General features: G+C 48.5%; 12 protein-coding genes, 2 long non-coding RNA genes and 1 other non-coding gene across 53 annotated transcripts; 7 read left to right on the forward strand and 8 right to left on the reverse strand.

Annotated features, from left to right (window-relative positions):
* Nucleotides 1-13,285: 13,285 nt before the first annotated feature.
* On the forward strand, nt 13,286-45,407 carry COL6A2 (collagen type VI alpha 2 chain). 2 transcript variants are annotated; one of them, XM_060396082.1, is made up of 28 exons: nt 13,286-13,363; nt 28,340-28,479; nt 28,652-29,250; nt 29,456-29,476; nt 30,142-30,207; nt 31,468-31,521; nt 31,607-31,651; nt 31,920-31,946; nt 32,171-32,197; nt 32,295-32,339; nt 32,899-32,952; nt 33,321-33,383; nt 33,779-33,841; nt 34,126-34,215; nt 34,668-34,730; nt 35,311-35,377; nt 35,581-35,639; nt 36,007-36,069; nt 36,345-36,395; nt 36,645-36,680; nt 36,904-36,966; nt 37,052-37,114; nt 37,243-37,278; nt 37,441-37,486; nt 37,756-37,908; nt 38,073-38,525; nt 38,726-38,764; nt 44,295-45,407. In XM_060396082.1, exons 2-28 carry the CDS (start codon nt 28,341-28,343, stop codon nt 44,891-44,893), a joined length of 3,084 nt encoding a protein of 1,027 aa, XP_060252065.1. In that variant the 5' UTR covers nt 13,286-13,363; nt 28,340; the 3' UTR covers nt 44,894-45,407. The 2 variants fall into 2 exon arrangements, with proteins under 2 accessions (XP_060252065.1, XP_060252068.1); XM_060396085.1 differs by lacking the exon at nt 44,295-45,407 and adding an exon at nt 42,157-43,252.
* A 7,181-nt stretch (nt 45,408-52,588) lies between these two features.
* FTCD (formimidoyltransferase cyclodeaminase) lies at nt 52,589-70,417 on the reverse strand. 4 transcript variants are annotated; one of them, XM_027961283.3, is made up of 14 exons: nt 70,328-70,417; nt 69,562-69,745; nt 68,688-68,816; nt 67,825-67,913; nt 67,568-67,747; nt 66,458-66,595; nt 66,228-66,359; nt 60,651-60,712; nt 60,190-60,319; nt 59,940-60,101; nt 58,477-58,520; nt 58,166-58,304; nt 56,899-56,994; nt 52,589-55,875 (listed from the first exon to the last, which is right to left on the reverse strand). In XM_027961283.3, the coding sequence occupies exons 1-14, from the start codon at nt 70,379-70,381 to the stop codon at nt 55,702-55,704; spliced, it is 1,713 nt and encodes a 570-aa protein (XP_027817084.1). In that variant the 5' UTR covers nt 70,382-70,417; the 3' UTR covers nt 52,589-55,701. The 4 variants fall into 4 exon arrangements, with proteins under 4 accessions (XP_027817084.1, XP_027817080.1, XP_042093913.1 ...); XM_027961279.3 differs by having other exon boundaries at nt 55,649-55,895; XM_042237979.2 differs by having other exon boundaries at nt 55,649-55,895; nt 68,688-68,832; nt 69,562-70,417.
* Nucleotides 70,418-72,678: 2,261 nt separating this feature from the next.
* Nucleotides 72,679-91,062, reverse strand: SPATC1L (spermatogenesis and centriole associated 1 like). Of its 2 annotated transcripts, none has more exons than XM_027966671.3 (4): nt 90,752-91,062; nt 83,187-83,537; nt 73,628-73,779; nt 72,679-73,112 (listed from the first exon to the last, which is right to left on the reverse strand). In XM_027966671.3, exons 1-4 carry the CDS (start codon nt 90,951-90,953, stop codon nt 72,786-72,788), a joined length of 1,032 nt encoding a protein of 343 aa, XP_027822472.1. In that variant the 5' UTR covers nt 90,954-91,062; the 3' UTR covers nt 72,679-72,785. The 2 variants fall into 2 exon arrangements, with proteins under 2 accessions (XP_027822472.1, XP_042093941.2); XM_042238007.2 differs by having other exon boundaries at nt 85,901-90,872.
* A 6,105-nt stretch (nt 91,063-97,167) lies between these two features.
* LSS (lanosterol synthase) lies at nt 97,168-129,185 on the reverse strand. Of its 2 annotated transcripts, XM_027961291.2 has the most exons (22): nt 129,098-129,185; nt 128,487-128,655; nt 127,674-127,812; nt 125,581-125,689; nt 124,775-124,896; nt 123,913-124,009; nt 122,527-122,662; nt 122,175-122,283; nt 121,391-121,509; nt 120,185-120,282; nt 119,901-119,928; nt 118,320-118,376; nt 117,627-117,698; nt 117,309-117,359; nt 116,637-116,786; nt 116,238-116,334; nt 115,469-115,574; nt 101,750-101,815; nt 101,280-101,360; nt 100,597-100,767; nt 99,764-99,842; nt 97,168-99,288 (listed from the first exon to the last, which is right to left on the reverse strand). In XM_027961291.2, exons 1-22 carry the CDS (start codon nt 129,109-129,111, stop codon nt 99,157-99,159), a joined length of 2,202 nt encoding a protein of 733 aa, XP_027817092.1. In that variant the 5' UTR covers nt 129,112-129,185; the 3' UTR covers nt 97,168-99,156. The 2 variants fall into 2 exon arrangements, with proteins under 2 accessions (XP_027817092.1, XP_060252160.1); XM_060396177.1 differs by lacking the exon at nt 127,674-127,812.
* A 9,749-nt stretch (nt 129,186-138,934) lies between these two features.
* On the reverse strand, nt 138,935-184,182 carry MCM3AP (minichromosome maintenance complex component 3 associated protein). Of its 8 annotated transcripts, none has more exons than XM_042238061.2 (29): nt 184,059-184,182; nt 180,965-182,192; nt 178,165-178,388; nt 175,931-176,009; nt 175,557-175,701; nt 174,080-174,270; nt 171,710-171,849; nt 169,628-169,825; nt 169,034-169,302; nt 167,736-167,898; nt 165,596-165,756; nt 164,703-164,944; nt 164,288-164,493; nt 163,601-163,701; nt 160,468-160,599; nt 160,051-160,164; nt 158,820-158,972; nt 157,179-157,376; nt 155,314-155,382; nt 155,097-155,231; nt 152,124-152,277; nt 147,787-148,045; nt 147,477-147,574; nt 146,334-146,724; nt 145,004-145,261; nt 144,409-144,538; nt 142,109-142,315; nt 140,111-140,261; nt 138,935-139,222 (listed from the first exon to the last, which is right to left on the reverse strand). In XM_042238061.2, the coding sequence occupies exons 2-29, from the start codon at nt 182,175-182,177 to the stop codon at nt 139,064-139,066; spliced, it is 5,940 nt and encodes a 1,979-aa protein (XP_042093995.1). In that variant the 5' UTR covers nt 182,178-182,192; nt 184,059-184,182; the 3' UTR covers nt 138,935-139,063. The 8 variants fall into 8 exon arrangements, with proteins under 8 accessions (XP_042093995.1, XP_042093988.1, XP_027817132.1 ...); XM_042238054.2 differs by having other exon boundaries at nt 180,965-182,283; XM_027961331.2 differs by lacking the exon at nt 184,059-184,182 and adding an exon at nt 183,629-183,729.
* Nucleotides 183,586-193,028, forward strand: YBEY (ybeY metalloendoribonuclease). Of its 5 annotated transcripts, none has more exons than XR_009595746.1 (5): nt 183,586-184,024; nt 185,461-185,589; nt 186,808-186,876; nt 187,896-192,480; nt 192,570-193,028. XR_009595746.1 is itself a non-coding variant. In XM_004003390.6 (4 exons), the coding sequence occupies exons 1-4, from the start codon at nt 183,815-183,817 to the stop codon at nt 187,980-187,982; spliced, it is 495 nt and encodes a 164-aa protein (XP_004003439.2). In that variant the 5' UTR covers nt 183,586-183,814; the 3' UTR covers nt 187,983-193,028. The 5 variants fall into 5 exon arrangements, 2 of the variants coding, with proteins under 2 accessions (XP_004003439.2, XP_060252180.1); XR_009595747.1 differs by having other exon boundaries at nt 187,896-192,259; XR_009595750.1 differs by having other exon boundaries at nt 187,896-188,248; nt 192,058-193,028.
* Nucleotides 193,029-211,161, reverse strand: C1H21orf58 (chromosome 1 C21orf58 homolog). 4 transcript variants are annotated; one of them, XM_042238073.2, is made up of 12 exons: nt 210,884-211,161; nt 205,054-205,168; nt 204,048-204,367; nt 203,224-203,284; nt 201,801-201,874; nt 200,568-200,732; nt 198,901-199,032; nt 198,221-198,332; nt 194,879-195,000; nt 194,339-194,532; nt 193,882-193,944; nt 193,029-193,271 (listed from the first exon to the last, which is right to left on the reverse strand). In XM_042238073.2, exons 3-11 carry the CDS (start codon nt 204,105-204,107, stop codon nt 193,899-193,901), a joined length of 966 nt encoding a protein of 321 aa, XP_042094007.1. In that variant the 5' UTR covers nt 204,108-204,367; nt 205,054-205,168; nt 210,884-211,161; the 3' UTR covers nt 193,029-193,271; nt 193,882-193,898. The 4 variants fall into 4 exon arrangements, with proteins under 4 accessions (XP_042094007.1, XP_042094001.1, XP_042094014.1 ...); XM_042238067.2 differs by having other exon boundaries at nt 193,029-193,944; XM_042238080.2 differs by lacking the exon at nt 198,901-199,032 and having other exon boundaries at nt 193,029-193,944.
* Nucleotides 210,788-317,367, forward strand: PCNT (pericentrin). Of its 11 annotated transcripts, none has more exons than XM_060396101.1 (49): nt 210,788-210,973; nt 213,474-213,680; nt 218,398-218,475; nt 221,344-221,545; nt 223,757-223,812; nt 224,811-224,985; nt 225,443-225,579; nt 227,599-227,710; nt 229,122-229,365; nt 229,600-229,675; nt 235,160-235,295; nt 236,135-236,352; nt 239,266-239,735; nt 240,947-241,505; nt 245,269-245,379; nt 251,083-251,244; nt 257,361-257,512; nt 258,655-258,815; nt 258,903-259,141; nt 260,825-260,987; nt 261,180-261,392; nt 262,575-262,607; nt 263,956-264,185; nt 264,574-264,690; nt 264,799-264,819; nt 265,739-265,945; nt 267,864-268,034; nt 268,294-268,446; nt 269,769-269,861; nt 273,580-274,425; nt 274,832-275,023; nt 285,254-285,967; nt 286,829-286,925; nt 288,742-288,896; nt 293,567-293,776; nt 294,883-295,056; nt 295,665-295,860; nt 296,604-296,826; nt 297,115-297,265; nt 297,707-298,300; nt 302,658-302,863; nt 303,612-303,714; nt 304,305-304,484; nt 310,660-310,758; nt 311,627-311,859; nt 313,548-313,624; nt 314,543-314,672; nt 316,326-316,453; nt 316,904-317,367. In XM_060396101.1, the coding sequence occupies exons 1-49, from the start codon at nt 210,917-210,919 to the stop codon at nt 316,945-316,947; spliced, it is 9,705 nt and encodes a 3,234-aa protein (XP_060252084.1). In that variant the 5' UTR covers nt 210,788-210,916; the 3' UTR covers nt 316,948-317,367. The 11 variants fall into 11 exon arrangements, with proteins under 11 accessions (XP_060252084.1, XP_060252102.1, XP_060252103.1 ...); XM_060396119.1 differs by having other exon boundaries at nt 297,707-298,120; XM_060396120.1 differs by having other exon boundaries at nt 297,707-298,120; nt 304,308-304,484.
* Nucleotides 317,368-322,739: 5,372 nt separating this feature from the next.
* LOC114113911 (ATP synthase membrane subunit K, mitochondrial) lies at nt 322,740-323,092 on the forward strand. Its single transcript, XM_027966679.3, has one exon. The coding sequence runs from the start codon at nt 322,802-322,804 to the stop codon at nt 322,976-322,978; it is 177 nt and encodes a 58-aa protein (XP_027822480.1). The 5' UTR covers nt 322,740-322,801; the 3' UTR covers nt 322,979-323,092.
* A 7,381-nt stretch (nt 323,093-330,473) lies between these two features.
* Nucleotides 330,474-439,833, forward strand: DIP2A (disco interacting protein 2 homolog A). 6 transcript variants are annotated; one of them, XM_042238097.2, is made up of 38 exons: nt 330,474-330,850; nt 349,614-349,685; nt 355,450-355,569; nt 359,669-359,788; nt 362,559-362,786; nt 366,076-366,213; nt 373,908-374,027; nt 375,058-375,252; nt 381,155-381,246; nt 387,061-387,171; nt 388,961-389,084; nt 389,428-389,537; nt 389,804-389,906; nt 390,354-390,418; nt 390,600-390,693; nt 391,548-391,667; nt 392,583-392,697; nt 393,948-394,087; nt 408,428-408,564; nt 408,905-408,985; nt 409,390-409,517; nt 411,854-411,968; nt 415,899-416,100; nt 416,876-416,985; nt 417,364-417,444; nt 420,131-420,254; nt 424,715-424,836; nt 424,930-425,041; nt 426,187-426,296; nt 426,656-426,786; nt 427,885-428,053; nt 428,405-428,575; nt 430,301-430,362; nt 431,157-431,214; nt 433,263-433,337; nt 433,620-433,794; nt 434,273-434,396; nt 437,091-439,833. In XM_042238097.2, the coding sequence occupies exons 1-38, from the start codon at nt 330,760-330,762 to the stop codon at nt 437,341-437,343; spliced, it is 4,698 nt and encodes a 1,565-aa protein (XP_042094031.1). In that variant the 5' UTR covers nt 330,474-330,759; the 3' UTR covers nt 437,344-439,833. The 6 variants fall into 6 exon arrangements, 5 of the variants coding, with proteins under 5 accessions (XP_042094031.1, XP_027817201.1, XP_042094048.1 ...); XM_027961400.3 differs by having other exon boundaries at nt 366,079-366,213; XM_042238114.2 differs by lacking the exon at nt 362,559-362,786.
* Nucleotides 433,058-454,752, reverse strand: LOC132657480 (uncharacterized). Its single transcript, XR_009595759.1, has 2 exons — nt 453,963-454,752; nt 433,058-435,121 (listed from the first exon to the last, which is right to left on the reverse strand). It is a non-coding gene; the product is annotated as an uncharacterized LOC132657480 (long non-coding RNA).
* An 18,151-nt stretch (nt 454,753-472,903) lies between these two features.
* On the reverse strand, nt 472,904-480,171 carry S100B (S100 calcium binding protein B). The gene is made up of 3 exons (XM_004003392.5): nt 480,119-480,171; nt 476,954-477,091; nt 472,904-474,134 (listed from the first exon to the last, which is right to left on the reverse strand). The coding sequence occupies exons 2-3, from the start codon at nt 477,089-477,091 to the stop codon at nt 473,994-473,996; spliced, it is 279 nt and encodes a 92-aa protein (XP_004003441.1). The 5' UTR covers nt 480,119-480,171; the 3' UTR covers nt 472,904-473,993.
* On the reverse strand, nt 477,514-477,586 carry TRNAG-CCC (transfer RNA glycine (anticodon CCC)). The gene has a single exon. It is a non-coding gene; the product is annotated as a tRNA-Gly (tRNA).
* A 38,729-nt stretch (nt 480,172-518,900) lies between the features above and the next one.
* On the forward strand, nt 518,901-543,564 carry PRMT2 (protein arginine methyltransferase 2). Of its 4 annotated transcripts, XM_012104722.5 has the most exons (11): nt 518,901-519,103; nt 520,303-520,399; nt 525,132-525,239; nt 525,889-526,071; nt 529,671-529,832; nt 530,731-530,895; nt 538,079-538,254; nt 539,722-539,851; nt 540,645-540,781; nt 542,117-542,288; nt 542,991-543,564. In XM_012104722.5, exons 1-11 carry the CDS (start codon nt 518,931-518,933, stop codon nt 543,021-543,023), a joined length of 1,536 nt encoding a protein of 511 aa, XP_011960112.2. In that variant the 5' UTR covers nt 518,901-518,930; the 3' UTR covers nt 543,024-543,564. The 4 variants fall into 4 exon arrangements, with proteins under 4 accessions (XP_011960112.2, XP_011960124.2, XP_060262316.1 ...); XM_012104734.5 differs by lacking the exon at nt 525,889-526,071; XM_060406333.1 differs by lacking the exons at nt 542,117-542,288; nt 542,991-543,564 and adding an exon at nt 540,330-540,435 and having other exon boundaries at nt 540,645-540,758.
* A 1,225-nt stretch (nt 543,565-544,789) lies between these two features.
* Nucleotides 544,790-546,577, forward strand: LOC121818581 (uncharacterized). The gene is made up of 3 exons (XR_006058554.2): nt 544,790-544,885; nt 546,111-546,243; nt 546,347-546,577. It is a non-coding gene; the product is annotated as an uncharacterized LOC121818581 (long non-coding RNA).
* The last annotated feature ends 21,723 nt before the right edge of the window (nt 546,578-568,300 follow it).

The raw sequence follows: 568,300 nt of genomic DNA on the forward strand, positions 1-568,300 counted from the left end.
GGCCTCCAGCCCGACCAGACCCTTCAGACCCTCAGCCGCTTCCCCAAGTTTGGAAAGGTGCCCAAGGCTGGTCAGCTGCTTCCCCACCAAGTCCCCGGGTGGGTGAGGATTAGCCCTCTGCAAGAGGGTTGTCCACTCCTGCCAGAGAAACAGTGTCTCCAGCACCCCTCCCACCTTTTCGGCTGTGTCCATGCACGCGTGGAGGACTAAGTGTATGGAATAACCGAGCGGGGGGGGGGGGGGGCTGTAGGGACACAGCGCTGGTCTTTCTCAACCGCATCCACATAACGAGGAAAGGCCTGATAGATGGGGCTGACCATCCCCTGGGGCCCTGCAAGGGGAGGTCGGTGGCAGCTGCAGCCTGAGCCTTTCCCAGCCCGTGAGGCCCTGGTCTGAGGGAAACTTGATAGGGCTCGTGTGGCATTTCAGAAAAGCCCACACCCGCAATCACCCTGAGCCCTGGAACCAGGACTCTCTTGAAGTCCCTTCCAACTTGCAAATCCATCCCAGTCGCCGCCCACAGAGCCGCCCACCCGCAATGTAGGTCTGCAGGAATTCACGACTCGGCTTCTTCGTTCTGTGTCTTAAGGCTGTTAATCCTCAGACAAGCTGGTTCTGTTTAGGGCTTGATTTGTCAGACAATTGAGAATTTTCTTCCTGCCAAAAAAGGGTTCCATCAAAGGGCAGGGACCCTTCTCTGTGGCTGATGTCTCCTCCTGAGAGTCAGCCATGGACAAGGGAGGGGCCAGAAAGCCTCCAGAGTGGACTCACATCGGGGGAGGGGTCTGCAAGCACCAGGAGAACGCTCATCCCTAGGAAACCCTGCAGGGCTCCCGGTTGGTGCTGTTACACCACCAGCCTTCCTAATTTCTCAGAGTGGCAGCACACGTGGGGGTGGGCATGAGTCCCTGAGTCCCGACTCCATGGAGGACTCGGGGGGCTGTGAAGTGGGTGTCCTTCCAGGTGGACCCTGAGGTTCTCTCCAGGCAGGGGACTCTCCATTTATGATTCTCAGGCTGCGCTCTGTGCCCAGGAGGCCCTTCTGCTCCTGAGCCTCCATGTTGGTAGTAGACGTCTGAGCAGCAGCAGCCTGACTGACTCAGTGTCCAGGCTCAGGGTCTAAGTCTCCCCAGGTCAGTTGTGGCCCCAGACCTCACACTCCAGCCCTGGGCAGGACCCAGGGCCCCTCCCAAGCCCTGTGGTGTCCTCTCCCCTCGAACCACAGCATCTGCTTCTGCACACTCCCGCAAGCCCAGGGGCACCAGGACACAGCTGGGCGGGGAGCAGGGCGGGGAGCAGGGAGTGAGCGGGCACCATGGAGGGGGACTGCCATCCGGGTAAGTGCTGACCCCACAGCAGATGCAGCAGAGGAACAGCAGGAGGAGCAGAGTGAGCCTAGGCAGGAAGCCGTCACCACGCCAGCGGGAGAATGGGGAACACGTGGGAGGAACCCTCCCAGGCTCGCTGCCAGTGTGAGTGCCATTTCTAATAATGTGACAACAGGGCTCGTCAGGACAGATGCTGGGTGTTGCTAGAAGCACTCTTAGTTTCTCTCCTCCTTTTCATATGGGACACTCAGATGTGTTTCCTGGGTTCCGCTGGACCGTTTTCCCATGACTGTGCCAACCAGCACACATGTGCACCCAGTGGTGACCTGGGGAAGACACCTGAGGGGCCAAGCCACAGACCAGCATTGTCCTGACCCTGGTATGCTGCAGAATCCCTTACACGTGTGAGATGGCTCCCTGCCAAGAGTGCTAGGAAGAGCCCCAAGACAGAGGAGAAGCCACAGCTCAGGCTACCCCGAGGCCTGGTCAGCATCACAAGGCACAGCTGGGACTCTGCAGTCATGCCCATTGTGACTGGTCACTTGTGTGCCTTGGCCCCAGCATCCTGACCACCGTCATCACGGACCAGCCAGAGGCAGTGATCTCCCAGACAGATGGGCCAGCACTGGACTGCTCATCATCTCAGGAAGAGAGACGGGCCCAGCTACACAGGGCAGTCAGGCTCAGACACACCAGCCCCGAAGTGGAAAACAGACAATTGAAAGACAAATCACCAACACAAAAAGCTGATTGCTTGAAAAGATCAGTACATTTGATAAAACTCTACCTATACTGATTTTTAAAAAGAGGGACATCACAAATTATCAACATCAGAATGAAAGAGAAACACCACTATAGATCTAAAAGACACTAGACGGACAATAAGGAACAATAAGGAAACGTGATGATGAGAGACTAGAGAAGCATCGACAGAGTTCCACCAAGCTGTCAACACAGTAAGAATCACATTTAGAAGACCCTGGGCTCGCAGGTTTCGGATTTGTTTTATCTCTGGTTCTTAAGCAATAATGTAGAGAGTTCTTCTCTCTCTACTTCATTTCAAAAAAAAAAAAAAGAAAAGAAAGAAAGAAGAAAAGAAAATAACAATGACCATCATTATACCATTTAATTTAGACAACTTATATGAAACTAATTCATTGACAGACACAAATTTTTCTAAACTAACTCAAGAAGAAATAGTCTTATATTTATTAAGGAAATTGACTTCTCTATCTGAGAGGGATTCACTGAAGAATTCTATCAACCATTTAAGAAAGAAGTGGCATCAATCCCATATAAACTCTTCTAAAATACAGAGGAAAGGGAACACTTCACAACTCACTTTATGAGGCCAGCATTACCCTGATACCAAAACCAGACACAGGTATTAAAAAGAAAGCACAGAGCAACATCTCTGGTGAATATAGAGCCTTAGAAACTGAACCTACCAACTTCCAAAACCATGACCAAGCGGAATTTAACCCAAAATGCAATTTTGAGTTAAGATTTTGTAAAAATCAGACAATATAACAGAATAACAGTGATGCACATATTTGATCTCTTCAATAAACACAGAAAATATATTTGGCAAAATAGGGTATGTGTTTATGAAAACACTCTAAGAAAACTGGGAACTGAAGGCTCAAGTTGTAAAGAATCCACCTGCAATGCCAGAGATCTGGTTCAACCCCTAGGTCAGGAAGATCCCCTGGAGAAGGAATGGCTACCCACTGCAGTATGGTTGCCTGGAGAATTCCATGGACAGAGGAGCTTGGCAGGTTACAGTCCAGGGTGGCCCTAAGAGTCAGACATGAGTGAGTGACTAACACTTTCACTTTTCTCAACCTAATAAAGAACATCGTCAACAGTAACCAAAATTCAGTTCAGCTCAGTCATATCCAACTATTTGTGATTCCATGAACTGCATCACGCCAGGCCTCCCTGTCCATCCTCAACTCCCAGAGTCCACCCAAACCCATGTCCATTGAGTCGGTGATGCCATCCAACCATCTCATCCTTTGTCATCCCCTTCTCCTCCTGCCCTCAATCTTTCCCAGCATCAGGGTATTTTCAAATGAGTCAGCTCTTTGCATCAGGTGGCCAAAGTATTTGCGTTTCAGCTTCAGCATCAGTCCTTCCAATGATTATTCAGGACTGATTTCCTTTAGAATGGACTGGTTGGATCTCCTTGCAGTCCAAGGGACTCTCAAGAGTCTTCTTCAACACCACAGTTCAAAAGCATCAATTCTTCTGTACTCAGCTTTCTTTATAGTCCAACTCTCACATCTGTACACGACTATGGAAAAACCATAGCCTTGACTAGATGGGCCTTTGTTGACAAAAGTAATGTCTCTGCTTTTTAATATGCTGTCTAGGTGGGTCATAACTTTCCTTCCAAGGAGTAAGCGTCTTTTAATTTTCATGGCTGCAATCACCATCTGCAGTGATTTCAGAGCCCAGAAAAATAGTCAGCTACCGTTTCCACTGTTTCCCCATCTATTTGCCATGAAGCGATGGGACCGGATGCCATGATCTTAGTTTTCTGAATGTTGAGCTTTAAGCCAACTTTTTCATTCTCCTCTTTCACTTTCATCAAGAGGCTTTTTAGTTCTTCTTCACTTTCTGCCATAACCAAAATTACTCCTCAGCTAATATCATATTTAATATGAAAACAGAAGGCTGTCTCTAAACTCGGGAACACAGTAAGAGTGTGCCCTCTCACTGCTGCTACGGGACATTGGACGGGAGGTATCACTAGTGCACAAAGGTGAGAAAGGGAAATAAAAGAAATCTAGATGGGAAAGAATTAAGACTGTCTATTCACAGATGACCTGACTATGTACTTAGAAAATTCTATGAAATCTACCAAAAAAAAAAAAAAAAGCTGCAAGAACAAATGAGTGAATTTAGCAAGGCACACGGTCTATATATAAAAGTAAATTATAAGGCAGGACTTCAGAAATGATGGAGTGAGCACCTCTGAATTCACACCTTCTTACAAGCAATGAGGTAACTGACAAAAGTACCTAAATTAACTTTTTCTGAGCTCTGGAGATTAACCAAAGGATTACAACAATCTGAAGAGCTTATTCAAGAAAAACTACTGTACTTTGGAAAGAATAAACTACCAAAACATGCTGTGACATGAACGAACCTCAAAAAGCATTGTGCCAAATGAAAGAAGCCAGACACAAGTGTCCACGTATTATATGACTCCATTGTTTGTTTGCGCTGCGAAGCATATCGGATCTAGTTCTCTGACCAGGGATCGAACCTGTTCCCACTGAATTGGGAGCACAGAGTCTTAATCATTGGACCACCAGGGAAGTCCCTATAGGATTCCTTTTATATGAAACACTCAGAAAAGGCAAATCCATACAGATGAGTAGACTAGCGGTTTCCTGGAGCTGAGGTGGGAAAGGGTTGACTGTAAATGAGCCTGAGGGCTCTTGCTGGAGTGATGAAAAAGTTCTAAAACTGATTTGTGTTGATTATTACACCACTTGGCAAATTTATTGAAAAATCATTGAATTGCACACCTGAATAGGATGAATTTTGTTATGTAAAATGCATCTCAATAAATCTGTTTTTTGTTTAAGCTACGCATAGTCTTTGCTATTATCTCAGTTCAACACCTAGAATTCTGGACCTTCAAAAGAACAGAAGCCTTGGTAAATATGCCACACTCTCAACTGGGTCACTTAAACAGTTATGTTCTAAAAGTAAGAAAGAAGTGGTAATAATATACCATTCTTCACAAAGGCATAAATCTAGATTTGAATTACATCAATTCCCAATTAGAAAAAGGTAATCTGTCCCTAAACTAACTTCCCACTAAAATAAAATTAAATCCTAGAAAAAGAAATATCATATTAAGAAAAAACTCTACAATCTTTCACAAATAATGTCCAGCATTTAATAAAAAATCACCAGGTTAGTCAAGAGACAGGACCATATGGGGAAAGAAAAAACAGGTCCACAAGTGGCTCTGGTTTCAGAGATACTGTATCTTAACTTTAAATGTGACTAATAGCTCATATTATTAATGTTGAGATATTACTTTTTCCCATAAAGTGGAAGGCGAGATAGCCAACTGAATAAGAGAACTGTAATCTAGAAATTGAAGATAAAATGGAAATTCCAAAAATTAAAAAAAATAATAACTAATAGTAAGAACTCAATGGATGGAATTAACTGATTAGACACAGTGGAAGAGAAGATAAAATCATTGGAAAGTTGAAAATGATCAATAGGAAGTGGTCAAGACTGAAGGACAAATGAGAAATGGAAAATACAGAAAAGAGCATAAGAGATAAATGCAAATGATGAAAATACCTAACATACTTGAAACTTAAGGCTCAGATGGAGGAAAAGAAGACAGAATAGGGCAGAGGCAGTATGTGAAGAGATAACAGCCAAGAATTTTCTAAAACTGATAAAAGGTATATGCTACAAGTTCAAACAAAGAATCTACATATGCCAACCAGGATAAATGCAAAGAATAGCACTCCTAGGTATGTCACAGGAAAACAGCTAAGAACCCAAGACAGAACATCATAGAAGCAATCAGAGAAGAAAGGCACAGTATCTTCAAAGGAACCACAGAAAGACAGACTTCCCGCAAGTCTGGAAGCCTGAAGTCGATGCCTGTCTTCTCTGTCATCTAGATGAGATGGAATTCTGCCTAGGAAACAGCCTTCAAAACTGAAGGCTAAATAAAACGTTGCAGAGACAAGTGAGAACTGAAAAGATGTATTACCACCAGACGTATGCTAAACTAAATATCAAGAGAATGGCGATGGGCAGTGTCTGAAGTGTCCCCTGTGGAACTTGGCAGTGATTCTCCAAAGTCAGGCCTTGCAGGGTGGGCTGTGAGGAAGGTCTGTTTGCTATTCTATTTCCTGTTGCACCTTTTGAATTTTGCACAATGAACAGGTATTATCTGCTCCAAAATAAATAAATAATGTTATAAACATTCAGTGTCAAACATTAGTCAAAATTTTTTAATTGAAAAGGCCATGGAAATTAAACACAACTGATAAGGACACTCCTGCACATGGGCACACTCCCATCACACATTTCACGTGCATCATGGAGGGATGGAGGCCTCACAGTAGAAAAGCCCCAGCCTCTCAGGCCCCCTGCCCTCTCTCTCCATCCAGTCTGAGTGTGAGTGAGGAACACGTGGTTAGCACTCCAACATGAGTATACCCATCATGAGTGTCTTTCATCTTCACTCACATGGCAAGGCCTTTGAGAACAGAGGCTGTAACTTTCTAAGATACAAGCTCCTGAAATGGTCAGCACTTGCCTGGGGAGAGAGCATGACGGGGTCAAATGGGATGGAGGCAGCATGGGAGAGGACCTCAGTTGTGGTGGGAGCATAGACTAACCATGGTCACAGAACCTTTGCACCTCTTCCCACACCTCCATTCTTGAGTCATAGTAGTCCTGCGTCTTGCTTTGACCAAAAAAATGTGGCAAAGTGATGCAGTGCTTTTGAACTGTGGTGTTGGAGAAGACTCTTCAGAGTCCCTTGGACTGCAAGGAGACCCAGCCAGTTCATCCTAGGTGTTCATTGGAAGGACTGATATTGAAGCTGAAACACAAATACTTTGGCCACCTGATGTGAAGAGCTGACTCGTTTGAAAATACCCTGATGCTGAGAAAGATTGAAGGGCAGGAGGAGAAGGGGACGACAGAGGATGAGATGGTTGGATGGCATCACCGACTCGATGGACATAGGTTTGGGTGGACTCCAGGAGTTGGTGATGGACAGGGAGGCCTGGTGTGCTGCGGTTCATGGGGTCGCAGAGAGTCGGACATGACTGAGCGACTGAACTGAACTGAACTGATGCAGTGTGATTTCTGAGCCCAGGTCTCAAGAATCTCTGCAGCTTCTGCTCTCATTCTGTTGCAACCCTACCATTACATCAACAGGTCTGAGTTTCTAGAGAGGCCACAGCATGGAAAGTCAAGACCCTGGCCACCAGACAACTCCGCAGGACTTCTAAGTGACCCCATCCTGGATCCAAAGGTGGTGGTACTGGTGGTGGGGATGATGGTGGTAGTGAAGGTCACAGTGGTGACGGGGCTGGTGGTGATGGTGGTAGTGAAGGTGTTGGCTGGTAGTCATGGCAGGAATGATGGTGGGGGGTGATGGTGGTCACGGTGGTGGTATCACCCCTCTGGACCTCCTAAGTCATCGTAAAAAGACTAAACTTTGTTTCACATGGTTTTTGTATAATTTTTTGTGTCCCAGTTCTTTGAAAATCTGTGATGCCTTTGGAATTGTTCATTCCTTTGAGAATACCATGAAACTTCTGGGTCCTCTTTCCTGGAAGATGTGCATGGGACAGTTTTGCTCATACTTTGGGGGTCTGGTGACCTGGCCCCTGAGGCAGACTCGCAGTGAGAAGCCCTGTGGTGTGGCTGCCTGGCCATCCCACACCCCAACCATCCAGGCCAGCCCTGGCATCCAAGAGTGGCCTTCCCGAACCAGCAGAAGTTGAGTTGCATGACATTCTGGGCCCTTTCAGTTCAGGACAGTACGGCTGGTCAGGAGGAGGCATAAATATTTTGAGGCATTTTGTAAACTAATTCCATGCAGTTTGCAAGTACCCAGAGGTGGCGGAAGGGAAAAACCACTGCTGCTGGGGAGATTAGATGTTCAAGACCTAGAACTTTCTTCCCCCACCTACCCTCCCTGTGAGCACTAGTCTCTTGACTTTGAGGCTCTCACAACACAGGATCCATTAGTCAGATGTGTGAAGGGAGTGCTCAAGATGCTATCGTCAGTCTGGCTTCACTTCCTAAGACATGACCAGACATGCAGGAGAAGTAAAGACCCCTCAGGAGCATCACGTGGCTGGGTCAAGTCCACTGGGCACTCACAGCACCTTTCCACTCACCCACCAGCAAGTCCCCTGACCTTCCTGCCACCCCATGCCCTGGCCCCACTCGGGCCCCTCACCAGGGCTCACCGTTGTTCTGGCTCCCCCCAGAAAGGTGGACAGTGGTCCATGCTGAGCTGTCACAGGGCCCACGGGTTGTCATGAATACAAGTGCCCCACTGCCCAGCCCCACTAAGATGGTCCAGACCAGTGAGTGGCTTTGGCTTAAAACCATGAAAGCTGAGGCTCTCCCGCTGACTTGGGATCCAAACTGACACACTGACTCTCCGCATCGCTGCTAATGGCAGGTCTTGTTTCTGCATGTCTCCCAGGAGAGCAGGAGTTAACTCTGTCAGCCCTGAGAGCAAGCAAAGGAAAATGTGAGTCCTCACTCATCTTTCGAACACATTTCTGAGGCTGTGAGAGCCCCGCCCGCCACCCAGAATGGTCCCACAAGAGGCCCTGAACATGAGAAAGCCACAGAGGGCTTATCCATACGGAACCACTTAAGGCCTCGCTGGGCCTGAGAACGTGTGGGCAGAGGAGGAAATGGGCAGCAGGGCCCACAGCCAAGCACCGCTCCTTCCCCCACTGCGAGCACAGATGCATCTCCTGGAGTCACTGGTCCCAGTCCTCGGAGTGTCTGCGCTGCCGAGGCCTGCGACTAGGCTGTCCACACCCTTCCTGCTGCTTGTCTCCACACCCCTCCCCACAGGTTAGAGCGGCCCCGGCACCTGGCTTCCTCCTGGAAACTCTCGGGGCCGAGAGCCCCCAGCCTCTGACCGAGCCAGGCGGCCATCCCAGTGCAGACAGCTGCCCAGGGCCAAAGGCCGACCTGAGTGCCCCCATACCCTTCTGCATCTCAGAATTCTGAGGGAACAGTGGTGCAGGAGCAAGGGGGCAGCATGACCAGAGCTCCCCGGGGGGAGCAACCCCCACCCCCACCCACTGTCAGCCCGCAAATGGAACTGACGAGTGGGGAGCAGGCATTGCCCAGCTGCAATTCTAGGACAACAGGACAGCCGCCTCCCACGTCCTGGCTCTGACAAGGGGAGGCTCCTTGGGCTCAAGGATCACAGAGGCTGAATAAAGCCACAGCAGGAGGTCCTTCCAGGGGGTGTCTGGTTTCACTGCTGTGGTCTGAGATCTGTCCCACATCTCGCAGATCCCCCCACCCCCACAGCCAAGGTGGGCTGGACGCAGCGGGCAACCCCGAGGGTCTCAGTCCTGTGAATCTCCACGGAATCGCCAGGCCCTGCAATGCCTGCACTTCCGAGGTTCAGGGATTCAATGATTCAGCAGCCATTCTCCGTGCTGAAGCCGGGCACGGCCCTGAAGGTGGAGGGGCTCAGACCACCCTCACCTCCAAGGCTGAGGTTCTATTTCCAGGAAGGTTATGTCCACTCTCAGACCTGTTTCCTTGGCAGGAGGGCATGGACAGCGGGTATCAGAAGCTGCACAGAGGTAGTGCCCAGCGGGGAGCTCCCTCTCGAGAAGTAGGAAGCTGCTGAGTGACTGACAATGTCATGACTGCCTGGACAGGCAAACAGAGCAGCAAGCACAGCTGGCCTTGAGCTGATGGCTCCCTCCATGGAGGAAGCGGGGGACCCAGTGTCCCAGGAGGCTGCAAGTGCCCAGCACCCCTGACGACGGGCCCCCCAGGGCAGAGAGCTGCAAGGCCGGGCTGCTCCCCATGCTCAGGAGTCAGGAAGAATTTCTCTAAAGGTGAGTATCGTCCACAGACACACAACCTCACTCCAGAGCCCAGGGCCTGCCCACAGCCCAAGGGGCGCCTGCCCACTGACACCTCCAACACCGCAGGTCCAAGTGCAAGGCCAATAACCCAGGCCTGCTGCACAGACATTCCTGCTCCCTGACACCCTCAATTTCTGCCTTATTGACTATGCCAAAGCCTCTGAGTGTATGGATCACAATAAACTGTGGAAAATTTTTAAAGAGATGGGAATACCAGACCACCTGACCTGCCTCTTGAGAAACCTGTATGCAGGTCAGGAAGCAACAGTTAGAACTGGATATGGAACAACAGACTGGTTCCAAATAGGAAAAGAAGTAAGTCAAGGCTGTATATTGTCAACCTGCTTATTTAACTTATATGCAGAGTACATCATGCGAAATGCCAGGCTGGATGAAGCATAAGCTGGAATCAAGATTACCAGGAGAAATATCAATAAGCTCAGATATGCAGATGACATCACCCTTATGGCAGAAAGTGAAGACCTGAAGAGCCTCTTGATGAAAGTAAAAGAGGAGAGTGAAAAAGTTGGCTTAAATCTCAACATCCAGAAAACTAGATCATGACATCCAGTCCCATCACTTCATGGCAAATAGATGGGGAAACAGTGGAAACAGTGGGGGGCTTTATTTTGGGGGGCTTCAAAATCACTACAGATGGTGACTGCAGCCATGAAATTAAAAGACACTTATTCCTTGGAAGGAAAGTTATAACCAAACTAGACAGCATATTAAAAAGCCGAGACATTTCTTTGCCAGCAAAGGTCCATCTAGTCAAGGCTATGGTTTTTCCAGTAGTCATGCATGGATGTGAGAGTTGGACTATAAAGAAACCTGAGCACCGAAGAATTGATGCTTTTGAAGTGTGGTGTTGGAAGACTCTTGAGAGTCCCTTGGACTGCAAGGAGATCCAACCAGTCCATCCTAAAAGAGATTAGTCCTGGGTGTTCATTGGAAGGATTGATGCTGAAGCTGAAACTCCAGTACTTTGGCCACCTGATGCGAAGAGCTGACTCACTGGAAAAGACCCTGATGCTGGGAGGGATTAGGGGCAGGAGGAGAAGGGGAGGACAGAGGATGAGATGGCTGGATGGCATCACTGACTTGATGGACGTGAGTTTGAGTGGACTCCGGGAGTTGGTGATGGACAGGGAGGCCTGGCATGCTGCGGTTCATGGGGTCGCAAAGAGTCAGACACGACTGAGAGATTGAACTGAACTGATGCCCTCAAAGCTGCCCTCCGTCTGAGTCACCCAACACATGGGGTTGAATGATATGCCTAAGAATGGAAGGTGCTGCCTCCAGAACCCAAGAGGCCTGCCAGGCCCGTGCTTCTTCCTTGGGAGGGGACACAAGGCACAGCAACTGGTCTTTCACTTTGGGAACATCTGGGCATGCCCTGGCCACCCGCCCCTACAACTGGCATGAAGGGCAGCTCCCTGTACTTCACAGGGCTCCTCTCCCACCTCCAGGGCACACATGTCTTAAGGCCCCCTGCCCACTAGCCTCCTGGCCCATCCTGACCAGTGTGAGATGACCTCAGTGTGAGGGGCCTGTCCTGTCCGGGGGGGATGTCCAGCATTAGGACAGAGGGGAGAGTTGGCACCACCCTGAGGCCAAACCATAAATGAGCAGTGTTGTGCCCCCACATGACTGCAAACTGTTTCTGAGCCTCTTTTGGTAACTGGCATGGAAAAGAACATGATCATTGACCAACAGCTTCACTAACCCAAGACAAGGGTGTTACACCTGGCACAAGCTGGGGCCTGTCTGTTCCTCCCTCCACCTTCTACCAGGCAGGCTTCAGTGCTTCCCTCCTGCTCACCATGGGCCAGCACTTTCTCCAGGCCTCTGTGAGTCATCCCAGAATTGAGTCTGTCCTGTGACCTGAAGACTGCTGGGAGATTAAATCCTGCTTCCAAGACGGTACCTCCGAGTCCAGCTTTCCTGCTTCTCTAATCTTCTGTCCTGGCTTCTGGGTAGTGTACGCACACTAAGTTGCTTCAGTCGTGTCCAACTGTTTGTGACTCTGTGGACTGTGGCCCACCAGGCTCCACTGTCTGAGGAATTCTCCAGGCAAGAATACTGGAATGGGTTGCCACTTCCTTCTCCCGACCCAGGGATCGGCCTGTGTCTCTTGCATCTCCTGCATTAGCAGACGAGTTCTTTCACCACTAGCGTCACCTGGGAAACCCTTCTGGGTCAAGGACCCACAGATCCAGCCCAGGACTACAGTCAGCACCTGCAGGCTCCCTCGCCACTCCTCTGACACTTGGCCTCTTTCCTTCTGACCAGGCCTGCACGTTCCCACCCAGGTTCAGCGTCTCAGCGTCACTCGGCCAGTGACGGTGTCAGACTCGGTCTGACAGTCACAGACCAGAATGGCCAGGCAGACACCTTCCGCTGCCTGGCCCGCTTCAAGGGTGCTGGTGAGGTGCCCTGTCCCTGAGCCAGGGACCTCACCCTCAATCCCGTCTGCATCCCTCCTCCAGAAGGAGCATTGGTCCTAGGGAGTGGCAATCCCCACCACAGCCCTACCTGGGACCTCTTCTCACTCTGCTCAGGCAAGGACATCACAGAGACCCCAGGGCCCAGTCCCAAGAGTAGCTCTGGGGTTCTCACAGGGTAACGGTCTGCCAGTCCCCTAGACCCTCCTCTCCACCCAGAGAGCCTGAGGCTCCCGCTATCCTGGCCACCCTTGCCCTTCCAGGCCGGCCCTTCACCTTTGGGTGGCGGGGACCCCAGTGCAAGACACACATTGTGATCCTTGGGTCACAGAGCTGCGTGTCCCTGAGCAAAGAACGAGACCGCAGCCCGCCGGTTCTGAGCAAGGGGGACTCGGGAAGGGGACGCCTGGAGGGAGGACTCTGCAGCCTCCCAGGGCCACTCCGCCGAGGGCCGAGTGAGTGGTGAGTAAGGTGTCCCAGGCCCGGTAGCAGACACTCCAGGTCGCCAGGAAATGGGGGAGTGTGCAGCAAGCAGCGAGGTGGGCAGGTGTCCAGCTGGAGCAGCATCCAAGAACAGGGAAGGGTCCTGACTTAGCAGGGACCGCAGAGGGGCCTCTCTTCCGCACCCCTGCCCCCGGGGGTCCCTTCCCGCCCCCCATCCGCACCCCTGTCCCCTTGGGTCGCCTCCCGGCCCCGCCCTGCCGCCATCCACGTGGCCGCAGCGCCCCCCGGTGGCCGCCGTCGCGCCGCGGAGGGGCAGGGGCGCGGAGCAGTGGCGCGGGCCGCCAGGCGGGGGACGGGACGGGGCGGGGCGGGGGCGGGGTCTGGCGGCGGCCCTTCCCGCCGCCCCTCCCTCTGCCCACTCGGCGCCGTCTTGCGCGGTCAGGACCCGGAGCCTCTTCGCTCCGGACGAGTCCAACGAGGGCGTCCGAAGCGCGGTCAGGTAAGGCCACTGGCAGCGCAGTGCCGCGCGGCGCGGGGACGCGGGGAGTTGGGTCTTGCCCGGTGGGGTCCGCCCCCGCCGCGGTGCTCCCACTTGCACCGCCGGCCTCGCCTGGAGCCCCCGGGTCCGCTCCTGGGGCGCCTCGCGCGGGGACCCTTCCGGCTGCCCCCTTCTCTCCTGGGTAGAGCTGGGTCCCCGTTCGGGGCGCCGTGCGGGGGCTCCTGCGCCTGCCATCCATGCCCGGTCCCCCATCTGCAGCCAGACCCCTGGCCGTTCCTGGGAAGTTCTGTCCTGTGTCTCGTGCCTGGGGACATCTCCAGAGTTTGAGGAGGCGAACTCACTCCCATGGGATGACCCCCCCCCCCAACACGAAACTGGGCACGAAGTGTCCAAGGGTGCTGGCCCCCCTCCTCGGCTCAGCTGAGAGGGAGCGGTTGTCCCTCCTCCCCAGAAAGACTCATCCCTAGAATGAGCTCCCAGGGGCCAGCTTCCCTGCAGTGGGCCTCAGGGGAGGAGGGGTCCCTGACATTCCGATGGAGAGCAGGGGAAGGGGGTCACAGTCACACCCCACCTTCGCAGGAGCCAGCAGGAGCCCAGCCTGCCAGAGTCCTCTGAGGCTGGAGGTGTCCACTGAGCATCTGCCCCCCAACCCGAGAGTCTGCTGAGGGAGACTGAGGGGAGCGCGGGGGTGGGGGGTGGCGGGGCGAGCGGGTGCTGACGATGCTGGGCGGCTCCCCGTATGGGCCGGCCCCGCACCCGCCCCAGATCCTCGGGATCCTCCCCAGCAGAGCTGGGGACAGGGCCTAGCACCCACTGGAGTGGTGGGGGGAGGTCTGCTGCTGGGAATACCTGTTGATACCAGTAAGGACGACCGAAAACAGCAGGATGCCACCCCTGTGTTCCTGCCATCCTGCCCAGGGCCCCCAAACATCCTCCCGGGCACCTAGAGAGGAAGCTGACAGCTCCCACACCCCTAGGCCACCCAGCTGTCCCCAAGGAAAGGCTCTTCACTTGCAGATTGACACCCAAAAAGGAGGCTTGAGGCCCACACATTTCCCTGGGTTTAGTTTCTAGTAAAGGAGCTCTGGCTTGGAGGCCCTCTTACAGCAGGGTTTATTCCCTGCCTGCCTCTGTCTGCCTCACCAGGGCCAGGAGGCCTGATGGGAATTTGGGGCTCCTTGGAAGGAGGGAAGTGGTCTGCCTCCTCTTGTCGCTTGGTGGCAGGAGGTGGGTTGGGGAGAGGGCCTGGGCCCCTGGGGCATAGGTGACTGGAGGGGCTAGACGCAAGGGGCAGAGATGTGTCCATTCAGCCAGACGTGGGTCTCAATGGACCTCTGAAATACTCTGGCCACTGCAAAGCTGCTACCCTGGGCTGATGAAACTGACCTGGGGGCAGGGCTGTGAAGACCACAGCAGGTTGAGGGCAGTTGTTGGGCCCGCCCAAGGTGGAAGCCACAGGCAAGGCAACATATAGGAGACCAGGCTCTGGCCACTAGGTCACCTGGTCGGGCAGGATACATCCACAGCCAGTGGACTCTGCGTCGCCAGCCAGCACAAGTGGCTCTGTGGTGCAGTGGACCTGCCTGAAGTACCTTGGGTCAGTCGAGCTCCCTGGAATGGGCCAGTGCCTGGGAGAAGAAGCAGGACTCAGGGGTCTTCCCAGGCCTCAGCAGAGGGTGTGGGCCAAGCCTGCCTTCCTCTCATCTGTAGGACAGGGTCTCCAGGTACAGAGTGGAGGGAGACTGAGTTTGCTGCCAGGAATGCTTTATGATACCTGGAAAACTTGATTCTCATGATTATTTTAAGAAAAACCCAAATAAATAGTTTGATTCTTTTATTTTAAACCCCACCCCACATTCCACTGGATTGGTCCCTCCTGTGACTCCTTTCAAACATTTGTGCAGAGCCGGGTGGGGCACATCTGCAGAGAAGCGGGGCTCATGGGATTCTGCTCACTGAACAGGACCTGGAGGCCAGCCCCTACCATGAGTACTTGCTGGGGTTGGGCCAGATCACAAAGTAACAGGGCAGTTAATGCAAATGGAATTGTTTTCTTAATTTACCTTTTGTGTTGTTCATTGTTGGTGTATAGAAATGCAAATGATTTTTGTGTATTAACTTTGTATCCTGCTATTTAGATTAATTCATCTATGTAACAGTTTCTTTCTGTGGACTCTTCAGGATTTTGTACATGGAAGACCATATCATCTATGAACAGAGATAATTTTACGTCTATCTTTTATTTCTCTTTCTTGCCTAATTGTTCTGGCTAGGACTTCCTATACTATGTTGAATAGAAGTGGTAAAAATGGACATCTTGTTTTGTTCCTGACCTTAAAAAAACTTCTAGTTTCTCACGATTGAGTTTGATATTTGCTGTGGGATTTTCATAAATGGCTTTTATTATGCTGAGATAGTTTCCATCTAGTCCTACTTTGTTGAGTTTTTGAATCATGAAAGGATATTGAATTTGATCAAAAGATTTTTCTGCATCAATTGAGATGCTCATGTGGGTTTTTCCTTCATTCTGTTAATGTGGTGTGTTACATTAATTGATTTTCATATGTTGAACCATCTTTGCATTCTGGGAATAAATCCCACTTGATCATGATGTCTAACCCTTTTCTATCCTGTTGAACCACTGGGGAAGTCCCTGTTGAATTCTGTTTCCTAATATTTTGTTGAGATTTTAGGCTGTAGTTTTCTTTTCTTGTAGTGTTTATCTGGTTTTGCTATCAGGGGTAATATTGTTCAGTTGCTAAGTTGTGTCCAACTCTTTGTGACCCCTTGGACTGCAGCACACCAGGCTTCCTTGTCCTTCACTGTCTCCCAGAGTTTGCACAAATTCATATTCTATGAGTCAATGATGCCATCTGTAATGCTGACTTCACAAAATGAGTTTGGAGGTATTCCCTCTTCCTCAATTTTTTTTTTGATAAGTTTGAGATTGATATTAATTCCACTTTAAATGCTTCATCAGTTCAGTTCAGTTCAGTCTCTCAGTCATGTCCAACTCTTTGCGACCCCATGAATTGCAGCATGCCAGGCCTCCCTGTCCAACATCAACTCCCGGAGTTTACCCAAACTCATGTTCAAGTCGGTGATGGCATCCAGCCATCTCATCCTCTGTCGTCCCCTTCTCCTCCTGCCCTCAGTCCCTCCCAGCATCAGAGCCTTTTCCAGTGAGTCAACTCTTTGCATGAGATGGCCAAAGTATTGGAGTTTCAGCTTTAGCATCAGTCCTTCCAATGAATACCCAAGACTGATCTCCTTCAAAATGGAGTGTTTGGATCTCCTTGCAGTCCAAAGGACTCTCAAGAGCCTTCTCCAACACCACAGTTCAAAAGCATCAATTCTTCGGTGCTCAGCTTTCTTCACAGTCCAACTCTAACATCCATACATGACCACTGAAAAAGCCATAGCCTTGACTAGACAGACCTTTGTTGGCAAAGTAATGTCTCTGCTTTTGAATATGCTGTCTAGGTTGGTCATAATGTTCCTTCCAAGGAGTAAGCACCTTGTAATTTCATGGCTGCAGTCAAGCCATCAGGTCCAGGGCTTTTCTTTGTCAGATCTTCAATTACTGATTCAAACTCCTTACTAATAACACTCAGATTTTTCTTCATGATTTTCTCTTTATAGGTTTTGTGTTTCTAGGAATTTGTCCATTTCATCTCGGTTATCTAATTTGTTGATGTGCAACTGATTATAGTACTCTCTTATAATTCTTCTTATTTCTGTAGAATAAGTAGTAATTTCCCACTTTCATTTATGATTTTAGTGATTTGAGTATTCTCTCTTTTTTTCTTAGTCCATCTAGCTAAAGGTTTGTCAGTGTTATTGAACTTTTTGAAGAATCGACTTTTGGTTTCATTGATTTTTTTCTTTTGTCTATTATCCATTTCATTTATCTCTGCTCTAATGTTTATTATTTCACTCCTTCTGCTAGATGTATGTTTAGTTTGTTTTTTTTTTCTAGTTCCTTAAATTGTAAAGTTAGGTTATTGATTTGAGATCTTTCTTGTTTTATGTAAACACTTATAGCTGTAAATTCTCTCCTTCATACTGCTTTTACTGTGTTTCATGTATTTAGTATGTCTTGTTTTCATTTTTATCAGTCTGTATTTTCTGATTTCCCTAGCGATTATTTGTTAATCTTTTGGTTGTTTAAGAGTGAGTTGTTTAATCCCACAATTCTGTGAATTTTCTAGTTTTCCTTCTGTTGTTGACTTCTAAAGTCATCCCATTGTAATCAGAGAAGATACTTTTCATGATATTTTCTTTTTAAATTTTTTGAGGCTTCCTTTGTTGTTACACTTTTCCCTATCATTGCAAGCCTTACCCTCTCTGGTTGAGTTGACTTCCAGGGGAGTTAAAAGACTGCCACCTCCCCCACCCTTTTATTTTTCTCTTTTTCTCATTTTGGAAGTCAGACATTGAAGACTATAACATTGGAAAGCAATTGCATATACAGGGGAAATTAGACTGGCACTACACATATCTAGGGGAAAGTACAGGCTCAGGAAGGATATAAGAAGATCTTACCTTTACTCTTCGGGACTTCCCAAGTCCCAAGTGGTCAAGAACCTGCCTGCAAATGCAGGAGACATAAGAGATGCAGGTTTGATCCCTGAGTCAAGAAGATCCTCTGGAGAAGGAGATGTCAACCCACTCCAGTATTCTTGCCTGGAGAATTCCATGGGCAGAGTAGCCTGGTGAGCTACAGTCCATGGGGTCACAAAGAGTCGGACACAACTGAAGTGACTTAGCATGTACACACGCACCTTTACTGTTCAGGCTGATCCTTGGCACAGAGACAGCCTACAACATAAATAAAACAAAAACAATCAAAAATAGCAAACCTTAGGGAAGGAGAAGAATCTGATTTCCAGAGTTACCATATTAGACTCAAATGTCTAGTTTTTAATAAGAATCAAAAGGCAAGTAAATGAACAGGAAAATATGGCCCATTCAATGGAAAAAATGTAAACCATCCCTGAGAAAGACATCATGGTGGATCTACTAGACAAAGACTTTAACACAACTATCTTAAAGATGCTCAAGGAGCTAAAGAAGATCTGAAGAAAGTAAAAAATAATGTGTTAATAAAATAGAAATATCAATAAATAGAAAACCTGGTAGAATCAAAAAAGATCTAACAGAGCAGAAGAGCACAATGATTTTATTTATTAGAGGGCTTCAAATGCCAATTTGAGCAAAGAAAAGATCAGTGACATTGAAGATAAGACAATGGAAATTATGAGTCTGAGGAGCATAAAGAAAAAAAAGATTAAAGAAAAGTGAATAGAACCTAAAGGACCTGCATACAGTTTTGGGAGTCACAGAAGGAGAAGAGAGAGAAAAGGGCAGATGAAACATTTGAAGAAACTTCCCAGATTTGATGAATGACATGAATATAAACATCAAGACAAATAAGATGAACTTAAAGAGACTCACACATTACACATTATAATCAAACTGTCAAAAGACAAAAACAAAGAGAAAAATGTTATATCAGCAAGAAAGAAGTGGCTCATCAGATCCAAAGGAACTTCAATAACATTACCAGATGTCTCATCAGAAACTCTGGAAACTAGAGTCAGTGGGTTAATATATTCAAAATGCTAAAAGAAAAGAATCTGTCACCCAAAAATTCTATATCCAGCAAAACTGTCCCCCAAAATTGAGGGCAAAATTTAAAAATTGCCAGATAAACAAAAGCTGAAGGAGTTCATTACTAGATCTGCCCTATAAGAAATGCTCAAGAGAGTCCTGCAGGTGAAATGAAAGGACAGTAGACAGTAACTTGAAGTCATATGAAGATATAAAGATCTCAGTAAAGGTAAATACATGAGCAATTTTATAAAGCTGTTATTATAACAATAATATTATAACAATGGCATATAACTCACTTATTTTCTACATGATTTGAGAGACTAATACATGTTTTAAAAAAACAGTAATTAACCTAATGTATACCCAGGAGTGGAATTGCTGGGTCATGTGGTAGATCTATCTTTAGTTCTTTTGAGAAGCCTCCATACTGTTTTCCACAGTGGGTGCACCAACTGATTACACAGTGGAATCCACCAATTCCTTTCAAAAGTGCATGAGGGTTTCCTTTTCTTCACATCCTCATCAACAGTTGTTTTTTGTATTCTCTCTGATGATAACCATTCTGACATGTGTGAGGTGATATCTTATTGTGATTTTGATTAGCAACTCCCTGATGATTAGCAGTATTGAGAATTTTTTCCTGTACCTGTTGGCCATCTGCCTTTCCTCTTTGAAAAAATATCTATTCAGTTCTCCTGCCTATTTTTTAATTGGGTTGTTTGTGTTTTTGACGTTGAGTTGTACGAGCTGTTTATATATGTTGGATCAGTTCAGTTCAGTTCAGTTCAGCCGCTCAGTCGTGTCCGACTCTGCGACCCCATGAACTGCAGCACGCCAGGCCTCCCTGTCCATCAGCAACTCCCGGAGTTCACTCAGACTCACGTCCATCGAGTCAGTGATGCCATCCAGCTATCTCATCCTCTGTCGTCCCCTTCTCCTCCTGCCCCCAATCCCTCCCAGCATCAGAGCCTTTTCCAATGAGTCAACTCTTCGCATGAGGTGGCCAAAGTACTGGAGTTTCAGCTTTAGCATCATTCCTTCCAAAGAAATCCCAGGGCTGATCTCCTTCAGAATGGACTGGTTGGATCTCCGTTGGATAGTAACCCCTTATTTGGAGAAGGAAATAGCAACCCACTCCAGTATTCTTGCCTGGGAAATCCCATGGACAGAGGATCCTGGCAGGCTACAGTTCATGGGGTCACAAAGAGTTGGACACAACTGAGTGACTAACGCACACACACACAACTCATTACTGGTCGTATCATTTGCAAATATCTTTTCTCATTCAGCAGATTGTCTTTTCATTTTGTCAGTGGTTTCCTCTGCTGTGCAAAAGCTTTTACGTGTAATTAGATTTCATTTATTTAATTCTTGTTTTATTTCGTTTTTGGAGACAGAGGGAAAAAAAATAGTGCTGTGATTTATGTCAGAGTGTTTTGCCCTGGTTTCCTTTGGGAATTTTATGATATCCAGTCTATACTTAGATCTTCAATCCATTTTGAGTTTCTTTTTATATATAGTGTTACAGAATGTTCTAATTTCCTCTTTCACATTTAGCTGACCAGTTTTCCCAGCACCAGTTATTGAAGAGACTGTCTTTTCTTCATTGTCTATTCTTGCCTCCTTGGTCATAGATTAATGACCGTAAGTGCATGGGTTTATGCACTGGGCTCTCTGTTCTTTCCTGTTGATCTATATGTCTGTTTTTGTGCCAGTACTATATTTTTTTGATTACTGTATCTTTGTGGTATAGTCTCCAGCTCTGTTCTTCTTGAAACTGGTATTATTGTAACTTTATTTTGTAACTCCACATTTTGTTTTCTACATAATTTAAGGGACCAATGCATTAAAAATAATATTTGCTTGGTTTTTGGAGCAGTTTTTTGTGTGTATGTTGTTTAACTTAAACTGGCTTCCCAGGCGGCACAGTGGTAAAGAATCTGCCTGATAATGCAGGAGACACAAGAGACACAAGTTCTGTCCCTAGGTGGGAAAGATCCCCTGGAGTAGGAAATGGCAACCCACTCCAATATTCCTGCCTGGAAAATTCCACGGATGGAGCATCCTGGGGGGCTACCAGACTATGGGGTCACAAAGAGTCGGACATGACTGGGCAGGCAGCACAAAGTTAAACTGGCATAAATTCCAATTATATTGTTATAATTTTATAATGTTAAGTTAATCCCATAGTAATCATAAAGAAAGTACCTAAAAACACAAGAAGAAATGAGGAAGGGATGTAAATGTTTTACTACAACAATCAGCTACACAGAAAGGAAGACAGTAATGCAGAAAATGAGGAACAAAAAACTATAAGGTATATAGAAAACAAATCGCAAAACTACAGAAGTAATTCTCTCCTTATCAATAGTTATTTGAATTGTAAATGGATTATACTGTCCAAGCAAAAGACAGATACTGGATGAATGGACTTTAAAAAACACCATCCAGCTAAATACTGTCTACAAAAGATTCACTTTAGATCCAAAGACACAACTGGGTTGAAAGTGAAAGGATGGAAAATGCTATTCCATGCGAATAGGAACCAAAAGAGAGCAGGGGCAGCTATACCAACACCAGGTAAAGTGAACTTTAAATCAAAAAGAGTTATAAGAGGCAAAGAAGGATATTATATATTAATAAAAAGTTTAAGACAACAGAAAACAACATATTATAGTTGTAAATATATACACAATAGCAGGCTATCAAAATGCTTAAGCCTTAAAAATGTTAAATCTTGATCAAGCATTGAGAAGATGGTTGCCTGGCTCTTGGTCTGTTTCCACTCTGCCCATGTTGCTTTGTTGTAATAAAGGTGATATGTGAGAGCCCAGTTATCACGACTGTGGACTCAAGACCATGCTGCCTGGATCTGGAGCTCAGCTACTAGCTGAGCACCTTGGTCAAGTTACCTATCTTGGTCTCAGTTTCCTCATCTGTGAAATGGAGGTTATATTGGCACTAATATCCAAGGGCTGTTGTGAAGGTTAAAAATCTGCAGTGTACCATCTGGTGCAGAGTAATCATGGGCATTTCATGCCACTTCATCTTTTCTGTTTTCTTCAAAGACTTTTCAGTCCATGCTCTACACACAGTTATTTTCTCCTCCTGGATTTTATTTGGGTGCCCTGCATGAGGTAGGATTACTTTTAGTCATATTGTGAGCCCTTTTCCCAGCCTTCTTTCACTGCTCTGAAAGCAGCCATCTCATCTTTTCAGCTCTTATATGGTTTTATGCCACTTGCTGTGTGGTCTTCTGGCCATTTCCAGCTCCAAAACAATAAATACTTCATTACTGTGATTGTATTCCATTATTGCACTTGATAGCATAAATTTTATCAACCTTCATTTTTTATTTTTCTCACCTACTCTTATTTATTCCTTCAGATGAACCTAGGATTTATTTTGTCAACAAATAATGGCAAAAAAGAAAATTTATTGGAAATTTTAGTCAAAATTACATTCAATTATAGATTTGGTTAGAAATAACTGATATTCTGAAATAACTGATATTCTTAAGTATTGTGTCTCTCATCTAAAAACAAGGTTTTTCTCTCCAACTGTGTTCTTTGGAAATTTTTTGAGTTTTTTCCATAAGTCATGCACATCCTTAAGTTCTTGTTAAGTTTATTCCTTGGATTTATTTTGGTTTTCTTGCTAGTGTAAATAGTATTTTTTCCATTACCTTTTCTAGTTGGTCGTTCCTGATAGAAGAAAACCTGTAGATTTTTGTGTATTTTCCTTATAACTGCCTCATTGAAACCACTTTCTCTCTCCCCTAAACTTTGTTCTGTTTATCTTATTGAGTTTTCTAGGTAGATAGTACCATCTTTAATAAGGAGTTCCCATCTCATCCTTTACAAGATTTATACTTGTTTCTTTTTACTGTCTTATTGCACTGGCTTCCGATACAACGGTGAGTAATAGAGTGAGATCAACAAACTTTGTCTTTTTTAATTTTTGTACTCTAATGGTCATTCTTCAAGTGCAGGAGTTTTAAATCCAGAGTCAGTTCCATAGATGGGTCCACTGAAGTAATAAGGAATATGATTTTTGTACACGAGTAATCTGTGTATTTGTGTCGGGTAAAATTGTCCACATTCTTAAAGGAGTCTGTGACCCATGGAGACAAAAACATCTATGTCAGTTTTGTGTAAAATTTGATTGTTGTTCAGTTGCTAACTTGGGTCTGACTCTTCATGACCCACTGGAATGTAGCACACCAGGTTTCCCTGCCCTTCACTGTCTCTTGAAGTTTGCTCAAACTCATGTCCATTGAGTGGGTGATGCCATCCAACCATCTCATCCTCTGTTGTCCCCTTCTCCTCCTGCCTTCAGTCTTTCCCAGCACCAGGGTCTTTTCCAGTGAGTCATCTCTCTGCATCAGGTGGCCAAAGTATTGGACCTTCAGCATCAGTCCTTCCAATGAATATTCAGGGTTGATTTCCTTTAAGATTGACTGGTTTGGTCTCCTTGCAGTCCCAGGGACTGTCAAGAATCTTTTCTAGCACCACAATTCAAAAGCATCAATTCTTTGGCATTCAGCCTTCTTTATGGTCCAATTCTCACATCTGTACATGACTACTAGAGAAACCATATCTTTGACTAGATGGACCTTTGTCAGCAAAGTGATGTCTCTACTTTTTAATACATTGTTTAGGTTTGTCATAACTTTTCTTGATTTGAAATTTATATCCTTTATGGTGTTGATCCAACTCCTAAATCTCTTATGGGGTTTTGCCTTGTCTGATTTTTTTTTAATCATAAATGGATGTTTGGTGGCTTTAATAGAGCTGTTACATACATACCTTATTTTAATGTACTTCACATTATTGCACCTTGCAGATATTTTGGTTTTTACAGATCAGCAGCTTGTGGTACCCCTGCATTGAGCAAGTTTATCAGAGCCATTTATTCAGCTCTATTTGCTCACTTTGTGTCTCTGTCACATTTGGGGAATTCTTGAAATATTTCAGACTTTTTCATTATTACCTTGTTATGGTGATCTGTGATCAGCAGTCTTTAATATTACTAATACAACTCTCTGAAGGCTCAGATGATGATTAGCATTTTTTATTGATAAAATATTTTTAATTAAGCTATGTATATTGTTTTTAAGGCATACACCATTTCACACAATAGACTACATTATAGTGTGAACATAACTTTTCTATGCACTAGAAAACCAAAAAACTCCCTAAACTCCCTTTATTATATTTGCTCTATTATGGTGGTCTGGAACCAAATCCACAATACCTCTCTATTGTTTGCAGAAACTCCTTGCAGAATATTTTTTAGGAATGGTGTGGAGGTGGCATAGATCTGAGCCCATTTACATCTGAGGTGCTTATCCATTTTTTACTCTTTATTTGTTTTTAATTGAAGTATAATTGATTCACAGTATTGTGTTAATTTCTGCTGTACAGCAAAATGATTCAGATATACATGTATATGCATTCTTTTTATGTTCTTTTCCATTGTGACTTATCTGAGGATATCTAATTTACTTCCTTATGCTATATAGCAGGTCCTTGGGTTTTTATCCTTTCTAAATGTTAGTTTGCACATACTTACCCCAAACTCCCTGCCCATCCTCTCTCCCTCTTGGCAACCACATGTCTGTTCTCTATGTCTGTGAGACTGTTTCTGTTTGGTAGATAAGTTCATTTATGCCATATTTTAGATTTCATATCATGTCACTTATGTCATATGGTATTTATCTTTGTCTGACTTAACTTCACTTAGTTTGATTATCTCTAGTTACATTCATGTTGCTGCAAATGACGTTATTTTGTTCTTTTTTTGGCTGAGTAGCATTGTGGAGAAGGCAGTGGCACCCAACTCCAGTACTCTTGCCTGGAAAATCCCATGGATGGAGGAGCCTGGTGGGCTGCAGTCCACGGGGTCACTGAGGGTCAGATATGACTGAGCGACTTCACTTTCACTTTTCACTTTCATTCATTGGAGAAGGAAATGGCAACCCACTCCAGTGTTCTTGCCTGGGGAATCCCAGGGACGGAGGAGCCTGGTGGGCTGCCGTCTATGGCGTCGCACAGAGTCTGATATGACTGAAGCGACTTAGCAGCAGCATTCCATTGTGTGTATTAAATATGCACTGCCTCTTCTTTATCCACTCCTCCGTCAGTGGACATGTAGCTTGTTTCCATGTCCTGGCTATTGTAAGGAGTGCTGCTATGGACATATGGGTGCATGCATCTTTTTTAATTAGAGTTTTGTCTGGATATATGCCCAGAATTGGGATTTCTGGATCATATGGGAATTCTATTTTTAGTTTTCTGAGATGTTTATTCTTGTATATGAAAGATAAGGTAGCTGAGTAGACATCCTTGGGTCATTCTATTTTCCTGTCAAAATTCTGAATTATTGTCTCATCTTCAGTCTACAATGTTGTAGAAGAAGAGTTTGATGCCTCTATTAGTGATTTATTGCTGTATAATAAAGTATTCAAAAACAGTGATTTAAAACAATGTGCTAAGTCACTTCAGTCATGTCTGACTCTTTGTAACCCTATGGACTGTAGTCCACCAGGCTCCTCTGTCCATGGGCTTCTCCAGGCAAGAATACTGGAGTGGGTTGCCATGCTCTCCTCCAGGGGAATCTTTCCGACCCAGGAATCTAGCATACATCTCTTATGTCTCCTGCTTTGGCAGGTAGGTTCTTTACCACTAGTGCCACCTGAGCATTTACTATCTCGTTATTCAGGTTAGGAATTCAAGGGAGGCTTTGCTGGGTGCTTCCAGCTCAGGGTCCCTTGCAAGGTGCAGGCAGGATATTGGCTCTGCCACGGTCATCTGAAGTCTTGGCTGGGATGGAGGCTCTGCCTCCAAGATGGCTCACTCACCGCTGTCAGCTGGAGGCCTCATCACCTCCCCTCATGAGCTGCTGCAAAGGCTGTTGGCACGTCTTCATGTCATGACAGACGGCCTCCTCCTTAGCAAGCAGTGTAAGAGAGGACCAGGCAGAAGCCACCATGCCTTTTATGTCCCACGTGTGGAAGGCACACAACACACTCCAAGTTATTCTGTCGGCCACAGTGGTCAGTGATAATTTGGGACTGAGAGGACTCCAAGGGGGATACCTTGGAGATTGCCTCCCATAGGGCAAAGTGATTTTTCCCTTTGGGTATTTCTGTATTTTGTTGTTGCTTTTGTGTTTTTCCACTGGGTAGATACTTTTAGAAGTTTTCATTACATTTGAGAATAATATTTTCTACCAGTACACTTTATTATGTGGGCCTCTTATTATTATGTGTGTTAATGCATGGTGTGTGTGGTGTATGATGTGTGAGTGTGTGGTGTGTGTGGTATAGGTGGTGTGGAGTGTGTTGTGATACGTATAATGTGTGTGTGGTGTGTGTATGATATGTGTGGTATGATGTATGTGTGTGATGTGTGGGGGGGTATGGAGTGTGTGTGTGGTATGTATACTGTGTGTGTGGTGTGTGGATGATGTGTGGGGTATGATGTGTGTGTTTGTGGAATGTGTGTGGTGTGTGTGGTGTGGAGTGTATGTGTGATATGTATAATGTGTGTGTGGTATGTGTATGATATGTGTGTGTGAGATGTCCATGTATGTGATGTGTGTGGTGTAGAGTGTGTGTGTGAGGTGTATAATGTGTGTGTGGTATGTGTATAATGTGTGTGTGTGAGATGTCTATGTATGTGGTGTGTGTGGTGTGGAGTGTTTGTGTGATGTGTATAATGTATGTGAGATATGTGTATGATGTATGTGATGTGTATGTGAGATGTCTGTGTGTGGTGTGGAGTGTGTGTGTGATATGTATAATGTGTGCATGGTGTGTGTATGTATGATGTATGTGAGATGTGTATGTGAGATGTGTATGTGAGATGTCTGTGTGTGTGGTGTGGAGTGTGTGTGTGACGTGTATAATGTGTGTGTGATATGTGTATGATGTATGTGATTTGTGTGTGAGATGTCTGTGGTGTGTGTGTGTGGTGTGTATAATGTGTGTGTGGTATATGTATGATGTGTGTGATGTCTGTGTGTGTGTGATATGTATAATGTATGTGTAGTGTGTGATGTGTATAATGTGTGTGGTGTGTGGTATGATGTGTGTATGTAATGTCTGTGTGTGTGATATGTGTGGTGTGGAGTGTGTGTGTGTGATGTGTATAATGTGTGTGTGATATGTATGTGATGTGTGTGTGAGATGTCTGTGTGTGTGGTGTGTGTATGTGTGGTATGTATAATCTGTGTGTGGTATGTGTGTGATGTGTGTGTGATGTCTGTATGTGTGATGTCTGTGTGATATGTATATGTGTGCCATGTGGTGTGTATAATGTGTGTGGTGCGTGGTATGATGTGTGTATGATGTGTGAGTGTATGATGTTTATGTGATGTCTGTGTGTGTGGTGTGAAGTGTGTGTGTGTGTGATATGTATGGTGTGTGTTTAATGTGTGTGTGGTATGTGTATGAGGTGTGTGTGGTGTTTGTGTGATGTGTATAATGTATGTGTGGTGTGTGTATGTGTGAGTGTGTGATGTGTATAATATGTGTGGTGTGTGGTATGATGTGTGTATGATGTGTGGTGTGTGTATGATGTGTGAGTATATGATGTATGTGGGTGTGATATCTGTGTATGTGGTGTGTGTGGTGTGTGTGTGTGTGTGGTGTGTATAATGTGTGTGGTGTGTGTATGATGTGTGGTGTGTGATGCCTGTGCACATGGAGAAAACTGTTGATCTGGGTGAGTCTCCCGTCGGTCCCCTCCTTCACACAGGACATGGTGGGCCTCCTGGCACCCTCCCTGGGGTCCCTCCTCCATGGGCCTCAGGGTGAGGGGTAGTAGAAGACAAAGCTTTGCCTACATCCCACGCTCAGCCCTCACCGGCCCCCTAAGGTCCAGTGACGGCCATCACCAGTGGTTGGAGGCTTCGGGGTTCTTCAGAACCCCTGGCCTCCGCCTCACTCCACCTTCTCAGTCAACACAATCGAGTGTCCTCTGTAAACTAGATTCCTCTGGGCGGGGAGTTCCCTTCCTCTGGGCACTTCCCTCTGTCTGGGCACAGCCATCACCTCCTGCAGGAAACCCTCCTGGACTTCCTGATGCTCCCATGGAGCTTGCTTTAATCTCTGCACCCAGGCTGCACAGGGCAGGGGGGAACCGTGAAGGTCCCACTCAGAGTGGACCCAAGGCCTGCAGTCTCTGCTCCCACTCAGTTATTGTGGTCCCCACCCAGGCAAGGGAACAAGGTGCACCCTGAGCTGAGGTGCTTCCTGACCTCCGTGTGTCCCCCCGGCATCATCTGGGGAGGGGGCTGGGGGCCGGTCATGTGAGGGTGGGGCACGGTCTGCAGCGCCACTCTCCCCTTTTGCAGGATGTCGAGGCGCAAGGGTGCTGCCAAGATGCTCCGCAGCCCCTGCTCCGCCCTCCTGCTCTGGGGGCTCCTGGGGGCCGTCCATGCTCAGCAGCAGGAGGTCATCAGCCCCGGCACCTCGGACAGGAATAGCTGCCCAGGTACGACTGGTGTGGGTGTGGTGGGGCGGGGCCGAGTGGGGCAGGGGTGGGGCGGGGCCTAGGGTGATGGGGCGGGGCCTAGGTGGAGGGCCGGGGCGGCTGCGGGGAGACCTAGTAGGCAGACCCCAGGACCACCGGCTCAGGCCCCGAGGTGACGCCTGTGCATCCCCAGAGAAGGCCGACTGCCCGATCCACGTGTACTTCGTGCTGGACACATCGGAGAGCATCACCATGCAGTCCCCCACTGACAGCCTGCTCTACCACATGCAGCAGTTCGTGCTGCAGTTCATCAGCCAGCTGCAGGATGAGCTCTACCTGGACCAGGTGGCCCTGAGCTGGCGCTACGGTGGCCTGCACTTCTCCGATCTGGTAGAGGTGTTCAGCCCGCCAGGCAGCGACCGGGCCTCCTTCACCAAGAGCCTGCAGAGCATCAGCTCCTTCCGTCGGGGCACCTTCACCGATTGCATGCTGGCCAACATGACCCAGGAGGTCCGGCGGCACGTGGGCAAGGGTGTGGTCAACTTCGCGGTGGTCATCACCGACGGTCACGTGACCGGCAGCCCGTGTGGGGGCATCAAGCTGCAGGCAGAGCGGGCCCGCGAGGAGGGCATCCGGCTGTTCGCGGTGCCGCCCAACCTGAAGCTGAACGAGCAGGGCCTGCGGGACATTGCCAACACACCGCACGAGCTCTACCGGAACAACTACGCGACCATGCGGCCGGACTCCACTGAGATTGACCAGGACACCATCAACCGCATCATCAAGGTCATGGTGAGTGGCGGGCTGGGGCAGGGCAGCTGGAGGCAGTACACGCTCCAGGTCTGTCTACCCGCTGTGAAGTGACTGAAGGGTGTGGGCCGGGGGTGGGGAGGGGTCTGATGTCTGCCCTGATGTCCTGGGTCCCCGCCCAGATGAGGAGCTGGTGCCACCTCCAGTTCCCCACTCACCAGGGTTTCTCTCTGTGTCTTTTCCGCAGAAACATGAAGCCTATGGAGAGGTGAGAGTGTCTCCATCCCAGGCCCGCAGCTGCCAGGGCCTCTGACTCAGAAGAGATGACTACTTCTCCTTCCCACACTCCACTCCCAGGAGCTAGGACAATGACAGGGCTGAGGGAGCATGACCCCTCTGCTCCCTGTGCAGCATCAGGGTCACCTGCAATCCCTGTGGATGAGGCTGGAGGTTGAAGGTTGCCCCTGGGCTGACAGGCACTATCCACCTAAATCAGGCCAGGAGGAGAAGGCAGGTGGCCAGCTGTGTGCCCAGTGTGGGACCCTCGTCCCTGTGCTTCCCCAGCACCATCTCACAGCCCTGGCTCCTACAAGCCTGCCCTTTCCCAGGATAGCTGCTCAAAACACAGAGATTTAACAGGCAAGAACAGTGGAGACTGGCCAGCAGCAACTTAATCCTTCCTATTGCCAGTCATTGCTTAACCCAGCCTTGGTTTCCCAAACTTGACTAGAGCACTCATGTGGACCCCCAAACCTGTCCCTGGTGAGCACAGAGGCCTCCTGGACACCTCTCAAGTCTGTTCCATCACACAGCCCCGTTCTCAGGATGGCCCAGCGTCCAGGGGGCCCAGGCTACGCCCCACCTTCCCTCCCTCCCTCCCTCCTGATACTTGTGACCCTGGCCTCACGCACTGCCCCTTGCTTCTGATTTCAGTGCTACAAAGTCAGCTGTCTGGAGATCCCTGGGCCCCCTGGCCCCAAGGGCTACCGCGGACAGAAGGTAAGATGCCCAGACCACCGGTGGGATCGTCACAGGAAAGCCCCTGACCTCTCCCCAGCTCCATATCTTAGGGTCACTGCACCTTGGATGGACTCACCACTTCACACCCTGGAAGATCTAAAATTCAGTTTTTATCAACTTCCTTTCCTATGGCATTTTCAGAAAAGTAGGAATACTTATAAATTAAGATTTGCCCATAAAATACTCCTCTAAAGTAAGCAAGCATGCCCATGTATGTAAAGAAGCATGAGCTACATTACTGTTAGTAACATGATGAAAATTCATACAGGGCACCCATGCTTGTCATTTATTAAATAAGTGGTTTTTAAGAGGTCAAGTTGGCCCTGCATTTTCTTAACAGCAGAGGTGTATAAAATGAAATTCTTCCAAAATTACTACCTGAGTATTAGAAATGCCAGTGGTTCATGTCAGAAAGCTGCTTCTTTCCAGATTCCGGGGTGAGGTATCTAGGTGCTTGTCTGCCAGGCCGCTGGTCACATGTTCCCGCTGCCTCCCTGGTGACTCCAGTCCCAGATCCAGGGGTGAATTTACCTCCAGAGGCAGCTTTGGCCACCCATGGCAGGGCTGTGACTCTGGTCCTTGGTGGGGAGGGGGTGTCTCTGGAAGCTGCTGCAGGGATCACTGTGGTTAGTGTGGGGGCAGAAGGAACCCCAAAACCGGGCACAGCTGTTCAGAAGCCTCTGCCCACCCACTAGTTCCTGTCTGTTGGTCTCGCTCTTCCTGGATCCCAAAGACCTTCTGCTCCTTACTCCTCCCTCCTCTGACCACCTCTCACTTCTGCCCATCTCTGCCCTGAAACTGGAAGCATCTTAATAAGTAGATGCATTTGCTTAATACAGCCCCACATTGTACAGTTAAACCTTGAATTCTGAGGAGCCGGCCTGTCTTGAGGTGTTATTTAGCTGCCCCCACAGCATCCAGAGGAGCTGGCGTCGCGGCATGAGATACGGGCAGGAGCAGCCAGGTGCAGAATTGGAGTCCTGTAGATCTGTGTGGGCACCTCCACCCCAGGGCCGCTCCAGCCCCACCACAGGGCGGCTTCTCAGAGAGCTGGCAGTCAGAGCTCAAGAGAACAGCTCAGATAGGCCTGCTCTGACAGGATCCAGGACTCTAGGGGTCCCGAGGTGGCGCTGTAATCGTCACCTGGCCACCCAACCCCAGGACCACAGTCTTACCACCTCCTGGGAGCTCCGCTGGCCCAATGCCTCCCTTATTCCTTCCTCTGTCATCTGCTTTCAGGGCGCCAAGGGCAACATGGGCGAGCCTGGAGAGCCTGGACAGAAGGGGCGACAGGTAAGTGCCTTCCCCACCCCGGCCCGTCCAGAGGCCCCTGTCCCCAAGGCTGGGGTTGCATCCACCACCCTCTGTTCCTCCACAGGGAGATCCAGGCATCGAAGGCCCCATTGGATTCCCTGGACCCAAGGTAAGTTGCTGCTGACTCTGTCTTGGGGGCGGAGACATGGGGACAAGCCAAGGGCTTCCTGCCTCCAGGAGGGGCCAGCCACGGGGTCAGGCTGTGCCCGGCGCAGCCCATCATCCCCGCCCCTGCCCCACAGAAGCGTCACGTCGTCCCTGGTGGCACCTGTCCACCAGAGCCTGCCGACACACCCCCTTCTCCTCCCTGGACCTGGTGGGTGGGTCACAGCACTCCGACCTGTGGTAATGCTTCTTTTCTTTCCTTCTGACCTCAGGGTGTTCCTGGTTTCAAAGGCGAGAAGGTGAGATTCCACTCTGGGCATCTGACCTCACCCAGCCCGACTCCCTCAGCTGCATCCTTCAGTGAGCCCAGGGTCCTTCCTGGGACACGAGACCCCACGTCATGCCAGCTGTGACCTCCAGGGCCTCTCTGGCCTCGTGTTTGGTCTGAGGCAGACTCGGCCCGGAGGCAGTGGTATCTGTGATGCGGGAGATCAGCACTAACTGGCCTCTTCCTTCTGCACAGGGCGAGTTTGGAGCTGATGGGCGGAAGGTAAGCAGAGCAGCAGGCGAGGGCAGGGTGCCCACCTTCCCACTGCTCAGAAGGAAGTACCAGGGAGCTAATGGGGTCCCTCCCGTCTCTCCTCCAGGGTGCCCCCGGCCTGGCGGGCAAGAACGGGACAGATGGGCAGAAGGTGAGTACACCATCCCTGGGCAGGGCAGCAGTGCCCATGGAATGAGCATGATCCCTTTCAGACTCTCAGGTCCTTCAGGGGGTGGGCTTCTGGGCCCATCCGCCCACTGCCCACACCTGTGGCTTGGGCAGCCCCTGGTCATGCCTCCTCAATGGACACAGGACAAACAGGGACCTGCATGAGGGGAGTGGACATTTGCTGCGGAAAAGCAGGTACTGGCCAGGCAGGAGCCTCCCAGCCTGGCCTGCAGACCTCATGTCTGGCCTGGTTGGGGGTTCACAGACCTGCACAGGTACACACACACACGTGTCACAGGAGACTATGCATGCACGCACACATGCACACACATGGAGGAGACACCACAGACCCCCACGCTCCCGGCCACACCCCAGGGATGCCCTCCCACCTCCGTGGAAGTGCCACCCTGACAGCCATTCACACAGATGTCCCACAAGGGGTGCCCAGTGTGCCCAGACCTGGCGCCTCTGACCCCTGACATCAGGGCTCATGTCCCCAAATCCGGCCCTGACGTGTCTTCTGCTCCCCTCTTCTCCTTCAGGGCAAGCTGGGGCGCATTGGACCTCCTGGCTGCAAGGGAGACCCCGGGGATCGGGTGAGTGCAGCCTCGTCAGTCCACCAGCTGTAGCGGGAAGCCAGGTGGCAGGGGCCACAGCGGGGCTCCTCCCCAAGCACCTGTCCTGGACCCCTGCCAGGGTTCAGCCAGGGTTGGGGTCACAACGTGACAAGTGACCTCAGGGCTCCTGAGTCAGATGGAGGGGAGCCTCTCTACAGTCCCAAGGCGCATCCCCCCCACGTTGGCAGCTTGTCTGATTGGCCCACCCAGGCCCAAGGGGTCCCGGCATCCAGTCCAGAGATGGGGTGCTGGTCACCCTCCCCCTGGTCGGCTGGCCCTGAGCTCACAGGGAAAATTCAAGCATGGCCTTGGGCAGGAGCCCAACACAACCCTCTCCCTTCTCTCAGGGCCCTGATGGCTACGTGGGGGAAGCCGGCAGCCCTGGGGAGCGAGGAGACCAAGGCTCAAAGGTAGACGGCCTGGCCACGGCTTGGGCGGGCCAGAGCAGATGGGGCCACCACCCTCCCAGGGCCTTCTCCATGCCCACAGCACCCGGTCTAGACACCCAACAAGAGGCACTATCCCTGCAAACCAGGCTGGGGGCCATGGGGTACCCACACATGGGGGTCATGTGGTGCCTACAATGGGGGCCATGAGGTGCCCACACATGGGGGTCATGGGGTGCCCACACATGGGGGTCGTGGGGTGCCCACACATGGGGGTCATGGGGTGCCCACATGAGGGCAGGGCTTGCTCCATGGACACAGGAGAAGAATCGCAAGCCCCCAGCCCCACCGGGGTCCTGTCCTGCTCCTGGGTCTAAGGAACAAGAGGCTAATTTCTTGATTTCTCCAAACACTTCCAGGGGGACCCTGGCCGCCCAGGACGCAGAGGCCCCCCAGGGGAGAATGGGGCAAAAGGAAGCAAGGCAAGTGTTCCCGGGGGCCCTGCGCTGAGACCCGTGCTACCCACATCGGGGGAAGGAGTGGTGAGGGAGGGAGGGAAGTGGCCGTGCAGGCCAGCCTGGACCCTGAGCACCCCCCCACCCCACCTCTCTGGCCCTGCTGCTGGGTGACCAGGGTATACTGCACCCGAGGCAAATGTGGTCCCTCTGGAGGCAGCGGGCATGAGTCCACTTCGGGCTGGGCCCTGCCCCTGGCCACTGACACATGTGGCCAGGCCATCACTAATTGAGCCATCTCCTCCCCACAGGGCTATCAAGGCAACAATGGAGCCCCAGGAAGTCCTGGCCTGAAAGGAGCCAAGGGCGGGCCTGGGCCCCGAGGACCCAAAGGCGAGCCTGTGAGTTCACACCTGCCCAGCCCCGGGGTGCCCATCCCCCTGGCCCCTCCCTCCTGCTGAACCACCCCAGCACACTCCCTGCTCCGGGCATCTCTGAGCCCAACATCCTCTGGTGTCTCTAAATGTGCCCCTTGTCCCCGTGCCACAGACACCAAGCAGGGCCACCAAAGAGTGGCCTGCAGGGCCCAACCATGCCCCTGCCAGACACTTGGTGCCTGTGAAGTGGCCCTGTGTCCCCATCTCACCCCCCAGCAGAACACCCCTGAGGGCTAAACCTAGACCCAGAGACACACGGGGCCGATCTCCAGGCTAACCCTCAGAGAGGTCGCAGCTTGAGGCCTGGCCTAATCCAGCAGGGACCTGAGTGACCACGCAGAGAGCTGGTCCAAGCTGGTGTCAGTCATGTCACCTGAACCCCCAGCCCGCATCATTCACAAGACTGTTTTCTGCAGGGGCGCAGGGGAGACCCTGGAACCAAGGGCAGCCCAGGCAGTGACGGCCCCAAGGGTGAGAAGGTGAGTGCCTGTGTTAGGGGAGCCTGGGGCATTGTCAGCCATGTCTGTGTCTGCACTGGGGTCTCACTGGGTTGAGGGGCCAACGGGGCCCCCGTAACAAGGGATGACCAACACCCCCTCCACAGTCCACCTCAGAGAACGAAGGTGACCCCCAGGGCTTGACCATCAAGGGGTGCTTCCTGCAGGGTCTGGGAGAGCAGGAGGCACTCCCTGCTGAGGGGCCTGGGCAGGGCCAGTTCCACGCACGCCATGCACAGTTGCGCAGGCTGCACACTGCTCCACCCCCAGCCTCCCCTCCCCTCCCCCACACACGTATTCCTATAGCTGGCGCAGGAGGTCTTGGGATGAAAGCTGAGGGCAGCCAGCTCCCTGTGAAATGTGAGTGAAGGGCTCCAAGGAGGGCTTTCTCCTCTAGACATGAGCGGTGGCTCCTGCCCAGGCTGCACGAGGCTGAGTGGACAGGCCTGCTGTTTCAGCGTCACCCTCCACAGTGTGCGGCCTCCTCCTCCGGGGAGTTAATGATCCCCTCTCCTACCTCTCTCGCATGCAAACCAAACTAACCTGGCCTTTCTTCTCACAGGGGGACCCTGGTCCTGAGGGGCCCCGGGGCCTGGCTGGAGAGGTTGGCAACAAAGGAGCCAAGGCAAGTGGTCATGGCTGGGTGGTCACAGAGGCCACGTGTCCTCCTGCTGGAGGGGCTGTACCAGGAACCCCTGCCCTCCACCCTTCAGACTCAGCCTGAGGGCCCCTGTGGTCAGGGCTGAGGGCCTCTTGGAGGGCAGCACAGCCCCATCTTGCTCACGTCCACAGTGAGTCTCTGAAGCGCCTCGTCCCTCTTCCTTCCAGGGAGATCGTGGTATGCCTGGACCCAGAGGTCCCCAAGGGACTGTCGGAGAGCCTGGGAAACAGGTCAGTAGCAGAACGCTGAGGAGGGCCCCTGGCTCCAGGACCCAGGCCCCTCGCTGCCCTTTGACCTCATCGTCCCCCTTCCCCACCCTGCAGTCCACTTGGGTCCTTCTGTCCTTGGGCAGAAAGGACACTGTCCCCACAAACCGGGGCAGTGGGACAGGGGGCATCTCACACCCTCATCCTACCCTGGGGGGTCCAGCTTTACCAGATGGGAGGCGGTGTGGGGCCTGGGAGCTGGACATGGCTCGTGGAGAGTAGAGACGTTCAGGATGCCCTGCCCCATGGGGCAGCAGTGTCACCTGGGGGTCAGAGCAGGATGAGGTCAGTCCCCCTCTGTGCCGACTCCCTGCCTCCTTTCTGTTCTCAGGGATCTCGGGGAGACCCTGGTGATGCTGGTCCCCGCGGAGACTCCGGACAGCCTGGCCCCAAGGTATGCCCCCTCCCCACCCTCCAGGATGGGGCGGGAGCCTGACCAAGTCTTCCAGGAATCTACCTGGAAGACTGGTGTGGGAGGACATCAGGGGCCGAGCAGCAACCCCCCCGCCCCGCCACCTCCCCCATTTTCTCACCCTTGGGGGTAGTACGTCCTCCCAAAGCAGGCCCTGCCCATGAGGCCCCTCCCCACCAGCCCCAGGCCAGTCTAGCTGGCTCAGTCTCCACATTTTCCCACTGGATCTGCCCTGACTGGCCTCCTGTGTCCCCCAGGGAGACCCTGGCAGGCCTGGATTCAGCTATCCCGGACCCCGAGGAGCACCTGTAAGTCCTGGCACCTGATGTGGGACAGGTACCGGGGGAGGGCCATGACCAGGGAAGGTTCTTGCTAGTTCCTGCTGGGCCCAGGATGAGGGGATAAGGGCCCGGAGCACCAGCAAGAGAAGAGGCAGGCCTCCTGGAGCCTCAGACCTTCTTCCACAGCCTGCGTGGCTCACCATGAGGGTTGGGATGGGGCTGCAGGGCCTGCCAGCCCTCGGCCCTTGCTGAGTGACCCCTGTGCTTGCCTCCCAGGGAGAGAAGGGCGAGCCGGGCCCCCCTGGCCCCGAGGTACGTACTGTGGTGCATGGGGCCGTCTGTACGTCTGGCCTCCTCTGAGCTCTGGGGGTGGGAGCTGGCCATGCCCTGAATCTGTGCGGGGTTGCATCTCTGCCAGCACTGCTGAGTCCGGGTTCCTCCTGAAAAAGCTGGCAGTCTGCTGAGGCTGGGGCAGGGGAGCAGTGCTGGGCCACAGAGCTCTCTGCACTATTAACAAGGGTGTTCTGTGTCACAGGGGGGCAGAGGTGACTTTGGCTTCAAAGGAGAACCTGGGAGGAAAGGCCAGAAGGGAGAGCCTGTGAGTACCTCTGCGCCCAGGGCAGAGCCGTGTGCGGGGATCACCCAGGGCATTGCCAGAGCCCACTTGCCCTTTTCCTTCTCAGGCAGATCCTGGTCCCCCTGGTGAGCCTGGCCCACGAGGGCAGAGAGGAGCCCCAGGACCCGAGGTAGGTCAGTCGCCATGCCTTTGGCCCTGAGGCCCAGCCCCCAAACTATGTGACCACATGCGGAACGCAGCCCTCGCAGCCTCGGCCATGAGGAGTGTCACCTCTCACTGTCACCCTTCCTCCTCCAGGGAGAGCCTGGCCCCCCGGGAGACCCCGGCCTCACGGTAGGTATCAGCTAGGGTTGGACTCGGGGTCCTCCTTCATCTTAAAATCCTAAGAAAGGGAGCTCAGGGCAGGAGGTGGACAGGGTCGGCAGGCTCCCAGGAAGCACTTCCGGTCCCTCCCCATGGTTCACGCTCTGCCGGGCCCACCCGGCTGTGTTCCAGGAATGCGACGTCATGACCTACGTGCGGGAGACCTGCGGGTGCTGTGGTGAGTCTCGGCCCCCAGGAGGCTACACCAGAGCACTTGTGTCCCTTGGGGCTCCTGTCCAGGGGTCAAGGTCACCTGCCCTAGTCCTGCCCTCCGGGTTGTGTTCACTGTTTCCCATGGTGCACTTGGGTGCACGCCCCTGGCGTCTAAGCGTGTCTCCATGGGCTGGGGGTCAGCGCAGCGACCCTCCCGCCCCTCGGTTCGCCCAGCCCCGCCCTCCTGCGCGGTTCCCGCTGACCCCGCCCCACCGCTCTCCTGGCTCCCGGCAGACTGTGAGAAGCGCTGTGGCGCCTTGGACGTGGTGTTCGTCATCGACAGCTCCGAGAGCATCGGCTACACCAACTTCACCCTGGAGAAGAACTTCGTCATCAACGTGGTCAACAGGCTGGGGGCCATCGCCAAGGACCCCAAGTCAGAGACGGGTCAGCTGCGCCGCAGTGGGCTGGGGCCCGGGAGCGCCCGGCCGCAGCCTTGAGCAGGGGGGCCGGCGCACAGGGTGCCTGGGATCAAGATGGAAGCCCACGGGAGGGGTCTTGGAGGGGACCTAGCTCCAACAAGGCTGACCTCACGCCCGCGCCCGCTGCAGGGACCCGCGTGGGCGTCGTGCAGTACAGCCACGAGGGCACCTTCGAAGCTATCCAGCTGGACGACGAGCGCATCGACTCGCTGTCCAGCTTCAAGGAGGCCGTCAAGAACCTTGAGTGGATCGCTGGCGGCACCTGGACACCCTCGGCCCTCAAGTTCGCCTATAATAAGCTTATCAAGGAGAGCCGGCGCCAGAAGACCCGTGTGTTCGCGGTGGTCATTACAGACGGCCGCCACGACCCCCGGGACGACGACCTCAACCTGCGGGCGCTGTGTAACCACGAAGTGACGGTGACGGCCATCGGCATCGGGGACATGTTCCACGAGAAGCACGAGAGCGAGAACCTGTACTCCATTGCCTGCGACAAGCCGCAGCAGGTGCGCAACATGACGCTCTTCTCCGACCTGGTGGCCGAGAAGTTCATCGATGACATGGAGGACGTGCTGTGCCCGGGTGAGTCCGGGGTGGCGGGGGCGGGGGGTGCGGGAAGAGGGGAGGGAGAGGTGGGGCTGCACGGGGAAGGAGGGGGGAGGCGGGCAGAGAGGAGGAGGTGGGGAGGGGGGAAGAGAGGAGGCGGGGAGAGAGGAGGGGCTCCTGGCCCTGTAGGACCTGAAGGAGTCACCAGGACCCCTGCTTCTTTTCCTCTCTCCTAGATCCCCAGATCGTGTGCCCAGATCTTCCCTGCCAAACAGGTAACGTGGGCGCCGCTGACCCCCAGACAAGTCAGCAGCCAGGGCCTTAGGGAGGGCTGTTCAGGGACCTCAAGAAATGCTGATGCGGCCACCCCAAGGAGAAGCCTCAGGTTCCAGACCTGTGGTAGCCCAGCCTCCAGGATCCCAGCACTTCCAAGGAGGGGGCTGGGGGTGCTCAGCCACCCTCCACCTCATGCATGTGGGGAAGGGGAGCTACCCACTGGGCACTGTGCTGGGCTCTCCAGCTACTGGTCTCAAACCCACAGGTGCCCAGAGGGACAGAAACCCCAGAGCTGCCTGGGGCTGAAGCCCCATACATGAAATGGCTGGTCTTAAACCCTCCAGGAGGTGAACACATCCACAGCCCAGGGGCAGCTGGGCGAGGCGGAGGGGCCTCTCCCCTGACAGCCCCATGCTGCTGCTGCCCAGCATCGGCGGTCTGATCTTCCATCCGGAAGCAGACGTTTAGGGGGCCATGCCCCCCGCCCGATGTGTTTGCACTAGTGTGAGAGGCTGGGGACCCACAGAGGCTGCTCCAGGGGGTCCCTCAGGCGGGGGATGGGGCCAGGATGGCATCGTCCAGCCCTGCTGGGCATCGAGCTGCTGCCTGCAGGTCTATACTGCAGTGACTGGGCCATGGAGGTGCCCAGGGACACCAGGAGCTGAGCCCCCACGGCTTGCCCTGCCCTCACCAGCCAGGTCGTAGAGCCAGCTGGATCCTTGTGCTGAGTTGTGGGTGCTGGGCCTGTCCTAGAATTGGGGACTCCAGGGCTGACTCTGGGAGGTAGGGGCCAGACTGGGCTGGGCTGCTGGCGGGTCCAGTGTTGACGGGAACATGGGGCCTGCGTCCACATCCATGTCTGCCATGAAGTTGGCGCTGGGGCAGGCTCCTTCCAGGTGTCAGATGGACCCCTGGGTAGGTTCAAAGGCTCCAAGGCAGCCTGAGGGGAGGGAGTGCATTGACTTGGGGACAAGGGTCCCTGCTTTTATTCTGACAGAGAACTTCCAAGGAAGTGCTCTTGAGGTTGTACCAGTGACCACGCCATGGCTGATGGCGAGCAGTGGGGGCATCTCAAAGACAGCCTGGGCCTGGGGGCCCCAGAGTCAGCTGGAGACAGTGGTGTGTGGTGCCCAGAGCCACCCAACCCCCAGAGGCTGACCCAGTAGCGCCAATCCCCATCTCTTCTGGGGCTAAAGGGGCTGGTGTCCCCACAGAGACCCACACAACCCATGGTCTGTGCCCCTGCCGCCCTCAGGATGCCCAAGTCCTCCCAGGGTAGGAGCCCTGTGGTCCGGTGGCCTCTTGAGGGCAGAAACCTGAGCCCAGCCCTGGTGCCAGGGCCCAGCGGTCATCTTGCTGGGGAAGTTTTGAGTCTCACCATGGGCAGGGTCTCTGTAGCTGCTTCTCACAAGTGGAGGCTGGTCCCCCTGTTCCTAGTTACTAAGAGTCTGTCATGAACATGTGTGGGATTTTGTCAGATGCTTTTTCTGCACCTATGATATGATTGGGTGGTATTTTTTCTTTAGCTTGTCAACATCATGGGCTACAGTCTTTGCATTTTGAATATTGACCCAGCCTTACAGACCTGACATAAATCCCACTTTGTCATGATGTGTAATATATATATGTGTGTATATACACACACTGTTGGGCTTCCCTGGTGGCTCAGCGAGTAAAGAATCCACTTCGAATACAGGAGACACAGGTTTAACCCCTGGGTTGGGAAGATCCCCTGGAGGAGGGCATGGCAACCCACTCCAGTATTCTCGCCTGAAAAAAATCCCATAGACAGAGGAGCCTGGCAGGCTACAATCCAAAGAGTTGGACATGACTGAACAACTGGACACACATAGATATACACTGTTGGATTCAGTTGCTAGTGCTTTGTTGAAGATCTTTGCATCTGTGCTCCTGAGAGATGAACAGAGCTGTGTGACCTTTCTTGTGTTGTCTTTGGTTTTGATATTAGAGGGATACTGGTCTCCGTCTTGGTGATCTCACTTCTCCTGAGCCTCCAGGACCTGACAGTGAAAGGGAACAGACCCCTGAGAGACCCCTTCTCCCTTCTCCTAACTCTTCCTTTTACTAAACTCACAACCTCATTCTCCTTTTTTTTTTTTTTTTAATTTCCACCTTGTCCTCTTTTTTTTTTTTTTAATATTTATTTGGCTGCATTGGGTCTTGGTTGTGGCATGCTAGGTCTTTGTTACAGCATTTGAACTCTTCATTGTGCATGTGTGATCTAGTTCCCTGACCAGGGAGTGAATCTGGGCCCCTTGCATTGGGACTGTGGTATCTTAGCCACCACCAGGGAAGTCCCTCATTTCCTTTCAAATGATTTGAAATTTCCAAGTAAATTAGATACTGTGCCCAGAGAGGAAGAGAGCAGATGTAACTACAGAATGTGCTTCTTGACACGAGTGGACTCCATCCAGCATGCTGAGGGCTGAGCAGACAAGGTGCAGGGGGATGCTGCCCTGACCAGGTACAGCCCTGACCTTCTGGGCCAAGTGGCCCTGTCCACCCAGAGACTCAGCCACTTCTGGGCTTGGACTGACCTGGGTGGCAACTCAGCTGGGGTGGAACCACGAAGCCGCCATCAAAGAGAAACAACGCTGGACACCAGTCAAAGGCAGCAAAGGCAGGTTTTCCTCCACGAGAGCTGCTGTAGGAGGGAGGAGAGCCAGGAGGCCTGAGCCTTGCTCCCCACACCAAGGCCAGGGCTCTGGAAGGCTGAGGCCCGAAGGAACGGCACAGAGCAGGGGTGAGGCCATGGGCCGGGCCACCTGGACGAGCTAACTGGACATACCGAGGCCCCCCAAGGACAGGAGGCTTTGGGCCCATTGGGCCCAGAGAGTAGGCCCTGACCTCCCCAGGGACAGGGTAGGTGGAGAGCGAGAGGCTCACCAAGCGATTATTCCTCAGTCCTTGGAGGAATAAGAGACCGAGCTCTGGCTCTGGGCCTAGAGATTTACATCTAAAGGGCAGGGAAGATTTGTCTAAAGAAATTGCTCCAGAGGGGCTCCAGGGGTCACCTGCCTAGCACCCGGTGGGGCTGAAACAGGCAGGAAGTTCTCCTGGTGGTGCTGAGGCCATCCCAGGGCAGGCCCTGAGTTGTCAGCAGCCACCAGGCCGGGTCCTTTTCAGAAGCTGTCTGTGCTCAGAGTCTTGCGGTTCTCGAGCTCTTGCTCCATCTCCTCGGGGCTCCCTGAAGCCCCACTTACTTGGCCTTGGCCCTCAGGGCCAACAGATGGGGAGCTGAAGCCTCCCCGGCTCCTCACCTAACCCCTGGCTGAGCCTTTGGCCCCTCCTCGTCTCCGAGGAGAGAAGCGGCCAGAGGCGTGCTCATACCCACCACATCCCTGAAAGGCCTCTCTGGAATCCCCCGCAGATGGACCGTGGCCTGGCGGCGAGCCCCCGGTCACCTTCCTCCGCACGGAAGAGGGCCCGGATGTCTCCTTCCCCAGGACCATCCCCCTGATCCAACAGTTGCTAAACGCCACGGAGCTCACGCAGGACCCAGCTGCCTACTCCAAGCTGGTGGCTGTGCTGGTCTACACCGCGGAGCGGGCCAAGTTCGCCACAGGAAACGAGCGGCAGGACTGGATGGACCTGTTCATTGACACCTTTAAACTGGTGCACAGGGACATCGTGGGGGACCCCGAGACCGCGCTGGCGCTGTGCTAAAGCCACAGGGTGCAGCCCCACCTGGCTGCATGAGCTCCCGGGGACTGCCTGCCTTACACTGCCAGGCTTGAGACAGCAAGAAGCTGTTCTCTCAGTCTGGAGGCCAGAAGTCCAAAGTCAAGGTGTCCTGGGCCACACACCCCCTGGGCCTCTAAGAGAGGGTCCTTCCTGCCTCTCCAGTTCCCCTCTCTGCCTCTGTGGTCATGAGACTTCTCCCTTTCCCCTCTGCCTCCTCCTACAAGGACTCTTGTGGTTGCACTTAGGGCTAGATAACCCAGGATAGTCCCCCACGCCCCCATTTCAAGGGAATTGTTCATTGAATTCCATCTGCAAAGTCCTTTTTTGCCATATAAGGTCACGGTCACAGAATCCAGGATTAGGACCTCTTGGGGGCCATTATCTGGCCAGAAAGAAAGAGAGACCAGCAGAGCCTCACAGACGACCCAGCTCCCGGCTCCACCGCTGGCCTCTGCCCAGGGCCCCTAGGCTCTTGTCCCCTGGCTGAGACATGGAGGAAACCCCCTGCCCATACCACCAGTCCCTACATCTCAGACTCTGCCTGCCAGGGACACAGAGGGAGCTTGCTGGGCACTTTCAGTCCAGCTCGAAGCTGCTCTTCATCTGCACCACCACCAAGATAAGCTGCATCATTAATAAGCTCCTTAAAAAAAAAGAAAAAAAAAATCTACTGAAACCCTCGCTCCTCCGCGGGGAGCAGCACTCCAAGGACACACCCAAGCGTGTCCTTCAGGTGCTGTGAGCTCATCTCAGATATTCTATAAAAGCTGAAAAGCAAGGTACCTGAGTGTGTGCTGTGGTCAGCGACTTGCTGGGGTGAATTGGTTGCTCGCCGGACTTTGAGGGTGACCCATGTGGCACAGGAGGGTGGGGGGTCACCTGGTGCCTACAGGACCCAAAGAGGACCTTGCCCCCCTCATGGTTGCTGCCAAGGGTCAGACGCCTGGGTCAGCATACCTGGGCTATGACCAGAGTCCTTTCCTGCCCAGGTCAGGAGGGGTGATCAAGGGCTGAGGAGCTAGACCCAATTGGGGAGGACCAGCCTGGTCCATGCCGAGCCCCCACGGCGGTTAGAGTTGCGATCTCTGCAGTGGCTTAGGGGAGGGGCTTGGCTGCACATTCCCGGCCTATGGACAGGGACTGAGCCTTTGGTCCCTCCTGTGTGTGGAGTGGGTTTTCAGCCTGAGTAGTGGCATGCCCCCTAGGTCAAGCCTCAACCTGGCAGCAATCTTGCCTGCACACTGTCCAGCATGTCCAGGCTGGTGACTGCCCAGATGAGGGCAAGGGTGTCCTGGCCACACCTGTGCCCACTGGCCTATCAAAGCCTCATCTAGTTGAGGGGCCCCTCTCTCTAACGTTCCCAAGGCTGGAGAGATCTGGCCAGAGGCGGGTCATTGAGTCTGAGGATCTTCTTGAGCTCTTTTTACACAGTCACACCCTCATTCCCCATGGACTGTGATCCTTCGGGGGTGTATCCAATTCTTGGGTCAAAAAAAGGGGCTTTATGGACCCCTCCCATGAGGGCTAGGAGGCTGCTGGGCAGAGATGGTGCTGGTAGAGTGAAAAGGGACCCCTCAGTCTCAGGGTTGGGGACATTTCCTGGTGGCAGCACAACCAAAAGAGACGGTGTCGGTCTGAGGGAGACGGGGTGGGAGTCTGCACCAACGTCCTGGGCGCTGTCAGGTTGGGGAGTTCCCAACGGTGCTCCTGTGGGCGGGGTGAGCCTAAAGAGGCGAGCGTGGGGCGTGGCCCGGCAGGCGCTCCAGGGCCCGGGCCGCCGGGCCTCACGTGGGTCGCCCGCGCACCACCCCTTCTCGCTCCTAGAGCTGTACGTGGCCCAGTGCACACAGCGGCCGGTGGACATCGTCTTCTTGCTGGACGGCTCTGAGCGGCTGGGCGAGCAGAACTTCCACAAGGTGCGGCGCTTCGTGGAGGAGGTGTCCCGACGGCTGACCCTGGCACGCAGGGACGACGACCCGCTCAACGCGCGTGTGGCATTGCTGCAGTTCGGGGGCCCGCGTGAGCAGCAAGTGGCCTTTCCGCTGACCTCCAACCTGACCGTCATTCAGGAGGCGCTGGCGAGCGCGCGCTACCTCAACTCCTTCTCTCACGTGGGCGCGGGCATCGTGCAGGCCATCAACCAGGTGGTGCAAGGCGCTCGGGCTGGGGCACGCCGCCACGCGGAGCTGTCCTTCGTGTTCCTCACCGACGGAGTCACAGGCAACGACAGCCTGGACGAGGCGGTACACTCCATGCGCAAGCAGAACGTGGTGCCCACCGTGGTGGCCGTGGGTAGCGACGTGGACACGGATGTGCTCTCCAAGATCAGCCTGGGCGACCCGGCCGCCGTCTTCCGCGAGAAAGACTATGACAGCCTGGCCCAGCCCGGCTTCTTCGACAGGTTCATCCGCTGGATCTGCTAGCGCCCCCCTCCCCCAGCCCGCACCCCCACCAGGCCCCGGGCCCCAGCCCCATGACTCCTGCCCCACGGGCTCTGTCCTCTTGTCCATGGTGCTACTCTGACCCCACTGAGAGGTCCAGCCGCTGAGGACTGAGTCACCACGTATGGGTATAAAGTCAGGAGCGAAGGACCCTGGCCCACCCAGCTCCTACTGGGAATCCCATAGCTTTGGGCACCCCAGCCCTCCTCCCCTCTTCATCATCTGCCCTGGCCCCGCCCTCTATGCCCTCCCAGGACCCTAGAGGCTTCCTGGAGTGCACTTCTCCAGTGGACCTCCCTCAGCCCAGCCTCATTCACAGACTCATCCTTCCCCCCAACCCCTCCCCTGCAAAGGCTCTCTGCCAGCCCCAGCAGACCCCCTGCCGCTTTTGGGTCTCTAGGGGTCACCTTCCCCATCAGACTGAGCTATGATAGCAGGCCCCATACCTCCCTGTGTGCACACACCCCAGTCCAATAAAGGCTTTGACCCCTCTTGCTCCCCAGCTTCCAAGTGACTGTACCAATAGGGATTCACGTAACCCCCAGGACTGATCATATCGCTGGGGCCCCTGGATTGTTCTGTGCACCGAGATGTTGCTGGGCCTGGCCCCGTGTCCTTCCGTGTTCTGGGCTGAAGTGTGTCTCTCTTCCTCGAACTCCCAACGTTCAAGTTCTTCCAGACACTGCACTCCCAAGGGACAGGATGGCCTCAGCCATGGAATTCACCTCTCTAGTTGACTCTGGGCTGCAAACAACGTACTTGGTTGATGAAATCTCACTCTGTCCCCGGACCAGGGCCAGAGTGCTTTAGGGACACTTGTTGGTGTTTGCACGACAATATTTGTGGATAGAGATAGATGGTGGAGAGATGATGAAGAGGTGATAGAGATAGAGGGTAGATAGATAAGTGATAGAAAAAGATGATGGGTAGGTAGGTTGATTGATTGATGGGTATATTGATGATTTTAACAGAGTGATAGACGATAGATACAGATAGGAGAAATGAGACAGAGGCGGGTTTTTTCTGGCAGCCTCAGTGACTTTGTGTTCAGATACCCAGGTATTTTAAGTTCACCCTCTGGGAAGTGACCTCTTAAACCCGGGCTGTTTATCATCTGCAGGGCCTGGCCTAGCAAAGGTCTCCAACATGGGGTCTTAAACACAGTCTGGAGGCCAGCGGTTGACCAGGTGTCCAGGTGTCTGCAGGGCCACCATCCCCCCCAAGGCTCTTGGGAGGGATCCTTCCAGGTCCTCCAGCTCCTGTCGCCCCTCGACCTGCAGCATCCCTTAGACCTTCATGCATGTTCTCCCGGCCCGTCTGTGTCCACGATTCCCTTTCGCACACGGACGTAGTCATGTTGGATTAGAGCCCATTCCACCCAGGATGACCTCATCTCAGCTAATCACAGATGCCATGACTCTACTTCCAAATAAGGTCAAATTCTGAGGTGGGGGCTAGGACTTGGACATGGGAGTTTGGGGAAGGGAGACACAGTTCGACTCAGGACATGGGGAGGGGGCATGAGACTGACTCACTCCGCCTCTCCTCATCTGCCTGTGCAGCCTGCAGCTAGAGGGCAGGATATCCCACCAAGTACCTTCCCTTCCTTCGCCCCTCTCTCCCCCTAGAGAACTCGACAAAATGCTAGCAGGGGACAGAGAAGAGTGCCCCAGGTCTCAGAGCGCAGTGATGGTGCCTGTGAACTTCCAGGGGTCATGGCAGGGTGGAGGGGAGGGGATGGCAGGGGTCCCTCCCTCCAGGTCTCCAGAGTTCTGCCCACTGGGCCTGCACAGGTCCCCTCTGCAGAGGGAAGGACTCTCTCTCTCTCTCTCTCTCTCTCTCTCTCTCTCTCTCTCTGTGATGCTGGTGAGTGGGGGGCCAGGTTCCTTCCAGGGCACAGGCCACCCTAGACAGCTGCAGTGTGCTCGCCACACTGGCATCCCCCAGGTTCTTCCCTGAGGGCCCCAACCTCCCCAGAGGCCAAGGGCACAGCTCCCTCTCAGGGCTGTTCTCTGAGCCCCCACGTGCCCAGCTCTCAGCCCTTGGGGGACCCCCAGACTCACTCTCTGCCACATACACGTGCTGAAATAATGGTTTCCTACAAGGCCCTTTACTCCACACACACAGGACGCCCTCAGACCTCTAGCAAGGCCGGGTTTGCAGGGCCTTCCCGCTCTGCCTGCTCAACCCCACCCAACCCTACTCAGTGTGGATCCTCTCCCCTGAAAGCAGTGGACATGAGTGAAGGAGACCCAGCAAAGATGAACCCAAATGGGCTCACTTGGGGCAAAGGTCACAAAAGGAAGCCTGCAGAGTTGCCACAGGACCCACAGGACAGAGGGGCGCCAGCCACCCCTCCAACCTCCAGGCAGGCATCACCAGCATGAACTGTCCACGAGCTGGGACTCCAGTTCCTCATGGGAGCCCAGTGACTCCCAGGCGACAAAAGTGTGCACAAAGGCATGGGTCCACCTACCTAGAAATGGCGTCCTTATTCCAGGACCAAAACACAGTGTTTGAGGAGAACCCTCAGCCTGAGTGGATGTCACACCTGTCAACGCCACTTCCCACAGGAAGGACAGTCGACCCAGAGAGTCTAGACCCTCGAAGTGTCCATGAGGGTCCTGACCAGCCACTCTCCTGTCTCTAGAAGGCACATCCCCTCACTGGTGTCCCCACACAGACATCCCTCGTGAATAACCCCACACTAAGGCCCCCCACCAGTATCCCTCAGCAACAGCCCGGCACAAACATCTCCTCACCAAGGACCTTCACCAATGTCACCATTCAAACGTCCCCACACCAATGTCCCACATGAATGTCCACTCACTAACATCCCCTCAGTAATGTCCCCTCAGTAACAACCCCTCACTAACGTCCCCTCGGTAATAACCCCTCACTAACATCCTCTCAGTAATGCCCCCTCAGTAATGTCCCCTCACTAATATCCCCTCAGTAACAACCCCTCACTAATGTCTCCTCAGTAATGTCCCCTCACTAATGTCCCCTCACTAATGTCCCCTCAGTAACACCCTTCACTAGTCTCCTCACTAGTTTCCCATACTAACAGTTCCTAGTGTTCCCTCAAAAACGTCCCCTCAGTAACATTCCCTCACCACCATTTCTCACTAATGTCATCTCACTAATACACTTCAAGAGACACCTGGAGTAACAGGCAAATTTGGCCTGGGAGTACAAAATGAAGCAGGGCAAAAGCTAAAAGAGTTTTGCCAAGAGAACACACTGGTCATAGCAAACACCCTCTTCCAACAACACAAGAGACAACTTTACACATGGACATCACCAGATGGTCAATACTGAAATCAGATTGACTGTATTCTTTGCAGCTAAAGATGGGGAAGCTCTATACAGTCAGCAAAAACAAGACTGGGAGCTGACGGTGGCTCAGATCATGAACTCCTTATTGCAAAATTCAGGCTTAAGTTGAAAAAGTAGAGAAAACCACTAGACCATTCAGGTATGCCCTAAATCAAATCCCTTATGATTATACAGTGGAAGTGCGAAATAGATGCAAGGGATTAAATCTGACAGACAAGTGCCTGAAGAACTATGGATGGTTTGGAACACTGTACAGGAGGCCATGATCAAAACCATCGCCAAGAAAAAAAAGCAAAAAGGTTGTCTGAGAAGGCCTTACAAATAGCTGAGAAAACAAGAGAAAAGAAAGGCAAAGGAGAAAAGGAAAAATAAATCCATCTGAGTGCAGAGTTCCAAAGAATAGCAAGGAGAGATAAGAAAGCCTTCCTCAGTGATCAATGCAAAGAAATAGAGGAAAACAACAGAACAGGAAAGACTAGAGATCGCTTCAAGAAAATTAGAGATACCAAGGGAACATTTCATGCAAAGATGGGCACAATAAAGAACAGAAACAGTGTGGACCTATCAAAAGCAGAAGATACTAAGAAGAGGTGCCAAGAATACATAGAAGAACTATACAAAAAGGATCTTAATGACCCCGATAACCACTATGGTGTGATCACTCACTTAGAGCCAGATATCCTGGAATGTGAAGTCAAATGGGCCTTAGGAAGAAGCATCACTACAAACAAAGCTAGTGGAGGAGATGGAATTCCAGTTGCGCTATTTCAAATCCTAAAAGATGATGCTGTGAAAGTGCTGCACTCAATATGCCAACAAACTTGGAAAACTCAGCAGTGGCCACAGGACTGGAAAAGGTCAGTTTTCATCCCAATCCCAAAGAAAGGTAAGGCCAAAGAATGTTCAAACTACTGCACAATTGCACTCATCTCAAACGCTAGCAAAGTAATGCTCAAAATTCTCCAAGCTAGGCTTCAACGTTACATGAACTGAGAATTTCCAGATGTTCAAGCTGGATTTAGAAAGGCAGAGGACATAGACTGGGGATTCAATTCACATGATAGTATACATGTTAGAATGTCATTCTCCCAAATCATCCCACCCTCTCCCTCTCCCTCTGAGTCCAAAAGTCCGTTATACACATCTGTGTCTCTTTCCCTGTCTTGCATACAGGGTCGTCATTGCCATCTTCCTATGTCTGACGCAGGATGCAGCATGCTTGGGGCTGGTGCATGGGGATGACCCAGAAAGATGTTATGGGGAGGGAGGTGGGAGGGGGGTTCATGTTTGGGAATGCATGTAAGAATTAAAGATTTTAAAATTTAAAAAATAAAAAACTAAAAAAAATTATTTAGAAATAAGATACATAGGGTTTTGAGATAAAAATATCTTATGTCAATACTTAAATGTTGTGATCCATAAATTAACAAAATAAAAGATATTCGTTAAAAAAAAAAAATAGAAAGGCAGAGGAACCAGAGATCAAATTGCCAACATCTGTTAGATCATAGAAAAAGCAAGAGAATTTCTCAGAAAGAAAAACATCTACTTCTGCTTTATTGACTACGCCAAAGCCTTTGTGTGAATCACAACAAACTGGAAAATTCTTCAAGAGATGGGAATACTAGACCATCTTGTGTGCCTCCTGATAAATCTGTATTCAGGTCAAGAAGCAACAGTTAGAACTGGACATGGAACAACAGACTAGTTCCAAATTGGGAAAGGAGTACATCAAAGCTGTATATTGTCACCCTGCTTATTTAGCTTCTATGCAGTGTACATCATGCAAAATGCCAGACTGGATGAAACACAAGCTGGAATGAAGATTGCCAGGGAAAATATCAGCAACCTCAGATAAGCAGATGGCACCACCCTTATGGTAGAAAGCTAGGAGGAACTGAAGAGCCTCTTGAGGAAAGTGAAAGAGGAGAGTGAAAAACCTGGCTTGAAACTCAACATTCAAAAAACAAAGATCATGGCATCCGGTCCCATCACTTCATGGCAAATAGATGGGGAAACAATGGAAACATGACAGACTTTCTTTTGAGGGGCTCCAAAATCACTGCAGATGGTGACTGCAGCCATGAAATTAAAAGACACTTGCTTCTTGGAAGAAAAGCTATAACCAACCTAGACAGCATATTAAAAAGCAGAGGTATCACTTTGCCAACAAAAGTTAATCTAGTCAAAGCTACAGTTTTTCCAGTAGTTATATATGAATGTGAGAGTTGAACCATAAAGAATTCTGAGTGCCAAAGAATTGATATTTTTGAACTGTGGTGTTGGAAGATTCTTGAGAGTCCCTTGGACTGCAAGGAGATCCAACCAGTCCATCCTAAAGGAAATCAGTCCTGAATATTCATTGGAAGGACTGATGCTGAAGCTGAAGCTCCAATACTTTGGCTACCTGATGCAAAGAATTGACTCATTAGAATAGACCCTGATGCTGGCAAAGACTGAAGGCAGGAGGAGAAAGGGAGGACAGAGGATGAGATGGTTGGATGGCATCACCAACTCAATGGGCATGAGTTTGAGCAAGCTCCGGGAGTTGGTGATGGACAGGGAAGCTTGGTGTGCTGCAGTCCATGGGGATCACAAAGAATCAGACACAACTGAGCAACTGAACTGAACTGAACTGAACTGAATATGCTTCCAGTTCCATCCCTCACAGACGTTCCTTCAAGAGTTTCCTCACCAGTGACCCCACACTAACATCTGGCTCTGTCTCATATCGCGTCACCCACATCCACACACCGATGTCCCCTCAGCCAAGCCTCCCCACCAACACCTCCTCACAGTGTCTCTCAGGAGCATCCTTCACCAAAGTCTACAAACCAACATCCTTTCACCAACATCCCCACAAGAACACCTCTCACTAATGTCCCCTCAGTAACACCCTCTCACATTCATCCCTCACAAACCACCCATCACCAGTGTCCCTCACTAAGGTGTCCTCAGCAGATCCCTACACTAACAGCCCTCACACACTTCACCATGTGCCCTCAGGGACACCCCACATGAACATTCTCAGTAACCTCTCTTCCCAAAGTCACGTCTCCAACATCCCCGCAGTAAAGGCCCCCACATCTCATCACTAAGTTCCCCTTACTAATGTCCCTCAGCCACTTTCTTCCCCAGAGTCCCCTCAGGAACACCCCCTCACTACCATAACTTCACCAGCGTCTACACCTCTGTCCTCTCCCTGATGCTTCCTCACAACAGGCCTCTGTGACGGCCACATGTCCACCACTGCTCACAAGCTCCCTCAGCCTCTGCACTGCTGTCCCCTCAGTCCCACAGCTCAATGGCAGCCACTTGGGCTTGAGGGTTAGGTGCCACCTGAGCCCCTGCTGGGTGCCCACCATGCAGTGGGGTCAGCTGAGCCAAGGCTGTGGGAAAGGAGGGGGAGGCCCTGTGTTTCTAAGCTGACCTCACCCTCACAGCCCCCACCACCTGGAGAGACCCCACATGCCTCACCTCCCAGCCCCTCAACATGGGAGGAAATGGCAAAGGCAGCCAAGGGGTGGCCCCCAGAGACACAGAGAATCAGGACCAGTGGGCTGGGGGTAGTTAGGGGCAGAGGCCGGTGCACCAGCAGATGAAAGCACCCACATCTCCAGGAGGGCTGACAAAAGGAACGGTTGTGAGCATCTATTAATACCCCTGCCTCAGAGAAGCAAACAGGAGCAGATGAAGGGGTTCTGAGGGAGCCACGGCGACTCGGGGAGCACAGGACCCTCGGATGTGCCATTGCAGAGTGGCTTTAAAAATCCACTTGCAGTTCTTCTGAATGCCCCTTGAAAGGAACCCACTCCCACCCCATTCGGCCTGCAGGACCCCTCCCCACCCGCTGCGCTGCCCCGTGCAGGCAGGCCCCAGGTGAGCCTCTGAGGCCGCTGGGCACTGGCCCCTTTCCTGTCCCCACACTCCACACTGCATCCCAGCTCACCCTCTTTCCTGAGTTCACCCCTTGGGGACCTTCCCGGAATGTTCTTTGCATTTGCACACAAACACGCATATGTGCGTCCACACACAGACAAGCACACCCACCACAGCCTGCTCGCACACTGCCCTTGCTGGTTTGACTTGTAGGAGCTTTTCTGTTGGTCGATAGTAACTTCAAATAGGTTCCTGACATTTGCTCTGGTTATCATGTCTTTTACCAAAACAGGTTTTTAATTTCCCTATAAAGTATACTGGGCTCTCTGCCTTGCTCCAGGAGGACAGACCCTCTACATCATTTTCTCTCAATATTCTGCATGGTTACCTAACAAGTGCACACATGCTTTTTGGTTTTCCCATGTGCATAGCCCGTCTGGAAGGAATTTCAGGGTGTGGTGATGTTTTGAAATTACTTTTAATGGGAATGTCCTGGAAGCCAGAGGCTGCTATAGTAGGAGCAGCTGAGGTGGGGAGACCCCGCCCCTGGGAAGGAGCTGGAGGTTGATGGATATTTAGGACTGGACAGACTAGATAAACAGGCTACACATGTGAACAGACCACAGAAAAGAAAATCCATCGTTAATATGACAAGACAGTCACCCTCAGATGTAACAGAAGTTAGAGGTGCGTTGGAAAGTGTATCTGTCAGCTCCTGCTACATAACAACCAGCCACAATGTCTCATGGTGGGGCAGTTGGCATTTACTTCATTCCTGAATCACCCACAGTCACCTGCGGTATCTCTCCCTAAGACTCCAGGGGCTACCTCAGCTAATGCCCTGGGGCTGTGGGTCAGTGGGGATGCTTAGGCCATGACTGTGGCTGCTCGGGGAACCCTGTTCTCAGGTGGAGGTAAATGGTTCCCAGACAGGCAACAGGTGAGAGTCTCTTCTGACCTGCTTGTTACCATGCTCACCTCCTCTGCCCCTATCCCAGCATCAGAGAGCTGAGGACACACTCTGCTGTCAGCAGTGAGAACCGGGGCTCCTCCAAACTGCCACAGGGCTGTGAGGGAACTGGGGTGCTGCGGCTCAGCAGGGCACCACCCTAGGACGGCCTTGTGCAGGACACACACGGGGCTGAGAGGAGCAGCAGATGCTGAGGGCACACATGACCCCGTTGACCCGAACATCAGCTCACAGGGAAAACTGAACCTCTGTGTGGGAATCACGGGCAGGGTTGTGGTCACCATGGAGCCAGGCCCGGGGGGTGGGGGTCAGGAGGATTCTGTGATGGGGAGATGGCCGCTCAGGACACGCACCTTCCTGAATGTGTCTCATATTTCACAATGAAATGGTAAAGGAAATACAGGGAAAGGACAAGTGAATAAAATATACATTACGTAGAGTCTCTCTAACCCACTCCAGTCTTCTTGCCTGGAGAATCCCATGGACGGAGGGGCCTGGTGGGCTACATTCCATGGGGTTGCAAAGAGTTGAACATGACTGAGCAATTGAGCTCAGGAGTCTCTCTAAACGCTGATGTGAAAGACCTCGGGGCTAACACGTTAACTAGAAACAAAAATCAGCATTGATCTGCTCTGTATAAGTAGTGTCAAGGAATGAAGAACATAAATTCACATGTGTTTGTGTTTGCATAAATAAACACTAAATGGGCACAAAGAGGGAATTCAGCGATTTCCTGACGAGGATGGGAAGGCGCTGGTGGGGACGAGGGGGCGGGGCCTCTCTGCAGAATCTCTAAGCAGCCCTGGGTTTAGAACCAGGTGACCTGACACACTGCCTATTTTGAAAGACCTCAGCCTGCAGACCCCTGGCAGTGCTCAGTCCTACAGCAGCTCTGACCCTCACCATCTGCAGCTCCAAGCCTCATGGATGCTGCCCTCCTGAGGTACCACCGCAGGGCCCATAGGTCACACCTCTTGCCCTCCTCCACCTCCAACTCCCAACACCCCGAGGACCCTGTGGCCCAACCTCCAGTGGGCCATCATCGTCAGCGTCAGCTCAGCTCCTAGACCAGAGCTGGCCCAGGTGGGTCTGAGAGGGTGACAGGCAGGAAGGCCAGAGGTCCCCAAGAGGCAGGAGGAAATAAGTGGCAAACATCCTGCCTGGAACTAACCAGTGTGTTTTTTTCTTATGGGAAATGTTTATCTTAAGCTATGTTAAGGAAGCTATGTATTTGCTTTAGAATTTGCCTTTCTTCAAAATGGTTCCACCTGAGACTAACGTTTTTTCTTTTTTCAAATCTTGGGCTGATAATGGTTCAACAAACCAGTATTCCCTGTCAATTGTTTTATGGTTGGGGGTTGACACACCTCATGTCATCCTATCTATTGTGGGAGTTGAGCCTGGTGAAACTCCCTCAGCCTTGAGTTGTCTCTCTTATCTGATTAATCGTTTTCTAACAGATATAAAACACCTTGCTAGAAACTAGCAAGGGGGCTCTCTTTTCCTGTCCCCTTCTGATGTCTAGGGGCTTCCCTAGTAGCTCAGTCAGTAAAGAATCTGTTTGCAATGCAGGAGACCCAGGTTCAACCCCTGGATCAGGAAGATGCCCTGGAGAAGGAAACGGCAACCCACTCCAGTACTATTGCCTGGAGAATTCCATGAACAGAGGAGCCTGGCAGGCTACAGTCCATGGGATCGCAAAAAGTCAGACACAACTGTGCAACTAACTTTCACTTTCACTTTTCACTTTCTGATGTCTATATCAGAAGTTGTCCCTGTCTCTATTATGCTTTAAAAGAAACTCTGCTACACAAAAAGCCCCAAGTCGTCAAGCCTCATCTCTGACCCTGGATGGAAATCCTCTCCTCTGGAGGTCACAAATCCCGGCATAACACACAGCTCACAGAAACAACCTTTCAGGTCTTGTCCTGTTGCCTCCAGCCCCGGGAATGGGGGGGCAGGGGGGCTTGGGCTTTCTACCACTTCCCATCCCTCCCTCATCACCCAGGCCCTGCAGAGACCCTCCTGGGACCCCCACCACTGGGCCTGGGCCACTGAGCTTCCACCAAGAGAAGTCAGTGCCCAGTGCCTTGGACTCTCCCTTCTGGGACCCCAGGTCTGACACTGCACCCTCTTCTCCCAGAACCGGGGACCTGGCCCACACATCACTTTCATGTCCCCGGCCACTTGCTGCTCTCATCTTCTCCTGTTCTGGGAGGAGCTGGTCCGGCCACCCTCACCTTGGTGGATCCCCCGCCATTCCCCTGTCCATGAGGCAGCATAGCCCTCATCCCTCCATGAGATCTGAGGGTCCTACTAAGGGGGCTCTGGCCCCCAGGACCCCGGGTACTCTGTGACCCTGTGTCACCTTGTGCTCCACCCCCATTCCCTCCCACTTGTCCCTCCCCTCGTCCCCACCAGCACCTTCCCATCCGTGTTTGGCACCTCTGTGTTTGGTGCCTCATGAGGTCCCATTTCTGCCACTCAGCTCAGGCCTCCCCCAAGCCCCTCACTGGGATCCCACGTGCACTCCACATGGACCCCACAGGCACCAGTGTGTCATCACTTTACTGGCACTGCCAACCCCAGCCATGCCCACTCCTCACAGCCCCCTATCCTTGCCCCTCATATCCCCCCCATCTGGGGCCCCAGGACGTGTCTGGAGCAGCTGCAAGGGGGAGTGGAGTCTGTCGATTCCCTGCTCAGCCGTCACTCCTGCCGGGCCTCCAGCCGGTCCAGCACCAGTGCTGCCTGTGTCTGGGCATCTTGCAGGAGGCTGGAGATGCGCTGGCGGACCTAAGAGACACAGGAGCACTTTATCACCACTCACCTGCCACCCACCCCAGGGGCCCAGCCTCCCTGCTGGTTTCCTGGGCTGTCCACTCTGGGTGGCCCCGAGCCTCTGACCTAGGGAACTCCAGATCCTCACAGGTCTCTCAGTGGGGGTGGGAGGGTCCCTCTGTCTTTCCTGACGTTTGGGGCCAGCAAGGCCCAGTCCCCACCCTCCCGGTCTCCCTACTTTATACACCACTGCTGAAGGCGGGGCTGTGTCCTCCAGGCCCAAAGGGGCAGCGCTCAAGTGGCTAGTATGTTATCTCATGCCCTAGGGGGGACAGGGCCTTCCCTGATGACAAGCTCAGCTTGGCTAGAGAGGCAAGTCAGGACTGGCTAGCCCTAGTGCTCCCATTCCCAGTCAGGAAATCACTTTTTAACAATCATCACAAAATCACAAATACAGGGTGGTGGCCAGGGCTGGGAATGGGGGTTACTGTGGGGCCTCCTCTGGAGTGGCAAGAATGTTCCAGCACTCGATAGAAGTAGTAGTCTCACAACCGTAGATGTGCCAGCTACCTCTGACTTGTATAATTTAACATAGCGAGTTGCACGTTCTGTGAATTCTCCTCCAAAAAGAGCGACAATGAAATTGTCACAAAAGCTGAAGTGGGACAATTGCACGGGCCAGCAACTGCTCTCTGAGACCACGTGTTGCCGGTGCCGCAGCCCAGCCCATCCAGGGGACCCGGCCCTGGCCAGAGCCCCCAGGAGGGAGTAAGGGGGCGCCAGCAGGCACCCAGGCCACTTGCCCTGACAGAGACCCTGAAAGAAGGCCCCAGCTGTCCCCTGAGGCCTGCGTTCTGCAAGACAGGCCTTGTCCACCCATAGCAGCTGGAGGACTCTCTCGTCAGACAGACACATCCCTCCCTCAAGGACATACTAGCCAGGTGCCCCCGGGCCCCACATGCGGGAACCAAGGCAACCTCCAGGCCTCTCAGTAGGCCCGGCCTGTGCCCCCACTCACCTGGTCCTTAAACGCGTCATCAGTGACATCCTTCAGGTTGATGAGCACATTGAAATATGCACCAGACACACCTGTCTCCAGGGCCTTGGCTGCCACCTGCAATGGCCACGAGGTAGAACCAGCCAGCCGTGATCGGGCAGGCTGCGGGGCCTCCCCCTGCCCACTTCAGCCCAGGACATAAACTGGGGGTCTCACGCCTCAACCCTGAAGACGGCAATCTGACCGGTCACTAGAGCCCTCGGGAGCCCAGAGTCACTGGACAGAAGCTTGGCCCTCTCCAAGGTGGGTCCCAGGGCCTTTGTGCCACCCAGTACTCAGAGGCCCACCCTCAGCTGACCACCCGGCAGTCCACACCCTGCTGACCTCGGCACTCCAACTCTGCGACCCAGTGATGCCTCAGGCACAGCCCAGGCTGGAGACGTGCTTAGCCCAGGCTGAGTGCATGCTCAATCACTCAGTGTCCAACTCTTTGTGACCCCATGGACTGTAGCCTGCCAGGCTCTTCTGTCCGTGGGATGATCCCAGGCAAGAATACTGGAGTGGGTTGCCGTTTCCTTCTCCAGGGGCTCTTCCCGACCCAGGGATGGAACCTGCAGCTCCTGCATTGGCAGGCGGATTCTTTACCACTGAGCCACCTGGGAAGCCCAGAGCTGGCCACACGGGGCCTTTAACAATGAGCACAGCATGTTGGCAGTTTACAGGCCCTGAGGGGCCACAGAGATGGGCAGCACATGCTGGGCCAGGAAGACCCAGAATGCAGGAACCATGGCCTCTGTGCTCAGACAGCTTCTAGAACCTTCCCAACAACTCACAGGCAGCCACCTCCCAGGAAAGGAGTATACAGTCCTTAGGGCCTGAAGACCAGACACTGAAAACAGGTGTCTCTCTGTAAAGACCATGTGGCTGGGGGCCTTGGATCGGGCTGTAGACAAACAGCACTGGGTGTGATGGCCCTTGTCCCCAGGCCTCCATGCAGAGGCTACAGACAGGGTGCGAATGCATGTCTGAGAGCGCCTGGGGTTTCTGGGAGAGGGGCCAATCGGGAGGAGGGCGGCTGGGGCCAGAGGGCACAGTCAGAGGTGGACTCTGGAGCACACTCGAGTGTCTGCCTCTGCGCTGTGACCTTGAACAAGATCTTAGTAGAGCCGGCTCTGAAGGCTGAGACGGACCAAGACCCCCTGCCAGCACTCAAGTCTGCTGGCTCAGTGATCAGCTGTGACACCCACTGACCCTTCACTCTGCACCAGCAGCAGGGCCTGCCACGTACCTGCAGGTCTGACCTGCAGGCCAGGTTCACGCACAGGGCCAGCTCTCGCAACACCGGCCACAGCGAGGCCACCGTCTCTGCCAGCGCCAAGGGCACAGCCACCGCCTGCCTCAGCCCCTCCTGCAGAGCGGCCTCACGTCTGGAAGCAAGGCCATTGGCAGTCAGAGCCTGGGGTGCCCAGACACCCCCAGCTACCCGATGACTCCTTGAGGAGCCCACGGAACCAGGCTGGGGACCACAGGGAAATCGTTGTTCAGCCACAGCACACCCGGCGGGGACTGACCAGTACCAGGGATGTGCGCTGCACTCACCTGTCCTTGTCCTCAGGTGTGTTCTTGGGCAGCTTTGTTGCTTTCTGCCAGAGCAAGCATAGAAACACAGCGGGGTGAGGGACTGTGACAAGGGGACTGGGAGCCTGGGGAGGGCGGGGGCCTAACACAGCGCCCACCACCTCCAAGTTTGCTTCCGTGAATCACAGATCAAGAGCCACCTCTGAGGGACTGGGGAGGGGGCCAGAGGGGAATGAGGGCTCCAGCACCAGTCTTCCCCACCCAATCCAGGGGAGGCAACTGTGCAACCCCAGAGACCAGCATAAAGGTTCAGGCCGTGTCCCCCCACCCCCGAGGGCGACACACAGCCCAGGCCTCCTTCCAGGAAGTATGAAACTGCTCCTCCCACTGCCCTGCCCATGTGGGACGCACCAAGAGGTGCACGTGACCTCCAGGTCGGATGGCCGTGTTGTCAGGGGACCTCGGGAGGACCACTCCAGGCACCACCCACGCAAGCTCTGCAGGGGCCACCAGGCGGCATCCTTCATACAGGAAACGCACTCACCCCAGGGCGAAAGTCTCCCCCGAGTCACTCACACAGCCATCCACTGAGGCCCAGCAACGGAGGCCAGCTGTCCACCCAGGGCCCAGGTGCAGACTAGACTTGGCCCAAACCCCCCAGCAGGGCTGGCCCAAGGCCTCTGCCCCAGGCGTGCCCAGAACACTGTCCACCCTCACATTAGGTCTTGCCCCAAGGTGGCTTTGGGCACTGTTGTCCCCCGGGAGCTCACACCTTCCCCAGCAGGCCTTCCTCCCCCGTGGGGTCCAACCACCCCCCTTCCCTCCTCTCCTGTGTCCCCTGCTGGCTCTGTTCTCCCACACCCCTGGGACTTCTTGACCTTGAACTCACACCTTGACTTTCCTGCGAGTCCCCTGACCTCCACCCAGGTCTGACAGACACCCCTCCCTCCGGGCCCTCCTGAACAAGGGAGGTCTGGATCTAGCCTCCCAGCTCCCATGGCCCTTTACTTCTGTTGCTGAGCTGTCTTCTCTGATCGCTAACACTGTGACTGACTGTGTTACATGTAAAGATTTCTGTTCCCACTCTTTCGGGACCAGAGCTCTTCTCTTCCTCCAGGATCTGCAGGTCTGGGTGTCGGCCCATCAGCAGGGTGCAGGGAGCTGGGCAGAGGGACACTGAGCCTGGCTGACCCTCAGGGCAGGTGTTCTCCTCTCCCCCGACCCCCAGCCCTGCAGAGACTCTGACCTGGGGTCACACCTGCACCAAACCTGCTGGGCTCAACCCAAGAGCAGCCAGACCACTGTCCCCTCCCTCCAGGCCCCCTGGTCTCCAGACGTCTGTGCTAGTGGCAGTCTCCCCCTCACCTCCATGACCCTGGCCCACCTTTCTCTCCTCTGGAGACCCCCATCACTGTCTACTGACCCCACTCTCCCTCAGGTCCTGCTCCGTAGGGCCAGTGGTGATGGCCCGCCTGCACACGCACCAGGTAGGCCTCGAAGGCCTGGGCATCGGCGTCCACCATCGCAGTCAGCTCAGCCACGGCGGCATGGAAGGGCGGGATCAGGCGGCGCATGGTCACGTCCAGATGCTCAAACTGGCGCCGCCCATAGGTCATCAGGCCGGCCATGGAGGCCAGGGCGGCGCCCTGGGGAGAGCGTGCTGATCATGGGACCAGCCTCGGGCCGGGCGCCCCCATCCCCACCGCCCACCTCCTTGCCCCAGGCCCCACTCACCATGGCTGCACTGGCTGCTGCCACGGAGCCACCCCCCGGGGCTGCTGAGCGGGCGCCCACGGCCCGGATGAAAGCACGCAGGGGCTGGTCCACCAGGCTTTGCTCAGGCCCGTCCTGGGGGACCAGGTACCTGCAGGGCAGGGGCGGTCAGGGAAGCCAGGGTTGGGGTGGGCTGGGGTCTATGTCGGAGGGTCCTGGGTCATTACTTCTAGGCTAGGAAGGTGGGACTTGGGGGGTCCCTGGCTCAGACCAGCACAGGGGAGGGGATATGGACCCTGTTTGCAGAGCAGCCACCCCGAAAGCAGCTGTGACCAGCCAGGAGCTGTGTGAGGAGCGAGTGGGACCTGTTGGGGCCTCACTGGGCCCCCCAACAAGCCCCCAGCCCTACACTTAGTGACAGAGCAGAGCTCTGGACGACCGAGGGGGTCTCTGCACAGGAGTGGGGGTCGGGGGCTGCTCACTCGATGATCCGCTCCTTGGGGTTGAAGGGGGACAGGGAGTCCAGGCCCAGCCGGTTCACCACCTGGAAGAGGGCCTGGTGAGTGGGGTTCCCTTGAGCCCAGGTCCCACCCCTGCCACCTGTGGGGGTGCTCCCTGGCCCTGGTGTGGAGCTTGCAGGGACACAGCTGCCACACACACACACCCACACCCACCAGCAGCCCTGCAGACAGAAGCTTTTCAAGGCAGGTGACCTGCCGGGCCCTGGACTCCACCCACTGCACTGCCCAGGGGAGACCCAGGCCCAGTGTGACCCGTCCTCCCCACGCGCGAGCATGTGGGCCAAGACAACTGCCTCTTGGACAGGGTTCCAGCTCCTGGGAGTCAGTGGCTCTGGCTCTCAAAGGCCCAGAGCTGCGTGAGCACCCCAGCTATGACCCTCGATATGTGATGAAAAGTGAAGTTTATCCAACTTCAAAAAAAAGTTGGAAATAAGCTTTTGGTGAAATAAATTCCCCATATCAGAGAGGAATTCTTTTCACCTAAAGATGCTTTTAGGACACATCATGGCGCTGATGCTGGCAACACAGTCCCAGCCCCTCTGAGCCACATGGGGACAGAAAGCGACAAGTACGGGACAAGTTGAGAGCCAGGGATGGCCTGAGGTCTCCCGGAGGATGCAGGAATGAGGCGGGAACATACCAGAGGGCGCCTGAGAGCAGCCCACCCGCTGCAGAAAACCTCAGAGAGAGGAACAGGACTGTCAGAATGGATTTTAGCGCCCAAAAGCCTGGCAGGAAGTAAAGGAAACCATCCACTGCCAGAAAGCTCTCCCTACCCTGGAGCTGGGTCCACCCAGAGACGCCTGAGCCATCTCTCAGAAGCAGGGCTCAGACGGGAGGCCCCTGGAAGACAGCACCTCCAAGGATGTATTTGGGGAGAGCCACCCTTCACAGGAAATAATCAAGATCCTTTCCAGTCTGAGGCTTAGTTTGGTGAAGCCGCCAGATGGTGAAGCCCCAGAAAATATCTTTCCTGGGAATTGTAACCTAAGAGGGAGAGAGGCCACGGTTCACACAGAATTCTCTTCTGTGTGGCCCCAAAGCCCGAACAAGAGGCTCATCTACAGGGCCCAAGCAGCAACACAAGTTTAAACCAGTGACCAAGAATTCAGGAAGATCCCCTGGAGCAGGAAATGGCAACCCACTCCAATCTTCTTGCCTGGAGAATCCCATGAACAGAGAAGACTGGCGGGCTACAGTCCAGGGGGTCGCACAGAGTCGGACATGACTGAGCAGCTAGGGATGACCAAGAATCACCACAGAAGAAAGCCAGGCACGCAGTCAGAACTCCCAAAGCACCTGCAGAAGCATCAGTACGTGTGTCAGCAGGCACGATGCTTTGGAAAGCCAGACCTTCAAAGGCTGCAGATCTCAGAACTTTCAGATAAAGAATATAAAATACTATGGTTTCAAGAAGCAATAGAAAGCATCAAATATGTTAATAAATGATAAATAGATGTGGGAGAGGTGAAAGTGGAAAAAGGATGGAGGAGGGAGATTCTTGAGGCTGGATTTCAAGAGGCACAAAGTATTTACATGTCTTGAACTGTTGCCCCCGGGAGTGCTTATTAACAGCAACAGGAAAAACAGGAACACCACAGTGATAACCCTGGGTTGGGGAGACCAGTCCAACAAGGGGACCCAGGTAACGAACGCCCTGAGGGCGACACCCCATCACTTCTGTGCTGCTCTTGCCGGAAACACACAAGCACACCCAGCCCTGAGAAAGGTCAGACCAGCACCCAGCAAGCAGTGCTCACAGCCCATCATGGTCAAGGAAGGACAGGGAGAACTGGGGCCCTGGTCCAGATTAAGGGCCGTAAAAGACAGGGCACGTGGACCCGCTCCTGGTCTGGGCCGGAGCCAGGAGAGGGAGACACTGACATGATTTGATTACAGTCTGCAGATTAGAGCAGATTGTACTGTGCTGAATTTCCTGATTTTGATCATTGCACTGTGGTTGTATAATAGAATGTCCTTGATCTAGACAAATACACTCTGAATAAATGAGGCATAAAGGACAGTGTCTTCAACCTACTCTGAAATGGTCCAGAAACAAATGTAATTGTGCGTGAATGCAGAGAAACAGAGATACAGAAAATGGTGCAAAATACAACAATAGGTGAATCGGGAGGGAATAAAGCAGCTCCTGATACTATGTGCGCACCTCTTCTGTGAGCAAGAATTACATCAAAATAAAAAGTGACATAGAACTTTGTAGTGGCCAGAAAGAGAACAAACCAAGCTATAAAGTACATAAGTGATTAAGAAGTGAGGCCTGAGAAAACCACAGCAAATACAGAGAGGGGAAAACGGAGAGAAAGTGTAGAAAAAAACAGGATATATGGAAGAAGAAAATGCTACCATGGAGTGACTATGTCTGCAAAGTGAAAGAACCAAACACTGAATCAAAAGTATTAAAGAAAATATTCCTGAAACTGAACAAGAATGAATCAGTAAATAACACAGAACCCTGTTCTAAAGAAAAACTGATGCAGAATAATCAACACCAAGACATATATGGCAGAGTTACTGCATTTCAAGGATAAAGACAGTTCTTCAAGCTTTGGGGAGAAAGAACAGGTCAGCAGGGGTGTGGAAGTTACCAGACGGCCTTAGACTCCCCCACCATACACACAGCAACATTTATTCCAAAGGTGGCAAGGATGTGCCTGCGACATTCTCAGGAGAAAAACAAGTGACTGGAGGTTTTGGTTCTCCTTTATTGTTGTTGTTTAGTTACTAAGTTGTGTCTCTGCAACCCCATGAACCTCCAGGACCCACCAGGCTCCTCTGTCTACGGGATTTTCCAGGCAAGAATATTGGAGTGGGTTGCCATTCCCTTTTGCAGGGGATCTTTCTGACCCAGAGATCAAACCCGCGTCTGTGAGTCTCCTGCATTGTCACACGGGTTATTTACCACTGAGCCACCAGGGAAGCTCTTTGGTTGTCCTACTGTTTCGAAAGAATGGAGTCACACAAAGACATTCCCAAACACACTAGAACCTACAGAATAAAGCCCCCTTGAGCCTTTCTTCGAAAACCTGCTTGATTGTGAAATCTAGGCAACAGAGAAAGGACAGAGATGCACAGTGACCTCACTTAAGTACAGAACCAAGCTTAAATATCTATGTATATTTAATTCATGTGGATATGGTTACAGAAGGTAAATGGTATACTTCAGACAATGTAAAAATATCAACAAAGCAATTTAAATCTGGACCAGCAATGACAGCTCAAACAGCGCACTGATTTTCTTGTCTTTCTTCACCATGAGTCAAGAGACAGTCTAACACCGATTAAGAGCTAAAGGAGTAAGTATACTATGCAAACTTATAAAGGTAACCACCGAGAACAAATGAATTCAGCGAGGTAGCAGGATGCAAAGTCAACCCACAAAGATCAGTGCATTTCTGAACACTGAAGAACAAATTACAAAAACAATTCCATTTTCAGTAGCATAAAAAAAATTAAATACTTAAGGATTAATTAACTTCACCAAGAAGATGAAAGACTGCAATGAGAACTACAAAACATGCTGAAAGGAGCGAAAGACACTGAAGAGGACACAGCCCAAGTCCAGGGCGAGAAGATGGTGCCGTGACATGGAGCACCACCCGGTGACCGGCAGGGGCAGTATGAGTGGTACCTTTCTGACAGTACCTTTCAGAGAAACGGGAAACCCCATCCTGGACGGTGGTGATGGGCACACAACTTTATAAACATCCTTAACACCACTGACCAGCACGCTTAAATATGGCTAAGATAGGAAATTTTATGTCATGTATGTTTTACCATAATTTTAAAAGCTGAAAAAATATTTAAAAGAACCAACTCCCTTAAAAAAAAAATGACACAGCTCTAAAAAACCGGGAACTAGAGAAGGGAGATGGAGAAGGCAATGGCAACCCTCTCCAGTACTCTCGCCTGGAAAATCCCATGGACGGAGGAGCCTGGTAGGCTGCAGTCCATGGGGTCACTAAGAGTCGGACACGACTAAGTGACTTCACTTTCACTTTTCCTTTCATGCATTGGAGAAGGAAATGGCAACCCACTCCAGTGTTCTTGCCTGGAGAATCATAGGGACGGGGGAGCCTGTTGGACTGCCTCTATGGGGTTGCACAGAGTCGGACATGACTAAGGAGACTTAGCAGCAGCGGCAGCAGAGAAGGGAGAAAAGATGAGGATAAACATCGAGAGTTACTTTCTCATGTGCACAGCAAGCAGCCTGCAGATCGCAGACCTCAAGCTTCACAGAAAGTGAGTTTTGGACAAATTTTGTAGCAATGCTGCTTCAAACAATTCTATGGGCCCCCTTTTTCCAACAGCATTTGCTCACTGTGTGCCTCTGTGTCAGATTTTGGTAATTCTCACAATATTTCAAACCCTCCACCAGCATTAAAATCACAACTCTCTGAAAGCTCGGATGAAAGTTAGCTTTTTTTTTTTTTTAGTAATAAAGTACTTTTAAGTATGTGCACAGTTTTTTTAGACACAATGATATTGCACACTTAACAGACTATAGTCTAGTATGAACATAACTTTTATGTACACCAGGAAACCAGAAAATCATGTGAGTGGCTTTATTGGGATATTCGACTTATTTGCAATGGCCTGGAACTGAATATCTTTGTGGTGCTTACACTGATAAAAATTGACAAATCACATTGATACATTTAGATAGATTTTAACTTAATAAATCAAAAATGGAGATGAATATATTAAGTTATGGGCTTTCCCGATGACTCAGCAGTAAAGACTCTACTGCAGTGCAAAAGACCCAGGAGATGCGGTTCAATCCCTGGGTTGGGAAGATCCCCTGGAGAAGGGCATGGCAACCCACTCCAGCATTCTTGCCTGGAGAATGCCCAAGGACAGAGGAGCCTGGCTGGCTACCGTCCATGGGGTCGCAGAGTTGCACACACAGAGTTGCATACACACATTATATTGCCTCCATATAACCGGAAGAAAACCACATCCTCTCTGCCTAAAAACAGGACAAAAGCAAGCCCAAGCATATCTGCTGTATTTAGTAAATACAAAAGGATAAACCCAACAACCAAAAGACAAAAACTCTCAGAGAAATCCAGTCATGTGCTCATTTTAAGAAATATCTTCAAAACAGAACCACCCTGAGGCCAGAGCAAGAGGATGGCAAAAGCTGGCTACAGCCAGAGCTGGCTAGAGGGACCCAGGACTGCAGGAACCATGTGGTGAATAGCCCACGGAGGCTAGACTCACACCCCCAAATCTGGACGGGTCAGGACCAGAGGAGGGGCAAGTCCCTCCATCCGACCGAGCCCAGGCACCCCCTCTCACAGAAGTTTCACAAAACTGAATATATTTTAGGTCATAGAGAAACCCCCAACAGTGCCCACCAAGTGAAAAATGTGATCTCAACTTGCAGGCACAGACAATAAAACAAAGGAGAAGTAGGAGGCCACATGGACAGGAACCCAGGCCTGGGAGCAGGTGCCTGCTCTCTCTCAGGATCCCCAGCCCCCCAGCCCCAGCCCCACCCTCACAGGCCCTGCCCACCAGCCTGAGCCGATGCTCCTCCTCCAGGAGGAACAGGTTCTCCTGCTCGCAGTAGAAGGCAGCCGCGTCCAGCAGGGCCTTCAGAGGCACCAGGCCCACCAGCTGCGAGCCCACCACCGGGAGGCTCAGCTCCTGCGGAGGGCGGAGGGCAGAGGGCGGAGGTCGGAGATCGAGGCATCAGTGCCCAGGCAGCTGGGCTTGGGAATATGGGGAGGACCTGCCCCGCTCACCTGGGCTTCTCTGCAGGTCTCCTCGAAGACGGTGTGCAGCCCTGTGACCTCAAAGTCCAGGAGGTTCATGGACACCTGAGCCAAGTTCTTCTCATCCAGGTACCAGCCGATGCCCTGCACCTTGCTCAGGCGTCCTGGCTGTGGAGGACAAGGCTTACCCAGCCCGGCCCTGCCTCTCCTGGCACCCCACACTGACAGTCCCCCCCCCACCCGCATCCCCTCAACTGGCCCAGGGTCTCCCTTCTGCCCCAGACACGGGGACAAGGGGGGCCGTGGCCTGAAGACTGTGCTGTGCAGCTGGTCTCCTCCTTGCCTTGCTCCCCCGGCCTCTCATCTGAGCATGGGAGGGGCCTGCCCACCACCGGAAGTAGAGCCCCCAACGGCGGCTCACCCCACACAGGGTCCAGGCTCAGACCAGGCCCTGCTGCCTGGCCAGCATTCCACCCACGTCCTTGTCTTGGGCCTGGCTCCTTCCTCCCATCCCACCCCTGCCCCAGAGGCCAGCTCGCAGCCCTTGCTCTTTGGGGCACTCACTCCCTCTCAGGGGGGACCTCTGACTTCTGACCTCAGCAGAGCACAGAGCAGGACTGGGGAGCTGCCATGCTTTTATGCTGTGCTTGCCGACAGCTGAGCATTCGAGAGAGAAGCCGGGCCCAGGCCTCTGGGGGTGGAGGCTGACAGAGGAGGAGCAGGGCCTCCTTCACCAGGTCTTTGTCTACCTGTGTCCAGTGCAAAGTTTCTGCAGAAGTGGTGCTCAAACTAGGTGGGAGTTCCTATGGCAGACTTGGTGGATTGGGGTACCTGGGGATACCTGGGACTCAGCAACGCCTGTTTTCCTATCAGCGTGGAAAAGCTGCAGTATGTTGGCCACAGCTGTAGACCTGCTGCTTCCATGGAAAATGTCCTTAAAGACTTGCTCCTGAACCTCAAACCCTGGAACACTGACCCTGCCAGTCCCGCATGGCATGGACACCAAGGTGGGTGGGTCCACCCACCCACCCGCCATGTGTTGGGGGTCCACACATGGTGCCCAGCCTTAACCCTCTCTGGGAGCCCCTCGAGATGCAACAGGGACGAGCCAGGCCTCATGGGACTGCAGGCGCCGCCCACCTGGTCCTTCCCACGACCCTGCTCACGGAGATTGAGGGCAATGCGGTGCGCCTGCTCCTTGGTGCTGAGCAGGTTGATGTTGAACGCCAGGAGGAACTTCCGCGCCCCTGTGGCGGTGGCCCCCCAGCTAGGAACGAAGGAGCTGGGCCCGAAGTCGGGTGCCCACTCGGCCTGCTTGAGCTGTGGGGAGACCGGCGGGTGAGGGAAGCTGGGAGGAGGGCCCAGCCCAGACCGCCCCCTGCTGAGGGGCACGGCACCTTCTCAGGGAGGGCCTCGTACTCCCCGGCCCGGATGGCCGGCAGGGACTGGCGGCTGGTCGTCCGTGCGGCCTCGCCGTAGAGGTACACTGCAAAGGGACCTGACGAGTCAGGCCCCTGGCAGCAGGCATTGTGGGACCCCGTTCCTGCAGCTCCGTCTTGCTGGCAGCCCCCATCTCTGTGCCCCGTCAGGTGAGTGTGGGTGGTCGCTGATGGGCACTCTGTATAGGCAGGACCCCTCCTCTGCCCACCCAGGGGCAGGGCAGGCCCCACTCCCACTGCCCAGGCTCTGATGCCCCAGAAAAACCCACAAGAGTTGGGAGCAGGCATGCGGGGCTGAAAGGATATTCATGTTTCTCTCCAAAGGGCATTTTTGCTGAACAAAACATGGAATGTGGAGGAGAGAAAACAAACCTCACTACCAGCTTCTGATGCCTGCACGAGGCAGGACCCATCCCCAAGTCGGCCCATTGGCTCACAGGCAGGGGCCGGACGTGCAGCTGGCCTCTCAGGTGTTCACCTGTTGCGTGTGCTGGGCTTCCCTTGATTTAATTCCCCAAAGAGACTGTTAAGGGCTTTCTGTCTGTCCACCTTGCTCAAGCCCTTCATGGAGCCGCTACTCAAGCCCACTGCCAAGCAAGGGTGACAGTCTGCCAGCTCCCTGACGGCTGGGACCCTGTCCTCACAGGTTCTCATCATAGGAGAAGGGGGACCTACTCCTGCCTGTCAAAAACCTGCATGGTAGAGTTTTCTCCCTTAAAATCTGCATTTTTTAGGATGTAAGAGCAGAGACCCTCACAGGGTGCCTGCTGTTGCCGCTGTTGAGCTGAGGTGAGGAGGGGCCACCCGCCCTGGGCTCTCACCTGGCACACCCAGCTCCTCTGCCAGCCGCTGGCCAAAGGCCTGGGCACACAGCACACACTCGTCCATGGTGACACCCCTCACCGGGATGAAGGGGCACACGTCCAGGGCGCCCATCCGGGGGTGCTCCCCTACACAGAGATGGGGCTGAGGAAGGGGACCTAGGTGTGGAACCCCGCCCTCCAGCCCCTTCTGCGCACATTCAGACTGACCACAGGGCTCCAGAGAGGCAGGCTGAGCACTGCGGCCTGTCGATGGCAAACCCCTCCCCCTCCCTAGCGACCAACTGCGCTCGCAGGGAGGGGATTCCTGCACCCCGCTGCCCTACAGGGTTACCTCAGAAGCTGAGTCCCACTGCAGGCCAGCAGCCCACGGCCAGATGGCAGCCCCACGTCCCCTCCCCCCAGGTGGCCCCCCAGATGGCAGCCCCACGTCCCCTCCCCTCAGGGAGCCCCCCAGATGGCAACCCCATGTCCCTCCCCCCAGGCAGTCCCCTAGATGGCAGTCCCACATCATCCCCCCCCAACCAGGCAGCTTCTCTGAGATAAGCCTCGGTTGCCCTTCACCAGTTGGAATCACTCATGAATTCCCTCCCCCTCTGTGAGAGGCCAGAGACCTTGCCCTTTTGACCAGTTCCCCGTGTGTCCATTGGCCTTTGACACTGCTGCCCAAAGAATGTGTTTGGTTTGTGGGCTGTTGACAGATAGGGCTCTGTCCGCCATACCCAGGGCCCATGCAGAGTGCAAGCACCTTGCTACCGGCCACTCTTGGGCCCCTGAAATGTAAATGGGGTCCAAGGAGCATCCGGCTAGCCTGTTGGCCCCTTGCCCTCTGCAAGTCCTGAGCGCGAGGCAGGCCGCCCTCCCCCGCCCTCACCTCTGTGTCGGCTCATGTCGATGAGCCGGTGGGCAGTGCGGGCGGCATTCAAGGCCCCCTCCACCACGTCCTCAGGGCGCCCCACGAAGGTGTAAACGGTGCGGTTGGTGGAGGGGCCAGCGTCCACGTCCAGCAGCGTGCAGCCTGGGGTCTGCGCCACCGCTCGAGCGATGGCGTCAATCACCTGGGTGTGAAGCCGGGCCTACGCCTCTGTCTCCCCACGAGGAGTGGGGCACTGGAGCTGCCGGGGCCCAGTCTGTCCTGCCCCCACCCGGACACAGGGCCAGGAGCTGGTGCTGGGCATCTGGGAGCAGCGACAGGCAACCCCATGGGGAGAAACTGAGGCAGGGAGCAGAACTGGGTGGGGGGCTGCCGGGGCCCCTAGACGGTGACTACAGGCCAAGGTCACAGAGGGTCGGGGCCCCGGCCCCCAGGCAGCCCAGAAACTGCTGAGGCAGCCGGAAGGCTACCCAGCGCTCCGTGACTCAGTTTCCTGCAGATGACCTGGGGGTAAGGGTGGGTGGTGGAGGGGAGGCTATGCCCTGCACAAGGACCCTCAAACAGCTGTGTGGATCAGCCTTCTGGGGCTCCATCAGCACCTGAGAGGCCAAACCTGCCCAGACCTGGACCAGGACCCCTCACTGGTTGCCCACCCACTGCTCCTTCCTCACCCTTTCCAGAAAAAACAGTCTCCAGGCCCCACCCCAAGCCAAGCCCTCCTGGTCCCAAGCCCCCTGCACTGTCCTGGCTGCCCCCAGGCCCTCACCTCCTGATTGTTCCCCTCTGAGAAGTTGGGGACACATTCCACCAGCCGGGACATGATCCAAACCCTGACCCAGACGCTCCTTTCACCAGCAGAGGTGGGAAGGAGGCTGGCGGGGCCTTTATTCCCCAATCAGGGCCCTCCCTGAGCCAGGCTTCTTATTAACTGGGAAGATGGGGGAGGGGCAGAGCCAGGACCCTGCGAGGCAGCCAGCAGAGGAGGAGGTGGAGGGGAGGACCGAGACCTCTGCCCAGCTGAGTGTGGACTCCCCTGAAAGAAGTACTGGACTCCTGGGGAAAAGTCCTCAGCAGGCTACAGCCTCAGGTCACCCCAGGCTCCAGGCCCAGATGGGCCCAGAACCCCCTGGTGACCCTCTGGGCGACCCTCCTGGTCGCTGTTTCTTTGTGGAACAACTGAGCCTCAGGGCCACAGAGGGACAAGAGGGACCGTGTGTGAGGCCCTGGGCCTGGCTCTCAGCAGAGGTCAGCACAGCTGGCTGGCAGGAGGGGGGGTATTGGTGGGGGGGTAGGGCGGAGTGCAGGCCCATGGCACTGGGAAGGGGCAGACAGGTGAGGCCCAGCTCCCACCCCACTGAGGCCAGAAAATCCCCACAAGGGGCCATGTACCCCCAGGTCAGCAGCACAGGGCCCTGAGCAGAGAGGGCCAGCTCAGGTCAATGCCATCTTGAAGTCCTTCATGATTTGTGAACTGGGGGTGGTGCTGTTTCCCTTCTGCAAAGGCCCACCCATCACATGGTCACCCTGGCAGCACACGGACCCCCGCAGGCCCCTCCCAAGAGCAGCCCACACCATCCGTGTTTCTCCTGGCATTGGGTGCCCCACATGGCCTTTTGAGTGATCAGGTCCAAGGCCGCTTCACTCTTCTCACAGTCACCACGGGGCCAGGAGGGGAGATACCCAGGTCTTTCAGGCCCCCAGCTGTCTGGGCAGTTGGAAGCCCACCCCTCTAGCAGCTGCTCACGGGAACTGGAAGAGGGAGAAGGGGCGGGGGAGCCCAGAGACCCTGCAGGCTGGGGGCAGGCCCGTCCTGTGCAGCTGCAGCTCCCGGCTGACTGTGGGTGAGTGTGGGTGACCAGCCGTCGCACATGGAGCCCCAGCACCACCTGGCCCTCACCCCAGCACGGCCTGGAGCCAGGGTCTTTACAGAGGTGACGAGGTTAAAATGCAGCCACTAAGGTGGGTCCTAGTCCTGTAGGACTGGTGTCGTTGTGAGAAGGAGATGAGACCAGAGACACACGGGGAGGATGACACGTGAGGACACCGGGCGGGAGACACCAGGAGACAGCTGTCTGCATGCCGAGGAGGCAGGCTGCGGAGGAACCAGCCCTGTGGCACCCCCATCTCAGGCTTCACCTCCAGAATTGTGAGATGATAAATGTCTACCGTTCAAGCCGCCCCGTTGGTGGTGTTCGTTACAGCACCCGAGCTGTCTGAGGCAGGGTCTGAGGAGCCGGGGCATCTGGGACATGCCAGGCTGTGGGGAACAAGGGACAGGCATCCTGGCACCTTCATCCTCCTACCTACGGCAGAGGAGGAGCCAAGGAGGGGCTGGTCGCAGGGCCCCAGAGGGCCACCTGCCCTCTCTAGGCCTCAGGAGAGATGGGGGGTGGTGTGAAAGTTGCAGGGCAGAGGGCTGTGTCTCCTATGGAAATGGATCTGGCCCAGGGCTTGGCCACAGCTGGGAATGCAAGAGGCACAGAGGGGACCCAGTGTGATGCCAAGACCAGTTCTGGGGGCAGTTTTGAAACATTGAAAATGCTGGTAGTTGCTAAAAATATCTCCTGAGGAGGGGACCCTGGAAAGCTCCACTATTTACAGGGAAAGCGATCTCATCAGGCAGTGCCCCAATGCTGATTTCTGTGACCACCCACCCCGCAGCCAAAGGGACCAGGGCTCGCGAGTCCAGAACCCGGCAGGAAGAGCCCAGCCCACACCGGCTCCCCTCCAGGGGCTCCGGCTGCCGGGAATCATCTCGCAGGTAAACTGCCAACCCTGGACCGGCCTCACTGACAGGGACGCCCACCCGGCTGCACGCGGGCACCTGCTTTAAAGCTCCGCTGCTGTCTTGCTGTCCCTGGCTTTGAACAAGGGCCTGTGTCTTCACGTTGCCACGGACTCTGCAGCTGCCCTGTCCGCGGCTGAACCCTGGCCCCAGGCCCTGCCCTCCAGGGAGACCCCCAAGGGAACCCGCCGCAGGCCCTCAAAGAGCAGCGGTAAAGGAGGAACAGCAAACAGACGACTTTAATAGACTAGGGCTCACCGCGCAGGTGTGGGCGGTGGGGCGGGCGCCAGGGTGCGCGCCGGCCGGGGGGCGGGACAGCGCGGGCAGTGGCCCACCCGGCCCTGGCGCCCTCGGCGCGCCGGCCGGGGAGCGGACGAGGAGGAGCGTGGCGCCCGAGGTTGCAACACGCTTTTATTGCAGGGAGGCGCGGGGCGCGGGTTCACCAGGCGAAGAGCGGGCGGCTGTCCTCCTTGGAGAGCTCGCACAAGCAGTTGAGTAGCAGCAGCGAGTCGCCCAGAAACTTGGGGGGCACGACGTCGATGACCAGCTTCCGCAGGGCGGCCGGGCTGCTGTGCAGCGGGTTGGCACGCAGGTCCGGCCGCTGCTTCAGAATGCCGTAGGTGTTGATAAGGAACTCGCTGAACACAGGGTGCACGTCGCGGTTGTAGCCCAGCCTCTCCAGGCGCGCCGTCAGCGTCAGGTAGCGATGTGTCAGCTCCCGCAGCTTCTTCTCGTCCACCGAGCCGTCCAGGGACTTGATGGACGTCTGCGGGCACAGGCGCGAGTAGGCGGCAGGGCCAGGGACCCGCGGGGACGGGGAGGCCAGGCGCAGGCCCGGGGCGAGATCCCGGTGCCCTCCCAGCACGGCTGTGTCGATGGGGACACTGAGGCCCAGAGGCAGGCCCCCACCAGGGGGCCAGTTTCCCTCCAGCGCAGAGCGACTGACAGAAGAGCAGGCAGCTCCACCCCCGGAGCCCGGAAAAGGTGCCTTGCCAGTCGGGCAGAGCGGCACGGGGCTTCCCACCTCAGGCCACTCCTGAGGCTGTCCCAGACTACGAAAGACAGGTAAAGGGGCTCGTGGGGCAGCTTATCTATTCCCCACTCAGACACCACTCAGCCTTGCCCAGGCCTGCGGCTGTGGGCACTGCAGCGGACTAGGGGCCAGGGGACCTTGGGGCAGGGGTGGGGGTGGGGAGGGGCAAGGATAGGACCTTGGGCTGGAAGGGTCCTAGGGCAGGTCCCGGACCGGCCAGGGGAAGGCCTCCAGCCAGGGAGGCGTACCTGTTTGATCTTCTCAGGGATGTTGGACACAGTGAAGCCGTAGAGCCGGGTCACCCCTGGGAAGACATAGGCCAGGATGCGCCGGTCCAGCTGGAAGGCAATCTCCCCGACAATGCGACCATCCTTCTCAGTGCCAGTGAAGCTCTGGATCTCTGGGGGGCAGGGTTGGGCGGGGCTGGTGAGAAGGGCAGCCAGTATCTGGGAGGGTAGGAGGATCAAGGGGTTCAGAGGGTCCAGGGCTGCCCACATTCCTCCTGCCTGTGCTCCAGGGTCCATTTCAGGGAGAGGGCTGACCCAGATGTTGCCACTGTGGGTCTGAGGTGAAGCCTGGGGACCCCAGCAAGGCCTTCCTGCAGGGCCCAGTGGTGACCGGAGGGGGCACCCTTCTCCCTGTTCTCCACTGCTCCCTGGCAGCCCCGATCCCAGGCCCTGCCTCAGTTCCCTGAGGTGGACGTTTCACAGTCCAGGGTTGGCTTCTGGTCCCCTTGTCACCAGCACCAGCTCAGCACCTGGTCTGGGGTGACGCCCCTCGGACCTCTCAGCCCCATAACCAGGTGAACTCAGAATGGGCTAGGCATGTCCCCACCTGAAGGTAGGGTCCTGGTTAACTCAAGAACACATATGTAGCCCGTGTGGGTCCAGCCTGCATAGCTACGTGAAACAGTGAGACGCTCTGCCTCAGCAGCCTGTGTGTATTGCAGGCTGGTCTAATGCTTATTTCATAATAAGACTTGAGGGTTGCTGGGTTCACGGGAGATTCTAATTATTTCCCCCAATATCACCCCAGCACATCAACCACCCTAACCTCCAAAATTGCTTCCAAATCGCCCCTCCCCACAGCAGCCTCTGATGGCAGCACATCTTCCACCCGATGCCATGATCCCACCACTGCCCTTTGAAACTACCATGCTCTCTGAAGATCACACTGACGGCCGTTACCACCAGGTGCACCTGACTTTGAGGGAGCATGGAGTGAGGAAGGGCCCGCTTCACGGCGCCTGGCGTGCCCCACTGACCAGGATGCACTCTGTGGGGAGAGCGGGCACTTGCACAGGCCCCCACGTGTCCCAAACTCTGCTCCTCCCCACAGGAGACACTTAATAACAGGCCCATTTCTAAAGCTTTTTCTAAAGCCCTGCAACTTTCTAACCCAACAGTGATCCAAACCCCTCCCAAGAGTGTTGGATGGTGAAGCCCCGCAGGGTCCGTCCAGCAGGCAGATGGTGCACAGACGGGCTGGGTGCTCTGCCATGGCGAGCTGGCCCCAGGTCCTGTTACCCACAGACACCTGTGCCTACCAAGGGCTCAGGACCGCCACCACATAGAGGTTGGTCTGACTCCCCACCCTGCTGGAGGGCTCGGTGGCCCAGGGAGTCACTGGGCCGCTCTGAGACCTCCACAAGGGCTTCTGTGCAGCTGTGCGCACTGGACTGCAGGACCAACCCGACCTGTGACTGTGGGCAGCTGCTCTCCCTCCCTCAGCCCCATCCTGGGACTGCCCACATAGCACCCATCCCAGAATCCTGGCTAGTCACTCTGGGAAGGAACAGAATGGCAGTCAACACATGCTTATCAAGGCCAGGCGTGGGTAGCTCCTCCTCCTCTGTGGGCACTTGGATAGGTGAGGGAGCCCGTGTCCTCCTGCTCCCTTGGCCGCGCCAGTGGACGTGCTGAGCAGGGAAAATGGGGTTGAACTTAGCACGGTCCAGGTCTGTCACAGCTGAGACTCTGTGGCCAAATCCAAGGTCATAAGGTTATGTCAATGTTTTCTTCTAACAGTTTTATGGTTTTAGCTCTTTTAGGTCTTTTAAAAAATCTCTGATGCATTTTGAGTTAATTTTCATATGTGATATGAAGTCCAGCTTCAGCTGTTTGCATGTGGAGATCCACTTTCCTGGCACTATTTGTTGAAAAGACTCTTCTCTCTCCATTGAATTGTCTTGGGATCCTTGCCAGACATCAGACTTGTAAATACATGGGTTTATCTCTGACTCTTGATTCTATTTCATGGACTTGTATGCCTGTCCTTACACCAGTACCAGGCTGCTGATTACTGTACCTTTAGAGTAAATTTTGAAATTGGGAAGCATGAGTCCTCCAATTTTATTCTCCTTTTTCAAGACTGTTTTGCTTATTCTGAGTCCCATGCATCGCCATACAAATTTTAGGATCAGTATGTCAATTTCTGCTAAGAAGTCAGGTGAAACTTTGATAGGGATTCCATTGAAATTTATAGATTGATTTGGGGAGGTTTGCCATCTTGATAATATTAGGTCCTTCAAGCCATGACCAGAAGACTTTTTACATTTACTGAGGTCTTCTTTCATTTCTTTCAATGTTTTGCAGTTTTCAGTGTTGTTTAGTCATGTCCAACTTTTTGTGACTCCATAGACCATAGCCCGCCAGGCTCCTCTGTCCATGGGATTTCCCAGGCGAGAATACTGGAATCGGTTGCCATTTCCTTCTCCAGGGCATCTTCCCGACCCAGGGATCAAACCCATGTCTTTTACACTGGCAGGCGGGTTCTTTACCACCAAACCGCCTGGGAAGCCCTGGTTTTCTGTGCACTCCTGCCAAAATCACTTGGCGACACTGCAGAAGCGACCCAGGAATTCCAGCTGAGGACCAGATACACCACACAGAAGCATGGTAGGGCAAACAGGCCCGTGGAGGAGCAGGAAACAGTCTCCCCTTCCGTATTAATAGTTATCTCATCAGGAGCTGGCCCCTCTCCTGCCTCCCCTCCTCTAAAGGATAAATTAGGTGGAAGGAACGAGCAACCTCTAGATCTGAGAGGATCTAGAAAGCATTTCTAGTCCAACCTGGGCCCTTCAAGATCTGACCAAAAAGCTATTCCTCATAGAAAAAAGTCAGTAAGATTGATAAACCCCTAGCCAGATTAATTACAGAAAAAGAGGAAGAAAAAATTACCACTATCAGAAATAAGAGATGGTATCACCATAGATTTTACAGATAGAAGTAGAACCTATCTGTGTGTATGTCTGTGTCTGTGTGTGTCTCTGTGTGTTTATTAAAAGGAATTGGCTCACACGATTATGAATATTGACATAATTCTGCGATGGTGAGTCAGCAAGCTGGAGGCTCAGAAGAGCTGATGATGTAGTCCCAGGCTGAGTTCAAGGTCTGAGAAACAAGGGAACCCATGGTGTGGCTCCAGTTTAAAGGCGTGAGACCCAAGAAGAGCTGAGATTCCAGTTGTGATCCAACGGCAGTCAGCCAGGAGGAATTTTCTCTTACTTGGGAGAGAGTCAGCCTTTCTATCCTGCTCAGGCCTGCAACTGATTGTATGAGGCCTACCCGCATTCAGGAGGCCAGTCTGCTTTATTCAGTCTATTGAGTTAAATAGTAAACTCATCTAAAAACATTCTCATAGACATACCCTGAATAATGTTTGACCAAATATCTGGGCACCTAATGGCCCAGTCAAGTTGATCATCATGGGATAAATATACAAAATCAATTGTGTTAGTATATATTAGACACAAATAATCAGAAATTCATATTGATAAAAAGTACTATTCATTATAGCATCAAAAACATGAAATACTAAAGGGTAAATTCAACAAAAATGTGCAAGACCTGCACATAGAAGCTATAAAATATTACTGAAATGTATTTTTAAAGAACTAAACAGATGGAGAGATGTACAGGCATACCTTGGACATATTGCTGGTTTCAGTTCCAGACCACCACAATAAAGCAAATACCACATGAAAGCAAGTCGAGTAATTAAAAAAAAGAGGATAACCAAAAAAAAAAAGAAAAAGACAGCGAGTCACGTGAATTGTTGTTTCTTAGTGCACGTAAAAGTTAGGTTTACACTGCAGTGTGGTCTATAATGTACAAAGCATTATGTCCAAAAAAAAGGTACATACCTTAATTTTTAAATACTTTATTGCTAAAAATTGTTAGCCATCCTCTAAGCCTTCAGTGAGACATAACCTTTTTGCTGGTGGAGGGTCCTGCCTCAGTATTGACAGATTCTGACTGATCAGGCAGTGGTTGCTGAAAGTTGGGGTTGGTGTGGCAATTTCTTTAAAAAGGTAACAATGATGTTTGCAATATTGACTGACTCTTCCTTTCAGGAATAATTTCTCTGTAGCATGAAATGCTATTTCAGAGCATTTTACCCACGATAGAACTTCTTTCAAAATTAAAGTTAGCCCCTGTCAAACCCTGCCACTGCTTTCTCAGCTAAGTTTGCGTACTGTTCTAAATCTCTGTCGTCGTTTCAGCATCTTCCCCAGGAGTAGATTCCACCTCAGGAAACCACTTTCTTAGCTCACCCATAGGAAGCAGCTCCTCCTGTGTGAAGCCTTTATCTGCAGCGGCAGCAGCTCGCTCACATCTCAGGCTTCTCTTGTAACTACAGTTCTCTCGCTGTTCCCACCACATCTGCAGCCACACCCCCCGTGCAGTCTTGAATCCCTCCAAGTCATCCATGAGGGCTGGAATCAACTTCTTCCAGACTCCTGTTAATGTCCATATTCTGACCTCTTCCTGTGAATCATGAATGTCCGTAGTGGCATCTAGAATGGTGAATCCTTTCCAGAAAGTTCCAGCTCAGAGGAACCACTACCTATGGCAGCTATGGCCTTATGAAGTATGTGCTGTGCTGTGCTGTGGTCAGTGGCTCAGTCGTGTCCAACTCTTTGTGACCCCATGGACTGTAGCCTGCCAGGCTCCTCTGTCCATGGAATTCTCCAGGCAAGAATACTGGAGTGGGTCGCCATGCCCCCTTCCAGGGCATCTTCCCAACCCAGGGATTGAACCCAGGTATCCCACATTGCAGGCAGATTCTTTACCATTTGAGCCACCAGGGAAGCCCCTATGAAGTATATTTCTTCAGTAATAAAACTTGAAAGTCAAATGTACTCCTTGATACATGGGCAGAATGGATGTGCCTTAGCAGCATGTAAACAACTTTAATCTCCGTGTCCATCTGCATCAGAGACCTTGGGTGACGAGGTGTATCATCGATGAGCAGGAATATTTTGAAAGGTATCTTTTTCCTGAGCAGTATGTCTCAATAGTGGGCTTAAAGTATTCAGTGAACCATTCTGCAAATAGATATGCTGTCATCCAGGCTTTGTTGTCCATTTACAGAACACACGCAGAGTAGATGTAGCATAATTCTTTTAGATTTATGCTATGACTTACTGACTATGTGGATCACAATAAACTGTGGAAAATTCTGAAAGAGATGGGAATATCAGACCACCTGACCTGCCTCTTGAGAAACCTGTATGCAGGTTAGAAAGCAACAGTTAGAACTGGACATGGAACAACAGACTGGTTCCAAACAGGAAAAGGAGTACATCAAGGCTGTATATTGTCACCCTGCTTATTTAACTTATATGCGGAGTCCATCATGAGAAATGCTGGGCTGGAAGAAGCACAAGCTGGAATCAAGATTGGCAGGAGAAATATCAATAACCTCAGATATGCAGATGACACCACCGTTATGGCAGAAAGTGAAGAGGAACTAAAAAGCTTCCTGATGAAAGAGAAAGAGGAGAGTGAAAAAGTTGGCTTAAAGCTCAACATTCAGAAAACAAAGATCATGGCATCTGGTCCCATCACTTCATGGGAAATAGATGGGAAACAGTGGAAACAGTGTCAGGCTTTATTTTTCTTGGCTCCAAAATCACTGCAGATGGTGATTGCAGCCATGAAATTAAAAGATGCTTACTCCTTGGAAGGAAAGTTATGACCAACCTAGATAGCATATTCAAAAGCAGAGACATTACTTTGCCAACAAAGGTCCATCTAGTCAAGACTATGGTTTTTCCAGTAGTCATGTATGGATGTGAGAGCTGGACTGTGAAGTAAGCTGAGTGCTGAAGAATTGATGTTCTTGAACTGTGGTGTTGGAGAAGACTCTTGAGAGTCCCTTGAACTGCAAGGACATCCAACCAGTCCATTCTGAAGGAGATCAGTCCTGGGTGTTCATTGGAAGGACTGATGCTGAAGCTGAAACTCCAATACTTTGGCCACCTCATGCGAAGAGTTGACTCATTGGAAAAGACTCTGATGCTGGAAGGGGTTAGGGGCAGGAGGAGAAGGGGAAAACAGAGGATGATATGGCTGGATGTCATCACCGACTCGATGGACATGAGTTTGAGTGAACTCCAGGAGTTGGTGATGGACAGGGAGGCCAGGCGTGCTGCGATTCATGGGGTTGCAAAGAGTCAGACATGACTGAGCGACTGAACTGAACTGAATTCTTTTAGATGATAAATGAGTACTGTGTTCAACTTCAAGTCACCAGCTGCATTAGCCCCTAAAAAGAGAATCAGTCTGTCCTTTGACGCTTTGAAGCCAGGCACTTACTTCTACTCTCTGGCTACAAAGTTCTAGATAGAATCTTCTTCCAACAAAAGGCTGTTTCATCTACATTGAAAATCTGTCCTTTAGTGTAGCCACCTTAATGAATTATCTGAGCTGGATCTTCTGGACAACTTGCTGCAGCTTCTACACCAGCCCTTGATGCTTCACTTTGCATTTTGATGTTATAAAATGGCTTCTCTCCTTAAACCTCATGAACCAACCTCTGCTGGCTTCAAACTTCTCTTCTGCAGTTTCTGCAACTCTCTCAGCCTTCACAGAGCTGAAGAGGGTTGAGATCTTGCTCTGGAGGGGGCTTTGCCTTAAGGGAATGGCATGGCTGGTTTGATCTTCTACCCAGACCACTGAAACTTTCTATATATCTACAATAAAGCTGTTGTGCTTCCTTATCATTTATGTGCTCACTGTAGCACTTTTCATTTCCTTCAAGAACTTTCCTTCGCATTCGCAGCTTGACTGTTTGGCACAAGAGGCCCAGCTTTCAACCCACTTTGGCTTTCAGCATGCCTTCCTCACTGAGCTTAATCATTTCTATGTTTTGATTTAAAGTGAGAGATGTGTAACTCTTCCTTTCACTTGAACACTTAGAGGCCACTGAAGGGTTATTAACTTACCTAATTTCAATACTGTTGTGTTTCAGAGACAAGGGAGGCCCCAGCAGAGGGAGAGGGGTAGAGGGGGGCTGGTCAGTGGAACAGTCAGAACACCCACAACACTTACGCATTAAGTTTTCTGTCTTGCATGGGCATAGTCCTTGGTGTCCCAACGCAATTACGATAGTAACATTAAGGACCACTGAACAAAGATCACAACAAAGATGATCATTTTGTAGTCAATGAAGCAGATGTTTTTCTGGAATTCCCTTGCTTTTTCTATGATCCAACAGATGTTGGCAAATTGATCTCTGGTTTCTCTGCCTTATATAAATCCAGCTTGTACCTCTAGAAGTTCATGGTTCACATACTGCTGAAGCCTAGCTTGAGGGATTTTGAACATAGCAAATAGAAGGGGAAAAATTGAAAGCAGTGACAGATTTTTTTTTTCTTGGGCTCCAAAATCACTGCAGATTGTGACTGCAGCCATAAAATGAAAAGAAGCTTGCTCCTTGGAAGAAAAGCTATGACAAACCTAGACAGCATATTAAAAAGCAGAGACATCAATTTGTCAACAAAGGTCCATATGATCAAAGTTATGGTTTTTCCAGTATTCATGTATGGATGTGACAGTTGGACCATAAAGAAGGCTGAAAGCCAAAGAATTGATGCTTTTGAACTGTGGTGTTGGAGAAGACTCTTGAGAGCCCTTTGGATGGCAAGGAGATCAAACCAGTCAATCCTAAAGGAAATCAACCCTGAGTATTCACTGGAAGGACTGATGTTGACACTGAAGCTCCAAATCTCTGGTAATCTGATGCACAGAGCTGACTCACTAGACAAGACCCTGATGCTAGGAAAGACTGAAGGCAAAAGGAAAAGAGGGCAGCATGAGGTGGTTAGATAGAATCACCAACACAATGGACAAGAATTTGAACAAACTCCTGGAGATATTTCCCCCAGCAATCTTGATTCCAGTTTGTGATTTACCCTGCCCAGCATTCCACATGATGTACTCTGCATGTAGAACCAGACATGGAACAATAGACTGGTTCCAAATTGGTTAAGGAGTATGTCAAGGCTGTACATTGTCACCCTGCTTATTTAACTTCTATGCAGAGTACATCATGAGAAATGCCGGGCTGGATGAAGCACAAGCTATAATCAAGATTGCAATAACCTCAGATATGCAGATGACACTACCCTTATGGCAGAAAGCAAAGAGGAACTGAAGAGCCTCTTGATGAAAGTGAAAGAGGAGAGTGAAAAACCTGGCTTAAAACTCAATATTCTAAAAACAAACATCATGGCATTTGGTCCCATCACTTCATGGCAAGTAGATGGGAAACAATGGAAACAGTGAGAGACTTTGTTTTCCTGGGCTCCAGAATCACTGCAGATGGTGACTGCAGCCATGGAATTAAAAGACGCTTGCTCCTTGGAAGAAAAGCTATGACTAACCTAGACAGCATATTAAAAAGCAGAGATATTACTTTGCTGACAAAGATCTGGCTAGTCAAAGCTTTGGTTTTTCCAGTAGTCATGTATGGATGTGAGACCTGGACCATAAAGAAAGGTGAGCATTGAAAAATTAATGCTTTTGAACTGTGGTGTTGGAGAAGACTCTTGAGCGTCCGTTGGACTGCAAAGAGATCCAACCATTCAATCCTAAAGGAAATCAGTCCTGAATATTCACTGGAAGGACTGGTGCTGAAGCTCCACTTGAAAAGAAAGAACTTGGCCACTTGATGAGAAGAACTGACTGGTTGGAAAAGACCCTGATGCTGGGAAAGAGTGAAGGCAGGAGGAGAAGGGGACAACAGAGGATGAGATGGTTGGATTACAGACTCAACTGACATGAGTTTGAGCAAGCTCCAGGAGTTGGTAATGGACAGGGAAGCCTGGCATGCTGCAGTCCATGGGATCCCGAAGAGTCAGACATGACTGAGCAACTGAGCTGAACTGAACTGAGCTCTGCATGTAAGTTAAATAAGCAGGGTGACAACATACAGCCTGGACATAGTCCTTTCCCAATTTTGAACCAGTCAGTTGTTCCACGTCCAGTTCTAACTGTTGCTTCCTGTCCTACATTCAGGTTTCTCAGGAGACAGGTAAGGTAAGGTATTCCCATGTCCACAGTTTACTTTCCAGAATTTTCCACAGTTTATTGTGATCCACATAGTCAAAGGCTTTAGTGTAGTCAATGAAGCAGAATCACAGCCTTGTCATGGCAAAGAGGCCTGTATAACTCAATGAAGCTATGAGCCATGCCTTGTAGGGCCACCCAAGATGGGTGGGTCATACTGAAAAGTTCTGACAGAATGTAGTCCACTGGAGGAGGGAAGGATACCCCCTCCCCCTTCATGGATCATATTTGCAAAACATGTACCAAAAAAGTCTGGTATCCAGAATACACAACTCAATCATAAGAAGATAAGCTACTCACTTATTTAAATGGTCAAAAGATGTGTACAGACAGGGCTCCAGATCCCAGGAGCATGGGCACACTCTCCTTCTCCGGCTGCTGGCTGGATGCAGAAGCTGGGCCCTCCCCAGCGGCCAACCCCCCACTCCTGCCTGCTGCTCACCCTCCTCACCATTCAGGTAGTAGCTCCTCCTGGTTCGGTCCCCCGAGGGCAGGCTGCTCTCTGAGAAGCACACCTTTTTGGGCCGGCCCACTTCCCGGGTCTCCAGCAGGGTCTTCTCCACCAGCGGGTCCTGCAAGGGGCTCAGAAGCGGGGACAGCTTTCGGTCGGAGCCTCGGGAGGCACGCAGTTCTGGGGAGCTGAGAAAAGCCTTGAAGGGCACCTGGGAGGATGTCACGCAGCCCGGAGAGGCGTCATCCTCGCTGGAGAGGGGGGCATGTGAGCACAGCAGGTCTTCCAGGGAGGACCCCTGCAGCTGGGAGGGTGCATCAGGGCCACTGGTGAACCTTCCAAAGTCTGGAACTGGGGCAGGGAAGGAGGAACAAGCTGTGAGGCGGAGGCTCCTGGAGCACCTGCATCTTGCAGAGACCCTGCCCCCAGCTCTGACATCTGCCCCCACTTCCCCTCTGGAGGAGGCGATGGATCCTAGGACACCAGCAGCCCCGGGTTCAGAGGCACAGCACACGTATGGCCTCCAACACTCCCACTGTGTGTCCACACACTGTGACAGTGACCTACATGTGTCTTAAATTTTATATAAATGGTATCGTCCAGCTCCTTTTATTATGAAACTTCTTTTTTTGAGATTTATCCATGATGAGTGTGTCATTGGGTAGCTCTATGGTTCACTGAACCATTTCCTGGCACACGTGCATACATGGGCACACATCTGCACATACATGCACACACACACATGGATTTTTTTCATCCACCCCCCCACCCTGCTGCACATGGGACTGTTTCCAGCATTCCTTGTAAAAGCAGAGTGGTGGTCAGCGTCCCTCATGTGTGTCCCCTGCCAGACACACGGCCCAGGAACCATCAGGAAGTCACAGCAGTGAGGCAGCAAGGGCCCCCGGTGCTTGTTCTTCCTCTGGCTCAGTCCCAGAAGCCTGGGCCCCTTTGTTCAGGACTCCCATATTCCCAGGGGAGGTAGGCCATCCCAGCCCTGGGCAGGGGCCGGGAAAACTCTACTCGTGGGCTTGGGGAAGTGCCATATCTGTGACCTAATTTTAAAGGGATTGTTGTGCGGTCAGGTGTGTTTGCACTTCACTTTTAGTTTCTATTTAGTGAACTGAAATTCCCTTCTGTTATTCCCAAGGCTTAACAAAGTTGTGTGAAACATAAAACAATTTTTTAAATCCTCAGTCAAAACTTCCCTGGTGGCTCAGAGGTTAAAGCGTCTGCCTGCAATGTGGGAGACCTGGGTTCGATTCCTGGGTCGGGAAGATCCCCTGGAGAAGGAAGTGGCAACCCACTCCAGTATTCTTGCCTGGAGAATCCCATGGACAGAGAAGCCTAGTAGGTTACAGTCCACGGGGTCGCAAAGAGTCGGACAGGACTGAGCGACTTCACATACACATACATATACACATAATCAAAACTTTCAAACCATATTAAACTATAAATGAGTCAGAGTCAATAGAAAACCCTATCTCCTCAAAATTAAAAGCATTCTCAGGACTTCCCCAATGGTCCAGTGGTTAAGAACTCACCTTGCAATGCAAGGGTTGTGGGTTCAGTCCCTAGTCAGTGAACTAAGATCCCACATACTGCAGAACAACTCAGTCCACTCCACAACTAGAAAGCCCAAGTGCCACAACTAAGACCAAAAAATATATACATATTAGAAAAAAAATTATCTTCAGTAATAATCAGATCAAGGAGAAAATAGAAATAGAAAGAATGATTATTGAGAAATAATGAAAATCAGAACACTAGGTATATTGCCATCAATACATTTAAAACTGTATCTAAAGTGAAATTAGCAACTTAAATCCTTTAATTACTTCTAAAACATAATCAAAAAATTAAACATTCATATAGGGATGAACTCTTGAAGAAAGCAAAAGTCAGAGAATAATAAAAATAGCAGCAGAAATAAACTTGAAACAGCTCTACAAAAAGTCCAATAAGATAGTGAAACCCTGGAAAGCTACTTTAGAGAAACAGAAAACAAAAGAATAAAATTGAAAATGAGAAAAGCCAGATAAGAATGACCAGGAAGACAATGTTTAAATCATAAAAGATTATATCCAACTGAATATTACTTGAAAACTTTAATAAAGGAGAGATCACTTGGGAAGCTATTTTCCATGACTCAATAAGAAGTAGAAAACCTGCACAGATGAATAAGCAAAAAAGAAAAACCTAGAAGTTATAGAATTATGGGCAAAGAGTTGAAGACCTGTGTGGTTGGTGGATGAGTTCTTTCAAGTCCCCAAACAATTCACAACCCCTGCATCACATGAATGAGGCTGGAACACTGAAAAAATTAAACGATGCTTGATTATCAAGCTTATAAATTGTCATAACTCTGATATCAAATCCCTGAAAAGACAACTCACAGAAAGAAAACTGCAGCCCAGATTCACATAGGAATTAGAGAAAACAGAGTCCAGAGATCCTGAGCGAAGCCCCAGCCAAACAGATCCCACAGCAAACAGCTCAGGCCCAGAACCAGGAGTCTCTCAATGACACAGTGGAACAAGACCCCACAGGCCAGTGGGGGTGCAGCTGAGGGCACTTTGGCCAGAAAAGAAGTGAGGTCATAAAATCTTAACAAAATGAGCCCTTCTTCAATTTTGTTGTCATTGTTGTTCTTAAAAAATAAGGACTAGAAGGCTTTTCCCCAGCACCCAGCCTACACCCCCCACCCCCAATACCTGGACAGACAGGGCTGTCCACTGCCGACCACCCTCCAGAAGGATGAGCGGGGAGGCTGTCAAGGCCAAAAGTCCTGGGATTCCTGAGGAAGAAAGACAGAAACGAGCGTATGAGCTGCCGTTGTTGTTCAGTTGCTAAGACGTGTCCAACTCTTTGTGACCCCATGGGCTGTAGCCCGCCAGGCTCCTCTGTCTGTGAGAATTCTCCAGGCAAGAATATTGGAGTGGGTTGCCATTCCCTTCTCCAGGGGATCATTCTGAACCAGGGATTGAGCCCTGTCTCTTGCTTGGCAGGTGGATTCTTTACCACTGAGCCAGCAGGGAAGCCCATCTGAGAGGCCAACCCCATTTAAAAGTCTGTAAACAGCAGCTACAGAACTGAGAAAACGGGAGAAAGAACTGGAAAACTCAGCAGAACAAAATAGCTCAGGGAGGGACTGGATAGTGAATTCCCTGGTGGTCTAGTGGTTCAGGCTCCACGCTCTCACTGCCCAGGGCCTGGGTTTAACCCCTGGTCGGAGAACTAAGAACCAGCATGCCTGGTGGCCAAAAGTAAAAATAAAAATATAAAGTAAGCAAAATATGATAAGGGGCCTGGATATAGGCTAAATATTTACAAATCAACAGATTTCCAAAACACAGTAACACAGATAACTGAAAACACAGTGGAAAAAGAAATCCCATCCATGATTGCAATTAGTAACATAAAGTGCCCCAGGAATAAACCAATTAATGTGAAAGATTTATGCGAGAAATGGCTAAAGAGACTTGAAGAAACAGTCAGAGCAGCTTAATAGAGGTGCAGGGGACTATCTCACCCTCTGGGCAAATGTAAGAAAAAGAGATGTGAAAATAATTACCCTGCCTTCTGAGCCAGTGATTCTACCTTTAGGGAAACATACCCTAAGGCAATAACTCTGAATAGAAAATGCTTTTGCTGTGGTATTTACTTCAGGGTGGGCTTCCCTGGTGGCTCAGACGTTAAAGCATCTGCCTGCAATGTGGGAGACCTGGGTTCGATCCCTGGGTTGGGAAGATCCCCTGGAGAAGGAAATGGCAACCCACTCCAGTATTCTTGCCTGGTGAATCCCATGGACAGAGGAGCCTGGTGGGCTAGAGTCCACGGGGTCGCAGAGGCGGACACAACTGAGCGACTTCACTTCACTTCACTTACTTCAGAGCTGGAGAAGGAAATGACAACCCACTCCATTATTCTTGCCTGGAGAATTCCATGGACAGAGGAGCCTTATGGGTTATGGTCCATGGGGTTACAAGAGTCAGAAGCAACTGAGCAACTAACACTTACTTCAGGGTAAGAGAAAAGAACTGTCATTTCAAACATAAGGAGAGTTCATTAAATTCCGGTTCATCTGATTCTGGACTATTACACAGCTATTTAGAATGTATTTATGACAATACAGAAGCAGCTGTCTCGTGATGGTAAAGGGAAGAGGCAGAGAGAACACTCAGAAACTACTTAACATCACTGGACACTCCATGCAGGACAAGGCGTCCAGGCAACTGTGGAGGCTCTGAGACGCCAGGGGCTCAGGCACGAGGGTGATCTGGAGGAAACTGGCCTGGGAGGGGAAGGCCTGGGATGGCCAAGGCCCCCACCCCACCCTGTCCCTCAGAACATGTGCACCATATGCAAAGCGGCCCCCTCCCATGGGTGACACCAGCTGTGGGAAAGGTGCAGCAGGAGAGGCCACAGCCCTTTGGAGAGGGTCCCAGTGTCCATGTCAACACTTGAGCTGCACGTGGCCTTTGACCCAAGGATTCCTGGACAGCCCCCGTGAGCAGGGGTACCTGTGAAGCCCCCATGGCTGCTGGGAGATGGAGGAGCACTCCTGTCATGGGGACCAGACTTAAGGGCTGGTGGTGAACCAACAGGGAACAGTGAGCAAGCCCTCCAGGAGATGGCCAATGGTCAAGGACGGAAGATGGACGGCTGGGGAGTCAGTGTAGAATGGCTCCACCCTGTCCACGTAAACTGAGGATCCTGGGATACACATGCAAACAGCCACCAAAACTTCAGAGAGAAGCCAGAGTCGACGTGGACAGCGGATGTTGCTGGGAGGGGGGCCAGGAGCCTGCAGTAGTCACGCTCACCCCAAGTGATCTTGCTTAGTGAGAACAACAGATTTTTAAAGCACATCCTGTGCAACTTCCTTGGTGGCTTGGTGGTAAAGAATCCAAGTGCCAATGCAGGGACACGAGTTCCATCCCTGGTCCAGAGAGATCCCACACGCCGCGGAGCAACTAAGCCCGTGCCACAACTACTTGAAGCCTGCGCTCCAGAGCCCAAGAGTCGCTGAGCCCGTGCACCCTGGCCTGTGCCGCACAACAACAGAAGCGACTGCAGTGAGAGGCCTGCAGCCAAAATTAATAAATAAATAAACCACACCCAGTTTCTAAAGCAAACACTGAGCCGCTGCTGTGCACAGTTCCCCGTCCATCTGAAACCTCGAGCTCTGCTGGGGAACTCCTGCTGGTTCTCCAACTCCAGCCCCAAGGCCAACGTTACACCCTGGGGACAGAGGTGGCTCTGAAGACAGCGGGGGCCCATCAGCCCACACCCTGCAAAAGGGGCTCCAAAGCCTTTCTTTGGAAGGCTTGAGGCCTTGGGCAGGCCAGGGGCTGGGGCTCCTCCTAAGACTCTCATCCAGGAGGATCTGGGCTTACCCATTGGGTGGGGTGCTGGCCATGCCCCAGAGACGGCCTGATTTGTACCCTGATGGGGAACAGTGCAGCCTGAGCAAGGGCCTGCACCTCACCCAAAGCCCACATTCCAGCCTGGCCAGTCCGCCGATCACACAGACAGCTCTGTGCCCTGAGGGTTCAGTTCAGTCGCTCAGTCATGTTCAACTCCTTGTGACCCCATGGACTGTAGCACACCAGGCCTCCCTGTCCATCATCAGCTCCCAGAGTTTACTCAAACTCTTGTCCATCGAGTCAGTGATGCCATCCAACTATCTCATCCTCTGTTATCCCCTTCTCCTCCTGCCTTCAATCTTTCCTAGCATCAGGGTCTTTTCAATGAGTCAGCTCTTCGTGTCAGGTGGCCAAAGTGTTGGAGTTTCAGCTTCAACATCAGTCCTTCCAGTGAATATTCAGGACTGATCTCCTTTAGGATGGACTGATTGGATCTCCTTGCAGTCCAAGGGACTCTGAAGAGTCTCCTCCAACACCACAGTTCAAAAGCATCAGTTCTTCAGCACTCAGCTTTCTTTATAGTCCAACTCTCACATCCATACATGACTACTGGAAAAACCGTAGCTTTGACTAGATGGACCTTTGTTGGCAAAGTAATGTCTCTGCTTTTTAATATGCTGTCTAGGTTGGTCATAATTTTTCTTCCAAGGAGCAAGCATCTTTTAATTTCGTGGCTACAGTCACCATCTGCAGTGATTTTGGAGCCCTCAAAAATAAAGTCTGTCACTGTTTCCACTGTTTCCCCAACTATTTGCCATGAAGTGATGGGACCAATGCCACGGTCTTAGTTTTCTGAATGTTGAGTTTTAAGCCAACTTTTTGACTCTCCTCTTTCACTTTCATCAAGAGGCTCTCTAGTTCTTCACTTTCTGCCATAAGGGTGGTGTCATCTGCAAATCTGAGGTTATTGATATTTCTCCTAGCAATCTTGATTCCAGCTTGTGCTTCAGCAAAGCTCAATTCTTAGGACAAAGGACAACAGAGCAGGCCAAGGTACATGACTGTTGGCAATGGTCACAGCACAGACAAAGCCTTGGGGACAAGTGCCTCAGGCAGCCACTGCCAGGCAGGCATTCCTCGTAGGCTGAGGAGGTGGCATGGACCCTCTGCAGGGTGTCATGTCAAGGACACAGCACCGAGAGACAGGCCCCCCTCTACCCATGGTCACCTGGGGACACTTTGTGTCTTGGCCACAAGCTGAGGACAGGGCCCCAGGCTCCTCCAGCTGCTCCCCCCTCTACCCGCCATCCCCCACCATGCGGACCCTGCTTGTCTGAGCTCCCTCCTCAAGGCCCACCTTGAGGCTGAAGGTGTAGAGATGCCATGAGGGACCCTCGCACCCCAGGACATGCTCGCTCACAGGGTCTGCTTGCTCAGGGTAGGAGGTGACCATGCCCAACATTCAGGAGGTGACCACATCCACAGCGGGTCCCAGAGCAGCCGAGCATCCCCCTGGGAACCAGCAGCAGCTCTGAAAGAAGCTTCAACAGAGGAAAACAACTCACTCCAGGTGAACAACTTATCCTGAGAAGACAGCTGGTCTGCGTGTATGGGCATTGCCAGGGTGGGCACAGGCATTGCCAGGGCGAGGGCTGGGGTACGGACTCCACCTGCCCTGCTGCACAGTGAGTGATCATCACCTCCAGGAACACGGAGCTCATCTGGTCACAGGGCCCATGGTCCACATCCCAGCCACTCAGACTAAGGTCATGGCGCCAACCGTGCCCTAAGTCACACTTCCCACATACAAAAACTTTCAAGCAGAGCCAGCTACCTTCATAGCAAGTGTCTCGGCCTCTGAAGGGGCTCCCACGGGGTGAGCTGGGTGACCGCACCATGCTTACTTCCTGTCTGTGACCCACGGGTCTCTCTCCTAGGCAGGGTCCTTCCCTCTCCGGGCACAGCCATCAGCCAGTACCGTGGGCACAGCTGCCCTGGCCGAGGGCTGAGCACGCCTGGCTGGCCAGCCTCCAGGAGAGCAGAGTCGCACATGGCCTGGCTCCGCCATCCCCTGGGTTGGCCTCAGTGGACCTGCTTTAAGCCTCTGTGGCAGCACCTCGGCGGCCACCATGGACGGAGCCCCACTAGCCCAAGCGGGTCACCCGCCTGCCCACCCACCTCCCAGAGCCGGCTCACCTGTGCTCCCCGGGGAGCAGGCCTCGGGGTAGGCGGGCGCCTTGGGGAAGAGGAAGTCACGGCCCCCGCGCCCACAGCTCTCTTGGCAACTCTCGCTCAGCAGTCGCTTCAGCATCTGGTTCTCCTTCATGAGACGCACCTGCTTCTTGAGGTCAGCGTTCTCGCTCATGAGCCTGTTCATCAGCTCGCTGCCCTCAGCCATGGCCAGTCCTCTATCACGTGTGGGCCCGCGGCCCCATGGAGATGGAAAATCAGAGCCCGTGGGCGCTCCAGAAACACCAAGAGCCCCGAGTTCCACCGGCCTTCCGCAGCCTTGTGATGTCGCCCTTAAAGCGGCAGCGTCTCGGCCACGGTGAACAGAGGGGCGGGGACAGGAGGTGGGGCTGGGGCACCTCACGGGGTGGACTCCCCAGCAAGGGAATAGCACAGGCCGAGGCCAAGGCCGGAATGTTCCAGGAACAGCCAGAAATCTGGGCTGCAAGAGTATCTGCAGGCCTGGGGGAGGGGAGCTCTGCCTACATTGAGTGACTCAAAGACCCCCATCCCTACCCCACCCCAACTGCAGGCTACCTGCAGGGTCCTGGAGGCATGCAGGCCGGCCCGGAGCTGGGGCTGTCTGACCTGCAGATGTGGATGACATACCCCCAGGATGCACGCCTGAGGAAGAGGAGGCCGCGGGCACAAGGGAGACAGGCCGGGGAGTGCCCCTCTACGGCCCCCACAGCCCATGGAGCTCTGGCGGGCTCTCGAGGGCTGCCAGTCGGAGGCCACCTGCTGACTGCACTCCCCTGGTCCTCAGGGTCCCGGCAGCACGTCTGCATCCCCACACTAAATGCCAGCACTGAGCATCTGGGACACTGACCGGTATGGCACCTGAGGGCCCCCAGCCAGGGCACAGGGCCGTCTGAACAACCCCACGCAGAGTCCTGCCCAGGTTCCAGTCCTCAAAGCAGTGTGACCTCCGTGAGCCCCGCCCCCAGCTATATACCTGGGAGGCACACCAAGTCAGCAGTTTCCTGGCCCCATGGGCAGCAGAGAGGCCTGCTCCTCCTGAGGATGAGCCCCAACAGGAGCATTGAGTCCTCTCTCCCCTCCTGCCGATGTCTAGGACCCCCCTAGCAGCAAGGGCTGGGGTGGGGTGGGAGGAGCCCCCAGCAGAACACAGCTTTGACTCCTCCCAGACTAATAACTTAGTGCAAGGTCACTGTAGGAAGACAGAGCCCTGGGTGGGGCTTGCGGAAAAGTGATACTAAATCCCAACTGTCCCTCTCACATCCTGAGACACAGCAGATGGCACAGTGGAAACACGGACGGCGCCCATTGAGGAAGGCTGGAGGCAGTGCCCTACCAGGCTCGAGAATCAGGCAGGGGGGCATGAGTAGCTCCACTCTGTTGGCCCCTCCCCTCACATTTAAAATGCCATTTTCTTTCCCACCCCAGGAAAACCTTCTCAGCCATGGACCTGGGAACATCCTGCCAGTTTCCTGGTCATAATGTAGTTCCCTTCTATCACATTCAGCTTGCTAATATTTTAAGTATTTTCTATATTCATGGAGGAAATTGATCTGTATCTCCTTTTTTTGTCCTGTTTACTATCAAGGTTGTATTGATCTTATACAATGAGTTGCAAAGGGTTCCCTCCTCTCTTTGCTGTGTGCTGTGTTAGATTGCTATTTCTCTCCTAAATGTTTGATAAATTCACCAGCAAGGTCATGAGAGCCTAGAGTTTTCTTCCGGGAAAGTTTCTGATGTAATTTTTTTAAGTACCAATAAAGTCACTTAACGTTTCCACTTCATCTCATTCCCATCTAGACAACAGTTGTGGCTTCTGAGGAATTTGTCCACATCATCTACACTGTGGAATACAGGCATCACACAGTTCATATTTCCTTGCTACCCTCTCTGAAGCCTCACACCTCTGAGCACAAATAGGCACAGCCAAGGCAGAAAAGCCAAATGTAAAAGTGCAGCAACAGTGCCAGTGGGTTTTGCAGGAGCACCTACAGGAAGCAGAGTGGTGGGACCAACATGCGCCAGGGAGAAGGGTGCAGGCTTACTTCCGCAGGATCTGTACTGATGTACCATTTGTAGTCTCAATACAAGTTCTTAACTTGGTCAGACTAGAGGCCTGTTAACTTTTCTCAAAGCATCACCTTTTGGTTTCATTAATCTTCTTGTATGTTTTCTGCAGCATCTGACATCTACTCTTCTGTCAAGTATTCCCTTCCTTCTACTTATTTGGTTTTAAGATTCTTAAGATGGAAACCTAATTTTCAGCACTAAACATGTATGCCTGTAAATATGTCTCTAAATGCTGCATTAGTGACAACCCACAAATTTTGATGTTATGTTTTTTTGTTCAGTTTGAAATATTTTCTAATTACCCTCGTGCTTTTAATTATAGATGATTTATTTTTTATGTCTTTATTTTTGGCTGTGCTGGGTCTTTGATGCTACACAAGAGCTCTCTAGTTGGGGGCTGCTCTGTTCATTGCAGTGTGTGAGCTTCTCACTGAGGTGGCTTCTCTTGATGTGGAGCACCAGCTCTAGGTGCACAGGCTTCAGAAGCTGTGGCACTCAAGCTTAGTTGCCCAGTGGCATGCGGGATCTTCCCAGACCAGGGATCGAACACATGTCCCCTGCATTGCAAGGTAGATTCTTAACCACTGAACCACTAGGAAAGCTTGACTATAGATGATTTAGAAGTATATTGTTTCATTTCCATTTATTTGGGATTTTCTAAGACTTTTTATTACTGATTTCTAACTTAACTCCATAGCAGTCACAGTACACTCTGCAGTTTCAATCCTCTTGAATTTCTTGACACTTGTCTCCTGACACAGCACATGGCCTATCTTAGTGAATAAGCACTGGAAAGAATGCTATGTTATATAAATGCAGTTACTCAAGCTGGTTGGAGGTTTCATCTACAGTTGCTGAGACAAGTACTGCAATCTCCCACTTTTATCGTGTATTTGTCTAATTGTCTCTGTAGTCCCACCAGCTTTTGCTTCATGTACTTTGAAGCTCTATTATTAGGTGCATATAAGATTGCTAAGCCTTCTTGTTGAATCGACATTTTTATCATTTGTAAATGTCTCTATTTCTGATACTATTCCTTTTCCTGAAATCTACTGATACCAATATAGCACTTTTTCTTATTTGTATTTTCATTACACATTTTTTCTAAGCTTTCACCTTTATCCTGCATCTTTATATTAAAAATTTCTTATGGAGTCTCCCCTGGTGGTTCAGTGGTTAAGAATCCACCTTGCAACGTAGTGGACACGGGATCAATCCCGGTTAGGGAACCAAGATCTTACCTGCCACAGAGCAACTAAGCCCACACACTACAAACTAGAGAGCCCATGTGCTGCAACTATTGAGCCTGCCAGCAGCAACAAAGGTCCCGCATGCCACAGCTAAGACCCGATGAAGCCAAATGAATACATTTCACACACAAAAAAGAAATTTCTAATGGACAACATAGATGTGTCATGCTTTTCATCCAACATGACAATCCTTGCCTTTTAACCAGAATGTTTAGCCCTTTACAGTTAGTACAATTATTTGTATTGGTGGTGTATGTCTTACTAGTGTTTTGGGGCTGCCATAACAAAACACCACAGTCTGGGTGACTTAACAGAAATTAATTTTCTCAGGGTTCTGGAAGCTAGAGGTCCAGTTCAGTTCAGTTCAGTTGCTCAGTCATGTCCGACTCTTTGCGACCCCATGAATCACAGCACACCAGGCCTCCCTGTCCATCAAGACAAGGGTATTAGCAGGGCTGGACCCTCCTACGGCAATTGCATGCAGACAACTGCCCACTGGGTCCTCATGTGGGCTTTCCTCAGCGTGTGCTCTGGTGTGTCTCTCTCTTAAGGACACCAGTCCTTCTGAATCAGGGGCTTACCCTTACAACCATATTTAACCTTATCCTCTTAAAGGCCCCATCTCCAGGTGCAGCATCAGATGAATGGTACTGTGCCCAGTCTCTCAGTTGTGTCGACTCCTGCAACCCCATGGACTGTAACCCACCAGACTCCTGTGCCCATGGAATCTTACAGGTAAGGATACTGGAGGGGTGTGCCATTTTCCACTCCAGGGGCTCTTCCTTACCCAAGGATCAAACCAGAGTCTTGTATCTTCTGCGTGGGCAGGCAGATTCTTTACCACTAGTGCTGAGAACCCTATCATATGCACAGAGGGCCGCAATTCAGTGCATAAGAGTGGGGTTCAAGTCTATCATCTTATTTGTTTTCTATGTGTCCCATCTGTTCTTTTTCTCATCTTCTTTTGAGCTGTTTTACCTACCTTCTTCGTTTACTGGCTGTACCTCTTTCATTTTTAGTGGCTTACTATAGGGTTGACAGCAGGTTTCTTTTACTCATCCCAGTCTACCTTTAAGCAATAAACCACTTCACATACAGGTGGGAATCTCTATCCACCTTTAACATCCTATTATTGTTGTCACGTGTTTTACTTCTCCTTATGTCAGAAACACCATTTGGGGAGGTCTTCTATCCTTACCACACAGCACCTGGTGCTTTTCATTCTCTGGAGATCAGTTTCCATCCAGCATCTCTTTCCTGCACCAAACAACCTGCTGCTGCTGCTGCTAAGTCGCTTCAGTCGTGTCTGACTCTGTGCGACCCCATAGACTCCCCTGTCCCTGACACTTCTCAAAGGCAAGGCTGCTGGACAACTCCTTCAGGGTTCGTTCATCTGGAAAAGGTCTACTCTGCTTTCATTTCTATTTTCTTTGAATACAGAGTTTAAGGGTTTTTTTCTTTTCCTTTTGACATTTTGAAGAAGTCATTTCACTGTGCTCTCCTCCTGAGAAGTCATTTTTCATTCTTGTCTTTGCTGATACATAAAATGCCTGGTTTTTGTTTCTTGGTGCTGCTGGGTCTTTGTTGCTTTTCAGGCTTTTCTCTAGTTGTGGTGAGCCAGGACTACTCTCTGGTTGCAGTGGTGCACAAGCTTCTCATTGCGGTGGTCTCTCTTACTATGGAGCATGGGCTCTAGGGTATGTGGGCTCAGTGGGTGTGACTTGCAGGCTCTAGAGTGTGGGCTTCAGCAGTTGCAGCTTCTGGGCTCTAGAGCACAGGCTCAATAGTTGTGGTGCACGGGCTTAGCTGCTCTGCAGCATGTGGGATCTTCCTGTATCAGTGATCAAACCTGTGTCTCCTGCATTGGAAGGTAGATTCTTTACCACTGAGATACCAGGGAAGCCTAACTTGCCTGTTTTGCTTGCTTTTAAGCTGTATTCATCCTTAGTTTTCATCATCAATTACCATGAGCCTTGAAGTGGGTTTTGCTTGGGCTTTTTGGTCTGTGAGTATCCTGCTACATGTGAGTTGAGCTTCATGAATGTGAGCTTATATGTATCATATTTGGGGAAATTTCAGCCACAGTTACTTAAGTATTTTGCTGCCTGCCTCCTGCCCTTCCTCCCCATTTCCTAGGACTCAGATTACACAGGGTGGACCACTCACTATTATCCAATAGGCCACTGAAGCTCTGCTCATTTTTTAATGTCTTCTGGCCACCTTCAAGGCGTTTCAGTGCCTGTCTACTCCTGGAAGACCCGAGGGCAGGCCCTGATCCTCAATCTTCCCGAGAAATGGGGGGTGTCAGAGAACACAGGGCCGAAGGCTCGCTCTGTCCTGCACCCATGAATATCCTAGCTGTGGGGCAGACACCCAAGTCTGCCTGAAGCCGCCAAAGCAGCTGCTCTGCAGTGATGGCAATGTAGGTCTCAGTCAGCCCCCGTGTGGTACTTTCCCATGGGGAAGCCTGAAGTCATGTACCAATAAGAGGCTCATAGAAACTAATGGGTGAATCATTTTCACTAAAGAAAACAAGTAACTCTGAAGTTACCAGTATCACCCTAACCTTGAGTGAAGAAAGGAGAGTCTGTAGAACAGCAGCAGAAATTCCAAGTGAAAAACGCAACCTTGAGGTGCATTTTTCCAAGTGAAAAACGCAACCAGTGTCAGGACTGCCTGCCCCAGGGCACCTAGGAAGTTTCCTGAGCTCTCCAGAGCTGCGTCTCTAGCTGCCAACATGGACATTTCCAAGGGCAGTTCCTGTGATCCTGCTGCGACCCAGACGCCTTATGGAGAAGAGAAGAACTCAGCTGCCCCTCCCCACAAGCAGGGAGAAAGCCGAGCCAGGAGCTTGGAGGCTGACACCACCAAGCAAGTCAAGCAACGTCCCTCCCAGTCCCCTTTGACTTTCTGGCCTGCATGTCCCCTTGTCTTATGCTTCTAACATTTTTTTTTTTAAAACAACGAGAGTCATAAATAAAACTTTTTACTGCAGATGGAGAGATGAAACTAAATCAAGCCAGCCAATTAACCTGTAAGTAGTTGCTGCGAACTGAGAGAATGAGGAAGCCACCATTGATGGCATCAGTTTTTAGACATTTTTATTACTAGAAAAAAATTCAGATCTATGTATCAACATTGGTTATGCTCAGTAAGGAAAGTACTTTCTTGGAGGCACATTTTTATTATGTATTAAGCACTTTTGGTTAGAGAATCCCTCAGAGGGTCAGATCTGGTTTATGTCCTGGTGAACATTCAGATTTTGCTCCCAATAACCAAAAGAAAAGCAATGTGAATCAAGACCCATTAATCCTTCACCCAGGATAGAGAACTTGATTTTTAATCAGGCTAAGGCAAGTCTTTCTCCCTCAGATAACTAGAGTGCCTCCTGCGTATCTTGTGCAGTTCTTTTTTCCCTGAGACTGAGGGGTGGTGGTCCAATGTCCACCATGGGGCGTGAAGGACCAGAGTCCATGATTGCTCCCAGGACAAGACAAGAGCACTACGTGCCTCTGCCTAGGGGCTGGATCTGGGCACTAAGGTAATTGGTGAGATAGGTGGCTTCCAATAATGTTTCAGTACAAAGGTGGAGTTCATTTCTTTTCGGGATGCTTAGTGTTTTGTCCAGTGACCCAGTCATGCCTGGCAGTATCCACTGCCAGGAGCAAACTGGTAAACCATCATCTGCTGCTGGAACAAGAGCAAAGTGGACGGATCCCAAAGGGTCCAGCACAGCACCTTCAGCAACATAAACACTCATTTAAAAGTGCCTGCAGAGAGTGTTGACCTTCAACCAGCACAGCTAGACAACACTAGGTGCCAGTGGGGCAGTTGGTAGAGCAGCAGGACCTGCCTGCCTACCTGTGCCCAGGCCCTACAAGGCTTGAAGCAGGAGGACCACCACCTGGGGTAGTTGTGGGGAGGGGGAATGGGGCAGCTCAGTAAAAGGCTCCTCGCAGGCGAGCCCCAGACAAACATCAGGGACAGCACTGGGGGTCCCAGGCCCGGCAGGAGCAAGGCCACAGGGTGCAAGCCTCTGAGAGACCTTCAGGGTTCCCGGCAGGAATGGTGGGAGCAGGGGGGCATCCAGGCGTCTCTAGCTGTCTGAGGGAGAGCACTTGGCTGGGGCAGCGTGGCTGAGGCTGCCATCAGAAGGGGAGGTGGTACCTCTATGGGTCACTCCAGCCCTGGGGTGGGCGAGAAGCAGGTGGGGCCCGGGGGGTGACACAAGGCCTGGTTCTGGCCCTCATCAAAGCTCTATGTCTTCACAGCCACATTCCTAGGAACCCTGCGCATGTGAGCTGCCCATCCTCGTAGGTCAGAAGCAATTCCAGGACTCAGACTTTCCAACCTGAGCCCGAAGTCCATGCATGCCAAACCAGAGGCATTTAGAAGCCAGAGGAGAACTGAGAGGCAGCACCCTGGAGGAGGCATGAGGGTCGTCCCCATGTGGGGCCACTCACGACCCCTCACCCCGAGTTAGCTCAGGTTTCTGCTTTCCTCATTAGGAGACAACTCTAATCTCTGGAGGCAGCCATGCTGGCGCCCCACAAGCTGGCTGAATCTCGACCTGGGGCAGGGCCAGCGTACAGCATCTGGCTCTCCTCTGAGCAGCCCTGGACACTCATCAAATCTGGTCCCAATCCCGGAGAGCCCAACCGGCCTCGGTGAACAGCAAGGCCCAGCCTCTCCTGCTGGGGTGCTGAGACTAGCAGGTCCCTCAGCCAGAGAGAGTTAGGGAGAGCCAGTCCTCCACGGCAAGATGCATACGAGGCGTAGTCGCTGGTCTCCCGAACTCAGCGGTTGGTCAGGAAAGCTCCCAGCCCTACCCACAGCGAGGCCAGGTACCGCTCCAGGCGGTTCCACGAAAGCAACGCACTGTATCCAGCGTCAACCCGTCAACCCGTCGCTCCCCTCACCAGTGCTCCTCTAGCCAGAAACTGCTCCAGCAGCTGGAAATCGAGTCTGAAGGCCCCACCCCCGCAGCAGGCCCCGCCCCACCCCGCCCAAACCTCCCCTGGAACTCGGGAGACCAGCACCCCCCTACCCGCCCAGGCACCCGCAGGCGTGCTCTCAAGGGTGGCCAGCGAGGGCGCTCTCAGGGTGCAGACGGGAGAAGCGCCCGAGGGCCCAGACGGGGAAGACGTTTCTGTAGCTAGTGTAGCTGATGGCGCAGGACTTGTTGAAGACGCCACTGATGTTCTCCTGAAAGGACACAAGGGTTAACACAGTGGCTCCACTAGGTGAACAGCTCCCTGAACCCAACCCTGACCTCAGCAGGGGGCCTACCACCACCCCCGCCCCCCCCACCTCTAGGACCCCAGGCCCTGCAGCAAACCTCAGCCTGGGCCACCAGCCCCTCGCAGGCTCATCTGGACTCAGCTGAGGGAGGTCAGCCTCCCCTAACCCCATGCCCTCCTACCCTTCCTTTTCAGCGAGGAGCCACTGGTTCAGCCCAAGGTGTCTTAGCCGTGAGCTTCTCTCCTCCAGCCCTTCCCTGACACCACCAGCCCTAACACCAGCAAGTGCTTCGTGTGCACCAGCCCAGGCCATTAGGACCTGCCACCATCACAGAGCTGCTTCCAACCCTAGTGATGCTTGCGAGGCCCAAACCCCCCAGGGGAAACCCCGCCCACAGGCCGTGAGGGGCATGGGGCCCTGTTGGGGGAGCCACACGTACCTGGGGCCAGTCGCCATTCGGCAGCTGCTTTTCAAGCAGGTAGCTGACTCCTCTCTCCAGGGCCGCCACGTCAGGGTGCCTGGGGGAGAGGGGCATTGAACACTCCCGCTGCCCCCCTGCATGAGACCCCCCTCCGGCAGGGTCCTCAGGCTCACACAGCCAAGCAAAAGGACAAGGATGAGAAACGCTGCCAGATGATGGACACCCTGAACCTCCAGGCCCGCTGGGAACAGTTAGTCCTCCAGACATCCCAAGGAGCGGGAATGCCACTGGGATGGATACGAAGGGGCAGGAGGGCAGCCCACCTGTGGCCAAGAGAGCTGTCCCTGCCATGAGCAGTGCTTTCCTGTCCACCTGGCCACTGGTCCTCAGGGCCTAACCTCGCTCGCTGCCACATGAGGCACCAGGAGGCGCGATGGCTCAGGTCAGGGTGCAGCCTGTCTGCCCCTGCCCACACCCTTGGCCTTCCTCTGACGGGTTTAGGGAGGTTTCCCAATGGCCCCAAATCCAACAGGGGGCACAGACTGGGGCACCACATACATGTCCATGTGCATGACTCTGCATGTGCGTGTCGTGTGCACATGCCTGAGTACGTTTGTGACGCAGAGCTGCTGCAGGTGCTGCCACACAGTCATGCCCTGACAGCCCTGTGCCCTGGCTGACCTTGTTCAGAGGCCTTTTGCAGGACCCACCCCTGGCCCTGTGAACCTGTCACCTAGGAAGGTGGCCCATAGGTCTCCCCCTCCCTCCGCTGCCGTGCCCATCCTGGCTGCCGGCTCACTGTCCTTCCTCCACCTGACCCCGCAGCTCCGGGACAGGCCTCAAGCCCCCACCTGACGGCCATCAGCCCCATCAGGGCCCAGCACGTGTTGTGGATCTGGGACTGGGCACTCTGCACATAGCGACGCTGCTCGCAGGACTCGAAGTCTTCCCCCCAGCCTCCATCTGCCATCTGTCGGGACAGCAGGAAATCACAGGCCCGGGAGATCTCTGCACAGGCAGCCCTGCAGAGACAGAAGACGCACAGCCATCACTCTGGGCAGGATCCCTGTCCCTCCTCACCCTAGCCAGGCTTCCTTGGGTAATGGAGACAGGGGTGTGGGCCCCCTGCACTCAGCACACCAGAGGGGAGGTGAAAGGGACAGAGGTACCAGCATCACAGGATTTTGGGAGATGACCAGACAGCTGCAGATGGGCTCCCGCACGTGACACAACCCAGCCTGGCCAGCCTCCTGGCCTGTGGCTGCTCCTGCTCCAGCCCAGGTGTGGGACTTGGGTGGGGCAGGTGAGCTGGGGGAGGGCAGAGGGCCGAAGGCTTCCTGCCCCACACCCGCAAGGAGGCTCTGCAGAGCAGCGAGGCACAGGACCTCATACATTTTTCTGGAAAACTGATCTCTCACTGTTTAAAAGCATGTAAAAAACAACCCCAAAGTCAAATATCAGAGGAAGAAACCCCCCAGCAGAGTATTATGCTGAGAAGACCCCCTCCCACCTCAGGGCAAATGCCTACACTCACCCATTATGGTAGGTGTGCCCCATGCAGGCGAAGGCTTCCAGCCCAAACCAGGCACCGTACGTGAAGCACACACCCCAGGAGCTGGAGGAAGACAAGGGGGAACAGCCCGGTCCCTGAGTTCTCAGCAGGGCACCAGACAACAGGCTGCAGGCACCTCCAGCACCTTCTGGAGTGCAGGGAGGGGCTGCATCTGTTTCCAAGGAAAACATCCATAAGCCTTCAACACGGAGACAGACCCGCCCAACCTGGCCTCCACAGACGGCTCCAGAAGCCAGATCCAAGCCCAGAGGAAGTGGGTGAGGAGCCATCAGGCCACCAAGTACTTCCAACGCCCTTGGCTACACTGCCCAGCAAAACGCTGAGCAGTGACTGTGGGGGAAGGCCCAGGAGCATGTCCAGAGACTTCTGGGCAGCACAGTGACCCCTTCCCACCCCTGCGCCTGGCATCTGCACCCACAGGCAGCACTCACCCTTCCCAGGAGCCATCAGGCCTCTGTTTCTGCCGACAGAACTGCAAGCCCCGCTCGAGGGTCTCCCTGCAACACAGTGGGACGTCGAGCTGTCCATTCCAGCAAAGCAGCAGTGCACCTGCTGCCCTACCCTACATGCTGCCGCCTCAGAGGCATGAACATCACTCAGTCAGTTCAGTCGCTCGGTCGTGTCCAACTCTTTGCGACCCCATGGACTGCAGCACTCCAGGCTGCTTTCAACCACCAGCTCCCAGAGTTTGCTCAAACTCATGTCCATCAAGTTGGTGATGCCATCCAACCATCTCATCCTCTGTCATCCCCTTCTCCTCCTGCCTTCAATCTTTCCCAGCATCAGGGTCTTTTCCAACGAGTCAGTTCTCATCAAGTGGCCAAAGTACTGGAGTTTCAGCTTCAGCATCACTCCTTCCAGTGAATATTCAGGACTGATTTCCTTTAGGATTCAATGGTTGGATCTCTTTGCAGTCCAAGAGACTCTTAAGAATCTTCTCCAACACCACAGTTCAAAAGCATTAATTTTTCAGTGCTCAGCTTTCTTTATGGTCCAGCTCTCACATCCATACATGACGACTGGAAAAATCATAGCTTTGACTAGATGGACATTTGCTAGCAAAGTAATGTCTCTGTTTTTTAATATGCTGTCTAGGTTGGTCATGCCTTTTCTTCCAAGAAGCAAGCATCTTTTAATCCCATGGCTGCAGTCACCATCTGCAGTGGTTTTGAAGCCCAGTGTTTCACATGACATACTCTGCATATAAATTAAATGAGTAAGCTGACAATATACAGCCTTGACACACTCCTTTCCCAATTTGGAACCAGTCCATTGTTCCATGTCTGGTTCTAACTGTTGCTTCTTGACCTGCATACAGATTTCTCAGGAGGCAGGTCAGGTGGTCTGTATTCTCATCTCTTGAAGAATTTTCCAGTTTGTTGTGATCCACACAGTCAAAGGCTTTGGCATAATCAATAAAACAGAAGTAAATGTATTTCTGGAACTCTCTTGCTTTTTCAATGATCCAACAATGTTGGCAATTTGATCTCTGCTTCCTCTGCCTTTTCTAAATCCACCTTGAACATCTGGAAGTTCATGATTCATGTACTATTGAAGCCTGGCTTGGAGACTTTTGAGCATTACTTTGCTAGCATGTGAGATGCGTGCAATTGTGCAGTAGTTTGAGCATTCTTTGGCATTGCCTTCCTTTGAGATTGGAATGAAAACTGACCTTTTCCAGTCCTGCGTCCACTGCTCAGTTTTTCAAATTTGCTGGCATACTGAGTGCAGCACTTTCACAGCATCATCTTTTAGGATTTGAAATAGCTTAGCTGGAATTCCATCACCTACACTAGCTTTGTTCGTAGTGATGCTTCCTAAGGCCCACTTGACTTTGCATTCTAGGCTGTCTGGCTCTAGCTGAGTGATCACACCATTGTGGTTTTCTGGGTCATTAAGATCTTTTTATATAGTTCTTCTGTGTACTCCAGACACCTCTTCTTAATATCTTCAGCTTCTGTTAGGTCCATACCATTTCTGTTCTTTATTGTGCCCAATATGAGCATGATCTCCCTTAAAATACATAAGATAAGTATAAGCATGATCTTCCTTAAAATATGTAATGGCAAATGGTTCATAGAGGAGATATGAAAGAACAGCGATCACAGGTCACAGGAGGAGAGTGAAGAGGCAGATAAAGGAACAAATGAAGGAGAGAAAATCTCAGGGACAAGCCCATAAGAGAAGCAGGTACAAAGGGGATCAGTGTCACCAAAAACAGGGTCGGTGATATAGATAGGTTTAAGTCACACAAATGGAATTTTGTAAATAAACATAAAGTGAGAGAGAAAATGATATATTCAGAGGGCAGAGAAGGTCCATCACAGGCCTAACTGATACTTCTGAAGCAGACCGGGTTCTCTGAAAAGGCTAGAGGTGAAGGTATACATACAACCTCAGGATGACTCACCCTCCACAATGCTCACTTGCCCCCAGGCACTCAGCCCATGTCATCCTTGAGTGGTGGCCCATAACCTGCATGTAGCCCGCTGACCCTGCAAGTTGACAGTCACTGCCTCCAGCTCCCCTTGACTGATGGATGGACTGCCTGGTGCTACTGGACCCACCCTTGCTGGTTCTCATGCAGCCACTGTACAGAAGCCCCTGTGTCAGGAACTCAAGGGTGGCTCCAGCCAGTGGTCAGCAAGGACATGGGGCCTGGGGCCAACAACCCACAGGGGATGGAAACAGGCCAACAACCGCACGCATTTGGGGCAGACCCCAGTTGAGGCTCAGGTGAGGCCCCCACACTGCCAGCATCCTGACGGCCACCTAGGGAAATCCAGAGCAGGGGCCCCGGCTCAGCCGTGCCCAGACTCCTGACCCACAGAAACTATGAGGTGATAAACGAGTGTTGCTTTGGGTGACCAAGTCTGTCATAATACTGTCACCCAGCAAGAGGCACTAGTACAAAGGATGAAGGAACAAATAAATAACTTCAGCAATGAAAAGAGTGATATGACTCTAGTTTTAGCAGAAATTAAAAAGTGAAAAAAAGAAAAACATACACATTTGGAAACTTAGACAAAACGTACAAATTACTCAGAATATTAACTTATCAAAACGGCCTCAAGAATAAAGGGCCTGAATAGTCCTACAACTACTAAAGATACACATAAAAAAACAAACTTTGCCCAGAAAAAGAACTCCAGGTCTAGACATTTTATAAGTGAATTCTACTGAATCACCAAGAACAATCATTCTAATCTTATACAAACTCTTCTAGGGAATAGAAAGAGGAAGGAAGGTTTTCCCTGGTTCATTCTGGGAGCTCAATGTAAGCTTCTCAATCAGCCAGATAAGAGTGATGTGGTAAAGTAAAAACTTCAGACTGTTCATTAATGGACACAGATGGCAAGCTTCCAAATGTCATTCTTAATGGAGAAATATTAGAAGCATTGTCCTTCAAAATCAGGAAAGATGCCACTATTACCAGTTCTGCTAAGCAAAATACTAAAGGTCTCAGCCAGGGCAATGAAACAAGAAAATGGATTACACGCCTATAGATTGAAAGGAAAAATATGTCATTTATAAGCTTTCTCTAAGAGAAAACCCAAAAGAATCTATAAGCAATTATTCAGAACAGAAAGAGTTGTCTAGATGGATTCACTGGTGAATTCTACCACACATTTGAGGAAGAAATTATACCACCTCTACAATCTCTTCCAAAGACCAGAACAGGGAATTCTGCCTTATTCACTTGATGAGCACAGCATACTAAAAACAGATAAGGACATTATAAGAAAGGAAAACTATAGATCAGTATCTCTCAGTAGCACAGGCATTAAAAAATCCTCAATAAAATATTAGCAAATCCAATCTAATCATGTATGAAAAGAATTACATATCACAAGTGAGATTTATCCCAGGCATGAAACAACTGGTTCAACACTGAAAAATCTAATAATGCAATCTATCAAATCAACAGGCTAAAGAAGAAGAGAAATCACATGACCAAACAAACAGCTATAGAAGAAATATTTACCAAAATCTAACAGTTACTCATGATTAAAAAAAAAAAAAACTTTCAGCAAGCTAGGGACAGAAAGGAAGTTCCTCAACTTGAAAAAGGGCAGCCAAAAAAACCTACAGCTAATATCATAATAGTGGTGAGAAACTAGATGCTTTCCTGCCAAATCAGGAACAAGAATGTCTACTCTCAGCACTGATATTCAACTCCATATGGGAAGTCCTAGCTAAAGCAACAGGACAAGAAAAGGAAATAAAAGGGATACATATTGGGGATGAAGAAATAAAACTGTCTTTGGTCACAGATTACCTGATTATTTACCTAGAAAATCCCAAAGACTCAACCAAAAAACTCCTGGAACTACTAAATAATTATACCGAGGTTGCAGGATACAAGATTAATATACAATAGACAATTGTTTTCCTACCACAATGAACAATTCAATTCTGAAATTAAAATCACAATACCCATTATGTTAGCACCAAAAAATTTTTAATGCAAAGAGTGAATCTGAATGTAAACTGTGGACTTGGGATGACAATAATGTGTTGATACTGGTTCATCAATTGTAAATTAAAAAAAGATGTACCAAATTAATGTAGGATATTAATAACAGGGAAACAAGGTGGGAGGGAAGTGGCTAAACAGGAACCCTCTATGCAATCTCTGTAAACCTAAGACTGCTACATAAGACAAAGTGTATTAAAAACTTCATAAAGTTTAGGAAACTGTCTAGCTAGAAGATCAATATCAAAATCAATTGCAGATGATCCTGGAAAGATGGCAGGGCAGGCAGCACAGGGGTCCCTCTCCCACCAGGACGACAGCTGCACCGGCAGAATGTGTCCAACATGACTATTCTGGAAGCCGACAACTGTTGAAGGACTGGAGGGTAACTGTTCTCAGCTCTTATCACAGAAGCACTACCCATCCCCTACCCCAGGGCCCAGCGGGCAGCCGTGCATGTGCCTTGGAGCATCTGCAGGACCCAGGGTGGGCTTCCCTGGTGGGTCAGACAGTAAAAGAGTCTGCCTGCGATGCGGGAGACCTGGGTTCAATCCCTGGGTTGGGAAGATCTCCTAGAGGAGGGCATAACAACCCACTCCAGTATTCCTGCCTGGAGAATCCCCATGGATAGAGGAGCCTGGCAGACTACAGTCCATGGGGTTGCACAGAGTTGGACATGACTGAGCAACTAAGCACAGCACAGCACAAGAGAGTTTTCTCCTATGTGGGAGGACTTACTGCAACTTCTTATTTCTCAAACTTTGGTCATAGACTATCGGAGAATTATGATTAACATTATAATTGGTTAAATTTTTAAAAAGAAAGACTATCGTGTATTGATAGTTTGGGTTAGCAGTTCACAAACTTTATCTATGAATCATCTGGGATGTTATATAAATGCAGGCTCTAGCTTAGCAGGTCTAGGACAGGCCCAAGTGGATGGGCCCATTTCAAAGAGTGCCCAGAGACTGGGATGTGTGTCCTACACCATGACTAGGGACATAACACTTGAAAGGGCCTGGGCGCAATGTGCTACCTGTGCCAGTGCCTCTCCTCCTAGCAGGCCTGGATTTCCTGGCTGTTTGACAAGCCCACCTTAAAAAGTGCTGGCGGAGCCCCACTGAGGTGCAGCCCAACTTGTCTGACTTTTAACCTATTCCTGTTTTCTCGCCACTTCAATATCCTTTTTCTTTATGGTGAAGGACCTCATTCTTTGACCTAGCAAAGATACAGGTACCTGTGTTTTTAGGGGTTTTTTTTCTTAAGAAGTTTTATTGATGTATAATTGACATATGATATATTACTTGAAGTATATAATTTAGTAAGTTCTACTACATGTATACACTTGAGAAAGCATCGTCATACTCAGGACAATGGACAAACCATCCCCCTAATGTGTCCTTATGCTCCTGATGCTCCCTCCACCCTCTGGAAACCAATGATCTGCTTCCATTACAAAGATCAATCTGTCTTTTCCAGAGTTCTAAAGAAAAAAAATCATAAGCATGTAAAAGAAAAGAACATTTATATATTATCTATACCTATATAAAGAAATAGTGTATACCTTCAATTTTATCCATAATTTATAGATTTTTTATAGATTCATTTATCTATATGCAAAAGAATGCTCAAACTACTGCACAATTGCACCCATCTCACATGCTAGTAAAGTAATGCTCAAAATTTTCCAAGCCAGGCTTCAGCAATACGTGAACCGTGAATTCCCTGATGTTCAAGCTGGTTTTATAAAAGGCAGAGGAACCAGAGATCAAATTGCCAACATCTGCTGGATCATGGAAAAGCAAGAGAGTTCCAGAAAAACATCTATTTCTGCTTTATTGACTATGCCAAAGCCTTTGACTGTGTGGATCACAATAAACTGTGGAAAATTCTGAAACAGATGGGAATACCAGACCACCTAACCTGCCTCTTGAGAAATCTGTATGCAGGTCAGGAAGCAACAGTTAGAACTAGACATGGAACAATATACTGGTTCCAAATAGGAAAAGGAGTACGTCAAGGCTGTATATTGTCACCCTGCTTATTTAACTTATATGCAGAGTACATCATGAGAAGCGCTGGACTGGAAGAAACACAAGCTGGAATCAAGATTGCCCAGAGAAATATCAATAACCTCAGATATGCAGATAACACCACCCTTATGGCAGAAAGTGAAGAGGAACTAGAAAGCTTCTTGATGAAAGTGAAAGAGGAGAGCGAAAAAGTTGGCTTAAAGCTCAACATTCAGAAAACGAAGATCATGGCATCTGGTCCCATCACTTCATGGGAAACAGATGGGGAAACAGTAGAAACAGTATCAGACTTTATTTTTTTAGGCTCCAAAATCACTGCAGATGGTGACTGCAGCTTACTCCTTGGAAGAAAAGTTATGGCCAACCTAGATAGCATATTCAAAAGCAGAGACATTACTTTGCCGACTAAGGTCAGTCTAGTCAAGGCAATGGTTTTTCCTGTGGTCATGTATGGATGTGAGAGTTGGACTGTGAAGAAGGCTGAGCGCCGAAGAATCAATGCTTTTGAACTGTGGTGTTGGAGAAGACTCTTGAGAGTCCCTTGGACTGCAAGGAGATCCAACCAGTCCATTCTGAAGGAGATCAGCCCTGGGATTTCTTTGGAAGAAATGATGCTAAAGCTGAAGCTCCAATACTTTGGCCACCTCATGCGAAGAGTTGACTCATTGGAAAAGACTCTGATGCTGGGAGGGATTGGGGGCAGGAGGAGAAGGGGATGACTGAGGATGAGATGGCTGGATGGCATCATGGACTCGATGGACGTGAGTCTGAGTGAACTCCAGGAGATGGTGATGGACAGCGAGGCCTGGCATGCTGTGATTCATGGGGTCACAAAGAGTTGGACACGACTGAGCAACTGAACTGACTAACTGAACTGATATAGGTAATAGTTATTACTTACACTTAGTAAGTAAGTTATTACTTACTTATATATATAAGTAATAGTTTCATAAAGTACAAAATAGAATGCATGCATGGCATATACTGAAAACAAGAAACATATGTCCATTTATAAAACTTTTCTTTCAGTTAGTTCCACGGTTTTACATGCAAAGCTACAGGCAGTAATGTACACTGTATTTCTTCTAAGGAACGACTGAACATGTTTGAAAATCACCTTTCTCATAGGACGGCAAATTGAGTGACAAAGGGCTGTGCACCAGTCAAACAGGCCAGCACAGCCACACCACCCTGCACACACAGCTGTAACTCCTCAAAGCCAGGTGCAGCCACTCTCTGATAGGCCCCTGCTTTGCCGCCTTGTCTTTTCAGATTTCAGCCAGGGAGCAATCTTATACCTACTTGCAAGGCTGGGAATTCTGGTGGAGTTTTCAAAGACAGTCACAGCTGATAGTTGAAGCTGCCACCAGTTCAGAAGTTTTTCTCCCATCTTTCAAATCTTTATTCTGCCTACTCAACTCAGAGAGCAACCCCCTTCAGCAGCTACGTGGGCATCCTGCATCCCTGCCTGTTCGGTCCTTCCCACTCTAGCAGAGAACGCCAGGATGAACCCGTAGACACAAAGGAATCTCATAATGTAATTTTCAAAAAGCATATGGTTTAACTGTATTATGTAGAAAGAGTTCACAATCATTTGCTGTAGTTCACAGGCAACTATGCTATCCTCTAAGAGTGACAACTGGCTTCCCAGGTGGTGAAGTGGTAAAGAATACGCCTGCCAATGCAGGAGATGCAAGAGACATGGGCTTGTCCCGTGCGTCGGGATAATCCCTTGGAAGAGGAAATGGTGTTGCTGCTCCAGTATTCTCATCTGGAAAAACCCATGGACAGAGGAGCCTGGCAGGCTATCCTGCCAGGATAAAAAAAAAAGAGTCGAACATGACTAAGCAACTGAGCACACACACACACTTGAGAGTGACAACTGCCTTGCATCCTTTCTAGATAAGCTTTGTAAGTTTTTGAAATTGAGAAAATAACATATGAACTAATAAAGCTGAAACTACAGCATTTAAAAAAGAGGCTTTTCAAAGAAAATACAAACTGCCTATAGCAAGTTCCCTTGCCAAAACTGATTTGCAAAAGAGCTAAGCTTGTTCCTTTGTTTACAAAACTACGAGAAATAATACGGATGAAAAAAGTGGACTATATAGAAGAAGTCGGATATATGTTTTCAGTAGAAGGCATGAGGGATAAATATGCATTTTCATTCAAGGAAACAAGAAAGTAATTTTGTTCTAAGGTAAAATTACTGTTCCAGAATAAAAAAGGAAAAAGGACAAAACCTGAATGGATGTAAAAATCTATAGGTTTATAGCTTCTATAGGTTTATAGAAGAGGAATTATAAGAAAGGAATTTTATGTTTAGTCAAGTCAACTAAGATTACAATGGATTTTATGCTAGTTTTTTAAAAAGGAAGAATTTTAATATCAAAATCACTGATACAAGATTAGGATTTGTTTTTGTTAAAAGGATATTTTTCTTAGATTGTTGGTCTGATCTTAATAAGAAAGATTTTGTTTACCTTTAATAATAATATGCCTAGGAAACTAAAATTCAATGATTTCTCTTTATCAGGTCTTTGATTACTTAAGAAAACTGAGTCTTCTCTACTAAAAGAAAGAAAAAAAAATTTTTTCACTACTATCTAACTTTCATTATGTGTTAAATTTCATGGGAAATACTGTCAAATAAGAAGTGAGGCTGAACTTTTTTTTAGGAAATATTTATATGGAAATTGTTAATATAAATATTCCAAAAACACAGGCTTTCTTGGTGGCTCAGCAGTAAACAATCAGCCTGCAATGCAGGAGACACAGGTTCGATCCCTGAGTTGGGAAAATCCCCTGGAGAAGGAAAAGGCAACCCACTCCAGTATTCTTGGCTGAGAAATCCCATGGACAGAGGAGCCTGGCAGGCTATGGTCCATGGGGTCACAGAAGAGTCACACGTGACTTAGCAACTAAACAACAATCAGAAATCATGAAATTCCCCAAAATCTGGTATGTCTTGATATAATGTCATCAGTCATAATACCAATTATTGTCATTTAACAAACAGTTATTATTATTTTAAAATAGTTATTATTTGTTTTACTTTGCAGCTTTTGCAAAAATATTCCTGCAAAAGTGCTTCATCTTCAAAGAGATTCGTGGAAAAAACTCTAACAAGTCCTCTAGAATGAAGGTTTCTGATAAGTTTAGGGTCAAACCACAGAATTGGGTAAAAATTTCTAGAACTCTGACGGAAAACTGGTGAATTCATAAAACTGATAACAAAAGATCAATATCAACAAGCATTAATCACTGGAGACCAAATGAACTGATGAAGGTAATTATAATTTTTATAACTTAATTTAAAACTTAATTGCTAATTCTTTATTTCATTTTCTAAATTTAAAGAACCCCTTTTCTTCTCTTTTTGGAGAAGGAAATGGCAACCCATTCCAAGTATTCTTGCCTGGAGAATCCCATGGACGAAGGAGCTTGGTGGGCTACAGTCCACGGGTCGCAAAGAGTCAGACACAACAGAGCGACTTCACTCACTTCACTTTCTTCTCTTTTAAGCTATCTTTAAACAACAATTTGGTAAACAGTTATCTTTTTCTCCCAATCTGGTCCCCCCAGATCAAATTCTGAAACTCCTATTAAACATTCTAATTTTTCATTAACAATACATATTTGTGAAAGTTCAATACAAATCTGTTCCAGTAACAGGCCATAACTGGACAATTCCTTGGCTTGGCCTCTTAGCCTAAAGAGAAGCTGAAGGTCTAATCCTCGTGAAAAGCTTCAGCGAAACAGATTTTTTAAAAATTACATGGTCAGTCACTATTCCAGTTACACTTACATAAATAATCAGGACAAATTTATTGAAAGTGGACTTGGGTATCTTTGATAGAAACGGAGGTTACTATGGATAGAAAAACTATTCTTCAATAATACACAATTATGTACATTAGATGGGAATACCACACCACCTGACCTGCCCCTTGAGAAATCTGTATGCAGGTCAGGAAGCAACAGTTAGAACTGGACATGGAACAACAAACAGACTGGTTCCAAATTGGGAAAGGAGTACATCAAGGCTGTATATTGTCACCCTGCTTATTTAACTTATATGCAGAGTACATCATGAGAAACGCTGGGCTGGATGAACCACAAGCTGGAATCAACATTGCCAGGAAAAATATCAATAACCTCAGATATGTAGATGACACCACCCTTATGGCAGAAAGTGAAGAAGAACTAAAGAGCCTCTTGATGAGAATGAAAGAGGAGAGTGAAAAAGCTGGCTTAAAGCTCAACATTCAGAAAACTAAGATCATGGCATCCGGTCCCATCACTTCATGGGAAATAGATGGGGACACAGTGGAAACAGTGGCTGACTTTATTTTCTTGGGCTCCAAAATCACTGTCGATGGTAACTGCAGCCATAATATTAAAAGATGCTTGCCCCTTGGAAGAAAAGTTATGACCAACCTAGACAGCTTATTAAAAAGCAGAGACATTACTTTGTCAACAAAGGTCCGTCTAGTCAAGGCTATGGTTTTTCCAGTAGTCGTGTATGGATGTGAGAGTTGGACTATAAAGAAAGCTGAGTGCCAAAGAATTGATGCTTTTGAACTGTGGTGTTGGAAAAGACTCTTGAGAGTCCCTTGGACTGCAAGGAGATCCAATCAGTCCATCCTAAAGGAGATCAGTCCTGGGTATTCATTGGAGGGACTGATGTTGAAGCTGAAACTCCAATAACTTGGCCACCTCATGCGAAGAACTGACTCATTGGAAAAGACCCTGATGCTGGGAATGATTGAGGGCAGGAGGAAAAGGGGACGACAGAGGATGAAATGGTTGGATGGCATCACCAACTCAATGGACATGAGTTTGGGTAAACTCCAGGAGTTGGTGATGGACAGGGAGGCCTGGCGTGCTGCAGTCCATGGGGTCGCAAGGAGTTGGACAGGACTGAGCGACTGAACTGAACCGAACTGATGTACATTAGATACTAGTATCATTAATTGTCTTTGAAGTTTGTTTTCTAAGTGTACGCTGGACTGAATCCTGAATTCTTCTGATTTCTTCCTGTATGTGGATAGAACTCTTCAAACTAACACTTCCAATTTTCTTCCATCTTCTGAGTTCACTACAAAATGAATGCTGCCCTTTTCTCAAACTTTGCAAGCAAAAGCTGGACAACGTGATACAAACTTCAACAGCTCATGCAAGGACAGTCTTCATGCCTATTGCTATGTGGCCACTCAGAAAGATCACCAGAGACTCACACTGAGAACCAGGACTATCTTATCTGATTGCCACACCTGTCCTCACTTCATCTGACAATGCTTTGAACCCAACACCTAGAAATTGTCTTAACTGGCTGCTCCCCAAACTCAGAAACTGAAATTATAATCTGCTTTAACTATTACTCATTGCTTTCTTTTGTTTCCCCAGGAATGCCTCTCACTGAATTACCAGATGGTTCAGATCATATAAACGACTGATTTAGGTGGAAGCAAATGTGCAATACTGCCTCCTGAAGTAAAGCCCCCTATGTGCCTTTCCTACTGAGGAATGCTGAGGACATGCAGTTGCTGACACACTATATGTTACATAAACAATGTTTAAAGTTTTTGAAGGTTGAGTCAGAAAGCTAATACCTGAATCTGAGGATAACCCATCTGATTTACTTAACTGATTAAATTTTGGCTCTGGGAAATTTTTCAGTCTTGACTGTTGTTCTTTTTATAATTATCACATTAAACTCTCAATGGTTTTAAATGTCTATCCGCAGCCACTCACATGCCAAATGCCGGCCATCAGAATGAGACAATGGGGTGAAATCTGCAGTAACCACATGAATGATGAACATCATGACTACATGGCCCTCCCATTGGTCAATTCAACTAATGAGAAAAGAGACACCAACGGTAGAGACAAAGAGTAATGCGGCACTGGCTGGTGATCCTCCCAGCCAGCCAAGAGAGTGACCGAAAAACCTGAGTGCAGCCTTGAAAATTCCCCAAGCAGACAAAACCAGCTTAATCATACACACAAAGGCTAATTTAGCTTAGTTTGTAGGTCCAACTTGATCTGGGTCATTTCTTGTTTACACCTCTGGAAATCATAAAGAAAACTTCTCAAACTTGATACAAAGTAAACACTGAAAATTTTAGTACTGTAAACCAATCATTATGAAGAATAAACGTTCTGTTTTCTCACAATATAAGCTGCTTTATAACAATATATACCCAACTCTCATTCAAAGTTTTGGTTTGAGCACTCTTGGTTTGCAGACTGTTTTTTTGGTGTGTGCATGATAAATTGTTACTAATTACTGCTTCCATGATTCATTGGTTTCCCTTTAGCTATTTAACAAAATGAAAACCTGTGACAAAATCCTGAACAAAATACTTACCAAGTCCAACAATCTAGAAAAAGGAAAGCACATAATGACCAAGAATCATGAAACAATAGAATCATTCAAGGATGAAGGAAAATCTACAAACATTGCATAGAAGCCCCATAACACAGCAAGTCCACATCCACATCCTCAAGAAATGGGAACCTCTATGCCCCAAAAGACAAGTCTAAGGGGGTTCACAGCAGGATGGTTCATCATAACCCACTGAGAGGACCCGAAAGATCCAGGACAGCACATGCATAAACAAAGCATGGGATCTGTATTCGACGGCGGAGACAGACGTGGGGTTCCACCTGGGATCACAGTGGGAAGGAGAACAGGAGGGGAGCTCCTGGTACCGTGTTTGCTTGATACGGTCACACGGGTGTGTGGGTGAATACTTCATTATTCACCCAAGGGCTACATGTAGGGTTTGTGCACTTCTCTGAACACGTGCCGAACTTTACCAGGAAAGGTGTACGTAAAAATTCTATTATTTGAATACAGGTGGAGCATTCCTCACTTTATTGGGCTTTGTTTTATGAACTTTGCAGATACTATGTTTTTTTTTTTACAAACTGAAGGTTCAAGGCAACCTTGCGTCGAACAAGCCTATCAGGGCCATTCTCCAACAGTATTTGCTCACTTCATGTCTCTCCCATTTTGGTAATTCTCACAATATTTCAAACTTTCTCATTACCATTATATATCAGTTGTGGTGATCTATAATCAGTAATCTTTGATGTTACTATTACAAAAACAATTCGACTCGCTGAAGGCTAAGATGATGGTTAATATTTTTTAGCGGTGAAATGTTTTTAAATAAGATTGTACATTGTTTTCTTAGATATAATTATATTGAACACTTAAAAGATTATAATATACCATAAACATAAGTTTCAAATGCCCTGGGAAACCAAAAAATTCATGTGACCCACATTATACTGACATTTGCAGTGGCTGGAATTGAACCTGTGGTATCTCCCAGATACACCTTTATGTGTCCTCTTTTAACATTATTAAGAAGATGCAAAGAATAGCTTTTCTGATATAACTGTGCTGCTCTGACCCCCAGTACACACATTTGATATACTTTAGGGCGTACAGCTGGATCCAGAAGCATCTGAACCTCTTCCATTTTTATGAGTCTCATTCCAGAGCCCCCTTTCCAAGATGGGCCCCCCGCCCCAGCACCCAAGCGAGCTCCCAATGACATCAAGGTTGTCTGAGTTCTTGGCACCAAGTTAATGGCACCTGTGCTGCATGGCCAAGCACCCCTTACCTGATCTCCCTGGCCCTGTGGTCTGGGAACTGCTTGTGGAAAGTCTTCAGTGCCTGCATCACTGCTGAGGTGCACTCCACATACGTGTAGTCAATCATGATGTCCCCTGGAAAACGGAAGGAAAGACTGAGGCAATCCAGGCCACACCATGACACAGGAGAGTGCCATAACACAGTGCCTGACCGTCCTCCAGAGGAAAGGAGGAGACGCCACCGGCGACCAGCCTGGGGACATGGCCACTAGTGGGAGGGTGGCCCCAATGCAGGTGGCCAGGCTGGTAGGAGGGTGGAAGAGCAGCGCGCACCCTAAAAAGGCCTGCATGGGAGCCCGCCTGCCAGCTACAGGAGCCCAGCAAACAGAGACCCAGAGGAGGGCACAGGGCGCACACGGACCACACCTGAGAGGACACGGGTGAGCAGTCCCACCATCACCTCCCTTCACGGGCTCCCTGAGGAGTGCTCAGGAGACAGGCTGGCCCTCATGGAACACAGAGCAGAGCAGGAGTGGCCCAGGCTCAGACCCGAGAGCCCCAGTGAGTCCCACCCACCTCCGAGAGGCAGGCTGCAGCTTTTCTATCTACCACCAGGGTCAACACACCCTTGGAAGGTGAGGAGCCCAGACAGTTCTGGTGTTTGGGGGCTCCTCAGAGCATCTGCCCACATGCACCTCACCCCCAAGCAGGAAAAGAGCCCCAGGCGCTGGCAGGAGGGCCCACCTTGGACACGTGGGGGCCCTGAGTCCATGGCCACGTGACAGGTCAACTACTCACCGAAGACCTCGGAGGGGTTCAGAAGCTCCAGAAGGTGTCCCCCACGCTTGGTCTCGTAGGTGGCAAACCCTCCGTCGGGGTTTCTCATGCTCAGCAACTAAAACCAGCGAGAGAAGGTCCTGAGAATCCACGCAGGGCAAGGAGCCGAGGAGCAGCCCAGACCTTGGGTGCCCAGAACAGTGGGCACTTTGTGAACCAGGCACCCTGGGACCACCTGGGATCCCTTCCCAGCACACACATGCTTATCACTTATAAATCACATACGTGCCACCAAACGAGCCATCTCCATGTAAAACCTGGACAAGACCCGGATATGTTAAGAGGATCTGTGGTTGGGTGGCCAAGACTCGGCATGCCCAGCACCCTCAGGGATGGGAGCCCCACACCCAGCAGCCTCACCACAGCCACAGCGTCGAAAAGCCGCTCTTGTGGGACATGATTGGTAACAAAGGGACACTTTTCCTGCAGGAGGAGGATGGACTTCAAGGCCTCAGCCGTGCAGTCGGCCACGATCCAGCCACAGTCCAGTGTGCTGAAGCTGAAACCACCCTGTAAAGTGCAGGGCTGTAAGGGTGGAGGCCACGGCACCTTGCCCGCCCTCGCAGGGCTGATGCCTGACCATCATGGGGAAGTGCAGCCCCAGCCCCAGGCCACACACATGCAGACAGGCCTCCAGCTTCCAGCACAGGGACTACAGCCTCTACCAGGCAGGCCCCACCTCAGGAAGGGCAAAAGCAGCCGCTGTGAGGTGGCGGCAGTGGCCGTGTTGACGCCCCACACGCTGCAGGAACGACCCAGCCAGCCCTGCCCTCCTCCCTCCCGTTCACATCTGACAGCTTGTTTAACATCTGCACATACTGCTTAGTGCACGTATGTGTGACGTGATGCAGTGAAACCCCCTCAGCTCAGCTACTGGGTTTGTGCATGACTCCATGGTCAGGAATATCATGGGTGTCCCAGTGGAACCCCACCCTGTGCGTCTATCAGAGCAGGAAGCCCCAGAGGCTGGGAGCAACTCCTCCTCACAGGCAAGGTCCAGCTAAACAGGGCCGGTGGTGCGGGGCATGGTACCTTGCTCATCTGGCGGTAGTACTTCTGGTAATCAGGGAGATTGTCTGGCACCTGGGAAGCACACAGGGAAAGCAGGGGGGGAACGCATCACTGCCCTACTGGACACACGCAGACAGGGGCAGGAGGGGCCAGCACAGTGGGAGGTGCAGAGACCCAGGGCTGCCGCCCTCTCGGTCACCAGCACCGGAGGAACCCCCCCCCAGGCAGCACCCCCTGGCCCACTCCCCCCATCTGCAATCGGGCACACTCTGAGCAGGAGATGGCAGAGGGAAGGAGGGAGCCCTACCTGTGGGAGGCACGGGCCGGGCTCGGCCTTACCTGTGAGATCCGGAGATACTCATGTGCCTTCTGCAGGCATGACCAAAACTCCGGCCTATGTTGTGCACCTGCCTGGAAAAGAGAAAAGGGGCTGAGATGCTCGGCAGCATATGTCTGCACCGTGGCTGGTCCCTGGACGCTACTGGTGACACCCAGCCACTCCCGGGAGCCAGGGCAAACCCCCCAAGTCTCAATGGGCTTGGGTTCTACCACCAAGTCAGCAGGACATGGCGAAGCAATGAAGCAGGCTTCTCCACCGCACCCAGCCCCAGCCCACCACACACACCTGTCTGTCTAAGGCAGGCTGCTACATGGCCCACACCTCTTCTTAGGGCTCCCCATCCTGCCAACCTCATTCTTCATTCCCACCAGCATGAAAACATGCTCCTATTTCTCTCCAGCATGTACTCAGAAGTATCCACAATGAGCTGTTTGAGCACTGAAAGGGCCTGGAGCCCACGGTCCCTTCCTAAAGACCCCACCACCTCATCACCTCAGGAACCGCCCCCCAAGGCTCCCTGTCCCTGGAGCCTTCAAACACCACCACCCCCCACCCCGCAACCCAGAGTTGCCAGGCAAGAGGCTCAGAGCCCAGCTGAAGGGAAGGTCAGGGCCAGCAGGCACCATGTCTGCTGGATGCAGGGGTGGACACACAGGAAGGGCAGCTGGAGAATGAGGGACAATGCCATATACCTCCAGCAAAGCCTGGATGGCGAACGCGGTGTCCCAGATCTGTGAGCCATTGGTGCCCTGTGGAGAAAGGATAACGTTACAGCTGCCTCTCCCGCACTCCACCCCAACTTCCTGGATCCCACAGGTGCCCAGAGGCTCAAAGAGGGTGCAGGGGCCTCTACAAGATTCTGAAGAGGTGGGAGCCCAGTTGATCCCTGACCCCAGGCTCTGGGCTCTGCACTCTGACACCCACAGGAGCCTGAGCAGGTGGTCCAGCAGACAGACATGGGTCAGGTAGCCCAACCTGCCTTTGTCAGAATATCAGCCAGGGCAGGGCTTCTCAGGGCACTTCCAGGATTTGGATGCTATGGCCTCCACTGCCCGCCCATCCAGCAGCATGGAGCCCAGACAGATTGGTGGCCCTCAGCGGCCCCAGACATCATGGCCTTGCCAGACAATGTGTGGAAAGAAAGGACACGACCAAGACAGCCCCAGGCCACAAAAACCTGATCTGATCAAGCCCTGATCAGACCAGGGCACAGAGCAGGCAGAAGGCGGACACCCTCGGGACAAATGGCCCAGGAGAGGAGGACACCCGGAGACTGTAGGACGAAGGTGACATTAAGGGTCAGCCTCCTGGGTCAAATCCTGATACCAGCGAACCCACAGCACAGCCCCACCGCAGGCTGCCATGAGATCCAGGGGACGGCATGGCAGTTCTGTCAGAACCAGAAGCTCCAGGGCTGGAGGCTCATCACCTTCCTCAGCTTCGAGGGTTTTGGGGTACTTCACATAAGACTGGCAGTGTGGGGCCCAGGCAACTAGAATAGGGGCTTGAATGCTGGAAGAAGGGCCAGGAAGCTGGAAGAGAGGCTTGAGCACCCTTAGCAAGGGCGCCTGGGCAGGTGGTCTGTGCTGGGCAGGGTCAGGCTCACGTGCACCCATCCCAAAGGATCCAGCACTTAGTGTAACCCAAGGACATTGCTGGGGGCGCCCTGTTCCACACTGAGTGACAGCAGAGCAAAGCCCGAGAGCTCCTGGCTGGCTGCCTCTGGGGCCCCTGCTGCCAGGACAGGACCGGGTCAGCCCAGGCCACCCTGTGACCCGCAGCCCCACCCCCAGGGTGGGGGGAACATCATCTACAGCATCCAAACACTGGAAACCAGCAAAGAGCAAACAGCCCACCCACCGGGAGCACGTCTCAGGACCCCAAAGAGGGGCTCAGCTCCAGGAGGCTGGGGAGGGCAGGGGCTCTCCTCTGACTGTCCTGACCCCGCCAGCCAGACCCCGTGTGCAAGCTGCAAGATCAGCGTCCAGCAGCAGTCGGCTAGTGCCAAGAACCCCCTGCGGCCTTCGTCCCCTCTGAGCTGCGGCTGAGTGACCTCAGTGTACAGACCACTCCCACAGGGTGGCTGCCAGCCCTTGGTTCTCCCACCACCCCAGGGACCCGTCAACATTCCTGCCAGACGGCACCACCCAGCACCACCCCTCAGACACAGGCTCTCAAGCCAACAGGCTATGTGGGGAGGAGAGACCAGGGATGTGAACAAACCCAAGACAGGGATGGTGGCAAGGACGCAGCTTCAGCCTCACTGCCCTCACCTGCATCTTCATGCCGTCGAGGCCCAGCCTACAGGGAGGGGGAGAATGACCTGGGTCAGGGAGCACAGGCAGTGCCAGACATCAGGGGCCCAGAGTCCACATCCGAAGAGTATCCCGCCCAAGCAGCATGGGACACACAAGGATGGCTTCCCCCATACCCAGCATGGAGGGTCCATGGGGGAAGCGGCCCCCCTGGAACGCAGACTGAGGGACACACAGGCTGTGCCCACCCGCCCCCAGACAGGCCAGCACTCGGCTCTTGGCTTCACCTCCCACACACTCACCAGAGGTAATCAGGAATCCTGGACACGTGCTCCTGGAAGACAGCAGAAGCCGGCCCGTCTACATGCCAGCGCACGAGCATGTTGATGGTTTTCGAGATCTGCAGGAGACAGCCTGGTCAGGGCCCTGCCCCACACCTACCGGGTTCCTGGGCTTGAGGGCTGCAGCACCAGCACAGCCTTGTTCCAGGCCAGGCCACTGCTCTGACCACTTTCCCAAGCACTCTCTGCTTCCAGGCCCCGAGATAAAAAATCCAGGCTGCAGCAAGGGGCCAAGGCAGGTGTACCTGGAGCGAGGGGGCACTGCAGCAGGGAAAAGACAGGGTGACCCACAGAGGGGATGCAAGCTAGCCAGCGAGTGAGCAGGACTGCCACGAGGTGACAGACAAGGTGGAGACCCTGCATGGGTGCCTGGGGTGTGGGGTGTCCTGAGCTGTTCGAGATAACTTGGGACCGAGGGCAGAGCTGTCTGGGGCATGGGAGAGACTTGGAAGTGAGACGAGCAAGCCAGGGCCTGTTGCTCAAAGCAGAAGTTCTAGAGACACAACCCTTCTACCCGAAGAGATGACAAATCAAGGTCTAACTTGTTTATGTAGCACTAAGAGCCCACACAGAAACCCCTAGTGTTGAAAGGGAAACACTCGGCCTTTCAGCGGAGCAGTGGTGGTTTATGGCCCCAGGTAACATGTGGCCCAGTAAACACCTGCCAGCAGGGTCAAGGATGTGGGTCACACGGTGGACCCGTGGGCTTACCTAGCATGGAGGTCACAGCCTGCCCCCTGGTTCACATAACTCTGCCTCTTGTACCTGTCGCCCTAAGGCTGCTGGCCATCAACTGACTCTGTGATGGCTGCCTGGGTGCACACGAGAAGCAAAACCAGGTCAGGAGCCCAGAGGCTCAGTGAAGCGAGAGTCTGGAGCCAGCAGGCTCATCAGGAGTCAGGAATGGAAACAAGCACAGGGGCCCTCCAAAGGAGAAGAAGGAGGCCAGCGGTGGGTCATTGGGGTGGGGTGGGGGGAAGGGAGGAGGGGGTGGGGAAGAGGGGAATGGGAGCAGCGTTCCAGACACACCAGGTAGGGAACAGTGCGGGCCAGGCCAAGGGTCCTGGGGGATCAGAGGCCACATCCCAAGGAGACATCTCACCTGGGGGAGACCCCACTCCCAGCCCCACAGACACAGGCCCAGACACCCGGGGCGAGCGCACTGACCGGGCCAATGCTGATGCACTTGGTGAAGCGGTCATCGGCAGCGATGTGCTCATACAGCTTCTGGGTGGCCCGTTGCCGCAGGCTGGTGCTGTGGTGGCACTCGTACAAGTTGAGGATGGCTGCGGGGCGTGGCAGGGTGTCGTCAATGGCAGCAGACATGGGAGGAGCGCTGGCTCCATCATAGCAGGCAGTCTCTGCCCCCACCTGCTTACCTGGGCGGCTGTGCCGCGCCCCCTTCACTTCCCACCCCAGCATCCTGCAGTGAGGGAACGAGTGAATGGACAAGCTGGAGATGAGCAGGGACGAGCAGATGGGCGGGGGGTGGGGAGCAGACAGGTGTGCGGGCGGGGGGTGGGGGGACGAGCGGAAGGGGCGGGGAGCAGGGGGCGGGGGAGATGAGCGGAAGAGCTAAGGGGAACATGCCTCTTGCTCACACAGCACCACTAGGAGGCGCTCGGCTCTGAGTGGGCAGAAGGATCCACGGGAGCCAGGCCGGGACGGGGCTCTGGGGACCGCCCCTTCTGTTCCACAGAGGAGACACCCCCAGCCCCTCAAGGCCCTAGGCTCCAAATCCTCTGTCCAAGAGCCCGAGTGTCAGGCGGGTCTGCTCGACATGAGCTGTGCCAAGGCCGGCTCCCGTCGTCCCCACAGGACCCCAAAACAGGATGGTGAGAAGGGCAGAAGGAGACCCTTTGAGGGGCAGTGTCCCTTCCTATCACTTCAGGTGTCCCCCGACTCCGGGGTCTCAGCCAGCCTGGGAAGGGAGTACCAGGGGGATACCCACCGTACACTACGTGGAGCAGCCAGCTGTGCGGCGTGTACAGATCGTCCGGGGCCACGCTGTTCCTGTGCGCCGCCCAGTCGATGCAGCTGTAGTCCTCCAGGTAGAGCTCCTGCAGGCAGGCGGCACCTCAGCCTGGACCTGCTGGGCCCCGGGCCCCCTGCCCCCGTCCCTGCTCCGCCCCCGGGCAGACCCTGATGAGCACAGCCTCCCCAAGTCCATCCCAGGGCGCTTCCCAAGGCTCACTGGACCGAGAGAACAGCATAGGCCCCCCACCTCCGCCCCCTCCCCGGCAGTCATTCAGGGACGTGGGGCGGGGCTACACTCTGGGGCAGGCATGTGCGGTCAGGCTCACCTGGCGGAGACTCTGGACCAGCGGGCCCTCCTCGGCACTCAGCCGGGTGCTGTAGCAGTAGGCCATGGGCAGGTACACCTGCCGACAGTGGCACCAGATCGTGGAGGGATGTGCGGGCATCCAGTCAGGAAACAGCCTGGGGGCAGAGTATGTCAGTGGGCCCCCAGCAACTGTTTCAGCCTTTGGACACCGGAGGCAGGGCTGTCTCCAGCCAAGTGGGCACAGCCCTCAGCGCTTCACCAAGCTCCTGAGGGGTGCAGTCCACAGTAGCCAACAACCCCTCCAATGCCTCCTAATGCCAGGAGACGCGGCCCCTAATGGGTCAGGGAGCCTGTGAGTTCCCGGCTGTGACCAACATGTCACAGAAACAGAAACCCTTAACCATGGAGATGCCGAGTGAGGGGTCTACAGAGATGCTCTAGACTATCTTTGCAGCTTTTCTGGGGACTGAAAACTATTTCAAAATTTAAAGTTCTTACCTAAAAACCTTTAGGACTGCCATGTCTCCTCAAATCTAACCAACTCTGACCATTGCCCCTGCTGTGCTTTGCCCAGACACCCAGCCTGATGTGGGCACAGCTCTGCAGCCCGCCAGGCAGCTGAGCACCTGGGCAGTCTCCTCCACCCTCCCCTTTCAGCCTCAGACCACATGTGCGAGGGGTCTCTGACAGCTGCCGCCCCAGGGACCTCACCTCCTGGGGGTGATACCGAGGTGCTTATATGTATATAGATGTGTTCTGGACACATCCACAGCTTTCATGAGATAGTCACAAAATGCTTACAATAGACAGCTAATAGGCTTCACACAATATGGAATGAATGTTGATTTTACTGAGTTTTTAAACAGCATTACAGTTCTGCTGAAAGGAAAATTCTCATCTTTCAAATATACACACTGAAGTGTTCACAAGGAAAATAGGATGTCTGGGATCAACTTTAACATTCACCACCGGCAAACAACTAGAAAGCGGGCAGTAAGACAGCATGCACACCCCAACCCTGGCTGGGGAGGGCTGCATGGCTGTCACCTTCGTTCAGTTTCGACAGGTGCTCAGAGTGTCTATAACAACACAATTACAGCCACTTGTGCAGCAAAGCCAGTGCTTCATTCCCTACCCCAGTGGCTCTGGAAGCAGTCAGGCAGGACCAACCCACCTGCTGAGGACCCAATCCCACTGTACCTCCCTCCCTCCTGCCCAACTGGGAACCCCCTTCCCTCCTCTGTCAGCCAAGCACGGGTTCTGCCAGGAGCCTAACACCACCCCACACCACTGAATGGACAGTCCCATATCTGACTAACAGGCAGCGAGTGGCCCAGGCAGTGTCACTCCACTTGCTAAGACACTGGTGACTCGCTCACCAAACTGACTGTAGTGGGGCACATACCACATTTCTGGAAACAGTGTATTGAGGCCTTCCCAGCTGTATACGTTCAGGACAGCCAACCAAAACTTCCCCCAGGAGGGGATGAACACGGCACCACCTGGAGGCAGAGCACAGACCCCATTACCGGCCTCTGGCTAAAGAGGAGACCCTGAGGAACAGAGCCCCTTCAGCCGACAGGCTGCTGAGGGTCTTCTCCCCCTTGTGCCGAGCAGGTTCCAGAGCCCTCAGACCACCCACACCATGACCATCAGCTGGAACAGACAGCTTCCCCAGAACAAGCGTGTCTCCTCTGCCCCCAGGAACACAAAGCAGTGCAGGCGAAGCCCTGAGCCAGGAAAGGGCTTCAAGGTGCCGACAGGAAGGCCCTCTGGTGTGTGAGCGCAAAGCTGGAAGCATGAACAGCGTGAGGCATGTCTGTGAGGGGCAGGCAGGTGGGCAGGCGGGCCAGGGCAGCAGTGGGTGATCTCTGAGCAGCAGGAGCGGAAGGGCCTCCCAGGGCGAGGGGAGAGTAGCCACCACTAGGAATGCTGCCAGGCACACAGTAGAGCAGGCGGCGGGGCGAGCAGAACTCCACCAGCTCCACTCCACACGTGCGGCCCTGTTGCCCTCTGGGAAGGCACACTCCCGCAAGCAATGCGCCAGCGTGTCCTTCGTGAGTCCATGCCGATTTGTGGAACAGAACTGTGAAACACGGCAACCTTAATTTGTGCTCTGAAATTTTACTGGCAAGGGCAGACAGCTTCCTCCTACTCCCGCTTTGATGCCTTCCTTGCACCTGTCTATTAATAGTTCCCATTTGTGAGCCCTCCTTACACTGGTAACACGACCTCTTTACTGCCACTGTGTTCTGTGCAGGGGGTACCTTTCTTGTGAAGAAGGTTCCGGGCTCGCACCAGGTCAGGATCGTCAGGCCCCACACCCAGAATTCTCAAAGACACATAGTTAAGCGCAGTTCCAAATACTGTGGACTTGCCCTCAATGTGCCTACGGCAGAAGGAGGCAGATGAGAAAATGATATCTTTCATTACTTAAGAAATTAAGCAATGCTTTCATTAAGTTTCCTCAGCAAATCAAGAATGACATAACTACACAAGAAACATCCACAACAGGCAGACTCCGGTAAGAGCTCCTGCACCTCTGTTCCAAACTGCTCCCCAAGCCTGCCCGCCTCCTCTGTCCACTTCTCACACTGAATCGACAGGACCAGTGTCGTGTGGCAGTGACTCAGCTAAGACTCTACATCACTGAGGCCCACAGGGCACACTCCAGAGTCAGCCAGCAAGTGGGAAAGGGTACTGGCGAGATCCTGTCTGCCCCAGGGCCCACAGGCCAGAGGGCTGGGATCCCAAGCTCGAGACGCCCACGACTCCATCCAGGAGGTGAGCAGAGCTGAGCTGTCCTCCTAGGATTCTATAATGGAGGCTGCCAGTATGGAGTCAGCAAGCCCAGGAGGGGCCCATGCCCCAGCTGCTGGATAAGAAGCACCAGGGAAACCTGGACCCGCCTGCATGGAGCCCCCAGCCCAATTCCCTCCTGCCAGGCTCTTTCCCCGCGCACTCCCAGTCCACAGCTATGGTAACTCCCCACCAACAGGCACATCTCTCACATAAGAACTCATGTGCACAGGCACACACACACATGCCATGACCCAGGGTCAGGCAGACTCACAGGCCCCAGCCGCCGTCGGGGAGCTGCACAGACCGCAGGTACCGTATAATTTCTTCTTGGTATCCGGCCGGCAGAGGGATGTGCGCCACATGGCACGTGATCAGGAGGCCTGTAGGGCAGAACAGATATTCCTTGGCGGGGACTCAGCACTTCTAAGCCCAAGCCTGAGACCCTGGGAACCCCACACAACAGGGAGCTCTCTGCTCGGCCCCTTCTTGTGCAAACAAGCCTGGGAAGGCTATTCCTCCCCACCCCGTCAGGGACTTGGGAACCGGGGCCCCAGGAGCAGTGGCAACAGCACACGTGACACACACTGCGTGGGGTGCAGAACCCACCAGCCACTCCAGGGTCCCACGCTACTGACATGCCAGCTGGGAAAGAAACCCCAAATGGACCATCCCTGGATGGGGCAATGTTTACTTGCTTATATTTACATATTCCCATTTTATTAAATGTTTTAATTGCACATGTCACTTTGAGAGATGGACAACAATAAATAATATCCACAAAGAACCTTCTGTTCTCAGCCTGCCCCTCCTGAGCATGGTGTTCAAAGGCTCCCCACCTCCTCCCCCTCCACTCTACCCTTGGCCTTGACTTCATCAGCCACATGCTCATGGCACTGAGCCCGTGGGGTCTCAGGCAGGCCCCAGCAGCAACGTGTTGTGGAATGGATCCCTGACTCTGGCCAGAGGCATGAGAAGCCCCAGCAGACACAGCCACACAGACACCAGAGGTTCATAGGAAAAAGTCCATCTCCTTTTGTAACAAGTATGATGCTCTCAAGACAGTGAAACACACAAGCAGGAAGCAGTGCCTGTGGCTTCCTCATCTTACAGTCAAGGAAACTGAGGCACAGCCCCTAACTGGTGGGGCCGGGGCTGAAGCCCAGGAGGTCTAACCCCAGAGTCAACGATCACCACGGTGATGCTCAGTGCAGCACCAGCCACACAGAGTCATGGCCTCCGGGAGTGTTCTCCAAACTAAAGCAGAAAAAGACCAAATTTCAGCCAGCCATGGAAGAACCCTGAGACAGTACCCCAAAACAGGCCAGTGTTAACCTGAGAAGGATGGTCTGTCCGGAGTCCAGAGGGAGAGAGGAAAGCCCCACCCTACAGCCTGCAGGGGGTCGAGGGGGTGGGGGTGAGAAGAGGGGGGCAGCAGGCCGAGCCCAGAGCTGCAGCAGCAAGCACAAACCAATGCAGCATCCCCATGACCTGTCACCTACTGAGTGCCTGGTGCTATGCACATATGACCAAACCCAGTTCCCATCGTCCCCACGTCACAGACGAGTCAGCCAAGGCATGGTGCAGTCCTGCCACCTTGCCCAGGGTCACACCGAGCCAGTACAGTCACTGCCTCCCTACAAAGACCCCTGGGAAAAGCCTCAACAGGCTCCAGATGGGACCAAGGGAAGAAAGCCCAATGACTTGCCCTCAAGGACAGGCCCATGGGTCCCTGGACAGGAATACAAAGCTGAACAGTCCAGGAGACAACAGGGCTTGGAGTCAAAGCAGACATGGGAGCTTGATGGACTCCTAGAAATTCATAAAAGGAATGTCCCATACTGCTTTAGAGAAATGTTCCCAGGATGCAGCACAGTCTGATCTAGCCAAACCAGTTGAGGACCCGGGAGATGCAACTGCAGTTCTACAGCTCACCAACCTCCACCTACAGCTCCCAGCTGAGCTCTCTTGGCCAAGCCTTCCAGTGAGTTCAGACGTGCAAGCTGCCTACAGAGGACTTAAAGATCCCCACCTACCACCCTGCCCACCTCTGCACCTTTCCACAGGCCAGGCCCTCCATGGATGCCCCTGCTCTGCACAGGGACTCCAGAGCCTCCCTGCACCTCCCAAAGTACCCCTGCTTCCTTTTTCAGAACACTAGCTATCTGAGCCTTCGCTCCCATCCCCCAGCAACAACACCAGGACAACTCAGGCACAAGGCAACCCTCCCCAGACCTTTCCTATGTAAGCTCCTGGTTTTTCACCTGTTCATTCACTCACACCACAGATGTTCAATAAAGGCCTGAACCGGATCAAGCCAGGATCTCAAGGATGTCTTACCCACAAGCCACAACAGCACCTTCCTACCTGGCAGGAGGAAGAGTGGGCCACCGTAATCACCCGCCCAATGCCCATCCTCAGCCTGCAGTGCAGCGTAAAATGTCACCCCATTCAGAGCCCCCTTGCGGGCTGTGTGCGCTTTTGGCAAGTCCTTAAAGAAACTCTTCTGCAAAGAAGAAAAAAAGAGATGAGAGCTGAAGGATCTGCAGCTAGGCCAGAGGAGCCCTCAGCATTTAGACAGCAAGTCAAAGTAACAAACCTGAATTACTTTGAAAGTTTCAGCTGTTTCAAAGCCTAAAATTCTGATGATGGTATTGCCAATCTCCCTCACAGTTCTGTGTTCCAGTCACATATTTTCAAATTTATTCACAACTTCTCCAAGACATCTTAAATAAAGCAGGTGCCCAAGAGTGTGGGACTCAGACCTAGAACTCACACCTCTCTCAGTCAGGGGCCACGGGATGGCACAGTGACAGGGAGACCTCATTTATATGTCATACTCTGTAATTGAATTTCTTGTGAAATTTGCTGGATCAAAAACTTCTTTTTCTGAATAAAAACAAAGTTAGAGCTGTTTTTTACACCCAGCTTAGTGATACAGGGATTGAAGCAAAGGGGCTTCATGTTTACCCAGTTAACTCCTGTAGGAACCAGCTTTGGTGACATGCAACACAAGTACACATTACACATCCATTCTTTTTAAGAAAGAAAAAAATACCCTTTACATCTAGCTGTTTAAAGCTCCCTGCTGGTTCCTGGTGCTCCTTACTAAGAAGGGAGGGATGCAAGTTTCTGATGGTGTCCCAGACACTGCATGGGACTAGCAGAATCAACACTTACTGTATCCAGTCCCAAGAGGTGAGCTTCCAGGCCAGACTGCTCTCGGCCAGGATCTTCTTCTTCTTGAAAGTAGGTCCATGTCTGCCTCCCATCCTTATTGCTGAGCCGCCAGCGACTGAGGTCTGTGGCAGGCTCTGTCTTATAGGGTCCCCCTCTCCGACGCAGACACCTAGAAAAGATCATGCTCAAGTGACCTGCTCTGACCTGGTCAGAGGCCAGAGACGCAACGAACTTACTCTTTCACCCCAACAACCTACCAGCAGACTTGCAAAATAAAAACCCTCTAGAGGCGCTTCTGCACCTACACATCGCGCCATTATTTCTCCGGGAGAGGAGACACCTGCCACCGGACGGCCGCCCACGGCCTCGCCCCCACCCCGACCCCCGGCCCCACCCGGCTCACCCCAGCCCAGCCCCAGAAGGCCCTCGGGCGACGCCTCCGAAGGAGAGCTTGTCCCTCACCGCCCCCCAAGGCTGGTGCCGCAGGTCTCCACAGACGCCGGGCTGGACCGGAGGGTGCAGCAGCCTGGCTGGAAGCCCTCGACCCGATGAGACCCCTTCCTCGGCGCCCCCGACCACGCTCTCCCTTCTTGGGGGGCGCGGGGACTCACGTGCCCTCCGTCATGACCGCTGCCGCGCTCCTGATTCCCGGCAACCTGGGCCCAGCACCTGGACTAGCCGGCGAAGTCTTTCGTCTCTGCCGACTGGCGTGCGCGGTGGCCAGATGCCCACGCAGCCAATCAGAGCACAGGGAGGGTGGGCCTGAGGCGTGCCCGGCTACCTCAGTGGTGGAGCGCGACCCTCGGAGCAGTGGGGGCGGAGCCGAAGTACAGGGACAGAGGTGGATCTGGGGGCGGGGCGAGGAAGTGAGTGGGCGGGGCTGCGTCGGTGGGTGGGGGCGCGTCGGTGAGCGCGGCTTGGTGAGCGGGGCTTGGTGAGCGGGCGAGTCCCGGAGGGACGCGCCTGCCTGTCACGCCTGCAGCCACATTCTGTCAGCCTCGGAGCTATCTGTGGAGCAAAGCGCCTGGACGAAGCCACCAAGGGGCGCCTAAGACTGACCCTTGAGAAGGGTCCCACCCAAGACCAGAAGACAAAGGGCTTGGAGAGCGGCGAGTGCCTTTGAGGAAGTGCCCGAGGTCGGAGGCTGTAGGTGAGTGAGTGAGGGGAGACGAGGCCGCGGGATTCCGCGGAGGGCTCGACGCGGGCGGGGGTTGGGGGCGGGGGAGGCGTCCGAAGGAGAAAGGTTGCTGGAGAGCTCCTGAGAGGAATTCACAGGAGAGAGATGATGGTAGGGCGGCTGACAGGAGGGGAGATGACACTTGAAGGGAGATGACACCAGAGAGACTGACAGGAGGAGAGACGGCAGGAGAGGGGAAAGGACAGGAGAGGAGAGACGAGAGGAGAGGGAAAATGACAGGAGAAGGGAGACGACAGAAGAGGGGAAAGGACAGGAGACGACAGAAGGGGACAGATGACAGGCTGGTGCTGGCTGCAAGGGGCAGTGCATCTTTCAGGATGCTTTGCTGTGGGGCTTTCAAGGTACAGATGCCAAGCACTTATTTGCCCAGGGAGGAAGCCACACTGAGAGAGCTTGGGTCACTCAGAAGGGAGCCTAACAGTTTTGCAGTTCCAGTGTAAGTAAATGTGGAAGGCCTGGACTGTAAAAGGAAGGGAGAGAAAAGTGGAGTACATGCTGAAAGGACTGGGAATGGGATGGTTGGCGGTAAAATGGTCTCAGGGTGTGCAGCAGGAGCCAGGGGCTCCATGGAGTTGGAGGAAATTGTGCAGACACTGAGGTCCCAAAGGCAACTCTTCAGGAACTCACAGACAGCCCCACCGTTTCTTCATCTTCCTGACAGAAGCTCTGACCATCATGTCAGTTTCTCCAGTCAAGTGAGTTTTTCTGTACCCATCCCTTGAGTCCTATCCCGATGCCATGAATCATGAATCTCAGCAAGCCAGAGAAGGGCGGGGGGGACTTGCAAAAGAAAACACATGTACATTTCCCCTAATGGAATATCAGGCTAGTAGACAGTCAGTAAAGACACTTGCCTCCTCCTATCCCAGTTCAGAAACCAATGAAGAAGACATAGCAGTAAGAGGAATGGATATCAAATTACCAGCCTTGCTACAGAGAAAAAACTATAGTTTGGAAGGCATGGCTTAGATTGACAAGATGGCCAGCTACTTCCACCTCTAAATCATACACATCTACCTCTCAGCCTCTGGCCGAGGGGGACTACTGTATCCTCCACAGAGCTGCCCCACGAAGCACCATGGAGCCAAGTGCCTATGAAAAGATGCCTGTCAGCCTATTGATCCCAGAAAGTGTACCAGAAGAGCCTGAAATTCTGTTCTGTACCCCCGAATTCTCTAATTCACACTTCCTGGGAGTGGGGAAAAAGCTGGAAGTTTTTCTCCAGGGATGTACTTCCATGTGGAAACACAAAGCATGGGAATAAGGACTCCAGCCTATGTGGACATCTCAAACTCATTTCAATTGGTGTGGACTTTGAGTGTTGGTATTTTACTAGACTGGATTTTTATGAGCAATACATAATCCTTTTTTTAAAATTTCTAAGATAGAAAGGAAAAACCTATAAAATCTATCTGAGAATCACAGATAAGAGTTTCCAGGGACAGTCACGAGAAAACATAATGCTTCTCTTTACTTGCACCCTACCAATTCCATCTTGTTTAATAAATAGGACACAGAAGACTGAGAGTTTTGGCTTGGACAACTGGGCATATAGTACTGTCACTTCTAAAGTAGAGAAGGCTTAGGGAAAGCTTTCAACTTAGATTAGGGACATGTTAGGACAGAGATGCCCATTAGACATTCAAAGTGGACAGGTTGAATAGGCTGGCATTCAAGACAGAGGACAAGACTAGAAACACAAATTGGGGAGTAGTCTGTTTTCAGTTGATATTTGGAAACATAAGAATGGATGAAATCAACTAGGGCATACATATTTCAGAGAAGAATTTCCAGGATCAGTCTGAGGGCAGCAACAATTTCCAATCTAGAGGAGGAGGAATGGTCAAAGAGAGGAGAAAAACTAGGGAAATGTGGACTCAGGGAGCCGGAAGAGATGGTGATCTATGCAAAGATTATAAAATTAGGTCTGAGAATTGGTGACTAGATGTACCAAACAATTTACTGGTGACTGACTGACAAGAGCAATCTCAGATGTGAGAAGAAAAGCCCAGTGGCAGTTAAAAAGGGGTGGGGGTGGGTGGGGGGGAGTGGGAATTTCCAGTTAAACATATCAGACTGAGCACAGGCATTAAGTACCATTTCCTACTTAAACCCTACTTACATAAAGTAATAGGAGATAAAAATGCACAGTAAAAGTATTGGAGAGGAAGCACCAATAAACAAGTTCAGTTCAGTCACTCAGTCGTGTCCAACTCTTTGCAACCACATGAACCACAGCACGCCAGACCTCCCTGTCCATCACCAACTCCTGGAGTTCACCCAAACCCATGTCCATTGATTTGGTGATGCCATCCAACCATCTCATCCTCTGTCGTACCCTTCTCCTCCTGCCCTCAATCTTTCCCAGCATCAGGGTATTTTCAAATGATTCAGCTCTTCATATCAGGTGGCCAAAGTATTGGAGTTTCACCTTCAACATCAGTCCTTCCAATGAACACCGAGGAATGATTTCCTTTAGGATGGACTGGTTGGATCTCCTTGCAGTCCAAGGGACTCTCAAGAGTCTTCTCCAACACCACAGTTCAAAAGCATCAATTCTTCGGCGCTCAACTTTCTTTATAGTCCAACTCTCACATCCATACATGACCACTGGAAAAACCATAGCCTTGACTAGACGGACCTTTGTTGACAAAGTAATGTCTCTGCTTTTGAATATGCTATCTAGGTTGGTCATAACTTTCCTTCCAAGGAGTAAGCGTCTTTTAATTTCATGGCTGCAATCATCATCTGCAGTGATTTTGGAGCCTAGAAAAAAAATAAAGTCAACCACTGTTTCCACTGTTTCCCCATCTATTTGCCATGAAGTGATGGGACCAGATGCCATGATCTTCATTTTCTGAATGTTGAGCTTTAAGCCACCTTTTTCACTCTCCTCTTTTACTTTCATCAAGAGGCTCTTTGGTTCTTCTTCACTTTCTGCCATAAGGGTGGTATCATCTGCATATCTGAGGTGATTGATATTTCTCCTGGCAATCTTGATTCCAGCTGTGCTTCCTCCAGCCCAGCATTTCTCATGATGTACTCTGCATAGAAGTTCAATAAGCAGGGTGACAATATACAGCCTTGACGTATTCCTTTTCCTATTTGGAACCAGTCTGTTGTTCCATGTCCAGTTCTAACTGTTGCTTCCTCACCTGCATACAGGTTTCTCAAGAGGCAGCTCAGGTGGTCTGGTATTCCCATCTCTTTCAGAATTTTCCAGTTTATTGTGATCCACACAGTCAAAGGCTTTGGTCAATAAAGCAGAAATAGATGTTTTCTGGAACTCTCTTGCTTTTCCATGATCCAGGGGATGTTGGCAACTGGATCTCTGGTTCCTCTGCCTTTTCTCAGTCCATCTTGAACATCTGGAAGTTCATAGTTCACATCTTGCTGAAGCCTGACTTGGATAATTTTAAGCACTACTTTACTAGCATGTGAGATGAGTGCAATTGTGCAGTAGTTTGAGCATTCTTTGGCATTGCCTTTCTCTGGGATTGGAATAAAAAATGACCTTTTCAAGTCCTGTGGCCACTGCTGAGTTTTCCAAATTTGCTGGCATATTGAGTGCAGCACTTTCAAAGCATCATCTTTCAGGATTTGAAATAGCTCAACTGGAATTCCGTTACCACTAGCTTTGTTCGTAGTGATGCTTCCTAAGGCCCACTTGATTTCACATTCCAGGATGTCTGGCTGTAGGTGAGTGATCACACCATCATGATTATCTGGGTTGTGAAGATCTTTTTGTACAGTTCTTCTGTGTATTCTTGTCACCTCCTCTTAATATCGTCTGCTTCTGTTAGGTCCCTACCATTACTATACTTTATTGAGCCCATCTTTGCATAAAGTGTTCCCTTGGTTTCTCTAATTTTCTTGAAGAGATCTCTAGTCTTTCCCATTCTGTTCTTTTCCTCTATTTCTTTGCATGGATCGCTGAAGAAGGCTTTCTTATCTCTCCTTGCTATTCTTTGGAACTCTGCACTCAAATGGGTGTATCTTTCCTTTTCTCCTTTGCTTTTCACTTCCCTTCTTTCCACAGCTATTTGTAAGGCCTCTTCAGACAGCCATTTTGCTTTTTTGCATTTCTTTTTCTTGGGGATGGTCTTGATTCCTGTCTCCTGTACAATGTCATGAACCTCTGTCCATAGTTCATCAGGGACTCTGTCTATCAGATCTAGTCCCTTAAATCTATTTCTCACTTCCACTGTATAGTCATAAGGGATTTGATTTAGGTCATACCTGAATTGTCTAGTGGTTTTCTCCACTTTCTTCAATTTAAGACTGAATTTTGCAATAAGGAGTTCATGATCTGAGCCACAGTCGGCTCCCGGTCTTGTTTTTGCTGACTGTATAGAGCTTCTCCATCTTTGGCTGCAAAGAATATAATCAATCTGAATTTGGTGTCAACCATCTGGTGATGTCCATGTGTAGAGTCTTCTCTTGTGTTGTTGGAAGAGGGTGTTTGCTATGACCAGTGTGTTCTCTTGGCAGAACTCTATTAGCCTTTGCCCTGCTGCATTCTGTACTCCAAGGCCAAATTTGCCTGTTACTCCAGGTGTTTCTTGACTTCCTACTTTTGCATTCCAGTCCCCTATAATGAAAAGGACTTCTTTTTTGGGTGTTAGTTCTAGGTCTTGTAGGTCTTCACAGAACTATTCAACTTCAGCTTCTTCAGCATTACTGGTCGGGGCATAGACTTGGATTACTCTGATATTGAATGGTTTGCCTTGGAAACGAAGAGAGATCATTCTGTTGTTTTTGAGAATGCATCCAAGCACTGCATTTCGGACTCTTTTGCTGACCATGATGGCTACTCCATTTCTTCTAAGGGATTCCTGCCCACTGTAGTAGATATATAATGGTCATCTGAGTTAAATTCACCCATTCCAATCCATCTTAGTTTGTTGATTCCTAGAATGTCGATGTTCATTCTTGCCATCTCGTTTGACCACTTCCAATTTGCCTTGATTCATGGACCTAACATTCCAGGTTCCTATGCAGTATTGCTCTTTACAGCATCAAACTTTGCTTCTATCATCAGTCCCATCCACAACTGGTTGTTGTTTTTCCTTTAGCTCCATCCCTTCTATTTTTTCTGGAGTTTTTTCTCCACTGATCTCCAGTAGCATATTGGGCACCTACCGACCTGGGGAGTTCATCTTTCAGTGTCCTATCTTTTTGCCTGTTCATACTGTTCATGGCATTCTCAAGGCAAGAATACTGAAGTGGTTTGCCATTCCCTTCTCCAGTGGACCACATAAAGAGAGGTCAACAAAATCAGAGAGGCTGGGAAAATAAGGAATAAAAACTGACTTGGGCTTCCCTGGTGGCTGAGACAGTAAAGAATCCAGCTGCAATGCAAGAGACCTGGATTCGATCCCTGGGTTAGGAAGATTCCCTAGAAAAGGGAATGGCTACCCACTCCAGTATTCTTGCCTGGAGAATCCCATGGACTGAAGAGCCTAGCAGGTTACATGGGGGTCACAAAGAGTTGAACATAACTGAGAGACTACCACTTTCACTTTCAATAACTGACCTAGCAAGGCAGAGAAAACTGAAACCCATGTGTGGAGGTAAAGTCTTTCAGAAAAAAAGACCATTTTTGCCAATGAACTGGTGGTGCAAAAATTAAAACTGGTGGAAAGTTTAAATAAGAAGCAATGTGACAGTAGATCCTTTCTCCTACCTGGGTGGAAGCCTGCTGCAGTTGAGTCAGAGCAGGTGTGAACTCAGGCACAAGGCATAGCTGAGGGTCACTGAAAGCAGGGTGTTGAACAGAAGTCTCCACTCATATGGGAGTTTCACTTCTCCCACTAGCCATATAGCTTCAGGCAGTAGGAGGATTTCTCTGAAGCAAATGGTGCTCCCACAAAAGACCTGCAAACATTAACAACTGGGATCCAGTGGAAAAGCAGAGAAGCCTATTAGTTGACATAGAGCTTCCAGCAAGCTCCTCAGAGTTCCATCAACAAGCCAGACATTCAAGGAAGACCTCTAACATGAAAGGCAACAAAAGACACAGAAAAAGGAAATTTTGAGAAATGGAGATAATTGAAAGTTGTGGAAGACTTTGACAGAAACATGTCCTCAGAGATAGGATGTCGCATCCACGAAACAAGAATCATCTGTTGGACTTCCCTGGTGGTACAGTGAATAAGAATCCGCCTGCCAATGCAGGGGACGCGGGGTCAATCCCTGGTCTGGGAAGATTCCGCCAGTCACAGAGCAACTAATCCTGTGCACCACAATTACTGAGTTGGTGTGCCCTAGAACCTATGCTCTGCAAGAAGGGAACCCACTGCAATATGAAGCTCATGCACTGCAATGAAGAGTAGCCCCCTGCTTACCTCAACTAGTGCAGTCAAAAATGAATGAATTACAAAAAATAATCATCTGACATATTCTAACCCTCCCTGCCTTATTTTTCTGTGCTTATCATCAATTACCATGCAAAATGTTTTACATATTTGTCTTGTTTATTGCCTGTCTCCCTACGAAAATATAAGCCCTCTGTGAGGGATGAAATTTGTTTCACTTGTTGCTATATCCCCAGCACCTGGAGTAATGCCTGGCATATAGTAAATACTCCAAAATTATACACTAAATAAATGAGTGAGTGAGCACAAGTCTCTAATAAGAAACATTAAGAAAAAAAATTCTCAGAAATTAAAAATATGGCAGCAATTTAAAATTTTTTAACTTCTTAAAATTGAAGTATAGTTAATATACAATATTATATAAAGGTGTACAATATAGTGATTCATAATATGGCAGCAGTTTTAAAGTCACTAGAACAGAGAAATAGAGAAATTTTAGGATAGTAAGATAAAAAGATGAAGATATTAAAAAATTAAAAAGAAAATTGGAGCATCAATACAGGTGGTCAAACATCTGAATAGGAGGAGTTCCTAAGGGAAGTAGTGGAGGGGAAGAATGCATTAAATAATTTCCCCAAATTCCCAGAATTGTGGAGAATTTTCTGGATTGAAAAAGCATGGGAGAATGTTTTCTAAAGAAGCCTCCAAAATCTCCCATCTCACATACCCTTCTACTATGTGGTCTTACCACTCATCCTCATTGAGAAATAGGACCTATGACCCATCCCTTGAATCTATAACCAGTTGCCTTTAACCAGTAGAGATCCTGTACAGATTCCAAAGCTGGGCTTCCATTTTGCTTACTAGGACACTTGCACTTAAGCCCTGAGATGCCATGTGAGAAGTCCTATCTGAGGCCACCTTGCTGTGAGGAAGCCAAGCCTCATGGTGAGGTCACATATAGCTACTCAGGTTGAAAACCCCAGCTGAGCCCCTAGTCAATAGTGCAACATCACCTGCCAGCTATATGAGTGAGTTGTCTGGGACATCCAGCTTAGTCAAGACTTTGGATAACCACAGTCCCAGCCAATGCATGGAGTATCTGACTTCAACTGCATGAGAGATCCCAAGAGAAAGCTGCCCAGCTTTAAGCTGCCTAAATTTAACCTATGGTTGGGGTAGTTTGTTACACAGCAAAGAGTATTGGAAAGAACTACTCTGTGCCCAGCACAATAAATTTGGCAGGGAATAGAGGAGGGAGACCAACACATCGACCATGTTGTTGAGAAATTTGAGACCACCAGGGATAGAGATAATCTTTAAAACTTTGAGCAACAACAAAACATAGGGGAACGATTTCCAATGTAAAATTATATTTCCATTCAAATGATGAATCTAATGTAAGGGTAGAATTAAAGACATTTTAGATATGCAAACTCAGAAGGCTCTAAAAGATGAGCTCCATCAAAATGAGAAGGCAAACCAAGTCAGATATTATGACTCAGAATCCAGGAAATGTCCAACGTGTGGCACAAAGATGGGGGTTTTCCAAAGGGTCATTTCCAAAAGAAGATGGAAGTAGCATACTACCTGATGCACAGGAGTGTTGATAGAAGCTTTACATTTAGTGACGAGAGGTTTGGGTGAAGTAGAACCAGGAACACAGACAATCAAGCAAATGAAAAAACAAGACAACTGACTCCGGGGACAACAGTTGTACCTAGTGGAAATGGAAAAATAAACCAATAGAGGGCTCAATAGCAAACAGTATTAATACACCCATAGTGAATTCTGAATGCAGATTTCAGCTAACATTATCTTAAACTGTTTTGGGAGACTAGTGGCAGAGGAAATGTAGTATGCATGTGTGGGTGATACTAATTGCAGAGAGGATAGTACAAGAGCTAACTCATTTCCTACTGTAGAAAATCAATAGATAATTTCTAAAATCAAGATTTAGGAAATAGCATTACTTAAGTCTTCATTGAAAACATGAAGTTAATCCCTAAAGAAATCCCTAAGAGTTGATTAGTGTTTGTTCTAGGGGATGCAAAGTTTGGCTGGTAGATTCAAATTTGGTAGGATGAGGAAGTTCTATTCCTACTGCTTCTCATTTCTCAGTGAAATAAGAAGCAAGTCATCATCTAGAAATGTATATTTGAAGAGAATGAGAAGATATGAAATAGGGGGTGTGAGATATAGTAGGGAGATACTGAGTGCCAATTAAAGACTGATGATCATACTCAACATCACCAAGTCTCTTAATACACCTTTCTGTATGTCTCAACTTTATCCCTTCTCTTTACACCAACTGCTAGCAGACTCATCTTTCACCTAGACATTTGCAGCAACCCCCTTTTGAAATTCACGGCTTGTTTTCCTAATGTTCCCCACAGGCAATTTTTAAAACAAAATGTGACCAAGTCACTTCTCTGCCTAATATCCTCCAACAGCTGATTCCCACAGTACTTACAGTAAAGCAGCAAGGGTTGCTGTGACCTGGCCTATCTTCTCACTTGGCAATACTACCGAACTGGCACCTCCAGGTTTTCCTCATATCCTTTCAGGTATACTCCTATACTCCTTTCACGAATTCTGCTCTCTCCTCCACCCAGTCCCGTGTCCCTCTGCTCCCAATCCAGACACATGCTCTATGCCTCATAGATATGTACATATACTGTTGGCTCAGTACATCTGTTGTCTCTCTTGAGGTGTGAGCTGGTGGGGTCCCTGCACCTTATTCATCCCTGCATGACTGATTTTGGCACATGAGGGACTACAACTTTTGCTGAGACAATGAATGACCACTGTTACACACCGAAATATAACAGCAAGGTTTGGTGGATGACAGAAGAGATTATGAAAACAGATAAAGAGTATCAAAAACATTACACAGGAAGGAAACAGACTTTCATTGTGAAAACCGAGGAAGATTTCATTTGATATTCCAAAGGTTTATTTGCATGATTAATAATCACATTTCCAACATGCATCAAGCATCTGAGAATAACATTATTTTGAATAGAATAAAACCTTCTGGACCCTCTCTCAGTTCCAGCGGCTCAAATGTCCACCATGTCCAACAGTGCAGAGAGATGGAGCTCAGAGACAATGTCCTCCTCCCTTGAACTCTGGATCAGCCTTTCTAGGTGCTTCAGCCGTTCAGTCAGAGATGTGCCTGTTGCCTCTGACAACTGCAGTTGCCTTCCTGTCCTTTCATTCTATTTGAACAAATAAAGAAACTAACAGTAGTTTTGGTATATCCATAAGCCAAGATATATTTTCTTTAAAGGCACTAGATCTAGCTCACGTTAGAAACGTCTTCTGGGGGCTGCTGGGCTAAACAAACTCTCTTGGCATCTATCATACATCCTTCCAGCCCCTTCCAACACACACACACACATATAGCTGGTATCATCTGCACATGGAATGTTTTCTCTTCTGATTCTACCATGAACAACGTCTAGTAATTTTTATTAAATATCATTGTCAAGAACTAGGAACTATTCCATTATATATATTGTAACTGCTAAAGCAGACTCTCATCTTTGGATATTTAGTTTCCACTTTTATATAATTAACACTACAGTGAACAAAAATACATTAACTTTTGTCATATACAGTAATTTCTTTAGGGCAGAATTGCTAAGTTAATCAGTACAAATATTTTTAAGGTATCTGCCAAACTAGTGACTGGAAACAGTATGTCATCTTACACTGTTGGGTGAAGCCCTGGACTTCTGTGAACATGCCTTCCTCATTCATTAATTCTCTTCATGGAAAGTCAATCCCAGAAAGGGGGCCTAGGTGATGCTGAAGCTTGGACGGTATGTGCTCCATGAACCAAGCCACGGTTGTCAACTTGACTATTCTCAACATTTTACTACATGTCAGTATGTGTTTATGGGTTTTGTTCTGTTCTTAAGCACATTTCAATTCCATTCTTCCCTCATTTCATATGCAGAAATTCAGAATTAGCTGGGCCACTATAACACTGACAGATGAAGTGTAAGAAAAGTTCTGATTTAAGCTAATAAAGAGACCTTGCTTTTTTCCCATTCTGTCAGTCGTTAAGTCTAACACAAAAGCCAAATGTATTCTCTTCTCACCTGAGGGCTTGCAGTCATAGATGTTTTCATCACAGGTTCAATAGTCTGAGGCAGAGACACCAGATTCTGAGGAAGGTAGAGGGGAAGGGACATTGAATCTCTAAGTGCTCCTGAGTCCTCCGACAACCACTGCTGAAGCTGATCTTCAAACCTGAAACATTTGCACATTAGGAAGAAAAAAATTATTAGGAAGAAAAAAATTATTAGGAAGAAACAAACTACCACTCACTTTTCTCCTATGTATGCTTTAAAGTTTTTAAAGCTTTGCTTCTTCCTAAAGGTGGAATTAAGTTATAACATCAACTGAGAAGCAGAAAAATGTACAAGTTAGTATCTTCTCTTTAATTTATAAACTTGATTTCTATTTAATGAAAAAAGGTGGCATTTATCCAAAACAACTTTTTTTTTTTTAACATTACTTGTAATTCTCTCATTTATCTTATTTGGCTTATTTTGCTATTATGTGTCTATAATTAATTAGTATCTTTTTGGATTATCCAAATGTATGAATTGCTGCTTAGGGTTTAAGACTAACCCAAAGTAACATCCTACTGCAAGGAGATCCAACCAGTCCATCCTGAAGGAGATCAGTCCTGGGTGTTCATTGGAAGGACTGATGTTGAAGCTGAAACTCCAATACTTTGGCCACTTGATGTAAAGAGCTGACTCATTTGAAAAGACCCTGATGCTAGGAAAGACTGAGGGCAGGAGGAGAAGGGGATGACAGAAGATGAGATGGTTGGATGGCATCACCGACTTGATGGACATGGGTTTGGGTGGACTCCGGGAGTCGATGATGGACAGGGTGACCTGGCATGCTGCGGTTCATGAGGTTGCAAGGAGTCAGACACGACTCAGCAACTGAACTGAACTGAACATCCCACCACCACCTAACACACTCCAGAGCTGTCCACTCTATATACTTAGTCTTTTTAAGAGAAACAATCTGATCCAAACTGTTTAAATGATACATTATCTAGAAAAATCTACTTTAAGAATCGTAACACATTCATTCACTCTCCTAACACATTTTATCAAGCTTCTACCAAACACTAGGCACCATTCTGGGTACTAAGTATACAAGACTGAAACAGAGCAGACAAGGCCAGCTGTAGGCAGCTTACACTTAAGTGGGGGGAGACAGACAAGGGAAACGTCTGAAGGCTAGAAAGACAAAGCAGAGACATGGGCACAGGGCGGACTGGTAAGATGGGTAAGGAGGTCCTTGCTGAGTAGACATGAGCAGAGACTGGAAGTGAGTACAAGGTAAGCCAAGGGGATGTTGGCTGGCAGAAGACTGGCAAAGAGGACTGGAAAAGTGAGAATCAGTTTTTGAGGAATTCATGTCCTAGGGGAGCAGAAACAGAGGTGGTGACTAGAGAGGGAAATGGGACCAAGACAGGGAGAAATGGCAGCATGTTTTCCCGTTTGTGCACTGACAGGAGAGCGAAGGACTCTCACTGGACGAGTGTCCTTGAATGGGTGGGAAATGAGAGTCCAACCAAAGGGAGGGACTGACCTTGCCTCCAGGACAGAAGCTGCTGGAGGGAACAGTGCAAGAGGAGGCAAGGGGATGACAGTGCAAACTCCTGTCTTGCAGGTTTTCTTTCTTGGTAAAATCATAAACAAGGGTGGTGGGGGAGGCAGAGGAGGGTCGGCTCCAGCTCCTGCCCACCTGCAGTGTGGGGATGCACCCACATCCTCAGTCAGGCTGGCCAGATAGACAGAGCAGGTGCCGGCCACACTCCACAGAGGCTTATTAGCCAGCCACACTCAGTTCCCAGTAGGAAACTCAAGACCTTCAGTGAGACACAATCAACGAAACTGATTTCAAGTAATAAAGCAGTGTAAGGCACACTATCAAGGGCAGTGCCTCTGTCCTCACACTTCACACATCTGACTTGCCTTCTTTTTCAAACAGTCTCATCATTGAGATCCTTGCTAACCCAGCAAGAAGAGGCCTAAAGGACACAAGGAACCTCAGGGAGCAGGCCTCACCTCTTGCTCTCCTCTTTCTCCAGCAGCAGGTTGCTAGACAGACACTGGGCCAGGAGCTCCTGGGCCGAGGCTCCATGCATCAGATCCTCCGAGCTGGGAATCCGCCCCTCTTGGTTGCGCTCCACACCTCTCTTCCCTTTGCGGCACACGTGAAGTAATGGAGTAGGAAGCTTGTTTCCAGAAGGATGAAAAGATCTTATCCCCAAACTGTAAGTACATGTTTTGAAATGCTTACAGTCAACAAAGAGAGGGAGGAAAGAGTTCCTCTGGCATCAGGTAGAGTGGGGGTGCTTTGGGGTCGGGCACGGGTGCTGAGGGCAGGCAGCCTCTGTCTTGCAGGAACTTCCCCTCTCCTGGGCAGCTGGGCTCCCAAAGCTTCTCTACTGGAAGTTTTGCTTCCCATTCCAGGGTTAGCAGCAGATTCTGTTTTCCCCTAATATTGGCAAGGTTCTTACTTTTGCATTTAGCTCCTAAGTCCATCTGGGATTTTTTTTTTTTTTTTTTGCTGTGACTCGAGGCCTGTGGGATCCTAGTTTCCCAATTAGGCATTGAACCCACGACTGTAGGCAGTGAAAGTGCTGAGTCCTGACTGCTGGAATGCCAGGGAATTTCCCTGGAAGTAATGATTATAGCAGCGGGAGGTGAGGGTCTAATGCTTTTTCTAAACAGATGCCAGTGTCTGTCCTCTCCTCATTAATTTCCCTCATTTGGCATGGTACTTTTATCACATATGGTTCTTTCATTTTTTCCATTGTGATCCATTTGTCTACTATAACTTTATGTTTTGGTATCAGGTAGAACAGACCTTCCTTGTTATTCAAAATTTTCTCAGCAATTGCTATAAATTTTCTCATTCTGAAGAATTTTAGAATTAACTTGTTAAGACCAGGGGTAAACATCCTTTTGGGCTTTTGATTAGAAATGCCCTGGACATGGGTAAGCCTATGGCTGATTCATGTTGCTGTTTGGTAGAAACCAACACAATACTGTAAAGCAATTATCCTTCAATTAAAAAAAATTTTTTTTTAAAAGAAACGCCTCGACTTTACAGTTTCAGAACTGACATCTTTCTAGTATTGCATCCTCCAGTTAACAAGGCATTTACTTAAGGTTTTCTTTGTATCTTCAGGGCCCTGAGAATCCCCTTCATAAGGGTTTAGCACCTCTCCTGGTCAGTTTGTGTCCATACGTTCTAGATTTGTTGCCATTGTGAATGAGAGTTTTTGTAGGTTGTAGGTTGATCTGTCTGATCACCGTGGTAAATGCTGAATGGTTCTAACGGCGTGACTGTTGATGATCTTGAACTGACAATTTTACCCTCTGGAAACGACAGTTCCTCCTCTCTTTCTTTCAATATTTATGCCACCGTGTCTGTGTGTTAAACTGGGCAGGGTCTTCAGGAGAACAGTGAACAACAGTGATGTCAGGGACAGTTCAAGGCTGGTTCTAACTTCAGTGTTTCTCATGTTTTACCAAGAAGCATGGAGGCTTTGGGCTAGTTTTATGGTAGGTAGCCATATCAGGCTAAGGAATTTTATCCAAGTTTAGTAAGGAATTTTATTGGGAATGGGTATCCTTTTTTCTTGGGGAGGGGAAGAAGGAATGGCTATAAATGTTAAGGAAAGCATTTCAACACCTAGTGAAATGATCACTTATTTTTCTGAAATGGCAGCAAACTACATGAATAGATTTCTATTGTTCATATTGTTTAGCACGGTATAAAGTGAGCTTGTGAGTTTTTTATATACTACAAAACTACAAATGCTAACATTTTACTTAGTATTTTTTGGATTAGGTTTGTAACTGAGATCAGAAGTCAGCCTTCTGTCTGTACTCTCCTGGCTATGTTACGACTTCAGGGTCAGGTTCGTCCAGTAAATAAAACAAGATGTTGCTTTTCTCTGCTCTACAACAGTTTCTACTACATGGGAATGATCTGCCCCCCATTATCTGTTAGAATCTTCCCACAATGGGCTGGATTTCGTGTATGTGTCCGAAGTTGCTTCAGTTGTGTCTGACTCTTTGCACCCCTATGGACTGTAGCCTGCCAGGCTCCTCTGTCCATGGGATCCTCCAGGCAAGAATACTGGAGTGGGTTGCCATGCCCTCTTCCAGGGGATCTTCCCCACCCAGAGAACTCGCATCTCTTAAGTCTTCTGCATTGGCAGATGCGTTCTTTACCACGAGTCACCTAGATTTCGTGTACAGGATGTGAATTTCTGTAGTATACTCTGGAAGAGAATACAGTTTACTCTCTTGGCTGAGGGATGACAGAAACATACACTGAACACAGATCTCACCGGCCCTGACTCAACTGTAGCTCCTTCTGCGTCTGCATTCTGGCTTGTTCCCACAACAAAGGAACGTCGTATTTTTTCAAATGGTTTTTAAAAAAATATACGCATATCTGACCATCTTCACTCAGTGCCTCTGAGAAAACAATACAAAAGAAAAGATTATCAAGAGAGCAACAGGTGACCACCTGATGATGTTTGCTTAAATTTACTGACTAAAGGACAAGCCCTTCTGATTAACAAGTCACACAATCATGTGACTTCCATGCTTGAGCTAAATATGCTCCATGTGTCCATAGGTCATTCAAGGTCCAGAGAGGCTCATGTCTAGACCTCTATGCCCAGTGTGTCTATGCCCAGGTCTCTCTAAAGCCAAACTCAGGGGCCCATTTCAGGGAGATGGGTGCAGGCTCTACCGAACCTTCTCAGTTTTTCCCAAAGTCATCCGGAAGTCATTGGCTTGAAGAGATATAGTCCTAGGGCAAGGATGGGTGGGGACCCACAGGAAAGACACAAATGTCAAGTAGACATCTTTCTTTGCTGAAACTGGACCAGGAAAGTCTCCTGAGGAGCTAGCCCCTCAGCACCGAGCACTAAGTACCTGATGTGACGGGAAGTCTTGGGGGTATCCAGTCCCTTAGCTTGTGGTTGATGCACAAGGCGATGACATCATCCCATGGGATCTCAGCAACTGAGGGCCCAGCCCCCCGTCCCGGGGAGGGGCGCCTGTTCTTCCACCTGCTGTATGTGGTGCAGAGCAGGCTATCCACCTGCGACTGCAGGACAGGCTGCGTCTGGCGAGAGCTGGGAATCTGGGAGGCATACTGGATGACCATGGAACACACAGGGAGCCAGGGAGCTGGAGAGAAAGCACCAAGGAGTTAACAGGGTTCGGTAGAAATCTACATGCAATGTTCTTCACTCTGTATTTTTTTCCTAGAAGGCAACTGCGTAGCTGAGAAGTCAGTCTTCAACTCTGAATACAACAGAACCATAGTTGTTAGAGAAAGTCCATTTCCCTCCCTGTGTCCAGGTAAGGGATGCAGTTACCCAGGCCACAGTTCACAACAAAGGGTCCACACTAGGGGGAGCTGACCACACAGGTCTGTGGACGCACCCCGGAATTTGTATTTGACCAAGCACTCAAGGAGATCTGGTCCCAGAGGTGTGGCCTTCTCTCAGGGAGGACCGACCTAGCTCACCACAGAGGATTTACGCAGTGAAGTTTGTTTCCCTTTGGGTTCCTTCAGCAGCAAACATCTGTTAGACCTACTGGAGATCACACCTCAAATTTTAGAAGGATGCCTGAGGCCTCTGCTTCACATGGTCCAGAGGAAAATGGCCCTACCAAGACCCCGTGAGCACAAACAGCCTCCCTCCCTCCTATCAGCATCAGCAAGGGAAGGGACAGCTTCTTGCAGCACAGCAGCCCATAGCATCTGTGTCAGGACAGCCCAGAAGCCGCACTTGGGCTCGGGCACAGCCAGAGCCACAGAATAAGCTTCTCTAACAGAGAAGAAACTGGTGTTACAACAGCACCGAGCACCATGGCCCAAGCAGAGCCAATAGCATGGAGACAGGACTGCACTGTCTCCATGCTCCCAGAGGCCATGGTGCAGGTAAGATGGGACCTGCTATTAACTGAGAAGCCCTCGGCCTGGATTCAGCACTCCTCCTGACACCCGCTCCTGGGGCTGAGCGGACACCCACAGACCACTCAGCTGGCGGTGGAAGGCCAACAGCTCCCGCTCCAGAAGACCCCAAATTGTCCTGACATCTGAACCCAAAGGCAAGTGCGGGTGGAAGCCATGGGGGGCCAGGGAGCACAGTGGTGCCCAACGCCTGCTAGTGTCCCTACAGCAAAAAGGATCTGGGGAATGCACCCCCCCACCACACTCCTTCCAGCCAGTCCCCTCAGCACGAGCACATACCCCCTGGAGGCGGAAGATCCATCTGTGGAAGCTGGAAGCCAAGGATGGCTTGCCTCAGCCAGGCCAGGTGCTCCGGGGCGTTCCAGTGAAGGTGAGGAAGCAGCTGGCTGCCCCCTGCCTCAGCAAACTCGGCGACGGGCCAGGACAGGTCACAGAGCTGCTCGGAGGACACTACAGAGGCCAGGAAGCTCAGCACACTGTTGAACAGCTCAATGATGGCACTTGGCTCCTGTGAGGCCAGGCCGCCCAGCCTCCGCTCTCTTCTGTCATGGAAAAACCGGCTGCTAAACTCCCGGCTAACCCCATCTTCCACGTACTGAATGAGGGTCTGGCAGCAAAGGTCAAGGGCACAGGGGCAGTGGGAGACCAGCCACTGCACAGCCTGTGAAACCTGAGAAGCAAAGACAGTGGGGAGAGTTCTGGTTCAACAATCTACGCTGTTCTTCAGGAGGAGGTTCCTGAAGGCACCCTTCCCACAGCTGCCACAGCAGATGCCACCGGAACAGCAGCTTCTCACCATGCCAGAGGGGAGCAGAAGCTTCCACTGCAGCTGAATCTGGTCTCCCTGGAGACCAACACAGCAGGGACCCCGAGAAGGGCTCCCATTCCCATCACCCCTGCCACCCAGAAGGGCTGGAAGCCCAAGGGAAGCACCATGCACACCCTCTCCACCTCACACTGAAAATAAAACTACATCTTCAGTTCTTAGAAGGACTAACAGCTTCACTCCATGCCTGGATGCTTTATCTTTCTTCCTGTAGTTATTTTTAAGTCCCAACACTTCTTTCCCTAAATGTAATTATCAGCACAGACTTTTTAAGGAAACTCTTATAACGTTATTTCTTCATATTCCAAGGACAACCACCCTACAAAAATAATCATACATCTGACACTCAGATACAAGACATGAAGTGTCACAGTTTAAATCTGTAACAACAAAACCTCTGAAAAAAATTTACAAAATTTAACTTGTTGCCAATAGCAGGCAAAATTTATCTTTTATATTGATATCTGCTTATAATTTTAGAAAGTTTCCTGTCAAAACGTAAAATTAAAATATAAGGCGTAATATACACTAAATTCAAGATAGAGTGAAAGGGAAAAAAATATCTTGTTAGACCTTTAAAAATGATGAAACCTTACCTTACTCGTGCCTTTTAAGTCATTAATGGAATCAGGGATCTCAATAACAGTATAATCTGAAATGAGCTTAGCTGAAACCAAATCCTGGAGCATCAGACCTTTAAGACAGACAGACACCAGTCAGCCATCTCCTGGTGGAGACATGCACACGAGCTGAGACGCCGCGCCACCCTGACCCCGAGCCCTGTGCCAGGCACTGCAGGGGCTGCTGTCACACATGGCAGCACCACGCCGCCAGCACTTTCTCAGACTCCAGGCTCTACCCACTGATTAAACATGCCAGCTCAGAAGTGGAACTGCCTTCACAAACCCTCTTCCACGTCCTTTTCCACGGCGTCCCCTCCTGGGCTGGGCGCAAGAACCACCAGTGGAAGCGCAGGTTGGAAGGGCTTGGCCTGCAGGAGCTGCTTGGTCTGCAGCAGGGCCGACAGCCAGTACACGTCCTCCTCTGCTGCATCCTCACTCTTCACTCTGGGAGGGAGCAGCAGCATGAGCCCACTGGCTCCCAGGAGCTCCTTCTGTGTCTCCACGGCATCGAGGGCACCATCACTAAGAGCGCCGTGGGCCACCTGGAACGGCACCCAGACCATCAAGATGGACGCACTGATGGACAGATCAACAGTGAGCATCAGCCCCAGAGAAAGCACAGCCAATCGCTCACTGCACTCCAGGTTGGCCTCCCTCTGGGAGGCCGAGAACTAGTACAAGAAACTGTGGGGAAACAATGAATCCAGCCTCTGGTGAGAACTATGTTTGAGCAGTTTAATCGTAACAATTATTTCAAACAGGTGTAAAAACAAATAAGCCTTTAATGACAGAAAAAAGGAAAGGCAAGCCAGCAGCAGAAAAGGGATTCCTACCCATTTCTAAAAAGCAGTGCAGAGACAGGTAAAGGAACCAGAGGATGCCACACTGAAGGGCTGCAGACACGGTGAGTAGGGACCAGGCTGTCTGGGCCTGCAAAAGCCCTGGGAGCCCAGGCCTGCGGCACCAGAGCCAGGCCAAGGCGCCAGGCCAGGAGGACAAGTCACACATGAGACAGCGGCCCACAGGTCATCCACCCCACTGCCTCTAAGCACAAGCTGTCCTCCTGGGCCCTGGGCCAGCATCCTGTCCTGAGGATCCCAACACGGGGGCATCGCAGGCACAGAGGAGGGGACCAGGCAGTGGGCGCCCCCCACCTTACCCTCCAGAGCACCAGAAGCTGCACAAGGAGGAGACACGATGAGTCCTTTCCCAGGAAGCCAAACAACCTAAGGAATCGATCCCCAGATCCCCCAAAAGAAGGCTGGCTTGCCATTTCAGTTACCCTCCACCCCACCCCAAACACAGGCCTATGACCAGCCTTTTAGGGCCTCACTCAGGTATAGGCAGGCTCAGATAAGGTGTCTGAGGAGAGCCTTCAACATATGAGAAAAACTACAGTAACAGAATAGAAACTCTAAGAAAATGGATACCACATGGAACAGAGGAAAACTTACACAAAAACCCTAATTTCCTTTGAAGATGCATCCAGAAATAGTCATAAGATGATATGAGAAAGTAAAATAAGGGTAAGAAAAAGGAAATATTATAAAACAAGATGGAAAATGGGATAGAAAGGATGAAGAGGCTCAGAAGATCAACTGATAAAGTCAAACATTGGTCTAATCAGAGTTTAAGAGAGAAGAATAAAAGAGTAGGAAAGCAGATTGTCATCAAGATGCAAAAACATCAGTCTCCAGTCCACAAGGACACACCAAGGGTCCCATCAAGGACCTTCCCAGATGATGAGGGAAGGAAGTGGGCACCCAAGTGAAACAAGGCCAGGCCAGAGAAAGGAACGGGAACAGTTTCAGACATATCAACAGCAATGCTGGATGGTCAGTGACCGTGGAATAAAACTAGAAAGAAAGTAACTTTCATCCCATAATTCTACATACCAAGCTAAACTATGAAGCAAATGTGAGGGTAAACACATTTTCAGACAGGCTAGAGCTCCGAAAATTCTCCTCCCATTGCATTCTTCCTTTGGAAGAAAATGGAAAACATGCTCCATCAAACAAGAGACTAAACCAAGAAAAAATTTTGCTGCTGCTCCTGCCAATGGCAGTACCAAGTGCTGGATAGGTCAGGCACTGTTCTAAGAATTCTGTCTGTATAGCACACGTCACCTCATGGGCCCCCATGCGTGGCGCCAGCGCTGTCTCAAGCAAGAGTATACCAACCCACAGTCAGTACCTGGGCCGAGGAACCAAGGTCAGGGTTAGAAGTGGAGGAGTAGGACTGAATTCCTGGTATGGAGGCCCCAGAGGCAGCCACACCCTGGGACACGTTTCCAGCCCAAATGGGAGCAGGAGAATGGCACCCTCTTAAGTAAGATAATGTAGCAAAGACTACGTACAGAAAAAATAAATGTAGTCACAGAACATTTGCTGGTTCTGGAGCACACACATGTGACCTCAGTTTCTGAGATATTATAAAGTGACCACATAACCACCAGGAAGATGGGGAAAGCTGAGAGCAAGTGGGGTGTTAAGAGTTCATGCCTCACCTAGTGGGGTGAGTGCACAGCCCCAAGATAGCCCACATAATCCCACCTCCTAGCACTAAAGTCCTGGCATTATCACATGCCCTGAAGATGGGCTGAGCCTAGTGACATGCTTCTAACAGACAAAGTCAGACAAACATGATGGAAAGCCACCATGAAGGTTAGGTTAAAAAGATAATGCCAGCTTACTCAGCTCACGGGAGCTGGCTGATGCCCTATTGTGAGTTGCCTCATGTAGGCCCACGTGGCATGGACTACGAGGAAGTAAATCCTGCCAACAACCATGAAAAGTAGGCTTTCAGAGAGACCAGAGCCCAGACCTCTACCTGCTGAGAAATCATGCCCCAGAGGACCTAAGCCACACCTGGACTTCTACCACACAGAAACTGTGAGTAACAAACATTCGTTACTTACATATGCCACATGTGGTTTGTGTTTTTAGTTTGCTTGTTTTGGTTCAGCCACGTGGCATGCAGGGTCCTAGTTCCCCAACCAGGGATCAAACCCAGGCCCCCTGTGGTAGAAACACGGAGTCCTATACACTGGACCACCAGGGAATTCCCAAAGCTGCCACATTTGGAGGTAACATATTATATAATAATAGATCAAATACACCTGTTTTAATAGTAAGTCAGCAGAGAAGATCTAAAAGTGGATAGAGAAACAGCAGTATAAATATGGAAACATGACAGAAATCAAACCTTGGAAAGAAGGGCTAGGAGATGGTGCAGGGGCTGCAATTCATCATCATAAGTTATGCCATGCTATCCGACTCTTTAACTGCATGCAAGTTATTACTTTGACTTAAATCGAAAGACTAAAGGCAAGAAGAACAAACTAATTGTCCAGTAGGTGAAGTATGACTTTATTATCCTAGGAGGAGGGGAAGAACATGTCCCAGATTCTGGGTTTCTGTTACCTGTGAATGGTGAAAGCATAGAGGGCTCTTACCATCTTTGTATTTCCTCTATATTTCCTATACTTTTAAAGTTTTATATATGTATTACTTTCATGATTAAGAAAAATATTAAACAGTATTAAAATGGAAAGAAACAAACAAAAATCCTATAGTCACACTACAATTTGAAGCAGTTCCAAGGACAGAAGGAATGTGGACTAGAGTGTCGCACGCAGATGCCCAGGGTGTGCCATGAAGGAGACAGTCCGGAAGAGGAGAAGCCTGGAGTGAGACCTTCGGGTCAGGACACGGTCGGGAGGGCAACTTTCGCCTGCTCTGAGCATGCAGCCAGTCATGGATCCCACACTGTGGACCGCACCAGACCCAGGCCAGAGAGCTGGCCAGAGCAGCAGCTGCCAACGCCAGGGCTGCTCAGCACTGAGGCCCACACTTCCTGCCCTGCACGGCTATTTTCTAAGTAAATAAAATATGCATCTGGTTTTACTTCTGAACACACACAGTAAAACCTAAAATTCATTAATGCAGGTTTGAAGCTAATGAGAAAACAGGTTCTCATTAAATAAGACTCTCTGTGGGAACCAATTAAGCTCAGTATTGTACAAACACCTATAATGAACAAAAAGTAGAACTTACAATCAAAAGCTGAGGATAACCTGCATGTAAAATAAAAACAACTAACCTGAAATGCCTAACACTGAACCTATATGAAAACTGCATAAGACTAAAAACCATTATTCTGGTAAGACTTGATATATCAAGAAGCTATTTAATAAAGATGTCAGCAGTTGGCAGACCATATGAAATGCAATAAACACTGCATTTCTGTGTAATGCTGTCATAACTCTCTTGGGTTAATTACCAGAGGTCCATGGAGTTCACGGCTTCTGAATTGTATGCAGAACACATAAGGAGATACAGGTACCTTTTACGATGGTTCTAGTTTTCACCAATTTCTTAAAGAGAGGTCCATGAACCAAGAGGAGACTTACTGCATCCTGAGAATCTAGCTTGGTCTCTCACACCAAGGGGGTGTACATGGGTCCTCAAGACACAAGGAAGAACGATACAACACTTGCTCCTGAGCCTCCCATGCTGTTTCAGAGCCACTGCAGGGGAGTTATATGATTCCCGTGATGTCTGGGAGTGAGCGTAAATAAGAAAGTTACAGAAGTAAATACACTAAGTGACTATCACTCACCTTGATGCACACGCTGACAGAAATTGTCTGATCCCCTTTGCTGCTGAGAGTGTTAAAGAGAGTGAGTGTCTGAATCCCACCAACATCAACGTATATGTCATCCACTGAGCCATCACCGCCCATGAACTTGACTTTTAACCAATGTGATAGAATTCTGTGAATGAAAGAAAATAACACTTGAAGGAAAGTCTAGTTCTAAATGTGAACCACAAAGAGAAATATCACACAGATAGAGATCCATACACATCAAATCTTACTATGAAACTGATCTGAACAAAGCAGGCTATGATTTTTAAGTGGAGTTAGGAACTCTACTGGGTTATATATTTGGGTAGGAGGAGAGAGCACTCATTCTGATGTGATGTATGATTTGGAAGCCCTAAGAAAAGATGTTGAACGATCGAAAAGGTCCTTAGAGTTTACCGTACAACCCAGCAATTCCACTCCTAGGTTTAAACCCAAGAGAACTCCAAACATATGTCCACACAGACACCTATACATCAATGTTCACAGAAGCATTATTCATAACCAAAAAGTGGGAACAACAATTAATGAACAGAGAAATAAAATGTGGTATATTCATGCAACCAAATATTCTTCAGCCACAAAATGAAGGACTAATACGTGCTACAACATAAATGAACCTAGAAAACATTTATGCTAAGTGCTAGATGGCAGTCACAGAAGACAGCATATCTTCAGGTTCTATTTGTATGAAATGACCAGAACAGGCAAATTTACAGGGACAGAAAACAGATGAGTGGTTGCTAGGGGCTGCAGGAAAGGAGTGATGGACTGCTAATGGGCATGCATTTCTTTCCAGGAGAAAAAATGCTCTCCAGCCCTGGGCCATATCATAAGGTTAATGGCAAACTCCAAGAGCGTTTATGCCAAGGGGGACCTTCCCAGCCTGCTGCTGCCAGTGCCCCCATCCCTGTGGTGAGCCCCTGCCAGCCCACACCTCCACAAGAAGCCTATAACACTAGCAGGAAGGGATAAGCCCACATCTTTCTACTGCACCATCTTGAACCAGAAGTCCAAAGAAATATTTTTTAATCCTAAAACTTTCATGGAATCACAGAAGACCACCAAATAGGAGAAAGAAGGTTGGAAGTGTCACACTTCCTGATTTCAAATTGCATTACAAAACTATAGTAACTAAAACTGTATGGAACTGGCATAAAAAAGAGCCACACAGACTAACAGAAGTGAGAGCCTGGAAATAAAACCTGCATAAATGGTCTTCTAATATTTAACAACAGAGCCCAGAATATTCAATTGAGAAAGAATAGTCTCTTTAAAAAATGGTACTGGCAAAACTGGATAATAAAAAGAACAAAATTGGACCTCTATCCTGCACAAATAAAAGTTATCTTGAAATGGAATAAAGACTTAAACATAAGAACTAAAATCATAAAACTCCTAGAATAGGGAAAACCTCCCAGACACTGGTACTGTCAATGATTTCTTTGGATGTGAGCCCCAAAACACAAGGAACAAAAGTAAAAAACTGGGGCAATATCAAACTACAAAGCTTCTTTGCAGTAAAAGAAACAAAAGCAGTAGGCAACTAATGAAATAAAGTATTTTCAGACCCTATATCTAATAATGAGTTAATATTCTAAATATATATGGAACTCCTACAACTCAACAGCAAAACACAAATGATCCAATTAGAAAATAAGTAGATTTGAATAGACATTTTGTTTAAAAAAGACGTGTGCTGTGCTGTGCTGAGTCACTCAGTCACATCCAACTCTTTGCAATCCCATGGACTGTAGCCCACCAGGCTCCTCTATCCATGGGGATTCTCCAGGCAAGAATACTGGAACGGGTTGCCATTTTCTCCTCCAGGGGATCTTCCTGACCTAGGGATCGAACCCAGGTCTCCCACATTGCAGGTGGACTCTTTACCATCTGAGCCAGCAGGGAAGCCCATACAAATAGCCAAAAAGTGCATGAAAAGATGCTCAACCTGGCTACCATTAGGGAAGTCAAAATTAAATCACAAAGAGAGATCACCTTACATCATTTAGAGTGGCTATTACGAAAAAGGAAGGCTATTACTAGAGAAAGAAATGGCAACCCACTCCAGTATTCTTGCCTGGAAAATTCCATGGACAGAGGAGCCTGATGGGCTACAGTCCATAGAGTCGCAAAGAGTCAGGCACAACTGAACAACTAACACTACTATGAAAAAGATGAAATAAATAATGTTGCTGAGGATGTGCAGAAGAGTAAACCTCTGTGAACCACTGATGAGAATGTATATAAATTGGTACGGCCACTATGTGAAATAGTATGAAGTTCCTGATAAAAGTAAAAGTAGAACCATCACCTGAAAAAAAAAATGTTCTGCAATTAGATAGTTGTGGTTATACAACTCTGTGAATACCCTAAAACCAGTGAAATGTACACTTTCAATGGGAGAAATTTATGATATGCAAATTACATCTTTAAAAGCTGTTAAAAAAGAAAAGTAATATGTTCTGTAGCTGCTTTAAAAGTATGGTCTCTGGAAGCAACTTGGTTACAGGAAATAATGCCATGTCAACTTTCTGGATTTCTTTTGAAAACTGCCAAGTTTTTTTTCCTAAGGAGAAAAATGGAACTACAGCAAACAAACTATACTGTCTTCCCCAAGAGTCTAAAATGAAACGGGCTCTACTAATATACCTTAGCACAGCTTTAAGTCACCATCAAGTCTTAAATACTTCTGGACAAAGACCATTGCCAACTGTACAAGATTAAAATGTGAATGACCTCAAGTGTCAACTTCAAATCACAAACAAAACAGCCTGCAAAGCTAAGCATCAAAATGAAAGCAGGCATCAGTGTCCCGGGCAGGAAAGGAATGCACAGGGCTGACAACCAACCACCCTCACACACACACCCAGCTGCCCGAGGCTCAGGGAGGAGTCACTCCTGGCCCCTCACTCAGCCCCCAGCCTCACAGAAGGAACCTTCCTTTACCTGCTGGGACTCCCTGGGGACTGTTCTTCTCCATCAGGCAACACCAGCACCAGCTTCCAAAACACACGCTCCTGCCGTCTTGGGAGGTGCTCAGCCACGAGGGACGGCAGGTCCAGGGGTGCCCATGCCGCATCACTGGAAGGGATAGAACGCCACAGCCAAGTCACCTGCAAGCCCCCAGCAGGAGCAGCAGGCAGGGCGGGCAGGGGTGACCAACCTTAGCAGCTGCTGGTGGAAGTGCTGGACCTTCATCTGGTGCGCCACCATGTCCCTGAGCCACCTTAACCTGTGAAGGAGGAACCACATGAAGGGGTCCTACGTGAGGCGTGCTCAGCGCCCACAGAGGAGGCGGACAAGCATCCAGCGACGTTCTGAGTGCAAGGTGACTGGGTAGGAAGTGTCTCCCAGTGGGGAATACTCAGCAGACAGAGAACTTTTTCTGATGAAGAAATAGCTTAGTCAAAGGACTTGTTCATTTCACAACTATCAAGCAGTTATCTACTGTGTGCCAGTCATGGCAGATCAGCAGTGAATAGACAAAACTCCTGCCCTTAGAGAACACATGCTCTCACAGGAGAGAGGGGCTCCTGTAGGTAGACGGTGTGTATGGACATACACACGGTGCTCAGAGATGACCTGGGAGCATAGGCCAGCAGGAAACAGGGGGAGCCAGCATGAGGATTTCCAGGGCACAGGCCAGGCCACATCAGGAGGGCCACGGCATGCACACAGAAGTGGCACAGGGAGGGCAGTGGGCTAGCCAGGGGGCAGATGTGGGCCACCGTGGACAGACTCAGAGAGGAGCCCAGGGACCTCAGGAGGATGTGAGGTGACCTGACTGCTGTGGGGATGAGAACACCAGGCTGTAGGCGCCAAAGGCCAAAACCGGCAGACAGGTGGGATGTGAGAAAGGGCTGGTGGTGGAGGCAGTGAGGGGTGAGCTGTAGGGCGGTGGGTCTCAGTCCGGAGGTGACCCAGGGCAGGGAGGTCAGACTAGTCCCTGTGAGACAGAGGAGGCACTCAGTGCAGCGGGCCAGGACAGCAGCTTCCAAACTTCAGCTGGGGACACCAGAAGGAAGCCTTCACTGGTGACGCATGGAGGGAATTGTCAGCGTGCAGGATGGACAGAGATTAAAGGGAAAGAGGCAGAGGAGAAAAAGGGGCAGGGGGCTGGGATGGAGACGGAAGGGTACGGACACAGAGAGGGCCGTCCTGATGCAGGTAAAGCAGCCTCGACTCCAGGAGGCAGCGGGGCCAAGGCTGCCATGGGTCACAGAGAACCCCGAATGCCCAGACCACACACAGCGTATCAGAGACAGGCTTGCGCAGCCACCACCCTGCTTCCAGATGCAGGCCCGGGACTGGGGACCTGAGCAGCTGCACAGTTTGTCAGCAGCGTGGACCTGGTTCTCAGAGAGAGCACCTCGTGGCAGCCTGGGAAGGACAAGGCATGCCCTAAGGCCCTAGCACAGGGGGCTGCTGCTGCCCCTCCACGTGGCCCTCCTAGGCCCCTCCCTGGGAGGTCCTCTCCAGAGGCAACAATGGCGTGGTCTGAAGAGAGAGGTCACGCCCTGCGGGGCCAGGATTGCACAGCTGAAGCCAGAACCGGGGCAGGGATCCAGGCACCCGTGGAGTAGCCAGGAGGAGAGGCAGGGAGGGCCATGCGGGGGGACACAGAGAGGCAGCCTGTGAGAGGCAAGACAAGAAAGCAGAGGAAGAGCTGCTAAAACACTGCTTGCTGCAGCAGACCCAGGATGGCAGAAGGTGCGCGGTGGGGGTGAGGGTGAGGCCAGCATGGACCTCTGGCTCCACTAACGAGAATGGCCGTGATGCATCCTTGAGTTAGGGAGGTGAGGAGAAAGCACAGAATTCCAGGTAATTCGACTAGCAGGACCAGGAGTGTCTTAAGGGGAAAAGGTAAGTGAAAACACAGCAGGCAGAGCAAGCTGCACTTCAAAAACGCAACTCTCCATCTGTCTTCACCGCCTCTGGCCTCACCTGTCTGCCCTGTACACACACACGATAATGCACGCTCCTAAGGCCAGCTGGGCCAGGAGGCACTTGGGAGGCCCTGGTGCTGACCTGGTACAGGAGATGCCCACTCTCCCTGCATGGCCCAGGTCCAGGAGGCCCTTCGCCAGGTTCTTCTCCGCAATGGGGCACTCCGCGCTGGGCACCAGCGCCCTCAGTCGGTCGTTCACATCCACACAGCAGGGCGCCGCAGGGAAGGCCCGCATCTGGCGTCTTAGCTTCTTGCGAGCTGTGACAGCTTCTCTCCACCTGGAGGACAAACATCACTAGGTGTTGTAAAGGTCGGCCACAGGGCAAATGCAGAACACCTCCAGCGTTAACAGGAGAAACATCTTCTGCCAACATGTTTAGGTCTATTTCAGCAACAGATCTCAAACTGAGAAATTAAACACAACTAAAGCTCAGGTGCAGGGATGCATGACAGAGAATGAGCGGTGGTGGGCAATGAAACTACTGAACCTAGGACTGAATGCTGGGGACGTCCCTGGTGGTTAGGAATCTGCCTTCCAATGCAGGGGACACAGGTTTGATCCCTGGTCAGGATCTAAAATTCCACATGTCGGGAGGCAACGAAGCCCCTGTGCCACCACTAGAGAGAAGTCCACATACCACAAAGAAGATCTGATGCAGCCAAATACAAAAATAAATATTAAAAAAAAGAGTGAATGCTAAACAATGTTTGGAGGTCCATTTGCTGATATGGATACAAACACAGATACATGTACCCTTTGACCCAGCAAACACCACTGACAGGAATCTCCCTTCAGACACTGCAGGCATGTGTGTGAAATGTCTGTACAAGGGTGGCCACTGCAGCGCTCTCTGTCATACTAGAGAGGAGAGGCCATGCTGAAGCCCAGCAGGGGCCAGGTGCTGTCCAGCGTGCTGACAACGCAGAGGGGCCACTGCGCTACTGCGGTCAGGCCTCCACCTCCTGTCAGAGGGCGTCAAGGCACATCCAGCACAGAGCGGTGAGCGTGCTCCCACCTGTGCCAACCACCACACAAAGCTCAGAGGTCCTCCTGGAATGGAGACTCATTTCTCACTAAATCTCCTTTTATACAGTTGTAGCTGTCAAGCACCCTATTACTTTTTTAAACGTTATTATGAAATGAATCACCCTTCATACAAAACCCACGTACCCCCATTTTAAAGACTAATGATAAGTCAAACACCCACATCATTCCATGCAGTTAAGAAGCAGTGGCCGTGAGCACCCACGGGCACTGCTCAGTCACTCACCCTCTTGTTCCCAAAGGTAACCACTGTGTCAGCTTTATGTTTGCTATTTTCTTGCCTTTCTTTAGGGTTGTACTACTATACATAAATCTAAAACAACCTATTGAGTTGGAATAGACAGTTTAGATGTTGTACACATTTCCCTAAGAACTGTTTTTCTTTTCACTAAAAATTATGTTTTACAAATTCACCTATACAGGGTGTACACGGCTATCACTTGGCTTGTTCATGGCCATCTCCCCATGTCCAGCACATTGGGTAAACAGCAGAAGGCTACCTATGTGTATCTGTTGAAATACAGAACAGTTCCCCCATCCCAATCTAAGTCTTTACTTAGTTTATACCCTTTAGGAAGGAACATGTTACATGTGTGTATTATCAACTGTGAAAGTATAATCTTGGTAAAAGATACTCTGTGTGCACTGACTCTATCTGTAAGGACAGGGGACTCACCGTTGGAGATACTTGCAGAAGCACTGGAGCTCCTGCAGGGTCTCTTTTGCGGTCTGGAAAATTTCCTCCCCAAGAAACAAGTCCACCAGATGGGCAAAGACATCCTCAGAGCAGCGGGCCACACGAACCCTCTGGTCTGTCTCCATTGCACTCCTAGGGAACAGGGCGACCGATCAGCATAAGAGACACTGCACCCAAGGGCCCACACAGGGCCTGCCTGGAAGTATACAAGTCCACGTCCTTAACTCTAAAATGAAATCATGTCGTCACCATAAGAAAAGCTTGAAGATTTTATTTCATATAAGGCACAGACATCTGAAAAGATAGATGGAAAAAGAACTAAAGTGGTACAGGGTATAAGGTTGTAGATCCAACATGGCCCTTATAAACAGTCAAGAAATAAGCCTTTATTTTATAGTTAGAAATTTAATTTTTAAATGGTCATTGAAACAAGTAAACTATCTTCTCATCAACGATACCTGATGAGAAGTTTATTATCAAAGTCAAAGAAGCTCAAACAGGCAAGACCCACTTCCAATAGCTATCCTCTATCATGGGTAGAGACATCCTGGGGTTGAACTCTAGTTCAAGTCTCGTGGAACTACAGAGAACAGCAGTTGCCCTGCATGTCAATGAGTCCTAGGTGTTGCTATCTCCTAATAACCCTTCCTGGGAATAACAACAGACAAATACCCATCATTTGTGAGGTCTCTTGTTATAGGAAGCAGTGACATAGACTCCCAATTAATAAAAATGGAAAGAAACATGCAATAACACACTCTGCCTCCTAGCTGCGTCTCCATCTGCACCAGAGGCTGCAGGCCTGTCCCAGTGGAAATGAAACACAAAGACAGATTTCCCAGCACAATGGAACCTCTCTTTCCTGAAGCGTGGCATTGAAGTTCTTAAGTGAGATAACGCAAAAGAATCTTTCGACATATGAAACAAGGGAAAGGATCTTCTACTTAAGAAAAATGAACAGTGTAGAGAAGACTATCAGCAAATTCTTTTGCTAACAGACACATCCCCAAGCCCAGGGCAAGGTCTACAGGAAGATGAGAGTAGTGAGGGCCTCTCTGGCAGTAACAGACACAAGCACAGGGAGGGCCTGTTAGTGTCTAGTCAACCAGCAGATACACTCCACGTGCAGATGAAAGCCAGCCAGCCTGAGCTAACCCCCCTCCTGCCCACCCATGCGCCTTACACTGCAGGACACCAGAGTTTCACTTACTTCAACTCCTGGGAACAGGTTTCTCTCACACATTCTGTCACCACAACTTCTGTCAGCTCTGCGGCCAGGTCCTGGCTCAGCTGAGTCAACACTGATTCTCTCTCTTGTTTCAACCTAAAGGAAAAAGAGAAAGAGCACAAGAAATACGAGTCACCACACTCTGTGACCTTGGCAAGAGGGGATTTGAGTTATGCTGAGTCGGCAGACCTGACCCCTCTGGTCCCAGTAGAAGGTCACACAGCCACCCCATTCCCATTCCCCTGACCATCACCCACGCCCTGGGCCACAGTGTACAGAGGTGCGGGGTGAGCTGTGAGTCCAACTAGTGCAGCGGGCAAAAGCAAGAGAATCCGAGGCTGCAGAAGGCTCTCTCCTGCAGCCATGCTGCCCCATGCACAGCAGGGATGAAACACTCACCTCTCCTCTTCAGCCCGCCGCCTCTCTTCCTCCTTCCGCTCCCTTTCCTGGGTGACTTCTTCAGTTGCAATATGCCTCAGGATGCCTGTGGTTGTAGCTGCTAACAGCTCCTCCATAGCAGCATTGGAAACACTAGACAGAGCAAAGTGGATACTGTTCTAAATAAATAATACAAGCCACATAAACCATATTACTAGACTTCTAACACTGGCAAGGAAAAAAGTATCTACTTGGTTTCTATTAAGTTGATGCAAAAGTAACTGCAGTTTTGCATTGTTGAAATTTACAGTTCGATATTGGAATATTCTTAAATGGGGTTGTTATAGATCATTTTAATGTGCATTTCTTGTTTTATGGTTTTTGCTAATGACTTACTACTTGCTGTCTATTTTATATTCACTTTAGACTATAAAAATGATATTAAAACAAAAAGAAATTTGAGCGGTATTTTTTTTTTTTTTAATTTATTTTTTGGCCATGCCGTATGGAGCTTAGTTCCCTGACCAGGGATCAAACCCGCACCCCCTGCAGTGGAAGGACAGAGTCTTAACCACTGGACCGCCACGGAAGTCCCCTGAGCAACTTTTTATCCTCATTCTAAGGAAGACAGAAACAAATGGAAAGACATCCATGTTCACAGACTGGACGACTTAATACCGTTAACATGTTAATACCACCCAAAGCAATCTATAGATTCACTGCAATCACCAACAAAATCCCAATATAATTTTTTGCAGAAATAGAAAAACCCATCCTAAAATTCTTATGAAATTTAAAGGGTCTGCAAATAGGGAAACAGTCTTGAAAAAGAGAAACAAAGCTGAAGGACTCACACTTTGTGACTTCAAAACTTGTAACAACTTACAACAAAGTTATAGTAATCAAATAAAAGCAGTATGGTATCATAAAAACAGACATTCAGACCAGTGAAATATAGAGCCCAGAAAAAAATCCTCACATATATGGTCAACTAATTTTGAACAGGGATAGCAAGATCATTCAAAGAGGAAAGTACATTCTTTTCAACAGTAGGGCTAGGAAAACTGGATACCCACATACAAAAGAACAATCTTGGATCCTTATCTTACACAATATATAAAAATAAAGTGGATCAAAAACAAACTTAAGAGCTAAAATTATAAAACTCTTAGAAGAAAACATAGGGCAAAATCGTCACAACACTGGATTTGACAGTGATTTCTTGAATATGATAACAAAAGCACAGGCAACAAAAGGAAAAAATAAACTGAACTATATAGAAATTAAAAATTTTTGTGCATCAGAGGATGCACACTCAAAAGAGTGAAACGACAATCCATAGATTGGGGGAAAATATTTGCAAATCAAATACTAAATAATTATTAATATCCAGAATATGAAAGAATTCCTACAACTCAACAACAAAGAAGTTCAAAAACGAGCAAAGGACTTAAGTACACATTTCTACAAAGAAGACACACAAATGGCCAATAATTACATGAAAAGATGCTCAATATGATTAGTCATTGCTGCTGCTGCTGCTAAGTCACTTCAGTCGTGTCTGACTCTGTGCGACCCCATAGACGGCAGCCCATCAGGCTCCCCCGTCCCTGGGATTCTCCAGGCACTGGAGTGGGTTGCCATTTCCTTCTCCAATGCATGAAAGTGAAAATTGAAAGTGAAGTTGCTCAGCTGTGTCCGACTCTTAGCGACCCCATGGACTGCAGCCTACCAGGCTCCTCCGTCCATGGGATTTTCCAGGCAAGAGTACTGGAGTGGGGTCCCATTGCCTTCTCCGGATTAGTCATTAGAGAAATGTAAATCAAAACCACGAGTTACTACTTCACACATTATAATGGTTATTACTTTAAAAAGAAACAAAAGGATAGCAGGGCTTAAAAGGATGTAGAGAAACTGGAACCCCTGTGCACTACCAGTGGGAATGCAAAAATGGTGCTGCTCCCACGAAAAATAGTTTGATGATTTCTCAAAAAAATTTAAAATAGCTCACATGATCCAATAATTCTACTCCTAAGCACGTGCCCACAGGAACTGAAAGCAGGGGCTCAAACAGTTACTTGTGCCCCAATGTTCAGAGCAGCATCAGTCACAATAGCCAGAAGGTGGAAATAACAACTTATTAAATAGCACCAGTGAATAAATGTGAATAAATAAAATGTGGCATGAATATATATGTGTGTGTGTGTATATTTAATGGAATATTATTCAGAAATAGAACTGGAAGTATACAGTGGTGATGAATATACTACATTGTTAATAAAGGTAATGCCATTGAATTGTGCACTTAAAATGGTTAAAATGGTAAATTGTTATGTATATTTATCATAATAAAAAATTAAGTGCATGGAAATCATATTTATTTTTAACTCCATCAAATAGAAAGTATGTATCTAATTCTGGTATATTAAAAAAATGAACAAATCTATGAAAAAAACTGATCCTTTTATGTAACCTACATTTATACAGGTGAAATAATATCCTTTCTTATCAGTGTGTTGCTTTATATGTACTAGAATTTTGAAAAGAAGTTTGAAATCCTTAAGACAGCCTAACTTACTAATGAATCAGATTTTAATTAACTATTAACTACAAAAGCTACTTAGGAGTTTAGAAAGATTTTGATTATTAAATTTATCGAGACTAGATTCTTAAAGTATTACACAAAATCATATTTATAAAATTTGTAAATGTAGTCTGAAATGTCTAAGGAAATTTTATCGTGGTATATAATGCAAATGGTAACAAATGTTTAAGGGAATTTAATCTCCCAAATTTATAAACTGAGACTTAATCTAAGACCAAGTGTTTTTATTTTTTAACAGAGAATGAACTACTTACTACTAGATTTTTTACTACTCGATTTTTAATCATGCTTGAAATTTAAAAAACAGGTTTCTAATTTACAACTTTAATAAACCTAATGCTGCTCAAAACTCACACACACAGAGAAACCACCTGCAAACAACACACACAGGTCAGGAACGTGAGGGACACACCCGCCTAGTGAGCAGGACCAACATTTGAGCCTGCACAAAGGGGTAGCTGTGCTCACTTGTTGAGAGGAAGTGTCTGGAGGGACAGTAAGCGGCCCGGAGAGTAGACAGCCTCAGAATAGGAGACGCACCACACTTACCCCAGGGCTGTGGTTGCGAAGGCTGCCCCGGCGGCACCGACTTCCTCAAAGTCACTCTGAAGAACCTCCTGGATAAGCTCATCCACCACTTGGGCCAGGTCCTAAGGGGAGGGCAGAAGGGTCAGGAGTGCTGGCCAAAGCAACACCACCTCATCCACACCCAGCTTATCCCCAAGCGATCCACCTCTATAGCCGAAGGTACTGGAGATGTTCCATGAGCCACACAGACGTCACAGGACGTCCCACCCGGGTCAGAAATTCCTGCAAGACCTCATCACTGGAAGCTCTTTGAAGGTGTCTAAATGACCCTCACACAAGGCCTGGTCGTGTGCACCTGGTGCGGTTTCCTGCTAATAAACAGGAGCCTTCTGGACATGAGAGGACAAGCCCGCTTCCTGCTGGACAACAGCAGTTCAGACAGCCCCAGTGCCGCCCCCGTGCCGACACAGCTTCAGCTGCTGTGGTCCCTCCTCACTACCCTTCAGGCCTCCTTGTTCCCCAGGGAGGGTGGTGCCCAGTGCCTGCCCAAGCAACGTGGTGGCAAGATAAAATCTCATAACCTGTGTGGAGTGCTCGGACCTGAGGCCATCCATCAGGGGCACACTGACCCCAGGGACACAGACAACGGTCAGACTGGACCTCAGACACAGCTGGATGTTTGCCCACAATAATGGGAGGATGCCTTACCGCATCTGAGTAAACAGGCACGGGCTTCGGCGGGAGGAGCTCTGACTGCATGGGGGGCTGCACAGGGGGCTGCAAGAGGCTGGGCGCGACGCTCGGGGGCAGCACCGGGCGATGTGGTGGAGAAGCCGACACAGGCAGGGGCTGCAGGAGGAGAGCCGGCAGGGGCTCGGCCGCCTCTGCACCACACTCCTCTCCTCTCCCCGCACCTAGAGGAACAGGCGAAGGTGGGCATCAGGGATAGGCCCAGGCCACCTTCCTGAGCAGACCACCTTCCTGAGCCATGATCGGGTGCCAGGAGTGCTTTACCAGTAGGAACCCAGGGTCTGTGGGGCCAGGAAGCTGTTCAGGCAGCACCACACTAGTGTCTGCCCGGCCCCAGGGTGAGGTGCCCTCCCGAGACCACGGCCTCACTCACCTGCCATGTCCAAGCCAGGTCTCTGCACGCCCGAAGGCGGCTCTGCAGCCAGGCTATCCCCGATGTATTTGTTCTGGGCATTGAAGCTGCACACGGGGGTGTGACGGGGTATGGGGGGCAACGGCCCTCCATTCACAATCTCCCCAACCGACACCGTCAGCTTCCTGGTGATGAACACCGACTTCCTGGCCTTGGACAAGCCCTCGGGTTCCAGGAACGAGGATCGGTTCAGCTCGACACAGCTATCAGACCACAAAAAACCCATGGAGAGGCATCACACAGGCAAGAGGCCACCCTCACCTCTGCAGACCCCTCAGTCGCCATGCTGCCAGTCCCATGGAAACGGGGGAGGCGGCCACAGTCCAGCTCACAGCACCCACCACTGCCAGCATCTCCATGTGATGCAGGAGTCACCGGGCCTAGTTGTCTGCATCCCCAGGTAGAGTGACACCTGACTACAAGCGCCCAGCTCATCCCCTAAGAGCAGATCTGCAAGGCAGCAGATGTGGCCTGTGATGAGAAGTCAGAGGAGATGGGGTCAAGGAAATCCCAGATCCAGACACAACAGGCTGTGAGCCATGTTCTAAAGGAGGGTCCTCAAGTTCCACCGCGTTCTCAAATCTCTGACTGCAGCAGAGGAGAGGCCATCTTTAGGGACAGAACAAGGAGGCCCCAACCTCAACCTCGACCATCAGGTTAAGTCACTTGTGAAAAGTCAGGAAGAGGTGGCTCTGCCAGCTGTTCCAGGCCTTGTCCTAGTGCCTGCACCCCAGGGAGGCAGCCCATGGAATGTGCCTTCTCTAGGGCCTGGCGAGGCACAGGCACTTCCTGGCCTTCCCAGTACTAAAAGGGAAAAGAGGAGAGGGGCCCCACGCCTCTGCCTCGGTGCTTACCCGTCGGAGACAGTGAGGCCATGGCAGTTGAGGAAGTCCGTGGCCTCCTCGCCGTCTCTGAACAGCAGCATGCGCACCACACCATCCAGGGGGAAGACGGTGGAGCGCTGCGTGCTTGCCGTGTACGCCACATTGAGCGCTCGGAGAGCATCCTTGCGGATCTGAAACGAGAAGCCAAGTCACCGAGTCACAGCAGGTCAGGGGCCCATGACCCCAGAGTGCTCAGTTCAGTTCAGTTCAGTCGCTCAGTCATGTCCGACTCTTTGCGACCCCATGAACCGCAGCACCCTGTCCATCACCAACTCCTGGAGTTCACCCAAGCTCATGTCCATTGAGTCGGTGATGCCATCCAACCATCTCATCCTCTGTCGTCCCCTTCTCTTCCTGCCCTCAATCTTTCCCAGCATCAGGGTCTTTTTAAATGAGTCAGCTCTTCGCATCAGGTGGCCAAAGTATTGGCATTTCAGCTTCAGCATCAGTCCTTCCAATGAATATTCAGGACTGATTTCCTTTAGGATGGACTGGCTGGATCTCCTTGCAGTCCAAGGGACTCTCAGTCCCTTTGGAAAGTACCCTGGACTCAGCTTAGTGCTCACTAGCTGTCTGCTCATCAGAAGATGCCCAGAGATGATGCAGAGCAAACAGCTTCACACATGGAACTGGTTGGGCCATGAAGACTTTATTAGAAAAACTAAAAAACAAACCACCCACCAGCAGTTGCCTCCTCCACTCAACAGAAAGCTGTGTAGCTACTAAAACTCACCACGGAGATGATGGAATGCCATGGAGTGTGTGACATGAAACTGAGTAAAAGCTGTTTTACAGCATCACACTGAGTGCTTTACAAACGCAGAGGGAAACACGAAGAGGCTGCCATGTCAGCTGGTCCCAGGGCTCCAGTAACCCTCCCCCTCCTCTTCCGTGTCCTTTAACTGACTCAACCCGGGTTGACAGTGTTACTTCAAGGTTGGCGTTGTCCATGCCAGGGTCCAGCAATGAACAGACAAGAGCCCTGTCCTCACAGAGCTGACATGGCAGGACAGACCGACACTGAACAGTACGTGTGTACAAAATGCAGAGTGCATTCAACAGTAATAGTGGGACAGGAAGGGTAGCCGAGGAGGAGGACAGGGAGCACAGGCGGGTGGGGTGGTGAGGGTGGGCCCTGCCGAGAAGGACCTGGAGGAGGGGAGCTCTGTATGGTTCAGTGAGGACAGCAGCTGCAAAGGCCCTGAGGCAGGAGCATGCTGTGGCTGCAGGGCAGGAAGGTGCTGCTGTAAGTGGGGAAAACAGGACCCTGTGGCTACTGCTGGTGAAACACTTTGTTTTTCTAAAGACAAAATGCTTAGAATTCTTAGTTTAAAATTATTAAAGTGGATACAAATGGTCAACATTCTCGTAACATCAAATACTCATTGTAAAAATACTATCAGTTGTATTTATCAACTGCATGGAGTTTCCCAAGTGCACGTTGTTAGAAATCCTTTCATTTGTTTCAGAATTTCTGTTCTCTTGGAAACTGTCAGATCTGACAATGAGCAAACCTGCAGATTCTTTGCCTGCAATGTGATGGTGGGGTTAGCCACTGTTTACAGGAGGACTTGTGACCAAAGAAGAAAAATGAGCTGGAGTCACAAAACCAGCCAGGCAGGTTCCCAAGAAGCCTGGTGCAGCCTCCTCCCTACCCCACCAGCCCAGGGGCTCCTGGTGAGGACCCTGGGGTGCAGGGGCTGCTGTGAGGTGGTAGGGCCACTGCTTTATCTTCCCCGGGTGCTTCAGGGGCGTTAGACCTGACTGTGGGAGTCTGAGATCAGGATGACACTCTGCACAAAGCCCAAGGTAAGAGACTGGTCTTGCCCAGTCTTTGTAACCCCAGTGCAACAAAGACCAGGCACTTCAGGTATTTACTGAAATGAATTTAGCATCAGCAGGCTCACTTCAAAACTGAAGCCAGACAACACTTGTTAAGTTCTAGCTTAGAGGTCTGTGCATGTGGTTTGCTTTCTGGCTTCTTTGTTCCCGTGGAAAATGATAGTGCTGCAGTCAAGCGAGATTGTTCTGAAGAGACCTCTCTCATCTGAACCAGAAGAGTGTTTCCCAGTGCATGGCCTTTTCCTTCCAGGACAGTGACAGTACTCACCTGATTAAAGTAACAGTGCAGAAGACAAGCGTTCAGGTAAGAAGCTGATTGGACCAGTTTAAAAAATCGCACAAAGTTATTACTGTTCAATGCAGCAAAGGCCTGAACAGCAAATTTCACCTCAGGAGAGTTTCTAACGGCAGGGTGGAACTGCTGCACTTCTCTATTAATCAGAGGAGATAGAAGTGATTAGAACGCGATCTTCCATGAGACAAAATGTCCACAAAAACAGAGCTGACAATAAAATAAGATCTCAACTATACTGAAGTAGAAGGTCTTGGTGGTCACAGTGCCAGTGTGCTCATGGCTCATCTGCATCAAGGCCACCCTGACTTGGGCTGGATTGGCAACACAGGTATTCTTTAAAAAGATGATGAATAAACAGACTCGAGCAATAATTTAAGAATTGATTATTAAATCAAAGCGTTATCTTAATGCCAACTGACTGCCAGCTACCAGTGTTTGATGATGACGCTTAAGAAACAAAGTTTAACTTTGTTTTGTTTGGAAATAAACTGATTTGGGAATTCCCTGGCAGTCCAATGGTTAGGACTCTACAATTTCACTGACGAAGGCCTGGATTCAATCTCTGATCTGGAAATACGATTCTATAAGCTGTGCAGCAAGGGCAGGGGGAAAAAACTACTGATTTGACTGAATTGTTCAAGATAGGATACAAACGCTTATCATATATGAAAAGACTACACGGCCATTTTCCCTGACTAGTTTATCCCTAAGGCTTAATTTTAAAACTTAAAATCAATCACACACTTAAGATATTCTGTAACCAGGTTCTCAGGGAAAACACTAAGCTGAAAACAAGTTTCAACTTAAGGAAATCCAGTTTACCAACGACAGGAATGGAGGGCCTGGGGACTCTGGTATTCCTCACAGAAATGTCTACAGGTGTGCAAGGTTTAAAATTCATTCTTGATATCCCACCCTTAGCACTTCTGTTTCACACCATTTTCAGCTAAGATCTTTGAAGAGGTTTGAGTGCACGTGTGCACTACTCTGATAAGGGACTCCCTCGCTGAGTGCATCCTCTCCAGCTGACGAGGAGAACTCGTCCTCAGGAAGTGTCTGGGGCCCACTCAGGATGCTCAGGTGCTCGTGGGCAGCCCCAGCCTCTCCCTCAGTAGCTCGGCTCCAGGGGCTGCACACTGAGCCCAGCTTTCTCACTAACACCGACACTAGAGTGTCCTCGGTGCCGCCACCACCAATCCTGAAAGCTCTCTTCCTGGTTACAGCTTGCCTTTCCCGACAGCTTAGGCTGACTTCCGAGTTGGAAAGCTCACCTTAGGATGTCCCCCTTGTTGAGATTGAGCAGGACATTGTAGCCTTGGAACTCCGCCTCACTGGCGCAGAACACGCCCTTGTTCCTCAGGTCCTGGTACATCTCCTTCAGACTCTGGAGGCACTTGGTCATGTTCTCGTTGTTGATCTTGGCGTCAAATGAGGACATGGGCTCCTCACACATGAAGTGAGCACAGTGGATGTGAAACCGGGTGCACTTCTCAATCAGAGACACCGTCACTGGGTCGCACAAGTGCTGCTGCGTGATGTCCTGGACACAAGGGAGGCGGAACAATCACACACACGCCACACACGAGAGCACACATACATCTTACGCACACACAGGTCTCAACACATCTCCAAACGTGAGGATCAACTATTAGAAAAATCACCATTACCTGAATTTCTCAGACTGCAATTTGAAACAAGCATCAAGCACATTTTAACAGGACTTTGTAATGATTTTAAGCAACAGTGCATTTCTTTTGTTACAGATGAAATGTAACTGAGTAAAATGACAAGAGCTCTCATTTTCCCTCTAGACTTCGAGCGTGCTTTCCAGTCTCTCTAGCTTCCCCGCCGGAAGTGGCCGATACCTTCCGTACGCCCCGCGTGCGGTTCCACAGGAAGTCGTACCAGTCCCGCAGGCCGCCCCCCGTCTGGTCCATAATCCGGGTCACCAGATAGTCCATGGTCCTGCTGAGCACCGCCGAGGGGCGCAGCTCGTGCGGCAGGGGCTCCTCCTGGTCGGCTGAGGAGCGGCTGTACTCCTTCACAGCGGCTGCGTGGTCCACCTGGGAGTGGGGAGCAGGGACGAGCAGCTGGGTGGCAGGGGCCTGGCCAGCCTCCCCGCTGCTGTGCCCAAAGGTGGGGAAGACCCCCCCACACACACAGACACACACACACAGACACACACACACACAGGGAGCAGGGACGAGCAGCTGGGTGGTAGGGGCCCGGCCAGCCTCCCTGCTGCTGTGCCCAAAGGTGGGGAAGACCCCACACACACACAGACAGACACACACACACAGACAGACAGACAGACAGACACACACACACACACAGACACACAGGAAGCAGGGACGAGCAGCTGGGTGGCAGGGGCCCGGCCAGCCTCCCTGCTGCTGTGACAAAGGTAGGGAAGACCCCCACACACACACAGACACAGACACAGACACACACACAGGGAGCAGGGACGAGCAGCTGGGTGGCAGGGGCCAGGCCAGCCTCCCTGCTGCTGTGCCCAAAGGTGGGGAAGATCACACACACACACACGGAGTAGGGATGAGCAGCTAGGTGGGGAAGACCGCCCCTCCCCCTGACACACACACACACACACACACACACACACACGGAATAGGGACAAGCAGCTGGGTGGCAGGTGCCTGGCCAGCCTCCCCGCTGCTGTGCCCAAAGGTGGGGAAGACCCCCCCCACCCCCCCATCACACCCACATAAAAGCAAGGTCAATACTACAGAAGACAATATTTTAGAACACAAAGTAAGGTAACAATTAAAAGGCAAAATAAAGAAATTTGTTTTTGGCAAACGTGACAAGGAGTAAACAGGCTACCACATCAAAATGCAGAAAAACTTAAGTGAAGACACACCTGCTGGGGTGTGACAGGTGAAGGACTTGATAAAGATTTTAAAAGGTCTCAGCCATGCTCATGTACCAGATTGTCTATACGGACCAGAAACGGAGCTGGCAGTGAGGAGGCAAGAGAGGAGCAGCAGGGTCTGGGGAAGGCCCTCCGGAGGCCAGAGCTGCCAAGAGGCTGGAGGCCTGCAGCTGACGGTGGCAGCAGGAAAGCCACGAGTCCCTGCCCTGGGCACCTGCCTTGACAAGTGCCACCTTGCTGAGGACCCTGAGACAGGTGAAGGCAGCCGTAAAACCCCCAGCCAGGAAAGGAGAAACCCGAAGGAAAATTAACAGAGAGAAAACGAATCTACGATGGTGCAGACTTCTGGGGAAACAACTTGGAACATGCATCTACTCATGTTCAGGAACCTTAGGAAACATCACACCTCTGGCACAGCCCTTCATTCCTGGAATCTATCAGAGGGAGGGAAGCTGAATACCTCAGAACCATTGCACACAGCATGCCCAACAGAGTTAGGAACAGTGGAAAATCAGAAACAGCCTGATGATTGCAGAAAGGGGAGTTCTGAAAGAGTTACATGATCAAGTAGTGTGCCTACATGTAAAGTTTTAAATGCTTTTAAAGAGTTTACCATGCAAAAGAACATGCTCATGACAGAATTTTAAGTGGAAAAGATTCATACAAAATACCTAGAGCATAACCTCAAACACAGAAAAACATAAACATAAAAAGGAATAAGCAAAAGCAAATAAGTTTTTTTGTGAAAAGCAGAAAGAAATGGAAAGTTTTTTTTTAATTTCTGAAACACAGATTTGTATGTATTTCTATAACTTAGGGAACCATGTGGCAGTCACCTTACATAAGACTGCTTCATACATACCTCATGATACAAATAATGGAATAAATACGATTGTTAATAGCATATCCCCCCCACATTCTAGCAAAGCAACCCCCAAATCAAATACGTATGGAAAGCATGAAACCAGCCTTCCCTCCCCAGCACACCCCGCTCCACCCCGATGACTAGACATGGACAGCGGCCTGGAGAGCAGCCCATGGTGATGTGAGGCTCTACCTGGTCAGTGCCTGGGACCACTTCAAACACACTCAGCTGGCTCCGGGTCTCCCGCATGTACCGTTCCTTCTCAGGACACATATCCAGGCACGTCCCAACAAAAGTTCTTGCTTTGTCCAGGTCAGTCCTTTTCACCCGAGCTAAGCAGAATCAGGTAAAAAGTAAAAATGTACCAGACAGTTACTGGGAAGCCAGAGAAGTGCATTTTCACAACAGTAAGAGGAGAAATAAAAATAAAAATTCTCTTACAAAGGAAAAAAAATCTAAAAAACACTACTGGGCCTCAGAGAAAGGAAAGCACTGCCTATCACACCAGGTGACAAGCCATCAAGACCGTGAGACCCTCCAGGCCTTCTCTCTCCGGGTGGGTCTCCAACAGTCACAGATCGTCAGGGCACAGCAAGCGGTGGCGGGGAGGGGGTCTTTATGGCTCCTGCAATGACCTTAATGATGAACAATCAAGCGGCAATGTTTTGTTCTAAGAATCAATCTCTTAAAAGAAAATATTCAAAATACGCCAGTATTCCAAAACCCTCAGTATTTCATCATGTTTTTTAACAGGAATCACATTAATGGAAGTTAGCTGGATCCTGACCTGAATAAACGACTATTACCCACAGAACTACACAGTTACCAAAGTATCTATTAAATGAAATGAAATGCAACCACCTCATAATTCAAAACATTCACATCTTATTTTATTTTTAAAAATTCCAATATCTATTAATGATTCTTTTAGGAATACAAAAATCGCATGTCAATGGCATAACCTATGGTAGCAGCTTTTATTACTGTGTTAAGGAAAACACGTGTTTATTCCTGTACTGCTGCCGCTGCTAAGTCGCTTCAGTCGTGTCCGACTCTGTGCGACCCCACAGACGGCAGCCCACCAGGCTCCCCCGTCCTTCAGATTCTCCAGGCAAGAACACTGGAGTGGGTTGCCATTCCCTTCTCCAATGCATAAAAAGTTGAAAGTGAAGTTGCTCAGTTGTGTCCGACCCTTAGCGACCCCATGCACTGCAGCCTTCCAGGCTCCTCCGTCCATGGGATTTTCCAGGCAAGAGTACTGGAGTGGGGTGCCATTGCCTTCTCCAGCTTCTACAAAATCCTGCAGGTAAAATTTAATTCTGAAAAAACTCTGCAAAGAGCACGTGTGCTGTTTTATTTTTGGTCACTGTACGTAGCTTTTAGTGTTAACAGGATATCTGATTTTTGAATAGGCTTTAAATACATTCACATGATTTAACATTCCAAAGGTACAACATCCCAAATGGGACCCCACAACGCTGCTCCCTGCTTCCTGACCAGCTATGTGAGTGATCCTTCCTCACCTCCATGACTTTACACACACAAGCCAAGTACACTCACATGTATTGGACACACACACTCCCCTTTCTGTACACTTCCCACACCTTGCTTCTTCCACTTCACAATAAACATTCATTTTTCCATCAAGAAACACCAGTCTTCTTTCAGGCTGTTTAGAATCCCACCGTGTGGACAGTCACTTTCCAATCTTTATCATCACAAAAAACCTTGTAAACATATCACACACGCGTGGGGCACTTTGTAAGTCACACTCCTGGGTGTGGAATGCTGGGTCAAAAGCACTGTTCCCCTGAGCCTGGAGACACTGCCGACTCGCTCCTCCGAGCGGCCTGCCCAGGGATGGGGCGGTATGAGACCTCTCATCTCTCTCTGCAACATGACGGGCAGAGAGCAGCTGGATCTTTCCCCTTTCCATCCACACGTTTAAGACGGAACTCTTTTTTTTTTTTTTCCTTTTTGGCCATGCTGCACAGCTTGCAGGATCTGAGTTCCTTGACCAGGGATATAATCCAAAGCCAAAGCTGAATCCTAATCACTGGACTACCAGGGAATTTCCAAGTGTCAACTCTTGACACTTCCTTTTCCGAACCTCTAAGACCCCACTCATTTTCTACTGGAGTTGGTCTTTTTCTTATTGACTCTACAGGACTTTCTGTACCTGGAAATCAGCCCTTTGTCTGTCATGAGTTACAGACTTTTCCCCTGGCTTGACATCTTTTGTAGTTTTATTTGTGGTGATTTCTGTTAAATGTAAAGTTTTCATCTTTAATGTCTTCTCAATGTCTAAAACATTGCCCTTTAAATTATTTAATCCTGCATATATCAATGGTGTTGGCGTTCTTCCAAAAATGATTACATTACAAACACACCTGCGCAGCGTCCACGTCTACACTCACAGCCTCAGCAGACCAGAAAGCAACAGGGATCACAGGTACACATCACAGGCCCCAAGGCCCAACAGCAGCAAAGCCCCCCAGACCAGGGTCACCCCTTCCCTCACAGCTCCCGAGAAGACCGCCTCTGCCGAGACCAGCCCCTTACCCTGCCGCATGACCCTGTCCCTCTGGTCAAGCAGGCGGTACTTCTCCTCAGACGTCTCAGCCACGGTACCTATCAGGGGACTGAGGGATGACACACACGGCCCAAGGCCCTCAGAGCCCTCGGAGCTCTCATCAAAAGGGTCTTCCTCAAACTGATGGGCCTTCAGGAGACTTGGCTTCTTCACAGGAGAACTAGAAGGAAGACAACATGCTAAGACTTTGTATCCATCAGGTGTCTGGATCTATTCCACATCCAAACACTTCTTTTATCGTCCTGGACCCCTAGCTCCTCCAAAGTTGGACAGCAGCCAGCACAGAGGGGAGGCGGCCACACCACCACCAGTGATGAGCATGAAGGCTCACATCACCCACAGGTTCTCCTCTTTAAACCGCTATACAGTCCATGGAATTCTCCAGGCCAGCATATAGGAGTGGGTAGCCTTTTCCTTCTCCAGGGGATCTTCGCAGTCGAAGGATCGAACCCAGGTCTTCCTCAACACACGTGGATTCTTTACCAGCTGAGCCACAAGGGAAGCCCAAGAATACTGGAGTGGGTAGCCTATCCCTTCTCCAGCAGATCTTCCTGATCAGGAATCAAACCAAGGTCTCCTGCATTGCAGGTGGGATTCTTTACCGACTGAACTATCAGGGAAGCCCTGAAATGAATTACTTGTAGATTTCTACCTCAAAGACATGAAACTAAGAGGGAAATAAAAGCACTTCAACACCATGAGGAAATACCACGCCTACATGTTTTCAAACACAGCTTCCCTTCAGTAGAAGGACGTACTGAAAAGAACAGGGCATTCTGTGAGCTTCCTCATTTTCTACCTGGTTTTCAACATTCTGTGAATTTGAATGTCAAAGAGGATGTAAAGACAGGAAAAAACAAAAGCAAATCAGCAACTACACTGTTAACTGCAAAATGTGAGGAAAACTATCCACTGGCCAAAATACGGGAAGCAGGATTAAACAGAAGCCGGCCTGCTGTGAAACGGAAGGCGGGGGCCACACGGGGGGGAGGAGGAAGGAGCCTTGGGGAACAGACATTCCACACAGGGACACGGAGGTCTCCGAAGCGCACACTGTGCGCTAGACCTGGCCTGCGACTCTGCACAGGGCTGCGCAGTTACAGCCACGGCTACAAGTGGCGATTAGGAACATGGCGTGCAGCCAATTACACATTTTAAGGAGAAGAGCGATTGTCTGTACGCATATACATCACACAGATGGCATGACAGCAACTGCACAGGCCGCAAGGCTGAGGGAGAGGAGGGGCCCAGGGCAGTCCCCACCCCCACCGCCGCCCCCCAGGTCCTCTCCACATCCCTCAACCCCCATCCAGGTGTCAGCAATCACCCGCTTCCCTTCCATGCTATCTCACAACGGCTACGAAGTCCCTTGAGGTCAGTGACAGGAGAAGCCCAAGAACCCACTTGCCCTGTTAGAACAGTGGCATTTGGAAGGACCAGCCACACCTTTTACTCAGGAGGCCGCCAGTCGCAGTCCTCACCCCAGGCTTGCCGAGCGGGGAGTGCTGAAAGGGCGTGTCTTCGGTGCTCTGGCCAGCTTCCCCATCACCTGGCTGCTTCTCCTTGAGGGAGAAGGGCTTCTTGTTGGGACCTGAGGATGCAAAAATCAGGACAGAGTTAATGACACCATAAGTCACTCAACTTGGGGGCGTCTTCTTGAGAAAGTTATAGTTGTGGCAGGATGTTGTTAGAACGGAGCCCAAGGAAGTTAGACAGCCCCAGTTCCACTTCACCCCACATTGGGGATCAGGCTCACACTCAGCACTCAAAGGCCTTGCACAAAGCAGGAGAGACTGTGCAGAGAACAACTGAAAACTCACTTAATTTTTTCTTGTGCCAGAAGATGGTCATATCTTTATGCAAATCCTTCCCTTTCTTCCTGGCCAGGGCTGCAGATGCCTGGAAAACAGTCCACAACATAAAGGACGATGGCATCAGGAGACCAAGGAAACGAGATCAAGCTTTCACATGCATTAGTGGAATTCTGTTCAACAGAGCTACACCTCCACAGCTATGCGTTCTGACCACATCGCCTGCCTCCAGCCACGGCAGCCACGGTCCCCATCTCCCTTACCTGTCTTATAGCATGTATCTGGACTTCTCCTTATTGAAATTAATGACTCTACTGTGATAGAATCCGTAAACTTGGCCCTATTGGCATTTGCTGAGATAATTCTCACCATATGATTTTCTGAAGAACAATGGAAAGATGGCCAAGTAACACTTAAACCCAAAGGAAACCTATAGAATGACACACACGGGGTACACTTTGTCATAAAACATACATACACAAAACCAACTGTATGTTAGCATACCTGTAAATATACCTATGAAAATGTCTAGGAAAACATACACCACACTAGATAATTGTGCTGGCTCTAATAGGAGAGAAAGGGGTAAGGAGTGGACCTCAACCTTCTGTAGATCAATGAACTGCTGACAATGATAATTTATATATTTTCTATATAAGTATTTTTTAAGGTTCAACTAGAAGAAAAAGGACATTGCAATAGACAGAAATAACCTTAAAAACATGAGGGCTGCGGTATGACCTGGCAGCTACACTCCCAAGTATACACCAACAGGAGTGAAAGCAGGGTCCTGAATAGAGACCTGCCCTGGCTTCACGGCAGCGTTATTCACAAGACCCAAGAGGTCCGCGGACAGGGGGACAGATAAACGAACTGTGGGACAACCATACCTGGGATAAAGGAAAGAAATACAACCACGTGAATGAACCCTGAAGACGTTATGCTAACTGAAAGCCAGACACAAGAAGATAAATATCGTACGATTCCACTTATATGAATTATCTAGAACAGATGAATTCATAGAGCTAGATAGTAGACGTGAGGTCACCAGGGGCCGGAGGAAGGAAGGAATGAGGAGTTATTGCTTAGTGGTTACAGAATTTCTGTTTGGGAGGATTATAAAGTTCTGGAACTAGATAATGTGATGGTTGTACAACACTTGTGAATGTAAGTAATGCTGCTGAATTGAAAAAAAAGAATCAGTAGAAAGGAATGAACAGCAAAAGCCCTAAACTGTGCCTATCTGGGCACAGAACCCCTACTCTCAGGAACTGAAACAAAGGGTACAATCAAAAATAAATGGACAGAAATGTCCACAAACGGAAAGTTGGCCAAGTAGGTAAATAGGATGGAACGTCATGTAGCTCTTAACAGCCTCATTCTAATCGAGACTGTTCGTTGATTTCAGAAGCTACTAAAAATGACCACATAAGAGGTTACCAAACAGGATATGCAGTGCAACGTCATTTGTGTAAAAACAAAGACGTTATCCAAAATATTCATAGGTGGTATCTTAGAGGATAGAACTATGGGTGATTTTGTGTCCCCTGCCATAGGACTTTCTGGGTTTTTCCTCGATGTTGACAGGTAACACCTCCATCATTTAAAAAAGAATGAAAACATGCTTTCTAAATACCTATAGAATATAATTTTCCCAAGAATATTCAGAAAAAAATAACAAGATATAAAACTACACAATGTGAGCAGCTCATGTAAGCATATACCCTACAAACCAATGTGGTATGCGTGTAGGTATACATACACATATTAAAGTCAAGGCATAGGAACAATTAACAGCAGTTCTCTCTGAAAGATGGGATTACAAGATTTTACCTTTCCTGTATTGTTCTGAATGTTTATGGTGATCATGTACTACCAGCAAATAAAATAAAAGTCAAAAACAAAACAAGAAAACTCAACTCTGGAAAAATGCTGTGTGGTTACAACACATTCCCATGTGCTTCAGAGACATTGGACTTCACAGGAATCACTCACCTAAAACTTCTAGAACACTGCATTCAGTTGGAACCACAAATTTTTCACAAATAAACCTAATTTATGAAAAAAATAGTGCTATTCCAGTTTCTCCAAATTAAGACATTAGAGTACTTTTCTAAATTCTAACAAGTAACTGATAGATTTTTAAAAATAAGTTTTAAAGTGACAAAGTTCACTCTACCTTTGCCACTTTTAAGCCTATTTTTTTTCCTCACACACGTAAACTACATTGTTGGAGTACTCACATGATCAAAAAAATACACCACTGCCAGCTTCTTGCTGCGCCTGGTATATATGCGCTGCACTTTAGCAATTTTGCCAAAGTGGTTCTCCAGGGTGGTTCTGTTGTTGAGATAGTCAGGGATGTTCTTGCACTGGATCGCTGTGACTTCAGCAGGAGACAAGCCCCCAAGACTGTCTGTGCTCTCACTCCTCTTGCTCTGACGGCCAGGAGTTCCTCTTAGAGAATCTAGGGGATCAATGAACAGCCACAAAAATGCATCAGAAGCAATGTTTTCCAATTACTAGGGCATCAACTAGGAAAGAGCAAAAATTTTTATGGCTGTTGAGACCTGCTCCACAATCCTATATGTTAGGATCCCTAATGTTTGTAGGGGGTTAACTAGACTATTAGAGTTTTGCCAAGAGAACGCACTGGTCATAGCAAACACCCTCTTCCAACAACACAAGAGAAGACTCTACACATGGACATCACCAGATGGTCAACACCGAAATCAGATTGATCATATTCTTTGCAGCCAAAGATGGAGAAGTTCTATACAGTCAACAAAAACAAGACCACAGGAGCTGACTGTGGCTCAGATCATGAACTCCTTATTACCAAATACAGACTCAAACTGAAGAAAGTAGGGAAAACTGCTAGACCATTCAGGTATGACCTAAATCAAATCCCTTATGATTATACAGTGGAAGTGACAAACAGATTTAAGGGCCTAGATCTGATAGACAGAGTGCCTGATGAACTATGGAATGAGGTTCGTGACACTGTACAGGAGACAGGGATCAAGACCATCCCTATGGAAAAGAAATGCAAAAAAGCAAAATGGCAGTCTGGGGAGGCCTTACAAATAGCTGTGAAAAGAAGAGAGGCGAAAAGCAAAGGAGAAAAGGAAAGATACAAGCATCTGAATGCAGAGTTCCAGAGAATAGCAAGAAGAGATAAGAAAGACTTCTTCAGCGATCAATGCAAAGAAATAGAGGAAAAGAACAGAATGGGAAAGACTAGAGATCTCTTCAAGAAAATCAGAGATACCAAGGGAACATTTCATGCAAAGATGGGCTCGATAAAGGACAGAAATGGTCTGGACCTAACAGAAGCAGAAGATAGTAAGAAGAGGTGGCAAGAATACACAGAACTGTACAAAAAAGATCTTAACGATCCAGATAATCATGATGGTGTGATCACTAATCTAGAGCCAGACATCCTGGAATGTGAAGTCAAGTGGGCCTTGGAAAGCATCGCTACAAACAAACTAGTGGAGGTGATGGAATTCCAGTTGAGCTGTTTCAAATCCTCAATGATGCTGTGAAAGTGCTGCATTCAATATGCCAGCAAATTTGGAAAACTCAGCAGTGGCCACAGGACTGGAAAAGGTCAGTTTTCGTTCCAATTCCAAAGAAAGGCAATGCCAAAGAATGCTCAAACTACCGCACAATTGCACTCATCTCACATGCTAGTAAAGTAATGCTCAAAATTCTCCAAGCCAGGCTTCAGCAATATGTGAATCGTGAACTTCCTGATGTTCAAGCTGGTTTTAGAAAAGGCAGAGGAACCAGAGATCAAACTGCCAACATCCCCTGGATCATGGAAAAAGCAAGAGAGTTCCAGAAAAACATCTATTTCTGCTTTATTGACTATGCCAAAGCCTTTGACTGTGTGGATCACAACAACTGTGGAAAATTCTGAAAGAGATGGGAATACCAGACCACCTAACCTGCCTCTTGAGAAATCTGTATGCGGGTCAGGAAGCAGCAGTTAGAACTGGACATGGAACCACAGACTGGTTCCAAATAGGAAAAGGAGTACGTCAAGGCTGTATATTGTCACTCTGCTTATTTAACTTCTATGCAGAGTACATCATGAGAAGCGCTGGACTGGAAGAAACACAAGCTGGAATCAAGATTGCCCAGAGAAATATCAATAACCTCAGATATGCAGATGACACCACACTTATGGCACAAAGTGAAGAGGAACTAAAGAGCCTCTTGATGAAAGTGAAAGTGGAGAGTGAAAAAGTTGGCCTAAAGCTCAACATTCAGAAAACGAAGATCATGGCATCTGGTCCCATCACTTCATGGGAAATAGATGGGGAAACAGTGGAAACAGTGTCAGACTTTATTTTGGGGGGCTCCAAAATCACTGCAGATGGTGACTGCAGCCATGAAATCAAAAGACACTTACTCCTTGGAAGAAAAGTTATGACCAACCTAGTTAGCATATTCAAAAGCAGAGACATTACTTTGCCGACTAAGGTCCATCTAGTCAAGGCTATGGTTTTTCCTGTGGTCATGTATGGATGTGAGAGTTGGACTGTGAAGGAGGCTGAGGGCTGAAGAATTGATGCTTTTGAACTGTGGTGTTGGAGAAGACTCTTGAGAGTCCCTTGGACTGCAAGGACATCCAACCAGTCCATTCTGAAGGAGATCAGCCCTGGGATTTCTTTGGAAGGAATGATGCTAAAGCTGAAACTCTAGTACTTTGGCCACCTCATGCGAAGAGTTGACTCATTGGAAAAGACTCTGATGCTGGGAGGGATTGGGGGCAGGGAGGAGAAGGGGACGACAGAGGATGAGATGGCTGGATGGCAACACTGACTCGATGGATGTGAGTCTGAGTGAACTCCGGGAGTTGGTGACGGACAGGGAGGCCTGGCGTGCTGCGATTCATGGGGTCGCAAAGAGTCGGACACGACTGAGCGACTGAATTGAACTGAACTGAACTAGGAGATTCAACCTAACACTCGGGGAAATTTACAAAGAACCTGCCAGCAGGATATACTGTATTTTGTACTTTCTAGAACGTACCTTCTTTTTTATCTCTGCTCTCAGTTTCTTCCTCTTTATTCACACCTGGAAGCCGGGAAGGTGCCGGGACAGACTGACTCCCTCCTGGGATGACCAAGTGGTCATTTTCCCCAGACTCGACACAGCCAGTTTCCTTTTTAGATTCCTTGTTACCCAGACGACCTACTTCTTTATTGCTTTTGAAGACATCCTGTATTGTCCGCCCAAACAAAGTGCCTCCTCGGGGTCGATTCAAGCGAACAGGTCGTTTATCTGGAGGATGATCACCCCTTGACAGAGGGTCCAAGTCTTCAGCTGCATCATGACCGTGCCTCCTTGGGGACCGATCCTGGTCCTCCTTTCTCTTCAGTCCTTTCATGAGGCTGGGAAGTGGCTCCATCTGGGAAACAGCTTCTTCACTTCCTTGTCTGACACCTGTTTTGCCAACTGGGAAGGGTTCACCCAAGGATCCTGAAGACATGGGGAAGGCAGTGAAGGTGCCACTAGAACTTCCAAACAGTGATTTGGGGCCTCGCTTCTCTTCCTCCACATTCTGACTTGGCAAAGCAGGGGTAAAGGCAGATGATGAATTATTATTACCTGGTTTTGAAAAGGTAAAATTTGAATTGGTGGCTGAACTACTTGTCCCCTGAGAAAAAGGAAATGGGGCCAGTCCCCCAGGTCCACTACTGATTGGATTGGAAAACGTAAAAAATCCAGAAGTAACTTGGCTCTTAGTTTTCTCTGGCTCAGATTCAGCCCCTAGTATTGGTCTGAACATTGAGTTTTCCAGAGGTTTAAAGCCAAATTCTGTTTTCCCAAAGCCAGAGCTTGCTTTTTCTCCAGTTTCTGGGGCAAAAGTAGAAGTAGTTGGGAATGCTCCAAGGTTGGGGGACTTAAAACTGAATCCAGGGTTTCCAGGCACACGTGAACTCGAAGGCCCAGAGGCAGCTACAAAGGCTGGACTGTGTTCAAGTCCAGAAAAGAGTCCAACATTTGAGGTTTGAGAGAATCCTAATGTTTGCACTGAAGAATGACTTTGTCCAGAAGATGCTGGAAAACTGGACACCTGTGAAAATCCTGAGCTTTTTCCGGATAACGTATTGCTTTGTCCAAAAAGAGAGGGCTGACCAAACCGAAATTGTGGCTTAGCTTGAAATGTTCCTATGGAGCTACTGGAAGATGTTGGAAAAACACCAGGCTGCTGCCCACCGAAAGGATTAGTTGGATTCATCTTCTGAGCGAGTTACTAGAAGGCAATAAATAATACATGTAGAAAAGTAGTCCTCTTCCTTAAATGGTCTGTTCAACTAGGGAGCTCCCCCCATCTCCACAATAAGCTGAAAAACAAAAATTCAGACAATCACAACTACATGGTGCTGGAAGGCACCAAATTAGAATTTTTAATCACATGCCAGGCAAAGCAAAGGACTAATTCTTATTTTCTGAGAGCCAAATGGTGGTACCCCACCTTACTGGAGGGAGTGCAGAGTAGAAGATGGTACAAATAAATTACTTTGTTATGGGGGGTTGGCTCAGATAGTTAAGCGTCTGCCTACAACGTAGGAGAGCCAGGTTCGATCCCTGGGTGGGGGAGATCCTCTGGAGAAGGAAATGACAGCCCACTCCAGTACTCCTGCTTGGAAAATCCCATGGGAGGAGCCTGGTAGACTACAGTCCATGGGGTCGCAAAGAGTCGGACACGACTGAGCGACTTTACTTCACTTATGGGGGTTTAAAGCATGATCCTTTAAGACTTAAAAAAAAAAATCAAAACATCTTACTGAATCAGTAAATTTATGGAAAACCTAAAATAGCAATAAGAAAGTGTATGCCAGTTGCACTTTCCAAGACAGGAGTTTCTGACGTCTTTCAATCTCCACGGCGAGAATTACAATGTAACACTGTTAAAAAGCTAGTGTTTCAATGTTTCCTCCCATCTAATTTTTTCTCCCAGTAACCAGAGCACCAAATACTTTTTCCAAACATGGAAATAATTTGCGTTTTAACACAGTGGCGGCTACCCCCAAGGATCTAGCTCGAAGTACACAGTGCTCTTGAAAGACAGGCAGCCCCGCCAGATCGCGGGTGCAGCGCAACCCAAATCTCGGGCGGGCCAGTGGGTGGGCTCGGCGCCCGCCGCGCACCGCTCCCCGCATCCTGCCTGCTGTGTGCCCCCGCCGACGCCCCTGCGCCCTGGGACCCGCCATGTCCCATCCCCGCGCCCCTGGCCGCGCGCCCACCGTGTTCACCCAGCCCCGCTCGGTTAGCAATACGGCCGGGGCGGCGGGGAAGAGAACGGCCTCCGCCCTCCAGGGCCCCGCGCAGTGCTCACCGTCTAGCTCGGGGACACAGCCGCCCACCATCCCTTCGTACTAGAGACGCACGCAAGGCCCGTCGCCGCCTAGGCCAGTGCTGCCCGCGGCCCGCGAACAGAAAACACCGCGGACCCACTTCCGGTCGGTCCCGCGCCGCCCAGCACCGCCCGGGCCCGGCCGCGAGCGGGTTCCGCTCTCCGGCCGGGCGGCAGCGGTGGGGCTTCCGGGCGCGGCGTCCACACCCCCGTCCGCCCGCTTCTGCTCAGTAAGCGCCTCTTCCCCAGAGTGGGGCGGCGCGCGCTGGGCCCGCCATGCACCCTTACACCGCTGGGCCCTCCCCTCTCGCCCGTTCTCTAGTGTGTGTCACCGGCCGTCCGGCGCGCCGCACTCCACCGTCTGTCCAGGCCCCCCGTGCTGCGTCTTCCTCTCGGTAAAGCGCACGTTCCATGACAGTTTTCAACGAATTCCACCGAACGGGGTGACGTGAGCGTGCGTGCGCGTGCGTTGCTACAGAACTTCCGCGGGCTTTACGATTCATCGGCCCGAAGTCGAGATGAGCCTGGCGCTGCGCAATCTGCAGCGGGCGGTGCCCCTGCGGCGCGCGCTGCTGCGCCAGAGGCTGCAGGCAGTGCGCGGGGCCCTGGGCGTGCGGGCCTTCGACGTGGGCGTTGTCTGCGTCGACAACCGGAAGATCCAGCAGATGAACAGGATCTACCGAGAGCAAGACACCCCGACTGACGTGCTCTCCTTCCCCTTTCACGAGGTAAAGGCTGCCCTCCTGTTCTCGTCCGGCCTACCTTCCGCTGTGAATTCCGTTAATTACACCACAGACAGGATTGTCAGTGTTGCTCGGAAAATTTCAAATACACACGAAAGTAAGGAGTAAGATGTGACCGTGGCTACTGATCTGAGCCTATCGCTGAAAGAGGGAGGGTGATCCCCGCCCTCCTAGTAACAGTGAATTAAAGAGAAAGCGCTTCTGCAGTTTTAAGTGTGATTCAATAATGGATATGTACCGGTTGAAAATTTTAAATAACTGAAAATAAAAGGTTAGACTTGGGCAAATATTTTAAACAAATATGTACTGTCTATCAGGTTATGAGGATTTCCCTGTGGCTCAAACGGTAAAAAAAAATCTGCCTGCTATGCAAGAGACCGGGGTTCCATCCCTGGGTCGGGAAGATCCCCTGGAGGAGGGTATGGCAACCCTCCAGTATTCTTGCCTGAAGAATCCCATGGACAGAGGAGCCTGGCAGGCTACAGTCCATGGGGTCAAAAAGAGTTGGACACGACTGAGCAACTAACACAGGCATCAGGTTATTACCTATGTTATGTGAATGACTCATTCGAGACTTCCTGCATTGCTGCTGCTGCTAAGTCGCTTCAGTCGTGTCCGACTCTGTGCGACCCCATAGACGGCAGCCCACCAGGCTCCCCCGTCCCTGGGATTCTCCAGGCAAGAACACTGGAGTGGGTTGCCATTTCCTTCTCCAGTGCATGAAAGTGAAAAGTGGAAGGGAAGTCGCTCAGTCGTATCCAAGTCTTAGCGACCCCATGGACTGCAGCCTACCAGGCTCCTCCATCCGTGGAATTTTCCAGGCAAGAGTACTGGAGTGGGGTGCCATTGCCTTCTCTGTCCTGCATTGTTAGTGGCCACATAAATTGGGGCAGCCCTTTTGGAAAGCAGTCTGGCAGTTTACCTAAAGTAAGTCTTGATAACTGTTTAATCCACTAGGATCACACCTAAGGAAATAAATTGAAAAAGGAAAGAGAATTAAATGTTCAACGTGTTCAATATAAAAATATATTAAAGTGTCCATTTATTCTCCATAAAAAGAAATAAAAATATTTGACTGACTTAGTGTGAACAGTCCTCAGCTGAATGGACTGGTCTTTATGTGGGAACATGTGATCAGTATCAAAACTGGGAAGAACAGAAATGTAAACTTGTATCAATGAGGTGATTTAGCTCCACAGATGTTTTGGAGCTGAGTGGTTGTGTATTAGGAAGGATGAAAGAATTATTTTGATAGTGTGGGAACATCTTAAGTCAGTCGTGTGTAGTGTCCCTGCCACAGCCCCTGATTTGTCTGCCTTGGAAGTAGCAACACAGGGTCTTTCAGGGTGGAAACCTGTGGGCCTGTGGCCAGTTAGTGTTCTGAGGTCATGTTCTGCAAGTGTGTATTTCCTCATTTTCAGAATCTGAAAGCAGGTGAAATCCCCCAGCCCGACTTTCCAGATGACTATAATTTAGGAGACATTTTCCTGGGCGTGGAGTTTATCTTCCAGCAGTGCAAGGAAGATGAAGATTACTATGACATCCTGACTGTAAGTGGGATGCTGAAATGGCAAATCCTTATGGGCAAAGCAGAGGCCCATGTCCTTCATCCAGGCCATGAGAAGAGGTTGTGGAGGTGACGCGGACATCCACACCATAATCCTTGTGTAGGACAAGGGTTCCTGGGGAAACCCGCAGGCAGGGGCCACGCCCTCTCACCACACCTCAGAGAGGAGAGCCTGGGGCATGGGTCTGTGCCCTCCAGGCAGCATTGGGTGAGGGGAGGGGCCAGGAAGCATCCTGGGAGGAGGGAGCCCCGGGAGTGGCCTGATTCTTAGCTTGGCCTCTGGAGATGAGCTGGCTGCCATTTAGCTAGCTCTGACAGGCTGAAGGAGCTTCTTACTGAACTACTAGAAGCGGGCGGGATTCCGGCCTCCAGGACCTTCAGATCTGTCTCCTCCCCTGATGCCATGAAGGATGGCAGGATAGCAGGAGTGTTCTGGAAAGTGGGGTGTGACTGAGTCATGTTTCAGTGTCCCCATGGATTCAATGGAGGTGTCTCCCTTTGTCCGCACCCTAAAGTATCATCTTTGGGGAATCCTAGTGCTTCCAAGACTTGAACTTCCCAGCAAGACGCCCTGTGCTCAGGCGTCAGGGTTGCTGAGGAGGGTGTGCTTTCTCCCTGCAAGTGGTGAGAACCGCAGCGTAGACAGCACTGCTTAGCACTGGTCTCAACTCCAGGATCTCCGTGACTAGCGTCTGTGTGCCCTGGGGGGCTCTGGGCTAGGGTCACCTGTGGACACTGTCCACTCCCCAACACCTTCTGAGAAGTCTCTTAGTGGGTCTTAGAAGACCCACAGTGGAGGACCAGCCCGCACTCCTAGGATCCTGTTCCCTGGCACTGGGCCAGGCCAACCCACTCTCCTCCCAGCTGGCAGCCACCTGCATGGCAACGCTGGGTACCTCCCCTTCCCTTGCCCTGGTTCTCCATGTCTCCATAGCTCCCCCCACCCCAGAGGAGATCCTGATCTTCACACCCCACTACAGGGGCCTGACCTACTCCTGCTAACCAGACCCCACCCCTGTGCCCTCACCACCTGCCCGCAGCCCTGCCTGGGTCCAGAGGAGGCTTCCTCACCTCCCACTGGGCAGCCACTAGCCCTCCCTGATTTTTTCCTTCTCCTCCATTACCACCACCAGCACCACCACCCCAGCTCATGGCTGGATCCTGACCACCCTCTGAGGCAGCTTCTTAATTGTTCTGACAGGTGACTGCCACCCACGGGCTCTGTCACCTCCTGGGCTTCACACACAGCACGGAGGCCGAATGGCAGAAGGTAGGAGCCCTGCCCTGTCTGCAGCACACACGGGCACACATTGCGTTGCAGCCCAGGCTCCAGAAACCAGGCTGTGCAACCTGCCCCCTGCTGTCCAGTGTGAAAACCAAATGGAGAAATGCAGCAAAATGAGGAGTTGGTAGGGCCCACTTTATAAAAGAGATGGTGTTTGTTTTAAATACTGGGCTCCCTACATGCTCGTAACTGCATTATTCATTCAGTACTGAAAAGTCCGAGGAGAGACGCTGCTGCGCATTTCATGAAATCCCCAAATGACTTAACATTAAAATCTTTATGAGAGTTATTGTGATGATATTTGTCAGTTGGAAACAGGATTTAGGACATTAGAAGTGTCTGATCCAGACCTATTATGTGGTGGTTTGTTTCCTCGAAGACTACCAATATTTACTCAGTTTATAAAGGTCTGTATTATAGAACCATAATTGCATTTTATTAACTCAAATTATGTTCATAATCATACAGGCTCTCTGAACTGCATAGAAAAACGTTTTTTGAAAATTAACAAAATGGTTCTGGTACAGTTGGCCTCCTGGCCTCCTGAGGCTCCTGGGTCCACGCTGGCCACACCCTGGCTCTGTCCCCAACCCCTAACCCTGCTCTAGCCCCCTTATCCCCCTCCTCAGCTCCGCTGCCCTCCGCACCAGCAGCATCACAGGGAAGCTCCAGGGCGGTTTCCCACCAGCCCACCCTTCCCCCCAGGAGGGGCTGTCCTCACACACCCACTCCTAGGCTTTGGAGCAAGTCACCCAGTCTGACCCCTTCTTCTAACCCCAAGATAGGCCCTCCCCTCCTCTTCATACCCAAGACCACCAGCTCAGCCCTGGCCCCCCACCCCCTGCCCCTGCTGGCTCCAAGGCTCACACCAGGAGCTCCTCTGTCCTGAGGCTGCCCGCCTCAGGCTGTGTGGGAGGCCATGGGCCTCAGGGAGAGAGCCCCAGGGCCAGGGGAAGCCAGGCCTCTGGGCCAGTCCAGAGCTGGTTTCCACCCCTTTCTTTCAGATGTACCAGAAGGAGAAGCAGGTTCTCCAAGAGCTGAACAAGCACATGGGGACCAGGATGCAGCCCCTGAGCAGAGGCCTCTTCTGACGGAGGTGATACACCGTGGCTGGAAGGTGGCCCCAGAGATCAGGGCGCCCCCACACTGAGGGTCTCGGTGGCCACTGCTGCCCTGTGGGGCAACTTCCAGTCCTTCGTTTAGGACACAGTTGGTGTGCTGTTTCCAGTGTTGTAAATAAAATAGTTCTCAGCTCTCAGATCATACAGAGGTGGGGCGTGGGAGCCACCCCTGCCCCGAGGCTCTGCCTTTGGCATAGGAGCATCTCTCCCATCTCAGGACAGATCAAGGAACCCAGGTGAGTGTGCCCTCCCTTGAACTCCTGCTGGATTCAGGCCTACCCAGCCCCCACCGGAGCAGGATAGCTGCGAGGCCAGCTGACCCACCCCAACCCCGGGGGACCCTCAGCTCTTCTTTCGCCATCAGCCGCCCCTGCTTGCTCGTAGGTCATTCCTAAGCCCTCTGCCATGGCACCCGCATAGCAGAGCTCCGACTGCCACATCCCGTCCTCCTGTTGGACAGCGCCCTCCTATCAGTCCTGTTCAGTCCTGCCTTCTGAACAGCAAAGTAAACCCGGGGGTCACCCAGAGCCTTCCCCAGAGCTGTGCCTATGCTCTGACCTCACAAGTGGGGCAGATGTGGAGGGGGCGGGCACTGAGCCAACTCAGGGCCTGGTCGCCTCGACCTCAGGCCCCAGCAACTGACTATAGTGCTACAGACTCTCCACAGAACTCCAGACGAGTCAGGGCAACAAAACACTGCCTCTTGGAGATTCTAAAACTCAGAAAACTATGATTCTAAGAATTTGGTTTCTCCCGTAAGTTGATTTTAGAAACATGAAAACTCAGTTCCCATTGGATTTGCATCCTGAGCCTAGACTCCACTGGCTTCTGGGGACACAGGTCTGTCATTTTCCTGAGCTGCTGGCTGCATGACCTGCTTGTAATCATTAAGCTTGTTCTCAGTTTAGAGTTTAGCATGGCAAAGATCAAAGTTAAGCCCCCAGAGCTCTCTGCTTTCTGGGCCTTTTTAAGGGACTGAAGGGTCCTGAGACCCACTGGTCCTGCCAGCAAGTGTTTGGAGGCTCTTCACCTGCCACTAGAGCCAGCCCCTCAAGACCTCTGGTCGTGTCTGGACACAGGCAGCTTGCTTCTGTGTTCAAGTCTGAGCAGACTTGCTGGGGCTGGAGGAGGGTCCAGATTTACAGGGTGATGCAGTGAGAAGCTTTCCAGAGTTGGATGGTGTGTCCCTCCTGCCCGCCCACCCTGGCAGCCCATAGCAGTGGCCCCTGGGTCCTGCTACCTGGTACCGGGTTCCGAGGGACCTGGGTGTGCCTTGACCCTCCACATGGACAGCGTCCATGCGTACAGCACAGCCATCCTGTGTTTCTCTCACCAGCCAGATGGGCAACTGCTCATGTCTTATTGCCCATCTTCTACTGGTTTTCCCCTTTTTCTTATTAATTGGTTGTTTTAGTATGTGGTTGTTAACAGCCCTTGAATTTTAGTACAGAATGTGAGCAAGTGTCCTGACCTGAATCTGAGAGAAGGCCACCGCATGGTCCGTCAGCATCCAGGCCATCTGCTGGCCACAGGGCATCTTGGTTCTGTCTCATTCCACTGGTTGCCCCCACCCCCTGCCCTCCTCACCCAGACACATGCTGCCTGGACCCAGTTCAGTTCAGTTCAGTTGCTCAGTCATGTCTGACTCTTTGGGACCCCATGGACTGCAGCACGCCAGACCTCCCTGTCCATCACCAACTCCCAGAGCTTGCTCACACTCATGTCCACCGAGTTGGTGATGCCATCCAACCATCTCATCCTCTGTGGTCCGCTTCTCCTCCTGCCTTCAGTCTTTCCCAGCATCAAGGTCTTTTCCAGTGAGTCATTTCTTCCCATCAGATGGCCAAAGTATTGGAGCTTCAGCATCAGTCCTTCCAATGAATACTCAGGACTGATTTCTTTCAGGATTAACTGGTTTGATCTCCTTACTGTCCAAGGGACTCTCAAGAGTCTTCTCCAACACCACAGTTCAAAAACGTCAATTCTTCGGTGCTCAGCCTTCTTTATGGTCCAGCTCTCACATCCATACATGCCTGGTTCCAGAGCTCCCTTGCAAATCCACCGTCCCCTAAGCAGAGCCCCTGCTCCAGGTGTTGCCTGGGTTCTTAGCCCTTTACTGTCCTGGGTGTGTCCTTAGAGTTACGCCAGGTCCACAGGGCACAGGCAGTGCCTCCTGCTTCATGGTCCTTGACATCTTGGTGAGGGGAGCCCCACCAGCACCCCCACCAGGGCACTTGGCACAACCATTAAAATTTCCTCTCCTCACAACACCTCTACCACTAACTGGCAAGGAGCCAGTGCAGCCCCCACAAGTGAAGGGCTCAGGCCCACAAGTTCAGTTCAGTCGCTCAGTCGTGTCCGACTCTTTGTGACCCCATGGGCTGCAACACTCCAGGCTTCCCTGTCCATCACCCATCCCTGGAGCTTGTTCAAACTCGTGTCCATCGAGTCAGTGATGCCATTCAACCATCTCATCCTCTGTCGAACCCTTCTCCTGCCTTCAATCTTTCCCAGCATCAGAGTCTTTTCCAATGAGACAGTTCTTTGAATCAGGTGGCCAAGGTTTTGGAGCTTCAGCTTCAGCATCAGTCCTTCCTAATTTCCTTTAGGACTGGCTGGTTTGATCTCCTTGCCGTCCAGGGGACTCTCGAGAGTCATCTTCAACACCACAGTTCAAAAGCATCAGTTCTTTGGTGCTCAGCTTTCTTTGTAGTCCAACTCTCATATCCATACGTGACTACAGGAAAAACCATAGCTTTGACTGTCTAGACCGACCTTTGTCAGCAAAGTGACATCTCTGTTTTTAACATGCTGTCTAGGTTTGTCATAGCTTTTCTTCCAAGGAGCAAGTGTCTTTTAATTTCACAGCTGCAGTTATTTTGGAGCCCAAGAAAATAAAGTCAGCCACTATTTTCCATTGTTTCCCCATCTATTTGCCATGAAGTGATGGGACCAGACGCCATGGTCTTAGTTTTTTGAATGTTTAGTTTTAAGCCAACTTTTTCACTCCTCTTTCACTTTCATCAAGAGGCTCTTCTTCTTTGCTTTCTGCCATAAGGCTGGTGTCATCTGCGTGTCTGAGGTTATTGACATTTCTCCCATCTCCCATGGACATCTCCCAGGTCCATCGAGTTGATGATGCCATCCAGCCATCTTATCCTGGTCTCCCTACTGAGGCTATTAACCCTCTCAAGACTTCCCTGGTGGTCCAGCAGCTAGGACTCTGAGCTGCCAATGCAGGGAGCCCAGGTTTGATCCCTGGTCAGGGAACTGGATCCTGCATGTTGCAACTAGAACTTGGTGCAGCCAAATAAAAATAAATATTTTTTTTTAAATGCCTCCCACTCTAGACCAAGATACTCATTGTCCAACTTCACCAGAAATCAGAGTTTCCCATAACCCTCCCCATCCCCTGGGCTCAGTAATTTGCTAGAATGGTCACAGAACTCAGGGAACACTGCTTTATTGTAAAGGACACAGATGACAGCCTGCTGAAGACGTGCACAGGGTGAGGTCTGGGAGGGTCTGGAACATAGGAGCGTCTGTCCCCTTGGAGCAGGGTGTGCACCACATCCCAGATGTTCACCAGTCCAATCTTCTAGTGGTTTTATGGAGGTTCTGTTAGGCATTGATGGATTCAGTCATTGGCCACTGGTGATTGATTGACTCAACTTCCAGCCTCCACTCCCTCAGGTTGTGGGTGGGGCTTAAGTTCCAACCTCCAATCAGAGGGGGCTCCTCGGACAACCAGCCCCCATCCTCCTGAAGCCCTCCAGGGGCCCAGAGTCACCTCATTAGCGTACTGTCAGGATTACAAAGGTTTTAGGAGCTGTGTGCCAGGAAGCAGGACAAAACCAAATACACATTTCTTACTATGCCGCAGTATCACACCACGCAAAGCCCCCACCTCTGGACCCCAGCACCACCTCCCTGGCAGCCCCACTCCACTTCCAGGGCCTCCTGAGACTTCTTCAGCTGCCCCGGACTGGCCAACTCATGAGGGTGCTCTCACCCCATGTCCTCACGTTGACCTCCCTTCCCACAGGCCCTCCCAGTGGTGGCCTTGCCACGCTCTCACAGCACTGGACTCTCCCAGACACAGGAACATATTTCCTTCATCCTGGTTGACCCGCTAAGGCCAGGTGTGCGGTGACAGAAAACGTCCATGTTAATCTTCACGCCGCCCCCCGCCCCAGCTCCTGACATGGGGATCCTGAAACCTTCGTAAATTCCCACATGATGATGAGGTAACTGGGTGGCTCCTGGATGGGTCCGGTTGCTGGGAAGACCAAGCCAGGACTAGCGCCTTGGAACTTCCCTGGAGTAGGGAGGGGGTGGAGATGGCGTGACCGGTGGTCAGGCCCACGTGAGGAAACCTCCACACCATCCCAGCCTAAGGTGCAGGGGGTCCAGGTCGGCAGACACATCCAGGCTGGGAGGCAATGCACCCCAGTCCTCAGGGACACAGGTGAGGCCTGGATTTGTGACTGGCGGCTAAAGTGGGGACAGTCCTAGGAAACTGAGCCCTTGACCTGAGGGATCTGACCCCGTCTCCAGGCAGGTGGCATCAGAATTGAGCTGAATTGCGGGACACCCGACCAGGACCACAGGGACCTGCTTGCGGGCAAACCCCACACACATTTGGTGACAGACGTGAAACGTCCTATGTGACAATAGGGGAGACTCACAGGAGAGGAAGACACCTGAGGGAAGGGCTGGGTCTTCCCTGACTCCAAAGGCAAACAAAACAGATTGTCCAATTTCCCAGGCCAACCAAAGATGACAAGCTGCTGTCAAACCTCTTCCCTCTATAGAGTTAACAATTCTGTTGAGAAGTAAAACCAAACTGAAAAGCCGTGTTAGAAAATGTCAACACGAATGGGAACCCCCTCATGGTCCAGTAATGAGGACTCAGCACTTTGACTGCTGAGGGCTCGGGTTAGATTCCTGGTTGGGGAGCTGAGATCCCACAAACTGTGCTGAAATTTTTATTAAAAGGAAACGTCAACATGAAAATGTGGAAATTGGGTCAGACCTTTAATTGCCCATTGAACAAGATATACAGACGTCGGGACATGCTGCACCCAGGCCTGTGGCACTCTCGACACTGGGGAGCTGCCTGGGGTGCAGTCAGCCCAGCAGGGGAGCCTGTGTGTAGCTGGAGGGCAATTCCAAGGTCATCTCTTCCTCTGAGGAGCCTTCTGGCGGCTGTGCGGTTCCAAGGACACAGACCCGAGCAGAGGTCCTGCTCATGTGGAACTTGAGGAAAGAGGTAACATCCCCAAAGGGGCCAATGCAAACATGCATAATGCTTACGAAGGGCATTTACGTGGAAATTATATTAAAGCATCCGGGAAGCGCAATTCCACCAGAAAAATATAAAAGAGCGAAAAATGGAGTAGAGGTGTCGTGTCCCATTGGGAGAACCCAGACTGGCTCAGATGGAGGAGAGTCCCCCTCAACCAGCTTTAGTACTTAACTTCAGGAGGAGAAACTGCTCAAGCCAGCCCGTGGCCCTGCCCTTACCCAGACGCCCTGTCCTCACCCAGATGCTGTGCCCAGACACCCTGCCCTCACCCAGATGCCCTGCCCAGACACCCTGCCCTCACCTGGACACGCTGCCCTCACCCAGACACCCTGCCCTCACCCAGGCATGCCAGGCACACATCCTGCCTCAGCGCCTTCCCCGGGCACCACATGTGTGACTGTGTTCATGGCATTTATGTGGCTGAACCTATCGACCTTTTCTCTCCTGGCTCCTGAGCCCCGTTTCCTGGTCAAATCCCTGTGTCCCCTCGTGATCCTCACAGCCCCATGTCCAGGGGCCTCAGCTGCCCCACCCCTGGGCAGAACAAGGCCTGCTGCTCACCTGAGCCTGCCGTGAGGTCACGGGCCTGGCGCCTGTGCAGGCAGGACCCCGCTGGACGCCAGCCTGAGGGGAAGGAGGGTGTCGCTGCTGCCCTGGCCTGGCTCAAAGACACCACGCTCAGGTGTGTCTCACCACCAGGCCTCGGCGGGGCCCTCAGAGCTGGGCTTATCCTGGGGCTCTCCCAGGGCCACCCCTGCTGGCTGGACAAATGACCCCTGCCTCAGGCTGCTCCCCTGGGAGAATGGCACATGGTCCACACTCAGCCATGGCAACCAGGACCAAGACTGCCGTGGTTACCTCCCCAGCCTGCCCCTGTCCCTCAGGAGCTGGTAAGGCCTTTGCAGACTCCCACTGCAGCCACCAGCCCGACAGAGGGCAAGGAGGGGTGACCCAGGCCCTGGGGTTCCTCCTGCTTTGCAGGCCCAGGAGACCAGGCTGGAGCCCAGCCCAGACTTACGTGCTAAGGGCGGCTGCAGACGGGCCAGTCATGTGCTGCGCGGTGCTGGGCAGGAAGCTGGCAGCAGGCGGGAGAGCAGGGGCTGAGACCACCAGGGGCCACACGGAGTAACCCAGAGGGGAGCCAGGCGCAGGCATGGCCGGCAGCAGGGCTGGAGGTGCATAGCGGTGGTGGTGGCGGACGGAGGGCGGCCTCTGGATGGCCGGGTGGGCACGCCGTGCGTCCTCAGCAGGACACACAGCAGAGTGTTTCAGCGAGGATGCCGGCTGCTCCCCAGCCCCCTCCCTCCACACGGGCCCTGACTCAGGACGCAGTCAGGGTCAGGAGTGGTGGGCAGGGGCGGACCAGGCTCCCACAGAGCTCATGCAGCTCAGGGGGCAGCTGTCTGGGCCTGGACGGCACAACCTGTCCTTCCCTGGAGTTGCCCTGGGGAGCACCGGCGGCTTCAGGCAGGAAACAGAAACCCGGAGCCAGAAACACATGAGTTTCTGGAGGCAAAGCCACCAGGTCCTCTGGTCTTGGCCTGGACGTGGAGCCTACCTGTGGGGTGAGGTGCAGGGGGGTGGGCGCGAGTGCTGGCGGGGGCAGGGCTCTGAGCATCAAGGCCTGCATGAGGAGCTGGTGCGTCTGCGCGTTCTGCATCAGCATCATCTCCACCACCTCTGTGTGGGGGGGGCATGGAGGGCTGGTCACTCACGGTGGGGGCCGCGACCCTGCCACTCCTGGAATGGAGCGCTGCCTGTGGGTCTGCAGGTCCCATGCAGCGCCTCCTGCTACTGGACTCCTCACGTACACGTGGCCTAAGTTTCCATATGGAAACTTAGTTCCTCGACCAGAGATCAAACCCACACCCTCTGCAGCGGAAGGGTGGAGTTTTAACCACTGAACTGCCAGGGAATTCCCATTCCCCACAGTTTTAAAAATTAATTAATCATTCATTAAATTAATTTTTTTAAGAAAAGCATCTGGAGATGGGGCAATTATCTTGGATTATCTTGGATTATCTAGGTGGTCCTGATGTTGTGAGAAAATAACTATCACCCTACACTTGAATATCCAGCAACAACACTCATGTTTAAGAACAGGGGGACATCAGAAGAAAGTGAATGCTGAGAGAGCTTAGGAGACTGTCCTGCAAGGACTAACTAACCCTGCCACTAACCACCACCCTTACTAACTGAGCACCACCCCCACTAACTGACCACACCATGTGCAGGAGAAGATGAGAGAAACCGGACCTGTCACATGCAGCAGTTTTAAGCACACACGTGCCACCTTTCAGCTGCTGCAGTCCTAGGTATGCACCCAGGAGAAATAAACACTCAGACTCAAATGTGAATGTCCAGGGAATTTTGTGGTGATAACCCAAAACAAAACAACCCCAGCTCCATCAGGTGAAAGGATCACGAATGTGTCCATCCACGGGAAGGACTGTCACTTGGCAACTTCAAGGAGCCATGGTTTGCTGCGCCCAACAAGAGTGATGAGTCTGAGAGCAGTGCTGCTAAGTGAAGGAAGTCACACAAAATAAGAGTGCACACTGGCTGATTCTACTCAGACCAGAATATAGGAGACACAGATCAATGCCAGTGTCAACGCAGGCAGGCAGGTGGGAGGCAGGGCCTGAGGTGGTGCCCATGCTCACCACCTCGATTAGTGATGGGTTCACAGGTGTGCACAGGTGTCAACACTGTCAGATTGTACACTTTAACCACATGCAATTTAGTCTATGTCACCTCAGTAGAGCGGTTCTGAAATAAAAGTATTTCAAAAGTTATTTAAAGAGAAAAAGCAATTTAACCAACGATTTGAGAAGCTAATCACTGAACGAGTTGGGACTGTGAGCCCAGTTCTTTCCATTCTGAGTCCAGGCCCTTCCCTCAGGGATATCCATCAGTAAGGATTTTTCAAAGTAAAATTATTTTCATGTTGGTAAATGCATAGCTTCCACTGAGTAGCCAAAATAAAAAGGCCCTAAATCACAGGTCTCCAACTGGTTTCATGGAAGACAATTTTTCCACAGGCTGGAGTGAAGGGGGATGGTTTCGGGATGATTCTAGTACTACGTTTATTTTACGTTTTATTCCATTATTATTACATTGTGATATATAACGAAAGAATTATTCAACTGACCATAATGCAGAATCAGATCATCGGGCATTAGATTCTCACAAGGAGCACACAGGCTAGATCCTTCGAGTACGCGGTTCACAGTAGGGTCACCACTAATCTGAGACTCTAATGCCCTTGCTGATACGACGGGAGGCACAGTGCAGGCGGTAATGCGAGTAACGGGCAGCAGCGTAAATACAGACAATGCTCTGCTCACCAGCCTGCCGCTCACCTCCTGCCCTGCAGCCTGCTTCCTAACAGACTACGGACCAGTGCTCGTCCCCGGCCCAAGGGTTAAGGGCCCCTGCCCTATATGACTACCCTGCTTACAAAAGTACTTCTTTTGGCAGAGAATTTCATAAACCCATGACAACATCCCAAAGATGGGAAATGGAGTGGCCACAGGACTGGCAAAGGTCAGTTTTCATTCCAATTCCAAAGAAAGGCCATGCCAAAGAATGTTCAAACTACTGCACAATTGCACTCATCTGACATGCTAGCAAAGTAATGCTCAAAATTCTCTAAGCAAGGCTTCAACAGTACATGAACTGTGAACTTCCTGGTGTTCAGGCTGCATTTTTAAAAGGCAGAGGAACCAGAGATCAAATTGCTAACATTGCTGGATCATCAAAAAAGCAAGAGAGTTCCAGAAAAACATCTACTTCTGCTTTATTGACTATGCCCAGGCCTTTGACTCTGTGAATCACCACAAAATGTGGAAAATTCTGAAAGAGATGGGAATACCAGACCACCTGACCTGCCTTCTGAGAAATCTGTATGCAAATCAAGAAGCAACTTTAGAACCAGACATGGAACAACAGACTGGTTCCAAACCGGGAAAGAAGTATGTCAAGCTACATATTGTCACCCTTCTTATTTAACTTCTATGCAGAGTACATCAGTGAAATGACAGGCTGGATGAAGCAAAAGCTGAAATCAAGATTGCCAGGAGAAATATCAATAACCTCAGATACGCAGATGACACACCACCCTCGTGGCAGAAAGCAAAGCGGAACTGAAGAGCCCCTTGATGAAGGTGAAAAAGGAGTGAAAAACCTGGCTTACAACTCAACACTCAAAAAACAAAGATCATGGCATCCAGTCCCATCGCTTCATGCAAATAGAGGGAGAAGCAATGGAAACAGTGATAGACTTTATTTCCTTGGACTCCGAAATCACTCGGACGGGGACTGCAGCCATGAAATTAAAAGATGCTTGCTCCTTGAAAGAAAAACTATGACCAGCCAGACAGCATATTAAAAAGCAGAGATATTACTTTGCCAACAAAGGTCTGTATGATCAAAGCTATCGTTTTTCCAGTAGTCATGTATGGATGTGAGAGTTGGACCATAAAGAAGGCTGAGCACTGACGAATTGGTGCTTTTGAACTGTGGTGTTGGAGAAGACTTTTGAGAGTCTCTTGGACTTCAAGGAGATCAAACCAGTCAATGCTAAAGGAAATCAGTCCTGAATATTCATTAGAAGGACTGATGCTAAAGTTGAAGCTCCAATACTTTGGCCACCTGATGCGAAGAACTGATTCATTGGAAAAGACCCTGATGCTGGGAAAGATTAAGGCAAGAGAAGAAAGGGATGACAGTGGATGAGATGGCTGGATGGCATCACCGACTCAATGGACATGAGTTTATGCAAACTCTGGGAGACGGTGAAGGACAGGGAAACCTGGTGTGCTGCAATCCATGGGGTCGCAAAGAGTTGGACACGACTAAGTGACCAAACAACATGACAACATTCACTGTGGACACTTACCTTCCTTGATGCTTCCCGACCGCTGGGTGGGGAAGGCCGGGGGAGGGGGGATCTGTGCAATGAGTGGCTGCTGAGGCAGCTGCTGGATGATGGTGGCAGGAGGTGGGGGGGCCTGGAAGAGCCAGACAATCCATTATCTGAATGGACCAGCCCTGGGAATAGTGATCTACAGCACCACCCACCACCCGCCATCCAGACTTCCGCCATCCATCCATCCATCCATCCATCCATGGGAGATTTTAGGCAAGAAACCCTAGAGATTAAACAAGTGTCCAAATAGATAAATACTTGCATCTGGATATCACTTAAGACAGAGCATATTATGGACTGAATGTTTATTCCCCGCTCAAATTCATATGTTGAAACCCTAAGCTCCAAAGTGACTGCATTTGGAGATGGGGCCTGTGAGGAGGTGATAAAGGTGAAGAGAGCATAAGGATGGGGCTCTAGGTTGATAGGCCTGGTGCCCTTGATAAGACGAAGAGACACCAGACTCTCTCTGCCCCATGAGACACCATGAGAAGGCTGCCAATCCCTAGCCAGGAGGCCATGCTCAGGGAATCAGGTTGGCTGGCACCTCCATCTAAGACATCCAGCTTCCAGGCAGTGATAAGGTAAATGTCTGACATTTAAGTGCAAAGACTGTGGTATTAATATTTTATAATGGAGCTCAAGCTGACCGAAACATGGTGTTTTCTACTGTTTCCCACATTTTCTTGTGTCAATGGGCTAAGCTCATCTCTGCATCCATACTTCTGCTTTAATAGAGGCATCCAAGCAGCTTGGTGTGGAAACACCCTCTGGCTTCTCTCCTGAGTTAACACAAATACACCACAGCTCAGAGTATGCACTAGGGTTGATTACCACTTTAATCCTCTTCTGGATGCACCGGGGCCTGCCCTGTCCCCTCTCCCTCGGTTCACAGAAAGGATGGCAGAGACAGGGCTGGCAAACATCCTGCAAAGGGCCGGATGGGGTACTGTTCCCGCTCTGTGGCCACACAGCTTCAGTTGTCACTGTTCACCTTGGCTGCTGCAGCTGGAAGGCAGCCCCGGACTGGTAAGCCGACAGAGCTGATCCGGTGAAGCTTGACTTATGAACCCAGAGGTGCACATGTCGTACCCTCTTTGCGTGTTACCAGCCCCCTCGGCTAGCAGGTTGCTCACACACAGGCGGCAGCAGCTTTGGTGTCGTCACAGCCCACCACCCGGTGCAGACTGGAGAGGTAGCCAGAGTGGCCAATGGCAGCTCCACCCCAGAGTCTCTGGAAAACCCATCCCAACCGCCCTGGGTCCTGCTTGCCCTGTGGTGTCACTGGAGTCCAGGCTGAGACACCCAAGCAAGACTGGGGTAAGGAGTTGCGGGAAGTGTGAGCATGCTGAGGACTGGGTGAGCCTCCTGCACCTACACCCCTCTCCCACCATTCCTGGCAGAGATTCCAGGGGCAGAAAGTAGGGGAAGACACAGACAGTGCTGGGGCCAGGGCTCTGGGAGCTCTGCTGGATGGATCCTTCTCCCTTCCCTCCGCACAGGCAGCCAGGTCCCCCCAGGAGATAAACGTCCTCCAGGTCACGACCTGGCCCGCTAGCACCATCGGTCTCCCTGGCCGACCCATCCAGAACCTTCTCAGCTTGGCCTTAGCTACCTCCAGCCTTGTCATCTCCTCCTCGCAAGGCCACAGCCCGCTGGGGCCACCTCCTGCCTGTCATCTACTCACGCTCCCAACCCGAGGTCACAGCCAGCCGGGACCAGCTGCTGCCCTTCCTTCCTCTGGGCACCACCCGCCCCGATACAATCCCTTCTACTTAAGGAAGAGTGGCTTTCTGTTGCCATATGCAGGGGTGAGCCTCTCAGGAGTGGGTGCACATTCACCTTTCAGTGCACCTTAAAATTCTGTCTGGAGACTAGGGGCCCAAGCTTCCTCTGGTAATTAGGAAGTTTTGGAAAAGAGCTGACACACTTCTTCCCCAAATTCAGGCCCAGCCAATGCGGAATCCCCCCATACTTCCATTCTTGCTGCAGAGGTTAGCACCTGGGGCTGAGCTGGGACCCCAGCCTCTACCTATAATGAGGAGATAACCACCCCCGCCCCCCACCGCCACACACACAGCCAGTGCTTAGGGCACCTGTGAGGCCTGATGATACGGGACATGTTTGTCCCAACAGGGCTGGACACGGACTGCAGCCACTGTGGCCGCTGAGCCGATGGCCCCTTGAGCGCACTTCCCTAAGCTGCTGTGGGCGCAGGTGTGGAGTGACTGACATCTCTGCTCAGGCGGGAGGTCTCTGGGGGCACGGCACCCTCCCCATTGGTTCTGCCCCCCAGGTTCACTCAAGGCAGACGTACCGGGTGTTGGATGATCCGTGGTGGGTCTAGGGCAGGTGGGGCTGGGGAGACAGTGGGGTGGACGCCCACGGGGGGCGCCTCTGGGGGCAGCACTGACCCATGGGCTCCTCCGTGCAGTCCCCTGTGGTGATGAACCCGGGAAGCCTCTTCCAGGAGGCGCTGTTCCTGCAATGCCAAAGCAGAGCCATGGCCGCTCAATGGGGGCATGTCCCGGCCCCTCACTCTGCCAGGCAGGGCAGTGCCAGCGCACAGGTGTGTGACCCTGGTCAGAAGCAGCCAGCCCCCATACCGCCAACCACTGCCCTGTGCCTGGCCCCCTCTTGCCCCCACCAGGGTCCAGCATGCATCTGAGCTGGGACTGCAGCCAGACTCTGGAGGCAAAGCCCTTCACGTGGTGCACACAGGAGAAATTAACCAAAGATGACTTTTCTCCAGCCATTAGTGAAAGTGAAAGTCACTCAGTCGTGTCTGACTCTTTGCGACCCCATGGACTATACCATCCAGGGAATTCTCCAGACCAGAATACTGGAGTGGGTAGCCTTTCCCTTCTCCGGGGGATCTTCTCAACCCAGGGATCAAATCCACGTCTCCCTCATTGCAGGCGTATTCTTTACCAAGTGAGACACAAGGGAAGCCCAAGAATACTGGAGTGGGTAACCTATCTCTTTTCCAGCGGATCTTCCTGACCCGGAATTGAACCGGGGTCTCCTGCATTGCAGGCGGATTCTTTACTGACTTAGCTATGAGGGAAACTGGTAGAGGATACTCTGTCTCTCCAGCACGCTTCCAGTGCAGAGCAGTAAGTTTATCACAGCTGCCATGTGGACCCAAACACCCTCCTCCCCCAACGTTGTCATTCCCTGCTACAAGTGTGTCTGTTTGGACAAAGCCCTGGGCATCTTGGAATCCCACTTCCCAGAACCGGACCCTTCACAGGGCATTTCGCTTCTGATCATACGCAGCCAGAGCAGGACTTCTCAGTGAGTAGGCCCTGTGAGAGCCCAGCCTACAGGAAGCGGGTGAGTCCTCTCTCCTGTGGAGTCCATGGTCCACCAGTTGCCCACCGCCACGTCACAAACATCAGAAGCAGAGTGGGTGCAGGACCCCCACCACAACCCCACCTTCACCCCCATCCCCTACCCGCCACCCCACCCCAGTGCTTGTTCTGAGCGCCAGCCACAGCTTCAGCTGCACAGAGCTCTGGTGAAGACGCCCCATGTCCACAAGGCCTACCCAGAGTCTCTGCAGAAGGTCCTTCCTCATCCTCAGAGCGCTCCGCAGGGCAGCCTCTGGCCCGTCCTCATCTCCTGGAGGGAAGCGCAGGCTTCAGGGCTCAGCACCACATCCCAGCCTTTCCTGCCTCCAGGACCTGCCTGTCCCAGAGGAAGAGGGAGGTGCCTGCGGTGGAGCTCAGGGGCCACCCCATAGGGTTTATGTGGGCAACAGTAGGGGGCGTTCAGGAAGCTGAATCTTCGAGTTGGGGTCAGGAGTCCCCACTCCACACCCAGGAGTCTCTACTCCTCCCGCCGGGAGTCCCCACTCTTCCCTCAAGGAGTCCCCACTCCACCCCCAGGATTCCTGACTCCCCCTCAGGAGTCACCACTCCCCCTCCCCCAGGAGCCCCCACTTCCCCCCAGGAGTCTCTACTCCCCCAGGAGTCCCCATTCCCCCCCAAGGAGTCCCCACTCTCCCCCAGGAGTCTCCACTCCCCCAGAGTCCCAACTCCCTCCCTAGGTGTCTCCACTCCCCCAGGAGTCCCCACTGTCCTCCAGGATTCTCCTCTCCCCCAGGAGTCCCCACTCCTCCCCCAGGAGTCCCCACTGCCCCCCAGGAGTCCCCTTCCCCCCACTCCCAGGTGTCCCCACTCCCGGCCCATTTGTAGTGCTCCATATCTGTGTTATGGAAGAGAAAATGGCAACCCACTCCGGTATTCATGCCTGGAAAACCCCATGGACAGAGGAGCCTGGTGGGCTATAGTCCATGGGGTCGCAAAGAGTTGGATACGACTGAGTGACTGAGCACAGCACATGCCTGTGCTTGCCCTTGGTCATGTGAACTGATTTGGGGTTTTCTATCTGGATTTCGGCCCTGGGCTCTGTTTGTTGCCCTCGGGCACTGCCTGGAACTTCGCAGCACAAGGAGCTTCACCATGTGGTGAAGGACAAGCAGTGTCTCCCCAGCACCTTGCCCAGATGTCCCTGAGCCCAGAACCCTATGCCAGGGAAGGTGGCCCTTCCCCTGATTCCTGTGGCCTGAGCATCTGACCGCCAGCCAGGTTGGGGGTGTGATGTCTGGTCTGGGCATCTGAGAATGGGCAGGTGGATGTGGATGGCTGGGGCCCCCTAAACCCCCTTACCCCAGAGCAAGCTTGGGGCAACATGGTCTGAGGCAGGTGAGGGCGATTCCTATCTGATCAAGGCAGTGGGGCTGGTTCTCTACCCTCTCTGCCTCCCTCTTCTCATCTGCAGATGGAGTGATGAACGTGCCTTCCTGGGTGTGCAGACAGAGGTGATACGATATGACGGTGCATGTGTGTGTTTGTGTTAAAGACATAATCAAGGCCTTTCTGCTCTGCAAGTGAAGTTTAGAGGACACTCTGGCCATACCTGGAGGTGGGTCTGGGGCCCACACAGCACCAAGCAGCCCCGGCTCTTACCTGGCACATCATGGGGGTCCTCAGAGGCCCCCTCCACATCCTCACGCTCTTGCTCCAGTTTCTGTGAGGAGAGAGAGGGACGAGCATGCGGGCTCCAGGCACAGGCTCCTCCGTATGAGGGGCCGGGCTAGGAACAAGTGCCTAGATGACTGACTGGTGCCAGGTGGGGCCCTGTGGTCACACTTTCCATATGACGCACACATGCTCCACCTTGAAACCTATGAGCCCCTTCAGGCAGCTTTCTGAAGAGTTTGACCATGACAGCTCTGTATCCTGACTGCCCTGATGCCCCAGCTGAGCCCAGGGCTGAGCAGTTATAATCCAGACCAGTCCTGGGGTGACCCCTGCTGCCCTCTCTGGGCAGCCCAGGGAGGTGGAAGGCAAGCGTGGTGGGCAGAAGAACAGAACAGGCAAGTGAGGGTTTGGAGTGGCCACCGAAAGGACCATGCAGACCCTCAGAGGAGGAGACCAGCCTGAGAGTGTGCACAGACTGCATGCCCTGTACCCAGCTGAGAGGCCACACCAGGCTGGCTCTGTCTTTCCTAAAATTTGGAAGCTGGGAGGCTGCGAGAGAGCTCTGGGGGCCCTGGAAATGCTCCATCCTGTGGGTGCAGGCCTGCCTCCCAGCTGCAGAAACTTCCAGAAGACCCTACTTGTTTCTGTTCAAACACAAAGAAGAACCAAGAAACCACAGCTCTTTACTACAAGGCTAGAACCATGCAGAACTGCTTTGCTTGGGAAGTGGGCGTGACAGGTATAATCTTACCTGTCAAAGCTGTGTTCTGTAACAAGCTGTTAAAAGCACAAGTGCCCAGCTGTCTTACCTTCTCGAGGAGTTTCAGGGTCAGTCGGGTCAGCTGATCTGCCACTGAGGAGTCCAGCATCCTGGGGCCACAGGAGGGGACACTGCAGGCCCGTCCCCTCCCTGCTCGGTTCCCTCTGGAAGGATTGCTCAGCTAGAGAGAAGCAGCCCCATCCTGGGGTCACTGAAGGACTCCCTTGCTGGGCATGACGTATATCCCAGAGACTGCTCTCCACGGTCAGATGGCTGGCCTCAGGAGGGCGTGTAGGAGGTGGCCCTGCACCATGGATGCAGAGTGTCCAGAGTCAACAGGCCGGCGTCACCGCAACAGTTGCCTAGGCACTGCAGACGCAAGGAGGCCCCCGGTTGCCAGGTTTCTGTTGAGAGTCCTTCCCAGGCCTGCCCCTGTCCCCATGAGGGTTACCTATAAACACTGCTGATCCCCAGGTGTGGCTGGGCTGGGCTCCTCAGGAAGGGGAGATGGGCAGAAGCTAGGGCCAGAGGGGCAGAGCACGGGGGAGGGGCATGGGTCCCTGGGGAGGACAGTCCTGACCTCCCAGGACAGAGCCCAGAGGGGTGAGGTGGGGCAGTGCACCACAGGGGTCTGTCACCCCAACTCCCAGTTGATCATGGCCTTCAGAAGGCCAGCAAGCCCCGAGCCCCTCTTAGGGATCCTCCCCACCAGATAGACCCCTAGAGGTCACGGTGTGACCACCCCACCCCTCCACCGCAGACTTCAGGAAACTCTAGGTGGCAAAGAGGTGACACCAGGGAGCCTGCCAATGAGGCGCCTAGGGGCTTCTTGGTGGGGGCTTGAGGTGGGCCCACCCCATAGGCACCCAGCTGGCATCTCACAGGACATGGAGCCTCCCAAGGCATCACCTGTCAGCGCTGATGTGACTCTAGCAGGGGGACTGCCCATGTGGGACCTCAGCCCAGAGAGGGGTGGGGGGTCCTGGTGGCTGGGGGTCAGGGGTACCTGGGAGCAGGACCGCCCCTGCCAGGTCAGCCCTTGATAGGTGACCCACCTGCTGGGTGGGGAGGGAGTGCATGTCCACAGGGCTGGCGTGGGTCGGGGGTGAGTCCAGCAAGGGAGGGCAAGGCACCCCGTCGTCTCCAGTTCAGGTTCACAAATGAGTCAGCCTGAAGAATGAAGCCGACATAGCAGACTTGAAGGTGGACCCAGTGCCAGCAGTCCTGGCTGGGTAAGTGCCGGGTCAGCATGCTTACAGCCCCGCTCAGAGCAGCCGACCCAAAAACTTGGCCTGGCAGCCAAACTGCCCATACGCTTCAGTATTTATGGCTTCATATGCGTCATGACCCTAAGATTCAAACAGGAGGTCTGAGGTACACAAAGATGAATTAACTTAGCCAAGCAACTTGAGGTGCCTGGGAGGTCGCCATAACACATCCCAGTGGGTTTCAGTTTGTTAGTCTAAAAAGCTTCCTTTTTAGGTTTATAGAAAAACTGAGAAGAGAATTTCCATATACATGAGTTCCCTATTATTAACATCTTAAGTTAGTATGACACATTTGTTACAGTAAATGAATCTATACCAATACAGTAGCATTAACTAAAGCCCATAATTCATTTGATTTCCTTATTATGCTGTCTGCTGTTCCTTTTCTGTTCCAGGATCCTATCTAGGACACCTTATGACATTTAGTCATGATGTCCTCTTGGGTTCCCCTTGCTTTTGATGATGTTGATAGTTTTGAGGAATATTGTTTTGATCCAGTGCCACCTGCCAATGCAGGAGACTCAGGAGATGTGGCTTTGATCCTTGGGTCAGGAAGATCCCCTGGAGTAGGAAATGGCAACCCACTCCACCACTCTTGCCTGGGAAATCCCATGGACAGAGGATCCTGGCAGGTTACAGTCCGTGGAGCCACAAAGAGTCGGAAGCGACTGAGCGCATGACTACAGTATTTTCTATTACAGTATACTGTACCAGTGTCTACTATATCTGGAATCTTTGTAAGGGGTCCGTCCACTATTGGGATTTGCTCGATAATGTCTTATGACTGCACTGGGGTTACGGTTGTTGGGAGGAAGACCACAGAGGAGACAGCCCTTCTAATCACATCCCATCCAGAGTGCATGCCATCAACACGACCCACACAGATGATGTTGACCTCAGTTACGTGCTACAGGTGTGTCCGTCAGGTATCCCACGACACAGGTACTATTTTTCTCTTTCCACACTGTCCTCTGCAGGAGGAAGTAGCTATGTACAGCCCATTCATAAGGAGTGGGGGTTATGTTTCCCTCCATGAGGGTGTATATCTACATATTCAGACAGTGTTTTAATTGTTAAAAATAAACTAAGATTCAGATCCAGCATTTACAGAACATCTAGAATAGCCACGGAAATGATTTTGGAGTTCTTAGGAACACAGTTTGAAAATCACTGGCCAAGGCAGCATGGGCAAATGGTGCACATGCTATGGTTTGTTGTTTAGTTGCTAAATCGTGTCCAACTCTTTGAGACCCCATGGACTGCAGCACACCAGGCTTCCTGGTCTTCATCATCTCCCGGAGCTTGCTCAAATTCATGTCCATTGAGCTGATGATGCTATCTAACCATCTCATCCTCTGCCACTCTCTTTTCCGTTTGCCTTCAATCTTTCCCAGCATCAGGGTCTTTTCCAATGAGTTGGCTCTTCGTATCATGTGACCAAAGTACTGGAGCTTTAACTTCAGCATCAGTCATTCCAATGGACATTCAGTGTTGATTTCCTTTAGGATTGACTGGTTGGATCTCCTTGTAGTCCAAGAGACCGTCAAATCTGTCACCGTTTCCACCTTTTGCCCTTCTATTTGCCATGAAGTGATGGAACTGGATGCCATGATCTTAGTTCTTTCGTGTTGAGTTTCAAGCCAGCTTTTAAACTCTCTTTTACCTTCATTAAGAGGCTCTTTAGTTCCTCTTCGCTTTCTATCAGAGTGGAATCATCTGCCAATTTGAGGTTGTTGATATTTCTCCTGACAATCTCGATTCTAGCTTGTGCTTTATCCAGCCCAGAATTTTGCATGATGTACTCTGCATGTAAGTTAAGTAAGTAGGATGACAATATACAACCTTAACATACTTCTTTCCCAATTTGGAACCAGTCCGTTGTTCCATGTCTGGTTCTAACTGTTGCTTCTTGACCTGCATACAGGTTTCTGTGATCTGGTATTCCCATCTGTTTAAGAATTTTCCACAATTTGTTGTGATTCACTGGTCAAAGGCTTTAGCATAGTCAATGAAGCAGTAGATGTTTTGATGAATCACCTTGCTTTTTCTGTGATCCAACGAATGTTGTAAATTTGGTCTCTGGTTCCTCTGCCTTTCCTTTTTTTCCTTTGCCTTTTCTACATCCATTTCCTTCTGCAGGGATCTTCTCAACCCAGGGATTGAACCCGTGTTTCCTGTGTTTCTTGCATTGGAGGGGGATTCTTTACTCCTTGAGCCGTTGGGGAAGCTGTATATGCATGGTCCTCTGCCTTTTCTAAATCCAGCTTGAATACCTCTAAGCTCTCAGTTCACATACTTGGTTCAAAACTTAGCTTGAAGGATTTTGAGCGTTACCTTGTGAGCTTGTGAAATGAGCACAATTGTCCAGAAGCTTGAACATTCTTTGGTATTACCTTTCTTTGGGATTTGAATGAAAACTGACCTTTTCCAGTCCTGTGGTCACTGCTGTTTTCCAAATTTGTTTACATACTGAGTGTAGCACTTTGACAGCATCATCTTTTAGGATATGAAATAGTTCAGCTGGAATTTCATCACCTCCACTAGCTTTGTTTGTAATGATGCTTCCTAAGGCCCATTTGACTTCATGTTCCAGGATGTCTGGCTCTAGGTCAATGACCACATCATGGTGGTTATCCAGGTCATTAAGAGCTTTTTTGAATAGTTCTGTGTATTCTTGACACCTCTTCTTAGCCTCTCTGCTTCTGTTAGATGCTTACTTTTTCTTTTATTGTGCCAATCCTTGCATGAAATGTTCCCTGGTATCTCCAATTTTCTTGAAGAGATCTGTAGTCTTTCCCATTCTATTATCTTTCTCTACTTCTTTGCATTGTTCATTGAAGACCTTTTCATCTCTCCTATTCTCTGAAACTCTGCATTCAGTTGGGTATATTTTTCCCTTTCTTCCTTGCCTTTCACTTCTCTTCTTTGCTTGGCTATTTGTAAAACCTACTCAGACAACCACTTTGCCTTCTTGCATTTTTCTTTGGGATGGATTTTGTGATCACCTCTGCTACAATGTTACAAACCTTCCTCCATAGTTCTTCAGGCACTCTACCAGATATAACCCCTTGAATTCTATTTGTCACCTCCACTGTATGATCATAAGGGATTTGATTATGTCATGCCTCAATGGCCTAGTGATTTTCCCTACTTTCTTCAATTTAAGCCCGAATTCTACAATAATGAACTGATGATCTGAGCCAGTTAGGTCCAGGTCTTGGTTTTGCTGACTGTACTGAGCTTCTCCATCTTTGACTGCAAAGAAGATAATCAATCTGATGTACTGCAACATGTAGAGGTTGATTCAGGTGTGGATCTGAGTCCCTGAATGCTCTTGGGAAAGCTGATCCTGTGGTTTGCTAGTGTAACCTGCTGACCCCTGGTCTTAGGAGTCCAGAGCCTCACGTCTGTGAGCCAAGACTGGAAATTCCGCTCACCACACAAAAAGGGCTGTGGTCTGACTCAGGAGGTGGTTGAGTATCCAAGGCTCCCTGAAGATTTGTGAGTTGTGGTTAAAAGGTGAGCTCATGTCTGCAGAGTTACAGCAGCATACCAGTGGAGGAGCATAGCCATTGTCAGTCTCAGGGAGCAGCTGGGGAGCACACGGCCTGCACACACACCCTGCTCCAGTGAAGGAAACCCAGAGACCACAGTGTGTTTGTTGGACATGCCTGCAGTCACCCATCCCAATCTTCTTTGACATGCCACCTTCTCTCTAGTTGCTGCACTGTCTTCCTACTCATATAAGGCAGACAGGCATAGCTGCTTAGGGGTTTCCTGTGTCTCTTCCTGAGTTCCTGAGTTTGTGGGAACATTCACCCAGGCACAGTTAAGCTACAGTTACAAGAGGTGCAGACCACATGCTTTGGATCAGTGTTAATTAGTCAGAGCTTATCAGCTCCCAATAACCTTAGTTACTGTAACAGCATTTGATTGTTAATCAAAACCGTGGGCTAGGAATAAAAACCTAGCATTGTTTCCTCATCTGGACAAACAGGTTCAAGTGGAGTCTGAAGCTAAGAAACAAACAATGGTTTCATGAGACTCCAGTTGACACAGATCATGAATTCACAAGCTACATCACATTCCTTTTCTTTAAAAATTGTTTTAATAAGACTATCTTTTAGAGCAGTTTTAGGTTCACAGAAACTTGAACAAGAAGTACAGCATATTCCTTTTTAATAACCATTTACAAAGTATTTGGAATGATTTACCCTTTTACCCAAATATTTTCAGGCCTTAAAACTTTTCTGTGTAAGAAGAGACTTTCTGCCTTTCACTGAAACAGCTCTCTCCCTCTGGTGATCTAGAACTAGGTACAATTGCTGTAACATTTGAAATTGCATCTTTGCAGGCCCCTTGGGGAAGGAAATGGCAATTCACTCCAGTGTTCTTGCCTGGAAAATCCCATGAATAGAGAAGCCTGGTGGGCTACAGTCTATGGGGTCGCAGAGCTGGACACAACTTAGCGACTCAACAAGGCCTCTTAGCATGGATGCCCTATGAAACCCTTTTCACGCTGGGTTCCAGGGACTGCCCTAACAGGAATACACTTGTATTCCAGGCATGGGTTTGCCTTTCCTGCCCTTAGAGCCTCAGCCTGACCCTCTCAGTTTCCCAGTGCACAGAATCCCTCCTAAGACTCTGACGCAGGGCAATGCTTTATGTCAGAGGTGCCAGAATGGACCCATGATTTTGGGGTCCCCTGGTCAAACCGTGAACCGCATTAACCAGAAGATGCAAGTTGGGCACAGACGCACTGAAAGAGTCCTCCATATAGCACTGTGTGCCCACTGGGAAGAATCTAGGAGTGGCAGCACCGCCAGTGGCTTCTTGTCCCTGCAGCTCTGGGATCCTTGGGCTGGGGGTCCTGGCGTCAATTCCTACTGAACTAATTGTGGCCGCCCCTGGCACTCCGGTTCCGTGGGTACAGGCGCCAGCGGGACCCAAGGGAGGGATGGCTAGGAATGAAATCAAGTGATTTTGCCGGCTGTCTGTTATCGTGACACACACAGGGCCAGTACCCTTAGAGATGAACGTTTGGGTCCTGCAACCCCAGGGTCCGGCCACGGACACCTGGAACACGACTTCAGGGACACTCCAGAGCTGGCGCATCCACGCAATGGGGCCCGGCCTCTTGGACTTGTCCCTGGGCTCTTGCAAAGCTCGACCCAAATGGGCACCGGCGCAGACTCCTCCCGTACGGCCCAAACCTCCGGGGAACGCGAACCAGCAGCCGCACCGGTGCGAGCCGGAGCCCCCCCAAATTCACAGGGCGCTTCAAACCTACCAACCGCTGAGGGCGCCGAAGCCGCCGCGCCCTGCTCATTGGTCCCGCCCGAAGAGGCGGGAGCGGACATTCCCCAATCGGAGAGGAAAGAGTTGGGGCTGAGCTCCGCTGAGCCACACCTCCTTGGACGCACAGCCCTGAGCGCGCCGGCGCGAGTGCAGGACCGCGGTCCCTGATTGGCCACCAGCAGGGGTGCACGCCTCGGGGCGGGGCCGGACGTGGGGCGGGCCCACGTCTGCGTGACAGTTGTCGTGGGGGGAGGGTGAGCCCAGGAGAGGGGGAGGGAGTGTAAATAGAGCGAAGGCGGCGCCGCATCGGCTCAGCCACCTCCTGGCGACTGGCTAAGGGCGCCAGAGGAAGATGGAAGATGATGAGCAAGAGCAGCGGCGCAGAAAAGTGGAAGCTGGGAGAGCGAAGGTAAATGGCAGCGCCTCCTCCCCGTGCTGTCCCGGCGTGGGGTCCATAGGGCGGGCTCCAGTGCTCGCCACCGCCCCCTGCCAGGAGCGGACGCAGCCAGGCGGGGGCCGACCCCGCCGCTGCCGCACTCTTGCCCTTTCTGCCGACTCGGCTAGAGGCCACCCCCTGGCCGCCGCCATCTTGAATCCGCCGCCCTCAGCCAGTTCCCGCCCCCATCGCAGCCGCAGCCAATCAGCGGCTGGGGACGCGCAGCGCCTCGCGGGGAGGGCGGGCGCGGGGTACGCCGGGACTGGCGGGGCTGAGCTTGCGCAGGGGCAGGGGCAGGGGCGGAGTTAAGGAAGGCAAGTTCCCCCGACCTGTCCCCCAGGGAGCCCAGCCCCTGCAGGTACCCGGGCCCAGGGGAGCTGCCTTTTTAGCTGGCGAGGCGGCTTTACTGACAGGCTGTGGTGTCGTCGGGACGCGGTGTCTCTGACTCCTGCCCGTTCCCGAAGCCCGAGGTGCGGGGCTGGCGCTGTCGCCACAACTCTGCACCTGCGCACCTCCCAGTCCCTGCCCGGATTCCTGGAGGGCTTGGAGGCCAGGCCTCCCATCAGTTGGGCATCACAGGCTTCCCCTAGGGCTCAGCTCAGCTTCCATCCGATTAAAACTACGTGCAGATGTTCGTTTACACGGAGTCCTGGTTTTTTCTGTAAAAATTTTCTTTCGGAGTAGTGTTCCTGAGCACAAACTTGTTTACACTAAGGAATGCCTCACCTCCTTCCTGGTGTCCGGCTTCCGACGCACCTGCGCCTCTTGGGGCCCAGGTAGACGGTTCCGGCAGGTGAGGGTGGAGGGCTCTGCCCAGATGCCTCCTCCTCCCCCCATCCCCGCGCCGGGCCTGGAGCTCCAGACGCTCGGACGAACCCACCGGGAGGTGTCCCGTCCCCAGGGTGCAGTGCCCCGGGAGCTCTGTAGTTTCTTGAGTCGGTTTTGACCATCCACGCAGGCGCCATCCTGTACTCACGGTTTTGGGTAATTTGCGGAGGTTGAGCCGTGTGCAGTTCAGACGCGCCCCTGAGAAGGTGGAGAAAACCTGGATCAGGGTTGGGGTTAGCCGCCCCGCCCCACCGCATTCTGGCCGTCTGCGGGCAAAACCTGCGGAGTACTGTGAATTTGCTGTTTGAGGTTAGACGTGGTCAAACATTGGGAATTCACATGGATCAGTGATAGTTCCTTCCCATGAGGAAATCGCAGGGTCACTCTATTTGAGACCATTCAGGACACACGGTGAGAGTGTGAGATTCTGATGGGAAGGGCAGGGTGGCAGGCAGAGGACAGAGCGGCCTCTGCAAGCTTACCATGCAGGTCAGACTTCTGACTGGGGTTTGAAGAGTGAGGCGGGAGTGTGTTTTCTTCCCTTTGCGTGTGCTTGGCACATGGGAAGGAGATGCAACTGAGTCAGAGTTTAATATCGTTTTCCCTGAGCTCCATGTTTTCTAAATATGTCTAAATGAGGAGGAAATTTTAACCTTGGGGGAAAAAATGTCTCTCCTTGGGCGACCACAGGCGAGGGACCAGGTCTGTGATGCAGGAAGGGAACTCAGTGACATGAGATTTGATGGAGATGGGGCCAGTTGTGAAGGCAGTGTCTGGTCTTGACAGACGGTTTTTCTCACTTAAATTCCTTTTGTCATTTTCCCACGCCCATGAGACTGTGAGCCTTTGTTATCATTCACACAAATGTGTTACATGCATTTGCTTTCATGACCACAGTTGTTGTGTGAAGGACCTTGCCCTCCTGTGAAAAGCTGATGTTAGTATCATACCTTTTGAATAAGGTGTTATGAGAAACAGTATGTGAGCAATCTAAAACCCTTAGATTTGACGGACTGAACACTGCCAGGTGTGCCTTCTGATAGGGAGATTCTGTGGCGGTCCCTGGTGCTTTGGTGAGCTGTGTCATGAAAACTAGAACATCTGATTCCATAAAGGAGGATGTTAGATTGACCTGGCTTAATTAATTTTTTGCTATTTCTGTTCCTTGTCTCAGAATCTATGGCAAGGAAGTTTTGGCTACACTATGTATTTCTCTGACTGGGGGAAAATGGAGCAAAAGGGGAGAGATTTAGCTTTTATATAATTTTAAGCTGTGAACGTGCCTTGATTAAGCTATCAGTTTTTAAAATAGATGCATCTCTAAATTTTTGAATTTTTTTGTAAACTTACAGGCTAGAGAAGCTATTCTGCCAGCCAGCCTTATTGCTTTCCTTTGTCTGTGGGCATCATTAACCATCCTCACTGTTAAGTTCTTCAGTGTGACTCTGAATCCCAGTGCCTCGATGTTGATGGCGGCAGTGTTTGTGGGGCAGGGACCTGGGTGACGTGTGTCTGGCCAGGTGTGGCCACGTGGGCTGCGCGGGCCCCAGAGCCTCATGCTCCCCGCAAGCTCTCTCACCTTGTGGTTCTGTTGCTTCTTCCTTGCTTACCTTTGTCTCTGCTACTTTTCTACATTTCTGCGCAGCTTGCTCACTTCAGACAGAGAAAAACAAAAGGTGACTGTACGCATTCGAAGAAAACGCCGGCGAAGAGGAAGGGCACGACTGTCAATGCGCCTGTCGCGGAGGAGAGTCCGGTAGCTGCGCCCGGAGACGGTGGGCCCCTGGGCGGCCTGGACATTGGCAAGAACCCGACCTGCAGCGACACCCCTGATGGCGCTGAAGCCGCTCAGGTGCATTTAGTCAGCTTTGTGTTTTCACGTTTTGCTTATCTTCGAGTTCTTGTTAGCCTAATGTACTGAAAGTAGTGTTGGGTCTGTTTTTGTCTATCCAAAGTTAGGGAAAGAGGGTTTTACTCTATCTTACAGATGGGGAGTATATTTTTGTAGTTTAACTTACAGTTAAAAGTTTTCTCTTCATCACATGATTTTGAGAAATGTTGAATGGACTGTTTGAAGGCGAGTGTCCGTGTTGGTGACGCTGTGGTAACGGAAACTTGCCAAGTGTGGCCTCCTCAGGTGTGGCTATGCAGCAGCCCCTTTGACACTTAAACCGTAACGTCCTTTCATGTGCTCTCAAATCCGCCTCGTTCTTGGTTGTATCCTTCCCCGTCTTTCTGAACGTGGAATGAGGAGGCAAGGGGTGAAGGTGTCCCAGAAATGTTGTCTTGTCTGCTTCTTGAGGCCCTGTGGCTGCAGGGGCAGGTGTGGACCTGCGTGTGCAGGGTGCGTGGCCTCGCTGCGCATGTCGAGGGCTGGGGGCTCTCCTTGGGGCCTCCTCTGGCCTGTATTATAAGCAAGGGGCCTTGAACCAGGAGAATCTGTTGCTTATGTGTGGCAGGGGCAGGGCAGGGGTTTGCTAGAATGAGCAGAACATTGGTGGCCCAGGGCAGACTGACTGAAAACCATGTTGTGTTTGCACTGCCTTATTGAAAAAAAATGGGATGATTACCAGCATAGTTTATGATATTCTGCCTACAAACCTAGAATGCTGCTTTTGGCAAATGGGAAGGCTTGGTCATGGTGCTCCGATTTTGCCTGGGAGCTGCTGCCGAACTCTGGTGCCTGCGCCTCTGGGCCAGCCTGTGCCCGGCTGACTCGCCCTCCAGTGCCTGTGCTCTCAGAGACCTGAGACTGGGCCTCAGTTACTGTTCATGCTGTCTTCTTGTTGCTTCTCTGGGGTGGAGCTGTGGTTCTCAGTAGCCTTGTCTCGTAGCTAAGTACCTGAACGCCATGCTGAGGGGGCCAAGCACTTACTTTCAGTGTCTTTTCTCTGTATGTTTCCTGCCTAGGCTCTTTGAGGAGAAAGGCTCATAGTGTAAGTTAGCATTTATTATTTCGTATCTTTACTTTCAGATTAGACAAGTCTTTTTTTTTTTAACTTAAAAGTTTTGTATTTTTCAGCTGTTTGTTTTAAAATAATGTTAGAGCTGCAAAAAGTTTGTAAAAAATGGCAGAGTTCCTGGATATCCCTCACCTAGATTCCTGAAACATTTGATATCTATGTAATCACAGTGTAAATGATTATGCAGTTTCAGTAAACATTGAAACAGTACTGTGAGCTGATTGCTAGAGCTTTTTCTAATTTTTCCCATTTTTTTCTGGTCCGGGATTCTATATTGCAGTTTAGTGCCTTGTCACCTTAGTCTCCTCCAATCTGGACAGTTTCTCAGTCTTCCTTTGTGTTTTATAAGTTGGACATTTGTGGGCAAGAGTCGGACACAACTGAAGCAACTTAGCAGCAGCAGCAGCAGCTAGTTATGTGGTAGGATCCCCGTCAGTTTGGCTCTGTTTGATGTTTTCTCCTGATTGAAGTCAGGTAGTACATTTTAGCAGGAACACTGTGGAGGTGATGATGTTGCCTGCCAAGGGTATCTGAGAAGAGGCACGGGTGGTATGTCTCACTACTGGGGGGGCCTGCCAGATTTCTTCTGGTAGAAAAGTTTCTCTTTTTCCCTTTGTAGTTGATAAGTGTATAGTGTGGAGGTACTTAGAGACCCTGTAAACAATCTGTCAGTTTTAGCTTTCATTGAGGACTCTCACCTGCAGTAACTACTGCGGTGTTGGCTGGATGATGACTTTGTTTCCATCATTCCACCTACATATGTTAATTGGTATTTTACTCTAAGGAGGAACTGTTGTTCCTCCCCAACTTATTTATTTATTCAATCATTTATATCAGTATGGACTGCTAGATACTTACTCTGTTATGGGTTTTAATCCATCAGTGTTTGTTTTGTTGCTGAAACACGTACATTTGGCCATTGGGAGTGCCTTTGGATTGGCATCTGTGACCTTTCAACATGCGCTCATTGTTTGCTGGCACCTACTTCCATACTTTCTCCACCAAGGCTTTCCAGGCTTATTTGGTTCTTTCCCTTCTACAGCCCCAAACCAGTCATTTCTTCTAGGAGCCTTGGTTCCTTTTGGTGGAGAATGGCTTTAGAAGCCAAGATCTGCATGCTCAGTGTGCTTATTACTAGCAGGGTGTAGTTGCTTCTGGGCTGTTTCAAAAGAGAGCAGGAAAATGTAAGTAAATGTATATTCAAGCACATCTGTACATATTTCATTTGTATGTATAATAAAAATCATAAATTAATAGTAATATCTTCAATTTTAATCCAACAGTACTAATTTTATTCTAGCTTTCCCCCTTTTTTTACTTTTAGCTCCTTTTACCCATGGTGAGAAACCTGACATCCTTATTTACAATATCTTTATTTACTCAGTCTTAAAATACACATAAATAAGCTTCAGAATTGCTCATTCTCATGCTTGCGAAAAACAAATTTGTTAACTAAAGTGGAATATTTGTTTATATAGCTATCCCCACTGTTTTAATGTTTGCTTTACACGATTTCACTTTTATAAAAGGCCAAATTAATACCTGTTTTTTGCTAACTGAAAGAAATCCAGAGAGGGTTTTCACTTTTATGAAGAAATGCAATTGATTCTTTACTTTTAGGCCATTTTGGCTTACGAGAACTTTCTTAGGAAGGCTCAACTTTTGGTCTTGGGGGAACCAGTGGTTCTTTTTTGTCTTTATTGTTCCAGGTTATTTGTTAGAAGTAAAGAAAGTGAAAGTTACTCAGTCGTGTCCGTCTCTTTGTGACCCCATGGACTAGAGTCCATGGAATTCTCCAGGCCAGAATACTGGAGTGGGTGGATTTTCCCTTCTCCCCTTCTTGGGATATATGTACTGGAAATATTTTTCCTGGTCTTGCTTACCTAGCTTTGTTCTTAATGGTGTCTTGTGATAAGCAAATATTCTTCACTTTGGTGTTGATCTCATCATTTCTTCCTGTGTTTAGTGATTTCTGTGTCCTGTCCGAAAGATCTCTCCTGTCCTTTGGTTGTGAAGACAATCTCCTGTGTCTGCTTGAGGCTTTCTGGCCTGGTTTCTGTATTTAATTCTGTGATCTATCTCGATACTTTCTGTGTGTGGAGCACCTTGACTTGTAGAAGAATAGTTTATAGTCTTGCTGGTTTTGAGTGTTTTATAAATAGAATAACCCAGTATGCTAGCTTCACATTTGCTGGGCTGTTTAAAGTTTTTGGCCGTGTCAAATGGCATAGTGGGATCTCAGGTCCCCTACCAGGATTTGATGGAGCAGGAAATGGCAACCCACTTCAGTACTCCTGCCTGGAAAATTCCATGGAGTCCATGGGGTCGCAAAGAGTTGGACATGACTGAGTGACTTCACTTTCTTTCTTTCTATAGTTCCTTTTGGAGAAGGAAATGGCAACCCACTCCAGTGTTCTTGCCTAGAGAATCCCATGGACAGAGGGGCCTGGTGGGCTACAGTCTATGGGCTTGCAAAGAGTTGGACACGACTAAGCAACACACACACACACACAAACACCAGGATTTGAACCAGTGCACCCTGCTGGGGAAGCTCAGAGTCCTAACCACTGTACTGCCAGGGAAGCCCCTCCCTGAATTGTCACCTTGAAAACAGGACACAAAGATGGTCTCTCTAGTCACGTAGAAAACTGGAGGAGAGAGGAGTTCATTGCCCCTTGCCCTTCTAGTGGTTCCTCTGCATCCTCGTTATTTAAGGCATTGTTGGCATGCTTGGGAATAATTGAATTGACAGATTCATCCTTATGATGATGAAATAGCATTGTGTTATAGGAGAAGCAGGTTGCTCAGATCCATCTTGCATCCTAGGTAAGTGCAGGGGTCTGGCAGTAATTGCAAGATAAGATGTTTTACTCTAGTAAAAAAAAAAAAAAGATTTTTTTTCACTGTTCTTTGGAAGGTCCGTATGAAAGATAAAATTATGCCAGCCTTCTCAAGTAGTTATAACTGCCCAGAAATGAAACTGCTAACTGCAGTTGGGTCCAGCAGACTCTGACACTCTGACAGCAGTGAGTGACGTGTCATCGGGTCTGGCAGCCCATATGGACGTGGTGGGAAGCCACCAGTGAGTTGATAAGGAGAATGCACTGAGCCTTCTTGCAGATAAAAGCCCCAGATTATTATAAATTTATGTGTCAAAACTATTGGGGGGAAATTTGTTGGAAAACTTTCAATTCAATTTTGAGGTGAGTTAGAAAAATGAAATTCTACTTTACAGGTTTTTAAGGAAAAGATTTATCAAAAAAGGAAAATCTTGAAGATGAAATATTTGAATTTGTATCAGATTAAGAGCTTAGAAAATGTTCATGAATGTGAAAGGCCAGGATTTGTGGAGAAACTAAAATTTAGTGATTTAAACGTTAAGCACACAGTGAAATAACTTAAAGAAACAGGATTCATTAAAAATCATACAGCACCATCATGAGGGAAACAAGTTACAAAAAATGTTTAGAGTTGAGACTGGTTAGGAGGAGACTGTTGATGGACCTGGCAGGCCTGGAGTGGGGCAGAGGTGGAGGGATTGGGGGCAGAGGGGCCGGGGCCGCCCAGGTGCCGCTGTGGACACCCCTCCTGGCCCTTCCCCACCAGCTGCAGGAGCCCAGCAGAGAGAGGACACCGCCGAAGCTGGATGGCCACTGTGCAGAGCAGCCCGGGGTCATGACGAAGGTGAGCTTTCCCTGGGTTCCCTGTTAAGGTGGGTCCTTGTCTCCTCCCATGCGTGGGAACCGGAGGCGGAGCTCCCTGCATGGAAGTTCTCACCTGCATGGAAGTTCTCACTTCACGCCCTCCTCACTTGTCAGGTGAGTGTGGAGGCGGGAAGCTGCCTTTCTGCCCTGCGGGTTTCTGTCATTGACCAGTGTGCTTCCCAGGCCTGGCCCACACTGAGACGCTGCAGGGGTCAGGCGAGCAGGCTGGGCGTCAGTGTTACTGTCCCAGCTCCTCCCAGAGTGCTTGGTGTGACTTCCATGGATATTGAATTGATTCCTTTTTCAAATCAATTCAGTTTTGTTAGCGTTTGCAAGAAAAATTATTAGATATTGACCAATATCAAAGTGTTGCCTTGAAAGTCTTATATTTTATGTGTTTTTTTTTTAATTGAAGTATAGTTGTTTTACATCATTATGTTAGTTTCAGGTGTAAAGCATGGTGATTCAGTAGTTTTATAGATTATACTCCATTAGAAGTTAATACAAAATAATGGTATTTTAGACACTCAATTCTGGCTGGACTCAGTTCACACTACTTATAGCAGTGAGCAAGTTTGGTTTTTAATGTGCATGATTGCAGGAGAAATCTAGATCATAGGGCTTGGAAAAATGGTCTCTGATGGAGTCTGTGAGACCCAGTCTTAAATACACATTTCATACTTGTTTAAGCTGTGACTTGTAGCATCTTTGTGGAAAAATACACAGAGCTTACATATAGCCCACCAGATGAGTACACCGTGCGCAGCAGGTGACCCCCTGCTGGTCAGAGGTGGGACAGTGCTGGCCCTGATCCCTACTGTCCACCCCAAGTGAGCACTCATTTGCTGATTCTGCCGTGGAGCTCTGTGTAAATGGACCTGGTCTCTTTTCTCCTTCGCCTTTAGCATCTCTGCAGACGTCAGTTTAAGATGTATGTCTGGTGAAGAGCATAGGGTTGATTTTTAACTGAGCCTGACAATCTGTCTTCTTATTTGGCAGTGAATTCCGTTGTATCTAATGTCATCACTGCTGTGCCTATACTTACACCAGACATTTAATTTGGGTTTTCTGTTTGTCTTGCCTGTTTTGTTCCTTTCTTTTCACCTGTTTTGCCTTCTTTGAATTATTATTTATCATGGGATTTACAAAGAAATTATCCTCTTATGCATTTTGAAGTAATAGTACACAGTTTCTGTTCTTTTAATGGTGAGGTTATGAAATACAGTATGTATACTTAGTTTGTCTAAGTATAAATTTAATCACATTCACTTTCCTCTTGCATAATTATTTAAACTCTGTTTGTACGTCCCTCAACCTCTATTTTTGTCATGGTCTTTTAAAAAATTGTATTAGGTTGGTACAAAAGCAATTGTGGTTTCAGGCTATGAATTTTAAATCATTACAACTAGGCTCAAACACTTCTTGATTAATCAAAGTAGGAACTGCTGTAATCAGCACGTTTTTGCCAATGAGAAATAAGATTGCTCATTCCTATGGTGTAAAAATCCATGCTTCAGGATTCAGTGAACCTTTGGAAAGCATTTTCTGCCTCCTGCTGGTTATGGAAGCATTTTCCCTGCAAAAATTGTTGAGATGCTTGAAGAACTGATAGTCTTCTGGCGAGAGGTCAGGTGAATATGGTGGCTGAATCAACATCATAGCCCGATTCATTCCACTTTTAAAGTTGATCACACGTTGTTGTGGGAAAGAATTGGGGCCATTTTGTTGACCAGTGCTGGCTACAAGCCTTGTAGTTTTTGGTGCATCTCATCGACTTGCTGAGCATAATTCTCAGGTGTAATGGTTTTGCTGGGATTCAGAAAGCCATAGTGGGTCAGACCTTCAGCAGACTACCAAAGAGTGACCATGACTTTTTTTTTTTTTTTTTTGCAAGTTTGGGTTTGGGAAGTGCTTTGGAGCTTCTTCTTGGTTCAACCAGTGAGCTGGTTGTCCTTGATTGTCATATAAAATTCACTTTTTGTCATACATCACAATCCGATTGAGAAATGGTTTGTTGTTGTTGCATAGAATAAGAGAAGATGATAATTCAAACCAGTGATATTTTTTATTTTTGGTCAGCTCATGAAGTACTCATTTATTGAGCTTTTTTACCTTTCCAGTTTACTTCAAATGCCAAGACTGTAAATGGTCGACAAGTTCTTCAGCAGCTTCTAGTGTAGTTGTAAGAGGATCAGCTTTGATGATTGCTCTGAATTGGTTGTTGTCAGCTTCCAGTGGCCTGCCACTGTGCTGTTCATCTTCAAGGCTCTCATCTCCTGTGCTAAACTTCTTGAACCTTCTTGGCACTGTACGTTCATTAGCAATTCTTGGGCCAAATGCGTTGTTGATGTTGTGAGTTGTCATCACTGCTTTATGACCCATTTTGAACTCAAATAAGAAAATTGCTTGAATTTGTTTTTTGTCTAACGTCATTTCCCTAGTTTAAAGTAATAAGTCATTAGCAGAAAAAAATTAAGAAATGTTCATCAAAATTATGTATAAAATAACGACATTTGTACCAATATCAGACAGCAGATTTCAGCAATGCAAAAACCTCAGTTACGTTTGTACCAAGCTAGTAAAGCACTCATAAGATTTCTCATCTTAATGCTCCTGGTGCACAGTTCAGCGGTGCTCATCCATTCACAGTGTTGTGCGTCCTTCAGCTCCATCTGTCTCCACAGCTCTTATCTCATCACCCTGAAACCATGTTTGCTGATGGCATCTCCGCAGCCCCTGGCAGCTACCATCCTACCTCTGTCCTTATGGTTTGCAACACTGCATGCCTCACGAGGGCGGCATGACGTTGTCTTCCGTGGCGGCACACAACTAACTCACTGTCCTCCAGGAGCTGGAGCTGGAGGTGCTGCGCCTGAGCCTGAGTGACATGCACGCAGCACGGCTGGAGCGGACGCAGGCGCACCTGCAGCGCGAGAAGGAGGCGGCACTGGCCGAGCTGCACGCTGAGCTCACCGGGCGGCACGCACAGGAGCGGGCCCTGCTGCAGAGCCGTGCACGCCGGGAGCTGGAGCTGGTCCGCGAGGAGGCAGGTATGCACGGTGGCTGTGCACGGGGCTGGGCGACAACCTGGGGATGTCAGCAGAGGGTCCTGGTGTGAGAGCTGTGAGTTTCTTCGTCGCTTCTTCACTTTCTGTCTCTGGCCACAGTTTGTGGCCACCCCAGACCCCCATTCCCATCCTAGACCCCCATCCCAGTCCCCCATCCTCATCCCAGACCTCCATCCCAGTCCCCCATCCTCATCCTAGACCCCCATCCCAGACCCCCATTCCCATCCTAGACCCCCACCCCAGACCCCCATTCCCATCCTAGACCCCCATCCCAGACCCCTATTCCCATCCTAGACCCCCATCCCAGTCCCCCGTCCTCATCCCAGACCTCCATCCCAGTCCCCCATCCTCATCCTAGACCCCCACCCCAGACCCCCATTCCCATCCTAGACCCCCACCCCAGACCCCCATTCCCATCCTAGACCCCCATCCCAGACCCCCATTCCCATCCTAGACCCCCACCCCAGACCCCCATTCCCATCCTAGACCCCCACCCCAGACCCCCATTCCCATCCTAGACCCCCATCCCAGTCCCCCATTCCCATCCTAGACCCCCATCCCAGTCCCCCGTCCTCATCCCAGACCTCCATCCCAGTCCCCCACTCCAGACCCCTATCTCTGCCCCAGACACCCATCTCAGACCCCCACACCAGACCCCCATCCCTATCCCAGACCCCCATCCCAGACCTCCATCCCCACTCCAGATCCCCATCCCCACCTCAGCCCACCCTAGATCCCCATCCCTGCCCCAGACCCCCACCCCAGACACCAGTCCCCATCCTAGATCCCCATCCCAGACCCCCATTCCCTCCCCAGACCCACACCTCAGACCCCCATCCCCATCCCAGTTCCTCATCCCCACCCCAGACCCGAATCCCTGCCTTGGACCCCCAACCTGGACCTCTATCCCCTACTGGACCCCTACCACTGCCTCAGACCCCCCAGCCCACCCATACCCCACCCCTGGCTCCTCACGGTGCTCAGAGGCTGTCTCGCTGCTGGTGGCACCTCAGGCGCCTTTCAATCTTGCAGTTCTCTGGCCTTAAAGTGAACTTTTATGTTGTCATTTTTTGTTTCTTGGTACATTTTCTGTTGGTATTTTTGTAAAAATCAATTTTTATGAAATAGTTTTATTGAGCTGTAATTCATATACCAGATAACTCACTCGTTTAAAACTGTTTCAAGGCAGCACTTTGGTGGCTTTTCTTGTTTTTCCTGCTCAGAACGTTTTTCCCCAAGAAGAGTCCCTGGGCTGTTTTCTCTGACCCACCCTGGGTTGCAGAGTCTTCCTCTCCTTCCCCCCTTACCCCCCAGAAGCATCCCCCTCAGTCCTCTGATGCATCTTCACAGAGATTCAGGCAAACACAAAGAGATTATTCCATGTCCTCCCCTGCTTTTGTTAAATTTTAAAAATATGAAACATGCTTGTCCTAGGCCTGTTTCGATGCTGTTTCCTCCACCAGCACCCCTGGGAACAGTCCCCAGAGAGGCCCATCTGCTCTCCACTCCCTGCACTCTGCCGTGGGCGGGGTCCCTGTGGACCTGGTGGAACCTGCCCTTGCAGGGCAGTGGCTGGATCTCTGCATGGATCCCGGGCTTGCTGGGCCACCCTCCTGGCACCTGGTGGTGCTGGCTGTCGCCTGCTGCTGCTCCCCCAGTTCCACGCTTGGCTGCACCCCCTGGCCCAGTTGATCTCCTCTGCCCCTGGTGCCTGGCACCTCTTTTCTAGTGCTTTTTCCCTCCTGGTGGGGAGCTGTTGGAACCTGAAACGTCTTTACCTATTGTCCAGCACCCAGCCTGGAAGCTGGCCCTGCAGGATCTTGGACTCCAGGCTGTGGGTGTGCGTGGGGCCCGGTTCGGGGCGGATGGGCCGAGGTTCTACTAGCAGGATGAGGCGGGCTCAGTGATCTGCGAGGCTCAGAGCCAGCCTCACATGGCCCTCCTAGACTGTTGCTCTGGCTAGACGCCGCCTGTGCTCTGTTGGGCACAAGCGTGATTTGCTAATCAAAGCAGCCATCTTCACCTTCTCGATTCTCTCAGGTGCCTCCTGTCCTGTCCTGTCCTGTTGGTGTTGGCGAGTGTTCTGTGGAGTGGCCTGTGGCGCGAGAGCCTTATCCTCTCTGGGGAACCAGACTGTGGGGAAGTCTGAGCCTCGGTGATCCGAGCCACTTGTCATGTTTGTTTGTCTTGCAGCTGAGCTGAAGGAGAAGCTACAATCAGAAATGGAAAAAAATGCCCAGATGATAGAGGTACATAGGATGGGAAAGTGTCATTCCGTGCAGGTGGTATTTCCCTCACCCGCCGGGGTCTCCCACTTGATTCTCACAACGCAGTCGTAGCTGGAGTCGCCAGGGCAGTGTGGTGCACTGCTCTGTCTGCCCGGCGTGGATTCCTCGGCAACTGTTCGAGTCTTTTGTGTGGCCTGGTGCGATGGGAGTCTCTTCCCTGCCGTCTGGCTTCTGAGCAGCCCTGTGGCCTGGCCCTGGCTGTGCTCGGGACGCAGACCTCGGTCCTCAGGGACGGGAGAGGCGGACACTACTTAGGAAGCCGTGGTGGGGTGGAGATGCGGGACGAGCGTCCCCGGGGGTGAAGGCAGAGGTCGGTGTGCTGACAGCGCTGAGCGCACCGGCCAGTGCTCTGCTTGTCCTGCTGCTCCCACTCCACGCCCCCTTTAGTGGGGAGAGTTCTGATTTAGGGTGTAAGAGGATTAGCTCTTTTCTGAGGAAGTCGCTCACCACACTTTTGACTCTTGTGGCCCGTCCCTTTTTCAAGTCCATCTTTGTAGAAGAGCTCTTGGCACTGGTGACGGCAGTGGTAGCGGGTGCTGTTGGGGACTGTGTCCTGGCCACTCCGGACAGCTGGCAAGTGGAGGACAGCCTCAGGCCCCAGCTCAGGGCACCCTCAGTCCCCGCTGTCCAGCTTGGGGCGCTTGGACAGAGTCTGGCCCTGCAGAGCTGGGTGACATTGCTGCAGCACCTGGGTCTGTGTGGGTGACGGATGTCTGGCTTGTCAGCTAAGTTCCTGTGCTTCTGCTCCGAGGCCACTTCTGTTTCTGGCGGCGGTCCAGGCCCCTGTGTCCTGGGATGTTTGCCTGCTGCTGTTCCTGTCTGACTGGACGTCTCAAGCCGCATGCTGTCTTCATAGTCTCGTCTGAGCAGGGATGACTGGGTTTTGAATGCGAGGTTGAAATATTTTTACCTCAATAATCAACCATTGGCTATCATTTCCTCTTTCTCATTTAAATTAGATTCTGAAGCAAGACTGGGAATCTGAGAGAGACTCATGTTTAGAAAACCTACGCCAAGAATTATTGGAAAAGCATCGGTCAGAACTGGAGAATTTACAAAACCAGTTTAAGAAAGAATTGGCACAACAGAAAGCTGAGTTGGAGAAGGTTTTTCAAGCCAAAAATCAAGCTGAATGTGAGTCTTTGAGTAACATGAGCAAGTTTGGAGGGGCTGGTTTTCCTGTGTCATCCTAGGGAGACTGTTGTGTGACGGGCCAGCAGGACAAAGCCAGTGTGGTCCTGCCTCTTGGGTCTCAGGCCTCTCAGGTCCCCTGAAATTTCCAGAACCCTTCGTTTCAGAGACAGTTTTATGTGTTCTTCTACTGGGACATGTTTGTTTCGCTACCAAAAAAGTAATATGCAGTCGTTCACTTTCTACTACACGGTGACACCCACTGGCAATAGGCACTGTCTGCTGGCCTGTGCCTTCCCCTTCCTCCTCCCTCCCTCTGTCCCAGAGGAGAGGAGAGTCCTAAGAAGAGAGTCTCGAGAAAACAGGGTCTGCAGGGAGCCTGGGGACACGCGGTGCGTGCAGCTGTCGCTGCAGGTGGAGGACACTGCCGTCACAAACTGAGGCCCTGGCCCGTTGGCAGGTTCCCTTCAGACGCAGGAGGCGCAGCACGAGGCCTCCCTGAGCAAGCTCCGCGCAGACCTGCAGTTGGAGCACTGCCAGTACTTGGAGGAGCTGGAGCGGAAGTTCCAAGAGAAGGAGAAGGAGAACCAGCTGGAGGTGGGCACCGGCTTCTTTCTTTGAATTGTCAGTGCAGGACGGAGTTGAGGAGACCCTGGATTGGATTCACGCTCTGTCATCAGCCAAAATTTAAGCCCTAATTTGTGTTACATGTTTTTTTACTTTTAAATCGAGGTGTAGGTGAATTACAGTACTGTGTGAGTTTAGATGCACCGCATAGTGATTCCCAGTTTGTAAAGATTATATTTTATTTATAGCTATTATAAAGTATTGTCTGTATTCTCTGTGTTATACAGTATAGTTGATTTTATACTTAGTTATACTTAATAGTTTGTACCTCTTAATCCCGTCCCCTAACTTGCCTCTCTCCCCTCCCCTCTCCTCACTGATGACCATAGCTTGTTCTTTATAACTGTGAGTCTTTTTGTATATGTATTTGTTTTATTTTTTAGATTGCACATGTTCGTGATAATATACAGTATTTGTCTTTCTCCTTCTGACTTACTTCACTTGGTGTAATATTCTCCAGTCCATCCATGTTTCTGTGGATGGCAGTATTTTTTTTTCATGGCTGTGTAGTGTTCCATTATGGGATTCCCACATGGCTCAGTGGTAAAGAACCCGCTGGCCAATGCAGGAGACCTAGGAGATGCAGGTTCGATCTCTGGGTCAGGAAGATCCCCTGGAGGAAGAGATGGCAATCCACTCCAGTATTCTCGCCTGGAGAATGAGCCTGGTGGGCTGCGGTCCATGGAGTCACAAGAGTCAGACATGGCTGAGCGACTGCACGTGCAGCCAGTACTCCGTTCTATATGTGTCCACGTCTTCTTTATCCGTTTGTCTGTCAGTTGATACTTTCGTTGCTTCAGGGTGCATATATCTTTTTAAATTAGTTTTTCCATTATTTTGGGTGTATACCCAGGAGTTGCTGGGTCATATGGCAGTTTTGTTTTTAGTTTTTTGAGGGACCTCCATACTCTAAGCCCTAATTTAAAGGGACTCTCAGTATTTGCTAGAGGCAGTAGGTAGCCACATCAGGAGGTAAAGTCTGTGGCTGTGACTTAATGATGGTGTCCAGTCCTACCCTTGGAGAATTCGTGCCATTGACAAGCACCCCTGGAATGTCTACAGGCTCCAGCCATCAAGGGTGCAAGGTTCTGCTGCTCACATCTTCAGAACTTTATTCCAGTGGGACTCTACGTACCAAAATGTGGGTGATGTGGATGTATCTCACTCAAGAACCTGAAGGGCCTTTATCACCAAGACCAGCAGCCAAGCAGTGCCCCATGCATTGATTCAAGAAATCAGAAAGTGACTGGCAGATGGAGTTAGCTGAGGCTGGTGCATGGGTTTGCAGGGAGAGAGTCATGGAGCCCAGGAGGAGCCGGATCTGGCCCTGCTGTGCTGGCTCCTGTCTCTCCTCCAGACAGAGGGCAGCCTGTCCGGGTGGGGCCTGTGGCAGTCCCCCATCCTGGAAACAGGCAGCCAGAGGGGCATCTTCTGTCCTGTGCCCTGAAAAAGGAAGGGCCCATTTCATAGGCAGCGGGCAGCCACAGGCCAGCACCACCCTCTCCCTTGGAGGCTTGGCCCCACGCTGGTGACTTGGGGAGCCTGGCAGCCACTCCAACCCAGGCCCCCAGGAAGGGGGGTGGTGCACCTCAGCTCCAGTGGTGCAGGGTTGGCTGGCACGTGGCACACACCCAGTGTGCAAGCTCTGTTTACCCTGAAAGAGGAGATGCTTCCCAGGGAGGTTGACCAGGCAGCTTGGAGAAAACCAAACAGGCTGCATGAGGGTAAGGGACCAAGGTCACAGATAGGGAAGGGGGCTGGTGGGAGGGGGCTTCTCCACTCTCCTTAACAAAGTAGGGGCAGGTCTCTGCAGGGAACGAGCCCACAGCCTGAGAGGCATCCACATGTGAGACCATGGCCGCCATGGATTCCTCTGGATGGTCTCCGGGCTGCCGACTGGGGGATGGGGTGGGCTTGGGCTGAGGCAGCTGCGTTCTCACCTGGTGCCAGGGCCACAGCCCGGCACCCATACTGTGCCTGCTCTTCCAGCTGGAGAGGCTGCGTGCATCCTATGAGGAGCTACAGGCTCGGTCCCGGGAGGAGATCCAGTGCCTGGGGGCCCAGCTTGAGTCCGCGAGGTCCAGCAGGCAGGAGCTGAGTGGTGAGCACCTTGTCTTCCCAGTCCAGGTCCCTGGAATGCAAGGCTGCAGTTTGAACTGCTGAAACCCCAAACTAGAAGTTAACAGTTTTGCAAGCCCGAAAAAGTGGTCTTGTAAGCCTGTGTGCGTTTTGAGGTCTGTGGTGTCACTGTGTAGAGCTGTGGCGGCCCCTGGGCTTCACCATAGGCGAGCTAGCAATGATTCTGGAAGCCTGTGTCCTCCTTTGTGTTGACACACACCGTTCACACTTGAGCCTCGGCTCCTGACGGGGCTTGGTTAAGCACCGTGGAAACGCTGTTCTCATGCGGGAACTCGGGGCACAGGTGTGCCTTGCTGCATATCACCTCTTGGGCCTGCAGGCTTACCTCTGGCAAGTGTTGTCAGGCTCCTGTGGCTCTGAGCTCTGATTTTGGAGGGTGATGCCACGTTTCCTGAGGGCACAAGACCCAGTCAGGAGCACAGGGCCAGGAGGCGGGGGCTTGTCTGCTGCTCTGCACACAGGCCTCGCACAGTAGGATCTGCCCTGTTGTGTTGTTGGGAACGAAGGACAGAGTTAGGAGAAAGGACCTGAGATCACCCTTGATGGCTGTAGGGGTGCGTAGGCTCCATGTGCCCCATACCCACCGTGGTGGTCCCTGGGAGAGGGCGGCTCCAGGCAGAGCTGGTGGACTGACTTGAGCCTGGGCTTCAGTTGTGCTTTCACACAGGGGTTACAGCCTGTGTGCTGCCTCTGCGCCCTCCCCTGTGTGGTTACGGCCCTCATGGGGGACGCAGATTTGGGACAGTGACCTGTTTCCTTCCCCATTATTTGAAAGCTGGTCACTGGCTGCGGTGGGCCAGCTGGCAGCACCTCTTAATCAGAATAGTGGTGGTGGTGACAGTTGTTATGGTCGGTATTACTGTTCCATTGCTGTAAACAAAACACCTCCATCTCAGCAGCTTAAAAACACCCGCATTTATTAGCTTGGAAGTCTGAGCTGGCATGGCTGTTTCTGCCCAGGGTTACCCACAGCTGAGGTCAAGGTGCTGGGCTCTGCCATGACCTGACTTCCCGTTGATAGAATCTAGTGCTGTGGGACCGAGGTCCCATCTCCTGCTGGCTGGTGGCCCAGAGGCGGCCCCTCCTCTGTCTGCAGAGCCCCTGTGGCTTGGGGAGCCAACCTGAGAAAGCCCTCTGCTCCCATGGGTCACTGGGGTTTGCCGAGGCCGCCCGGGTGGTCCCCCTGGTGGTCTTCCTGCTCCAGGCCCTGTGCTCGTAGCACAAGCCCTGGGGGCCTTTGTGCATTCACAGGTTTTGGGGTGGGATGGGGCCCCTGCTTTACACTTCTCTGCTGGCCCTGCGCTGTGGAGTCTTCAGTGTCTCATTTCCTCGAGTGCCGTGTCTGAGATGTTCGCTTGTGTCCATCCATAAAGAGTTGCGTGAGCAGCTGCTGGCCCGGGCGTCTCACGTGGAGGAGCTGGAGCTCCTGAAGAGAGACTTGGAGCAGCAGCAGCAGCAGGAGAGGAGCCGGCACGAGTCCGAACTGGAGCAGCTGAGGCTCTATTTCGAAGAGAAGCTGAGGGAGGCCGAGCGGAGCTACCAGGAGGACCTGACCCTGTTGCAGCGGCGGCTGCAGGAGGGGAGGGATGACTCCCTGCTGGAGGCCATGGGGACCAGGTGAGTGGCTTCCAGCCCAGCCCAGGAGAACACACTCATGTTTGGGTCTTGGCCTGGTGATGTTGAAGCTGGCACTGGTCTGACCTGCATGTGGGTGTGGTTGGTGACATCTGGCCAAAGTGGGTGGGCATGGCCCTGCAGATTGTCACAGAAGTGGGGTCCCAGGGACAGTGGGATTTGGTGGCAAGGTGCCACGTCAGGCTCTTGCTACAGCTTCTCTCTGAATTCACCCAGTGCCTGTTTGGAAGAGACACCAGAAGAAGAAAGAGACCATCCTGACAGACTCGGCCTTCAGCGGGAGCAGCTTGAGGTGATGGGCCGGCTTTGTTGTGTCTTGAGGTGTGACTGACGGGACCTGAGTGTCCAGTGTTGGTGTGATGACTGGATGCCTGGGTGTAATGTGACGGGCCTCCTTGGTCAGTCTGGTGAACCTGCACCTCCACAGTCGGAGCGTTTTTCTTTCAATGAGAACTTGTAAGATCCCTCTCTCAGTGCCTGTAGATAGACATACGGTGTCGTTGACTGTACCCCTATGAGAACTTGTAAGATCTCCTCTCTCAGCGCCTGTAGACAGACAGTAGTGTCGTTGACTGTACTCCAATGAGAACTTGTAAGATCTCCTCTTTCAGCGCCTGTAGACAGATAGTACAGTGTTGTTGACTGTACCCTGATGAGAACTTGTAAGACCACTTCTCTCAGTGCCTATAGAAAGACATAGTGTTGTCGACTGTACCCAGTGAGAACTTGTAAGATCTCCTCTCTCAGTGCCTGTAGACAGATATAGTGTTGTTGACTGTACCCTGATGAGAACTTGTAAGATCTCTCTCAGCGCCTGTAGACAGACAATACAGTGTTGTTGGCTGTACCCCGATGAGAACTTGTATGATCTCTCTCAGTGCCTGTAGATGGACAAGTGTTGTTGACTGTACCCTGATGAGAACTTGTAAGATCTCTCTCAGTGCCTGTAGACAGACATAGTGTTGTCGGCTGTACCCTGATGAGAACTTGTAAGATCTCTCTCAGCGCCTATAGACAGACACAGTGTTGTTGACTGTACCCTGATGAGAACTTGTAAGATCTCTCTCAGTGCCTGTAGAAAGACAGTCATACAGTGTTGTCGGCTGTACCCTGATGAGAACTTGTAAGATCTCTCTCAGCGTCTATAGACAGACATAGTGTTGTTGACTCTACCCTGATGAGAACTTGTAAGATCTCTCTCAGCGCCTGTAGATAGACATACAGTATTGTTGACTGCACCTTGATGAGAACTTGTAAGATCTCTTTTCTTAGCACCTGTAGACAGATGGAGTGGCACTGTTGGCTGTACCCCGATGAGAGCTTGTCAGATCTGTCTCTCGGCGCCTGTAGATAGACAGCACAGCCTTGTTGACTGTACCCTGTACTGTGCAGGCTCCCTGGGACTCTTGTCCTCTGACTAGAAGTTTGACCCCTTCACCCACTTCGCCCGCAGCCCCTCCACCGCCTCTGGCAGCCCCCAGTTTCTTCTCCCGGAGGTGGGTTTTTAGATTCCAGATGGAAGTGAGTCCATGCAGCACTTCTCTCTCAGTCTGACTGACCCACCTGGTGTGGCACTCTCAAGGAGCGGCCACGTTGTTGCGGGTTCTCATCTTCTGTGGAGGAGAACCGGGCTCTCCTGCTCCCCAGGCTGCAGGAGGAGGCAGGCTCTCCTCTTCTGTGGCCGAGTAGTAGTTCGTGTGTGTGTAGGTCTGTACGTGCGTAGCTGCCACAGCTTCCTCTGTCTGTCCGTATGCACATGGACACTCAGGCTGCTTCCACGTCCTGACTGTTGTAAATAGTGCTGCCATGAATGGTGGCGGTGGTGGTTTAGTCGCTAAGTCGTGTCCAGCTCTCGCGACTGCGTGGATTGTAACCCACCAGGCTTTTCTGTCCATGGGATTCTCCAGGCGTGGGTTGCCATTTCCATCTCCACGGGATCTTTCCCACCCAGGAATCGAAACCAAGGTCTCCCGCGTTGCAGGTAGATTCTCTACTGACTTAAGGTATGAGGGAATCCCTGATGAATATTGGGGTGTTGTGGCTTTTTGAATTAGTGTTTTCGTTTTCTTTGGGTAAATACTGAGGAGTGGCATTGCTGTATCTATTTTTGATTTTTTGAGGAGCCTCCTTCCTGTTTTCCACAGTGGCTGCACCAGTTTACTTTCCCACCAACAGTGCACAAGCATTCCCTTTTCTCCACACCCTTGATGACATTTGTTATTTGTTTTTTTAGCAGTAGCTGCTCTAACCGGTGTGAGCTGATACCTCACTGGTTTTGATTTGTGTTTCTCTGACGATTTGAGATGTGGAGTGTCTTTTCACGTAACTTTTGGCCGTCTGGGTGTCTTCTTTGGAAAAATGTCTGTTGCAGGTCTCTGCCTGCTTTTTAATCAGTTTTTGTGTGTGTGTGTGTGCTATTGAGGTATATGAGCATCTCAGTATATCATGAGAAGGCTGTATTTCATTAATCTTTAGTTGGGAAATGAGCTGTCTTTATGTTCTCAAGTCTGGATTTCCATCCTTTTCACAGAAGCCTTCTTCCATGACACTGGCGAGTGGAGGGAGGCTTGCTCTTGTGTCTCTGGCATCTCCACAGGCTGACTGTGTCTGCTTGTTTAAAACGACCCCCTGGCTGGTTCAGAGCACGACTCGCAGGCGGGTGGATGGCAGCTTGGGTCCTTCCCAGGTCCCACACTCTCCATGAGCTCCCTGACCGCCTGCCTCACGCGTGCTGGTGACCTGCGCTGAGAGGGAAGCACTGGGTGCGTGCGTGCTGGGCGTGTTCCCAGTGGCCTTTGTGCTCTCTGCCAGTGGCCTCCGTGCCATCCGTCTCTGGCCTTTCTGTCCTTTGGCAGTGGGGCTCACCGGGCTCTCTGTGATGCTGGAAGCCTTGTGCACCTGTCTGGACGAAGAGCTCCAGGGGGCGAGTGGCTTCTTTGTCCTCCCGGCCCCAGCTCTGGGCAAGGCTGTGCTGTCAGCCTGACTTGAAGGAGGTTCCTCAAAAAATTAAAAATAGATACAGCAGTTCCACTCCTAAGTATTTACCCAAAGAAAACAAAATCACTAATTTGAAAAGCCACACATTATCCCAACATTCATCAGGGATTCCCTCATACCTCAGTCAGTAAAGAATTTGCCTGCAATGCAAGAGACCTGGTTTCAGTTCCTGGGTGGGAAAGATCCCGTGGAGATGGAAATGGCAACCCATGCCATTTCAACCCAGGGAGCCTCCAGCAGCTCTTAGCCCCCCATGCTCCTCAGAGTCCTGTGACGGCACTTAGTCTGGGTTTGGGTCCATTTTTCATCCTAGGCAGAGGTAGGGCCTTGACTCTCTTCAGTCTGGGACACTGTAGGGAAAGAGCAGATTAGCCAGAATGGCGCGGCCAGGCTCTCTCGGCCCGTGGCTTCTTGCTCTCACCCCGTGTTGTGTAAATACATGTTTATATGACAGCTGAGATCACTTATAGCACTGCGCGTCACGATGACCCCGCTTGGCCATGGGCTACTTTTGCTCTGTAAGCATAAATAAGCTCCACCTGAAAAGCCCTTGAGGCTGTGTCACGGCTGTGTCTGCTGGGTCAGCCATGGGAGAATACAGTGTATCTGCTGTGACGGCTGCTGTGCCAGTCAGGAGACAGTAGATGTGTCTGCAGTTCCTACGACTCCCCGGGTTTTCTTGCAGCTTCCAGGGGCACACCTTACTGTCCCTGGGTTCAGTGCGCAGTGAGAGAAGCAGATCGATGTCTGGAGCTGCTGCTCAGCTGTTTGGACGCCAGTTCTTCAGTGCACTCTGTTTTCTGAGTCTCCTGTGAGCAAGTGTCGCACTGGGCCTCCAGAGGGAAACCGCTGGTGTCCTTCAGTCCTCATTTCTCTTCTTACATTTGTCTAGGCGTCTTTGAGGGTAGGAGATCTTCGCTCCTCTAATTCCGAAGTTGAGTTTCTTATCTCCATTATCATTTAAAAGTTTTCTTATGTTGGCATTTTTTGGCCATGCCACAGGACATGTGGGATCGTAGTTCCCTGACCAGGGATTGGACCCATGCCCCCTGCATCTGAAGCTTCTGGACCCCCAGGGAAGTGTCAGTCATTTTTAATTTCTAAGGACTTTGCTTTCTGGCTCTGTGTTCTAGTCTTCGTTCTCTGCTCAGTGTCAGGGATGGAGTGCTCCTGGTCTCTTCTCTGACGGTGACTGTTAGTGTTGAGAGGTTTCTGCTCTGTCTCTATCCATCTGGGTCTCTGTGTTATGTGGGACGATGGTGGTCTGTGCATTGGTTGGTGCCCGAAGGCTGTGCCATCCCAGGAGGCGTGAAGCACTGTGGGGTCTTGGAGGCTGTCTGACTGAGGGGGGAGGGCTCTACCCGGGGGGAGGGTGCAGCCTTCTCTCCCAGGGCCATTGGTCTCTACCAGTCTCCTGCTGGGCTCCGTGAGGTGAGGGACACAGTGGGGTCCCCACCCCTTGCCAGCCTCTGTAATCTGTAGCCCCTGGGGGTCTTGCAGTTACCTCTGTGCCCCCTGCACCCCCTGCCTGCCTCCCGGGTGTGTGGGCAGCTCACGTGTGCTCCTCCGAGCCTTCTGTGTGCCTGCGCTCTCCAGCGGTTGCTCACCGCTGGCCCACTGGTCACCTCTGTCCCTGTTTCTTCTCGTAGGTTTATAAATTGTGTCTCATCGTCTGAGGGAATGTAAAAACATAGAGCGTATGTGTGTTTGAGCAGAAGTCCTGTGTGTGGGCTTGTGTGCATGGTGGATGCCTGTGCCTGGTGTGTATTTGACGTGTTGACATGTCATGTGGACTGAGGGTGCCTGGTGGAACTCCCCCTAGCTGGCTGTGGGACCCCTCACGCCCCTCTGGCCAACGCTGACCCTGGCCAGTAAATCTCTGGCTGCGACTCCTGGGTTGTCACTGAGCCAGGATGTCTTTTCACATGTCTGGGTGTTGCTGCCGTGTTTCTGCCTATTTCTCCAAAGCTGGCAGCCCTTGCTCTCATCTCCCTGCCCCCACTCTCCTGTGTTTTATTTTTGTTTTGTCGTCTGGAACTGGCCATTGCTCGGCGGGGCTGATGTCTGGCCCCTTTTCTTTCCCTGAACGGTAAGTCGCTCTCACCCGACTTGCTGGGTCTGCTCTTCCACTCAGAAGCCTGACCCACTGTGCGCTGAGTGAGGGGGGGCACTTGATTCCGCCCATCAGTCAAGTTGTTTTCTCCAGTGACCATACGAGAGGACTTCAGTCTTGATTAAAGGATGATTTGAGCTTATTGAGAGCTGGATGTTTAGGCTGACGAGATCTCTGTTGAATCTGAGGGAGATTGGTGACAGGTTGCCTCTTGGAGGGAGCAGGAAGGGCTGACCCAGCCTCAGGTCCCTCTGCCCTCCCTCTCATCCTCACACGAGGATGCTAGGGAGTCTGTGTCCAGGAGCGTCATTGAGGGGAGTGGCCCAGCATGGGCTCTGGATGGGAAGTGTGGAGCAGGGAGTGAGGGGATCCCTTCAGCCGAGGGCCTTGGCCATATGGCTGGCCCAGCAGGTCTGACCCCGGGACGTGGAAGGTGGGCCCCGGGTTCCAGTGGGTGTGGGGTACAGGGAGGCCCCGAACCCACAGCTGACTCCAGTGGATATGCCTGCCTCCCTTCTTGGAGTGAGACGTGGGGGCACTAGGTGGTGTGGTGTGTTCAGGAAGGGTTCAGGAAGGGGGGGTTCCATGGGGAACTCTGTGGGAGGCAGGGTCAGGGAACCAAGCTGAGAGGCTCTTTACAAGGTTTTCTCTGTGATTTCCCCAAAGGAGAGCCTGGGTTTGTGCACATGGTTAGAAGAAAAGCACCAGTGCCAACTAGCAGCGGGGACGTCCTCCCAGGATGCCCAGCAGGAAGCGTTAGAAGGAGAGCTGCCTGCAGGGGGTTCGGAGGAGCTTGGCCAAGGTATGTTTTTAAGTGCTCCTGTGGCAGCCAGCCTACAGGGGTGTTCTGGGCTATGACCGCATCCCACGAGAGCCGCTGGCACTGCGCGTGCTGGCTGTTGACTCTGTAGCTGGGGTGCCGAAGGCCCTTCCCCAGGGTCGAGGAGCAGGCCCCGTGTGTCAGGAGAGGGTCTGCTTGGGCAGCAGCATGGGGTCCCTGGGGGCCATGGGGATGGAGAAGCTGTGGTCATCCCGGGCATGGACTGGGGCCCAGGAGAGCGGATGCACGGCTGGCCCTGGACACGGAGCCCGGGAAAGGGTGGGTCCCGCATCAGGCTGAGGAGGCACGTCCACATGTCCTGCCTTGAGGGCCTGTGACTCAGGGTCCGGGCCAGGGGCCCTTGGAGCTGTGTGGGCCTGTGGAAGGCTAGCACGTGGCCCAGAGAGCGGGGTCACACCTGCTGGTGCCCTGTCCTGCCCGTTCTCCTTCCCACGTGAGCGGTGTCCCATGGCTGCTGCTCAGCATCTTCCAGTCCCCTGGGTTGTGCCCCGTGCCACTTCCTCCAGCCTGGGACAGTGATGAGCCCTTGCCAGAGCAGCTCTGGGGGGCCGATTCCTCGGTACCCAGACCAGAGGGGCAGCAGCGGGTGTGGACAGCTCGGGACAGGTCTGCTCGTCTGCTTCTTGTGTGCAGTGCCCATGGCAGTGCCCACTGGGCTACAGACGGGTGTGTTGTGTCCCCTTCTGGTACTGTGCTCCCGCAGGGGTTTCAGGGTCTACGCGCAGTTGTCTGGGGCTTCTGAAGCTCAGTGTCCTGTCTGTTGGAGGGTCAGCCTGATGATTCTGCCCCTGGTCCCACAGAGCTTGCCCGGGAGCCTCTCCTGTGTGCACAGAGCACGGCCTTAGATTTGGAGACAGAGGTGCCGGCTGGAGACTTGGGTTTGGAAACCGCACACAGGGCTCAGCTTGTGCTTCTTCCAGTGGAGCTCAAGGAAGAAATCGATCTCTTAAAAGTAGAAAATAGAAATTTGCAGGAGAAGTTGCAGCGTGAAATCTGCCTGAAAGAGGACTTGGAGAAAGTAAGTTGAAATGGCTTACCTTGCAGCGATGCTCGCATCCACAGGGCCGCATGTGAACTGGCCAGGTCAGCACAAGCTCCGAGGTCAGTGCCACCCTCTGCCCTGCAGCAGTGTTGCTGGGTGCCTCCCTTGGGTGGGGATGGGCTGCCACCTAAGCTTGGTCCCACGTGTGTAATCCTAACTCTTACAGAGGCTGCGGGGCTTAGGGGAACTGACCGGGTCCTCAGAGCGGTGCCAGGGTGGGTGGCGAGGCCACCTTCAGGCCTTGTCCACTGCGTCTTCTGCGCTGTTCCAGCCGCCAGGCTCTCTCCATTGACTGAGACTTGCAGCCGTGGACATGCAGTGATGAGACCCCGGCCCACAGCTTGGGCGCCTCCCCTAAATTACTAGCGGCCTTGCCGAGGCCTGGAGATTCTGCAAGGCCCAGGTGGCCATCTGGCAGTTCTGTGGCTGCCCCGCTCCTCCTCTCTCTGGCACTGTCCCAGGTCCTCCTCCATCGAGGCCGAGTTTCACGGGCAGATCACGTGTTGTCCCCCTACTCATGCACTGGGCGTGAGGACGGGCATGTAAAGGCCTGTAGCCTCACAGGGGGTTCCTGAAGGACAGACTGCTTGATGGATTTTTACGTTCAAGTGTCTGAGTGCTTCCTGGGCCCCTGATTGCTCTCCCCGTGCGAACTGTCGCGAGAGGAATGTGGAGCGAGCTCTTGGCATTTAGCTCTCACAGTGTTCACTGTGTTTGGTGGTTCTGTTAACTGCACGTTTATGGTCATCGTGTCTTCTCGGGAAACTGCGCTTTCATCATGCGTGAAATGCCCCGTTTCCGGTATAGCTTCTTTGTGCTGGAATCTACCTGCTCTCTGACCAGTGCAGTGTGTTTTCTCTGATGCAGCATCTTCTTCCCTCCATTTTACTTTTTACCTCTGACTGTATCTACCTGGAGTTAGTGCCAACCCCACAGGTCAAGGGCTCAGTCCCAGGAGGCTGCCCCTGACCCCTTCAGAAGCCAGTGGCCTCCCCCTCTTCTCCGTGTCGGGCCAAGGTGTGTGCTTAGGCCTTCTGGGCTGGTCTGTGTCTTCTGTCCACCTGCTCGTACATGACCAGGCACCCGCCTGAGAACTGGGCTGGATTCCGGAACCTCCTGCCCGTCCTGGTGGGCTTTCCCCCTCACTTCCTGGCTCTTCTGGTTCAAAGAAGGAGCATTTCCAGGTGTACGTCCGTGGCACAAGTGGGTTGGTCACCCAGGGCATTTCTTTACTCTGGGTGTCAGGGCTCCTAGCCCTGGATCTCCTGGATCTTATCCAGAGCCTGCAGTTGTTTCCTCCAATTAGAGCTGATTCTCAACTATCACTAGGAGCAGGCCCTAAAGTTTAATGACTTGAATAACTGGTTGAGGTCAGTTTCACAAACCTTTCTGGTTTTGTTTTGTTTTGTTTCTTCTCAATGATTGATCAGTATGCTGACCTACTTTGTCTCCTGTTTTGAAATGAGAATATTTGTGTGTGTGCAGCTTTCTGGTTCGTGTCCCTCTTCGTACACCTTGAAGAGTGTTGGTCTCAGCTCACCAGCCTCTTGCTCAGGCCCCTTGTAGACCCTGGGTCGTCGTGGTGCAAGTCCAGAGGCTTGGCCCTACTGTCTGCTGCTCGCCTGTGAGCTGTGCTGCCTGGCGGTGGTTCTGCTGGGGGAGGGGGCCGGCCCCCCCCTTGATGGGAGGTCCCTCTCATGTCTGAGCCCCTGAGCTGGCCTTGGCACTGCAGAGGAGGCCCCCCCCCCCCTTGACTGTGTCCAGACCTGCCAGCCCTAGAGGTAACAGTTGGGGCCAGGTGCCGGGCAGTGGACACGGTGAACTTAGCCAGATAGTCTTAGATTTGTGCCTTTTAGTCTCCCATCATTTCCATCAGCCTGAGAAACACTCCCATTGCTCTGTTCACGTATGTTGTGGGACTGTGTTGTTCAGTCACTTAATTGTGTCCAGCTCTTTGCGACCCCATGGACTGCGGCATGCCAGGCTTCTCTGTCCCTCATCTCCTCAAGCTTGCTCAGACTCACGCCCATCAAGTCAGTGATGCCATGCAACCATCATCCTCTGTTGTCCCCTTCTCCTCGTGCCTTCTATCTTTCAGGGTCTTTTCTAATGAGTCAGCTTTTCACGTCAGGCGGCCAAAGTATCAGAGCTTCAGCTTCAACATCAGTCCTTACAGTGAATATTCAGGACTGATTTCCTCTAGGATTGACTGGTTTGATCTCCTTACAGTCCAGGGGACTCTCAAGAGTCTTCTCCAACACCACAGTTCAAAAGCGTTAATTCTTTGGTGCTCAGCTTTCTTATGGTCCAACTCTCATGTCCAACTCTCATATCCATACATGACCACTGGAAAACCGTAGCCTTGACTAGATGGACCTTTGTTGGCAAAATAATGTCTCTGCTTTTTAATATGCTGTCTAGGTCGGTCATAATTTTTCTTCCAAGGAGCAAGTGTTTTTTGATTTCCTGGCTGCAATTACCATCAGCAGTGATTTTGGAGCCCATGAGAAGAAGGTCTCTCACTGTTTCCATTATTTCCCCATCTATTTGCCATGAAATGCTGGGACCAGGTGCCATGATCTTAGTTTTCTCAATGTTGACTTTCAAGCCAACTTTTTCACTCTCCTTTTCCACCTTCATCAAGAGGCTCTTTAGTTCCTCTTTGCTTTTTGCAATAAGGGTGGTGTCCTCTGCATATCTGAGGTTATTGATATTTCTCCCAGCAATCTTCATTCCAACTTGTGCTTCATCCAGCCCAGCATTGTGGGACTAGTGCTTGTATTAATAGCTGACAGAGCTTCTCTGTCTTCAGAGATGGATTTGGGTCTTTGTGGCCAGTGATCTTTTCATTTAATTTTTTCCTTCTTAAAAAAATTTGTGTGGTTGCAGATGAAACAGAATTTAGTTGAAGCTCACCAGGAAGAACTGAAGAGTGCTGAGGAGAGGATTGAGCAAATGAAACAGGAACTCAGGGAGAGAGAGGCTGAGTGGAAAGTTACAAGTGAGGACCTGCGGAGAGGGGCTGAAGAGAGGCTGACGAAGATGCTCCTTGACCTGCGAGAACAGGTGGAGTCTGAGAAGCGGTCCATGATGAACAGGTTTGAGCTTCGAGAATCCGAAATGAGGCAACTTCAAGACCAGCAGGCAGCTCAGATCCTGGACCTGGAGGGGTCACTGGTGGAACAACAGGGCCGCCTTCGGCAGCTGGAGCTTGGACTCCCCGGAGATGAGTCTCTGCGGTGCAGCCAGTGTGGCCGGGAGCTGGGCTGTGGCCCGGCCCCAGGGGCCCAGGACCAGGAGCTCGCCATGCTCCACCTAAAGGAGGACTGCGCCCTCCAGCTGAAGGTGGCCCAGAGCAGGTGGGTGCCGTCCGTATAGCAGCCTGTTATGTTCGGAGCCGCCCACCCCCCTGGCCAGTGAGGAAAGGCAGGTCCCCTCCCTGAGCCCCCCAAGGGTGAGGCGGGTCTCCAGGAGGCTGAGGCAGAGCCCCAGGAGGGTGTGTGTGGCTCTCAGGGCTGCAGGCCTCTGGCAGGAATGGCATCCCCCTCCCTCCTGTGGGGCCTGTGTCCCGTGAGCCATGCGGCCACGTGTGCATCTTTGACAAGCGTGTGTGTTTCTCGCATGTTTTAGATTTTTAGTAGCAGAACTTCAGCCTTTTTATCCTAAGATTGTGTGGCTCATTCATGAATTTTCTTGTGTTTTTTAAACTCATTAAAAAAATGAGCAGCATTTCCCAGCTATGTACATACTTCCCTGAAGTTGTTAAGGAGGCCTAGGATGTTGTTGGCTTGCTGCCTCTTTGCAGACCTGGGCTATAGTGCCCAGGGGTGTTGATGAGCGCTGGGATCGTTGGAGCTGCTTCTTGTGTGTCATCCGCTCCCCAGCGTCTTGAGGCAGGTGCCCAGACTCCTGGCCTGGGGTCTGAGGGTTGAGTTCAAATCCTGACCCACCATGTGAGCTGGATGGACACAGGTGCGACGTGTGGGCTCACGAGACCCTAGTGTCCTCCTCGTGGGCTGGTCTGTGGAGAGGCTGTCATGGTGGCTGGTGGGCAGGTGGTACCTGAGACATGTCCCGGCTCTTGTCATTCGCCTGGTGTGTCACGGCACCTGTGCAGATTCTCCCCTGTTCCTGCTGGGGCCCTGGGTGTCTCCTGACTCTGCTCTCAGCCAGGGCCACTGCTTCATGCCCCTGAGTCACCCCGTGGAGGCTGGTTCCTGGGTCTTCTGAACACTCTTTGCAGCCCTGGGGCTACTATTGAGGCCACCCCTTCCCTGCTGAGGTCTTCTCTTGGCCGAGTGGTAGTCCCCCTGCTTCCTGCGGTATCTGGTTTCTGGCTGGGGCTCTCTGCCCTGCACTCTAGTTTGTGGCCGGGGGTGCTGGGCTCCCGCCTGAGCTCCTCTGGCTTCGTGGCCCCTTCCCCATTGGCTCGCGGCTGGTGGTGGTGCCCAGGGAGGAGGGAGAGCAGGCGGGATCTGGGTGGGGCAGCCTCTCCCCCTGGCAGCGGGCTCCCCAGGGGTGCTCTTGTGGCTACACGCCGGCTCTGTGTTCACTTGGCTTGTTGTCTCAGGTTTTTGGAGGAACGTAGAGCAATCACAGAGAAACTGGCCGCAGAGCAAGATGCCTTCCTGCGGGAGGCCCAGAAACAGCATGCGCACGAACTGCGGCTCCTCCAGGAGGGGCACCAGCGGCATATCCTGTCCCTGACCGCGGAGCTGGAGACCAGGCGCCAGGCCGAGGTGGATGCGCTGAGGTCCTCGTTCGAGCGTGAGCGGTGGGCCCTGGCAGAGGCGCGTGAGGCTGAGTCGCAGGTGAAACACGTTGCTGAAGTCAGTGTGTTGGAGGCCAGACACGCGTCACACCTGGATGCTCTGCGCTTGCAGTACCTGTCTGAGTTGCAGGCCGTGCAGGGCAGGCACCGGCGGGCCCTGGAGCTGCTGCGGCTGGACCTGGAGGAGCGGCTGCAGAAGGAGGATGTGGCTCACCACGGGGTCTTGACCCAGGTGCTGGAGCTGCTGGAGCTGCGATGTGCCGAAGAGCCTCAGTCCGCAGAGGACAGCCTGAGAGGGGATGGGAGCATGGAGCCCCCAGAAGGCGTGAGAGCCCTCTGGCTGCACGGGGCTCGCAAGGTGAGGTGTGTGGATGGGGCGGGGACAGGGACTTTGCCCTTCCCTAGGACCCGCTCATGTCAGCTGCACGCATGTCTGGTGCCCCTGCCCTCTGCCCGCTGCCCCCCACCAGCCATGGGTTTCCTGGTGAGGCAGGTACAGAACAGTGGGTTTTACGGCATTTTTTGGTCGCAGCTCCTTGGTGAAGGCTTTTGGCAGCTGGTGTCCAGGTGTGGCCTTTCCTGTGAGCTTGCAGTGGGTTCACTGTGCTCCTTGGGGCTTGTGTTGTTTCTGTGAGGTAGAGCGCTTTGTCCTGTGTCTGGGGCGGTCTGTGTCGGGCAGCGATTGTCCCCGTGGTGGGTGCTCTCTGGAGGTGGCCCCGTGGCCCTGTGGCCCTGCCAGCACCAGGCTTGCCTTGTCTGCAGGCCCCTGGCCCCATGCGTTGTGAGCAGGACGTATTGGTTAGAAGTTGAAGTCAGCGTGGGGGCACATTGCTCTGCACTGACTTGGCAGATGTGCATGCCCGGCCCTCAAAAACAGTCCTGTTCTGTGGCTTCGTGCTTTGTCACGTCACAAGTAGGTACTCTAGGTCACAAAGCAGGAAACCTCAGCCTTGTGGAAACACAGATACCAGGAGAACCTTCGTTTCCGACTGAGACGTGCTTTGTGTATGAGTGGATGTTCCCAGGAGGGTTTCGTCCTCTGGTCTGGTTCAGCTTGTCTAAGCATGGGAGGAAAAGGGCAACCCAACCTGCAGAGGCAATGGGGCTTCACTTCACTCGTTGGCTCTGCCTGTCCTGTGTGGTCTGTGGGCGAGACCGTGAGTGAGTTCCGGGAGGGCTGGGCAGGCTCCCGTGGGGTCGTGAGCCTCTGGGCGGTCCCTGGGTGTGGCCCAGGGCAGGTGTCCCTGGGTTGAGGTGCCCCCAGGCTGGTCTGCTTCTGAGCCGTCAGCTGTCAGCTTCCATTCCTCCCAGGCAGAAGGGTGCTTGGGGAAGGGGCTTTGTCCCAACCTGTGGATTTAAACTGGATTCCCTCGGTTTATAGGGTTTGAAGAAAATGGAGTTTTGAAAGAACATTGAGAGGGAGAAGTGTGTGTCTCTTACACGGGAAAACCGTGTGTTTTAAACCGTGCCTTCATCTTATTAGTGTAAAATGTGCACATAGGTGGCGTGAGGGGTGAGGGTGCGTGGGACAGAGGAGGCATGTGGGGTGCAGTGATGTGGCCCCTGGAGGAGGGCAGGGCACATGCCAGGGTCCTGCCCCCTGGGCAGCAGCACCACGCAGCCTGTCAGGGTCTCAGGGACGGTCACGTGACTATGCTGCGGAGACAGGAGGCCCGGCAGGGGGTGCCCCTCGCAGAGGGGTGGCTGTGGGTGGACAGTGCGCCTCCTTCTGGGCAGTGGTGGCTTCAGGAATGACCTAGGGCTCAGACTCTGGCCCCCACAGGGGTGCTGGTGGCATCAACAGAGCCGCTGGGTCTCCAGAAGCTTCTCTCCATCACAGTGCCGAGGGTGTTTCATGAAGTCTGTGTGGAGTGGGTGCTGGGCGGGCCTCGTACCTGCTGAGAGGCTTATTTACTGGCTGACGACCCTTCCCTCCAGGAATCTTTGCGGGCTCCTGTTCATTCATCCTGCTCGTTCTATTGCCTGTTGGTGACACACGTGTCATGCGTGCTCCTTGGCTCAGCGCTTTTGTACTTGTGTGTTGACTCTTGTTCAAGCATTGAGAGCATTTGGGGAATATTTCTCTAGTTGTGTGTTGAAGTACATCATTCCTTTGTTAGGAAGGATATGTAAGCATTAGATACTGTCTAAGTGACCTTTTTGTCTCGCTCATTTCACAGGAGAAAACAGCTGGGTTTGTGGGGAGGTGAGATATGCCATTTCTTCCCATTTTAACTTTGCTTTGGAGAAAATTTCAACAGAAACAGAGAATAGTTCAGGACGGGACTGCCCATGGGGTACGTGCCAGTCTCAGTGCATCAAGCCGCCCAAGTAAACTAGAAGCATGCTCCACGCTGCCCTACAGAGTTAATAGTGATCTCTTAATGTCATCACAGATCCAGCCTGAGACCCAGTTTCTTTCTGTGGTAGGTCAAGTTGGGATACACGCAGGGGTGGGAGAACAGTTCCAGTCCAGATCTACACACGGGCCAGGAGAATAGATCATGCCCATGTCTACACACGGGCCGGGAGAATAGTTCATGCCCACGTCTACACACAGGCCAGGAGAATAGTTAATGCCCACGTCTATCCCTGGGCCAGGAAAATGGTTTATGCCCACGTCTACCCCTGGGCCAGGAGAATAGATCATGCCCATGTCTGCACACGGGCCAGGAGAATAGTTCGTGCCCATGTCTACACCTGGGCCAGGAAAATGGTTTAGGTCCATGTCTGCACGCAGGACAAGAGAATAGTTCATGCCCACGTCTACACCTGGGCCAGGAAAATGCTTTAGGTCCATGTCTGCACACAGGACAAGAGAATAGTTCATGCCCATGTCTACATATGGGACAGGAGAATAGTTCAGGTCCACGTCTACACCTGGGCTGGGAGAATGGTTCAGTTTCGTGTCTACACATGGGACAGGGAAATAGTTCAGGTCCACGCCTACACCAGGGCAGGAGAATAGTTCAGGTCCACATCTACACACGGGCCGGGAGAATAGTTCAGGTTCATGCCTGTAACCGGGACAGAATAGTCAATGTCTACCCATGGGCTGGGAGAATAGTTCAGGTTCGTGTCTACACCCAGGACAGGAGAATAGTCCGTCTACACATGTGCTGGGAGAATAGTTCAGGTCCACGTCTACCCATGGGCTGGGAGAATAGTTGAGGTTCATGTCTACACCCAGGACAGGAGAATAGCCCATGTCGGTTCCTGGGCCGGGAGGATATTTGCAGGCAGTATTTGCCACCTTCTGCCCTCTTCCCTCAGGCTTTCCTCGCAGACAGATATTCCATGAAGCCTTGCTGGGCGTCTCCTGGGTGCCATGGTCATTGTTCCCAAAATAGCAGGGACGCGCTGTTCTTCCTCTGTGAACAGGTTTTATCTGGGCCACAAATATCTCGCACCTGTTTGAGAAGCAGTGTCACTCATCAAAAGAGTTGTTTACCCAGGGCCTGTGAGATTGGGTTACTTTGCAGGTTACTTCGCTCTGGAGTTTGGTTGTGAGAATAGTTCTCTGAACACGTAAGCCTGATTTCCTGTTTTAGAGATAAGTGTCCCATGTAGAAGTGGCCCTTACGTTGGGGGCACGGAGCAGGGAAGGGAAGCGGGAGTCAGCTGTCGTGTGCTCACTGTTGATTGTGCAGGCAGTCTCGCTCTTTCTGGCAAAGCAAAAGCTCTGTTCATAGCATTTTTTAAAATCGTAAGAGACCTGTGGTTGTTTTCAATATAGTTTGAATGTCTTCAATTATCAGTTGAATTTGTTTTTAATACTGCGTTTGTGTTCTTTGGATAATACTGCTTATTTTTTTCTGTAGGTGTATCCATTTTTTGATGATTAAAATATATATCACATTTCCCATAGAATTCTGTGGATTTTTAGAAAAACCTGGCAATAGTTTCTTAAAAACTTCTATTGACTTTACCATTTAGCACATGGCAGATTGAACAGAATTCGATCTGTAAAGCAGAGTTTACTCAGGCAGCATGGGGAACAGTGGTGTGCAGGGAGGTCCTGTGCATCATCACAGTGAAAACACGTGGATGAAGTGTGAGCTGCACCTGCCACATATCCACGTACGTGCTCATGGCTCAGGTTGACCTTCCTTCCCACTCAGCAGGAACCCGAGGTCCAGTGCTCAGATCCCCAGGCGGGGCGGGAGGAGGAGCTGGAGCTGCTGGAGTGTAAGCCAGAAGCCTCCCTGGAGCAGCAGGTCACACCGTTACAGGTACTGGGTTAGGAGCCACAGTTCCGTTTTATTGTTATCTTTCCTCATCTGCAAAGAATATTTTAGTCTAAATTAATTTTGGTATGCAGAATTAAAGCATATTTTCATTGTTTAAGAAACCGAGGGTTTTTTAGGCAACTTTTTTCATTCATTTTTATATTTAAAGTGACTAGTTAGCCTATCTTTTCTGCTTAGAAATTGTCATCAAGTAGTTGTTCCTTAAGCAACATGGAATTAGGGGTGCTGATGCTCTACACAGTCGAAAATCTGTATCTCGTTTATAGTTGGCCCTCAGTATATGTGGTTCCTCCATACCTGCCGTTGCTCTGAATTCCCAGATTCAGCCGCCTGGACTGCGTATTAACTGTTGAAACAAAATCTGTGGGACTTCCCTGGTGGTCAGTGGTTAAGACTCTGCACTCCCGGTGCAGGGGGCACAAGTTTGATCCCTGGTCGGGGAACTAGATCCCGCATGCTGCGTGGTGTGTGTATAGGTTGAATGTCATGGTTCAGCATCATCTTTGAGAGTCAGCTGTGTATAAATCTGGGGAAATTGGAGTCCCTTTCATGGTCTTGCTTTGGCAACTCAGCAGCTGCCACATCAAGCCTTTTCTTCTTTAATGAGCCTATTTCTAGGAAAGGAACTCTGCACATAAGTGACCTTCACTACTCACAATGATTTTTACTGTGGGTTTGTTTTGTTTTAGATTGCAGCTTTGTTTAGATCATAAAAAGCTCTCTTTTTGAAGTATACAGTACAGTGGTTTTTAGTATATTCACAAAGTTGTATCTTATTCCAAAATATTTGTATCACCAGAGAAGAAATCCCCCACCCATTAGCAGTCTCTCTCCTCTCCCAGCCCCTGACAACTACCAGTCTGCTTCCTGTTTCTGTAGATTTGCCTTTTCTGGATGTTTTATTGAAATCAAATCATGTGGTATGTGGTGTTTTGTGTTTGATTGCTTCACCTAGAATAATGTTCTAGATTCATATGCGTCACTACTTGCAGTTTGTTTTCCTTGTATCTTGTCTCTTCTGTTCCTCTAGTCCTCCATTACTGCCTTCTTCCATTTTAATTTCCTTGATGTTTATATATATATATATATCAGTTCAGTTCAGTTGCTCAGTCATGTCGGACTCTTTGCTACCCCACAGACTGCAGCACACCAGGCTTCCCTGTCCATCATCATCCCAGAGCTTGCTCAGACTCATGTCCATCAAGTTGCTGATGCCATCCAACCATCTCATCCTCTGTCCCCTTCTCTTCCTGCCTTCAATCTTTCCTAGCATCAGGGTCTTTTCCAGTGAGTCACTTGTTTGCATCAGGTGGCCAAAGTATTGGAGCTTCAGCATCAGTCCTTCCAATGAACACCCAGGACTGATTTCCTTTAGGGTGGACTGGTTTGATCTTCTTGCAGTCCAAGGGACTCTCAAAAGTCTACTCCAATACCGCAGTTCAAAAGCATCAACTCTTTAGCTCTCAGATTTCTTTATGGTACAACTCTCATATCCATACATGACTACGGGAAAAACCATAGCTTTTCTTCCAAAAAACAAGCATCTTTTAATTTCATGGCTGCAGTCACCATCTGTAGTGATTTTGGAGCCCAAGAAAATAAAAAGTCTCACTGTTTCCATTGTTTCCCCATCTATTTGCCATGAAGTAATGCGATTGGATGCCATGATTTTCGTTTTTTTGAATGTTGAGTTTTAAGCCAGCTTTTTCACTCTTCTCTTACGCTTTCATTGAGAGGCTCTTTAGTTCTTATTCACTTACTGCCATAAGGGTGGTATCATCTGCATATCTGAGGTTATTGATATTTCTTCCAGCAATCTTGATTCTAGCTTGTGCTTCATCCAGCCCATCATTTCAAATGATGTACTCTTCATACAAGTTAAATAAGCAGGGTGACAATACACAGCCTTGTCATATTCCTTTCCCGGTTTGGAACCAGTCTGTTTTTCCATGTCTGGTTCTAACTGTTGTTTCTTGATCTACACACAGATTTCTCAGGAGGCAGGTAACGTGGTCTGGTATTCCTGTCTCTTAAAGAATTTTCCAGTTTATTGTGATCCACACAGTCAAAGGCTTTGGCATAGTCAATAAAGCAGAAGTAGATGTTTTTCTGGAATTCTCTTGCTCTTTCGATGATCCAGCAGATGTTGGCAATTTGATCTCTGGTTCGCCTGCCTTTTCTAAATCAGCTTGAACATCTGAACATTTTTGGTTCATGTACTATTGAAGCCTTGCTTGGAGAATTTTGAGCATTACTTTGCTAGTGTGTGAGGTGAGTTCAATTGTGCAATAGTCTGAACATTCTTTGGCATTGCCTTTCTTTGGGATTGGAATGAAAACTGACCTTTTCCAGTCCCATGGCCACTGCTGAGTTTTCCAAATTTGCTGGCATGTTGAGTGCAGCACTTTAACAGCATCATCTTTTAGGATTTAAAATAGCTCAGCTGGAATTTCATCATCTGCACTAGCTTTGTTCATAGTGATGCTTCCCAAGGCCCACTTGACTTCGCACTTCAGGATGTCTGGCTCTAGGTGAGTGATCACGCCGTTGTGGTTATCCATGTCATTAAGATCTTTTTTGTATAGTTTTTCTGTGTATTCTTGCCACCTCTTTTTTTATCTTCAGCTTTTGTTAGGTCCATACTATTTCTGTCCTTTATTGTGTCCATCTTTGCATGAAATGTTCCCTTGGTATCTCTGATTTTCTTGAAGAGATCTCTGATCTTTCCCATTCTGTTGTTTTGCTCTATTTCTTTGCATTGATCACTTATGAAGGCTTTCTTCTCTCTCCATATAACAGTATGGTTCAGATTAATACCAACTTGATTTTAATGGTTTATAAAGCTACCCTTCTACATAGCTTCCGTCCCCCCTTCCTTCCTCCTTTGTGCTGATGTTGTCATACAAAGAACATCTGTGCACACTTCGTGCTCATTGCTTTATGCAGTTGTCTTCTGAATCACATAGGGAAAAAGACTTAGAAACAAAAACTGCATTTGTTTTGTTTTTTATGTTTACCTATATAGTAATGTTTTCCAGCGTTCTTTCTTTATTCTTGTGTATTCAAGTTAACGTCTAGTCTCCTTTCTAGTCTCCTGATTAATTCTGTTTTTATTTATCTATGGATGTCTTAATTTCTCCTTCATTTAGAAAGATCATTTCCTGGATATGGAATTCTTGGTTGACATTATTTGGCTTTCAGCACTGTGAACAAGGCATCCTGCTGCCATTCGGCTTCTGGTTTCTGATAAGAAGGGCTTCCTTGGTGGCTCAGATGGTAGAGAAGAACCTGCCTGCAATACAGGAGACCTGGGTTCGATCCCTGGGTCAGGAAGATCCCCTGGAGAAGGGAACGCCTACCCACTCCAGAATCCTGGCCTGGAGAATTCCATGGACAGAGAAACCTGTCAGGCTACAGTCTGGGGGGTCTCAAAGAGTCGGACATGACTGAGCGACTACCACTTTCACATACTGATGAGAAGTGAGCTGGCCATACTCCGGTTGAGGAGTCCTTTTGTTGGGCTGCTTCTCTTGATGCTTTCAATATTTTATCTTTCAACAGTTTGATTATGATGTGTCCAGGTATGCCTCTCTGAGCTTATCCTGCTTGGAGTTCATTGAGCTTCTTCTGTGTATAAATTAATATTTTTTCATCGCATTTGCAAAGGTTTTGGCCACGTTATCTTCAGTTTTTCTTCTGCCCGTTCCTTCTGTCCTCTCCTCCAGGATGCTCATTATGTATTTGTTGGTCTATGTGGGTGTCCCAGAGGCCTTGGAGCCTACTTTTGTTTTTCTTTATTTTTGTCCCCCAGACTGAATAATCTGAGTAATAATTTGACCAATCCTCATGTTGGCTGATTCCTCTACCCACTTGAATCTGCTGTTGAGTCCCTCCAGTGAAACTTTAAGTAATTGTACTTCTAAGCTTCAAAATGCCTGTTGGTTTCATTTTATAATTTTATCTCTTTACTGTGGGGCTCTGGTCCTAATGGCCCTTTAGTGCTCTGGCAGGCAGTTTATATCTCTGCCTGAACTTTCACTTCCTTTTAAGTTTTCGATCACCCTCTTATTAGCTCCACTTGTTGTTATTGCCTCAGGCTGCTGAGATGTTAAACAGTGGTTGCTAACTGATTTTGACAAATGGCTTGGGAATAGGATTGTTGAGAACTCTGCTTCAGATCAGATAAAAACCAGCTTTGAGAATGGAGCTTTTCAATGAGCTGGCCAGACAGGTCAGTTAGTGACAGTTGGTGTTGCTGCTTTGGTGGAGCTGCAAACCCATTCTGTCCCTCCTCCTTCCCTCATGACTGCTGGGCTGAATTTTCTTTTTTTAAAAAAATTTTTTTTGGGTGGCAGGATCTTAATTCCCTGATCAGAGATTGAACCTTGGGTCAAATCCAAGCCCAAAGTTGTGAAAGTACTGAGTCTTAACCCCTGGACCACCAGAGATTCCCTGGGCTGCATTTTCAAGGAGATCCCAAAGATTGGAGTGATGCAGTTAGGGCAGGTTCAACCACTCAAAGCTTCCTGTTCTTTTAAGATTTTGAGGGGCTGCTCTTGGTCTTCCTTGCTGCGTGCATGCTTCCTCTAGTTGTGGCGCACAGGCTTCTCATTGTCTTGGCTTCTCCGTTGCAGAGCACAGGCCCTGAGGTGCACGGGCTCTGAGGTGGCATGCAGGCTTTAGTAGTTGCAGGATGCAGGCTTTAGTAGTTGCAGGATGCAGGCTTTAGTAGTTGTAGCTTGTGGGCTACAACTAGGTGGGCTACAACAGGCTCTGAGGTGGCACGCGGGCTTTAGTAGTTGCAGGGTGCAGGCTTTAGTAGTTGCAGGATGCAAGCTTTAGTAGTTGTAGCTTGTGGGCTTTAGCAGTTGTAGCATGTGGGCTTTAGTTGCGGGATGCGGGCTTTAGTAGTTGCAGGATGCGGGCCCAGTAGTTGTAGCACGCAGGCTTTAGTAACTACAGCATGGGGGCTCAGTAGTTGCAGCATGTGGGCTCAATAGTTGTGGCACACAGGCTTAGTTGCCCCTCAACATGTAGGATCTTCCCAGACCAGGAACTGAATCCTTGTCTCTAGTGTTGGCAGGCAGATTCTCAACCACTGCACCACCAGAAAAGTCCCAAAGTTTCTTGTTCTGTGGTGACTCGGCCTTTGTTTTTAATGACACTTTAATTTTCTGAAGAAGCTGATTTTTGACAGTTTTTGCCAGTGTTCTCAGTGTAGAGGAGTGATGTTTTGGAGGTCCTTTTTCTGTCATTCTGAAAGTACTACCTCTGTAGTTTAAAAAAAAAGCAAGCTTATTTCATTAATATATTCTAATCAGATGAGCATTATTAAAAAATATTTATTATTTAAGAAGAAACAGAGTTTATCTTTTGAAATGAGAGGAACTTAGGTTTCTAAATATATTGGATCTTAATGATCACGATACCCTGATGACGGAAATTTTTTAATGTGACTGTTGGAAAAGGTAGCAGGCTGGTTTGTTTTTTTTATTTTATATTCTCTATGATAAGCACATTTGAACGTATGTTCACTGAGGGTAGTGGCCTAGGTCTTTTGGATCATTTCTCTTGATGCAGAGTATGGAATCAATGAGTATTTGTTTGAATGAATTAAATTCTAGTGAGCAGCAGAGAAATGGAGCAAGGATAATTTTGTAACTTAATGGCATTTTTTGTTAATAGTATACTTTTATACAGGGTGAATTTGGAAGTGAAAGAAAAGCTGCTTTGCATGAAAAAGAGGAGATACCTAAACTTGAACATGAGAAGGCACATTCTCTTTATGAAAAAGAGAAAGAATCTTTGTCTCTGCAGCTACAGGAGAAGAATAATCAAATTCTGCAGGTATGTGAAATGTATCTTTTCTTTGTTAATACTCTTCTGTGTATGGTAGAAATATGCTTAACATAATACTTACTGTTTCAGTCATTTTAAGTGTACAGTTTAGTGGCCTTAACCACATTCAGAATATTGTGCAACTGTGGCCACTGTCCATTTCCAAAACCTGTTCATCATCCCAAGTAGAGATTCTGTGTTTGTTAAAAATAAGTCCCATCCCCCTCCCTCCAGCCCTGGTTCCCACTGTTGTACCTTCTGCCTCTGTGATTACTCTAGGGATCTCATTTCAGAGGAATCATACAACATACGTTGTTTTGTGTCTGACTTATGTCACTTAGCATCATGCCCTCAAGGTCCATCCACATAGTGTGTGTATCAACATTGGTGGCTTTTTGTGGCTGCTGCTGCTAAGTCACTTCAGTCATGTCCAACTCTGTGCGACCCCATAGACGGCAGCCCATGAGGCTCCCCCATCCCTGGGATTCTCCAGGCAAGAACACTGGAGTGGGTTGCCATTTCCTTCTCCAATGCATGAGAGTGAAAAGTGAAAGTGAAGTCGCTCAGTCGTGTCCGACTTTTAGCAACCCCATGGACTGCAGCCTACCAGGCTCCTCCGTCCATGGGATTTTCCAGGCAAGAGTGCTGGAGTGGGGTGCCATTGCCTTCTCCATTTATATGGCTAAATAATATTATTCCATTGTATGCAAACACCATATTTTGTCTATCTGTTCATCTGTTGATGGGTATCTGTTAGTGGTCATCTCTTTCTTTTGGCTGTTGGGCATAATGCTGCTGTGCGGATTGGGGCACGAGCTTTTGTTTCAGTCCCTGTTTTTGATATTTTGGGGTGTATATCTAGGAACAGAGTTGACGAGTCACATAATTCTGTGTTTAACTTTTGAGGAACTGCTGAACCGTTTTCCACAGCGGCTGTGGCATTATGCATTTCTGCCAACAGTGCATGAGAGTTTCAGTTTTTCTACATTCTTGTCAATGCTTGTTTTCATTTTTTTAAATAATAGCCATCGTAACAGATGTGAGGTGATATCTTGTTTTTACTTGCATTTCCCTAATGACTAATGATGTTGGACATCTTTTCATAACCATTTTTATCTGTTCAGGTAGGTCCTTGATTCTTTTTTTTCTTTTGAAGTATTGTTAATTTGGGGCCTTCCCGGTGTCTTAGATGGTAAAGAATCCACCTGCAATGCAGATTGTTAATTATAAAATAATTAATTTACAATGTTGTGTTAGTTTTAAGTGTATAGCAAAGTGATTCAGTTATACACACTCACGCACACACAAATGTATATACTTTTTCAGATTCTTCACCTTTTAGATTATTACAAGATATTGAGTAGAGTTCCCTGTGCTACGCAGTCAGTCCTTGTTGGTTACCTGTATACACAGTAGTGTGTATATGTTAATCCCAAGCTCCTAATGTATCTCCAAATCTGTGAGTCTATTTCTGTCTTGTAGTGAAAGTCTTCATCACCCAGTCATGGACGACTCTTTGTGACCCCACAGACTATAGCCTGACTGGCTTGTCTGTCCATGGGATTCTCCAGGCAAGAATACTGGAGTGGGTTGCCATTTCCTTCTCCAGGGAATCTTCTCGATCTGGGGATTGAACCCGGGTTTCCCACACTGCAGACAGACTCTTTACTGACTGAGTCACCAGGGAAGCATCTATCTTATAAATACATTTGTTTGTATCATTTTTTTAGATTCTACATGTAAGTAATATCATATGGTATTTGTCTTTCTCTGTCTGACTTATTTCACTTAGAATGATAATTTCTAGGTCCATCCGTGTTGTTGCAAATGGCATTAGTTAATTTTTTTTTATGACTATATGGGCTTATCAAAAGAGATATTTATTTCCCAATGCTAAGTCCTAGAATCAGGGATAAGGGTTCCAGATGAATAAAATGTCATAAATACATGTTTTCCTGTTACATTGTTATACACACAGACCTACATATACATAACTACATACATAAGAGATGTGTATATAACAATAGAATAGTAGCCTTGACAATTTTGAACTGGATTTTTTTCCCATTATTATTATTGAAAATATGGATGTGTATAGCAATTGTCCCACTGTGCGATCTTCCAGAGTCATAATAGTACTGATTTCTTTGACTTTATCATCATCCAGGTCACTGGATTTGAACTTTTTCACATCTTGGAGGCAGTGTACCACACACTGCCCTAAGCACGTTATAAGCAGAATTTTCTCATTTCTGTGCAGTTCTCTCCCTCTCAGGACCCTGAGGCCCAGGAGAGGTCCTGGTAATTCGGTAAAAGTCCATGGACTGCCGAGTGGTGGAGCTGGGCCTTCAGACTTGTGAACACTGCACACAGTGTGTCTGACTTAATTTAGCACCAATGATATAAAAATTACCCACAGTGAGATTCAGGGTAACAGTCGCAGGTCAAGGGGCATGTTTCAGCTGCAGACACCTCGCCCCCCCACCCCAGTGCTGGGAGCCCAGCCCTGAGGAGGAGGAGGAGGAGGAGGAGGAGGAGGAGGAGGAGGAGGAGGAGGTGTCGGAGGGTGCTGCCAAGCAGGGAGGGCCCAGGACTTAGATGAAGGGGGAAGTCTCAGGAAGAAAGAGCCTTTCAAAGCATTTCTTGAGCTGGTTCTTCAGTGTACCAGGCATTTCTGCTGTTACATTATATGCAATATTAAAAAAACCTTCTCATTCTGTAAAAAATACTAAAATTAACATGGCTCATGGGCAGAATAGGGTTAGAGATTACATCATTCACAACCTCTGCAATTTTATAACAAGGACCAAAAACAGTAACAATCCTAATAAAAGTACTAAGTTCAGTTCAGTCGCTCAGTCGTGTCCGACTCTTTGCAACCCCATGAATCGCAGCACGCCAGGCCTCCCTGTCCAGCACCAACTCCCGGAGTTCACTCAGACTCGCATCCATCGAGTCGGTGGTGCTATCCAGCCATCTCATCCTCTGTCGTCCCCTTCTCCTCCTGCCCCCATTCCCTCCCAGCATCAGAGTCTTTTCCATTGAGTCAGCTCTTTGCATGAGGTGGCCAAAGTACTGGAGTTCCAGCTTAAGCGTCATTCCTTCCAAAGAAATCCCAGGGCTGATTTCCTTCAGAATGGACTAGTTGGATGTCCTTGCAGTCCAAGGGACTCTCAAGAGTCTTCTCCAACACCACAGTTCAAAAGCATCAATTCTTCAGCGCTCAGCCTTCTTCACAGTCCAACTCTCACATCCATACATGACTACTGGAAAAACCATAGCCTTGACTAGATGGACCTTAGTTGACAAAGTAATGTCTCTGCTTTTGAATATGCTGTCTAGGTTGGTCATAACTTTTTTTCCATGGAGTAAGCATCTTTTAATTTCATGGCTGCAGTCACCATCTGCAGTGATTTTGGAGCCCCCCAAAATAAAGTCTGACACTGTTTCCACTGTTTCCCCATCTATTTCCCATGAAGTGATGGGACCAGATGCCATGATCTTAGTTTTCTGAATGTTGAGCTTTAAGCCAACTTTTTCACTCTCCTCTTTCATTTTCATCAAGAGTCTTTTTAGTTCCTCTTCACTTTCTTCCATAAGGGTGGTGTCATCTGCATATCTGAGGTTATTGATATTTCTCTGGGCAATCTTGATTCCAGCTTGTGTTTCTTCCAGCCCAGCGTTTCTCATGACATACTCTGCGTAGAAGTTAAATAAGCAGGGTGACAATATACAGCCTTGACGTAATAAAAGTACTAGTACAGTTTAAAAAGAAATGTTAAATTCTGAATTAAGAGAGAAATTGTGAAATACATATAGTGATCTGCCTTTACAAAGCGAGGTAGGAGCTTGATGGGCGGGGCATGGTGGGGGTGGGCGGAGAGGACCGAGAGGCCCCAGGAGGGGTGGCCTGCCAGTCCTGCGCCCGAGCTCCTGTCCCTCCACATCATCACTGGAACCCTCTTACTGTGTAACGCTTGCCAGTTCTGTGGCAGCAGAATGGTGTCTCTTGGTCTTAGTTTACTGATAAGGTTGCGTGTCTGTTACCAGGCTTGTGGACTACTTGTTTCCCTTTCTGTGAAACACCTTTTTGTATTTTTGGCCACTTTTTCTATTTGAAACAATTGCTTGTCCTTTTCTTAAATGATTTGGGGAAGTTTTTTTGTACTTCTGTATTCTAATTTGTGAGTTCCGCTCCCCCCGCCCCCCGCCCCTTTTGTCATCTTTGAATGAATGAATGTTCTTAATTGTTGACTTTACTACTTTTCTTCCCTTCAGGGTTATGCTTTCTGTACGTTGCTGAAGAAATCTTGAGGTTATTTTATAATTTGTCTTTTTGTTCCACCTGGGAGGACATGAGGAAGGGAGTTGAGTTTTTTCTGTGGAGACTGACCTGAGACCTATGTGCCGTGTCCTTGCCCTGCTTGTGGTCCAGTGGATCGGGGTCAGCAAGCCCCTGCATGTGGGCAGCCCCTGGCTTCCCTCCTGGACTCCTCTGGTCAGGCTGGGCGCCCAGTGCACATGCCGTGAAGGTCTAGGGGCTGCACATGGGGGAGCCCAGCTGTGCCAGCCCTACTATTCAATCAGTCTCCTAATGCGGCTGGCTGAAACGCACCGATCTCTATGTGCCTTTAAGGAGAAGGGCGTCCGTACAACACAGGCATTCTGAGATTCTGGAATATCTCTTTCTATTTGATTTTGTTAATTTCTGCCACTGAATTTTATAGTTTTCTCCTAGAAGTCTTTTGTTAAGGTTAATGGTTATTGAATACACACAATCTGGTGCAATCGTTTGATTTAGGAATTTTTTACCTCACGATGGTGTGAAAGCGATACACGTTCAATGGAAACCATACTTGGAATTTTGAATCTGGGTTTTCGTCTTTTCCGGAGCTAGTTCTGTGCAGTCCAGCACTCTTCTGTGATGTTGGACAGGGCAGCCACAGTCCCCCATCAGCCACGTGGTCACAAAGGTGAACGACCGATGCACTGATGGCCATTCTGGATCAAGAAACTGCTCTGCTTTTCCGTTTCGAAAGGTTGCTGTTAATTAAGGAAAACCGGACATGTCAGGTTAAGGAGCTTAGTGCTTGTCTGTGTGCGGGAAGGTGTGGAGTGTGGGCTCACTGAAGCCAGTCCTGTGATCTGCACCTTAGCTCCCGGGCCCCTGCCGGTGCTTTGCCATCCTGAGTCCCCTCAGGGCTCAGGGCAGCTGTGGCTGGTTGGCCGCAACATCGTTTGTTCACAGACATGGCAGCGAGATTGTCCATTGGCAGGTGTGGTAGATGCATTTTGATTTGTGATATTCACAGTTTACCATGGGTTTGTTGTTGTGGTTTAGTTGCTAAGTTGTATCTGACTCTGCAACCCCATGGACTTTAGCTCACCAAGCTTCTCTGTCCATGGAATTTCCCAGACAAGAACGCTGGAGTCAGTTGCCATTTCTTCCCCCAAGGGATCTTCCTGACCCAGGAGTCAAACCCATGTCTTTTGCACTTTAAGACAGGTTCTTTACCGCTGAGCCACCAGGGATGTAACCCCACCATAAGTGGAGGAGGAGCTGCTGGAAATGCTGAGGAGGGAGGAGGGCCAGCAGAGAGAAGGTCTGCTGTCTGTGGGCTCGGTGCCTGCACCACGGACCCCAGGGCCCTCCACCTTCCACACGCTGGCACCGGGGCTGTGCTGGCCTCAAGCTGTCCAGGCACATGTTCCGTGTGCTAGCAGGGCAGTTCCTCTTCAGTGTCTGTTTTGTCCATTTGGTCGTTGTTTGTCATCTTAAAACTTGCCATTTTTTGTCCATTTATTCCATTTTCTTTATTTTTCCTGTGACCCACGTGTCCTAGTCCATCATAACCAAGGACATGGTTATAAGAGCTGCACTTATTCCTAAGTTCCCTCCATGTGCAGCATTGAAACCGTTTACTGTTTGTTTTGTATTCTTCAGTTAATTGGTTTCAAAATCACACCCTCTTTGTCCTCAGGCCTGCGTTTTGTGTACCTGATGGGCCCCATCCTGCCATCCGCTCAACCCACAGAGCTGCTCTTAGATGAAGAAAGTTCCTTATAGAAACTTATTTTTAACTAAATTGTTCTAACTGAGGCTTTTGACAATTTTTCTTCAACAGCTGAAAGACCAGATTTTATCCTTAAATCGAGAGATAGAGGAGCGCCATTCCGAACTGGAGAAACTTCAGCAGAGGCGGGAACGGGAGAACCAGGAGGGCACTGCTCTCATAGCGATGCTCAAGTCCGATGTTGACCTGTCCCACGGCGAGAGGTCAGTGGCCGCCCCTGCCTCATGGCTGGGGTACATGTTGGCATCTGGCAGATGAGACCCTGTGCCTCGTGGTTCTCTGTCTAGGGAGGTCTTAAACCCCAAGATGGGCGCTGAGTTGTCACCTGCATAACCCCACCTCGCTTTGCCAGCCCTTCACGTGTTGCCAGTTTACGGGGTGTGACGCTGCACTGAAGGACCAGCCCACCCAACATCAGGCATGTCTTGGCTCTGCCCCTTGTGCGCATCCAGAGTGAGCCAGGGGCTGCTCAGTTAGGTTTGTCTGTCTGTCGGGCCCACTGCCTCAGCATTGCCCAGTAAAATGCCGCTTTCAGGCTGGCCTCTCTGTGCCTCTTTGTGTGTCCCTCAGCCTGGCCCTGCTGGTATCTTGTGGTCCTGCTGCTCTGGGGTCCCCGTCACCCCCAGACCCTCATCCTCAGTGCTGCGGTGCTGCCGTGCGCATAGCACTGAGGGTCAGAGGAGAGCAGGTGGGGTGGCGGGCTGCTGTGCGGAGGCCACGGGCTTGGTCTCGTTTATCCATTGTTTCATCGTCTCCATGAGGACCTTGCATGCTGTTTCCAGCTGACTTGTGGTTGGGTGAGGGGGCTGCAGATGGGACGTTATAGGTCTGGGTAATCAGCTTCCTGTGAGGCTGTGAGTTGTGAATGGATGGGGGCACAATCCCTGATGTCTCGGGGCCCCTGGGGCCACACCCTGGGCGGGGTCCCCATGCCCCTGACTATCTGGGGGCTGTAGCTCAGAGACTGGACTCCACCCTAGGAGAGCCTGACACCCCAAACTCTGTGGTTCTTGTGGCCCCAGTGAAAGCTGGGGAGCCTGCCTTCCCATGCTCATGGGTCATGGGTTAGGGCTGACTTCTAACTTGTGAACCGGTGTCTCCTGAGAGCCAGCAGGACTGCGCCACAGTGATGGGCTGGGCTTACGCAGTCACGTTGGGGCCAGGAGGGGGAGTGGCTGAGAGGGAGGTTCTGGCAGAAGCCCCTGTGCTGCTTGGGGCACCTGCCCAGAGCTGGCAGGCTGGACACGGCCTCCAGAAGAGTGCCTTGGTCACAGTCACGCTGTCGTGTGTGGGTCAGGCGGGGCTGGTCTCTGCTGATGCTGTGCTGTGCCCCCCACCTCCCCAGGAGAGCTCTCCAGGATACCCTGAGGCGGCTGCTGGGTCTGTTTGGGGAAACGCTTCAGACTGCCATTGCCTTGAAGAGCCGCATTGGCGAGCGCGTGGGGCTTTGCCTGGAGGACAGGAGCCCGCCCACCACACAGCCGGGGAGCCAGAGCCCCCCCACAGGTGAGCCTTGACAGCCCTGCACCGAGGCCCCAGGCCAGCTCCCTGTGGGCGTTTTGCAGCACAGCCCTTGTATGTATTTGCTTGCAGCCCCTGCACTGGATGACGTGTGGGCAGGGCTTGATGTGGCCTCCCTGGAGCCGGACGGCACGGTGGCGGAGTGTGCAGAGACTTCGTCGGTAGCTGAGATCAGCAGTCACGTGTGTGAGAGCTTCTTCCTGAGCCCAGAGCGCACGCTGGACTGTGAGCAGCCTGTCAGGAGGATCTTCCAGAGCTTGGGCCTGGCGGTGGATGGCCTCCTGGACATGGTCCTGGACTCGGCCAAGCAGGTAAGACGTGGGCTTCAGCGCCCCCTGCAGAGAAGGGTGCTGGGCGGAGTGAGGGATGGCAGAGCTATCCTACCCCAGGGGCCTGCACCGACCCCAGGGGCCTGCACCGACCCCAGGGGCCTGCACCGACCTCAGGGGCCTGCACCGACCCCAGGGGCCTGTAGGTGCTGTGCTGTCAGCGTTCCTGTTCTCGAGCAGATGTGCAGGTGGGTGTCGTCCTGACCCTGTTACTCGCAGCCATGTTCACCGACGTGCTATCCTCAAACGGAAGTCTTCTCTGAGCTGAAATCCATGAGGAAGTGGGCTTGCTGTGAATGGAAAGGCGACCTTGGCGCACTTAGTTTAGACCCTGTGTGTTCAGCCTCTTGCTGTACCTCATATGCTATAGTTTCATTCCAAATGAGATAAAATTTTGTTTCGAGATTATTACTGAACAATGGGATATTTTTGTTAACCTTTTAGAATGTTTCAGACAGTTAACAAAACATGGAAAACAATAGAGACCCTTTTCCCAAAGTTGTCCTGTTAAAACACAAGCATTTCCATGTGAAACACCGCTGTTGACGTCTCAGGAACATGGACAAGGGGATGCAGGCAGAACAGCAGTGTCAACCTTGGATGTGTCTCCTCTGGCTTTGTCCCATCTTCTCTCAGAAACCAGACAGAGTGGGGCAGTGTCTGGTGATAAGTAGCCCAGTGCTTTTGACTAGCCCCATGTGCAAGCATCTCCCGGGAGGGCAGCTGGTCTGCAAGTCTGACCTGGCCCACGGCCCCACATCCGAGCATGCGGGCAGTCTGTGGGGGCCTTGCTCACACCTCAGAAATCTTGCTCTCTCACTGTGTGCTCTGCAGAGGGCACGTAGGCGTGTTAGGGGGAAGCAGGGTGGGCTTGGGGAGGTGGGTGGGCCTTGAGGAGGTGGGAGCTGGCAGGGGTCAGTGACTGGAGGGGGGGATGGGCCCCTGATGAGGTTGGGGTCAGTGGGGCTGCCCAAGGGCCATCGGCTGCAGGAAGGGGCAGCGGTGGCTGAGCACTTGGACAGGGGCCCTCAGCAGGGCGTGAGGAGAGGCAGCGTTGGGGGCTGTTATCGAGGAAAACCTGACAGGTTTCCTTAGAGGCTGGGTCTGGAAGGGTTGGAGTTGGTGATATACAGGGGGAGGCTGGGCAGCCCAGGCCAGGTGCTGAGCTCTCTGCGAGGACAGCTGGGGGTAGGCGTTTTGATTCAGATCCTCACTGGACACGCCCACCAGGGGAGCTTGGGAGGAAAGGAAGGCTGGGGTCCCAGCAGGCAGGGGGGCTGTGGGCGAGGGGCTCCATGGTGGCCAGGCTGGGAGGAGTGGGTGTCACAGGCCGTGCAGACGTGTCAGGTCCCCTGCCTGCTGTGGTGACGGCCCGGGAGCCTTCTGTCCTCCACCTGTGGTTACCAGGTGGCCCGTCCCTGCTTGGGTGTCAGGCTCCCTGTCCATGTTCCACGCAGGCACCCATGGGGCTGACGGTCACAAACGGTGTGTCTGTGCAGTGTTGTCTGTGGTTGCATGTGTAGAACTTTTCTTTGTTGAAAACTTGTTGCTTCGTTAGTAACTGACATAATATCGGGCATCAGAATCGTTGTTCCTCCAGCGATGTTTACCATTTCACCAAAATTCTACACAAGGAGATCTTCTACTTTCCAATGGGTTTCACAGCTGGAGGAAGCACGTCAGATCCATTCTCGTTTTGAGAAGGAATTCAGCTGTAAGAACGAGGAGACGGCACAGGTGGTGAGGAAGCACCAGGAGCTGCTGGAGCAGCTGGAGGCAGAGAGCAAGGCCAAGGCCCAGCTGGTGTTGGAGCTGCACAAGGCAGAGGGTGAGTGCGGCGCTGAGGGTGTTAGCAGCAGAGCCCCAGAGGGAAGGAGGCTGGGCTGAGAGGCTCTAGTGCCCTTCCTAGGGGTGCGAGGAGGGGAGCACCTCAGGGCAGGTGGCCCTGTGTGTCCCTGTGCGAACTGGGCACTCAGCCCGCCTGCCCCCACCCGCACCTCCACCCCTGCGTGGTCTGCAGGCATCATCGAGGGCTTCAAGGAGGAGAAAGCCGGCCTGCAGGAGGCGCTGGGCCAGAAGGAGGCGAGCGAGCGGGACCTGGTAGGCGAGCTGGAGGGCCTGAGGCAGCAGCTGCAGCGGGCGGCGCGGCGTCAGGCAGAGCTGCGGGAGGAAAACGCTGAGCTGTGCAGCCAGACGGAGGCCCTGGCTGTGGACGCCCGAGAGAGGGAGGCTGGTAAGAAGGCGGGCACAGCCTGGAGTGGGATCTCTTCATGCTGCTTGAGGGCGGGGGGCTGCTCTCGGAGGAAAGGCTGCCAACAGACTCTGGGACCAGGTCACCTGGCCAGGAGGTCACCCGCCTGTGTGCGATCGTGCATCCATGTCCTCAGAGCTGAAAGTGCTTATTTGGTGCATCCATGTCCTCAGAGCTGAAAGTGCTTATTTGGGGTCAGAGGATAGAAGTTTGGAGCACACAGATTTGGGTCTCGAGAGGGAACAGTGACGGGGGGGCTTCAGGGGTGAGGAAGGCGGTTTGCCTGCAGAGCCTGTTAAGTGGGGCTGGGGGTAGGAGCCAGTCTGGGCTGAACCCTGACGCTGAGCACTGAGGCTGTCATGGGGGGAAGGCCCGAGTCCTCTGAGTCCTGGGATCTCTGCATTTGTCCCAGTCTGAAGTCCCTGGCTTAAGTTACCTGGTTGTCCAGTGGCTAAGACTCTGCGCTCCCAGTGCAGGGGGCCCAGGTTTGATCTCTGGTCAGGGAACTAGGTCCCACATGCCACAACTAAGACCTGATGCAGTCAAGTAAATAAATGTTAAAAAATAAAACTACCAGAAAGTGACTAATGTTAACCTTAGGCAGGAAGACATGCAGTTTGCAGCATCTCGTGGTCGCCTTCAGGGAGATGCCATCTATCCTGTGTATTTTTCTTTGTTGTCTTTACAAGTCAGTGCTGAAGCCCCTGGGAGCTGGGACCTGCTGCCACACAGGGGCTGGCAGTGGCCTTAGTCCATCCAGAGGGCGGGCACTGCAGACGTTACCTCCCCCCCTGCCCCCCCCCCCCCCCCCCCCCACACTCACATGGTCCTGGAGCACTGGGATGGTCACCTTCTGGTGACATGCTTTCTCTCTGGGTCCACGTGCAAGTGGGGCAGGAGCTCTGTGGGGCCCCTTTCATAATAAAGGCTCTCACCCCTCATGACGCTTCACCCTCGGGACCCTGAACACCAGCCCGTGAATTCTGGGGCCCGAAATGACATTCTGACCAGAGCAGTGGTGTCTTGAAGCACATGTTTCAGAGGTTTGTCCAAGGCTGTGGCATCTCCTGCCACAGTCCCCTTCCCTTACTTCTGAGTTTCATATCCTAAGTCACCAGCCTTCCTCTTTGCATCTCTGAAGGTACTATATGTTTTTGTTTATAGGCATTCCTGTTTCTGTAGCACATGAGGATTCAGGTTTGTAGAAGCAAATGAGTGATTTCTGTGTGATTGGCTCTATGTTTGCATTAGGTTTTGCCAAGTTTTTACTAAAGAGTAAAAATACTTAAGAGCTTTTGTGGCAGACGGCTACATAAAAGGGAGCTTAGACCTTCAGTGTTCTTACAGAGACGTGGTCAGGCGTCTCGGGGCCCCCAGCGCAGTCCCTGAGCTGTAGGAGCCCTGTCCCCATCGGTGTCCTGGGCTGGGGGCCCTGTGAGGCCTGTGGCCCTGGAGTCGGCCGCTGGCATGGCCGAAACGGCTGTGTGGGCGCCTGCCCTCTGCCCTGCGTGCATGAAGGTCGAGTGGCCCTGGCACAGGCGGGTCCTGTCTGGGTGGCTGGCCAGGCAACGCTGACCGTCGCTGCATCTCCCCAGCTGTGAATGGCGTTGTTCTAACTGCATGTTCATCCCGTTTGCCGTCATTGCTACATCGTTAGCGTAAAAGCTTACTGAGAATGCTGTCAGTGGGGATGATAGTTTGTCACAAAAGACTAACATTTGTATAAACCAAAATAGCCTACTTCTGAATGCTGGTGAACTGCAGATGCAGATTTAGGGATTTAACAGTTTCTGGCTGGTACCAGCACCTTGGGGTCCATCTGAAGGAGACCCCATTTGCAAAGCTGCTCATTAACCTGCCCGTTCCCTTGGCCTGTGGCCTTGCCACCGTCAACGTTAGGTCAGCTGTAACTTTGCTGATGGCTCAGCCTTTTCCTCAGGACATGTCACCCTGGTACGTGGGCTGCCTGTACGTTCAGCGGGTCAGCTGGGAACCTTCCAGCCAGGCTGATATTCTCTCGGGTGGAGGTCTTAAGTCACATTTTATATTTCTATGTTGGAGAGTATATGTGAAGGCATAATTCCTAGAAAATTACCTGATAATGTCATTTGGGGACACCCAAGATGTATTTTCTCCTCAGGCTTTAAAATTTTTTATTTTAGCCAGTTTTTTGTTTGAAATATGTAATTCCCCAGCCCCTCTTCTCATGTGCATGGAAGTTCTCATTTTATTTCCAGTGGGTTCTGGCTGAACTGTGGCTTGTTTGGCAGGTTGTGGGCTCAGGGTCTGACAGGTCAAGGCGGCTGAAGCAGGTGTCATCCTCTGCCAGGTCACAGCCCACAGTGGGGAGGGGACTGGGGAAGCCCTCTGCCCCCTGCTCTGGCCCGGCAGGGAGCGGGTGTGGGGAGCCCACTGCCCCCTGCTCTGGCCTGGCGGGTCTCGGGCTGCCAGGGCAGGCACGTGCTGGTCTCTACGGCAATAGCGTCCTGTGTCTGCTGGACGTGCACACTGAGCGGGCTCCCTGCCCTCTGTTCTGTATCTTCAGCTCTGCGGAGGGAAGTGGAGTCGCTCACCCAGGAGCAGTCGGAGGCCAGGAGGCAGGCGGATAAGGACCGTGCGGCCCTGCTCTCTCAGATGCGGCTTCTGGAGGCCGAGCTAGAGGAGCAGCTGTCTCATCAGCAGGCGTGTGCCCAGCAGGCTGAGGAGCTCGCTGCCCTGAGGCAGCAGATTGACTCCCTGGACCAGCACCTGCGCCGCCAGCGCCAGTTCATGGACGTAAGTCTTGAGCAATAACGTTTGCATCGCCAGAGGTCGTCTTCATGGCGGGAGCTTCCTTCCAGGTTGTTAAGCAGTGTCTGTGCCAACGTTGGGGCGGACTTGAGCTCAGCTGGTGTGTGTCTTGGGTGTTGCCCTGGTCTGGGGCGGTGTCCAGTGGCCAGTGGCCTCATGTGTCTGCTCTTTCTCTCTGCCCACGTCTCAGAAGCCACCCTGGGTCCCCCCCTGGAAGCTGCACCCCTTCTCATGGCTCCGTCGTACGAGGCGCCTGAGAAGAGGGGCCCTTCGCCCAGTCCCCTGCCCTCCACTCCTGCTTCAGAGGGTGGTGGTGTCACTATGGGCAGTGGAGACGCTGGGATACATGTGAATAGGCCGCCCCTCATGACAGGAGCAGGCAGTGGAGCGGGAGCGGGAGCGGGAGGACTTCCAACAGGAGATCCAGAGGCTGGAGGAGCAGCTCCGCCAGGCAGCCCGGCCGCGGTCCCCGGGCCTCCGTGACAGCCACGTAAGTCAGCCTACCAACTCGGCCCTGCCTGGGGGAGCTGTTCTCTACGATGCTTGTAAGCTTTATCATTAATGACATTTTTGCCTTCCATGTACACGAAAACGACAGCGGGCACAGCTGGATAAGGAGGTACAGGTGCTCCGAGCTTGTCTGTGTCTGTCCATCTGTCTGCACCCTTGGTGCTGCTGCTCCTCACCTGACTGCTGCATGACCAGACAGGGAGGGCTTGGTGCACAGGGCTGTCTCTGGCTTGCTTTTCTTACTTCTTTCTGTTTGGTCCAGATCTGTCTGCTTCTTCCTGTCCAAGGTCACTGTGGTGGTTTGTTCTTTCTAAAAATTAAACTTATTTTGAGATAATTATGGATTCACTTGCTGTTGTAAGAAATAAGACCCAGTTCCCGTGTGATGACATCCTGCAGAGGTCCCACCTGAGGTGCAGATGTGCAGACAGGAGACAGTGCCCACCCCTTGCACCCACGAATCCACACTCTGTCCATATTTTGTCATCTCCATGCTGTTGTGTAGTCAGAGCATTGTTGCTTAGCTGTAAAGTCGTGTCCAGTTCTTTGCAACACCAGGGACTGTAGCCCACCAGGCTTCTCTGTCCATGGGATTCTCCAGGCAAGAATACTGCAGTGGGTTGCCATTCCCTTCTCCAGGGGGTCTTCCTGACCCAGGGATCGAACCTACGTCTCCTGCATTAGCAGGCAAATTCTTTACTGCTGAGCCACCTGGGAAGTTGGGGCATAGGTGTAGCCTTTGCACTCCGCCTGCGTCTTGACACTGACCCAGATGGTGCTGTGTCTGTGCTTGGTTCTTTTCCTGTTGCTCAGTGGCTTTCTATTCCTTACTATCAAAATTCAGCTTATTTTACTAACAAGTTCTATGCTATTATTCTTGTGTGTCTTTTTATGGAGAATTCTGTCATGTTCTTTCGCTTCACTGTGCAGCCAGGTCAGTTTTCTCACAGTTGTGTTGTACTTTTTAACTTGGGAGGTGGGGCATTTTTTAAAAACTATTGTTTCTGATGTATATTTTGTGGTTTTAGGTTGAATTGTTAGAAGAAAAATTGAGAGAAAAATCAGATGGACTTAATGAATTGATTCTAAAGAAAGAATTGGTAGACAGACAAGTACTAATCCAGGGAGAGGAGATCAGGCGTCTGGAGGAGACGAATGCGAGCACCACGAGAAAGCTGCTGCAGCTCCAAGAAGAGTTGGAGACACAGCGGAGAGCCGTGCAGGCCCTGCAGCAGGTGAGCACGGCGAGGGCTGCCGCTGGTGGAGGTGCCTGTGGGCCCTAGCTGCTGGGCTGGGCTTCCTCTGCCCCTGGCCTTGACCCTCTGCTGTATGTTCCCTGTGCTGTGGACAGTCGCCAAGCGTGTGGGGCCTCTCGGCCCCAGTGACCCCAGCTGGGTGTCCTGCCCTGCAGCTCGGCTCTGACACCGTCCACCTGGAGGTGGCGCCAGGCCTCACAGCTTGGGACTCAGCCCCACGGCCGTGCCCCCGCCCCCAGATGTCCACCTCAGGTTCAGCCTATATGAATCCGAGGGGTCCTGGACCCCCTCTTGGGGTTCAGATCTGCTAGAGCAGCTCATAGAACTCCAGCACTTCACTTGCTGACCTCCAGGGTACTGTAAAAGGATACAGGTTGGGAACCGCTGGGTGGAGGCGCTGCGGAAGCCAGGTGTGGGGAGGGCGCTGCTTGGTGGAGGCCTCATGGCACAGCCTGTGAGATGGGGTCAACCTTCAGCCCACCTCCCCTCCCGGAGGTCAGGATGACACCGACAGCTCTGACCTTCAGTCACGTGGTCAACTGCCCTGGCAGCAGTCCCCAGCTGTCGGTGGCCGGGAGGCTTCCCCAGAGTCACCTCAGCGACACAGACTTGGGTGTGGCTGGAGGGGCTGGTGACAGACGTCAGGGCGCTGCCGTGGCTCTTGTGGCTCAGGAGGCCCCTGCTCACGCTCAGTCACAGTGTCGCGTTTAGAGTGGTAGCGTTTTGTGCCCGTTTTTATTAGCACCCCTTTGCTTCTCAGGTACTCTGAGTGTATCCTTAGTAATTGATTACATGCAGATTCAAGATTTCAGGTTTAGAAAGCTTGTTTTATTACACACATAGAGCCTAGTTATAATTATTTTAGTTTTTGAGTTACAAATTTGTCAGTTCCCCAGTGAAAATACCTCCAATGACAGTTCTTCACATTGTAGTTTGGAATTTCGTGTCGATGATATACCGGTTCTTGTGTCTGAGGGTGTAAGATGAGTGTGAGCAGGTCTCTTGATTGGGGGTGGGTGGAGGGGGTGGAGAGGGTAGGAGGGCCTCCTGGTCAGCGTTGACCTCCTCTGTGCATTTGGTTCATGGAATCAAGCTTTCTTGTATTTCATGTCATTGGAAGTTTCACAGTTACTAACTGAAAAGTCTCTGAGACTTGGTGAGAAATTTTATTTTGGAATCATTGTTTTGGCTCTGAATAAACACTGCCTCCAGGAAGAGAGATCGTTTTCAAAAACACCACTGGGAACCATTAGAGGAACCGCAGACCCCTCTTGAGGACATGCGGTGTGGAAGGGACTCCTGGCTCAGGCCCCTGAGCCCCGGTCACCAGCCTGCTCGCTCTGCCTGCTGGGGGCAGTTCTACCCCTGACTCCAGCAGACAGCTGCTGAGCTTAGTAGGGACCATGGGTGTAGAAAACGCCTTTATTTCTTCTATGGAGTTGAACCACATGTACAACTTTGAATGCATGTTTCTTCCCCACTTAATATTTTACCCGTGTTAAATGTTCCTTGAAAACTTATTAACGGGCTGTTCACCTTCATTGTCCAGAGGTGTTATCAGCCATTGCCCTGTTCTTTGGCAAGTTGTTTCTGATTTAAAAAAAAAAAAATTGCTAACAATTGAGATTTTTTTTTGTGCCGTGTTGAATAGTTACTGGGATAACTTCCTTGCAGGGGAATCTTGGGTGTACGGTGGCTCCCTTCGGGCTGTGCCTTCCACCAGGCAGGTGTGGCTCTGGAGCGTGGCTGGGTCTGTGTGTTGTGACTGCACGTGCAGGTGTGCATAGGTGTGCTTCAGGAGGGCTGAGCATGATCTGCACTGCAACAGCAAACAACAGTTTGAGGGCCCCGATTTCCTGAGGCACTTGCTTAAAATGAACCATTTTTTCTTAAATAGGACAAAGAGGCATTACAGGAGCAGCAGATGTGTAACCTGCTTCAGGTGTCCGCGCTGCAGTCCAGACTGGATGAGGGCAAGTGCCCGGTGCCTCCCGAGGGCGGTTGTCACGACCGCGCCGAAGCCCAGCTGGAGGCGGTGCAGGGGGCTCTCAGGCAACGTGAGGCTGAGGTGCGTGGGGCCACACAGGGCACTCCCTCGCTGTTTGTGTCTGCCGGGGCCTCCCTGCTTGTGTGCAGGATGTCCACGCGACACAGTTTGTGGGCTTGTCACTACTGTATTCACTTTGTAATTTTAACACTTGTGTGGATTGTAGGATAATAATAAGTTTTTCTGGCGTGTGCTTTAAAATGTTTTAAGTGATTTTAATAATTATTAAGGTCAATTAGAATATTAGATAACTTTTAATGCTTGCCTCCTTTAATGCAAGGTTTTGGACTTAAAAGACCAATTAGAAAATCTTAAAGATGACTTAGTAAATAAAAATGAAGAAATCCTGCATCTGAACTGGAAATTAGGCCTGCAGGACAACAGCACTGCTGCCAGCATCAAAGAGCTTCAGGAGGAGAACGCCCGTCTGAAAGTAAGTGAAGAAGACCCCCTGCCTCTATCAGTCGGTCGTGGAATTTCTGTGGCCCCAGAGGGACTGTCAGTTGTGGGGAGTCAGGCCCCCGGGCCCCCCCCAGACACATGGCACCTCCTTACTGAAGCCAGAGGGACTTCGTGTTGGCAGGGCTCTGCCCGCAGGGTGGCCCCGGCAGCTCTAATGTGTGTGTTGAGGTGGGAGAAGCTTTTGGGACACCTTAGTGGGAATCGGAGTCACCTTGACCAGTGAAGGTCATCTGCTTCCCCTCCCCCACCAGACTCTGCTTTTTGTTTTCACCTTCAAAGTCCAGTCTTGTGAAGGATTCTTATTGGAGTAAAATGGCAGGAGAGGCACCTCCCTGGCTGCGGAAACTGAGGAGGAAATGTCATGCCTTAGGACCCTGTCCCTACTTTGGGCTGCGTTCGAGCAGAGGTGTTTTCAGGACAAAGTTGCTTCCTTCCAGCAGTGCAAAAAATTTGTCATGTTCTCTTTTATCTGAATTTATATTGTGCTCTTGAAGCAAAGAGCCAAAACCACCTCTGTATAGTGTGGATGACAACCAAAGTTGTAAAGAGAACATCACCTTCATAGACGGCCTTGACATGGGTGGAATTTAGACTCCTGCATTGCCTGTGGTTGCAGCCTAGATAAGGGTGAACTCACTTTGTGAAAGGAAGTTGAAGGGTCATGTCGTTTATGCCTTTCCTCTTGAAGGCTGCAACTGTATTCTTAGTGAAAGTGGAGTTTTAGGGCGGTCCTCAACACTGGCTGTCCTTCGGGTGGGCACTCTTCCTTGATGAATAGGTGATGGCACGTGAGAGCACTCTTGGCTTACTCTTTGGTGATTGCTTTGAAACTAGTTACCTGGAAAAATGCAGTAAAGTTTTGGTTTTTGAAAGGTAAACTAGTAAGTCACTTTAGACAGAAAGCACTTAAATAGGAGAACATTTTCGAATTGAGTGTGATTGTGACTAGCATGCACACGTAGTAGCTCAGTTGTATTCAACTCTTTGCAACCCCATGGACTGTAACCTGCCAGGGTCCTGTGTCCGTGGGATTTTTCAGGCTAGAACACTAGAGTGGGTTGCCATTTCCCCCTCCAGGCATCTTCCTGACCAGGGATTGAACCCATGTCTCCTGCATTGCAGGTGGATTCTTTACCTCCTGAGCCACTGGGGAAGTCCTGAGTATTATTAATACTATTTAAAACTGCAGGTTTATTTAATTAGGATATTTCGTGTCTTTGAGATCTGGGGACCCTTTCCCATGGTAACACTTTCTTGTCATTATTACCACTGTAATTGTTATTATTTCCACAGACATTTCTGCAAAATAAAGAAAGCGAGATGATGCATGTGCGTGAGTCGGCGGAAGCACAGTTGGCCAGGACAGGAAGTGGTGCTCTCAGTGAGGTGGGCCTGGCCTGATGCTGCATGTGGACATTACGTTCTCGGTAGCTTGTGAGGTGTCTAGGGATCAACAGAGGCCTCTGTGTCCTTACACAAAGGATATAGTTTTTTTTAAATTATTCATGTCGGAGGAGGCTGTAAGGGCTGCAGAGTTCTGTTTGTAGTTCTTAATGACCACAACATTGCAGTGACAGGCTGTTGGGATCTATGTTAGTACCTTATCTATTTGGCAGAATTTTTTAATATCCTTTTGTGTTACTTCAAGGAATACCTTTAAAACCAGCAACTAATTTTTTAAAGGCGATTATATCAGTTACTTGTCCTTAGTGCTAGAATTGCATTTTTCCATACTAATAATATCATAAATACTAAAATGTTTATGTGATAAGGAAAATATTTTAGTCCCATTAAGAATAGACAACCACAGATACTTTCTTGTGGGATTTTTGTTTATCTCTTTCTTGTTATTTAGTCACTAAGTTGTGTCTGACTCTTTGCGACCCCATGGACTGCAACACGCCAAGCTTCCCTGTCCTTCACTATCTCCCAGAATTTGCTCAAACTCATGTCCATCGAGTCGGTGATGCCATCCAACCATCTCATCCTCTATCACCCCCTTCTCCTTCTGCCCTCAATCTTTCCCAGCATCAGAGTCTTTTCCAGTGAATCAGCTCTTCGCATCAGATGGTCAAAGTATCGGGAGCTTCAACTTAAGCATCAGTCCTTCCAATGAATATTCAGGGTTGATTTCCTTTAGGATTGACTGGTTTGATCTTATATATAAATCTACACATGATTTGTTTTCTGTGATTATATTTCTCATTTTTTGTATCAACAGTGTCTTACTTTGATATAATAACCCAAAATTCCACTTGTAGATTAGACTTCTAATTCTTTGAAAGACCACATTTTGTTATATTTTCTGTCCTTACTTTGTGTCAGTGAAGACTTTCATCATTTAAAATCATGGTATCTTTAGGTTTCTTTTTGAAAACTACACACTTACATTCCCACCACTATTAAGACCTCTTTTGATGTGGTTATTGCTCTTTATTTCCTGTACTTTCTTTTCTAGCAGCTGTTTGATATCCTAACATCTTACTCTCAACATGCATTATCCCTTTCGTCACAATTTATTTTAATACTTGGGTTAGTATTACATCTTTAATTTTATCATTTACTTTCCCCCTTACTCTGTATAGTTTTCAAGAAAGAAGGCTTGAACATTTTTCTATAAATGTATTCTTAAATAGTTTAGCTTTGTTGCTGTATTGGAAATGGGCTTAATTTTATTATCCAGTTGTTTGCCATGAGCCAAACACATCATAGGTATATATATGTATATAATTGTTGTATATTAACCTTGTATCTCGTTGCTTTGCTAAACTCACATATACTAGTAGTGTTTTTATAGATTTCTAAGGTTTTCTATGTAGATGAGCATACCATCAGCAAATATAGACAGCTTTATTTCTTTCCAGTCTTCGTCTTCTATTTCTTTTCCTTCCTTATTACAATGTCTACCACTTCCAGTGTAGTGTTAAATAAAACAGGTGAGAGCAGTCATTCTTGCCTTGTTTCTGATCTTGGAGGAAAGTGTTTATTGTTTCATCAGTATGTATAATGTTAGCTGTAAGTTTTTCATAGATATCTTTCATCTGATTGAGGAAGTTCCCTTTTGTTTCTACATTGCTTCCTCTAAATCTTTTGAGATAATTATATTTCTTTTAATCTCATAATAGGGTTAATTATACTGAGTGATTTTTGAAGGTTAAACCAACCTACATTCCTAGGTTAAACCCTGTGTGGTGGTGATGAAGTAATTTTAATATATTGTTGGATTTGATGTGCTGATCTTTTGTTAGTGGATTTTACATCTGTGTTTATGAAGGATATCACTGTAGGTTTGTGTGTGTGTGTGTGCCATATTTTAATCAGGTATTGGTTTTGTTGGGCTTATAAAATGTTGCCGGGACTTCCCTGGCCGTCAGTACTGAAGACTTTGCCTTCCAATGCATAGGGTGTGGGTTTACTCCTTGGTCAAAGAGAGAAGATCGTACATGCCTTGTGACCTAAACACCAAAACATAAACAGAAGCAATGTTGTAATTGTGCTGTATTTCAGGGGACTTATTTTAGACTTTCGTGTTTTACTTTTAAAGCCACTTTCATGTGCTGGCTTTGATATTTTGAGTGTGTTGCTTGTGTTGCGACTTGGCTCTTTTGTCATGCCCACCTCTTCATCTCAGTGTGCTGAATGTGCAAGTGTGTACAGACAGAGTTACTTCCCTGTGCCTCCAGCCGTCTGCAGAAGAGACGAGAATGTCTGCAGTACACCTCATGGGGCCAGGCAGAGGGCCTTGCCTCACACTGAGAAATTTTCTTTTTTCAACTACACACTAGCATTCAGGTATGATAAATGTGAACCTGGAGCATAGCTTATGCCATCCAAACCAAAACCAAAAATCACTTTTCTTACTTTTGTTTTTACTATGGGCCAGGCTTGGATTTGTATTTAAAGTAATTGTTAGTTAATACTAGTGAAACCAAGAATTGTGTGAAACTCTCAATGTTTAGAAAGTATGTTCCTATATTCCTATAACAAATTGGTTGAGTATCATGAACTAGAACACAGATTGGTTAGAACTCTTTTATATTCTGGTTGCTACTGTTGATGCAGTCTTTCTAAAAAAAAAATTATTTGGTTTCACCGGATCTCAGTTGCAGCATATGGTCTCTCAGTTGTGGCCTGCAGGCTCTAGTTCCCTGACCAAAGATCAAATGCAGGCCGCCTGCATTGGGAGCGTGGAGTCTTAACCACTGAACCACCAGGAAAGTCCCTATTAATGTAAGAGAATGGAATTTGTGGGTCACATTGACATAGATTTCAGTCCTGATTTTCCATTTATTGTCTTTGTGGTCTTAGCAAAATATTTCATATCTACATTTCAGCTGTCACACCTTTAAAATAGGGACAGTAACATTTCCTGTCTTAACACTGTTGAGAGTTAGATTAAATAGCACAAGTAGAAGCCTCGCTTGATGCTTGGTGTGTTGAATCCCCAGGTCCCTGCTGTGCACTGTGTGGAAAACGTGCGGTGAGCTCTGGCTCGTTCACATTCTTCATTACTGCAGACCTCCCTTTGAGTCTTCTCGCTTTTATTCTTGTTCTAGTGTTAGAATGGCACCTAAAATCTAAATGCCCTTTAGGAAAAGCAAACCATAGTTGCTTAATTGTTAAGAAGATAGACATTTAGAAGGTGGTGAACACTCCAGTATTCTTGCCTGGAGAATTCCATGGACAGAGGACCCTGGCAGGCTACAGTCCATGGAGTTGCAAAGAGTCGGACATGACTGAGGGACGAACATTAACATGATGAATTAGAAGGTGGTGAAAACATATGTGTGTAGTATCATCAGCTGAGCTGTGGCCACGTTAGGGCTTCCCTTGGATCACACAGCCAGGCTGGGGGCCTGCCTCAGTGATGGGATGTGGCCTTACAGCTGCAGATACAAGTTTCTGACCATTTTGACACACTTTAAGTCTCTGTTTTTCAGGTGTTAATGTCGTTCGGTGACATTGTTGGTTACTTCCACAGCTAGTTTTAAGTTGTGAAGTCTCTCCACTCTGTAAGAATGAGTTCAGGCAGAATGGTAAGTGGGAAGGGGCACTTCTGAAGTTGATGCATATAATTTCCCTCTGAAATGTGCTTTTCCTTCAGGTTGTGTGTAGTAGAAGTTCTGAAGTGGAAGAGCTGAAATCCATTATTGAGACTCTGCGTGAGAACCAAGCGCGGCTGCAGAAGGATAATGCTGAGGAGATTGAGCAGCTCCACGAGGTCATCGAGAAGCTGCAGAGGGAGCTCCCACTCGGGGGGCCTGAGGCTCCCAAGGCTGGGGAAGGCGGGGCCATGAGCCTGCAGAGTGAGCTGCTGGGCCTCCCAGCCGAGGGAGCCGAGGCCCCCGCAATGTTGGCGGGTGAGCTGCATGCTGCCCTGGAGGCCAAGGAGGCCCTGAGCCAGCGGCTGGCCGAGCAGGAGCGCCAGCACAGCCAGGCCCTCGAGGCTCTCCAGCAGCGCCTGCAGGCCGCGGAGGAGGCGGCCACACGGCAGTTGGCCGAGCTGGGGCCTGAGGGCCTAGCCTCCCAGATCCTCGAGTTTGAAGCTGCTCTGCGTGCCAGGGAAGCAAAGATCGCAGAGAGAGATTTAGAAATTGAAGCTCTCCGCCGGGAGAAGTCCACCCACTCCGCTGAGCTGGAGGCCATCCTGGCAGCCGTGGCCCGCTTTCGCCATGCCCTGGAGCAGCAGCTCCTGGCGGCCACTGGGGAGCCCCCTGAGCTACAGCGACTCCGAAAGCAGTGTGTCTGCCTCAGCCGCCAGCTGCAGGCACTCAATCAGCGGTTCCTGAAGTGCCAGAAGGAGCTGGATGAGCGGCAGGCACATGGGGAGGGTGGCTCCCAGGGCTGGGTGCCTAGGGGCGAAGAGACCTCCTGCAGTGAGGAATCGCAACAGGCTGTGGATGGCAGGCAGCTGGCCCAGGCCCTTGACGGCCGTGGCAGTGACCCACAGGTGGGTTCGTTCTCCGCAGGCCACAACTTGCGCAGCCTGTGTGTGCAGAGAGCTGGCTGCACGTCAGAGGGTGGGAAGTGTCCGGGGAGCTGGGAGTGTGTGTGTTGGGTGCAGGTGGGGTGCTGGGGGCAGACAGTGCTGGGAGTGCAGGCGGGGAGCTGAGCAGCTGCTCGACATCTGTGGGAGGCCGTGCTTCATGTCATCCCCCCGCTCTGGCATGTTTTGGCCTGCTGTGGGTGTGCATCCCTCATCTCCTACTCTGTGTGGGCTTCTGGTCATGAGCTGTGGGCTTTCCCTCAGGCTCAGCTGGCTGGGAGCCCGATGGGGCCTTGCTGCACTTCTGGCTTTCTGATGCCCTTGGCTGTGTGCTCGTGAGCATCGTCCTTGTTTTCTCCACTCATTGTAGAGCCTAGTTAAGGATGACCTGCAGCCGTCCAAAGCCCTGCCTGCACTGACCTGCACCCGCCCCAGCCAGCAGGACAGCGTGATATCGGTACTCACAGTCTGCCAGCAGCAGCTGGAGTCTGAGCTGCTCTTAGTGAAAAAGGAGATGTGCCTGCGTGCAGAGGATGGCGGCAGAGAGTCAGGAGCAGTGAAGGTGCTTGGGGACATTGTTGGGGTGGGGCACAGGACCCAAGAGCTGTTCCCGGGTAGAGACCCCCCTCAGTGTCTTTGCTGTGATGGCACAGGTTACACAGACTTTAGACAGGAACACCTTCTCTGGGTCCTTTGCTCTTGGTAGAGCTGTTCAGATCCATTTGGAAATTTCTTACGTGCTTGATCTAAACACACGTCTTAGCAGCTTGTGAAGAATTAGCAGTCGGTGCAGGTGGGATTTAACTGGGATCTAGGCCTTGTGTCCAGGGATTTTCACGTGGGGGCGAGCTGCCCGCAGCTGCGCCGTGCCCACACGACCTTCGTGGCCAGCCTCCAATTGACTTGGGAAGGCTTTGCGTTGGTTTGTTGAACTTTAGGTATTTTCCATTGCTCCCCAGCAAAGAAGGGCGAGTGATCCATGATTCAGCAGTTTTAAATTCAGATCTCAGGACAGTTGTTGTTCCGTTATTATCTGTATAATGTATAAAAATTATACATTGTTTAGTTGCTCAGTTGTGTCCAACTCTTTGTGACCCCATGGACGCCAGGCTCCCCTGTCCTTCACTAACTAACTCCCAGAGTTTGCTCAAGTTCATGTCCACTGAGTCAGTGATGCCATCTAACCATCTCATCCTCTGCTGCTCCTTCTCCTTTGGCCTTTAGCCTTTCCCAGCATGAGGGCCTTTTCCAATGAGTCAGCTCTTATGATCCCAGGACGGAAGCTACCAGAAAGCCAACATCTCTTTTCCAGGGGCAGGAGGGAGGTTGACAACGTCGTTATTGCTGGTATGGACCCTGCAAACCATGCTGGGATTCCAGCCCTAACCTCCTGGGATGTGCAGGAGCTATGTGTACATTGGCATTGGGAAACTGGGAAAGTCTGAATTCCCCAGCACGTAGGACTGTGCACTTAGGCCTGTAGTTTTGAGAGAGAAACTTGAATTTGATGCTGTGTGTTTATCACACCCCCTCCAGAAAAGCTGCTCTGTAGAGGACTTCCCCTTACTCTAGAGCACTTGTCTTAGTGCCCTTGGGTCAGGAGCATTTGTCTGAATTCTTAAAGCTCAGCCCTGTGATGTCATGAGCTGGTCGCCAAAGTTTTAGAAGTTAACACACTGACAAGCAAATTCCAGATTTGTCCCATAAATTGCAATTTTGTGTTTTCTAGTGTTTGTGTATAGAACCTTCTAGGCCTTTTTTCCTTAAAAATAAAAATCTTAAGTCCCCAGTGAATTGCCGCTGAAATAGGTTATGACAGTTGCCTCTGTGTATTGTGTGCGGTATGGCTCAGTGATATTGGGTATGTTTGTAACATGTGACCACGCATCTCCACAGCCCTTTTCTTCTTGCAAAACTGAAACTCTGTCATGTAAACCGTAAGTTCCATTTCCCCTCTCCCCCAGCCCTGGCAGACACCATTCTTCTGTCTGTCTCTGTATAGATTTCTGAGATACTCTGAGGGATTACATAAGTGGAGTCACAGTACATGCCTTTCTGCATCTGGCTTATTTCACTACGCACAATGTTATCCAGGTTCATCCACGTCATAGCCGGGGTCAGAATGTCCTTCCTTTCTAAGGCTGAATAATACCCCATTGTATGTGTACACCACATTATGCTTATCCGTAAACAACAGTATGGACCTAACAGAAGCAGAAGGTGTAAAGAAGCAGTGGCAAGAATACACTGAAGAACTGTACAAAAAAGATGTACATGACCCAGATAACCAAGATGGTGTGATCACTCATCTAGAGCCAGACATCTTGGAATGCGATCAAGTGGCCCTTAGGAACCATCACTATGAACAAAGCTAGTGGAGGTGATGGAATTCCAGTTGAGCTATTTTAAATTCTAAAAGATGATGCTGCGAAAGTACTGCAGTCAGTATGCCAGCAAATTTGGCAAACTCAGCAGTGGCCACAGGACTGGAAAAGGTTGGTTTTCATCCCAGTCTGAAAGAAAGGCAATGCCAAAGAATGTTCAGACTACCGCACAATTGTACTCATCTCACATGCTAGCAAAGTAATGCTCAAAGTTTTCCAAGCTAGGCTTCAACAGTACATGAACCATGAATTTCCAGATGTTCAAGCTGGATTTAGAAAAGGCAGAGAAACCAGAGATCAAATTGCCAACATCCGTTGGATCATCAAAAAAGCAAGAGAGTTCCAGAAAAACATCTCCTGCTTTATTGACTACACCAAAGCCTTTGACTGTGTAGATCGCAACAAATTGTGGAAAATTCTAACAGAGATGGTAATACTAGACCACCTTACCTGCCTCCTGAGAAATCTGTATGCAGGTCAAGAAGCAACAGTTAGAACCAGACTTGGAACAATGGACTGGTTCCAAATTGGGAAAGGAGTACGTCAAGGCTGTATATTGTCACCCTGCTAATTTAACTTCTATGCAGAGTACATCATGAGAAACGCTGGGCTGGACAAAGCACAAGCTGAAATCAAGATTGCCAGGAGAAATATCCGTAACCTCAGATATGCAGATGCCACCAACCTTATGGCAGAAAGCGAAGAGGAACTTAAGAGTGTCTTGAAGGTGAAGGAGGAAAAGGTGGCTTAAAACTCAACAGTCGAAAACTTAAGATCATGGCATCCGGTCCCATCATTTCATGGCAAATAGATGGGGAAACAGTGGAAACAGTGAGAGACTTTATTTTCTTGGGCTCCAAAATCACTGCAGATGGTTACTGCAGCCATGAAATTAAAAGACGCTTGCCCCTTAGAAGAGAAGCCATGACCAACCTAGACAGCATATTAAAAAGCAGAGACACTACTTTGTCAACAAAGGTCCATCTAGTCAAGGCTATGGTTTTCCATTAGTCATGTATGGATGTGAGAGTTGGACCATAAGGAAAGCTGAGCGCTGAAGAATTGATGCTTTTGAACTGTGGTGTTGGAGAAGATTCTTGAGAGTCCCTTGGACTGCAAGAATATCAAACCAGTCAATCCTAAAGAAGATCAGTCCTAAATATTCATTGAAAAGACTGATGCTAAATCTCTAATACTTTGGCCACCTGATGCAAAGAGCTGACTCATTGGAAAAGACCCTGTTGCTGGGAAGGATTGAAGGCAGAAGGGGATGACAGAGGATGAGATGGTTGGATGGCATCACCCACTCAATGGACATGAGTTTGAGCAAGCTCCAGATGATACAGGGAGGTCTGGTATGTTGCGGTCCATGGGGTTCTAAAAGGTTGGACATGACTGAGCAGTGAACTGAACTGATACTTATCTGTTCATCTGTCGATGGATGCTTGAGTTGCTTCCACATTTTCAAATTTTTTATTGTTTTATTTGGCTGCTCTGGGTCTCAGTTGTGGCACATGACATTTCCATTGCTGTGTGTGGGCTCCTTGGTTGCTTCATACAGGCTCTTTAGTTGGGGTGTATGGGTTCTTGTTCCTTGACCGGGGATCGAACCCAAGCCCCCTTCATTGGGAATGCAAGGTCTTAACCACCGGACCACCAGGGACGTTCTCCCTCCACGTTTTAACTTGTGAATAGTGCTGCTGTGAGCATGGTGTACAGATATCTCTTTGAGACCTTGGTTTCAGTTCTTCTAGGTGTATACCCAAAACTAGAGTTGCTGAATCGTGTGATAATTCCATTGCGAGTTTTCTGAAGAACTACTGTAGTGTCTTCCACAGTGGCTGTACCATTTTACATTTCTTTCAAAAGTATACAAAGATTCTAAGTTCTCTACATCCTCACCATTACTTGTTATTATTATTATTATTTTTTATAGTAGTCATCCTAATGGTTGGGAGGTGGTATCTAATTATAGTTTTGGTTTGCATTTCTCAAATGATTAGTGTTATTAAATATCTTTTCATGTGCTCATTGGCTATTTATATATGTTCTTTAGAGAGATGTCTGATCATGACAAATTTTGAATCAGGTTGTATGGTTTTTTTAAATTGAGTTTTAGGAGTTCCTTATATGTTTCTGGGTATATTAATCCATTTTCAGGTATTGTTGTTGTTCAGTTGCTAAGTTCTGTCGCACTCTTTGCAACCTCATGTTCTGCAGCACACCCCGCTTCCCTTTTCTCCACTATCTTTGCTCAAGTTCATGTCCATTGAGTTGGTGATGCTATCTAATCATCTCATCCTCTGCCACCTTCTTCTCCTTTTGCCTTCAATCCTTACTAGCGTGAGGGTCTTTCCACTTAGTCAGTTCTTTACAACAGGTGACTAAAGTATTGGTTAAATAATGAAGATCCCATGTATTATCAGGTGTATGATTTGTAAATATTTTTTCCCATTTCGTGTGTTGCATTTTTACTCTGTGGACAGTGTCTTTTGATGCACAAATTTTAAAAATGTCATGAAGTCCAGTTTGTCTTTTATCTGTCCGATATCTTTGGTGTAATATACAGGCAATCATTGCCAAATTCAGCATCGTGACGTTTTTGCCATGTTTTCTTCTCAGAGTGTTATAGTTTTATGTCTTTGATCTATTTGGGGTTAATTTTTATATGTGGTTTTAGGTAAGGGTCCAACTTCATTCTTTTGCATGTTAATGTCCTATATTCCCAGCATCATTTGTGAAAAGACTGTCCTTTTCCACTGAAGGATCTTAGCACCATTGTCAAAAATCATTTAATAGTATATGCAAATGTCTATTTCTAGGCTTTCTGTACTTGTTCCTATGTCTGTTTTTATGTGAATCTGACACTGTTTTGATTATTATAGCTTTGTCATAAATTTTACAATCAAGAAGTACTGAGTCCTTCAGTTTTGTTCTTGTTAGATTATTTTGGCTGTTCAGGGTCCTTTAAAACACCTTATGAATTTCAGAATGGGTTTTTTAATTTCTGTAAAAAAAGGTCTTTGGAATTTTGATAGAACAGCTTTGCATATGTAGAATGCTTTGGATGGTATTGACACACATTTTAATTTTAATACCAAGCCTTTAAATCCATAGCCATGAGACATATTTCCACTTATTTTATGTCCTCTTTAATTTCTTTTAACAGTATCTGTAGTTCCATTGTACAAGTCTTTCACCTACTTGATAAATTCTTGGTTAATTTTTCCTTTCTTCTTTCTGTTGTTGTTGTCATAAATGGAATTGTTTTAATTTTCTTTTCAGATAGTTCCTGTATAGAAATGCAGCTGACTTTATATGCTGACTTTGTATCTTGCAATTTTACTGAATTCCTGCATTGGTTCTAACAGTTTCTTTGGGGAATCTTTAGGTTTTCTACATGTAGGATCATATCATCTTTGAATATAGATCATTTTACTTCTCCCTTTCCAGTTTGGATGCCCTTTATTTCTTTCTCTTGTCTAATTGCTCTGGCTAGGATTTTTAGTACTGTGTTGAAGGGAATTGGGCATCCTTTCTTTGTTCCTTATCCTAGAGGAAAAGCTTTCAGTTTTTCATCCTTGAGTATGGTGTTCACTGTGGGTTTCTTGTGTGGCTTTTATGTGTTAACATAGTTTCCTTTTGCTTCTAGTATGCTGAATTGAATGTTGTGAAAGGGTATTCGATTTTGTCCAATGCTTTTTCTGCATCAACTGACATGATATGTGACTTTTTCTTCCTTTTTTTTTTGTTAATGTGCTGTATTACATTGACTGATTTTCCTATGTAGAATTTAAGGAATAACTACCGCTTAATTATGTATAACCCTTTTAATATCCTATTGAATTTGATTTGCTATTATTTTGTTAAGAATTTTTGCATAAATATAAGGGATGTTGATTTATAGTTTTCATTTTTTGTAGTATCTTTGGCTTTAAGGTAATGCAGACCTCATAGAATGAATCAGGAGGCATTCCCTTTGCTTCTGTGCTAGGAAAGAGACTGCAAAGAATCGGTATAATTTCTTTCTTAAATGTTCGGCAGAATTCACCAGTGAACTCATCTGGGCCTGATGCTTCCTCCTTTTCAGCTTGCTAGAGAAGTTTGAGAAGAATCGATAGTATTTCTTTACATGTTTGGTGGAATTCAGCAGCAAAGGGATCGGGTCCAGTGCTTTGTTTCATAGGGAGGTTTCTTATTATTGATTCAATCTCCTTCTTTGTCTCTTATAACTTTTATTGGCTTAAATTTATTTTGTCTGATATTGAAAGGGTCACCTGCTCTTCTTTGGTTACTGTTTGCATGGAATATCTTTTCTTATCCTTTTATTTTCAACCTGTTTGTGTCTTTGGGTTTAAAGTGAACTGCTGCGGACAGCCTGTATTGAATTGACCGCAGTGTTCCTTAGGTTTTAAAGTTAATATAAAAGGAACATTTGTCATCCTCACTAAGAACTTTATTGAACAATGTAGTACCTTCTGCCATTTTTCAGGCAACTTCCTAATTCCATCTTCCCAAGTTTTTATCTTTTAAAAGTTGCCTTTTAAATTCTTCCATGAAACTGAAATTTTTTCCTTTAAGAGAGTTTTGTAGACTGAAATGAATGGAAATCCAAGGGTGGAATGTCTGCTGGATACAGTGAATGATTAGAACTTCCCAGTCTGTAACAGTTTTTGCCTGGTCATCAAGGAAACATGCAGTCTTGCTTATCCTGATGGAAGGCTGTGACTTTTCTCTTGACTAATTTTGGACTGATTTTCATTGAGTGCCACTTTCAGTTGGTCTAATTGGGAGCAGTACTTGTTGGAATTTATTCTTTGGTTTTTCTGGAAGGAGCTCATGATAAATGACTACCTTCCCATCCTGCCATATACCCAACATTACTTTCTTTGGTTGAAGACAGCCTTTGGTGTAGTTGGTGGTGGTTCATTTCACTAGCCCTATGATCTCTTCCATTACACTTTATTGTACAATATCTACTTTTCATTGCCTGTCACAATTTGTTTTAAAAATGAAACATTTTTGTTACGTTTAAGAATCACGTGTGGCGGAAGTATGGTCAAGAAGGTTCTTTCCACTTAACTAATGTGGAGCCCAAACATCAAAGCAATTAACATAACCCAGCTGGTGCGAATGATTTTCAACACTTGATTTGGATATTTTGAGTACGTCGGCTATCTACTGCATGGTATAATGTTCAGTTCAGTTCAGTCACTCAGTCGTGTCCTACTCTTTGTAACCCCATGAATCAATGTTGCCTGGTCTCAATTAATATCTCTGATTGGTAACAACTTCAACCGGTCTGCCTGACCTTGGAGCATCGCTCAGTGAGAAATGTCCAGTATGAAATGTCACCACTTTTTGACACGTTTGATCAGTCACAGCGTGGTCTCCATACACTGAACAAATCTGTTGCTTTTCAATTGCATTTTTATCTTTCTTGAAATAATAAAGCATAGTATGCCAAAAATGTTGCTTTTCTTCCATCTTAAAATGGCCACACAAAAACTCACCAATTTTGATGTTTTGTTAAAAATGCATGCTGATATGACACAGTCACAATACGGTCTAACAAAATTGTTTCGATGCTGTTAAACACAACTAAGCAGTGCCGGAGCCGTCTCAAGGGAAACAGCGAATGGCCCTTTGGCCAGCCCGAGAGTTGGATCATGTGTTCTTATCCATTCTGCAAGTCTCTGTCTTTGGAGAGCTTTAGCCACTTATATGTAAAGTTGTTACTGATAAGGAATCCTGTGCTTTTGCCATTTTGCTGTTTTCTTTATGCCTTATAGCTCTTTTTGATCCCTCATTTCCTACATTACTGTCTTTTCTTGCATTTAATTGATTTCTCTTTGTGTATGTTCTATTGCTGTTTTCACAATTAGCATCCTAACACAAAATACTGATTTGCATCTATACCAGCTTAAGTTTAATAACACGTAAACTCTGTTCTTTTTAGTTCCATCCCCACTCCTTTTGATTTTTGATGTAATAAAAAGACATCTTTATAACTGTGTGCCTCAAAACATAAACTAATAATTCCTTTCATTGCATTAATCTCTTAAATTGTGTAGAAAACACATGTGGAGTGAGAAACTAAAGTTACAGTAATGCTAACTTTTAGATTAATAACTTAAGAATATATATGTCTTTTAAATCAGGATGAAAACGAAAAATGCAGTTACAAACCATTGTTACAATAATGTTAGATTTTATAACTGCCTGTGTGTTTACCCAATGAGATCCTTCTATCTCTGTACAGCTTTGCGTTACTGTCTAGGGTTCTTTCATTCCCCCTGCAGGACTCTCTTGAATGGGGGCTTCCCTGGTGGCTCAGGTAAAGAATCTGCCTGCCAGTGCAGGAGACACAGGTTCAGTCCCTGAGTGAGGAAGATCCCCTGGAGAAGGAGATGGCAACCTACTCCGATATTCTTGCCTGGGAAATCCCATGGACAGAGCAGTCTGCTGGGCTTAGCAACTAAACAACTCTCTTGAACATTCCTTACTGGGCAGGACTTAGTGGTAACAACCTCCCTCAACATTTGTTTATCTGGGAATGTCTTATTTCTCACTTCCTCTTGAAGGAGTGTTGCTGGATTTAGGATTCTTAGTTGACAGTTCTTCATCTTCTAGCCCTTTGAATATACAGACCCACTGTCCTCTGGCCTTCAAAGTTTCTGGTGGAGAGATCTGTTGATACTCTTACTGATGATCTTTGTATACAACGAGTCACTTCTTTCTTGCTGTTTTCAAGAGTCTCACTTTGGCTTTGTGTGAGTTTGATTATGACATGTCCTAGTGTCAGTCTGTCTGAGTTCATCTTACTTGGAGTTGGTTGAGTTTCCTGGGTACTTATGTTCATATCGTTCATCAGATTTGGAAAGGTCATTCATTATGTCCCTGTTTGTTCTCTTGCCTCCCCTTCTCTCCCTTCTTCTGGGACTTCATTGGTGTGTCTGTTGGCTTGTTGAGTGGTGTCCCACAGCTACCTGAGGCTCCGTTTACTTTTCTCAACCTCCTTCCCAGCCTTGGTAATTTCCGTCATTCTGTCTTCACATTCACTAATTCTTTCTTCTGCCTTCTCAGATCTACCCTTGAATCCCTTTGCTGCTAAGTCGCTTCAGTCGTGTCCGACTCTGCGACCCCCGAGCTGGCAGCCCACCAGGCTCCCCCGTCCCTGGGATTCTCCAGGCAAGAACACTGGAGTGGGTTGCCATTTCCTTGTCCATTGAATCCCTTTAGTGAGTTTTAAATTTCAGTTATTATAGTTTTCAACTCCAGAATTTCTTTGTGACTTCTTTTTTCTTTATTGATGTTTCTGTTTTGTGCATAATTTTTTTTTTTACACTTTCTTCATATTTTCCTTAGTTCTTTGAGCATCTTTAAGACAGTTGTGTTAAAGTCTTTATTCATTCACCATCGAGTCTTTTTCAAGGATTATTTCTGTAGACATGCTTTTTCCTGTGCAGAATCTATACTTTCCTATTTCCTTTTTTTTTTTTTTTTTGGTGATTTTTGTTGTTACTGTTGAACACTGAACCTTTTTAATCTTACTAATGTAAACCTAGAAATTGTAGTCTCCTTCCTTCTCAGTATTTGTTTTTGTTGTTGTTGTTCTTGTGGGGTTGTTATTTTTATTTTGGATTGATGTCTCTGTGCAGAGGATCAGCATGAGATATAAACTTAGGTTCTCAGGTCTTTTCTGAGCCTATTGCTTTTTCCAAGGCACATGTAGTCACTTTATAATTTCCTCTGCATATGCAGTTGTTTTTGAATGTCCTAGTTTACAATTTTTCCCCAAAGAGGAAAACACTTTGGTAGGCATAAGAGGGCACCAGTCCTTTCAATCCCTTGGAAGTCATTTTCGCCAGGTGGGCAGGTGCAGCAGGCTGGCTGTCTCTGCTCCTCTGATCAGGAGCAGCAGTCAGAGCGCCACTCCCAGTTTTCAGAGAGCAGCCCACCCTGCTTCCTGCGGATGCTTCAGGGCACGTGCACAGCTGCCCCCAGGCCCTGGAGTGGGGGTTGGGTGGTGCTTCTGTGCTAAGAGCTGAGAGCAGTTACCCTCTAGTCCTTCAATAGACTGCAGACTTCCAGAATAGTCATATTGGACATGTTCTGCCAGTGTAGCTGTCTTCCAGGTGGGAAAGGGGCCCCTGGTGCTGCCTGCCCTACCATCCTTCCAGACTGTCTCCAATGGTTACCTTAGGGAACAAGTTTTAAGCTTTGAGCCCTTCGTGGGATTTTTAGAAGCTTAAAATCTTAAAGAGTCTAGAGGGACAAAGGGCTCATTGTAGAACCACATCCTTAATTGTTCAGACAGTCTCTGAAACTGGCTCATAAATCACAGGCAAATGTGACAGCATGAAATCCAGTCATTTTACTGTATGCGTGTTCTTCCTTACCTGCAGGATAAGGGAAAACTACTGGAAGATTGTCGGCTACAGAAAGTTGATCTCATAGCTCAGGTGAAACAACTTCAAGAAAAACTGAACCATCTGGTGTGTTCCATGAGCTTCCAAAACATCGAGATGGAGGACTTTAAATATCAGCAGGCGGTGGCATCTCCATGTGCTTTAGAAGATGGTTTGAGTGATGGTTCTGATAACAGTGAAGAAACTGACAAATCACCTCCTATTGATACATTTAACATCTTATGGGATCTAGCTGAGGTCACTGGAAATTCAGATTCATTGATAAGAAATGAGCCAGATGCTCCCGCAGGAGAGCCGGTCACTTTGCGGGACAGGTCACTCTGCTTGCAGGGCCACCTGCGTGGGCGCTCCCGGGGCTTCACCCGCTCCCAGGGGTCCAAGCCCTTGAAGAGTGTGCTCAGGACGATGGACCTGTCCCCCTGGAGCTCCCCTGAGGTTGTCAGGGAGGACTCAGCCTTTGAGCCCCCGCCCAGCCTGCCCCTAACACCCTGCTCAGATGCCCTGAGCCTGCACAGCCTGGACACCTCGCTTTGGGATGGGACAAGCACCCACCTGCTCCAGGCTGCCCAGTCGGGGCAGCTTTGTTACCCGGGCGAGTCAGCTGCAGGAACAGCCCCTAAGTGGGTGGGGTCTCCATTGGCTGCAGACAGCGCTCCCTCTGCGGACCACCATGCTCAGCGGGTGCCTGTGGTAAGTCCTGATCTGGGTCCATGTGCTGAAGGCCAGTTTGTTCACACTGGGCTGTGTCTCTGTGGCCGGTGGAGTCACAGCTGCAGCCATTGTTGGCTCACCTCTTGAGGTGGCCATCTGGCCAGGCGTGGGTGAGCAGTTGGCACTCCCTTGGTCAGCAGTGTAGGGACGGTCAGCGTTCTGCAGGACGGACCCAAATCTATAATAGGAACATCCAGAGCACTTGGGTTGTTTTTAACAGTGCATGAAATGTATTAGTCTTACTCAGATTCACTGCATGCCTGAGTTGGCTAAGTCACACTGGCTTTGGGAAGTGTCGTCACAAACCCATCTTCATGCGTGGTCTGCATATCAGCTCTTAGTCTAGAATATGTTTTTTAGGTTTATGTTCAGTTGTATTTCATGTTTCACAGGCTCTGCATATAATGTAATCAGTTTCAAGGACACTTCAACATATTATTTTGGGGTTAGATTATATTTTATCTAACATAGTTTTGAGATCTGTGTATCATGGATTAGATGAAAATTATAGGATACATGCAGTTTGAAGTATCCATGTATTACCATTCCATATCCATATGCTCCCATTTCGTATCCATATGCTACCACACATCGTGCAAAATTTAAAAAATCTGAAATACTTGCCAGTGACACCTTTAAAATATTCCTAGAGAACTGTAGATGAGTTTGATTAAAACAAACGTTATGACCTTGTGTCCACCAGCTTTGAACCCTTTTTTGTTTGAGTTCTTTGTGGGAAGGTGATAAATTCAGGTCTTAGAAAGTTTCCATCTGGCAAGTTCAGTTCTGTGGTATAAAACATCATTTTGTGACCATTTAAAAATCTATGTGTTTGAACAGGAGAAAGATGTTGAAGATTTTATCATAACATCTCTTGATTCTCAAGAAAAGTCAAGATCACCTCCTCTCGGGTTAGAAGGAAAAAGCGATGGAAAAAGTGAGTCAGCCGCAAACTTTGCTTTTACAGTTTCATAGCGTAGACTGGCCCGCATCTCTGTGTCTCTGCATCTGTCTCTGTCTCCCCCTGGGTTTGTGTTCTGTTACTTGAGGACCTGAAGCCATTTTATTCCTGAGAAGGTCACATGTATTTCGTGGGGTCCAGTCCACAGCACTGTACTCGCGTCAGGACGTCCCCCTTGGGGCAGCATCTAGTCCACAGACGTTCCTAAGGTTTTGTCCTGTTAGTGCCCTTTACAGAAACTAGCAGTGGCCAGCACCATGAATCCAGATGTCCTTTGCAGGGTGGAGACTGGAAGGCAGGCCAGGTGCCAGGCACAGAGCTCCGGCCTTGAGGATCCCTGAGGTCCTCGGCAGGCCTGTTGGCGTGTGTGAGCATGTAACAGTGTCTCTGAGGGAATTGGAAGCACAGTAATGGTGCCGCGCTCTTCCTGCAGATCAGCTCAGATCCTGTGGTCATATTGCCAGTCTGCATCTTGTTCCTTCTGAACAGCCCAGTGTCCTGGGTAGGTTCTCAAGACCTTGGAATGGTCTCTTCTCATGTTCAGATCCACTTAGCCTCTATTGATGGTTCTTGGTGGTCCTGCCTGTATCGTCACAGCAGTGGTCACTGCACCATGGCTCCCTAACCTCACACTTTCTTATATAATTGTTAGATTTTTATAAGTGAGTTACCGCAAGGTGTTTTGATGTTTTAATGAAGTCCTCCTTGGCTCCCGGGGTGCTTTTGATGACAGGGCAGCGGTGAAGTCCGGATCGAGGCTGTGTCAGCATTCGCAGCTGGGGGCCAGCTCTTTCCAGCTGACGCTCTTGCTTCTCCCCGGCAGCAGCTGCGCGATGTAACAGTGTGAGCGGCTGCAAGGTACATCCCCATGCAGCCTCTTGTCCACTGTCCTGAGGATGCCACATTCAGCTTTCAGAAGTTCACTCTAGTGTTTGTTCCTAAATCACAGCTTCTAGTTAAATTAACAGGTCTCCGCCTCCTGGCAACAACCCCGCCCACATCCTGCCCTGATCCCTGCAAGCCCATCCTGCACCCTCTGCCCCATCACCAGCCAAGAGAGCCTGCACTTCAAGGACACGTGTCCAAGTGCGGCTGTGCGCTGCCCTCCACGGCCTTCCCCATGTTGTGGATGTGGTCCTTGCCTCGGATCAGACCCCTCGTCCTTCTGTTCTCTTCAAGTTTCTGGAGAAAAGTGTGTGCGAGGTGCTTTTTGTACAAACGTTGACATCTTCCTGATTTGAGGCTTGGGCTTGACTGTGGGCGGGCAGGCAGGCAGGTTCCTGCAGAGTTTGGAGCCCGTGGTCCTGGGCCTGGATGTGGTGGGTGTAGCTCCTGGCCCCAGAGCATGTCATCCACCTGAGAACGCCTCTTACTCCCTGGGTTGTCTCCCCTGAGCTTCCTGTCTTTCGTCTTTGTTCTTATTGACCACATGTTGGACCTCCTGGACTTAAAACTTTATTTTCTCTTTTTCCACATCTTTGTATTCTTGTTCTCGTATCCAAGAGAATTTTCAGAACTTCTTAAGCTTCCTACTGTTTGAATTCTGTTTTGATTTCTGATTCTTCCTTTTCCCGTGAGGCTTCTGTTCCCCTTTCTGAATGACACTGCCCTTGTCACTTCTCTGGGAATGTCAGTTTTTCTGATGTTTTCTGTTAGCTGCCTTGACTCTGTTTTCTTCTGACTCTCTGTCTCTGTTTCTCTCTGTCTTTTGCTGTGTTTGAGTGCTCCTTGGCACGTGTGAGAAGTTAGACTTCTGGGCCAGTCCAGCCCTGACTGTGCAGTGTGTTTCCAGGTGATGGTGTGGAGTTTGCAGAACCACTGAGCCAAGATTCGGGAAGACTGGGAGCTCCCGCTGCCAGCCCTGCAGCACCCCTCATCACCCCCAGGGACTGCCGACGGCCACTGGACGCCATGAAGGAGAAGGAAGTCCATCCGAAGCAAGTGAAGGTAGTGGCTTTGGGGACAGGCCAGCTCAAGGGGCCTTCCCTCTGGCCGGTCAGTACCTGTACGAGCCTCAGCCCTGCTCTGACTTTGTGCCTTGTGTCGTATTTCTGGGAGGAGAGATGCTGCTGTTGGGAGGGTCACAGGGACAGTTGTCCCAGGTGGGTACCCTGCTACACTGGAGGGGCCACGGCCATGCTTGGGGGACCGGCGCCTCCCATAGTGCCTGTCACAGCACAGCACACACTGGGCCTGCCTGCACAGCGTCGTCATGAGTCTCAAGACAAAACTTGATGTGTGTCCCGAGTCTAGTTCAGGTGCTGGAACTCACAGCCCTGTTTGGGAAGCAGGTGTGGTTCTTGTTTATTTGGCCTTGGAGGCTTTCCTGAGACGACCTGGGGGCTCTGTGCCAGGGCACCCCCAGCTGGGCACCCGCAGAGGCAGGAGGGGCTGTGCTCTGCAGGCTCAGGAGAAACCACCCCGCTCTGCTGTAGGCCCGTGGCTCACAGGTGTGTTTTCATCCTTCCCTGAGTCTGCACGAGGTGCTGTTCTTTGCTCTTGAGAAGGAAGATCGTTGCTCTTTGCTCATACAGTCCCAAAAGAACATGTGTTTGGCATCGCATGCCACAGGCACACCAGGATGTTGCCATATTCCCACTGCTGCTGATCTCAGGATGGTGGGAACGACAGGGGGTCCAGTGAGTCTCTGCTCTGCAAGCCCTGTCGGTCACCCTGAGCCTCCCCTCGGGCAGCTCCTGGGTCCCAGGGCTGAGTCCGTGTTGGCCTCTCGCAGCTGTGCTCCAGAGGAGCTCTCGGGTCAAGCTAGTTCTCTGTGATGAGGAGAGATGGCCACCCCATCGGCGTCCAGGGATTTAACCTGGAGGCAGAATATAAACATTTTTCCAGCTTAGCTGACACATGACAGCGTAAGGAGTTACATGTCTGTGTTGCGAAATGACCACAGTAAGGTCAGTTAATGCCTCCCCTGCCCTGAAAGGCAGAATTTGGGGGGAACTTTTCTCAGGTTTTCTTCTGTCTTCACTTTAGAAATCTTTTTATGGCAAAACCATTGATGTAAACTTGGCTGAATAAGTAAATATGTCACTATTCCTTTTTTTTGTTACTCTTTGGCCGTGCTGGGTCTTCCTCACTGCTGGAGAGCTTTCTCCAGCTGCAGCGCCGAGCTGGGTCTTCCTCGCTGCTGGCGAGCTTTCTTCAGCTGCAGCGAGCTGGGGCCGCTGTTCGCTGTAGGGCATGGGCTGCTCTGGTGGCTTCTCAACAGAGCCCAGGCTCCAGGCGCGCAGGCTTCAGGCCTTCAGTCGTTGCGGCTCGTGTGCTCTAGAGTGCCGGCTCAGCAGCTGTGGGACTCGGGCTTAGTTGCTCCATGGCGTCTGGGATCTTCCCAAACCAGGGATCAAACCCATGTCTCTTGCATTGCAAGGTGGATTCTTAACCACTGGACTACCAGAGAGCGCCCACTGTCCTGTTTTATTCAGGTAGTAAGTGTCCACAAAGGAAACAATTTTGATGTTAAGTAAAATTTTCTTTGAAATTCTATTCAAAATGATACTGTTTTTATTCCTGTAAGAATTGTAGTTGAAGTAATGTCTTGTAGCTGTTTCTTCTTCTTTTCTTTTTTAATATTTCTCAACTTTTTATATGATGTAAGACCTTAAAAACACATTTCTGTTAGTATTTCCAACCCAGGAAACTTCATATGAGGATTCGTAATTTTTAAAGAAGCCATTTGGTTGTTAATCACCATGTTCTATGCTTAGGCTTTGACACTTAGTATTTGATACTTAGGAATTAGAAATGAAAGAAAGAAACAAACTGAGCAAAGCCCTTTTCGGAAGTGCTGAGGTGGTGGGAGAGAAACTCGGGAGTGGTCACCCCGAGACAGCTTATCCTGTCAGTTGGAGCCCAGCTTCCATGTTCCCTGCCGGCTGCCCCCGCCGTGCCTTGCTGTCCTCAGCTGGGGCGTGTGGCCCTCTCGCCCTGGGGCTGAGTCTCAGGAGCATCAGGCAGTCATAGCTCGGCCTGTCCTGAAGCTGGGGACACTGGTGAGGGTCCGGGTGGCGAGGGCAGAGGACCTCATTCGTCACCACTGTTCTTTTCCAGTGTGTTTTTTAGAACATGTGGCTTCTCATCATGTGACCCACGGCCTGTGGGGCCCCTGTCCACTTGACCCTCCCTGGCTCCACCCCTCCTTTCCTGTGGCTGCTGTTTGCATCCATTCTGTGTCATGTACACTGTTTTTTTAATGTGAAATTGTTTTAGGGTGTTAAAGATGACTGCTTTCAAGATAAACATATATTGTGGTATCCAGCATATTTCAGTTTTTTGGCCACATCATTAGAATTAGAGGAAAACCTGTTTCGGTTATAGTTGAGTGACTAGTTGTCCTCTGTCACAGGCCTCCAAGTTGCTCTTTTTGCATTTTCCTAAGGTGCCCTTGTGGAGCCTGTGTGTGCGTGGCATGGGCTCGGTCCTGGCACCCAGATGTGATGTTGTAGCTCCAGCTTCTAGGAGGATGGCCCTGGGTGGGGGCTGCCGCCTTCCGCTCTCAGCTTCTGTGGATAGGACAGACAGCTGGCAGGTGTGTCCCATATCCCATGGCTCTGTAACCACCCCTCCAAATTCCAGTGGTGTGGAAGACCCTTCCTATGCTCACAGACCCCGTGGTGGGGACTCTGGCCGACCTGGGGCATGGGAGGGCTGCAGTAGTCAGTGGTCGGCTTGGTACTGTCTGCAGGTGCCTTGCCGAAGCACGGGTGACTGTGTGGCCCTCGGGTCTTCCTCCTGGAGGGCAGCTTTGGTCCCAGAGAGCCATGGAGCCACCTGGCATCTTGCTGACCTGGCCGTGGATTTCCCTGAAATGAGTGTCCACCTGAGGGAGCAGGCGGGACGCTGGATTGTAGGGTCTCTCTTGGAGCAGCTCACACGGAAATTCACTTGTCTCTGACGGTGGTGGTGGTGGTTGTTCAGTCGCTGAGTCGTGTCTGACTCTTTGCAACCCCATGGACTGCAGCTCGCTAGGCTTCCCTGTCCTTCACCATCTCCCGGAGCTTGCTCAAACTCATGTCCATTGAACCAGTGATGCCATCTAACCATCTCATTCTCTGTTACCTCTTTCTCCTCCTGCCTTTAATCTGTCCCAGCATCAGGGTCTTTTCCAATGAGTCAGCTCTTCATGTCAGGTGGCCAAAGTATTGGAGCTTCATCTTCAGCATCAGTCCTTCCAATGAACATTCACAGTTGATTTCCTTTAGGATTGACTGGTTTGATCTCCTTGCTGTCCAAGGGACTCTCTAGAGTCTTCTCCAGCACCGTAATTCGAAAGAATCAATTCTTTGGCACTCCGCCTTCTTTATGGTCCAACTCTCACATCTGTATATGATTATTGGAAAAACCATAGCTTTGACTATACAGACCTTTGTTGGCAAAATGATGTCTCTGCTTTTTAATATGCTGTCTAGGTTTGTGATAGCTTTTCTTCCAAGGAACAAGTGTCTTAATTTCATGGCTACGTAAGAAAGCTGAGTGCTAAAAAAAATCAATGCTTTTGAATTGTGGTGTTGGAGAAGACTCTTGAGAGTCCCTTGGACTGCAAGGAAATCAAATCAGTCAATCCTAAAGGAAATCAGTCCTGCATATTCATTGGAAGGACTAATGCTGAAGCTGAAGTTCCAATACTTTGGCCACCTGATGGGAAGAACTGACTCATTGAAAAAGACCCTGATTCTGGGAAAGACTGAAGGCAGGAGAAGGGAACCACAGAGGATGAGATGGTTGGATGGCATCACCAACTCGATGGACATGAGTTTGAGCAAGTTTCGGGAGCTGGTGATGGACAGGAAAGCCTGGTGTGCTACAATCCATGGGGTCACAAAGAGTCAGACAGGACTGAGTGACTCAACTGAACTGACAGTCACTGTTTGCACTGATTTGGGAGCTGAAGAAAATAAAATCTGTCATTGTTTGCACTTTTCCCCCATTTATTTGCCATGAAGTGACGGGACCAGATGCCATGATCTTAGTTTTTTGAATGTTGAATTTTAAGCCAGCTTTTGCGCTTCTTTCACTTTCATCAAGAGGCTCTTTAGTTCTTCTTCGCTTTCTGCCGTAAGGGTGGTGTCATCTGCGTATCTGAAGTTATTGTTATTTCTTCCTGCAATCTTGATTTCAGCTTGAGCTTCATCCAGCCTGGCATTTCTTATGATGTACTCTGCATGTAAGTTAAATAAGCAGGGTGACAATATACAGCCTTGACATACTCGTTTCCCTATTTGGAAACAGTCCGTTGTTCTATGTCCAGTTCAGTTGCTTCTTGACCTGCATACAGGTTTCTCAGGAGGCACGCAAGGTGGTCTGGTATTGCCATTTCCTGAAGAATTTTCCACAGTTTGTTGTGATCCGCACAAAGGCTTTAGCTTATCAATTAAGTAGATGTTTTTCTGGAATTTTCTTGCTTTTTCTGTGACCCAGTGGATGTTTGCAAGTTGATCTCTGGTTCCTCTGCCTTTTCCTCTGACTGTTACAGGAGGAAAGTTTGGTCAGAGCAGTGGACTCTGTTCAAAGGCTGTGGGGCAGCCTGGTGAGCCTTCATGGGTGACAGTAATGGTGAGAGGCTTCACGCCTCTTTTCCTTCTTTATGAAATGTTTGTCTGTTTCAGGCTTTGCTGCAGATGGTGTGTGATGAGAGCCACCACATCCTGGCCCTGTCCGAATACCGAGGACCCCCCCACATCCTGAGCAGGAGTGAGCCCAGTGCCCCCCTCGAGTGCCTTCCAATGGGGGGCCAGGACCTGCTGGAGGCAGTGCCTGCTCCCAGGGAGCATCCCACCCCAGGATCCCAGAAGGGAGAGAAGGTACAGGCCTTCAAGGTAAAGAAGAGAAGCAGTGGGCATGGACCAGTCAAGAAATGGGAGTAAAGGGACAAGAGGCAGGTCAGCGATAGGCGGGGATGCCGTGCCTGGTCAGCCACTCTCTCACTTGCATCCTGTGGGCTCCAGCCCCATGTCAGCACCTTCCTGACCCTGTTCAGGCAGGAGAGGCTGGGGGAAGAGGCGCGACAGCTCATGATGGAGATGGGTGTTGGGGCAGGGTCCTCGACCACAGAGTCTCAGTGCCCACTCCTTGACTGAGGGGCAGCACAGAGCTGAGGGACAGAAGCTGAGTCCCCACGCACAGGGAGCTGGCTGGCCTTGGAGTGTGGCTGCAGCAGTGGGCAGACCCCGAGCTTTAGGGGAAGGAGGCAGGCGGGCCCAAGCTCGCCAAAAGGCAGCCAGCCTATGCATGGTCTATACAGACATACCTGCACACACACACGCACGCACGCACGCACACACGCACGTGCACACACACACACCACATAGATGCACCTGCATGTGTGTGTGCACGAACACACGGCCTGGCCTCCCCTAGCCCAAGGTTTGTGTACACACACACAGACACATATGCAGACACACTCATGCTCGTTTACACAGATACACACACACACACTTCAGGGCCTGGCTTCTCCTAGCCCCAGGGCTCATGAACACACACTCATACACGGGCATACACACAACTCAGGGCCTGGCCTCCCCTAAACCTGGGGCTCATGTACACACATACACACAGATACATATACACACTCAGGGCCTGACCTCCCCTAGCCCTGCAGCTCATGGACACACACATATATGCACGTGCACACACACTGACACTTGGCCTGGCCTCCCCTAGCCCCTGGGCTCGTTGCACACACGCTCTCAGGGTCCAGCCTCCCCTAGCCCTGGGGCTCTGGTATAGCAGTGGGAAGAGGTTTGCTTGCTGGCGTGTGTTCCGTCTTCACCGGGGTTGAAGGGTTCTCTGCCCCCAGAGGTGCTGCTTGCTCCTCCTGTCCAGGGTGCTTGAGGTCTGCATATGTCCCTGTCAGTCAGGTGGGTCCTGTTGAACCTGCAGGATGCGTCTGTAGGAACATGGGTTTTTTGCTTCAATATTTTAGGCATCTTCCAACGTGGGCCTGGACTGGAGCGGAGACTTCCTGCAGGCTGTACAGGGGGCCTTTGAGAAGGAGCGGGAGATGCTGAGAGTGGAGCTGTGGCCCCAGCTCTGTGGCTTGGGCCCTGGGGGCTGCGGCTCCCTGCTTGAGAGGCTGGAGAAGGTGGTTCATGAGCAGGTGAGCCGTGCCCCCACTTCCCCCGCAGCCAGTGCTGACACAGAGGGTGACAGAGCGTGCTTCAGGCGTGAATTGCGGTTCCCATATTTCACCTGACCTTAGAGGCAGTGACTACTCCTTTTTAATGCATGAATTCCATGAAATGGAAAACTCAATGCATTTATCTTCCTTTAGTATCTCTCTCTGTTCTGAAAATAACTGTTCTTTCCCCGAAAACAAATCAGTAATTCTAGGCAGCCCAGCCACAAGTTATGAGCGCTGAGCCCAAGGTCAGAGGGTCTGCACTGTAAGGCCCTGGGAATTCTGTTCCTGCCAGCCTCCCCAGCTCCCTTCTCCTGCCCCGACCCTCTCCCCGGCAGAGAGGGTCAGGGTGCATGGCAGGTGTTGACCTGGCCCAAAAAGTGAGACCAAGATGCTGGGGGAAGAGCCTCATGCGATCTGAGGGTCTGAATGCCACTGTGCCCACATTCACACCACACAGTCGCCACAGACATCCTGTGGCAGCGATCCTGGGAGCAGGGGCTGCTCCGGCCCAGCCCCCAGCCCTCGGGAGCCCCTCTCCTGCCGTGTCTGACGTCCCCCTACCCTGCCTCTTCCCCCCGTCTCAGGGGGACCAGCAGGAGAGGTCGTTGGAGCCCCTCTGCCTGTCAGACAGGAGCAGCCTGCTGTCGGAGATCCAGGCTCTGCGGGCCCAGCTGCGGATGACGCACCTGCAAAACCAGGAGAAGCTACAGCAGCTGTGCACGGCGCTGACCAGCGCGGAGGCCCGAGGGAGCCGCCAGGAGCACCGGCTGCGCAGGCAGGGTGGGTGCGGCCCCGGCACTCACCCGCCGGCTGGTGCGGGCGCGACGGCCGGCCCCCCCCTCCCCGGGCCACCAAGTGCATGGCCCGCGAGGCGCCCTGGAGCTTGCGCGCACACCTCTGGGCTGAGTTTGCGAGTGTTTTGCACCTCTGTTCCTGAGGTCTATAGTTTTTTCCTTCTGATTTCAGTGTCAGGGTGACGTCAGCCTCCGCCTTAGTGTTTGGAGAGTTCTCCAGCGAAGCCATCCAGGCTAGATTCTCTGGTGGGAGGAGTGGCAGGTGGGGTGGCATTTCAGGGTGACCACGGATGGTCACACCAAGCTTTGTGCCCTAGGCAGGGTGGGCTCCATGCAGGTCCATCTTGGCTGAACTCTAGCCTCTGTCCCTGGAAGACCAAGGCCTGAACAGCACAGGGGTCAAGAGGGCATGTGCCCCCGCCCAGTCGCATTACATGACCTGCCTGGCTGGCTGGGTGGTCCCACTTGTTCTCCCCCAGTGTGTCTTTGGATGCTCAACCGGCCATGAGGTGAAGCTGGCAGTGGTGTGAGCAGAAGGCGTGTGTCCTTAGTACCCTGGTGTAGTTGTAAACAGCAGCTTCAGGGTCACAGAAACTTCCTGTCTCCCGCTAGCCCCTCAAAGTGAACATATTCCATCCCCGTTAGTTTGTTACTAATGGTATGCTAGTCATTGTTTGTTCACTTTGGACTCATGAATAATGCTATTTTAATTCATTTAATCTTTCTTAGTTGAATTATTGGCGTATAAGGTCGAGCAGGAAAAATGTATAGCAAGCGACCTGCAGAAAACCCTGAACGAAGAGCAAGAGAAAGCAAATAATGTCCGAAAGCTGCTGGTGGCAGAGCAGAACGCTGTCAGAGACCTGAAATCCGAGCTCTGCGAGTGTCGACAGGACAATGAGCGGCTGCTCAAGTCCCTCAATGACGTGCAGAAGGAGGTCCTCCAGATGAGGTGCGGCCCTCCTGCAAGGCTCCCCCTTCTAGCCGTCCTTTCTTCAGGCTTCTGGGCAAAACTCAGTGCGCGTTGCATGGTTCTTACCACCTTCTTCCCAGCCTTGAAGTGAAAGTCGATGTCTGGAGCAGGTTTCCCCCCATGTCCTGATTGGTGTGGGGGAGTGCTGCTCTGCTCCCATGGGTTGGTAGGGGTTGGAGACTGAATGCACAGCAGGGCCCGCCCGCCGGGTCCTGGGAGCCCCTGGCACTGGCCCACGTCCCTTTGAGAGCCCATGTCTCCACTCAGGTCGATGCTGGATAGTAAGGAGAGTGACCTGCAGGCAGCGCTGCAGCAGCTGGAGGGTGAGCGCATGAAGGAGCAGGCCCTGCAGAGCCAGCTAGAGGAGGAGCGGCTGCAGCACATGCAGAGAGAGGGCCAGAGCGCCAAGACCCTGGAGGTGACGGGGCTCAGGCCCTGGGGCTTGGGCTGGGGCTGTGAGGGGAATCCCTGTGGGCATAGACATGTGCGGCCCCCACCACCGCCACACAGTTGCTTCTGCAAGGCCAACGCAGCTTCAAAGCCTTGTGGGTGTCCCACCCGTGTACTGAAGAGGCAGTGCCAGCGCCTCATGGCAGCCATGTGGCAGTGCGTCAGGGGTGTCCCCCAGGCCTGGAAGAGCTGAGCACCATGTGGGGTCCAGGGCTGCAGGTTTGAGCAGGAGGCAAATTGGGTGGTGGCCCTGTGCTCGGAAGAGCATCTCATCCAGAGTCACAAGGTGGGTGGTTACTGCTTGTGCCCCTTCACCCAAAGGAGAGTGTCAGAAGCTCTGGCTGTGAAAACTGGCTAGATGCTGTTGCTCTTGGTTTGATCTTTCTCTCCTCATTGTTCCCTGACGTAGGAGTTAAGGGCATCTTTGGAGCAGCAGTGCGCCCAGAGCAACCAGCTGTGTGTGGTGCTGAAACATGAGCAGACAGCAAAGGACAACCTGCGACAGGAGCTGCAGATTGAGGCATCACGCTGTGAGGCGCTGCTGGCGCAGGAACGTGGCCACATGTCTGAGCTGCAGCGGAGTCTGGAGGCCGAGCGGGACCGCGCACGCGAGCTGTCAGAGGCCCTGCAGCACGAGCGCGTCCTGACGGAGCGGCTGAGCCGGCGGCCTCAGGAGAGGCCTCCGCACCAGGCGCTGCTGCAGAAGCTGCGGGCCCGGGAGGAGCATGTGCGCGAGCTGGAGGTGGCACTGGAGGCTGCGCAGCAGCACGCCCTGGAGGCTGAGGCGCGCGTGCACCGCGAGGAGGTGGAGCGGGAACAGGAGGTAAGTGCAGCGCCGAAGACGCCTCCGGAGACCCTGCCTGGAACACGGGAGAGGCCGGCGTGGGGCCAGGGACAGGTAGAGCAGGATGCATGCAAGGACGCGAGGATGGGAGCGGAGCTGAGGCCCAGCCGAGCGGACACGCAGCTGTGGAGCAGGTGGCAGAGAGACAAGGAGACGCTGGTGAGCGCGCCTGTGCTGGCCCCCGGCTGCCCCTCGGCCTGGTCGCTGCAGCCTGGTGGCAAGTGGAGGCCAATAGCTTGTGGCTTCCTACCCTGTTCCTTCCCGAGGTCGTTGTGGATCCTCAGCCCCAAGCAGGTCCGTGTGTCTCTGTGAACGGCGCTTTGGCTTCTGTGTTAAGACCCTTGGGATCTCGGTAGGAATTGCGCTGAGTCTGCAAAGTGTTCTGAGGGTGTTGTCTGCTCAACAGTGTTAGGTCTTCCCATTGCAGAAATCTGAGGGTCTCTCCATTTATTTGCTCAGTTGCTTTATTTAGGTTTTTGTTTTATCACTTCAGGTGGTAAACCTTGCATTTCTTTTATTTATTCCTAAATGTTATATTTTGATGCTGCTGTAAGTGGTGTTATTTTTTACTCCTGTTTTCAGATTGCTTGTTGCAACCATGTAGCAATGCAGGTTACTTCCATACTTGGATCTGGTGTCTTGCCACTTTGCTGAACTGGCCTATTACTCCCAATATTTTTAATAGATTCTTTGGAATTTTCAACATTGAAGACCATGATTTTTGCAGAGAGGCATAGTTTTGCTTGTTCCTTTCCCACCTGGAAGCCTTCTCTCTTCTCTTTGCCTGATTGCCCTGGCCAGAACCTACAAGAGTGCTGAAGCAGGCGTGAGGGCACGGGTCCAGCCCCATTGCCGATCTCGGGGGAGCAGTCCGTCTTTTACCACTGACTATGATGGTAGTTGTTTGATTTTTGTCACTGCCCCTTATCAGAGGAAGGTCCCTTCCATTTCTAGTTTATTCAGTCTTTTCTAGTTTAATATTGAGAGTATTGGAGGTGCTCTTTCACAGTCTTCTGAGATTTTGTGCTTCTGTTGTGCTTCTGAATTGATGGATTTTCATATATTCAGCCGTCCTGGCCCTCTTGGGCTGCATTCCTCTTGAATTTGTGCAGTGCTTAGTTGTTCAGTCATGTCTGACTCTCTGCAACCTTTTGGACTCTAGGCAAGAATACTGGAGTGGGTTGCCATGCCCTCCTTCTGGGGATCTTCCCAGCCCAGGGGTCAAACCCAGGTCTCCCACATTGCAGGTGGATTCTTTACCCTGGTGGCTTAGACAGTAAAGAATTTAGTGTATAATTCTTTTTAAATTAGTGCTGAATTCAGTTTGCTAGTATTTTGCTAAGGATTTTGCATTTATATTTATGAGCAATATTGTTCTATAGTTTTCTTGTCTTTTTGGTTCTGGTATCAGGAAGGTCTTGGATGTGCAGAGTGGATTTGGAAGTGTTCCCTTCTTTATCTTTTCGATGGATCTTAATTTTAGATACATTATATGTCAACCAAAAGTATTTGTTTCTGAGGATGTTATATTCTGTGTTTTCTCATGAATTCACTTTTATTTTGTTCTTTTAAAAAATATTTTTTTAAATGTTGAAAAAATTACCTTTATTATTTCTATCTTTGTGTTTTGTCAAATTCTAAGAATGCTCAAACTACTGCACAATTGCACTCATGTCACACACTAGTAAAGTAATGCCCAAAATTCTCCAAACCAGGCTTCAGCAATACGTGAACCGTGAACTTCCAGATGTTCAAGCTGGTTTTACAAAAGGCAGAGAAACCAGAGATCAAATTGCCAACATCTGCTGGATCATTGAAAAGCAAGAGAGTTCCAGAGAAACATCTATTTCTGCATTATTGACTATGCCAAAGCCTTCGACTGTGTGGATCACAACAAACTGTGGAAAATTCTTAAATTTCCACAGAAATGGGAGTACCAGACCATCTGACCTGTCTCTTGAGAAACCTGTATGCAGGTCAGGAAGCAACAGTTAGAACTGGACATGGAACAACAGACTGGTTCCAAATAGGAAAAGGAGCACATCAAGGCTGTATATTGTCACCCTGCTTATTTAACTTCTATGCAGAGTACGTCATGAGAAACACTGGGCTGGAAGAAGCACAAGCTGGAATCAAGATTGCTGGGAGAAATATCAATAACCTCAGATATGCAGATAACACCACCCTTATGGCAGAAAGTGAAGAGGAGCTAAAAAGCCTCTTGATGAAAGTGAAAGAGGAGAGTGAAAAAGTTGGCTTAAAGCTCAACATTCAGAAAACAAAGATCATGGCATCCGGTCCCATCATTTCATGGGAAATAGATGGGGAAACAGTGTCAGACTTTATTTTGGGGGGCTCCAAAATCACTGCAGATGGTGACTGCAGCCATGAAATTAAAAGATGCTTATTCCTTGGAAGGAGGGTTATGACCAACCTAGATAGCATATTCAAAAGCAGAGACATTACTTTGCCAACAAAGGTGCGTTTAGTCAAGGCTATGGTTTTTCCTGTGGTCATGTATGGATGTGAGAGTTGGACTGTGAAGAAGGCTGAGTGCCGAAGAACTGATGCTTTTGAACTGTGGTGTTGGAGAAGACTCTTGAGAGTCCCTTGGACTGCAAGGAGATCCAACCAGTCCATCCTAAAGGAAATCAGTCCTCGGTGTTCATTGGAAGGACTGATGTTGAAGCTGAAACTCCAGTACTTTGGCCACCTCATGCGAAGAGTTAATGCTTTGGAGAAGACCCTGATGCTGGGAGGGATTGGGGGCAGGAGGAGAAGGGGATGACAGAGGATGAGATGGCTGGATGGCATCACCGACTTGATGGACATGAGTTTGAGTGAACTCTGGGAGTTGGTGATGGACAGGGAGGGCTGGCGTGCTGCAGTTCATGGGGTCGCAAAGAGTCGGACACGACTGAGCTACTGAACTGAACTGAAAAAGGTTTTAAAATGCACAAGGAAAACCAATGGCCTGGTCTCTTTAGTGGTTAGCCTGCCATTAAATGGTCTAAAAATAAATACTAGTGAGATAGTCACATACTATTGAGTTCACCGATTTAAATTGCACAGTTCAGCAATTTTAGTATGTTCAGAAGTTGTGCAGCCATCACTCACTCGATTTTAGCACATGTTCATCTCCCAGGATGAACCTGCACCCAGCCCCGGCACCTGCTGACTGACTTTGCGCCCCTTCTAGACGGTTCATATCAGTGAATCATTTGATGTGTAGCCTTCTGTGTCTGGCCCCGCTGTGGTGGTTTCCAGGTTCACGTGTGTTGTGTGTGAGTAATGCGTAGTGTTTCTTGTGGGGTTAGAAAGCCTTGAACTTAGTCATGTTTCATCATTAGAGGTCTTGGCAGTGGAGGGGTCATCTGGGGCTGTGGCAGAGAGCAGAGCCTGGCCAGGAGGTTTCCTGATGGAGGAGCTGAAGTCACGGCCCTGGGTTGGGCTTTGGTCATTCGGGGCCCCCAGAACGAGTTCCAGGTTTTGTGCATGTGGGGTCTGTCTCCCCAGGAAGAGGGATTTGTCATCTTCACGTGTTTCTCACGGGGCTTCCCAAACCTTATCCAGAGACTTCTGCTAAATCTCTTTATTTTTTTCCTTTGATTAATTTTTTTTAACATATGATAACATAGTTACTTAATAAATACAAAGTGTTTTCCAAGTTAAATTATTAACTGTCCTTTACAATGTACCTTGATATGTATTTTTTTATTAAGAACTATGTTGTCGTTTTGGTGTTATTTTTACTTCAGGCAGTTAACTTGATCCAGATTATGAGGTCTTTTTCTGGCCATAATGGCCCAGGCTTCTTATAGTTACTTCAGGGCCAATTTCTTTCTTTTTTTTTTTTTTTAAAACAAATCAGCAGGTCCCTCGGTTATGTTCCTTTTTCCTCATTTGGAAAATCAATAAAGACTGCAGTTTCCTGAGGAGGTGATGCTGGGGAGGGATCGGGAGGTGCTGGGTAGAAAATAGGCCCAGCCCATGTGCTGGCCTGAGTTGGGGCGGGCTAGGCCTGCACCTTCTCTGCTTGGTCCTGTCCAGTCCTGCCCGGTCCTGTCTGGTCCTGCCTGGCTGTCTTTGGTTCCCTGGAGCCCGCCTCCCTATGATTCCTCCCTTGGGCCCTGGTCCCGGGCACCAGGCAGGAAGTGGCCTGGTTCCTCCACAGTGGAGGGCAGGTCACAAGGGAGGTGGCAGAGAGCCTCATGACCCAGCCCAGCCTCTTGTTGCTGGGGCACCTGCAGAGGGGTGCTCCGGCTGTGGTTCCCCCCCTACCATCACTCCCATGTGCGTCCCATCCTGGGCCCTGTCTGGGTCCTCGAGGCCTGCCATGCAGCTTGTCTGGGGCAGGGCCATCATCCCCTGACTCCTCCCCCGACTTAGCGTGGTGCCCAGAGTCTCTGCCTAGAGCACGTCCTGGTTGGTTCGGGCCGGGAGGGCAGCCTCCCCGCTGCACCCTGGGCCCCGTCTCTGCCCTGGGCCATGTGTGAGGTTGCTTCCTCGCCCACAGCGGGAGCTGGAGCTGCAGCGCCAGCGGGATGAGCACAAGATCCAGCAGCTGCAACGGACCGTGCAGGAGCTGCAGGCGCGGGTGGCACTGCCAAGTGCGGAGCCAGAGCGCCTCCGTGAGCAGCAGCGGGGCCTGGAGAAGGTGCGGCAGCAGCTGCTCTGCGCCGCGGGGCTTCTCACCAGCTTCATCAACCAGACAGTGGACAGGTAAGTGGCTCAGGGCCCACCCCCTGCTGCCTAGCACCTGTGGTGCCAAGAAAATCCTGCATTTGGGGCGTGCCTTTGATTGAGGTCCAGGTTTTAATGAGACAGACTCTTTCTCATCCCACGTGTGTGGATAAATTCATCCACAGTGTTCTCTTGAAAGATGACCACAAGATATGGGTTTGCCATCTAACATGACAGACGATTGGGTCTCTCCATGCCCCTTTACAAGCACTTCCCGCCCAGAGGGTCCGGCCCAAGCCCAGGGCTCCGGGGTGGGTGGTGCCCTGTGTCTGTGCATGGTCTGTCTTGCCTGAGGCCCTGGGGCCGCTACACCTGGGACTGGGATGCCTCTGCCTTGTCGAGGACCTGAGACCCTGCTGTTTGGTGGGAAAGAGCATTTATTTGCCCTTTTCTGAGCACACAAAAGCTCAGCCACTACAGCCCCTGTCCTGTAATTGAGTTTAGTTATTGGAGCAGAGAAGTCTCGCTTAGAATAGCTGACCATCTCTGAATAGCCCAGAGTCCCAGCAGAGAGCAGCAGAGGGAGAAGGACACACTGAGGGAGCCTCAGAGGTCAGTGGTCAGTGACCGGAGGTTTCTGGCTTCACAGACTGCCCACGCCGCATAGTATCCTGGCTGCCACAGTCACTGCAGAGCTCCCTGGGTGCTGTGCGGAGTACCTGCCTAGCTTTGGGTGTCTGCCACTGGGAGTCGTGTGCACCTGCTAAGTGTCTGTGTTCTTCTCCAGGACGATCAGTGATTGGACGTCGTCAAACGAGAAGGCAGTGGCGTCTTTGCTGCACACACTGGAGACACTGAAGTCTGAATTGGGCACGTCCAGCTCCTGCCGGGTGAGGCCAGCTTTCTTGTTCACTGTGACCAGTCCTGCCTACCCCCATCAGCCTGTTTTATGGTTGGCTGAGGGCACTGTCCATGGTGCCCACGGTGGCCCTGGTCTGTCCTGCTCTGTGGCTGATGGCCCTGCACTTGTGCTGCGACCCTGGGCTGAAATCAAGCTGCCCATTGGCTCTGTAGGGGACCCTTCAGGAGTCCTGACTGCTGCTCTGAATTCCTGACAGAGTTCTGGGACAGGTAGGACAGTGTAGGCAGCAGGAGGGCTGACCTGTCATGCCCACTGGCCTGGAAAGAATGAGCCTGTCCTGGGGGGCCCTTGGGGATGAGCACGCTCTTCCCACTGCCCTTCATGCGCCACCCCTGACAAAGGCGCTGTCGGAGCCGGTTGTGTTTCCTAACACGCTTCCTGGGCTGATGCCCAAAAGAATGTGACTTGATGCCCTCTGCCCAGCCCCTTAGGCTTGCCACCAAACGCAAATATGTTTAAAGTTAAAATCCCTGGAAATAGCCAGCAGTGCAAGCCACGAGTAGCACGCATGCCTTTTAACTAAACACTTTCAGATGCTGATCTTGTTTTCTCCTCAAGAAGAAAACAGCGGCGGAGCTGCAGATCCAGCTGGTGGACGTCCTGCTGAAGGACAACGAGTCGCTGAGCAGAGCACTCAGCACAGTGACGCGGGAGAAGGCGGAGCTGTGCAAGGCCTTATCTCGGCTGGAGAGGACACACCGGGCCCCGAGGACCTTGCAGGAGGGCTGCACTCGCAAGGTACGCTCCAGGGGCCCTGGAGGCCTCGGCAGCCCAGCACGCTGGCTCTGTGCACAGACAGTGATGTGTGAACACCCACGTGACCCTCCTCAGGAGATGGCGTCTGGTATCTGCTCATGGAAAGAAATTTTGACCAAGAATTGAATAATTGGATGAATTTTATTAGCGTTTTATTTGACTTTAGTCTAGTGAAAATAATAGATAATTTTCCTGGTTGTGTCATTTGATAGACGCTTTCTCAGGAATGCCTTGTTTTTTTTTCTTTTTTGTATTTAGGTTTCCTGTGGGCAATTTGCTTTTATTACTTCAAAAAAAAAAACAACAATGGAAATGTTTCCAAATTATTTTAAAATTTACCTTCGGTTAACTCTGCCTTAGTAGTGTGATGGACGTCTCTAAGTGGGATCACGAGGCTGGGGCCTTTGAGGGGCCGTTCGCTTCTTCTGGAAAGCACTGGAGGTCCATCAGGTGGAGTGTCCACAGCTCAGTCCCATCCATTATTGAGCAGCTCTGCCTGGCACAAACATGTCTCAGCTTATGAGTGTGGGCACAGATTCCTTTCTCTGTGTAAATACCCAGCTGGGGCATTGCTGTGTCCAGTGGTCACTGTGTGTTCACTGTCCAGAGCTTTCCAGAACAGCTGCATTTCAGTGAGGGTTCCAGCTTCTCTGCATCTTTGCGTTTAGTGTTTTACCTGTCATCTCGGCAGAGTGCTGATAGATGTGACATGGTGTCTGAGGATCTTCTTTGGAGAAGTGTCCATTAAAGTCTTTTGCCTCTTCTTCAGTTGGATCATTTGTTTTCTTATTGTTGAGTTTTGAGAGTTCTTTATATGGTCTGGATATAGCTCCTTTTTCAGAAATATAATTTGCACATATTTTCTCCCCATCTGAGTTTGTTCTCCTGTGTTGTGTCCTTTGCAGAACAGAAGCCTTTAGTTTTGATGCAGTCCTCTATCAGTTTGTTCTCGTGTCGGTCCTGCCAAGAGTCGTAGACTTGTTCTTTTTATGTTTAGGTCCATGATCTGTTTGCAGTTCGTTTTGTTTTGGTTTGAGGGTAGGTAGAGGCCTGTTTTACACCTGTTGATATCTGAGACTCCCACACACTCTGTCGACAAGATTCTCCTTTCTGCCTGAGTTGTCCTTGTACCTGTGTCCAAAGTCATCCAACAATATTTGTGTCTTTATGTCTGGATTCTTGGTTCTGTCCCAGTGGTCTATATGTTTGTTCTTCATGAGCTGCCTAATTAACATAGATTTATATTATGTAGAGAAGGCAGAGGAACCAAAGCTCAAACTGCCAACATCGTTGGATCATAGAAAAAGCAAGAGAATTCCAAAAAAAAATCTGCTTGTATTTTATTGGCTACACCAAAGCCTTTGACTGTGTGGATCACAACAAACTGTAGAAAATTCTTAAAGAGCTAGGAATACCAGTCCACCTTACCTGCCTCCTGAGAAATCTATGCTGGTCAGGAAGCAACAGTTAGAACTGGACATTGGACAACAGACTTGTTCCAAATTGGGAAAGGAGTACGTTGAGGCTTTATGTTGTCACCCCGCTTATTTGCATGCAGAGTACATCATGCAAAATACCGGGCTGGATGACGCACAAGCTGGAATCAAGATTGCAGGGAGAAATATCAATAACTTCAGATATGCAGATGATACCACCCTTATGGCAGAAAGTGAAGAGGAACTAAAGAGCCTCTTGATGAAAATGAAAGAGGAGAGTGAAAAAGCTGGCTTAAAACTCAACATTCAGAAAATTAAGATCGTGGCATCTGGTCCCATCACTTCATGGCAAAAAGATGGAGAAACAATGGAAACAGTGTGAGACTTTATTTTCAGTTCAGTCGCTCAGTCGTGTCCGACTGTTTGCGACCCCATGAATTGCAGCACGCCAGGCCTCCCTGTTCATCACCAACTCCCAGAGTTCACTCAAACTCATGTCCATTGAGTCAGTGATGCCATCCAGCCATCTCATCCTCTGTCGTCCCCTTCTCCTCCTGCCCCCAATCCCTCCCGGCATCAGGGTCTTTTCCAATGAGTCAAGTCTTCACATCAGGTGGCCAAAGTATTGGAGTTTCAGCTTCAGCATCAGTCTTTCCAATGAACACCCAGGACTGATCTCTTTTAGAATGGACTGGTTGGATCTCCTTGCATGGGGGACTCCAAAGTCACTGCAGATAGTGACTGCAGCCATGAAATTAAAAGATGCTTGTTCTTTGGAAGAAAAACTATGACCAACCTAGACAGTATATTGAAAAGCAGAGACATTATTTTGCCAACAAAGGTCCATCTAGTCAAAGCTATGGTTTTTCCTGTAGTATGTATGGATGTGAGAGTTGGACCATAAAGAAAGCTGAGTGCTAAAGAATTGATGCTTTTGAACTGTGGTGTTGGAGAAGACTCTTGAGAGTCCCTCGGATTGCAAGGAGATCCAACCAGTCAATCCTAAATGGCCACCTGATGTGAAGAACTGACTCATTGGAAAAGACCCTGGTGCTGGGGAAGATGGAAGGCAGGAGGAGAAGGGGATAACAGAGGATGAGAGGGTTGGATGGCATCACTGACTCGATGGACATAAGTTTGAGCAAGCTCCATGAGTTGGTGATGGACAGGGAAGCCTGTTGCGTGCCATGGGGTCACAAAGAGTTGGACACAACTGAGCGACTGGACTGAACTGACTGGTATCATGGCCAGGTGGTGGAATGCTCCATTTGTTTCCTCTTTTTCAAATGACTTGGTTAGGCTAGTTCCTCTGTTCTTCCATATAAGTTTTAGAATCTTGCTGGTTGTTTTGACTGGTGTTGCATTCTGTACATCAATGTGGGAAGAATTAGAAAGGTAAATGGTACATCCACTTTGGAAAACAGCCGAGAAGTTCCTCGAAACAGATGAGGCTGCTGTCTTCTTGCCTCTAGGGCTTCCCTCAGGAGAAATGAAAATACAAATATGTCCACATGGAAACTTGTGCACAGGCTTTCTTATTGCCATTATTCATCCTTCCAAATGTGGGAATAATCCAAAAGCTCATTAATTGATAAATGTGTGAGTAAAATGTGGTATATCAGTAAATGGGGGCTTCCCTGGTAGCTCACTGATTAAAAAATCCACCTGTAATGCAGGAGACCCTGGTTCAATTCCTGGGTTGGGAAGATTCCCTAAAGAAGGGATTGGCTACCCACTCCAGTATTCTTGGGCTTCTGTTGTGGCTCGGATGGTAAAGAATCTGCCTGCAGTGCAGGAGACCTGGGTTTGATCCCTGGGTTGGGAAGATCCCCTGGAAGAGGGCATGGCAATTCATTTCAGTATTCTTGCCTGGGAATCCCCATGGACAGAGGAGCCTAGCGGGCTGCAGTCCATGGGGTCGCAAAGAGTTCGACACAACTGAGCGACTAAGGACAGCACACAACACATATCTATAAATGGAGTATTATTTGGCAATAAATAGGAATAAAGGACTGGTGAGTGCTACAGTGTGGGTAAGCTTTGAAACATTATGAAAGGTGAAAGAAGCCAGTTCCCAGAGATGACAATAATGTGTAGGCTCCATTGGTATGAAATGCCCAGAACAGACAGTCACAGGGGCAGGATCGTAGGCTGTTAGTTGCTGGAGGGAGGCAGTGGGGAGTGAGTGCTGAGGGCACACGGCTCTGGGTGATGAAACTGGGAAGCAGAGATGGTTGCACAACCTGAGGAATACACCAGAGCCAGTTCAGTTTCACACTTTGCATGCTAAGTCGCTTCAGTCATGTCTGACTCTTTGTGACCCCATGGACTGTATCCCGACAGGCTCCTCTGTCCATGGGATTCTCCAGGCAAGAACACTGGAGTGGGTGGCCATGCCTCGTCCAGAGCATCTTCCCAACCTGGGGATCGGACCTGTGTCTCTTAGATCTCTTGCATTGGCAGCCGGGTTCTTTACTGCTGGCGCCAGTTCAGTTTCTCCCTTTAAAAGGGTAAATTTTATATTTTGTGAATTATGAAGCAAATTTTTTATTAAACATTTGGGCAGAATTGACATCTGTAATTGTACTTGAACTGTCTTGAACCTTCCCGTCTGTGTACTTTCATGTCTGTGCATTCAGGTCTTTTAAAATTCTTTTCCTAAATGTGTTGTAGCCATCAGCCTGCAGATCCTGTACACACTAGGGCAGGTTTTTATGTAAAGAGCTCATTTTCAGCAGGCTGTTGTACATGGCACTTTTCAGGCTTTCTGTTTTCCGGGTGTTCGTGGCTGGTGTGTAGAAGCGTGACTGATGTTCACAGACCTGCCTCATGTCCTACAGTCTTCCAAGCCTTACTTTTTGGGCCCAGGAGCCTCTCTGTCGGATCTTCTACCTGGGCGATCTTGCCATATGCGCATGGGGGCTGTTTCCTTCTTTCTTCTTGGCATGGCTGTGATTTCCTGTCCTTGCCCCCTGCCAGCCTGGAGAGGACACCCAGCCCCATCCCATCCCAGGTGGAGCCTGCTTTCCCGTGGAGGACGATGCCCTGGGTCAGTTTGAAGAGGCTCCCTCCAGTTCCTGGTTTGCTGGGACTTTTGCCATGAGTGGATGTCCGACTCTGTCGTGCCTTTTCTTCTCCTGTTGGTGGGATGGTTTGGTCTTGTTCAGTCTCTTAATATGGTGAAGTCCATTGACTGTTGAGTGTGGACTCTCTCCTTGTTCCAGGAAAACCCGACCGGGTCACGATGTATGTTTCTCTCCATGTGCTGCTGCGTCTGTTTGCTTACATGTTGTGCGTTTCTGTGTCTGATTTCAGGAGGGATATTAATCTGGACAGGTTTTTTGTTGTCTCTGGTTTGGGCCTTATTAACGAGCTGGGACATTCTCCCTCCTCTTGTTTCTGGAAGAGAGTATGCAGAGCTGGTGGTTTTTTCTTCTTTAAATGTTGGTTAAATGCATCGTCTGTGCCTAGTGTCTTCTCTTTAGGAAGGTTTTAATGATGTGCATGCTTATTTCTGGTGCTGCCGGGCAGAGTGTCTTGTCGAGGTTGGGCAAGTCCTGGCGGCGTGGAGTCTATCTTTCAGTTCTGTCCAGTTCCACTCTGTTGGTGTGAAGCTCTGTGGAAGGCAGAGCCCTCTGTGCTTGTGACGTGGGGCCCACCCACAAGCAGACCCACGGCTCTGCTTCTTGGCAGGAGGGGTTATAAGGCGAGGGCTGCCGTAGGCAGAGTGCCTGGCTCTCTGCCCCTCTGGCTACTGCTTGGAGTGTGTTGTGAGGCTTCTTATTCAGAGCACCCTGGGTGGACTAAAGGCATGGTCTCCTGGGATGCTTTTGTCTCTCCTGTGGAAGTTAGCCAATCAGGAAATTAAAGGAATGAATGAGTCAGAGGTGGCTGGGGGCAAACTGACATGGGCGTCTCCTTCCTGTCAAGGTGGCCTCTGTCCCTGAAGTGTCTCCTTCCAGGGAGGCCAGGTTGTGTTAGAACCTTGAGTGTGGTCTCTGCCTTCTGCCCAGCAGGGAGGTGGCACAGCTCAGCACCTGCCTCCTCCTGGTACTGCCCTGCATGGTGGGCCATGGCCAGGCTGCCTTGAAGGCCACTGATCATATGACCCTGGGCAACAGGCAGCTCCTGGTTGTCTGTTGTGGGTGGCAGCCTTGACCCTCCCTGCACGGTCCTCCTTCTGTTTATGTGTCCCCTCTGGAGCTGCGGGGTGCTTGGCACAGCAAGGTGTCAGGCCGTGCCGCCAATATGGGATCCCATCTTCACGATGTCCCCTCTTCACGGCATGGCCCCTGAGGTGTCCAGGGTGTGTGGTTCCACAGGACTGGAACAGAGCCAACTGTCTGCATCTGCTGGGAGTTGGCCTTTCCAGGGAGAATGAGAGTATCTAGTAGGCTTAAAGCTTTGAATTCTCAAATGTTGAGGGTTTGTTAAATAAAGATGTACCTTTTGTGCAATCATACTTCAGTAAATGGTGGGTCATAACCACCTCTGAGTGTTAATGGTCTGTTAATAATCACGTAACAGTTTGGGCACCACTGACAAGAGGCTGAAGTGGGACCCAGGTGGCCGGCACCTTCCCCAGCCCCGCCGTGTCCAGAGGGCATGTGTGGGGGATGGCTTGGGGCTGGGAGCAGTCCCCACTGTGCTGTCAGACACTTTTCTCGAGATGCTCTGCCAGGAGAATGACTGTGTAGACACACCATCTGTGGTCCTTGCAGAGGTCAGACAGGTCTGCCTGGAAGCAGGACAAGACGGTCTCACCAGGCTCAGCACGACACCCAGACCCAGCACTGGACGCCGGTGCCTGCAGTGCCAAGGTGAGCGCGAGCCCGCGGGCAGTGTTAAGTGTGGGGACGCCATCTCCTGGCCGCTTCTGACTTGTTCATGTTTTTAGGCACGTTTTAAGTTCACGACAGCATTGAAGGGAAATTACGGAGATTTCCCACCCCCAGCCCCCAAACACTATCCACTTGCCCGAGATGGAGCATGTGTTGCAGTTGATAGACCCACGTTGTCATCACGTGGGGGCCACTCTTGGGGCTATACTTGCTGTGGGTTTGATGAGTATAAGACCACATGTGTAAGACAACATGTATTTCCCACGCCAGTGTCATGCGGAGTGTTCTTACCGCTTTACAGAGCCTCCAGGCTCCACCTGTGGTGCCTCTTAAGATCCTGGGTTGGGGTGAAACCCCTGATGCCTTGAATCTCAGGGCATCGTGTCTGCAGCCTGAGAAAACCCTTGGCCTGCAGTTCACGCAGCATTTCTGACCATGAGGCCCAAGGGGGCCTCTTGAGGGAAGCCCCGTCAGGATAGGATGCCGACTTCTGCCTGTGACCTCAGGATTCCCGCAGCCTCCCCTCCCTGGATGCCTGCGGGCCTGGGAGCGGAGCTCCACCTGCCCCTAGTCTGGCCCACGCTCGGTGGTTGATTCCTGGGGCCCTTGGGCTCCTCCAGTGCTGGCAAAGCAACATCTGCTCTGCGTTTTGTCTGATAAACCAGATGGAACTCTGAACAGCAAGGTTGGTTCTGGTCACAGATGTCATGGGAGCCAAACCCTGTGATAATTTCTGAGGAGAAAGTCTGGTTCTTCTAAAGCACTTGGTGCAACAGCTCTGCTGTGGAGACTTCTGAGGAGGATGTCTTTGTCCTGTGACCAAGTTTCACTGTTTTTTTCCTTTTAGATGGAAAAGTTGTACCTGCGTTATTTGAGAGCAGAGAGCTTTAGAAAAGCCCTGATTTATCAGAAGAAGTACCTTCTGCTGCTCATCGGTGGCTTCCAGGACTCTGAACAGGAAACCCTGTCCATGATCGCCCACTTGGGGGTGTTCCCTTCCAAAGCAGACAAGAAGGCAACGGAGTCCCGCCCCTTCACCAGGTTCCGCACGGCCGTCAGGGTGGTGATCGCCGTCCTAAGGTACTGCCTGTCTGCTGGTGTGAGGTCCTTCGGTCTTTTAAACTCTACAGTTGTTTCCTCGTTTAAGATGAATGACATTTGAGGCCTTAAAATGTAAACGACCTTTATCTTCTGGAAACCACTCTGTGCAGAGCTACACCTTCTGAGACAGAAGTGTATAAGGCTGCCTTTTTATTATAAAACTAAGCCTTCCTCTTAACGGGGCTCTTGTGACGACAGTCTGATCATGGTTAAAACTGTATTTTGCTTCTTTACATTTCAGTTTCTTATATTTTAGTCAAATCTGTGTTACATGAAGGTCGACATGTGCACAGGAAGACATGCCCTCCCCCTGCCCCCAGGTGGCATGTTCCAGCCCTCCCTGTAGACAAGCTCTGAGCCTGCGCTGTGGGCAGGGGGTGCCCCTGCCTCTGAGTGTCCACCTGCCTGGCCCTGCCCAGCCTCCAGTGTGTGTGCAGGAGGCACTTTTGGAGTGAGGTGGACTCCCTGGTGTGACGACAAGAAATTTTGACTGTTTCACAATTAACAGTGATGAAAATCTATTTCGTTTTATAATTTTAATATCTGCTCTATCTCTAAAAACGTCTGTTCTACTAAGAACTGTACATCTGTGTCTGCTCTGTGTTGCCCACGGAGGTGCCTCTTCCAGGCCATACTCACCTGTCAGCAAGAACAGGTGCCATGGGGTGAGCGGGGCACCCTGGCTCTTTCCTGGACTGTATGCGAAGGTCAGGGGGTCCCAAGGCCCTCGAGATGCAGCGCCCCAGCTGGTTCAGCTGCACACCTACTAGGAGCCCCCCGTGGGGGTGGGCACTTCCCTCTGCGTTCTTCTGAGGGCAGACCGTCCACCCACCTGACTGTCACTCTGAAACCCATCTGTCATGTAGTTTTGGAGAGCCTACCCTGGGCCAGGAAGAAGGTCACATGTGGGTGGGGGTGGCCAGATGGTCCGTCTTCTGGTCAGTACACAGCGGTGCTTCGCAGCCTTGGGACCCAGCAGCAGCAGTGCTATCGGGGCGCTGCCAGGGGTCATCGAGGAGAAGGGTCTCGGAGCCCCCACACTGCTTCACCTCTGGTCCCCATGAATGGAGCGATGCATAGAGAGCAAGAGGCCATCGACCCAGACAGACCTCAAGCTGGCGGGGCTAGGAACTGAGAGCGGGGCTGGGAGCACAGGGCGGGGCGGGGCTGTGATTGGAAGGGCTGGGAGTGGGGCGGGGCCTGGGAAGGTGCTGGCGACTGCCTGGGTGGGGCTGGGGGGCGGGGCTGTGATTGGAGGGGCAGGGTGGGGCCTGTGGAGGTACTGCCAGGGTGGGGGCTGTGCTCGCACTACAGGGTCTGCTGCTGCTAAGTCACGTCAGTCGTGTCCGACTCTGTGCGACCCCATAGACGGCAGCCCACCAGGCTCCCATCCCTGGGATTCTCCAGGCAAGAGTACTGGAGTGGGTTGCCATTTCCTTCTCCAGTGCATGAAAGTGAAAGTGAAGTCTCAGTCATGTCCGACTCTTCACAACCCCATGGACTGTAGCCTACCAGGCTCCTCTGTCCGTGGGATTTTCCAGGCAAGAGTACTGGAGTGGGGTGCCATTGCCTTCTCCGACTACAGGGTCTGGTCAGGGCTAAATGTTCTTGGTTATTTACACCCCGACTTTGCTCTGGTTTTCAGTGTTTTTCTTCCTTTTTTGTAGATTACGCTTTTTGGTTAAGAAGTGGCAACAAGTAGATGGCAGAGGAGCCCTAGCCCCAGGCCAAGTGCTGCGCCCAGGTACCTCTGACCCCACATGTTTCAGTATCGGGGTTCCTTCTCAGTGCCAGGTGGGAAGACACAAAGCATAGTGAGAAACCAGCGACTCAGCCAGTACACTTGTCAGGAGGTGCAGGGATTTAGAAGGAAAATGGTTTTTATTTGGGCAACAAACACAGATTTGTATAGTTAATATCTATGAAGAAAGCGGTTCAGAGGAGCATAGCAATGACTGAAGGATACAGAAATGCTGAATGTATTGACTGATAGTTTATTTTCAATAAAAAGTCTTTCTATTCCTTAAATGGAGTGAAGTTCTACTTCACTCAGGGAGCATGGCTGCATCCTTTGTTTCAGTCCCGTCCAGTCTGCGGTTGTTTGCTACCATATCTGACCAGCCAGGCCCGGGTGTAGCCAAGCCACCTGGGCCATCTGCAGTGGTCAGTGCCCTACATGGCCACTGGGCTTCCCTAGTGGTGCCCGTCAGCTTAGACTTCCACGTGTGAATCCTCACATCTTGAAGTCAGATGGCTTCAAGGTTCTTCAGGAGGTTTCCCCACACCCCCTGCCTCTGATGAACCTGATGGCCTCCAGGGTTTCTGCGTCTCTCACTCCTCAGAGCTGGGTGTGGGAGATCCACTTCAGGCCACTCAGTGCCCTCCTCTCTCCATTGGGGTGCTGAGCCCTCCTCCAGGATACTGCCCACCCAGATGCAGATGGTCAGGGACTGCCTTTGCAGGAGCAAAATGCAGGTGCTCAAAACTCAGTTTCCTTCTTGAGGTTTTTTTAATACAGTCCTTATAACGAATACTTTTTAAATGTCTAGAAATTGTCATGCAGGCTCTTAAAAGCTTGTAAATTTTAAATTTTGGTGGATGAGCCTTTACTAAAATGCATTTTTTCTCTTTCCTTAATCCCTTTGTTGTTAACTATTCCTAGGGGAAGGATTCCTGGTACCACGGCGGCAGCAGTCTCCACCTGTCACCCGTGAATCCCCACCCACCCGGGATGTGTCTTCCAGCCAGCCCAGGGACCCTGTGTCAAAAGCATCCCCACGCAGGAGGGAAAGGTGAGTGGAGGAGTCTCAGCTGCTTTTCCACTACGGGGTCCTAGCTGTCGGCAGGGGCAAGTCTGCAGAGAATGGGGCCTTGCACAGAAGTGTTCCGGGGCAGATTTGTGTGGGTGCCCGGGTCCGCCTCCAGTGGAAGGGCCCCCAGGCACGTGAACCCCCACACACATGCACACACTCATTCACACACATGGAAGGGTTTGGTGTTAGCTTTACTTAATCTCTTTTCTTTGGGATTTGGGGGTTTTGCATGTGTAATATGTCTTTATACTTATGACTTACTTGGCAAGTGAGATGTTGGAGTGATAATGTTAAACATCTGTAAGTTATTTGGGGGAATAGGGTTTTCAATTAGGCTGTGTAGTTAAATGGTAGAGTGTAATCCCGTTTACAAATTCAAGTGAGGAAAGGTTTCCCTGGTGGCTGGGGTGGTGGGAGCTGTGATTCTGTGAGACTGTGAAGTGCTGCAGCCGTGGGGTCACATGCGCGGCCTTGATCATCTTCATGATTTGCACCCCAGTTTCCTGACCATGAGATTTCTCAGCCAAGCGCTGCATGTGAGAGAGATGTGATTTCCATTTCCACTTCAGATTGACACATAAGTAGTAATAATTGTATCCAAATGCTCAAGTATGATTTAACAAGTCATTTATTTCATTCTTTTGCCTTTGAACCTACCCATGAAGCGGGTAGAAAAGCTCAGTTTGTATCTGTGGTGTTGGACCTGCACTGGGGCCGGGCAGGTGTGTCATCTGCTTTCTCTGCGAGTGCTTTCCTGGGACTCAGAAAGGAGCTCTCAGAGCAAACACGTCCACCTCTGCCCCCAGCTAGCAGGATGAAACATGTTTGCTGTCTCACTTCATGGCCTCTGGTTGGTGATGACGCCTCCATTTGAACTGTGTGTTAAGAGTGTGACAATCTTGGGCATAACTGCCCTGACCGGAGGAGCCAGGCCCACAAGTACGGGCAGCCTGCTGTGCTAGAGGCTGTGTTTCTGCTCATGTGTGTCTCTGCTGAGCATATCCTACCAGTGCATGTAGTCCCTCCGAGAAATGTGTTTTGAAAGTCATGGCCCCAGAGTGAGGCAGAGCGTACAGACACGTGAGCCTGTGAGGACCCAAAAGCCTGGTTCTGTTCGAGGAGGGCAGGGACTCTCAGTACGGCTGTGGCCCCCCTGGGCCCAGGCTGGTGCTCCTCTGAAAGAATAAGTGGTGGCCAAGGCCTCTTGTGTGTGGATGGTGCTCGGGTGAGTAAGATGCTCGCTGCCCTGGGAGCAGCAGTGGGCCGTGACATGGTCACTGGAGGTCAGGAGGAAAGGCAGCCACATGAGGGATGCTGGGCTGAACCGGGTGGAATGCTAGGTAGAAACTTGTGTGTGAAGATTTATTGAATTAAATAATACATAATAATACACAATAGCTTTTAGTCATCTTATACTTGGAGACCTTGTAAAAAAGTTAGTTTCTAAAGGACAGTGTAGCACTGTTTTTAAAGCCATACTTTCCCTTTGTGGTGAAGAAACGATGGGAAGATAACATCATTTACCCCGTTTCCCACTAGTGTGCAGTCCTGGTGCCACTGCCTGTCACACCCCTGCATTCTGTCTGCTGAGTTGACTTCTTTTTTGTCCCTTGGTTGTTTGTGTGTTTGAAGATCCAGTCCACCCTCAAATCCCAGATCAGAAAGATCCCTGACTGCTTCTCAAGATCCAGAACATTCCTTGACAGAGTATATTCACCACTTAGAAATGATCCAGCAAAGACTGGGAGGCATGCCACCAGGTAACCCAAGTCCTGTCTTCCCCCGTGACCCGAGAGACTCGGGAGCGGTCAGTCGTGGAGGTGGTTGGGATGCAGCCTGGTCAGCCTTGTCAGTATCTGTCCTGCTGACCAGCCGTCGCTGAAGTACCAGGAGGAGGGTTGGTAGAAGTACCAGTGCAGGCACCTGAGGGCTGGGGCGGGGTGAAGGGCACACCACGTGGGGGTTGCGGGCTCAAGCACCAGATGGGCCTCCGGGCCTTCGTCTCACACGGCCATCACGCCGTGTTCACAGGGTGTCGTCTGTTCAGTTTCTCATCCCTCATAGTTTAAACTACTGTGCCTCTTGATTGCTGTTTCTGTTTTCACCAAAAATAAGATTAATGCAATGGAAGTGTTTGGAAATTGTGAAATTCCTCTTAAAAGACGTGAAGCCTTCTAACAGATTGCTTCCTCATTTCTCTTTGTGTTCAGAGTCCACTTCAAAGAAGTCCTGCTGCCAGAAGATTAAACAGTGAATAAAGTCCTGTGACAATTTTGAGGAAGACATTTGATTTTCTGAGGGGAAGCTTGTGCTGTGGCATGCTGAGTGCCAGCCCCGTGTCATCCGTTAAGTGTTCTCACCCTTACATTTTGCTGTGAAGCCAAATGGGGTATTTTCTTTGTAATTCAGCACATTTTAGCTTCTCATCTTGATGAGGTAGCCCCTTGGTTTCAGTCATGCCTGCATGCCTACCTCCACAGAGGATAAGCAGAGGATGACTTCCTGTTTATTTTCTTAAAGTGTACAGCTGGAAACTTGGTTTAAAACAAAAACATTAAAAAAAAAAAAAAAGAGCCCTGATGTACTTGTGAATAGTCCTGTGTTTTGTTGTTTCGTTTCTCCAGTTCACTTTTATCACTGGCAAAAAAATAAAAGTTAGAATTTTTTTTATAAACTCCTGTCAGTCAAAAAAACTCTGAAAGCGCTGGTAAGACAAATAGCCATGTGCCTGTTGACTCACCTTGCTTGGGCTCTTATTTTATTTTTGTCAGACGTATTTATTTCTCACGATTAGGATCTTCTTTATGTTTTACTCGTGCTCACCTGTACCTGGTAGTGATGTCCAGCCAAGTGTCCTTTACCCAAACAGCCACTGTAAAGGCATATGTACAAGTATCTCAGTGTGTTTCTAGGACCTTTGAACGTGATGTTTATTCTGCTGGGCTTGGTTTCAATACACAGCTTCTTCTAAGCCACTGCTTATCTGTCTTTGGGATGGGTTTTTCTCTGTCTGCAGCTTGGGTGCGTTTGCTGCCGCTTGGCCAGTATGCCGTAGGTCACTGTTCTACAGCCATCCTACCTTTTCCAGTCAGTCCTCATTCTTCGTGTGATGTTGCTGAAGCCGAAATCTTGACCGGCTCCAGGCGCAGGAATCCAAGAAATGGCCTTTCACTCTCAACGTCCAGAAGAATGACAGTTGAAATTTATGATCAAATACTGAATAAATAAATATCCATGTACATCAGTGTTAAGCTAACGAGGGAGGGACTGGGCTCATAACCACCATCACACCAACTTGTTACCATGGGGGTTGATAATTGAAAAGAACACAGGTCACACCTGCTGATGAGGGAAATTCTTCATAGTAAAGCACCAGCTTATTAATATAGAGGGAGCGATAGATACAGTTAGAAAACCTCCAGTTCTGCCCTAAAATAATCAGTTCACATTAAGTTCATCAGAAGATCCTAAAACCAAGGGGAGGTTCCCCTTCATGGTGCAGGGGCCAAGGAGTGTCCACTGTGACCCCAGGGCACAGTCTCCTGCAAGGCAGATGTCACGTGGGAAGTAGGAGGGATGTCCAGAGTAGCAGTAAGGTAGAAAGGGCAGTGCCCTGCATCCACACATCTTCCTTCCATCACATGGGCTGGGTTTTCTGGGCCTCACTGAGCTGGTTGGGTGACAAGCACTGTACTTCCTAAAAGATCTGAGCCCTCAACAGTCTTGTTTCTAGAGGACTTCCTTTCTTACACAGTCAAACCTGAAAGTACTGAGTACAGGAGGTGTCCCTGGAGATACCAAGTTACAGGTACAGGTTTCACTGTGCTCGTACTGTGCCAGCCCCCAGGCTTCCCCTCAGTGACCGGGTCACTTACACCAGCCGATGCAGGAACCCCCACCCCTGCTGGTTCAGAGGGACCACTGTCACCAGCACAGCAGAGCCCATGGATGGAGCAGAGTCACGGATAGAAAGCAGTTACTCCCCCAGGGTTGTCTGACAGCAGTAAGAGGGGCACGTCCCACCTTCTGTGGCCCCAGGCTGATATATTCGGCTGCAGGAGAAATGGCCATAAGTGGGTCGGCAGAAGGGAGGCCTTCCCAGTAAGCTGAGCTGCACCTGGGTGACATCAAGGAATCCCGGGGTCATGAGCCTAGCATGTACTTTTGCTGTAAGAAGAGTTTTCTGTCAGAAGCAGTGATGGTGAGCAAGGAATTTGGGAAGTCCCTAGAGGATTCCCAGCAGAAACAGCAGGTTCATCTGCAGAACAGGAGAGGACCGGGCACAGGGACTCGCAGCAGACATTCCATGGGAACCCTAGAGAGCTGTTGCCATAACTCTCACCTTCTCAACCTGCTTGCATCATCTTGTTCACCGCCACCTCTCCATCACCACCCAAATGTCCTGCAGTACAGTTCTGACACTACCTGGGGTCAGCATAGAGTCCCCAGGCAGCCCACACTTCTGCCTGGCCAGCTATAAGCTTGCCTGAGCATCAGACCTGCAGGTCTTTGTCCAGGTCTCACTCAAACCCAACAGCCTCTGGCTTTCTCAGTCAGTAGGCTGGAGCAGCAGCCAAGATGTGGTCACAGAAAGGTCCACATGCACCAAGCCTGGGCCTCTCTTAGTTGTGGGCTCTGCAGGGTGTCTTTGACTACTTGTCTTTCATTCTGGAACGGAAACCGTGATAGTCCACACACCACAGATGTTTCAAAGAATTTAGCTCTCACCATCTAAGGCATCTAGGGTACTACTTCCTACTCACTAGGACCAATTATTATGATATGATGATATATAAGCAAAGACCCTAAGGTAAGGCAGAGAAGTTGTCCCTGCCCACTGAGGAAGAATGACAAGGGAACTTCACGGTAAAAGCTTTCATGATTGCACCTGGGACATGCCATCACCTCTGGACCCCATCAAAATTGTATCCCCCAAGAGCTAGAGAAGTACAAGCAATAAAACTAGATGTAAACAGCAGCCTTCCACTGAAAACCAGAAACAGTATGGTCTCAGCTCAGGTTGCTATGACAAAATATAAACTGGGCGGTGTATAACCAATGGAACTTTGTCTCAGAGTTCTGGAGGCTTAAGGTTCAAGATCAGGGTGCTGACAGGGTGGGTTCTGGTGAGGGCCCCTTCTGAGTTGGAGACAGCTGACTATTCCTCGTGTTATCACATGATGGAAAGCACAATGGGGAGCGAGTGCTCTCATGACCCTTGTAAAGGCACTAACCCCTGTCCTGAGGGCTCCACCTCACAGCCTCATCTGCCCCCCAGAGCTTCTACCTCCCGCTGCCATCCCACTGTGGGTAGGATTTCATCACAGGAGGCTTGTCCATCACCAGTGCACACAGAGCTGGCCTGAACAGACCCTGGAGGCATACATGAATGACTCAGCAGGTGGTCAGACTCGTGGTGCTGAATCTTCCTCCTACCTCATGTCTCCTCTTCAGGCTGTATCTGTGGTTTCAGGGTACATTCCCTGTGACCAGCTGGCAGAACAGGAGGAAGCACAGGTTTGTTCTGCAGATGGATCTGCAAGAGTGCTAGCCTCAACCAAAAGTAGACAGTTGTCACACATATCCAGCTTGGGGCTGTGGAAGATTTCCTATCAGCCAACTTTGGATGGTGCATTGTGGTCCATTGTGTATAGAAAGAGCACTGATCTGAGTTCCTGATTGATAAGTTTTCCCTGAGTAGTTGATTGTCCAGCTGGTTAACACTTGACAGAGAAAAGATTGCCAAGTGGTACCAAGGATGTCTACAAGGCAGTAAGGAGACCTGCCTCCCACAAGACCCACTGTGGAAGTGCAGAAGGTGGACAAGATGACTTGCCTGGGGGTGTCACTCAGCTTCTTTCTTCAAGTGGCAGCAACCAGACCTCTTACCAAGGCCTCCTGGCTTCTTCCTGGCATTCTTCTCAATGCTTGAACTGCCAACAGCAGAGGCCAATGCTGAGCCCTTCATGTGGTGAGCTGGTTCCTGCCATCACGGAGGAGGCAGTGATTGGTTCCACCAGGAACAGACACAGTTCAAGTGTGGCTTCGGCTCCCCTGTCTGCAGTACATCTGCTGACACCACTATCTATGGACCTGGAGATGTTTTACTCGTTGCTGTAGTTCTACATGACGCTGCCCCTTAGAAGCAAGCATACTTTAAAGCAATGAAAGTGCAGGATGAACTCGCACATAGACTCCACTGGTCTAACATGTTGTAGGCGGTCACCAAGAAGACATGACTGCTGGTTGACCTGTGAGTTGGCCCTGGGCTGTCAGAGTTGTGCATTCCGCTTGCCTTCTCCACACTAGAAGCTGCCCCAAGGGCACAGCTGGGAGAGAGCAAGGTGGTGGTGAGACCATATGAAGGTGTGCATGACTGAACCTAGTTCAGGCCTCCATATAAGCTCTTAACATTCTGGTGGATGCACCTAATACCAAAACCAGACAAAGATGCCACACACAAAAAAGAAAACTACAGGCCAATATCACTGATGAACATAGATACAAAAATCCTCAACAAAATTCTAGCAAACAGAATCAAACAACATATTAAAAAGATCATACACCATGACCAAGTGGGCTTTATCCCAGGGATGCAAGGATTCTTCAATAGTTTCAAATCAACCAATGTGATATACCACATTAACAAATTGAAAGATAAAAACCATATGATTATCTCAATAGATGCAGAGAAAGCCTTTGACAAAATTCAACATCCATTTATGATAAAAAAAAAACCCCTCCAGAAAGCAGGCATAGAAGGAACATACCCCAACATAATAAAAGCCATATATGATAAACCCACAGCAAACATTATCCTCAATGGTGAAAAACTGAAAGCATTTCCCCTAAAGTCAGGAACAAGACAAGGGTGCCCACTCTCACCACTACTATTCAAGATAGTTTTGGAAGTTTTAGCCACAGCAATCAGAGAAGAAAAAGGAATAAAAGGAATCCAGATTGGAAAAGAAGAAGTAAAATCCTCACTGTTTGAAGATGATGTGATCCTCTATGTAGAAAACCCTAAAGACACTACCAGAAAATTACTAGAGCTAATCAATGAATATAGCAAAGTTTCAAGATATAAAACTAACACACAGAAATCCCTTGCATTTCTATATACTAGCAATAAGAAAACAGAGAAATTAAGGAAACAATTCCATTCACCATTGCAATGAAAAGAATAAAATACTTAGGAATAAATCTACCTAAAGAAATAAAAGACCTATATATAGAAAACTATAAAACACTGATGAAAGAAATCAAAGATGACACAGATAGATGGAGAAATATACCATGTTAATGCATCAGAAGAATCAATATGGTGAAAATGAGTATACTACCCAAAGTAATCTATAGATTCAATGCAATCCCTATCAAGCTACCAATGGTATTTTTCACAGAACTAGAACAAATAACTTCACAATTTGTATGGAAATACAAAAAACCTCAAATAGCCAAAGCAATCTTGAGAAGAACAGAACTGGAGGAATCAACCTGCCTGACTTCAGACTATACTACAAAGCTACAGTCATCAAGACAATATGGTACTGGCACAAAGACGGAAATACAGATCAATGGAACAAAATAGCCCAGAGATAAATCCACACACCTATGGACCCCTTGTCTTTGACAAAGGAGGCAAGAATATACAATGGAGAAAAGACAAATCTCTTTAACAAGTGGTTCAGGGAAAACTGGTCAACCACTTGTAAAAGAATGAAACTAGAACACTTTCTAACACCATACACAAAACTAAACTCAAAATGAATTAAAGATCTAAACGTAAAACCAGAAGCCATAAAACTCCTAGAGGAAAACATAGGCAAAACTCTCTGACATAAATCACAGCAGGATCCTCCATGACTCACTTCTCAGAGTAATGGAAATGAAAGTAAAAGTAAACAAATGGGACCTAATTAAACTTAAAAGCTTTTGCACAATGAAGGAAACTATAAGCAAGTTGAAAAGACAGCCTTCAGAATGGGGGAAAATAATAGCAAATGAAGCAACTGATAAGAATAAATCTCAAGGGTAGGATCGAGGGGCAGCAGCATATGGTGAAGGACATAGGCCGTAGAGTTTGAACCCTTTGAAAGATTGAAATCATGGCAGGTCCAGAAGCTGATGCCCAGTTCCATTTCACTGGTATCAAAAAATATTTTAACTCTTACACTCTCACAGGGAGAATGAATTGTGTGCTGGCCACATACGGAAGTATTGCTTTGATAGTCTTATACTTCAAGTTAAGGTCTAAAAAAACTCCAGCTGTGAAAGCAACATAAACAGATTCTGAACTGTACATTATCTGTTAAGTTCCCATGCCTGAAGAAGCTAATGTCAACTTACCATGTGATACTCAATTTGTACAATAAATTATGAACCTGGAAAAAAATAAATCTCAAAAATATACAAGCAACTTCTGCAGCTAAATTCCAGAAAAATAAATGACCCAATCAAAACATGGGCCAAAGAACTAAACAGACATTTCTCCAATGAAGACATACAGATGGCTAACAAACACATAAAAAGATGCTCAATACCACTTATTATCAGAGAAATGCAAATCAAAACCACAATGAGGTACCATCTCATGCTGGTCAGAATGGCTGTTATCAAAAAGTCTACAAGCAATAAATGCTGGAGAGGGTGCAGAGAAAAGGGAACCCTCTTACACTGTTGGGAATGCAAACTAGTACAGCCACTATGGAGAACAGCGTGGAGACTCCTTAAAAAACTGGAAATAGAACCGCCATACGACCCAGCAATCCCACTGCTGGGCATACACATCGAGGAAACCAGGATTGAAAGAGACACGTGTACCCCAATGTTCACCGCAGCACTGTTTACAATATCCAGGACATGGAAGCAACCTAGATGTCTACTGGCACATGAATGGATAAGGAAATTGTGATACATATACACAATGGCATATTACTAAGCTATAAAAAAGAATGCATTTGAGTCAGTTCTAATGAGGTGGATGAAACTGGAGCCTATTAATACAGTGTGAAGTAAGCCAGAAAGAGAAACATCAATACAGAAAATTAATGCATATATATGGAATTTAGAAAAATGGTAACGATGATCCTATATGCCAGGCAGCAAAAGAAAGACAGATGTAAAGGACTCTGTGGGAAAAGGCAAGGATGGGATGATTTGAGAGAATAGCATTGAAACATGTATATTACCATATGTAAAATAGATGACCAGTGCAAGTTGAATGCATGAAGCAGGGCACTCAACGGCAGTAGTCTGGGAGAACTCAGGGATGGGGTGGGGAGGGAGAAGGGAGGAGAGTTCACACTGAGGGGACACAGGGGCACCTGTGGCTGATTCATGTTGATGTATGGCAAAACCACCACAATGTTGTAATTATCCTCCAATTAAAATAAATAAATTAATTTTTGAAAGTTAAAGACTCTGGTGGATGCAGAGAGTTATCTTCTGGCCACCCAAGACAAACCTCATCAGTTCCCTGCTTATCAAACCTGCTGCCTGCAGACCTGGAGGGTCTGCCCCTTTCTTAGATCTCTCCTTGCCCTCATGTACAGGGACTAGTTTATGAACCAGCATTACAGATCCCATCGCTGGAAGCAGTTGCCTGGGCTGAAGAATGGAATGGCTAGGTGAAGGCTTGTTTTCAGCACCAGCTTGGAAATCAGTCTTTCAAGTTGGAGGTAATGTTGCAGACTGGTGTGTGCCTTAAACCAGTAGCGCATATACCATGCACACCCCCTTACAGCCAGACTGCAGGTGCCTGAAAATCAAGAGGCAGACTCTTCCACTGCAAGTGCAAGCTGGATTCTCTAGTTTCTTGATCACAGTTAAGCAAAGGAGTACCAAGATGGCCCGTGTGGGTCATGGGTTCCACACATTCTTCCTTGAGTATAGAGCAGCCCTGCCCTCTCCACTGCCCAAATGGTGACTTCTCCTTTTGCCTCCTGGTTCCTAGATTCAGGAACCCAGGGTCCCCAGACATCATTCATTATTTACATCCAGATGGACAGGGAGTGTTCCTTTTGGGGAGCAGGACCTCTAACCCTGCAGAATCTAAACTTGGAGGACAGGAGGCAAAAGTTCTCCAGTGAACCATTGGGAGTGCTATTAAGTGGGGCCACTCCTGTTTCCACCTTTGGATTTTAGACTCAGGTATCTTTCTTGTTGGGAAATGGTGCCATCTCATCTCTGCAGAATATTGCCTCCACCTTGGCGCTTCAGCTATGCCTTCAGCTGACTGTCCTAGTGCTCGGTCAGGCAGCAGATCTGTGATCGCTGCGCATCCTGCAGTGTAAAGTGCACCCTACATTTCCTTTGCTGTAAGGTGGGATCCTGTGCTAAAGGAGCTAACACTCCATAAACCCTTGCTGGCTGACACTTGTGGACAGGAGGTCAAACCTATCTACGCAGTATGAATCTATTTCTGTGAAAACAAACTGCTAGCCCTTCCCAGATGGAAGAGTTCCAGTGGCGCAAACGGCTGGTTGAACTTCGTGAAAGGAACCACATCAGGAGCTCCTCATTGGTCTCTTGCTGACAGGTTAGACCAAGCGAGTGGTTGGATCAGCCCTGGGACCATAAATAGCCTCCAGCTCCATTACTTTGGTCATTCTGTCCTTGTACCCATCATGCCAGCACACAGGTTGCAAGAAATGCTGTCCAATATTAACTTTGCCAACAAAGGTCCAGATAGTCAAAACTATGGTTTTTTCCAGTAGTCATGTACAGACATGAGAGATGGACCATAAAGAAGGCAGAGCACCAAAGAATTGATGTTTTCAAACTATGGTGCTGGAGAAGACTATTGAGAATCCCTTGGACTGCAAGATCAAACCAGTCAATCCTAGAGGAAATCAGCCCTAAATGCTCATTGGAAGGACTGATGCTGAAGCTGAAATCCAATACTTTGGCCACCTAATGTGAAGTGCCGACTCATTGGAAAAGACCCTGATGCTGGTAAAGATAGAAGGCAGAACGAGAAGGGGATGACAAAAGATGAGATGGTTAGATGACATCACCAATTCAATGGACATGAACTTGGGTAAACTCTGGGAGATGGTGAGGGACAGGAACACCTGGTGTGCTGCAGTCCATGGGGTTGCAAAGAATCAGACATGACTTGGCGACTGAACACCACCACCAAGCCAGTCCATCCAGGAATGAGGCTCAAGATTTTCCCCCTCTGTCCACATGTCCTAAAGGCTTTCCCATATGGTCATAGGTGTGAAAGGAGAAAGGGGCTCTGATACAGCAGCAGTGGGTGCCCTGTGGGTCTGGGCCACCTATCCTGCACTTACCTGTGACCCCTGAACAGTATCATGCTCAGTCTTGAACATTTGTCTTCCACCTGGTGGTGGATTGCTGCTGGGCCAAACCACCCTGATGACCTTGTGAGTTTGGCAGAACCCCCTAACAAGGCACTGTTTTGTCTGCATGTTCACTTGGTGTCCCAAGGCCAGATGTTCCATCTCTATCAGAGCACAGAAGCACACCAAGACTTTTTTTTCCCTAAAAGGAAAATAATTCTCTGCTTCCAGGGGCATGGCAGAACCTAGGGTCCTGCTTCGTGAATCTCCTACTGAGATGTGCCAGAAACTCCACATCATATTGTTCCCCACCACCACCACCACCTGCTAGACCATATGGCTGGGGCAGCACAACTGCCTGCATTGCAGCCTTGACCAATTACAAAAACTCTTACTTTTCTGGGTTCTTCTCAAACCTGGAAGTCTTCCAAGTCACCCAGTATTTGGGCCAGAGCACTATTCATAGGTGTGGAATATGCCACTTTCAGAACCTGAAAAGACCCAACAGTATCTTCCTTTACTGATGGCTGAAGGTGCAAGATGCAATAATTGTCTTTGCCTTTTGGAAGGGATGCCCTAGGGCTCCACTGACCACTGGATCCCTAAAAATGTTACAAATGTAGCAGGTCTCTGAATCTTCACAGGGTTTATCTGCTACTCTCTGGAGCACCTGTATCTTAGCAAGAACTCCAGCATCTTTGTAATATTATTGACGTAACGGAGCAGTGTGATATTCTTCAGGATGGTGAAGTCTTTGGACTACAAGAGGGCAAGAGAGGTAACATAGCCTTCAGGCAAAACTGCATCTGTGTTCCATGTGAATGTGAAATGGTCCTGATCCTTTTCTTCTGATGAGGGCAGAAAAGAACACACCAAATTGGTAGCCACCTCCTGCATCTGACACAGAAACTACTATCAAGGCTGCCACTCAGTTGAGTTTGCAGTGTACTGCCATCCTCCAGGATCCAATTTCTGCAGGGATCATAGTGGTGAATTTAAGATTTGGGGGACCACCACGCTGTGTCCTTTAGATCCTTAAAAGTGGCCCCCAGTTCTGCCGTTGTCCCACCCCTAGAGACTCTATGATCTTGACTGGAACAGATCAGTTTTAGAGGTCAGTTTTCCACTTGACTTTTCAGTCAAGTTTTCCACTTGACTTTTCAAAACCAATCAGTTTTCCATTTGACTTTTCCTGTTGTGATAGCTCTAACCCTATAGGTCAGGGACCCAACCTGAGAGTAATGTTAACTGCCAAGTACATCAATGCCAATTATTCAGTTTGGGACAGGGGAAATGACCACAAGCAGGTCCACAGAGCTGATGGGCCTACTGTAAGCTGGACCTTGGGGAGGACTCCATGAATTATCTGGCCACTATATGCAGCCACTCTGACAGGGAAGCCGTGATGATAATGCAGATGTCTGGATATCAAAGTCAATTCAGATTTTGTGTACATCAGTCTTCAGAATGTTTGGCTACCCACTTTCCCCCTGGGTGTAGTTATCAAAGGAAATGGCTATTGGACTCTGGAAATGGAATTCAGGATTCATTTATGTATGTACTTGTGGTACACTGCAGGGTCCTTCTTGGCATTTGGCCACCTCTTCAGTACCACATCTGAAAACTAGCTCAGTCTAGAAACTGGCTGTGAGATCCTGATTTTTCTGTTCATCCATCCTTAACTTTTTTCTGCTGATATTTTCAACTGCCCATCTGTTTCGCCTCTAAGAATGCTGTTTTATTAACCATTTCTGCAACTGTCCACAGGTCAGAGTCCCTTGGCTGCCACTCAGATCTTGCCGGCCACTGTAATTTGCAGTACTGACTTCTGTCAGTTACAAGCTCCTTCCTGGCCTCTTTTCTGCTAGGATCCTATTGCATGACCCCCCACCCCCACCCCCAAATGCTGTTCTGGAGCAACCTTTCCTACTGTCAGCTCTTGCCTACAGGGGTGAGCCACCACTGACTAGTGGGAATGGCCATATGTGGGCATGCTGGCTGACACCTCTAATCTGGGCTCCAGCATCGACTGTCAGACATGTGAGTAAATGAACCTTCAGATCATTCCAACCTCCAGCCGTCAAGCTGTTCCAAGTGAAGCCCCAGATGACACAGGTCAATTCCACTATGCCCTGACCCTCAGCAACTTAGGAGAATAAATGATTCTTGTTTTAAGCCACTAAGTGTGTAGTAATTTGTTATATAGCAATTGACATAGCATCACTTTAGGAGTTTGCTACCAGTCTTTGCCTAGGTGTTAAACCCTGTATCTTGGAAGACTGGTCATAAGTCTTCTACCAACTTTACACTCCAGTTTTCTTCTGATTTCTGCAGGGCTCATGCCGGTGAATTAAGCAAGGATGCTGGGGACCACCACTCATCAAGCACACTTGTAATCCAGCCCCACAAAACTTTCCTAGCTCCTGGCAGTTGGCTGGTTCTTACAACCTGTCATGGACTAAACTGTGTCCCTGGAAAAGATGTTTAAGTCCTAATCCCCAGGTACTTGTGAATGTAACCTTATTTGGAAATAGGGTCTTTACAGGCAATCAAATTAAGATGAGTATTGTAATTAGAGCAGGTAAAAATCCAATAACTGGCATTTTCAAAAACAGGGAATTTGGACACAGAAACAGACAAACATATAGGGAGAAAGGCACATGAACATCAAGGCAGACTGGCACAATGCATCTACAAACCAAGTAACACCAGATTGCCAGCAAACCACCAGAAGCTAGGAGAGGAATAGAAGATCCTTCCCTCACAGCCCTGTCACTTTTCTCTAACTTCCAGACCCCAGAACTGTGAGATAAACTTCTGTTAAGCCACTCAGTTAGTAGTATTTTGTTACTGCAGCTCTAGCAAACTAATATGTTCTTTTGAGGGGGAGGGGGTTATAGTTCAGTTTAATTATGCTAAGAAATAACCATAATTATATGCCTATTGTCCAACAGATTGGGGAGTGGGGGGCTAGGTTGGTAGGGAAAGGTGAGCCACATGGGCAGGCTCCAGAGGTTTAAGACAGTTGAGGGGGTAGTGTGGGATGGGGCGGGGTGAGGAAATCTTTGAGGGTTATCTACCCAGATTTCCCCAAGCAGGATTCCAAACTTAGCAAAACAGAATTGTCTCGATTGGGTATTTACCATCATAGAGACTCTTGGGCCTAGTCCTTGTCTTTATTGTTTCAATGCAGGAAATGAGGATTTCTTGGCATGCAATCAAAGAGACTCCCATCACTTTCAATGGTATATTTGTAGCCATCAGCTGTCCATTATTTTTCTGAAGAGCTATCAGTAGTATTAAGGAATACTGGAGTGGGTTGCCATGAGCACCGCCAGGGGATCTTCCCCACCCAGGAATGAAACCTGTATCTCTTATGCCTCCTTCATTGGCAGGCAAGTTCTTTATCACTAGCAGCACCATTCAGATGATGCCCACTTCCATCATCTTTCCTTATAGTTAACATTTCCATCATAAAAAGGTCACTAGGACATTCATTCACTTCACTGGTTCACACTCCTACCTCAACACAGGTGAATAATTAACTCTGGGGCAAGCACTGCTCATCAGAGGCCTCCTGTACTGGCCCAGTGGCCAGATCGTTTTCCTGCTGGCTCCGTCACCCGAAGGCTGTGACGTAGGAAAGTGACCCTCTGTGTACACTTGTGGGTACCCGCGTGCACCACAGTCCACTGATGCACCAGGCAGACACACTTCCCGCGACACTGCGCAACAGTTCCCTCTGGATTCTCCAGTGTGTGTGTGTGGGGAGAGGGGCTCAGTGCAGCTCCACTACCCAACCCCCCCCAGGCTCCGCACGTCTGTAGTTCCCTCAAGTCTGTCCTCGCACTTCCCAAGGTCACCTCACCGTCTGAAATTGCGGCTGGAACTCCTTCCAAGGCTGTTTTGAAAAGCACTTGGACTAACACACGTCATAACGGGTCTATGAAGGACGTCCAAAGGGGCCCGGGGTGTCCAGCTGGCTCCTGGGAGTTGTGAAAAGCCTCATGAGTGAGGCCCACCCATGCTGGAAGGAAAGCATGTGGACGCATTCCTCAAGAGCAGGCCCAGCGCGCCCGGAAGCCTCAACGTCCTCCATCCCAGCTGCGCCCCACCGTCCGTGCGGACTCCACACTAGTGCCCGCTGCTCGCCCGCCGAGGGGCCTGAGGAATCGCCGCGCACTGACGCCCGCCTGAGTCCAACGGCCCTAGCACCCCAACACTGAGGCGGCCGCCCTCTCAGCCGAGCCTGCGCTCCGGCCAGTCCACGATCCAAGCCTCCCGCGCAGAGCCTCTCGGGAGTGACTTTCTCTCCGCTCAGTCAATGGACGCCCAGGGCGGCTTCCCCGCGTCCTCGCGGCCAATGGCAGCGAGCGTCTGGTGTTGCTGGGCGGGGCCAGGCGCCCACTAGGCTGGCGACCCGCCGCACACGCGCGCTCCCCTGCCCTCTCTTCCCTCCGCGCACGCGCGCTCCGTGCGGGGCTGGCAGGGCTGTCGGGGGCGCGCGGGGCGGTGGCGGTGGCGGTGGCGGCGGCGGCAGAGGAGCTGCTCGCGCTCGTGCCCGCGCCCGTGTCTCTGTGGAGCTGCCCGGGCCGCCCCCCTGCCCGCCGCCTTGCCTCCCCGAGGGCCGATGCGGGTCGCGGGGCTGAGGGGAGCGACGTAGCTGTCGCCCGCGCGGCCACCTGGGCTGGGCCTGGCGCGACCCCGGCCCCGACCCCGCCCGGCGCGAGGCGGCCGGACGGCAGTCCTGCTGCTGGGCCATGGCCGAGCGCGGGTGCCCGCTGGAGGCGGTGCCGCTGCCCGCTGAGGTGCGGGAGAGCCTGGCCGAGCTGGAGCTGGAGCTGTCGGAAGGTGAGCGGCCCGGAACCCGGACCCCCGCCCGGCTCTCCTCCCAGACCCCTGCCCAGGCCCCGCCCCGCCTTAATGCGACCCGGACCCCCGCCCGGCGCTCCCACCCGGGACCCCGACTCCCGTCCGGCTTCCGGCGCCCGGCCGGTGGCCGCGCTTTGGGTGTGTGGCCTCAGGCGTGGAAACCCGGACGGGGATGACCGCTGTGTCCGAGTGGGCTGCCCAGCCCAGGCCCGCGTGTCAGCCCGTAGGGACCGCGCCGGCTGCATGCCCGCGTGCCTCGATTTCCCCTGCGAGACCGGGTGGTCGCCGCACCTACCTCTCGGGGATAGTTGGGAGCCTGGAATGCTTTAACAGGTGCAAAGCACTGAACACTTGGAACGAGATTGTTAGCCCCTCTTAGGGAATTTTTTAAAATTAAGAAAGATGTGCAATAAGTGGTTGTTTGTTTAAAATAGACTGAGTAATTGGGCCTCAGAGGCTTGGGTGGCGTTACCCTCTGTAACCTCCAGGCTCAGGTCCCGAATTCCGCGTAGGAGTCAGCGCAGAGTTTAGTTCTTGGCCGGGGTCAGGGGACCTCGCAGCCCTTGGAGAGAAGCGTCTAAATGCGTAACTTTTTTTTGAAATTTAAATACATTTTCAACTTTTAGAATCCATTTTTTCCATAGGCTGAACCGAGTTTCACTTGGGGTCAGGCTAGTGAATTCTTACAATTATCTAATAAATATGCACAGGATTGTACTAACCGAATCTTCACCAACCTTAGGGAGGTAGGTGGTGCTGTTATCTTTGTTTTACAGGTAATACAACATTTACATGCAACTGCTTTGAATTTAACATCCAGATTTTTAAAAATTCGGTGACATGTGACGTTTTTCTTTTTTCAATGAAACTGCAGTTGGAAAAGGGTGGACTTGAGAATTCTTGGTGATGAGATGCTCTTGGAAAATCTGAAAAAGCTGAAATTAGGAATGTTCCTGACAGGAACTACTGGCCTGAGTTTGTTCTAGTTTTTCACCCGGGGAAAATTACATATAGTTACAGTTTAGATTTTAGACATTTCAAATATGTTTTTGCATAGTGCTCCTGATTTCTGCTCCACTGTGGTAGTTATTCCTTCAATTCCTTGTTTTCTGGTTGTATGTTTGAATTCTTTCTGGGAGTTGACAGATAAAATTGAGAACTTCATAATTTGTAGGACAGAACACACGTAAAGACGAGTGTTTCAACAAAAGAAACACTGCTCTATTGAATTCTTTTATCCTGTTGTCATTTTAGCTGAATGTAGAAGATGTATAGCTGCATAAAAGGTATAAGATTAAGTTTATGTGGATAGTAGCTTAAGCTGGGGAAGTGAAGACAGTGTTGAAGGGAAGGGACAGCAGGGTGTAGTGCAGCCAAGGAGACAGGAGCCCTGGCCTCTGTCCTACCCCCTACATCAGTAAAGTTTTATTTATATAAATAAAGGAAGATGTTACTAATGAAGCATGGTTCTAAAGCAACCCAAACTAGTTTCATTTTCATTATCATTTTAATATTTTCAAGTAGAAGTAGAAAGCGGGACTCTTATTTGCCCTGTGTGATGTTTCTCTCCTCCCCACACACTCAACCCCCCACCATTGTCAAGAAACTTCTAAAGTAGCATGCTGCTGTGTGCGCTGCTTAGTCATGTCCAGTTCTTTGCGACCCCGTGGACTCTAGCCCACCAGGCTCCTCTGTCCATGGAATTTTCCAGGCAAGAATACTGAAGTGGGTTGCTATTTCCTTCTCCAGGGGATCTTCCCACCCAGGGATGGCACCTGCCTCTCTCGCATCTCCTGCATTAGCAGGTGGATTCTTTATCGCTGCGCCACCTGGGAAGCCCCTAAATTAGGATAGTAATGTCACAATTGGATGCCTTCACAGCAGTCACATTTGGATGAGGAGTTGCTTAAAACTTAGAGATGACAGTGGGTGTAGGGTGGAGGGAGGAGGAAATAACACAGACTGAACGATGCTGAACTGCTTAAAAACGAGGATGATGGGGTGAGTAGGTGGCTCACAGGGAATCTTTAGGGCAGCAAAACGATTCTGTGTAATACAGTGATGGTAGACACAAGTCACTATACATTTGTCAAAACCCGTAGAATGTACAACACAGAGTGAACCCTAAAGTTAGCTATGGACTTCAGTTAGTAATAATTTATCAATATTATTCATCAGTTATAACATATGTACCCCGTTAATACCAGTCGGGGATGTGGTGTGCGCACAGAGAGGGGTTATGTGGGTATTTTCGAATACTTTTTTTGTAAACCTGAAGAAAAAAAGAGAAGAGAATAATGGTGTAAAGTTTATCCTTTGTTTTGGTGGCCTGCAGAGATTTAGAGAGGAAATTCCTACACAATAGGTTACATTTGTCCCACTCCTGTGTTTTCATCCTGGTTAGTAGGTCTATTCCATGGCTTTAACTTTGTTTTTCGTTTTCCTGTATTCTGATACAGCAGGGGCTTAGCCTGGACAGAATCAAGCGTAAAGCAGAAAAGCTCCATTTGTGGGTCTGAGGAAGGAACTTCTTTTCACAAAACCTTTTTTTCTCATTAAACATCTTTAATTTCTAAAATTTGTGATATAATTCTTAGTTTTCAAAATGACAGCCTGACATTGCCTTCACATCAATAAACATTTGTTGTGCTTCTTAAATATTCTGTGGTATATGAAAGTTCTCAGTCCAAATTCCATTCACCTGGCAAAGCCCAGCCTGGTGTCTTTGTGTTGTGATCCTTCCCTCACACTTGTCCTGTCTTTTGGAGTTCTTGCCACTTTTTGTGTTTGTGTGTGTGTGCGTGCTTCTGAGTACTTGAAGACGTTTTTGATGGGCTCAGTGGCAATGTTAATCAATGAGTGTTTTTTTTCTTAAACATTAACCCCACCCTCACGTAAGGACTGCCTTAAGCCTATAGGTGTTTTTTTAAAAAATAGTTGATGTATTTATTTGTGTGTTTTTGGTTGCAGTGGATCTTTGCTGCTGGCCATGGGCCTTCTCTGGACAGGGAGCCCTGGCGTGCTGCGATTCATGGGGTCGCAAAGACTGAACTGAACTGATGGGCCTTCTCTGAGCATGCAGGCTTCAGTAGTTGCAGTGCGTGGGCTTAGCAGTTGTGGTGCATGGGCTTAGTTGTTCCTCAGCATGCAGAATCTTCCCAGACCAGGAATCAAAGCATGTCCTCTGCATTAGCAGGCGAATTCTTATCCACTGCGCCAGCAAGGAAGTCCAGAACGTGAGTTATTGATAATATTTGGTGAAATGTGTCAACATTTGAAAGAGCTGCATAATTTTGTGAACCAGTATTTTCCAAATGGCCAGTGCGTCATGTTTCAGATCTGTGCATGGGTAAAAGACCCATTCAGAGATACACCAGTGGCTTGCAACATAATAGTACGATAAGTTCATTGATAAGGTTTTAGATTCTACATTGCAACTATTGTTGAAGAACCTACAGTTTGCCTAGTTTGGGTGTGGTATCAAAGAATGTCCACAATGATCTGAAAAGGCTACTGAAATACTCCTCGCTTTTCCAGCCCGTGTTTGTGTGAGGCTGATTCTGTTTTGTAGACCTTAACCACATATCCTGCAGGCCACTGAACTGAAGCAGATGAGGAGAATCCACTTGTTTCCGAGGGGCCAGATGTTAAAGAGGCTCGTAAGAGTAAAACAACAGCTGAAATCACTAAATGCTTTGGAAATTATTACTTTTATTTATGGTAGGTTTAGTGTACAGTTTTTAAAATAAATTAAATATTAAAAAATTTCAGTTTTAATTTCTAATGTGGTAAACATTGATGGCTCACAAAAGCTGTTTGGAGTCCTCAATAAGTTTTAAGAGTGTGAAGGGTTCTTGAGAGCTACACCTTTGAGAACTACTAGACCATGTAATGGCAAATAGATGGGAAAACAGTGAAAGGCTTTCTTTTCTTGAGCTCCCAAATCACTGCAGCCATGAAATTAAAAGATACTTGCTCCTTGGAAGGAAAGCTATGACAAACCCAGACAGCGTATTAAAAAGCAGAGACATTACTTTGCTGACAAAGGTCCATATAATCAAAGTTGTGGTTTTTCCAGTAGTCATGTATGGATGTGAGAATTGGACCATAAAGAAAGCTGAGCACTGAAGAATTGATGCTTTTGAAATGTGGTGTTGGAGAAGACTCTTGAGAATCCTTTGGATTGCAAGGAGATCAAACCAATCCATCCTAAAAGAAATCATCCTGAATATTCATTGGAAGTACTGATGCTGAAGCTGAAGCTCCATTATTTTGGCCACCTGATGCGAAGAGCCCACTCATTGGAAAATACCCCAATGCTGGGAAAGGTTGAAGGCAGGAGGAGAAGGGGATGACAGAGGATGAGATGGTTGGATGGCATCACCAACTCAATGGACATGAGTTTGAGCAAGCTCCAGGAGATAGTGAAGAACAAGGAAGCCTGGTGTGCTGCAGTCCACGGGGTTGCAAAGAGTTGGATGCAACTGAGCGGCTGAACAATAAGACTGTGTAATATGAAAAGCTTTTAAGGAAATACCTAGTTGTCAACATGTATTTCTTTTACTTTTTATAGCATTTTTTTCACTGTTGCCCAGTATAATGCAATTTCTGTTTAAATTTTCAAGGGCAATCAGATGTTTCAATTAAAATATATGTTTGAAAATCCTTAAAAGTTATACTTACTGACTAGCTGCTTGTATCAATATGTCCATCCTACTTTATGCAAAATCCATTATTCATGATTCGGGTATTTTCCCTTTAGAACTGTTTTTCTTGTTATAGTAAATCATCTTAATGTGTTGTCTCTTTGAAGAATTTTGATTTATAAGTTTTTAAAAGAATACCAATACTAGGATTTCCACTTTAATATCCTAAAATTTTGCACATGCTGTTCATTGCCAACTTTCTGTACCTGTTGAGTTTCTGCCTTTGTTTTAAGTCCTAAATTTAAGCTTTACTTTCTTTTTGAAGCTCTGCCTTCCTCTGAGAACAGCCCACTTGCCCCCCACCCAGAGTTAGGTGCTGGCTTTTTTGTTCCGTTAACTATTGTGTCATTCTTAGAAGATGTATCACAGTTTTGTATTTATTGTTTACTTGGACTTTTCTTTGCCAGTTCATAGGGAGCACTTCCAAAGGAAACTTTGATCTGTTCATCTTCATGTCTCAACCCCTAGGACATTTTAGGTATTCTATTGAATCTTTGTTGAATTAATGGAAGAATAAAGTCCTTCCCTGGTGGTAAGTGATTCAGAATCTACCTGCCAGTGCAGGGGACATGGGTTCGATTCCTGGTCTGAGAAGATCTCACATGCTGCAGGACAACTAAGCCCATGCCCTGCAACTATGGAAGCCCGTCTAGCAAGGCTCTGCAACAGGAGAAGCCCCCGCAGTGAGGAGCCTGAGCACCATGACTGGAGAGTAGCCCCCGCTTGCCACAACTAGAGAAAGCCAGCAGGTAGCAACAAAGACCCAGCACAGCCAATAAATAAATAAATAAAAATTTTTAGAAAGGGTAAAACCACACATGGTATTTATTCTCAGTTTTAAATCTAGAATCCTCCGTAATTGGCTTGGATACTTAATTTTTTGGTAATAGTTTCTCAGATTCAGTGAAGCCCAGGGAGTCCTGAGCTGTGCCTCAGGGAGCCATTGAACCAGGATGGAGTGTCTGTTGCTCTGAACTCCTGGGAGGGAAAGAGTCACACTGAGATGAGCGCACTGTGAGTCTGGTCCAGCCGGGGAGGACCTGCGGTGGAGCTCCAAGGCTCAAGTCTCCTCTGGCCCCACCGTGGCCATGATCCACTTGGGCCTTCCCTGCTGGACTCTGGGTCCACACTGACCCCACACTGAGGCCACAACTCCTGCTGCAGGAGTTGAAGCTGCCTCATTCCTGGGAGGGACTTTGGCTCCAGGACCCCATGTGGCCTGACACTCCTGGAGCTGCCTGGAGTCTAGGGCTTTTCCTTCCAAATGCGCCTGTCTTTCTTCTTCCTCCGCAGTCACGTCTAAAAGCTTGCAGCCTCCTCTAACAGCTTGCAGCCTCCTCTGGGTCCCTCCCCATTTTCTCACATAAATCTCTTCACATCTGATCCTGTCACCACATCTGCTGCTTGGAAAACCTGAACTGCCTGTAGGGCCACTGGTCTAGACCCGTGTTGGGAGGGCTGTTGGTCTGCTGTTTGCTCTGCAGGCCTGTCTCCTGTATCCATGACCTGCTTTTTGAGATGGCTCCTGATACGTGGTTGTTGGTCAGCGTGTATTGAATTGAACTTCAGTTTAGTTGAACGTCTCAGGGCCCTCTTGTCCGTGACTGGCTCTTCCTTGGTGGTACATCGTGATGCTCCACGAGAGCAGGGCCAAGCCTGCTGTCCTCTCCTCTGTGTCCCTAGGTGAAGTGTCGCACAGGTCCGTTGACTTGTTGCCTTTCCAGTGTCTGTTGTAGAGGAAGGCACCATTTGCTCTGTCCATTTGCTTTCTGTTAACACGTGCTGGAGGAAGGGAGGTTGGGACTGTGGGGAGGGGACTTCAGACTGGGGGTCAGGAAATCCCTCTGGGCAGGTGGATAGTGGCGGGAGGGGCCGTGCATATGGCTGGGGGTCAGCACTTGGTGCAGATGGGTTACCTGAGCTGTGACTACAGAGGAAGGAGCCTGGTGAATTGTGGGGCCGGGAAGGTGAGCTATGGATAAACACTGACCCTGGGGAGCCATGGAGGAGGGCCGTGGTCTGACAGGTACCTCGTGCAGGGTCTCCAGCCCCGCACTGAGACCGATGGAGGCAGAGGGTGAGGTGAGGAGGGGGAGTGGGGATGCCAGCCAGGCTGCTCCGGGGTTCTGCTGTGTTGTGGGGGAGTTGTGCCTGCTGCCTGTGTGGTAAATGTTTCATGCATGGGAAGGTGCCAGGACGCTGCGGATTTGCTATTCTCATGGTGTCATTGCCTCCCCTATGGCTTGTGGCCTAATCTGAGCCACAAATACGAGGTAAGGATCCTGTCTACCGCTCAGCAGTGATGGCACCTGTGAGTGCCTACCGTCCTGCTCAGCACTGGGTACTCAGCCGGTGAGCAGGAAGGAGTAGGCTGTGTCAGGGTGCCCTTCGGGGGGACAGCCCAGTCTTGAGGGTCAGAGCCCTGCTCTTGCACATGGAGGGCCTCTTGCCACGCAGGGTCGTTCAGGTCCCTTCGTCCTTTGACCTTCAGCCTTGAGAGTCCTCCAGCAGGACCTGGGTCAGAGGCTGCTGCTGCCCCCAGTCATGTGGGATGTCCATAGGGGTCAGCCTGCCTGTTGCTGCTGAGCCCTCCTCTCAGTCCTGGAGGCTAGGAGGGTGCTTTGTCATTTTAGTTGAAAACTACTGAAGACTTGTAATTTTGAAAACTCTTCAATTTCATCTTTTAGTATTCTTTGCCTGACATGACATGCAACGTTTATTTAATACAAAAATGAACTCATGCAAAGCATTGGGTCCTTCTGCTATGACACAGCCAAGGAAAGGGTGGGAAGGAAGCAGGGTGACGTGAATGGGAAGTGAGCTGCTGGTCCGTCCTTAGATGAACTCTTCCTGTAGCATTTTATTTGTAGTGAGCTTGCTTCTGAGTGAGGCTGACAATCCTTTCAGATCAGTCTTTATGCCCTTAAATTATCTAACATTTCTGGTGTTAAACCTGTGAATTAAAAAGACTGGGAAAATATACACTATTTGGTAAAGAGAAACCTTTGTAGTCAGGAGGGAAACACCTACACTGGTCATCTCTGTCATCTGTTGATGAAGTGTCTCCTAGATGCTCCTTGGCCCCTTCCCCTTTGCACACAGGAAATGAATGGCCTGTGTTTTGTGAGTTCCTGGATTCTTGGGTCAGCACCTCAAGTCATTGCTGGGGGACCATGAACCATGGAGAGGTTTCTGTACAGACTTGGTGCTGTTACTCAGTTCAGTTCAGTCGCTCAGTCGTGTCTGACTCTTTGCGACCCCATGGACTGCAGCACATCAGGCTTCCCTGTCCATCACCACCTCCCAGAGCTTGCTCAAACTCATGGCCATTGAGTCGGTGATGCCATCCAACCTCTCATCCTCTGTCATTCCCTTTTCCTCCTGCTTTCAATCTTTCCCAGCATCAGGGTCTTTTTCAATGAGTCTGCTCTTCGCATCAGGTGGCCAACATATTGGAGCTTCAGCTTTAGTATCAGTCCTTCCAATGAATATTCAGGATAATTTCCTTTAGGATGGATTGGTTTGATCTCCTTGCAGTCCAAGGGATTCTCAAAAGTCTTCTCCAACACCACAGTTCAAAAGCATCAATTCTTCAGTGCTCAGCTTTCCTTATGGTCCAATTCTCATATCCATACATGACTACTGGAAAAACCATAGCTTTGACTAGATGGACCTTTGTCAGCAAAGTAATGTCTCTGCTTTTTAATATGCCATCTAGGTTGGTCATAGCTTTTCTTCCAAGGAGCAAGTATCTTTTAATTTCATGGCACCAGTCACCATCTGCGGTGATTTTGGAGCCTCCAAAAATAGTCTCTCACTGTTTCTATTGTTTCCCCATCAGTTTGCCATGAAGTGATGGAACCGGATGCCATGATCTTCATTTTTTGAATGTTGAATTTCAAGCCAACTTTTTCACTCTCCTCTTTCACTTTCATCAAAAGGCTCTTTAGTTCCTCTTCGCTTTCTCCCATAAGGGTGCTGTCATCTGCATATCTGAGGTTATTGATATTTCTGCTGGCAATCTTAATTCCAGCTTGTGCTTCATCCATTCTGGCATTTTGCATGATGTACTCTGCATATAAGTTAAATAAGCAGGGTGACAGTATAGAGCCTTGACATATTCCTTTCCCAATTTGGAACCAGTCCGTTGTTCCATGTCTGGTTCTAACTGTTGCTTCTTGATCTGCATACAGATTTCTCAGGAGGCAGGGAAGGTGATCTGGTATTCCCATCTCTTGAAGAATTTTCCACAGTTTGTTGTGATCCACACAATCAAAGGCTTTGGCATAGTCAGTAAAGCAGTAGATGTTTTTCTGGGATTCTCTTGCCTTTTCTATGATCCAGCAGATGTTGGCAATTTGATCTCTGGTTCCTCTGCCGTTTCTAAATCCAGCTTGAACATCTGGAGGTTCTCGGTTCACATACCGTTGAAGCCTCACCTGTAGAATTTTGAGCATTACTTTGCTGGCCTGTGAGATGAGTGCAACTTTGCATTAGTTTGAACATTCTTTGGCATTGCCATTCTTTGGGATTGGAATGAAAACTGACCTTTTCCAGTCCTGTGGCCACTGCTGAGCTTTCCAGATTTGCTGGCATATTGAGTGCACCGCTTTACTTCCTTACCCAGCTGTAAGGAAAGAATAGACATCCTATTTCTTTAGTCTACACTGACTGTCATGATCTAAGATCACCGCCTTGGAAAGAGAGAAGGAACTTTTACTCCTTTTCAGACTTCAGACTTTTTCTAGAGTCTTTGGTAAAGAACCTTTAAATTGAGAATTTGAAATGTCAGAAGGTATGCCTGTGCTTGTTGGAAACTGGCAACTGAAAAGAACATGTCCTAGTAAGCTCCTCCATGCGTGGGTTCATGTCCTTAGGTTTTGTCTGAACACGAAGGAGCTTAAGGATTAGCCTTGTTGGGAAATGGCTAGGAAGACTAAAACTAGGACCATTTCAAAATAAAGGTTATAGAAATAGAGATTCTGACTTCATCATTAAATACTCTTGGTGTCACAGATTGAACTCTGTTCCCCAAAATTCATATGTTGAAGCCCTAACCCCCAGTGTGACTGCATTCCTTTAGGGAGATGATTAAGGTTAAATGAGGCCATAAGGGTTCCTGATTCAGTTTTAAGAGAGAGAGACATTGAGAGCACACACACAAGGGGGAATACTGTGAGGACCCAGGCAGGTGGTTGCCTGCACGTGAGGAGAGAGGCCGCAGGAGGGACCCGCCCTGCGACACCTAGGTCTCAGATGTCCAGCCTCCAGACCTGTTGTTTAGACCTCCCAGCCTGTGACATTTCGTTAGAGCAGCCCGAGACCCTCAGCTTGTCATCCTGTCCTCAGCAAGCTTCCACGGACTGAACAAAATGGCTCATGAGCTAGTGAGGCTGACAGGCTGAAAAACTGGCAGTATTGTGAGGTGTATGCAGGGCCCCAGCAGCTCTGATGATCAGACCTGGGCCAGCAGGGCCAGTGGAGGAAAGACAGATTCTTCCGGCTTTGCTCTGAAGGCATGTGAGGAGGGTGAGGCAGAAGACAGCAGAATGTGCTAGACAGAGGAGGATGAGCCAGAGTAAGTGGGCTGGGCTTCCAGACAGTGTCCTCCTGGCAGGTGGTGGGGAGAACAGGTTAGAGGGTGGGGGCTCGCTCGCAGGAGGATTTGTGCATCCCAGGGAGGAGTCAGGACCAGACTCTGGAGTCTAGCCCAGCACTGAAGCAAGCGTAGGTGCCACCTGCAGCCGCTGGTGGTGTGGATGTGAGACGACAGGCGCCCTGAGGTCTGTGGGGGTGGGAATGTTTTGTGCTATCCAGTGCGGTAGCCACAAGCCACATGTGGTGCTCAGCACTCAAAATGTGGCTCGTGGGTCTGGGGAACTGAACAGTCATTTAATTTACTTCTAGTTAACGGAAGTTTCAATAGCCGCGTACGAGTAGTGGCTGTTGTATTGGACAGCGCAGCAAAGCATATGCTCTGTAAAGGCATGCTGCTGAAAAAGAGTCATGCTCCCAAAGTATGCAGTCTTCCACCCCTTTTCTTAATAGTGGGGAGAATATTTAGATTGGTGTGTATGTTCAGAACCCACAAAACTTTGAAGGCAGAGATAGCCAATTTTCTAATTTTTAAAAAGGACTAAGAGATGGTTATTCTTGGGTGCTTTGCTTTAAGCACATGTTTGCTAATAAATGATGGAGCCAGCAGGTCGTTTGTTCAGGTGTTAAGGGGCAGTTGAAATACTCTGGTGTGATCTCTTGTCGGTCTCTCGTTCCTGCTCTGATTTAGAGTGATTTTTCTGGCAGCATGTAGAGAGTGGTTTGGGTGAGGATGACATTGGGAGCAGAAAAATTGGAGAGCACACTGCCATAACCCAGGGCAGGAGTTTGTGCTGATTTGGAGGGCGGCTGAGCCCTTGGGGAGAATGGGCTGGAATAGAGTCAGCAGCTGCGGTGTGGAGAAGGGGACATTGCAGGAGGCTCTGGAGTGACTCCCGAGTTCCTGAAGTGAGTGCCGGGGAGATGATGGGGCTGTTCCTGAAGATGTGTGCACCAGCAGAACATGTCTGTTCATACCTATTGAGTGTGAGGCATCTTGGGGAGATCCATGCATTTGACATGTAGGACTGCATTTCTAGAAAGGGCTGGTCTGACAGTAGAAACTTGGAAGCCATCAGTACAATTGTCATAATTGGAACAAAGACAGTTGCTGCCGGTGGAGAACAGAATAATGCAAAGAAGGCCTCTGACAAACCCTCCAGCAACCCAGACCTCAAAGGGAAAGGCAGCAAGGGGAGGCCGTAGGGAGACCAAAGCGGGCACTGCCGCAGGGGCAGATGCAGGAGCACATGTGGGCGTCTGTGCGGCTGAGGCAGGAGAGGCCTTCCAGACAAGGGCATTTATTCCGGGGCATAGGGCTTTCCAAGTCAGTATTCATGGCCAGTCGTCAGGTAAAGAAGACTCTCCTTCCCCACGTCTCACTGAAATGGTGGCCGTGTTAAAAATGAAAAAGCCTTTCACAGCAGACTAGACTCTGGGAAGTCAAAAAGGTCAGTCAGCAGGGTGAGTGCTGTCTGTGTGGGGACGGCAGGAATGAGGCAGGCGAGTCACCGCTGGGAGGAGCAGGAGTGGTGGGGAGGGGTGGGGTGTGCGTCCACTCTTCCACTGGTCTCGAGTCCATTGAGAGGGAGGGGTGCTTGGAGGCAGATCACGCCCCCGCCCCCGGCCTGAGCAGAGCAGCTGATGCTTGGGAAGTTCACAAGCGGGAAGCTATGCAGCTGGGAAATGCTGGAGGGAGTCCTTTCAGCTGCAAGAGGCTTCGCAGTTCTGGTCATGAGGGTTGAGTGTGAATCAGACCAGAGTTTGCTTTCGTCTCACCAGGCGGTATGTAGACGAACCTGCACCCGGGTGCTTACAGGGGCTCTAGTCATAACTGCCCCAACTTGGAAGCAGCAAGATAGATGTCTTTCAGTAGTTGAATAGATAAATGAACTGGTACACTGAGACAATGGAATATTATAGAATATTTAGAACTGGAAAGAAGTGAGTTATCAAGCCAAGCAAGACAGGGAACAATCTTAAATGCCTGTTAACTCAGTGAAAGAAATCAGTCTGAAAAGGCTACAGATTCCAGCTATTCTGGAAAACTATGGAGACAGTAAGAAGATCAGTGGCCACCAGGGGTTCACGAGCTGGGAAGAGGGATGAGCAGGTAGAGCACAGAGGATTCTTAGGGCAGTGAAATACCCTGTGTGATAGCTTAATGATTGCTATATGTCATCATGCATTTGTCCAAGCCCATGGGATGCATGACAAGAGGGAGGGCTTTGGAAGCTGAGGCTTCCGTGTCAGGGCTGGCTCATTACCTGTAACAAAAGCAACATTGGGTGGCGGATGTTGATGATGGGGGAGGCTGTGCGTGTGGTGGTAGAGGCTGTATGGGAGCCCTCTGGACCTTGCCTTCAGTTTTGCTTGTAACCCTTAAACTGCTCTAGAAAAAGTAAAATAAAGCAAAAGAAGAAAGAAAAACCCTGGGAATTAAATCTACAAGCCCAGATGGTTTCACTGACAAATTTTTATCAAACATTTAAAACAGAAATAACACCAATTTTATGTAGTCTCGCTCATATATTTTTTAACTTTTAATTTTGGAATAATTTTAATCTCATAAGAAGTTATGAAAATAGTACATAGAAGTCATTCCGTTTCCTACAATAACATATAACCATAGTATGTTATCAAACCAGCTTTCATATATTCTTAATTACAAAAGATTGTATGATTATTGTGCCAAAAGATTTAACAAGTTCAGAAGTGAAGTAAAAGATGAAATCTAATACCTACCCCAAGCTAAATAAATCATTCTCCAGGAGTAACACTACTAATAATGTGTTGGGTACCCTCCAGACATTTTCTGCACACAAAAATATATCTACCTACATGCCTGCGAATAGGCTTCCCTGATAGTGCAGCTGGTAAAGAATCCGCCTGCAATGGAGGAGACCTGGGTTCGATCCCTAGGTTGGGAAGATCCCCTGGAGAAGGGAAAGGCTACCCACTCCAGTATTCTGTCCTGGAAAATTTCCATGGACTGTATGGTCCATGGGGTCGCAAAGAGTCGGACACAACTGAGCAGCTTTCACCAGAATTACATTGTTTTTTATTTATACAGTGTTTTTCAGTTTTCTGTACTTAGTAGGTTATCATGGATATCCTGTAAATAGTTCCCCTCCCCGTTCCCCCACCAGGGTATCTTTAGGGCCAACAGTGTTCTGAAGTAGTGTTGTGGGGCTGCAGACTCGCTTCTTCCTGCTTGTTTTTGTGAACAGGCTGTCTCACATTGACATTGCTTTTATGTGTAATGTTCGTTGCCTGTCTTTCCTTGTTTCCTTGACCTTAAGGAGCTGTTGAGTGTTTTCCAGAATAGGTTTTTAGAAACTGTTGCCGAGTTAGAGACTTGATATCATTTGGGATTTTGCCTTTGTAATTCATTTGGTTTGTGGCCTGGAGGTCAGCCTGCGCCACATGTTGTACCCAGTGTGTGGGGTAGTGAGACAGCTGCCCGCAGACTGCCAGAAAAGCACCTCTGGACATCCTGGCGTGTTTCCAGAGCCGCTCGGGCCTGAGTGGCCAGCCAGGGGAGACTCTCCTCTGCTATGTCTGGGCCTTCCTCTGGCCCGTGGGTAGGGTCGCCTGATCTGTGCAGTGGGTCGAGGAGCATGCTCTGCTGTCTGTCTCTATATTGCTCACCGTACCTGGGGTCAAGGACCTCGGATATGAGTCCTTTACTGGTTCATTAATTTTGGCTGGAGTCTGTCTTGGATCCCATGTTGCATTCAGAGGCATGTTGGGTTGGTGGTCTATGTTGGATACTTGAAAACATGTAGCTGGTCACATGGGAAAACATGTAGCTGGTTCTATTCAGTTATTCTGGACAACTTTCAGGAGCCCATGGGCACCAAACTGGGAATTAGCATTTTTCCTTCCTGAATGGCCCTTGCTGCCTTCCCCACATGAGCACTCATTTGAAATGGCAGCATAGGAAGAAACTGTTTCTAGGAAATGAATACTTAATCTTAAAATATCACGAGATTGGAATTGACATATACACATTATTATATATAGAAAAAGCAAGGGAATCCCAAAATACATCTACTTCTGCTTCATTGACTACACTAAAGCCTTTGACTGTGTGAATCACAACAAACTATGGAAAATTCTTCAAGAGAGAGAAATAACAGACAACCTTACATGTCTGCTGGGAAACCTATATGCAGGACAAGAAGCAACAGTTAGACCTAGACATGAAACAATGGACTGGTTCCAAATTGGGAAAGGAGTACGTCAAGGCAGTATATTGTCACCCTGATTATTTAACTTATATGCAAGTACCTCATGCAAAATACTGGGCTGGATGACTCAAGCTGGAATCAAGATTGCTGGGAGAAATATCAGTACCTCGGATATGCAGATGATGCCACTCTAATGGCAGAAAGTGAAGAGCAACTAAAGAGCCTCTTGATGATGGTGAAAGAGAAGAGTGAAAAACATGGCTTAAAACTCAGCATTCAGAAAACGAAGATCATGGAATCCGGCCCCATCACCTCATGGCAAAGAGAAGGGGAAAAAGTGGAAGTAGTGACAGATTTTATTTTCTTGGTCTCCAGAATCACTGCTAATGATGACTGCAGCCATGAAATTAAAAGATACTTGCTCCTTGGAAGGAAAGCTATGCCCAACCTACACAGTGTAACCTGCGCAGAGACATCACCTTGCTGACAAAGGTCTGTCTAGTCAAAGCTATGTTTTTCTCAGTAGTCATATATGGATATGAGAATTGGATCATAAAGAAGGCTGAGTGCCAAAGAACTGATGCTTTCAAATTGTGGTGCTAGGGAAGACTCTTGAGAGTCCCTTGGACAGCAAGGAGATCAAACCAGTCCATCCTAAAGGAAATCAACCCTGAATATTCAATGGAAGGACTGATGCTGAAACTCCAACACTTTGGCTACTTGATGTGAAGAGCTGACTCATTGGAAAAGACCCTGATGCTGGGAAAGATCGAAGGCAGGAGGGGAAGGGGGTGACAGAAGATGAGATGGTTGGATGGCATCACTCATTCAGTGGACATGAGTTTGAGCAAGCTCTGGGAGGTGGTGAAGGACAAGGGAAGCCTGGAGTTTGTGCTGCAGTTTATGGGGTTGCAAAGAGCCAGACATGACTGAGTGACTGAACAGCAACGACGATACGTAAAATAGGTTAACTAATAAGGACCTACTGTATAGCATAGGGAACTCTACTTAATATTTGTAATGACCTACCTATATGAGAAGTGAAAGTGCTAGTTACTCAGCTGTGTCTGACTCTTTGCAATACCATGGACATATAGCCTGCCAGACTCCTCTGTCCATGGAATTTTTCAGGCAAGAGTACCTGAGTGGGTAGCCATTCTGTTTTAGAGAGATCTTTCCTACCCAGAGGTCGAAGACCCAAAGTCTCCTGCATTGCAGGCAGATTCTTTACTGTCTGAGCCACAAGGGAAGCCACCTATATGAAAATAGAATCTAAAAAAGAGTGATATGTCTCTGTGTGTGTGTGTATGTGTGTATGTATATATATATATATATATATATATATATATATATATATATATATATATAATTATATTACATAGGGGAATATAGGGAATAAGTTAAATAATCAGGGTGACAATATGACTGTGTAGGTTGGGCATAGCTTTCCTTCCAAGGAGCAAGTATCTTTTAATTTCATGGCTGCAGTCACCATCCACAGTGATTCTGGAGACCAAGAAAATAAAGTCTGTCACTACTTCCACTTTTTCCCCTTTATTTATTAAAAAAAAATATATAAAATTTATATATATAATATATATATATAACTGCTTCACTTTGCTGTACAGCAGAAACTAACATAACATTGTCAATCAACTATACTACAATAAAATTTAACAAATTGAAAAAATTCTTGTAAAACCAAATGCTCTGCTTGTAAATAGGGATTATCCTTTTAGTTTAGTGTTGCAATATTGTTTTCATTTAAATTTGTCTCTATATATTTTCATATATTCTAGAGGAAACAATTATTTTTAGTAGATATTATTTAAAAAAACACATGTACTTTAAATTTATTAAGAAGTTGAAAGTCAATAAACAAAACCATGCAATCACATTCTGGATCCCATTGGGGTCTGTAAGTGTCCAGTCAGGGTACAGTGAGGAGGACGCAGCCCATGGGCCACTGTGGCCAGCAGTGGGTCAGGTGTGCTCATTATAGCAGAGATTGAAAGTGAAAGTGAAGTCACTCAGTCATGCCCAACTCTTTGCGACCCCACAGACTATAGCCTAGGATCCTCCATCCATGGGGTTTTCCAGGCAAGTGTACTGGAGTAGGTTGCCATTTCCTTCTCCAGGGGATCCTCCCAACCCAGGGATCAAAACCGGGTCTCCTGAATTGTAGGCAGACACTTTACTATCTGAGCCAGCCGAGACTGGATGATAATAAAAATGAAGTGCTTAACTATTTACAATAGCTAGAACATGGAATCGACTTAGATGTCTATTGCCAGATGAATGGATAAAGAAGCTATGGTACATATTCATAATGGAATACTACTCAGCCATGAAAAGGAACACATTTGAGTCAGTTCTAATGAGGTGGATGAACCTACAGCCTATTGTACAGAGTGAAGTAAGTCAGAAAGAGAAAGATAAATATCATATACTAATGCGTATTTATGGAATCTAGAAAGATGGTACCAAATAATTTATTTGCAGGGCAGCAGTAGAGAAACAGACATAGAGAACAGACTTATGGACCCAGGGAGAGGGGAGGAGAGGGTGAGATGTATAGAGAGAGTCACATGGAAACTTACGTTACCATATGTAAAAGAGATAGCCAACGGGAATTTGCTGTTTGTCTCAGGGAACTCAGACAGGGGCTCTGTATCAACCTAGAGGGGTGGGATGGTGAGGGAGATAGGAGGGAGGTTCAAGAGGAAGGGGAGATATGTATACCTATTGTTGATTCATGTTGAGGTTTGACAGGAAACAACAAAATTCTGTAAAGCAATTATCCTCCAGTTTAAAAATAAATTTAAAAAATGAAGTGATTGTTCAGGTAAAGTAAAAATACCTGGACTTTAAAGTGGCATAGGTCTACAGAACATGTTCAAATTAAAAGGCACTCAAGGCATTAGAGGAGTTTCCTGTGGGGTTGTTGGGAGAGTAAGGTGAAGTTGAGTGATGACTCACGGGATGGGGGTGGGGAGGGGCCTGGCTGAGTGAGCCGTGGTCAAAGCAGGGGCTTTGTCGAGCCCAGGGCCGGACTAGTGACTCCCTGACCTTAGGCTTGTCTTCTGTGGGTGGTGGGCTAATGTTCTCCCAGAGGGTTTCAGGGAGGCTTAATGTACGTGTCAGACATTCAGAAGTGGTAGTCCTTTGACGGCTGAGGAAGTGCTTGGTGAAGTGCTCGGCATGTGATGGCAGGCTGCCCTCTGACTCCCAGCAGCTTCCTCACTTGGCTGGCTTGTTTGGGGTGAGCGGATGGTGGGGATAATGAAGGACAGGGAGGGGAAAAAAAGCCAGGAGGGCTTGCAGAACACTTGAAGCTCTCTGTTGAAGACAGTTCACTTGAAGAACAGGATACTAGTGGACATTGTAACGTGTTTCTGGTCAAAAACACAGAACCCACCCTGAGTGCTTGAGTTGTCCAGGAAATCAGCTGGCATGCTTGGATGAGAAGTGTTTCCCTGCAGACATGTTTCCTGCCTTGTTCCTGGGTAGGTTAGTTCCTTTTTAAGCTGTTCTTCTTTATGATAATTTATCAGAACCCGAGTCCTGGCCTAGGGATGCCCTCTGGCCTGCGAGGGTTGGTTTCTGTGGCTCCTCACACCAAGACTCCACAGCTCAAATCTTCGTAGTCACGTGGGCATCCAGTGAAAAGCAGATCGGATTTTGTCAGTCTGGGGTGTGGCCTCAGAGTCTGTAGTTCCAACATGCTCCCCCAAGATGCTGATCTCAGATTTTGGATATTGAAGTGTTTACATACTGTTGGACTCAGCCCTCCTGGGGTGTAGTTCTGTGAGCTCGGGACCAACTTGTCGTCGTAGAACCAGCACCACGATCACAGTGTGGACCAGCTTCACCCCCCGCAGGATTCCCTCGTCCCACTCTGGTCCGTCCTCCCAAAGTCCCTCCCTTGGCGGCAGTCTGACGCTGCCTGTAACATTGTCTTTTCCAGGTGTCATGTGACAGAACCATTCCGCTGGGAGCCTTTGGAGCCTGGCTTCTGTCGCTTAGCTGTGTGCCTGTAAGACCCACCCAGACTGCTGTCTGTCAGTAGTTCGCGCCTTCTTACTGCTGAGCAGCACTGCCTTGTGTGGACACCCCATCCTTTCTTTATTCCCTCACCAGTTGAAGGACCTAAGTGTTTCCAGTTTTTCCATTATGAATGAACTTTTAATTAAAAATTTGGGGGAACTTTAGAAGAAATGTGATTCTATTTTTCTACTGTTGTTTTAGGTGACATCACTCAAAAAGGATATGAAAAGAAAAGGGCCAAGCTGCTTGCACGCTGTGTACCCCTCATTCAAGGTGAGATTAACACAGGTCTTATAAAACTGACTTAAAAATTGGTATTAGAGTTTGACTTTGGTAGTTTCATATTTTATTAATAAGGGCTGGGAAAATAATATGTCTAATATTAATTATAAAATCCAAAGTTATAGATTAAAGTTTATGTCTCTGGTTTGGTATAGATTTCATCCCCAAATAGGATTATGTAATTTTTATTATCATAGACCATGATTATTTTTATGATTTTAGTAAAGAACATTTCCTTACTTAGGTTTGGAACACATATTATAAAGCTGTGAGTTCTCCCACCTTATATTGATCTTCAGAGTCAGCACCTTCAGTGTTTCAGCACAGTTTTTGGGGGTGGAATTTAAGAAGCTGATTTTAAAATTTATGTAGAAGTTTAAGACTTCCCTGGCCGTCCAGTGGTTAAGACTCCATGCTTCCACTCCAGGGGGCACAGGTTACATCCCTGGTCAGGGAATTAAGATCCCACGTGGCTTGTGCAGCAAGGCAAAAAAAAGAAGTTAAATATTTTATATATAAGTTTAAAGGGCTAAGGGGTTCAAAATAATGATAAAAAGGAAGAATGAGGTTGGAGGATTTGCTGGTTGTGATATGAGGAGTTAATAGCAAGCTGTCATTAAGACAGCCTGGTTTCGCACAAGGGTAGATAGCTCGATTCACAAACAGAACATGGACCTAGACAGACATGTATGGCTGTGGGGACCAGGTTTATGGTGGAGGTGGTGTTGCTGCTCACAATGCCGGCACAGTTCCTTAAGACACAGAAGCCAGAAATGAAGGGCTTTAGTGAGAAAGGCAAAAATTATAGCACCTTTGGAAGATTGTATATGAAAACCGTCACCATCTCTAGACAGGAGGAGGGATTTCTCAAGTCCCTGGAGGTACCAACTGAAGCAGCAACTGAAAAGGATAAGATTGGTAAATTAGAGTGTGTTAAAATTAAGAATCATGTTTTATCAGAAGTCCCCATAAAGAGATTAAAGACAAGCCACAGTATAGGAGAAGATGATCGTAACATAAATAAGAGAAAAAGGACTAGAGTCCAGAGCCAGTGAAGTTGCAGCATCCAGGAGACCTTTTGCCAGAGTGGCAACGCTCTGCAGCCCCATTGTCCAGTCTACTGAGCGCTTCCCACATGTGGCTTCTGAGCACTTGAGGTGTGGTAGCGTGACTAAGACACTGCATTTTTTAAATTTAATTTTCATTAATTTAAACTTTATAAAGAGACAGAAAGTTCCCCCATGTGATTTTTTTTAAAAAGCCCAGTAGGAAAATGGGCTAAAGACTTGCATAAATATTTTACCAGAGGAAACCCTAATTGTTAGCAGGCAAACGAGACGCCCGCTAGGCTGCTAGCAAGGCCGTCTGTTGCAGGCCAGTGCCCAGGCAGCGCCGTGGACAAACGGCAGGACCCTACCCTCGCCAGGTGCTGTTGTTTTGTATGTTGAAAGCTGGGTGACTGCTCACTTGGCTATTAGAATTAGTAAGCATCTTGGTTTGAATAAAAGATAAATATGTAAGAATCAATAGCTTTTCTCTGGCAATATTTCTGTTAATAAAACAGTTCACATTCATAATGACAAAAATAACTGTCAAATGTTTTTAATACATTTAGCAAGAAAGCCACAGGATCTATATTAGGATCATACAATCTATTTGAAAGAAGTATAGGATCCTAAAATATGAAGAAATATACCAATATCTTAAATGCAAATATTTAATATTATAAAAGTAGTAGTTTCTAAGTTAATATGTGACAAAATGTAATCCAGTCTGAATAGCAGTTGTTGATTTTTTTTTTCTCCCCAAACCTGGCATTGGAAATAACTCACTCAGAGGAGAAAAGTTCTGAGAGTAGCTAGTATATTGTTGAAGAGGAGTAGTGGGGAGAAAGGCTTGGCCTTCAAGGTGTTAAACCTGGTCATGTGCACTTGGCAGTCCCAACCACAGGGTGTTGGTAGACGCGTGGACAACTGAACAGTGTAAGGGGAGGGCGTCTAGAAATGACTCAGGAGAATTCAAAGGAGGGAAGATTTATTTAGTAACTGGTGCCATGCCTGTTGGAGAAGGCAATGGCAACCCACTCCAGTACTCTTGCCTGGAAAATCCCATGGACGGAGGAGCCTGGTGGGCTGCAGTCCATGGGGTCGCTAAGAGTCGGGCACGACTGAGCGACTTCACTTTCACTTTTCACTTTCATGCATTGGAGAAGGAAATGGCAACCCACTCCAGTGTTCTTGCCTGGAGAATCACAGGGATGGGGGAGCCTGGTGGGCTGCCGTCTCTGGGGTCACAGAGAGTCGGACACGACTGAAACAACTTAGCAGCAGCAGCAGCAGCAGCCATGCCTGTGGATGCAGCAGTGGGACCCCCTTTCCTCTGCAGCATTAGTGAACATAAGCTTCAGGAGTAAAGCTCTAAGTATGCTTGCAATTACAGAATACTATAAAATTCAGAAGAATATTGAATAATGTTTGGGTGATGACAAGATGAGAGATTTGAGGGAAAAAAAAACAGGTTATGATTGTCTCTCTAGAAATGAAGCACTGCAGAGTGACTGAGCTGCGGCCGGCTGGCCATGGCCTGGGGACATGTCCGGTGTAGGATGGAGCCTCTAGCTGACCAGAGCTCCCTGCAGGTCCTTTGGGGGCTCCTTGCATGCATGCATGCTCAGCCGCTCAGTCGTGTCTGACTTTTTACAACCCCGTGAGCTGTAGTCTGCCAGGCTCCTCTGTCCATGAGATTTTCTAGGCAAGAATACTGGAGTGGGTTGCCATTTCGTTCACCAGTGGATCTTCCTGACCGAGGGATTGAGCCCACATCTCCTACATTACAGGCAGATTCTTTACCACTGAGCCACCTGGGAAGCCCTTTGGGGGCTCCTTAGCTGGATAGAATTTATAGAATTCAAATAATAGGACGTACGGATAGGCAGTAAACATTAAAGTGTGTTCAACTTCACTAGTTTTACGGGAATGCAAATTAGTGAACCATTCTCCTGTCAGATTGGCAAGATTCTAAAATTTGTAACGTGCAGTGCTGACAGAGACATGGGGATATGGCACCCTGTGGGAATGCGGATGCTGTGGCCTGAGAAGTTCTCCCTTGATACCTGTTAAGACCAAAACTATACTACTCTTTCATCCAGTGGTTTCCCATTGGGCTTTATATCTTTCTTAAATAAATTAATCGATCTCAATAAAAGCACTGTGTTTTGGAATAAAAATGCAAGGATGTCCCTGTATTTACGCATCACTTTGCAAGCATACCTGTTTATAGTGCATAATACATAGGATTCTGTGTTCTCCATTATGAATTATAGGGAAATTTGTTCCAGTCAGTCCAAGAAACAAAGAGCCAGAGCTGATCAGTATTGCTGCATGTTGCATACATGTATGTGTGTATATGTTCAATTTTGAAGAGCTAATGAACACTCCAAACCTGGTACATAAACATCAGCAATGGCAACATTCTGCGCCCAGCCCTGGAGGTTGGCCAGTCTTGGGGGCAGCTCCTTCCTGTTCGTAGAGCCAGAGCTGGTGTTCCAGGAGCTCCTTAGTCACAGAGGTGCCTGGAGGCTCAGGCAGCGGAGTGAGGGCCCCCACGTCTCCTGTCCCCTCTGTCCTCTCTGTGTGTCATCCTAGAGAGCTGGGATCAGGTGGCCTTTTCATGAGCAGCATCAGAGGTCATGACCCCCTGAGGCCCAGGTGGGGCAGTTCAGATCAGGTCAGCCACTCAGTCGTGTCTGACTCTTGGACTCTTTGCGACCCCATGGACTGCAGCACGCCAGGCTTCCCATTCATCACCAACTCCGAGAGCTTGCTCAAGCTCATGGCCATCGAGTCAGTGATGCCATCCAACCATCTCATCCTCTGTCGTCCCCTTCTCCTCCTGCCTTCAGTCTCTCACAGCATCAGGGTCTCTTCTGATTAGTTGGCTCTTTGCATTAGGTAGCCAAAATATTGGAGCTTCAGCTTGAGCATCAGTCCTTCCAATGAATATTCAGGACTGATTTCCTTTAGGATTGACTGGTTGGATCTCCTTGCAGTCCAAGGGATTCTCAAAAGTCTTCTCCACACCACAGTTCAAAAGCATCAATGCTTTCGTGCTCAGCTTTCTTTATGGTCCAACTCTCACATCCATATGTAAATATTGGAAAAACTATAGCTTTGACTAGACAGACCTTTGTCAGCACAGTAATGTCTCTGCTTTTTAACAGGCTGTCTAGGTTGTTCATAGCTTTTCTTCCAAGGAGCAAGCATCTTTTAATTTCATGGTTGCAGTCACCATCTGTGGTGATTTAGGAGCCCAACAAAGTAAAGTCTCTCACTGTTTCCATTGTTTCCCCATCTATTTGCCGTGAAGTGATAGGATTGGATGCCATGATTTTCGTTTTTTGGATATTGAGTTTTAAGCCAGGTTTTTCACTCTCCTCTTTCACTTTCATCAAGAGGCTCTTTAGTTCTTCTCTTTCTGCTATAAAGGTGGTGTCATCTGCATGTCTGAGGTTATTGATATTTCTACTGGCAGTCTTGATTCCAGCTTTGCTTTATCCAGCCCAGATTTTGCATGATGTACTCTGCATATATAAGTTAAATAAGCAGGGTGACAGTATACAGCCTTGACGTACTTCTTTCCCGATTTGTAACCAGTCTGTTGTTCCATGACCAGTTCTGTTGCTTCTTGACCTGCATACAAACTTCTCAGGAGGCAGGGAAGGTGGTCTGGTATTCCCATTTCTTAAAGAATTTTCCACAGTTTCTTGTGATCCACACAGTCAAAAGCTTTGCTGTAGTCAATAAAGCAGAAATAGATGTTTTTCTGGGATTCTCTTGCTTTACGAAGATCCAGCGGATGTTGGCAAGTTGATCTCTGGTTCCTCTGTCTTTTCTAAATCCAGCTGAACATCTGGAAGTTCTTAGTTCACCTATTGTTGAAGCCTTAGAATTTTGAGCATTACTTTGCTAGTGTGTGAGATGAGTGCAATTGTACATTAGTTTGAACATTCTTTGGCATTGCCGTTCTTTGGGATTGGAGAGAAAACTGATCTTTTCCAGTCCTGTGGCCACTGCTGAGGTGGGGACAGGCTGCTGCTTTTCGGGGAGTGCTAAGGGCTGGTGGCTAAGGCTGTTTTTCTGGGACATTTTGAAACAATCTAGTGCTCAGGCAGGACCAGGGACTCTGGTAAATGACCCTGCAGGCTCGTGCTTGTCCTTTACTCAACACATGACGTCCTGATGGCCTGGGTGTCGGCTGGCCATGGGTGTGCCAGTCATGGAGCCGCCCATCAGGTTGGAGACACAGGTATCACAGGCCCAGGTGGTTAACACTCGAAGCCTCCAAGCTTCTCATCGGCTTTCTTCCTGTGTCTGAGGGCGGCTGTCAATACCCTGGTGATGGCTTTGTGGGCTGCTTCCTGCTGGGCTTGCTGACACGAGGGCCAGTGTGGGGGAAGGGAGGGGTGTTCGAGAAAGCTGGCCGTAGAGAGCTGGCCCCAGAGAGCTGGCCCCATGCACTGTGTGCACCAAGCTGGGGGCCCAGGGCTGCTGACAGGGAGGGGCTGGAAGCTGACATCAATGTCTCAGCCCCAACCTCCAGATTTAGGGTCTTCTGGGCGTTAGGGCCCCCGGTGTGTGTGGTTGTGCAGCGGGGACTGTGCAACAGCATGTGAGAGGTGTGTGCTATTCTACATGGGTTTTTCTATTGTTGGAAAAGCAGGTTGTTTACTCACAGTGTTTCTGTGAAACTGTTTCAGGAGTAGACCCCTCCCTGCAAGTGGAGAATAGCATCCTTGGGCCCGCACAAGCCTCGGCCCCCGCGCCCAAGCAGCCCAAGCCGCGGCCCAGCAACGCCCGGGATGAGCGCTTCCGGTCAGGTAGGGCCCAGAGCGCCACATCCTCTGCTTGGACACCAGAGCTCCACTGAGGAAAGGGACTTCTCTGAACCGTGACTTACCACATCGTGGTTTTCAAGAAAAAAACAAAACTTCCATAGATCTCAGTATGTTTTAGTGTAGCCTGGAGTGTGAGTGCGCTCCTCTCAGCAGCTGCACATAGACGTCTCAGAAGAAAGCAAAATCTTCCTTACCATGGAAATAATTTCTGTAAATGTCTGTGTCCATTTTTCTACTGGAACTTTGGGGTTGGTGTTGGTGGAGTTGTCCAGTAGAGTAGAACCACTCTACTACTCTATGTGTTTCAGTATTTTATTTTTCTCTAATTTTGAAGATTTCCATCTAATTAGATTTCTGCCACTCTGTTAGTGTTTTATAAATATTTGAATTTGTGTCTGACATTTTATTTGCATTATCAGGACATGCATCGAAAACATACATGCTTCCAAAGTTCATTTTATTTATTTATTATTTTTGGCTGTGCTGGGTCTGCGTTGCTGTGTGGGCTTCTCACTGCAGCGGCTTCTCTTTTTGTGGAGCACAGGCTTTAGGGTCTGTGGGCTTCAGGAGTTGCGGCTCGCATGCTCTAGAGCACAGGCTAAGTAGTTGCGGTGTACAAGTTTAGTTGCTCCGAGGCACGTGGGATCTTCCTGGACCAGGGATGGAACCTGTGTCTCCTGCACTGGCAGGCGGATTCTTTACCACCAAGCCACCAGAGAAGCCCTCTGCCTCTTGTCATAGATTAGATATCAATAGCTTTTGAACACTCTTTGGCTTGTTTAACATTTTCACTGTTGTGTGATTAAATATTTCTTTTACATTTAAGCTCAGTAAGCTTCTATAAAAGAAAACTTTCAAGATAGATAAAGACATGGCCATTTTGTTTTAAGAATTTTTTTTTTTTTTTTTAATGAAGATTTTAAATGGTTGGTTAGCCTGGGAGTGTGGTGAAGTGGTTTGAGGAAAGTTTTGATCAGATAATTTCTTACCAATTTAATATACATTTTAAAAAAACTTCCCCACACTGACAGTTTCTTTTCGGTTTACATCAATGATGCCTGTAACATACAACACTGGAAATGGCCCCATCGGCATTCCACTGATGTAGCCCTGGGCACAAAATGGGAACACGTCCGTGCACCCTGAGTGAGGTCACCCAGAGGTCCCCTGCCTGTCCTTACCTCCTGTTCCCTGTCGCCTCTGTTTATGTGTAACTGACGTTGAGGACCTGCTTTCTGCCCTTGTGAACTGTATCTGGTTCTTGTTCTTTACTATCTGAAAATGAGACCTTTACCATAAATGTTCTTTGCTCATATTTTCTCCAAGGCTTTGTCTTTTCTTTGAATTCTCTTACAGTGGCTTTTGTAGCAGAAGTTTTTAATTTTAATGAAATCTGGCTTATCACTTCCTTTTCTTTCTTGAATAGTGCTTTTGTTCTTGTATCTAAGGAATCTCTGCCAAACCCAAGGTCCCAAAGATTCTTACCTGTGTTTTCTTCTGGAAGTTTTGTAGTTTTGGGTTTTTACCTTTAGGTCTGTGGTTTAGATTTTGTTTTTTAGTGTGAGTTCAGGGTGTGCTACAAAGCTGACTTTCTTGCATGTGGGAATCCCGTTGTCCCCATGCCCTTGTTCCCTTGTCTAAATGCAGCTGCTCATGGTTGACTCTTTCTGGACTCCTTTCTGTTCTCTTGATGGATTCGTCTGTTGTCATGGCAGCGCCAGCTCTCCTAATGATGGCAGCTTAGCAGTCATTGTTCACGTCAGTACATCCACTCTTATTCATCCAGGTTTATTCCTTATCATTATTCCCTTGTATATACTGTGCCTTTCTTCCCTCTGGCACTGTTAACGGTTTTTCTCTTAATTGCTGGTTTTGAGTGATTTGTGTATTATGTGCCTTGGTATAAGTTTCTTTGTTTCTTGTGCTTGGGGTTTGTTGAGCTTCTTGGATCTGTTGCTTTATATCCTATAATGTTGGTATTGTTTAGATTTTTAGTTCTTGATTGTTATCTGTACTTAGGTTTTTGTTGGTTTCTAAGGCAGCCGCAGTGTAAAAAGTCTGTGCTCACAGTCAAGCCAGATCTCTTGGAGGGGCTCCTAGGTTTGTCTCTCTTCTGAACACAGTCTTTCATGAGTGTTTCGGTTGTATGTCTGGGAGTATTTTTATTAGGCCCTGAAGTTTAAATGGTGCTTTGGCTGGATATAAAATTACAGGTTCTAAGCTCGTTTCTTCAGCTGTGTTGCCTTGTATTTGGTGATTACCATTGGGAAAGTTAGCCTCTTTCCTGATCCTACAAGACTGTTTCTCTAGAAGCTTTTAGGATTCACTGGTTATTGTTGATGTTTGTAAACTTTATTGTAATATGCCTAGGTGTGAATTTTTCATCCTTAGTACCCTATGAGCCATTTTACTGTAAGGTTTCTCAATGCTATTTAAAAACATTTTGTTGGGGAAAAATGTGAAACATACGTAGGTGGACTTGGTGTGTACTGAGCCCTGGACTTGCCCAGTGCCACGGTTCCCACCATGCTCAGGTTCAGTCTTGGCTTCTTCATCAGCCCCAGCTGCTTCTTCCCTTCCCGTGTGATTCTGAAGCAAATCTCAGAGATCACATTATTTTACTTAGATGTCATAATATTCTCGGTTTCTATATCTGAAAAGAGTGCACGTATCTCTAAAACATAGCTCCATTATCACAAAATAATCAGCAATAATTCCTTAGTATCAAATACCCAAGTGTTCCTGAGGCTTTATAAAACAGTTTGGACCCAGGATCCAACTAAGATGTACATATCGCAGGCTGTTGATATGTGTTTCCGCCAGTGATTGCTTGGTCCTGGGGCCTTGGCTATGGTCTGGCTGCTCCTGGCTCCATGGCTCTGGCAAGTCACCTCAGGGTCAGTGTTTTCCCACCACAGGCACTGCAGGCCCGTGTCTCTCCGCTCCCTGGGATGCTGGCAGGGTTGATCCCTCGGTTCATTAGGGTAGATTTGGTGGCAGGACGGCTGGACCAGTTCTGGGGAGGGCAAGCAGCTTGTGCTTATCACACAGCACAGGAGAACCTGGCGGGATGCTCGGTTCTTTCCATCCATTTAATCCTTTTCAGAACAGTAGTTCGTGTCACTGGCATCCTCCAGTGGCAGCTGGTTAATTTTCCTCTTTTTCTTCCTTCCTTTTCTCTGATCTTGTTTTTGTCCTTGGTGGTGTTCAGACTGCCCCAACCTTTTTCTTTGGGAGTGCTTCCACGTCGGCTCCAGCACTGGGTTGCTGGCCAGGAACTTGTTGGTTGGTAGGATGAGATGCTCCAGGCTCCTCTGCCACTTCCTGTACCCTGGAACCCACATTTCTCAGGGTACTCGCAATGAGGACAGTGTTGTAAGACTGCATGCAGCCTGGATGGTAGGGGTGCTCATTGTACTGGGGCTAGTCACCATTTCTAGACATTCTTAGGGACTTAATTAAGACATGCTATTTAAAGATAAAATGCCACTTGTGTTCATGCTGATAATTGCCATTCAGATTCAGGACTGCAGTGTTCCCCTCATTTCTGGAGTCTCTGTGTCTATCCCTTCTCTGCCTTGTGAGCATCTTGGGAGGGAGAATGGGGTGAGGCCATTAGGCCCCTCTTCCTTGGCTCTCTTGCACTTGACCACAAGCGTGGCAGTGTGACGGGACCCCCACCACCCCCTGGCTGTGCGACTACAGGGAGAGCTTGGTTCCTTGTATGGTTCTGCCCATCGTGGGGCTTGACCGGAACAACAGCTCAGATGATATGACCACAGAGCTTTAGTGCTGCTTGTAGTGGTTTATACCATAATCAGAGTGCATTAGGTTCATCTGATTCATTTTATTTTCAGTTTGGGGGATTTCTTGGTTTAAATCTGAAAATACTTGCAAAGTTGAATCTATAAACCAAGGAGAATATTTGTAGAAATCTAGGACCAATGTGTGGACCCACATGTAGGCTGACTTTGTGTTCCTTTTATGCTCAATGAAAACAGATTAAAAACATGAACCATGGTTTTGTTCCTTCATCAGGAATCTTGTAACGGGTGCTTTTGCTGCTGTTATTTCTGTGCAGATGTTCACACCGAGGCCGTGCAGGCAGCTTTGGCCAAATACAAAGAGAGGAAGATGCCCATGCCATCCAAGAGGCGCTCTGTCCTCACGCACACGTCTGTGGAGGCCTACACACCCCCAGGTACTGGTTTAGGGTTGGGACGGCCTGGGCAGGGTTGGGGCGGCTTGGGCAGGGTTTCCCGTTGAGACGGAGCAGGCTTCTGATTGTGGTGAGGAGTGTGTGTGTGCTCACGCACATTTCTGTGCATGCAGTGGGCTTGCTTCCAATAGATCGTCTGTATAGATTTTAATTTTTTCGCCAAGATGTAATTTGTGTCTTTTAGTAAAGAGAGGAACCTGCAGTAAGTGCTTTATGGGGTGACAGAGTTCCCTGATTTCAGAAATTTAAAATTATTCTCCTTGAGTTGGTCAAAAAGTTCCTTCAGATTTTTTAAGAGAAAAGACACATTTCTCACTTCACCAAGAACTTTATTGAACAATGTAGTCACCATTTTGTTCCACTACCTTCTGTTATTTTTCAGGCAGTTTCATATTTCCCTTCCCCAAACTTGTCAGTTTTTTGATCAGAGAACTATTCCAGATGCCTTTTATACAGTCTTCCAGGGAACTGAAAAGTTTTTCATTAAGAGAATTTTGTAAAGCCCCAAATAAACGGACATCCAAAGGTACAATGTCTGATGAATACGGCAGATAAATCAGAACTTCCCAGCCAAGCTGTAACTGTTTTTGCCTGGTCATCAAATAAACATACAGTCTTGTGTTGTCCTGATGGAGGCTGACATGTTTTCTCCTGACTAATTCCAGATGCTTTTTGTTGAGTGCTGCTTTCACTTGGTCTAATTGGGAGCAGTGCTTGTTGCAATTACTTGTTCGGTTTTCCAGAAGGAGCTCATGATAAAGGACTCCCTTCCACTCCTCCCATGTATACAACATCACCTTCTTTGGATGAAGACCAGTCTTTGGTGTAGCTGGTGGTGGTTATGTCTCTTGCCACATGATCTCTTCCATTCCCTATTATTGCACAAGATCCACTTTTTATCACCTGTCACAGTTTATGTTAAAAATGGAATGTTTTCATTGTGTTTGACAATCATATGCAGAAATACAGTCAAGGAGGTTTTTTGTTGTTTTTTTTTTGCTTCAGTTCAGTTCAGTTCAGTTCAGTTGCTCAGTCGTGTCCGACTCTTTGCGACCCCATGAATCACAGCACGCCAGGCCTCCCTGTCCATCACCAGCTCCCAGAGTTCACTCAGACTCATGTCCATTGAGTCCGTGATGCCATCCAGCCATCTCATCCTCTGTCGTCCCCTTCTCCTGCCCCCAATCCCTCCCAGCATCAGAGTCTTTTCCAATGAGTCAACGCTTCGCATGAGGTGGCCAAAGTACTGGAGTTTCAGCTTTAGCGTCATTCCTTCCAAAGAAATGCCAGGGTTGATCTCCTTCAGAATGGACTGGTTGGATCTCCTTGCAGTCCAAGGGACTCTCAAGAGTCTTCTCCAACTTAGCTAATGTGGAACCCAAACATCAAATTGATGAATGCAACAGAACTGGTGCAGATTATTTTCAGCACTTGATTTGGATATTTTGTGTATGTCAGCTCTCTCTCACGTGGTATAACGCTGATTGTTCTCAGTTAATGCCTCAATTTGATCATGATCAACTTCAACTGGTCTACCTGACCGTGGAGCATTGTCCAGCAAGAAATTTCCCTCATGAAACTTTGCAAACCACGTTTGACATGTTTGATCAGTCACAACACCTTCTCTGTACACTGCACAAATCTGTTTTTGCATTTCAGTTGCATTTTTACCTTTCTTGAAATAGTAAAGCATAATATGTGAAAATGTTGCTTTTTCTCTTCCATCTTCAATATTAAAGTTGCTACATAAAAATTCACTAGTTTTGATAAGTTTTTTTCTTTTAAATGAGTGCTGACATGACTGCGGTCACAGTACAGTCTAACAAAATTGTCTTGAATGAAGTTGAAGACAGCTAAGCACCACTCAAGCCATCTTACAGAAAAAGCAGCGAACTTTTTGGCCAACCCAATATTATGTGTTATGATGTTACCAGGTCTTAAATGGGAAAGAATAAGGCCATTTGGAGGGTTTTTTATTTGTTTTTGTTGTTTCGTTACCATTAGAAATGAAAACTCTTAATGCGGCCTCTCTTCAGGATAGTTAGTGTGTTTTAAGTTTCCTGGAAAGCTCATCCAGGTGCTGGGAGCACAGTGCTGCCTGTCTGGTTATTAAAGTCTCAAGCTGGTGACACGCGTGTTTGGTTTGCTGACGTGGTAAACACCAGCCACACCAGGTCCCCAGGATAGTGTGGTGTTTTGGTGATGCTTCCTGACTTAAAAAAAGTTTATGTTGTTCAAAAAAAGTCTTAGAAATTTATGTCAAATTATTTTCTATCAAATATAATCATAGATACTACCCAGTTTTTAAAGAACTTCCTAATAATAATGAAACCCACAATAAAATGCAGACTTGACAGAACCAGATTTCAGGTTAATTTTATTGCCCAAGGCGGGGCTCTTTTCAGAGCTCAGGCACGTCCTTCAGGGTGCGCAGGTGCTGGGCAAGGCCTCGCTAGGATCAGGCACCCACGGGGCATAGGTCACCTCTGCTATCTGGGGCCCCCAGGGCCCCACGGCATGCACTAAAGTGGTCAGGGTCCGACCAGCTGCACTTCTGGGCATGGCACCCTGGGACCGAGTTCTTCAGGGGAGCCCGGGGTGAAGCCAGCTTCCGAGCAGCCCTGGGTCTCACTGTCAGTCACACGCAGGCCCTCCTGGATGTGCGGGTGCACAGGGCGCAGGCTGGGCCGGTGTGGGAACCCTGCCCCCAAGGATGCCCCCCTCATGCCTGTCGTCGTTATTTTGACCACAGACACGTCATCTGCCTCAGAAGATGAGGGCTCTTTACAGCGCCCCGGGCGACTGGCCTCCGCTCCGCTGCAGAGCCGCCCCAGCGTCGAGCCCTGGCCCGACCCGGCCATTCAGGGCTCGTCCACCTCATCCTCCGCATCCTCCACCTCATCTCACCCAGGAGGGCAGCCTGCCGCCACGCCCAGTGCTGCCGCTGCACTTGCCGGCCCCGCGGCCCTCGCCCGCGTAGGTCAGTACAGCTGCGGGGACCCCTCCAGGCAGAGGAGCCCCGCCCCTCCTCAGACCCACCTTCTCCTCTTCGTGTGGAAAATGTCCTTTTGGTAACAAAAGTGGTTTCTGGTGCCTCTGTGGTTTGGCAGCCCCAGACCCTGGGTGGGCCTCCCTGGAGACCTCGGCAAAATCTGGCGCTTCTGCTCTGGAGGGGCGGCCGGCACAGGTGGACAGTCCCAGGCCTGCCACCTGCAACGCGGTCTTTTGTTCCTTTCTTGTGTGCACAGCCTCAGCCCTCAGTTGTCCCTGCACTGGGTGTTCCAAGGTGGGGCTGGGGCTGCAGCCATGAAGAGCCTTTTTTCCTCTACACACAGAGTTAGACAGTCCTCAGTCTGAAAAGAGATGTAAATCACAGCTCAGTCATAAAGATGCCTAGACCTTTCCCAAGTCACCCAGTCCTTTAAATTATATTAATCTTAAAGAGGAAAACATTGCAAAGCTTTCACCATTTGAAGTCGTATTTTTTGATGCAAAAATAGTAATTTAGCTGGCATGCAAAGCGCACATGCATTCTTGCAGGAGTGCCTTAAGGAGTATACTCCTGGTGTGGTGCATCGCTGATGTTGGGGGACATCTGACGAGGAGGAAGAGCTCAGTCAGGGACTGCCCTGGCTGAGACCACACAGCTGGCTGTGGTGGTTCCAGGCTGACCCATAGCTTTCTGATTCCTGTTCCTTTTCTTTGCTGTTAGTTGCTGTTCTGCTGAAACTAGAACAGTGCATCTGTGGTGCACCAGTGACAGGCCAGTGTTTTTGATGGGGTCCCAGCAGGTTAAGTGCCCCCCTGGCATGTGCTGGCCTCAGGTGCTAAGCTGCTTCATGCAAGATACTGGTCATTTGGCTGGACTGGGTGTTGTAAGTGACCGACGCCTTCATTTCCTCTGTGGGCACATCACTGATGCTCTTTGTTTGTTACTGGTTGAGTCAGTGCCAACGTCTATACATTTCTGTTGAGCTCGTGATGTCTTCTTAGGTGAGGACTCACGATGCCTTGACCTGCTCCCAGCACGTGGAGGAGCCGGGGTCACGCTGTCGGGGCCATCCTGGGCGGTTTGCTTTACGAGAGAAGGCTCCTCTGGAAACACCCGCCAAGATTGTTGTGGTCACTCTGCTGGGGACCTACAAATGGCTGGTGATGACTGCCCACCTGTCCTCAAGGGGTGTCACAGGGGAGAGCTGGAAAACAGCGTTAGGTGGACACGTTTTTGCTGTTTGTCATGGCGATTGCACTGTTTGGAAATGCACAAGTACCTCCACTGTGAGGGAAGCGGCAGCGTTCGGGTGTTCTCTTCTCGCTTGGTCCAGCTTTCCGCAGCTCTGTTCTGGGTCCCACAGTGAGGGAAGTAGTGCAGAGCAGTCACTGTTTGCTTGTATCAGCCGTTGCTGATCTGTTATAAACACAGCTTCCTGGTGGGTTAGAAAGAGAAGCATATTTAGCTTGAAAAACTGACCGTAGTTCAAAATGTCTAACCAGACAGCCCTTGACTTCACAGAGTTGTAAGGTGAGTCTGAGTGGGCGTCTCTTTTCTCAGAAAGGTCCTGGCTGTAAAGGCTTCGGGGTGGGTTGTCGCCCCCTGTGGCTGCGGGGCTCCTGACCCCTGCAGGTGTGGCTGAGCTGCTCTCCCTCCCTCCTGCTCACCTGTGCTCACATGCATATCATGTGATTAGTTCTCACAGTCCCAAAGTCTGACTTGCTCTGTGCGTATACCTCACTGTTGCCTGTAGCCTTCATGCCCTTCTCATGTGACCTGAATTTGATATCTGAAAACTATCCCACTTCCCTCTCCTTGTTATAAAAGTCATCCTTTGTTTTAATTTCTGACTCTAGGAGAATTCTTCAATTTGGGCTAAGGAAAGAAATATAGAAAGAAGATAACTGTAAAAAAATTATAGGAAGAAAATGTTAAAAAATATTTATCATTTTCAGTTTGGGGCTAGGAAAATCATGTGGGTAAAACATTTGGACACAAATTAAGTACCTATATTTAAAAGCAGTACATTTAATTAACAGTAGTTCATTTTGGATTGTAGTTTGTTTATTTTTATGCAGCTATTTAAAAAGTTACTTTGTAGTTGAGAATTACCATTTATACCTTTTTTTTCATGAATATAGTTAAAATCTCTCATTTTTGCTAGATTGGAAAGGAGGGGAAATTTCTTTTTAAACTGAAAGAATTCTGTGGTAAGCATACTTTAAAGTGCTAATTTCATTAATTTCTAGCTTTTTCAAAGGTTGTGAAAACTCTTGTCATTAAAGTTAGGTTTTTCCAAATGGTGTTTTCTGCTATGTAAGTTTGTGTTATAAGTCTGTGTTTTGCTTCCATATAAATTCATCTTTCTAACATATTTAAAAAAATTTTAGATTGCATACTCTCTAGGTTATGAAATGATAGATAGAAAATCAGTATCAAAATCTGTGATGGTGGGAACATTCATTTGAAGACTAAAGAGGTTACAGAGCAGTATCCATTCTCGAGAGTGGACGAGTGTCACGCCAGGTCCACACTCAGCTCTTTCCTGGCGGAAGACTGAGTTGTAGAGCGGTGATGCTGTGGCAGCAGTCAGCCAGCCTCAGAGCAGATACACACGCCACACGGTGAGAATGGAGCCCAGAGCGGACACTCAGACAATGGGAGGAGGGATTTAAATACTTTCTGTATCTAACATAGTTTGTCTCTAAGTGTGAGGTGTCTTAAGAACCTGACTGCAGCCTCTTAGTAATGGGACCTGTTGAACTGACTCTAGGGATAGTTTTTAATCTGTGTAGTTTTATTCTTTGAAGATTGCCAGGGTTTGTGTCTGCATGGCATTCAAACTTGCTTTTTAGGGGAGTAGAGGTAGTTTATAGAAGCCTGGAAGTTTTTTCATAATATAACAAAAAATATTATTAATTAAAAATATATTGCTGCTTCATTGAGGGAGATTTCTAAGTAAAACCTCCTTAGGCCAAATTGGGAAACGTGTATTCCTCAAGGCCATTCTGTGCTGTGCTTGGTGTTTCCAGCCTAGTTCCCTCTGAGAACTGGATGACCACGTGCACGCAGAACTGTCCAGGCCATGTCCACAGTTCAGAGTTCACAGCACCTAGTGTGCTCGGTCAGCCAGGCAGACAGAGTCGATCGGAATGCCACGTTCCTTGCTTAGAGCTGAGCTACTGAAGCTTCAGTCAAATGGAGTTTGAACAGCAACTTAATGTTCATGTTCTTTTGAATTAACAGCCACTTTTATTTTGGGTTTGTGTTTCAAAAGCAGATCTGCACTCTGCCCCTCCTGATGTCACCACGGGCCTCGTGCAGCATCAGCACGCATACTGTGAGCGTCCGCAGATGGCCTCCGTGAGAGGAGTCCCTCGGGGGTGCCGCGGGAGTGTCCTAGAGACGGCAGGTGGTAAGCATGCCTCTCTTCCTGCTTTGAGACAGCGGAGCGCAGGCACTGGATCTCACTGTACTTAGTGAGCCAGCCGTCAGGTGCAGCCCTGGTGCATGTAGACTGCTTGTGTGTGTATCACGGGCAGAGATGATCAGGAATAGGTCAAGTCGGGATCGAGGAGAAGGAGGGAGGAGAAAGCCTGCACATTTAAGTTGATGCACAAGGTTTGGATCAGTGGTATTGTGGGAAGAGGAGAAGCTGGGGAAGTTTCTCTAGATGGACCCAGTATTGCAAGTGCAGCCAGCAACAGCTGCCTCAGTCAGTCGTGCTTTCTCCCGTGCAGGCCAAGAGATGTCAGCCTGAGTCTCCTTTCTGCGCTTGTACTGTTTCCTTTTGAAACAGTTTCCAGTGTCTTTTATCAAAATCCCATGAAGTTTTTCTTCCAATGTGCCAAATTTGAGTTGCAGAAAAATCCAGCAGTTCTTAGATCTGAGACCTTAACGTGTTTCTAGGCTCCTGAGCAGTTGGTCTGATTTTGTTGGTGTCATTCAGTTCCTTGTTCAGATACAAGAGGAGAAACGGAGTCAATGTGAAGCAGTCTTCCTGTTGGTTAGATAGGTTAAAAAAAATTAGCTTGTTATTTATTATGTTTAAAAATTGTTAAGAACTTAGTTGAGGTGTAAATGACATTGTCTATTGTGTGTATTAAAGTGTATAATTTTATAAGCTTTAAAAAAAAATCTGTTTATTTGACTGCACCAGGTCTTAAGTTTCATCACATGAAATCTGTAGTCTTTGTTGCAGCATGTGGAATCTGGTTCCCTGACAGGGACTGAACCAGTGTTCACTGCACTGGAGCGTAGAATCTTAGCCACTGGACCACCAGGGAATGCTTGACAGTTTTATAAGCTTGAAGATACATGTACACTCGTGAAATCCATACTGTAGCCAGTATACCTGGTGCTCCTGGAAACTTCCTTCCTTGTGCACTTTTATAACAGCTGCTTGCTGCCCTTTTTGGCATCCCTTCAGGAGCAACCACTGATTTACTTCCTGACACTGTAAAGTAGTTTGCATTTTCTAGGATATTATATGAATAGGATCACTCAGCATTTACTTTTTATTGTCTGGCTTCTGCCACTCTGCACAATTATTTTGAAATTCATCCATGTTCTTGCATGTATCGTAGGTCATCCCTTTTCTTGGGAGATGAAATATCCCTGCATTTCATCTTATCAGTTCAGTTCAGTCGTGTCTGACTCTTTGGGACTCCATGGACTGTAGCACGACAGGCTTCCCTGTCCATCCCAACTCAAATTCATGTCCATCGAGTCGGTGATGCCATCCAACCATCTCATCCTCTGTGGTCCCTTTCTCCTCCTGCCTTCAGTCTTGCCCATCATCAGGGTCTTTTCCAATAAGCTCCTCATATCAGCTGGCCAAAGTTTTGGAGCTCCAGCTTGAGCATCAGTCCTTCCAATGAATATTCAGGACTGATTTCCTTTAGGATTGACTGGTTTGATCTCCTTACAGTCCAAGGGACTCTTCAAGAGTCTTCTACAACACCACAGTTCAAAAGCATCAGTTCTTTGGTGCTCAGCTTTTGTTGTGGACCAACTTTCACATCCTATAGATGCACCATAGTTTATCTTTTTACCTACTGATGGGTATTTTGGGTGTTTCCAGTTTTTGGCTGTTAGAAATAAAGCTACTGTAACTATTCCTTTACAAGTCTTTGTGTGAATATGCATGTTCATTTCTTTTGGGTCAGTATCTAGGAGTAGAATAGCTGGATCATACAGTAGGTTTGAAAGAAAGAAAGTAAAGTTGCTCAGTCGTGTCTGACTCTTTGTGACCCCATGGACTGTAGCCTACCAGGCTCCTCAGTCCATGGAATTTTCCAGGCAAGAGTACTGGAGTGGCTTGCCATTTCCTTCTCCAGGGGATCTTCCCAATCCAGGGATCGAACTCAGGTCTCCCGCACTGCAGAGCCACCAGGGAACATTTTAGTTTTTAAAGGAATTGCCAAACTGGGACTTCCTTAGTGGCCCAGTGGTTAAGAATCTGCCTTGCAGTGCAGGGGACATGGGTTCAGTCCCTGGTCAGGGAACTCAGATCCCACATGCTGTGACTACTGAGCCCAAGCACTGCAGCCGCAACTACTGAGCACAAGCACTGCAGCCACAACTGCTGAGCCCAAGCACTACAGCCACAACTGCTGAGCCCAGGCACTGCAGCCACAACTACTGAGCCCAGGCACTGCAGCCACAACTGCTGAGCCCAAGCACTGCAGCCACAACTACTGAGCCCAAGCACTGCAGCCACAACTAGTGAGCCCAAGCACTGCAGCCACAACTGCTGAGCCCAAGCACTGCAGCCACAACTGCTGAGCCCAGGCACTGCAGCCACAACTACTGAGCCTAAGCACTGCAGCCACAACTGCTGAGCCTGAGCACTGCAGCCACAACTGCTGAGCCCGAGCACTGCAGCCACAACTGCTGAGCCCGAGCACTGCAGCCACAACTACTGAGCCTAAGCACTGCAGCCACAACTGTTGAGCCCAAGCACTGCAGCCACAACTACTGAGCCTAAGCACTACAGCTTCAACTACTGAGCCCAAGCACTGCAGCCACAACTACTGAGCCCGAGCACTACAGCCGCAACTAGAGAAACTGTGCACTGCAATAAAAGATCCGCACGATTCAACTAAGGCTCCACACAGCCAAATAAATAAATAAATATAAATAAATATTTAAAAAAAATAAACTGCCAAACTTATTTCCACGTGGTTGTACATTTCACCTCCCAGGTATTAGTGATGAGAGTCCCAGTTCCCCCACATCCTTGCCAAGAACTGGTATTGTTGGTTTTTATGTGTTGACCATCCTTGCAGTTGCGCAGAGGTGTCTTTTTTCTCCTTATAGTTTTAACTTGCATCTCCCTAGTGACTGATGATGTTTACCGTCTTTTCATGTGCTCATTTCCCATTTGTATATCTTTCTGCAAGGGTCTGTTCAAATCTTTTGCTTGTTTTTTAAAATGTGTTGTTTGTTTTCTTATTTCCGGAGTTCTTTATATAGTCCGGATATAAGTTCTCTATCAGGTTTATAAATTTTTTTTTTCTCCCTGTCTGTGGCTTGTGTTTTCATCCTCTAATAGTGAGAGGAGAAGTCTTTCATTTTGATGAAGTCCAGTTTACCATTTTTTTCTTCCATGGATTCTATTTTTGGGTCACATCTAATAGATACTTTCCTGACCCAAGATCTAACAGTTTTCTCCTATATTTTCTCCTAGAATTTTATAGTTTTAAGTTTTATGTTTAGGTACATGATCCATTTTGAGTTAAATTTAGTATCAATGCAAGATATAATCTGAGTTTACTTTTCTGTGTATGGATGTCCAGTTGTTCTAGGATCATGTAATACCCCCTCCAGTTTCTTTGGCATCTGTAATGAAGATGGACCACATATGAGAGTGATCTACTTTGGGGATCTGTATGCTGTTCCAATGCTTTTTCTGTCTTTATACCAGTACCATACTGTCATGGTGTTATATATGTGGGTTTTTATATGTGGTTTTAGAATAAACCTTAAAACTGTGTACTGTAGTTGGCCCTCAGCTCTTCATTTTAAAAACTGCCTTACCTGTTCTAGCTCCTTTGCATCTTAATGTATAGTTTAAAATCCACTTGTTAATGTCTACCAAAATTTCTGCTGGGTTTTGATTGGTACTTCATTGACTCTCTAGATCAGTTTAGAGAGAATTGGCCTCTTAACAATGTTGTACATTTCAATTGATAAATATGGTATATCTCTCTATTTACTTAGCACTTAAAAAATTTTTTTTCAGCACTATTTTTGTAGCCTTCAGTGTACAGGTATTGCACATATTTTGTTAAAATTATCTCAAAATATGTTATATTTTTAGATGCTATTACAAGTGATATTTAAATTTTTTCCCACTTGTGTATTGCTGATATTTAGGGACATAGTTGATTCTTGTATATTGACCTTACATCAATTCTAGTAGCCTTTTTGGTAGATTCTGTAAGATTTCCACGTGCATGACCATGTTGTCTATGAATACAGTTTTACTTTTCTTTCCAAATTGTCCGCCTATAGGAACGTTTAGTTTCCTGGCTTTGTCGCAGTGTCTAGGGCTTCCATTAATGTTAGTTAGAAATGTTGAGAATGGACACAACTCGCCTTGTTTCCCATTTAAGGGGGAAAGCATCCACTTTTTCAATTTTTAATTGTGATGTTAACCATGGATTTTTAAAAATAGTTGCTCTTCATCAGGTTGGGGGCGTTCCTTTCTTCCCTCTAGTTTCCTGAAAAGTTTTTATCATGATTTTTGTTAAATGATTTTTAAAATCTGTTAAGCTCATCATATGATTTTTCTTTCCTAGTTTGTTAATATAGTACATTTCATTGACTGACTTTTGAAGATTAAGCCGAAGGAGGTATGTTCTCAAGAAAAACCCCACTTGGTTGTGGTGTCCTCCTCTCTGACGTATATTGTGGATTTGATTTACTAATATCTTTTGTAGCATTTGTGTCTCTGTTTGAGATAAATACTGGTCTGATATTTTTGTCTGGTTTGGTATCAGGATAGTACTCATCTTAGAATGAATTGAGAAGTGTCCTTCCTCTTCTGTTTTCTAATCAGAGGAAACAGCCTTTCTACCTCGAGTCAGTTCTGTGTCTTTGGCGGAGTCGTCCATTCCATCTCTGCTTTCCAGGCCCCTGTCATCCTTGTGTGTGCGGGACCCGTGGTGCTGGCTCACCATGTTAGTTGCTAGGGTCTCCTTTCTTCATCTCAATCGTCCTAGCTAGTGAGCTAATTGAACTTTATCTTTCAAAGAACCAGTTTTAATTTAACTGTTTTTCTCTATTGTTTGTCTTTTCTCGATTATGTTTATTTCTGCTCACCTATGTTACTTCTCTCCTACTTACTCTGTGTTTCCTTTGCTCTTTTTTTCAGTTTCATTTTTTAAATTCAGAATGTATTCATTGGGATGTTTTTCTGTTCATCTTGATTCAAGGTGCTTTTGGGGCTGCCACACCCGCCTTCCCGAATCGTCTGTGCTGCTTTTGTGATGATGGAGATGGTGCCACGGCCCCAGATACTCTCCATCAGTCCTTAAAGAAGTTTCCAGCTCCTAGTATAGGAAAATAAGCAGAACACACAGACAATTCACAAAAAGAGATATAAAAATAGCTCTTACACATGATGTTCATTCTTTTTCGTTACTAGAGAAATCCACATTGTTGGTGGGAATGCAAAGTAGGTCAGCCTTTCTGAGGGAGCAGCTGGTAAAAATCTGTGTCTGTGCTTCCATTTGGATCAGCAGCACAGCATGGGCATTTACCCCGAGTGCACACCTCCAGAAATCAGGAAGTGTGTACACGCAAGCTCACTCACTGCTGTGCTGTCTGTATTTGCAAAACATTGGGAACTACCTGCCATCCAGGCCTCTCAAACTGTGGGCTAAACCGGGAACAGTCACATGGTGGAGGACTGGGCAACTCTCGGAAATAGTGGGAACTGCCTGCCGTCCAGGCCTCTCAAATGTGGGATAAACTGGGTACATTCACACGGTGGAGGACTGTGCAGCTATCAGAAATAGTGAAAAGCTCTTTATGACCTGGAATGAGGGTGTTTTCCAGGAGATGTTACATGAAAAGGCAAAGAGGAAAGGAACGTTCGTAGTTTACCACCTCCCTTGTGAGAAGCAGGAGAACAACCAACAGGAGGGAGGAGCCAGAAAGCAGAGGCTGGTCCTGCAGAGGACGGGGAGGGTGGCCAGGAATTCACGGCAGAGTGACAGTTGTTCAAGTTTATCTTTTTATATAGTTGTGATTTTTAGACATATGTTCTACACATTTAAAACAGAAACTAAAAGATGAGAAGAAGGGGGGAATCCCAAAACTGAAAAGAATTGTAAATAAATAAATCTGATTGTAGTCCCAAGAACTGCATAGCCACCCTTGAGGGATGGAGGAAGGAGCTGTCAGTGGGGGACACAGTGTCCTCAGTCCTGAGCAAGGCTCACCAGCCTGAACTCTCGTTTGTAGCTGTTCCTGTGTTGGCTTGGGTAGGACTCGGGGAATTATGTCACGTCTGTGATGGTGTGCAGAACTGCAGCATTGCTGTTGGGAGCCAGGCTCCTGCTGTGGAGAAGAGGTGTCTGACAAGGAGTTCAGCACCGGGGTGCTGTGTGGACCCAAGATTCTAAGACAGGGACCTGTGTGTGTGGTGCTGCCTGTGCGCATGTGTGTATTGTGTATGGGGTGTGTGCAGACCCATGAGTATGCACGCGTGTGCATGTACACAGGCTTTTTAGCTCTGTGTGGTAGAGGAAGCAAAGACTGCAATAGCAGGGAGCATATCTCGCCACTGTCTTGGTCTTCGGTAGCTTTTCTCAGGAGAGCCAGTAAGGAAGGAAGGAAGTCAGGTGGCAGCTGTTAGTGTCCGTGGGCTGCTTAAGTTGGAATATAATTGAGGAACCATTGCAATAAAGCTTGCATCTGACAGAGTGGCGGTGGCTGTTATATGAAGGGAGAGAGCTGGGTGGGGGTCAGGGTATATGTGAGGTCTTGAAGGGTCTCCTCTCACAGTGTTTGTTAGTTGCACTAGAAAAAAAATAGTGACGACAGCGGAGTGCTAGACAGCAGTGTGCCCAGAACCTCAAAAGAGCAGTGGGGGGTCCTATGCGCCTGGATGTGGTTCTCAGGTGCTGTTCAGCCAGCAGTGCGATATCTGAATTGAATCCTGAGAAAATCTCACGCAAATGCAGAATGAGGCATATTCTACTTAATAAAGGAAAGAGTCAGACTCTTTCGAAATGGTGGTATCGTAAAGGGGCCTGCAGAGGCCAAGCCAGTGAATGCAGGTTTCAATTGTTGACCTAGCCCAGGAGAAGGAAGGTGCCGTGTGCCTCATGATGCACAGGGGTGGCTGGGGCTCCAGGCCTTTCCCCTGTGCACCCACTCATGTCCCCTGTGCCTTTCCCTCTGAGGACTTGTCACTGTGGTGGGTGCCCTTTTTTGCTGGCACGTGTACATATTTTTGCTTCTTTCCATGCAGCAGACTGAGAGGTGTTTGAGGGCAGACTTACCTGTTGGCTAACTTTACATCCCTGAGAACAGCATTTCTTAATAACTAATGAGGACACCAAAGAGCTTTTAGCATATGTGGGTTATCTCTGGATATTTACCATATTAGAAATTAAAGATTTGTTAAAATATTTATTAAGTCATTGAAAAATAGCCATATCGAACTCATTACATCTTAGCATGAACAGCACACAGTCACAGGAGCAGCTCCCGTGCAGTGAGATGCTGTGAGAGAGCAGGCTTGTTTGCAGGTGTGAGAGCAGCGTCTGCATGATTCCCATCTGCTGGGCGCCCACACCGTGCAGCCTCTGGAAACCTCTGCTGTGCACGTGTGAGAGAGGAGAGCAAATGGCATCTCGTGTGACCTCACGAAGCCCCTGAAAGGGCCTCGGGCACTCCTAAGGGTCCCTGGGCCACTCTGAAAACCACTGGCTTACAACAAGTTCTGGTTCTTGGAAGGCGTCAGTAAATGTCAAATGAACTGATAAATTCCAGACTGGCCATTTGGTGGGCCATCAAAGCTTGGTTAGATTCACAAGTTCTGACGTGCTCATGTGGTCGACCTCTGGCCTAAGTTCTCTCTTCCTGTGACAGGTGTCCCCGTGAACAGCAGAGTGTCCTCCAAGATCCAGCAGCTTCTGAACACCCTGAAGAGGCCAAAGCGCCCTCCCCTGAAGGAGTTCTTTGTGGATGATTTCGAGGAGCTTTTGGAAGGTGAGCGTTCCAGCACTGGCCCTCCAGTTTGTGCGAGCAGGGAGACTGCCGGTTGTGATGACGTGGTTATCACCACGACAGAAGATGTAGAAAAGCGCGGTCTGTGTCCAGGCTCTGGTCATGTGTGTGGAGTGACCTCCCCATCACGCATGACCCGAGGCACTGCGCACACAAGTCGTAGTTAAGAGATGGCATCTCTGTGCCTTGCCTAGCGGTAGGACTCTGTAAGAGTATATTTAAGACTTCATTTTCCTTCCATGATTTAAGTTTTTATTTAAAGTTTTAAGTCTGAACTACTTGTCTTCCCTTGGTTTTAAAGCATTGTGTTTTCATCAAAGTTTTGACTCCTTTTTAGAATTTCTGTCTCTCATTTATGAATTATATATATATATATATATATTTAGGAAAGAAGAGCGTAGACTTACTAAGAAGTATAAAACTGTAGGAAAGGAGAAGTCAAGCCCCATATAAGACACCAGTGTGTGACGTGTTGTTGTGGCCTCGGGGCACTTGGCCCCCCAGCCCTTGGTTTCGGCACCACTGCTGTGCAGTCGCCCCTTAGGCCAGCTCTGGTGTCTCCCCCTACTTTGGGGTTAGCGTGGCTTCAAACCATGAATGCTTTTTAGGAAGTCTTTCTTACATTTGGGCAAATCTTGGGTACATATACACTGAAAATATAATAGATTTTACTTTGTTTTGTTTCTTCCAACATGGTTTGAGCCCAAACTTAAGTGGTTATTCTGTTCTCATCCTTCATAAGTGGGGACACCTGCTTCTCAGGTGTCTTCAGGTGAAAGCCTGGGGTCCTTGTGACTCTCTGGTTACAGTCACAGGACTCATCCTGATTTCTTTCCATCCTTGGTCAACTGGTCTGTGACTATTGTAACAATAAGGAAATCTGAAGAAATGATGGTAGCTTTTTTAGAGTTCATGCTTTTGAAGAAGAGAATGATAAAACGTGGGGCCTGACAAGCAGAGTGTGTGCCTGGTTCTAGAAATGCTGGTCCTCACATGTCTGTTTTGCTTGTAGTGCAGCAGCCAGATCCGAACCAGCCGAAGCCTGAGGGCAGCCAAATGGCAGTGCTGCGAGGGGAGCCCCTGGCCGAGGGCTCCTGGCCGCCCTCGCTGCTGGCCGCCTTGCAGCAGTGGGGTACCACACAGCCCAGAGCCCCGTGCCTGACTGCCCTGGACACCGCTGGGAAGGCCGTCTACACCCTCACCTATGGCAAGTGCCAGCAGGAGGCCGAGGGGCCGCACAGATGTGAGCTCGTGAGGCCGGGGAGGGCACAGTCCTGACGAGCTCACACAGTGGCCGGGGAAACAGCCTTGCCTCACCGTCCCACCCGCTACTCTTCCCACCAGCGGAGACCACCCCCTGTACTCCACGTCTGGGTGTGCCTTTCTGACCAGTGGAGTTCACTTTTGTTTCATTTTGAACTTTGTAAAAATGGCATCAAGCAGTGTTTGGTTTTTTTTTGTTTGGCATTTTTTGGTTCCATTTTCGTTTTAATGTTAACACAAATCACGTACTTTGGACTCAGTGTGCTTTCATGGAACACATGGCCTCGAGGTACTCCTGGTCCCCAGGCCGGCATCCCCCGCAGCCAAGGCCAGTGCCCTGTTGACCCGTGGTGTAAGCAAGTCCCACGTGCCTGGGCTGCCTCACGCTTGGCGCTGTCTGAGACTCACCCGTGCACTGTGTGGTCAGTTCATTCTCGTCCGTGAGTGTTGTTTCATCCATCTGCTGACGTCCATGCTGCACAGTCGGTGGACATCTGGGTTGTGTCCATGGCGGGGCTGCTACGTGTTGAACTATTGTGATCGTTCTCTGTGGGTCTTCGGTGAACGTGTATAGGCATCTGTGCTGCTGTGGGCATGGGGTGAGCTGCCAGGCAATTCCCCCTCCCCAACCCAGTGCTGGACCCTGTCTCCTTTCTCCTTCCTGGGGAGTGTGCATCATGCCCAGTTCAGCACTGACTGGCTTCCTGGTGCTGAGGGTGCTCCTCACGTGCTTGTGGGCTATGTGAGCCCTCCTTCTAGGAAGCACCCGGATCTTCAGCTCATTTCTCTGTGCATTTGCTGATGCTTTTTATGTTTCAGTTAGGCGCCTTTTCTCCAGTACATGTTTTGCAAATGAATTCTCCCACCCTTTGTACTGCCTTTTAACACTTTTCACTGTGACTTTAGATAAATGAGAGGCCTTAGCCTAATGGAGTCTAATTTACCTATCTTCCCCCTTCTCTGTGCTTTCTGTCCAGCATTGGAAGCCTTTGCCGAACCTTAGGTCACACAGGTTTTCTCCTGCCTTCTCATCTGGAGACGCCTTTTACTTTTCACACTTAGGGCTACGATCTATTTGCAGTTTTCTTTTGTGTGGGGTGAACTTGGGCTCATGTTCTCTCCTCTGAATGTAATTGATCCACGATCATTGGTGAGAAGCAGTGCTTCCCCCAGGGACGGCTTTGCAGTCCAGTGGCTTTTCACCAGGTGAAAGATGTGCCTGTGGGTCTGTCCTGTCTCACCGTCTGCCGTCCGTCCTGGCTTCCTGAGGCGCTGGAGCTGGGAGTCAGTGTCGGATGTCAGTCCTTCTGCTCTGCGATCGATTCTCAGGATTTCCTTGGACTCTTCTTGGCTCTTTGCATTTCCAAGTAAACTTTAGAATCACTGCATCCATCCCAGAAAAAAATCCTCCAGGATAGTGACTGACACTGCATTGAACCCGTCAGTGTTGCTGTGATTGTGGAATCCTCCAGTTCACAGCCCTGGAATGTTCCCCTTTCAAGGTCTGCTTTAGTTTCTCTCAGTGAAGGTTTATACTTTTGAGTCCAGGAATCTTGTTAAGATTTATTCCTGTTGGAATGGAATGAGTAAGTCTTTTTTACGCCTTGTTGCCTGTATATAGAAAAGCAATTGCCTTTTTGGACGGTGACGTTGCATCTAGTGATCTTGCTAAGGTGAGGTGTTAGTTCTTTTTGATCTCTTAGCGAGTAGTCCTGAGCATCCTGCTCGCAGTCAAGTACCTGGGGGCAGTGATGTGTCATCCTGGCCTTCCTCGTGCTGTCCTGCCTCACCTTGGCTGGGGCCACCAGGGCAGCATGAGCCCTTCCCCGTCTTAGATGGACAGCACTTGGTCTTGATGCCAATGTAGCTTTTTTGCTTGTTTTATGGTAGAAATTCTTCATCAGGTTAATAAAGTTCACTTCTATTCCTAATTTGCTAAAAGCTGTTTGACATGCACTGGCCTTTTCTGCTTCGTCAAGATGCTCATGTGACTTCTCTGTCTTGCTCCACTAGTTTGGTGAGTTGCTGTTGTTGTGTCCCTCTGTTGTGTCTGACTCCTTGCGACCTGATGGACTGCAGCACACCAGACTGCCCTGTCTTTCACCATCTCCCGGAGCTTGCTCAAACTCATGTCCGTTGAGTCAGTGATGCCCCACCATCTCATCCTCTTGTCACCCACTTTTCCTCCTGCCCTCAGTCTTTCCCAGCATCAAGGTCTTTTCCAGCGAGTGGGCTGTGTGCATCAAGTGGCCAAAGGATTGGAGCTTCAGCTTCAGCATCAGTCCTTCCAATGGATATTCAAGACTGATCTCCTTTAAGATGGACTGGTTGAATCTCCTTGCTGTCGAAGGGACTCTCAAGATTCTTCTCCAGCACCACAGTTAAAAAGCATCAATTCTTTGACACTCATCCTTCTTTATAGTCCAACTCTCACATCCATACATGACCACTGGAAAAACCATAGCTTTAACTATATGGACCTTTGTCGGCAAAGTGTTGTCTCTGCTTTTTAATATGCTATCTAGGTTTGTCATAGCTTTTCTTCCAAGGAGCAGGTGTCTTTGTAATTTCGTGGCTCTAATCCCTGTCTGCAGTGATTTGGGAGCCCAAGAAAATAAAATCTGTCACTGCTTTCCCTTTTCCCTCTTCTCTTTGCCATAAAGTGATGGGACCAGATGCCATAATCTTAGTTTTTCGGATGTTGAGTTTTAGGGCAGCTTTTTCACTCTCCTCTTTCACCCTCATCAAAAGGGTCTTTAGTTCCTCTTCATTTTCTGCCATTAGAGTAGTGTCATTTTCATGTCTGAGGCTGTTGATATTTCTCTCTTGATTTCAGCTTGTGAGTCATCTACAGTCTAGATGCACTCCTTTCCCAGTTTTGAACTAGTTCATTGTTCCGTGTCTGGTTCTAACTGTGGCTTCTTGACCTGCATACAAGTTTCTCAGGAGGCAGGTAAAGTGGTCTGGTATTTCTGTCTTTTTAAGAATTTTTGACCGTTTGTTGTGATCCACATAATCAAAGGCTTTAATGTTGTCAGTGAAGCAGATGTGTTTTCTGGAATTTTCTTGCCTTTTCTATGATCTAATGGATGTTGATAAGTTCCATTGAATAATTTTCAAATGTTAAGCAGCCTGTGCATTCCTAAAATAGATCCCACTTGGCCCTAATGTCTTTAAGTAAATGCCTGAGTTCTGATTGCCAGTATGTTGTTTGCAGGCTTTGTACCTGTGGTCATTAGAGAGATGGGTCTGTAATTCTTTAGGAAAGGAGCTTGTTGCCCGCTTGTGAGGACAGCCTTCACCTATCCAATTCAGCTTTTGGGTCCAGGTTGCATGAGGGGTGGGGACAGGGCCTGTGTCCTGCTCAGCCAGGACTGTCCTTGGGAGAGGCCTGCAGTAGCTGCAAGGCCGCTGTCCACTCTCCCCTTCAAGGGCCTTTCTCGAGCCTCGTTCTACCTTGGTGCTTCCCGAAGATCCCGGCCTGAGGCCCTTGCCTCCTTGTCCTGCATCTTAAGTCTGTACCCATTACGCCCATAAGACACCATTCACTGCTCTGCTTCTCAAGTCAAAACTCATGTTGTTTTCCTTCCTTGGCTAAATGTTCCTTCTCGCCTCCCTGTGTTTTCCCCATAACCTCTCCTCTGGCTGCGGGACTTCCTGCATCTCCCTCCCTGACCAAATCATTTTGGTCAGGGCTGTTGGACTCTGCAGGCTTGGAGATGCCTTCTGAGAAGTGAGAGGCCAGGTTGCTGCCACTGTCTGGATGATGCGTTGTCTCGTCCCCCTATGGCTTTTTGGCTCTGCCTTGTGTCTGTCTTGCTGTGATGCATTTAGCTGTGATGTTCTTTGGAAGCTTCTGCTGGGGGACCACATGCCTTCTTAAATCTGTGGAGTGGTATCTTTCATCAGTTTCTGGAAACTTATACCCGTAAGTTCTTGATATAGTATTTCTTCCCCATTTATCTCTCCTGTCCTTCTGGAACTCTGATTACATTTATATTAATACCTTCTCTGAGTCCTGTGTGCCTTTAATAAATCGTTTTTTATGTTGTGCATTCTTTTTTATATATACTTCAGTTTGGAGATTTTCTGTTTTCCTTTATTCTGATTCTCTAAACTGGTGTATTCTGAGTGACCCCATCCACAGTCTTTGTCTTACATAGCAACTTGAGGGCTCTGAATGGCTTCTCCAAGGCTTCCATCTGCATGCATGGCCCTGGGATTCAGCAGACTCTTCTTAGGGCCCTGGTCTCCATGCCCCAGAAGCAGCAACTGATAGGCCTAAGACCATGAGGCACTGATGTCCTATGGGTGGCAGGACCCCAAACACCCCAGTTTTTGCAAGAACAGCTGTGGAAGATCAGCTCCCCTCCCCAGGGGTTTCCCTGGAGTCAGCTCCCTGAGAAGATGGTCTTGCATTTTATCCAGCTTTAAAATCATTTTGGATGGCAGTGCTGGTCTGCCATTACTCCTCATTCCTGCTTGGCAGTGGAGCCTCTTACTATATGCATTAAGAGTCATCCGTATTATTGTATATAGTTGTGGCTCATTCATTTCCGTTGAGGAATGAATACTATTTCAGGGTATATGTATCCATCATACTATTGGTGGATGTTGGGTCATTTCCATCTTGATTGTTACAGTCAGCGCTGCCTGGTAGACAAGCGTGCGTTCTTGTCCAGCATGTGTTAATATTAGGAGAGGAAGCACTAGCTCAGTCTAGGATAATGACGGTTTTACCTTTGCCAGGTAATTCCAGACCTTTTCAGTTTGCACTCAGCTGCCTGGTATGTGAGTCCCTCTCCCTGCCATTGGCAGCATTACTTTGAGCTAATCTGCTGAGAACACAGTGATAGTCATTGTGGTGCTAATCTGGTGATGGCTGGTACGTTGTAGTCTTTTCCTGTTTTCATCCTTTAGGTTTTCTCTTTTGTTAAATGCTGTTGAGTCTTTTGCACATTTTACACGGGGCTGTTTGTAGCATTTTTGTGTTCTGGATGTCTGTACTTGTCAGCAGCTTGTGCTGCACGTGTTGCCGGCCACGTGTCCTGGCTGCTCACGGCTGCACGGCTGGCCTCCTCCTCCCCTCCTGGGCTGGAGCACTGCTGTTCTCCCATCCACATAGAGACCTGCCACCTGCCGGAGGGAGTGTGCATATGATGTCTGTGGATATGTGTGGTGTGTGTGTGTGGTGTGTGCATGGTGTCTGTGACAGTGTGTGTATGTGTGACGTGTGTGTGTGGTGTGCTGTAGTGTACGTGTGTGAGGGGTCCAGATGCACCTCTCCAGCAGCCGTGGCACTAGCGGATCACCTGGCATCTCCCTGACTGTTCTCTTGAGTGAAGAGCAGAAATGAAGATAGGACCCACCTCGTGAATTATTGTTGTAGAGGTGAAATGAACTGTGTGCCACTTGTGTAAGGGGATGAGTGAGACATAGTGGAACGAAAATGCGTTCACCGTGATTCACAGTTGATTGAAATAAGAGTGAAGTGTCAATATGATCCCATTTTTAAAAAATTATGCATATTATGTGTGTGTATACGCAGACATACATAACAGAAAAAATGCTTTTTTTTCCAGCTGGCTTTTCTGTATTCTGAATTTTTTATAAGAAAATGTTTTATTTTTCTGTTAAGAAAAATAAATCTGTAACTTGTTTCTAAGAGAAAACTATGATGTTCATTATCGCATTGTGCAAAATAACTATCAGTTGGCAACTATTAATATCTGCATTTTCACAATAGAGTAATAATGGTATATAATGGAGTATTATGATTGCTACATTAAAATTGTAACTATTAGTTTATTGAATTTTACATTGTTAGTATTTTTATTTTATTTTAGGCAAACTTTGGAGTCGAAGTTTAAAACTAGCTTATACGCTACTTAATAAACTGACTAATAAGAACGAACCACTGCTTAAACCTGGAGACAGAGTAAGTAACCACATGAACCTTTGTTGGAGGGAGGGAGTAAGAGTGGAGGCCAAAAATCCCTTTTGATGGCATCAGTGCTCTGTCGATTGTTTTGACTCACAGCATTAACACAAAGGGTTTAAGTCAGCAGTGAAAAGTACTGAATGTTGAGAAGGTTTGTGTTGATGTAGATAAAATGATGGTTCCTTTTTTTCTCACTCATTGAACAGTCTCTGATTCTTCAACTTCTTTTCTCTTCCTCTTCATATATGTTGGTTTTAACAAAAATATTAATGTCAAGTATTAATGTTACATTTCCAGAGTTCCTATTTTGAGAGGAATCATCGATGTTACTTTGAAATTCTGGGTGTTTTATATTCATCTCCTTCCCTGTTCCGTGTGGCCAGGAAGCCCCCTCTTTCCCACTGGCCAGAATGGAACACAGAGGAGGCTGTTGAGCTGCACTCCCCCCAATGCAGTTCCTCATCCTGCACTGCCCAGCACGGTCGGCAGTGGCTACATGGGCTGTTCAAATTAACCCAAGAGTTGTGCAAGTCCTGTTTCTGGGCATCAGTCACTGCTTGTGACCGACAGCTAGCATATTTGATAGAGAAGGAATGTTGAGAAGGAACGTTTCTGCCATTATGGGAAGTTCTGCCCACAGCACTGCTCTCAGCAGACCGAGCCAGACATGAGGAGGCCAGGTGTAACGGAGTTCAGAATGGTGAAGACCAGCCTGCTCAGCAGTGACCTCCCCTGTGAGGAGGGGCGCCTGAGGTCAGCACACCCAGCAGAGGAGCTGTGAGTAGACAGGGTGATGCTGAGTTTCAGGCAGCTCTCCAGGTGCCTCAGTCTTCAGTGTAAATCAGCAGCCAAGGAGGTGTAAGGACAGAAACTTGCGTGTGAAAGAGAAGAACCAAAGGTCCAAGAAATGGGCAGACAAATTAAAGGGGAGGTGGGGGAGAAAGGTCACAAGAAACTGGGAAATTCTCCAAGAGACAGGACACCAGACCACCTGCCCTGCCTCCTGAGAAACCTGCATGCAGGGCAGGAAGCAGCAGTGAGAACCGGACACAGAACAATGACTGGTTCCAAATCAGGAAAGGAGTATGTCAAGGCTGTATATTGTCACCCTGCTTATTTAACTTATATTCAGAGTACATCATGTGAAATGCCAGGCTGGATGAAGCACAAGCTGGAATGAAGATTGCTGGGAGAAATATCGATATCCTCAGATACACAGATGACACCACCCTTAAGGCAGAAAGTGATAGAAAACTAAAGAGCCTCTTGATGAAAGTGAAAGAGGAGAGTGAAAAAGTTGGCTTAAAGCTCAACATTCAAAAAACTAAGATCATGGCATCCAGTCCCATCACTTCATGGCAAATAGATGGGGAAACAATGGAAAACAGTGAGACTTTATTTTTCTGGGCTCCAAAATCACTGCAGATGGTGACTGTAGCCATGAAATTAAAAGACGCTTGCTCCTTGGAAGAAAAGCTACGACCAACCTAGACAGCATATTAAAAAGCAGGGACATTACTTTGCCAACAAAGGTCTGTCTAGTCAAAGCTGTGGTTTTTCCAGTAGTCATGTGTGGATGTGAGAGTTGGAGCATAAAGAAAGCTGAGCACTGAAGAACTGATGCTTTCAAACTTGTGGTGTTAGAGAAGACTCTTGAGAGTCCCTTGAACTGCAAGGAGATCAAACCAGTCAGTCCTAAAGGAAATCAGTCCTGAGTGTTCATTGGAAGGACTGATGCTGATTCTGAAGCTCCAATACTTTGGCCACCTGATGCAAAGAACTGACTGATTGGAAAAGACCCTGATGCTGGGCAAGATTGAAGGCAGGAGGAGAAGGGGATGACAGAGGATGAGAGGTTGGATGGCATCACCGATTTGATGGACATGAGTCTGAGCAGGCTCCAGGAGTTGGTGATGGACAAGGAAGCCTGGTGTGCTACAGTCCATGGGGTCACAAAGAGTCAGACACGACTGAGTGACTGAACTGAACTGGGGGAGAAACGGAGGGAGGAAGAAGAAACAAACCAGCTTGAAGGAAAGATAGAGGCCGAAAATAAGTTTTAAAAAATATTAGCGTTAACATCCCTGGAGATCTGATGTGAGGATATAGCTCCATAAATCAAGGAAAAGATACTAGTAGGGAGACTGAGAGATGGAAAGTAGGAAGAACAGTGCAGGTTAGACTTGGTCATGAAGGCTGTCCTCTAAGATGACGTCTAGAGGAGAGAGGGAAACTTCGCATTGTAATAGTGATGCCAGACCATTTCCAGAGCTGGAGTCAAGGACCTGTGGGGGTGCACAGGCCCACACCGAGACACCTGCCCAGGTACTGGAAGGTGGGTGTAGCTTTCAGGGAGAGTGGGCTTGTCCAGCAAGGCCCAGCAGCCCCAGGGCTGGGCTTCTTGGTGTGATACTGGAGGACATGGAGCAGTATTTTCAACCTTCAGGTCTGTTCCTAGGCAGTCCACAACGATGAGGACGGGCAGTGTTTAAAGACAGGCAGCACTGAGACGGTCACAGAGGTGAGGACGGGGCACTGTTTTCAGACAGGCAGCACTCAGACAGTCACAGAGGTGAGGACAGGGCACTGTTTTTAGACAGGCAGTGCTCAGATAGTCACAGAAGTGAGGATGGGGTAGTGTTTTCAGACAGGCAGCACTCAGACAGTTGGCTCTGAAGCACTGTCTCGGGAAGTTAGCAGAGGAAGTGCTTCAGCATACGAGTGAGTGGTGAGACAGGAGAGCTGCCAGGGTGACCTCAAGCTGCGGATCAAGGAGCAGCCCAAACGGGACCAGAAGGATGACGCCCCAGGTGAGCTGACTGGTCAGCAGCTGGTGAAACCGTGAGTTTACCTGCCTGGCTAGTTATTTGGAAATAATACTGACCGACTTTGACAACCCAGTGGAGCATTTCTGAGAAAGCTGGCCGGTGCACACAGGGAATGAAGCTGGTGAAAGAGGCGGTGACTATCCCACCAGAAGACAAGGCGGAGCTTGGCTGTACAAGTGTGAACAGTACCAATGATACCTTGTGTACCTAATGCTTTAGGACAGACCTGCTGGAAACCTGGGCTCATGTTGTGCTTTACAGTGAATCTAAGAATCACTCATTTCTTTCTCTGGAGGAAAGTTCTTGCAAGGACATACTTTAGTTCAGTTCAGTTCAGTTGCTCAGTCGTGTCTGACTCTTTGCGACCCCATGAATCGCAGCACGCCAGACTTCCCTGTCCATCACCATCTCCCGGAGTTCACTCAGACTCATGTCCATTGAGTCTGTGATGTCATCGAGCCATCACATCCTCGGTCGTCCCCTTCTCCTCCTGCCCCCAATCCCTCCCAGCATCAGAGTCTTTTCCAATGAGTCAGCTCTTCTCATGAGGTGGCCAAAGTACTGGAGTTTCAGCTTCAGCATCATTCCTTCCAAAGAAATCCCGGGGTTGATCGCCTTCAGAATGGACTGGTTGGATCTCCTTACAGTCCAAGGGACTCTCAGGAGTCTTCTCCAACACCACAGTTCAAAAGCATCAATTCTTTGGCCCTCAGCCTTCTTCACAGTCCAACTCTCACATCCATACATGACCACAGGAAAAACCATAGCCTTGACTAGACGGGCCTTAGTTGGCAAAGTAATGTCTCTGCTTTTGAATATACTATCTATGTTGGTCATAACTTTTCTTCCAAGGAGTAAGCGTCTTTTAATTTCATGGCTGCAGTCACCATCTGCAGTGATTTTGGAGCCCCAAAAAATAAAGTCTGACACTGTTTCCACTCTTCCCCCATCTACTTCCCATGAAGTGATGGGACCAGATGCCATGATCTTTGTTTTCTGAATGTTGAGCTTTAAGCCAACTTTTTCACTCTCCTCTTTCACTTTCATCAAGAGGCTTTTTAGCTCCTCTTCACTTTCTGCCATACGTGTGGTGTCATCTGCATATCTGAGGTTATTGATATTTCTCCTGGCAATCTTGATTCCAGCTTGTGTTTCTTCCAGTCCAGCAGACATACTTACAGATACTTTATTGACTTGTAGGTGGATCCACGTAGTTGGGTTAGTTATGAAAAGGCTGACGAGATTGCAGTTAGAGAGTTAGTGATCAGAGGTGGGTGGCAAGTTCATCCTCTTGTGATAGTATATTTTATAAAATTGAATAGACACAACTCTTTATAAGAGATTCTCTAAAAATGTGTTCAAATCAGTCGCTCAGTCATGTCCAACTCTTTGCAGCCCCATGAACTGCAGCATGCCAGTCTTCCCTATCCATCAGCAACTCCCAGAGCTTGCTCAAACTCATGTCTATCAAATCGGTGATGCCATCCAACCATCTCATCCTCTGTTGTCCTCTTCTCCTCCTGCCTTCAGTCTTTCTCAGCTTCAGGGTCTTTTCCAATGAGTCAGTTCTTTGCATCAGGTGGCCAAAGTACTGGAGCTTCAGAATCCGCATCAGTCCTTCCAATGAATATTCACGTGTATGCTCTACCAAACATCCAATCTCAAGGCTCACAGTCCTTTTAGTGGGACAAACACTTATTAACATCAACCTTCAAAGGAGATCTTTGCCATTTTCAAGAAACTTGTTAGAGACTTGATTTCCAGACCTCAAGTACAGAATGAATATAGACGTAGCTCAAGTTTTGTCTTATTAAAGGGTTATTAGTTATCCAAAGCTCTGTGTTAACAGTCTCCTCATATACTATTCTGGCTTACCATTTAGGTTTCAAGCACACTACAATATTATGGCCTTACAGATATTCCTAAATAGCTTTTGATTTAACCAGATAATGTAAGACATGGAAACTGGGATGATGAAAGAGAGAGGGGAAGAGGGCAGAGGGCTCAGGGTTCGTCTGCTGTAAAAGGAAGTAAAGCGCCTGTCCAGTGCCTTCACATGTGAGATGCAGCAAGATGAGCATAGTGGCTGAAAAGACGAGAGAGTTGGCTAAGGGGAGGGTTTAAGATGTGTTAGAAGTGGTTGCCTTGGGGGCTGGGGAAGGGTGCAGGGTGCTGTTTTTCATTAGTGCTTTTTGTCATTTTAAATCTCTGTGTTCAAAAAAATTTTTTTTATAAAAATGTAAGATAAATGTAATAGAATATGTAATTTTTGGGGTCATGCTGTGGCCTATGGGATCTAGTTTTCTGACCAGGGATCACACCTCGGTCCTCTGCACTGGGAGTGTGAAGTTTTATCCACTGGACCACCAGGGAGGCCCTGAGGACGTGTAATTTAAGCTGTGGCAGCATGGTGGCCAGATGAGGGCAGGGAGTGGGCCCTGTGGAGACTCAGAGGGAGAGGGCAGGTGGGGGGCGGGGTCTTGCTGAGGTATTCTGTGCCCCCCACTCTCCCCTGTTAGCGTTTCAGTCTTGAGTGAAGATCTGTACAGTTGAACTTCAGTGTCCAGATTTTCCCTTTTGGAAGTTATTTGGATATACTTTGATTCCGGGTTCTCTTTTCGTGTCCGGGTGTTTTTTTCCTGGGCTACTTGATGGTGGGTGGTGGTCCATTACACCTATCCCTGCGTGGTCAGAGTGGATGGAGGTGGATCTAGACCCACTGGCGGACCCAGCCCGAGTTGCTTTGCCAGACTTGCTTTTTTATTAGGCCCAGGAATTTAAATTAACATGTTTTGTTACATGTGGAGTAAAGTCTTTAACCTAAAAAGTATGTAGTAGAAGTTACATGGTTGTGGAAACTTAAGAACCAAGTATTAACACACAAAGTAACATTTTCTGAGCTAAAATCTGTCTCATCAGTAGGTATGCAGATGACTGACTTCTTCCCAAGTGGATTGCAGGGTTTTCCTTTGTGCTCTTGTAGGTGGCGCTGGTGTTCCCGAATAGTGACCCGGTGATGTTCATGGTTGCGTTCTACGGGTGTCTCCTGGCCGAAGTGGTTCCTGTCCCCATCGAAGTGCCGCTCACGAGAAAGGTAGCGCGTGGTGCCAGCTCGGGTTCCTGGTCCCCGAGGCTTGGTCCTGACGTCCCGCATCCAGTGCAGGTGTCTTTGTGTCCTCGCTCCAGGCGCCTCTTATTGGGGGAGGACGTGCGGGCGGGCCGCGGAGACCCGGGCAGCCTCGCCTAGATGCCCTTTCATGTGTCTCCCTGGGAGAAGGGTGCAAGAACACCTGTTGGTCTGATATCTCAACAGAAACGAACGTCTTTTCTTCTAACGAATAGAATTTGGGATCTGATGAGATTCTGTTAAACCTTTTCTCAAAATGGTGTGCTTCTTGATAATAATTTTCACTTCTGGATGAGTCAGTCATTACAGAGATGTGTTACAGCTCATTTCTCAGTGACAAACACATGACTTGAGACCCTCCTGTGTGCTGATCACCTCCGAAACCGTGAGCAGATCTCATTGCTCACAAGTGGCTTCCAGTGGGGGAGGGGCTGATGTCCTAGATAGCTATTCAGTTCAGTTCAGTTCAGTTGCTCAGTCGTGTCTGACTCTTTGCGACCCCATGAATCGCAGCACGCCAGGCCTCCCTGTCCGTCACCATCTCCTGGAGTTCATTCAGACTCATGTCCATCGAGTCAGTGATGCCATCCAGCCATCTCATCCTCTGTCGTCCCCTTCTCCTCCTGCACCCACCCAGTCACTCCCAGCATCAGAGTCTTTTCCAATGAGTCAATGCTTCGCATGAGGTGGCCAAAGTACTGGAGTTTCAGCTTTAGCATCATTCCTTCCAAAGAAATCCCAGGGCTCATCTCCTTCAGAATGGACTAGTTGGATCTCCTTGCAGTCCAAGGGACTCTTAAGAGTCTTCTCCAACACCACAGTTCAAAAGCATCAATTCTTCGGCACTCAGCTTTCTTCACAGTCCAACTCTGACATCCATACATGACTACTGGAAAAACCATAGCCTTGACTAGATGGATGTTTGTTGGTAAAGTAATGTCTCTGCTTTTCAACATGCTATCTAGGTTGGTCATAACTTTTCTTCCAAGGAGTAAGCGTCTTTTAATTTCATGGCTGCAGTCACCATCTGCAGTGATTTTGGAGCCCCCAAAAATAAAGTCTGACACTGTTTTCACTGTTTCCCTATCTATTTCCCATGAAGTGATGGGACCAGATGCCATGATCTTCATTTACACTTTAGATATAAATACCAGTAATGTGATTACTGAAAAGTATATTATTCTAGGAGTAGACTGAACATGTATTTTAGAAAATCATAGTTTTCTATTGTATCCCAGTGTTCAGGTAATTATTAACATGAGCATTATCAGCAAGAAATATTCTAATTCGAGAATCCTCAAAGTAAAACTTGTGAATAAATGCAGTATATCCCAAAGGGTGATATATATGATATGCAAATATTTGAATACAGGGTTCTTAGAGAAGGATTTGAGTTTCTAAAACTTATAAGAAGAAAATGATAAAACGCTACTGAAGGATGTATTCTGTGCAAAAATAATTAAGATTGTTAAAGGTCAGACCTCCCCAAATTAATCTGTAAATTTCAAATACAAATCAAGTGTAAATTTCAGTGCTATTATTTTTGGAGTTTATTAAAATGCTAGTGTCATTTGCAAGAAAAACTTTGAGAAGTTAGTCAGTTACCCAGAACTTTATCTTTTGAAATTAAGAACTTAAGTTATTTCATTTTGAGGGAAATATACACACACCTCACGGGCTGACCTGGTCTAGCTTTACACGTGCTGAGAAAAGCTGTCCTGCGTGCAAGTGAGCCCCTGCCCCTCTGTTTCTGCAGGATGCTGGCAGCCAGCAGGTTGGGTTTCTGCTGGGCAGCTGTGGCGTCTCCCTGGCCCTGACCACGGATGCTTGTCAGAAAGGCCTGCCCAAGGCTCAGACCGGAGAGGTGGTGACCTTCAAAGGTGGGCCCATGGGGGAGTAGCATGCGGCAGGGTTCTCTACTAAACTGGGCCCTTGGGCGTCCTTTCCTGTCAGCAGCCGCTACAGAGACAAGGGGCCTTCAGCAAAAGTTTGGCCTTGTTTTAGACTTTGGTGAATCTCGCTCCTCACTTGGCTCAGGGTCTAGACCTATGCTGACCAGCCTGGCAGCCACTGGTCATTAAACATAAGTGAATGAAGGTCAAGTGAGACGGGGGCTCCTGCCCACCTTTCAGTGGCTCGGGCAGTGTGTTGGACACAGAGGTGTCGGGAGGGAGCAGGGCCCTCTGACCCTGCCTCTGCGTGTCCCTGTTTGTGCCCTCACAGGCTGGCCCCCCCTCACCTGGCTGGTGATCGATGGGAAGCACCTGACCAAGCCCCCCAAGGACTGGCACCCAGCAATGCAGGATGCGGGGCCCCAGACCGCCTACATCGAGGTAGTGCCCTCCCGGGCCCCACGCTCGGGCACCTCCATGCGTACTTTTCCTTCACCCCAGAAAGGCATGGTGCTGCACCCAGAGCCTCCCCTTCTGCCTCCCTGGGGGCCACCTGCTCCCCTCGCCCACCCAGGGTGAGCCTGACGTCAGTTGAGGGCATCACCTTGAGGGCCCAGGCACACTGTGGGCTCTGGTCGAACCTGTGGTGAGTGAAGGACAGCCTCCAGAAATGTCACCTAATGAGCTCGTACTTTGGAATCTTTCAGTACAAAACCAGCAAGGAGGGAAGTACGGTGGGAGTGGCGGTGTCCCATGTGTCCCTGCTGGCGCAATGCCAGGCTCTGACCCAGGCGTGTGGCTACTCGGAAGGTAAGGGTTGGGGTGGCTCTCTGGCCCCTCCCAGAGCTTACCCAGTGAGGCCTGTGAGTGGGAAGGGACACGGCATGCTGTGATCCTGGGGCTGAAGGGTGACCTGAGACGGGGGTGGGGCATGGGAACGAGAGACCCTCCACTGCCCTCTGCTCCACTTCCGAGAGGAGAAGGACACGCGCACTCCTGCAGCCTCTGGAGTGTGGCTGCTCCCTGTGTTTCCAGAAGAGCAGTCAGCTTGTTCTCTGTGCTAACTCGTAGTTGTGTGATCTGCTTTCACATTTACCAAGATTATTGACTGGTTGGGACATGGTATTTGGAAGTGCTGTATATGTTTCCTAGAACTCCTATTTGTTGATGATGTAATCATCTCAGGGTGTTTCTGAAAATGCATGTGACTTGTGAGGAGGGTCGCTTGGTTGTTTAACGGTCTTTGTCCACTTTCAGCTGAAACATTAACAAATGTGCTGGATTTCAAAAGGGATGCCGGCCTGTGGCATGGAGTGTTAACAGTGAGTGCTGTGTCTATACTACCTAACTGTGGGGAGGTTGCTAATGTTTTATGCCCATGGGCAACACCAAGCCCCACTGTGGCTGGTGGAGTCAGCCCTTATGCTGTGAGTAGAGCTCTGACACTCTCTGTGCTTCTCCTGGTGGGGGCCCCCTCCCCTACAACCGCGGGTCTCTTTGCAGAGCATCTTGAACAGGCTACATGTGGTCAGCATCCCATATGCACTGATGAAGGCGAACCCACTCTCCTGGATTCAGAAAGTGTGCGTGTATAAAGGTAACAGAGGAACGTCGTCTGTCTGTGCGTCCTTCTTTAGAGGGGTCTTTGAGTTAATCTTTGGTGATTAAGAAATAATATGGCAGCACACAGAGCTGCAGGCGGGGGCCAGGGCAGGCACCCCCTGCCCGCAGCCTGACTCTCCAGTGCTTGGAATAGGGGGCTCGTGGAGGATGGCTCTGGTCGGCATGGCCATAGACTCCTGACTTCATGCTGTCATATAAACGCTCCTGATTGTTAGCTCTTGAGATGGCGCGAATTTGAAGTTAGGCGTCTTCAAGCCACCAGTAGCAAAGCTGATCATTCAAACAAAGCACTTCATGATCCGGAGCGGTGGGGCTGCCCACAGGGCCACGGCCACCCTGCTGTCCATCCGGAGTCAGTCGGTGCTTCCCGAGCACGGCCACCCCTGCATAATCCGGGAGTCCCTGGGCTCTGCTCCAGCAGGGCTTGGTGGGCCTGCTGTGTCCTGGGTGCCCCATGCGTGCTGACCACACTAATGATGTTGCCGGTTATGAAGTGCGGATGTGGGCTGTGCCCTGTGAGGGGCTGTCTCTGATGACTGTCTGACGGATGAAAACCGAATCCTAGGGTAGCATTCGGCAGTGGCCCCTCCCGCTAGAGGGTCCCCCCTGTCGGGGAGAGACAGCCAGAGAGGGGCAGCTGGGGAGGGGCAGCTGGGGAGCAAGAGGCAGGTGTGGTGGGAGCAGGGAGAGAGTCAGAATGACCCCTGCACTGAACTGGCTTCCAGGCAGGCCAGGTGGGGGAAGTCCAGAAGCTGGGCTGTGGGGAGCACGTGGCCTACTCTGTGGGCCTGCCTGCCCGTGACGCAGGCACATCCTGTTCCCCTGCAGCCCAAGCTGCACTGGTGAAGTCCCGTGACATGCATTGGTCTCTCTTGGCTCAGCGAGGTCAGAGGGACGTCAGCCTCAGCTCCCTGCGCCTGCTGATCGTGGCTGATGGTGCAAACCCCTGTGAGTACTGCCCACCCCCAACCCCGGAACCCCTCTGTAGTGTGGCCCTGACAACCCTGGGCTCCTAGGTACCTGACTGTTGGGAGGGCATCCCACCTTCTAGCACTCCAAAGCCTCTTACTCCCTCCACCCACCCCTGAGCCCCTCGTCCTACCTCCAAAGCACCACAGGCCGCTGGCTCCTCTGCGTCTCCACCACACTCTTGGCACAGCTGCTGAGCCACCAGGAGACCCTCCCCAGGCCAGCTGTCCCACAGACCTCAGATCCCAGAACTCTGAGTGCCCATCGCTTCCTTGATGCTCCGAGTGATCCGGACTGTCTTGTTTGTCCTCTGCTGGACACAAGGACCCATGGCCAGGTTTCCTCCTTTCCTGAGCCTCCCTGTGGCAGAATGCTGCAGGTTGGGGTGCAGCCCTGGTCCCAGTGGGGGCAAGGCTGTGCTGACTTATGCCCTGAGCAGGCAGCACCACCCCTAGACCATGGCTGGGCAAGTGGGCAGAGAAGCAGGGTTGAGGGGCTGGGCTGCCCCTGCAGGGAGAGGCATGTTGAAGCTACTGGCAGACTGCAGCTGTGAGGCGCATCCAGGAGCAGGTGCTCACAGAGCCGGGCTGCTTGCTGCAGAAGGTTCAACTCCAGCTCTGTGGGTGGCTGGGGTCGCCTCCCATTTGGCACAGCTGCCAGTAGGTGGGCGAGGCTATCAGACCTCAGACTCAACGCCAGGGGTGAGAGTCAGCTTATTTGCTAGCAGCTTAAAAATGCATCCTGTTTTTTGTGGAAACAGCCCCCTTCCACCATGAGACTGATGGGTTGATTGAGGTGAAGGGGTACAGCATCTGGGCCTGGCACCAGGCATCTTCCACACTGGGTTCCTGACGGCCTTCTGCTCAGCTCTCGTGTCCACTCTGTCTCATGCAGGGTCCATATCCTCCTGTGATGCGTTCCTCAACGTCTTCCAGGCCAGAGGGCTGAGGCCAGAGGTTATCTGCCCCTGTGCCAGCTCGCCAGAGGCGCTCACCGTGGCCATCCGCAGGTAGCTGATCTGGCTGTCTTGTAGACACTTACTTTTTCTTCGTTCAGCTGAATTACCTGTGAGAGCAAATTTGGTTGATTTGTTCCTGAGCAAGAGAAACTGTGAGCAGTGCCTGGTCTGGGGCCCGTCTCCAGGCATGTTCATGTCATAGCGGGGCTGCCCCGACTGCCACATCTGCACGCCCTGTTGGCCACACGTCCCTCCCTGGCTGTCCTGATTTGCGACACAGTTCCATGGTGGCTCCCTGGACCACCATCTCTGGGTTATTGCAGCCCAGGGCTCGCCCTGTTCTGATGGGGTTGGGAGGCCTGAGAGACACAGCCTCCTGCTGTGTGCTCACCCACGTGACTCCCCAGGCCCCAACGGGGTCGCCTTCCTGCCCAGTCATCTCTGCTCACCTAAGGCTGCCGTCCATGCCCCTGAGTGCCATCCTCAGGTAGAGGGCAGTGCGCTCACATTTGTGGGCACTTGGTTAATTTCCCACTCTCAACTCAGTTGTTAAGAGAGTGAGTTTCAGTTGTAGTCTTGTATTATGTCGTTTATTTATCCATGGCTGTAAGAAATCGTAACATGTTGATAAGAATCAACATTAAAAACATCACCTTTATCCTCCCCAGACCGCAGGGGGTTCTTCATGCCTTTGTTCTGTGGTGACCTCTTGTGCTCAGCAGAGTGGTTTTTCTTACTGGAGAAGACGTAACATTTGATTCTCAGCCTCCCAGCTCCTGCTGCTGTGAAACCAATCAGGCCCAAACTTGGCATTGCAGCAGTGGCCGCTTTACTGCCCCTGGCTTCCCACAGGCGGGAGTCGGGACCCCTCTTTGGGGCAGTCTGCTGCAGCTCGGTGGCCTTTGGCTGGAATGGGTGATGCAGCCTGCTGTTCTTCTGCCGTGGCTCCAGGCCACCTCCTCTGGTCTCTGGGTCCTTTGGGCTTGCTTCCAGGAAGCATCGACTGCTCACCTGCTGTCTGGCGCTCTTGGCACTGTCCCGGTGCCACCTGCCTGGTGGAAGCAGTCACCTTTGTGCCTTCCTTGGAAGGCATGCAGCATCACTGCATGGTCTCTGCAGCCCCCTGGTCCCCTGCTGTGGAGCACGTGGGGTGGGGTGTCATGCGGACCTGTGGAGATGCAGCCCGCCCCTGGGGTCTCGCAGCCAGCATCCCCACAGCCTGGCACCAGCTGGCACTTTGCTGCACATCAACCTGTTGTCAGGGGGCTGTCCCCTCATCAGTTAATAAATTTTGTTTCCAGGCCTCCTGACCTGGGGGGCCCTCCTCCAAGAAGAGCTGTGCTGTCCATGAGTGGCCTCAGTCACGGGGTGATTAGAGTGGACGCTGAGGAGAAGCTGTCGGTCCTCACAGTTCAGGACGTCGGCCAGGTGATGCCTGGAGGTGAGGGCACAGTGGGGTCATAGTGGGGAAGGGTCTTGTACTGTGGTTGGATGGGCTCCATAGTACACAAATACCAGGCTTCAGATGGTCCATGTGGGCTGCGATTTTTGTTTGTAACATGTTTTCTGTTTTTTGCCTCCCTTTGTATCAAGGGCAGTGTGTTTACCCCATGACCCCGCCTTGGTCCTCTCAGGGCTGGGGAGTAGTGACAGAGCTCCCCTCTGGAAGCTCGTGTACCAGGCGGTCACGTGCTTGTCCCTTGGCGAGGCCTACAGCCCTCAGGCCCTCAGCTGCAGGCACCAGTGATGGGGTTGTCTTGGTCCTGCCGAGGGCCTGTTAGGTGAGCAGCAGCAGGACCCTAAAGGCTCCAGGAAGGCCATGGGCCTGGATGGCGCACGAGTCACCGGTGGGGCAACAGTGGGGGAGGGTGATGGCACCATCTTCCCACAGGGCACCCCCCTGCCAAGCATTGTCACAGGAGGGAATTTAGAGCAGAGCCAGCCAGAGGCCAGTGGCTTTGTGAGTAGGGGGTGCCGTGTGTGTGCTTTGAGGCTGCCCCTTGCCATGGCTGCCCTGCGGTGCTCCAACTCCTCTCCTGCCCATGCCCACTCTTCTGGCGACCCTGGAGAGCAGCTTCTATCTCCACTCAGGCCCTGTCATGGTGCACCCTGGTCCTGGGCCCAGGACCATGTCTGCAGCTCTGCCTCCAGTAGGCTCTTGGAACAGGCTGGGCACCAGAGAGAGGAACATGGTCGCATCTGGCCCCGTGGTGGTGCTGGGGATCAGCACACAGAACAAGGATGGACATTTATTAGATTGGTGCAAACATAGTTGCGGTTTCAGATGTAAATTTTAAATCATTTTAACTAGGCTCAAACACATCTTTATTAATCAAAATAGGAACTATTACAGTCAACACATTTTAAAAATTTAAATTAATTAATTTCTTTAAATTGGAGGCTAATTACTTTACAATATTGGGACTGGTTTTTGCCATACATCGACATGAATCAGCCATGGGTGTACATGTGTTCCTCATCCTGAATGCCCCTCCCACCTCTCTCCCCATCCCATCCCTCAGGGTCATCCCAGTGCACCAATGAGCACCCTGTCTCATGCATCGAACCTGGACTGGCGATCTGTTTCACATATGATAATATACGTGTTCCAGTACTATTCTCACAGATAATCCCACCCTCGCCTTCTCCTACAGAGTCCAGAAGACTGTTCTATGCTCTGTGTCTCTTTTGCTGTCTTGCATATAGGGTCATTATTACCATCTTTCTAAATTCCATATATATACGTAGTATACTGTATTGGTGTTTTTCTTTCTGACTTACTTCACTCTGTATAATAGGCTCTGGTTTCATCCACCTCAATAGAACTGATTCAAATGCATTCCTTTTAATGGCGGAATAATATTCCATTGTGTATGTGTACCACAGCTTTTTTATCCATTCATCTGCCGATGGACATCTAGGTTGCTTCCATATCCTGGCTATTGTAAACAGTGCTGCAGTGAACATAGGGGTACACGTGTCTCTTTCAATTCTGGTTTCCTCGGTGTGTTTGCCCAGCAGTGGGATTGCTGGGTTGTATGGCAGTTCTATTTCCAGTTTTTTAAGAAATCTCCACACTGTTCTCCATAGTGGCTGTACTAGTTTGCATTCCCACCAACAGTGTTAGAGGGTTCCCTTTTCTCCAAACCCTCTCCAGCATTTATTGTTTGTAGACTTTTTGATAGCAGCCATTCTGACTGGTGTGAGGTAGTACCTCACTGTGGTTTTGATTTTCATTTCTCTGATAATGAGTGCTGTTGAGCATCTTTTCATGTGTTTGTTAGCCATCTGTATGTCTTCTTTGGAGAAATGTCTGTTTAGATCTTTGGCCCATTTTTTGCTTGGGTTGTTTATTTTTCTGTAATTGAGCTGCAGGAGCTCCTTGTATATTTTTAGATTAATTCTTTGTCAGTTGGTTAGTCTGCTATTATTTTCTCCCATTCTGAAAGCTGTCTTTTCACCTTGCTTATAGTTTCTTTTGTTGTGTAAAAGCTTTTAGGTTTAATTAGGTCCCATTTGTTTATTTTTGCATTTATTTCCATTATTTCCATTATTCTGGGAGGTGAGTCATGGAGGATCCTGCTGTGATTTATGTCAGAGAGTGTTTTGCCTATGTTTTCCTCTAGGAGTTTTATAGTTTCTGGTCTTATGTTTAGATCCATTTTGAGTTTATTTTTGTGTATGGTGTTAGAAAGTATTCTAGTTTCATTCTTTTACAAGTGGTTGACCAGTTTCCCCAGCACCACTTGTTAAAGAGATTGTCTTTTCTCCATTATATATTCTTGCCTCCTTTGTTGAAGATAAGGTGTCCATAGGTGCATGGATTTATCTCTGGGCTTTCTATTTTGTTTCATTGATCTATATTTCTGTCTTTGTGCCAGTACCATACTGTTTTGATGACTGTAGCTTTGTAGTAAAGCCTGAAGTCAGGCAGGTTGATTCCTCCAGTTCTGTTCTTCTTTCTCAAGGTTGCTTTGGCTATTCAAGGTTTTTTGTATTTCCATACTAATTGTGAAATTATTTGTTTTAATTCTCTGAAAAGTACCATTGGTAGCTTGATAGGGATTGCATTGAAACTATAGATTGCTTTGGGTAGTATACTCATTTTTCCTATATTGATTCTTTCAATCAATGAACATGGTATATTTCTCCATCTATTTGTGTCCTCTTTGATTTCTTTCATCCAGTGTTTTATAGTTTTCTATATATAGGTCTTTTGTTTTTTTAGGTAGATTTATTCCTTAGTATTTTATTCTTTTCATTGCAATGGTGAATGGAATTGTTTCCTTAATTTCTCTTTCTGTTTTCTCATTGTTAGTGTATAGGAATGTGGATTTCTGTGTGTTAATTTTATATCCTGCAACTTTACTATATTCATTGATTAGCTCTAATAATTTTCTGGTGGAGTCTTTCGGGTTTTCTATGTAGAGCATCATATCGTTTGCAAACAGTGAGAGTTTTACTTCTTTTCCAATCTGGACTCCTTTTATTTCTTTTTCTTTTCTGATTGCTGTGGCTAAAACTTCCAAAACTATGTTGAATAGTATTGGTGAGAGTGGGCACCCTTGTCTTGTTCCTGACTTTAGGGGAAATGCTTTCAATTTTTCACCATTGAGGATAATGTTTGCTGTGGGTTTATCATATATGGCTTTTATTATCTTGAGGTATGTTCCCTTCTATGCCTGCTTTCTGGAGGGTTTTTATCATAAATGGATGTTGAATTTTGTCACAGGCTTTCTCTGTATGTATTGAGATAATCATATGGTTTTTATCTATCAATTTGTGAATGTGGTGTATCACATTGATTGATTTGCAGATATTAAAGAATCCTTGCATCCTTGGGATAAAGCCCACTTGGTCATGGTGTATGATCTTTTTAATATGTTGTTGGATTCTGTTTGCTAGAATTTTGTTAAGGATTTTTGCATGTATGTTCATCAGTGATATTGGCCTGTAGTTTTCTTTTTTGTGTGGCATCTTTGTCAGGTTTAGGTATTAGAATGATGGTGGCCTCATAGAATGAGTTTGGAAGTTTACCTTCCTCTTCAATTTTCTGGAAGAGTTTGAGTAGGATAGGTGTTAGCTCTTCTTTAAATTTTTGGTAAAATTCAGCTGTGAAGCCATCTGGTCCTGGCTTTTGTTTGCTGGAAGATTTCTGATTATAGTTTCAATTTCCGTGCTTGCAATGGATCTGTTAAGATTTTCTGTTTCTTCCTGGTTCAGTTTTGGAAAGTTATACTTTTCTAAGAATTTGTCCATTTCTCCCAAGTTGTCCATTTCGTTGGCATATAGTTGCTGATAGTAGTCTCTTATGATCCTTTGTACTTCTGTTGTCTGTTGTCATTTCTCCATTTTCATTTCTAATTTTGTTGATTTGATTCTTCTCCCTTTTTTTCTTGAAAAGTCTAACTAATGGTTTGTCTGTTTTATTTATCTTCCCAAAGAAGCAGTTTTTAGCTTTGTTGATTTTGGCTATGATCTCTTTTGTTTCTTTTGCATTTATTTCTGCCCTAATTTTTATGATTTCTTTCCTTCTACTAACCCTGGGGTTCTTCATTTCTTCCTTTTCTAGTTGCTTTATGTTAGAGTTAAGTTATTTATTTGACTTTTCTCTTGTTTCTTGAGGTAAACTTGTATTGCTGTGAACCTTCCCCTTAGCACTGCTTTTACTGAGTCCCATAGTTTTTGGGTTGTTGTGTTTTCATTTTCATTCATTTCTATGTATATTTTGATTTCTTCTGTGATTGTTGGTTATTCAGAAGCGTGTTGTTTAGCCTCCATTTGTTGGTATTTTTGATAGTTTTTTTCCTGTAGTTGACATCTAATTTTACCGCATTGTAATCAGAAAAGACACTTGGAATGATTTCAGTTTTTTTGAATTTACCAGGGCTAGATTTATGACCCAGGGTGTGGTCCATCCTGGAGAAGGTTCCGTGTGCACTTGAGAAAAAGGTGAAATTCATTGTTTTGGGGTGAAATGTCCTGTAGATATCAGTTAGGTCTAACTGGTCCGTTGTATCATTTAAAGTTTGTGTTTCCTTGTTAATTTTCTGTTTAGTTGATCTATCCATAGGTGTGAGTGAGGTATTAGTCTCCCAATATTATTGTGTTACTGTTAATTTCCCCTTTCATACTTGTTAGCATTTGCCTTGCATATTGCAGTGCTCCTGTGTTGGGTACATGTAAATTTATAATTGTTATATCTTCCTCCAGTACTTTGGCCATCTCATGCGAAGAGTTGACTCATTGGAAAAGACTCTGATGCTGGGAGGGATTGAGGGCAGGAGGAGAAGGGGACGACAGAGGATGAGATGGCTGGATAGCATCACCAACTTGATGGATGTGAGTTTGAGTGAACTCCGGGAGTTGGTGATGGACAGGGAGGCCTGGCGTGCTGCAGTTCATGGGGTCGGAAAGAGTTGGACATGACTGAGTGACTGAACTGAACTGAACTTCATGGATTGATCCTTTGATCATTATGTAGTGTCCTTCTTTGTTTCTTTTCACAGCCTTTCTTTGAAAGTCTATTTTATCTGATATGAGTATTCTACTCCTGCTTTCTTTTGGTCTCTATTTGCGTGAAATATCTTTTTCCAGCCCTTCACTTTCAGTCTGTATGTGTCCCTTGTTTTGAGGTGGGTCTCTTGTAGACAGCATGTATAGGGGTCTTGTTTTGTATCCATTCAGCCAGTCTTTGTCTTTTGGTTGGGGTAATTACCTTAAATGTAAATCATTTAAGGTAATTACCGATAAGTATGATCCCGTTGCCATTTACTTTGTTGTTTTGGCTTCGAGTTTATAAACCTTTTCTGTGTTTCCTGTCTAGAGAAGATCCTTTAGCATTTGTTGAAGAGCTGGTTTGGTGGTGCTGAATTCTCTCAGCTTCTGCTTGTCTGTAAAGCTTTTAATTTCTCCTTCATATCTGAATGAGATCCTTGCTGGGTACAGTAATCTGGTTTGTAGGTTTTTCTCTTTCATCACTTTAAGTATGTCCTGCCATTCCCTTCTGGCCTGAAGAGTTTCTATTGAAAGATCAACTGTTATCCTTATGGGAATCCCCTTGTGTGTTATTTGTTGTTTTTCCCTTGCTGCTTTTAATATTTGTTCTTTGTGTTTGATCTTTGTAAATTTCATTAGTATATGTCTTGGGGTGTTTCACCTTGGGTTTATCCTGTTTGAGGCTCTCTAGGTTTCTTGGACCTGGGTGGCTATTTCCTTCCCCATTAAAATGGAAGTTTTCAGCTAGTATCTCCTCAAGTATTTTCTCATGGCCTTTCTTTTTGTCTTCCTCTTCTGGGACTTCTATTATTCAAATGTTGGGGTGTTTGACATTGTCCCAGGGGTCTCTGAGGTTATCCTCATTTCTTTTAATTCTTTTTTCCTCTCTGCTTCATTTAATTCCACCATTCTATCTTCCACCTCACTTATCCAGTCTTCTGCCTGCGTTATTCTACTGTTGGTTTCCTCCAGAGTGCTTTTGATCTCAGTTATTGCATTATTCATCATTGATTGACTTTTTACATTTCTTCTGGGTTCTTGTTAAACAATTCTTGCATCTTCTCAGTCCTTGTCTCCAAGCTATTTATCTGTAACTCCATTTTGTTGTCAAGATTTTGTATCATTTTTACTATTATGAATTATTTTTCAGGTAGACTCCCTATCTCCTCCTCTTTTCTTTGGTTTGGTGGGTATTTATCCTGTTCCTTTACCTGCTGAATATTTCTCTGCCTTTTCATCTTGTTTAGATTGCTGTGTTTGGGGTGGCCTTTCTGTATTCTGGCAGTTTGTGGTTCCTCTTTACTGTAGGAGGTTCCTCCCTGTGAGTGGGCTTGGACAAGTGGTTTGTCAAGGTTTCCTGGTTAGGGAAGCTTGCATTGTTGTTCTGGTGGGTGGAGCTGGATCTCTTCTCTCTGGAGCCCAATGAAGTGTCCAGCAGTGAGTTTTGAGGTGTCTCTGGGTTTGGTATGACTTTGGGCAGCCTGTATATAAAAGCTCAGGGCTATGTTCCTGCATTGCTGGAGAATTTGTATGGTATGTCTTGCTCTGGAACTTGTTGGCTCTTAGGTGGAGATTGGTTTCAGTGTAGGTATGGAGGCTTTTGGATGAGCTCTTATCGATGAATGTTCCCTGGAGTCAGGAGTTTTCTGGTGTTCTCAGGTTTTGGATTTAAGCCTCCTGACTCTGGTGTTCAGTCTTATTGTTACAGTAGCCTCGAGACTGCTCCATCCATATAGTACCAATGATAAAACATCTAGGTTAGTGGAGAAAAGATTCTCCACAGTGAGGGACACCTAGAGAGGTTCACAGAGTTACAAGGAGAAGAGAAGGAGGAGGAGGGAGATAGAGGTGACCAGGAGGAGAAGAGGGGGAATCAAAAGGGGAGAGAGCCATCTAGCCAGTAATCACTTCCCTATGTGCTCTCCACAGCCTGGAACGGAGATGTTCACGGAATTACACAGAGAAGAGAAGAGGGGGGAAGGAGACAGAGGTGACCAGGAGAAGAAGAGGGGGGTCAAAAGGAGAGAGACAGATCTAGGCAGTAATTTGTTCCTTAAGTGTTCTCCACAGCCCAGAATACCCAAAGAGATTCACAGATTCCAGTAGAGAAGAAAAGGGGGAGGGAGAAGATAAAGGTGACCCAGGGGAAAAAAAGGAGAGTCAAAGGGGGAGAGGGCAATCAAGCCAGTAATCACACTCCTAAATAAAAATGGGTACTAAAGATTGGATTCTTAAAGGTACAAAATTGATAACAAATACCAAAAAGCAAAGATTAAAAATCTAGAGTAAAGATTAGACTCTCAAAAATACAATATTAAAAAAACAAAATCAGAAAAATTAAAAAAATATGTATGAAATTTGCTTTAAAAATAGGGTCTTTTTTTGCAAGGTAATAGTAGGTACTGTTGCCTCTAAAATCCCATGGACGAGAGAGCCTGGTAGGCTGCAGTCCATGAGGTCGCTAAGAGTCGGGCACGACTGAGCAACTTCACTTTCACTTTTCACTTTCATGCATTGGAGAAGGACATGGCAACCCACTCCAGTGTTCTTGCCTGGAGAATCCCAGGGACGGGGGAGCCTGGTGGGCTGCCGTCTATGGGGTTGCACAGAGTTGGACACGACTGAGGTGACTTAGCAGCAGCAGTAGGTTATAAAAATGAAAACTCAGTTCAGTTCAGTCGTTCAGTCATGTCCAACTCTTTGTGACCCCGTGAATCGCAGCACGCCAGGCCTCCCTGTCCATCACCATCTCCCGGAGTTCACTCAGACTCACGTCCATCAAGTCGGTGATGCCATCCAGCCATCTCATCCTCTGTTGTCCCCTTCTCCTCCTGCCCCCAATCCCTCCCAGCATCAGAATCTTTTCCAATGAGTCAAGTCTTCACATGAGGTGGCCAAAGTACTGGAGCTTCAGCTTTAGCATCATTCCTTCCAAAGAAATCCCGGGGTTGATTTCCTTCAGAATGGACTGGTTGGATGTCCTTGCAGTCCAAGGGACTCTCAAGAGTCTTCTCCAACACCACAGCTCAAAAGCCTCAATTCTTCGGCGCTCAGCCTTTTTCAGAGTCCAACTCTCACATCCATATGTGACCACTGGAAAAACCATAGCGTTGACTAGATGGACCTTTTTTGGCAAAGTAATGTCTCTGCTTTTCAATGTCCTGTCTAGGTTGCTCATAACTTTTCTTCCAAGGAGTAAGTGTCTTTTGGGGGTAATAAAGGACTTAAATTTTTTTTTTAATTAAAAAAATGATAATAGTAACAATAAATCTAGGAATTTCTCTGGAGCTGTTGAGGGCAGTGTGGGGTCAGTTCAATTTCAGATAATTTCTTGTTCCAGCTTATACTTCTCAAGGGCTATAGGCCCCTTCCAATGTAGTTGGTGCTAACTACAGCGTTTTAATCTGTTGCACCTGTCACTTCCAAAGCGGTTCCCTCTGTTTCTTTTGGCTTCTTCTGTTTGCAAGTCTCTTCAGTGTCTAATTTCTGCCCTGAAACAGGGGGGCAAAGGTGGTTACTTATTTAGGCTCACTTGTTCAGTTGTGCTGTGGGAGGGAGGAACACTGCAAACGAATATCACTGGCGTGTGTGGGGAGTGCTCGCAGTGTCTCAGCCACACTGGGTTTGCCCCCACTCACCACGTGTGTGCTTTCCCAGTCTATGCTGCTTAGGCTCCAGGTTGCTCTGCAACTCTCTAAAGCAGGCCTGGGTTGTGTGCCCTTCCCAGGTCTGAGCAGCTCAGGTGACCAGGTGCTTGGTGAGCGCACTCTCCCCATGTGGGGCAGTGCCTCTTGTCACCTCCTTAGTCCCAGCCACTTAGTTTCCTGGGTGTACAGCGGGAGTGCCATCTCAGGTGAGTTGTGTCTCCTCTGGGGAGCTGATCTCTGACTGCAACCCTCCTAGCAGATGTTAACCATCCAGGATTCCAGGAAGACTTAGTTAGCAACTGGGAGCCTGCTCACAGTTTGGTAAAGGATGCCATCCCTGGGGCCGAGATTGCCGCTTTCCGGCTCTGGCTGTTGCCCTCCTGCCTTCCTGCCTCTGGCAGGGGATGGGCCGGCTGGTATTCGCTCAGTCCTTTGTTCTGTGAGTGGGCCAGGCAGTGCCTTAAGTTAGAGCTTTTCGTGGGAAAGTTCTCTCTCTCTCTCTCTTTTTTTCCTCTCTGACTATCCCACAGTTTGGGTTGCTATCTCATATTAGCTCCCTCAGATTGTCCTCAGGACATTCAGGCCCAGTCCTTAACCTAAGCATGCATCCCGCGCCTCCCTGTTCAGCCCCCACTTGCTGGTGGCGGATGCGAGCGTGTGCGCTACTTCTCCAGTGGGAGCTGCAGTCAGGTACATAATCTATGGGTTTTATTTATTTATTTATTTATTTATTTTTCTTCCTAGTTATGTTGCTCTCTCAGATTCCAAAACTCCCCACAGACCTGCCGGTGAGAGGGTTTCCTGGTGTTTGGAAACTTCTCCTCTTTCATGACTCCCTCCCTGTGATGGATCTCCATCCCTACCTCTTTTGTGTCTCTTTTTATCTTTTATATTTTGTCCTACCTCCTTTCGAAGACAATGGGCTGCCTTTCTGGGTGCCTGGTGTCCTCTGCCAGCGTTCAGAAGTTGTTTTGTGGAGTTTGCTCAGCATTCAAATGATCTTCCGGTGAATTTGTAGGGGAGAAAGTGGTCTCCCCGTCCTATTCCTCTGTCATTTTAGGGAATCAACACAATTTTGCCAGTGAGGAATATATTTGTTTATTCCTATAGCATAAAAATCTGTGCTTTGGGATTTGATGAACTCTTGGAAAACATTTTCTGCATCCTGCTGGTTGTGGTAGCATTTTTCCTGCAAAAGTTGTCGAAATGCTTGAAGAAGTGGTAGTCAGTGGGCGAAAAGTCAGATGAATATGGCAGATGAGACAAAACTTTGTGGCCTGATTTCATTGAACTTTTAAAGCATTGATTGTGTAGCATGCAGTTGGGCGTTGTCATGGAGAAGAATTGGGGTCATTCTGTCGACCAATACCAGCTGAAGGCATTGCATTTTTAGTATATCTCATTGGTTTGCTGAACATACCTCCCAGGTGTAATGGTTTCACCAGGATTCAGAAAGCCACAGTGGGTCAAACCGGCAGCAGACCACCAAACAATGACCGTGACAATTTTGGGGGGCAAGTTTGGCTTTGGAAAGTGCTTTGGAGCTTCTCTGTCCAACTACAGAGCTGATTGTTGCTGGTTGTCATATAAAATCCATTTTTTGTCTCATGTCACAGTCCGATTGATTCGTTGTTATTGTGTAGAATAAGAGATGACACTTCAAAATGATGATTTTGTTTGATTTGCAGTCAGCTCATGAGGCACCCACTTACTGAGCTTTTTCACCTTTCCAATTTGCTTCAAATGCTGAACGACCACAGGATGGTTGATGTTGAGTTCTTCAGCAACTTCTTATGTCGTTGTAAGAGGACCAGCTTCGATGATCCTCTCAGTTGGTCATTGCTAACTTCCAATGATTGGCCACTACAATCCTCATCCTCAAGGCTCTCATCTCCTTTGCAAAACTTCTTGAACCAACACTGCATTGTACATTTGTTAGCAGTTCCTGGGCCAAATGCGTTGTTGATGTTGCGAGTAGTCTCCTCTGCTTTATGACCTGTTTTGAACTTGAATTAAAAAAAAAACACTCGAATTTTTTGTCTAACATAATTTCTTAGCAGAAAAACATACAAAAAATGTGCATGAAAATGATGTATAACAACCACATTTATTTAAGACTATTCCAATATCAAAAGGCAAAGTTCAACAGTGCAAAACTGATCTTTTGCATCAACCTAATAGATTTGTTTCGAGTTCTACTGTTTTAGAGAAGTGAGTTGTCTTTTTTCCCTTGCATATATATGTCTACCCCAATCAAGGACTCATCAGTTCTGCAGATGAGCAAATCCTAAAAGATGATGCTGTTAAAGGGCTGCACTCAATGTGCCAGCAAATTTGGAAAACTCAGGAGTGGCCACAGGACTGGAAAAGCCCAGTTTTCATTCCAATCCCAAAGACGGGAAATGCCAAAGAATGTTCTAACTACCACAAAATTGCACTCATTTCACATATTAGCAAGGTAATGCTCAAAAATCCTTCAAACTAGGCTTCAACAGAACCTGAACTGAGAACTTCCAGATGTGCAAGCTGGATTTAGAAAAGGCAGAGGGACCAGAGATCAAATTGCCAACATCCACTGGATCATATAAAAAGCAAGGGAATTCCGGAATAATATCTATTTCTGCTTCATTGACTATGCTAAAACCTTTGACTATGTGGATCATAACAAACTGTGGAAAATTCTTAAAGACATGGGAAAACCAGACCACCTTGTCTCCAAAGAAATCTGTATGCAGGACAAGCAGCAACACTGAGAACTGGGTATGGAACAATGGACTGGTTCCAAATTGGGAAAGGAGTATGTCAAGGCTATATATTGTCACCCTGCATATTTAACTTACATTCAGAGTACATAATGTGAAATTCCAGGCTAGATAAAGCTCAAGCTGGAATCAAGATTGCCGGGAGAAATATCAATAACCTCAGATACATAGATGAGACCACCCTAATGGCAGAAAGTAAAGAAGAACTAAAGAGCCTCTTGATGAAAGAGGAGAGTGAAAAAGCTGACTTAAAAGTCAACATTCAGAAAGTGAAGATCATGGCATCTGGTCCCATCACATCATGGCAAATAGATGGGGAGACAATGGAAACAGTGACAGACTTTATTTTCTTGGGCTCTCAAATCACTGTGGACAGTGACTGCAGCCGTGAAATTAAAAGACGCTTGCTGCTTGGAAGAAAAGCTATGACAAACCTAGACAAAGCAGAGACATCACTTTGCCAGCAAATATCCGTCTAGTCAAAGCTATGGTTTTTCCAGTAGTCATGTATGGATATGAGAGTTGGACCATAAAGAAGGCTGCGTGCCAAAGAATTGATGCTTTTGAACTGTGGTGTTGGAGAAGACTCTTGAGAGTCCCTTGGACTGCAAGGAGATCCAACCAGTCCATCCTATAGGAGATCAGTCCTCAATATTCATTGGAAGGACTGATGCTGAAGCTCCAATACTTTGCCCCCTCATACAAAGAGCTGACTCATTGGAAAAACCCCTGATGCTGGGAAAGATTGAGGGCAGATGAAGAAGAGGAGACAGAGGATGAGATGGTTGGATGGCATCACTGACTCAATGGACATGAGTTTGAGCAAACTCTGGGAGATAGTGAAGCACAGGGAAGCCTCACATGCTGGAGCCCATGGGGTCACAAAGAGTCAGACATGACTTAGGGACTGAACAATGACACAACAGGTTCTGCAGAAGCAGCGACTCAAGGATAAACATCTTATGCAGTACAAAACAAGGTCTTAGTGATTCTTAGCTTTTATGAGGTGAACACAGGAATTTTTTAAAAGATTGGTAAAATACTAAAAGAGATGATTCTTCTGAATGAAAGTAAAAGGACTTTCATAGTGGGGCTCATTTTATTCTTAAACTTGGACCAGAGTCTGTATGTGTGCACATGGTCCTGTGTGTGTGTGTTCTGCCCTGGGTGTGCATATATGTGTACACACATGTGCCCACCCTGGGTGCACATGTGCCCTCCTGGGTGTGTGTGTGCTCCCCCAGGGTTGTGTGTGTGTGTGTGCATGCACATGTGTTGCCCCAGATGCATATGTGGTCCCGTTAGGGGTGTGTGTGTGTGTGTGCGCGCGTGCGCGCGTGCACTGGTGTCACCCTGGGTGTGTGTACACGTACACATGTGCTGCCCTGGGTGTGTGTGTGTGTGTGTTCATGCTCTGTCCCCCGTGTGTGTGTGTGCGCATGTGTTTTTGCTGCTCTGGGTGTGTGTGTGGGTGCTCCCCCTTTGTGTGCATGTTTGTGCACATGTGCAGACATGTGCCCCCCAATTGTGTGTGCTGCTCAGGGTATGGGTATTTGTGTGTGTGTGCCCCCCTGTGTGTGTGTGCATGCATGTGTGCAGATACGTGCCCCCTGGGTATGTGTGTGCACTCCCCCAGGTGTGTGTGTGTGTGCACGTGTGTGTGGGCCCCCCCATGTGCGTGTGTGTGCTTGTTGCCCTGGGTGTGTGTGTGTATGCATGCATGTGGACACATGCCCCCCCAGGTGTGTGCATGTGCTTTTTGCCCCGAGAGTGTGTGATGTGTGTGCGTGCATGCTCCCCCAGGTGTATGTGTGTATGTGTGTATGTGCTCCATCAGGTGTGTATATGTGTGCACGCCCCGCCTCCATGTGTGTGCATGTGTGTTCTTGCTGCCCAGGGTGTGTGTGTTTGTGTGCATGCGTGCGTGTGTGCTCCCCCAGGTGTGTGTATTGACAGGACGGGTGCAGCTCTGAGTCAGGTGCATTGTCCTCCCCTGAGCCAGCCCCAGGGTTTTGTCCCCAGGACGTGCAGGATTTGTGCCTTTTTGTCTGGTCATGACGTGGGAGGGAGGTTGGACTGTGTGCAAGTGTGTGTATCTAGGGGACAGGCCAGGCGGCGGCACCACCCTTGCTCCCTGCCCCTCTGATGCCATGACCTCACCTGTGAACCAGCAGAAGAGACTGACCCAGGGTCCACCCCCATCCCCCGGACAGTCTTCCTTGCGTGTCTTCCTCACTCGTCCTGGAGATGAGAGTCAGTCAGGGAATCCTCAGGTGGAGGTGAATGCTGGACTTCGCCCGGTACTGTGGGTGTTTGGTTCTTGCCTGAGCGACTGGGTTCCATTCAAGGAATGCTGCACATTCTGGTGTGCATGTCACTCTCATCAAAGCCTTTCTGGACGTCTGCTCTGTGGCCAGGCTGGTAACCAGGGCTGCAGGAGCCAGACAGGCAAGGTCCCCAGAGCCGAGGGCTGGGCCGCAGGTGGCCATGTTGGTAGGGGTGCTGCTTGGCAAAGACAGAAAGGGGTCACTGGGCTGTGGGAGGGGCCGCAGGAGGGACCTGCACTGGGGTGGGGTTGTCAGGTCTGGAGTGTGAACCGGCCTCAAAGACGGAGGTGTGCAGTAGCATCTCCCATCTCACAGGGCTCAGGAGGGCAGTGCAGGGTGACTGTAGAGCCCATGTCATTGGGAGCAGTTTCTGTCACCTGCACGAACCACTACAGAGCACGCAGGCTTGTGGCCAGAGGGGTGTGGGTCTCCACGGGGGAGCACGACTGTTGGTGTCCACCCTGCAGGTGCTGTTCACACAGGTCTCTGGATGGCCCACCTCAGTGTCTGTGTGTGCGTGATCTCCAGGGTTGTTTTCTCTCTTCAGCCAACGTGTGTGTTGTGAAAGTGGAGGGCACCCCTCATCTCTGCAAAACTGATGAAGTTGGAGAGATCTGTGTGGACTCCAGTGCGACGGCAACAGCGTACTATGGGCTGCTTGGGATCACCAAAAACGTCTTTGAGGTCCCTGCGGGTCCCACAGCAGTGGCAGGAGGGTGGGCGAGGCGTGCAGGAGGGTGGCCTTCCTCGGGGTGCCTATAGCCCTCATGGACCCTGCATGGCCTGGGGGAGCTGGCCTCGGGTCTGGAACCTTTGGATCCTCAGGAGAATTCAGTGCCTTCACAGGGGTGGGAGGGGAAGCCTGGGCCCTGGAGTCCATGCTGGCAGGAGCCTGATGGAGGCCATGCCAGCCGGTAGGGCCTCTGGCCTCAGGGTGGGGTGGGGTTGGGTAGAGAGCCCCGTCCCCTCCAGGGAGATGTGGTGATAGCCCTTCTAGGACTGTTGTCCTCTGCATTCTGTGTAGACTGTCCCGGTCACCGCTGGGGGAGCACCTGTCTCCGACCGACCTTTCACCAGGACGGGGCTTCTGGGCTTCATCGGGCCTGTGAGTATGTCCTGCTGCCAAACCCGGGCCACTAGCCAGGCTCAGAGCTGGGGAGGGGTCTGTTTGATGTCCACAGTGCCCAGGCCCCATGACGGAATCCCATCCTGCCCAGCCATCAGTGCTGTCATGCTGGGGTTCCCTGTCCATAGCCTTGAGTGCTTTACAGACTTGACCCTCGCTGTGTGCCCACCTCTGACCTTCCCTGCACTGATGCCTGCTCTGGACTCCCGCCATCCCCACTCCAGCACACCAGGCTTAGGGCCCCTGCACCCTGGGTCACCCCACCTGTGTTTCCTGTCACCGTGGGCAGGGGGCGTGCAGGGCCTGTCTGAGTTACCTGGTCTGCGGGCTGAGCCACAGGGCCTGCTGTGTGTCCTCTGCCCAACCAGTGTCGTTGCCTTCAGGATGACCTGGTCTTCGTCGTGGGCAAGCTGGACGGGCTGATGGTGGTGGGATTTCGCAGACACAACGCGGATGACGTGGTGGCCACTGCGCTGGCCGTGGAGCCCATGAAGTTTGTCTACAGAGGCAGGTGATGCGCGGGTCCCCTTGCCTCACCTTTAGGTTCCTTCTCTGCTTAACCCTCGAGAGGTCCCCACAGTGGAAGGAGAGCCCGGTGCTGTGAATACGCAAAACCTAATAATACCTGTACGTCGGAGAACTTCGCAAAGAACAGGATGATGTTTGCAGGAGGATGCCTGAGTCAGAGTCCTCACCATCTGCAGAGTTCACGATTCCTCGAGGGTGAGACCTAGACCAAGGCCTGGGCATAGAGGCTGGGCCAGCAGCACCCAGGAGCTGTGTGCCTGAGGGCAGAACCTCAGGGATGCAGGCCGGAATGGAGGCCTTTCCCTGAGTTACCGGGGGCCTTGCTTTCCTGAGGTCGAGTCAGTTTACCTTTCCTGAATGTGTCAGGCAGGCACTTCATGGGTTCTCATCCAGAGAGCAGATAAGATGGCCCAGCTGGTCGGGGCCCCAGGCGGCTGGGATGGGGAGGAAGGGCCCTGTCCAGCCTGTGCAGCTCAGGGCTCTTTGTCCTGGGGGAGGGGTTCCATTCCTGGTTGGCCCACTCAGCCACCTATTTCATGTTATTCTTCTCATGGGAGTGCTTCTGTTACTCAAACAAGGATGCCTGTGAGCCTGGCCAGAGCCTTCCTGTGAATACGTTGTTGCCGTTCAGTCACTCAGTTGTGTCCATCTCTTTGTGACCCCATGGGCTGCAGCACGCCAGGCTTCCCTGTCCGTCACTGTTTCCCCCAGAGTTTGCTCAAACTCATGTCCATTATACCTTAAAGAAACCACCAGGGAATTCTGCCAATGAGGGGTCAGCATGGCTGCCGGCCCTTGTCCAGGTTGGGGTGATGGCTGTGCGCAACTGACCACCTGGGGGAAGCCAGCTGGGCAGTGGAACTGGTGGGTGTGTGCATCCTAGAGCTGGGGCACAGGGCACACACACAAATTGGAGGCACTGTTGGCATAGGTGCCCATGGAGGGGACACTGGGTGGCCTGCACATGCTCCTGGTATGTCAGGGAGACTGCCTGGTGTGGCCAACAATAGCTGATGACACCGGGAGGGTGACGCTGGCCCAGTGGCTGACTGGGCTGTGGGGTGGATGCGTTTGTGGCTGGAGAGGCGACCTATCTGCCTTCACCATAGAGGAGCTGAGCACTGGCGGATACCTGCAGGAACTCTTGCAATGTGAGGTCAAGGCACCACAACAGAGTAGTTGTTCAGTAGGTGGAATAAATGTGGGGCGGAGGTGGCTGGGGAGGGAGCCAATAAGCTGGAAAGCCAGAAGAAGAAACTGCTCCAAAAGTGAAGAAATAGAAAGTCTAAAAGAAAAATTGAGAGAAAAGTGAAGTGAGCAGGGCTGGCATCCAGACAGTAACCTCGGGGGGTTGAGGGGCGGTGCATGTGTGAACCTGTGGCTGGAGGAGGCAGCCATGGGGTGGGTCTCCAACCAGGATACGCCAGACGCCCCAGAAGAGGGCCTGGAGTGAGAGGATGACATGCAGTGATGTTTAAGGTTTTCAGAGGAACTTTTAGCCTAGATTTTAATTTATTCATCCCAAGATGTCACTTAGTTGTGTAGTTGCAGTGAAAATGGTCTTGGGTATATAGGTTTCAGAAGTTTTATAACAAAGACTGTTTTCATGCAAACACTTTCAGGTAAGGTACTAAGAGAAATAAGATGGGTGAAAGTGAGGAAATGTTAATACTGGGTGAAGCTTGTATAAAAGAGAGAGAGAGAGAGAGAGAGAGAGTGTGTGTGTGTGTGTGTGTGTGTGTGTGTGTGTGCGCATGCATGTGGGCACCTGTATTTTCAGTGGCCAGAGGAATGAGTGAGTAGGTAGGTCCATGAGGCCCAGGGCTCACGCAGCAGACATGCCAGCTACTGGTCTTGTGAGGGAAAATAATCTACTCGAGTCTAAAGGAAGAAAAAGGCAACACACAGAGAAGGTGAACATGTCGAATTCTTCAGTAAGACACGAAATACAAGTCCACAGACATCAGTCACAGATGTGCGCAGAGTCACGCACAGTGAGAGATTTCATCAGCTGGACTGAAAAATTATGTAATTAATAGATCTTCTGGACACACATTTTTACATGAAAAAATCATCGCATGCCTTAACATGACAATTAAGGAGAAATTTCTTTAATAGTGTGAGCCTCGTTTTTTCTCTGTACCCAGGTCCTGTCTGCTTTGTGAATGGAAACTCATTTTTCCACATTGGAGGAGGTTTGGTTCCTTTTACATTCTGTGGACCATGTCTCCCTCCAGCCCCACCACAGTTTGTGTCTCATGGGGTGGAGTGTCTGCACCCGATCATGCTGGGTGGTCATCGCTTCCCTTCCTCCCCCAGGATCGCAGTGTTCTCCGTGACGGTGCTCCATGATGACCGGATCGTGCTGGTGGCGGAGCAGCGGCCTGATGCCTCTGAGGAGGACAGCTTCCAGTGGATGAGCCGTGTGCTGCAGGTGGGCCTGGGCCCACGGTTCCGCCGTCCCTGGGGTGTGGAGCAGGAACTGGGACCCACTGGTGCCATGTTTCCAGCAAATGTGTGCTGCAGCTGGAGGTGTTGCCCAGAGGGGTTCCGGTGTGTCCCATCTCGTGAGACCCACACGCTGCCACTCCCTGCACACCCACATTCGTTTTCTTAAATACTAAACTAGAAGCAGCAAGTCTTTTGTGGGGCTGGGAGGGAACTTTGCCTTCAGTGAAGAGCACAGACTATATGTGCAGTCAGGGAACGTTGTTTACTTAGCTCACTGAGTATAACTTACACATGAAAAGAGCGGATTTGCAGGGGTCCAGATTGATGAATTTTGACAGGTGTACATGCCCCGATAACCACAGCTAAGAGCGCTCACACCATTCGGGGAACTACCAGCTGCAGTGTGTCAGGGCCTAAGCTCTGCCCCCCACCAAGGGCATAGTACAGCCAAGTTTCAGTGTGGGCTCCTGATCCGATTCTTCCTCAGTGGCGTGTTCATGAGGTTCCTTGTGATACATGTGTCAGTGGCTCACCCCTTTTTATTGCTGAGTTGTGTTTCCTTTGCTTGTTTGTCCATATCTTGGTGACACTGGGTTGTCGGTTTGGGGATATTATGGATAAGGCTGCTGTGGACAGTGGTGTCTCTCCAAATCTCTGGGTGAGTTCAGTCCTGGCAGCTCTCCAGAGAGCCCCCTGGTGTCCCAACAGCTTCGGGCAGTTGTGTGGCATGTGCTCAGCCTCAGCCCGCAGGGTAAGGACACGCCTACGAAGCAGATTAAGTCCAGCATCAGGGAGACCAGAGAGCCCTGAGTGTCAGAGGACCAGTTTTTCTACTAATGCTGACAACGTTTATACTTAGTGAAGATGTTCAATGTTTCATTGTGGAATATTACTAATATACCAGTCATACAAAGAAGAGTGCGATAGCCCCCATGTGTCCACCATCAGCCTCAATCAACAACCGACCAGTCCAGGAACCATCTGTACCCCACCTGCCCTCCCAGCTTCTCCCTCAGGAGGACTTTGAAGCAAATCCCAGACTCAGAGGTTTTACCTGTAAATTTTAGTATTTATTTCTTTAAAAAAGGAGTACCAGTATCACATCTTAAAAATCAGCAATAAAATTTTATTGGGATTTGGGCTTCCCTTACGGCTCAGCTGGTAAAGAATCTGCCTGCAATGTGGGAGACCTGGGTTTGATCCCTGGGTCGGGAAGATCCCCTGGAGAAAGGAAAGGTGACCCACTCCAGTATCCTGGCCTGGAGAATTCCATGGACTGTATAGTCCATGGAGTCACAAAGAGTCAGACATGCTTGAGCGACTTTCACTTTCATTGGGATATGATTGACATGGAACACTGTATTAGTTTCAGGTGTACAGCACAGTGATTTGATATCTGTATGTATAGTGAAATAATCACAACAACACATCTAGTTAACATCCATAACACGGGTACAGAAATTTTTTCTTGTGATGAGGACTTTTAGGATGTACTCTTATCAAATACACTCTCAAATACACGACCCAGCATTCACTGTGGTCCCACGCTATACACTGCATCCCTAGGACTTGTTCATCTTATAACTGGAAGTTTCTCCCTTCTGACTCCCTTCACCCATTTCTCCTACCCCCACCCTTCACCTCTGCTAACCACCAATCTGTTCTGTCCATGAGCTCATTTATTTTTTGTTTTTAGCTTCCACATGTAAGCAATCCTATGGCTTTTTCTGTCTGATTTATCTCACTTAGCACAGTGCTGTCCAGGTCCCTCTGTATTGTTGCAAATGGTAAGATTTCATTCTTCTTTATGCCTGAGTAATAATCATATGTGTGTACCACAGTTTCTTTATCCATTAATCCATTAATGGACACTTAAGAATATTGGCTGTTGTAAATAATACTGCATTGAACATGAAATGAAATGAAAAGTGTTCAGTCATGTCCGACTCTTTGCGATCCCATGGACTGTAGTCTACCAGGCTTCTCTATCTGTGGGGTTTTCCAGGCAAGAGTACTGGAGTGGGTTGCCATTTCCTCCTCCAGGGGATCTTCCTAACCCAGGGATCGAACTCAGGTCTCCTACATTGCAGGCAGACACTTTACCCTCTGAGCCACCAGGGAAGCACCATTGGGGTGCATATATTTTTTCAAGTTAGTATTTTTGTTTTCTTCCAATAAATACCCCAAAATGGAATCATTGGGTAGTTCCATTTTTAATTTTCTGAAGAACCTCCATACTGATTTCCACAGTGGCTACACCAATTTACTTTCCCACAAATTGTGCACAACGGTTCCCTTTTTCCACACCTTCACCTAGTCCTGTTGTTTCTTGTCCTATTGATAATAGCCATTCTGATGGGTGTGAGATGGTGTGTTGTAGTGGTTTTGATTTGCCTTCTCCTCAAGATTAGTGATATTTCGCATATTTGTATGTCCCTCTTGTTGTTAAGTTGCTAGGTCGAATCTGACTCTTTGTGACCCCATGGACTGCAGCACGCCAGGCTCCCCTGTCCTTCACTATCTCCAGGAGTTTGCTCAAATTCATGTCCATTGAGTGGGTGATGCTTTCTATCCATCTCATCCTCTGCCGACCCCTTTTCCTTTTGCTGTCAGTGTTTCCCAGCATCAGGGTCTTTTCCAATGAGTTGACTCCCTGCATCAGGGGGACAAAGTATTGGAGCTGCAGCATCAGTCCTTCCAGTGAATATTCAGAAATTATTTCCTTTAGGATTGACAGGTTTGATCTCCTTGCAGTCAAGGGGATTCTCAAGAGTCTTCTCTAGCACCACAGTTAGAAAGCATCAGTTCTTCAGCGCTCAGCCTTCTTTATGGTCCAGCTCTCACATCTGTACCTGACTACTGGAAAAACCATAGCTTTGGCTAGACGGACCTTTGCTGGCAAAGTGATGTCCCTGCTTTTTAATATACTATCCAGGTTTGTCATAGCTTCTCTTCCAAGGAGCAAGCGTCTTTTAATTTAATGAGAATGGCTGGATTCTGAGGGGTCACATGGAGAACAGGAAGCTGGATGCCAGAGGGTGGGGGCGCATCTCATGTCCCAGACCCGGCACGACTGGGACCCATGGGGCCCTGCAACCTCCAAGAAGTGAACTTGGGACCACAGTCTGGGCAATGGACAGAGTAGGAAACAGAGCAGATCCTCTGCCTGTAAGATCACCCACACCCCCACACCGTGAGTTTATGCTGCTGGTTCCAGCTCAGGTTTAAGGCCTCGGAGTTTTCCTTGACTCTCCGACCTTTCTCCATAATGAAAGGTTGCAAAGATGATGACTCCAGCAGAAGTAATCATGTCCTGATGCCACGCTGCACACACTCCAGTCTCCATGTAACCTCTCAAGTGTGAGGTTTCGAGCACAACTTAGGATGTTTTTTCAATTCTTTTTGCCAATAGGGTGTATCCCTCTAGGATAGAATCAGTCAGATTGCTGTGTTTAAAGTCACTTTAAGTAGATTCTGTCTGAGGGGTGTGCTAACCTGATCCACTTCGATCGAGTTCATTTGTTCTATTTTACTGTCAGTTGTTAGGGGTTGGTTTTTAAGTTTTAAGTTTTTTGGACATAAAATATTTACATGGTTCCAACTCTGAAAGCAGAGTGTATTCAGAGGAGCCTGGCTTCTGTCCTCTGTCCACACTTCTCCCACAGGAAGTCAGTGTCTGCTTTGGTGGCTCTTTCTAATGTGAGCAGTTACAGATTTGTACTGGAGTGTACACGTGCACATGTGTGTGTAAATGGTAGGAAATGCACACTTGTCTCACCATGTTTCTCTTAATGTCCCAGAGGTCACAGTCTGCTTGACCTTGGGGCTTGGGTGTTCTGGCCCTCCTGTGGCTCCCAGCCTGGAGCTGGTCGCAAGTGCTCACGCGCAGGCCCCTGTGTCGTGCTCCCTCCAGGCCATCGACAGCATCCACCAGGTGGGCGTGTACTGCCTGGCCCTGGTTCCTGCCAACACCCTGCCCAAGGCTCCTCTCGGTGGGATTCACGTTTCTGAGGCCAAGCAGCGCTTCCTGGAGGGGATGCTGCACCCGTGCAACGTGCTGATGTGCCCTCATGCATGTGTTACCAACCTCCCCAAGCCTCGGCAGAAGCAGCCAGGTTAGTACGCACCGCAGCACGCCCGCTGCATCTGTAGACAGCGGCAGCCATGCCTGTGTTTAAGGGCACACCCTGTTGAACCCTCTGTCTCTGGGGTTGGAGCTGAGAGCCAGAGTGAGCAGCACAGCAGGCCAGTCCCCGCCTCCTGCCACCTGGAAGAAGCACATCCCCACCCTCCAGTGTGGGGGCCCCACCTGGCACTGGGTGCAGCCTGGCATCCAGGCTGTGGAAGCTGCACGGTGGCCCCAGGGGCATGAATGATGCCCCAGAGCAGACCGGGAGCTTGGAATCTGAAGAGCCGTGGGGCGGCCACCACAGCCAGCCATGGGGCCAAGGGCGCTGTGCGTGCTGCTGCTCAGCACTGTGGTCTGCCGCAGCGGCCAGGCAGTACCTGGGAAGCCCAGCAAATGGTTAGCTTCCCTTCCCTGGTGGAACTGTGATGTGTATTCCATTCCTTTGGTGATATAAGTCTCAAGTAAATGCTAATAACTTTTGTTGATTATTAAGTATATAAAATACCATTAAGTGAAGCACATTTAATCAGTAAAATAATGAAATGTACTACGAGTTTAGCTGTGGCTAAGGTCGGGATATTTGCCTCGTGCCGAATGTGTTTATCGGGTTCACTTCTGAGAGCGAGGTTCTCTCTGTCACTCAGCACGGCCCTCCTCCCTGGTTCCTGAGCCTGTACTGTAGTAAAGAGTGAGTTGCCTGCCCATTCAGAAGGTTACCTGTCAGAGTCATCACTCCTCACTCAGGTCCCCTCGTGTTCCAGAGGTTGGGCCTGCCTCAATGATCGTTGGGAACCTGGTCGCCGGGAAGAGAATCGCTCAGGCCTCAGGGAGGGAACTGTCGCACCTGGAGGACAGTGAGCAGGCAAGGAAGGTAAGGGAGTGGAGTGGGGGCTGAAGAGGTGCCCAGGAAGCTGCCAGGCCTGACCCTCCCCACCCAGGGGTGGGGGGGGTGGTGAAGAGGCGCCCGGGAAGCCACCAGGCCTGACCCTCCCCAACCCAGGGGTGGGGTGGGGGGAGGTGGCACCCAGGAAGCCACCAGGCCTGACCCTCCCCACCCAGGGGTGGGGTGGGGGGTGAAGAGGCGCCTGGGAAGCCACCAGGCCTGACCCTCCCCAACCCAGGGGTGGGGTGGGGGGAGGTGGCACCCAGGAAGCCACCAGGCCTGACCCTCCCCAATCCAGGGGTCGGGTGGAGGGGTGAAGAGGTGCCCAGGAAGCCACCAGGCCTGACCCCTCTACCCCTCCTGCAGTTCCTGTTCCTGCCCGATGTGCTGCAGTGGCGGGCTCACACCACCCCCGAACACCCGCTGTTCCTGCTGCTCAACGCCAAGGTGAGGCGGGCACTGCTGTGGTCGGCCATGCTGCCCATGGTGCGAGGGCCCATGTCACACTCCAGCCATGTGTTCAGGTCTCACCGGAGGACAGCACTCCTTGACCTCCAGGCTCCCAGCTGGTGTCACGTTTGTTAGTCGCTCAGTCACATCCGACTCTCTGTGACCCCATGGACTGTAGCCAGCTAGGCTCCTCTGTCCATGGCATTGTCCCAGCAAGAATCCTAGAGTGGGTTGCCATTTCCTTGTCCAGGGGATCTTCCTGACTCAGGGATTGAACCCAGGTCTCCTGCGTTGCAGGCAGACTCTTTACCGCCTGAGCCACCAGGGGCGTCCAGGTGGTGTCATTCTCTCCATGAAAACCTCAGCTTCCACACAGGCCACAGTCACATTTCTGTGGATTTGTATTTAACAGGGAAATTCTCATTACCTTGTATTTCGATTATGAAGAGTATGCTTGTAAATGGGGCTTCCCTGGTGGCTCAGATGGTAAAGAATCTGCCTGCAATGCAGGAGACCTGGTTTCTATCACTAGGTCCGGAAAATCTGGAGAAGGGAAAGGCTACCCCCTTCAGTATTCTTGCCTGGAGAATACCATGAACAGAGGATCCTGGAGGGTTTCAGCCCATGGGGTTGCAAAGAGTTGGACACAACTGAGTGGCTGACACTTTCACTTTTCACTTTCATGCATGTAAATTCTCCTAAGTAAACTAGAAACAAATGTTTATTTTGTAAAAAGTACTTAGACCTTCTTCCTTTGTAGCTGTGACACAACAAATACGGCTTACAGCCCTAATCCTGGTAACTTTCAGTGGGTGTTACATGGTACCAGGAGCTTCTCAGGTATAAAGGAGAAACTGTTAGTTATGGGCCAGTAGACAAACTATGAAAACAGAGAGTAACCATGACCACTCTGCGTGACTCACTGTTAGATGCGTCCTGGCCTGGGAGGACCCGTGTGCCCTCACGTCTTAGCAGCACCAGCCTGGTTCTCAGTGGCTTGCTCTTGGCTACTGTTTCTTCATTCAAAAAATATTGATCAATACCTGCTACATATACAATGTTAAATAAGATTTTTTTTTAAAGGCCCCTGTTCCCCAGTTGCTGAAGCAAGTCTGCCTGCTAGAAAACCAGTGCTCAGGAGAGGTGCTGTCTTCCTGCAGACCTGGACAATGTACTGGAGACGTTTGTTTATGACTGATTGAATTCCAAAGTCAATAAGTAGCATTGACCAAGATAAAGTCAGCTGTGGGAGAACCTTAAGATGGGTGCAGCCGGAGCTCTAAGGCAGGCGAGGCTGGGCACTGGGTTTACCCTCGGTGTGTGCTGGGGGCCTGGACGTGAGCATGAGGGTGTGATGAATTCTGGGTGATTCCTATGGGTTGTGAGAGGGTGAGGATGGGAGTGGGGAGCCAGGGCCGTGGCCCAGGCACAAGTTAGCCATTCAGAGATGACAGGGGCTGTGGATGAGTGTGAGGTGTGGTTGGAGGCAAGCTTGTGGGACATGAGGGTGGCCTAGGTGCAGGCCAGGTGTCTATGCAGATGGGGTGTTTCCCAGGGAGGTGGGAGCACCGGTGGAAGTGTGCAGAGACGCCACCAGGCCTAGGGTCAGCCAGCAGTGCTCACGATTATCTTTATAGCTAAGAGCTTGGGAGGGCCCTTCAGATCCTTTCCAAAACCGTGTAGATTTTTGCGTTTCTTCTGGTTTGTCAGCTTCCTCAGGTTTGAATTGTCCTTAGGACCTGAGCATGTGCTGGCCTTTGACCTAGGAGGAAGCCTGTGCCTCTGCAGGTGGTATCCCTGGCATGAGGTGGCCCCTGGCCTTGGGGACTAGCAGAGCTCTGGGCCTTTGGGCTCCAGCGTGTGCCCAGCTCTGAACCTCAGCTTGCGTGTGAGGAGTACATCTGACCCACCATGCGAAGCCCTCAGGCATGTGTGGTGGGGCCCCAGCTGAGGAGTGGTGAGAGTTTAGATGCTCCGCCGGGCCATCCTGGAGGATGGTGATGGTTAGTTAGGCTCAGTGGCTCTGTGATTCTCGTAAGGAGAGCGTGAGCTCAGACAGGTCGGCAGGGGGAGGGAGGACTAGATTGGCGCTGGTCCCAGCCCAGCTGTCCTCTGCAGAGACCGGGTGTGGGGCAGCCCTACTAGCCACTCGCCCTCCCAGGCTCCCTGAAAGACCAGCCTGTGTGACCCAGGGCTTGGAGCTGGGGAGGTGGGGCGACTGAGCTGGTGTCAGGGTTCACTTCAGGGATGTTTGTTTACTGCTTACTATTTACTTATGTGTGTTGATGTCCAGGAAAAGGGTTGCTTCTAGGAGGAAGAGAATAGGACTGGAGGCGTATGTGGAGTGGTGATGATTTATTTTATAAAAGAGACAGTGAAGCAATGTGGCAGAATACTAGGTAATGGAAACTGGGTGGCTGCTCGTCACATTATTCTTTACAATATTTTTATATATGAAACATTTCATCATAACGGCTACAAGGGCTTTTTCACTCACCGAGTCGACCTGTGGTGGACCAGCAGTCCCTGAGGAGGCACAGAAGCCAAGGAGACAGCAGGCAGGGCTGGGGTGGCACCTGTCCTGGCTCCTGGCCACAGGGTCTCAGACGGAGGCTGTGCGTGGAGTGTCCAGAGTTCCCCACCCCCATGCCCCAGCTCAGCGTGCCCACGATTGCTTTCCTAGGGCACAGTCACCAGCACCGCAACCTGCGTCCAGCTCCACAAAAAGGCTGAGCGAGTGGCCGCTGCTCTGATGGAGAAGGCGAGGCTGAGCGCCGGGGCCCATGTGGCCCTGGTCTACCCTCCAGGTAAGACCCGTGGGCCCCGCCCCGCTGCACCCCGACCCTCACCCACCCTCTGTCCACGTCTGTACCCTGTGAGCGCCCGCGGCGAGCTGTGAGTCCACCCCTGCCCGTCTCAGTGCAGCCTGCCTTCCTCTTGCTCTTCTCACCAAGCTGTTCTTTCCCTCCCCACCCCCACCCTGTTTTATTACCAGTAACAAGGCGACCAGGTCAAGTGATGGATCTTTGCCTTTCCTGACCCAGCCACCTGCTCCGCTCTCCTGAAGTAGCCTCTGTCCTGACCTCCATGGTCATCGTTCCTCCCATTTCTTTAGTTTGACCACCCCAGTGAGCAGCTCCTGTAACCTGCAGGCTGCCCTCTTTCCATCTCTCCCTGGGTCCTGAGCATCCCGGCTGTCTGGAGTGGCTTGTGTATGTTGGGTGGCTGCTCCTGGGCTTCCACGAGGAACCCCACATCAGGCTTACTCCCCTCGCCAGACCCTGAATGTCCTCGGGTGCTTCCTCCTTTTGTAGAATTAGCACATTAGCTCCTATCGATGACCTTGTCCCACCTTCACTAACTCCTTAGGGGTCACTAAATGGTGGTGTTTTAACTCTGACCAGCCGTAAAACTAAACAGACACTTCCCCTGATTAGGATCTGGTCACCCAGTGGTAGAATTTGCTGTGAAAGGTGGGATGCTGTGTCTTTGCTGCTATCAGTGAAATGAGCTCTGTGCCCTGTCGCACTCCCATGGGAGCTGCTACTGGGCCCTTGGGTGTGACCTCCCATCCTGACCTTCCTGCGTCTGCTGGAACTAGGTGCCTGGCCAGTCCTCCATGGAGCCTGGTGTTGGCAGTACCAGTCTGGGCACTGGGAGCTCATCCTTCCTGGGCTGGCCACAGTCCCCTTAACCCCTTCTGTGATCAGAGTTCCAATTTGAAAATGAGAGTCATAGCTTCTCTTAGAGGCAGTGCCTCCTGCGTTCATGCTGTCCCACTCATTCAGACTCAGGATTATAGGTTTTCAATGAACCTTGTCTCCATGATGTCTCTGTCTCCTTTTGTACCGAGGGTCAGGCTGGGAGTCTGTAGAACTCACATGTGCCCAGACCACTCACGTGCTTCATCCTGTGCCACACGCAGGACCCCCAAATGATGGCTGTCATACATGACTGCCCCCCCACCCCATGTGAGTTTTCGCACAGGCTTCCTCCACCCACCTTCCCTGTAGCTGTGCATGGGGTGGTGGTTGCAGGGAGGGGAGGGTGGAGCAGAAACTGCGAAGCTGGCCTCTCCTCCCCCGCAGTCCACCAGGCCTGTGTTCAGAGCCCTCCAGCCATGCACACGTCCGTCTTTCTGTTCCAGTGGTACTGTTGCCTTGTCCCTGACTAGTTTCTCAGGAAGGTTCATGGGGACAGTGTCCCCTGTGCTCCGGCTTGTTGATGACAGTCTGTACACTTTGTGGCGATAGTCGTCCCTGCTGGGGCCTCAAACGTGTCCATTTTCTCCCAGCCTCAAGCATCGGGTTGGACTGTGATCTCGTTTTCTTCCTCTGTGACTCACTTGCGCTTTTGCTGTCAGCGGTAGAAGGACATTTTCCCTTCTTAAAGTCCTCCGTGTGGTTGTGACATTGTTACAGGTCAGCGTTCCCACACGGAAGGCAGCTGTGCTCTCCACCCTCCCTCCAGGCAGGGCCTCACAATATGTAAAGTGCCTGTGAATACCAAGCTGCAAGCCTGCCTTCTATTCTCAGGGGAGTTTTCTAGAATCACAGTCTTCTCTCTGCCTTTGCTTGGATTTTCTTGGCGTTCATTCTCCTTGCTGCTCCCATCGCCCCTGTGTTAGCTCTTCTCTGTCATTTTCCACGACCTCTGTGTCCCTTGTCTTGTTTGCTCTTGGGCTCCTTCTAGTTCCATCTCCATTTCTGAATTGTTTTTTTAAAATAACTTCTAGTCCTTTCCTCATTTGTTTAATTCTCATTTCGGTCATTCTCTTATATCTTGTATCATTCTTTTAATGTATTGCATCTTAGCACATGTTGAAAGGGCTGCAGTTCTTATCTGCTGTCTTTTTCTGGACAGATGATGATCGACCTCTGGTTCTTTTTCTTGTACTTTGTGTGGGACTTGGCCCCCGTCAGGGAGCCTCCCTTCTCCTGTCACCTTCTCTGCCCCGCCATGGGTCATCCCAAGCTGGGCTGGCTTGCTGATCCCAAGTCCTCAGCTGCTGTCTGATCAGACCCCCAGGGGTGGGAACAAGACAACCTCCTCTGGAACCTCCCTGACCAGGATGGCCATGCCTTCGGGGCTCCAGGTCCTCCCACACTCCCTCCAGCCCTGCCTGCCCCACGCAGCCCGGCACCCTGTCCTTGCGGCAACTCTGCTCCACCTGCTGCGGCAACTCTGGCTCTCCTGCTCCTCTTGCCCTGCCCTCTCCTGCCTCGTCTCGGGGCTTCAGTGCTGGCAGTTTCTCTCCTGTGTCTGGCGCCCAGGTGAGGGGCCCTTGGAAGACCCTGCACTTTGACTGGCAGCCTGTCCTTCCCTGGGCCAGGAATCCCAGGTTTCTCCAAGTGCTTCTGCAGGGCTACAGGTGATGAGCACCAGCCTCCCCTCCCCTCCCCTCCCCACTTTGTGTTTGTTGTTGTGTCACCTGGAAGCTTGTTGGTTCCAGCTCAGGAGTTTTATTAGGAAATGCCCGGGTCTGGGTCCTCTCTCACTTTCTTACCCACTTAATCCTCCTCTCAGGAAAATGTTCTTTCTCATTACTGCCTTTTCTTCATCTGTTTCTTGCTTCTGGAATGCCTGAAGTCCTGTTTTGGGGGCTGTTCTCCGAGACTCAGGTCTCCTGCATGACGGCTTCCTTCACGTGTCCATGGTGCCACTCCTGGGAACCCAGCCCTGCAATGCCGTCTCCCTTCAGTGTGTCTGGTGGGACGTGGCTTGTGCTGGGCACTTTGTCTGTGCTGGTACGGTCCCCGGGCTGCTGTGGAGCGCTCCCTGCACAGAGCCTGGCGGGTTTCCTGACACAGATGCTAGGTGATGTGGACGCTGCAGGACTCCCACTGGCATCACAGTCACTCCTGCTCATTTCAGTTCCAGGAATGTGAGGTCATTTTTGTCCAGAACCGATCGCAGTTCCCATTCTTTTCTTATCCTTGGACTCAGTGCAGGGCGTGCACCACTGACTGAGAGGAGGCCTGGGGACGCACTGGCAGGCTGGGGGAGAGGGTGGGTGGACATGCTGAAATGATAGGAGGAAAGACAGATGGGGGCCTGATTCTGTTCTCTGCTTTGGGGCTTTTTTGACACTATGCATAAAAAGTGATAGTGCATGGTGAAGGTCTGAATGTACATTTTAAAAACTTCGCAGCAGGAGGAGAGTATAATTGACAGCTGGAGGGCAGACCACACCCTGCTCGAGGCGGGAGGGGGCAGGTGTTTGCAGGTACACATAGGACCTGGTGTGCATCTCCTGTGAGGGGTGTGTGACCCTGCAGGGGCTGCAGGGAGTGGGCTGCAGGCAGGGGATAGCGTGAGCTGTATGAGCTCGAGGGTTCGAGCTGCTGGCGGTGCTTGCTGTGTGGCGCGTTGGGCACAGTGGTCGTGCTGGTATGAGGATGCTCGCACGTGTCAGCCTGCCTGTCAGCTCATCTGTCCCCTGAGCTGCCCACAGGCACAGTGAGGATGGCTGGTCCCTGGTGGAGGAGCTTGGGCCATGACAGTGACCACACCGAGTGCTCCTGGCCCTGATGGAGCATCGGGGACTTGTAGTGTGGTGAAACCCACTAGCTGGGTCAAACATTGCATATTTATCTTGACTCTGGAATCAGAACAGCCTGAGGCTGATGTCTTGTAGCCTAGTGATGCCATGCAGGGCCTTGTCTCAGTTGAGGGCAGTGTCTTCAGGGCCTCTAGGGTGTGGGTGCAGATGGTCTTAAGTCTGAATGAGGTCAAAATGGGAAAGCTGTGTTTTAAGTGTGGTTCGGTTCCCCCTGGTTTTAATTATGGAGAATTTTCAATACATAGACGAGTTGAAGGAGCCGTGAGTAGCCCCACGTTGCGTTGAGAGATTGAGAGCAGGGCAGGGACATCCTGGCCCCTTGCCAAGATATGAGCCTCACCAGGGACGGACTGGCTCCCATGTTAGGGTGGAGATGCAAGGAGGAGGTGTGGTGTTTCTGGGTGGGCAGCTCACCTTCAGAGTGTCCTGCCAGCCTCGCCCACCCACCTACAGACTGCCCTGGAGGGCAGAACACGCTGCTTGCTCCACGAGGTCTGGGCCTCCTGTCCACCATAGGCTCCTCTGGGCCGTGGCTGCACCCCACCCACCTCCTTGTCTCCCTGGGTCTGGGCCAGGGGCGACCTGTCCCTCCCTACAGAGCTGTTTGGGGTGCTCACTGTGGTGGGAGAGGGTGGTTTAGTTCACACATGGTAGGTGGACCCACAGCCTGGACATTTGGGGCTGCCTTTTATCGTGTCTCTCCAGGGGTGGACCTCATTGCTGCCTTTTATGGCTGCCTGTACTGCGGCTGCGTGCCCGTCACTGTGCGGCCCCCACACCCCCAGAACCTTGCCACCACACTTCCTACCGTCAAGATGATTGTGGAGGTAGGTGGGCGCCGCGGCCTGAGCGTGGTGGGCCTGAGCGCGGTTTGCTCCCGGGCGCTGTCTCAGCTGTGCCCTCAACCCTGTGCCCTGCAGGTCAGCAAGTCTGCGTGCGTGCTTACCACACAGGCCATCATGCGGCTGCTCAGGTCCAAAGAAGCAGCAGCCACCGTGGACGCCAGGACCTGGCCGACCATTCTGGACACAGGTGTGTGTGTGCTGCGCCTAGGATCAGCCCTCTCCTTCTTGTGTTGTAGGGATTGCGTTGTCACCACCCAAATACTGAAGTTGGGTGAAAGAGCTTGAGTAGGTGGTGAGAAGAGCCTGGCCAGTGGGGCACCGGCAGCCCATCTGGCACCTCGAGCCTAAAGCGGGTGCCAGAGCAGAGGGTGGCCAGTGGAGAGCAGAGGTCCTTCTGAGGCCATGCGCCTGCAGACAGATGCCCCCTGCTGCACTCAGCGCCCACGCAGCAGTGGGCAGTTGTGGGGACCGGACAGCTCCCACAGTGCAGACCCCTCGCGGGTCCCCAGGAGAGTCACACGGGCCCTCTGCCTGGGCCTGTTGGGTCAGCCTGAGGGCTGAGAGGGTCCCAGCCCCTCCCCCTCAGGACACCCCAGACCAACTGCTCTCTGCAGGCTCTGTGGGGAATTCAGGGTACAAGGCCACACAGGTGCCCACTGCGAACAGACACGGTCCCTCCTTCCCCGTTGCTCCCCGTCACACCTTACCCACCAGGGCACTGCCCACGAGAGGAGGTTTAGGACCGTGTGTCCATGACCACCTGCTTGATACCACTGCAGGCACTGGGAGCTGGCCCAGGCAGCTGGTGCAGGCAGCTGGTGGCGGCAGCTGGTGGCAGGGGGCCCGGGGTGGGCTCGGGGCAAACAGGCTCGAAGACATCCTGTTGCCTCGCTCACTCCCTGCCCCGCCTCACCTGTGCCCACCTGTGTGCAGTCAGCGCTGTGCCCTGTGGTCCTGAGGGGTGTGATGAAGTTTGCTGAGGGGTGTGATGAAGTTCGCTGAGGGAGCTTGACCCAACTTCTCAGTGCTCGCTGTGCGCAGAAACGGCAATGAGCCTGGCTCATCACAGGCTCCGGGACCCAGCCTAGTCTGTGTTCCTCCAAGCTTCCTGGGGGGCTCTCGCAGCCTGCCTTCTCCGGTCCATGTCCACCATGCCGTCAGCCGCCACATGCTCAGTGTGGTTAGCGAGGGTCCTCTCCACGCACCTTCCCCATGTGCACATGCAGCCTGACCTCTGCTCCGAGCTCCCTGCTCCCCAGGTGCAGTCCTGTCTCCCCTTTCCCTGCGAGCACTGAAGTGGCATCCACACCACCTGTGTCTCCTGGTCCACAGATGACATACCCAAGAAGAAGGTGGCCAGCATCTTCAGGCCCCCATCCCCAGATGTGCTTGCGTACTTGGACTTCAGCGTGTCAACGACAGGGATCCTGGCGGGTGTGAAGGTGGGTCCTCTGGCTGGAGCCCCCGTCTGCCTCGTCCCTGACACGGAGAGCGCTGATGCGGGTCTGTGCAGGCCCTGCTTCCTCCCAGAGCTGGAAGCACCAGTTTTGCTCTTTAAAGCTTGTGTTAAATATCAGTAAACCCCCAAATTAGGTTAGCCTGAAGAGTAACACACGGCTTGATGTTTTATGATATCTGAACTTTCTGATTCATGACTCTGGCCTCGACAACCAGGTGGCTTGGATGAGTCTGTCACCAAAAGCTCTGTTAAAATTCTTTATCGCCCTGAAGTCTCGCCTACAAGGTTTTTAGTGTGCATTCCTGGGGGTTTTTTGGTGTATGTGGGCTTTTACTCCTTCAGATGTCGCATGCGGCCACCAGCGCCCTGTGCCGCTCCATCAAGCTGCAGTGTGAGCTGTACCCCTCCAGGCAGATCGCCATCTGCCTCGACCCCTACTGCGGCCTTGGCTTCGCCCTGTGGTGTCTGTGCAGGTGAGTGGAGGGCGGGTGTGCAGGGGGGTGGAGGGTGGGTGTGCAGGTGAGTGGAAGGTGGGTGTGCAGGTGAGTGGAGGGTGGGTGTCAGGTGAGGGGAAGGTAGATGTGCAGGTGAGTGGAGGGTGGAGGTGCAGGTGAGTGGAGGGTGGGTGTCAGGTGAGTGGAGGGTGGGTGTGCAGGGGGTGGAGGGTGGATGTGCAGGTGAGTGGAGGGTGGGTGTGCAGGGGGGTGGAGGGTGGGTGTGCAGGTGAGTGGAGGGTGGGTGTGCAGGGGGGTGGAGGGTGGGTGTGCAGGTGAGTGGAGGGTGGGTGTGCAGGGGGTGGAAGGTGGGTGTCAGGTGAGGGGAGGGTGGGTGTCAGGTGAGGGGAAGGTAGGTGTGCAGGTGAGGGGGGGTGGAGGTGCAGGTGAGTGGAAGGTGGGTGTGCAGGTGAGTGGAGGGTTGGGTGTGTAGGGGCCTGGAGGGTTGGGTGTGCAGGGGCGTGGAGGGTGGGTGTCAGGTGAGTGGAGGGTGGGTGTGCAGGTGAGTGGAGGGTGGGTGTGCAGGAGGGTGGAGGGTGGGTGTCAGGTGAGGGGAAGGTGTGTGTCAGGTGAGGGGAGGGTGGGTGTGCAGGTGAGTGGAGGGTGAGTGTACAGGGGCATGCACCATGGGTGTGCAGGCACAGCTCCATCCACTTCTCCTTACCACCTGCTAACTGAATTGCTTCTCTAAAGTCCCACCCCCTACCCATCTCCAAGATACATTATTAAGGGTCCAGGAAGCAGAGGATACACGTGTGAGTGGCTGGTGTAAGTGAGTGTGCTGGTGGCTGGGTTAAAGGGTAGAAGTGCATTTTTATTAAATGCACACTCTGTAATACTATCAATTCCATCCAGGACAGGGAAGTAGGGACCCATCTTCATGAGTAAAACCTAGCCCTGCCCGCAGCGGGTCCCTCACAGTGACCCTGGGTCCTTGAATGCGGGTGGGCAGACCTGCGTCCTACATTTTCCACCAAAACCCCAACTTGACCAGAGCAGGAGGGGCGGACTCTGCCTGGAAGGGCAGATCCTTGAGGGGCGAGGTGTAGTGCTGACCCCTCCCTGTCGCTGTCGCAGCGTCTACTCTGGACACCAGTCGGTGCTGGTGCCCCCGCCGGAGCTGGAGACCAACGTGTCCCTGTGGCTATGGGCTGTCAGCCAGTACAAGGCGCGCGTCACCTTCTGCTCCTACTCAGTGATGGAGATGTGTGCCCGGGGCCTGGGTGCGCAGACGGCGGCGCTCAGAGTGAGTGTGGGAGGGCCTGGAGAGACCCCAGGGACAGTTCCAGTGGGAAGAGGGGGCTGGAAACAAAACCCTCTCTGGGGGCCCTGCCCAGCGCTGTGAGCTCCACCCCCACACACCTGTGGAGCACCCCGCACCGGCCCCTCACTTCTTCTGGGAGATGAGGGGTGGGTCCGACCCTGGCTCTGAGCGGTACTGTACCGAGGGATCTCTGAGGCCTCATGGTCCCCAGGGACTGGGGCTGGGCAGAGGACGGGTGTGGGGGCGTGGAGGCACAGAACCCAGGGGGCGGGGCTCCGTGTGGTTTGGCCCTTGCGCGCAGACGCAGGCGTGGCATGCACGCTCCTCCCACAGATGAAGGGCGTGAACCTGTCGTGTGTGCGCACCTGCATGGTGGTAGCTGAGGAGCGGCCCAGAATCGCGCTCACACAGTCCTTCTCCAAGCTGTTCAGAGATCTGGGCCTGCCCGCGCGCGCCGTGAGCACCACGTTCGGCTGCAGGGTCAATGTGGCCATCTGCCTCCAGGTAAGGCGGCGGGGCTTCCTCTGGGCGCCTGAGCACATCCTGCGCTGCCCCGTCCTTTGGTCCCTTCTGGCTCCAGCCTTTTGCATTTTCCAAATATGGCTTTGAGAACTGAGCATTATCGTTTAAGAGATTCTGTTCTTGATGAACAAAGGCTTATTTGGAAAAAGCACCAGTTGTGTTTGAACAGTGACAATTACCAAGAGGAATTTATAAGCTGGATACAGTATGCAGCTAATATTCTAAAGCAAGATTAAGTTTATTGTTTTGTAAGACATCTGGCAATTAAATGGAAACATTAATGAGTGTGACCGTTTATACTGCCCTAAATTCATTTTTGAAACACTGAGGTATTTTACTTTTTAAAAGGAAACAAAGTTTCAAAACAGCTCACTGCAGCAGTGTTCTTCTGCTTCTTCAGGGGACTGGGGCTCTTTTCGAGGTTTCTGGCTGGTATCTGAATCCCACTTCTTTCTAAAAGGCATTGCATGCACCCGCTCCCACATTCAGTGTTGTTGGGAGGAAAGGCCTCAGGAGAACCACAGTCACGGTCCTGACCAATGCCCGCCGAGCGCAGGGCATGTCTGGACTGGGGAGATCAGCGTCCTGTTGTCCAGGTGTTCCTGTGACATCCTCTCCACAGTATAGATGGCTGACCGTCCAGGTCTTGCTTGGAACCTTACTGAGTGGCAGGAGGAGGTGGAGGGGTCCCTCAGGAGATCCCTCCTGATGTCGATGGTGCAGCTGCACCTCGACTGGTGGCGTGGGGTTGGAGGCTATAAGTGCAGCCCTTCTGTCTGCTCAGTGTCTGGGAGCCGGGTCCTCCTTCCTGGAAACGTCAGCAGGAGCCTGGCTGTTGCTCTGTGCGCTTCAATGCAGTGATGCATTTTGCTCTCTCTCAGCTCCTTCCTCACGTGCCTATGCTCTCTGTTTGTGTTTCCTGTGGCGTCTCTTCCCTGTCTCGCTCTGCTGGTCTCCTTTGTGTCTGTCAGCCCAACAGGCTGGGAAAGCTGGCTGAGCAGGTATGACCTTGACCTTGACCTCGAGGTGCCTCTGTGCTTCTGTGAGTTCATGTGGCCTCTTGTGGTCTCGCTCCTTTGTAAAAAACGAGCTTAAGAGCAGAATATTTTCAGAAGTATTTAGCATTCAGTCTGCTGCCTCTGGAGGAAGAGCCGTCTTCATTCCAGGGCAGACGTTGGTGACATTGTCTGGGATCGCCAGAGAATGGTGTTGGGGCGGAGTGTCTGTGTAGTTTGATGTTTGGTGTCTAACAGAAGGGATGTGCTGTCCTCTGTCAGGGCCAACGTCAGGTGTCAGGTGAGAGGAGCGGAGTGGGAACATCACTGAACGTCCTGCTGAGGCCTCGCCCCTGAAGGGGCCTTGCTGTGCTCAGCCCTTAGGAGAATTAGGTCCGAGCAAGCATGGCTCAGGGAAATGCCCCCAAACCCATGGTGGTGTTTTCCAGGGACCAGTGGGAATCGAAGCTGTCAGGACTGGAATGTGAGGTTGTTTGCCTTGATCTCTCCCTTCAGTGCTAGGGGAGATTTCCCGCCATGTCGGCAAGCCTTGCAGGTGTGTGGAGGAAGGCAGACCCCTGCTGGGGCAGAGCAGTTGCCTTCCCGCCCCCACCCCCGCCCCGGCTGGGAGGAGCTGTGCCCGTGTGCATGCTGCACCCCTGGAAACGATGGGCGTGAGGTTTGAGTGGACGTTCCTCTGCTCCCCTTGCAGGGCACGGCCGGCCCAGACCCCACAACTGTCTATGTGGACATGAGGGCACTGCGCCATGACAGGTAACAGCCCCCAGCCCCCTTCAGCCTGGGCCTCCCCTGCTCACTGTGTCCTTCCTTTTTAAAAAAGTCATTTTGTTTTATTTGTTGCTGCGCGGGGCTTCACTGCAGTGCGCAGGCTTCTCACTGCAGTGGCTTCTCTGGTCGCGAGCACAGGCTCTAGGTGCTTGGGCTCAGTAGTCGTGGCACATGGTCTTAGTTGCCCCTTGGCATGTGAGATCTTCCCGAAACAGGGTTGAACCCATGGCCCCCTGCACGGGCAGGAGGATTCTTAGCCACTGGACCGCAGGGAAGTCTCACCATGTCCTCCTTTAATCAGTCATTCCCACGACCAGGAAGGGAGCGACCTTCCAAGAGTGACCGAGCATGTGACTCTTGGATTTTTATGGGTAAAAAACAAGAAGACCCGTCTCCAGGCAGGATGTAGGCATCCTGTCAGCAGATGTGTCCTGGGGGCCCCACTGTGTGTGCCTAGAGGCCTGCGTCCCTCCCAGCTTTAGAGCCAGATCCTGGTTCTGACCCTCACATTCAGCTTGAGGGAAACCATGGTGGAGCTTCCTGGAGGGCGAGGCCAGCTGGCCAGGGGTTCCTGACCTGAGCCTGTGCCTGGTTGAGCCAGGCACCTGAAGTCACTGTCCCAAGGTCACAGGAAGGTCACGATCAAAGGCTAAAGGCTTGGCTGTTGTCACGGGACTGCCCATCACAGTGTTAATCAATTCTGATTACCTTATGAGTTGCCTTCTTTAGAGATTGTTGTCTGTGTAGTCAAGTTTATTGTTTCCCTTGTTCATTTGTAGGGTACGTCTGGTGGAACGGGGCTCTCCGCACAGTCTGCCATTGACTGAGTCCGGAAAGGTAGTGGCGTGGGGCTTGGCTTCCAGCTTATGTTCCCTGAGGTCCGGCTGGCCTTACCTCCTTGCATACACACACACACTCACATGGACACACACGTGTACTCACAGACACACACATACATACACACTGCACACAGACACACATACACAGACACACACACAGACACACACACACATACATACATATACACTTGCACACAGACACATACTCACATGCATTCACACAATCACACATACACAGGCACACGTACTCAGACACACTTACACATATAGACACACACATACAAACATATGCACACTCACAGTCACACTACCATACACATATACTCACATACATACACACGCACACGTACATGCACACACACTCTCACACACTCTCCAGATCTTTCTGTCCACATCTGAGCTCCAGCCCAGAGGGAAGACCTCAGATGCAGACCTGCAGGAACTGCACTGCTGGGTCTTGAGGCCCTGGTGCCTTTGCGCGGCCTGGAGCAGCCCACTGGGGCCTGGAGCAGCCCACTGGGGCCTGGAAGAGCTTCTCCCCTGGCTCAGGTGACAGCCAGGCAGTATCCCTAGTGGCAGTTCACCATTAAAGCAGTCCAGGCCTGGTTCGACCACAGCAGCGGTATCAGGGGCTTAGGTGGTGGGGCCGTGAGACCACCCAAGGGCACCCAGGGAAAAACTGTGGACCACCATGAGGGCTCAGCAGGCATAGACCCAGGAGACCAGGCATCTTCAGAACCAGGGGAGGTTTGGAGGAAGGAAGAAGGCTCCCAGGAGCGGTCAGGCAGGGTGAAGGGGGACGGACTTGAGGGGGATGTGCGACAGATTGGAGCCAGCACAGCCCCCAGCCCTGCTCACACACGCTGTGCACGTGCCTGCCTCTCAGGAGGCGGGGCGTGCCCAGAGAGGGACAGGGCAGCCGGGGCAGCACTGACGAGCCTGGGGGTGTGGGAGCGGAGCTAGTAGGGGCTGTGCACCCCCCAAGGGCGGCCCCAGCGGAGGAGCAGCCTCCGCTGGTGTGAAGGTCCCGGGGCCACAGAGAGGCTAGTGTGGCTGGAACTTCACGGAGTGAAGGGGAGGAGGGAGAGTGTGGGTGTCGGAGGGAGGGGCTGGGGGCTAGAGACAGTCCTGGGCTCCCCTACCCTTCCCTGGGTGCCCAGCGATGTCCCACTGCAATCTGCTTTGTCCTTTCTATAAACATGGTGGTTTTTCTCAAAGCAGTTTTTAATTCTTTCTGGTACATTTTTATTTCCTATCACATGTGGCTCTGCACTCAGTTTTGATGGACTTCACCCCCTGTATATCTCTGTTACAGTAACTTGGGCCTGATGGACTGGGGTTCTGGAAAGAGCTCTGGGTCCTCAGGGTCCAGATTGGTAACACGGGGAGAGGTCAGAGGCTCAGCAGCATCCTATGGGCAACAGAGCCTGACCAGCTTTCCATGACCCCTCACCTCTCCCCCACCTGCTGGAAAGCTCCTCCGTCATCTCCTGTTTTACACCCAGGGAAACTAAGGACATGGAATAGGTACCCAGAAGCAGCCAGGTGGTCAGTCCCAGGTTCAGTGGGGCCCCCCAGGCCCCGGGTGGGGGTGCTGGACATAAAGCACCCTCCCCGGCCTTCTCCACAGCCTCTGGTGGGCATGGAGCCCCAAGTCTGGGGGCAGGAATGCCTCTTGGTGGCCAGGTTTCCTTCCAGAACCAGAAACTTTGGGGCTGAGTGGGGGCCCAGCCAAACTGTGTTTGGACTCCCTGGCCTCAAGAGTCCCGACAGGGGCCTCGGGGAAAGATCCCCTCCTCCCCTCTCAACATCCAAAATAGAGTTCATTCTTAGGAGCTGGATGATTTTGCTCAGATTCATAATTTATTTTTATTTATTAAAATCTCTTACTTCTGTTAAAATTCAATCAGATTTAGGTCAGCTTCTGAAGGTGGTCATGCCCGTGTACAAGTCGTGTCCTTTAGATCAGCTTCAAGGGGCACTGTTTTTGCCGCTCTTGCATCAGGAGGGCCACACTCCCTCTGACGAGCATGGTTCTCCTTCCAGATTCTCCCTGGAGTGAAGGTCATCATCGCCCACACAGAGACCAGAGGGCCCCTGGGAGACTCGCACCTGGGGGAGGTGAGGATGGGGACCCCACCTCTCGCTGGCCCCTGGGCGTGCCTGCGGGTTGCTCCCAGTTCTTTCTTTGTGATGAACTGTGTACATTGCAGTCCTGCAGCTGTCACTCAGGGGTGCAAGGAGGGGAACGGTTTATTTGAAGGAGAGAATTCTTTGCTCTCTGGGCCTCTGTCGTGACTTAGCTCAAGCCCTTTACCCCCACCCCACTGTGTGCTGCCATGTCTTGGGACACACGGTGCCTGGCACTTGTAATAACCAACCCTGTTGTGCTCTGGGCCCCAGATCTGGGTGAGCAGCCCCCACAATGCCACCGGGTACTACACAGTCTACGGGGAAGAGGGGCTCCATGCTGACCACTTCAGTGCCCGGCTGAGTTTTGGAGATACCCAGACTGTTTGGGCGAGGACTGGCTTCCTGGGCTTCCTTCGAAGGACAGAGCTCACCGATGCCAGCGGAGGTAAGGGGTCCTATGCACTGCTCACCCCCAGACCTGGGGCCACCACAACCAGGAGCCCATACAGGCAGTGCCTTGGGACCTCCTGCCAACTCACTTCACCCCTTCCTAGGAGCTGGTTTCTTTAGGTGCTCTGATACGGTTTCTCTGAAAGTTGTTCCTTTTCCTTCACTGTTCCTGGATCCTGGCCTCTTCTGAGGGTGTGGGGGTGCTGGGGGAGGCTGTTGGGCCCCCCAGGCAGAGCCATGGGCATGTCTCACCAGCCATGTATCAGGGCCTCCCCATACATTCCCCCAAGGTCACAGAGTCCACGGCCACAGCAGGCTGGCCAGGTGCAGTCAGAACTTCGGGAGCCCCTGTAGCTGCTGCCTTGTCTCCGAGATATAGAAGTTGTTGTTCTGTACTCTTCACACGTGGGTGCGCATGGCAGTAGGCTTCAGCACGGGAGCCATGCTGAGGTGGTGAACTGTGCCATCTGCAGAGCGACATGACGCGCTGTACGTGGTGGGGTCTCTGGACGAGACACTGGAGCTGAGGGGCATGCGCTACCACCCCATCGACATCGAGACATCCGTGATCCGTGCGCACAGGAGCATCGCCGAATGGTGAGGGCCCGGGGGACCAGCTTGCAGCTCTTGCGCTGTCGTGCACGTGTGGGCAGCCACCTCCTCTCCAGGAGCAGACCCCAGACACACTCTGCAAATCACGTGCCAGAGACCCCTTGTTTAGGTTTGCTTAGTTTTTCCTCTTCTCTTTATCAGTCTTAAACTGGGTCTGTCCCCAAATGCACAGGCAAAATGTGAGTGCCCCACAGTTACTCTGAAATGCCTCTGTGTTTATATGGATTTCCTAATTTAAATGGTTAAGAAGCATGATTTCCTCACTTTGAAGGGAGGTTGCAGTGGGAAAAGTACAGCTTTCAATATCAAATAATATTCTTGATTCTTGTTGTTGTTCAGTTGCTAGGTTGAATCCAACTGTTGTGACCCCATTGACTGCAGCATGCCAGGCTTCTCTGTCCTCCACTATCTCCTAGAGTGTGCTCACACTCACGTCCCTTGAGTCAGTGATGTCATCCAACCATGTCCTCTGTAGCCCCTTTCTCCTCCTGCCCTCGTTCTTTCCCAGGATCAGTGTCTTTTTTCATTGAGTGAGCTTTTCACATCAGGTGGCCAAAATATTGGAGTTTCAGCTTCAGCATCAGTCCTTCCAGTTGAAACCAGTTCTGATGTGATGTAGCCTCGGAGTGTAGGCTGTACTTGAGCTCACGGTTCTTGGGAGTAGAGAAATCCCCTCACCGAGCCAGGCAGATAATAGAGACCACTTGAGGCTTGCAGTGAGAAAATAGAGTTTATTGAAAAGGAGCAGAGAAGACTTTTGACATAGACATCAGAAGTGGGTAGAGATAGTACCCACGTTGTTAACTTGAGCAGAAAATTATATACTTTTCAGTTGGCTGCTAAGAATAGGTAAAACGAATATCTCAAGATTGTAAAAGTTCCACCAGACCCTTTCCCAAGGCATCCTGAGATAACTTCAGTTTGAGATTAGCCAGAAGGAACGAGTTCTTGTTGAGGAGGAAAGCATGCCTTTAAGCAAGATATTGTTGCTATATAATTATTAACAAGGTGCCTGCATGACTGTTAAGGTAAAGAATTCAGACTTCATCCCTGAGGTGCCTTGGATTGCTTATCAAACTGGCTGAAGTTAACTATATCACAATGAGACTGTTAAGGTAAAGAATTCAGACTTCATCCCTGAGGTGCCTTGGATTGCTTATCAAACTGGCTGAAGTTAACTATATCACAATGAGTAATCCGGGTTGATTTCCTTTAGGATTGACTGGTTTGATCTCCTTGCTGTCTAAGGGACTCTCAAGAGTCTTCTCCAGCACCACAGTTAGAAAGCATTAATTGGTGCTCAACCTTCTTTATGGTCCAACTCTCACATCCATACACAACTAATGGAAAAACCATAGCTTTGACTATACAGACCTTTGTTGGCAAAGCAATGTTTCTGCTTTTTAATATACTGTCTAGGTTTATCATAGCTTTTCTTCCAACGAGCAAGTGTCTTTCAGTTTCATGGCTGCTATGATTTTGGAGCCCAAAAAAATACAGTCTGTTACTGTTTTCACTTTTCCCCCTTCCATTTGCCATGAAGTAGTGGGACCAGATGCCATGATCTTAGTTTTTGAATATTGAGTTTTAAGCCAGCTTCTTCACTCTTCTCCTAACCCTAACCCATCTGGTCCCATCAGTTCATGGCAAATTGGAGGAGGAAAATAGAAGCAATAACAGATGCTTCCTCCTTTGAAGGAAAGCTGACAAAGCTCTGTATAGTCAGAACTATGGTTTTTCCACCTGATGCAAAGAACAACTCATTAGAAAAGACCCTGATGCTGGGAAAGATTAAGGGCAGAAGGAGAAGAGGGTGGCAGAGGATGAGATGGTTAGATGGCATCACCAACTTAATGGATATGAGTTTGAGCAAATGTTGGGAGATAGTGAAGGACAGGGAAGCCTGCTGTACTGCAGTGCAAGCGATTACAAAGAGTTGGACACAACTTAATGACTGAACAACAACAACTACATTCGAATTCTTTGGCTATGAGGACTACTCCATTTCTTCTAAGGGATTCTTGCCCACAGTAGTAGATACAGTGGTCATCTGAATTAAATTCACCCATTCCCCTCCCTTTTAGTTTGCTAATTCCTACGGTGTCAGTGTTCTCTCTTGCTATCTCCTGCTTGACCACTTCCAATTTACCTTGATTCGTGGATCTAACATTCCGAGTCTCTATGCAATATTGTTCTTTCATCAGACGTTACTTTCACCACCAGACACATCCACAACTGAGCTTCATTTCCACTTTGGCCCTCTGCTTTATTCTTTCTGGAACTCTTAGTAATTGCCCTCTGCTCTTCCCCAGTAGCTCTTCCCCATGTTAGACACCTTCTGACCTGGAGGGGCTCATCTTCTGGTATCATATCTTTTTGCCTTTTCATACTGTCCCTAGGGTTCTCTAGGCACAAATGTTAAAGAGGATGGGTCCTCCAGTGGACCATTTTTTGTCAGATTTGTCTTGATTCTTAGAGAGAACTTTAATTAGAATAGATATTCCAATAAAACACACTTAGCCAAACCTTTGAATTGTAACTGACTTGAGCAGAGGATGACATCAGCGAACCTGCTTAAGTATGTTTCAGTGGTCTTTGTCTGACCTCATTTCCTGGGTGTCCTTGGCCCCTGAAGCCAGCGCCCAGCCCCGGGTGACACAGTCTGCCTTCTCCCTGCAGCGCTGTGTTCACCTGGACCAACCTGCTGGTGGTGGTGGTGGAGCTGGACGGGCTGGAGCAGGACGCGCTGGACCTAGTGGCCCTGGTGACGAACGTGGTGCTGGAGGAGCACCACCTGGTGGTGGGTGTGGTGGTCATCGTGGACCCGGGTGTCATCCCCATCAACTCCCGTGGAGAGAAGCAGCGCATGCACCTGCGCGATGGCTTCCTAGCTGACCAGCTGGACCCCATCTACGTGGCCTACAACATGTGAGCCCACTCAGCCCCGAGCAGCTGGACTCCACCTGTGTGGCCTACAACACGTGATCCCACTCAGCCCCAGCCCAAGAGGGGCCTCACGAGCCATTGGAAGGGCTGGGGTGCGTCTGCAGCCCCTGGGGAGAGGATCCCAGGCTCCTGAGCACAGGGCCCCACCCATGTGCTTACATACCCATCTCATTCTAGAAACCACTTCCTGAATTCCTCAAAACCTTTTAATCGTCTGGAACATTTGCAGAAACATGAATGTCAGCATTGCAACAGATGGTGTGGCTGGGGAAGAAGCCTGGTACAGGCACTGCAGGTGCTGTAGGTGCAGTCCTCTGCTGTGTTATGAGTTTGCACTTTTTTTAGGCTAAAAATACAGTTCTCGATTTAAAAAATTCAACTCTTTATACCATTTCAGATGTCAGGGTCATACTTAGAATTTATGCCAGAAGGAATTTGAGGCCCAGGGACAGCTGCTTCAATTGTGATTCACAGGGAAGAGCAAAATAAAGATAGGCTGGTGGGCAGGGCATGATCCTGACCTGGCCTCCTCTTCCCCACCCCCGACCTGCTCTGGGCCCCAGACCAGGCTCGTGCGCACACACTTCCTCTCTGAACATAGGTATGCCGGCTGCCTGCCTGTGTCATCTCTAACCCTCGACGGGGTCCATCAGTTGAGCAGCTGTTTCAGAAAGATAAAGGAACGCTGAGTTTTAAACCTCTTTCTGAGTTTCTGACTTCTTGCTATTCAGCTGAAGTTCTGGTTTTCATGACCACAGTATAGGATCTTCTCACTGTCCAAAAAGTGTACTGAGTTGCTGTTTTTATTCCACATCAGCAGATGTGGACTCACCGGTGGGCTGAGGTTTACACGTGCGGTGGTACAGCCCAGGGCCCTGGAGAACTTGGCCGGCCACTGTCGCATCTTGAGTTGTGTGCCTGTAAAATTTGGCCAGATCATGTTCACTTATTTTATTCAAACTCGACTAAACTGAGTGATATAATGTTATAGTAAATATAAATCAGAGAACATGAAATCCTTTAGATACTTCTAAGAATTTGAAGTGAAGCTCGAATCTAAGACAGAGTATTTTTGTATCACTAATAAAAATTGTGTTACGAGTTGTCAGGGACTGTGGGTCAGAAAGTTTACGAATCACATGCTTCCTAGAAACAGCCAGGTTTTTCTGGAATTAGCCTGAATCAGTGCCTAACAGTTGTTAATTCTTTATCATTTAAAATTCTCCACCAAAAAGGCCTGGCTGACTGGGCTGACTCTCACGTCTAACTCTCGGCTACAAGTAGCTTGTGCTCAGTAGCTCTTGGTGTGCAGTGTGGTATGTAAGAACATACTGGAATTGAACACTCCTTGTGTAATTATGTATATAACATGTGTAACTTATTGTTTGACATACAGAGGTTCTAGCAGTGGACTAATGGATATTCCTCATAACAGAATGGCCTGTAGGAGAGGAACCACCCAGCCCTTTATGTTGTCATTTTATAGCAACAGGCATTGTAAAATTTTTGTATTGAAAGGTAAGTGGCAGTAAGACACGTCTTGTAAATTAAGATTTTAAGAAGCATTAAAATGTTTTAAAATTACTCTCTGGGAATTCTGTATGTCAGAGAAAATTTTTATATCATTATGTTAATAAAAGTTATGGACTATTTGTAATTCTGCCATTTGAAATGTGTGAAAAGGTTTTTAAAATTACCCCAATAGCAGGTATTTTATTATGCATTTTTCTTTGCTAAATATAGAAGCATTTATGCTGCAGCATAAAATCTATGAAGCACATGAAGTATAAAGAATAAAATTTAAATCTCCCATAATCCTACCTCTCGTTTAATGGCAGTGTGTTAGTATTTGATGTAAATTCTTTCCAGGTTTAATTTTTTTCTTTAAAAACACTTTTACAAAATTAGGTCAGTCATATACTTTTATAGTCAGCTTTTGTACTTAATAAATTAGACTTTTAATCTGTTCCATATATTCTTCTGCATGTTTTAACAACTGTGTCACACAGCAGGTGGGGGCAGCTCGTCCTCACAGGCTCTGTCAGCATCCTCTCAGCCCCGCTACCATGAGCCTCCTCACGGGAGCACGTTCACACACATGGCCTGCCTGGGGCTCAGCTCTGCTGGGGCTCAGCTTGGGCACTGCATCCTCGGAAGGGCACAGGGCAGAGTGGAGAGGCTGTTCCTGGAAACCTCAGAGCACTGGCAATAAAGAATGAGTCCCTGTCAGTCAAATAAGTATCCTGTCTGGTGGCGCTGTATATGTGTTCATGTGTTTGTGGGCATTTTACTTTCTCATCTGATGTGTTTTACTTGGTAGTTCTTATGGTGCACAAGGAATTTTTTTTTTTTAATTGATTTGTAGGAGCCAGTTTATGTTAAGGATCAGAACCTCATAATCTATACTTTTCCTGCTGGGCCATTTGTATCTTGATTCTCTGTTTTTATTTTTAATTGAAGGATAATTGCTTGACAATATTGCGTTCTGCTTGTTTTTTAAATGTACTGATTATTTGATGCAAACTAAGGTTACTTGTGCTTAATTTCAGATTATGAATATAGCTGGCTTGTTTCAGAGAGATTGTCCCGGGTTGGTCAGCTCAACTCTATGGGGAACGACTCACCTCCTGTGTTTGCCTCTTCTTGACAGAGTCTGCCAGAGTCAGACCCTCTCGCCAGGGCCTCTCCCTGAGAGCAACTGTTGTTGCGAATCATGCACATACTACTTGGTGGTGCAGAAAGAAGAGAGGAGCATTCTCTTTCTACCGGAGACCATGCGGCATAAGTTTTAGGTCTTGAGTTAAAGAAGAAACACTTTCTCTAAATTGGATGCAGTAACAGTGTAAAAACACTGTGTATAGCATTTGTCCTCTTTCCTCTGATACTCATTTGGCTTCCCAGGTGGCACCAGTGGTAAAGAACATGCCTGCCAGTGCGGGAGCCATAAGAGAAGTGGGTTTGATCCCTGGGTCAGGAAGATCTCCTGAAGTAGGAAATGGCAGCCCACTCCAGTATTCTTGCCTGGAAGATCCCATGGATAGAGGAGCCTGGCTGGCTACAGTCCATAGGGTCGCAAAGAGTCGGACACAACTGAAACGACTTAGCACTCTTGATACTCAATTTCAGTAATGAAGAATTCTTTTAAAAGGTAACATGAAAAACTACAAAACCTCTTTATGTTCAAGAACAATCATCTTTAAACTGTCTGAGCAGGTAGCTGGACCACCCTCCCCACATGGGAAGTCTGAGAGCCTGCAGCTTCACCCAGGTGAGCTCAGTCCCTTCCTCACCTCAATTCCCCACCCCCAGTCCCCCGCCCAACTTCCCTATGTCCAGCGGTGCCCTTCAGGTTCAGTGTGAGAACCATTCCACATGAGTCATGAGATGTTTGGAAGTATTTGCCAGGGCCATATGAGGCAAGAAACTGAGGCATTAACCCTTAGTTTTAAGTGCCAGCTAAGTGAGGGCAACTTACTCCTCAGGCTCTCATGTCTACTAAAGAGCCACATGTCATGAGTGTTCATTGCATTTGCCACAAGACAAAAGTTGAAAAAGGGCCACAAGGGGCCAGATGAAGCTTTGGGGAGGAGGGAGCACAGGTGTATTGCTACCTATTGCCACTCCAGCAGCAGCGAGCTGGACCTCCAGGTATGCACCCAGGGGCTGTGGTGACTCCCAGGGGAGCAGAGGATAAAGGCCACCTGGAGGCTGTCGTGCTGCAGTGGAGTGGGACACAAGTTCAAACACAGTGGTTAGCATTTGCTTTACATTAGAAGGTAAAGAAAGAACATCAACTTCTGGCATGATGAGATGAGAAGCTCTGTGGGCATGCTAGCCAGCAAAATGGGTGAAAATTTAATTTTAAGTTTTTGGATATGGTCGTAAGAGCATATACAACAAATGAAGAAATAGCTAAATGTGACAGTTGAGTAATAAAAACAAGTGTTTTAATATAAATTTGTTTAATTGGGGACTTTACAATATTGTATTGGTTTTGCCATACATTGACATGAATCTGCCACGGGTGTACATGTGTTCCCCATAGTTTTGGAAGTTTTGGCCACAGCAGTCAGAGCAGAAAAATAAAAAGGAATCCAAATTGGAAAAGAAGAAGTAAATCTCTCACTGTTTGCAGATGACATGATCCCCTACGTAGAAAACCTTGAAGACTCCTCCAGAAAATTACTAGAGCTACTCAATGAATATAGAAAGTTACAGGATATGAAATCAACACACACAAATCCCTTGCATTCCTATACACTAATAATGAGAAAATAGAGAAATTAAGGAAACAATTCCATTCACCATTGCAACAAAAATAATAAAATGCTTAGGAATGTATCTACCTAAAGAAATAAAAGACCTATATATAGAAAACTATAAAACACTGGTGAAAGAAAGAGGACACTAATAGATGGAGAAATATACCGTGTTCATGGATTGGAAGAATCAAATACAGTGAAAATGAGTATACTGCCCAGAGCAATCTATAGATTCAATGCAATCTCTATCAAGCTACCAATGGTATTTTTCACAGAGCTAGAACAAATAATTTTACAATTTATATGGAAATACCAAAAAAAAAAAACAAAACACCTCAAGTAGCCAAAGCAATCTTGAGAAAGAAGAATGAAACTGGAGGAATCAACCTGCCTGACTTCAGGCTCTACTACAAAGCCACAGTCATCAAGACAGTATGGTACTGGCACAAAGACAGATATATAGATCAATGGAACAAAATAGAAAGCCCAGAGATAAATCCACGCACCTATGGACACCTTGCGGAGAAGGCAATGGCACCCTACTCCAGTACTCTTGCCTGGAATAATCGCATGGACGGAGGAGCCTGGTAGGCTGCAGTCCATGGGGTCACTAAGAGTCGGACACAACTGAGCGACTTCACTTTCACTTTTCACTTTCACGCATTGGAGAAGGAAATGGCAACCCACTGCAGTGTTCTTGCCTGGAGAATCCCAGGGACTGGGGAGCCTGGTGGGCTGCCGTCAATGGGATCGCACAGAGTTGGACATGACTGAAGTGACTTAGCAGCAGCATGGACACCTTATATTTGACAAGTCTGTTGTTTGAACCAAGACTGTTCATTCCTCCCAACCTCTCAGCTGAGCCAAGCAGAAAATCTACTGCAGACATGTGGAGCCAGGGACACAGGTTTCTGTCCCACTGGTTATCTGTTGGTACAGATATGTTCTGGGTGAGAGCAGATAAAAGATAACAAGCTCTGTTGTTCTCTACTGGATGGAGTTTCACCTTGAGCAAATGATTCTAACTATACAGGGTGCTGGGTACTCTTCCAGCTAGTGAGATGGGAGGGACATAGTGCTTCTAACTATACAGGGCCCAGGTGCCCTTCCAACTCCTGAGATGGGGACAAAGGGCCTCCAAGTATACAGGGTCCTGGGTACCCTTCAGCTCATGAGATGGGAGGGACACAGTGCTTTTAACTATACAGGGCCTCAGGTGCCCTCCCAGTTCATGAGATGGGGAAGAGACAACTGGGAAGACCTCAGGCTAATCACCCCCGCTCCACTGAACACTTAGCTTGTGAAGCCGGGGAGTCACCCAGATAGACGGGAGCCACTGTCGTCACTCCAGGGCCCAAAACCCTGCTCAGAGATCTTCCTGTTGGGAGAAGCAAGGTGTAAAACAGGTAACTCCTCACCTCTTGTAAATGCACAGACTTTCTTTGCATGGAGGAGGTCAGTCAGAAAGGCACTCTTGAAAGCAGTACAGGTGTGGTGAAAGGCAGTTGGGAGGAGGTTCATAGAGTCAATGAAGCCACAGACTGAATTACAGGTCAACTAGTTTGCAGGAGAATCAGAGGAGGAGTCAGCCAGGAAGAGCCCTCCTGAGAACAAACTTCAAACTCTGACCTTGGGAACGCTCTCTTCTGTAAATCCTAAATTAGATCATTAGGCGATAAAGCAGTTTATGCCCCTAGAGCATTGCTGACAACAGTACAGCAATCAGCTGGGAATGGATGGACCTTCAGAGTCGAGTGTGGTCAGGGAAAGAGATTGGAGATCGCTGCAATACCACTGTCATTTCAGGATGACTTCAAGAAGCAACAGTTATAACTGGACATGGAAAAACAAACTGGTTCCAAACTGGAAGGGAGTACGTCAAGGCAGTATATTGTCACTCTGCTTATTTTGCTTATTTGCAGAGTACATCATGCAAAATGCTGGGCTGGATGAAGCACATGCTGGAATCAAGACTGCCAGAAGAAATATCAATAACCTCAGATATGCAGATAACACCACCCTTATGGCAGAAAGTGAAGAGGAACTAAAGAGCCTCTTGATGAAAGTGAGAAAGGAGAGTGCAAAAGCTGGCCTAAAATTCAACATTCAAAAAACTAAGATCATGACATCCAGTCCCATCACTTCATGGCAAATAGACGGGGAACCAATGGAAACAGTGACAGACTTTATTTTCTTGGGCTCCAAAATCACTGCAGATGGTGACTGCAGCTGTGAAATTAAAAGACACTTCTTGGAAGAAAAGCTGTGACCAACCTAGACAGCATATTAAAAAGCAGAGATATTACTTTGCTGACAAAGGTCTGTCTATTCAAAGCTACGGTTTTTTCCAGTCATCATGAATGGATGTGAGAGTTGTACCATAAAGAAGGCTGAGCGTCGAAGAGTTGATGCTTTTGGCGGTGGTCACTTGCCACAACTACAGAAAGCCCACAAGCAGCAATGAAGACTCAGCACAGCCAAAAAGTAAGTTTTTAAAAAGGATGATTAGAGGTCAAAAAAGTCAAGCAAATACATAGACATGAAACACACAGAAAACAAAAAGTGAAATGCTAGAGGTAAATCCAACTCTATCAATAATAACAGTAAATGTGAATGGGTTAAACCATTCAGAAGGCAGATTTTTCAGCCTCTGTGTGTGTATGTATGTGCATTACCCTACTATATGCTATTAAAAAGGCATGTTCTAGATTCAAAATACAAATAGATGGAAAGCAAAAGACTGGAAAAAATATATTTCATGCAAATAGCATATTTCTTGAATCACAAAGCCATAGTGGCTTTACTAACTTTAGGTAAAATATGCTTTAAAACAAAATCAGTAGAAAAAAAGTAAAATGGGACATTTTATAATGATGAAAGAATTCACCCATTAGAAAGACCTAATGATTATAATACGTGTGCACCTCACAAAAGAGCACTGACATACACAAGAGTGAAGCTGATGGAAAAGGATGATAGTTGGGACATCAATACACCATTTTCTACAATGGATAGAATAACCAGGCAGAACTTCAACAAGAAAATGGAGGAGTCGGACAGCACTGTAAACCAACCGGACCTAACAGACACTATAAAACATTCCACCCAAAAAGAGCAGGATGCAGGGTCCTCCCGAGTGCTCACAGAACATTCTCCAGGCTAGATTCTACGTCAGGCAATAGAGCAAACCTCAGTAAATTCTAAAAAGATATGAATTACTCATGTATAAAAGATATGAAGCATCAATTCAGTGTTCTTGCCTTGAGAACCCCATGAACAGTATGAAAAGGCAAAAAGATAGGACACTGAAAGATGAACTCCCCAGGTCAATAGATGCCCAGTATGCTACCGGAAACCAGTAGAGAAATAAATCCAGAAAGAATGAAGGGAAGGAGCCAAAGCAAAAGCAACACCCAGTTGTGGATGTGACTGGTGATAGAGGCAAGGCCTGACTAAAGGGCAATATTGCATAGGAACCTGGAATGTTAGGTCCATGAAACCAGACAAATTGGAAGTGGTCAAACAGGAGATGGCAAGAGTGAATGTTGACATTCTCAGAATCAGCAAACTAAAATGGACTGGAATGGGTGAATTTAACTCAGATAACCATTACATCTACTGCTGTGGGCAGGAATCCCTTAGAAGAAATGGAGTAGCCATCATAGTCAACAAAAGAGTCCAAAATGCAGTGCTTGGATGAAATCTCAAAAACGACTGAATGATCTCTCTTCGTTTCCAAGGCAAACCATTCAATATCACGGTAATCCAAGTCTACGCCCTGACCAGTAACCCTGAAGAAGCTGAAGTTGAATGATTCTATGAAGACCTACAAGACCTTTTAGAACTAACACCCCCCCAAAGATGTCCTTTTCATTATAGGGGACTGGAATGCAAAAGTAGGAGGTCAAGAAACACCTGGAGTAACACGCAAGTTTGGTCTTGGAGTAAAGAATGAAGCAGGAAAAAGGCTAATAGAGTTTTACCAAGAGAATGCACTGGTCATAGCAAACACCCTCTTCCAACAACACAAGAGAAGACCCTACACATGGACATCACCAGAGGGTCAACACCGAAATCAGATGGATTATATTCTTTGTAGCAAAAGATGGAGAAGCTCTCTACAGTCAGCAAAAACAAGACCAGGAGCAGACTGTGGCTCAGATCATGAACTCCTTATTGCCAAATTCAGACTTAAATTGAAGAAAGTGGAGAAAACCACTAGACTATTCAGGTATGACCTAAATCAAATCCCTTATGATTATGCAGTGGAAGAGAGAAATAGATTTAAGGGACTAGATCTGACAGAGTGCCTGATGGATGAACTATGGACGGAGGTTCGTGACATTGTACAAGAGGCAGGGAGCAAGACCATCCCCAAGAAAAAGAAATGCAAAAAAGTAAAATGGCTGTCTGACAAGGCCTTAAGCTGTGAAAAGAAGACAATCGAAAAGCAAAGGAGAAAAGGAAAGATATACCCATTTGAATGCAGAATTCCAAAGAATAGCAAGGAGAGATAAGAAAGCCTTCCTCAGTGATAAGTGGAAAGAATTAGAGGGAAACAATAGAATGGGAAAGACTAGAGATCTCTTCAAGAAAATTAGAGACACCAAGGGAACATTTCATGCAAAGATGGGCTCAATAAAGGACAGAAATGGTATGGACCTAACAGAAGCAGAGGATATTAAGAAGAGGTGGCAAGAATACACAGAAGAACTGTACAAAAAAAGATCTTCTCAACCCAGACAATCACGGTGGTGTGATCACTCACCTAGAGCCAGACATCCTGGAATGTGAAGTCAAGTGGGCCTTAGGAAGCATCACTATGAACAAAGCCAGTGGAGTTGATGGAATTCCAGTTGAGCTATTTCAAATCCTAAAAGATGATGCTGTTAAAGTCCTGTACTCAGTATGTCAGCAAATTTGGAAAACAGCAATGTCCACAGGACTGGAAAAGGTCAGTTTTCATTCCAATCCCAAAGAAAGGCAATGCCAAAGAATGCTCAAACTACCTACCACACAATTGCACTCATCTCACACACCAGCAAAGTAATGCTCAAAATTCTCCAAGCCAGGCTTCAACAATACATGAACTGTGAACTTCCAGATGTTCAAGCCGGTTTTAGAAAAGGCAGAGGAACCAGAGATCAAATTGCCAACATCTGCTGGATCATTAAAAAAGTAAGAGAGTTCTAGAAAAACATCTATTTCTGCTTTATTGACTATGCCAAAGCCTTTGTATGGATCACAATAAACTGGAAAATTCTGAAAGAGATGGGAATACAGACCACCTGACCTGCCTCTTGAGAAATCTGTATGCAGGTCAGGAAGCACCAGTTAGAACTGGACATGGAACAACAGACTGGTTCCAAATAGGAAAAGGATTACATCAAGGCTGTATATTGTCACCCTGCTTATTTAACTTATATGAGAGTACGTCATGAGAAACCCTGGGCTGGAAGAGGCACAAGCTGGAATCAAGATTGCTGGGAGAAATATCAATCACCTCAGATATGCAGATGATACCACCCTTATGGCAGAAAGTGAAGAACTAAAGAGCCTCTGGACTGAACTGATGAATCATCAAACATGAATTATTATAATTAAAGCAGGAGTACTGAGGACTCCAGCCCCTCAGGGATAAATGTTTGGCTCAGTTCAGTCACTCAGTCATGTCCAACTCTTTGCAACCCCATGGACTGCAGCATGCCAGGCTTCCCTGTCCATCACCACCTCCCAGAGCTTGCTCAAGCTCATGTCCATCAAGTTGGTGATGCCATCTAACCATCTTGGCTTCTGTTGTTCCCTTTTCCTCCTGCCTTCAATCCTTTGGAGCATCAGGGTCTTTTTCAAGGAATCAGTTTTTTACATCAGGTGGCCAAATTATTGGAGTTTCAGCTTCAACATCAGTCCTTCCAACGAATATGCAAGACTGATTTTCTTTAGATTGACTGGTTTGATCTCTTTGCAGTCCAAGGGACTCTCAAGAGTCTTCTCTAACACCACAGTCCAAAAGCATGGTTCATTAACATAGCTTTAAAAAAACATTTCCATGAGAAAAACACATTGGTCAGTTCAGGTGGAACCAGGTGTCACCATGACAACACAGGATTAGAAGAGAAAAGAAAGACGTCTGTCACTTGCAGTTTATTTCTCCTGCCGCTTGGGAACCTCTGGCCTCCCTACCGAGGCTGTTAACACTCTCAAATAGATACAGAAAAAGAAAAAAGAATTTGACAAAATTCAACACTGTAAGAATAGAAGGGAATTTATCTAACCTGATAAATTGCAGAACCCAAGGCTAACCTCGTTTTTAGAGATGAAAGACTGAATGCTTCCCCCTAAGATCCATGGACACTTAGGGCAGCAACACACAAGATACAAGAGGCAGAAGGGGAAGGGGTATGCCTGTGGTATATCCACACCATCTAACACCTGTTTCTGAATGAGAACACTGCAATCCAGAGGGACCCAGCCACAGCGCGTCTGGCTGGGAACTGTGATGTCCCCCCTCCCTCCTATCCTCCACCTACCCACAGTCTGATCTTGAGTGAGGCCTGCTACACTGGGCACAGGCACAATTCCTCCAGGACCACCCAGGCACATAGTGCTGCCTTGCTAACCTGGCATTTCCTAGCTTCCCTGGGTTCTTGCTGAGACAGTCCCACAGCTAGGCAAGGTCATAGCCTAGATCAGGGAGGCCTGCTTCCTGGGTATAGAACAAGTTCCCCAGGGAGTTTTGTGTGCCGGGAGCTGTGCAGCCCATGTGACCCAGTGTCCCACACCCACCCCATCACAAGGGGGAATGTTTCCAGAGTGGCCCCCTCTGTGTGTGAGGTACCTCACACAAAGGGAGCGGCATGATGAATGATGATGCTGGGGTTGGGCTGTGTCCTGGAGGAGGTTGCCAGCCTCAGCCCTGGCTCTGCTCCAATTCAAGTTTGGAGTCCAAACCTCCCTGCTTGGCCTCCTGCCAATGTGCCTGAATGGTGTGTCTTTTCCCATGCTCTCCGTGACAGGAGGCCAGTCGTTTCCATCCCGAACAGAGTGAGAGGAGGTCACAAAAGGGTCTTGCTGTGCGCACTACTAGCAGACATGCCACGAGGCTCCTAATTAAAGGGATGCTTTAGGGTGAGGGACTGGGCAGCCCTTGTCCATGCCCGCCTGATGCTGAGGCCATCCAACTACTAGCATGGGGGGCCCAGGGCATGTCTGAGCTCCAGCAGACGAAGAACGAGTGCAGCTGGCCCTGGTCTGTCTCCTGATGCCCAGGCGGCTCCATCCACCCCAGTTACAAGAACCCAAGTTTCCTGGGCCAGAGAGGGATGAATGCCTAAATTTAAATGTCCTGATCAAGAAAGTCTCGATATTGTGAACCGACATGTAAGTTGGCTTCTGAGGCTCATACAAGACAACTATCGTCTAAGCCCCAATTTTAATTTTGATTATAATCTGTGGTGTGTATTCCAAATGGCCTTATTTCCCATTGCATCTGAATAAATGTGATAAATTTGAACTAAAAGCAAATAAAAATGAAACCATGAAACAGCAGCACACAAACCCCGGGACCTCATTGGGCAGAGATGTGGGCTTTCCCAGAACCTCCCAGAAGAATTGCCATACTCTCCCCAGGGCCTCAGCTGGGGGCTGGCAGGCCAGGGCTGAAGGGCCCCCTTGCCTTGAAGACTAGGTTGGGTCCTTTAGGGAGCAACTCCCAGGCTTGTGGAGCTCAAGGGCTGTCGCTGTGGAGACAAGCTGAGAAGGGTGGGGAGTCAGGGGTGCCATTGGCCCAGGAAAGCTCACTTCCCTCTGCAGCTGCAGGGAAGCAGGGCTGGGGCTGAGGAGACTCGGGACTAAAATAGGGGCTGAAAGTGAGAGCCAGCTGACAGAGGCCCTGGGACTGACCCCAGAGCCAGGGAAGACTGAGAGAGAGGGGGCCTGTGCCTCCTCGCCTCCACCTCGAGGTCAGTGCTCCTGGTTCTCCCGGGGCCTGGGGTTATTTCAGTCCCTGCAGCCTTGAGGGTAGGATGTGGCCGGACTCGGGGTTGGGGTTGGAGGGCTGAAACCTTGAGTCCCCCTCCCTTGGTATCATGAGTTGAGGATCCCTCCCCTTGGTGGCAGGAAAGTCTGGCGATATTGTCGCCTGGCCTGGACCTCGGGCAGGGACAGCAGTGCCCATTGGGGTGGTCCACACTGTCAAGAGGGTGGGGGGTGTGTCCTTGGCAGGCTTCAGACTCTTTGACAGCACTTGACACTGCCAGGCCAACAGATGGGCTCCTGGCCCTGGCCCTGGCCTCGGGTCTTGGCCCAGAAATAATCAATGCTGCTGTCAAGGCCAGGTCCTCCGGGTGACTGGATCAAACTGATAAACCAATAGGGCAACAGGAAGTCCTGTGAGGCTGAACTGGGCCATGGGGAAGGCAACCTGAGGCAGAGTTCCCCTCACCCTGCCTGTGTTGCCTTTGCTCCTGGCTAAAGTCGAAACCTGATTTCCCCGGGGACTGCCTGAGACAGGTCAGCCCCCAGACCTTGCCTTGGGCACCCTCCTGCCCACCTAGGTACCTATTCATAGAACTAGACAGTACCTCTAAGTGAGGACCGGTCCAAGGAGGATGAGGGAGTCTTACAACCTGGAGCTCCTGGTAGTGTAGCCATGCGTTCCAGGAAACAAACTCCCTCAGAAGGACAATGCAGATAGTGGAGTGCAGTTCACTACACCGGCGGGCCCAAGGCCGAGTCAAGGACCCTGACCAGTTTTTTGTGAAAACCTTATATACCCTAAGTGTACGTGCCCAAACCCATCTCCCCAAATTCCCCGAAACTAGTCTGAACAAAGGAAAAGAAAGAATCAAAGTTAACCCATGATTCATATGCCTTAAGCCTAGGTAGTTAACAGTGGACAATTATCAATAGGCCTGTGGTTATACCCCAATGAGCATAATAGAATGTATGATTCTATTCAGTTACACAGATAATTAGGGTATTCTTTTAGGCAAGAAAGTCTAATTACGAGCCCTGGGGCTCTTCCTTCCAGGGGCCTAGTTTCCAGTTGGTATGTCATTTCCATAGATACTGGGCATATAGCTCAAAGTCCACAGTCTGGCCCAAGATGGAGTCCTGCTTTCAAGACGGAGCCTGTTCTGTCTGTTTCCTCCTTCAGTAGCAGACACGAAGAAATCCCAAGGATGGATGTGCGGATGCACTGAGGTGCAGCTCCCTCCCTGCGGCACAAGTACTCCCTGGATGTGAGGTCAGGGGGCACATTCGGCACCGCCCTGGCAGGCTTCCTGGGGCTGGTGCACTGGGGCTCTTTCCTGTGCCGTTTGGAAGCACGTGGATAACTGGGAACTATGTTGCTGTTCTTGGATCAACCAGGGCAAGGGAAGTACCAGCAGAGACCTATTCAACTTGGGGCTAAAGCAGCAGGGCTGTCTGGTGATGAGTGGAGGTGTAGAGACGTGGTTTGAAAGCAAAGTGGAGAGGTGCGTCAAACGCAGCCTGCGGTTCAGAGCCAGCTCTCCTCCCCGGCCCTGTCTGACGGCTATGTGGGCCGGGGCGGCTGAGCTGGACGGCATGGTCTGCCCTCCAGACTCACCACCAGCATGTCCCTGTGGCAACAATTCAATTAGCAGCCAAAAAGATGGAATTTTATTCAAGTCAAATTGAGGACTATAAACTGGAAGACAGACTCTCAGACAATCAGAACTGTTCCACCAGTTGAAGGCACAATCATACATTTTCAAAACAAAGGATCCTACAGACATAAAAACGCCACACTGAGGGGCTTCCCTGGTGGTCTTGTGTTTAAGACTCCGCCTACCAATGCAGGGGTACACGGGTTCTGGCCCTGGTCTGGGAAGACTCCACATGCCGCAGGTGAAAGGTTGTTGCTGTACCATGAAAGACACTAGGATCCTTGGCCTCCAGAGAAGAATTCAATCCGGGGCCAGAGATGAGGCCTGATCACTCAGAGCTTTTGTGTAATAAAGTTTTATAAAAAAGTATAAAAGAGAAAGCTTCTGACATAGACATCAGAAGGGGGCAGAAAGAGTGCCGCCCTGCTAGTCTTTAGCTGGATGTCATATAGCTACTAGTAGTTTGCTAATTAAAAGAAATGTCTGAAAACTCAAAGAATGGCACCAGGCCCCTCACCCACAACATGCATTTTGAGATAACAAGATACCAGGTGAGCCAACCCAGGCCATAAAATGTCTGACAGGAATCTTGAAGAAAGGCAGATTTCCATACAAATATATTGTTTCATTAACATAGATTAGGGGAACAATATATGAGTATAGGACACCCATTTTTCAAGAGGGTTCTAAGCCTTGAGGCAGAACTGACTTGAAGACAGTCTAGGGTAAATACATAGTACATTAACATAGCTTAAGACAAACATTTCCATAAGAAAAATGCACTGGTCAGCTCAAGATTTGAGAAAAGTTTAGTTCAGGTGGAACCAGGTGTCATTATGGCAACACAGAATTTTAAGAGAAACCTCTTTTTAAATTTGTATTGGGAAGGGGAAAAAAAAATGTGACACTACTTTCCTGCTGCCGCTTAAGAGAGAGAGAAAAAATGTCTTGACACTTGCAGCCTATTTTCTCCATTTGGAGACCACCGGCCTTCCTGCCTGTCACCCTCTCACTGGGAACTAATCCCTTGTGCCACAGCTACTAGAGAGTAATGCGCAGTCACCACAACGAGAAAGTGCCCCTGCAGCAACAAAGACCCAGAGCAGTCAAAAATAAGTAATATAAAGTTTTTTTTAATGACATAGTTTGCATACCAAGGAAGCTGAGCACATATAAATCGAGAAGCAAGTAGCCATGACACCCTGCAGACCTGGTCGCTGGGGGCTACTTCTGCTGTCTGCAGTTTCTGACAGGACCAATTGCAGCTCCTTTCCCTGCAACTGGTGCAGAGAAGGCCACATCATGCCCCTGGGCCGGAAGTTCCTGGCAAGAGGTGGTAAGCTGCTGAGAAAGTCTGTCAACCCTCCTGGCAGACGCTGTACCTTCAGCCCCAACAGCTAAACCAGCTCCACCTCCACGCCCCACCTCTTTGTGTCCCTGATCATGGCCCACCCCTTTATGTCCCGCCCCCCTCCCCCTTTATGCTTCTCCAGGCCCCACTGAGAAGTGAAAGGTAAAGGAGAAAAGTAAAGATATACCCATTTGAATGCAGAGTTCCAAAGAATAGCAAGGAGAGAGGGGAAACTTTTCCTCAGCGATCAAAGCAAAGAAATAGAGGAAAACTAGAATGGGAAAGACTAGATCTCTTCCAAGAAAATTAGAGATCCCAATGGAACATTTCATGCAAAGATGGGCACAATAAAGGGCAGAAATGGTATGGACCTAACGGAAGCAGAAGATGTTAAGAAGAGGTAGCAAGAATACACAGAAGACCTATACAAAAAAGATCTTAATGACCCAGATAATCATGATAGTGTGATCACTCTCCTGGAGCCAGGGTAGATATGAATGGAATCATGGAACAGTTTCTCTTTTGTATCTTGCTTCTCTCAAGGCATTATTTATTTATTTATTTATTTATTTATTTTTGTATTTAAAAACTAAATGTAACTAGAAATTTCTCAGACATGGACGCGCCTCTGGCGCTGGGAATATTGCACCCCGGGTCTCCAGGGCCTGGGAAGCGCTTGGAAGACCGCGCGGCTTCTTCCAGCCTCAGGGGCCGCCGCAGCACTTCGCGCCACACAAAGACCCTCGGAGTTCTGGCCAGGGGCTCTGCCCAAGGAGCCTCTCCTCCACTGGACTTTCGATCCACTGTCCTCAGAAGCAGCCTCCCGCCACCCCCACAGGGCCTGGAGGGGACCCTTCCGAGTCAGTTCGGCCAGACGCACACCCGCAGGGGTCCTCACCCCGTAGGGGTCCTCTCCCAGCAGGCCTCCGCATCTAGTCTGTAAAGGGGTAGGGTCTCCCATACCTGGAGACCTGTCCCTTCCAGCTGCACTGTGATCCGGGACCCCTACCGCACGTGTGTGCGCTCGGAAAACCCAGCCTTAGTTCCGGCGCGGGCCCCAGAGGCACAGGTCACAAATCCTGAAACCCGGTGATTCCCAGGAACTAGCGTCACCAGCCCGACCCCAGGCCGAATTCGGCTTTGAGCTTGTCAAGAACCCAGCAGGGGTGTCAGGGGTGAGGAGGGGACTCTAAAGCGAAATCTATCCTTCCCGAGTCGATCAAGTCGGCGATCGAATCCCCGAGAGACCCGTAGAGAGCCAAGTTCAGGGCCGCGGGAGGACTAAGACCCCCTCCGCACCCCCAACCAGGTTTCCGGGTCTTCACTGCCCTCCCACCCACCACCTCTGCCAAGCACATACCTCTAGGCACGGCTTTTTTCCTCTTTTTCAGGGAGTACTGGCCGCCGGTGGACAGCATGGGGCCCGCAGGCGGCCTCACAAAGGGGCGCGGGGCGGGGATGCCGCCCAGCGCCTGGAAGCTAGTCCTCCCACCGGAGCCTGTCTGCTCCGGCTGGTCACTCCTGGGGGTCGCCAGCGCGGAGGTCTGGGCGCGCCCCTTCAGACTGACCACGCAGGACACGAGCGCCGAACCCGCGTGCACCTTGGAAGGATCTGCACTGGCCAGTCCCAGGGCGGGAGAGCGCATTGCTGCGGGCGACTGGAAGGATCTCCAAGAGTTCCTCCTTGGTGCTGGAGACCAAGACGCGCTGGAGGCGCGTCCGCCGGGCTTGCAAGGGTTTGCCTCGGGCGAGAGATGAGGAAGCAGGCGCAGAAGTGGCGGGTTCCCCCGGGGGCTCTCTGTCCAGGCTTTCTCACACGAAGGTGTGCGCCACCGTCGCAGGCAGCAACTCACTTCGACACCAGGCTAATTTGGAAACCGCGCGCGGCCCCTCCCCACGCGTGCCCTTGGATGAATAAGAATCCAGACCCCAGATTCACTCTTTTTTCGCTCAGCGTCGCGTCCAGAAACTGCGCTCTACGGGGCAGCGGGTCGCCAAGGCGCAAACGCGGGACAGGAGCCCTTGGGACGCGGTGAGGTGCTGGCGATGGAGCGGGGCGGAGGGAAGCGCTGACAGGACCTGCCCGGCCCTGCCCACCGAGGCGCCCCGCAGCCAGTAGTCCAGCCGCCTGGAAAGTCCAGATCGGACCCAGGAAGCAGACGCGCAGCTCCAGGAAGCGAAGGCCCCAAGGGTGCCTAAGTCTGTGCCCAGGAGCCTTTGTACTTAATTCTGCTTGACGCGTCTATGTGTGTGAGGCTCTTTGGGTGTTTTTTGGAGCGACGTATCCTATAAATACTGAAAATGCCTTGGGATCGTCCACACCCACCGGTGACGGGTGAGATGCGATTTCCCCAGCGTGTGGTGTGTGTGTGTGTGCGCGAGAGAAAGCACACTTGCATGTCTGCTCTGGAACCAGGGGTAGACTGTAGTGAATATGTCTGGTTTTCTGTTTACTCTGTAAACAGAAAAAAAATAAATAAAAACCAATAAGATAATTCCAAGTATTTGTATCTTGTTCTCAGTCTCAAAGAGGAAGAATTTAAGGTTTCACCAGCAGCTGTGATGGTTGGTGTTAAGTGTGATGTAGATGCACTATCAGATTAAGCACATTTCCTGCTATTCATAGTTTCCCAAGTCTTTTTCTTCTTTATTATAAATAGATGTGTAGTTTCTACAGTGATATTTTTTTCCAGTTTTTTTTTTTTGATGTGGACCATTTTTAAAGTTTTTATTGAATTTGTCACTACACTGTTTCTGTTTTGTTTTGGTTTTTGGCCTGGAAGCATGTGGGATCTTACTTGCCGTGACCAGGGATCGAAACCCCACTCTCTGCACTGCAAGGTGAAGTCTTAACCACTGGAACTCCAGGGAAGTCCCTACAGTGATATTTTTGCATTGAAATGCTATGATTTATTTGTTTGTTCTGTTGATATGGTTAATTGCTTAAGCTGATTTTTGAACACTGAATCAATTTGCTTTGGGGGAATAAATCCATTTAATTGCCATGTACTATCTTTTATTGTTCTATGTTGTTAAATTTAATTTTTTAGTATTTTGTTTAGGAATTACAGACTTGACCTTCAATTTTTATTTCCCTTTCCATTACTGTCTTTGTAAATTTTTATATCAATGTTATGCTGGTCTTATATGCTGAGTTGAGATTGTTCCCATTTTTCTCTTTCTCTGGAAGAATTAAAGTCTGTTATTTCTACAATCCAGCCTGGATATCTCTGTAAGAAGCTAACCCAGGTGGGAGGGAGGCAGAACCTACCTGTAATAGAAGTGAGGAGTAGAGCAAGGGTCATCTGAAGGAGACAAAGTCAGAATGTGTAGGACTTTTACTACCTGGCTCCTTTCCACACAAAAAGGACACAGTGTCCAGTCTGGAGGCCTGGGGAAACTTCTTGACTCTGTGTCCATGCATGGGTGACTTCTCTCCTACACCAGCCAGCACCAGCCATCAGAACCGTGTGAACTCTGTTCTTTGTCCATTCTGGCTCCTTCTTTGTTGCAATTGTGGGACCCAAATAATCAAGGGACCCAAATCTCGATTCCTGCTGCTTCCCCCTCAAAGTGCTATTTCAGGGGCTGGAAGTTGCACCAAGCGTGGCTAATCATTTTTAGACAGTAAAGGAAGAAATACTTCCCAAGGCATTTTGGGGCCTAGCACAACCCTGATACCCAAATAGACAAGGACACAGTAAGAAAATAAAATTGCAGGCAGTATCTTTCATGAACATGGAACAAAAATCTCAACAAAATATTAGCAAATTCATACATGAAAAGAATGACATATAACCACTTTCTTGTTGTACAACCTTTGTAATTTACTTAACTGCTCTGAACACTGTTAAGTCACTCAGTCATGGCCAACTCCTTGCAACCCCATAGACTATAGCCCTCCAGGCTTCTCTGTCTTTGGTATTTTCTAGGCTAGAATACTGGAACAGGTTGCCGTTTCCTTCTCCAGGGGATCTTCCTGACCCAGGGATCAAACCCACATCTTCTGTGTCTGCTGCATTGGATTGTTTACCACTAAGCAACCTGGGAAGTCCACTTATATTAAAAAAAAAAAAAAAAAAAAAAAAAAAAACCTTCCTGAGGACAGTGCTTGGAGACCTGTTACAGTCCTTACTTTCCTCAGTAGTAGGTACAGGGTTTGGGCCTGTACAGGACTCTGCATCCCACTTGGAATAGCCACTGGATAAAAGTAGGCATGGCACCCAAGGAGAAATCAGAAAGCCTTCTTAAGTGAAAAAATGCAAAGAAATAGAGGAAAACGTTAGAATGGGAAAGCCTAGAGATATCTTCAAGAAAATCAGAGATACTAAGGGAACATTTCATGCAAAGATGGGTATAATAAAGAACAGAAATTATATGGACTTAATAGAAACAGAAGACAGTAAGAAGAGGTGGCAAGAATAGACAGAAGAACCGTAGGTCCTAATGACCCAGATAACCATGATGGTGTGATCACCCACCTAGAGCCAGACAGCCTGGAGTGTGATATCAAGTGGGTCTTAGGAAGCATTACTACAGACAAACCCAGTGGAGGTGATGGAATTCCAGTTGAGCTATTTCAAATCCTAAAATATGGTGATGTGTAAGTGCTGCACTCAATATGCCAGCAAATTTGGAAAACTCAGCAGTGGCCACAGGACTGGAAAATGTCAGTTTCCCTAACAAAGGGTTAGTTGATCTCTGGTTCCTCTGCCTTTTCTAAATCCAGCTTGAACATCTGCACAGATGCACTCATTTCACATGCTAACAAAGTAATGCTCAAAATCCTCCAAGCCAGGCTTTAACAGAAGTGAACTGAGAACTTCCAGATGTACAAGCTGGATTTAGAAAAGGCAGAGAACCCAGAGATCAAATTGTCAACATACGTTGGATCATTGAAAAAGCAAGAGAGTTCCAGAAAAACATCTCCTTCTGCTTCATTGACTATGCCAAAGCCATTATGTGGATCACAACAAACTGGAAAATTCTGAAAGAGATGGGAATACCAGACCACCTGACCTGCCTCCTGTATTCATGCCAAGAAGCAACAGTGAGAACCGGCACTGAACAATGCCGGACTGCTTCTAAATTGGGAAAGGAGTATGTCAAGGCTGTATATTTTCACCCTGCTTTATGTAACTTATGGACTTCCCTCGTGGCTCAGATGGTAATGCGTCTACCTACAATGAGGGAGACCCAGGTTTAAACCCTGGGTCGGGAAGATCTCCTGGAGAAGGAAATGGCAACCCACTCCAGTATTCTTGCCTGGAAAATCCCATGGACGGAGGAGCCTGGTAGGCTACAGCCCAAGGGGTTGCAAAGAGTCGGACACAACCAAACAACTTCACTGTTTAACTTATATGCAGAGTACATCACACTAAATGCCAGGCTGGATGAAGCACAAGCTGGAATCAAGATTGCCGGGAGAAATATCAATAACCTCAGTTATGCAGATGACATCACCCTTATGACACAAAGTGCAGAGGAACTAAAGAGCCTCTTGATGAAGGTGAAAGAGGAGAGTGAAATACCTGGCCTAAAACTCAACATTCAAAAAACTAAGATGATGGCATCCCGTCCCATCACTTCATGGCAAATAGATGGGGAAACAATGACTTACTTTATTTTCTTGGGGTCCAAAATCACTCTGATTGGTGACTGCAGTCACAAAATTTAAAGACACTTGTTCCTTGGAAGAAAACCTATGACAAACCTAGACAACATATTAAAAAGAGACATCACTTTGCATTTTGTACTGAACTTAGAGATTTTCATTTTTCCTGCGTTCTCAGAAAAGTGCCAGGGGCATAGATATTCAACAGTTGCCCAGTATCCCATTCCCATGGACTTTCAGTGGTAAATTGACACTCACAATTTGGGAGTTTTCCACGAAAAAAAAAAGATTCCAGAAAATTGGACGATAATAGTCTTCACTATTCTACTCACTGGGCTCTCTTAATAAAAGTGAATCCCTCTTGAGACTGCTCTAAAAAGCCATTAACTATTACATAAGAAGGTACTGTTTTCAGTTGTCATGGATGGATGTGAGAATTGGCCCATAAAGAAGGCTGAGCACCAAAGACCTGATGCTTTCAAACTCTGGTGTTGGAAAAGATGCTTAACAGTCCATTGGACTGCAAGGAGATCCAATCAGTCCATCCTAAAGGAAATCAACTCTGAATATTCTTTGGAAGGCCTGCTGCTGAAGCTGAAGCTCCAATACTTTGGCCACATGATGTGAAGATCAGACTCATTTGAAAAGCCCTTGATGCTGGGAAAGATTGAGGGCAGGAGGAGGAGGGGACAACAGAGGACAAGATGGTTGGATGGCATCACCAACTCAATGGACGTGAGTTTGAGCAAACTCGGGGAGATGGTGAAGGACAGGGAAGCCTGGCGTGCTGCAGTTCATGGGGTTGTAAAGAGTCAGACATGACTGAGCGGCTGAACACCAACAATGCCTGTAATGGGTATAGAGTTTTTTTCATAAGATAAAAGAGTTCTGTCCATCAAAAGATGATTTCTAGTGATAGTAGCATAGCATTATGAATATACTCAATACCACTGAACTGTATACTATAAAATGAGCAAGGTGGGAAATTTTGTATAAGGTATGTTTTACCAAAAGAAAAAAAATAGAAAATACTTAGAGAAGAAGGAAAAAGAGAATACCAAAACTTTGCAAAACAATGAAGTGCTCAGAGAGAAATTTATAAGGGTAAATATGAATATTTTTAGAAAAAAGAAGGGTCCCAATCCAGTAAATGACTTTACTCCATAAAGGTGTAGAAAAAGAAAAGAAACTTAACCCTAGCAAGCAGAAGGATTGAGCTCTTGAGACAGGCAACAGTTTGGATGGATCCAGAGAATATTGTTATGTGATAAAAGCAAATCCCCTAAGATCATATGTGGCAAAATTATATAATTATATTTAGGCAATGTTCTTGAAAAAACTAAATTGTAGTGAATAAGAGGTAGCATGAAGGAAAACTTTGTGTGGATGGAACAGTTTCATTTGTTTTTTTTGGTTACACTTTGGCTTGTGGGATATTAGTTTCCTGACCAGGTAGACAGTCAGGTGGTGAAAGGCCAAGTCTTAACACCTGGACCCCCAGCTTTGCATCTTGATGGAGATGATGGTTACATGTGAGAAAATGACATGACTATACATACACATTACATCAATATAAAAATTTTATCATTATAAAAGATCCAACATTGGGAAGGGTTAATGGGACTTCTCTGCACTATTTCTACAAATTGCTGTGAATGCATTTATTTAAAAATAAAAGGTTTACATTTTAAAATGTAAATTTTTCATGTGTTTGAAGCTGCACAAATTATATCAGTTTCATACTGCAAAGTCAAATAAAAATTAGTTTTGTCAATGAACAAGATAAAGCAATATGTTCACTTTATATGGAAATTTCAGAAACCTGAAATTCAGCTCTGAGCAGTCACGGCTCCAGCCTCAAGGATGATATATGGTGTAGAGTGTAACACTGAATATTGACATAAGTTTTGTCAGCTGAGAGAATTAAACTTATGATTATCTTCCTGGCATTGTTCTAGAATCCTGAGGGATAATTACAAAGCTTAGTCCAATTCAGAAAGAATCTATTACCTCAGAAGGTAATAGCACACTTGAAAATGAAGAATCTAAGGGTGATTCAGGATTGGGAGTTTGTATACACCTGTGGTGGATTCATGTCAATGTATGGCAAAACCAATACAGTATTGTTGGGAATGCATGTAAGAATTAAAGATTTTAAAATTTAAAAATAAAAAAAAAGAAAAAAAAATAAAGTAAAGTAAAAATAAAATTAAAAAAGAGAAAATGAAGAATCTAATAACTAACAGGAGACACATGGCATCAGAGAGGGCAACTTAGGCTCCCCTGATCACGCCACACTGAGTCTGTGTTCAATTCAGTTCAGTCCTTCAGTCGTGTTGGACACTTTGAGACTCCATGGACTGCAGCATGCCAGGCCTCCCTCCCTGTCCATCACCAACTCCTGGAGTTTACTCAAACTCATGACTATCAAGTTGGTGATGCTATGCATCCTCTGTCATCTGCTTGTCCTCCCACCTTCAATCTTGCCCAGCATCAGGGTCTTTTCAAATGAGTAAATTTTTCGCATCAGGTAGCCAAAGCATCGGAGTTTCACCTTCAGCATCAGTCTTTCCAATGAACACCTAGGACTGATTTCCTTTAGATGGACTGGTTGGATATCCTTGCAATTCAAGGGACTCTCAAGAGTCTTCTCCAACACAGCTCAAAAGCATCAATTCTTTGGCGCTCAGCTTTCTTTACAGTCGAACTCTCACACCCATACACGACTACCGGAAAAACCATAGCCTTGACTATATGGACCTTTGTTGGCAAAGTAATGTCTCTGCTTTTTAATAAGCTGTCTAGGTTGGTCATAACTTTTCTTCCAAAGAGTAACTGTCTTTTAATTTCATGGCTGCAGTCACCATCTGCAGTGATTCTGGAGCCCCACAAAATAAAGTCAGCCACTGTTTCCACTGTTTCCCCATCTATTTGGCATGAAGTGATGGGACCAGATGCCATGATCTTAGTTTTCTGAATGTTGAGATTAAAGCTCAACTTTTTCACTCTACTCTTTTACTTTCATCAAGAGGCCCTTTAGTTCTTCACTTTCTGCCATAAGGCTGGTGTCATCTGCATATCTGAGGTTTTTGATATTTCTCCTGGCAATCTCGATGCTAGCTTTTGCTTCATCCAGCCTGGCATTTCTCATGATGTACTCTGCATGTGAGTTAAATAAGCAGGGTGACAATATACAGCCTTGATATACTCCTTTCCTGATTTGGAAACAGTCTTTTTTCATGCCTTGTTCTAACTGTTGCTTCTTGATCTGCATACAGATTTTTCAGGAGGCTGGTCAAGTGGTCTTGTATTCCCTTCTCTTGAAGAATTTTCCACAGTTTGTTGTGATCCACACAGTCAAAGGCTTTAGCATACTCAATGAAACAGAAGGAGATGTTTTTCTGGAACTCTCTTGCTTTTTCAATGATCCAACGGATGTTGGCAATTTGATCTCTGGTTCCTCTGTCTTTTCTAAATCCAGCTTGTACATCTGGAAGTTCTTGGTTCACATAATATTGAAGCCTGACTTGGAGAATTTTGAGTGTTACTTTGCTAGTGTGTGAGATGAGTGCAATTATGGGGTTGTTTGAACATTTTTTGGCATTGCTTTTGATAGGGATTGGAAAGAAAACTGACCTTTTCCAGTCCTGTAGCCACTGCTGAGTTTTCGAAATTTGCTGGCATATTTGGTGTAGCACTTTCACACCATCATCTTTTACGATTTGAAATAGCTCAACTAGAATTCCATCACCTCCCCTAGCTTTGTTCATAGTGATGCTTCCAAAGGCCTACTTGACTTCGCATTCCAGGATGTCTGGTTCTAGGTGAGTGAACACAGCATCATGATTATCTGGGTCATGAAGATCTTTTTTCGTAGAGTTCTTCTGTGTATCCTGCCACCTATTCTTAATATCTTCTGCTTCTGTTAGATCTATACCATTTCTGCCCTTTATTGGGCACATCTTTGCATGAAATGTTCCTTTGGAATCTCTAATTTTCTTGGAAGAGATATCTAGTCTTTCCCATTCTATTGTTTTTCCCTATTTCTTTGCATTGATCACTGAGGAAGGCTTTCTTATCTCTCCTTGCTATTCTTTGGAACTCTCCATTCAAATGATATATCTTTCCTTTTCTCCTTTGCCTTTAGCCTCTCTTCTTTTCATAGCTGTTTGTAAGGCTTCCTCAGATGGCCATTTTGCCTCTTTGCATTTCTTTTTCTTGGGAATGGTCTTGATCACTGCCTCCTGTACACTGTCACAAACCTCCTTCCATAGCTCTGGAGCCACTCTATCAGATCTAATCCCTTGAATCTATTTGTCACCTCCACTGTATAGTTGTAAGGGGCTTTAGGTCATACCTGAGTGGTCAGGTGGTTTTCCCTACTTTCTTCAATTTAAGTCTGAGTAAGACTCTACACATGAACATCACCAGATGGTCAACACCGAAATCAGACTGATTATATTCTTTGCACCCAAAGATAGAGAAGCTCTATACAGTCAGCAAAAACAACATCGGGAGCTGACTGTGGCTCAGATCACGAACTCCTTATTGCCAAATTCAGACTTAAATTGAAGAAAGTGGGGAAAACCACTAGACTATTCAGGTATGACCTAAATAAAATCCCTTATGATTATACAGTGGAAGTGAGAAATAGATTTAAGGGCCTAGATCGGATAGAGTGCCTGATGAACTGTGGATGGAGGTTCATGACATTGTACAGGAGACAGGGATCAAGACCATCGCCATGGAAAAGAATTGCAAAAAAGCAAAATGGCTGTCTGGGGAAGCCTTACAAATAGCTTTGAAAAGAAGAGAAGCAAAAAGCAAAGGAGAAAAGGAAAGATATAAGCATCTGAATGCAGAGTTCCAGAGAATAGCAAGAAGAGATAAGAAAGCCTTCCTTGGTGATCATTACAGAGAAATAGAAGAAAATAACAGAATGGGAAAGACTAGAGATCTCTTTAAGAAAATCAGAGATCCCAAGGGCACATTTCATGCAAAGATGGGCTCAATAAAGGACAGAAATGGTATGGACCTCACAGAAGCAGAAGATATTAAGAAGAGGTGACAAGAATACACAGAAGAACTGTACAAAAAAGATCTTCATGACCAAGATAATCACGATGGTGTGATCATTCACCTAGAGCTAGACATCCTGGAATGTGAAGTCAAGTGGGCCTTAGCAAGTATCACTAAGAACAAAGCTAGTGGAGGTGATGGAATTCCAGTTGAGCTATTTCAAATCCTGAAAGATGATGCTGTGAAAGTGCTGCACTCAAAGCAGGACTTTGGAAATTTGGAAAACTCAGCAGTGGCCACAGGACTAGAAAATGTCAGTTTTCATTCCAATCCCAAAGAAAGGCAATGCCAAAGAATGCTCAAACTACCACACAATTGCACTCATCTCACATGCTAGTAAAGTCATGCTCAAAATTCTCCAAGCCAGGCTTCAGGAGTACGTGAACCATGAACTTCCAGATGTTCAAGCTGGTTTTGGAAAAGGCAGAGGAACCAGAGATCAAATTGCCAACATCTGCTGGATCATTGAAAAAGCAAGAGAGTTCCAGAAAAACATCTATTTCTGCTTTACTGACTATGCCAAAGCCTTTGACTGTGTGGATCACAAGAAACTGTGGAAAATTCTGAAAGAGATGGGAATACCAGACCACCTAACCTGCCTCTTGAGGAATCTGTATGCAGGTCAGGAAGCAACAGTTAGAACTGGACATGGAACAACAGACTGGTTCCAAATAGGAAAAGGAGTATGTCAAGGCTGTATATTGTCACCCTGCTTATTTAACTTCTATGCAGAGTACATCATGAGAAACGCTGGACTGGAAGAAACACAAGCTGGAATCAAGATTGCCGGGAGAAATATCAATCACCTCAGATATGCAGATGACACCACCCTTATGGCAGAAAGTGAAGAGGAACTCAAAAGCCTCTTGATGAAAGTGAAAGAGGAGAGTGAAAAAGTTGGCTTAAAGCTCAACATTCAGAAAACGAAGATCATGGCATCCGGTCCCATCACTCCATGGGAAATAGATGGGAAACAGTAGAAACAGTGTCAGACTTTATTTTTTGGGCTCCAAAATCCCTGCAGATGATGGTGCAGATGGTGACTGCAGCCAAGAAATTAAAAGATGCTTAGTTCTTGGAAGAAAAGTTATGACCAACCTAGATAGTATATTCAAAAGCAGAGACATTACTTTGCCGACTAAGGTCCGTCTAGTCAAGGCTATGGTTTTCCAGTGGTCATGTATGGATGTGAGAGTTGGACTGTGAAGAAGGCTGAGCACCAAAGAATTGATGCTTTTGAAGTGTGGTGTTGGGGAAGACTCTTGAGAGTCCCTTGGACTGCAAGGAGATCCAACCAGTCCATTCTGAAGGAGATCAGCCCTGGGATTTCTTTGGAAGGAATGATGCTAAAGCTGAAGCTCCAGTACTTTGGCCACCTCATGCAAAGAGTTGAATCATTGGAAAAGACTCTGATGCTGGGAGGGATTGAGGGCAGGAGGAGAAGGGGATGACAGAGGATGAGATGGCTGGATGGCATCACCGACTTGATGGACGTGAGTTTGAATGAATTTCGGGAGTTGGTGATGGACAGGGAGGCCTGGCATGCTGCAATTCATGGGGTCCCAAAGAGTCAGCCACAACTGAGCAACTGAACTGAACTGATGGCAATAAGGAGTTCATGATCTGAGTAACAGTCATGTCTTGCTTTTGCTGACTGTATAGAGTGTCTCCATCTTTGGTTGCAAAGAATATAATCAACCTGATTTCAGTATTGACCATCTGGTGATGTCCAGGTATAAAGTCTTCTTTTGTGTCATTGGAAGAGGGTGTTTGCTATGACCAATGTGTTCTCTTGGCAAAATTCTGTTAGCCTTTGCCCTGCTTCATTTTGTACTCCAAGGCCAAATTTGCCGGTTATTCCAGGTATTTCTTGACTTCAAACTTTTGCATTCCAGTCTGCTATAATGAAAAGGACATATTTTTGGGGTGTTAGTTCTAGAAAGTCTTATAGGTCTTCATAGAACCAGTCAACTTCAGCTTCTTCAGCATTATTTGTTGAATAGACTTGGATTACTGTGATACTGAATAGTTTGCCTTGGAAATGAAGAAAGATCATTGTATCATTTTGGAGACTGCATCCAAGTACTGCATTTTTTGCTCTTTTGTTGACTATGATGGCTACTCCATTTCTTCTAAGGGATTCTTGCCCACAGTAGTAGAAAGGGCAAGAAAGGTTACCCAATCAATACATGATATATTTTGATCTATAATCAAACACACATGATTATCTTAATTACATAGAAGATCATTTTTTTGGAAAATGAACAAAAATTAAAGAAGAGAAATAGGAATAACCAAAGAAACCAAGGAAGAAATTTGAAGAGAAAAGCAGAATTCAGTAAAAGGGGAATTACTAATAGACTAAAGAACGAATATAAACTGAGGAAATTTTAAAAGTTGATGTAGTAAAAGCATAATGTAATCATACCATAAAAATTTTTTCTAAAACCAATACAAAGAAGAAATTGAAAGGGAGGGATATAAGAATTGGCAATTTCACACTTAAATTGAAGAAAGTAGGGAAAACCAGTAGACATTCAGGTAATACCTAAATCAAATCCCTAACGATTATACAATGGAAGTGAGAAATAGATTTAAGGGACTAGATCTGATTATGGACAGAGGTTCATAACATTGTACAGAAGATAGGGTGCAAGACCATCTTCAAGAAAAATAAATGCATAAAAGCAAAATGGCTGTCTGAGGAGGCCTTACAAATAGCTGTGAAAAGAAGAGAAGCTAAAGCAAAGGAGAAAAGGAAAGATATATCCATATGAATGCAGAGTCCCAAAGAATAGCAAGGAGAGATAAGAAAGCCTTCCTAAGTGATCAGTGGAAAGAAATATAGCAAAACAATAGAATGGGAAAGACTAGAGATCTCTTTAAGAAAATTAGAGATACCAAGGGAACATTTCATGCAAAGATGGGCTCAATAAAGGACAAAAATGGTAGGGACCTAACAGAGGCAGAAGATATTAAGAAGAGGTGGCAAGAATACACAGAAGAACTGTACAAAAAAGATCTACATGACCCAGATAATCACGATGGTGTGATCACTGACCTAGAGCCAGACATCCTGGAATGTGAAGTCACATGGGCCTTAGGAAGCATCATTACGATGAAAGCTAGTGGAGGTGATGGAATTCTAGTTGAGCTATTTCAAATCATAAAAGATGATGCTGTGAAAGTGCTGCACTCACTATGTCAGCAAATTTGGAAAACTCAGCAGTGGCCACAGGACTGGAAAAGGTCAGTTTTCTTTCCAATCCCTAAGAAAAGCAATGCCAAAGAATGCTCAAACTACCATACAATTGCACTCATCTCACATGCTAGCAAAGTAAAGCTCAAAATTCTCCAAGCCAGGCTTCAACAATACATGAACCATGAACTTCCAGATGTTCAAGCTAGTTTTAGACAAGGCAGAGGAACGAGAGATCAAATTGCCAACATCAGCTGCATCACCGAAAAAGCAAGAGAGTTTCAGTAAAACATCTATTTCTGCTTTACTGACTATGCCAAAGCCTTTGACTGTGTGGATCAGAATAAACTGTGGAAAATTCTGAGAGAGATGGGAACACCAGGCCACCTGTACCGCCTATTGAGAAATCTGTATGCTGGTCAGGAAGCAACAGTTAGAACTGCACATGGAACAACAGACTGGTTCCAAATAGGAAAAGGAGTATGTCAAGGCTGCATATTGTCACCCTGCTTATTTAACTTATAGGCAGAGTACATCATGAGAAATGCTGGGCTGGAGGAAGCAGAAGCTGGGAAGCAAGATTGCTGAGAGAAATATCAATAACCTCAGATATGCAGATGACACCACCCTTATGGCAGAAAGTGAAGAAGAATTAAAGAGCCTCTTGATGAAAGTAAAAGAGGACAGTCAAAAAGTTGAGCTTAAATCTCAACATTCAGAAAACTAAGATCATGGCATCTGGTCCCATCACTTCATGGCAAGTAGAAGGAGAAACAGTGGAAACAGTGGGAGACTTTATTTTGTGGGGCTCCAAAATCACTGCAGATGGTGACTGCAGCCATGAAATTAAAAGACGCTTACTCCTTGGAAGGAAAGTTATGACTAACCTAGACAGCATATTAAAAAGCAGAGGCATTACTTGCAAAGGTCCATCTAGTCAAGGCTATGGTTTTTCCAGTGGTCATGTATGGATGTGAAAGCTGGACTGTAAAGAAGCCGAGTGCCGAAGAATTGATGCTTTTGAACTGTGGTGTTTGAGAAGATTCTTGAGAGTCCCTTGGACTGCAAGGACATCCAACCAGTCCATCCTAAAGGAAATCAGTTTTGGGTGTTCATTGGAAGGACTGATGCTGAAGCTGAAGCTGAAGCTCCAATACTTTGGCCATCTGATGCGAAGAACTGACATTTGAAAAGACCCTGAGGTTGGGAAAGATTGAGGGCAGGAGAAGGGAATGACAGAGGATGAGATGGTTGGATGGTATCACCAGCTCAATGGACATGAGTTTGAATAAACTCTGGGAGTTGGTGATGGACAGGGAGGCCTGGTGTGCTGCAGTCCATGGGTCTCAAAGAGTTGGACATGACTGAGTGACTGAACTGAACTGACAGAATGGGAATATAAATTTAGATTTGGAAAGAGAATAGAATCAGTAGGAGAGATTCTAGAGAAGTCTGAGTATCTCCTTGCGGCCCTGAGATCCTACTCAGTAAGATTTACTGAGTGTCTGTACACTAGGCCATTTCCACTTTGGATAACAAACAGGTTAGTGCCCAGTGGGAGATGAAATCACACAGCCCCTTCCCCATATCTCTGGCTGCCTGTCATTGCTTTTCAGCACAGCGTGTGCGAGTTAACCTGCCTGCACCGAGCCACTGAGCTGGCTTTGGTAACGATGCTGGTGTGACTGGGGTCTCAGGGCTGCAAGGAGATACTCAGACTTCTCTAGCATCTCTCCTACTCATTCTGTTCTCCTCTTTCCAAATCTAAACTCATGCTCCCATCTCTTACATCCCCCGTTTCAGTTTCTTCTTTGTATTGGTTTTATAAAAAATTCTTATGGTATGATTACATTGTGGTTTTACTAAATCAACTTTTAAAATTTCTTTAGTTTATCTTCATTTTCTATTCTATTAGTAATTCCCCTTTTACTGAATTCTTCTTTTCTCTTAAAATTTCTTCCTTGGCTTCTTTGCTCATTTCTATTTCTCGTTCTTTAATTTTTGTTCACTTTGCAAAAAAAATCTTTTGTATATAATTAAGAGAACCATGTATGTTTGATCAAAATATATCATGTATTGATTGGGTAAGCTTTTTTATCCTTTTACTTCTACTATTTTTTTCTTTGTCCTTTACACTTTAAGAGTGTGTGTTAACCCCTATCTTATTTTTATTCCTTGTCTCTTTTCTTGGTGGCATTTTCTCTTCAGCTTTCATGCATTTGGTTTTTAGAGTTTTTGTTTCTTTTAAGTATATAGCCAATGATTTTTCCTACCAATTAACATTTCAAGTCATTTCCTTCATTCTTTCATTTATCTACTTCTGCAAAGTATATCACTCTTTTTTCTTTCTGCTACTAATTACAGTATTTCTGCTGTTTCCATGATCTTCTCCACCATCATCTATTTTCAGAAGAGTATTTGTCGTCCATTTGTTTCTCTTTCCCTTGAACTTTGGTTTATATTTAATGCTATTATCTTTTAACCTAAATAAAATTTGCATATCCTAATACATCTGTATACCAGAATTTGCAGTCATGTTTGTGGCAGAAGCCTGTTGTGCTGCAGTCCATGGGGTCTGAAAGAGTCAGACACAACTGAGCAAGTGAGCTGTACAGAGTTCCCACAGTGCCGCCAGTCCACCCCCACACCCCTCCCGTTTGTCCCTCCTCTTTCTGTCCCTCCATGGCCCAGCCCTCCAACCCTCCCCTTTATATACCTGCCATGGCCCCACCTCTCCCCTTTACTCCCCTCCTTGTATGTCTCTCCTCATGGCCCTGCCCTTTTATGTCTCTCCCATGGTCGGACTCCTCCCCTTTATTCCCCTCCCTTTTATGTCCCTCCTCATGGTCCCTTCTCTTTATACCCTCCCATGGCTCCACCCCTCCACAGTTCAGTTCAGTCACTCAGTCCCATTCTTTGCGACACCATGGACTGCAGCACTGGAGAAGGGAATGGCAAACCATTCAGTATTCTTGCCTAGAGAACCCCATGAGAAGTATGAAAAGGCAAAAAGATAGGACACTGAAAGATGAATTCCCCAAGTCGGTAGGTGCCCAATATGCTACTGGAGAAGTGTGGAGAAATAACTCCAAAAAAAAACAAAAAAAAATGAAGAGATGGAATCAAAGCAAAAACAATGCCCAGTTGTGGGTGTGACTGGTGATGGAAATAAAGTCCAATGATGTAAAGAGCAATGTTGCATAGGAACCTGGAATGTTAGGTCCATGAATCAAGGTAAACTGTAAGTGGTCAAACAGGAGATGGGAAGAGTGAACATTAACATTTTAGGAATCAGTGAACTAAAATGGACAGGAATGGGCGGATTTAATTCAGATGACCTTTATATCTACTACCATGGGCAAGAATCCCTTAGAAGAAATGCAACAGCCCTCATAGTCAACAAAGTCCGAAATGCAGTACTTGGATGCAATCTCAAAAATGACAGAGTGATCTCAGTTTGTTTCCAAAGCAAGCCATTCAATGTCACAGTAATCCAAGTCTATGCCCCAACTACTAAAGCTGAAGAAGCTGAACGGTTCTATGATCACATACAAGACCTTCTAGAACTAACACCAAAAAAAGATGTCCTTTTCATCATAGGGGACTGGAATGCAAAAGTAGGAAGTCAGTAACAGGCCTACCTGGAGTGACTGTCAAGTTTGGCTTTGAGTACAAAAGGAAGCAGGGCAAAGTCTAACAGAGTTTTGCCAAGAGAATGTACTGAACATAGCAAACACCCTCTTCCAACAACACAAGAGACAGCTCTACACATGGACATCACCAGATGGTCAATACCAAAATCAGATTGATTATATTCTTTGCAGCTGAAGATGAAGAAGCTCTACACAGTCAGCAGAAACAAGACCCGGAGCTGACTGTGGCTCAGATCATGAACTCCTTGTTGCAAAATTCAGGCTTAAGTTGAAGAAAGTAGGGAAAACCACTAGACCATTCAGGTATGCCCTAAATCAATTCCCTTATGATTACACAGTGGAAGTGACAAATAGATTGAAGGGATTAGATCTGATAGACAGAGTGCCTGAAGAACTCTGGAGGTTTGTAACATTGTACAGGAGGCAGTGATCAAAATCATCCCCCAAAAAAAGAAACACAAAAAGGCAAAATGGTTGAGGAGGACTTACAAATAGTTGAGGAAAGGAGAGAAGCTAAAGGCAAAGGGGAAAAGGAAAGATATACCCATCTGCATGCAGAGTTCCAAAGGATAGCAAAGAGAGAGAAGAAAGCCTTCCTAAGTGATCAGCACAAAGAAATAGAGGAAAACAATAGAATGGGAAATTCAAGAAAATTAAGATACTCAAGAAAATTATAGATACCAAGGGCACATTTCATGTAAACATGGGCACAATCAAGGGCAGAAATGGTATGGACCTAAAGAAGCAGAAGATATTAAGAAGAGGTGGCAAGAATACACAGAAGAACTATACAAAAAAGATCTTCATGACCCAGATAATCATGATGGTGTGATCACTAACCTAGAGCCAGACAGCCTGGAATGTGAAGTCAAGTGGGCCTTAGGAAGCATCACTACAAACAAAGCTAGAGGAGGTGATGGAATTCCAGGTGAGCTATTTCAAATCCTTAAAGATGATGCTGTGAAAGTGCTACACCAAATATGCCAGCAAATTTGGAAAACTCAGCAGTGACTGACTGGAAAAGGTCAGTTTTTTTTCCAATCCCTAAGAAAGGCAATGCCAAAAAATGTTCAAACTACTGCACATTTGCACTTATCTCACACACTAGCAAAGTAATGCTCAAAATTCTCCAAGCTAGGCTTCAGCAGTACCTGAACCGAGAGCTTCCAGATGTACAAGGTGGATTTAGAAAAGGCAGAGGAACCAGAGATCAAATTGCCAACATCCGTTGGTTCATTGAAAAAGCAAGGGAATTCCAGAAAAACATCTCCTCCTGCTTCATTGCCTATGCCAAAGCCTTTGACTGTGTGGACCACAACAAACTGTGGAAAATCCTGAAAGTGATGGGAGTACGAGACCACCTGACCTACCTCCTGAGAAATCTGTATGCAAATCAAGAAGCAACAGTTAGAACCAGACATGGAAAAACAGACTGGTTGGGTTCAATCCCTGGGTCAGGAAGATCCCCTGGGGAAGGAAATGGCAACCCATTCCAGTATTCTTGCCTGGACAATCCCATGAATGGAGGAGCCTGGTGCACTACAGTCCACGGGTTCGCAAAGAGTCGGACACGACTGAGCGACTTCACTTTCACTTTTCCAAACTGTGAAAGGCGTATGTCAAGGCTGTATATTGTCACCCTGCTAATTTAACTTATATCCGGAGTACATCATGTGAAATGACAGGCTGGTTTGAAGCACAAGCTGGAATCAAGATTGCTGGGAGAAATATCAATAAACTCAGGTATGCTGATGATACCACCCTTATGTCAGAAAGCAAATAGGAACTAAAGAACTTCTTGATGAAAGTGTAAGAGGAGAGTGAAAAAGCTGGCTTAAAGCTCAACATTCAGAACTAAGGTCATGGCATCCAGTCGCATCACTTCATGGCAAATAGATGGGGGAACAATTGAAACAGTGAGAGACTTTATTTTCTTGGGCTCCAAAATCACTACAGATGTTGACTGCAGCCACAAAATTAAAAGACACTTGTTCCTTGGAAGAAAAGCTATGACCAACCTAGACAGCATATTAAACAGCAGAGACATTACTTTGCGAACAAAGGTCTGTGTAGTCAAAGCTATTGTTTTTCCCGTAGTCAGGTATGGATGTGAGAGTTGGACCATAAAGAAATCTGAGAGCCAAAGAATTGCTGCTTTTGAACTGTGGTGTTGGAGAAGACTTTTGAGAGTCCCTTGTGCTGAAAGAAGATTAAAGCAGTCAATTCTAAAGGAAATCAGTCCTGAATATCCATTGGAAGGATTGATGCTGAAACTCCAATACTTTGGCCACCTGATGTGAAGAACTTGACCCATTAGGAAAGTCCCTACGCTGGGAAAGATAGAAACCAGGAGGAGTAAAAGACGACAGAGGATGAGATGGTTGGATGACATCACCGACTTGGGGGACATGAATTTGAGCAAGCTCCAGGAGTTTGGTGATGGACGGGAAGCCTGCTGTGCTGCAGTCCATGGGGTTGCGAAGAGTCAGACATGACTGAGCAACTGAACTGAACTGACCTGACAGCCTTCCCCTTTATGTCTCTCCAATGGACCCAACCCCTCCCACCCCTCCCTTTTTGTCCCTCCTCAATTCCTGCTCTGTCACACCCTCCCTTCCCCACCTAAGCTTCAACCCAGGCTTGGGGGGAAGGGTGCCATATCTGCAGCCCTGATGAAGACAGGCTGTGTGGACTTTACTCCTTTCTCCAGTTTTGCAAGAATACAGCTTTTATTTCATGTTTAACCACCAAGCAGATTTGTTACAGTGCTTTTTATTTAATGCAGTTACAAGCGACCAATTAGTTTACGATTTCCAAGTTTGTGTCCTTAAAAAAAGCATAATAGAAAAAGGATGGATAAGCTTAATGCTTAATTTGAATTTTCCTGGGAGTGATTCTTAATATTTGTAACTTGATTTTTTTTTGAATTGGTGGCTACAAAAGCACAAAGGTCATAAAATTCCCTGGCTTCACCAACAGCTGGAAGCAGACCCTGTCTGCACAGACAGATTAAGAATGACCTTCACCGCACATCAGACACATCCATCATAACCTCCATTCTACAGACAGAATAGGAGGCGCAGGTGCTTGGGTACGGCCATCTCCAGGGGCAGAGCTGTGACCTGCCCTGAGCCCCCTGCTCCCCTGCCCCAAATCTCAGAGATCCAGCAAAGTGTGGTCCTGTCGGGAGAACCCCACTGAATGCAGAAGTCTGATTCTCAGTTCTTACTACAGTTATAATGTCAGCACTTGTCAGCTTACGAGACAGATTTTCCATAGCTTAACTGCATACGCAAACATCACAGCTCACCTGTTGGAAAGGGCTCTAAATGTGACCATGCTCTTTGGTAGGTGGGACAGACTGTCAGGCCACCCAACCACATCAGGTTTCATTTGCTCCAGTGATGAGAAGATTTAATGACGGGCAACGTTTTCAAAGGATGGTGGACAAAGCTTTGTGTTTCTAAATGTAGTGGCAGCATGTGGAATCCACAGTGCTCCAGTCCTTTTTGGTAGTCAATTTGTTTTTTCTAGGTGAGGGGTCTCCACAGCTTGGACAGCTAACACAGCACATGCTTTGTGACTGAGAAATGACTTTCCTAAGTTATAGTTACCACGAGTCCCTGGGTCCAGAAAGCTAACACTACGCCAAGTAATGCAGAAGGCTGGGGGCACTAAAAATGGTCCTTGGAAAGAGGTTTCAATTGTTCCCTCACAAAGCAAATCAAGCTTCCTAATTAGCTACAGCACGGAAAGCTCAGCTCCTACGGCCTTGCAAGCCCTGCCTCCGTTCCCCTGGTCAAACTTCGTCTCTGCTGCAGAAACAGCTCCGCTGCTTTCTCTTCCTTATTCATGTTCGAAGAACTCGTGGCAGGCAGTGGTAACCATGGCAACGAAAGCCATAAATTCCTGGAAGTCACATTCGCCGTCCCCATCACTGTCCAGTGTCTCCATGACTTTGTCCACAACCTCCTGCTCTTTGATTTCCTGAGAGAGATAAGACAGGTTGTCCAGCTTGCTTCTAAATGAACATTAGGGCCACAAAGACAAGATCAGAAGTTGGCTGGCTTTAATAATTTTATATTAGAAGCAACCTAATGGCTTCCCTGGTGGCTCGGGGGTAAAGAATCCACCTGCAAATGCTGGAGACATGGGTTCGATCCCTGATCTAGGAGGATCCCACGTGCCTCAGAGCAACTAAGCCCCTGCACCACAACTACTGAGCCCGTGCTCTAGAGCCCAGGAACCACAGTGCCCACGTGCCGAGCCCACGTGCCCAAGAGCTTGTGCTCCACAACGGGAGAAGCCACAGCAATGAGAAGCCCCTGCTTGCGGCAACTAGAGAGCAGCCCTGTGAAGCAAAGAAGACATGGCACAGCTGAAAAACAATTTCCAGAGCAAAAATAATAATAATAATAATTATTATTATTAACTTAGAAACAACCTAAGACATGAATGCAAAATTCCAGAAAGGGTTTTTCCAGTGACCAGGAGGCTGTTGGTTGGCAGAGGTCTCTAGGGGTCTAAGCCTTCTCTTCCACTTTCCTTTAGGTGCAGTGGGATCTTGCTACTAAAAGACTGAATGGAACAGCCAGGATCTGAAAAACTGCAGGCTGTTTGTGTTAAAAAAAAAAAAAAAACAGAAAGGAAGAGTACAGTCTAGATTAGCCTGAGCACATTATATGCAAATGCCTTGAAAGCAAAAATGAACTTTTGGCTCCTGTAAGTTTTTCATTGTTTCTGCATGTGGAAGACCCTACAGTGAAGGCTTCCAGTGGATTTTCAGGTTTTGAAAGTAGTTTCTGGCTGAAATAACTCTCGGGAACACGCCCTAAATTTATTAACTTCTTATGTCTTTTGGCACTTGAGCTGCTTTCGAGGTATCTGGGACTCTTCTTGACATTATGCCCAACATGGAGTCAAGCGAGTGGTGAGACAGAGGACAGAGACAGAACAGGAAAGACGTGCACACGAGCTGAAGAGGAGTATAATACCACTGACTCTTCCGAACACCCAGTCCTCAGGGCAGGAGCGCTTGGCCTGAAGAAGTCGAGTATAATGCACAATGGCTGCCTCAGACATAGAACATGTAAAAGACTGAGGTTCCCGTGAGGGGTTGGGTGGCACCTATAAACATCTGCTAAAAGATTAATTTCAATTACAGGAAAGATTTGCCTCCAAACAGAAACTACTTCATAAAAACCAGGCCAACAATGTTCATGATACCTTAATATACTTACCATGATTCACTTTTATTTTATAAACTGTGTTTCCCACATGCTAAGCTTTTTCTCTGTTTTAAATCAATAATTAATGACAGTAGCTACATTTGTTGAGCTGCACTTGATAAGCAATGTCTCACTGCAACAATTCTTTTCACAGAAGAATCCAGGACCTTCTGATTCTTAGGTGAGGTGGCAGGAAACAAGGTAAGTAAAAGTGTGAGCAGGCAGTTACCACGCTGAGAACTTGGGTGCCTGGGAAAACCAGCTTCAGAATCAGACTAGGGAATGCCCCCTGAAGTCTGCAGGCCACTTCCTCTCATGGTGGTGCCATCTGCAGCCGTGGAGTGTTTGGGTGGGGAGAGCCCTGCAGACTCAGGGCACGGAGCCTGTGGCTCGTCCTGCACCAAGGTCCAGCCTGCCCAGGAGGACAGCTCCCACCACCACGTGGGCTGGGCTCTCGTGTCTTCCCAGGAATTACCTCCTGGTCAGACATGAGTGCACTGGTGCACTGTATGGCCATTTCCTCTGGGTGCAAGATCACTTCAGTAATCTCGGTTCTGGGCACCAAGGGAATATTAGGTACCAGGTGGACTGCAGTTCATTGCCTTGAATACACAATACAGATACAGCAGAGATGACATGTGGCTGAGCCAAGGGCAGTGAAGGTTGTGAGTGGGGAAGTGAGTCCTCAGCAGAGCATCTGGACACACATCCACCAGAAGGGAGCTGCCAGAGCAGTGGGGCTCATCAGATGTCCTCATGCAGCTTCCCAAGTTCCCGCCAGGGCACCTCACCCCACAGGGCCCCTGCAAGGCCCCAGGGCTTCTCTCGTGAGCAGCTTGTGGCCTCTTGGTGATGAGCCAGGTCCTGGGGTCTGCATCTCTCCCAGCATCGACTATGCTGAGAGCTCAGTAATACCTGGCATCTTCTCACTGTGATGGATCTAACCATGTAGAGAAAGCCAAAACAGTCCTCTTCCCAAGAGCAAAAGCTTATTTTTAACAGTCTTCTTGCATGTTCAGCGTGTGATAAGCCATGGTATAGTTTCCATCCCACTTTGTCATTGTTATTGTTGTACATGCTTAGTCGCTACAGTTGTGTCTGACTCTCTGTGACCCATGGACTGTAGCCTGCCAGGGTCCTCTGTTCATGGGATTCTCTAGGCAAGAATACTGGAGTGGGTTGCCATGCCCTCCTCCAGGGGATCCTCCTGACCCTGGGACTGAACCTGCATCTGCTGCAGCGCCTGCATTGCAGGCAGAATTCTTTACCACTAGGCCAATGGGGAAGCCACCCTATTGCTGTATATCCTTAGGTTTTTCCAAGAACCTGTACTCTTGCGTTTGAGACAGTAGTTTTTCCTTGATGCTCTTACTGTACACAAAATGAAAATTGTGGGGCCCACCTAAGCCAGCCTCTGTACTGAGGGCTCACTTGTGCAAACACATTTTCAGAAACAACAGAGGAGTCCTGACACCAACCTGGAGCCATGTTCAGGGCAGCTCAGAAGAGAAAATGGACAGATGGTCTTACAAGGGGACAGGAGAGCAGGTTAGTTTAGTTTTAAAAAGCAAGACTCACCTCTAAAAAATGGGAAAGTTCATTGTTGATGAGCTCCTTCAGTTCTGATTTCTTCAGCTTGTGCTTGTCACCTTCCCTCCCGGAATATTGATGGAAGACGTCAATGAGGGCCACCATGGCCTTCTCTAACTCAGACATCTGGGGCCCACAAAAAAAGATGCTTTGTAGAACAGATCAGCTGTTACCTACACCGACCTTACCATCGGGGGCAACTGGCTTTGGCTCACCTCCCCTTTTGGGCATAGAGGGTGTGGCTTTTCATCACCCCTTGAACCTGCTCCCTGCCACCCCTCCCTTCTCTGTCTTCTGTTCCCAAGCCCTCTGGCTTCTGGTTGCATTTGGGGGAAACTTCAACCAAAATACAGGGGAAGAGCAGTGAAGGGGATTGAGTCCTCCCCCATCTCTAGAAGACTCCCCACCCCGTCCTGGCAGGACTGCAAGATGAGGTGACAGTGCAGGGGAGCAAGGTTTTGAATTTTTTTTTTTTAATGTATTTATTTGGCTGTGCCGGGGTCTTAGTTGCTGCATGAAGACTCTTAGTTATGGCATGTGGGATCTAGTTCCCTGGCCAGGGATTGAACCTGGGCCCCCTGCATTGGGAGTACAGAGTCTTAGCCACTGGACCACCAGGGAAGTCCCAAGGTTTTGAATTAATTACGGTGAACAGGAGCCAAATAAGGATACAGAAGTCAATAGTATTTCTATGTTCTGTCAATAAGCAGTTAGAAAATGTAGCAGAGAACTCCTGTTTTACAGCAGCACACACGTATTTCTAAGCATAAGTTTAGCAAGAAAAGTGTAGGTCCTTCCAAAAGCTACTGAGGTCATAAAATGTAGGAACTTTCTTTCAAATGGATATATAAATTTAACTCATTTTTAACAAAAATATTTCTGACTTTTGGGGGGGCGGTGAAGAACATGACCAAAAAACAGCTAGAAAATTCAACTGAAAAAATAAATATGGTAGAATTGCCACAATTTTTTTTGAAAAAGATCAAGGAAAGGGACCTTGAATTTGAAGGTATTATACAATCATTTGATGAAGTTATTGTAGGGGAGCAAGACTTGCCACTCCAAAATGTCTCTTTGGGATGCAGATTATTTTCATCTGAAAACAATCAAGGCCCCCAAGATTCAGGAAGAAATTCCCCGAAGCTGCCTGAATCGGAATTTAGATGGAGGGCCTATTACAGGAGTGGAGCAACCACCAGAGAGAGAGGTCAGCAAGGAATGTGGGCCAGCGGTAAGGGAGGGCGGGGGAAAATGCTAGGAGACCTGAGTCCACTCTGTGTCCCATCACCTCTGCTGGCACAGCACACACTGGTTCACCCTCTTTGTTTGAACTGCTTGCCTCCCCTCTGAAGCTCCAAACCACTGCTATCAACATCTTCCTTTGTCTTGACTCATGATGGTATTGAAGGTGGGCACTTTGGTGAGTGACAGTTTTCCTGGGTCTCTCCCATGTATATGTTTTTAAACTTTGATTTGAATTTCTCCTGTTTACCTGTCTCACGTTTATTTAATTCTTAGACCAGCGAGAAGAATTTAGAAGGGTAGAGGAAAAATGTCTTTCTTCCCAATACCAGCTCTGATGCCAGAACCAATGTGGGCAGAGGCTGGACCACCTCCAGGCACTTTGTATTCTTGGCGGCGCTGCCTCCAATGACAGAATGGCACCTTTTCTCTGCATTTATCAAGGTAGGAAGCTTTTGTCTCCTCCACAACATGTACCTTATACCACACAGTCTGCAAGCCAAGGAAACAGCTGTTCAACCCTGGGAAACAGGCAGTATACAAAGGACCGCTTGTCAACTGTTTCACAAAACGGCCGACGCTCAGCCAGAGAAATTTGCCAGCTTTTGGCCTTGAGTTCTAATCATTAAAGAATCTTTGCAGTGTCATAGTTAAAAATAAAGAATTATGTCTAATTTTTGAAAAACCATTCCTGTATTGAATATCATTTATATTAAAAAAAATAAATTGGAATATAAGATTTAAATTCTTATTTATTTCTGACTTTCAAAGGAAAAGGATTGAAGATTTTTGCCTTGGCCTGATCTTTGCTAAACTTACCCTATTAATAATCAGTATACTTGTTTTGCTCTAAAGTCCCTAAAAATATCACATGTAGACAGAACAATTCAGATGTATTAAATCTTTAACATTTCATACTTTCTTATCTTTTGCACTCGAGTTCTCAATTAATTTTTTAAAAAAGAAAACAAAAAACTTAAGAAACTTTTGCATAGTCCTTATGCTTCTCAAGCTTCATGATGACTGGGAAAGATGAGGCTAAAATATTTGTTGTATGAAGTATGACTAGAGGGATTTTTTTTTAAGGAAAGTCATAAAATATATATCCCATATGTGAAAACGCCATAAAATCTGATTTTCTTCATTAAACACACTACAAATCAATTTTTACAAGTTTTTCCTGTTAAAGTCTTCCCAATTGAGGTTAAAAATTGTTTAAGAGAACTGGAAATCAAATATCCAGTTCTCCTTTCGCTGCATTCCGTGAATATTCTACATTAATCTTTCATTTCGAAAACAGGAGAACTGCTGGGCGTTAGCTCCTCAGAAGCTCACATCACAGATGTGAGAATCCCTCTAGGCAAGAGCCCTACCTCCCCAAGAAACCTGAGGATGATTAAACCTACCACAGACTTCCAATTTCTTTGGCTCGGTTGTAATTTAATTGCAAAGACCTCCTCACTCACCCTGACCTGGGGGAGGGCGTCCGAAGACGCCGGCTCCGAGCTCAGGGCGCCTGTCCCCGCTCCGCGGAGGACGCAAACCCTCTCTTTAAAGAATTAAGCAAGAGGCCGCCTTGCAGCAACACCCAAGCCGAAGACCCGACGTTTCCCCGACTCTGATGAATCACCGGGAGAACGTGATTCATCTGTAGGATGAATCTTGCTGCCTGGAGTTGAGGTAGCGGTGTCCGCAAGGCAGGAGGAGAGTCATACTTTTGAAATGCTGCCAGAATCCTATGGACAGAGGAGCCTGGCAGGCTATACCGTCCATGGGGTTGCAACAGTCGGACACTGCTTAGCGACTAAACCACCACCCTAAAGGGGTTTTTAAACTACCACCCAGTTCCCAAGCCCACCCTCCGGGTCCTGCCCCCCAAACAACAGAGCAGGTTCCCCTGAGTGTCCTCACGTCAGTGGTCCTTGGCTGTCGCTCCGGGTACCTCTGGCTTCGGCGTCCTGAATGCCCGGACTAGGGCAGAAACAGCCTCTTATCCTTTCGCGGGGGGCGTGACCGGCACCACCCCCCCCCCCCCGAGAGCCCGGCAGCCAATGGGAGCCGAGGGCGGGGCGCTGGTGGGAGCGGGGGCTGGGGCGGGGCCTGCGTCTCCCTCTCCTGGCTCTGCAGCCCGCGGGGCCTGGACACACAGGGCCGCATTGACGGCGCCACCCGGGACTCGCTCGGGAGCCAGGCCTGCACTCTGGCCAAGGAAGAAAAAGGCCTGTAGGGCAGAAAGTGGGGAGTCAGCTCTTTGTACCGGTTTTAAATTTTTATGTGAATATTGGTGTTCCTCTAAAGGCAAGGATGGTGGTGGGTAGGGGAGTGGGTCTAGTGATTGATTCCGACAAAGCAAACGTGCAGACAATAGCAGGATGAATGAGGGAATTCAGGGCCCGAATGCACCTGCTCTGGTCCCACCACGAGTGGGACACCCGTGGACATCAGTACCTCGAGTTTAGTCACTGAACCCAGCGTCTGCAGGCCCTGAAACCTGGGGCGAATGGTTTAATACTACCGAGGGCACATGCTAGGCACCCCTGAAGGATTCCTCGTCCCTCCTGGGTGAGTGGCAATAGGCTGTCAGAGCTGGACAGTGCCCCAGGCACGTCCTGGCCAGTGCTCTGGTTTAAGGGCGGTGCTGGCGGGGGCGGGGGTGGATGGGGGGTGGGGCCCTCACCGAGGCCTCACAAGCGGCCAAGGAAGGCTGAGTACCGACTCCACACACACTGCGGTCCTCTTAACAGCTTCCCTTTAGACACATTATACACAGACTCTTTTTCCTTTTTTTCTTTGCCTTTCATTTCTCTTCATTTCTCTTCTCAACTATTTGTAAGTCCTCCTCAACCATTTCGCCTTTTTGCATTCCTTTTTCTTGGGGATGGTTTTGATCACCACCTCCTATACAATGTTACGAACCTTCAGAGTTCTTGGGCATTCTATCGGATCTAATCCCTTCAATCTATTTGTCACTTCCACTGTGTAATCATAAGGGAATTGATTTACGTCATGTCTGAATGGTCTAGTGGTTTTCCCTACTTTCTTCAACTTAAGCCTGAATTTTGCAACAAGGAGTTCATGATCTGAGCTACAGTCAGCTCTGGGTCTTGTTTCTGCTGGCTGTATAGAGCTTTTCCCTCTTCAGCTGCAAAGAATATAATCAATCTGATTTTGGTATTGACCATCTGGTGATGTCCATGTGTAGAGCTGTCTCTTGTGTTGTTGGAAGAGGGTGTTTGCTATGTTCAGTGTGTTCTCTTGGCAAAACTCTGTTAGACTTTGCCCTGCTTCCTTTTGTACTCAAAGCCAAACTTGACAGTCACTCCAGGTAGGCCTGTTACTGACTTCCTACTTTTGCATTCCAGTCCCCTATGATGAAAAGGACATCTTTTTTTGGTGTTAGTTCTAGAAGGTCTTGTATGTCATCATAGAACCGTTCAGCTTCTTCAGCTTTAGTAGTTGGGGCATAGACTTGGATTACTGTGACATTGAATGGCTTGCTTTGGAAACAAACTGAGATCACTCTGTCATTTTTGAGATTGCATCCAAGTACTGCATTTCGGACTTTGTTGACTATGAGGGCTATTGCATTTCTTCTAAGGGATTCTTGCCCATGGTAGTAGATATAAAGGTCATCTGAATTAAATTCGCCCATTCCTGTCCATTTTAGTTCACTGATTCCTAAAATGTTAATGTTCACTCTTGTCATCTCCTGTTTGACCACTTACAGTTTACCTTGATTCATGGACCTAACACTCCAGGTTCCTATGCAACATTGCTCTTTACATCATTGGACTTTATTTCCATCACCAGCCACACCCACAACTGGGTGTTGTTTTTGCTTTGACTCCATCTCTTCATTTTTTTTGGTTTTTTTTTTTAGTTATTTCTCCACACTTCTCCAGTAGCATATTGGGCACCTACCGACTTGGGGAGTTCATCTTTCAGTGTCCTATCTTTTGCCTTTTCATACTGTTCATGGGGTTCTCAAAGCAAGAATACTGAAGTGGTTTGTCATTCCTTCCTCCAGTGGACCACGTTTTGAAGGGCTGGAGATCAGACTAATCACCAATGGCCCTTTATTTAATCCATCGATGCTGCCGTAATAGAACCTCCATAAACATCCCCAAGGGAAGGAGTTTGGAGAGCTTCCAGGTTGGAGAGCATGTAGAGTTGGGGAGGGTGACTCCCAGAAAGCAGGAAGCTCCTCGTGCCCCCTGCACCTGTCCTCTGCACTTCCTCCATCTGGCTCTTCCCCAGTGGCATCCTTTTACAATAAGCTGGTAACCTATCCCTGAGTTCTGTGAGTTGCTCTAGCAAATCACTGAACCAGAGGAGGGTGCGTGGGGCCCCCAGTTTATAGGTGTCCACAGCTGGGGTCTTACAGTGACTGCTGAAGGGGGGCAACCTTGTGAGTGGATGGTGTCAGAAGGGAGTCAGATCACAGGACACCCAGCTGGCATAAACCATACATCTGGTGTCAGAGTGCTTTCTGTTGGTAGAAATCAGCTCATAGCACATCACTAGGGGGTCTGTACACTCAAAACTTAACTCTTGATTTCTGGCATCAGTGCTTTTCCCCCTCCATTTTGTCTCTTCTGCCAAGTTTATTCTTTCCTTATAGCATCTTTAAAATTGTTTTAAATTTTGAAATCACTTTATTTTTCAGGTAGCCATTTATTTTTTATTTTATATTGGAACACAGTTGTATAACAATGTTGTGCTGAAATCACTTTAGACTAACAAGAGTACAGTAAAAAAATTAATAAATCCTTTTATTTTTCTTGTTGTCAGTCTGGTTCTAATCAAGAGACAGAAACCACACTGTCATTCAAACATGACAAGTTTAACACAAAGAATTATGCACCTACAATAGGATCGTAACTATGTAGAGGAATCTAAAGAGCTTCAGGGGGAGGGGGCCGGTGTGAACCCAGGGTCTGGCATGTGCATGTCAGAGAAGCAGGTGAAATGGCTTCCATGCCAGGCCAGGCTGCTAGGCTAGCTAGGGCAACCCTGGCCGGCCACATCCTGGAGCCAAGCACCAGCAGATGCTGTGAAGGATGGAGAAGGAGGACGGGACAGACAAACATGCTCCCCCAGGAGCAGGAGAGAAGGCCCCCCTCCAAAGTGCAAGCCCAGGCTCACCACGGGGTGACCTGATTAGTGGCCACTGAAGGCAGCAGCACTAAGGGGCCAGAATCCACATCAGGCACAGGCGCCCTGCCTGGCACTCTGCATCCATCAGCAGCATTCTACACACATCCGGACTCCCCTGCAGCAGCTAAAGAAGCTGAGAAGACACAGCTCCCTTTGTTACAGTGAACTAGTTCTTTCTCCAGCAAGAAGACGCACAGCCCTACAGTTACTGTATCCATTGCTGGCTCACTTATGGTTCCACAGAAAATTCAGTTACCTAAAGATTAAATTGAAATGCTAATTTCCAACAACTTGTTTATAAAACAGGGAAGTAGAGAAAAGAAAATGATTAGGAGACAGACCCAACATGTAACAAGCAAAAACATATGCATAGCTGCTCTAATCTTCATCTCTATGTAACCAGCCCTGAGGTCCTGGTAGACACCCCTGACCATCCATTCCGAATCTCCCCTGCCCTCAGCAAGAAGCTGCTCTAAATTCCTTATTGGATAGAGTGAGCCAAACATTCATCCTTGAGGAGCTGGAGACATCAGTACTCCTGTTTTATTTAATCATAATAGTTCAGCTTTGGTTGCTCTGTGTTTTCATTAACCATTGCTACTGGTTGTGGAAGTATTAAGAGGAGCCCCAGAATGCTCAGGTTCCAAAGTCCTCCCTGCTGCCCTCACGGAGCAGTAACACTAACCCCTCCCTCTCCCCGGTAATTGGGATCAATCATTCAAGCCAATAGATGAATGTTTTTTTCTTTTTGCTTGTTGGTTCAAAGGTGTGAGGAGCCCAAAGTGGCCAGTGGCAATCCTGGCTTCCAGTTCAGTGGGACCATTGCTCTGAACCGTGGTGGAAACCTCCCCCCTGGACCGTAAGATTTCCAAATGATCTCAAAGCTGCCAAGACAAGAAAAAAAAAAATCTGCCAGGAGGGTATAAGTGTACCAGTGAGAGGACTACTCATCCTTCTAATCTCAGTTCCCAGACCCATGCATTCTGGCTCTGGGGGACACAGCATCATAGAACAGTTCTTAACTCAAAGTACAGATCATACCCTGCCATATGGAACCCATCCTTTCAGGATGTTGCCTTCCACCTGGGATCATAATCAACTCTTTAAGAAGTGATTCCAGCTTTCGACCAGGTCAACCACTTCTGAGTTACAGGATGTGTGATAAGACTGCTCTTCCTTTGCTGGGACTTGTGTCCCTGGCTGGGACGCAGAGCCGTTGTAGTGGATAAACTGTGAGGTCATGGATGTTGGACCTCCTGCTGCAGCAGTGCAGGCAGGGAAGTAAAATCCATACCCAGAGTGTATGGTCATTCCAGTGAGGACAGATTTCCACCCTTTCTATGATGGCAGAGGTCCAGTGTAATCCACCTGCCACCAGGGGTATGGCTGGTCATCTAGGACTCAGCGTTAGTCTTGGCTGCCGGTAGACAAGGCACTCTACGGCAGCAGTGGTGAGGGGAGCAAGTGTTGCTGAGCCCTGCCCACCCGCACCTCTGCCACGTGGCCACTTTATTTGTGGGTACATCAAGTGAGCCCTGGAGCAGCTGCAGTAAGAGCTGGCTGATGCCCACGAGGCAGTCCGTCTCCACCTGCTTATTAGGAACCTCTTCTGCAGAGCATGCCCAGAGCTGGGGGAGGGGTTCCCTGGAACACGAACATGTTCACAGACTGCTCTTTCAGAGAGGCCCATCCAAACACCTCTTCCAGGGCCTTCTTGTGACCAGTTTTCAATCCTGTTCCTTCCAAGTTGCTGAACAACCAAATCATTAGCAGCCACCTGAGGGTTAATACAGATTCCTACTCGAGCCACGTCTATACAGACACAGTGGACAACCAACCAAACTGTCGCGGTTCTGTCCTGAGAGGACTTTCCTTCACCGTGTCTTTCAGGGTGACCCTTGAGTGGAGCTGCAGTTAGCTGCCTAACCTTAACCCTAACCTAACCCAAACTGCTGCTACTGGTCCTCGGAAACTGGCTGGAATGAAAAGCCATTAGAGAATCCACAGCCGCACACCAAGTGCCGGGTCATGTCGACTTTCTCTGGTGCACACACCTCACCAGTCACAGCAGCTGCAGTTGAAGCCACAGGTGGCTGTGTTTGCGAGAGTCCATAGCCAGCCTCCCAGACCAAAGTGGCAAGTTAAATGGGCTTGTGATCAGTATCCGCCCTGCCCCTGCCACCTCCCCACCACTGCTCATGTCAGCCCTTTGATGGTGGCATCAGTCTCCAGGGTGATGTACAGCTTCAGGTTCACTGCCGAGATAAGAAGAGGAAGCTGTCCCGGAAGTATGGCCCATAGATAGTGTGGGCCCTGAGCCTTGAGCTTGAATCGACAGGCCTGGTCCACAGCCTGGCCTCACACCTCGTGAGGTGGGACCTGAGCCACGGGCTTTGGCCCTACTTCCCAGTTGCCCCACAGGCAGAACAGGCCTGCTTGGGAAGCACAGAACTTGCTCACCTCTGAGGAAGGAGCTGCTGTGCACTGCAGGCTTCAAGCAGATGCAAGGCACCAGCCCTGAGGGCCTCAGCCGCATCCCAGAGTCACAACTTGGACTCTGAGTTTGTCCTTCGTCGTGCACAAGAAAAGCTTCAGGCTGCTCCCGCAGAGGTAAAAGGCTAGTTTGGGATTCTCTCATCTAACTTCTGGATGCCTGAGCGTCGGGCCTGCCCTCTTGGCACAAACACTAGCTTCCTGGGACAGCCCAGTGCAGGCTGTGCCCCTACCCCACTCCAGGGCCCCCAGGGAGGAGAGAGCTGCCCATCGGAAAGAGATGGGCTTTCAGGTGCTGTGAGGCCCCAGGGTAACATCCTCAGGTGTGGGCTCTGAGCTGATGCCGAGTCTTGGGGCCACAAACTGGCACTTGGGCCAGCAGTCAAAAGAGAACTCTGGAAGTAAAAGGGAGTCTCAGCCCATTCAGGGGAGCCGGGTGGTGCACAGAGCTCCCTGGAGCTGTTTCTTAGCTCCTGAATGTGCCGAGACAGACACACTCAGCCCCCACTGAATCCCCTCTCTGGCTACCTTACCTGTGGCCAGAGAGCCAGGGCAGTTCACGAAAGTCTCCAGAACAAGACAACTGTGTCCACAGACATCTGTGTGTGGAGCCCTCCATCGCCACTGTGACCCAGAGTCAGTAAAGGGCCTGATTCTGGTTCAGACACCTGTCCTTGGATGGTGCTGTTGTTCAGCTGCACAGTTATGTCCGTCTCTTGGCAACCCCATGGACTGCAGCATGCGAGGCTTCCCTGTCCTTCACCATCTCCCAGAGTTTGCAGAAATTCATGTCCACTGAGTCGGAGCCTTCCAATAAGTATTCAGGGTTGATTTCCTTCTGGACTGGTTGGTTTGATCTCCTTGCTGTCCAAGGGGCTCTCAAGAGTCTTCAACACCATAGTTCAAAAGCATCACTTCTTCAGCACTCAGCCATCTTTATGGTCCAACTCTCACATTCATCCATACATGACTACTGGAGAAACAATAGCTTTGACTACACAGACCTTTGTTGGCAAAGCAATGTCTCTGCTTTTTAATATGCTATCAAGGTTGGTCACAGCTTTTCTTCCAAGGAACAAGCGTCTTTTAAATTCATGGCTGCACTCATTATCTTTAGTGACTTTGGAGCCCAAGAAAATAAAATCTCTCACTGTTTCCATTGTTTCCCTGGCTATTTGCCATGAAGAGATGGGATCAGATGCCATGAACTTTGTTTTTGAATGTTGAGATTTAAGCTAGCGTTTTCACTCTCCTCTTTCACTTTCATCAAGAGACTCCTCAGTTCCTCTTTGCTTTCTGCCATACGGGTGGTGTCATCTGCATATCTGAGGTTATTGATAATTCTTCTGGCAGTCTTGATTCCAGCTTGTGCTTCATCCAGCCTGGCATTTCACATGATGTACTCTGCATATAAGTTAAATAAGCAGGGTAATAATATACAGCCTTGACATACTCCTTTCCCAATTTGGAAGCAGTCCAGTTCCATGTCTGGTTCTAACTGTTGCTTCTTGACCTGCATACAGATGTCTCAGGAGACTAGTAAGATGGTCTGGTATTCCCATCTCTTGAAGAATTTTCCACAGTTTGTTGTGGTCCACACAGTCAAAGGCTTTGGCATAGTCAATAAAGCAGAAGGAGATGTTTTTCTGGAACTCCTTGCTTTTTTGATGATCCAACGGATGTTGGCAATTTGATCTCTGGTTCCTCTGTCCTTTCTAAATCCAGCTAGAACATCTGTTGAAGCCTTGCTTGGAGAATGTTGAGCATTACTTTGCTAGCATGTGAGATGAGTGCAATTGTGGGATAGAATGAAAATTTGGACACTGACCTTCTTTGGGATTGGAATGAAAACTGACCTTTTCCAGTCCTGTGGCCACTGCTGAGTTTTCCAAATTTGCTTGCATATTGAGTGTAGCACTTTCACAGCATCATCTTTTAGGATTTGAAATAGCTCAACTGGAATTCCATCACCTCCACTAGCTTTCTTCATAGTGATGCTTCCAAAGGCCCACTTGACTTTGCAATCCAGGATGTCTGGCTCTAGGTGAGTGACCACACTATCCTGGTTTTCTAGGTTATTAAGATCTTTTTTGTACAGTTCTACATATTCTTGCCACCTCTTCTTAATATCTTCTGCTTCTGTTAGGTCCATACCATTTCTGTCCTTTATTGTGCCCATCTTTGCATGAAATGTTTCCTTGGTATCTCTAATTTTCTTCAAGAGATTTTTAGTCTTTCCCACTCTATTGTTTTCTTCTATTTCTTTGCATTGATAACTGAGGAAGGCTTTCTTATCTCTCTTGCTGTTCTGCATTCAGATGGATGTATTTTTCCTTTTCGCCTTTGCCTGGAGAAAGGAATGGCAAACCACTTCAGTATTCTTGCTTTGAGAACCCCATGAACAGTATGAAAAGGCAAAAAGATAGGACACTGAAAGATGAACTCCCCAGGTCTGTAGGTGCCCAATATGCTATTGGAGAAGTGTGGAGAAATAACTCCCACCCCCCAAAAAATAATAAAGAGATGGAGCCAAAGCAAAAACAACAACCAGTTGTAGGTGTGACTGGTGATGGAAATAAAGTCCGATGCTATAAAGAGTAATGTTGCATAGGAACCTGGAATGTTAGGTCCATGAATCAAGGTAAACTGTAAGTGGTCAAACAGGAGATGGCAAGAGTGAACATTAACATTTAGGAATCAGTGAACTAAAATGGACAGGAATGGATGGATTTAATTCAGATGACCTTTATATCTACTACCATGGGCAAGAATCCCTTAGAAGAAATGCAATAGCCCTCATAGTCAACAAGGTACTCTGAAATGCAGTACTTGGATGCAATCTCAAAAATGACAGAGTGATCTCTGTTCATTTCCAAAGCAAGCCATTCAGTGTCACAGTAATGCAAGTCTATGCCTCAACTACTAAAATTGAAGAAGCTGGAGTCAAATGGTTCTATGATGACATACAAGACCTTCTAGAACTAACACCAAAAAAAGATGTCCTTTTCATCATAGGGGACTGGAATGCAAATGTAAGAAATCAAGAGATACCTGGAGTAACAGTCAAGTTTGGGCTTTGAGTACAAAATGAAGCAGGGCAAAGTTTAACAGAGTTTTGCCAAGAGAATGCAGAGGTCATAGCAAACACCCTCTTCCAACAATACAAGAAACAGCTCTACACATGAACATCACCAGATGGTCAATACCGAAATCAGATTGATTATATTCTTTGCAGCTGAAGAGGGAGAAGCTCTACACAGTCAGCAAAAACAAGACCCGGAGCTGACTGTGGCTCAGACCTTGAACTCCTTATTGCACAATTCAGGCTTAAGTTGAAGAAAGTAGGGAAAACCACTAGACTACTCAGGTATGACCTAAATCAAATCCCTCATGATTATACAGTGGAAGTGAGAAATAGATTGAAGGGATTGGATCTGATAGAGTGCCTGAAGAACTATGGAGAGAAGTTTGTGACTTTGTGTAGGAGGCAGTGATCAAGATCATCCCCAAAAAAAGAAATGCAAAAAGGCAAAATGGTTGTCTGAGGATGCCTTACAAATAGCTGAAGAAATAACAGAAGCTAAAAACAAATGAGAAAAGGAAGGATATACCCATCTGAATGTAGAGTTCCAAAGAACAGCAAGGAGAGATAAGAAAGCCTCCTAAGTGATCAGTGCAAGGAAATAGAGGAAAGCAACAGAATGAGAAAGACTAGAGATCTCTTCAAGAAAATTAGAGATCCCAAGGGAACTTTTCATGCAAAGATGGAGACAATAAAGGACAGAAATGGTATGGACATAACAGAAGCAGAAGATATTAAGAAGAGGTGGCAAGAATACATGGAAGAACTATACAGAAAGGATCTTAACGACCCAGAAAATCACGATACTGTGATCACTCACCTAGAGACAGACATCCTGGAGTCTGAAGTCAAGTGGACCTTAGGAAGCATCACTATAAAGAAAGCTAGTAGAGGTGATGGAATTCCAGTTGAGCTATTTCAAATCCTAAAAGATGATGCTATGAAAGTGCTACTCAATATGCCAGCAAATTTGGAAAACTCAACAATGGCCACAGGACTGGAAAAGGTCAATTTTTTTTCCAATCCCAAAGAAAGGCAATGCCAAGGAATGTTCTAACTACAGCATAATTACACTCATCTCACACACTAACAAAGTAATGCTCAAAATTCTCCAAGCTAGACTTCAACAAAACATGAATTGAGAACATCCATATGTTGAAACTGGATTTAGAAAAGGCAGAAGAACCAGAGATCAAATTGCCAACATCCGTTGGATCATAGGAAAAGCAAAAGAATTGCAGAAAACATCTCCTTCTGCTTAATCGACTATTCTAAAGCCATTGACTATAGATCACAATAAACTGTGAAGAATTCTTCAAGAGATGGGAATACCAGACCATCTTATTGGCCTCCTGAGAAATCTATATACAGGTCAAGAAGCAACAGTTAGACTTGACTGCTTCCAAATTGGGAAAAGAGTTTGTCAAAGCTATATTGTCACCCTGCTTATTTAACTTATATGCAGAGTACATCATGTAAAATGCTGGGCTGAATGAAACATAAGCTGGTATCAAGATTGCTGGGACAAATATCAATAACCTCAGATATGCAGATGACACCATCCTTATGGCAGAAAGCGAAGAGGAACTGAGGAGTCTCTTGATGAAAGTGAAAGAGGAGAGTGAAATTGTTGGCTTAAAACTCAGCATTCAGAAAATGAAGATCATGGCATCCAGTCCCATCTCTTCTTGGCCAATAGATGGGGAAACAGCGAAATAGCAATAGACTGCCTTTTCTTGGGGTCCAAAATCACTGCAGATGGTGACTGCAGCCATGAAATTAAAAGACACTTGCTCCTCGGAAGAGAAGCTATGACAAACCTAGACAGCATATTAAAAAGCAGAGACATTATTCCTTTGTTGACAAAGGTCTGTCTAGTCAAAGCTATGGTTTTTTCAGTAGTCATGTGTATGGATGGATGTGAGTTGAACCATAAAGAAAATGAATGCCGAAGAATTGATGCTTTTGAACTGTGGTGTTGGAGAAGACTCTTAAGAGTCCCTTGAACTGCAAAGAGATCAAACCAGTCAATCCTAAAGGAAATCAGTCCTGAATATTCATTGGAATATTGAAGCTGAAGCTCCAATACTTTGGCTACCTGATGTGAAGAACTGACTCATTGGAAAAGACCCTGATGCTGGGAAAGATTGAAGGCAGGAAGAGAAGGGGACAACAGAGAGTGAGATGGTTGGATGGCATCCCCAACTTGATGGACATGAGTTTCAGAAAACCCCGGGAGTTGGTGATCAACAGGGAAGCCTGGTGCGTTGCAGTCCATGGGTCACAAAGAGCTGGATATGACTGAAGGACTGAACTGACTAACTGACCAGCCCTTCTCCCCTCTGTGAAGTTTGGAGCGGGGCTTACATTCCAATCTCCAATCTCAGTGGTCTCCTCAGGCAACCAGCCCCATCCTGAAGCTCTCCAAGGGCCCAGAGTCACCTCGTTAGCATCATCTCAGGTATGCTTGATAGGGCCTATTATGAAGATCTTCCTCTCACCCCTGCCATTCCAGGAAATACAGGGGTCATAGGAGTTCTGTGCCAGGAACCAGTGTGTGCATGCTAAGTCACTTCAGTTGTGTCCTGCTCTTGTGACCCAATGGACCAGAGCCAGCCAGGTTCCTCTGTCCATGGGATTCTCCAGGCAAGCATATTGGAGTGCGTTGCCATGTTCTTCTCCAGGGAATGTTCCCAACCCAGGGATCAAACCTGAGTCTCTTACGTTTCCTACATTGGCAGGCAGATTCTTTACCACAGCACCACCTGAAAAGCCCAGAGAAAAAACCCAAACATATATTTCTTGTTATATTACAATTTCACACAATGTAATGATATTTTGTAAATATAAACAGCCTATCTGTAAAAGGAATACGTACTATTGTCCAAGTAATACAAAATAAAATCTTAGCGAGACAGAGTAGCGACAGGGCTGGCTATTGGATTGCCACCACCTCAGGTGTTTTCTGGAAGGCAGAGACCAAGGGGCTGGGTGTTGGCCTGGAAGGAAGGTGTCTACTGTGAATAACACTGAAGCAACTCACCTGTCTTTGCTGTCTCTATAGTCAAGAGCTGTCTGCTTGAGTAGTGGTCATTGCATTGCTGAGAAATGTCTACAGAACTTCAGGGATAACTGGGAAGCAGTGAAGGATACTCAGACCCTGCAGCATGTCCAGTGTCAAAGGCCCCCAAGTGACATATAGTGAGGCTTTGCTGGCCAAGGGAGGAGGGCTCCTGAGCAGGGGCTCCAGCATCAGTCTTGGTAGGGAGAGGTGCTCCTCCCAGGCTGTAGAGTCCCAGTGGATGGACATGCTGGTGGGTCAACAGGATGCTCTAGGATGTACAAAGCTCCTTCCAGCTTCCTTGAGCTCAGCCTTCATCTACCTAGCAAACCCTTAGCAACAATTAATTCAGTAACCAGTTCTAAGCCTAGCTGAATTTGCTTAGGGGGAAGGAAGAGTTGTTCTGCCTGGAGTTTTCCAAGGGGAAAGGCCTGGGCAGCAACATTGTTCTCTTGCATAAAGGACAGTGCCATCCGCCACCAAGCTGCTCACGAGGTGGGTCAGAGTGACCCATGTCCACAGGGAGAAAAGGATGCCTGTGTTCCAGAGGGATGTGGGAGAGGGACAAAAGGCTTCTGTTGTAACAAATGCAAGTGTCAGGAGAGGAGAATTCATTGCCTTTCCTCCTCGAGAAAGCTGCTCCCGCCAGCAGCTTTGGGGCTGGAGTCGAGCCGGGTTCAAGTCCAGTCTCTGTGGGCAGAACTCTGGCAACTGACTTGACCTCCCTCAGCCTCAGTAAGAGGGGAAATTTGTGTGTGTGTATATAGTGCGCTGTGCCTAAGGTGCCCAGATAACGGTCACTATCATCATGCAAGTTACTATTCTCACCCATCAAAGGAACTGCAACTGTAGGGTAAGTTCCTGGTACAGAAGGAAGACCAAGCAAAGCAAAGAACAGCAAAGAAAAGAAGCGCAGAGGCTTCTTTCTGAGCCAGATAACTGGAGCCAAAAGTGCAGAATCAGCTCACTGGCTAACTTAGAAAACCTTGAATCCAGGAGGCCCCAATCTGGCCAATTGTGATAGAGCATCTGTATTTTACGGGTATCATGTTTTATTATTTTTACACCACATTAAATTCCATGAATCCATTTAGTTTCTAACCAGTCGCTCCAAAGTCAGAGTCCCTCCCAGAAGGGCAGGCACAGCATGAGCAGAGCTGGCAGCCACCATGGTGTTGGCCTTGCTCTGGGTCCATGGCGACAGCAGGGTCCAGCTCAAGACAAGAGAGCTTTTGTTTTGAGAAGATGCTGGGGTTGGTGCGCAGCAGCACGCCCCACACGAAGCTGCTTCCTCAGTCCATTTTGTGCGTGTGGTTTGTTTCCCTGGAATCGGGTCCAGGGATGTGAGACCAATGCCGGGAAGGCACCCGAGGAGGCTGGCCAGGGCGTCCCTGGCAGAACTCGGCACAAGTATTCATCTGAGTATGCTTTGTATCACTTTTAAAGACTCAGAAATTTGCCATTGTGAAATAAAATTCATATATGTGGCAAGACAAGAAAAATGTAAACACGAGGATTCTTCTCTGCCCATTGGCCTCCCCTCCCCTGTGCTGTGCATCTTGTATCCACAGTAGGTGTGGAGCAGACCACCCCTCATTGGCAGGGACCCCTGCTAACCTTAAGCAGCATCACGCTCCCAGCACCAACAAGACAAATCCTTAAAGGCAACATTCCTCCTTGAATTATAAAGGATCACAGGACCCCACGATGGTGCTTAAATCTGATTTATATAAACTGTCAACAATATGCCTTTTAATGTACAGCCTCAATCTCACAAACCTTATATAAACTGTGTCTTGACTTCTAATGAGCAGACTTTCTGTGATGCTCTTCCCAGGTTATAATCCTCAAATTTGGCTTGAATAAAAAATTCCAATTCTTTCTTAGATCAACTGAATAATTTTTCATTGATGCCATAAAAACACATCAGGTTTAAGGTTAAAGAAATCACTAGATTAGCCTCCTTGTTTTTTTTTTTTTTTTACTCGATGGTAATGTTTTGTTTATCTGCTCTGTAAGCACCGCACGTTTTACAGCCTTGTCCCAAGTGGACCCAGCTTAGCACACAGCATTCAAGTGCATGAAGCCAAGTGAGCTACAACGGAGCCCACTCAATCGATGGCTAAAATTAGTCAGTAGTGAGGATTCCTACACCTTGTTTTCAAAACAACTATGTGGACCTGAACCCTCTCCAACAACAATGATCCAGGAGGTGGAATGAGTCAAATTACACAAAGACTTAAACAAAAATTTACCAAATAAAACAGAGAATATTAAAGATAAGAAGGTTTAAATCCAGCAGCCTAATTCCTAGTAGTTTTCCTACTGTGGGACAATAATATTTTTTGCTTTTTATAAAACAAACCAAGTTTGGAACTTCCCCAGCGGTCCAGTGGCTAAGACTCCGCGCTTTCACTTCAGGGGCCATGCTTCGATCCCTGGTCAGGGGACTAAAATCCCATGTGCTGCTTGCAGTGTGGACAAAAAAGATTAAAAACAAAATTAAAGACATTGTAAATAGTTGGCCTGATATTTAAAATTTTAGTATAAATGAAATAGATCCACAGGTATATTTCTTATCTAATAGTACAATTGAGGGCTAATGTAAAGAGTATGTAGATAAAATCATAAGGAGGATAAACTATTTTTGGAAATTAAAACAATGTAGCCTCCACAATAAAGTCAAGTAAGTTGATAACAGTTCCTAGGATGTATGTATTATCCACCAGCAAGGTGGTCTGAGGACGGTCAGCCCCTCACATGGGGATGGCCTTTCTTCAGAACCACTGGAAGTTTTGACTGTTCTGACCTCATCTCAGAAGTCATGTAGGGTCCCTGTCATCACTTCCCACTCGTTATTGGCAGGTAGAGGCTAGCTGCCCTCACAAGCAGGGGACGGAGTGGTGGCAAGCCCACACTGGACAGCAGGGTGTGGGAAGGGAGGCACTGTCAGGGCCAACTTTGGACAAAGCACTCTGCCCTCCAGCCAAACCACAGAGACACGCACAGTAACCCCCCAGACCCGCAGGACTCACCCCACTGCTCGCCAGAGCCCCAGGAGCTGGGCCAGTGTGCTGAGCCTCCTCAGACGGGATTCCTCAGAACAGTGGCTTGAGGATTCAAAGCAGGTGACCTAAAGAGACACGTTATCTGACCCAGACCTCTTGCCCCGCGTCCAGTGGGGGAATGGGTGAGGAGAACCCTAATGAGATGGTCCAGTCTGAAGGGGAAATGGGAGGCCCAGCATGCACAGCAGCCCCTCGTCAGGCCCTACGGTGGCTGGGCATGACTCCCCACCTCTCCACTTTGCCCCTTTTCCACATCTCAGCCACTTTTTCTGTTCCATGAAAAGCAGTCCGTGTTTGTAGCTGCTGCCTGGCTGAAGAAGTTCAGGGTCCAAATGCCGCTTTCTGTCTTGTGCTGTCTCTGGCTCTTTCAGCGCAAGCTGCTATTGATTCTGCTGGTTCTGTTGTCTGAATAACTGTGGGTTTTCTACAGAGTTCATTGATGTTCACAGCACTTGACAAAACCTAAACCCGAATCTGTTTGAAAGGGGCCCTTCTCTAATCGGCCCTCATGCAGCTTTTGCAACCAATGCCCTCAGGTTGGAAGATGATCGATACGACAGAGTCTGAGGGGCCCATGTACAAAGTCCACAGGAAGCTTTTGCTCACAAAACAGGTGTGAGCACCAACTGAACTACTGCAGAATCTTCGAGGGCTTCACAATCCCATCTCATCTTGTCCCTGCTCTGAGGCCACTCTTCCCCAACAGCCCGTGGAGTCAGCCTTTGCCCTGAACCTGCTCGTTCTTTGAGAATCTTCTTCTGGTAGAGAAGGGGCATGAGAAATAGTTCCATTTTTGAGCCAGCCATGGTCCTTTGTAGCTCTTTTAAGTTCTGTTTGTAAATTGGATTATCCTCCTCTAGCTCCTCTCTCCCAGACCGTTCTTAGACACATAGTGAGGAGACCCGGCTGACACTTTGATGCTGCTGGGAAACCACTTCAGTAGACCAAAAGTCCACTTCCATGCAGGTCACCCTGGGACCCAGTTCCCACGGCTGAATAACAAAGGCTCTTTCCTCCTCTCTGGTACATTGCCTCGATTTCCTTGCCTTGGCCCCCAGGTGTGCAGGCCTCTTGCTTCTGCCTGATTCCACGCTAGGGCTGCAGGCTCTAGGCTCCTGTTTTGGCAGCGCCCACAATGAAGCACCAAACTCTGCCCCGGTTCCCATTGCCATGTAGGAAGCCACCAGCGGACAGTGTAAAACCCTCGCCCTCTTCCTTATTCTCACCAGGCACACCATCAGGGAGCAGGGACCCATCTTGCTTCAGCTCCACGATGTCTGGGCCACAGCTGAGAAACCTGGAACAGTGGGATAATCTCAAACAGTGGGAGTGGGTGGCCCAGGGCCCCCTCAATTGCATGTCTGGTACCTGTATGGGTTCCCAAGTGGACTTTCACAGCAACTGGGTCTTGAGAGCAGGCATTTCGGCAGAACCAGAGGACACTGCACACAGCCTCTTGTGAGCTGGCCTCAGAGGTCACTGCTGGTCTCCTGTTCTATTGATTAAAGCCCACCCAGATTCAGGCAGAGGGAATGTTATGGAAAGACAGTCAAAGAATTTACAGTCGTTAAAAACCCATGGTTCACCCTCTGGCCATACATCACCTGCAAACAGTGGAGGGGGCACATCTTTTTTAAAGATGTTGAAAGATTAGTTTCAATGGAAGTGTCTTTTACATTGTATGGTTTACATGGTATACTGCATGCATTTTTTTTGATCAAGGTTATTTTTTATTGCACATTTACTACACACATTTTTATCCATTTAAAGATACAGAACACTCCAGTGTCCCAGAAGACTCCTTCACAGCATCCCCTTCCCAGCCTCTGTCTGAGGCACACATGCAATTTTGAGGGGAAGAACACAAACCTATGAGTGGGACTGTTGAACTGCAGGGTAGGCATAGGTCTAACTTTCCCAGAAGCTGCCAGTTTCTAACTTAATTGTACCGGTTTGTATCCCACTTTCTCCCCAACAATGTGTAACTCCAGTCCCCAAGATACCAACACTTCAGGATTTTCAGTCTTTTAACCATTCTAATGGGAGTGTGGTGACAGCTCATTGTGATTTTAATTAGTATTCCTTGATGTGTCTGTGAGCTTTTGTTGTATATGCCAAACTGTCCCCAAATTGAATGTTTTACAATAACAGTCATTGACTTAGCTCACGATTCTGCATGTTGGCTGTTTGGGATTTATTCAGCAGGGTTTTCAGGAGGGCCTCACCTGCACTCATTCCATCTGCAGTCACTACCGGCCACTGGGTGGCTTTGGTTCTGGAGGTGACCGGTTGTCAAACGTGTGTGTGGTGTGCATGTCTATGTGTGTGCCTGTGCGTGTGTGTGAGGCAGCCACCTGTCTCTGCTCAGCTGCCTTTTCACCTGGTGGTACAGGTTTCAAGACCACGAGACTGAAAACTGTGTGGCTTCTGGAATCCTAACCTTGGAAATTGTACAAGGTCACTTTTCAACTTCTGTGGATGTATTTATTGCAAGGCCAGCCCAGGTTCAGGGGGTCCACTTCTTGCTGGGAAACCTGCAGAGTACGGTGGGCATTTGGTAGAAAAAACTAAAGAGAAACCTGGTCTAAAGCGAGTCAGGAAGCCCAGGATGGGGAGCTCTCATGCCTCGCGGCTCAGCTCCCATTCCCTGACGGGAAGCTGACTTCACCAACCACAGGAGAAGGAGAATTTCCTCCCTGCCTGGCAGCAGCTGGGCAATGAGCAGCCGTTATCCCAGAGCCTCCCTTCCCTCCCACGGACTTTTCCTTTTCAGGAGCCCTTCCAGCTCTCCCTTTGGTCTGTGAAGTGACCTTCTTCTCCCTGTTCTCTGGACTCGCCTATGGTTTGCCATAACCTGCATGTCCTGAATTGCAATTCTGCTGCTATTTCTGAATAAGTCCATTCTGCTGGTAAGATAACTGGCTGTTTTATCTTTCAGGGTGGCATTTGCAGTGTCCCACACTTAGCCTTCTACCCACAAACTATTTACATTTCTAAATACAGAGAATTTGCTCACCCTATCCCAGGAAGCTCCCTCCCCCAAAAGTCTCACCTAGTTGTGGCATCAAGCTTGAAGCTCAGGACCTCATGATTCATGATTCCCATCAGGTCTAGTGGCCACTGGGGCTCCGGAGCAGTATCTCTTCTAGTTCCAGGCACTTGTGAGTTGGGAAGACAAGGAGTTTGAATTTCCTGCCAGACCCAACGCATGCTACTGAGATGGGAGCTGACAAACAGGATGCTCCCATGCGTGCATGGTGGTGCACAAGGCGCCTGTCCTCACCTACCGCCTGCAGTCCTGAAATCACAGGGCAGTGTTCCCAGGTCCATGGTCTAGGAGTCAGTGCATTTGGATTAGTGCCTGGTTCTGCTCCTTGGGCTTCCCTGATAGCTTAGTTGTTAAAGAATCCGCCTGCAGTGTGGGAGACCAGCGTTCAGTCCTTGCGTTGGGAAGATCTCCTGGAAAAGGGAAAGGCCACTTCAGTATTCTGGTCTGGAGAATTCAATGGACTGTATAGTCCATGGAGTCGCAAAGAGTCAGACATGACTGAGCGACTTTCATTTTCACTTTCTGCTCCTTTCAGGCAGCTGCCATCTCAAGACCCCACTGCTCCCTGGAATGGCATGCAGGCCCCTGTCCTTCCTTTTCCGCAAGAAATGGCTGCTCAGCATGGAGGTGCTGGGGTCCACGGCAGTCTTGTTTCACGTTGAATGATCTCAGTCCCTTTTGGTTCAAGCTGGTGGTGCTTTCACTGATGTAAATTTTGTGAGCGCTATTCATTGTGTGACTATGTCACAGTTTGTGTCTCCAACCTCCTGGTCACTAACACTTGGCATGGTACCAACGTTTTTGTCACAAAGCTGCTATAAGCATTCTTGGGCAAGGCATCGTTTAACATGTTTTTTCATTTCTTTTGGACAAAGGCTGTGGGGTCTTTTCTGGGTCCTTCAGGTTCATCCATGTTGCTTCAAATGGCAATATTCTTTTCTTTTTATGTATATCATAGCCTCTTTATCCATTCATCTGCTGATGGATATTTAGGTTGTTTCCATGTCTTGGCTATTGTGAATAGTGCTGCTCTGAACAATGACCTGCATGTATCTTTTAAAATTGCTTTTTGTTTTGGATATATCTCCAGGAGTGGAAGTGCTGGATCATATAGCCTCTTTATTTTTAGTTTCCTAAGACACTACCCTCTTCCAACAACACAAGAGAAGACTCTACACATGGACATCACCAGATGGTTAACACCAAAATCAGATTGATTATATTTCGTGCAGCCAAAGATGGAGAAGCTCTATACAGTCAACAAAAACAAGACCAGGAGATAACTGTGGCTCAGATCGTGAACTCCTTATTACCAAATTCAGACTCAAATTGAAAAAAGTAGGGAAAACCACTAGACCATTCAGGTATGACCTAAATCAAATCCCTTATGATTACACAGTGGAAGTGAGAAATAGATTTAAGGGCCTAGATCTGATAGATAGAGTGCCTGATGAACTATGGAATGAGGTTCGTGACATTGTACAGGAGACAGGGATCAAGACCATCCCCAGGGAAAAGAAATGCAAAAAAGCAAAATGGCTGTCTGGGGAGGCCTTACAAATAGCTGTGAAAAGAAGAGAGGCAAAAAGCAAAGGAGAAAAGGAAAGATATAAGCACCTGAATGCAGAGTTCCAAAGAAGAGCAAGAAGAGATAAAAAAGCCTTCTTCAGTGATCAATGCAAAGAAATAGAGGAAAAGAACAGAATGGGAAAGACTAGAGATCTCTTCAAGAAAATTAGAGATACCAAGGGAACATTTCATGCAAAGATGGGCTCGATAAAGGACAGAAATGGTATGGACCTAACAGAAGCAGAAGATATTAAGAAGAGGTGGCAAGAATACATGGAAGAACTGTACAAAAAGATCTTCACGACCCAGATAATCATGATGATGTGATCACTAATATAGAGCCAGACACCCTGGAATGTGAAGTCAAGTGGGCCTTAGAAAGCATCACTACGAACAAAGCTTGTGGAGGTGATGGAATTCCAGTTGAGCTGTTTCAAATCCTGAAAGATGATGCTGTGAAAGTGCTGCACTCACTATGTCAGCAAATTTGGAAAACTCAGCAGTGGCCACAGGACTGGAAAAGGTCAGTTTTCATTCCAATTCCAAAGAAAGGCAATGCCAAAGAATGCTCAAACTACCGCACACTTGCAATCATCTCACATGCTAGTAAAGTAATGCTCAAAATTCTCCAAGCCAGGCTTCAGCAATATGTGAACCGTGAACTCCCTGATGTTCAAGCTGGTTTTAGAAAAGACAGAGGAACCAGAGATCAAATTCTCAACATCCGCTGGATCATGGAAAAGCAAGAGAGTTCCAGAAAAACATCTATTTCTGCTTTACTGACTATGCCAAAGCCTTTGACTGTGTGGATCACAAGAAACTGTGGAAAATTCTGAAAGAGATGGGAATACCAGACCACCTAACCTGCCTCTTGAGGAATCTGTATGCAGGTCAGGAAGCAACAGTTAGAACTGGACATGGAACAACAGACTGGTTCCAAATAGGAAAAGGAGTATGTCAAGGCTGTATATTGTCACCCTGCTTATTTAACTTGTATGCAGAGTACATCATGAGAAACGCTGGACTGGAAGAAACACAAGCTGGAATCAAGATTGCCGGGAGAAATATCAATCACCTGAGATATGCAGATGACACCACCCTTATGGCAGAAAGTGAAGAGGAACTAAAAAGCCTCTTGATGAAAGTGAAAGAGGAGAGTGAAAAAGTTGGCTTAAAGCTCAACATTCAGAAAACGAAGATCATGGCATCCAGTCCCATCACTCCATGGGAAATAGATGGGAAACAGTAGAAACAGTGTCAGACTTTATTTTTGGGGGCTACAAAATCACTGCAGATGATGGTGCAGATGGTGACTGCAGCCATGAAATTAAAAGATGCTAACTTCTTGGAAGAAAAGTTATGACCAACCTAGATAGTATATTCAAAAGCAGAGACATTACTTTGCCGACTAAGGTCCGTCTAGTCAAGGCTATGGTTTTTCCAGTAGTCCTGTATGGATGTGAGAGTTGGACTGTGAAGAAGGCTGAGCACCAAAGAATTGATGCTTTTGAAGTGTGGTGTTGGGGAAGACTCTTGAGAGTCCCTTGGACTGCAAGGAGATCCAACCAGTCCATTCTGAAGGAGATCAGCCCTGGGATTTCTTTGGAAGGAATGATGCTAAAGCTGGAACTCCAGTACTTCGGCCACCTCATGCAAAGAGTTGACTCATTGGAAAAGACTCTGATGCTGGGAGGGATTGGGGGCAGGAGGAGAAGGGGACGACCGAGGATGAGATGGCTGGATGGCATCACGGACTCGATGGACGTGAGTCTGAGTGAACTCCGGGAGTTGGTGATGGACAGGGAGGCCTGGCGTGCTGCAGTTCATGGGTTGGAAAGAGTTGGACATGACTGAGCGACTGAACTGAACTGAACTGAAGACACTACCATACTGTTCTCCACAGTGGCTGCACCAATCTACACTCCTACCAACAGGTTACAAGAGTTCCTTTTCTGCTGCATCCTTGCCAACATGTGCTACTTCCAGAATTTTTGATGATGACCATTCAACCAGGTGTGAGGTGATAATCTCATTGTTGTTTTAATTTGCATTTCCCTGATGATTAGCAATGTTGAACAACTTTTCATGTGCTTGTTGGCCATCTGCATTTCCTCTTTGAAAAAAATGTCTGTTCAGTTTTTCTGTGCATTTTAAAATCAGATTTTTTTTTGATGTTGAGTTATATGAGCTGTTTCTATATGTTGGATATTAATGCCTTACTGGTCATAAGCTAAGGTAAGTCACTTCAGTCGTGTCCGACTCTGTGTGACCCCATAGACGGCAGCCCACCAGGCTCCCCCGTCCCTGGGATTCTCCAGGCAAGAACACTGGAGTGGGTTGCCATTTCCTTCTCCAATATTGGTCATAGTATTTGCAAATATTTTGTCCTATCAGCAGGTTGTCTTTTTCTGGTTTGCATATTCTTAATTATCTCTTTTGATGAGGATTTTAGCTTTTGATTGTCTGATACAGCTGTCAGCAATCTGTGGTCAGTCAGCCCTTAGCCTGGGTTTGTAAATAGAAGTTTTATTGAAACACAGATGCATACATTCATTTCTGCATTGTCCAAGCTGTTCATGCTACGACCAACAACAAGGTCAAGTGATTCTAGCTGCGGCTGTCTGCAAAGCTTAGAATATTTACCATCTGGACTGCCCTTTACAGAAATGTTTGCTGAACACTCATCTAATTTACCAATTTTTAACTTTATTGTTAGGGCTTTTTTGGTCTGAGGAATCTTTGCTGCTTCTAGTTTTAAAGTTTTATATTTAGGTGTGTGATCCATTCCAAATAAGCTTTTATGTCTTTTGTGAGGCAGGCAATTAGGTTCCTGTTCTTGCAGCCCACCTTTTGAAAAGACTGTTTAACCCAAGAAGGTGCTTGGGCACCTTGGTTGAAAATCAATGACTGTAAAAGTCTGAGTCTACTTCTGGATTTTCTTTTCTATTCCACTGATCTCTTTATCATTTTGCCAGTTCCGCACTATCTTGATTGCTGTATCTTTATAAAAATTCTTCAAGAATTGTGGAGAATTGACTTCTTAAATATATTGAACTTCCAATATGTGAACATGGAATCTCCCTTCACTTCTTTAGATCTTTCAGTGATTTTCTCAGCATTTAAAAATTAGTTGTAGTATAAAGCCTTTTACTCTGTCTTTCACTCTGCTTAAAACTAAATTAAATTAAATTAATTTAAAAAACTAAGATTATGGCATCTGGCCCCATTGCTGCTGCTGCTGCTGCTTCTAAGTCACTTTAGTCGTGTCCGATTCTGTGTGACCCCCATGGACGGCAGCCCACCAGGCTTCCCCGTCCCTGGGATTCTCCAGGCAAGAACATTGGAGTGGGTTGCCATTTCCTTCCCCAATGCATGAAAGTGAAACGTGAAAGGTCAGTCACTCAGTCGTATCTGACTCTTCGTGACCCCATGGACTGCAGCCCACCAGGCTCTTCCATCCATGGGATTTTCCAGGCAAGAGTACTGGAGTGGGATGCCATTACTTTCTCCATCTGGCCCCATTACTTGATAGCAAATAGACGGGAAAAAGGTGGAAGTAGCTACAGATTTCCTCTTCTTGGGCTCTGAAATCACTGCAGATGATGACTGTACCCATGAAATCAGAAGATGATTGCTTCATGGCAGGAAAGCTATGACAAACCTAGACAGTGTGTTGAAAAGCAGAGATATTACTCTGCTGACAAAGGTCCATATAGTCAAGGCTATGGCCTATCCAAATGGTTATTATGTATCGTTGTGAGAGCTGGACCATAAATAAGGCAGAACACCAAAGAACTGATGCCTTCGAACTGTGGTGCTGGAGAGGACTCTTCAAAGTCCCTTGGACTGCAAGGAGATCAAACCAGTCAATCTTAAGGGAGATCAACCCCGAATACTCATTGGAAAGACTGATGCTGAAGCTGAAGCTCCAGTATTTTGGTCATCTGATGCGAACAGCTGACTCATTGGAATAGCCTCTGATGCTGGGGAATACTGAGGGCAGGCGGAGAAGACGGTATCAGAGGATGAAATGGCTGGATGGCATCACCAATGCAGTGGACATGAACTTGGGAAAACTTCAGGAGATGGTGAGAGACAGGGAGGCCTGATGTGCTGCAGTCCATGGGTTGCAAAGAGTCAGACGCAACTGGGAGACTGAACATAAAGCCTTGCACATATTTTTGTTAAAATTATTCTTAAACATTTTATGTTGATGCTTATTTTGGTCAGTCTCAGCCTATTTGTAGTGATGCTATCAACTAGAGATGCCTGGGGGCCCTCTCTGGGCCCATCCTATTTGCCCCTACAGATGTTTTTCAAGGTCTTGCCAAGGTTGGACTAGCCCTGTGGTTATCTCTGAGATTGTAAGAAGCACCTCAGCAACCATCATTAGAGAGCTTTGAAAAGACACGTTTTCTATTTTGCATATGGTAATGTAAGTTTCCATGTTACTCTTTCCATACACCTCACCTTCTCCTCCCCTCTCCCCATGTCCATAAGTCTATTCTCTTTGTCTGTTTCTCCATTGTTGCCCTGTAAATAAATTCTTCAGTATCATTTTTCTAGATTCCATATATATGTGTTCAGTTCAGTTCAGTCACTCAGTCGTGTCCGACTCTTTTCGACCCCATGAATTATGGCATGCCAGGCCTCCCTGTCCATCGCCAACTCCCAAAGTTCACTCAAACTCATGTCCATCAAGTCGGTGATGGGATCCAGCCATCTCATCCTTGGTCGTCCCCTTCTACTCCTGCCCTCAATCCCTCCCAGCATCAGGGTCTTTTCCGATGAGTCAACTCTTCCCATGAGGTGGCCAAAATATTGGAGTTTCAGTTTCAGCATCAGTCCTTCCAATGAACACCCAGGGCTGATCTCCTTTAGGATGGACTGGTTGGATCTCCTTGTAGTCCAAGGGACTCTCAAGAGTCTTCTCCAACACCACAGTTCAAAAGCATCAATTTCTTGGTGCTCAGCTTTCATTAGAATATGATATTTATCTTTCTTGTGCTGATTTACTTCATTCTGTATAATAGGTTCTAGGTTCATCCACCTCATTAGAACTGACTCAAATGAGTTCCTTTTTATGGCTGAGTAATGTTCCATTGTGTATATGTACCACAACTTCTTTATCCTTTCATCTGTTGATGGACATCTAGATTGCTTCCATGTTCTATCTACAGTAAATAGTGCCACAATGAACAATGGGATACATTCGTCTTTTTCAATTTTGGTTTCCTCAGGGTATATGCATAGGAGTGGGATTGCTGGGTCATATGGTGGTTTTATTCCTAGTTTTTTAAGGAATCTCCATACTATCTTCCATAGTGGCTGTATCAATTTACATTCCCACTAACAGTACAAGAGCGTTCCCTTTTCTCCACACCCTCTCTAGCATTTATTGTTTGTAGACTTTTTGATGATGGCCATTCTGACGGATGCGAGGTGATATCTCATTGTAGTTTTCATTTGCATTTATTTCTCTGATAATGAGCGATGTTGAGCATCTTTTCAGGTGTTCGTTAGCCATCTGTATGTCTTCTTTGGAGAAATGTCCATTTAGGTCTTTTTTTCCCAGTTTTTGATTGGGTTGTTTGTTTTTCTGGTATTGAGTTGTATAGGCTGCTTGTATATTTTGGAAATGAATCCTTTGTCAATTGTTTCATTTGTTATTATGTTCTCCCTTTCTGAGGGTTGTCTTTTCACTTTGTTTATAGTTTCTTTTGTTGTGAGAAAGCTTTTAAGTTTAATCAGGTCCCACTTGTTTACTTTTGTTTTTATTTCCATTACTCTAGGAGGTGGGTCATAGAGGATCTTGCTTTGATTTATGTCATCAAGTGTTCTGCCTGTTTTCCTCTGTGAGTTTTATAGTTTCTGGTCTTACATTTATGTCTTTAATCCATTTTGAGTTTATCTTTGTGTATGGTGTCAGGAAGTGTTCTAATTTTATTCTTTTACATGTAGCTGTCCAGTTTTCTCAGCACCATTTATTGAAGAGGCTGTCTTTGCCCCATTGTACATTCTTACCTTCTTTGTCAAAAATAAGGTACCCATAGGTGCATGGGTTTATTTCTGGGCTTTCTATATTGTTCCATTGGTCTATATTTCTGTTTTTATGCCAGTACCATACTGTCTTGATGACTGTAGCTTTGTAGTATAATCTGAACTCAGGAAGGTTGATTCCTCTAGCTCCATTCTTCCTCAAGACTGCTTTGGCTATTTGGAGTCTTTTGTGTTTCCATGTGAATTGTGAAATCTTTTATTCTAGTTCTGTGAAAAATGCCGTTGGTAATTTCTTAGGGATCGCATTGAATCTGTAGCTTGCATTTGGTAATATAGTCATTTTCACAATATTGATTCTTCCTACCCAGGAACATGGAATATCTCTCCATCTGTTTATGTTGTCTTTGATTTCTTTCATTAGTTGCCGAAGTCCAGCCTCAGCAGAGTCCAGGGATATCCTCAGGATGGACGACGTCGGCAAGTAAAGAAAGATAGATAAAGAGATAAAGAAAGAGACACGGGGTGACCAAGCTTCTTCGAGTGAGGCCCATTTACTTTATTCTTTTTGGGGCTTTTACACCCTGAGTTATACATACAGCAAGGCTTGAAAAATGCAGAGTCAACTCAACATTCCATCAGTAATAACTTTCATCGATATCAGGTTCCTTCCTGCAAAAGTCTTATTTTCTCTACATCATCTTCTATTCCGGAGGCCTGTTGATATTCCATGACCTCCTTTTGATAAAGGTTGGTCAGCCAGAACACCAGAACAATGATTTTTCCTTAAAGTGTTTCTTCTTAAATTCTTAGCCTGCGTCACCCTTAAAGTACAGCGTTACATTCTTATGGAGCAAAGATTCAGCAGGTTACAGCAAAGAAAGAACTTATTAACTCAAAGCCTAATGTTGCTAATGCTAAGGCTATTACTTGCTTCTTCTATATCCTGACTAAATGCACTCCCAGGAACACAATGGATAAGGGATGTGAGAACTTGGCAGCAAGCATTGCATAGGCTCAACAATGTTGCAAGAGTCTGGATAAAGCTGCCATGTAAGCTAGAATGCTAACAGAGGGTTTGAAACACTCCTTTCATGCCCAGGAGATTTATCAACTAGAGCCCTAAGTTAACTCTTTTGGTCAGAGACAGCCCCTTGCTAATGTCAGAAGAGCTGGTGAAAGACACAAAATAGTAAGACGGACAGATTCTGGCTCAGCGGTAGATGCTCGAGCAGGTCCAGGGGGTCCGTTGAGTCCTGAGGCCTTACTCATCAGGACTCTTCCACATGACCTTGTCATGGGTCGGATGGCCCAGGGAGTCCCTCGAGTCCTGCATGACCTTGTCATGGGTGGGATCTCCCATGCTGCCTCCCGGCAATTAGTGTCATAATTTTCTGTGTACAGTTCTTTTGTCTCCTTAGGTAAGTTTATTCCTAGATATTTAATTATTTTTGTTGTAATGGTAAATGGGATTGATTCCTTAACTTCTCTTTCTGATTTTTCATTGTTAATATACAGAAATGCAAGTGATTTCTGTGTATTGATTTTGTATGCTGCAACTTTGCTAAATTCATCGATTAGCTCTAGTAATTTTTGATACTATCTTTAGGGTTTTCTATGTACAGTATCATGTCATCTGCAAAGAGTGGAGCTTTACTTCTTCCTTTTTGATATGGATTCCTTTTATTTCTTTTTCTTCTGTGATTGCTGTAGCGAAGACTTCCAGAAGTATGTTGAATAATAGTGGCAAAAGTGGACACCCTTGTCTTGTTCCTGATCTTAGGGGGAATGCTTTCAGTGTTTCACCATGGAGAATAAAGTTTGCTGTAGGCTTATTATATATGGCCTTTACTATTAATCATAAATGGGTGCTGAATTTTGTCAAAGGCTTTTTCTGCATCTATTGAGATTATCATATGGTTTTTATCCTTCAATTTGTTAATATGGTGTATCACATTGATTGATTTGCATATTTTGAAGAATCCTTGCATCCCTGGAATAAACCCAACTTGATCATGGTTTATGAGCTTTTTGACATGTTGTTGAATTCTGTTTGCTAAAATTTTGTTGAGGATTTTTGCATCTATTTTCATCAGTGATACTGGCCTGTAGTTTATTCTTTTTGTGTGTTGTCTTTGTCTGGTTTTGGTATCAGGGTGATGGTGGCCTCATAGAATGAGTTTGGAAGTGCTCCTTCCTCTGCAATTTTTTGAAAGAGTTTTAGAAGGATAGGCATTATCTCTTCTCTAAATGTTTGATAGAATTCTCCTGTGAAGCCATCTGGTCCTGGGCTTTTGTTTTTTGGGAGATTCTTGATCACAGCTTCAATTTCAGTGCTTGTAATTGGGTTGTTCATAATTTCTATTTCTTCCTGGTTCAGTCTTGGAAGATTGAACTTTTGTAAGAATCTATCCATTTCTTCCAAGTTATCTATTTTATTGCCATACAGTTGCTCCTATTAGTCTCTTATAATCCTTTGTATTTCTGCATTGTCTGTTGTAACCTCTCCTTCTTCATTTCTAATTTTGTTGATTTGATTCTTCTTTTTTTCTTGACAAGTCTGGCTAGCGATTTGTCCAATTTGTTTACCTTCTCAAAGAACCAGCTTTTAGTTTTATTAATCTTTACTATTGTTTCTTTCATTTCTTTTTCATTTCTTTCTGCTCAGATCTTTATGATTTCTTTCCTTCTGCTAATTTTTTTTTGTTGTTCTCCTTTTTCCAGTTGTTTTAGGTGTAAAGTTAAGTTGTCTATTAGATGTTTTTCTTGTTTCTTGAGGTAGGACTGTGTTGCTATAAACTTCCTTCTTAGGACTGCTTTTGCTGCATCCTGCAGGTTTTGAGTTGTCTTCATTGTCTTTGTTTCAAAAAAGAATTTTTAAAAATTTCCCTTTTGATTTCTTCAATAACCTCTTGGTTATTTAGAAATGTGTTGTTTCATCTCCATGTGTTTGTGTTTCGTATAGTTTTTTTCTTGTAATTGACATCTAGTCTCATAGCATTGTGGTCGGAGAAGATGCTTGATATGATTTCAATTTTCTTAAATTTACTGAGGTTTGATTTGTGACCCAAGATGTGGTCTATCCTGGAGAGTGTTCCATGTGCACTTGAGAAGAAGGTATATTCTTCTGCATTTGGATGGCATGTCCTGAAGATATCAATGAGATCCATCTCATCTAATGTATCATTTAAGACTTGTGTTTCCTTATTAATTTTCTGTTTTGATGATCTGTCCATTGGTGTGAGAGGGGTGTTAAAGTCTCCTACTATTATTGTGTTACTGTCAGTTTCTCCTTTTATGTCTGTTAGTGTTTGTCTTATGTATTGAGGTGCTCCTATGTTGGGTGCATAGATATTTACAATTGTTATGTCTTCCTCTTGGATTGATCCCTTGATCATTATGTAGTGTCCTTCCTTATCTCTCGTAATATTCTTTATTGTAAGGTCTGTGTTGTCTGATATTAGGATTGCTACTCCAGCTTTCTTTTGCTTCCCATTTGCATGGGATATATTTTTCCATCTTCTCACTTTCAGTCTATATGTGTCTTTAGGTCTGAAGTGCATTTCTTGTAGACAGCACATATAAGGGTCTTGTTTTTGTATCCATTCAGCCAGCCTGTGTCTTTTGGTTGGAGCATTTAATTCATTTACATTTAAAGTAATTATTGATATATGTTCCTGTTGTCACTTTCTTAATTATTTGGGATTGATTTTGTAGATCTTTTTTCTTTTGTTGTATTTCTTGACTATATAAGTCTGTTTAACATTTGTTGTAAAGCTGGTTTGGTGGTACTGAATTTTCTTAACTTTTGCTTGTCTAAAAAGCTTTTTATTTCTCCATCAATTTTGTGAGATCCTTGCCAGGTACAGCAATCTTGGTTGTAGATTTTCCCCTTTCAGTACTTTAACTATATCCTGCCATTCCCTTTATAATATAATGTCATTAAGTCTGATTTTAGTGATTGGGTTTTTCATATATGGCTTTTTACAGATAAAAGATGTTCTCTTTTTGTTGAGATTAAAAAAATCTTGATTGGGTGTTGAATTTTGTCAAATCCTTTATTGATTGAAGTAATCTATATGATTTTTCTTCTTTCTTTCTTCTGTTAAAATGTTAAAATACATTGGTTTCCAAGTGTTGGCCCAATTCTGTGTTGCTGGATAAATTTAGCTTTTTAAGTGTTAGTTGCTTCAGTCATGTCCAACTCTTTGTGATCCCATGGACAGTAGCCCACCAGGCTTTTCTGTTCATGGGATATCCCAGGCAAGAATGCTGGAGTGGATTGCCATTTCCTTCTCTAGGGGATCTTCTCAACCCAGGGATCAAACCTGGGTCTCCTGTATTGCAAGCAGATTCTTTATAGTCTGAACCAACAGGTAGCCCCAAATTTTGCTTTGGCAATAACATATTGCCATGCTGTTGGGTTCAGTTTGCTAATATTTTGTTAACGGTGTTGCATCTGTTTTTACTAAGTCTACTGGTCTGTAATTTTCTTTCCTTGTATTTGTCACAACCTTTGACTGTGTGGATCACAACAAACTATGGAAAATTCTGAAAGAGATGGGAATAACAGACCACCTGACCTGCCTCTTGAGAAATCTGTATACAGGTCAGGAAGCAACAGTTAGAACTGCACATGGAACAACAGACTGGTTCCAAATAGGAAAAGGAGTACGTCAAGGCTGTACATTGTCACGCTGCTTATTTAACTTATAGGCAGAGTACATCATGAGAAACACTGGGCTGGATGAAGCACAAGCTGGAATAAAGATTTCCAGGAGAAATATCAATAACTTCAGATATGCATAAGATACAACCCTTATGGCAGAACTCAAAGAAGAACTAAAGAGCCTCTTGATGAAGGTGAAAGAAGAGAGTGAAAAAGTTGGCTTAAAGCTCAACATTCAGAAAACTAAGATCATGGCATCTGGTCCCATTACTTCATGGCAAATAGATAGGGAAACAGTGGAAACAATGGTTGACTTTATTTTGGGGGGCTCCAAAATCACTGCAGATGGTGACTGCAGCCATGAAATTAACAGACGCTTACTCCTTGGAAGAAAAGTTATGACCAACCTCAACAGCATTTTGAAAAGCAGAGACATTACTTTGCCAGCAAAGGTCCATCTAGTCAAGGCTATGGTTTTTCCAGTAGTCATATATGGATGTGAGAGTTGGACTATAAAGAAAGCTGAGCACAGAAGAATTGATGCTTTTGAACTGTGGTGTTGGAAAAGACTCTTGAGAGTCCTTTGGACTGCAAGGAGAACCAAACAGTCCATCCTAAAGGAATCAGTTCTGAATATTCACTGGAAGGACTGATGCTGAAGCTGAAACCCCAATACTTTGACCACCTGATGTGAAGAACTGACTCATCTGAAAAGACCCTGATGCTGGGAAAGATTGAAGGCAAGAGGAGAAGGGGACGACAGAGGATGACATGGTTGGATGGCATCACCAACTCAATGGACATGAGTTTGAGTAAACTCCGTGAGTTGGTGATGGACAGGGAGGCTTGGCGTGCTGCAGTCCATGGAGTTGCAAAGAGTCAGGCATGAGTAAGTGGCTGAACTGTATTTGTCACATGTTTCTATATATTTATGTTTGCCTCATAAAACAAATTGGGAAATGTCCATGCACTGTTTTCTTAAGATTTTGTTTAATACTGGTGATGAGATAAATTCATGTTATGGCAAGCCAAGAAAAAAATTAAATGTAAACTTTTCGTCTGCCCGTTGGGCCTTTTCCCTCCCCTCGAGTGTGCGCCGTGCATCTGCCTTGACCAGACCTCCCTGGAGACAACCTTCCTTCTTAATCTTGTGAAGGGACTTGATGACTCACTATGTACATTGTACATGCAGATCTGGATTGTGTAAACTGTCAATATGTCTTTTGATATATACGCTTTTGTCTCAAAAACATTTATATACTTTGACCTCTAATGGGGGAAACAATTCTCAGAAGTAGGAAAGAGTGTCTCCTGTGTTGTAATCCTCAGGTTGGCTCCAAAAATTTCCCTTTCTTTTGCAGATTAACCATTGGTGTTATTTCTTGTTGACAAGAAATAATTTTTTGCTGACATTGGTGTTATTTCTTGTCTACATATTTCATAGAATTCATTCATTAAACCATTTGGGACAAGAATTTTCTTTGTTGGAAATTTTTTAAATCAAATTTAAGATCTAATTTATATAAATATATTTATATATACAAACATACATATATTTCAACTTTTCTCTTGAGTCAGTATTGTTAAGTTATGCTTTAAAGGATTTGTCCATTTCATACAGGTTATCAGATGTATTGGCACAAAACTGGTCACAGTCTTCTGTTTATCTTTTTAACATTGGTGTCATTGGGGTCAGTCTTCCATTTATCTTTTTCACTTCTAAAATTGATAGCTCTTTTTTCTCTTGATAAATCTTGCTAGGAATTTGTCAGTTCTATACATTTTTTTTCTGAGAACCAACTTTTATCTTTACTAAATTTTCTATTATTTCCTCATCCATTAATTTGTTTATATCTACTCTGGAGAAGGAAATGGCAACCCACTCCAGTATTCTTGCCTGGAGAATCCGCTGGACGGAGGAGCCTGGTAGGCTACAGCCCACGGGGTCGCAGAGTCGGACACGACTGAGTGACTTCACATTAGTATTTCCTTCTGTAACTTAATTTGGTTGTAATTTGCTTTTCTTTTCTACTTTTAGCTTAAGTTGGAAGTTTTGATCATGGATTAAATTTTTGTTTAATTCTAACATAAGCATTGAAAGCATCAATTTCTCTCCAAGCTCTGCTTTAAATACATCCTCCCGCTTCAATTTTAATCTATGTATGTTAGTCTGAGTGGACAGTTATAACAAAAATACCATAAACTATGTGGCTTATAAATCATGAAATATTTGTTTCTCACAGTAGTGGAGGCTGAAAGTCCAAGATTCTCGGGTCACAGACAGCTGTCTTCTCACTATGTCCTCATGTATGGAATAGGGAGCTCCCTGGGGTCTGTTTTCAGTTCAGTTCAGTCGCTCAGTCGTGTCCGACTCTTTGTGACCCCATGAAACACAGCACGCCAGGCCTCCCTGTCCATCACCAACACCCAAACCCATGTCCACTGAGTCGGTGATGCCATCTAACCATCTCATTCTCTGTCGTCCCCTTCTCCTCCTGCCCCCAATCCCTCCCAGCATCAAGGTCTTTTCCAATGAGTCAGCTCTTCACATCAGGTGGCCAAAGTGTTGGACTTTCAGCTTCAACATCAGTCCTTCCAACGAACACCCAGGATTGATCTCCTTTAGGATGGACTGGTTGGATCTCCTTGCAGTCCAAGGGACTCACAAGAGTCTTCTCCAACACCACAGTTCAAAAGCATCAATTCTTCAGCACTCAGCTTTCTTCACAGTTCCAACTCTCACATCCATACATGACCACTGGAAAAACCATCGCCTTGACTAGACGGACCTTTGTTGGTCAAGTAATGTCTCTTCTTTTTAATATGCTATCTAGGTTGGATGTAGCTTTCCTTCCAAGGAGTAAGTGTCTTAATTTCATGGCTGCAATTACCATCTGCAGTGATTTTGGAGACAAGATAAATAAAGTCAGCCGCTGTTCCCACTGTTTCCCCATCTATTTGCCATGAAGTGATAGAACCGGATGCCATGATCTTTGTTTTCTGAATGTTGAGCTTTAAGCCAACTTTTTCACTCTCCCATTTCACTTTCATCAAGAGGCTTTTTAGTTCCTCTTCACTTTCTGCCATAAGGGTGGTGTCATCTGCATATCTGAGGTGATTGATATTTCTCCTGTAAGTCTTGATTCCAGCTTGTGCTTCATCCAGCCCAGCATTTCTCATGATGTACTATGCCTATAAGTTAAATAAGCAGGGTGACAATATACAGCCTTGATGTATTCCTTTTCCTATTTGGAACCAGTCTGTTGTTCCATGTGCAGTTCTAACTGTTGCTTCCTGACCTGCATACAGATTTCTCAAGAAGCAGGTCAGGTGGTCTGGTATTCCCATCTCTTTCAGAATTTTCCACAGTTTGTTGTGGTCCACATAGTCAAAGGCTTTCTCATAGTCAATAAAGCAGAAATAGATGTTTTTCTGGAACTCTCTTGCTTTTTCAATGATCCAGCAGATGTTGAGAATTTGATCTCTGGTTCCTCTGCCTTTTCTAAAACCAGCTTGAACATCTGGAAGTTCACGGTTCACATATTGCTGAAGCCTGGCTTGGAGAATTTCAAGCATTACTTTACTAGCATGTGAGATGAGTGCTATTGCATGGTAGTTTGAGCATTCTTTGGCATTGCCTTTCTTTGGGATTGGAATGAAAACTGACCTTTTCCCATCCTGTGGCCACTACTGAGTTTTCCATATTTGCTTGCATATTGAGTGCAGCATTTTTACAGCATCATCTTTCAGGATTTGAAATAGCTCAACTGGAATTCCATCACCTCCACTAGATTTCTTTGTAGTGATGCTTCCTAAAGCCCACTTGACTTCACATTCCAGGATGTCTGGCTCTAGGTGAGTGATCACACCATTGTGATCATGAAGACCTTTTTTGTACAGTTCTTCTATGTATTCTTGCCACCTCTTCTTAATATTTTCTGCTTCTGCTAGGTCCATACCATTTCTGTCCTTTATTGAGCCCATCTTTGCATGAAATGTTCCCTTGGTATCTCTAATTTTCTTGAAGAGATCTCTATTCTTTCCCTTTCTATTGTTTTCCTCTATTTCTTTGCATTGATCGCTGAGGAAGACTTTCGTATCTCTCCTTGCTATTCTTTGGAATTCTGCATTCAAATGGGTATATCTTTCCTTTTCTTCTTTGCTTTTCACTTCCCTTCTTTTCACAGCTATTTGTAAGCCCTCCTCAGATAGCCATTTTGCTTTTTTGCATTTCTTTTTCTTGGGGATGGTCTTGATTCCTGTCTACTGTACAATGTCACGAACCTCCCTCCATAGTTCATCAGGCACTCTATCAGATCTACCCCCTTAAATCTATTTCTCACTTCCACTAAGGGTCTGTTTTATAAAAGCATTAATCCCATTTATGAGGGCTGTACTGCCATGGTCTTATCTCATCTGAAATGCTCTGGTTCCTAATACCATCACCTTGCGGTTACTATGAGTCGTGGAGTTATGCACACATTCAGTCCATAGCAGTATGTTTTCGTTAACATTCAGTGTGAAATTAAAAATGTTATCTCTTTGGTTTCTTCCTTTCACCCATGGATTATTCCAATGTATGCTGGTTAATATCCAAACATTGGGACATTTTTAGTTTTCTTATTGTATTGATTTGTAATTTTATTTCACTATGGTCAGAACTGTGGTTTTGAACTGTGGTGTTGGAGAAGACTCTTGAGAGTCCCTTGGACTGCAAGGAGATCCAACCAGTCCATTCTGAAGGAGATCAAGCCTGGAATTTCTTTGGAGGGAATGATGCTGAAGCTGAAACTCCAGTACTTTGGCCACCTCATGCGAAGAGTTGACTCATTGGAAAAGACTCTGATGCTGGGAGGGATTGGGGGCAGGAGGAGAAGGGGACGACAGAGGATGAGATGGCTGGATGGCATCACGGACTCGATGGACATGAGTCTGAGTGAACTCCGGGAGATGGTAATGAACAGGGAGGCCTGGTGTGCTGCGATTCATGGGGTCACAGAGTCAGACACAACTGAGCGACTGAACTGAACTGAACTGAACTGATGGTCAGAACACAAACTCCAAGATTTCAATCTTCGCAACTTATTTTATGGAACATCTATGGTCTGCCCTGGTTAACATTCCATATGACCTTAATAATAGGGTGTACTCTGCAGTTGTTTGGTATATTTTGGATACTTTGATTGTTAGTTAAAACATGGGTGTGACAGTGTTGTTAGATCTTCTGTATCCTGTGTGTGTGTCCAGTTGTTCTTTCAATTACTAAAGGACAGATGACACTTCATGTTACTTGGTGCTATTCTACACAAAATTTTTAATCATGATTTCCAACTGTTGTTACTATATTGAGCCTTCATCTAGGGACCTTAGAAATTCGCCCTGTAATTGTAGTACTTTTTTGTGGATTATCTTGGATTATCTACTTACACAATCATGCCACCTGTGAATAACGACAGTTTTACTTTTCAGTTTAGTCTGCACATTCTTTGTCTTTCTCTAGCCTTCTTGCATTAAATAAGACTGTCAACTGAATAGACAAGGTGATAGAGGATAATCTTGTCTTGTGCCTGAATCCAGGAGGAAAGCATTCACTATTTTGTTAAACATTATCACGTGTCCTTTTACAGACTAAGATATTTCTATTTCTAGTTTTATGAGAGTTTAATGGGTCTTGAATTTTATGAAATGTTTTTTTCTAGTACCTATGTAGTACTCATATGTTTTCCCCTAATAATCTGTAATGTGGAAAGAATATTGATTTTTAAGTGTTAAACATTCTGTCATTTCTAGTATAAACCACACTCAGTCATGATAATCATTTTATACATTATTGGATTACTTTTGCTTATGTTCAGTTAAAGAAAGACACACAAGATAAAAGCTGTGAGTTGAAGCTTTAGTCAGGGTCTTGCTGAGCACTATAGCTTGGGAGACAGCCTCTTAGTGGCTCTGAGGAAACTGCTCCAAAGAGGTAAGGGAGGAGCCAGTTTATATAGAATTTTGGCCTGGGAATAGGAGTCAAGCATGTATCTTGGTAAAACATTACTGTTAATCACAAAGAACAGATATCTCAAGTTTGTGATTTTACTACTTTTCTATGTATGGGAGGATGCAGGGATCTGGGTCACTGAAATTCTTCCTGAGATATGCATCTAGAGGCCTGTGTATCCAAACCATATACTGCTAAACCTTGAAATCTTCTCAGGGTGCACTGTCCTTCAGCTGCTGTGGGCTATGCCTTAACTCCGTGGAACTGCGTGCTGAGTAAAGCTCTCTGTTGCAGCCATTTTAACTTCTTTCTGCCTCAACCAGTATTTTATAGCAGGGCGATGCTGGCCTCATAAACCAGTTATGAAGTATTTCAGTTTTCTCTAGTTTTTGGAAGAATTTGTGTAACACTATTATTATTTTTCCTTATATGTTTGGAAGCATTTAATAGTGAAGCTGTCTGCTTCTGGAGTATTCGTTGTAAGATTTTAAATTTTGAAATCATTTCTTTTAGAAGATCTAGAACTATGCAACTATCCTAACTATTCCTGTTCAGTTTTGGCAAGTTGTTCAAGGAATCTATTAATATTTTTGGACAAAGTTTCATAATATCAGCTATTATCTTTAAAAAAATCTATAGCATCTGTACTTCCTTTTTCATTCCTTATACTGGTAATTTGTGTTCCTGCTGTTTTTCAATGATGAAATACACAAATCTATTAGCGTAACCATTTATAAGTCTACAGTTCAGTTCAGTCGCTCAGTCATGTCCAACTCTTTGCGACCCCATGAATCACAGCATGCCAGGCCTCCCTTTCCATCACCAACTCCCGGCGTTCACTCAAACTCATGTCCATTGAGTTGGTGATGACATCCAGCCATCTCATCCTCTGTCGTCCCCTTCTCCTCCTGCCCCCAATCACTCCCAGCATCAGTCTTTTCCAATGAGACAACTCTTTGCATCAGGTGGCCAAAGTACTGGAGTTTCAGCTTTAGCATCAGTCCTTCCAATGAACACCCAGGACTGATCTCCTTTAGAATGGACTGGTTGGATCTCCTGCACACATAGACATCACCAGATGGTCAACACCGAAATCAGATTGATTATATTTTTTGCAGCCAAAGATGGAGAAGCTCTATACAGTCAGCAAAAACAAGACCAGGAGATGACTGTGGCTCAGATCATGAACTCCTTATTGCCAAATTCAGACTCAAATTGAAAAGTAGGGAAAACCACTAGACCATTCAGGTATGACCTAAATCAAATCCTTTATGATCATACAGTGGAAGTGAGAAATAGATTTAAGGGACTAGATCTGATAGATAGACTGCCTGATGAACTCCGGACGGAGGTTCGTGTCATTGTACAGGAGACAGGAATCAAGACCATCCCCATGGAAAAGAAATCCGAAAAAGCAAAATGGCTGTCTGGGGAGGCCTTATAAATAGCTGTGAAAAGAAGAGAAGCAAAAATCAAAGGAAAAAAAGAAAGATATAAGCATCTGAATGCAGAGTTCCAAAGAATAGCAAGAAGAGATAAGAAAGCCTTACTCAGCGATCCATGCAAAGAAATAGAGGAAAACAACCGAATGGGAAAGACTAGAGATCTCTTCAAGAAAATTAGAGATACCAAGGGAACATTTCACACAAAGATGGGCTCAATAAAGGACAGAAATGGTATGGACCTAACAGAAGCAGAAGATATTAAGAAGAGGTGGCAAGAATACGTTGAAGAACTGTACAAAAAAGATCTTCACGACCAAGATAATCACCATGGTGTGATCACTCACCTAGAGCCAGACATCCTGGAATGTGCAGTCAAGTGGCCTTAGAAAGCATCACTAGGAACAAAGCTAGTGGAGGTGATGGAATTCCAGTTGAGCTATTTCAAATCCTGAAAGATGATGCTGTGAAAGTGCTGACTCAACACGTCATCAAATGTGGAAAACTCAGCAGTGGCCACAGGACTGGAAAAGGTCAGTTTTCATTCCAATCCCAAAGTCTACAGTCAGTGGTATTAAATAGTTTACAGTTCTGTGCAATGATCACCAGCACATACGCGAGGAAACGTCATCCTGTGAATCTGACACCTACGCCCACTTACACGTCTACTCGACCGCGACCCCCGCCGCGCTCCTTTCTTTAGGATTTTGACCACCTCCTTCTACCTTTCCAGCTCCAGCCGCCCCTTGCCCTGGAAAGAATGACACAGGATTTACACTTCACTGTGTGGTTGCGAAGGTCACTGAATTATTACAAGAAAAGCACAGGAAAGCTTTCCCGGCCCTGCTCCGGCGGAAATCAGCCATTTCTGTCGCTCCCAGCCGGTTTCTGACCCCGGACCAGGACTCGCCCACCCCCCGCCGTCTGACTCCCCGCCCCATGGGACGCGAGCTCGAACACGAGCCGGCATCCGAGTGCAGATCCCGGGTTTGCGCGACAACCGAAGGCGGGACCTCAAAATGAGCCTGCGTAGGGAGCTCCACCTAGGACTGAGTCTTCTCCAGGATGCGCGCGAGCGCACGGCGCCTGCGCAGTTCAGGGCGTTGGCTCACTCTCCAGACAAGGGGGTGGGCGTGGACGGTGGCGCATGCTCGAGGAGCCGGTTCCAGGGCGGGGCCTTCTACGGCGGGGTTGGGGGGGCATTCTGTTCACAGAGCGCCTGCGCGGGCAGAGGGCTGTGGCTTGGGTTCTTGGTGGGTGCTGGCTTCCACTCCTTTCCGGAGGTGTGGACGCCGACCTCAGCGGAGAAACGCGACTGAGGTAGGCTTCCCGTGGGCAGCTCGGGCGACCGGACTGCGCGTAAAGCTGGACATGCCAGGGGAGGGGCGGGGTCCTCTCCCGAGGTGTGCGTCAGCCGGCGCACCGAGGCCGCCGTTCTCCTTCCCGGGCTCCTCGCGCCTTCCTGCTTCTGCTAGCCCCCGACCGCGGGCTCGGCGCCCCGCCCACAAGGCCGCGCCCCACTCGCGCCACGCCCACGACGCCGCACCCTTTGCCTTACTGCCCCGCTATCTCCTCAGCCACGCCCACAGTGCCCGCCACGCCCACAGCCACGCCCACTTCCCCGTCTGTCTTTGGCATCCGGGACCACCCTACCCGAGCGCAGGTCCCATTCTCTTCCCTCACTACCCGTTCCTCTCTTGGATCACGCCCCGTCCCTCCCTTCATCCTCCTTTCACCTATTTCTCTCTCCGGCCCATGGGCCGCCTGCCCTTCAGGGCCCTCTCCCCGAACCGCGCTCCGCCCCTTAGCCGAGCACCGCCCTATTATTCCGCCCCGCCCACCCAGGCCCTATCCGTCAATACGGCCACGCCTCATCTTCCGGCCCCGCCCCATGCTGGCCTCAATTCAGTTTCCAGTGAAAATGCAATGTATGTGTATTAGTATTTGTAATTATAAACGTCACAAAAACAAGTACTAGGTATTGACTGATAATGTGAAGCCCTCATTTCGAACGAGGAATTGCTGCGTAATTGAAAAAACACACATCCATCGCAGAGCACAATGTGAGTTACACTGTCACTGGAAGAATAAGATTGAAACTGAAAAGAAAAGTCTCTGGCAGGTGCAGACCTTGGTTCCTGTTAGTGGAAACACTTTAAAGCCCCAGATAGGAAATTTTAATTGGAGTCACAGTTGTCAGGGTTCCAAATTAAGAGTTGACATCAATTTATTGTTTTAAATTTACCCAGTGATTTAACAGAAAGTAACAGGCTTTGGCCAATAAACAGTTAACACTTTGCAGGCTAGCGATGAAAATATACACTGTTTGGAGTTCATAAATTTTAAATGTTTTCAGTTGATTTTGTAAGAGTTGTATTTATAAATTTCATTTCCATTCATTCTTCACATTCTTTACATTTACTTCCATTTGGTGGAAGACCTTTTTCATGGACTTTAAAAGTGAACATTATGATGCAACGTAACAAGCATTTTCTCATTCTCTCTTTTTTAAAAAATAGAAATGAAGGGAAAAATGAAACATTAAAGCAGCAGTTATGTACAGATCCCAAAGGAACCATGGCAACACCAGGTGACTGCCCCAGAAGTGAGTTGCAGGTAATTTCAGTTCTGCTATTTGTGAACTTGTATTTAAAGACTGGGACCATTGCAGAGAGTGGAGCTCGCTCACTCACGAAGTGATGGTGATTTCCTTGGACCTTGGAAGGTGGCCACTAACCAGGGGCTGCTTAAACAGAGGACATGCACTGTGAGGTCACACAAGACATTCTGAATTGGGCATTGTAAACACCTCCCAGGAATCTAGGGTTCCATTTTTGGGTCTTGAGCTGGTGAAGCAAGCACAGGTTTTTTTTAGTTGTTAAAAACATCCCAGACAGAATATGTTAGACACAGGTTGGATATTAGAAAAGATTTATATATTTATGCTTCTTTTCTGCTTGTAACATGTATTATTCAAATTAACAGTAAAAAAGAAAAAGTCACCTTAAATTTCAAGGAATGTTGATTATGTAAAATTAAAAAATAATACTCTAATAAATGTTTTTTAAAAACATTTTCATGTCTGTGATATCAATTTTGACATTTTTTCTCTTTTCATTCTAATTAGTATTCTAAGTTCATGTGGTTTTTATATATAGAAATTTTATTTGTAGTTGGATCATTTTACTCATCTGTTTTTTAAAATTATCAGAAAATGTTTTAATTTTGTGGATGTATTAATTTTCTTTCGAGAAATTAAAAAGTACTGGAACATTTATAGAATCAGTTCAGTTCAGTTCAGTCGCTCAGTTGTGTCCGACTCTTTGCAACCCCATCGACTGCAGCACACCAGGCCTCCCTGTCTATCACCAACTCCCAGAGTTTACTCAAACTCAAGTCCATTGACTTGGTGATGCCATCCAACCATCTCATCCTCTGTCGTCCCCTTCTCCTCTTGCCCCCAATCCCTCCCAGCATCAGGGTCTTTTCAAATGAAACAGTTCACATCAGGTGGCCAAAGTATTGGAGTTTCAGCTTCAACGTCAGTCCTTCCAATGAATATTCAGAACTGATTTCCTTTAGGGTAGACTGGTTGGATCTCCTTGCAGTCCAAGGGACTCTTAGGAGTCTTCTTCAATACCACAGTTCAAAAGCATCAATTCTTCTGTGCTCAGCCTTTTTTATAGTCCAACTCTCACATCCATATATGACTACTGGAAAACCATAGCCTTGACTAGATGGACCTTTGTTGGCAAAGTAATGTCTCTACTTATTAATATGCTGTCTAGGTTAGTCGTAGCTTTTCTTCCAAGGAGTAAGCGTCTTTTAATTTCATGGCTGCAGTCACCATCTGTAGTGATTTTGGAGCCTCCCGAAATAAAGTCAGCCACTGTTTCCCCATCTATTTCCCATGAAGTGATGGGACCAGATGCCATGATCTTATTTTTCTGAATGTTGAGCTTTAAGCCAACTTTTTCACTCTCCTCTTTCACTTTCATCAAGAGGCTCTTTAGTTCTTCTTCTCTTTCTGCCATAAGGGTTGGTATCATCTGCATATCTGAGGTTATTGATATTTCTCCTGGCAATCTTGATTCCAGCTTGTGCTTCATCTAGCGTTTCTCATGCTATACTCTGCATATAAGTTAAATAAACAGGGTGACAGTATTTATAGAATAATACTGCAAAAAATTACATATTACAGAGAAATGGAAACTTGCTAACATTTTGTCATATTCAGAATATAAGTGTGTGTATATATATATATATATATATATATATATATATATATATACACATATATATATGAATGAATGAAAAAACCATGAATCAAGTCCATTCCCCAGTCCCATTCTTCTTCCATCTCAAGGGCAAACACTACTATGAATTATGAATTGATCTTTGTGTTTCTGGACCGTTTTTTATTCTTTTATGCCTTATGTAGGCATCTTTGAGCAATATATGATATTGTCTGCGTGTGCTTTTTAGAATTTACCTAAATGGTGGAAATTTGAAATTTTCTTGGCTATCCAGAGTATGTTGCTTACTTTTCAGACATTTGGGAAATTTTATGTTTTTGTTATTGCTTTTGGTTTTACTTAATGTTTGATCTGAAAACGCAGCATTTCAGTCTTTGGAAATTTACTCATGCCTGCTTTATGGTCTCCTTGTAAGGACTGTTTGGCCTTACATTGGGCTCATGGTAAGACCCTGTCTGGCCTTGGATGTTGCATGTGCACTTTCAGAGACTAAGTTATTCTGCAGTTGTGGGGTGTGGTGTCCAGTGTTGTCACTGTCAGTGGGTCATTTTTTTTTTTCCCCTAAGTTTCTCACTTGTGTGCAACTCTTTGCAACCCCATGGGCTATATAGTCCATGGAATTCTTCAGACCAGAACCCTGGAATAGGTAACCTTTCCCTTCTAGAGATTGAACCCAGGTCTCCCAGATTGCAGGCAGATTCTTTACTAGCTGAGCCACAAGGGAAGCCCAAGAATACTAGAGTGGGTAACCTATCCCTTCCCCAGCAGATCTTCCCCACCCAGGAATCGAACAAGGGTCTCCTGCATTGCAGGTGGATTCTTTACCAACTGAGCTATCAGGATGTCATCACCGTCATATGGGTCCTTACTTAGGATTGCTCAAATCTCTGGATTCTGTCTGATGTTTTGTCCATTTGTTCTTTCAACTACTGAGAGAGATGAGTTTCAAAAATCTCAGCTGTGATTGTGGATTTGTCTGTTTTTTGTTACTTCCATTTGGATCTATCACTTTTTGCTTCATATATTTTGAATCTCTGTTACTTGGTACATATGTTTAGGTTAGTATTTGTTTACTAGATTAGTTGACCCTTTTATTTTTATGAAGTGTCTCTTTTTACCTATTAATACTTCTTGCCTAGCATCTACTTTGTCTTATATTAATTTAGTGGTACCAGCTTTCTTACAGTTAGTGTTTGGATGGCACACAGACACATATATATCTATATTTTCAACTAGTCTAACTCTATATATTTAAAGTATTCCTCTTGTAAAGAGCCTGTAGTTGTGTCTTTTATTTTCCTTTTAGGTAATTTTTGCCATTTAATTAGAGTGTTCAGTCCGTTAACATTTAACATAGTGAGTCTAACATCTTGCTGTTTGTTTCCTTTTTGTCACAGTTCTTCCTTTTTACCTTTTTCCATTCTTGCCTTTTAGATTAATGAAATATTTTCTATAATTCCATGTTATCTCCTCGATTAACTTTTTAGCATTACCTTTTTATATCATTCTAGTGATTACCCAAGAAATTATGTTGTGTATCCTTAACCTATCCCAGTCTTTTTTTTTTAACCTCTTCATAACTAAGATCATGGCATCTGGTCCCATCACTTCATGGGAAATAGATGGGGAAACAGTGTCAGACTTTATTTTTCTGGGCTCCAAAATCACTGCAAATGGTGATTACAGCTATGAAATTAAAAGACACTCCTTGGAAGGAAAGTTATGACCAACCTAGATAGCATATTCAAAAGCAGAGATATTACTTTGCCAACAAAGGTCTGTGTAGTCAAGGCTATGGTTTTTCCAGTAGTCATGTATGGATGTGAGAGTTGGACTGTGAAGAAAGCTGAGCACTGAAGAATTGATGCTTTTGAACTGTGGTGTTGGAGAAGACTCTTTAGAGTCCCTTAGACTGCAAGGAGATCCAACCAGTCCATCCTAAAGGAGGCCAGTCCTGGGTGTTCATTGGAAGGACTGATGCTGAGGCTGAAACTCCAATACTTTGGCCACCTCATGTAAAGAGTTGACTCATTGGAAAAGACCCTGATGCTGGGAGGGATTGGGGGCAGGAGGAGAAGGAGAGAATGAGATGGCTGAATGGCATCACCGACTTGATGGACATGAGTCTGAGTGAACTCCGGGAGTTGGTGATGGACAGGGAGGCCTGGCGTGCTGGGATTCATGGGGTCGCAAAGAGCCAGGCACGACTGAGCGACTGAACTGAATTGACAATGTAAGAATCCTCCAAATTAGTTCCATTTACCAGCCCCTATTTTTGTGCTGTGTTGTAACCTTTTACTTCTATATATGTTATAAACCCCACCATAAATTATTAGTTTCTCTGTACTGTCAGAAGTCTTCTTTGTAAAGTGTAAGTAATAGTTTTTCCCCACATATTTACCCTTTCTGGAGTCTTTACACATAGCACTCTGCAAAAAACTCAAGTCAGTCACTCCATGCACTGCTGGTGAAGTGCCTCACCCTTTATGGAAAGAACCTGACAAATGTTTGAATGAAACCTATGCCTCTGTGTCATCCATGTCAGTCTATCCCATGGAGATAAAATGTCATCGTGTCAGGATAAATGTGCGCAGAAGTTTGTGGACATAGAGAAAGTCCATCAGTAAAGGACGACTGAAGACTCAGGTGGCATTCTGCTGTGTAATGTTAAGTAGCCACTGAACATTATAAGTTAGATTTCTGCAGATGGGGAGTTTTCCTCAAGGTATTATGTGAGTGAAAAAAGAAAAAAATTTTAAAAAGTGGCTGTGCAATCTTTGACAGAAAGCTATGTCAATAGAAAAAATAAACTGGGTGTGTGTGTATGTATGTGTGCGGGCATAAGTGTGACATGCGCACGGAGAGGTGTGGGGACCTCCTGCTGCTCCATGTTCTACATGGACAGCAGGCAGCTGAGGATAGGGGGTGGTGGGGAGCCAGTGGCAGTGAGCATGGAGCTGAATGGGGTGAGAGTGAGTGGAAAAGAATCGTGTAGAGAGATGAAGAGAGACAGAGACAGGCAGAGATGGAGAGAGAGGAAGGGAGAGGAAAGGCTGCCCCCATCACCTCCCTTTCTCCCTTGCTCTGAGCAGGAGGAGGAGGACCCTGCCACGCAGGCTGAGGAGGAGCACCTCCAGGGGGCTGTGCACCCAGAGGAGTTCGTGGCCATCGCAGACTATTCTGCCACCGATGAGACGCAGGTAGCCATGTGGGTTTATTCTTTGTGGGCTCAGCATGTTCAGTGGCAGGATTAGACGTCAAATTTGCAGAAGTCAGCAGATTTAAATAAAGAAGTATTCAGATACTTCACAGCAACAGAAGACCCACGAGTGACCCTTCCAGCCTAACAGATCCAGGTCCCAAGCCTGGTGTGTAGGATCCTTGGGTGAGGAATGGGGTTGGGGAGGAGGTACCTGCTTCACCTCTGCTTTGAAACCCTTACTTGTAACTTAATTTAGTTAAGGGAAATTGGGTGTAAAATAAAAACATCTACTTGAACGCAGCTTTCTTTACTTTGTAATAGTAATTAGCGTAAGCCTCCAGCAACTGAATCAGCTACCATCTAGCCGAGTTACGGTAAAGGGGCTGTTAGAAATTCTAAGAAATTCAAGCTGTTCGAAAATGCTTGATCTTTCTTGTTAAGGTCTGCTTTTGTTTCTTGTAGATTTCCAAAGAAATCTCAAAATCCTAGTGTGATTTTCATAGACTGTCAGTTGATGTCCTTCCCATTGACTCCTTACTGCACTTGCTGTGATTTGGGACCAGTGATGGAGGTTTATCACTGAGCCACAACTGAAATACCAACCGCAGGTTTTTCTCTAGTTTTCATTTCTGTATATGTTTCTCTAGCTCAGCTTTTTGAGAGGAGAAAAGATCCTCATCCTGAGACAAACCACTGCGGACTGGTGGTGGGGTGAGCGTGCGGGCTGCTGTGGGTACATCCCGGCGAACCACCTGGGGAAGCAGCTGGAGGACTGGGACGCCGAGGATTCCTGGCAGGATGAGGAGTACTTCGGCAGCTATGGAACCCTGGTACTGCCTCCTGCCTGCCCAGCCAGGCGGAGCCGCTTGCCACTCTCTGGTTTTGGGTTCTAACTTTAAAAATAATTTCTGGGCTTCAGCTCAATTCTTCAGAGTGGGGCCTGCAGATGTTTTCCTCAGCCCAGCTGCTCAGCTCTGCCATCCAAGTGCTGAAGCAGACTTAAAAATTTCAGTGAGCAGGTCTGCATTCCAATAAAACATTATTTATAGACACTGAAATTTGCCTTCCATATGATTTCATGTGTTGTGTTTTTGGATTTTTAAAAATGTAAAAGCCAATCCTGGCTTGCAGGCCATGCAAAAGCAGGTGATGGCCTGGATTGGCTGTCATGTTCCGATTCCTGGTTTAGAGATACTGTCCGAGTTACGGAATTATAAACTTTCCTCAGTGTTTAAAAAAAAGTGGTAAAATTTACAGTAAAAATAAAATGTAAAAAGTTGTATAAATCAGTAGTAGTATTACCTATAAATAACTAGCTTATTAGTTTGGTTTTTTCCAGTGTGAATGAAGACCCAAAGTTCTATGGTCCAGACAACCTGTTTATATTTTAGACTAAATAAAATAGATAGTTGAAGGATGAACGTTTCAAATAGGTAGATTCAGTTCTGTAAGGTTATAAGGCAACGTTGAAAGGTGTTGTTTGTGAATGTGTATAGAAGTGGAGGATCTGGAGATCAGGGACTGGATTCCCCTTAGAATTTGGATGATGGTTACTGGTAAAGGGGGTCCGTGTTTGGTGAGGCCAGGTGGGAAGGCCTGGGGTGCTGGCAGGGTTCCGAGTGGGTGTGGGTACAAGCGTGTGTGCACTGTGACTATGTTGGGTAAAATCTACAGGTGCTTTTTAGTGTACTTTTTTGTAGCTATGTATTGTGCATGTGTGTGTGTGCTCAGTGGTGTCCAAGTCTCTGTGACCCCATGGGCTGTAGCCCATCAGGCTGCTTTGTCCATGGGATTTCACAGGCAAGAATACTGGAGTGGGTTGCCATTTCCCACTCCAGGGGATCTTCATGACCCAGGGATCTTACCCTCATCTCTTGCGTCTCCTGCATTGGCAGACAGATTCTTTACCACTGAGCCACCTGGGAAGCCCCCATCATATTGGACCATTAAAAATGTTAAAGTAAATGGGAAACCACTGATGCACGTACATGCCTGTTGTTCAGTCTCAGTCATGTTCACCTCTTTGTGACCCCCGTGGACTGCAGCGTACCAGGCCTCCCTGTCCCTCACTAGCTACTGGAGTTTGCCCAAGTTCATGTCCTAATGCTCAAATTCACGTCTAAATTCATACTATCCAACCATCTCATCCTCTGTCATCCCCTTCTTTCCCAGCATCAGGGTCTTTTCTAATGAGTCAGCTCTTCGCATCAGGTGGCCAGAGTACTGGAGCTCCAGCATCAGTCCTTCCAATGAATATTTAGGATTGCTTTCCTGCCGGATTGACTGGCTTCATCTCCTTGCTGTTCAAGGGACTCTCAGGAGTCTTCTCCAGCCCCATAGTTCAATAGCATCAATTCTTTGGAGCTCAGCCTTTTTTATGGTCCAACTCTCACATCCATACATGACTACATGGACCTTTGTTAGCAAAGTGATGTCTTTGCGTTTTAACATGCTGTCTAGGTTTGTCATTGCTTTCCTTAACAAGGAGGAAGCGTCTTCTCATTTCATGGTTGCTGTCACCATCCACACTGATTTTGGAGCCTAAGAGAAGAAAATCTGCCACTGTGTACATGCTTAGAGGTTTCCATCTAGTAAGAAAGAGTTAATGAGAAGCTGAGGTCTGTCTCTTCTGTGAGATTTCTCCCAACAGCAGTGTAGACACTTCTTTCAAGTCTAAGCTGCATCTGTTTTGTTCTTTTAAATTTATGGAAAAGGAGTAGTCCCATACACTGTTATCGCCTTTCTCACATAGCTGTACTGCTTTGAAAGTCTGTTCTGCTCCGGTGTGTTGGTTTAGAAAGGATCGTGTTTGCTTTTCATCATGCCAAGCGATGCTGTAGTGGATGTTCTCCTACGTGAATCCTGCTCCCTTTTGCTAAATTCCCACTGCGTGGGTTTGAGGGGGATGTGTGTATGAGTCTTTCTGGGGTGGGTCAAGCCAAGCCACCCGCCTGGAATGTCGGCTGAGTGTGCGCCTCCCAGCGGCGCAGAAGGCGCATTTGCTGCAGGTCTTCACAGAAGAAGCTGCCAGCTGAAAAAAGATTTCCCATCTTAAAGGCAAGAAAAACAGGTATCTCAGTGTTGATTTGCCTTTTTAGCATCTTCATGGCCTGATCTGTTTATTTTTTGAAACTGATGTTATTACTGTTTTGTTGTGCTTCCCCTTTGCCCCTGCCCCGTTGGTTGGCATTGTAATGTGTTTTATGGAAAGTGAATTTAGGGAGGAGTGACATCTTTGTGGTGATATGCCGACTCTCCTCATTTCTTAACCCTGGTGTTATGTCTCTTTAAGTTTTGAGGTTTTGATCATACATGGTTGTGTACCTTTCTAGGTGAATCTGTAGACGTTGTATGATTGCAAATAGTTGGGAAAGTGTGCTGTTCATATCTGTTGGATTAAGTTAGCTGATACTGTTGTTCGCATCTGTGTCTCTTATGATTTTCTACTTGTCAGTTACTGAGAGAAGGGTATGGAAACCTCTGACTGTAATGGCGAATTTGTGTTCCTTGTTGCATTTCTCCTGGCTTTTGCTTTGTGCGTTTTGAAGCTCTGTTGTGGAGGCGCAGGAACCTTTAGAATTATCATGTTCTCTTGCTGCAGTGATTCTTGTGTTGATGTGGAGGCTCCCCACCACCCCCATCCTCAGTCGTCTGCTGTCCATGTCATGACCTGATGCTGTTCGCTCTGAAGGGTATTGTGTCTGAGGTGAATGCAACCACACCTCTTCCCTGGGTTCCATATCCTGGTTCTGACCTGCAGGCAGGACATCTGGGTCTCAACTTAGTCTGCTTTGGTGGTCTCCCTCTGTCTGTCTGTCCCTGAGGAGCCATGGGCTCGCGAGGCCCACACAGGCTCCTGTTGGTGCTGACCTGGTCTGGGTTGCCAGGCCCCTGTCGCCGCACCCCCATCCTCCAAGTGCTGCTTGGGCTGGGTCTCCTTGGCAGGTGTGTGGGGACGGTGCTGGGGGTGCCCCCTCTGTGGCTTCCTGAACTGTGTGGAGGAGCCCTGCTCTGCCTCCTTGGGGATGCATTTGATTCCTGTGGGGTGCCGTCACCTCCTGCAGCCTCTGTCAGTCTTGTCCATTTTCTCATGGTGGATCTTGGCCATGTTGTGTCAGGACAGGAATGTGACTGCTTCTCCCGTGTCCACCTCCGGGTCCACACCTGCTTCTTTGCTTACCTGACTCTAGGAGAGGTGCACCCCACTGCATGGGAAGGGTTCCAGAAGCTTCTACCTCATTCCTTCACTGTCTACTCTTATTTGTATCTGTTGGCATTTTTTTGGTCTTCTGATTTTTGCACATATTTTTAGGCATGGGGTGGTGTGGGGCTTTATGGGGGTCAGGTCAGGCTCTGATTGTCCAAGGTCAGAGCATAGCGTAGCGCTAATGACAGGCAGTGATCCTTCCTTCACGTGTATTTCATCTAGAAACTTCACTTGGAGATGTTGGCAGACCAGCCTCGAACAACTAAGTACCATAGTGTTATCCTGCAGAATAAAGAATCCCTGAAAGACAAAGTGATTCTGGACGTCGGCTGTGGGACTGGGATCATCAGCCTCTTCTGTGCACACTATGCTCAGCCCAGAGCCGTGAGTCGGGAGCTTCTGAGCAGGGTCTTGGTGATGCCTCTGCTGCTTAGTGAAAAGGGCAGCGTGTTTCTGAAGGCTGAGCCCTCCAGAGGCCGTGCTGTGGGTTTGATGAGTCGCAAGCAGCACATAGTGGAATAGGGCAGGACAGTGAGCTGAAACTGGTGGGATGTTTTTGTGAAATGTTTACTTCAGTTACGTTAGAAACACGTGTATCCACGTGTCAGGGCTGGGCAGCTTGTGTAGACTGCTATCCTGGTGTCACGGTGTCCTCCCGCCCCAAATGTGACCCTGCCAGGGTCAGGGTGGACCACTGTCTGGGACTCCCGCTGGGCTCTGGTCCTCTGCCATTTAAGGCCCGTCTGAACCGAGCATAGGTGCCCCTCCCAGTGGCCCCGAGGCAGGTGGATAAGGCTCACAAGTGGAGCTGCAGCGCAGTGCTGCCCGAGTCCCGATCCTGCCAGAACCCAGACGTAGCATTTAGGACTTCTTAGATCCTCGATTGGTAACTAGCTGCTGGTGGCCTCAAAGTCTCACTGATGTCATTTGAGGGCTAGGAGTCTCCTGTGTTGGGTACGGATTGTTGCTGTGTATATGGGAGCTAGGCTGCTGGGCCTGACCCGGGACCCCTGGGGTGGGCGGCACCCATGGGTGCAGAGGCTCTGTCCACCTGCACACAGCCCTGTGCCTGCGTTTTGGCAGGAGGTGGAGTCAGGGTGAGAGGCAGGCCCTCCCGGGGCTCCATCAGGGGAACCGGGTGGCCATCCACTGGCCACCGTCCAGCACGCTGCCTTCCTTTCTCTGATGCTGGTTCTGACTCTGCTGGTGATTTGGGCTTGGGGAGAGTGGACAGCTGGCCGTGGTATGGGGTACACATGGATGGTGTTTCTGTCACCTGTAGGTGTTTGCGGTGGAGGCCAGTGAGATGGCCCAGCACACGGGGCAGCTGGTCGTGCAGAATGGCTTTGCTGATATCATCACCGTGTTTCAGCAGAAGGTGGAAGACGTGGTGTTGCCGGAGAAGGTGGATGTGCTGGTGTCTGAGTGGATGGGCACCTGCCTGCTGGTAAGGGGCCATGGGGACTGCTGGGGTGGCTGCTTTGGGCTCTGGAATATTCGTACATCATGATTAATTTTGACTTTTTCCTAAGGTGACATGTCAGTGATTTCTTGTTTGAACATTGGCTCAATAATTTTTAATGGGTTAAAAAAAATCTTTATGGGAAATCTAAGTCATAGTGAATGTATCTTTCTGGTGAGTGATTTACATAAATTTCTGTTCTCTTCAAGAACCTGCGAATATCCAGTACGTAATGTTAGCCTGTGTTTTCCTTGCTAGCAGAGCCTGTCTCCCCCCAGCTGGTCTGCTCTCTCTTTGTAACCCCCTGGTCTGCATTGCTGGCCAGCCTGAAGCCCAGGCTGTCCCAGGTTCCCTCCCCAGTCTCGCCTGGGTTGGGGTGGAGAGGTTGCTCGCTTGCCCACCCACCCTCCGCAGTGGTTTCTGAGCTCCCGAGCTCTCTGTGCTCCAAGGGCAGGTGAAAGGTGAGTGGGAGCCGGGCCTGCAGGTCTGTGTCTCATTGGACCCTCGGCCCACCCTCCTTCTGGGACCTAAGATGTTACAGTGAAATGTGGTCTGAAGTTTAGTCTCGGTAAAAACCCAGAGAAGTGACGTATGGATGAAGGGGAGGGGGACACCACCAGGGTTTCCAGCAAGAAGTTTGTTTGAAATAGTAAGGAACTAACTTATATGAACAATAAGAATGTTGGTCCTCACTTCTTATAGACTGCAGAGATTTGGGAAAGTGACAGCAAATGACACTGAACCTTAAGACTTCTGTCTGGATGATTTATCTATTGTTGAAAATGGGGTATTGAAGTCCCCTACAATGATTGTATTGTGCCTATTTCTCTTTTCAGATCTCTTAATACTTTCCATATATATTTAGGTGTTTTGCCTTTTGATGTTTTAACTGAGCATTTTATATGACTCTGTTTTCTCCCCTTTCTTAGCATATCGGTTATACTTGTTCTGTTTTCCTTTTTTAATTGGTTGCCCTACAGTTTCCAAGGGCTTCCCCGGGGGCTCAGTGATAAAGAATCCACCTGCTGTGCAGGAGACCCAGGTTCAGTCCCTGGGGCGGGAAGATCCCCTGGAGAAGGAAATGGCAACCCACTCCAGTCTTGTCGCCTGGGAAATCCTATAGTCCATGGTGGGTTGCAGAGTCGGTCATGACTGGGCACAGAGAACAGCAGTTTCCAGTATATACTTACAGCTGATTCACGTCTGTTTTCATCCAACACTGTGGTGATTCATGGCTAGTGTGAGTTCTTTATGAAAACAAAATAATTCTGACTTCTCCCTCCAGTCCCTTGTATGAGCATTTTCATTCGTTTTGGTTACACGTAAGCATAAATACACATACATGGTCAGGTACTGTGTTGCTATTATTTTGGACACATTGTTAGATTAGTTAGATTAAATTGTTAGATTAATTAAGAATGGGAAAAACAGAAGTTCTAGTTTCGTCTTCACTTATTTCTCTTTTAGTGCTTTCCTTTCTTCATGTAGATCTGCGTTTCTGATCTACAGGCAGACCTCAGAGATAGTGGAGGTTCATATCCAGACCACCATGACAAGGCACTTATTGCAATAAAGCAAGTCACACAAATACGTTGGAAACCAGTGCATAGAAAGTTATGTTTACCCTATACTGTAGGGTGTGCAATAAGCGTTACATCTAAAATAACAATGTACATGTATTAATTAAAATACACATTATTGCCTAAAACTGCTAACCATCATCTGAGCCTTCAGTGAGTTCTAATCCTTTTGCAGTAGTAACATCAAAGGTCCTTAATTATAAGGACTTCCCTGAGAGTTCAGTGGTTAAGGCACTGTGCTCCCCATGCAGGGGCCCAGGTTCAATCCCTGGTCAGGGAACTAAGATCCTACATGCAGCACAGGGCGGCTTAAAAAAAACCGCACAACAGAAAACCAAGAAATACATTAAATATTTCACTCCACTCTCTTCTTGCTTTCAGGGTTTCTGAGAATTCAGGTGAAATTTTATCTTTGTTCCTCAGTAGGTAGGTGTTTTTCCCCCAGCCTCTCTCAGGACTTTATATTTTGAGTCTCTATAGTTTGAAGATGACATGCCTCTTCATACTCCCCCGCCACCACCACGCATTTATCCTGCTTGGTGTGCTCGTCACGCCTGGATCTGGGGGCTTGTGTTTGGCATTGTTGTTCACTTGCTCAGTCGTGTCCAACTCTTTGTGACCCCATGAACTGCAGCACACCAGGTTTCCCATCTCCTGGAGTCTGCTCGGACTCATGTCCATTGAGTTGGTGGTGCCATCCAACCATCTCATCCTCTGTTGTCCCCTTCTTCTGCCTTCAACCTTTCCCAGCATCAGGGTCTTTTCCAGTGAGTTGGCTCTTCACATCAGGTGGCCAGCATATTGGAGTTTCAGCTTCAGCATCAGTCCTTCCAAAGAATATTCAGGTTTGATTTCCTTGCTGTCCAAGGGACTCTCAAGAGTCTTCTCCAACACCACAGTTCAAAAGCATAAATTCTTTGGTACTCTGCTTTCTTTATAGTCCAATTCTCACATTCATACATGACTGCTGGAAAAACAATATGTTTGACTGTCTGGATGTTTGTTGGCGAAGTAATGTCTCTGCTTTTTAATATGCTGTCTAGGTTGGTCATAGCTTATCTTCCAAGGAGCAAGCATCTTTTCATTTCATGGCTGCATTCAATGTCCACAGTGATTTTGGAACCCAAGAAAATAAAGTCTGTCACTGTTTCCACTTTTTCCTCTTTTATTTGCCATGAAGTGATGAGACCAGATGCCATGGTCTTAGTTTTTCGAATGCTGAGTTTTAAGCCGGGTTTTTCACTCTCCTCTTTCACCCACATCAAGAGACTCTTTAGTTCTTCTTTGCTTTCTACCATTAGAGTGGTATCATCTGCATCTCTGAGGCTGTTGATATTTCTCCCAACAATCTTGATTCCAGCTTGTGAGTCATCCAGCCCAGCATTTTGCGTGATGTACTCTGCATATAAGTTAAATAAACAGGGTGACAATGTACAGCTTTGTTGTACTCCTTTCCCAATTTTGAACCAGTCAGTTGTTCTGCATAAGGTTCTAACCACGTGTAGGGAAAGAGCAAATCAGCCAAGATGGCGTGGTCAGGGTCTTGTGTCCCACGTTTTGTAAATACGTGGTTTTGTAACAGTGGCGATCACTTACAGCACTGTGCGTGCACATCGTGCTGTACTTGCTTTTTGGACCACTTTTGTTCTGGAAACATATATAAGCCCCACCTGAGAAATCCTCCTTTGCCACTGCACCCGCCATTAGAGAATAAACACATGTCTGCAGGCCCTACGGTGCCTCAGTTTTCTTCCAACCTCCCTGCTCGTGCCTCACCTACCCTGGGTTCAGCAAACAGTGTGAACCATGTAAGACGCCACGTAAGGTTCTAATATTGCAGTGGTTTTCTGTCCCCTCCTCCGGTGGACCACGTTTTGTCAGAACTTTCCACTATGACCCATCCATCTTGGGTGGGTCTGCACGCGTGGCTCACAGCTTCATTGAGTTACACAATCCCCTTTACCACGACAAGGCTGTGATCCGTGAACGGAGTTGACATTAATTTGGGGAAATTCTCAGCCATTTTTTCAACGCTTTCTTCTCTTCCCGCCTCTCATTCTTCTCTTGGTATTTTTGTTCTGTGTCTATTATACCTTTTGTGTTTCGTAGCCCTTCAGTGTGTTCTCTTTTTCAGCCTGTTTTGTTTTGCTTTTCAGCTTTGGCAGTTTCTGTTTTCATTTCCTCAAGCTCAGGCTTGTTGTTCAGCTGAGGGTCCTTACTAACGAGCCCATCAAAGGCATCCTCCACTTCTGTTACATTGTTCAGAATGTAAATAAATGCTCTTGAACATTTATTTTTGGTTCTTTCTAAGAATTTCCATTTCTCTGTTTACATTGCCCATCTGTTTTGCATGCTGTCTGCTTTGTCCATTAGAGCCCTTAGCATATTAGTCATAGTTGTTAAGTTCCCAGCCTGATAATTACAGTTGCCTACTGTGTCTTCCTTTGTGGCTTAGTGGTAAAGAATCTGCTTGCAATGCAGGAGACCTGGGTTGGGAAGATCCCCTGGAGAAGGGAATGACAACCCACTTCAGTATTCTTGCCTGGAGAATTCCATGGACAGAAGAGCCTGGGGGGCTACAGTCCATGGGGTCGCAAGTAGTCTAACACGACTGAGTGACTAACACTTTCACTGTGTCTGAATCTGGTTCTAAGGTTTGCTGTGGCTCTTGTACTGCTCATATGTCTTGTGTTTTTTTCCTGATAGCCAGATGTGATGACTGGATAAAGGGTCTGTGTAAACAGGCCTGTAGAGACATGATGGTGAGATATGGAGGGAGTTGCTCTGGGGTCTCAGTGTTGAGTGATCCTGGGCCTCTGGACTGTGAACCCCACAGGTGCCTTTCAAGTTTTCTCTCCTTTTAGGTGGGACAGGATCGCTGGAGGGTGCTCCAGTTGGATAGTATTCTTTCCCCAGCTGGTTAGGCTCTGTTAAATAGTCTCTCCTGAGGGCAGACCCTGTTAAGAAGAACAGAATACTCTGGCGTCTTTCCAGTGGTTTCTTTTGAGCTTGTGAGAAGCACTGGGACTTTTCTCTGGTATTTACTGTGGGGACCCTGTCATGGGGCCTGCCTGGAGTCTGGGCCTCAGCTTGTCCACACTGAGCCCCAGCAGCCTGTCAGCCTCGGTTCAGCTTCCTCCCTGGCCCTGGTTCCAGGGATGTTTCTGCTCTGGTGAGGTGCGATTCCCTGTGCAGCTCTTCCTTGACTTACAGTGAGGCTGCGTCCTGACAAACCCATCCTAAGCTGAAAACACCGAAATCCAAAACGCATGCAACACGCCTCAGCTCTCGAACATCACAGCTGAGCCTCATTGTCTTCGATGTGCTCAGAGCACTCCCGCTTGGCTACAGTTGGGCAAAATCATAACCAAAGCCTGTTGAAAACGAGTGTTGAATGTCTCATGTGGTTGACTGAATACTGTCCTGAGAGGGAGAGGCTGTCAGTGTGTGGACTGTTCACCCTCATGATTGCATGGCTGATGGGGGCTTGGCCTGTGTGGCACGTGTGTGTTGCACTGTGTATCACTAGCTGGGAAAAGAGCAAAATTTGAAGCATAGTTTTTACTGAATACCTAATGCCCTGTCATGAAGCTGAACCATCATAAGTCAGGGACTGTCTTACAGGCCTCTCAGTTTTTCCAATTTGAGGGTGACCATTTACTCTGTGACCTAATTTCTCTTAATGGACTTTAGAAGAGTTGCTGACTTTTCAGTTCAGCTTTTTACTTGTTAGGATAGAATGGCCACTTCCCCCAGAGCAGGAATGAAGCGGGAAGGGGTGCTCCCCTGTTCCTGCTCAACATTGTCCTGGGAAATCTAACCATTGCAAGAGAGAAGGAATAAATGGGAGCTAAACAGAATGAAGGCACGGGAATAAACCGTGTTCTCAGACAATGTGATTGTTTTTGTAGAAAATGCCAAGGAATCTCCAAAAACTTTCCTAGACTAGTGGGCAAGTTTAAGACGATCGTGGAGTACAAAGTCAGTGTACAAAAGCCAGTCACATTTTTATACACTAGCACTGTTCACAACTGGTTACAGTGGCTCCAGAATGATGACACTTGGCAAAACATGTGCAAGTTCTGGATGCTGACTCCAGGTGATGCTGACCCACACGCATTGGTCGTGAGCTGGAGACGGCCTCATAAGGATGCCCCTTCTCTCCAGGTTCATCTGTAGATTTAATACAATTCCAATAAAAATTCAAGCAGGATTTTTTGTAGGTACAGATAAGCTTATTGTAAAATTTATGTGCAGTGTAAACAAACTAGCCCTGGAGAAGAAAATGGCAATCTACTCCAGTATTATTGCCTGGAAAATTTCATGGACAGATGAGCATGGCAGGCTGTAGTCCATGGGATCACAAAAAGTCAGACATGACTGAGCACAGGCAGGCTAGAATAGCTGATACAGGTTTTAAAAAATATTCGGCTGTGCCGGATCTTAGTTGGGAATCTTTGTCATGGCATGTAGGATTTTATTTCCCTGACCAGGGATTGAACCTGGGCCCCCTGCATTAGGAACGCAGAGTCTTAGCCCCATAACCACCAGGAAAATGCCACAGTTTTTGAAAGAAGAACAACATCGGAAGAACTCTACTACCTGACTTTAGTATAAAGCTGTGGTGGTCAAGACTGTGAACCTGGTGAAGTGATAGACACATAAGTCAGTGGAACAGAATGGATAGTAGATTCCTACGAAGGTGGTCAACTGATTCTTAACAGAGGAACAGAGTTAATTTAATGAAGAAAAGATAGTCTTTTCAACAAATTATGTTGGGAGAGTTGGCCATCCATAAACCAAAAAAAGCTTCAACTTTAAGCCTCATACCTCATCTTGAACAATGAACTCAAAATTGATTGTATCTAATTGCTTAAATATAAAACTGTAAAACTTTTGGAAGAAATCATAGAAAATGTTCGTGGTTAGTCAAAGGGTTTTTAGGTGTGACTCCAAAAGCATACTCTATTAAAGGAAAAGTTGATAAATTGGACTTCGTCAAAATTAAAAAGTCTGCTCTATAAAAGACAATGTTAAGAAAATGAAAAAAGGCCAAGATTAGGAGAAAATATTTGCAACTCACATGTACAAATATGAAGAATCCTCAAAATTCAACACCCCCGAGGGGCTCTTGGGGTGCTTGCTGCTTTTGACATGAGGGTCACGTGACCTCTGTGGCACTCCTGCTTTGCTGTTCCACATTTTTGAGAAGTGACTTCAGTCAACTTAAAGCATGGTGAAGCTTCTGAGAATACCTCAGACCAGAGTGATACTGTTTGAGAGTTAAGACCCCAAAACACTTATGGTGACAGCTATCTCCTCGGTGGGCAGAGTGGGCGAGAGGGCAAGTTCCCTGACCGTTGGCCGTGCCCAGTTCTGAGGAGCAGTGTGGGTCAATGGGCTTAAGCCCAGGCTGTGACTGAACTCGGTGACCACTGTTGTGACAGTGTAAGAGAAGCCCTCTGGTGAGCTGGCAGCTCTTCCTGTCCGTGACAGTCCCCGGGACATGAGTGCCATGGCGGGGGCCGGGGGCTGGGAGCAGACACCGTCTCAGTCACTGTGTCTCCTGTGTGCCTCCCTCCGTGCAGTTTGAGTTCATGATCGAGTCCATTCTGTATGCCCGGGACGCCTGGCTGAAGGAGGACGGGGTCATCTGGCCGACCACGGCTGCCCTGCACCTGGTGCCCTGCAGCGCTGACAGGGACTACCGCAGCAAGGTGCTCTTCTGGGACAACGCCTATGAGTTCGACCTCAGCCCTCTCAAGTGAGTGTGGGGCTCCTGGCCTCCAGGGCATGAACCCTAAGCCAGACCCTGACATCGGTGAGTGCCCTCAGGCGAGCGTGGGCTCCTGGCCTGTGGGACCGAACCGCAGGCCAGACCCTAACCTCAGTGAGTGCCCTCAGGAGAACGTGGGGCTCCCGGCCTGCAGGGCCACAGGCCGCAGAGCTAGACCTTAACCTCGGTAAGTGCCCTCAGGTGAGTGTGGGGTTCTCGGCCTGTGGGACTGAACCTCAGGCCAGACCCTAACCTCGGTGAGTGCCCTCAGGTGAGCGTGGGGCTCCCGGCCTGCAGGGGCACAGGCCGCAGGGCTGGAAAACCCTCACCGCTGGGAGTCCAGTGTGTTCACATGACTGAGAAGTCTGCCTATTGCCTTACTGGCCTTGAAGCTGATAACAGAATTGAAATGGCCTGTTTATAAGGCCCCAAACAGATAGGAAACATAAGGTAATGTGGGCCATTAAAATAGACAGATGATCCCATTAAGAGCCAAGAGTGTTTAATAAGGGTGGAGAATGTGTTAGTGGAGCCCCTGCTGACCTCGCCACAGAAAGCGGTGCCGCAGAATCCGTGGTGGCTTTCCTGGTTTCTGACTTACGGTCATGCCTGTGGCAGAGCTTCAGGTTTTGACATAAAAGTTCTCCTCACAAGGGCCTCCTGTTCCTCTCGAGAAGGATGATGTGTGTATGTGGCTGCCTCCCCTCCAAGGGTGCCGGGAGGCAGGTGGGGGAGGCCTTGCAGTTGTCCTGGGGCCAGAGAAGGGCCCCTCATCAGAGATGGCTGCTCACCTGCCAGATCACCAGGGCTTGGCAGTAAGATGGGGGCCTCTGGGCCTTTCTGTTTTTTATTAAAAACTCAAAAAAAGAAAAAATATCAGTGTAGAGGTATGGAATCTTCCCTCATGTGTTGAATTGTCGCATTCTCAACCCAAATCCGAAAGTGGGTGGAGAGGGGGTCTCCGACAGCGGCTCTGTGGTTTGTGCAGAACTGATGTGGTGGGAGTGAGGGAAGGTCTGGAAAGGGCAGGGGGCTTCTTGTATTGCCTGGTGTTAATGTCTGGTAAAGTGACCAGGGAGGGCAGAGAAAGCTCTGAGCAGGGCTTGCAGTGTCTGGAAAAGGGCACCGTGAACTGGGTGTGGGAGGACCATGGCCGTGCATTTCCCAAGGACATTGGTTGGCCCCTTGGAGGAGACGTGTTCTCTCACACCATTCACTGAAATTTAATTTCCCGTGGCTTCCGTGTCCTTCGGGTATGTGAGTGGGATACAGAAGATGTGCCTGTGGCTCCCATTCTCGGCTGCTGCCCACCAGAGCTGGCCTCCTCGGCCCTGCCTTTTGCTCTCGGAGCTGCAGACAGTGAGTTAGCATTCCTGCTAACACAGGAGAGAGCGAGACAGCCTGAGATGGGGGCTATGTCATCTCAGATGCTGAGCACTTCCTTTTCCCCCCCAGATCTTTAGCAATTAAGGAGTTTTTTTCGAAGCCCAAGTATAACCACATTTTGAAACCAGACGACTGTCTATCTGAGCCATGCACCATATTACAGTTGGACATGAGAACTGTGCAGGTTGCCGACCTCGAGGTGAGGAGAGATGACCCTTCCTTCCTTCCCCATGTAATCATTCTAATAAATGAATTAGAGTTGTTGCTCTTGATTTTCCCAGTCTTTTTAATCTATTCTGATTTTGTTTTTAGTATTTTTAGGTTATTTTCTTTATAGCTAATCTCTTTAACATCTTCAGTTATTTTTAGATTTATGTTTGATATTCTCAGCTTGTTCAAATTCAGATAAATTATGTGTCATGATAGGATTTGAATTAAAATTTTTTCCTAAGTTTTTTTAGCTCCCACTTAACAAAATTCTTACAGTTCTCCTACTTACCATCTGTGGCCATGAGGTGGCGTGTGTGGATCTGGACAACCCCGTTTTAAGGGGTCCCTCCAAAGTGGAGGTACCCTCTTATGGAACTTAGAATACAAAACCACATGCAGACTGAACCTGAGGCTTCAGTTCATTTTGGGATCATAAAGACTCAATCTGGAATTTCCTGTTTGTGCAGAGAATTGAGAAAGTGTCCCACTTGGATTTGGGGACAGAAAATCAGGACAATGAGACCTAGATTGCTTCAGACCTTGCTGATTGTCTGCAGCATTTGAGTTCAGAATGCAAGTTGTAACGTTTCCTTTCTCTGGGTTTTTGACATGTTCGGCTAAATTAGCAAGTTACAGATTTGTGTCGTAGCTACTGAGGTAGACAATGTGGCTGTCCGGGGTGGTGTTGTGGGTCTTGGATGGCCACATGGAGGTGGCCGCTGCCCATGGGTCCCGTGCGCCCAGGGCCTGCACCCACTTCTCACCCATTGCCTTAAACACAGACGATGAAAGGCGAGCTGCACTTTGACATACAGAAGGCAGGCACGCTGCATGGATTCACAGCCTGGTTCAGCGTCCAGTTTCAGAACCTGGAGGAGGACGAGCCACAGCTGGTGCTGAGCACCGGCCCGCTGCACCCGTGAGTGTGCCACCCCCCCGCTCACCGTGGGCCACAGAGGAGGCCTGACAGAGTCACGAATGTGAAGGGCTAGACAGTCAGAAGTGGACCCAAATCTCTCCAGACCCGGCCGAGCACGGGGCTGGGCATGTGGGTGGTGCGTGGGCACTGGGCAGGGCTGTGTGTGGAGGTGAGTCCGGGTCGCCTTGGCCCCTGCACAGGTATGGGAGCCCCTGATGCCCTGGATGGTCAGCCTCCGCCTTCTCTCCGTGGCCCCCCTGCTGCTGCAGCTCAGAGTTCCAGGGGCTTTTCCTCTGACTCTTGGAGAAGGCGGATGTTTCCTGAGATACGATTTTCATGTAGTAACATTTCAGAGCTACATGCCTGCTCTTGAGTGTGGGGATGCAAGCTGTGTTGTCTGTGGGGCTGGACACAGCAGCCCCTTGAGCACTGCCTTCACGTGGGGACTCCACTCCCCTCCGCATGACCCTGCTACTCGCCTGCACTGTGTGGTTGGCAGAAGTGAGCACGGCCTCAGGGAGGGTGGCGGCCGCCTGGGTCAGACCCCACTGTGGCCTTTGGGCCGGGGAGGACCTGGGCATCCTTTGTGAACGTGGAGCAGGAGGAGGAGCTGAATGGCCAGAGTGGACTCCAGCCGGGCCTCCTCACAGGCCCGTGAACTGGGTGTGCCTGGCGTTTCCCACTCGAGCGCTGGGTGGGGATCATCCACACGCAGGTGGTATGGGGGTGGAGATGAGGGGACCTGTGGGCTGGGGCAAGGAGACCACCACTGTGGTTGAGGTGGGCTGCCTGTGCATTAGAGAGAATGTGGCAGAAGGGAAAGAGGCCACAGAGAACCTTCGTGCTGGGTGTGACTGGGCCCACACCAGGCACTTGTGTGTCCGAGCCATGGAATTTACAGAGTTCGGGGTGTCCCTGCTCACCCAAATGCTGCACTTGTCTTGCTCACACTCAGCCAAATTCAGAGAAGTAATGACTTCTTTTGGGCACGATTTCATGAGTGTGAATCTCTCTTTAACTGCATGAACTAGGACCGTGGGCGTCACAGTTCAGGGTCGGTGGCTTTGGGTAGGCACTGCTGTGCCAGCTCACAGAGGCTGGGTTGACCCAGAGAGTGGCCAGGACCTGTGTCTGGCCACATTCCCTTGTGGCCTGTCCACCTTAGGTTCCAGGGAATCTGAGCAGCATCCAACAGCTGCATCCACCCACCTCCCTGCCCAGGTTGTGACCCCACCTGGGTCCTGTGCAGCCGTCTGATCCCCGGACGGGGCCGTGGGAGTCCCATGGCCTCCCCAGATGGGGCAGGCTTAGATGACCACACGCCCTGTCTTGCAGCACCACCCACTGGAAGCAGGTGCTGTTCATGATGGATGAGCCCATCCCTGTCCTCGTGGGAGACGTGGTCACGGGCGCAGTGGTGTTACAAAGGAACCCCGTGTGGAGGCGACACATGTCTGTCACCCTGAGCTGGTCCATCACTTCTGCGCAAGACCCTGCGTTACAAAAAGTAAGACATTTAGCTCTAGAGTCTTGTGCTCTGATGCTGTCCCGGAAGGTGGCGGTTCTGTGGTGGTCACAGTGGTGGGTGCCTGTTCCCACCGCAGCAGACTCTGTGCTGGAGCTGGTCTGGGTTGTTTTTCTAATCCTCATGGCAGGAGGTGGACCCTTCTGTTCACAGGAAGCAGAGGTGCAGGAAGCTAAGTTCTCCCTCTAGACTCGGCTGGTCAGTGAGAACAGAGACCGGGAGACTCCGGGTGCAGGGAGAGCCGAGGGCTGCTGGTCAGTGAGAACAGAGACCGGAGACTCTGGGTGCAGGGAGAGCCGAGGGCTGGGCCGTAGTGCGGCCTCGCTCACAGCGTGTGCCTTGCCGTGGCCGCCGAGGATGTGTGGTGGAGCCGTGTCTGGCAGAGGCTGCAGTTTTAGGCTGAAGTAAGCATGGCTGGTGGGGCCTTGTGGCTCATGGCTCACAGAGGCCACTGAGAATCCTCTTCCTCACTCAGGTTCACACAGGAGAGAGAATAATCAAACAAACCATTTTGTGCTTGGCTTTATGCTGAAAGTTGAAATGCTTGTCATTAAAAGAAAAGCCTTCACCTGAATGCCAGCCTCTTGCCCAATATTAAAGTATTATTAGGAAATACTGTATGTAATGAAACTGACATGATTTGCTGTCTGATTGGTTTGTTTTCCTTTCCTTTGTCTTTCTCAGGTTGGGGAGAAAGTCTTTCCCATCTGGAGATGACAGAGCAGCTCTGTGGGGGATGTCCACTGCATCTTGGGGGACATACGTGACTCCATGGAGTCACTCCTGGACGGATGCGTGTCCTGGGAAAGCCATGGACTTACTCCAGGATGGGGTGGTGGCACTCTCACCCACAGGCTCAGGGCTCCAGGGTCCTCCCCATACGCCCGGTGCTGCGGGGCCCACCCTCACCATTGTCACTGCCCTGCCTGTCCTGAAACCTGGGCTGTGTTTCCAGTGTCCACTGTGGGTAGTTGGTGGCCCACTGTCCCTCAGCCAGGCCAGTCCTGAGCTCCCAGGATGTGTGTGTCAACCCTGTGCTCTGAAGGTGGCTGTTCATGCATCGTGTGTGCGTATGTCCTTCCCGCCCTTGGCTCATCGCTCAGCTCATGGACGTGGGGTCCCAGATCGTCGCAGGAGCTGGAGGTGCGATGCACGTGGTGGGGCTCTGCATGGGGTAGTCCGCTTGTAGAGACGTCTTCCAGATAAGTTATGGGTCGGCACATAGGACATGCTCAATAAATATTTTTTAACAAATGAATGTCGGTGTATATCCTGTTTCTATGCACATATGTTATTTTTCAGAAGCATGGGTCATACTATGTGCATTGATTTATAAGCTTTTTTGGTGTGTGTGATTTTGATTTTTACTTAACTTTTTATTGAAATATGAATTATATACCCCAAATTGCACAAGTCATGAGCATACAGATGGGTGAAGTTTCACAAAGTAGGCACACATGTAACCAGCCTTCAGGCCAAGACCCTTCAGCACGCTGGAGGCCCCCAGTGCCCCTCCCACCCCGAACCACCACTAAGGGTGATGCTGGCTTCTGTGACCAGGGTCTTTAGCCTGGCTCCCAACACCGTGTGAATGGGACTGTACATTGTGAACTTGCTGTAGGCTGAATGTTTCATGCCATTTCCTTCTCCAGAGGATCTTCCCGACCCAGGGATCGAACCCGGGTCTCCCACATTATAGACAGACGCTTTACCATCTGAGCTACCAGGGAAGTCCTCGGTGTGCCTGAGTGTGATTCCACAGGTCACAGCAAAATAGGCCTTTTGCAAACGAATCCCCAGTAAGGTGGTGTTAGGATGATTCCATCATGAGGATGGGGCCCCATGAATGGATTTCATGCCCAGAGGTCCAGAGGCAAAAGGCCTATTTTTCTGTGACCCGTGGAATCACACTCAGGCACACCAAGGACTTCCCTGGTAGCTCAGATGGTAAAGCGTCTGTCTATAATGTGGGAGACCCGGGTTCAATCCCTGGGTCGGGAAGATCCTCTGGAGAAGGAAATGGCAATCCATTCCAGTACTATTGCCTGGAAGATCCCATGGACAGAGGAGCCTGGTAGGCTACAGTCCATGGGGTCACAAAGAGTCGGACACGACTGAGTGACTTCACTTAATGGAATCACACAAGTTTGTCCTTCTTAAACACAGTGACAGGATGGGGGCAGACACTGCTGTTCTGATGGGAGGTTGGAAGGAGTCAGACAGTGAGGGGTCCCAGGCACGTCCAGACACAGCAAGGCAAGTTCCATTAGCTCGTAAGGCTGGACAGGAATCCTCTGGTTTGATGCTCTGCCTTCCAGGCCCACTGGGTGGCAGTAACCCTTCTGCTCTGGCCACCCAAGCAACTCGCTATGACAGTGCCACCCCTGAGACCTTGGGCTGCGTCATTCCAATGAAACCAGAGAGACACCCCTCCTTCCCAGGGGGGTGGGGCGGGTGGGAGGAGGCGGGTACGCAGTGGCAGCCCTGGTGACCCTGATCGCCGCTGGGGATCACTCTTCCCTTTCTTTGAAGGAGAATGGTGTTTGCCGCTGAGCCAGTCTGTGCTGTCAAATCCAATGGTTGGTGCCTTTTTCCTCCTGCTTTAATATTTGCGCTTTGGTTTCAGCTGTTTGATTACATTGTCTTGGAGCTCCTTGAATCTGTGAGCTGATATTGTTTGTCAGGCTTGGAAAATTCTGGGCCATTCTTACTTTACATGTTTCTGCACTACTGTCTGTCTTGTGTGTACGAAGTTGTTGACACATTTGTTGGAACGTGTTTGCTGGCCCCATGTGACTGATGGTCATCCTGCCTGCTTTCTACTGACCCCCTCCACCTCCCAGTCCTGTCTTCTGCTGCCTCTGATCCTGGGCTCCCCAGCACTTCCCTGGCGTCAGTCCCGGGGGAGTGTGAGTCCTCAAGACACAGAGCCCTGCCTCCCTGAGCACCGGGGAGAACCAAGCAGACTGTCCAGACAGGCTGTCAGCCCAGGGGGACAATCAGACCAGAGTCAGGCAGGGGCAGGGCTCTTCCTGTGCTCTGTGTGGGAGCTGCCCTCAACAGTAGCTTCCAGGCTGGTATGCAGTTGGCTGTCAGAGCTGTGGTGGAGGCTGTGGGTGTGAGCCTTGAGGACAGCTGCCTTCAGGAAAGGCTGGTGACCTTCCTTAAAACCACCAGAGGCAAAGTGTGGGTGGTGGGCCTAGATGGAAACTGAGATCGAGGTGGGGTTTAGACCAGCTCGAGCAACGGGATGGGAGTCAGAGCACGTGGGTGAATGTTGGGCAACTTCCAGGGGGATAGGCAGGGACTTCCTGAGTCGGGGGGAGACCAGACTTGGAGCTGAATGGTGGGTCCAGAACCCTAGAGGGTCAAAGACATTGTCCTCCATAATGAGGACGCTGGATTGTGCCCCAGCCATGCTGGGCCCTCTCCTATGACATGAGAGGCCAGTGAGTGCAGACGGTGAAGAAGCAGGTCTCGGGGAGGAAGTTCAAGGAGAGGGCAAAGGTTAGATGTAATGGCCAGGGAGCAGGACCACCATGGATGGTGAAGACAAAGTGGGCAGTGAGCTGGGATCAGAGCCCCCAGTCCTCACCTCTCTTCTCCACACCCATCTGGTTACATCTGAAATGGAGAGGAGTGGCCACAGGGGACCACAGGCTGAGAGGGTGTCTCCTTGTCTCCAGAGAGACTGGAGCAGGGCCAGTGGTCACCAGAACCCCCACCCAGCCCAGCGCTGCACCGGAGGGCAAGGCCCACAGCCCTTGGCTAGGCAGGCACCCATGGCCCCCACCTCTCATTCAGCCAGGATTCTCCGCTCCAGAGTCGAGCGCCTGGAGGCGAGTCTGCAGGTGCCGGTGCTGCCCTCAGAGAAGCAACCGAATGGAACGTTCCCTCCACTTGGTTGAAGATGTTACCCCTAATCTAGATTTAAAAGGTACTTTATCCTCAGTGAGATAATGTACAAATATTTATAAGTCTAAAATGATGATGGGGCTTCCCTCATGGTCCAATGGTTAAGAATCTGCTTTGCAATGTAGGGGAAGCCGGTTCAATCTCTGGACAGGGAAGACCCCACATGCCTCAGGGCAACTAAGCCAGTGTGCCACGACTACTGAGCCTGTGTTCTGCCACGAGACGGGCACCACAGTGAAAGCCTGTGCACCCCAACTAGAGAGCAGCCCCTGCTTGCTGCAACTGAAGAAAGTCCGCATGCAGCTACGATGACCCAGGGCAGCCAAAAATAATAAATAAATGAAAAATTAAAATGATGACAGAACCCGGTTTGCTACTCTATCAGTTCAGTTTATTCGCTCAGTCGTGTCCGACTCTTTATGACCCCATGGACTGCAGAATGCCAGGCTTCCCTGTCCATCACCAGCTCCCAGAGCTTGCTCAAACTCATGTCCATCAAGTCGCTGATACCATCCAATCATCTTTGTTATTCCCTTTGTCATCCCCTTCTCCTCCTACCTTCAATCTTTCCCAGCATCAGGGTCTTTTCAAATGAGTCAGCTCTTCACATCAGGTGGCCAAAGTATTGGAGCTTCAGCTTCAGCATCAGTCCTGCCAAAGAATATTCAGGACTGATTTACTTTAGGATTGACTTGTTTGATCCCCTTGCTGTCCAAGGGACTGAGTCTTCTCCAACACCACAGTTCAAAAGCATCAGTTCTTCAGCACTCAGCTTTCTTTATAGTTCAACTCTCACCATAACTTTACTAGACAGACCTTTGTTGGCAAAGTAATGTCTCTGCTTTTTAATATGCTGTCTAGATTGGTCATAGCTTTTCTTCCAAGGAGCAAGTGTCTTTTAATTTCATGGCTGCAGTCACCACCTGCAGTGATTTTGGAGCCCCCCAAAATAGTCTCTCACTATTTCCATTGGTTCCCCATCTGTTTGCCATGAAGTGATGGTACCGGATGCTATGATCTTAGTTTTCTGAATGTTGAGTTGTAAGCCAACTTTTTCCACTCCTCTTTCACTTTCATCAAGAGATTCTAGTTCTTCTTCGCTTTCTGCCATAAGGGTGGTGTCATCTGCATATCTGAGGTTATTGATATTTCTCCTGGCAATCTTGATTCCATCTTGTGCTTCATCCAGCCCAGCATTTCTCATGATGTGCTCTGCATATAAGTTAAATAAGCAGGGTGACAATATATAGTCTTGATGAACTCCTTTCCCAATTTGGAACCAGTTTTTTGTTCCATGTCCAATTCTGTTGCTTCTTGACCTGCATACAGATTTCTCAGGAGGTAGGTAAAGTGGTCTGGTGTTCCCATCTCTTTAAGAATTTTCCACAGTTTGTTGTGGTCAACACAGTCAAAGGCTTTGGCATAGTCAATAAAGCAGAAATAGATGTTTTCTGGAACTCTCTTGCTTTTTTTTGATGATCCACCAAATGATGCTACACTATAATAAGTTTTAATTAGATACCAATAGGAGCAACCTAAAAGTCTACATTTCTAAAAATGAAATTTAAAAAAAGACTTTAAAAACTGCTCATTGTTGTTGCTGTTCAGTTGTTCAATTGTGTCTGATTCCTTGTGACCCTATGAACTACAACATGCCAGGCTTCCCTGTCCTTTACTATCCCCTGGAACATGCTCAGACTCATGTCCATTGAGTTGGTGATGCCACCCAACGATCTCATCCTCTGTTGTGCCCTTGTCCTCATGCCCTCAATCTCTATCAGCATCAGGGTCTTTTCCAATGAATCGGCTCTTTGCATCACATGGCCAAAATATTGGAGCTTCAGCTCCAGTCCTTCCAGTGAATATTCAGGGTTGATTTCTTTTAGGATTGATTGGTTTGGTCTCCTTGCTGTCCAAGGGACTCTCAAGAGTCTTCTCCAGCACCACAGTTTGAAAGCATCAATTCTTTAGTGCTCAAAAGGCTACTCATGTTACACAAAATTGGACATTTGAATGTTTCTAGAATCTAGTTTTGTTCCTGATGACATTGCACTGAACATATTTCTGGACCTGCCTCTTATTCAGCCTGTGCATGTGCTTGGCACAGGGGTGAGTGCCTGGTGTGGGGCTGGGGTGTGGGACCCCTCAGCTGCACCTTGCATCGCCCTCCCCAGAGACTCCTCCCCCCAACCCAGCCTTGAGCTGAGAACTGTGCTTTCTGTATCCACTGAGAAAATAGCACAACTGTAAGGAATCCCTCCCTTTGGAGAACAAAACCAAAGAACACAGCTGGTCAGTGCACAGTGCCTTGCAGAGAACATCCCCATGCTTACCTCAAGGGTGATACAGGCTGTTGGTCTGGATGTCTGTGGCAGGGGGTGGGTGGTGGTGGTAAGAAGAGGCAGCTCTGAGGAGGTGGCTTGAGCGAAGGGCCCCTGCGGTGGGGCTGGCAGCCTCTGGGTGCCTGTCTGTGCTGGGTCCCCCACCTCAACCCCTGGGAGTCTCCCAGCAAAGCTGAAAAGTTGCAGAACCCTCAGCGGATGTTGTTCACAGTCTGACCAGCCTTCAGGGGCCCAACTCTGGCAGCCATGCTGGGGATAGACTTGACCCCTCCAGCTCTGGATGGAGCACAGGTGAGGCCCGGTGTTCTGGGCAGGTTGTGTTGAGGGGGATGTGCCACTGGACAGAGGGAGAACGGAGAGAAATGAGTGAAGACACAGGTCTTTAAGCTGAGGGGACTTTCTGAGTGCCACGTGGAGCACACTGGGGGAAATGCACCAGGAAACGCTCATTTCAGAACCCCAATGCTGAAGACAAGTTTCTAAGAGCTTCTGGGGTTGAGGGGAGGAAGGTTGGGGCATTACCTGTGTAGTGAAAGAGCAAATCAGCCAAGATGCTGTGGTCAGGCTCTCTCACCCCACAGCTGCTTGCTCTTGCCCCACATTTTGTAAATACGTGGTTATATAACAGCTGAGATCAATTACCTTCATGTCCCCATGTACCTGCTTGGCCACCGGCCACTTTTGTTCCATAAGAATATATAAGCCTGAAAAGCCCTTGCCTTAAAGCTGCATCAAGACAGTGTCTGCTGGGTCAACCATGAGAGAATACAGCGTGTCTGCTGCTATGGCTGTGCACGAGCCTGGAGAGAATAAATGTGTCTGCAGTTCCTACAGCTCCTAGAGTTTTCTTCTAGCTACCCCACTCGCGCCTTGCCTACCCTGGGCTCAGCAAACAGTGTGCACAGTGATACAGCAAGACAATTGGTGTAGTTGGCAGGATACCCAGCAGGTAGAGGAGCCTGAGGCTCCAATGGATGGAGAAAGCCAGCAGCCACCACATAGTATGCGGTACCTGGTAGCCAGTCCTCTCAGTGTGGGTCCTGGTGGGAGACTAGGAGGTTGTGGAGGGCTCACTGGAGAGTATTGAAAAGGCATTCCAGGGGGTGAATTCCCATTTGCAGGACAAAGCAGCATGTACTGCCACTGGCAGTGTGGGGTGGATTTTCCTGACTACCTTGAAGGCAAATATGGATAGTGATGCTGTGCAAGTGCGCGAGTTGCAGAGATGAGAAAAGCTAGAGCAGCGTATACACACTCTGGAGCAAGAGATGCGTGGCCTTGAGGAACCCAGTGCCTTGAACTATGAGGTAATGAGGGACGCTGAGCCTTGTGAGACTGCAGGTCCCCACCTCTCCACAAGGCCCACTGTGCAGCAGAAAGTGAAGGATGAGCAGCCTATGCTTGGTGGGGGGCATCCTCAAGGGACCCCCGAATGTGACTGAGTTCATGACATATCAACTCAGATGACTTGGGTAGGCAGTTCCAGCAAAAGTAAGAGGAACCCTTGGCAGCATGGCTTTTGCGACTCTGGGACACAGGTGTGGACAGTATTCTTTGTTGCAGGGATGAGATAGAACAGCTGGCATCTATAACCACTCACCCTTCATTGAGACAAAGTTTGCAGAATGCTAGGTGAGTCATGCAGGGTGTGCCTGACCAAATACACACCCTGATGGAATGGATGAATGCTGTATCTGCACCATGTGGCTGAACACAGGCAAGCTCCCGGATACTGTGAGTAAATGGCATACCTATGCCAAGTTGACCCAAGCTGTGAGAGAACTGGGCATGAGGCAGCTGATATTTAACCCAAATATTCAGGCGTTTTACTGGCGGCACGTGAGATACCATTTTGAACAACGCTTCGTCCACCATTTCTGGATCCCTGGTTGCTATTCTTGAGCCCTATGTGGGGTGCCCCATCTATGAAGTGACCTCAATGGTGGCTCAAAATTGGGAGAAATAGAGGGGCTGTGGCAGGCAAGAGGTGTCAGGAGTATGAAGACCCTGAAGAGGGGCCGAGCTGGTAAGGCCCCATCTGGATGACATGAATGCAAATGCAGGCTGATTTGCTGACAGTTGGAGTTGACAGAAATAAAGCTGATAAATAGCCTAATGCTCTGCTCCTAGAGCTACGGAGGTGAGACCAATGCAGCAGTTTACCGGTTATGGGGAGCACCCGCAGCAAGAAACAGGCGGTCCAGTTAGATGATTACATGGTTCCCAAGGATGTTCTATCAGATGCCCTTTTCCACTTTGAATAGGGCTCAGACCAAGGTGTCTGCCCAAAGAGCCCAAGCAAGGTACCGGAGGCCCCATGTAGAACCTGCAATTCGCTGGTCACTAGCTAATGTACAGAGAGTAATGGCTCCGGGTGACGCTGTGCCAAATGCAGCCTTGTTGACAGCAAGTTGGAGTGGTTCCCAGTCCTAGTACACACACTGATGGCTATGGCAGCCACACGTTATCATGTATTTAGGCTGTATCCTATGGTGTAGACTTTTGCTCCCCTGGTGGCTCAGACAGTAAAGAGTCTGCCCTCAATGTGGAAGACCCAGGTTCGATCCCTGGGTCAGATCCCTTGGAGAAGGAAATGGCAGCCCATTCCAGGATTCTTGCCTGGAAAATCCCATGAACAGAGGAACCTGGTAGGCTACAGTCCATGGGGTCACAAAGAGTCAGACGTAACTGAGCGACTAACAACAAAAGTATGACATAGATTTAGTATCCTGTAAAGGCTGTGTCATTCTGAGCTTTCTTCCAGCTTCCCAACTTGCGCCTTGCCTACCCTGGGGTCAGTGAACAGCATGCACAGCAAGACAACCTGCAAACATATATGAAGCAGAACCAGCCCCCCTGACCTCCCAACAGCCAGTGTGCCCTGAGCATGACTCTAGAGTCAGCAAACTACAGGGCGAGGGCCAGATGAGGGCATTTCCAGACCCAAAGGCGTTCTCCTGCTCTGGCTTTCAGCCTTCCATTCGCATCAGCGTGTCTTTCTCCCCACTCATGCGGGAGTTTGCTGACTTTTCTTCCCTAAATGTAGGTCCCATGAGGCAAGCCTTTGTCTTCTGTTCTGCTCTGCCCCATGTGCCTACCTCCCGGCAGATCCTAGAGGAATGCTTGTTAAGGAAGAAACGGTATTTGTCACAGGTGGAACAGAGAGCAAAGTGAGCAAGGGGGACTTCCCTGGTGGTCTAGAGGTTAGGAATCTGTGCTTCCACCACAGGGAACTAATTCCAGAACTAAGGTTCCACTGAAACCAAATACAGCAGAGAAAAGCAAGTGAGGACAAGTGCCTCCCCTTGATACTCACACCTGGAGGAAGTGAGCACTAGAGGTGCAGACACAGGGTTAGAACTAACAGCTAATCACCAAGGCACCGCTAATCACCAAGGATCGGTCAAGCTTGTATTAAAGCAGAATCTGGGACTGTTTCACACAGTTTTTATTTGTGAGATATAATTTACATATCACACATTCCATTCCCTAAAGTGTTACTACTGTCGACTGAAAAAATAAAGCACAACCTAAAAGTTGAGAATTGTTTTATCCTGCAGACTTTCGGAGGACTTCAAGCCCGGGCCGCAGCCTCTCAGAATAGCTCTGAGGGACTACTTGGAAGAGGCAAGGGAGGAACCAAGATATACAGGAACTTTGCAGCAAAAACCAGGTGGCCAGAACATCAAAAGTTTACTGTTAATTAAGGAAAACCGGACATCTCAAGTTAAGGAGCTTAGTGCTTGTCTGTGTGCGGCAAGATGTGGAGTCTGGGCTCACTGAAGCCAGTCCTGTGATCTGCAATTTCAGCTCCCGGGGCCACTGCAGGTGCTTTCCCGTCCTGAGTCCCCTCAGGGCTCACTGTCAGGGCGTGTAGTGGCTGGGTGGTTGCAACATCCTTTGTTCACTGACATGGCAGCAACGCTGTCCATTCACGCTGCATTCACAGAGTTGGGCAGCGTCACCACAATCTAATTTTAGAATATCTTATCAAGCCCTGAAGAACCCTGTCCCCACTAGCAAGCAGTGAACTCTCTCCCAACCTCCCCCTACTACCCCTGCAACCACTAATCTATTTTCTGCATATGGATTTGCCTCTTCGGGACGTTTCGTATAAATGGACTCCTACAATATGTGATAGTTTGTGACTGGCTTCTTTCATTTAATATAATGTTTTCAGGGTCACACTGTAGCATGTGTCAGAAGAGCAGTACTCCACATTTCGTTTATTCATTCACCTGTATAAACGCCGGGGCTTTCTCCACTATTTGGCTATTATGAATAATGATGCTGCCAATATTCTTGTAAATTTTGGAGCATGTATGTTTTCATGTCTCTTAGGCAGATACCAGGAATGGACTTTCTATCATATGATAACTGTATGTTTAACTATTTGAGGAAGTGTCAACCTGTCTTCTAAAGTGGCTACACCAGTTTATATTCCCATCAGCAATGTATGCAGATTCCAGTGTCTCCACATCCTCACCAGCACTTGTTTTGTCTTCTTAAAGAGCGGCTGTTGCAGCTGTCTGAGTCGGTGTGATGCGGTGTCTCACTTGGTTTTGACTTACCCTTCCTGAATGACTGCTAATGCTAAGCATCTGTTCATGTGGTTGTGGGTCATTTCCACACCTTCTGTGGAGGAATGTCTAGTCAGAGAATTTCCTATTTATTCATCTTTTGTTACTGTATTGTGAGAGTTCTTCATGTATTCTGGATACAAGTCCCTTGTCAGATATGTGATTTACAAATATTTTTTCCACTCTGTGGAGTTTTCATTTTGCAGCACAAATATTTTTAATTTTGATGATATCCAATTTATTTCTTTTCTTTTTGTCACTTTGTTTTTGGTAAATCTAAAAAGTTGTTGCCTCACCCAAGGTCCTGAAGATTTACTCCTGTGTTTTCTTCTAAGAGTTTATGGTTTCAGTTCTTTCATTTTGAGTGACCCATTTTGAGTGAATTTCTGTGTATGGTGCAGGGAGGGGTACCGCTTCATTCTTTTCTGTGTGGGTGTCTCGTTGTCCAGCATCATTTGTTATAAAGACTCTTCTTCCCCTTTTGAATGGCTTTGGTGCCCTTGTAGAAAATCTGCTGAGCTCACAGATAAAAGAACAACATGATAAAGTAAAAGAGAAGGCAAGTAAGGGAAGCAACCATCAGTTCATGAAAAAACAAAAGAGAATAAAGATTAATGAAGTTTCTCAGTTGAAGAAGTTTCAAAAGTAAGCAAAGCAGGAAGAAGCCTCAAATAAAAATGAAAGCAGAAATTAATTTGGAAAGACAATAACTGAAAGATCTCTGGAAATGTGCAAATATTTGGAAAATAGACCGCATACTTCCAGATAACCCAGGGCTCAAAGAATGGGACATGACAATCTATTTTCAACTGAATGAAAATATATACAAATTTGGGAGATGAAGCTAAAGCAGCACTTAAGGGAAATTTATACCATTAAAAGTCTGTATTAGCTACTGAATGCCACAGAACTATACACTGAAAAATGGTTAAAACTGTATATTTTATTTTAGGTACATTTTATCACAATCAGAGAAGAAAGTCCTCCACTTAAGGATCTCAGTTTCTACCTGAAGAAACTGAAAGAGAAGAAAGAGCATATTAAACCCAAAGTAAGTGGAATAAAGTAAATGATAAATATCAAAGGGGGGATAAGCGAAGCAGAAAATAGTAAAATAATAATAGAGAATAAATAAATAATAAATAGAGAATAATAAAATAATAAAAGAGAATAAATGAGACCACAGCTGGCTCTTTGAGATTCATAAACCTGTGGGGAACCGAGATCAGCTGTCCCCTGAGACCACAGCCTCTCGTCTGCTCTGAATCCTCCTGCTGTGCCCAGTGCCCCTGTCCTGTTCCAGGGGCTGACAGGTAGCCTGTCCCGACACCACCCTTGCCCAAGGCATGGACACCCTCGTGTAACTTGCAGAACAAGTGAGTTTCTGTTGAAAGGACGGGCATGAATTTTTATTCATGCTTTGTAACCGCTGTGGCTTAAATGCCCGCTGGGATACCAACCATGCTCCAAATCGAACGTAAAGAGCCATGACGATGGTCAGAAATGATTCTGGAGGGTCAGGGTGCTGTGTAACGCCGCCCTGGGCAGACTCTGGACAGGTTCCTGTGAAGAATGGAGTGTGTGTGTGCAGGTGTGTGCATGCCTGTGGGGAGTGTGTGTGTGTGTGTGGCTCTGTGCATGCCTGTGCTCGTGCACTGCACACAAATGTGTGACTATGGCCTCAGAGGGAGCACCAGTGCCTCCCGGGCACTCTCTCACCTGTCCCTTTTGGTTATCTCTCACCTGCCACTCCTGGGCACTCTCTCACCTGTCTCTCCTGGGTATTTTCTCATCTGTGTCTCCCGGGAACTCTCTCACCTGTCCCTCCCAGACACTCTCTCACCTGTCCCTCCTGGGCACTCTCTCACCTGTCCCTTCTGGTTACTCTCTCACCTGCCACTCCTGGGCACCTCTTACCTGCTCTCGTGACACCTTTCATGCTTCCCTTGGTTCTGCATAGCCCAGTTCAGTTCAGTTCAGTTCAGTTGCTCAGTCGTGTCCGACTCTTTGCGACCCCATGAATCGCAGCACGCCAGGCCTCCCTGTCCATCACCATCTCCCGGAGTTCACTCAGATTCACATCCATCGAGTCCATGATGCCATCCAGCCATCTCATCCTCGGTCGTCCCCTTTTCCTCCTGCCCCCATTCCCTCCCAGCATCAGAGTCTTTTCCAGTGAGTCAACTCTTCTCATGAGGTGGCCAAAGTACTGGAGCTTCAGCTTCAGCATCATTCCTTCCAAAGAAATCCCAGGGTTGATCTCCTTCACAATGGACTGGTTGGATCTCCTTGCAGTCCAAGGGACTCTCAAAAGTCTTCTCCAACACCACAGTTCAAAAGCATCAATTCTTCGGCCTTCAGCCTTCTTCACAGTCCAACTCTCACATCCATACATGACCACTGGAAAAAACATAGCCTTGACTAGACGGACCTTAGTCGGCAAAGTAATGTCTCTGCTTTTGAATATACTTTAAACTGTAGACAGTACATTATGGGAACAGTTTGTGCAGTAAAATGGACCAGCGTCACGAGATTGGCAAGTTCATATATGTTGGTGCGTTCGCTTAAAATAAATGTGTAAGTTACTCGAAGCACTGTCATCCCCGCCATTTTAAGCGCCTTTTCTGATTAACCAGTGATTACAGGTTCCCTGACCTGGAGAGAGAACGGCTGACAGGCTTCGTTCTGGGATACTGGAGCTCCATCGGAGAAGCTGCGCGGTAGCTCTTTTTGTGTGTATGTGGTAAAATACACATAACAAAAATGCTGTCATTTTAGTAATTTTAAAGTGTGCCATTTGGTGGCATTAAGTACACACACGATATTGGGTCCCCAGTACCACTATCTAGTTCCAGGACTTTTTCATCCCCCAAACCTCCAATCAGTCACTCCCCTGGCCCCCCTTCCCGGCTGCTTTGGGTAGATCGACACGATATAAATGGAATCATGGAACTGTTTCTCTTTTGCATCTTGCTTCTCTCAAGGTATTTTTTGTATTTAAAAAATAAATGTAACTAGAAATTTCTCAGACATGGACGTGCCTCTGGCGCTGAGAACACTGCGCCCCCTGAGAAGTGGGAGTCTCCAGGGCCTGGGAAGCGCTTGGAAGACCGCGCGGCTACTTGCAGCCTCAGGGGCCGCCCCAGCACTTCGTGCCGCGCAAAGACCCTCGGAGTTCTGGCCAGGGGCTCTGCCCAAGGAGCCTCTCCTCCACTGAACTTTCGATCGACTGTCCTCAGAAGCAGCCTCCTGCCACCCCCACAGGGCCTGGAGGGGACCCTTCCGAGTCAGTTCGGCCAGACGCACACCCGCAGGGGTCCTCACCCCGTAGGGTGTCCTCTCCCAGCAGTCCTCGGCATCTAATCTGTAAAGGGGTAGGGTCTCCCATACCTGGAGACCTGTCCCTTCCAGCTGCACTGTGATCCGGGACCCCTACCGCATGTGTGCGTGCTCGGAAAACCCAGCCTTAGTCCCGGCGCGGGCCCCAGAGGCACAGGTCACAAATCCCGAAACCCGGTGATTCCCAGGAACTAGCGTCACCAGCCCGACCCCAGGCCGAAGTCGGCTTTGAGCTTGTAAAGAACCCAGCAGGAGTGCCAGGGGTGATGAGGGGACTCTAAAACGAATCGAACCCCCGGGAGACCCGCAGAGAGCCGAGCTGAGGGCCGCGGGAGGACTAAGACCCCCTTCGCACCCCCAACCAGGTTTCCGGGTCTTCGATGCCCTCCCACCCCCCAACTCTGCCACGCACATACCTCTTGGGCACGGCTTTTTTCCTCTTCTTCATGGTGTACTGGCCCCCGGTGGACAGCATGGGGCCCGCAGGCGGCCTCACAAAGGGGCGCGGGGCGGGGATGCCGCCCAGCGCCTGGAAGCTAGTCCTCCCACCGGAGCCTGTCTGCTCCAGCTGGTCACTCCTGGGGGTCGCCAGTGCAGAGGTCTGGGCGCGCCCCTTCAGACTGTGACCGCGCAGGATGTGAGCGGCGAACCCGCGTGCACCTTGGAAGGATCTGCACTCACCAGTCCCAGGGCGGGAGAGCGCATTGGGGCGACTGGAAGGATCTCCAGGAGTCCCTCCTTGGTGCTGGAGACCGAGGCGCGTCCGCCGGGCTTACAAGGGTTGGCCTCGGGCGAGAGATGAGGAAGCAGGCGAAGAAGTGGCGGGCTCCCCCGGGGGCTCTCTTTCCAGGCTTTCTCATACGAAGGTGTGTGCCTCAGTTGTAGGTAGCAACTCACTTGGACACCAGGCTGATTTGGAAACTGCGCGTCTATGGACGAAGATATATCGGAAGGAGTCGGGAGAAGTCTTTGTCCCCGCGCGCGGCCAATCCCCACGCGTGTCCTTGGATGAATAAGAATCCAGACCCCAGACTCACTCTCTTCGCTCAGCGTCGCGTCCAGAAACTGCGCTCTACGTACGGGGCAGCAGGTCGCCAAGGCTCAAACGCGGGACAGGAGCCCTTGGAACGCGATGAGGTGCTGGCGATGGAGCGGGGCGGAGGGAAGCGCTGACAGGACCTGCCCGGCCCTGCCCACCGAGGCGCCCCGCAGCCAGTAGTCCAGCCGCCTGGAGAGTCCACATTGGAACAAGGAGGCAGGCGCGCCGCTCCGGGAAGCCAAGGCCCGGTGGGTGCGTAAGTCTGTGCCCAGGAGCCTTTGTACTTAATTCTGCTTGACGCGTCTATGTGTGTGAGGCTCTTTGGGTGTTTTTCGGAGCGAGGTATTGTCTAAATACTGGAAATGCCTTGGGATTTCCACACCCACCGGTGATGGGTGAGATGCGATTTCCCCAGCGTGTGGTGTGTGTGTGTGTGTGAGAGAAAGCACACTTGCATGTCTGCTCTGGAACCAGGGGTAGACTGAAGTGAATGTCTCGTTTTCTGTTTACTCTGTAAACAGAGGAAAAAAACAACAACAAACCAATAAGATAATTCCAGGTATTTGTGTCTTGTTCTCAGTCTCAAGGAGAAAGAATTTAAGGTTTCACCAGCAGCTGTGATGGTTGGTGTAAGTGTGATGTAGATGCACTATCAGATTAAGCACGTTTCCTGCTATTCATAGTTTCCCAAGTCTTTTTCTTTTTAATCATAAATAACCTGTGTAGTTTTACAGTGATCTTTCTTTCTTTTTTTTTTTTTTTTTTTTTTTTTGCTGTGTACCATTTTAAAGTTTTTATTGAATTTGTCACTACTGTTTCTGTTTTGTTTTGGCTTTTGGCCCAGAAGCATGTGGGATCTTAGTCGCATGACCAGGGATTGAACCCCGACTCTCTGCACTGCAAGGTGAAGTCTTAACCACTGGAACTCCAGGGAAGTCCCTACAGTGATATTTGTGCATTGAAACACTATGATTTATTTGTTTGTTCTGTTGATATGGTTAATTGCTTAAGTTGATTTTTGAACACTGAATCAATTTGCTTTTGGGGAATAAATCCATTTAATTGCCATGTACCAGCCTTTATTGTTCTATGTTGTTAAACTTAATTTTTTAATATTTTGTTTAGGAATTACAGACTTGATCTTCAATTTTTATTTCCCTTTCCATTAATGTCTTTGTAAAATTTTATATCAAAGTTGTGCCAGTCTTTTCATACTGTTCATACTGTTCATGGGGTTCTCAAGGCAAGAATACTGAAGTGGCTTGCCATTCCCTTCTCCAGTGGACCACATTCTGTCAGGCCTCTCCACCATGACCCGCCCGTCTTGGGTTGCCCCGCGGGCATGGCTTGGTTTCATTGAGTTAGACAAGGCTGAGGTCCTAGTGTGATTAGATTGACTAGTTTTCTGTGAGTATGGTTTCTGTGTGCCTGCCCTCTGATGCCCTCTTGCAATACCTACCATCTTACTTGAGTTTCTCTTACCTTGGACGTGGTGGTATCTCTTCAGGGCTGCTCCAGCAAAGCACAGCCGCTGCTCCTTACCTTGGATGAGGGGTATCTCCTTACTGCCACCGTTCCTGATCTTCAACGTGGGATAGCTCCTCTCCGCCCTCCTGCGCCTGCGCAGCCACGGCTCCTCGGGTTGCTCCTACCGGCTGCAGGCCCTGGCCTCGGGCATGGCTGGCTCCTTCCAGCTGCCGTCCCTAGCTTTGGGCTTGGGGTGGCTCCTCAGGATCACCACCGCTGGCCTCGGACGCGGGGTGTCTCCTCTCGGCTGCCCCTGACCTCGGAGGCGGGGTAGCTCCTCCTGGACGACACTGACTTCGGACGCAGGGTAGCTCCTCTCGGCCGTTCCTGCGCCGTCGCAGCCTGACACTCTAGGCCGCTGCCCCTGACCTCGGACGTGAGTAGCTCCTCTCAGCCACCCGCGCTTAGGGAGCCGGCTCTCGCCGCCGCCCGCGCTTAGTGATTAAGAACGAAGGGACGGAGCCAAAGCAAAAACAATACCCAGTTATGGATGTGACTGGTGATAGAAGCAAGATCCTATGATGTAAAGGTTCCTATTGTATAGGAACCTGGAATGTCAGGTCCTTGAATCAAGGCAAATTGGAAGTGGTCAAAAAAGAGATGGAAAGGGTGAACGTGGACATTCTAGGAATCAGTGAACTAAAATGGACTGGAATGGGTGAATTTAACTCAGATGACCATTACATCTACTACTGCGGGCAGGAATCCCTCACAAGAAATGGAGTAGCCATCATGGTCAACAAAAGAGTCCAAACTGCAGTACTTGGATGCAGTCTCAAAAATGACAGAATAATCTCTGTTCGTCTCCAAGGCAAGCCATTCAATATCACAGTTATCCAAGTCTATGCCCCAACCAGTAACACTGAAGAAGCTGAAGTTGAACGGTTTTACGAAGACTTACAAGATCTTTTAGAACTAACACCCAAAAAGATGTCCTTCTCATTATAGGGGACTGGAATGCAAAAGTAGGAAGTCAAGAAACACCTGGAGTAACAGGCAAATCTGGTTTTGGAAGCAGGGCAAAGACTAATAGAGTTTTGCCAAGAAAATGCACTGGTCATAGCAAACATCCTCTTCCAACAACACAAGAGAAGACTCTACACATGGACATCACCAGATAGTCAACACCGAAATCAGATTGATTATATTCTGTGCAGCCAAAGATGGAGAAGCTCTATACAGTCAACAAAAACAAGACAGGGAGCTGACTGTGGCTCAGATCATGAACTCCTTACTGCAAAATTCAGACTGAAATTGAAGAAAGTAGGGGAAACCGCTAGACCATTCAGGTATGACCTAAATCAAATCCCTTAAGATTATACAGTGGAAGTGAGAAATAGATTTAAGGGCCTAGATCTGATAGATAGAGTGCCTGATGAACTATGGAATGAAGTTCGTGATATTGTGCAGGAGGCAGGGATCAAGACCATCCCCATGGAAAAGAAATGCAAAGAAGCAAAATGGCTAACTGGGGAGGCCTTACAAATAGCTGTGAAAAGAAGAGAGGCAAAAAGCACAGGAGAAAAGGAAAGATATAAGCATCTAAATGCAGATTTCCAAAGAATAGCAAGAAGAGATAAAAAGGCCTTCTTCAGCAATTAATGCAAAGAAATAGAAGAAAACAACAGAATGTGAAAGACTACAGAAAATTAGAGATACCAAGGGAACATTTCATGCAAAGATGGGCTTGACAAAGGACAGAAATGGTCTGGACCTAACAGAAGCAGAAGATATTAAGAAGAGGTGGCAAGAATACACAGAAGAACTGTACAAAAAGATCTTCACGACCCAGATAGTCATGATGATGTGATCACTAATCTAGAACCAGACATCTTGGAAAGTGAAGTCAAGTGGGCCTTAGCAAGCATCACTATGAACAAAGCTATTGGAGGTGATGGAATTCCTATTGAGCTGTTTCAAATCCTGAAAGATGATGCTGTGAAAGGGCTGCACTCAATATGACAGCAAATTTGGAAAACTCAGCAGTGGCCACAGGACTGGAAAAGGTCAGTTTTCATTCCAATTCCAAAGAAAGGCAATGCCAAAGAATGTTCAAACTACTGCACAATTGCACTCATCTCACATGCTACTAAAGTAATGCTCAAAATTCTCCAAGCCAGGCTTCAGCAATACGTGAACCGTGAACTCCCTGACGTTCAAGCTGGTTTTAGAAAAGGCAGAGGAACCAGAGATCAAATTGCAAACATTTGCTGGATCATGGAAAAAGCAAGAGAGTTCCAGAAAAACATCTATTTCTGCTTTATTGACTATGCCAAAGCCTTTGACTGTGTGGATCACAATCAACTGTGGAAAATTCTGAAAGAGATGGGAATATCAGACCACCTGACCTGCCTCCTGAGAAACCTGTATGCAGGTCAGGAAGCAACAGTTAGAACTGGACATGGAACAACAGACTGGTTCCAAATAGGAAAAGGAATACGTCAAGGCTGTATATTGTCACCCTGCTCATTTAACTTCTATGCAGAGTACATCATGAGAAACGCTGGACTGGAAGAAACACAAGCTGGAATCAAGATTGCCAGGAGAAATATCAATCACCTGAGATATGCAGATGACACCACCCTTATGGCAGAAAGTGATGAGAAGCTAAAAAGTCTCTTGATGAAAGTGAAAGAGGAGAGCAAAAGTTGGCTTAAAGCTCAACATTCAGAAAACGAAGATCATGGCATCCGGTCCCATCACTTCATGTGAAATAGATGGGGAAACAGTGGAAACACTGTCAGACTTTAGTTTTTGGGGCTCCAGAATCACTGCAGATGGTGACTGCAGCTATGAAATTAGATGCTTCCTCCTTGGAAGAAAAGTTATGACCAACCTAGATAGCATATTAAAAAGCAGAGACATTACTTTGCCGACTAAGGTCCATCTAGTCAAGGCTGTGGTTTTTCCAGTGGTCATGTATGGATGTGAAAGTTGGACTGTGAAGAAGGCTGAGGGCCGAAGAATTGATGCTTTTGAACTGTGGTGTTGGAGAAGATTCTTGAGAGTCCCTTGGTCTGCAAGGAGATCCAACCAGTCCATTGTGAAGGAGATCAACCCTGGGATTACTTTGGAAGGAATGATACTGAAGCTGAAACTCCAGTACTTTGGCCACCTCATGAGAAGAGTTGACTCATTGGAAAAAACTCTGATGCTCCGAGGGAATGGGGGCTGGAGGAGAAGGGGATGACCGAGGATGAGATGGCTGGATGGCATCATGGACTCAATGGATGTGAATCTGAGTGAACTCTGGGAGTTGGTGATGGACAGGGAGGCCTGGCGTGCTGCGATTCATGGGGTTGCAAAGAGTCAGACATGACTGAGAGACTGAATTGAACTGAACTGAACTGATGTCAGTCTTATATGCTGAGTTTGGATTGTTCCCATTTTTCACTTACTCTGGAAGAATTAACGTTTTTAATTTCTGCAATCCAGTCTGGATATCTTGGTGAGAAGCTGACCCAGGTGGGAGGGAGGCAGAACCTACCTGTAACAGAACTGAGGAGTAGAGAGAGGGTCATCTGAAGGAGACAAAGATAGAGTGTGTAGGACTTTTACTACCTGGCTCCTTTCCACACAAAACGGACACAGTGTCTAGTCTGGAGGCCTGGGGAAACTTCTTGACTCTGTGTCCATGCATGGGTGACTTCTCTCCTACACCAACCAGCACCAACCATCAGAAGTGTGTGAACTCTGTTCTTTGCCCATTCTGGCTCCTTCTTTGTTGTAGTTGTGGGACCCATATCTCGATTCCTGCTGCTTCCCCCTCAAAGTGTTCACTATTTCTGGGGATGGATGGAAGTTGCACCGAGCGTGGCTGGATCATTTTTAGAAAATAAAGGAAGGAATATTTCCCAAGGCATTTTGGGGCCCAGCACAACGCTGATACCCAACCAGACAAGGACACAGCAAGAAAAGAATATTATAAGCAGCATCTCTCATGAACATGGAACGAAAATCTCAACAAAACATTAGCGAATTCATACATGAAAAGAATGACATATAACCACTTTCTTGTTGCGCGACCTTTGTAGTTTACTTAACTGCTCTGAACGCCGTGTTAAGTCACTCAGTCCCGGCCAACTCCTTGCAACCCCATGGACTATAACCCTCCACGCTTCTCTGTCCTTGGGATTTTCCAGTAAGAATACTGGAATAGGTTGCCATTTCCTTCTCCATGGAATCCTCCTGACCCAGGGGTCAAACCCACATCTCCTATGTCTCCTGCATTGGTAAGTGGATTCTTTACCACTGAGCAACCTGGGGAGTCTTTTACAAAAAAATAAAAAATAAAAAATAAAAAACCAAAACCTTCCTGCAGACAGTGCTTGGAGACCTGTTACAGTCCTTACTTTCCTCTGTAGTAGGTACAGGGTTTGGGCCTGTAGCAGAACTCCGCATCTGAATGGGAATGGCCACTGGACGAAAGTAGGCAGGTCACCTAAGGAGAGATAAGAAAGCCTCCTTAAGTGAAAAATGCAAAGAAACAGTGGAAAAACAATAGTAGAATGGGAAAGACTAGAGATATCTTGAAGAGAATTAGAGAACCTAAGGAACATTTCATGCAAAGATGGTTACAATAAAGGACAGAAATTATATGGATTTAATAGAAACAGAAGACAGTAAGAAGAGGCGGCAAGAATAGACAGAAGAATCGTAGGTCCTAATGACCCAGATAACCATGATGGTGTGATCACCCACCTAGAGCCAGACAGTCTGGAGTGTGAAGTCAAGTGGGTCTTAGGAAGCATTACTACAAGCAAAGCTAGTGGAGGTGATGGAATTCCCGCTGAGCTATTTCAAATCCTAAAAAAGTATGCTATGAAAGTGCTGCACTCAATATGCCAGCAAATTTGGAAAACTCAGCAGTGGCCACAGGACTGGAAAAGGTCAGTTTTCATTCCAATCCCAAAGAAAGGGTTAGTTGATCTCTTTCCTCTGCCTTTTCTAAATCCAGCTTGAACATCTGCACAGTTGCACTCATTTCACATGCTAGCAAAATAATGTCAAAATCCTCCAAGTTCGGCTTCAACAGAACGTGAACTGAGAACTCCAGATATACAAGCTGGATTTAGAAAAGGCAGAGGAACCAGAGATCAAATTGCCAACATCTGTTGGATATAGAAAAGCAAGAGAGTTGCAGAAAAACATCGACTTCTGCTTCTTTAACAACCCCAAAGCCGCTGACTATGTGGATCACAACAACTGTGATTCTTAAAGAGATGGGGATACCAGACCACCTTACCTGCCTCCTGAGAAACCTGCATGCAGGTCAAGATGCAACAGTTAGAACGGGGCACGGAAAAACGGATTGCTTCCAAATTGGGAAAGGAGTACGTCAAGGCTATTTATTGTCACCGGCTTATGTAAATTATATAGAGTACATCATGCTAAATGCCAGGTTTAATGAAGCACAAGCTGATATCAAGATTGGAAGGAGAAATACCAATAACCTCAGTTACGCAGATGACATCGCCCTTATGACAGAAAGTGAAGGGGAACTAAAGAGCCTCTTGATGAAGGTGAAAGAGGAAAGTGAAAAAGCTGGCCTAAAACTCAACATTTAAAGAAGTAAGATGGTGGCATCCAATCCCATCACTTCATGGCAAATAATGAGGAAACAATGGAAACTGTGACACGCTTTATTTTCTTGGGCTCCAAAATCGCTGTGGTTGGTGACTGCAGTCATGAAATTCAAAGACGCTTGCTCCTTTGAAGAAAAGCTATGACAAATGTAGACAATGAATTAAAAAGAGGCATCACTTTGCCAACAAAGGTCTATATAGTCAAAGCTATGGTTTTTCCAGTAGTCATGGATGGATGTGAGAGTTGGACCATAAAGAAGGCTGAGCGCCAAAGACCTGATACTTTCAAACTGTGGTGTTGAAAAAGACTCTTAACAGTCCCTTCGACAGCAAGATCAAACTGGTCAATCCTAAAGGAATCAACCCTGAATATTTTTTGGAAGGCCTGAAGCTGAAGCTGAAGCTCTAATACTTTGGCCACATGATATGAAGTGCTAACTCGTTGGGAAAGACCCTGATGCTGAGAAAGATTGAAGGCAGGAGGAGTAGGGGACGACAGAGGATGAGATGGTTGGATGGCGTCACCAACTCAATGGACATGAGTTTGAGCAAACTCGGGGAGATGGTGAAGGACAAGGAAGCCTGGCATGCTGCAGTCCATGGGGTTGCAAAGAGTCAGACACAACTGAGTGACTGGACCATAACGTTGCCTGTAATGGGTATAGTTTTTTTCATAAGATAAAAAAGAGTTCCATCCATCAAGAAGTGGATGCTAGTGATAGTAGCATAGCATTATGAATATATTGAAAACCACTGAACTGTACACTATAAAATGAGCAAGGTGGGTAATTTTGTACAAGGTATGCTTTACCAAAAGAAAAAAAAAAGAAAATAGAGAAGAATGAAAAAGAGAACACCAAAACTTTGCAAAACAGCGAAGCAGTGTTGAGAGAGAAATTTATAAGGGTAAATGTAAGGTTTTTTTTTTTTTAAAGAACTTTCCAATCCAATAAATAACTTTACTCCTTAAAGGTGTAGAAAAAGAAGAGCAAACCTAACCCTAGGAAGAAGAAGGATTGAGCTCTTGAGACATGCAACAGCTTGGATGGATCCAGACAGTAATGTTATGTGATAAAAGCAAATCCCCTAAGATCATATGTGGCAAAATTATATGATTACATTTAGATAATGTTCTTGAAAAAACTAAATTGTAGTGGATAAGAAGTAGCATGAAGGAAAACTTTTTGTGGAGGGAACAGTGTCTTTTTTTCTTTTTTGGCTACACTGTGGCTTGTGGGATATTGGTTTCCTGACCAGGTAGAGAATACAGGTCCATGGCAGTGAAAGCCCAAGTCTTCACCACTGGACCCCCAGCTTTGCATCTTGATGGAGATGATGGTTACGCGAATCTACACAGGCAACAACATGATATGTCTATACATACATATCGGTATAAAAATTTCATATTATAATTATGAAAGATGCAACATTGGGAAGGGTTAATGGGACTTCTCTGGACTATTTCTACAACTTCCTGTGAATGCATTTATTTAAAAATAAAAGGTTTACATTTTAAAATGTAAATTTTTCATGTGTTTGAAACTGCATAAATTATATCACTGTTTTATACTGCAAATTCAAATAAAAATTAGTTTGGTCAATAAATAAGATAAAGCAATACATTAGCCTTACACGGAATTTTCAGAAACTTGAAATTCAGCTCTGAACAGTCACCACTCCAGCTTCAAGGGTGATACATAGTGACCAGTGTAATACTGAATATTGACATAATTTTTGTCAGCCTTAGAGAATTAAACTTATGATTATCTTCCTGGCATTGTTCTAGAACCCTGAGGGATAATTACCAACTCAGGAAGAATCTATTACCTCAGAAGGTAATTGCACACTTGAAAACGATGAATCTAATAACTAACAGGAGGCACATGGCATCAGAGAGGGCAATTTAGGCTCCCCAGGGCGTGCCAAACTGAGTCCCTGTACATGCGGCCATTTCCACTTTGGATAACAAACAGGTTAGTGCCCAGTGGGAGACGAAATTACACAGCCCCTTCCTCATAACTCTGGCTGCCTGTCATTGCTTTTCAGCGCAGCGCGTGTGAGTTAACCTGCCTGCACCGGGCCACTGAGACCAGCTTTGGTAAGGATGCTGGTGTGATTGGGGTCTCAGGGCTGCAAGGAGATACTCGACTTCTCTAGAATCTCTCCTACCCATTCTGTTCTCCTCTTTCCAAATCTAACCTCGTGCTCCCATCTCTTACATCCCCCGTTTCAGTTTCTTCTTTATATTGGTTTTAAAAAAAATTATTATGGTATGATTACATTTTATTACATCAACTTTTAAAATTTCTTCAGTTTATCTTCATTTTCTATTCTATTAGTAATTAGTAATTCCCCTTTTACTGAATTCTTCTTTTCTCTTAAAATTTCTTCCTTGGCTTCTTTGGTCATTTCCATTTCTCTTCTTTAATTTTTGTTCATTTTCCGAAAAAAGAAAACTCTTCTATGTAATTAAGATAATCATGTATACTTGATTATAGATCAAAATATCATGTATTGATTGGGTAACCTTTTTGCCCTTTTTCTTTTGTTATTTTTTTCTTGTCCTTTACACTTTAAGAGTGTGTCTTAACCCCTATTCTATTTTTATTCCTTGTCTCTTTTCTTGGTGGCATTTTCTCTTCAACTTTCATGCATTTGTTTTTTAGAGTTTTTGTTTCTCTTAAGTATATATCCAATGAGTTTTCCTACCAATTAATGTTTCAAGTCATTTTCTTCATTCTTCCATTTATCTACTTCTGCAATGTATATCGCTCTTTTTTTCTTCTGCTACTAATTACACTATTTCTGCTGTTTCCATACTCGTCTCACCATCATCTATTTTCAGAAGAGCATTTGCTGTCCTTTTGATTCTGTTTCCCTTGTCCTTTGGTTTATACTTAATTCTATTATCTTTCATCCTAACTAAATTTTGCTTATCCTAGTACATCTGCATACCAGAATTTGCAGTTATGTTGTGGCAGGTATCTTCCTCCTTCATTGTTGTTCAGTTGCTAAGTCATGTCTGACTCTTTGCGACTGCAGCACGCCAGGCTTTCCTCCCACATAGGACTGGTTATTACATTCACTTTATATTAATTGTAACATGGTCAAATTTTAAAAATATTTTTATTTGTATTTCTTTTTAAAAAACATTTGAGAAAAAATGTATCTGGCCTAAACTCTTGAAGATATTAATTCCAAAATATTTAATAGATTTGTTTGTATAAAATAGATGTTCAGTGCATTTTCTGATAAAATAATGGCATTATATCAGAAATATCTAAGATCATTTGTAGAAAAGAACATTGTTTTTGTGAAAGACTCTTTTTCTACTTTACTTCCTCCATCATATATCAGGATGAGGAGAATGTGTAGATTGATTTCCAGGAATTCTAATATGTTTCATAGGGACCTCCTGGACCAAAATCATTGTATTTAATGATTTAGCTTTATAATGATTTATTTTGATATCTCCTAGAACAACTATTTACACATTCTTCTTCTTAAAAATTTCTTTGACTATTCTTGACATTGTGCATGTCATTCTATAGTTGGAATAATCATTTTTCAGAAAATGTTTGGATTCTGTAATATTCATATATTATTTCTGAAAACGTCATCACTAACATATTATAGCTTTGAGTCTTTGAATATAAGGGATCTTAAC

Source organism: Ovis aries, chromosome 1 (genome assembly GCF_016772045.2).
Source record: "Ovis aries strain OAR_USU_Benz2616 breed Rambouillet chromosome 1, ARS-UI_Ramb_v3.0, whole genome shotgun sequence".
Classification (NCBI taxonomy): domain Eukaryota; kingdom Metazoa; phylum Chordata; class Mammalia; order Artiodactyla; family Bovidae; genus Ovis; species Ovis aries.

What these genes read in the sequence shown, in the direction of transcription:
- LOC114113911 (XM_027966679.3), top strand. Translation starts at nt 322,802, where the DNA reads ATGGCAGGTCCAGAAGCTGATGCCCAGTTCCATTTCACTGGTATCAAA.
- SPATC1L (XM_042238007.2), bottom strand. Translation starts at nt 86,249, where the DNA reads ATGGGGTTGGCCTCTCAGATGGGCTTCCCTGCTGGCTCAGTGGTAAAG. An exon ending in GGACAGCCCTGTCTGTCCAG is followed by an intron (nt 83,538 to 85,900) that starts GTATTGGGGGTG and finishes TCCCTGCCCCAG; the next exon opens with TTCCAGACTTTGGAAGGTTC. An exon ending in GAGGAGCTACTACCTGAATG is followed by an intron (nt 73,780 to 83,186) that starts GTGAGGAGGGTG and finishes CCTGCCCCCCAG; the next exon opens with AGATCCAGAGCTTCACTGGC.
- PCNT (XM_060396101.1), top strand. Translation starts at nt 210,917, where the DNA reads ATGGAAGATGATGAGCAAGAGCAGCGGCGCAGAAAAGTGGAAGCTGGG. An exon ending in TCCTGGACTCGGCCAAGCAG is followed by an intron (nt 259,142 to 260,824) that starts GTAAGACGTGGG and finishes TGGGTTTCACAG; the next exon opens with CTGGAGGAAGCACGTCAGAT. An exon ending in GCACCGGCTGCGCAGGCAGG is followed by an intron (nt 295,861 to 296,603) that starts GTGGGTGCGGCC and finishes AATCTTTCTTAG; the next exon opens with TTGAATTATTGGCGTATAAG.
- MCM3AP (XM_042238061.2), bottom strand. Translation starts at nt 182,177, where the DNA reads ATGAATCCAACTAATCCTTTCGGTGGGCAGCAGCCTGGTGTTTTTCCA. An exon ending in TGGTGTATTTTTTTGATCAT is followed by an intron (nt 176,010 to 178,164) that starts GTGAGTACTCCA and finishes ACTGTTTTCCAG; the next exon opens with GCATCTGCAGCCCTGGCCAG. An exon ending in ACCTGGCTTGGACATGGCAG is followed by an intron (nt 164,494 to 164,702) that starts GTGAGTGAGGCC and finishes CTGTTCCTCTAG; the next exon opens with GTGCGGGGAGAGGAGAGGAG.
- YBEY (XM_060396197.1), top strand. Translation starts at nt 183,815, where the DNA reads ATGAGCCTGGCGCTGCGCAATCTGCAGCGGGCGGTGCCCCTGCGGCGC. An exon ending in TCTCCTTCCCCTTTCACGAG is followed by an intron (nt 184,025 to 185,460) that starts GTAAAGGCTGCC and finishes CCTCATTTTCAG; the next exon opens with AATCTGAAAGCAGGTGAAAT. An exon ending in ATTACTATGACATCCTGACT is followed by an intron (nt 185,590 to 186,807) that starts GTAAGTGGGATG and finishes TTGTTCTGACAG; the next exon opens with GTGACTGCCACCCACGGGCT.
- C1H21orf58 (XM_042238073.2), bottom strand. Translation starts at nt 204,107, where the DNA reads ATGCTGGACTCCTCAGTGGCAGATCAGCTGACCCGACTGACCCTGAAA. An exon ending in ACCTTCTGCAGAGACTCTGG is followed by an intron (nt 200,733 to 201,800) that starts GTAGGCCTTGTG and finishes TTGGCATTGCAG; the next exon opens with GAACAGCGCCTCCTGGAAGA. An exon ending in GTAGAAAACACCATGTTTCG is followed by an intron (nt 198,333 to 198,900) that starts GTCAGCTTGAGC and finishes TGGCTCTTCCAG; the next exon opens with GCCCCCCCACCTCCTGCCAC.
- DIP2A (XM_042238097.2), top strand. Translation starts at nt 330,760, where the DNA reads ATGGCCGAGCGCGGGTGCCCGCTGGAGGCGGTGCCGCTGCCCGCTGAG. An exon ending in AAGTTTGTCTACAGAGGCAG is followed by an intron (nt 409,518 to 411,853) that starts GTGATGCGCGGG and finishes TTCCTCCCCCAG; the next exon opens with GATCGCAGTGTTCTCCGTGA. An exon ending in GCCCTGTGGTGTCTGTGCAG is followed by an intron (nt 426,787 to 427,884) that starts GTGAGTGGAGGG and finishes TCGCTGTCGCAG; the next exon opens with CGTCTACTCTGGACACCAGT.
- FTCD (XM_027961283.3), bottom strand. Translation starts at nt 70,381, where the DNA reads ATGTCCCGGCTGGTGGAATGTGTCCCCAACTTCTCAGAGGGGAACAAT. An exon ending in CAGAGGGGAACAATCAGGAG is followed by an intron (nt 69,746 to 70,327) that starts GTGAGGGCCTGG and finishes CTTCACACCCAG; the next exon opens with GTGATTGACGCCATCGCTCG. An exon ending in AGACCTGCAGAGAAGCCCAG is followed by an intron (nt 66,360 to 66,457) that starts GTGAGCGGGGCA and finishes CGCCCTCCGCAG; the next exon opens with GAGCTGAGCCTCCCGGTGGT.
- COL6A2 (XM_060396082.1), top strand. Translation starts at nt 28,341, where the DNA reads ATGTCGAGGCGCAAGGGTGCTGCCAAGATGCTCCGCAGCCCCTGCTCC. An exon ending in GAGGACCCAAAGGCGAGCCT is followed by an intron (nt 34,216 to 34,667) that starts GTGAGTTCACAC and finishes TGTTTTCTGCAG; the next exon opens with GGGCGCAGGGGAGACCCTGG. An exon ending in AGATCTTCCCTGCCAAACAG is followed by an intron (nt 38,765 to 44,294) that starts GTAACGTGGGCG and finishes TCTCGCTCCTAG; the next exon opens with AGCTGTACGTGGCCCAGTGC.
- LSS (XM_027961291.2), bottom strand. An exon ending in ACCTCTTGGGACTGGATACA is followed by an intron (nt 127,813 to 128,486) that starts GTAAGTGTTGAT and finishes TCTTCTTTGCAG; the next exon opens with AAGAGTTTCTTTAAGGACTT. An exon ending in GAACCCCTCCGAGGTCTTCG is followed by an intron (nt 115,575 to 116,237) that starts GTGAGTAGTTGA and finishes TCCGTTTTCCAG; the next exon opens with GGGACATCATGATTGACTAC.
- S100B (XM_004003392.5), bottom strand. Translation starts at nt 477,091, where the DNA reads ATGTCTGAGTTAGAGAAGGCCATGGTGGCCCTCATTGACGTCTTCCAT. An exon ending in AACTTTCCCATTTTTTAGAG is followed by an intron (nt 474,135 to 476,953) that starts GTGAGTCTTGCT and finishes TATCTCTCTCAG; the next exon opens with GAAATCAAAGAGCAGGAGGT.
- PRMT2 (XM_012104722.5), top strand. Translation starts at nt 518,931, where the DNA reads ATGCTCGAGGAGCCGGTTCCAGGGCGGGGCCTTCTACGGCGGGGTTGG. An exon ending in TGCAGGTTGCCGACCTCGAG is followed by an intron (nt 539,852 to 540,644) that starts GTGAGGAGAGAT and finishes CCTTAAACACAG; the next exon opens with ACGATGAAAGGCGAGCTGCA. An exon ending in AGCACCGGCCCGCTGCACCC is followed by an intron (nt 540,782 to 542,116) that starts GTGAGTGTGCCA and finishes CCTGTCTTGCAG; the next exon opens with CACCACCCACTGGAAGCAGG.